The following is a 532650-nucleotide window of genomic DNA, read 5'->3' on the forward strand; positions in this document are numbered from 1 at the left end:
TGAAACTAGAGACTGAGACCACAAACTCATGTTTACAATGTTTACTGAGGAAATAAATCAAGAGAGAAGTAGAGTAATTTCCTCATAAACGTCTATGGGAGCAGAGGAGTCGCCCCCTGCTGGTCACTACACAGAAGTAGAGTCATTTCCTCATAGACGTCTATGGGAGCAGAGGAGTCGCCCCCTGCTGGTCACTACACAGAAGTAGAGTCATTTCCTCATAGACGTCTATGGGAGCAGAGGAGTCGCCCCCTGCTGGTCACTACACAGAAGTAGAGTCATTTCCTCATAGACGTCTATGGGAGCAGAGGAGTCGCCCCCTGCTGGTCACTACACAGAAGTAGAGTCATTTCCTCATAGACGTCTATGGGAGAAGAGGAGTCGCCCCCTGCTGGTCACCACACAGAATGCAGCTTTTACGTGAGAAGCATGGACTTCATTCGGTGGAAGTGTATTTAATCGACAATGTTGCGCCTCTATTTCTTCTGCATCTCAATAAAAGTTTTCCCTCTCCCCTCTGGTCCAGCGTTCTCCATCCTTCTCTTCTCATGGCATCTGTCCAACTTCTTGGCTGTAAATTTCTGCGGTTTACACCACTTCACGCCTTCTTTTTCATATTGTTATTCAATATGCCAATTACTGTTAGAATATGGTGCAAGGTTAAATATTTGAATGTATGTATGTCTACCTCCAAAGACGAGGGAATATAAAGCGTGTGAGCAATGCTGCTGTGGGAAGAACACGTTTTTTTCTCGTTATCACTCTCCAGCTTGTATCTCAGTCAAAAGGCCAAATCCCTCCTTGCTGTTCAGGCCTGACCTTCTGCAGGAATCAGAGGATTATGGGTAATGGGCTGTGTATCCTGTGCGCTTAACAAAACATCCGTGTGCGATTTGGATCCGATGCCGTTGACTTGTGTCAATCTGCGGGTAAAATAAAGCGGAGATAAGCCGCAGCTCCTTCAAGTGTTATATTTCATTTCAGCGCCGGCTGCTGTTTGATGGTATCACACCGGAGGCCTGGAGGGCGGCTCGGCTTTAGCTCCATCACTTCAGGTCAGTGACCCCGATGGAGGGAAGGGGGAGGAGCCAGTGAGCTGCCCTGACCGAACCCCCAAACAACAACAGACTCTGCCTCCAGATCCCTGACAGGTAACATCCAGCATGTCAAAGAAGACATGAGACAACTTGATGCTAAGCTAGGCTAAAACTGCAGGAACGTCCATTGAACAACCTCCAAACTGATTTTGGTGAAGGTGAAGATTCTGTTTGGGTTGTCGGCAAAGAGAACTCTTTCTATGAAATAACAACGTGTGCGATGTCCCCTCAATAATAAGTTGGGTTCTGTGTTTATGTCTCAGCTGCGGCTTCATTTCTCTCATCATTCCAGCGCTTCTCTTTCCATGAATTACTGCCAGCGTCTGGTGATGCAACAGCGTCTCAATCCCTCCTGAACAGAGAGAGGACGGACGAGGACGCAGCCAGACGTGTTTCTGAGGGAAAGAAAAGAAATCACTGGAAATGACCAGAAAATGCAAATCATTTGGCTCTTTAAAAAAATACAAATTCTTTGGAGCCTTTTTTAAAAAAACAAGCTGAAACAGGGGATATTGGTCTCAAACCCTCCAAAGCAACACAACTGCACTAAATCAGGGTCAAATAAGTACATGAGGTGATCTAATTTAACCAGGATCTTCTATAAATACAAGGTTGTTTCGTTGAAATAGTTTTAGTACTTTTCCTTTGCTGATGAAGTGGAGAGTTTAGAATATACATGTAGATATAAGATGATCCGACTGGAGACCCGGGGGAGGCCCGTGTGTCATCTCGTCTCTGCAGTGCGGTCGGGCGGGCGAGAAAGCGGCGTTTCCTCGGCGGAGCTCGTGATGTAACCGCGTGAAAGTGTTTTCTAACCCAGCTGCGTGATCCGCATGTGAGATAAACCACAAGCTTTTGGATCAAAGGCGGCGCGTCACCGTCGCCTCCGTATCAGCCGGTCAGAGTCCCCCCCCCCCCTTCACACGTTCCTGTGGCCTCGGGCCTCGTCCAGTCTCATGTTTGCACTTCGAGACCCCCGACATCAGCGGAGGGAGAAACTGGCGATACGTTACGAAGACGAGTCCACTTGTGAGAGCTTTTTGAATGGAGGCAGAACGACGAGCGTTACCGCGGCAACACGTCGAGATGAGTCCCTCGAGTAAAGTCAAACTAACCGTGGACCAACAGAAACAAAACCTGATCAGTTGATCAGTACAAGTGTAGAAGAAGAAGGTGTGGTCGCGAGGGTCAGACCAGAAGTTGAACTTTTAGCCAATCAGTGAGCAGTGACCCCTGAGACTCAAGAGCTTTGTAATGAAGAATGTCCTCCTGAAACACACAAAGGAGAATGGACACTTTATTTAAATGGCCGATGTGTTCCTCCAACACGCTGACTCTCTCTCTCTGCTATTCTTAGCTCGCCGACTGATGACAACAGAAGAAACTTTTAAATTGGCCCTCAAAGAAACACTGTGGGCGACTGCTGAGGAGAGAAATGTTCGTTTAGGTTTACGAGCACATTTCCCTGATTCCAGCTCACAGGACAGAAGAGCGCTGAGTGCAAAGGATTGTGGGTGTTTTGGGAGGATTAACGCATCCTTTAATATCTTCCAATTGAAGGATTCAGCTCCGAATAATTCTGAGGATGCTTTTTTGTATTTTTGAGAGGACAGATTTAGTTCCTACATACTTAGTATTAGTATTTTTTTATTTTGATGGATTAAACTGCAGTCTCATCTTTTCATTCAAGCACCGCTCACGTCTGAAAAGGCCTACAAATAAACAACAAATTTCCCCATCCAATTAATTTTTTCAATCATCTCTTGACCGCTCACATTAATCTCGAGACCCTTTGCAGGGCCCCGAGCCAAGGTTTCCCACCGCAGGCCTGAACTCACCATCAACCAATTACGTGACTGATGTCTCTCTTTTTTGGACGCTTCATCCTCAGACAGTTGTCCTTGTCCATTTATGCTGTTAAACCTGCAGCTCACTTTGTGCTGGTACAGCATCTGTGCAGCGACCTCGTCTCTTTGAACAGCAACAAAAAGGCCGAGCTGAAGCCTTCCGCTCGGTGACCTCGGCCGCGCCGCCATCAGGGCGCCGCTTCTCCTGGTGTCTGCTCGCCCATGAATGGAGAAGGAAAAATAAAAAACCCTCACTTTGCTTCAATTCAAACGTGCGGCTTTGGTTCCTGGAATCGTTGTTAAATAATCCCTCCTGCCTCTCTCTCTGGTTTCTTGTTCGACCTTCACAAAGGTCTGAAAAAGTGTTGCTGGTTTGTGTGACTTTTATTACACAACATTTTCACTTTTAGAATCCGGTGTCTTTTTCACAGAGTGTTTTATCAGTGAGGAGGATTTCATTCTCAGCTGGAGACTCACGGGAAGCAGAATCTATGTCTACATCCCACCTAGTGCACCGTTTATTCATTACAGAAGATCACCAGGAAGGGTAAGGGGGGTAATATCATCACAACCAAAGTATAGTAATAATACTGTGAGTAGGAGTACTGTGAGTAGGAGTACTGTGAGTAGAAGTACTGTGAGTAGGTTTACTGTGAGTAGAAGTACTGTGAGTAGGAGTACTGTGAGTAGGTTTACTGTGAGTAGAGGTACTGTGAGTAGGAGTACTGTGAGTAGAAGTACAGTGAGTAGGAGTACTGTGAGTAGGAGTACTGTGAGTAGGTTTACTGTGAGTAGAAGTACTGTGAGTAGGAGTACTGTGAGTAGAAGTATTGTGAGTAGCTTTACTGTGAGTAGAAGTACTGTGAGTAGGAGTACTGTGAGTAGGTTTACTGTGAGTAGAGGTACTGTGAGTAGGAGTACTGTGAGTAGAAGTATTGTGAGTAGCTTTACTGTGAGTAGAAGTACTGTGAGTAGGAGTACTGTGAGTAGGTTTACTGTGAGTAGAGGTACTGTGAGTAGGAGTACTGTGAGTAGAAGTACAGTGAGTAGGAGTACTGTGAGTAGGAGTACTGTGAGTAGGAGTACTGTGAGTAGAAGTACTGTGAGTAGCTTTACTGTGAGTAGAAGTACTGTGAGTAGGAGTACTGTGAGTAGGTTTACTGTGAGTAAAGGTACTGTGAGTAGGAGTACAGTGAGTAGGAGTACTGTGAGAAGTACTGTGAGTAGAAGTACTGTGAGTAGGAGTACTGTGAGTAGAAGTATTGTGAGTAGGAGTACTGTGAGTAGGAGTACTGTGAGTAGGAGTACTGTAGGAGGGAGGAAGCAGCTTGTCTTCCAGGGACGTCTCCCAGCTGCTTCTCCAAGGACTCGTTTTTCTTCCCTCCCACCTGGACTCCTCCCTCAGGGGGGGACGTTTAACTCTGTGCTCCGTCTCCGTCCTCCTCTCAGCTGTCGCTCCGAGAGCAGAGCCTCAGATTGAATTAGTTCCTCTTCCTCTTCTTCATCTCCCCCCCCTGTGGTGGAGCTGGAAGGTTGTTGTTGTTCAGCCACCGATTCGCCGCGGCGTGATCACAAGCTCTCCCCATTAATTAAAGTTTCACGTGAAGAGTCCGCGGGGGTCTCAGGTCCAGATGGTCGCTGGGACCAGGCGCTCCGGTCTGAAAACACACGGAGTCCCAACGGTTCGGGTGTTGAGCCCGAGGCTCTGCAGAGCTGACGAGTCCGAGGTGATGGAGCAACGTCGGGTGGGCGGGTTTTGACTGCATGCTATTTGAGGACAAAGACGCAGTACTGCTGTGGACTTTCTGCTGAACGCGACCTAAGGCAGAACATCTGGACAGAGCAGGAGAACCAGAGAAAAAGAGAGTTGGAAAAATTGTGCATTTTAAATGAAAGATGTTTTACTGTGAATAACAGTAAAGGGAAAATGGCAGTCTTTGTGCTAAGCTAGGCTAATCATCTGAATGTTCTAATCAACCCTGGAAGAGAGAGGAAACCAAAAAGCATGTTGAGTTCTGCCTTAATATTTATGGACTAAATCAGATATGCTGAGAGATTTACATAATGCACAGTGTGGAAAAACCTCCTGTTCCCCAAAGATAAAGGGATTCTGGAGTCTGATTTCATCACCCGACTTGGACCACAGTTTTTTAGCTGACAGTGGCGCTAACCTCTGGCAGTAAATGTTGATCTGAAGCTGTTAGCAGAGGGAATATCCCACTGCACCTCACGTGCTTCCTCTGCCGCCATCCATCACCGGCAGCTTGTTAACCTTTTACGGCCGACTTCCTGGAGAAAAGACTCTCGCCAAGCGGCTGAGCGCCTCCAGCCCGCGTCGTAAGGGAGGCCGGCCCAAAGCGGTGCAAAGACGGGCTAATGGAACATAAAGATCACAGCGGCTCATTTTCTGACTGCGTAGCTCAGAGCGCGGCACTTTGTTCTTCGCCGCGCTGTCAAAGACTAAATGAGGTGCCTATTTGTTTGGGAGCCGCGTCACGCCGGGGACTCGTGTAGCCAGTGAATCATCAGCATCAGTAGCAGCTGTCTTCAATGGTTTTATATGTAAAGGGCGCACAAAGGTACAAACACCATCTAGCACCAAAGATGGACGCCAGCTAAACATAATGCAGGAAGCTAATCATAAGATAACTCTCAGCCTTTAGGGGTTAACACTTAGCTACCTAGCGACCTAGCGATAGTCCGACCAATGAACCAGAAGTGACTTTATAAGGACAGAGGAGCATGTAGAGACCTGTCAATCAGCGTATAGCCCCGCCCCAAAGCATCCCCTGCTTTGTGGTCTGTTTGACCCCAAATGGACCATCAATCGTTAACCTGCATCCCATCGGAGAGGTTCGTTTGTGTGGAGGAAGCTTCACCGTAACCCTTCCATCCAGACTGGTGCAGCTGCTGAGCCAAACACCTTGTTTTTGTCTTCGTGACTCTGAGACTTTCCACTCGAGGACGTGGGAGACCTCATCAGGCGAGGATATGAAGACGTAGAAACGGGCGCCACGTGACTCCCGGCAGCTGCGTGGAAACAAATGTCTCCGAGCTGTAAATCAGCGTGAGGCGGGAAAACACATTTCCTCCTCGCTCCAAGCGCCCTGCGGAAAGCGCCGAGCCGTAATGTACGAGGGTCGCTGTGGCGGAGATTTTGGAGAAAGAAAAACAACGTTAGACTGTCAAATGACCCGCATCAGTAAAAAATAAAAATGAATACAAACGACGAGGTGAATAAACTGGAAATATGAAATCCGGAGGCTCATAGATCTTCAGCCGAGAGAGACGTGCTGCTCAGGTGTGACATTCTGCAGATGACACGCATGAAAAATGACCAGTGTGGGACGAGGAGGAGGAGGAGAAAGAGAGGAAGGAAAAGAAGGTTATAAACTGTGGGTGCAGAAGAAGGAGAATTGAAGGAAAACAGAAATGAGGAGGAGGAAGAAGATGAAGAGGAGAATGAGCAAGGAGGCGGACCAGAAGAGGCTGAGTTGGCTTTTTCAATGACCTCATCTCGTAGCTTTTCTTCTTCTACAACTTCTTCAAGTTTGATTAAAACCAAAGAGACGGAGACACTTTGTGAAGTCACAGATCATTGGTCAGCGACACTGAGAGCAGTTCATAAGTTATTCATCCCTCCTCATCGTCAATATCACGCTGCTTTCTTTGTGTACACATCGTTATTTCCCCACATGCCAATGTGATAGATGATGATCATTAGAGTTATTCCTTTTCACAAAGGTCAGCGGGGTCAGCGCTAAACTCTGACCCGCTCTGTGCTCGGTGCCGCTTCGTCTGCAGAACCAACTCCAGTAATTGCAGCCGGACTCTGAGTCGGTTTCTCTGCTAGCAGCAAAAAGACGACCAGAGAGGCAGCGAGTCGACGCTTTGCTGAACGTTCTGCAAACACCGAGCGAGTGATGAATCTATCGCAGGAGACCAAGGCGTAGGGGACGTGCTGTCAAAGCAGGACAGTAAAACGCAGAGAGGAGAATCTCGCAATCTGGTCATTTCTACATCATCACCCCCCCCCCCCATCGCTCTCGGTGATGCCATGACAGAGAGTGTGTCACCGATCCAGCACCAACGGAGCAGAGATGTGAAATAAGACTCCGTCAGAAATCAGAAGCACTGCTTCCGTCAGGCGGGATGTTCAGACTCGACTCAGGGGTCGACTCTGATAAAGACTTCGCTGGCAGGGGGGGGGGGGCGACTAATGCCGCCCGGCCCTCAGAGAGCCACAAACCAGACATTCACAAAGATAATTAAAGTCCCATAAGCGTGGTGTTCACTTTGGAGCCAACGTGATAAACCCTGACAGTCGCCGGCTGCGCTGATTACACCATTTGCTGTTTTTCTTTAATTGCACATTAGCAGCCCTTCAGAGGGAGGAACTAAGGGAGGAAGTGTGAGGGAGGAAGTCAGGGAGGAAGTCAGAGGGAGGAAGTCAGAGGGAGGAGATTATGAGTTCTGGATATCATTTGGTTTTTAACAATAACCTCCAACACCTCAGGGGACGAGTAGCAACACAAAAGCAGAACATAGTTAGACAACAACATACTTTGGCTGTTTGTCTCAAACATCTCAAACACGTTCATGATCCCCAGAGGATGAACCACCCTGATAGTAGTCAACCACTGAATGGATATCTTCTGGGTGTGTTTATCTTTGTAAACGTGGTTCAATATCTTCCTCATTATCATCAGCTAAACGCTGACCCCAGATCAAGTGTGGAATCTACAACTAGATGTGGGTCCATTTTCGAGTAAATATGTATTTAATAATAGTATTTATGTTCCTCAGCCCCAGGAGGTAAGAAGACCTTTGTGAGAGAGAAGACATTATTTGAATATGAAGTCTAATATTTGGTTTTCATTATCATCATAAAACACTTGAGCTAATTATTCCTCAATATGTTATGGGGGGGGGGGGGGGGTCAGGAAAAATAACGCTAACTGCTACTAAACGTTCTGTACATTGGTGGAGTGTCGAGCAGATGGTCGTGTATCCTGTTGACATCTTACTCCTTATCCCCCCCTGACTGAACCTCCATAAGTATCCGATCTAAGTGGCAAACTGTGGGATCCCGAGCAGCATCGTCTCCGCTCTCGTTCTCGTTAGGCGCGAGAGAGGCGGTGATTTCTGTTCTCTTTGCACCGCCGCGCCGCCGCTGCTGCTTTTTCCTCAGGGTGCTTTTACGGAGCTCAGCTTCTCCCGCAGATTATTAATCACATCATGAATAATAAAAGATGGCAGCGAGGGCAGCGGGGGCACGGCTTCTTCCGATGATGGAGGATAAGTTACAGAGAACAATGTTAACACAAAGCCAGCTGGATTTATCCAAAGTCTGCTTACAGTCCACTCGAGGACGACGCCTTTATGGAAAAAGCCTGAGCTGGTTAACATTCCACCGGAAGATCAAGAGATTAGCATGAAGCTAATCTCTCTAATTCTCTGTGTTCAAGCTAGCGGCGCGGCTAACCTGCTAGCTGACTGCTCGGGATTCTGAACGGATCCCATTACTCACAAGGACGTGGTCAGGTGGTGATTTGAATGGTTTAAGCCAGAGAAGTGTTCGTCCCAACGATTCTCATTTACTACAAATGAAGAAGGGCTGTCAACACAAACGCATTCATCTAATGTGGCCGAATTAATGCAACAAAATATTTGAACGTAGTTAACAAACCGGCCGATAGCTGCAGTCAGTGGAGATGGACAGAGATCTTTGCATTAATAAAACAAACAGAAGAGCGGAAAACTAAGCAGAAAACTAAGCAGAAGGAGAGGCAAACGGTCCACTTAAAGCACCGCTATGCCAAGCTAGCTGCTATGCTAAGATAGCTGCTAGGCTACTTCCATCTCAGTCCATCTCGGTCCTCAGTCTGCAGAGGCCCACCACTGTGTCCCTAAAAGACATTGGTTTGAAAATGTGTGTGTGTTAATACATGTACTTCCCATACGCTAAATAAGAATAAAGAGTAAAGAATGAAGAAAGAATATACAAGACAGCCAACAGCTAGCATGTTAGCAGTTAGCTTACTATCTTCAGTAGAAGTTTATTCATTTTTGGCTTCTTGTTGTTTTGTAACTGGAATGTGTGTCATGCATTTGCCTATTAAACTATTTATTTCTTATTAAATTCCTGGTTCACTTCACATTGGAGTCTGAAATTGTGGATTTTATCGTTTCAACTGTTAACTTTATTTAAATACCTTTCCTTTAAACATGTTAATGAAGTGCTCTGACATCGAGGCAACTTAAAGCCAAGCTGCGTGTTTTTTTCGGGCCGGCGGTTGAACTCTGGAACAAAACGCCGCCTCCTGAGGTCACAGCAGCTTATCTGTGGCCCGTGACCTCTGACCCCCCTAAATGAGCGTGTGCTGGAGAGGGTAAACGCGGCAGTAAGTGGCAGTTTATGGAAATGAGAGGTGATCTTTCCACCTGGTGCGTGATAACCTCCACGTTAATCCTCCTCCCTCTGCTCCTTGTCTCCTCCTCTTCTCATCATTTTCTTCTTTGCTCGTTCATTTCTACGTCCTTGTATCCTTTCCTCTGCCTCCTCATTATTTCCTTCTTTACATCCTCATTTTATTTCTACCTCTTCCTCCCTTCCTTGATTTTTCTCTTTCCTTCAATACTTCCTACTTTTCTGTTTTTCCTTCACAACCTCCTCCTGTCCCTCCTTACCTCCTTTCCCTCTACCCTACTTCTTTTTTCCTTCCTACCTCATTCCTTTCCCCGTTCACTACCTCCTTATCTAGCACATTGTTTCCTTCCCTCTCCCCTCTTTTTTGTTCCCTTCTTGTTGTTCACTTCACCTCCTCTGTTGCATCTCTTCGTAGCATTTCCTCTGCGTCACTTCCACGACTCTCGATCCTTCCTTCCCTCACTGAGGTGCTTTTTGCCTTTTTTTTCCTGGAGTCCTCCGGTGTTTGACATGACTTTCTTCTCCTTTTGTCTTTTCTTCTCTCGTCTTGTCTCTTTCCATGAAATCATTAAAATGGATCTCGGAGTCTCTTTGTTCACCTCGTCGCTCTTTTTCAGCTCCAAGGGTCTTGCCGCCTTTTTCCTCCCCTTCAAACCCAGCTGTCTCTGGCTCGTCCTTATTCTTCGCCGTTTGTTTAACGTCTTCCGTAAGCACATGAAGATTAATTGGGCCTCTCTTTCAACTTCTCCTGGCACCTTCTCCAGTCTCTCTCTCGCAGGAATGCCTCTCATCATCTTTTCATTAGCGCTACCTCTGCCCTTCTACATTATTCAGCCCGTCTCCGCGCCGTCCTTTATTAGACTGTCACCAGAGTGCATCCCACAAACTCATTAAAGAACTATTAGAGGCCGATGATTTCCTCTGATAACGCCGGGTTCGGTTCTCCTGACCGACCCGCTGAGGGGATCACACGGCCCGTGTCAGGAGGAACATCTGTTTTTATTCTGTTCAACCTTTTAGAAGAGAGGTTTTCTTCCTGTGGGAACCCCCGCCAGCTGGTGTCCACCGGAGACCTGCAGACCCTCAGCGGCCTTCTGAAGCTTAACCAACACGCCGCGTTCTCTTCCTGCCACTCGACCGGAGCCGAGCGACCCGCATGACTTTAAACCTGCAGCTGAAGGAGGGAGTTTGGGACTCAGATGGAGAGGAAAGAAAACAAAGGAATAAGTCTTTATTATTAAAATATTCATCCTTCAGAACCTGTTGACTGAAACCTTCAAAAACCCTGTTTCACTTCATTTATTTCTCTTGTCGAGTTTAATTTGTATTTATTCCTTTACAGCTTCCCACTGCGACTGATGTCTTCAGATAAATGACACCTGTTCACTCTGAACTTTAGAGAGAAACCAAACGAGTGGTTGGATTTCCTCGGGGGAGAAGGAGTTTTCTGAAGACTCTTCTTCTCGTCTCCTCCAACACGTTAATTGATGCTTTTGGGTTATTTCTTCTGTTCTCTGCTTTCTCTCTGGAGATGCTTCCTCTTTGTGATTTGTCACGGGAGTTTAACAGCGACTGTGATCTCACACACACACACACACACACACACACACACACACACACACACACACACACACACACACACAGACAGACAGACACACACACATCAGTCTGACTTGTGGAGGCCTTCTGGGTTTCTTTTTGAGAGGCTGCCAGAGGTGTCAGGTGAAGCTCAGAGGATCATCTTGTCTCCTTATCTCCTTCTCTGATCAACTCCTTATCTTCTTGTATCTTCTATTCCAAGTCTCCTCATCCTTTTGTTTCCTTGTCTCCTTGTCTCTTGCGCTCCTTGGCTCTTTAGGGCAATTCAAGCTGTTTGGCTGAATAATTGATGATTAATTAAGGGATTTTAATTTCATTTCAATTTAATTTTATTTTTATTTTACATTGAAGTAAGGACATTAATTTAAAATGTGTGTTTGTAAAGAATGAGATGTCTGCTTTGTGCGAATTAAAGTCCCAAAGATAACAAAACAGTTCATTTCACAGGTGGCTGCTGGGTAATTTGGTGCTTTTCTTCTTCTTCTATGGTACGTATAAAAGCGGAGGAAAGTGGGAGCAAGTAAGGAGCGTCTGGTCTCGAGGCTTACACCGCTTGTGGGCTCTCAGAAGATAAGTGGAAATCTGAGCGCTGTCTGAACCCCGACCTTTCACAGATGGAGGTGTGGAGGAGGGGGCGGGGCCTCCGGAGCGAGGGGGGTGGGGGGGTCTGACATTTCCGCCGCATTGAAAAGCAAACCTTCCGTCTCATTCATATGGAAACTTTTTCTTCTCACCCTTTGCGACTCCAGATTGTCTTTTTGTAATCACCTGCGGAGGTCCGCCGCCTTCAAGGAGGATCCGTCTAATCTGTCAGAATTAAATGAGATCCATCACACAGCTGGATAATGGGCCCTGCAGATTGTGTGCAAAAATCTGCATCAATAATTCAGACCCAGATTTTTATTATTCATGAGTGAAAGAGTGAGAGGATGGAGGGGGGGGGAGTGGGGGGGGGGGGGGTCTGAACCACCGGCGAGAATATAGGACCACGACCTCGGTGACATTTGTTTTCTGTGGCTTTTTCACAATAAAAGCCTCACGCGTGTTTTGGTGTGAAGCTGAAGCAGCAGAAATGTTGGTTAGCGTTAGCATTAGCATTAGCATTATCACAACCTCGTCAAAAGTGTGTCTCCTCGTCTTTTCACCTCCTTGTCGGATCCACTTCTTGTCTTCTGGTCTCAATCTCCTCGTCTTTTTGTGTCCTCATCTCCTCATTTCCCTGCATGTTTGTCTCTCTCATGTTTGAGGCGGTTTAAACTCGGCGCTGTGCGTTCTCATTTTACTCCTCTGAGGAGGATCCCTGCGACCCATACCCACTTCATAGTATATGTAGTTTTGTGTATTTCTTCTATTTTCTATGTGTATTTTATTGTCTGTAATGGCAGCGATGGCACTAAGCCTTTTTGAGTCCATAACAAATTTCCCCCAGGGGACAATAAAAGTTTATTCTATTCTATTCTATTCTATTCTATTCCATTAGGAGGGCGAGGAGGTTGGGAGGTGTTTCCACACGAGAACGCCACCACAAGTACAACAACAGCAACCTCCGACCTGATGACCCACCTCCCCCAGAGAGGCGGCGTACTGTCACCTCTCGTTTTCTTATTGTCTCGGGCTTTAAACCTCCCGTCTCACTACAGGAACACGCATGTTTAAAGACAGGTGGGGGGGGGGGGGGGCCCATCTGGAAATCCGGCCTCGGATTAAAACCATCACACCTGAGCGCGGAGACAGAGTCGGTGTTAACTCTGTTTTAATGCTTTCTGTTTAATCCGGGTGGCAGCAGCCTCTCACCTTCATCCGTCTCTTGTGAAGTTTCCCCTTTAAAATATTCAGAAAGTGAACTGAAGGCAGGCGACGCATGTGTTTAAACTTTAAAAAGCAGAGACTCTCGGTGAGGTGTCAGCAAAACTCAGACGAAAGCAGCCGCTCGCTTTGAGGCTCGGATTCATCCGGCTGCATTTGAATTTTTATGATTTAATGTTTAAAGAGAAAACGCTGTGATGGAAAATGTTACTTATTGACTGAGAGACCACTGACAGAGTGTGTGTGTGTGTGTGTGTGTGTGTTTGTGTGTGAGTACTGTGGGAAACATTTGTTTCAAAGATGAACATTTAAAGGACCACGCTGCTCTTTATTCGTGTTTTGGCTCTTTTCCAAACGCATTTCCTCTTAAATCATTGTCAGATATCACAGTCAATATTTTATTTTGTAGTAAAAGTCTCCTTTGTGTTGTGTTAAGGGGGCTTTTAAGAACTATGAGACACTCAATTGCTATTAATGTCAGAAGACCAGGTTAATTGGTTAATTGGTTTTTGCATTGTCTAAAAATATTCCATTTTTTTTTCAATAAAAGCAAAACTATTTGACAATTTTACAAAAAAAGGCGACAATTGAAATTGAACTTTTATCAAATGTCAAAACCATCTGAAGTGAGTTATTGTCAGTGCATGATGTGAAAAATGCCACTTTCCCGTTGCTGGTGCGTTCAGGGACAGGTCATACAAACAATTAGTTTGCCTCATAGGAAACAGGAATGTGATATTTTACAGAAGTTTCTCTTCTGACTCGTCAGAGCCGGCAACATGCAAAAGGAAGCCGGTCCTTTTGGGTTCCTCCGGTCCGGCAGAACGGACCTGGAGGCTCTCGATCCACCGATCCGTCTGCGTCCAGGGTTCAACGGACGCAACAAGGACGCCGTGCCTCTAAATGACCGACCTGCAGACGACCCGGCCCCCCAGAGGGATTATACGAACAGGGGACATTACTTCATGTATAATTACTTCAGAATAAGATATTCTTAAATTCTTTTAGATTCTCGTCTCCTCTCCGTCCCCCCCAAGAGAGACCGGTCCACCAGCCAGGAAAGTATGTGAGAATATAGTTGGTATAAATATGTATATGTATATATCTGTAAAGCTTAGAAAAGCTCCTGTTCCTTCGTTAACTCTTCATGGAACAAAGAGTGTAATCTCAGGCTTCATATTCAATGTGATGTCGCACTGAACATAAACAGCTTGTGATTAGAAGTCTGTGTGAGAGACGACGAGAGACGATTCCGCCTGATTGGGCTACATGAACTCCCCCCCCCCCCCCACACACACACACACACACTGCAAACTGTCACCACAACAAAGAAGAGGGTGATATTTACCTCGTTGTCGTTGTTCAAAGCTTTTTTAAATTCCTCCTCAGCAGTTGTGCGGCGTCAAACCTAAAATGAAGCGAAATGTGTCGGATGGGGGGGGCATGAATTAAATATTGTGAGAATTAAGAACGGTGTCCGGTCTAATAAGGCCGAGTATTAACTCAGTGGAGCCTTTCCTCGCTGACTGACACGGAGACGTCTCGGGGGGCGAGGGGGTGGGGGGGGGGGTGGGGGGCTACCTTCATGAATTAAACACAGCGGAGGGAGAAGGCCTCTCCTCCCCCAGCCGGCTAGCGGTGCTCTACACACTAAACAGACACACAGACACACACTCGGACACACAAACAGACTTTCACACTGCTGCAAATAAAAGAAGAAGAAGCCAATGTATTAATATTTATAGCAGGAGACCAGCTGCCCGTTGCCTTTATCGTATCTGTATCATAACAGCCGTTATCGGCCCCAGCCCGGTTACCATGGCAACGCTTACAACACCATGGAACCCGTTCGGCGCATTTTGTCACGAGGCCGAGACGCACATTTACACACCAGGCAACGAACAAAAAATGAAAAGGTCTTCTGTTCTCACCCAGCGTTACGTAGAGAAATGTAAGGAATCAGTGACGCTGCAGAATCACTAAAACTTCAACCTGACCCGACCCGAGTGCCCTGTGAAGAAGGAAGCTTATTTTTTAGACTTTGGTCCAGGTGCATTACACAATCTACAGGGAAAGGTGAGAATGGAACCGATGTCCATCTGGGCCGAGGGTCTAGAAGACAGAAGGAGCTTCACATGCTGTGGGACGTAAAATACAAAACAAGCCGCAACAAGAGGGAACAATTTATGCCACAAATGATTAGTCTGATCTCAGGAGACGGATAACCAAACTGAGGGAGCAAACAGGTGTATCGATGGCTCTGGAGCATGTGTGAAACATTATGAGATGTTATGAAACATTATGAGACGTTCTGAGATGTTACGTAGCGTTATGAAACATTAAGACTCGTTAGGAACATTAAAACATTATGAGATGTTATGAAACATTAAGACGTGTTTTAAGACGACGTTATGAAACGTTATGAGATGTTATGAGACCTCGTGAAACACGACGAGACTTTATGAGCCGTTATTAGACGTTGTGATACGTCTCCATGCTGTTGTCTCTTCTCATTTCTCTGGGAAGAATCGAGTGCTCGGGCAGAACTGAGTTAAACCGACCAGAACGAGGCCGCGTCCCATTTCTCTGATGGAGTCTCGTAACGATCACAAACGAGCCCACAGCGCTCCCAAGACACATCGAGGTGTGTGTGTGTGCAGCGCTCTCACGTGCACTAACGTGCACTAACGTCCTCGGCAGGAAATGACAACATTGTGTTTAATGGACGCAAATTAGAGGAAATTGTTTTATGCACAAAGGTCTTTCCTGTTGTTCTTCATCTGATGCTAAATATACATTTACACCCCGAAAAGAGCCTCTAAGAACCCTCCTGAATATCTTCAGAAACCCAACTAATAAGTCATTAGTAGTGACGTGTACTGAAGTGTAAAGTAGCTTCTCGAGTGGAGAAAAGGGAATTACTGTAGCACATATTGCTCAGTAACATGGTAATTTTAACCTTCTTGATGTCTTGCTCCATACATCATCACGTGTGCTCCACCTTTATCTTTGGACCGAACCCTCAGCAGGATGTGCAGCCGCCATCCGGGAGGTTTCTACTCAGGCCAAAAGCACCTTTCCTCCTGCTCCTCAGGTGAGAGAAGCTCACCCCCCATTGGCTTATCCTTCCTCTCTTGTTTTAAGAAGATCAGACTTTAGGGCTCACAAAGAGAGAGGGAGGTGTGTGTGTGTGTGTGTGTGTGTGTGTGTGTGCATGTGTGTGCGTGTGTGTGTGTGTTTCTTTGTGTGTGAGTGTGTGTGTGTGTGTGTGTGTGTGTGTGTGTGTGTGTGTGTGTGTGTGTGTGTGTGTGTGTGTGTGTGTGTGTGAGAGTGAGTGTGTGTGTGTGAGTGAGTGTGACGGACAGGAAGCTCTCTCTGTGTCGGCTCATGTGGGCTTCAGCATCTGTGTCATCATTAGTATCATAACCCTGTAAATATGCATCTTCCTCCAGTGTTTCTCTCTGACTGATCACATACATTATGGATCCCCCCCCCCCCCTCCTCCCACATCTCTGCTTCTCTTTCCCCCCCATCTATGACAAATGCATTTCGGGAGTTTTCCTCCCACAGTTGAATGGCGGCGCTTCACTGCCACCGAGTGGATCCATGAGTCTTTTAATGTTTGTATGTAATTCATCTTCATCCAGGTGAGACATCGGATACATTCAGACGCTTAAATCGTACATACTTATCTAGGGGGGGGGGGGGGGGGGGAGGGTCTGTTGATTTCAATGAATGGCGGAGGCAGTTCCAGATCAGAGCTAGGCCCCCCCACGTCCGGCTCTGAATGCACCACAGAGTCCCCCCCCCCCCCCCCCCCCCACATATGTATGTGCCTTTTTACAACATCCATCACTGCACTGCAGTGTGTTAAACTGTAGTGAATTGTATTGTTTAACGACACACTGCTGCTCAATGATAAGTCATATTACAGGACGTGGCTCAATGGTAATGTGTGTGTGTGTGTGTGTGTGTGTGTCTTTGGGCACACGGTGTCTCTCCATGGGACAGGTCCCTCAGCAGAGATGAATGATGTGAAGGCGGTGAAGTCCGGTCACCATACGCGCCAACGAGCTATCACACGGGCTAACGGCTAGCATCACGTAGCGCTCCCTGTAGTGTCTGCGCCCACAAACGCTATTTAGTACCAAAGCACGATGGCGTTTGGTGGTCCGACGTCAGAAGGACAGGACAGAGTCGCTGTGTCTTCCATGGTTGATCTGTTTTCTGGGGGATAAGCCACGCCCCCTCTCACGATTCGTGCAAATTGACCAGAAAGGATCCCGTCTTTTTTCCCACTGACTTTATCTCCTTCTTTCTCACCTCTGACTGGACACCTCTCATCTCCCAGAATGCTTCTCTGCATCGAGAAGAAGGTCTCAAGCTCCTTCATTTGATTTCTTGATTTATCTATTTATCTCCTGGCGGCGCCGATGTAAACATAAATCACAGCCAGCCGAGCCCACAGCTCGTATAAATGTCAGGATCGACGGCGGAGCTTATTAACCTCTAATTTGATCTTTATTCATCCGGGACACGCTGTGAATAAAAACCCACCCGGTAGGTCTCTGTCTACGAGGCGGCAGGCCCCGCCCCCTGCTGCTCGTTAGGCCACTCCACTCCTGATTGGCCGGTTCGGCCTCCGACCTCGTTAAGAACAGAGGTTCAGATGATAGAAACAATTTGGATCATTAGTTACTGACTTGTATAATATAGATGATGAATTTGACTTAAAATACATAATTAATAATATATTCAAGCATTGAACTATTCCGCAGCTTCCTTCCTCTCTTCCCAGATGTAACTCCTCCTCATCTTCCTCCTTTTTTTCTCCTTCTTTCCTCCCCCTCTTCCCAGATTTCTCGTCTCCTCTTCCTCTCAAGCAGTTAATTAAAATCCCCATCCCTCGTCCTCCTCTCCCTCTGTCCCCCCTCGTCTTCCTCGGAAGCTGCTGGTGAAGCGGAGCTCGTGGCCCTGACTGATGCAGCGTCACTGCCACCTGCTGGTAGACAAAGAGAACTGCAGAAGACCAGGAGATCCGGACCTATTGATGGAGACTCATTGATGGAGACTCATTGATTGACGCGTATATTTAATGGTATGTGTTGGTGGTTTCACTTTGTTTGTCCCCTCAAACTGAAGGTAGAACACAAGCTGCGGGCAGAAGGACACGTTTGGGTGAAAGCTACAAGGTTGATCTTAATTTAATATCTGGACCACGGAATTGTTGGTTTTAAATGTTAATAATTAAACATATGAATTCATCTTGGTTTCTTGTTCTTTCCTTCATGTGTGCTTTGCATACTATACAATATTATATTATATCAAATTGAATTATAGTAGATTATTATTACATAATTTTGATATATTATATTTTATGGTTATTTTAGGCTAAATTATATTGCAGTGGATGCACTATTCTGTTATTATATCATAGTTAGCATTGCACTTTTTGCAATATTAATGAATTGTCTTATTTTCATTCAGTATTTCTCAAAATAAATAAACATTGGGGCAACAACTTTGGGGCAACTTAATGATTTGTATATTTTATTCAGCATTTCGGTCCGAATGAAGATCTTTACTCATCTCTAATTATAATATATATTCAAATAAATGAATGACAAAATGAATAACAAACCCTTTTTTAATAAAGGCCCAGAGGAAACATCTGTAAACTGTGTGGATCCCGTTCATCCCCCCAGAGAGCGCTGATCTCTTTCATACGAGCCTCGGCCTGATGGGGAAGGGCGACGTGGACGAGCAGAACAAATGCCCCCCCCCCCCCCCCCCCCCCGTTGATCCTCTTTCCCCTTCTGCCTGCTCGCTTACTGTTAAATTGCTGGTGTGAGATTAGAGGTTTAAGGAAAGAAATATTTCCCTCTCGAAGGTTTGAGGAAGCTTAATAAAAGAAGAATAAAAGTGGTAAAGTCGGAGAACTTTTCACTGCAAAACATTCATGTTTCTGTTGATTAAAAACAATTATTGATTTCCTGTCATCATGTCAGTGGGGTTAGCCTAGCTTAGCATAAAGACTGGAGGCAGGGGGAAACTGTTAGCCTCAATATACCAGTCCCTCTAAAGCTCAATAAAAATCATTAACATGTTGGTTTCAATTGGATCATTTAACAGAAAATAACATTCAAATAAGTGTGGACCAGTTTGCTTCCTTGAGGCTGCGCCCGAGTAATAAAAACCTCAAACATTCATCCTCAGATCCTGTGATACTAGTTCAAAACGAGCTGCGCTTCAGTAAATATGCAATAATATAAGAGAATAATCTTGAGACAGAATGAATAACAAGGACATTGACCTGTATTCTCTTGACACCATAAAGTGACAATGAAAAATAGAACTGAAGTTTTTAAGCACAAAATAAATTAAACAAACACCATTTCAAAATAGAACAAAACAGTAACAATTTCAATAAAGTCAAACGATTCAACAACAATAGAACAATTAAAATACAAAATAAAGAGTCAAAATGTAAAGTGTAGTTCATCGGCCCTCACGAGATGCAGAATATACGAAGCATTCATTAAAGAATCGGGTCATGTTATTTATAATTACCTACGTGATTCTGTTTATTATTATTAGAATTCTGTTCTCAATCCTGCATTGGACTCATTTTATTACTCCTACTATTAGCAGTAGGTCCTAATAAGTGTTCATAACAGCATATGGAGTGAATCGATCCTATTCTGTGAACTATTCATCATCATGTGAAACCTGCTACTCGTAATCATGACACATGTCTCTCTCCCTCCAGGTGAACGTTGGGCTCACGAGGAGCCGCCGGTGGACCAGCAGCTCGGGATGAGCGTCGTATTTACAGATCCTGATGTTTGTGCTGGATGGGGAACCCCATGATGTTTAACTTTAAACTCTCTGCCCATGATGGGAATTTAAATAAAAAATACATTTAAGAAAGGTCTTATTTACATAACTTTATTATCACAGCAATTTGTAAAGAATGTGGTGTGATCAATTATTAGTACAAACAGTTTGTATAAAAGCAACCAATTTACATTTTAACGGTAAACTATACATTTCATTTACAAAGTGTTATCTGAAGAAAGTTTGACTCCTTCGTGCTTCAGTACACTTTGGACCTTCAAGGAGAAAATGAAAACTTAATTAAAGATTTTCTTTACACACACACACACACACACACACACACACACAGAGAGAGAGAGTTGCTCACCTGGAGAAGGTGGATATGGAGAGCAGTCCGAGCAGCAGCTCCAGGCCGTAGAAGCAGAGCAGCACGGCGCTGAGGATGAACTCCAGCCGCAGGACGAAGGTCTGCAGCAGCAGGAAGTAGACGGCCAGCGCGGCGCAGGGCAGCAGGACCAGGAGCGCCGTGCACGAGGCCATGGAGCGCTCGCACAGGTTCCCCTTCCACCCTGCAGGACGACACCGGGTCAGCGGCCGGGAGGCTTCACCCACACTGGATCCACTTCGAGGCTCTTTGCCTCCGTTTTAGCACCAAGTCTTTAAAACTAAACTGTTCAGTTTCCAAAGAGCGTCACTCAGAAGGTTTTCATGAAATCACCTCCATGTGCACAACAGAGCTCCTGGATGAGTTGGTTAACATGATGATAACAAGTTTTGATCTATTCATCAGCACTCAGTAGAGGTCACTAGAAAAGCTGCAGACAGGTAGAGCAGCAGCACAAACATCTACATCCTGTCGGGTCTTCAGGCAAAGATTAGGTACATAACGTTTAGGTGGACCTAAATGACCTGGTGACCAAAGAGTGAGTTCAGATGTCACTGCTCACCGTAGAAGATCCTGAGCGTCTCTAAGCCGAGGAAGAGCCCCAGCAGAACCACATCCAGAACCAGGTTATCCGACGGATAGGGAAGTAAGATTCCTGACCAAAAAACAAAGACCATCTCTCAGCTTGATGTTAAACATTAAATTCAGAATAACCAACCGCCTCCTTCTGCTGCCTCATTTAAAGTTTGTCCCTCCAATAAAGCAGGAAAGTTGGATTTCAAATGTTAAATTATTTTGAGCTATATATATATATATATATATATATATATTTACTATCACTACATTGTATGGCCGTAATCTCACTACGTCATCTAAACTTTCTTGTACATTTTTAAAAAATAAATAAAAACTTTATAATGGATTTGTTTCTACCTTTCACTAATTTAACAATTTACAACTTTCCACTAGTTTCATAATATGTGAAAAGAGATTTCAGTTGTCCCACTGTACTCCTTTAGTCCACACGATGCACAGTGAGACAGAAGACATTTCATCCGTTTCATTGTAACACAAAGACACAAACGGCAGACACCCTAAACTTTTATCTAAAACGTCCCACTAAAAGACCTTAAACCACAGAGTTTGTCTGGTGGAACGTCATGCCTTTTATCATATTCTCTTTCAATCTAGAGGCTTTATAACTATAAGTTTCATCTGTTCTCCACCACAGTGAGCCTTCACCTCATGAGAGCTGTTTTATGGACAGATGTTGGATAAAATTGCATTAAAACTGAGTAAAAGAAGAAAGAAAACACCTAACATGAAGAGTAGAGCTGTTTTAAGTGTTTTTCTGAACGTGTGTTGTTAAAACTGAAAAGTGTACATTTGTGTATATTTTTCTAAATGGTTGGGTACATATTCCTGCAGAACTCTGATTTGTCTTTCTGTGTCCTGTCTCACTGAGGACGTCGCGAAGACACGCCGTCTCTCTCACACCTTTGTAAATGAACATCAGGACCTCCGCCAGGTAGAAGGCAGCAAAGTACCAGCAGTTCAGGTAGAAGAGGACCTGCAGGGGAGTGGACGAAAGCTGAGGGAGAACGAGTCAAGGGCAACGGAGGGACGAGGGACACATCTCTCTCTCTCTCTCTCACACGCACGCACACACACACGCATCAGTTCCACGTGAAGGATACGATTGGTTGGCTCCCTGCAGAGATGAAGAGAAAATCCAAAAAATCAGGAATACTACATTTAAATGCATTACTATATAAGGGTTGGTGTCACCACATTTCTTAATCACTAAATAGGAGTTTCATTTACTTTAAATAAAACAAACATCTTAGTTTTCTTTCTGCAATATATAGGTATTTGGTCAAATACCAGCACCAGTTGTGGAAGAAGTACTCGGATCCTTTACTTTACTTTAAGTAAAAGAAGAAGAATACTAGTCTAAAAATGTTCATGTAAGATATAACGTTACATTTCAGCGTTATACATAATATTGCTGCTTTTAGTACATTTTCCTAATGTATTTAAAGTTGAAAAGCTAAACTAACCAAAGAGTTTCCTCTTTGGCATTTCATTATTTTAAATGAGTTTCGCTGTTCGTTGACAGTTCATGAAACAGTAAGTGTGCAATTGATGAATATGGAATTATAATAAATCTGACTTCTAACACTGAGCTAACGAAGCTAACATCGGCTCCGTTAGATGTTGGCGGAGAGTCCAAACGCACAACCGGACGTTTTCCTTCCTGCTGTCCCGGTAAAACGGGTTGCTTTTTATGCCGTAAATCGTTTATGATACAAATATGAAGTTATAAAGTGGTTTATGTCTAACATTTATTCGGCACGAGAGAGTGACTTACCAGGCGCCATGTCTGATTGCCATGGAAACAGCTTGGGCGGAAGTGCTTCTTCTTTGGTTTTGCGTTAAACCGGCGGGTTTAGTTTGCTGCCATACAGTGGCTGAATGTGGTATTACTACTAGTAGTAGAACTAACGCTGCTACTACTCACAACGTAAATAAAACAAATCGTAAAATCGAATTATTGAAATCACCTAAAATGTTAGCATGGTACTGACATGATTGTACTCACTCATATGGAAGAAAATAATGGCCTCAATATATAAATAATGTAATTATAAAATATTGGCACAATACGATGCATTTTATGCATTAACAATATACAAATAGCAACTGTGCATGTATTTGATTGAGAATGAACTTTGTTATTTCATTTTTTTATTTATCCTTTTACCCTAATTTAATTCACAGTTTTCTTTTTCTCTAATAAACTAATCAATAAATTATTAATACATATTTTGAGTATTTCGTAAGCCATTGGGTACGTGTAAGACACATGTTTCAACGTTAAGAACTACAACACCCAGCATCCTAATGCAGGGCGCTGATTGGTCAGAGTCCATGGAGGGTTTACGTGGCATTGCAGAGTTAGCGCAGCCTCAGTTGACGCTCTTTCTATCTCCCGGCAGGAAGGAAGATGGTGTCTGTCAGGATGCGGTCGTGTTTTCGATCGCTTTTGCTCTTAAACGTTTTCTACGGCGTCGTCTCCTCGTTGTATTTTCACATCGGAGAGACGGAGAAGAAATGTTTCATCGAGGAGATCCCGGACGAGACCATGATTATCGGTGAGTGTCAGAGGAATTCGATTAGTCGGCTAATGCTAACTGCTAGCTCAACAACTTGAGCTAACGTTTGATAGCTAATCGGCTAACTGAGCTCAAGTTGACGTTCGTGTCCCCACAGAGTGAGATATGTACTGCTTTTGTGTCGATTTAACGTCACAGCCCGTAAAGACACGGACCAAAACATACGCACACACATTTTCAAGAGTAGCTAGCAGCGCACTATTTAAAGCATTCAAATCAGTCTAATTTATATTGCTAAATCTTTACGTTACGTTGTGTGCTCTTCGCACTAACGTTTAAATATCGTGACGTTACATAGCAAATATTTAACGTCAATTAAGTAAACTCAAACACAGGTATTTGTGTATGTTTAAATTTCAATGAGTATGAAAAGTGGGTCAATCCATCAGAAAACCTTTTTTAAGTACAATATTTACGTTTACTCATGAGTGCACCCCTGTCCTCTTCCTCCTTCCCAACTCCCTCCATCCTTTCAATCCTTCACGCACACCTTCCTTCCTCGTTTTAACCCTTTCATTTCTTTCCCTCCCTCTCTGCAGGAAACTACCGGACTCAGCTGTACGATAAACAGAGGGAGGAGTACATGCCTGCCACTCAGGGCCTGGGGATGTTTGTGGAAGTCAAGGATCCCGATGACAAGGTGAGCAAACATCAACATCATTATCCTCATCACCCCCCCTCCCCCCCATTACATCCCATTACCAGTAACTGGTCTCTGTGTCTCCTGCAGGTGATCCTGTCTCGGCAGTACGGCTCGGAGGGGAGGTTCACCTTCACCTCACACACACCTGGAGAGCATCAGATCTGTCTGCACTCCAACTCCTCCAAGTTCGCCCTGTTTGCTGGAGGCATGCTGGTAAAAGAGCCGCTGTCACGCTTACATTAGAGTAGACTTTCTTCAACTGTTTCTGTTGACTCTGTTTTTGTGCTGTAACTTTGATTTTTAATTCAAATAATACAGAAAAATGTTTTTCTTGCCTGTATTATTATTAATGATGTTTAATCATGTGCTTAGAGTGCATGTTTTTTACTTTATATTCATGTACTGTTTGTTCTCGTCTCGCAGAGGGTTCACTTGGACATTCAGGTGGGAGAACACGCCAACAACTACGCTGAGATCGCCGCCAAAGACAAGCTGACGGAGCTGCAGCTGAGAGTGCGCCAGCTGGTGGAGCAGGTGGACCAGATCCAGAAGGAGCAGAACTATCAGAGGGTTGGTTTAACAACCACTTGTCTTGTTTCATAGAGATTATTTTAGTGGGGGGGAGCAACCCACTAAAACACATTCCCAAAATGCAACAGTTCACAACAAGCTCTAGGACTGAAAACATCTGTTATGAAACTAATTTTAGAAGCAGACCAGGAAGCAGCAGCTCGCCACAGGAACACTGGCTTGCTGGGCTAAGCTCATGTAGCTAACGGCTGGCCGCTAACAGGTTCCCGATGAAACTCCTGCTTGTAGACTTCCTGTTTATTCTGCCCATGGCAGTAGAACGTGACGTCTAACAGCTGATTGAAGTCGGGAGTTCTTGATTTGATGTCTCATTTCACCACTAAGGCCTCAAGAAGTCTTCTTGAAATGTTGACATTTTACATAAACTTAAATCTGTTTTAATGGTGTTCGACTCCCGTCATGAATCCTTTAGTGAACAAAGAGGTTTGTTTTTCAACGTGTCCCATCAGTCATGTGACCTGTCTGCCCGCCTGTCTGTCCTCTCAGTACCGTGAGGAGCGTTTCCGTCTGACCAGCGAGAGCACCAACCAGCGGGTCCTCTGGTGGTCTATCGTCCAGACCCTCATCCTGGTGGCCATCGGCATCTGGCAGATGAGACACCTCAAGAGCTTCTTTGAGGCCAAGAAGCTGGTGTAGCTCCACGTGTCTGTGTGCGTGTGTGTCTGAGTGTGTGCGTGCGTGTGTGTGTGTGTGTGGTTTCTACTCATTGGCGGCGATCGCTGTCAGATGAAGAACCGCTGAGGACACGCAGAGAAAAGTGAGGTTGGGCTTTGCTTCACTGTTGATGGTTCCTCATTGTTTCCTCACATGTGCAGTAGACTATTGGGGGAAGAAGTGGGGGGAGGGGGATGTGACAACGATATTTATTACACAGGGAGCTTCTCACTCTGCTTTGTGTTAACGTGCTTCTTTATTATTTTTAATAACTTCCCCCCCTTTATGAGGTCATAATGTGTTACTGGCCACAAGAGATGAACTGCAGTCTGATGCAGAAAATAGAATCCTGATTCAACGTAGACTGATTCGGTGAAACGTTTCTTCTCTTCATGTGGGAGACGTTAAAGCTCTGCTGCCGTTGTTTCGGTTGTCTGCTCTGAGTTCTGAGGTGGCGAGAAGTCTCACGTGACCTCAGTGTTCAGGTTTCAACATCAACAACTGAGCGGCACCCAACAGCAGAGCCTAAAGTGACAGTATCGATGTTCTCGAGGGGGTTTTGTGAGCTTTGTGTTAAACTACATTCAGGTGGAGTGTCTGTTTTGGACGTATTTTAGACTTTTAAAAGATTCTATATTTAGAATATTATCTCCTTCGTGGCTGTCAGACAGTTGAAGTTGTTACCTGTAATCTCTTTGAAGACACCAGACTCCATTCACACAAACAGTTGTTTTAGCTCCAACCACTAAGGAGTTGCTGGTCTTCTGCTGCCTTCTTCTGCTGGTTAGTTTGTGTTATTGTGTGACTTCGGTGAACCTGAACTAAACATTGACAACACCAAAGTCACACAACAACTCAAGCTATCTGACAGAGCAAGGCAGCGGCCGACCAGAAACTACCGTGTTCCTGGAGGTTCGATGAGTGTTTTCTTAATGGAGTCTTGTGTCTTTGAAGAGAGCACAGATTTCAGAACTCTTCTTCTGACAGCACACTAAGGTGACAATATTCTAAATATAGAATTTATAATTCTTTTAGGTGTCTAAAATACATCCACAGCAGTACTTTGCCGGTAGTAGTACACAGAAGTACCTCATTTAACCACACCTCTAGAACATCCCTACTTTTACTATAGTGGTGGAATCATTACTCTTACATTTTAAATTAGTGTCCTCCTCTCATCACACATCTGTACAATATCATTCCCGCCGTCTGTTTTATTGATGAGGAGGAAGTTGAGCTTTTTATTGGAGGTTCATCGGTCGGGGAGTGTAACAAAAGCCAACGCGTCGCCACCACGGTGATCTCATTCCTCCAGATGTTTCTCCTTTTTCAGGTAAAAAAACAGTCACCGTATAGTTTTGTTTTCTAAGTCCCAAAATGTTTGGCTTCCACATGTGTTCGCTTCCAGTAAAAATAAGCTGTGGAATAGGAGTCCGATTTTAAAATAAACTCCCTCTAATTTTCCCTCTAAAGATTTGGTTCCTTCTCTGGTGTTTTTTATGTTGCTGGAATCTTTCAGGACTGTTGGGTTAGACTTTGAATCATTTGGCTTTTAGGCTGTGGGAGGGGCTTGATTTAATTTCATTTTTTGGAGATATTCTGTCCATGTGAAATCTAAAACTGCACTCGGAATAAAGTTTGTCACATTTGATTTGAAGTGCTGATGGTTTCTTTTATATTCCTGAAATATCCTCCACTGACGAAGATGTATCAGACTAAAATAATTTAATTAAATTTCCCGAAAGCAATTTTATCATCGAACTGTAAAGTTTCCCTCTAAACTTGTAATGTATGTTCATATTTGATCTGTTTCGTTTGCATTTGTTACATACATTTCCTTTAGTTGGAGGAAGTACAATATTTTACTCAAGTGTCATTACGACGGCGTAGAATTACTACGTTTTGACTCAAGAGGGGCGTGGCATCATGAGTGACAGCTTAACTGTAGCATCCGTGCGATGGCGTCGAAGTTGTCGATGTTCACAGATTTGGACTTCCTGGTTGCGTTGCTGGTGAACGAAACGTTGTTAAAGAACAAAGGACGCCCGTAACCATGGTGATGTCACTTTGCAGACGAAATCGTTGAAAATCGGTTGAAAATTGAGCAAGTTATTTAAAGTACATGTACGACTAACCACACGATGTTAGGGTGAGCGAGGTGACCGTACCAAGATGGCCGCCATGCGGCCGTTCTATACACCGCTGTAAGATATCTATATATAGCCTTTATATATATATATATATATATATATATATATGATTTTTTCGTGCTGAAGTTGCCGGAAGTAGAGACCGCGAGAAAGCGGAACCTTTACTAGCATTCCCCAGAGCTGTTTCCACTCGGACGCCAAAATGGATCGGACAACATTTCTATAGCAGAATTCTTTTTCTCCATCGTCAAACTCTCGTTAAATATTCACCCCGGTGTTTTTTTGTTGCGTTTTTGTAATATTTCCCACAGAGGCCAAAGGTTTACGGACTAAAAAGACGTAACTGCGACGGTATCGTTAGTTGATCCCGGAGTGCCGCTGTGTGTGAACCGCTACATGCTACGTGTACAGTTTTAACGGGGAACCCTGAGTGAAGCTGCTAGCTAACATGCTAACAGGACGAACCGGCTACGAAGATGGTGTTACTAAATGAGGGTTCAGTGTAATGAGCCCGTGTTTATACGGAGGGCCGGGAGGGTTTGTGTGGAGGGTTGACGATCACGGAGGACAGTCGGGTCTCTGTCACTCGATACGATGAGACGTTAGTCCGAGACTAAACACTGTTTTCTAATTAAAACGCCTTGAGATCCGTCATTGAAGATGATGTACTCGTCGAGGAGAAAGCCTGTGCTCTACTTCAAAGAGGAGAGAAGGTGGGACCGATGCTTTGTGTTTTATTTAGTGTTTTATTTAGTAGTAGTGTCCTCACAAGTCCATTCTTCACAGTGATTTGGACTCTTGGATTAAAAATAATCTAATTTGCGTTGTATTATGAATCAGAACAATGTAATACTAATTAAGAATGATTACTTCTTACATGTAGTACACGATGACATGAGCTTGTAACATGTAGTACAGTCAAAAGTAGAATATGTACCTCTGAGATGTGGTACGTAAAATAACAAGTCTCTGAGCTGAACATATTTTAGTACTTGACATTATTTGTGTTCTATCAGCATCTTTCAAACTTAAAACAACAAACATGGAGACTAAACAATCCAAATATTTCACACGTTAAATATTACTAAGATGAACACAAGCTCTGTCATGAAACAGAACAATGGCATTTGATTCCCTCTGGTTTCTGACAGCTGAAATGATTCATATTTCACAAGAAGACGCTGCAGACTTTATTTCTTCAGAAGAATCGCCGTGTGAATATTAAACAGTTCTGAAATGAAGCTGAAATGTAAACAATGAATGAATGGCTCTGTTTTTGGTGTCATTGTATAGCGTTCACATGGAGTCAATGCCTTGTTTTTGTGTTTGTTTATATTTGTCTGTTTCACCTCTTTGAAACTCTGATGGAGGTTCATTTCCTCTGCGATCTGACCAAGTTCTACAGAGACATCGACTCCTGTTCTTCCATCTGTCCGTTAAGCTCCGCCTCCCCTCTGTGTGTCTGGCAGCTTCCTTTCTGGTAAATGTACGATCTACAAGCTGTTCGGCCTCTGCATGGTGCTGCTGCTCGTCTCTCTGATGTGGCTGCAGCTCGGCTGCTCCGGGGAAATGTCCACCAATGTGCGCGGTGATCGGCGCCCCCCCCAGCCACCGCCGCTCTGTCCCCCCAATGGCGGTCAGGCGTCTGCGGCGGACGACCCCTCGTGGGGTCCCCACAAACTGGCCCTCATCGTGCCCTTCAGGGAGCGCTTCGACGAGCTGATGGCTTTTGTTCCCTTCATGCACACGTTCCTCAACAAGAAGAAGATCCGCCACAACATCGTCGTCATCAACCAGGTGGATCACTACAGGTAAGGGGGCGGAGCCTTGGAGCTTTGGTTATTGATGAAACACTTTTGCTTATTGCTATGCAGTCTTTACATGCTGCATGCACTGGTTTAATTAGTTAAAAAAGAGCGATGGAGGGGAGAGACACACCGACAGAGCGCCTGCGTCCTCTCTGGTCACCCAGGTTCAACCGGGCCTCCCTGATCAACGTGGGCTTCCTGGAGAGCAGCAACGACACGGACTACCTGGCCATGCACGACGTGGACCTGCTGCCCCTCAACGAGGCGCTGGACTACGGCTTCCCGGTGGAGGGGCCCTTCCACGTGGCCTCGCCCGAGCTGCACCCGCTGTACCACTACAAGACCTACGTGGGGGGGATCCTGCTGCTCACCAAGAAGCACTACAGAGCGGTACGGAGCCTAGGGGTCGGGGGTCAGAGGTCACACAGTCTCCATTTGTTAGTTCAAACTCACTCTTGTGGATTTTTATACTTTTCTCTATTTTTCTACGGCAGACAGTCACCAAAATGTTACATGGAAATCTGAATCAATGTGATATAGCAATGTGTGTGTAACACGTGTTGTCCTCTCCTGGTTTTAAAGGCTACACCAAAGTGACATCACGTTTTGTATTTGTATTGTATTCTTTACATTCACATTGATTATCAGTCAGATTTCTCATTGTGTGAATATCTCGTTTAAGATATTTGTCTAAAGGAACCGTATGTTCCTTTTTCTAAAGGAGATATGAGATGTTTCCCACTATGACTTCATTTGCCTCTGTCTCAATATGAAACATTGAGTCTCTGATTTGTAGAACATTACCAGCATATTTTGGTCTCATCCCATAATCATCACAAACACTCATCTTTCGAGTGACGTTTATCATCAAGAGGCCCGTTTGAGACTGAAGTTCCTGCAGATTGATGAAATGGTTCAAACTGCCCACCAGGTGGAGATGTTTCACACGTTGTTCTTCAGAAGGTGAAACGGCTTACGTGGTTTTGTCTTTCCAGTGTAACGGGATGTCCAACCGGTTCTGGGGATGGGGACGAGAGGACGACGAGTTCTACAGAAGGCTGAGGAAAGCTGAGCTACAGGTACGTGTCGGTTTAGAGGGGACCACGTCAGGACCTGCGTGAGACCACTTACACCACGTCAGACCGTGTCTCCGATTCTCTCCTTGTTTACTCTGCAGCTCTTCAGACCAAGTGGAATCACAACGGGATATAAAACCTTCCTCCACATCCACGACTCTGCCTGGAGGAAGAGGGACCAGAAGAGGGTCGCCTCTCAGAAACAGGTACTAGTGGTCACCTGGTAGAGGGAACCAATCCGTAGTCCATTTATCACCCGGAGCTCCACCCCGCCCCCTTTTCATGGAGTCCATCTGTGGTGGCTAAGCTAAGCTAACGTACCGATGAGCCACTCCAGCCTTTTAAAAAGGTTTGAGGTTACACTTCTAGAATAGTGACAAAAACCTGAATAAATCCATGTCTCCTTGTGCCTCGTGTTGTGTTCACTGACCCAGAGGTCTTTTAGGAATTAACAGTTTCACGAAGCCATAGTGATTCGAGACGATCACTTCAAAGGAACGTAAAGCTCCACTTATTGAACGCCACACGCCCTGTTGTCTCCTTTCCTGCCTCCCTCTTCCCTGCAGGAGCAGTTCAAGGTGGACCCAGAGGGGGGGCTGACTAACATCCGGTACCAGGTGGAGTCCAGACAGGAGCTGACCATCAGCGGCGCTCCCTGCACCGTCATCAACGCCAAGCTGGAGTGTGACCAGGACCGGACGCCCTGGTGCCTGTTGGCCTGATGTGACCCCCCCACGGAGGCCTTCAGCCAGCAGTGCCCTGCGGATCCACTGGTCACGTTTCTGTTATTTATAAATATTTGATCTGCAGCCGGAAAACCAAAAGAAAGAAAAAAACGGTACGAACGGAATGTCTCTCATTTCTTAATGGAATCGTTGTCCAGTGAATCAGAAAGACACTGAGACGATGATGTCACAGTCACGTGACTTTAGCACCCATAGACCGGGGGGGCCTGCTGGTCGGTCTTTATTTTTTTGTTTTTATTTACTGGGATTGTGCAAAAGGAGATTTATTAATGGCGCGCTGTACCGTTTGTTTCATCTTTTTACTGACTACTGACGGGAAAACGGTGTTTGAGGTGAAGAGTTTGATGTAACAGATGAAGCAGAAAATTCATGGATTTGTTTCTCTTGAACAGAACAATAAAATACTTTTAATAATTGAGAAACCTCAATTTCCAAACCAAATAAACCCCGACATGTATTTCCTGTTCCTTGCGGAGTAAAGTGAGAAGATAACAGAATGACTGGATTTATGTTATTTTCTCATTCGTTCAGAACTTTTGTAACTATTTTGTAATAATTGAGTGATGCTAAAACATTTTGCTCTGACTTCCTGAGCAGAACTTGATTGTTGTCAGAATGAAACTTTTAATACTTCATCATTAAATCTAAAATATAGTTTTGAGTAGGGAATAGTCTTTTTTTTATTGTCTCATGAATCTGAAGTCATTGCTTGTTTTTTTATAATGAATCATTTTCTCGTGAATTCAAAACTGACGAAAGTCAGCTCACTGCTCTTTGTTTACAGAGACAAACGCTGCCATGTATTTTTACCATAATAGTATTTATAAAACTCTAAAAAACAAAACAAAACCGTTGTTTTTTTCTGCGTTCCCTGTGTGGTCACGTGTTACAGCCTCTGTTTGTCTCCCCCTGTGTGGTTCTACAGGGCCAACTGAACATAGATATACTGTATAGCTATTAGTAATATTATAATTATTATGTATTACGGAGTCTAGAACGCCCCCACATGGCGGCCATCTTGGTACAGTCAGCTCGCTCACCCATAACATTGTGGTACATGTACTTTAAATAATAATTTGCTCAATTTTAAAACGGTTTGATTTGTTATTAAAATGTCAGGGATGTTATGACAGTACATACTTAGGAATAATGTTCTGTTTAATGTAATTTTAGTATGAAAACCCATGGTTATGATTATTCAAAAAGTACATAGAACACTACCAACACAATGTAATGGTGAGCGAGCTGACTGTACCAAGATGGCCACCATGTGGGGACGTTCAACTCCATTGATGTGACATGTCATTTTGCTGACGCTTTTATCCAAAGTGACTTACTTTGCGTTATAACTCATGCGTTATTTTGCTTGGGGAGCCATTAGGGGTCAGGTGTCTTGCTCGGGGAAACTTCCACATGGAACATGGTGCCGGGACTCGAACCACCAAACCTGCAGTTCCCAGCACCACACACTACTCCATGCACCACCATCACCCTTTACATGCTGCAGACCTCATGCAGTACACTCTAAAGTATTAAATGTAGTAAATCTAAAGTATTCCATTACTCTGTTCCACTGTGAAGAGACGCTGTCTCACAAGTAGATTCAGTGAGAAAAACCTTTCCTTTGATGAGAACTTCCACTGAACAGGAAGTCTGAACTGGCTCATCACAGCTGCTCATTGCTCGCAGGTAGAAAGCTGTTAGCACCCCTGTTAGCGCCGTTAGCCCAATCAGGTCATCCACGCTTCTTTCCTCCTGCAGACGCTACAGTTGATAAGGAGGGTTGAATCTATCCCCACTTCCCACCTTAAAGCCCCCCAGGGTGTAATTCTCACCTTTAGTTGGAGGTGACTGTGATAGAGAAATGAAATTAAAACACCTGTCTTGCTCACAACTAGACTCCATCCTTCTCTCCGCGCTTTCAGTTTTTGGTTATTATGGAGCTTTTCACCCGGCTGCGATTTAAGATGATGGGAAATTGTAGTTATAATAATAATAACCTGCACACTTCACAGCTATTTACTCAAACTCAAATGAACTCAAATGTGGTGCCGACACTTTTAATTTAATCTTTTTTTGCTTAATGAGCTTCTGCCTTTGTCGTGAAGCAATTAGCGAAGAATAAGATATAAACCGGAGGGACGAGGGCACGACATTCAGGACTAATGAAACACTGAGGGGAGACACCTCCGGATGCCTCAGTCCGTGTGAATCCTCACGTCAGTGAGCACTTTGATGTGATGGATAAGCTTTGTGCTGTTTGATGTAATATCATCACATTAAGGTGCTTAGAGCTTCCTGTTAGTCGTTGTTCCCTCCAAAGCACCAGGGGGCGCACTAGAGAAGCACCGCAGAGGAGCCGGAAACAACCTCACACACCTTGTTCATCTGTTTATTCTTTCAATCAATTCAACATTTACTGTTTCTTCATCATAATTTTGCGTTTATTCCAGCTATTGTTTCCATGGAAACATTGCAATCTTTATTTATTATCTATAACCATCTATAAACTCCACCATTTACATCGCAGTGAGAGATAGAACTTTATTTGTCATGAGGGGAAAAAGAAATATAAGAAAATGAACTTTGTTAATGAGGTTAAAAGAAACGATCATTTAATGTACCAAGATGGGAGAAAACTACAGATTATTAATACAATTTAATCATTTGTTGATTATTGTTTTGATCATTTGTTTTTTCTTATTAAAGTAATAATATAGAAGCTTTGATCAGATCAATTGATTTCATATATCTGTAGAAATAATCATGTGTGTGTGTGTGTGTGCGCGTGTGTGCGCGTGTGCACGTGTGTGTGTGTGTGTGTGTGTGTGTGTGTGTGTGTGTGTGTGTGTCGGCATCAATCCACTACAGATGGTCAGACTCTCACTCGTCTGTCACACTCTGATTGGCTGCTTCGCTGCTGCTGGAAGCTTACGAATCAAACCTGACAGACATTTCTCACACACACACACACACACACACACACACACACACACACACACACACATTGACACACACACACATTGACACACACACACACAGACACACACACACACTGACTCCAGGACTATATGGCGCATATAGGAAGAACGGTGTTGTAATAATATGTGAAATGAAAAACCAGAGGATTCAGAATTATATTATTGAGTGAATAAATCATTTAAATTTCTATGGATCATCAAATCCATGAAGTAACAACAAAAGTCAGTCGGTCATCTTCATTCAGGGTCACAAGGCGCACAGACACACAACATTCATACTCACACACACACACAGGCAAGTTAGAGCCACCAGTTAACCTACAGAGCGGCCTGTGGACTGAGGGAGGAAGCCCTAGAGACACAGAGGACATGCAGAGGACACACAGAGGACATGCAGAGGACACACAGAAAGGACCTTCTGGCTAAAAGGCGACAGTTCATCAAGTATAGAATACGTGTTTGACGTATCAAAACTTATTTATAGTATAGTCAGTAACATCATCAAATTATAACTTCCTTTTAAATCCTTCAGCATCAGGACTTTATTGAAGAAAACAACATGCCTCATGAATTCAGCACCTTTTGAGAGTAGACGCTTCATACATTTTGCTTTGAATAATATAGAATATTACCTTTTTCTCTGGAATTTTAGATTTTAACAATTGTAATCTGGTTAATTTTCTGAATAAGACTGTTGCAGCTCATATTGAATCATCCCTTTTGAACCTGGATCCCTTTCTATCAATGACAAGCAGCGACCACTAGAGGCCGCTGTGCTGTTTGCTATCAGCTTCATCTTCATCTTCATCTTCTCTGTCATCAATGTCTTCACAGGAAGCATTTCCATCTCAAAAGACAGTCCAAATAAATATTAATGTTCGATGACATTTGCTTTTCGCCGTACTAAAGAACTCAAGTTCAACAATCAACATTTGTCTTGAATGTAGTTGCATCTTTTATGTCATCTATAATAATATCTGTGACAATTGTTAGTATTATTGATTTAAATGCTGAAAACCTTGTGAAGTGGGGGACATTTTTCCCATAGCTGAGCTGCAGGTGGAGACTCGTCTCCGAGCCGTTTAGCTAATGGTTCTCCTCCTGCAGCAATTTGTCCTTCACAACAACACATAAATTACCGTTTAGAGCTCCTCGGCGCTGAGTGACAGCAGGGGAGGGGGGGTCTCAAACTGAGGCATGGGGGGTCCCCGGGGGCTTCCAACCAGTCCCTGTTGTACCTATAGATAAATATATACACAATGTATTAAAACTACATTATGATTATTATAGAAGTCTATGAGACAATGACTCTACTTGATGTAATCCTAATCTATGACTGAAGTGACGGGATGAAGTCCTTACTTCCTCTCCTTCTTTGCTTCCTTTCCTTACAAAGGGAAGGGCCCTTCATCAGTTTTCCTCACAGACGTCTCATCTGAGTTTTGCTATAATTGCTGAATTTGTTCTTTTTTGCTTGCTTTATCCGGATCTTTAGTTCTTCCCCCCCTTCTATCCTTTCTTATCTATCTCTCTCTTTTTGTTTCTGTCTCCTTTTCAAATAACCTAAAATTGGAGAAGCAACGTCTTCCTTCTTCCTCCCTTTCCTTCAAACGTCTGCTGGAGGACGTCTGTGTTGTTCTCCGTCTGCTGTGAAGTCTTGTGTTAAAGCAGCGAAATGACTCCATCATAGAGTAGCACCTCTCATATGCATGTGAAGCAGAGGCTCAGCGGGGGGGCTCGGGGGCGATGATGGCCGATGTGTCTCAGCAGGAAGAGACACATCCTCAGGGAGAAAGTCTTCTGGCCCGTTTCATACGACCTCCTTTTGAAGGACCATCAATTGTTCTAACTTTTCCAAAACATTTCTTTATATTTATATATAAGGGGCCATTGTGTGAGTACTTTTAAATAAGTACTTGTACTTTGGAATGATTGAAACCTCTACTGCCTCTGCATGTCCTCGTTGTACATTTTACCGGTTATACTTAGAAAGGAGTTTTACCTTTTTACCCTTTTTCATAAAAATACTACAGAATACCTGGTAGTTACTACACATATTGACTATGAATTATTGCAAAGTGGTTCAATATCAAGTCTCTGGTTTTATTTCAAGCAGAATAAAAATATCCTTTTACTTTTAGTCTCATGTGGCTCACAATAAGCTTTTATTGTGAAAACAGGAAGCAATAACAACAAGGCTGCGTTAACACAATCCATTAAGTACAAACTAAATAGATGCCTTTGGTGTCAACCACAAACTTCTCTTTCTTGCGGTTCTCCGGACATCCAAACACCAACGAGGAAAAGAAGCAGGGGGGGAGGGGGGGGGGGGGGGGGGAGGAAAACAAATACTGGCACTGGAGGGGAGGCGTTTAGCGGCTAATTGTCTCCACTGGGGAGCTGTTATGGTCTCAGGTAAAGCCTGTAAAGTCCCCCGGCCTGGGGGGGTTAGGGTGGGGGGGCAATGTGCTGTTACAGGAAGAGCCCAAGGGCACAGAGAAGGACTCAAACCACACACACACACACACACAAACACACGTTTGAGAAACATCCGCAGACACTGATGCAGAAATGAGAAGAAATGCATGAGTGTCCCTGAGCGACACACACAAACACACACACACACACACACACACACCTGGAGACAAAGGCAGTGTCTATCATCAACACACACACACACATAGACTCACCTGAGCAGCCCCCCATGACACCTGTCAACACTTTAGCTGAGGAATAAACATCCTCTGAGCTCGTCCTGCAGATCAAAGAGAGACAGTGACAGGACAGATCTCAGATCAGCTCCCAGGCCAAAGCAAACCATGGATGGGTCAGATCCACCGATCATAAAAGTACTACCGGTACAGAGTAAAAACATTTCTAAAAGTAAAAGTACTACCAACCCACAGTAATAACACGTTGTCACAATAAATGTATTACACTTCCTACACAGCGTCACAGCTGTTTTCAAATCATAGGTCAGTTACTGACGAACCGTCTACATGACAAGTAGGAAGTAAAATGGTATTATTGCTAAACTTTACTAACCAGAATGAATTGTGGGTAAATACAGCTGTGCAACAGAACAAAAAGCTGGAGAGGAATAGGTTAACGCTCAAAGTGACTGATGAGGGTAAGCAGGAAGAAGTCCTGATATCTAAACATAATTAGATTTACTAACTTTGTTTTTACTTCCTGTCTCCTTTTCTTTTTCGCCTCTTTTTTGATTTTGAACCTGATCACCTCCTCCTCGTTAAAACTCCTCGTTTCACTGCTCCATGAGTACGAGGCGTTCCCGTCTGTCATCTTCACTTCCTGCCTGCAGCTGTCTGACAACTCGGCCCAACTCTGGAGGGGGGTGGGGGGGGAGTACAGCTACTTAGGTGGTAATATATCTTCCTGGTTGCCACAGGTGTTGTCCTAAAGTGGTCTGGATCAGATAAGAACGTCCCCCCTTGTACACTGTCAAAGAGCCTAAGGTGTGACGACCATCACGGATTACTCTATGACGAAACTAGCATTGATGCTAATAGCGGCTGTTACCATGCGCGTGTGTGGAAGAGGCGGACAGGTCAAAGGTCAACGTGAGGAAAAATGTACTTCTATCTGAAATTGATATTGTTTGATATGATGAAAATATTCACTATTTTGATTGTGACATTTTCAAATGTCTTAAAGTTACCTAATGCGCTCGGCAAAAAAAAATGATATGAAAGCAATAGTCCGTCATCCGGGCAAAGCTGTCAAACAATCACACGCGATCCTACGTTGCTTTTGGATTAGTTTGTAACGTTTCTACCGCCAATGTTTAATGTTGCACCGTTTACATTTAAACAAACGCAAAAGGACCTACACAAGTTCACTGATGAACTCCGCTAACACCTGGTTTAAAACAAGCACGCAAACTGCCTTTAAGTTCAAAGAAAACAGACCTTCTGTAAAACTCTTTCCTGGGTTTGTAGGTATATTTAAAAACAAGACTCAAATCACACCTGATGTTCCTGATGTTCCTGATATTCACTTAAAGGTTTCAGGTAAAGAAAGAAGAGCAAATGTGTTTTCATTACATCATCTTCTCAGTCAATCTTTTATCTAACGTGTTTTTTGGCCTCTTAGACGTCCTTTGGCCTGAGAAAACTCTCTGATTTGATTAAACATTTCCACGTGGACTCAATCCAAAATAACATTTATCCAGATGAATCGTCGCCTTTATCAACACACTCCGTGTAATAGATTGTTGCCAAATGCATCAAACCCACCAATCCGTCACATCTTCAGAGTGCAGGACGGACCCCTGCGGCCAGGTGAAATCCTGCCGTATTGAAGCAGACGGACGAGGCCTGGCAGTAAATCTCCCCACAGACAGGTGGACAGAGGCAGTGGGGACACCTCCAGCTAGTACAGCACGGTGGTATGTTTGCTTCTCCTTTGAAAAGACGCAAGCGGGGAAATTAGGTAACGTGCGAACGCGGAGGGGAACTGGGCCGTAGGTCTTCATACCTGTCGAGGATAATAACAGGTATTTCAGCAGCAGGATGAGTCGATGATTGTACACAGAAGGGAGCGAGGGAGGGGAAGGGAACTTTGGCTCTGGAAGCGTAAACTAGTCGTGACAAGTGGCCGTAAATCACTCTGAAGCGTCCATTAAAACTCATCTGACACAAATAGTCACTGATGCCAGCCATCAACATACCTGAGTGACAGTGACGGCGCGCTCGGCTTTTCAATTCTTTGAGCCGGGGATTCCATCAGATTTCAGACAAACATTTTAACTATATTTATCTAGCTTGTTGGCACTTCTGTCAAGCTTTCATCACGTTGGGCTTCTCATTTCAGTGTTGTTTTGAACTAGTGATGCTAATCATAGCCAACCCGACTCACCTGTACTGTAAAGAGGCCTGGGGGGGACTGCTGAGCCAGCGGGAGCGCAGGCGGGAGCTAGTTTTCTAGCTAGCTAACTAGCCAGCGCTAGAGAAGGACAAGCTAGCTCGCTCCCGTCTGCCCGCGGCGGACAGGTTAGCTAACACGGCTAGCCTCTGGTTAATGTTACCAACGTAGAGAGAAACTACCGTATTCTATTATAATAAAAATAAAAAACAAGTCCAACAAAACTTGCTAGCCAGTATGAGCGAGTTTAGAGAACGATTCCGCCTCCACCCTGAACGATACCTCGTCGTGATGCAGGTGGGTTTGTGGGAAGCGTGCGCGGCTATTTGGAGAGCTACGAGTAGCTCGCAGTGAGATTAGGTGATCAGGTGTGAATTTCCATTTTATCTGTCACGTTAGGTATGTTCTGTCTCTGTGCATGTACGTGTGTGTTTGTGTGCATGTGTGTGTGTGTGTGTAATCATTTTACCCTCATGCCAAATGCCAATCATACATCCGGTATGTAAACACCGACAGCCCATCCTAGCTCTGGATTCAACCCAGCGACCTGTGTGTGTGTGTGTGCGCGTGTGCGTATGTGTGTGTGTGTTACACTGAGCCAGGGAAGGACTTTTCATCACATGGTCGTGCATCACTGCAGATTTTAATTGCCCGCCTTGCTAACCCTCGATTTCTGGGAAGGGAAACGAGTGTGTTCATAGACTGAATAAGACTTTATGATTATAAATAAGGTACATTTATTTATTCGTTATTACAATGAGAAAAAGGTGCATTTGTGTCATGTGTTTGTATTAACTATGTTTTTATATGACTTCATGCATATTTTGCTCAGCCAATAAATCCATAAATTTGTGGAATTTGTGTTTTTTAATCACTGGTAGATAAGTAGTTACATCCTCTATTGCAGTATAAGTACTAATGCCACGCTGAGAAAATACTTCACTGCACATAAAAGTCTAGCATTCAAATGACGCGATAATGAAAGTAGCATAGCATGAAAAGGCTCAAAGTACCTTGAATATAAAAAACGTACTTCTTCCTTTAAGCATCAAAACTGACCTTTGTGAATTTGTGGAATCTGATGAATACAAATGTTCATATGAGGTCTTTGATCTTGTCTTTTTCTCTTAAAGATGTGATGAGCAGAATATCCTTACATCTGTGGAAATGTGTGTTAATCCCACAAGTCTTCATGTAAATTAGTCTATGTATTTCAAGTGCTTGTGTGTGTTGGTGTGTGTGTGCGCTTGTGTGTCCCAGCCAACTCCGTGCTGTCGGCATCACAGATGGGCGAGCGACTTGATACCCTTCTTAACTCAAGACGTGTCTGAGAGAGAGAACAAAAAGAACAACAGGGCAGGAGAGAAAGTGAGGAAGTGTGTATGTGTGTGTGTGTGTGTGTGTGTGTGTGTGTGTGTGTGTGTGTGTGTGTGTGTGTGTGTGTGTGTGTGTGTGTGAAAGGTAAAGCAGACATCAGTTAAGATAGATAGTTGAACCGTTATACTTCATTATGAATATTGCGGCACCCTCGGGTGTCACAAGGGACAGACAGGAAGTGTCTGTGCAGTGTGTGTGTGTGTGTGGCGGTGGGGAAGGGGGGGGGGGGAGTCAGAGAAGGCAAAGCAATGCCCTCGGCCGTTGGAGGTGAGAAAAGCTAATCCTGAATTAAATGATCTAGCACTTTACAAAATACACGACAATTACACAGATAATTATACTCAGACTTCACACAGAGCCCACGGGTCACAATTAACACACAGACACGCACACAGTCACACACTCACCTACTGCTGAGCTGAAGTGTGTGTGTGTGTGCTGATTAGTCTCATGTATAATTCACACTGTTAATATGTGCATGGAAATATATAAAGTTTACACAAAAGGGCCGATGTGTTGAGAGAGTAAGAGCGCCCACTTCCACAGGGGGGGGGGGGGGGGGGGCAACCTTTGAAACAAAGACAGGGGAGGTGTTCTTATCCAATGAGGAGGCTTTGTGTTTGTCTCACCTGAAGACAACGAGACGACAGTGGTCACCAGAAGCAGAACCCTGAGAATTTGTTTGTTTGTTGTGTAGCTGGCGTCGTTCATCAGAGACGCTTTAAGTGGAGAGTTTAGATTCTCTAATGATGATGCAGCTGATTCCCTCGAGCTGACAGTTAACAAGCTCCCAGCAGGCCTCAAACACCACTAATACTCTCCTGCGGGGACTCACCTAGCGTGTGTGTGTGTCTGCGTGTGTGGACATGTACTATTTGTCCACACGTGTTGGTGTACCTCTTCCTTGTTATGTGTGTGTGTGTGTGTGTGTGTGTGTGTGTGTGTTGCTGGTAACTGTCTCCTCTTGGCCATCTGTACCTGCCGCTTCGCTACGCAGTGATGTCATCAGGGACAGACAGCCAGGTGCTAATTAAGTCACAGGTTACTCGACTCCACGCCAACCGCCGAGCCCCCCCCCCCCCACCACACCCCCCCGTAGAGTGTCATCGGTGGACATTTTATGCTTTTTTCTGTCAGAGTGACTCTCTCAATCACATGACAGGATTTCTTTGCTGTTTTTCATCTTTGTGTCCTCATCATTTGTGCTTTAATGATCTGTCACAGTGTTTAAAATAGTTCCTTTTAGCTTCCCCTCAAGCAGCCACTTATGAACACATTCTAAACGTCTTGCCAAAGGATCCGGATTCCACATAAATGTTTTTCTTTCTCTATGTGTTGTTGGTAGAAATAAAAAGGAGAAAAAAAAACAATGCTAAAAGTGAAGTACGTGCGAGCATCAAAACATACTTAAAGTACTCACTGTGCACGAGTGTATTGTTCTAAAAGATGTTCTTCATTTAATTGACTTTTAATACGCTTCTAGTTATATGTTATAATACACCATTGATTGATTATATTTAGTTTTAATGATCTGAATTTGTATTTTGTCAGATAAGACGATACATTCTTCTGAGAAGTAGTGGAGAAGAAGTATAAAGTAGTGGAGAAGAAGTATAAAGTATAAAGTAGTGGAGAAGAAGTATAAAGTATCGGGAAAAGAAAATGGTCCTTTGAGAAGTGAGAACACGACGCAGTAAATACGAGTATCTGTTTACTCTGTAAACTGAAGGTTTTATATAGTTCTGCTAAACCTCCGTTTGCTTCCATCCATCTGGACTTTTCTCTGTTTGTAGATACAAAGACTTCTTGGTGATTCCAGTTGATAAACAGATGGTCAAGCGTTCTCTTAAGTACAGTATTTGAGTAAATGTACATTCCTGAGCTTGTGCTCCTCCATTATCATTTGTTTCTAACAGCTTTCTCAGGACTCAAAAATCACACAAGTAAACTGCTTCTGTTGTGAGTCTACAACCAAACTAATGGTTTCTGGTTCACAGGAACCTTCTGCGTACTTTACGGTTATTTGTTGTATTAGGTGCTTCATGCCAGCATTGACAAAGGCTTCTTTTCAATTAAACTTCTTCAATCTCCTGATAAACACAGAATGAGGAGGTGAATCCTCCTGTTTGTGAGCGTGTGTCACATGTTACTCACATGTTACTCACGTGTTACAGTCCGAAGCTGCAGCAACAAAACAAGTAGTTGATTGTATTTGTTCCTAAATATGACGGCGAGTGTGACAGCATGTGTGTTTTAGCATAAGTGTGTGTGTTCATACCTCTCTGAGTTGTTGTGAGTTCTAGACATGTGGAATCACTTGTGATTCATTTGCAGTTTACTCTCTCGCTGTGAGAACCGGAGGCGTCGGCTTCACTTCCACTCGCCATATTTCACGGCGAAGAGGAGCCAAACTCGCCCGGACGCACAAGGCGGCCATTGTTTTCACAGTCCTGTTGTTGTTGTTGATGTTGTTGTCGTCTGATGGGAAGTTATTTGCGGGACTGCTCGTTATCGATGAGACATATGCTGCTGAGCGCCGTCTGGGTTTCCAACTGCTGACCTGCTGCAGAAAGGAGGAGGTCAGAGGTCACCAAGCAGTTCTGTGCACCACCTGACGTAGTGGGTACCTATGTTCCATTTAGCTGAACTTACAATAAGTGCATCCAGGAGCACAGCAAAAAGATAGAAGCTAATAGCTAATAAAAAACAGAACCGCCTCAACTGGCTGCTTTCCTCTTAAAGGGGGTGCGGCTCTGCTGCAAGCTCCTCCCCCTTTCTCTCAGGCAGACCCCCCCGGAGAAAACCCATTTTGAGCCGCTTGTACCCGTGACCCCGTGACCTTGTTCCTTCATGACCACGGGGGAGGGAAGCAGCGGAGATTGAGCGGTAGATCGACAGCTTTAACGTCACCCTGTCACTCACAGACCCTCAAGTCACTAAGGACACAGGAGGTAAGGTAAGGAGGTAAGGACACATGTGTTTACTGCTGTGGTGAATGAATGAACACATGATTTAAACTCAAAGATATATCAAAGAAAGTAAGTCTGAATGATGGGTCCTTTAGATGATGATGCTAATGTTGATGTACTTAATCATACAATTCGGATCGCAGTGTGAGTTTAATTCCGTTTCGTTATTTGAGATCCAAAATTAAAACTACGCTCGGATTTCTCTTCCTTTTACTCTCCAAATCCACACCTCCTTCAAACAAAACACCAATAACTGCCCAAACCAAAAAATACACTGATCCTAAATGTTCCTTTAACGGCGAGCTCTGCGTTTTTTGGGGCCTCGGAGTCGTCGGGATGCCAAAGAAAGACGTGTAGTTGGCCGCCACGTCCGCCGCTAATGAGTCTCCATATCACCTAATTGTCCGACAAACTGTTCCTTTAATATCCGCCAGTGTGTGTGTGTGTGTGTGTGAGAAGTGTTTCTTTAATTTATGCAGGAATAATACAAGACTCCGTCTGCTGAGCTGCTTCATCTCTCCACAATAACACACATCTTCCCTCCTCCTCTTCTTTCATTCGTTTCAACCTTCTGTTCTCCTCCTCCTCATTTCCTCTCACCCCCCCCCCCCCCCCCCCCCACACACACACCTCCCCCCTCCCCCTTCCCCTCCCCCTTTGCCTCTCCCAGACAACTGTGACTGTTTTAATTCTGACCGCTGATTAGGCCCATTCAATTAAGTCCTCCACGCTGTCTCCAACAGGGGAGCAGCGTGGCGTATTTAATGGACCTTTAATTACAGACCTGAACTGGCTACGGGGGTCTGAGGGGGACATGGGGGCCTTAGTGGGACATGGGGTCCTCAGTGGGACACGGGGTCTGAGGGGGACATGGGGTCTGAGGGGGACACGGGGTCTGAGTGGGACATGGGGGCCTGAGTGGGACATAGGGTCTGATTGGGAGATGTGGTCTGAGTAGGACATGGGGGTCTGAGTGGGACATGGGGTCTGAGAAGGACATGGGGTCTGAGGGGGACACGGGGTCTGAGTGGGACATGGGGTCTGAGTGGGACATGTGGTCTGATTGGGACATGTGGTCTGAGTAAGACATGGGGGTCTGAGTGGGACATGCGGTCTGAGGGGGGAATGGGGTCTGAGTGGGACATGGAGTCTGAGTGGGACATGGGGGTCTGAGTGGGACATGGGGTCTGAGGGGGACATGGGGTCTGATTTGGACATGGGGTCTGATTGGGACATGTGGTCTGCGTAAGACATGGGGGTCTGAGTGGGACATGCGGTCTGAGGGGGAAATGGGGTCTGAGGGGGGAATGGGGTCCGAGTGGGACATAGGGGCCTCAGTGGGACACGGGGTCTGAGGGGGACATGGGATCTGAGTGGGACATGGTGTCTGAGGGGGACACGGGGCCAGAGTGGGACATGGTGGTCTGAGTGGGACATGGGGGTCTTTTAAGAGCTTTGAATGTGGGGGGGCGCTAGCGGGCCTCTCGTAGGTGGATTGTAACATCTCAATGAAATGACCCAAGAGATAAAGATCAGATCTATAATCCCAGTTCCCACCCCCCGAGGCTTGTGATGAGGAAGTTAAACTCACAGCTTCCGGCGTCACTAATCGCCCCTGATCGGCTCGTGTTGATGACATCATCATCGGGTGACCTCCCGCTGTAATGGTGACTAATGACGTGATAAGAGGAGCAGCCCCATGCCGTTGGGAACCTGATAATCCCACTTTGTTCCCTTTGGATTTGTTAAGAACCCCCCCGGTAGCTGATCCCCTTCGTGTTGCAGCGACACAATGCGCCCCCCCCCCCCCCCCCGTCAGGGCTCCCGTCCACCTCTTATTCTACAAACATCTCTCTCATTTGATGGGGGGGGTGCGGGCGAACAATGTATATTTTCTTCACCATTAGCAGAAAAGCCTCGAGTTGAACAAACATTGTTGGGGGGGGGAGGGCATCGATGGAGGAACACCGTGAAACAAACAGACAGGAAGTGGAAGTCTAGTTTCTTTAGCTGATCTTACGAGCGTGCATGGATTTGTTCCAACAGCGACAACAAAAAAAGACCCCCAAAGAGTCACCCCCCCTCCCTCCCCCCCTACCCTCTCCCACAGCTCCTCCCACTTCACTCGGCCTCATTATGGCGTCTCCAGTTCAAAAGGGAGAGAGGGAGGCTTTGATGAACCTGTCCTCCCACTTCCTGCTGGACTCTCACAGTCTCTGCCAAACCCAGCCCCCCCTCCATTCCCCCCCCCCCACCCTGGTGTCACAAAGCAGTGAAAGAATAGGTGAGGGAGGGGGGAGGGGGGGGTAGGTGAGATCTGAGACCAGGATCATGGACAGAGAAAAGGATGTTCTAATTTATCGGATCTGATCTGATCTCAGCTGAGCAGTTTGTTGTTGTCTTGTCTTTGGAGACTCTTTGTTTCGTGGTGTTGAGTAGAGGGCGATCCCCCCCCCTCGCCTCTCTGCACCCTAGGGTGCCAAGAAGAGCTCTGAGAAGGAGACGGACAGATGGCCGTGGGTTTTAATAAAATGGTCCTCTGCAGGAAACAGATGAAGCTACATACGTTTTGAGAGACGAGCGGCTCGGTTCTGATTCCCCGCGGATCGGTCGAGCCCTGTGGTTCCTATGACGCTCCACGTCTGAGGGGGGCAATTCAGACCAGGATTGGTCCAGTATTTGGTCTAGTACTAGTTCCAGTATTTGGTCTAGTACTTTTTGATGGAAACTTTATGAGGAAATGACTCTACTTCTGTGTAGTGACCAGCAGGGGGCGACTCCTCTGCTCCCATAGACGTCTATGAGGAAATGACTCTACTTCTGTGTAGTGACCAGCAGGGGTGACTCCTCTGCTCCCATAGACGTCTATGAGGAAATGACTCTACTTCTGTGTAGTGACCAGCAGGGGGCGACTCCTCTGCTCCCATAGACGTCTATGAGGAAATGACTCTACTTCTGTGTAGTGACCAGCAGGGGGCGACTCCTCTGCTCCCATAGACGTCTATGAGGAAATTACTCTACTTCTCTCTTGATTTATTCCCTCAGTAAACATTGTAAACATGAGTTTATGGTCTCAGTCTCTAGTTTCAGGTCTACTTCAATACAGCATGATGTTCATTTAGTTTGATGAAATTACACTTTGTTGTTCTTCTGGGTTTGTTTCCTTATGGTTGAAATGCACTTATTGTAAGTCACTTTGGATAAATGCGTCAGCTAAATGACATGTAATGTAATGTAGTAAATTATGGTTCATTTTGAGTCAAACAGACCATAAAGCTTGGGTTGCTTTAGGGCGGAGCTACATGCTGATTGACAGGTCTAGAGGCCTATACAGCGTTTCTGCGTCTTTCTGAATCCATATGGTTACTTCATTCAGTTCATTCTTGTTTTATCTGGAAGCAGAAACCCAACAGTTGCCTCTGGAGTGCAAACTGTGACATTTAATTTCATTAATTCAGTTTAAATAAAGTTCATTCATGATGTCGTGGGACTGTCATTGTGTGATAGTTTCGCTAGTGTGACGCTGTAAATAAACTACCTCGGTTTCCTGTCTGTCTCTCGTCACATCTGTCTTCTCATTCTCATCTAAACACCTGCAGCGCCTCAGGGCCGATCCGTCGTCCACTGCTGACTAACCCACCAGCCTGTCACACACACACACACACACACACACACACACACACACACACACACACACACACACACACAGACAGACACACTCAAACACGTGCACGTAAATATGCGCAGAACACATCAGCCCCTTTTCTACCTGTCAGCCCTGGTGTTACATTGAAATCAAATAAAAACACCATCAAGATTTTGATCTAATAGATAAATAAAGTTTTTGTGTGTGTGTCTATTCCCTACTGGGGGGGGGGGGGACTTGACTTGTTGGAGTCAACGTTGAAAACCTTTGTGTGTGTTTGTGTGTCTGTGAAGCAGTAAGTTTCCCGTGTTTTTACGATGTTGTGTTTTGCATCCTGTGTTTGTGCTGCAGGTGAGGATGTACACCTGAGGTGTTTGGGGGGGGGGGGGGGTGTCAGGTTAGTGTGTACATGTATTGGCTCCTTTGCGTTGTGTTTTTGCACATTGTCCTTTAAAGAGCTTTTAGCTTTAGCTGACACCACTGTCTAGTTCAGTTTAGTTTTCAGAATAAAAGCTCTGATAGACCTGCTGTACCCAAACAGCATGAAGATGAAGTTATAGAACATTTAGCAGATAAAGAGACGCATTTCTTCCTCAGGAGACCAAATTTGAAAGTGGATTTCTGTGGTTAAAATGCAATGTGTTGCTCACTCCTCCTACCTGTCACCACTTCTGTGAGGAAACTAACAGAGCTGCATATAAACACTGATTCATATGTTTGTAAGTCGAGATGACAAATAATATTAAAATCCCTCCAAAGAGAGAAAAAAAAGACTTGCTAATGATGGAAAAAAGGCTTCTGCTGGCTGCGGATCCGCCGGCGGTTGCCACCATCGCTTCTCTCTGTGAAAGTGAGAAGTTGATTGGCTGTCAACAACTTTTCCACATTTCTCTCTTTTTGAACCCTAATTAACACTCAACGTGGCACCGGGCAATATTTGATTACATAAACAATAAATTACTATCAACAACATGCACACAGAACACACATTGGGAAAACAGTGACAATGATAATTATGTACAGTCAAAACCACAGTGTCTAAGTAGGGGGGGGACAGGTAGAGCTGTTACACCACGCGCTCGTCAATATCATATTCACCGATACCGAGGAATCAAAGCGGCCACGAAGGTATAAGAAGGGAAAGCAGATGAGATGCTAAGAGGAGAAGCTAATGCTATGCTACGCCACGCTATGCTAACCTGCATCATTCCTCATTTTAGATAAGACCAGAGACTTTTGGATGGGTGCAGTTTTATTAGACATTAATCAGTATGTCATCAGCGTATAAACAGATTTCATGACAGAAATCCCTTGTCTGGTTGCCTATGACAACGTCAAAGCTGTGAGAACTCCTAGAATTGACACCGTTGTTTGCGACGTGTGATGAAAGAAGCTATTAGCTATTAGTGAATTTGATGTGTTCAATGATACAAAACTCTCAAACCCCAACCAGAGGCTATGTTTGTTTTTAATATGGATCAGTACCACAACGTTACCTGAACTCAACAGAAACAACCCTCTCTGCTGCAGATGGAACTGATCTTCTTATAATATTATAATGTCCGTCTCTCCCTCACTCATGTGTCCTTGTTCCCTTTCTCTCTCTTCTTTGCTTTGTCCACATTCTCTCATTCTTTATTTCTGCATTTCTTTCTCTCTCCGTCTATTTTAGTTTTTTTTCGATCTTCCTCCTCTTCCAACATGCTGTCTCCTCTTCTTCCTCACCTCTCATCCTATTTTTATCGTCCTTCCTCCACACTCTCACCCTCCGTCTCTCTGCAACGCTTCCTCTTTTCCATTATCAACACATTTTTATTCCTATCTTTATTTCTTTCCATTTCTTTCCTCTTCTCTTTCCTTTCACTCCTTTTCCCTCCAGCATCTACACTCTTGAAAATCTTTCACATCTCAGTTTTGTTTTCTGCCGTCAATTCCCACTTTCGGCCCTCTTACATTTCGTTCTTTTCTATTCATCCACCTTTTCAAAACCTTTGTTTCCTCTTCACTTCTTCCTTCTTCTGCTTCTCCCAATCCTGCTTCCTTCTCTTCATCCCCTCTCATTTTCCTTTCATTCCTCATCTTTTTCCTCTCCTTTTTTAAATTTGAATTGAATCTTTTTCAGATCTTTTTCCCTTGTTTTCTGTCTCTTTTTTGATAAGTGCAGGTTTCCTTTTCTTCAAACCTTCTCCATCTCCATTTAGCTTTCACTGGGGTGACACATCGCCTGGTGTTGCTCCTCGGCCGGTTCGGTGTTGGAAGCATCGGGTCCGAGCAGCTTGCTCTGCTGACAAAGAGAACAACAATAACCTCTCTGACCCAAACAACAGACATGGGTGCAGCTGGCCATTTTGGGGATATATTATTATATATATATATATATATATATATATATATATATTATATTCTAGAGACCCAATCGGCAGGTTTATTACCACATTGACATTGCCCATTGCCCCTAAATAAGTATATTTTTATATAACGCTAGTAGGATGGATTCAAGCAGATGTTACCAAACTGTTTGCAGAAAGTGGAGCAATAGATGTTCTTAAATATATTTAACATCTTATATAATACAATGATTAGTTTATAAATCAAGATGCACTATATATCAAACCTGTCAAATATATAAAGTCAATTAAATCTCAAATATTCTTAATAATACTAAGAGGAGCAATTTTTACTAATGAGTACTTTACTAATGTTTTAATTACATGTCATTGCCAACGTTTATGTGCTTTTACTTTTGTTTAAAAAAAACATGGTTTTGCATTTATTTTTGATATTTTGGTGTTGCATTTCAAATGTGTGCACAATAAAATATATATACATGATACATGAGATGGATGCATCTCCATCAACTTCCTCTTTCCTCTGCTGTGTTGTCTCTTCTTCCCACACATTGGATTCTCCTCTTTCTTTTCTCTCTTCTGACACATTTTGCTTTCCCCTCTCTCTCCTGTCAGGACCCACACGCACGCACGCACACGCACACACGCGCGCGCGCGCACACACGCACACGCACACACACACACACCACACACTCGCTGTGCGGAGGTGAAGTGGAGAGGCTCGTCTTAGCGGGCCATCTGTCCTCGGCGCTGACGTTGGCTCTAATTACCGCGTCTCCCCCGGCTAATGCCGCCTCATTAGGCCTCCGGAGCATGTGCAGCCGACACCAGGAGGCTCTGCACCGGGAACCGGCAGCCCGAGCCATTACGGGATCAGGGAATCTGTCTGGTGCGACAGGCAATTCACACCAGCGGCTAAACGCTCATTTTGCTTCTCTCTCCATCTCTCTCACCCTCTCTCTCTCCCCTCCTTCTCCTCTCGGTCCAGGCACCAAAGCAAAGGAGGGAAGTCGAGTTTGATTCATAGGGACACACAACCATCTCACATTCACACACCTGCAGGTAATCCACCACTGACCTCCAGAGCATGTCTGAGGATGGTGTGAGGAACCCAGAGGGAACCCACGCAGGCACCGAACCACACACCATGTGACTGACGTGTTTGTTATTATTTAGTCATTTGTGTGAGCAGATGACTTTAACATCTGTTCTGCTCACATGAGTTTTAAGTTTAATTACAAAAGGCTCATTTCTTACTCTGAAAAACGCTGGTGGAAACATTTGTTTTATATTAATACACAAATATAGAACATATATATATGTATATATATAGGTTAGCATACACTCCACTGACGTTCCTGTCCCTCAATAACTATTCAGTAAGATTAATTAAAAAAATGATGAAACCTGTTGAACTCTAGAAACGTTATTGAAGTGGATTCAATAAATGTGAATTGTAAAGAAGAGATTTACTGATGTGAGAACGGCAGCTCTTAATAATAAATGAATAACTTAATAATTCGGGCAGTCAACATTAACACTAAGTTAATCTATGCGATTAGTTGCGCTAAAATAATTGTCTGGAAGAAGGACATACGACGAAGAACTGTGTCAAACGGGGGGAGGGGGGGGGGGGTGTGCGGGGCAAATGGACGACTTAAAGCACCGCCATGCTAAGCTAGCTGCTATGCTACTTCCATCTCAACATCTAACGTTACCCTGCGCGGCACACTGCAGAGGACACCACTGTGTCCCTAAAAGACGGTGGTTAGAAAACGTCCTGCTAAATGTGGGACATTGTTGGCACTTGAAACACAGCCATTAAATGATGGAGAGATGAGAGCAAAGTGCACGAGGACAACAGGAAGAGACACTAGTTCAACATGTTACACCTCCAACATTATCAAATGTGTGTAGTTCATTGCGATTAATAATGAAATTCATTAATCGCGATCAAAATGAGCAATTAGTAAGTTATTTTTTTCTTTATTGACAGCCCTACTCAATGTGTGTACTACCTTTGGGATATATTTGCTTAAGGACGCAGCAGAGACAGGACAGACACAGAGAGGCCTACATCCGTTTTAAGGACAGATGTCCCAGTTCCGTTGTGGCCTCGGACCTTTTCATCCCACAGCTCTCCGACCCGGTACTTCATAACACCAAGAAGAAAGAGATGACCAGGCATGTGATGTTAGAAGATGGCTGCACCTGGATCTCGTTCTCTCCGTTTCAGGCGGAGTTCCTCCTGCCGTCTGTTGGCTGAGATGTCTGCAACGCCGCGGGGCGCCATGAATCATCTGACAGGCGGGGAGATGAAGGCGCCTTATCTTTATCTCCCTGTGGTTTTGCTCGCACTGATGGCGGTAAATCTGAGTTCCACGATCGCAGACGTCTGCCGCGATCCTCCGATGATCAGAGGTGTTCTCCACAAGCTCCTCAGGGGGCGGTTAGCAACGAAACAAAACCCTGACCTGTCAGGTAGAGGTAGAGACCTGTCAATCAGTGTGTAGCCCCGCCCTAAAGCATCCCTTGCTCTATGGTTTAAACTGAAGTCAACATTTAGTCTCTCAGCATCGTTCCAGAGAAACTGGAGAAGTTCTCAGAGGCACATCACGTGAACATTGTCTTCATTTAGCGTCAGTATTCCTGACTGTGAACTCTACCTTTGAAGAACCAGTGGTGGAGAAGTGTTTAGGCCTCCATATGTTCCTCCTGCCTCCTGAAGAACTAACGGACAGCTGGGAAGAGAAGCAGAAGCTTCCTGTGGGTTTACGTTCGTTACTCAACTTGTCGCTGGCTTTTTGAGAGATGAAGACGCTTTGTGAACACGACGAGGGAGAAGCTTCATTTGTCCAGTTGAGTCATTTTAGTGTCTTAAATTAACGAGGGTGTTTTAATTTGGGTCTTTTTGCTTTGAGTCAACAGCGTTCAGGGATTCATCACTCTGCTGATTTCATTGTACGAGTAAGTACAAGACGGATCCAACATCTCGAGGATTGGACGAAATGTTATTCTGTGCAGACAAGTTGAAGGAATAAAGCATCTCATCAATCATGCTTCTGGCCCCAGAAGCGATTTTTCATACAGCTGAAACACTTTTACTAGTTATGGTCATTTTTTTGTTACACTTTTACTCTTTTTAATTGCTTTTCATTCATTCAAGTTAAATCCTCTGAACTTTGCTCCATCCATTTTAAACATAGAAATAAAACACAGAGTTTCTAACACGCACAGGTCTCCAGATGCAGATGCATGAAGTTCTTCATGAGGTCAGAAACATCTCCTCACTGAAACTGAAGTCAGTTAATCTACTGAGTGGATTCACCATCCACAGTGACGCAGCCTCGCCGATCGCCCACACAGACGCTTCCTCCCAGAACCCAGCCTCCGTCCCACAGTGACCCCCCACCCCCCATAAAAACCTCCACCGTCCACTCCGTCCGGAAAGCCCAAATCCGGGCCAAACTCCCACCGCCGTCCTCCGGCCTCGGCCGCTTCCCACGTGCGACCACATCATCTGGAGGAAGCCGGGCTCTGTGCGCCGGCGTCTGTTTGGGTCAGGCCATGGAGGAGGAGGAGGAGGAGGAGGAGGACGGGGGGGGGCACGGACATCTCCCTCCAACCGCCCGAGAACAATGGACACGAGCAGCTCCAGAAATGCACCAAAAAACCAAATCTCTGGACGAGCGGAGAGGAACACCTACGCGGCGTGAGATGATCCCGTGCTTCCAGGAACACGCTAAACGAAGCGGAAGTTCTACCCGACTAGCCGTGATTCGGGATTCCAACCGTCTATTTTTAGGAGATGAGTAAGAGTCTCAGACTTCTGCAGCAGGTGGAGGGTGAAACGTCGAGGAAGAGGAAGAAGAGGAAGTGACAGGATGTTCGTCATTGTGTTGGCGAGCTGGAGCCCGTCCAGCCATCTTGTTGGGGGGGGGGACGCATAAAGAATTGGGACTGGGCTGGAGGCGGCCATCTGCAGCTCCAGGCCTTCAGCGGCCAAACGCAGAAACACGTGAGCTGCTGGAGGGAAGATGCTTCGAGCTGCTGCCGCCGCTTCCTGTACGGCGTTAGAACGTCGGACGTGTCCTCCGCCATCGGGCCCACGCTGTGCAAATATCATGTTCCACTTTCCAAAAAGAAACGTCTTCTTTACTCTACTCTGATTCAAAAATCACTAAACAACTGAGTTCATAGAAAGCGTCTTCTTCAAAGCAACAACTCAAACCGTCTGGGAACAAATGGTCCAATTAAACTAAACACAAGTCAAAAAACCTTTTCTCACCTGAGACAAGATGGAGGATTTTCACAGAATCCAGGTGTGTGTGTGTTTGTGTGTGTGTGTGTGTGTGTATGTTTATCTCTCTGTTTGTTGAGGAGAAGGCCGAGGAGAGAAAGTGACATCGTCTCTACACCTGAGGTGACGGAGATGACACCTCTGTCTTCTCGGGTGAGAAGAACAAACAATCCAGAGCCGTAACCACGACGACTCGTTTTGGTGTGTAAAAGTTTTCTTTTTTCTTTTTCTTTGGATTTGTGAATATTTTATCGCCTGTGTTATTAATGGTGTTGCAGGTATCATTCTTCTGGAGCCTTTATCTACCTCTCACACCCTAAATGATGCTAATAATCTTCACTCTTCATTCTCAATGCTTTTCAGAGATGATGTAACCCTCTGGAGCTGTAAGGCACACTGGATAATACAGCATTTAGTACAATGTATCAAATCATGTTCACAGAGTTCTTCCTGTCATTTAACCAGACTTAAACATACAGCAATGGACGTTTTAAGCATTTTATTATAATTTAACATGAAAAAAAGATCACCCTACCTGTATATATTTAATATACATTCATATTAACATAATATTTATTGTATATAAACTGGTTCCTTGTGGACCTGCAGACGATGAGTGTGATACTCAGACTTTTCAAAAGCACAGCTCCCAAATTTCAGGTTTACAAACAGAGCAATGTGTGAAGTATGAGAGAAAGAGAGAGAGAGAGAGCGAGAGACACTTACCTCGTTGTCACCTCTGATGAGAGAGCTGCAGAGGTTTGAAGGTGGAATCATTGATTTGGATCAAACCAACAGGAAGAAGCTGGTTGGGACGGAGTGCTTGAATCCTCCCATGCCCTGCTCCATCTCTTCTCCAGTCTGATGACACTAACAATCTGTAGACCTTACACTGTACTTCTAATGGCTCTTATCTACAGCAAGTTGTAAATCGGTTTATTTGATGAAATTGCACTTCGTTGTTTCTTGTTCTTCTGGGTTTGTTTCCTTATGGTTAAAAAAACCTCAGCTAAATGACATGTGACGTGATGATGGCCGTGGAGTCGCCTCAGGCCATAAATGTGAAGGTAGACGTCGGCCTGGCGGTTCTGGAGGCCGCTGTGTTCTCGCTCCCCTCTTCTTCTCTTCTTCTCGCCCCCCCCCCCCCCCCCCCCCCTTCGCCCACCCGCTCGCCTCCGAGTCGGCTCCGCTCACTAAATTGGCTCCTCAGACACCCTTCCCCTCGCTTCCCCCGTCTCCTCATTTAAAAAGTGAGAAATTATAATTATCTGAATTATGCTTTTAATGATGCGTTAATTAGAGTCATGGAGCGAGATTAGCCCTGCGTACTTTTACTTGTGAAATCTTTCCAGATCCGTACGAGCTCCTCGTGGTGGCGAGGAGGGAGAGGAATGTTGCTGATTAGCGCACCGACAAATAGCCAAACAGATTGCGGTGCATATGCTTCCGATTACAACTTTTAAACCGACGCTTTAAACTCACACCGACCGGCTCGGTGCTGGCAAGAGGGATTCGGCACCAACAGCCCTTTTCTCCACGCAGCTCGCTCCAAAACACGAGAGCTATTATTAAACGGCGTGAAGAGAACCCTTGATACCAGCGATGAAATCAGAGGGAAAGGAGCTGAGAAACGCAAATATGCAGAATTAGCCTCATTTGAAAAGAAGTCGTGGTGACGATGTGTCGCTTCCAGCTTCTAGACCTCGTAGGAATGAAACCACATGGAACAACTGGGCTGTTAGCTTAGCATAGCACCGATCAATCCAACTCCATTCAGAGGACAGATGAATCACAGATTTTCAGTTTATTGGAATCCAATAACAGAAAGCTGTTTGTTTTGGGTTCGTACAGCCGGTTCGGAGCATTAGCTCATTAGCCTTGTTAGCTTAGCAAGGGGAAAGGATTTACATGGTTGAGATATATATTTTAGTTTTATAATATAACAGTTGAAAATGATTACAAACATGAGCCAATGGGTTGGAAACAAATAATACTTTAATCATTGTTCCTGGACAGAAAGAAGAAGAGCAGCTGGACGTTCTCGTCAGAATGAGCAGCAGCAGAAGAAGAGGAGGAAGAAGAGCTTGTTTGGGCTCCAGCATGGTCGTGCTTTAATTACCCGATGTTGTGTGTGAGGACATTTGTTCTGGCGGAGAACAAAGCAAACACAGATCCATTTTCTCCTGTTTGTCTCCGCACACAGAAACAGAAAGACGACCCAAAGCAGTTTACTGGCTCATTGCACTTCATGTAAAACACGTACGCCATTATTACTCCTCACATTTACATGGGGGAGGGGCTCCGTCAGCCAGCACGCTGCACCTCCTCTTAACGGGGGTTATTCAGGTTGTGCAGTTAGTGACGGGGGGGGCGCGGTGGCAGGGGCGAGGGGGGCGGGGCTTAACCAAAAGACTTCAGCAGCGACGCAAATGTCCCTTCTAATTTCAAAAAGCACCTTTGAATAATTGGTTGTTGTTTTTGGGAGGTTTGTCAGTGGCGACATGCTCCCTGAAGATGGAGAACATTCACAAAGAAGCCTTAAAGAAGCAGAAGAACAAAGAGAACAAATAGTGCCGCTGATACTGATTATTGATGATTGAGGATCCTTATCAGCAGACACAGATCCCTGAATACAGCAGCTGGTCTCCAGGAAACCGCTTCTGATGAAGATGAAGATGATGAATATATACTATAAAAGCATATTCTGAAGTATATTAAATATGTGTGTGCCATGTAGTGACATGAGTCCAGGAGACATTTGGGTAATCCGCGTGCCTGTAACAACACGGGCCCGAGCGCTTTGAATCCCAGGCGACCCGCTCAGGCACCGTGACGCGCTGCGTCCGTGGGGGGGGGGCGGAGCCTCTCTGTGCAAACCCTTAGAGGGAAATCAGCCTGCTGCGTGGCGTCCTCCTTCGGCCTCCCGGGGCCCGGCTATGCTCAGCTGAACAAGCAGAGAGGGACGAGGGCTCTTAGCACCCCGCTCTCAACCTTTTAAACAAATGAGCTCTCTGGCTATTGGCTTCACGGAGCAGGAGGCGGAGTCAGAGGAACAACCTCTTCAGGTGGCCTCATCAAGTCCATTCGGGGACACCAAGAATCTTCTGGACTCCTGTTGATATCCAGGTTCAATAACTCATGAAACCGGCCTTCAGATGATGACGTGTCAGGACCACACTACCTCACTGACCTCTAGGCTCCCTTCAGCTTCCCTACGAGATGTGCTTCCGTACCTTCCAAGCAGTCTTCCCCCTTATGGTTCTCTTCTGAGGAGGAGAAGTTAGAGGAGAAGGAGGAGGTCCAGCCAGTCCTTGGATCTTCAGTCCAGACCCGGATTTTATTTTTGTTTCCTTTCTTCATCTTCACCCTCCTTGTCACTTTTCTACCTCTCATGGCTGTAAATAGGACTCCAGACACTGTTTTAGTCATTTATTAGAGTATAATATATATATAATAATAAAGAAGACTGTCTTCATCAAACCTGCTAATTAGTGCAGTATTTCAAATTTCTTTTTCATCGCGCTGAGCCCACATTGGAGGAATCTGGCTTCATTCACACGTTCCTTTTGGGTGAAAAAAATGAATATTCACCTGAAAACCTACAGGATCCCCCCCCCCATCTGCTAAACTTAACACTAACACACTGTTTCTGGGGTGGAAATAGAACACAAACTCCCTCCCACTGAACCTACCAACGAAGAAGAAGAGCGTCAAAACGGCTCGAGGGCCTGAAGCAAAGCCACAGCGAGCCCGCCTCCCGCACAGGTTTATGTAAATCAGCTGGTGTCACCCCCCACCCCCCCTAACATTAATTAGCACAGTGCTACCTTGCTCAATATTTGGTAACAGATCCGGAAATTTGTAGGATTTGTCTTTTAATTAATGAAGGAGAGCACAGGTGCACTAACGAGCAGAGCTCATTTGAATAAAAACGTCCTTTTACCCATAGAATATACGGTTGGCGGGTAGTGAGGGGGGGGGGGGTTAATTGGCAGCAGCAAACAGTGAGAAGTTTGGTCGTTTCCCCTGCAGAATTTCTTTTTCATGAAGCTTTTATTCCACTTTGAGAAACTTCTGATGAGGGACGATCCAGACGACCTCAGAGGGTTCACGATGATCTCAGCCTTCATTAGACAGCAAGAACAGGCCGCTTTTAGCTTAGCGTAGCATTGCGCTGCTTCTCCACAGAAGCCGAAAAGATGTCGCAGGTGAAGTCTCTCTCCCTCTCTGTGTTTACCAGGAAGCTCTCACCCCAATGGGTCTCTCTTCCCTTCTTGGACTCTTCTTATTTTGAAGCATCGACGTCTGCTTTTGGCCGTTGCCATCCAGTGTTTTGTTCCCAGTGAACAGGAAGTGACCTCATCTGGACCACGGTCCGGTCAACCATTCGGTTGTGCACGTTGTAAAAGTAACAAAAATGTCATCTACAAAAAACGTAAAAAGTAGGTCAAATGACAGACATCCATTCATACTCAAATCCACTCATGAAAATTCCTGTAAATTTATGGTTCTCACACTTTATTTTAATGAAGCTATTTTACCTTCATTTTACGGTTTTTGTTTGGCAGCCGCTGCTGCCAGTCAATTGACCATTTTACATGATTTTAATGTAATTTAGGAAAACAGTAAAATACTCTAGAATAATTACAGTATTTCTTCCGTAAAAAAAATGAGAAAAACATTTAAGTTGTCATTATTACCATAATACTGTAAAGAAAATTACAGTTGGACTTTTAATTGACAGATAATATCTTTTCTTACAGAGTTTGGCACATAATTTAACATAAAATTGCTGTAAAAATGTAAAGTTGTTTTCCGTAAAAGTAGGATCTTTTTTTACAGTGAACATGACTGCTAACCCTCCTCCTCCCTTCCCTCCTTCCTTCCCCCCTTCTTTCCTCGCCATGAACAAACCTGAGCAGTGACGGCTGACACAGAACTCGGCTCATCTTCCAGAACGTCGGAGTTCAAAAACCAGAGATTCTCCTGTGGTGTTTCAGAGGGGCTCCGGCTGCGAGGGAAGAAGAAGCGTTAAAACGCCCTCAACATCTGCAATTATACGTGTCACATGACACATACCGCGTCACATGACACATACAAGGCTCAGGCTGCAGCCTCATTTAGAAACTTGTGAGATGTCTTTTCTTTTCAGACAAGATGTTTATTCTGACTACAGTAAAGGTACTAATACGACACAGTACAAATACTCTGTTTCAATAAGTACTATTACTAATAACGGATTAAAATGAATCATCTCTAAAAGTGAAATATGTTGGTAAAATATGTCAATTATTATTATTATTATAAGGAAAAGCAGAAAATGTAACAGAGCCATTAAATGTTTTACATAGAAAATATTAATTCTACCATCAAAAAAATTTCACATGATTTTCTGTCACTACTCTGAGTAATTGAGTAATTGATTAATCAAGTAATTTTGTGCGTACTTGTACTTTCCTTCTGTGAATGACACTTCCTGTGTTAATTATAAGACAGAATTCATTGTAGCAGCGATTTGGGCTTGAAGGTTAGAACAGTTTGTGTCTCCTCCCTGTGCTGAGTGACACGTCAGGTGTGTATCAGGAAGCCCTCGGGGGCTTATCAAGTGAAGACTGCCACCTTTGTTTATGTAAAACCTAAATACTTTCAATTTCTGGCAACCCAACCCATTGCGTTCCTCGTCCCTGTAATCAAGAGAATGAGTGTGTCTCTGCAGGAGGCCCAGCAGCGTACATGTGGGGGGAATCACCTGTGGGGGGGTCACCTGTGTCAACTTGTATCCAAATTAAAGACAGAGGACCATCTGATCGGCTTCTTTTATCGCTCTGGTTGCACACCCGGTTGGATTGGTGCGGGGCCACAAGGGGCAGCTCAATGACGGGAAGCCGTCCAATCACGTATCTTCCTCCTCGATTAAGCTTTCCCTTTCCTTCATCTCGTGTGGATCTCCTTGTTAACATGACGGGTTCTATGGAGTGAATACAGACTGAGGAGACAACGTGTTGTAATTGGATGTCTCAAAGTCTCCTGTCTGAGGGACTCTGCCTTCAAGGTGTTAGTTATATATGTGATTGGCCTGTTAGCATGATGAGAACAACCCATATATCACCCAACTACAACCCAACTAACACCCAAATACAACGCAATAACAACTCATCCACAAACCCAAATACCACCCAACTAACACCCAAATACAACCCAATGACAACTCAACTACAACCCAACTAACACCCAAATGCAACCCAACGACAACTCAACTACAACCCAACTTACACCCAACTACAACCCAACGACAACTCAACTACAAGCCAAGTAACACCCAAATACAACCCAACGACAACTCAACTACAATCCAACTAACACCCAACTACAACCCAATAACAACTCATCCACAAACCAAAATACCACCTAACTAACACCCAAATACAACCCAACGACAACTCAAGTACCACCCAATTAACACCCAACTACAACCCAACGACAACTCAACTACAACCCAACTAACACCCAACGACAACTCAACTGCAAGCCAACTAACACCCAAATACAACCCAACGACAACTCAACTGCAAGCCAACTAACACCCAAATACAACCCAACGACAACTCAACTACAACCCAACTAACACCCAAATGCAACCCAACGACAACTCAACTACAACCCAACTAACACCCAAATACAACCCAACGACAACTCAACTACAACCCAACTTACACCCAACTACAACCCAACGACAACTCAACTACAACCCAACTTACACCCAACTACAACCCAACGACAACTCAACTACAAGCCAAGTAACACCCAAATACAACCCAACGACAACTCAACTACAACCCAACTAACACCCAAATGCAACCCAACGACAACTCAACTACAACCCAACTTACACCCAACTACAACCCAACGACAACTCAACTACAAGCCAAGTAACACCCAAATACAACCCAACGACAACTCAACTACAACCCAACTTACACCCAAATACAACCCAACGACAACTCAACTGCAAGCCAACTAACACCCAAATACAACCCAACAACAACTCAACTACAACCCAACTAACACCCAAATGCAACCCAACGACAACTCAACTACAACCCAACTTACACCCAACTACAACCCAACGACAACTCAACTGCAAGCCAACTAACACCCAAATACAACCCAACGACAACTCAACTGCAAGCCAACTAACACCCAAATACAACCCAACAACAACTCAACTACAACCCAACTAACACCCAAATGCAACCCAACGACAACTCAACTACAACCCAACTTACACCCAACTACAACCCAACGACAACTCAACTGCAAGCCAACTAACACCCAAATACAACCCAACGACAACTCAACTGCAAGCCAACTAACACCCAAATACAACCCAACGACAACTCAACTACAAGCCAACTAACACCCAAATACAACCCAACGACAACTCAACTAACTTAACTACAACTCAACGATTTAGTTAGGTTCAAGAAAAGAAAGAAATATTCAGTTTTAGGTTAAAATAATTACCGAAGTGAAGTTTCTTAAGTATGGAAGCAACATGACAAACACACGCAACGGCCGTTTTTCTGTTTGAAAGACACAACTTGTTGTTGTGTTTATTTGCCCTGATACAGTGGATTTGCTGCGATTTACTTTTCTATAAGCAAGATAATGCAGAGGCAATATGGTGCAGTCGTTGGTATTTGCTGGTATACCTGAGAACGCTGTATTATAGCCTGTAAACTTTAAACGTCTCTGAACACAGACGGACAAGAAAACATCAATTCCTCCGTTCAGTTGGTGGTGTTAAAGTGCACAGAACGTCCGTTGTCCGTAGGGAGAGCAGCACGATTCCTCGTGGTTCTCCGAGCAGCTCCCTTAATGAGCTCTAATCCTCCGTCAAACTCGTGAAACGCTCAATGGCGTGAACAAAGAGGACAAAGCAGCGGCCCGTCGCCTCGGGTCCAATCGGCTGACACTGCAGCTAACATTTCAAAAGGAAAGAAAGGAGATCAGGGAAGGAGACGCAATCCAGTGATCTGCTCTTCAAAACTTCATTTAAAAGCTGAACGTGGAGCTCTGATTTTTTATGGCTTAACTATGACAAAATAAATTGCCTTTGAAAACACTCAAAATGTAATGTAATTAAAAATCAACCAACCTACAGCTTAATAAAGCAATAAGGTACTTTATCGTCAACAATGTGACATTTCGAGGTGTGTGATGTTTATATTACAAACATTCCAATAATTGGTGTTTTTGTGTTTTTTACTGCTGCTCACCCATACGACAGGTTGGGCCACATTGTCCTGAGACTGTGTGTGTGTGTGTGTGTGTGTGTTTAGCCTTTCTCCAGAAGCGAGATTAAATGTCACTGCTGTAATTGTTTTTTCTGTTTCCTGCCATAAATCATTCCTCCAGCTCAAGATGATTATTAGAAGAAAACATCATGAATCATTAATATCATAATCACTAGAAAAAGACATAACAATCAGTGCGTTCCTGTTATGATCATTAAATTCTTCTTCTTTGATCACAGTAGTCAATATAAATATTTAAATGTTCACACTTTTTCTCAGCTCCTAGAGGAAACAAATAAAGTATATTCAAATGATCAATTACTATTCAGTAATAAATACGTTGCTCCATTGTTTCTATTCATGCTTCATTGTCCACATCAGCGAAGATGAACTTGCCGTGATTATGAAAAACTCCACTTTAACTCCTATGACACAATTAATTCACATTATGTCAGAGAATAATATACTTTCATGTGTAAATGTGTGAGTATTGTTATAAACTACTTTATCTTTATCAGAGGTCTTATCATTGTGTTTTTAAAGTTTTCACATATTTTTGAAACATGTTTCTCACATTAAAGAAGAGGTCATTCCTTCATCGTTGTGGAAGTCTTTCCACCTAAAGGGTCTCATCTTGGATCGAGTGTGGTTTCCTGAGGCGTCGTTACTCTGCATCAGTCCAACATCAAACTCTTCTCAGCCAATTGGAGCGATTGCTGGAGGGCGGGACGAGGGCCGCTGGTTCAGGATCAGCTCTTTTGCACCAGCCGTGGAGGTGTGAGGCTGATCTGGGAGCAGCTCTGTTCATTACCATCATTAAGACAAACCAGCTCTTCCAGTGTGTGAAACCCGTCATTATCCCGTCAGCCGTGAATCAGACCGCGTCGGACCTGTTGCCACGGCAACGCCCGACGACTCAGGTTTTTCTCTTTTGTTAGACCAGAGCTACGGATTGAGGTGGGCCTTCCAACTGGAGGGCTCTGTTGGGAAAAGGGCTTGAGCATTCGTCGCTCTGAGTCCCTGTAAGACCCAATGAGTCCCAATGAGTCCCAATGAGTCCCTGTAAGACCCAATGAGTCCCAATGAGTCCCTGTGAGACCCAAGAGTCCCAATGAGTCCCTCTGTGTCCGAGTGAGTCCCAATGAGTCCCAGTGAGTCCCAATGAGTCCCTGTAAGACCCAATGAGTCCCAATGAGTCCCTGTGACACCCAAGAGTCCCAATGAGTCCCTCTGAGTGCCAGTGAGTCCCAATGAGTCCCTGTAAGACCCAATGAGTCCCAATGAGTCCCTGTGAGACCCAAGAGTCCCAATGAGTCCCTGTAAGTCCCAATGAGTACCTGTGAGACCCAATGAGTCCTAATGAGTCCCGCTGAGTCCCAGTGAGTCCCAATGAGTCCCTGTGAGACCCAATGAGTCCCAATGAGTCCCTGTGAGACCCAAGAGTCCCAATGAGTCCCTGTGAGTCCCAATGAGTCCCTGTGAGACCCAATGAGTCCTAATGAATCCCAATGAGTTCCAATGAGTCCCGATGAGTCCCAATAAGTTCAAATGAGTTCCAATGAGTCCCGATGAGTCCCAATAAGTTCAAATGAGTTCCAATGAGTCCCAATGAGTTCCAATGAGTCCCAATGAGTTCCAATGAGTCCGGATGAGTCCCAATGAGTTCCAATGAGTTCCAATGAGTGCCAATGAGTTCAAATGAGTTCCAATGAGTCCCAATGAGTTCCAATGAGTCCCAATGAGTTCTAATGAGTCCCAATGAGTTCCAATCAGTTCCAATGAGTTCCAATGAGTCCCAATGAGTCCCAATGAGTTCCAATGAGTCCAAATGAGTCCCATTGAGTCCCAATGAGTTCCAATGAGTCCCAATGAGTCCCAGTGAGTTCCAGTTGCGATTCTCACATGTGAAAGTTATTTCTTTAACAACGTAACACATCAAATGGATCGTTTTCTAGGAGATCGACTCCACCGTCCTGTTTTTAACTGTTTTTAGCTGTGAAACGACTCAACCTCATTGGCCACCGATTAACCATTGGTATTTGACAGTTTTACACATTGATGTTAATACTTTGGTGCTGCAGTACTGATTAATGCAGGACTATTACCTGTAAAGTATTTTTACACTTAATTATTATTAGTTTATTATTATTAATTTATCTGAGTACTTCCAAACATTTGAAATTTGTCTTGAAATGTTCAGAGTCCCCAATTTGTTCATCTTTTAGCGGCTTCTGATTCAAGATTATTCGACCTACAAGCAGCTCTTGCAAAATCACCATTTTTAGAGAGAGAGCAAGAGAGAGAGAGAGAGAGAGAGAGAGAGAGAGAGAGAGGTTAACAGGCTCAATTGAATGATTACAAACAAATATATGTGATCAGCTGACGTTTGACAGCAGCAGAGCGGCTCTCAGGAGAATTGCTTTTATTTGCAGCAATTAAGTCAATTAGGTTTGATGAACGAGTGGCTGGTTTTAATTTGTCTGAAACACTTACAATCACTACTGAGCTCAAACACAGTGATTGGGGATAATTGTGTCACTAGACTGATTGGGGGTTATTACCTCAACAAGTATATACAAAAAGAAGTCAGCTTTTACTGGATCAAACAAATTAATGTGATTCAAACCTACTTAACAAAATCAACATCCCAAATCAACATTCTGTACGATTTTACTCCGTTACATGTTTCATTGGCTTTGAATTTGGTTTACATTACATTACACTGGCAATATAAGTGCTGGTTCTTGATGTATTAAAGCTGCATTCTGTGTATCTTCTTCAGTACATCATGATGTTCATTTAGAGTCAAACAGACCATAAAGCAGGGGATGCTTTAGGGCGGAGCTAAATACTGATTGACAGTAGAACATTCCTTTCATTTCGGGCACATAGAAGTCTATTTTGTGTAGGTTAATGAACTTTATTTCATAATATAATTTCGTTCCTTCCTTCTTTCCTTCTTACAGTTTGAAAAATCTCAGATGAAAGCTGAAAGAATTTAAACCTCACAGATATCGTTTCATATTTAAAGAGATGAAGCACAGAAACGAGATGCTGCTTTACTCAACTCAATCATTTAATTCAATAACCCTCATGTGTTCACTTGGACTCACCAGTTGGCGTTGCCTCGCTCCGAGGAGACGAGGAGAAGTGATAATTTGTTTCTGTCAGTCATGCACCTACATGTCTCCATCTGTTACTCTGATTCAGCCTCCCATTGTGAGCATTGAAACGTCTCCATGGCAACGCCACCAACATATAAGCAGGTAACGGGGACTTCAAGGGGTTACCAAAAGGATGTTTTATACTTCTACTTTAGTGGATCACTATAATATCAATTTATTATTTCATGTACATCACCTTAAATTACTGCCTTTGTACTGGAGAATGTTCTGTGTGTAAAAGAACTAATACCACAATCTAAAAGTAATCTGCAACAGTAAAATGTACTACGTAGTATACATTTAGATATATAGATATATCAATATTTACAGTATATATGTACCGGTGCTCACAACAACTGGGACGGAGCCGCAGGTCGTCTCCAGTTTGACTTTTAACTCTTTATTTATTTGAAACATTACGTAAAAGTTCCATGTTTTTAAAATGTGGAAGTCTTTATGAAACTAATGAAAAAGATAATAAAATTAAATGATTTGTCGGTGGAAAATATTCACAAAAAATAGTACTACTACTAATAACAAATAAAAACGTTCGAAATTTCTAACAATAAATTATTAATATTAAAAGTAATCACAATAGTAATGCAACTAAAAGTAATGAGAATTCAAATGACCTTAGATCCAATTTAAACTTTTCATAAATATTCATTAAAATTTCATATCTCATATCAACAACAACATCAACTATTATCTTTTAGTTTTCTCTTAAACGCAGCGTTACATCTCTTTCTCTTCAAACATCTCCACGACCAAACAACATGTTTGATTTCACCTCAGTTTATTTATATTTGTTTCCAACGTGAACACAGCCGGAACAAAGCGTCTCTGTGAGAGGACGCGTCGTACAGTTAGTGCATTCCATCCTAAAACGATAAAAAAATAGATTGGACTAAGAAGAAGAAGAAGAAGAAGAAGTGCTACATAAGTTGATGAGGCAAATCTGTCCATGAAAAAGAAACAGATGAACGGACAAAGTGGGAAACAAACAGTCGACACATTATTATCATCATCATCATCATCATCATCATTATAATTATGTACACAACAGATGCATAGAATATTTTTGTTGAAATCCATCTTTTTACATAAATACCTACATTTTTCCAAAAAGTCCAAAAACACAAGCAAAGAGAAAACAAGGAACCAGCAGAATGAAACCGTTGGAGCTGGATCAGCTGGTTTCTGGTTCTGCCGCAGTGCCGCTGAGCAGCTCCTGCTCCTGGGCTTCATATTTAGGGATTAATCCGCATCACCAACAAATGTGTTAATCCCTCCTGTTTTTTTTTATGAAGCCCTCAGTGACCAATGAGCTCGCAGAGGAAACAGGAAACAGGAAGTTGGACCACATGACAGACATGAGGTTTCTTCTACATCTTTTGTCCCTCAGGCGTGTTTTTTGTTTCTCAGCTAAAGAGCCTCTCAGACTCGAGGGATTTATTGCTGTTGGATTCAAACAAGTTCCATTTAATGTTTGGTACCAACTCGTCTTCAGTTGGGTGTAAACGCGCCTCGTGGGAGGCAGTAAGCGAGCGAGCTAACAAATGCTAACACCAACTAGCGCTGCTTTTAAAACGTATTGATGGACAACCTGCTCAAGGCTTAAAACACCACGTTGACATCATTAAGAACTATATTTGAGTATGTGGGATTATTCGAGAGGATGCAATCTAGATGTGATCACGTGATCCAGTGGAACACGTCCTCCTGGACCCTGGACAGCGACCACTAGGCTTTGTTTTTTAACACCGTCGACGTGTTCGAGGGGTATTCTTCTCGCTCTCCTTCTTCAGACTCGTCTTCCTCGGCCGAGCAGATTTTCTCGCCGTCTGCTGCGAACAGAAGCTCAGAAACCAGCTTCTCCTCTCACTTTATTTCTATTTCATTTGAGGAATGCTGGCTGCGTTTGGCACCGAAAAGTCAGCAGCTGCGTCTCTGGTTTCTCCTCGAGAGGAAAGGAAAGTATGGGTCACCATTTTTAAGATGCTCTTCAGAGTTTTAGACGTCTTCAGCAGGACAGTTTGGGCCTCCTGCTGTTTGCAGTGTGATGCCTTCAGGGACATGTATCAGTTCTCGGGGAGGTGAGTCCCGTTTGTGTGGTGTGTTGATGCTGATGTGTGTGTGTCTGTGTGTGTGTGTGTGTCTGGTTGGCCTCGTGGTGCGTTTTCTTTTGAAAGGTTCATGAAGGTCAGCTGTCTTCCTTTTAGCATCACGAGCTAAACGAGCTAATCCTGTTCACATGAACTCAATCTGATGGTGTGTCATTGTGAGTGTGTATGTGTGCGTTTGTGTGTGTGTGTGAGTCTCTAGTCCTCACTGAGGACGTCCACGTCCTCCCCCCCCCCTCCCCCCGGCTGCTGTGTGGCTGCTCTCCAGCGGTTGATGTGCTGGCTTCCCTTCCTCTTCTGCTGCGCTTCGGGAGATTCCTCCTCCAACTTCTGACGCTTGTGCTTCGTCCTGCGATTCTGGAACCAGACCTTCACCTGCAGGGACAGAGAGACGGGCCAGTAGTAGGCGTACGTATACACGTTAACAGAGTTTTTGGACCTGAGATCTGCTGAAGCAACGCTGATCACTCGATTTATCATCGTCAATGAAACAGAGGTGTGATTTATTGTGATGACTCCCTGATGATTGATGGCTTCCTCTCTCCCTCTCTCTCTCTCTCTCTCTCTCTCTCTCTCTCTCTCTCTCTCTCTCTCTCTCTCTCTCTCTCTCTCTCTCTCTCTCTCTCTCTCTCTCTCTCTCTCTCTCTCTCTCTCTCTCTCTCTCTTCTGATGATTCATGTCGTCTTGCTGACGTCAGGACTGTTATCGCCGTGGCGACCGGTCGTCACACACTGTAAACACCCCCCCCCCCCTCATCCACAATTCCTCTAATCTGACACACAAACCTCACGTCAGCTCTGAGGAATGTTCTGCCTGCGGTTGATGAGTAAGGCACTGACAGGGTTTCTTTTCTTATACCATTATGATGCAATGAAGCTTAATATGTTACATGCTAATCATACTTTTGTTACAATACTATACAACTTCATATGACTTTTTCACATACTATTCGTTTTTTTTCAAAACTAAAATATGATTTATTCTTTTTTGATATTTTCTATGACTTTTTCACCATACTTGTTGTTCTGATATACTGAACAACGTCCCCTCGGTAACAAAGCTCACCTGCGTCTCTGTCAAACACAGCGCGCTGGCCAGCTGCTTCCTCTCCGCTCCGACCACGTAGTGGTTCTTCTCGAAGGCTCGCTCCAGTCGGAGCAGCTGGGACGGCGAGAAGGCCGTCCGGATCCGCTTGGGTTTCCTGGAGAACGGGCCGTGGAGCAGCAGGTTCTCGGGATTGCTGTCTTCCCCTGGACGCAAAGAGGACGCACGTCAGCGAACTACCAGGAAGGAGCTCAGAGAGGGAAATAAATGATGAATGAACGTTGCTTCTGATGGTTTTACATGGATGAATTACAGGAATTATGGTGATGGAGCTGGTGGTCAGTAACACTTTCAGAATAAAACCACTAAATAAAGCAGGAAACACTAAGTAACAATTATTATTTAATTTAAAATTTAAAAAAAGTTTAGTTGCATTAACAAATGTTTGAATGAGTGAACAGAAGTCACAAAAATACGAAGATCAAAATAATTTGAGTTGTACTTTGACCTTCGAAAAGCCCGCCAAAAATGTCAGGAGAAATTTTTACCAAACGTGTGTGTGTGCGTGCGTGCGTGTGTGTGTGTGTGTGTGTGTGCATGTCTCACAGCTGGAGATCATGCAAATCATAGAGAAATGAAGTGAGAACATTAAAACCTGAATGAATACATTTGAGAAAAGGCCCGTGTGGTGCTGCTGATTTTCCTGAAGCGGTTATGGGATTTGACCTTTGACCACCGGGGCCGTCGCGGGTTATTGAAATAAAAAAATGATTTGTTTATGAGACGCGACGACGTGGCGCTCGGCGAAGCCGACAAACAATGTCGGTGAAAACGGACGTTGAGATTCTCTTTGTGTCGTCGCTTTCGCTCAGAAAGCCACACGGGACGTCGGCTTTATTTTTTTGCGGCCGCTCATTGAAAATTTCACAATAAAATTTTACATAAAAACAAATAGACGCACGACTTCTGCTCAACCGCCGCCGCGTGGCTGAAAGGAGATCGCCAATGTGGCAAAAGAAAGAAAAACGGCAGGTTAGCCTCGGGGGGGGGCTCACGCCTTTTAGCCTTTTAGCCGACGTTAGCGCCCGTACGCTCATTCGCATGCAAAGCCCAGGCGGGGGGGCGAAGGGGGGTCAACGGCCGTCTCAGAGGAGCTCGGCTTGCAAATAAGAAGGGCCGCGCTTTTCAATGTAGAGACATCGGCGGGGGGGGTCAGAGGTCACGACCCGGTTGATGTTAACAGCTGACAAACTGCAGGGAAACAAATACGAGGAGTCAAAGAACCAACCGTCACACCTCTGGACCTCCTTCACTTCAGGAACCTTTGGAGCAAACTTGTTGTTCATGTTTGTGACCTTTAGCTTCAAGGTTTTAAGTTTCAAATCGATTTCTTTATTTACAGATTAACAAACTTTTTTTAAAATTAAGATCCATAAATTCAACCTGATAAGATTTTGCATCTTTGTGAACTTTGGCCTCCAAAATGTTAAATCCAGTTTAACTAATGTTTTTCTATCAAACAAACTCAAGTTTTTATAAACACGAGTCCACTTTATTTTGAAGAGAAACATTACAAAATCATATGAGTCATACTTTGACCTTCTGTAAAGGAGAAGAAGGAGGAGAAGAAGGTGAAGTAGAAAAAGGAGAAAAAGGACAAGAAGGTGAAGGAAAAGGAGAAAAAGGAAAAGGAGAAGAAGGACAACTTCTTCCGCCAACTTCTTCTCCTTCTGTTTGTTACAAACACATCGGAGATATTTGAAAGCATCACTTCCTGTGCAACAAGATTGAGCTAAATGAAGAATCCCGGGGGGGGGGGAAGAGGAGGAAGAGAAGAAGGAGCAGGATAAAGAGGAGCAAGAGGAAGAGGAGCAGTAGGGAGAGGAGGGAAAGGAGGAAGAGGAGCAGCAGTGGGGAGGGTTGTTGGGGCAGATGGCTCATCAGGCTGACTAGTCCAGACCTGTCTGTGTGTGTGTGTGTGTGTGTGTGTGTGTGAGTGTGTGAGTGTGTGTGTGTGTGTGTGTGTGTGTGTGTGTGTGTGTGTGTGTGTACTTATCAAATCAAAAGTTGTTTTAACAACCAGATTAAAGAACAAAAAAACACTTCAAGTTCTCTGTGTATATTTATAAAGTACTTTGACTAAACTAAACAAAGTCAAATGTAGAACTTTTACTTCCACTAATAGTTTACAAATAATAAGTGAAGGTATTAATTTACACAAATTAAACTTTTGCTGAAATCTTCTTTTCCTTTAATTCCAGTGGTCACACAGCTTTTATTACACTTACTAATCCTCCGTATTCTCAAGTACTCAAGTATTTTTCAGCGCTTTCCCATCTCGAAGCTTCACACATCTGATTAGCAGACGAGCTAACAAAGCTAACAAAGCTAACGAAGCTAACGAAGCTAACACTGTGGCCCGAACTCACTAACAGCTCAAGCCTGCAAAACTGAGGATAAGATTGATGAGGAGGGGTGGGGGGGGGAAGAGTCCTGATTACAAAAGAGCTTGAAGAGGAGAAAAGGAGCACCTCAAGGACCATAGTGGTCCCGGACCACAGGTTGAGCCCCCACCTGAAAGAGGAGCTAAGTGGAGGCTGTCAGTTGCTTCCAGCTAATCGTTACAAATGAAGCAGGGAGAGAAAGGCCTCCAGGAGGCCGTAACAAGGTGAACCAGTGGCCACAGATGAGGTAATAGCGCTGTAATAACACGGCCATTATAGCTGTTAATACAATAGAGGATGAAGATGAAATAACCGTAAAAACGGACCCTTGTGTAAAAGATTTAAACTTAAATGATAAAATTTGTTGCATTTAAAACACTGTGAGACGAACTTATTTTACATATTTTACTGATTAATTAAACAAAATGTATCACACTGATTGACAGCAAGATTCACCAATCTGTTAATGGCTTCTAGTGTCAATAAAGATTGTTTGAATTGAATCAATCTTCTGATATTTATTCGTTTTTCGAGTCTCTTTATCTATAATATTTGAGATTAGTTGTGTTGTAACAAAAACATATCTGATGAATCTTAAAGGGTCAAAGATCAAAAGTCTGAAAAATACATTAATTCCTGCTTGAGATTACAGTCACCAGAAAAATAATAAAAATAAATATAAGAGGAGCATTTCATGTTTTGGATTGATCATAAACGTATTGATTGAAGAACACGTCATGAATGCATTAGTCAATATTACATTACATGTCACTTAGCTGACGCTTTCATTCCATCTTAAGTTTGGTGTCTTGCTCGTGGGGACATGAGGCAGCCGGGGTTCGAACCGTCAACTCTGCTCCATGCACGCGCCTTCCGTATTTCATTTAATAAAAGACGGTCGCTGTCTTTTTTAAAGTTATTTTGTCTATAAACATCAAAATATTATTTAATTTAACTTCGTAAATGCATCAATAAAGTTTCAGTTTATTTTTTGTTCAATGTAAATACGTTTTACGTTTAGTGTTTAGTATCGTTACGTATAGTTAGTCACATTTTTAAATAACTCCCTCTGCAGGGTCGCTTGCCAAAGGTTGATCGACTCTGGATCAATTGTTTATCATTTATTCTTATATTCTTTTGAATTATAGATTTTCTCTTCTGGTTTTATTCTCGGACTTTTTTCCTGCAGCGGCTCCGACGTCAGAATTCACTGTTACACGTTTCAAGTCAAACTAAACCCATTTCTACGTTTACAAATCAGAATAGAGTTGAAAACAGTGATGATGATTCATCACGGAGAGTCGAGGCTGAAACGCACCCCAAATATTTGAGCTTCACATAAGTTGTCATCAGTTTATTGTGAGGATAACATTTTATTCACAATTACCGCAAGTGTTTTAAAGTGATTTAAAAGAAAAATATAAAAGTCCAGAATTGAAATGTTCTTCTTCTATAATTTGATAAAAATGCATTTCAGTTCAAATGAGTCTCTTTGACTCAACTCTAATATCTCCAGTTAAAGGTATTACTTATGTTCTATTACAACAGAATGCGACCGGATGTGATAAATCACGTTAAGTCACGTTGGAATTTTTTAATACCACATGAAATGTTAACAACTATTACCGAGTTCAAGTGACATTAAACATTATGAACAATTTAGACATCCAGAAGAAGAAACTGAAGAGAAGATGTAACAATAATTGGGTTCTTTAAAAAGTTATTTTCTCTAAGTGTACAAGGAATATTTGGTGGTTGAAGACATTCTGAGACAGAAAGGACAGTTATTAAACAGTATAGGACCTTTAAAGACATTATTATATGTGCTCATGTGATGTGAGACTCTCACGTGGATATTCTAGTGTTTTAGAGACGAGACGAGCTGCACGTTTCCTGTCGGATTAAAAACAGTAATAATAAAAATCTTGAGATGATTTATTGTTAAAAGGACTCAATGCTCATTGTGAGGGTGAAGGGATGGAGGGGGGGTTCTCATTGAGGATAGAATAAATATTTCAGCAAATGAAGAAAACATAAAGAGTCAGTTATGCTTTTTAAATGAATATTAATCATTGGAGGTAGAACTGCCGGGAACATTTTCTGTATTAAAATACACACTAAACGTGTATTTATTACCCCTTAAATGAATTTATCAGCCCTAAACACTCAAATACTGCAGTAAAACAACTATTACAATATATATTCATTAGCTGATCGTTAGTTATATTTTAGAGGGCTCTGTTAGTGAAACTCAATTACTTAAAATGAATTAAACTGAAAAAAATCAATAATAATTATTAGTATCGTTATTATCAAACGAAAGATTAATGACAAAAGAATAAATAACATAATCTATATGAAATGGAAATAAAGAATCTTAAGTGAATATTTTAAAATATTTTTGCACTCAAAGACAAACCGATTCAATAAAAAACAAGTCTGCAAAAACAATATCGATAAACGACAATAACAAGAAAAATCCAAGCTGCTCGAATCAAACCACCAGAAGAAAGATGTAAAGGTGATGCTCGGACCCCCCCCACCCCCCCCGACCCCCTCCCCCGCTCACCTTGGAAGCGGTGGCCCAGGTACCGGCTGCGCAGCACCCACGGGTAGAAGCCCAGCGCCTCGCGGTGCTGCGGGCTGAAGAAGCCCTGCGGGGGGAGCTGCAGCGGGTGCAGCGGCAGGCCGCCGTGGCTGTGCGTTCCGGGCTCCTGGAGCACCACGTCTGGCCCGGTGGAGTACAAAGTCCTCCCGCCGCTCCCCTGGAAGCAGGAGCCGAACACCCCGGAGGCGGCGGGGTGCAGGGACTCCGGGAACCGGAGCGCCGTGGGCCGGATGGGTTCATCCCCTGAGCCGGTGCCTCCGGTGCTTCCGGGGCCGCGGCTGCTCGCGTCCTTCCCGACCAGGGACTCGATGGTGAAGCACTTCTTGCCGCTGCTGTGGTGGAACATGGTGCGTCCTGAAGATGGTGAACTTGTGAACAGATCGGCGTCCAGTTCTAGTCCAGTTCCTCGGACTGAGGGGAGCTCAGAGTCCCGGTGTCCCCACGAGAGCCATAACTCTTCCCAAGAGTTCCCCGTGCGTAAAAACACGATCCGGACCTGGTCGCACCTGGTGAAGCCGCTCTTCTTCTCACCTGTGCGTGCGGGGCGGGGTCTCTGCGGAGTCCGCTCCGTGCGCGCCGTGCAGCGGAGGACGTATTGATTTATTGATGTATTCCTGTGAAGCCTCCGGTCCGCGCGGTCCTGGGGCTCAGCTCCGTGTCTCCTTTGCGCTCGAGTCTGGAGCCGAGAGGGTCTGTCAGTCAAATCAAGAGAGAGAGGGAGAGAGAGAGCGCGCGCGAGAGAGAGCGAGGGATACCTGCCCTGCCCAGAGGTGTGCTGAGCATGCGCAGAAGCAATCTCTCGTTTAAAGACATCCATTTTGTTGATCGATTGGATGATGATGATAAGGTAGATGGGAGGCGGGGGGGGGAGGGGGGGGGGGTGATGATGTCACTGATGAGGTTCATAATCAACCCTCATTAATCGTCGATCAGCATCAGAAGTGATATTATTAGACTACTCATATTGTATTAATCACGAGTTTTGAATGTTCATATCATATAAATACAAATGAATTCATTATAATAATTTATTGATGTATTTTATTTTATATTGATAGGATATGTATAATTTCTTTAGCATATTATAACATTTTGCTATAAAATTATGCATAAGAAATGACCTTATAAGAAATAAATGTTTTAGACAATTTCACATTCACTCTTTTGTTGAATGTTTTATTTCACCCAGTAAAATACGTTTATGTTAAAAGTACTAAAGAAAATGTATTCATTGGTATCTGTTATTTGATGATTCTGCATCATTAAACATATTTGCAGCGATGTCACAGTGAATTAATGTGACTGTAAATCAAAGCAAAGCTTAATAACGAAAAGGCTTCATTTAAAAAAATATTTTCCTATTGTGTAAAAAGTTGTTAAATAAATAAATTCTCTCTGAAGTAAAAGGGATAAACCTCCTAAATATTGATATTTATTTTTGAGTTACCTCTTATTGTTTTATTGTATTTTATTTGAAGGATGTAGCGGTCCATCAGGACCACGGCGCCGCTCGTCTTAAACCACGTATCTTCATACTGTTCATGTTTACTTGTACATTTTATCTTATTTTACTATATTTATTCTATTGACCTTTATTGCACCATCTGCATGACAAATCCATGTGAAACAAACAATAAAAGACCTCTGATTCTGATTGGTAGATGTTGTTGTTGATTAAACAGTCTCTATTTAAGTACTAAACTTAAATATTGAATGTGTTCTACACGTCATTTTAAACATTGAAATGAATCACAAAGAAAATTAAATATGTTATTAAAAAACTGTTGTTGTCAGGACTTTGGGTGTGTAAGTGTGTGTTTATGAACGTGTGTGTGTGTCCTTCTGCCGAGCAACACGTCAATTGACACAGAACAAGACAATTGACCCTGGGGGTCAAAGGTCAGAGGAAACCTCCCTCGTTTATCTTTGGTGTTAATCACAGTAAGAAGTTTCAGCTCCAGTCAGCTGACGTCAGTAAATAAATATCTAATATCACAAATCAATCAATTCATCATTCACCTTGAGGTTGATATTTATATTCTATTTGCAGTATATTTTTGATACTATGTCATATTTATACTATAGAGTATTCTGGTTATAAATACCGGGAGCTAATCAGAACATTTGTTTGTGTGATGGATTGAGAGAAGATGGCAAAGAGACAAATGAGGCTCAAATCATCGTCTTCAGCGTCCTTAATGTCAAACGGATTTACGCATATTTTAGTAAAAACTAGAATGTTTTAAAGCATATTCGTTCGTGATGAGGAAACAATTCTCCTGTTGGAAGGTTGATTTTGCTCCGCTCTGCTCAGTTTGGCGTCGTCGCATTGAAAGGAAAAGGAAAATGAACCAAACACAACACGTGATTACGATCCAGTAAAATAGTTACAACACCAGAGAAGAGCTGGAGCAGAACACCATGTAGTATGATACAATACAATCGTAAACTATGTCATAGGATAACATTGAGTACCATGCAATAAAATCATGCCCACATAATATCTGCCTTGCAATAGCTGCCTTGCAATAGCTACGATATGAAATAATACCTACGATTCAATAGCCATGACATCATAAGATCTGGTAAAAAACAATGTCAAGTGTTTTTGTGCATTTAAGCCTTTCATCCCTCGTGCACAGAGTGTTATTATTGAGAGTAATGTGGTGTTTGTGAGGGACGAGGGTCTGGAGTTGGTGGCGATCGTCTCCGCCTCGCTGATCACACTCGGACGTTCCTGATTTCCAGCCATGCGTCCCGGACCCGAGTCCTTCCTGTCCAGCTTTTGGACCTGGAGGACAAATGCCAGCCCGCTCAGGAGCCTCTAATTGTGGCCCGTGGAAGCTCCACAAAGGCCCCCTGCCTCAGCCTTGAATGGACTGCCCTGCGGAGGCCCGTGTGAACCACAGAGCCCATCCTGCCCCCCCCCCCTCCTGCCGCCCCCTCCACATGTTAATTAATAGGCCTCACTGGCAGATTTGGATCCCGCTCTGCTTTTGATTGAAGGCGGCCATTAGCATCTATTAATTTAGCCTCTGGCGTTTTATCACCAGCTCTGAAAGAAGGAATTAAGTGGTGTGAGTTATTGTGAGCACTCGGGGTGTGAGGCTGAGTTAAAATGTGATTATTGTCCCCGCGGCCTGGAGCCAGCTAACTGCTGCTAAGCCCTCTTGAAAGTGAAGGGGCGACTCCTCTCATTAGAGCCCAACAAGGGAACGATATTAACAGGAAGTAGCTGCAAATTTCTTTTTTTAACCCCCTCACTTGTAATCTCTTTCTTTATGTTCCACGTGAAAGGGGCATTTTAAATGTGAGGAGCGCCCGGGCGACGCGGCCAAACGGCCACAGTGACGATGCAGCGGGCCGGTGCGGCACCTCCGAGTCTCCATCGTGGCTTTGATTGGGCCGAGGGGAGCAGCTGCCTGCCGGCATGTTGAGAACGATTCGGATACGAGTGGAGTGGCAAAGCAGGAAGAAAAAGGGTTAAAACTCTGCAGGGCAAAAGATTGCAACATCTGTCTGTCATCAGGATGTTGATTTAGATTTATAAAATGTGAAGCATTGCATTGTGGGATTGTGAGCAGTGTCGCTCTGCAGGGCGTCAACGACAAAAAGCACGCAAGAATGTCAAAACACAAACAGACACACAGCACAACGTTTGAGGATTTATTCTGGGACCTTCTTCACCTTCACAGTAACTTTGATTCCAACAGGTGAGAGATGTTGATCCCTTCAGGGTGGACGTAGTCATCATGACGTCACTTGTTGGAATGATGTTATAAAGCTTTGAGTTCAGCAGTCGCCGTCTTCAATTTACAAGGCAATTACCATGTTTTAAATGCAAACCCTGAACGGAAAGCAAGTGTCAATCAGTGTGTAGCCCCGCCCTAAAGCATCCCCTGATTTAACTCTAAAAGGACCATCATTTAGTATATGAATCATGCCGCAGTAAAGAAGACTTGAAACTAGAGACTGAGACCATGAACTCATGTTTACAATGTTTACTGAGGGAATAAATCAAGAGAGAAGTAGAGTCATTTCCTCATAGACGTCTATGGGAGCAGAGGAGTCGCCCCCTGCGGGTCACTACACAGAATGCAGCTTTAGGATACTTTACATGAATCTGATAAAAAAAATTATGAATAATCAATAAAGACGAGACTGTGTCGGTTGGCCCCGTGAATGGGACATTTTATTATAATAAACACACGGATGGAAGCGTCGATAAGAGCGTGGTTGTGTGCAAGCTGTGCAACAAGGAATTCGCATCGAGCCTCAAGTATCACCTCAACGCAAAACAATTAGCAGCTAGCGTGGACGTTAGCCCGACTCCGAGTACAAGGACCCACACCCAACCCACACTGCACAGGATGACTGGTTTAAGGACCAGGGTAACTGGTTCGAGTCCACGTCTGAAAAAATAAACAATGTTCTGAATGTACTTGAACGTTTTGGTCTACTTAAAAAAACATAGTTTACAGAAGGTCTACTTACCTATAGGCTACCTGTTCTGAAAGTACTATATTTCTAAATATGCTATTGCTACACTTGTCTGCTGGAATTGGTTGAACAAAAATAAAAATCCATAAAAATCCATGTGAAAAAAATGACTTCTCACTGTTCTCAGGTCAAATATTTATGCAATTAAAATGCGATTAATTTCGATTAATTAATTACAACGCCTCTAATTAATTCGATTAATATTTCTAATCGAGTCCGAGCCCTAATTTGTACATTACAGTACAGATTAGTATCACAACTGCTGATTCATTTAGAACTTTTAGAACTCATCAGTGCAGTAAAATGATCTCTAAAGAAACGTCATGTGATGTTTAGTTTTGAACCTGACTTGTTCAACGTGGGACACCGATCATCTCTTTCTTCTCTCATCCATCCCTCCTCCTCCTTCACTCTCCTCTCTGCTTCAGGTGTCTCCAGGTGGCTGTGAAGTGCCATGGGAACACTGTGACATGACAGCCGAAGCTCTGACCCATGGCTAACACACACACACACACACACACACACACACACACACACACACACACACACACACACACACACACACACACACACACACACACACACACAGCGGGGGCTGATGTGCAGGTTTCAGGTATTGTCTCGGCTTGTCAAACAGCCGCTGACACGCTGATCCTTTTACATCCGCTCAATGCTTCACGCTCACTCTTAAGAGCGCCGCTGCCTTAACAGCAGGTCAGGGGTGCTGAGCCTCCTGGGCCTCCATATAACACACTCACAATCACACACACACTCACAATCACACACACACACACACACACACACAGTTATTTACCTGTGAGGCGGCCTGATGCCACACACTTTTTTCTACTTCAGTTAAAGCAGTGACATTATAGTGTAGTTTGAACCATAAGTCTAAAAAACCATTAATTTTACCAAAGTACCAAAAAAAAAAATATAGAAATACTTGATTAAAGATTAAACAAGAACCTCAGGATTACACAAAAGTGCATTACCGCAGTAAATGTAAGTGGTTACATTCCATCTCTTATATTTATTATTTACTAATAGAAATCACAGACTGTAATAAGTTGACGTTGTTGTGATGATTTGAAGCCTGGTGTTCATCACTTTCTCCGTTGCCATCTTGAAAAGTGGCCACATGAGGCCTGAGGAGGATTTAGAGACGCCATATACCTCTCCGATAGAGACCAATCAGTGTGTATCCCGGCCTAAAGCATCCTGCTTTATGGTCTGTTTGACTCTAACTGGACCATCATTCACTAAATGAACATCATGCTGCATTATGGAAGACTTGAAACTAGAGATTGAAGACATAATCTCATGTTTACTGAGGGAATAAATAAAAGAGAAGTAATTTTCTCATAGACTTCTATGGGACCAGAGGAGTCGCCCCTGCTGGTCAGCAGAGAAAATGCAGCCTTAACACGTGAAGCATTGATTTAATGTTTCAGAACCAGAGGTTGAAAAGAATAAATACCTTTCCTACGGACCAAAGGCCACATAGCGGTGACCAAATAAAATTAAGACATCAACTAAAATGCCAAGCTTTAAGTGTGTAGACCACAAACCAAAAGATGACCTCACAGTGACAAATTCCACCCATTGATCCATTCTTTTGATCGCACACACAAGTGGTCTCATCATCTCCTCAAGTAGATAATAATAATAATTACATTAAAGTACTCCAGCTCTGTTAGTTCTTTAGAGGTTTGATGGTGGAACGGAGTTCTGTGGAGCAGGTTTTAATCCCAGCAGCAGCAAACCTGAGCAAATAAAACGTCAAACGGTCCTCTGCTGCACCCTAGAGGTCATTCAGGTACAGTACATGTACCTGTCAACTTGTCAGGTACCCCTTGCTAGTAAAAGGTTGGACCCTCTGTTGCCTGATGTTGTGGTCTCCATATTCTGACCATCTGAATGCTCAGCTGGAATGAGACCCATCAGACCAGGCAACATTTTTACAATCTTCTATTGTCCCGTTGTGTGAGCTCTGTTTCCCTGTTAGATGACAGGAGGTGTGTTCTTCTGCTGCTGGAGAGCTTCTTCAAGGTTGTGCGTTCAGAGATGGGGTTGTGCGTTTCTTGGTTGTAACAAGTGGTTATTAGAGATCCTGTTGCCTTTCTATCAGTGTTGTGCCTGAACGCGTTCATTGAACGATAGTTCATGAACTCGTTCATATTTTGGGCGAACGTGAACTGAACGTACTGCATTAATGCCCGATGAACGTTACTGTGAACTCGTTCATTCTGGTGTCTGAACGGCGCGTTCTTTCAGGTTAACGTTGTTCAAATAGGTTGCCAGATTTCTATAGAAAACACACCGTAAACGCGCTTTAATGAGTAGCGGAAAAAATACCCAATCTGGCAACACCAGCCACCAGCGTTGCACTGCTCATGAGTCATCAAAAAAAGCTGCGTGTAACAAAGAGGCAGCGTATAATAATTTAAATGAGTTTTATGAAGTTACTGACAAGGTCGGTGAGGATGGGAGGAATCTGACCTTTCTTTGCAAAAATTTGCACCTTAATGATAACTGTCGTGTTTTTATTCCTTATTTAAAAAAGACCATTCAAGCAGCATGTGTTTGAGAATGTACTGTAGGGGTGAATGCTGCAGCTGCTGCTAGTGTGGAGTGAATGGACAGCAACATTAAAGCAACAATCCCCTTAATGCTAATGTAAACCCTGGTTGGATAAGGATTCAAAGCTGGATATGAAGATGAAATCTGATCCATAGCTTCAGTGTTAAAACTGATAAAATAATTGCTGTCTGTGGTTCTGGGCTGTGGCAATAATTTTGAAAAATAATAGCTTGCAACAACATATGGAAAAAAAGAACTGAACTAGAACTAAACTGTGAACTTAGTTCAAATATTTAAGTTTGAACTATGAACTGAACTAGTTCATTTTAAAATTTGTGAACTGAACTTTGAACTAGTTCATGTAGAAAGTGAACTTTCCCAACACTGCTTTCTATCATGTGGAACCAGCCTGCCCGTTCTCCTCTGACCTTTGACTGGGGTTTGAACTTCAGCAAGTTGTCTTGGCCACGTCTACAAGCCTCAATGTAGCCAGTAGCTGCCATGTGATTGGCTGATTAGCAATTTCTATTAACAAGCAATTGAACAGGTATACCAAATAAAGTGTATAGCTATTTATAAATATGTATATGGCTCTGAATATTTACATATATTTAAAAACACGGACAGTTTAGACAAAAATATTTTACATGGAAGAAAGTATTCAATCTGATCACTTCAACAGGGTCTAAGGAGAAAAAGAGGAGTGTCATGACATACTAGTTATTGTCTTTATGTCAATGTGCACATTTTCAAACACAGACATGAAACTCAACAGTTTTATTTGCAGCTTTTTATTAAGTCAAGCCAAAAACACAAAAGGAAAGACAAACCGTTGGTTTTAAATCCAATGAAGCAAAGATGAAATATGTTTCTACATGAGAGAAGCCAAAAAAAAGTTAAACTATACAACATGGAGAAAAACTACTCTCACTTATACAAACCCCTGGTAAAATACTTGTCAAAGTGCTAGTGCAAAGGAGACGGAGTTGTCAAAACGCAGACTTTTTTGGCAATATGTCACATCACATGAATTAATTGTCACTTAACAAAAAGAGAAAGACAATTCTCAACTGACAAAATGGCAACATTTTCACATCTTCAAAAAGTAACGCATAATAAATCCAACACTTATCAAGCTTTTCAAAGGCGAGATGTTTACAGTCATTATTGTGATCGAGTTGTTCTTGATAACTTTTCAACGGTAAAGACAGACGGAGCTAAATGGGGAAGCCGTAGCATCAGAGTACCCATGTTCATACCTAGCTAGCTCGCTAGCGTTAGCTGATCCAACTGTGAGCAAACCACACAACATTTTACCTTGCTAGCGCAACAGCTTGTTAGCGGCTAGCTAGCTCACTGATAACTGCTAACTAGCCACAGGGGCCTTCACCTGAAGAATAAGCTACGTAATCAAAGCAGAGTCTGAGTCTCTGATGGGACCAGGCAAAAAAAAGATTGTATATCAACGTTAGAAGGCCTGTAAAATGACTATTTTTTACAACAAGTGAAGTCAAAAACTGGACTCAACTTTAACACTCTAATGTGTGATTTCCGACATGCTAACACTAGCGTGTTGACAAGCGTTTCTCTAAACCAGGTTTAGTTGAGCAGCAACCCACACTTAGCAAGAACCTGTCAAAACTCTCGGAGTATCATCTGAGATTAAGTCAGCCAGTTGTCATTTATCTCTAAATAAAACAGTTGAATGTGTGCCGAGGACAATTTGAGCTAAAAAGCTGAACGCAACTTTTCTAGGCTGAATGCTAACCTGCTAACGGTAGCATGTTAGCGAGCATTTCACTGACTAAGGGTAATTCACATGGTGGCATAATAGTTTCAAACATTCAGTGTTTTGCCGTGTTAACATACTTCTGCTGTGAGTGTTAGAATTCTAATGTTGCTCAATCTCAAGGTAATGAAATGTGATCTAGAGCAACACTGACGATTTGGGTGATAAAACCTCCGTAATCATGAAGAAATCAGGTTTTTCTGAGGTTTTACTTTGAAATGACTGACTAGCTTCCCCTGAGCCAAGATGCTGGCGTGCTAAAACACAAAAATATATTCCACTATTCTATTATTTTTTTTACTGATTTAGACGCGTTACATAGTTTATTGATTGTGAGGTTCAACAAAACATCTTCGTCTTCGTTAATACTTAGAACTGTATTCAAACATTTGACTCTGAAAGTGAAGTGGTGTCTTCCCTCGACAGCAGACTGAAGAGTCAAAACCAACAACATCAAGTCGTGTTTAGGTTTTGACAAAAGGAAAAAAACTAAAGCAAGGCACACAAAATAAGTGTCAAAAAGCAAAGTGAATAAACTTAAAAAAAAGAAAACATTTGGCAAAAGTTTTATAGGGAACCAGAAACATTGCAGTCGATCGGAGTTGATTTGGGAGCGTTTGTTCTAGTTGGGGATTGTTTGAATACTGTTCAGCTTTAAATCTAGAGCATCTTTGACTGATTCCTTCACCTGGAGGTGGACAGAACCCGAGCGGACTTTCACACTAATATATTTAAGAATGGATTGTTAATGGGATGCTTGGAGTAACCGAGTAGTTGGAGTGGACGACCAAGACTAGGAAGAATAAATACAAGCGCTTCTTGAAGCTTCGCTAATTCGCGAGCACTCCTTAACCGTTGATGTGCCATTTAGAAAGGTGTTTTAGGAGGGTTAGTGGAAGAAGACCTTCAAGGATTTTCACTGGAACATAACCAAGCTGGACAAGAGTCGGAGGGGACACTCAACTTGTCGTTTAGTTTTCAACCCTCTGCGTTTTGAGGTAGATCCTGTTGGATTTTTCCTAACAAACCAGAAGATCCAGCTTTATGTCGACATCACTGCTTATTAATGGAGTCTCAGGCACTTCGGTGGAACTGGAAGGTTCCAAAGCGCGGCTAAATGATCAGCATGATTGATGGATCCGTTCACAAAGGTGACGACAAACTCCGATAACACAAACAAGGAAGCCCAAAAACTATTATTTTATACAATACTGCAAGGAAGAGACGGTAAAAATGGTCTGCAGTCGAGTTTATGGGGTCCAGATACCCGTTAGCTCGCTAGCTAGCCCCTCAAGTAGCCGCTGCCTTTCAAAATGGGCAAAACCCCAAAAGGCTTTTGATATACAGATATTTGTCGTTTGAAAGGAATCAAACTTCCTTTCAAAGCTAACAAGCTAACGAGCTAACATAACAACATTCACCATTACCGTAGAGAGCGGGACAGCCTTGGTGTTACCGGGGTTTCTTTCACCTGGGGGCGATCTCCTGCATCATGGCCGGCAGGTGGATGGTGGGACACGAGTCTCTGTGTCTCAGTTTGAACATCAGCTGCTCTTTTTCCTGAGAAAGCTTCTGGTTGAGCAAGGACTGCCTCTCCAGCACCACCTTCAGGTCGTGCTGCTCTTTCGATAGTTGCCTGGGAAACGGGAGGTATAAATAAATGCATTTAAAGTTAGAACATCTGCAAAATAGCTTTAAGCATTTATTTTATTTGATAAACTTGGGGTTTTATACTAAATTAAACAGCAAGAAAAAACACAACATTTGTACCTTGTTTGGAATTTTGGGTCTTATTCATTTGAACTAAACTTGACGTTGAGCGTTTCGAACAAACTAGTATTATTGGACTTAAATCCAAATCTTCAAGGCCAGAAACTATTTTATTTCAACATATTTAAAGTTGAGGATTCTAGATGTATGGTTTAAATAATCAAAACTATATTAAAAACAACAACATGATTTTACCTTATCTTATTATAATTATTATTATGGGCATTCTAATAAAAGCTCCGTTTAATTTGGCCATATGTGTCTTGATTTGTTGTTCTAACATAAAAAGAACTATTTAAACAGAATTAAATCATTCTTGCAGTCTGGGTGAAGGCGTTTCTTCCACTTTCTTTCCCCAATGGGCTGAAAGTAATGCAGTCTCACTCGGATGTTTCGGTAATAATGTAAACATATTACATATTACTCAATTTTGAATTCCCTTAAACTCCAGAAACCGCTATGATAAGCATTCCACTCATCATATTATTTTAACCACGGACCAGCACAGTGAAGATAGAAGGTGTGAGAGCACTAGTTGTCCTGCAGGGGGCGCCGCGGCGCTGCTCATGGAGCCACCGCCGGTTTCAGAGAAGAAGAGCGGAAACCTACTGGATCAGAGTCTGGCCGTTGTCTATCCGGACCTTCAGATCCTCGTTCTGCTGCAGGATGTGGACGATCTGATCCTCTAAAGACAGATTAGTCTCCACCTGAGAGTCAAGAAGACGAAGAAGAAAGTGGAAAAAGACGATTGATGGAGAGTTGAACACACAAGAGGTTTGTAGGAAGAATCAGTTTTCATACCAGAGCGTCCATCTGCTGCAGCTTCCTCCTCTGCTCCTGCACGCACTCACTCTTCATCTCGATCACAAACAGCAGAGACTCCTGCTCCGACTCCCAGAATGCACCTGGGCTGCCATGAGCCTGGAGGCCACGAAGCACAAAAACAACATTTGTTCTTACAGCTGAAAAAACTGCTTTGCTCCGATTTTATTTCTATGAACATAAAACAATGCAGAAATAACATCATGATGCAGATTAGTAAAAAGTCTGCATGTAGATCCTTTAACAGACTAACTGCTTATGGAGGTGCACACGACCATCAGCTGGACAGAGACACACCTGGATGTTCCTCTGCAGGTCCTTCTTAAACGTGGAGCCTTCCACCCTCCTCTTCAGCTTGTTGTAAACCTGCAGATCAGCGGTCAGCTGCTGCACTTCATCCTTCAAATTAAAAAATATTAACATGACGAAACTTTCTGCAGGTGAGAGAAAAGTGATTTGCTTTGTTTTACCTTGAGGGCGTTTTCAGTCGCCTGGAACTTTTCAGTAACTTCAGTTCTCTCCTGTTCGTGTTTCTTTTGCAGCTCTGCACAAGAAAAAGAAAAGAACCCAGCTTTTAACGTCTATAAAAAGCATTGTGATCAATTCTGCAGACGGCCTGTGCATTTGTTGTGATAAAGAATTCTCCTTTATTTCAGCACAAACCTTTAACGAGTCCTAAACCTGCCGAAATCACAAGATGAAAGCGGTGCAATGACAGAGTGATCAAAACGAAGCAGAGTGGTGTCTCTGTCAGGAGGAGAGCGTCTTTCACCGCGTCTCATTCTGACGATGATCACGTAGTTTTGTTGTTTACGCCATCAGGTCGTACAGACAGTTCACTCCGCGTGTGGAGCTTCTTACCTTCCACGTTCCTCCGATGTTCTTCAGTGCAAGATTGACTTTTCTGTTCGTGGAAAACGTTCAAATCGGCCGTCGTCTCAGTTTTCACCTGAAAAAATAAATAATTAAGAAGAGGGAAGAGACGTGTTAGTGTGAAAATGAGCTGTTTTCATATGAGGAGGGAAACTAGGAAGACACATGAATGACTGCTGTGGACACAGGTCGACTGTTAATAAGCAAAAAATATTTAATATTTAAATTAAAAGAGGCAAAAGAGGGAAAGTTTCACACAGTTTATCCTACGTGGACTTATGGTCTAAGAATAACGTCTGATAATGAAGCAGATCATCTTACTGTGGCTTGTGTTCATAATTGTGTTCTAAAAATAAAAAAATGTAATTTAAAAATTAGAAAGTTACAACAATAAAATTAAAAGTAATATTGAAAATAACAGAAAAAATTGAGATAATACAAATAATAATGCTGATAATGAAAAATAAGTTAGAAAAACAATGATATATATATTCCCCAAATGAGAAAAGATTGTCGTTGTTATATTTGCAGAGACACATGTGGACTCAGTGGGTCAGAATATTAGTTTCCACATCAACGCCCCCCACGGGGATCAATGAAGTTGTATTGATAGAGGAGCTCCTCACCTTGTCAAGGAGGCTCAGGACGAGGGCGCACACCTCCTCCTCAGCGTGGTCCTTCAAAAGCTCCGCCCTCTCCGGATTCCCATTGGCCGCTCTTAGGATTCTGAGCTGCCACTCAAAGCGCTCGAGCTGCTTCTGCAGACAGAAGTCTGGCTCACCTGACGGATGTTTACCTGCAGAGGACGACCCTGTGACACGAAGAGGGACAGGTGAACCGTCACTTAAAACACACAAAACACTCAAATAAACTCTTGAAACTATCAAGTACTTGGACTAGAAGCTTGAAAAGTACTAATAGCGTAGTGTAAAAATCACTCAGCACAGCTTTTATTTTGCTGACCAAAGGTACGTGACCAGAGTCATGTGACCATTCAGAGGCAGAAACAACCCTTCTTTGGGTTGTTTCATCTTCTTTGTTCTTTGTTCTGATAATCACATTCCATCCCCTTTGTTTTTAAGCAATGAATCGAATGAATAGTAAAAATCTTAATTTAAACATTTGAATTTTCATATGATATGCATTAAAACTCTTTTTAAATGAACCTATTTGTTAACATGTCTATTCAATGGACCTCAAGTTTAGTCGTTTTTACAAAAGCAAGAGGCGGAGGAGAGGAAGATTATTTGTTGTTCATGGACTTCAGTGGGCTGACGATGATGAAGAAACATTTAAAAATCAGACTGAGATACACACACAACACATTTTAGTAAACGCTCCCGGATTCTTGTTTCACAAATCATTACTCCTTCTTTCTCAAACACCTGGACTGAACCCCACCCCCGACATCGGGAGGTCACTCCCTATAACATCTGTATGATGACATCATGGATGATGTCACGATGCAAGAATGACAGAACTCCACAATCTGCTCGTGACTGGAGATGAGAGAAGAAGAGTCACCGCCTCACAGCAGATGCTTCATTCAGTCACATGACCTTAAAAACACACTTTATTTACTGTGGATCCAGTGGACAAAGGTGAAGGTGCACCGGAGTCCCTTCAGAAAACCGGGCTCCGACACAGAGGAGCAGGACTAACATGAGGATGGAGGAACCACAGCACCCTCTGACTCCACTAAATGGAATGCAGGTGTGAAAGAAGCAGTCCGCCCTGTCGTGACAAGCCCACAAGGTCTATTTGAACAGACTAACCCCACCGTTATTATGAGTGTATGACATCATCACAGAAGTCACATGTTTTAATACAACAGATCTGTGAGGTCCTTATTAATTAGAAGAATGAAATGCTAACTATACAATAAATAAATAATAAGGACTATATTGTTGGTTTGGAAGATGATTTATCAACAGGGAAATCATTTGTTTTAAATCAGCTGGTTTAGAGGTCAAAACAAATAAATCTTAGAAAATTTCATCTCAATGTTTTCTGTCAGATTGATTCTCAAAAAGCAGGAAGTGAGAAAGAACTCACCTCCTTCATCTCGGCCTCCCTTGTCCTTCTGGTTCTTCTCTCCCTTCTTGCCTTTGCTTTTCTTCTGATGACAACAAAAGAAAGAAGAAAGTTTTAGAGACGGACGTTACGCAACTTCCAAAACGGTTGTAGGTTCCCGGCCAATGCAACCAACGATGGCAGCGAGTATTACAGGACCATTATTTGCCAGTGAGGCTGCATTGAGGACAACTCAGATAGTACGGGACAAACCCCATTTTATTCTCAGATACGGTACGATTCCGTATTTTAAGGCAAAAGGTGGCAACCTGAAATTCGTGTCACAATTCTCCTGATCACTAGAGTCGAGTAAAAACCAAGCTTCAGGCAACGAGCAGAATGACAGCTAGCCTGTTAGCTTAGCATAGAGACAGCTAGCACCAGAGCAACTTCCTTTGGTGACGCCTTTGTCCTTAGTCTTCTCTCTAGGCTGGTCTCTGTTGCAATGGGTAATCAGATTACCAGATTAAATGAACAGGATTAAACAGCTGAGATGAATAATTAACACGTTCTATCACATCCACCTGGTCCACTCAGCCCCCTGGTGTGCTACTAACGTATCACATGTACTACATGGATTCAATCTGTCATAATCAAAACCGGCCCCTGCATTACCCACAATGCAACTGGACCCTTAACAAGGCAAATCATTAAGGGAGGAGCCAAAGCTCCTGCAGGGTGAACAAGGACTTTGTTACTGATCAACAAAACAGTAAATAACAATCAATACGACGATCGGTTCCATAAGGTGACGTCTGGTCTCCAGGTGGAACTTGTCAATAATCCTATTGATTATTCATGAGGCATTATTCAATCCTCCGCTTTGTTTCTCGTGTCCTGCGATCCCAAACTACCCACACTGCATTGCAACGGCGGAGTTAGGGCGACGGTGCAACGTTGGCTCTGGTTGCCGCGGTAACCCGGGGACAACATCAGCTGGGCGATGAGTCACACGGAGGACCCCGAGGCCACCGAAGGAGGGGTCACACAGGGTCGTTTTCAAGAGGGCTGAAACATGATCTCGTTCTTTTAGCCTGATCCACAGGAACATGACGTGTCATGTAACGTAGAATTGTGTCTTATTTTCAATTAAGAAATACACGATTCATTAATCAAGACATCCTCCTTTTTTGTAGATAAAACAAACTACTTAGCAAACAGATTAAAACATTTTAGGAAATCTGGGTAACAAAATCTTGGAATTTCATGATGCTTTAGTTCAGAGAACCAAATCTCCACAAACGCTGATTAAAATCTCTAAAAGCATCAAAGAGCTTCACATCCTTAAAGTGAATAACAGCTGTTGAGTTTTTTCTGTTTTGGCTCCAGATGTTGAACTTGAGCATGAAAAGATTTACTGACTTAATTAACGGTCCAAACTCCACGTTTACAGCCAAATAAAAGCATCATGCATCCGGCAAATTGGTCCACAGATGACTGGTCTCTGCTAGAGGATCTGGGTCTGTCCACTGTGGACTGGTCTCTGTCCACAGTGGACTGGTCTCTGTCCACAGTGGAATGGTCTCTGCTAGTGGATCTCTGGTCTCTGCTGGAGTCTGAACTGCAGAAGGTTCTCGTGAACCTGGATGATGTCAACACCGATGACATCACTAGGCCGAAATTATTTAGCAACAGAAAACTTAAAGTGACAGTAAACAACTAGAAGCTGATGTTTGAATATGTAACTTTTATCCTCATAGTTAGATTATAATTATTAGTATAATTAGTATATTATACAACATTAATATTATAATTAAACTTGTGTGTAGTTTGTGTTTATTCGCTTAGATGGTGCATCTTGGGTTTGTTAATTATGAGAAAATTATAAACCATAAGCTAAATCATGGAATATGTGAAAAACAATTATAAGATCTTCACAGAAAAAAGCGTTTTCAAAGAGGAAATAAAGATGTTGAAGAACAGAAAGTCCTCTGAAGGGTTTGTAGTCGAGCTGGAGCTCAGACTCTGAGCCTCTAAGTCCATTCTATTCTGAGATAATCTTCACTGCAGTTACTTATGCAACAACTGGTCCAATAATTGATCCCAATGACTAGTCCAATCGATCTAGTCCCAATAACTAGTACAATAGCTGCCATCAACAGCTGCTATAGACACACACACACACACACACACACACACACACACACATCTCCTCTCCAGAGACACCCTCAGACAAAAGACTGTTTTTACTAATAGAAGAAAGTCAAGAGAGATTTTAAATGATCCAGAATTAGAATGCCCCCCCCCTCCCCCAGTGACCCACATGAAGCCACTCCGTCATCTTCTATCAATAACCGGAGACAACAGCTGAACAACTTATCGCCCTGTGAGCTAAAATCATAAAGTCCACCACCAAGAAAACATCAACAACATCTCCAGAGGCAACAGGTCAATGGCACTCAGGTCGACCTGTGTGTGTGTATATATATATATATTTATATATATATATATATATATATATATATATATACACACATATACACACACACATACACACGTGTATACACACATATAGCTAGACACACGTGCATGCACACACACAGGATTGTGGGAGACGATGTACTCAACAGTATCACAAGAAGTATCAAGAGTGCGTACAATAATATTGCGGGTTTGTGTTGAGCAACAACACTACTAACTTTAATTAAATACACTTTAACTCCGATTAAGATGAATTTAGAGATTTTAAAGGAGATTAAAGTGTCGATACTTAAGTAAAGGCAAAGAGGAATCCTTTATTTGAGGATAAGATGATTTTAGAGGTGATAACGGAGATAAACTTGCCCTAAATGACGTCACGGGGGTAAACCGGATTCAATCCGGTTCCCTCGCACCGTGGGAACAGATTCAAACACGACGCCAGATTAGAAACAGATGTTCAGAGAAGAAGAAAATAAAAGCAACGTTCAGGTCCACTGTGTGTTTCTTAAAACGGGCCGTTCATCGTCTGACTCGGGCGGTGGTTTAGTTTCATGTGATTAGTGGTAAAAGTGTGTTTTGGGGTCCTTTCGGACCCGCGGGTCGCAGCACGTGAACGAGCGGCGCGGCGCCGCCGCGGCGAGCAGCGAGCAGCGGCCCCCACAAACAGACGACTTCTCCCGGGCTTTACCGCTACGTTGTGCCCGGTGTCCCTCACCTTGCTGTGGCTGCAGCCCATTCCTCCCGGTGCTCCCGGTGCTGCGGAGCTCTGCTGTGGCTTCGAAGCGGCTCTAACTCAGCGCTCCTCCTCTTCCTCTTCTTCGTCTTTTTTGTCTTCTTCTTCGTCTCTCTGTTGTCAACTTTTTTTTGAAAACAGTCCCTTGAACGCACCGTTCGGGCCGCTTGGGCGGGGGGCGGAATTTATCTGTGATGCCTTCAGGAACACTTCGGAAACTCGTCAAACACGTTTTGAATTTGTGAAAAAAACATACAATTTCAAACGATAAAGATCAACTCTGTCAAATACATAAGTATATATATATATATATTTAAAAGGCCAAACAACGTTAAATGTATCAAAAATATAGTAAAAATTAACAATTGTAATTGTAACAATTGAAACACCTTAAAAGCTAAAATGATATTCAAATCCAATCAAAGTAATTTAAAGTAGCATAACATTAAATACATAAATAAATTTGTTGAATAAGTAAATAAAAATCGGTGGACTTTTGGGGTTTTTTAAGTCCAAATGTTTCATATTGTCAAATGTCATGGAAAATGAAGTAAAAAAATATTGGGTCAAAAAATGTTTTGAAAAAAAGTCAAAATACATTTTACTGATGTGATGGATAAAAATGTCAAAAAGAATTTGTCGAAATATGTAAGGTCAGAAAAGTTTTTAAAAAACAGTTAAAATACGCTGTGTCTAAAATACATATATATAATATAGTAAAAAAAATATTGTGTGGAAAGACATTTTGGAAAAAAAAGTCAAAATATTATGTGGAAAAAAAGTCAAAATACGTTGGGTATAGAAATGTCATGGGGAAAAAGGTCAAAATAATTTGAAAAAAAGGAAAGAAAGTATAACGTAAACTTTCATCTGTGTATTCATTCATCATGGCGCTGGCCAAAGTGATCCATCAACACACAGATCTGTTCGGCCCTCCATTGTTATTTCAGTCGACTGCTCATTTGTTTCATCTCTTCTTCAGTGGTTCTTTGACAAAGCTCCATAAGGAAATGTGTTAGAGCGGCTTCTTTCTTACAGAAACGTTTGAATGGAATAGAAGCAGATATAACGGTGTTACAGGACCTCTGTGTACAGGGCCCATGAGGCTGCTAGCATCTGACACCACTTTGCATCTCCCTTCTTCTTCAGTGTGTAGGGTCACACAGGTTCTACACCAAAACGTGACCCCTCTGGATTCAGAGTTCTGGTGTCTCCATCTGTTATCACCGCGCTGGAGGAGGCGTGTTGGTGCGTCAGCCATCAGCACCACAGCTGTGTGTGGTATTCAGTGGGTGGTATTCGCTCCTCCGGCCCACAGAACGTATGGATCAACTCCTGCCCACGGCTGTATGTTACAGCACAGTCAACCCTGCTCCTCTTAGCATCCAGCTGCTCAACATCTGCTCTCGTGGTTCGGGTTACTTAAATGCTCTTAACGCTTAATTACCTGCTCTGTGCTCCACCCTGCTTCTTAAGGAATTCACAGAGGAATCGGAACAACTTGAATCCAGTCATGAATCCAAGATGAGTCGCACACGCAGTCAAGGAGGAAATGTCTGTGACAGGAAAAATGATCCACTTCTTCCCAGATACATTTTGCTGCAGTTCATATTTCCGGTGTTAGCACAGTTCATTAAGGAGCAAAACCAATCAAACAACACAGTGAAAAGCTCATATGCAGGTGCATCAGGACAGAGACTCCTTCAGGAGGTGTTAATACACCTTTCCTTCAAATGACCTCTAAAGAAACAAAGGCAATAAAACAGTCTATACAAGAAACAGTGTGAGTGTGAGTGTATTTATTTATCCATCAATATCAATGAAAGTCCTCAATTCAATGTTTTTTATACCTCTAAAAATAAATATCTATTTATTTATTTCTAAACTACTACAGTCGAATAACAAAAACGTTCTTTCCAAACATATTTCCGCTTGCAAATTAGTAGCATATATTAATTATTTATCGGAGACATGGTTGCATTACAAAGACAAAAGAAGCTGCGATAATTCATTTAAACAGTTTCCGTTGCTTCTAGTAGCTCGGTATGTTGGTGTGTTGTAAGCAACAGAGAAGCCTTTTAACACGTTGCAGCTGGTTGAAGCTGCAAAGCTGCACGTTGGAGAGCTGCCGTACGGGTCGGGATTGGGTTGCACCTGAGGCCCAGACGACGCACCTCCTCCGATCTCGTTCCTGGTGCTGACCTCCACAAAGCAAAGCTTCTCAGAGCACTCGCGGGACTTTGAGGCGATACTTTCCATTGACACCGCTCGGGGATTTGTGTAACTCTGCGCACTCATGCCGTCACGCACCACAGCGCCTCCCTTTCATCTGAATGAGCTGAGCTGTAATGGAGGACCAGTAAATCACAGCTCGCTCTTTGTCCGCCGTCCACGGAGCCCACAGTCTCCAAAGCTGCCTACTTAAAGGCCTTATTTATGCTGCACGCCTCGCTGCACACTTTTCCCAACACGGCCCATTAATGTGAAGATGAACTGGAAGGAGCTGGCGCATACGGGTGCATTTTATCTCACAACACTTTGTCATTGCTGAAATATCTGCACGTTCCATAATCCTTTATTTTCAATCATTGATCTCCGTCCAAGGGATTCAAGGGATGAATGCACTTATTTGTAGGTCATTTTCCAGATGCGTTACTTAAATGAAACGAGTTCTGGTGAACAACGGATGACCAACCATCTTCGTCTTTTTGAACAAATAAACACATAAAAGAAAAAATGCAGACAGTGGCCAGTTTGGGGATTTTATTGGTTCCCACTCTGGTTTATTTATTCCCAGACGATTGTCTTTCTGCGCCGTCGTTTACGGCTCCCCAGCTCGTGTCTTTTATGGCGCCAAAGGAAAATACACTACGTCTCGCTTAATCATCAGACAGCCGGTGGCGAGGAGCCACTTCTTCTGTGTGGTCCTCGCCGCGGCGTCTAAGGAAACCCCCCCAACACCACCGGGAAGCCGACGTCTTTTTGGCGGTCGCGCTGGAGGCGCTGCGGCACATCGCATGTCCGGAGGTCAACAGGTCAACCGGCGTCTTCACCGCGGAGCTCCGTGTCTGAAGAAGAAAGGTCTCTTGGTCTTTCGTGATTTATTGGCTGAAACGTGTGCAGGTGTGTTTCAGGTGTCCTCAGTGTACAAGTGGAGGAGCGTCTGTACACATACCTCGCATGCTCGGCTCCCATTAAGAACGCACTTAGAGTCAACATTCATCAAACCGGCTGGTACGAGAAAGCGTGAAGGAGGCTGCTCACACACGCAGAACAAATCAGCCCAAAGCATTGTTTGGTACGGGTCCCGTATCCAACAAGCCCCCCCATAGTGATGGATGCGTGTTTCCAGCACATGTGGCGTGTGTGTAGGGACACGCAGGGATCGGTCTGTTCATGATGTCCATTGTCACCGTAAGGAGCAGAAGGCTCCGCCTCCTTTGGTTATGTCAAACAACGCTGAGACAAAGTTTGTGCTATGAGGGCTGTATTCTCATGTTCAGGATTATTGCAATTTCTTCCATTATTGGCTGATTTGTTGAAATGTATTTTCTCAATTATTCATGTTGTTTTGTACAAACAAAAAAGAATTTATACACAATTTACATTTCACATGAAATCTCATTTCCTCATGAGGATGAAACAATAGAGATTTGCTCTTTTGTCGCCGAACCGTGAAGCCTTTTTGGACCTGAGGCTTCACAGCTCGCTTCATCTTGTGCAACAGGTGTGTTTACATCAGCTCACAATGTTTACACCGTCTGCCACTCTGACAGCAGTGTGGTTCCACGTGTGTGTGTGTGCGTGTGCACTAATGTACAGCGTGCTTGTTTATCCATGTACACACACGGCCTGCGTGCACTCAGATCGAATGCGTGCTTCCTTGAGTGCATATTGTGTATCTACACGTAGGGCCCGTGTTTGTGTGTCTTTGGCCGTCTCATCATACATGACGGAGTTTCTGAGGTTAATGTGTGCGTCGTCAGCTTGGCGCCAAGGAGCCGAACCACGAGGCCTCCACTTTGTGTGCAGCTGCTGCGCGCTGTTCCTCATCGCTTCCTCATTGCTTCCTCATTGCTTCCTCATTGCTTCTTCATCGCTTCCTCATCGCTTCCTCATCACTTCCTAATCGCTTCCTCATTGCTTCCTCATTGCTTCCTCATCACTTCCTCATCGTTTCCTCATTGCTTCCTCATCGCTTCCTCATTGCTTCCTTATTGCATCCTCATCGCTTCTTCATTGCTTCCTTATCGCTTCCTCATCACTTCCTCATCGTTTCCTCATTGCTTCCTCATTGCTTCCTCATCACTTCCTCATCGTTTCCTCATCACTTCCTCATCGCTTCCTCATCGCTTCCACATTGCTTCCTCATCACTTCCTCATCGCTTCCTTATCGCTTCTTCATCGCTTCCTCATCGCTTCCTCATTGCTTCCTCATTGCTTCTTCATCGCTTCCTCATCGCTTCCTCATCACTTCCTAATCGCTTCCTCATTGCTTCCTCATTGCTTCCTCATTGCTTCCTCATCACTTCCTCATCGTTTCCTCATTGCTTCCTCATCGCTTCCTCATTGCTTCCTTATTGCATCCTCATCGCTTCTTCATTGCTTCCTTATCGCTTCCTCATCACTTCCTCATCGTTTCCTCATTGCTTCCTCATTGCTTCCTCATCACTTCCTCATCGTTTCCTCATCGTTTCCTCATCACTTCCTCATCGCTTCCTCATCGCTTCCACATTGCTTCCTCATCGCTTCCTTATCGCTTCTTCATCGCTTCCTCATCGCTTCCTCATCGCTTCCTCATCGCTTCCTCATTGCTTCCTAATCGCTTCCTCTTTGCTTCCTCATTGCTTCCTCTTCACTTCCTTATCGCTTCCTCATCACTCCTTCTTCGCTTCCTTATCGCTTCCTCATTGCTTCCTCATCGCATCCTCATTTCCTCTTTGCTTCCTCATTTCTTCCTCAGCGCTTCCTCATCACTTCCTTTTTGCTTCCTCATTGCTTCCTCATCACTTCCTCATCGTTTCCTCATCACTTCCTCATCGCTTCCTCATTGGTTCCTCATCACTTCCTTTTTGCTTCCTCATTGCTTCCTCATTGGTTCCTCATCACTTCCTCATTGCTTCCTCATCGCTTCCTCTTTGCTTCCTTATTGCTTCCCCATCGCTTCCTCATCACTTCTTCATCGCTTCCTCATCGCTTCCTCATCACTTCCTTATCGCTTCCTCAACGCTTCCTCATCACTTCCTCATCGCTTCCTCATCGCTTCCTCATCAATTCCTTATCGCTTCCTTATTGCTTCCTCATTGCTTCCTATTCGCTTCCTCATCGCTTCTTCATCGCTTCCTCATCGCTTCTTCACTTCCTCATCACTTCCTCATCGTTTCCTCATCACTTCCTCATCGCTTCCTCATTGGTTCCTCATCACTTCCTTTTTGCTTCCTCATTGCTTCCTCATTGGTTCCTCATCACTTCCTCATTGCTTCCTCATCGCTTCCTCTTTGCTTCCTTATTGCTTCCCCATCGCTTCCTCATCACTTCTTCATCGCTTCCTCATCGCTTCCTCATCACTTCCTTATCGCTTCCTCAACGCTTCCTCATCACTTCCTCATCGCTTCCTCATCGCTTCCTCATCAATTCCTTATCGCTTCCTTATTGCTTCCTCATTGCTTCCTATTCGCTTCCTCATCGCTTCTTCATCGCTTCCTCATCGCTTCTTCACTTCCTCATCGCTTCCTCTTTGCTTCCTCCTTGCTTCCTCCTTGCTTCCTCATCGCTTCCTCATTGCTTCCTCATCACTTCCTCTTTGCTTCCTCATTGCTTCTTCATAGCTTCCTTATTGCTTCCTCATTGCTTCCTAATCGCTTCCTCATCGCTCCTTCATTGCTTCCTTATCGCTTCCTCAGCACTTCCTCATCGCTTCCTCATCGCTTCCTTATCGTTTCCTCAACGCTTCCTTATCGCTTCCTCTTTGCTTCCTCCTTGCTTCCTCATCACTTCCTCCTTGCTTCCTCATCACTTCCTCATCGCTTCCTCTTTGTTTCCTTATCGCTTCCTCATCGCTTCCTCTTTGCTTCCTTATTGCTTCCTCATCGCTTCTTCATCACTTCCTTATCGCTTCCTCATCACTTCTTCGCTTCCTTATCGCTTCTTCATCGCTTCCTTATTGCTTCCTCATCGCTTCCTCATTGCTTCCTTATCGCTTCCTCATCTCTTCCTTATTGCTTCCTCATCGCTTCCTCTTCGCTTCCTTATCGCTTTCTCAATCTTAAATCAAACTTTGTCGAATGAGGCCTGTTGCTCTTCTAGGCCTCTCTGGTAATTCGGAGGCATTGTGCTGATGTGAAAAGGCATTTGTTGTTTCTTGCCCCCCCCCCCCCCACCGTACATGGCTCTTCCAGCAGGCTGTTTATGTGTTGAGTGCAGCGCTCCGTGCAGCTTGCGGCCTAATGGAGTGTGAGAGAGGGCCTGGGCTTCTTCAGCTTGGGTTCAGCTGTACAAACATGCTGTCGCTCTCTCTGCCCTTCATTTCTGTCCTTTCCCTCCTTATCAGGTCCTCTGCTTCTCAGGTGATGGGTCCATGAAGGTAAATCCAAGCAGAGTAACGGGGGACGAAGGTCTCCTTCTGGGTGCACGAGTCGTTTTGAACATGTAATGAGAGGCAGAAGGACATGATGCAATGAGTCTCTTTTTGGATTATTGGCCTTCTTGTTGGTAGTATTATTTAATTATTGGTTGTGTTTGTTCATTAGGTTCAGGTGTTGCACACATGGCTCCACTCACAATGATGGAGCGACAGCATACAGAAGCTGTGGAATCTACAGAGCTCACGATGAGTCCATCTCTCGTTTAGCTAATCTCGTTCTTAATGTTTTAGTGCGTCTCATTGCATGTTTTTAGCCAAATGCTCTAAAACCATAAAGAACATTTTGTAGCCTGAGCTGCCTTTTCACAGGAGTTGGTGGAGACTAAAACAAAGCTAGAAGAAAGTCAATAGAGTTTATATTATATAGAGTGTAATTGTTATTGAGTCCTTGAGTTATTGAGTATTAAAGGCTGAAAGTAAATTTAATTGAGATCTTATTCATTAACACTTTTCCAGGAAACAAAAGGTGCTTTTATTATTGTGAGTAATTTTGGCCATTTTCTTTTCTATTGGTCTGTTGTACCAATGTTAAAGAATTAAAGTAGGCGTGAACGGCCTCTTCAGCATTAAAGGACACCTTTGAATTAGGCCCCCGGATGTGTTTACATGAATCCTGCTGTCGTCCGTGTGGCACATTCTGTAGCATTGACGGACCTTATCGTGATTAATTGGCGCATCGTTATCCGCCATCGATTGTCGGGTCTCTGCGGACGCGCTCGCTGCCCTCCCAGAAGCCTCCAGAGCGAGCTGCGGCTTCCCTGAGTGGAAACCTCCGAGGTTGCGGCTCACCGTTCTCCAAAGTACAAGCACCTGGAAAAATAAGCCTGGATTTAAATATAGACGTCTCTCCCTTTCAGATAGATCCAAACAAATGAAAGATGTCTCTCACACGGGATGGTTCCACAAGGGAGGGGGGGGGGGGTACATGACAGTGGCATGGCCGCCACATTTGAAGGCAGTTCTTCAAAGTGCTCTTATTAGAGATGGATGGCATCATTGATTAGTTTGGACCTGTTGGCGATGGGCAGACTGGAAGCTGCTGGTCGGATCCCTTCTCTGCGTTTAGTGGCTCACGTGTGACCGAAGGAGCCAAAGGAGCCAAAGGAGCCAAAGGAGCCAAAGGAGCCAAAGGAGCCGAGGTGACTTTAGTGAGTTTAGGAAAATTCCACAGAGGCTCAATTAAGGAAAAACAGGGACGGATCTGTGAATGATCGTCTCTACACACAGAGACACTTTGACCGAGCAGAAGAAGCTGCTTCATCCTCAACACGCAAACTGCTGTAATTATTCTTACAACTTAGAGGAAAAGTTTGACATTTTGGAAAATACGTTTAGTTTGCTGACAGAATTAATATTTCCTTTGTGTCTATCTGCTCAATACGAAGCTTTGAATTCACTTTAACCACATTTAATGGATATTAGCAACGTACGAGGTGATTAAATTGAAGACATTTGTTTTAAAATGTTTTCTGCATTAACACTAAATAATCTAAATGTGTGAGTATCTTCATAAGTGCTGTTACAGGTGTCTGATTAATGTTGATATAGATATATAATTGATATAAATGATGAAACGACAGAGCAGTGAACTCAGTGGGATGTTGCAGCTCGTTGACCTTATTTCTTATTTCTTAACAGTGAAGTGAAACAGCAACTGTTAAAAGCTAAATAACATCTTTCATTAGTTTGTTAAGTGTGAAAACGTTCATTCTGTTATACTTGAATTGTTTGCAGAGTTTATGCTTCATAAGCATGAGGATATCAGAGGGGTGCAGCACTAAACGGATTCACTGCTTCATAAGAAAAACACTTCAGGAGGTCCATCATCCTCGTCTTTGAATGGGTTTCAGTCCCGATGCAGCTCACGGCGGAGCAGTTTCATGCTACTTGTTGCATTCTACTTGTCTCTCAAACTCCATTATAGCTCCATCGACATGGTTCACTCCAATGGAGCTGAGAGTGAGCCGTTTATGAGCTCAAATAAATATTGTCTTCATAAATGAGGTCGTCAAAAAAAACATTGTACTTCTTAGATATATATATACTGTATATATATATATAAATATAGTAATAATAATAATAATCATAAACATAATAATAACAATGACTCCTGTATATATGTCACTTATTTTGGAAATGCATGGTTTTCAGTGGGCAATAACTACTCTATATATGTATACATATATAAAATGCATGGTTTTCAGTATATATATGTATATATATATATATATATATATATAGAGTAGTTATTGCCCACTGAAAACCATGCATTTCCAAAATAAGTGACTTTGCTCCTTCATGGGATTGTGGGATTTTTTTAGTATTTCAGAGGTACAAAGTTTCTTTGTAGGACGATGAAAACAACCTAAAACAGGTTTTCAAAGGAGCTTTTTTCTGGGATTTATTTTCTTTGTTGCTCTAAAGTACTCAGGCTTGCATTTGTATTGCTAATTTGTGTGTTGCAGGAGATTATGGAGAGATTCCAAACCATTACAAACCCACAAGACATGAGAAAGAGTTGAAAAAGGTAATATAAAAATAAATGCATCTTGACGTTTGACTTCCACCTGAAAAAGATTCTCCATCGTTGCTCTCAGACTAAATTGGTGAAAGTAGAAGAACACATTCTTTGAAAACTCAACAGGAAGTGAGGGTCATCGGTATCTCCATGGCAACAGGAACATGTCATACGGCTACCTTGAGTGACGGATGAACTATTTTCTGTTGGAGACACATAGAGCTAAAAATATGTATCAAACATTTAAACATACTTCGTATTTAAGCTCAATCGCCAAAATGTTCTTAAATATAATAATGTTCTGGTTTTCTTTGTCTTCTTTGAAGATAAATTATCATCTTTTTACATTTTAACTGTTGGTCAAACATGTGTGCTTTCAATCATGTGGATCTTTGGCTTTGGCAAATTCAAGATGTGAAATTTTAAAATGATTTAGAAAGTATATTGTAAAACGTTATTTTTATTATTACATTATAAATATTGCAAATTCATTTTTATATCATATTTCCATTAAAATACAGACTTATAATAATGTTAAACATTAGCAATTATTTTAGACGACAGACATCTGGACACTGTATTTTTGTACTTCATATCAATACATTTTTTTTGTTTAGATACTCTACAACTAATTTATGTTATAATCATTTGTCTTTATTTGTATCTTTGTTCTGCTGAAACCACTGCATTTCTCCCCCAGGGATCAGTGAAGGCTTTTCTTGAAATGCCATAACGTTTTCTCCACCTCTTTACCTCTGATGTTCCTCTGACATTCACACTGCCAGAAGATCGAGCATTTTAAAACCAGGTAGAATCCCCCAGACAGAGATCCGGGGTGTTGGATCGGTGTGAGGCGTAAAAGGCTCCAGGAGAGGGCACTGCACCTCCACCTCCACCTCCCTGTGAGCTCAACAGAGCTCTCCTTCTCCAGCCGACAAGAGGCCCTCAGTGTGACAAGCCTACGAGACATCTGCAGACCATAAAAACACCAATCACAAGGCCATAAAATGTGACTCCATAACGGCAGAATGCAGTTATACATGAATGTACGTATTGATTTAGTTACTAATAGGTTGAAATGTAAAAACCAGGTAACTTTTTAGGAAGGTGTGACCTGGAATACCTCCGGGTCAGGATTGGACTGCACCAGCTATTCTTACATACGTTATTATCAATTTTTAAACTTGTGTTTCCACCAATAAAATCTTTTCTTCTAAATACTTTATTAATGTATTTATAGATACAACATATCGGTATGCATTATGTAAACATGAACATACTGCTGAAAAATGTAAATATAAATAAAAACTACTATTTTAAGGAGCCAAACAATATATTGAAATCCTTAAACGCCAATTCTTGGAATTAGTTTTGTCTGCTTTGTTTACATCTGTATTAACAGAGAAATTATTTATTAAGAATTGATTTAGTCCAGAATGAGAGGCGAATATGTATTGATGCTAATGTGAGCAAAGTGATTAATATCTCCCAGAAGAGCATTTTTTGTAATTTAGGGAAATTCTCCCAATTTATTTAATCATGGAATAACAAAAAAATTGAATTACATCTTTTAACAACTAACCTTGTTGCCAACGGTTACAATAGAGTGACGGATGAGGCGTTTATTGATCTACGAGGACATTTGATCGGCTAGTTCGTTATTGAGCTAACTCAACATTAATATCTGACATCTAGTATTTGTAAATATTTGGGATCAACTGATTTCTACATTAATAGTTTGTGAGGTCCAATGAATCTCTAAACTCTGAAGTTTCACGGACTTGTTCAATAACAGTTGGAGCGTCGTGAAACTGATGACTGATACCAGATATTTTTACATGTAATTCTTTCTGTTACCACTGCAGCCTTGAAGCTAACTATGCTAATGATTAAACAAATGCTAAAACAGACGAGTCATTGAGCAACATTCACCCACAAAATCTACCAAAAATCTGATAAAATAAAGACCAATTCAAGATTTAGTGACAAAGATAGTGTATCGTAATATATCTGCCCCAGAATTTAGTCTCAATCCGTTTAAATGTGGTGTTACAGAACCACAAGTGAAGGAAAAAGCCACTCGGTCTGCAAAGCGACTTATCGGTGTCAGTGAAATAGATTAGCCACCTTAGCTAACGTTAGTCTGCGTTAGCTAACGCTCATAACCTAGTGAGGCCTCCGTTGAAACACCAAGTGCTGATGAATCAATGTTTTTTTCGTAAGAGGAGGAATGTGCTCTGGTCTGAAGTTACATTTCTGAAAGAAGCATTTGGGGAGCTTAAAGAGATATTTCTTGGAAATGTGCAAAAGTGTGACCTCGACATCTGCCAGGATGAATGACCTCCCTTCGCTCCGTTTCCCCATCTCTTCGAGGAGCGAAGCTGCGGGAGAGCGGTTGACGGACAACCGCCGCAGAGCCAGAATTTACTCCAACAACAAGCTGACACATTGTGGGAAATCAAACACGGTGGGATGTTATCGCGGTGGAACCGCTTTGTTCCTACGCTCAGCAGGAGAAAGTCGGAGAGAGGAGCGGCTCCCTGACGGACGGCGCCCGGCTCAGCGGAAGGCCGCGAGGCTCAGCGGGCGCCGCGAGCAGGCCCTCGTCATGTAGAGTGCGAGGCGGCCGGGGTTATCCTCAGAGATGCGGCGAGGTGAAGTGGGTGACCGTGTCTGAGGTCCGCCCAGCTGTTATTGCCTCTAATATCCAACAGATGTGGGGGAGCGCGCGGCCCGCTAAGTCCTCGCACATGCCGGAGCAGAGAAATCAAAGCAGAGAGCGTCGGCTGAGCAGCACGACACACACACACACAGACTCAGCTCTGTGTGCACTCTCATTAACCATTTAGTCGAATAATAGAGCCAATTAAGATCAGTCTTGATTTTTGGAGCAGGGATCAGAAAGCAGCGGCTCTCTGACCTTTACGAAACACAACCGTTCATCACATCTTTGCAGGGTTTTTTTTGTAGAAAATGAATTCAAATAAAGTAAATGTTGTGGTTTTTTTTTCTTACATCCACATGAATTACAACCACAATCCACACAGCAGCAAAAAAACGGTAAATATGTTGCCCTGTGTCCCTCATGAAAATATCTGTTTCACTTTGCCTGTTTATCGTCCCAAGAAACGTAGCCCGCTTTCCCAAGCCGCCTTCTCAGGGAGCGGAACCCTGCGCTTCCAAACATGCGAGCGAAAAATCAAGCGAAATAAAAAGCACCACTGTGTTCAAACACATAATCCATGCAGAGGCTCTCGACTTGAGAAAGTGGAGAGCTGCTTTGCCCCAAGTGGTCACGAGGGGGTTGAGCGTTTCGAGGCTCACTCGCTTACTTTGGAGAGCGCTTGAGGGAAGGCAACATTAGATATAATGAAACATTCAGTGCGCCTCGCTCCAGCCTCCTCGCGTTCGCTTCCATCGAGGACGTTCTGACTGAAACCTTTCTGCGAGTTGTTATAACAGGCCATGCCAGAGCAACACGGCGAGATATGGGAAGAAAAACACTTGACTCGCTCACTCCCTTTCTTTGTTTTCCTACTCGGCGCAGAGGAGTGTTCGTCCAAGTGCTTTCAGAACGCATTTGTGCCTGGAAGCAAGAGGAAAGCAGGAGGGAAAATCCAGTAAATGGTCTTTGTTTGGGGGAAGTGTGCTGACACTAAGCATGCGTGCTGCAGAGACAACCGCCCCTTATGAATCCCTCGATGCTTGTTTCTCACGCCCTTAAGAAAATAATACCACGCATGTTAAGTATAGATATCAACTTATAAAAATAATAATGTCCCCTAAGTTGATCAGAAATGCCGTCGGAGCAGGGTCCCGTTTTCCGTTGCGTGGCCTCTGAGTCAAAGAGGGAAGTCTGACTGGATTACTGCAGGAGAAGAAGTTCACGTGATGTTTTTAGCCCCCCAATTAAGGCCTTTCCCCTGGTTTCCGTTGTGGTGCTGCATGTGTCCCACGCTTGGCCACAGCGGCCCGGCGGCGGAGACACTCCCAAGAATATAAATCCACCAAGTCGCCCTGACACGCGTTGAGCCGAACCCAAATATCCAGTCAACTGTGAAGAAGATAGAGTCCACAAATCAAGCCCGCACTCATAATGAGCATTTCTTGCCATCTAAAGAATATATTCATGATTTGGGGACCTTTTATGAGGAAGGTGATGGCAGATTGACACCAGATGTGTCATAAATTATCAGCAGAGAGATGCCAAGCTAAACAGTCCAGCAAAAACATACAGCCACCTCAAATATATACGAGTGGCTTCAAATTCAAATACTGCTCGTCTGTGTGATTTCTGCTACCGAGATGTCTCTGAATCTTCTTACACAGCTTAGACAAACAACATAATCACTCATGTGATAGCACCAAATGATTTTTCATTCGACCGCTACTCTAAAAGGATTTACAGATAGATAATTGTTTTATATTGTTCAATTTAGAGCTGACTGATTGAGGAATACTGATTTAATGATCCGATGAATTATTTGGGACAAAAAAGGATGATATGAAAATAAACAAAAAATGTTTGACTTTTGTTTTTTGCATGTTTTCAAGACGTCACTTTGGTATCCAGGAACTACTGACTGGCATTATAAAAATTTAAACAAAATAATTAACTAAGAAAATAATCGACATTAACAATTGATCATTGCATTCTGTTAACAGTTGATTCATTTCGCTTAACAAAGTTTTTACAAAGAAAGCATATAGTTTATTGTATGAGACAAGTGTCTCTGCACCATCTCTGTCCCCCTGCTCCCACATGGAGACATCAATGCTTGACGAGGAAGCTGATGATGAAGCTGGATCCGAGTCGCTTCCCATTGGCTGATGCACACACCTGAACTGCAGTCTCGTTGGTCTGGAGTAATCTCTCTGACTGCTGAACACAGTTTCTATGTGCAGCGGCAGCAATGACGTCCCCCTGCAGGAATGTGTCCCCCCGGTCGGAGCGCCAGACGCGGGGCAGTGTGAGTGCGAACGTAAATAAACCCATTATGCCGCCGCGTCTCGGGCTCCTGTCACACGCTGCAGGTAAACACAGAGCTTCCTGCAGGAATACTGCTGCTGCGCCTGCAATTCCATCGGCCACAACAGCCCTCAATCTCTCACAGCTAATGGCGATGATGTACGGGTCAAAGGTTAGTGAATAAGGTACGTCAGCGACGTCTTCATCAGGGCCCACCTGAGGGGGACGTGGCCTGTGAGCACCTTGCAAAGAGGTGGACCTCCACTAATGAGACGTTTCCACACAAGCACCAACCCATGCATGCTACTCACCTATATTTATTTATATTTTTATATATATATATTTATACATATATGCAACAAGAAAAAGGCTTTCCCAAACAACCTTTACTACTCCCTCCACATTCTGTTTTAGTGAAAATACGTTTAGAGGGAAAACATGTTGCCACAGATCCTTTTTATGTACAATATGCGCTAAAAGAAACTCAAAGTATTTAGTTGAGATTGAGATAATGATCATTTCATTCTATTATTCTCACAACGTGTTTACGGACCCTTAATCCTAACCTTTGTTATTTAAACCTCGGCGTTATACTGGTTTTCTTTAACGTCTGGATCCACGAGCTGGACCAAAAACGCCCAAAACATTGTGGCAGTAATATAAATTGCTTAATTGCTTGATATAGACGGATCCAATGGGGGTTTGTACCTGCAGGTACACGACGAAGGGGCCGGTCTTCCAGTGGAATACGATGAGGGATTCCAGCCACTCTGTGGGCTTTGTTTATTTGTAAATCTGATCTGACCCATCTTCACTCTTCTGAGCCTGATCTCCAGCAACGGGTCAAACAATTAAAACCCGGCAGCGTGTTGGAAGTGTGGCGTCCTCTGATGTGTGGACTGAATCCTGTTAGCAGTCGTTAGCGCTGATTAGCGCTGTGACATTTGTGGCCAAACACTCCAAAGGAGGTTTTGACCCTTGGAGTGCACGGGGAGAGTGCACGGGGAGAGTGCACGTGTGAGGCGAGCGGGCTGGTTACCCTGTGAAGACAGCAGCTGGGACGGGACCACCTAGGCCCTCTGTTTATTGTTGGGGTGGACAGAAGCAGGGCGCAGCGGCTCCTGGAGGCGTCGTCGTGGACCGAGTGGGGCAGATGTGAGAGGACCACGGGACAGTGAAGCAGGGAGGAGAAGGACTTTTGGCCTTCAGGGTTAGCGGTGTTTCAGCCCAAGGGGCCACATGCGAGCCGCGACCTGAGGATGGAACCCAGCCGACCCCCTCCCGAGGTGTCAGTGTTATGACATGTGTCCCGCTCCGCTGTTTTCTCTCACAACAACAGCACTTCATCTTCCAGGGTGGCCGGGCCTCATAAAAAAAGCTTGATTTACACGCTGGGGATCAGACCTTCTCCTCTTCCTGTTGCACTTACGCTTCACTTCCTGTGGGCCAGAACCCAGCCGTCAGGGGTGATAAATAACCGCGGCATGGAGCGGGAAGAAGCTGGATCCCCTCCCCGATGTCTCCTGGTCTCAGTGTTCAGCGGAGGGTTAACGTAGGAGACAATCAGCCCTTTTCACATTTGTCAGTTGTGCTTTAGTTAAATCTACCGTGACGGCCCCTCAGATGTAAATCCACGCTGTTTCGGTAATGACCTCTCGGGCTAAAAACAGAGCTGCTGGATGCAGATGGAAACCATGACGCGGCCTAATGGATGTCATACGAAGACCACTGCGGTTGTCAGCGGGGTTTTAGGAGATGATATTTATTGTCATGTGTGATGAGTCATCGGGATTCGTTCAGACGTACTGTACACGATGTTTTAAACATTCGGAAACATGTCCTACATTCGTCTCCATGGGAACAATGAAGGTGGCGTTCTGCTCCTGCGGGTAATGTTTGGTTACGTTTGGTCAATAACATTTAAAGTGAGGAGAGAGATCTCACAGTTGAAAGGAACCCATGTGGACTCTTGGTCGGACCCCCGTTTGTACGGCCCCGATCATCCAATCACACGACAACTGGAATTGTCTCTGTTAATTGAGGAGCCGGTTCACTGAGTTCGGATCAGAGGAGACCACATGGTCGACATTAAATACGGACCAGCGCCGTTATTGAAGTCAGTGTCGGCCAATTTGATTGAGTATGAACTCAGGTCCATTCGGGTACCTTCACAGAAGCCATTCCAAAGCATTATCATCTGTGTCTCTAAAGGAAAAGTGTCCCAGTGGAACCCGGGACAAAGACAATCCAGAGAGAACAGAAACACTTTTTCAGGACGGATGTTTTTTTGATTTTGTTGTTGCTCCAAAACACAAAATAAAGATTTTCTATTTCATCCTTTTTATTCATGTAAACAAACCAACACAGTCGACTTGGCTCAACATCACTTGAGGTTCTTGGACCCTTTAAAGCTCCCTCGCTGCCCACTAGTTGCGTGATTAGAGCTATTTGAACGATGGCTCCATTCAACACGAGGCCAACGAGGGACAAACGATGGCTCCACGAATCCCAACAAATGTCTCATGGTCTCCTGGGGCTGAACCCGGGCCATCATTGTCTCACACTGCGAGCGTTGTCCAGAGACGACCAGATGTCCAGCGAGGCGTCCATCGGGCCGGTCCTCTGGCCTCTCCTCTCGTGGCACAAATAGGGAAACCCTTATGCCTCGTTGCCATTGCCAATACATCCGAGCCACCGTGATGGTCTCACACAAATATTTCTTGTCGTAGGCGGCATCCAAGACCAACAGGGCATGAATGGAAAAGGAAACCTGCGTTCTGTCACCGCTCAAAGGCGGCCGGCCAAGAGTCAACGAGTGAAACGTCTCCCCACCTCGGAGGCCGATGCTCTTAACCTTCTTTCATCTCGGAGGAGTGTTTGGTCACCGCCACGTCGCCCCTCTGCTTTTTCTCCTTTTCAAGACAACTTCCCCCACATGAGGCGGCCTCTGTTTCAAAGATAATCCCGAGTGTTCCTTTTAACAGTCATTTGCATTTCATTAATTAAAGCAAACATCGCCTCAAGTGGCTCCAGGAGCCGATCCGCGAGCGTTTCCTAAATACGTGTAATATGCGCAGCGAGGCGTGTTATAAACGAGGTTTTCTTTGCTAAGTGTCCCGGGTCTGTTTTTCTATGTCAAAGCACATGATTGACTGCGCCGAAAAAGAAAACATCTTAATACGTGTGATGGTCAGGAATTAAAGTATTTATTCTAATTTGAAAATAAAAAAGAGTCTTTGAATGTGATTTTTATCTTGTGAGTTTTTCCTGCAAATATGTAAATGTAAGTGAATAATTGGTCCAAGAGGAAAATAAACAACTTCAATAAAGTAAATAACTTCACCTGCAGCAGCAACACTTCCCTCTTATTTAAAATGTAAATAAAGAAAATGAAACATGAACAAAGCCAACAAACAGGAAGCTCACTCCGTCAAAAATGCGCTTAACATTCCAGAGATGATTGACAGAAGGTCATTTGATGAATGAAATATTTGGTGCCGGTCACTTAATGAAGCAGAACCTTGTTCATAGGAAATCAAATCAACACGTCAAATCAGACGTACTATATTTTGAGAGCCATCACTTCTTATTATCATTAAGTGTGATATCTCTACATCTATGAGGGAATTCTAATTGAAAATCAAAACCGCCATTGAGCCGATAGTTTGTTGGCATGAGATAGAAGGTTATTTATACGTCACATGTGTCCAGTCCAGCGCACAGCGGGGTGCATTTCTTTCCATCAAAAGATCCCTTTTCAGCCTTTTCCAAGTTCATTTTCAGCAATGCCCATTGGAGGAAAACATTACTGTGAATCAGCGTCACACCCAGTTTCCATTTCTCCCAAAAACAGACAGTCAATGAGGATCAAATTTGCCTTGTCAAAATATATGATTGGCAGCTAGTTGAAAACACAAACTGCAAATGTCAATATGTACTGTAACACAAACCATGAAGTGACTACATGTAGCTGCTGGACAACGGCCCACTTTCAGAAAGCAGCTTTTCCAAGGTTTCGTTTTCAAGTTCAGATTCTTGCAGAAACCCAAGTTCTCCTGCAGCGAGAATGAGACAACTTCCTTCTCAGGGTTCAGCCCCCTCAGCTCATGTGACTAATCTGATGTGACGCTATTCAACCCCACAATGCAGACGGGACGATGAGGAGGCTCACAGTGACCTCATGTCAGTGGGCTTATGGGGGGGGGGGGGGGGCGGAGCATCACGGCGCCCCTCTCTGTTCGACCGGCGGCGTCCCGGGTGGAAAAGGTGTTGTAACCAAACAAAGAGTGAAACACTACACATAGTTACACAAACACCGGCTGCAGAGGCAGGAAATTATTCATTTTTAAATATTAATAACCCAGTCGAAAGACAGGAAAGAGGCCTCCAGCAGCCACGATGAATGGAACCCTATGTGTCCTCCTGCAGATCTAAAAACCCACCAAACGCCTTTTTATGAGGCCATAAAGGAGGGGGGGGGGGGGGGGCTGTATTCAGGTCCTGTCTTCTCTGGGCTCTGGGAGGAGAGCAGCTCGTGGAGGTGCGCTGTGGTCGGCCGAGGTGCCACTTCTGGTCCATCCCTTAACTCCTCACCACACTATTCGATTCATGAGGCCGAGGCTCTGAGAGCCCCCTTTGGGATGAATGAGCGTGTGCCTCCTCTCTCGTAATTAGAAGTTTCCCCCCCCAGGCCAGATACTTATTTCTGTGTCATCCATCATGGAGGCTGTTTCCCTGCTTCTTTGCTCTCTTTACTCGGCTGCAGTTTTCCTCCAGTCGCATTTAACAAGAACGCCTTTATGGGACCCGCAGCGCGCCGCGCCGCAGCACAGTGCGCGTATTCAATGTAAATGATGGCGTGCAGGAAGACATCCTCGGACACCTCCACGCAGACAAACAGAACAAACTCCAAAATAAAGTGAGACATGTCACCAATATCCTCCCCCCCCCCCCCGCACCCTCTCGCTTTCTCTGCCCTGGGGGAGCGGGGGAAAGAATGCGGGTTCATCCACCGATCACCTCGGTGGTCTCTGGAAAGAAGCCGCTGTCGGGGAATCCCCGGCGTGCGGTCCGACCCCTCGGCCCCAACCTCCCGCCCGCCTGCTGCAGGAGAAGCGGGCCGAGGCCAGGCGCCGCGTGCTGAAGCCATCAGGGGGTCGCTCCAGTGGTGTCAGGCAGCTCGTCCTCTAACGGTGCCGATTATTCCTACAGCAGTCCGTCGCCTGGTTAAACAGTCCCACATCGCTTCATTGTTCGTCTTTAAAGTGTCAGACAATATGGGAGATAAAAAAAGAGCCTTTTCAGTCATGTATAACACTCTTCTAAAGATGTTAAATTAGCTGTAAATATATATTTTAAAATGCCAAACAAAGGCTTTTTGTGGGAAAAGCCAGATTTCTTGTACGTCATTGAGGTCAAACAAACATCGTTAAGTGTGGCAGCGACAACACACACAAAGTTCATGTTGCTTCTTGTGCAACGTGATCATAACGCATGAAGATTGGTGCCAGAATGACCGGAATATGATCCACGTTGTAACGAGTGAAACTGATGTAACTGCCTTTGAATGTCGACACTTGGCCTGAACATGTGTAACATGATGCAGAGCACTGGAGCACCTCGGCCTGCTAATTGTCCTTTTCTCATTTTATGACCCAATTTAAATGCAACCTTTACTTAGAGTTTATTTCCTTTGTCATCCACTGCACTGCTGAGAGTGCAATTTATACCAGATTAGTGTAATCTATGAGGACATAAAGAATAAGAAGTCAGTGGATCCAGAGGCGTTCTCTGAGGGCCGAAGTGTGAATCCAAGTCTTTCTGACTTTTCCCCTGAATTTCTCCTCGAATGAAATAACAAATAAAGTCCTGAAGTCTTGAAGTCCTGAAGTGGGCAGCTGAGGCGTCTTCAGACCTCCAGCAGGTCAAAACCTACGAGGTCGCATGCAGCCCTTCGTATACCTGAAAAAATATCCAGCTAGCTGCTAACTTTAATCCCATTTAGTGTTTATGTACTTTCTCCTCAGGCTAGAAGCAGTGTGTGTGCGTGTGTGTGTGCGTGTGTGTGTGTGTGTGTGTGTGTGTGTGTGTGTGTGTGTGTCAAGGAGAGAGAGAGAGAGAGAGAAGGGTCTGGCAGGTCACAAAGGCGGCTTTGTAAAGGAAGTTAATGAGTGTTTTATGAAAGTCTCTCGATGCTCTGCAGCGCATCAGCTGTGTGTGTGTGTGTGTGTGTGTGTGTGTGTGTGGGCACACGACAAGCCTGAGTGGTGTTTGTGAGTATTTTTAAGCAGTGCTATCTTCTTTAAGCAGTGATTTATGGTGTTCAGTGTTTGGGTTGTAGTGGTTTTAGGGAGGGAGGGGCCTGGTTCTTTTTCCGTGCACACGCCCGAGGTGAAATACTACGGAAAGTTAAAGAACGCAGATTCAACCAAAGTGCACACGGCTCCTTTCTGCACATCTCCTCTACTCCTGTGGTCAAGTACCTCGCAGTTATTAGAGCTTATTTGTTCAAGTGGTGAGGAAATATTAAATATCACTGGTTCTCCGCTGCGACTGGCCAATGATGATCAGCAGATGTCTGCCCGTCGGGCCTTTAAATGTGCGAGTGTTTGGTGGCGTGAAAGCGGAGCGGTTGTGTCTCCACGAGGCTGATTGAAGGCTCCCGGCACATCTGCACCTCTACGAGCAGAGAGAGCGTTTGAGTGGCAGCCGGCGGTCGCCCCCGGTGACCAATAGTTAGCCGTCCAGCTCGGGATCAGCCTGAAGTTAATGGCTCAATCTTTCCCACTTTGGACATTATCTTAACCCTTTCCTGCGTACCTCGGATGACTAATGCGAACCGTGTGTGAGGGCGACGTCGACTCTTGACCTCGAGGGGGAACATTTCTACGCACAAAGAGGCCGAGTGATGTCCAACTTCACAAGTCGTTCAATTAGTGCTCCTGAAATTTGACTCTTTTCCAAAAGAATTAGTGACAAATTGCATTGGAATGCGACTTCAAATGCAAACGTGTGTCAAAGCTTTTTGTTATTATTGTAACAACTAAACCAAACTTTGTTATTCACACACAAAAGCACCTTTGGAACTTTTCTTGAATGATGGCACTCATTCAAACAAAGATCATCGGTATGAGACACAGGCAGAAAGCATCCAACGGCTGCTCTGCTCCGTCCAGGAGGATGAGGTTATTGGCTCGTCGGTATGAGGGGTCAGAGGTCAGCGGGGCTCAGAGGAATGGGCGGTGAATGACAGGAAGATCCCCCACACCTTCTCCACACGTTCTACCCAAAACACTGACCTCTGTGGTCCCCCGTGGGTCCTCACCCACCGCAGGCATTAGCCACTTAAAAGAAACTCCACACCAGAAGAAGCACACAGCACCATGTGCCAAATCACATTAAGAGGAGACACCAACCCAAACATGTGTCCATCCCTCCCCCCTCCGCCCCCCTCTTTTATCTGCCCCAGACTCATGGAAGCACTGTTTTGCATGCTAATCCTGGCTAACTCAATTAAAGGTTGAAAGATGGACAAATTGGGCCCAGACATCGTTCATCGCAGAGAGCTGCAACCTTTAGTCTTTAGTCGTGTGGACAGGAACAGCAACTAATGCAGGTTCTTCTCTTTGTGACTGTGATCCAGTGAGTGCAGAGAAGTCACAGAGTTCACTGGAAGCTGAGTGGTGACCACTGACGCACTTCTAGTGATTGTGGATCAGCAGGTCATTTGTTCTGCAGAAGCTCCACGCGTCCAGCTTCACGTCCCGCGTGCTCATCTCTGAGCACAAAGCGCGCTGTGTGGAGCTCCTCCGAGGGCCCGCCGTGCTTTCTTAGCTGGAGAACATAAGTGTTGACCCCAGGACAGAACCCTTTCTCCCCTGCTGTGAGTGACAGCCCGGCTTGAAATGTGGACACAGGACCTCGTTGCCCCCGATGGGAGGCGAGGGGCACGCGCCCCCACAACACGGCAGTGTGGGTGGGCTCACGTCTTCCTCGGCTGGTACAGTACATGCAAACCTCTCCCGTGTCCATCGGGTTTCACGTTTCGGGGAAAGAACCTTCCGCTCGGTCCGCGGCTTTTGTTTGGGAAAAAAAAATCCCCCCCACTTTAGGTGTTTGAAAAATTAGCCGTGTCAATTGAATTTCTTGTTTCTTTGCTCTGCAGATTAAACCTGGTTTGTCAAACAAGAACATTAAATAATCCCGTCTGGCTCCTGGCCGCGCAGGAAGTGCTCCGCACACAACCCGTCCGACCCGTGACACCGAGTGAGACTCAAACGGGTCTGCTCACTTTAGGGCCAAAATCATTAGTAAAGTAATCCATCAGCTCGCTGACCCTCAGCCCGGTGTCAGCCAGCGCAGGCCTCCGAGGACGCAGAGGACGGAGAGGACCAAAGACACGGTGCCTGAAGATTAATGACAACGTCACGTCAAACTCTCAAACCTTTCTCCTGCTGGAGGAAACAGCGGCTCCACTAAACGGGGTTTTCTTTGGCCTGGACAGAGGAGACCAGATGCCAGTCATGGACGCTGGTGTTTGCAGTCAAAGGCTTTGGTGAAATGTCTGTCTTCTTCCTTGCCCCCAAGTGCACTGTGTGTGTGTGTATATATATATAAATATATATATATAAATGCTCAGAAATTAGCCACTTTGTTAGCTGGTGAAGCTCATTCTTGTGATTCATAGGCAGGGAGGCCAGCCAGGCCCAGTCTGGCAGGGAAAAACATTCATAAATTGACTTTAATGGAGTCTTTGATGAAACCATTGTTGGCTAAAATATCTCAAAAAACCATAATGTATGAGACTTAATGATGGAAATAAGTTGTTTTATAACCCATCATCAACAAGTTGCATACTGTAGGTATTTAAAGTGGGGGGAAAAACTGCTCTGCATCTTGCCAAGTATGAAGCTGTGTGGTGTACAAACAAATAAGGCCGAACAAGTCCAAATAAAGCAAAGTACTTTGGCTCCATTTATATAACGGGCCTCTTACGGCTGGACTGGCCCCCTCTCTTTGACTCCCTTTGATGGTGCGGTCCGATCCCATCAGACGGGCAGACGCAGCGTGGACGCGGTGCACCTGAGCGGCCCGACCCGCCGCGGGGAGCAAGTGGGGAGATGTTCTGGTATGCAGGAAGACCCGGCTCTATTTCAGGCCCTTCCAAATGGCAGAGAGGGTTTCCTTGTGATCCGGGCCGTCCACCTGGGCCAGGCCCCCCCCCCCCCTCCTGGACCGGGCGGCCCAATAGGAAGGAGCCGATGGTCACGTGACGCCTCTCTTCACATTTGGCGGCGCGGCTTTGTTGGGCGTCCTCTGGGTCCGGCTCTTTGAAACGTGCGCCTGCAGCAGTGCGCGCAGTCAATGACCTCTTTATTTGTTAAAATAGATTATTTTAAATAAATTACAGAGCACTTTCCCTGAATAAACAGAGACTCGGGGGCTGCGGCCGGCGTTACACACTCACCGCAGCCACAGAGATCCTAAATGACTGGTGAGCTGTGTAATCGCCTTTGATTTCACTGATAGGACACCGGTTCTCCGGCTACGAGACACGGAGCCATTGAGGAATCTGAAAGGCAACGCCGCTAAAGGGGAAAAGGGCCAAAGCAAAGAAAGGAAAGTGTCATGTGGGGAACATGAACTTGTGATGCTTGTGTGGACGGAGGAGTCCATTAGAGGAACAGAGGGGAGCTTGAGGGAGTCGCTCCTCCGGCCTGGGCCCGTGCCACGCCAGAGACGCCACCCGGGTCGCCGCGCTCGCCACCCCTCGCTCCTTTTGTGCTGACCAGGGGCTTGATCCCACCGGGGGGGGCACAGCCGCTCCAGAGGGGGGGGGGGGGGTTCGTGCGACCGCAGGAGCACAGCGTGACGGAGAAAAGTATTTTGTGTAATTGGAGGCGGCCCCTTGGTTGTGTAATTAGTTCATTTCCCCGCACGCTGCAGCGAGGTGAGACTCGGCTAATGCGGCGTGGCAGGGCCCGGTTACGCCTGGATTACTGCGGCCCAGAGAGAAATCTACAATAATAAAATGACAGGATAAATGCTGGCGGAACCAAAGCAGAGAAGCCATGAAGAAATTACAGTTGATTAACCTTATGAGTGCTAGTTTCAATTCTCACAGGTCTATTTATTTTTGAACATGTGGTTGACATTCCTTCAGCGGCACATTTCCCGGCACGTCTATTACATCTAATCTTTAAGTGGTTCCCCCCCAAAAAAAAGCTTTTAAAAAAGAGCTGCGTGTATGTGCGCATACGTCATGCAGGCAATTCAGAAGATGGGCATCAGAGATGGTTCCGATTATAGAGGAGACTCAGCAGAGGAACATTTCATCACTTCCTGCGTTTGAGAGATGATGGACTCACAGACCTCTGATCAGTGGTCCAGTGCGTCCCTCTCAGAGGAGAAAGAAGGGAACTTTCTGACAGAAAAAGTTTGGTCTGAATCCCACAAGAGGTTCTGCTCCCGCTCTCCGTTTCCTCTTTTGGTTTGTTGTGTTTCTGGGGACCGGCCGGCCTGCAGGTGGGTGCAACCCCTCCACAATAAGAGCGTGCACTACATGCGGCGCCCTCGGTCAGAGGGTTAAGGTGTGTTTGACAAATGAAATGGTTTGAAAGCACTCATTCAGCAGCTGATGGGGTTTCACATGAAGGTAATCAAACCTTTGATCAGGATGTGAAGAAGCTGCCGTCCAGTAAAAGTCTCACTTTGTGACTGTTGACTGACAATAATGTAGCCGGCGGTTATTTGAGTATTTTAACTAACAGTAATTTTATTTTGCAGCTTGTAATAACTTAATTTTATCAAGTTATTGAGTTTGTCTTAATAAAATTTAATGCGTCCTCTTCGATTTATCTTGTGACCCCTTTAAAGTGCCCAGAGCCTCATGTTGGGAACCGCTCAACTAATAAATGAATCCAACAATGGATTTGGCTCCGATCATCAGGAGCAAACTGTGATGATTATTGACCAACCAGGAAGAACATTATAAAAACAGGCTTTTCTTTTTTTTTTTGCACGATGTGAATAATTACAGGGAAAACTTAATTCATAAGCTATTAAGTGTTATGAATAGCAATTCCTGTGAGTCTCAGTGGCTCTTTAAGGCCACTCTGCACAGAGCCGCCTCAGTCCTCCCGCTCTCTGGCAGCTATAATTGGGCCTAATAGCTGCAGCGCAGACATAGAGAACCTCTTTGACACCTACACCAAATGTTCTAATGAAACCATCACATGAGCATCAGGCAGCCGCGGCGCTTCAAAGCCGCCGGCAGCTGGCAGCGTGTCACAGGCTGACATTTGGGTTTCTTAAGCGCTGCCAGGCCTGTTTCCCTCCATGTCCTCTGGCCTTGTATTAGCACTAATAATAGGAAAGCTCTACGAGAAGAGAGACGGGGCGCTGAATGAGTGTGACAAGGGTGTGTGTGTGTGTGTGTGTGTGTGCGTGCGTGCGTGTGTGTGTGAGTGAGAGTGTGTGTCTGCAGATCCAAAGTGAATGTTTAATATTTGCACGTCGATGTTACAGTAACATTATTTTTATTTATTCTACTGTTTCTGAGACGAGATTCCGCCAATCTTTGGGAACCTCTTAGGTGTTTATTGATTAATCAAAGACCAAGATTCATTGTTTGGCTCCACTGCTCTAGTTGATTGTTGTCTGAATACATATATGTATCTATATGTATATAGATATCTATATACACAATATTACGTTACAAACTACACCTTAGTGCTAAAACTAGAGCCTTCTCCTATCCTTTGTAATATAAAATATCTTCTGGTGTTTGAGGGCCAGAACTTAACACCACTTTCTGTTATCTGATGTCTCACTGGGACACAAATTATGGAAGAAGCAAGAAAAGAATCAGACTAAAAATGATCAGTTCATTGTATTCGTGCTTCTGTTCAAGTATAAGTTACATTTAAGCAGTTAAGAAAATGACGGAGAATAATTCAAAATCCATTTGAGAAGCAGTCAGGTGGAAACATGAAGGAAAGTGACGTTGTGACTGTTGAATTCAGACCAAGTAAAAGAAAGTGAAAAGATGACGCAGTGGATCTCAGGACGTCGTCACGCCGCCGTCTGCTTGTGTTCCGTTGGGACGAGGTAAGAGCCAGGTGCCTCTCGTATCTCCTCAGCGAGTCCACACGGCTCACAGTGTATTTATGTGACATCATTGTCATCCTCTGTGTGCAACAAGAGTCACGCTAACAACAAAGGGACAAAAAGACGGTTTAAATCATAAGTAAATCATAATGATCTAATATTTGGCTTCTCATTTCTTACTGAATCATTCTGCTGAATTCTTCCATATTGGTGGTTAATAGCTCGGGGAGTCCGTGTCTCGTTGCTGTCCACGACGTCCTCAGGCTGCAACATGTCATTTTAAAGTCATTTTAAAGTCTCCAGAAGCACTGGAGACAAAGTCTCCAGTGAACACTTGTCCTCAAGTGTCCAATGACTTGATGAAATGTGTCTGTCTCTGTCCTCCGTGTGAGGACAGCCGTCTCGTTGGCCTCCCGCTGCTGCTCACAGGTAGCGATGGAGGACAGGTGAAGCTCACTCAAAGGAAATAACCCCCCTCGTTTCTCTGGTCAACATCTGGCACAGCTGCCAGCGGAGGACTCTGATGTGACCCCGTTGTCAAGGACACAGATGGGAATTAGGAAAAGTGGACTTGTTTCAAACAATTATAGAAATTACTTTAATATCTTAAAACAAAAAAAGATGGAGAAATGTATTTATTTGAGATGTTGACTGTCGGCTTGAATTTCCATTCTGGTGTGTGTGTGTGTGTGTGTGTGTGTGTGTGTGTGTGTGTGTGTGTGTGTGTGTGTGTGTGTGTGCGTGCGTGTGTGTGTGTGTGTGTGTGTGTGTGTGTGTGTTTTCTACTGGACTGAATCTTTTTGCTCGGTCGTACTTTTAATCTTGTTAAAACTCTTTTAGACTCTTTTAGACCCGACCCCGAGGTGGACGGCGGCTGACAGACACTGCGTGTCCTCTTGTGATTGGCTGTTACGCTCTGAACGTGCAGCTTGGTTTCCTGAGCGAAGAGCTCGGCCTCATTAATGATAATTGGTCAAAAGGTGACACATGTCTGACTCGTGTTTATCTTACATTTCAGATAATTCGAGGAGCACTTTTTCTCACAAGGACAAATTAAAATTAGAAAAACAATGTGAGTCCGGCCCTGTCTGTGTGTGTGTGTGTGTGTGTGTGTGTGTGTGTGTGTGTTCTTTCTTTGACTTATTGGACAAATGTCTGCTTGTTTTAGTGAAACAAACACCCCAAAACCTTTAAATGTAGAAACTTAAGAAGCGCATGTTAATTAATTAATGTTAATAAAATAATGAAACCAACATTTGTTGGTTAAACGATCTGCGTCGTGCTGTAACTCGGCTCTGTAACTCTCTTTTTTCAATTAAGACATTAATACAATGAAAAAAAAAATTGGACAAAAAAAATAATTTTTCAAATAAAATGAATTGATGTGAGGAGCAGAAACCGTTTAATAGCTTTGTTACATCTGGATTCACTCAACTACATTTTGATTTGACAACATCTTCACTCTGTTCGGAAGCCAAGCTGTGTGTGTGTGTGTGTGTGTGTGTGTGTGTGTGTGTGTGTGTGTGTGTGTGTGTGTGTTTGTGTGTGTTTCCATGCCGTGTCGACAGGACAATAGAACCCTGAATAGGTATCAATAAATAATAGACAGCTGAACACCAACTGGAGATATCGCTGTGGCAGCTATGATTAAAGCTGATGAAGAGGTTCTTTATTGCTTTTATAACAGTTACCAGCGAAATGGTAAACGGTGGCACAGAATACGTGGTACTTTGAGTGTGCAATGATGATGGACCCTGTGACTCGCTCCCAACCAATCAGAACGCTGGATTCCACCTGTGTTATAATAACCTTTAAATGTTGTTCCTTTGTGATTCAAAGAGAAAACCAGAGTAACATCACATGATATCAGAAAGTCTCTCAAACAGGATGCAAAACTGGTGATTATTAAGTTTGATCCATTATCTTGTACTGGTTGTTGGTCCTGGTACCAGGGAGACGCTGGACGCATGGACTCGTACCAGAGGATCAGAACTGATGTTTCATGTATTTGTGCAGGTCATTGACCTCTGCTCTGCTTCCTGTTTGGGGGGGTGGGGGGGGGGGCACTAAAGCCGGCGGCTTTGTGCTCCCACCTGGCCGCAGGTCTCCAGGTAAGCATGTGATCAGCCCTCCATTGGCTTGTCTGCTCCACTTAACACCTGACACGTCGACCTCTGACCCCTGACCCCCGGGAGACGTCTCCTTTCTCTGCTGAGTGAGACAAGGTGAAAGGCATCCAGGGGGGGGGGGGGGCGCGCAGGTGTTCATGCCTCCACACCTCTCAAGTTCAAAAGCCATTGAGTCCTTAGCAAACAGGTAGCAGTCAAACAATGAGCACCCCCCCCCCCCCCCCCCCCGCCTTGAGGCAACAGTGTTTTACTCTAAAGACTCTGATATCCACATCTTAACATCATGTGATCATCTTCAGTCACACAGGGAGAAATACAGGAACAGGACAGACCCCCCCCCCCCCCCCCCCGCCCCCCTGTACAATGTCTGCATCTGTCTTGGTCTTCTTGCTCCTCACTTACATGTCAAATGTGTCTCAGTGTCTGCCAGTTTACGGGTTGAGCAGCGGGAGCCGGTCCAAGCATTACTAGTAACATTAGTGTCAGTAATTTAATGCCCAGGTGTGAATGGATTCTCAAACAAGCCGGGGGGGCCCCGGGGAGGCCCCGAGGAGGCCCCCCCCCAGGCCGGGGGCCGCGCAGGTTTAAATAAACACGGCGCTGAGCAGACGTGTCGGCAGGCGGCCGCTGTTTGCTTTGTGGATTTGTGAAGCTGCTGAAGAGAAAACAGGGAGACAAATAGGAGGCAGCTGAGGGGGGGGGGGAGACCAGGGGGGGGGTTCTGATGGTTTTCATGCAGGAAGCTTTTGTTGCTCTATAAGCAGTTAGATCCTCACACAAAAGCTTGTGGAAACGAGTGGGTTCTAAAGCAGCTTTTAGCCAGACCCACTCGGTCCTCTGCAGCCACACGTTGGACCTGAGGAGCAGTCAAAGAACAACCTCAATCATCTGAGAAATGGTTCCAAGTTGGACGGATGTTTGTATCCTTTGACGTAGGTCAACAGTTTATTAATCAGTGTGAACGTGAGACAGAGAAGAAGAAGCTGCCACCTGCTTCATGGATTAAGAACTGAGCTCAGGATCCGTTTCAGATCCGTTTCTCTGTGGGATCCTGGAGGACGTCCTGGAGGACGTCGGTGGAGAGGCTTGAGTGAGTGAATCCCAGCTGAGCCGCAGAAGGACACCTGCAGGACAAGCAGGTGACCTGGGAAGTCTCTCCTCTGCATTCTATTAACTTAATAATATGTTTTCATAGCATATCTTAAACGTGCACCTTTTCTTTCTATCGGAGTCCTACTTTACCCAGAAAGCCTGAGAACAACCCTCAGAGAGGAGCCTGAAGTCGTTACATGGAGCTCAGCAGGCACAGAGGTCAGAGGTCAGGGTCCCCGAGGTGGGTGGTGCTGGTTAAAAGGGAGCTAAGATAACACCGTGAAGGTGGTGTAACAAATCTGGGATTGAATGACTTCTGAAAAGGAGTTAAACACAATTTGATGAGGCTTCAGTCAGTCCAGTTCAAATGAATTGTCCGTCCAGTTATCCTCCGAAATCAGAAAATCACCATTTAACATTTAACAAACTCACAGTGTGTAAGTTGTATTATTCTTATTGATCTTAGAGTGTTGATGGAGTCATTCATAGTTCTGCATCATGTTCACATGTCCTTTGTTATTTATTTAAAGCGTAACTGGAGACTTTAAACAAAGTGGAGCAAAAAGTACAACATGTCAAAGGTAGAATCACATGGTTCAATGTGCTGTATATTACTTTATTACGTTTTTATATTACTTACATCTGCACATCTGAACTCAGGGTTTTATATTATTTTCTATTTCTTTCAAACAAGTTTAATTGTTTCTCCACAGAGATAAAAATGTTATTTTAAGATTCCTTTTGACTCCCAAAGCTCCTGAAGGCGTCTGAATCTCCGTCATGAGCAGAAACCTTTGTTTTGTGTGTGTTTGCTTGGGAGGGGGGGGTCGGTCTGGGTCCTGCTTCACGTCCGCAGAGAGAAACCTTCGGCCCGTCACATGTTGAAGCGTGTGCACGTTATTGTGTGCACGTCTTACTGAGCGCTTCTACACACAGATAAATTCCATCTGGCTCCATTATTCCTGGTTGATCTTTTTTCCAAACCGGACTTTTTAATTCTCACTGAAAGCCAATAATTGTCCACTTTAGTCCAGACGTTGCTGGCAGACGTTTGTCAGCCCTCCACCTTCCTTAAATGTGTGATTCAGTAAGTGATGTCACGCAGGACGCAGCTTCATCGTGGTGGTGAAGAACAGTGATAGAGACACGCTGTGAGGCGCTGCTTCATCCTTGTGGCCTGGTCCTGGAGGGGGGGGGGGGGGGGGGCGCTGTGAGGCGCTGCTTCATCCTTGTGGCCTGGTCCTGGAGGGGGGGGGGGGTCGCTGTGAGTCACAGGCATGGATGGCGGCTGTCAGAGGGAATATTACGTGTCATCAAATCCGCCGTCACATGATGAATTTTCCGTCGTGGAAAACTGAACCGCTGGAACTGTCAGAAAGCCTTTAAGTGCTTTTAAATGCTGTCACACCAACAAAAAGGAAGAGGATATTTTCGGCCGGGTGCGTGACGGCCGAAAATATCTGTTTCAGCTGACATTCTCCCTCCACACACCTGAGACAGGTGACTTCTGTTATGGAGTTTGAAGAGGTTCCTTTTGTCCTCGGCTGGGAATATCAATAACTAAAGAGCTGGTGTCGCTGAGGGGAGAAGAGCCTTTAAACCCACGACTTACTGACTTAGGGAGGGGCTCAGGCACCACAATATGGACCAGTGGTTGGGTTTCTAACCTCCACTCAATAATTCAGCAGATAATTGGTCCATCTTAATTGGCGCTGGAGCATAAAAGATTGAAGGTGGCTCCTAAGTGCAGCACATGGGGCTCCACTTCTAATGGTGACAGATGGCTGCCTGCTGGGTGTCATTCACACGTCCCCCCGTGTGAGGACGCGGCTCAGGTTCGTCTTCACACCGCGACGTCCATTCTCCTCATTCAGGGATTCGCTGGCGGCGCCACACCTCAAACGCAAGCAGCCCGACCAGGAGCTTCATGGGAAACATGTTCTTCACTGGGCTCCCGTTTCATTGGAAACAGGTTTGAATCTTACCTGCAAAGAAACAAAAGGGCATAGTGGGCTCTTCTTGAAGATCATGACGTAATCCTGCTGTAAAATAGAAACTGCACCGAGGTGATGAATAAGTGACATGAGAGTATTTCATTTCAGATGTTTAAACCTATTTTTACCAACTAGCCGCCCACAGACAAACGGTTCTAGATTGGAAAAGTGAACTATTAGGATCAATTTCATTAGATGCAGCATAAAGACAGAAGACAAAAGGACCACAGGCGTGCGTCTTTGTCCCAGCAGCAGCTAATGTGATGCTATGCTAGCTGCTAATGTGATGTTATGCTAGCTGCTAATGTGATGCTATGCTAACTGTGAGACTCATGGTTAACTTTACCCCTCAAATTACTCACATTCTCATTCATTAGCGCTGATGAAGAGGTTCTTTACTACGAGTGAAGCTCACTAATCATTCATTCATTCATTGAAAGCACACACAGAAACGCCGATTTCCTCCCGAATCCAACATGAAACCCCCCCTTTGTACCAGTTACGTGTGGACAGAATACTTTCCCTCCCTAATTGCCTAATCATTTAAACACACTTGAGTTGGCTCATTAGAAGACGTTAAGGAGGGAAACATCTGTTAATTTACTACATAAACTCTGAAAACTGTGTTCAGGGGCAAGAAAATAAACCGAGAGGTTTTAAGACTTGAATTCAAGGAGTAAAACGTCCAATCAGCATCAGTGCTTTTGGTAATGTGACGTCTCCCCCTTTGGCCCCCCAATGGGAGCATAATGAGGGCCAATATAAGCCATGAAGTGATGCAAACTTTATTCAAACTCATGACTCCCTGTCTCTAGTGATGTCATGAGGAGGGGGGGGGGGGGTCCACAAGGTTGTTGCCCTTTGTTGTGCAGCACTCATTAAAGTCTCCATCTCTGTGGATGCTTTCTACAGTGCGCTGAGGTGGGGTGGGTGGGGGGGCCGCGCTCGGTCCTCTCTGTGACCCGCCTCTCACCTCGCTGTGCAGCGGCGTCCTCACAGCCGGCGGCGGCCACGTCCCTCACGCCGCAACCCGGCCCCCGCGGTCCCCCTTCTTTCCCCCGAGGCTCTCCTCTCTCTCTCCGGAACGTGGCCGCCCGCCACGCCGCCATGTCACCACGTCCCGTAATGACCCGGCGTCCTGGTCCGCGGGCCGCTGTGAATTAGTAGCCACTTGTAAGTGATTTCATGTGTTGTAATGCGGGACAGAACCGAACGCTCTTGATGTGCAGCTCGAGCGGTCGGAGTCCGTAAATCAGCGGCTGCGCTGCGTCCGTAGGGCTCTCAGAGTAAGAAAACATTAAAGACTTATTAACATTTAGTGGACTTTCAATGCGGGTCAAGAAATGGAAACAGACTGAAGAGCCAATGAAAGCATGAGCCCATCTTTGGCGTCAGCCACGACAAAAGCAGCCCTTAAATCACATGTGAACAGCTCGGCCTTGTTCAGAGAAACTCACATCCAGCACCTTTATTTCCATCAGTGATTTCCTCCCCTCGGCTGATGACCTTCGAGCCCCCCGAACCGGCTGCTTCTGATTAACGGCGCCGCGCGCTGTGTTCTGAGTGAGACCTGCAGGGTTGGTGACGCCGTGATGGATAATCTGGAGAAAGTGACACCACGCGGGGTTTTGCACACTGCCCTCATTGTGCAGGACGGAGGAAGCGCTTCCAGCATCCAAACCGCCTCCACCGAGGAGGGACCGGGCCTCTGTCTCAGCACATTTCTCTCAAACATCTCAGGGGGGGGGGGGGGGGGGGTGGCTCCATTGGAACCTGTCGGTGGCGCTTGACGTTATATTGCTGTTGGCTGCAGCAGCAGGGCGGCGTTGGGATCGTTGTCGCGGCGCCGGAGCCGGAGGGCCGCGGCCCAATTCCCCTCGACAGCCGGAGTCCTCCCCGCCGAGGTGCCCTTAAGCGAGATATGGAGGTGCAGCCGTGAAGCTTCTCACTGGAAGGTGAGTGGCTCGGGGCACAGGGCCGTGTTTCCAGGACCTTTAAACCCAAATTGCTGCCGTAGGTTGAGATTTCGATGTTCACGTATCTCATTTATGGTTCTCATTGCCTCTGGATGACATCAAGTCATTTTTCTTGACTTCTGAAAGGAGCTTCGCTGTAGCTTCTGTGAAGCACGTCATCTCCTGATGGATCGATGTTCCTCAGCAAAGAGACCAGATCTTTGTTTAACACACTTGTTCTTTCTGAGGCGTCGTCTGAAGAACCTTTATTGTAAATCTTCTTGTTTCTCCACTGAGGACTTTTAGAACAGACTCATTTTGGGGGCTTTTCACTCAATGAACTTTCAGTTAAATACGGAGTGAAAGTTGGACACTTGAGACGGATGAGACATCATTTGAGGTGCAGATGGACATGGGACATGTCCTCTGGAATCAGGACCATTATTCTCTCCACAGTCCCTCCTACTTCTTCACCACAGACGGGTGGATCTTCTGCGTATATTATGAATCTACATTTATATTCCTATTCACACTTTTCATCTCCTGAGTATTCTTTGAAGTGTCATCTTTGGAGGCTTTCTGGAATGAAGAGCACTTAAAGGCCTGAATGCGTGGTGTCAGGTTTGGTATCACGTATTTAGGGGAACAATGAGGGAGGAATAACAAAGCAAAGAGACACAGGAGCACGCTGAGTAATGTCCTTGTTATAAATGTGCCTGTGTTATCGACTCTTTTGTGCTAATTTATCTTCCAGCAGACGCAGTAAAGTAGTGACACCCAACCCCCCCCCCGAGTCCCCGCCTCCACTGAAAGATGGCACCGGCTGAATTGAAGTGTTGGATCATTAGTGTCATTCTTACATGATGATATCATTGTGTCTTCTTCCAACAGAGCAGATCCTTTATCAAACACATGATCTGTGCAGGCCTCAATTATCAGCTCTGAGAAGTTCATCCATCATCTGCTTCTCACCCCGTGTACACAACAGCGCACAAGACACACACACACACACACACACATACACAATACCGTTTGAACAGCACTGTACGATCTGCAGCAGAACGACACCAACACCAGACGGCAGCTTCCTGTCAGCCAGGCCGAGCTTCCTCTTGGGGCTTCTGCAAGCTTTTGCTCTTTGGTGGAAGGGTCAAAGGTCACACGCCGCTGGCCGACCTTCCTCTTGAAGCTGCTCTGTAATCTGGTGCAGGTCTGAAGGTATAATATTATAATTCCAAAGGAATAATCATCCTGGAAGGGATTTTTATTTCATTTTGTCTCAACCTGCTACACACAAAACCTTTATGATGACCTCATGGTCATTGTTCCGTTTATTTATTCATTTATGGTGCAGGGACAAAGGACTGATGATTTAAAGGCAGCCCATAATAACAATAACGGACACCAAGTGTACGAGGACGTAACAGGCAGCGGATGCACAGCACGGCTTTAGTGCATTAAAGCACATTTGGGGTTTGCGTCTTCGTATTTTGATGTCGTATCAAATGCAGTCTGTTAATAAATTAATAAAGGCTGAGCACCAGAGAAGCTCTTTCTCACCTTTCAAAGCACATGTTTATAAGTACAAAGCATTTAAAGCACATCATTGTGTGATTGCTTGAATTCGTCATCACGTGTCCTTTGTTGGATTGGATGAAGGAGGACGTTTCAGCTCTGGTCCCGTGTCCCTGTTCCTGGAACGTCGTCTCCCCAGACCAGAGGACTATAAATACGACCCCTCCGAATGCCCACATCCTCCCCCCGAAAATAAACCAAGGGCCTTTCAGCACACACACACACAGACACACACACACACACCCTGAAGCACCTTGGGAGCGGCGCGCTGCTGGCTAACCTCAGGGCGCCGCGCCCCGCCTCACTTGTCATCCTCTTGCTCCTAATAGGGGCCCGGGTGGGGGGGCTGCTGCGGCTCTGGGTCTCTGCACAGGTGGAAGACGGGCGAGCGTGAGAGGGCGTTGGCCCCGTTCTGCCCGCGCACACACACGCACACACACACACACACACACACACACACACAGAAGAGGCCTCTCACGGTGCAGCTGTGAGGAGAGGCAGAGCCATCGAGGGAAGCAGGGTGTCTGTCTGGATGAAAGACGCCTTGTGCACTTTGACTGTTCATGTGTGAGTCTTTGCGGCGTGAGGACACACACTAACGCACTAACGCACACAGGCTGGAGCTCCGTTCCACCCAAATCGCCCTTCTGCCGATCCGTCGTAGAGCCTCGCCCTCCCCAGGAATCATCCCGATGGCTTTTCCTTGCCTCCTTTCCTTTAGGGGACGTCAGTGTGATGACGGCTAAGCTGCAAACGGGCTGCAGTTGTTTTCTCTGCAAAAAAAAAAAACACCTGTCCAAACAGCGGCCGAGCCAAGGGCGAGTCTCACCTGTCAGCAGGTGACAGCTCTCTGCAGAAGCTCAGCCCGGACGGTTCCTCAGGCGAGACGACGCGCGTGAGCGACACCTGGGCCCAGGTAGGACGCACGAGGTCCGCATGCTTCCAGGTGCACTTAACCCTCGTAACCACAGCGGCAGCTTGTGTGACTCACATTAAACCTCCTCCGTGAGGCCGTCTGTGGCGTCTGTCCACAGCGGTTTAGGGAAGATTTACTGGACAAAGACCAGGTGGCTCATCGGCTGCCAGAGACTCGGTCTGGAGGGGGGGGGGGGGGGGGGGGGGTCTCTGGGGTTGTCAAGTTTCAGCCCTTATGGTTAAATTTCAACACATGCATTCTTAATCTGCGATGCCCTCATCAGCTAAAGTCCAGGTCCCATCACCCGAGGCTCCTGCGAGGCCCCCGGGGGGCCGTTCCTCTTCGTTGGTCTTAGTCGCACCGTGAAAAATCACAAGAAACTCAAAATGTGATAAGAAGTGGACGGACTGAGTAGTGAGAAGGTCACATATCATATACATCGGATACCACTGGCTTAAACTTGAATGCCACATGGAGGGTCATTTAAAAGACCTTTTACAGTATTAAAGTCTAAAGAAAACCCGTACGGACACTAAAATGAGCTTAAAACATTCCCTTAACGATATGATCAACTAAATGGAAATGTACATTCCTAGAGAATATCATACACAAATCCACTATTAATGCACCTTTCATTCATTGTTTTCCAGGTAACATTTTATTTAGAAACGTCAGCAAAGCTTCTGGAATTCTTCTTCTTGATGATCAGAAACAGCATCAGTTCTAATACATGAAAGCAGCTTTGAAATGGAGCTTTTATTGTACGAATACATACCTTACTGGTGGGTTGATAACACATTAAATCATCATGTAGAAGCTACGTGCACTAATGTCTCTAACAAAGACCTCTTTCTATAGCGCAATAAGGCTTTATGCACAGACCTCCTAATAAAAGGTCACATTCACCTCCTTTCTCCAACATTTAAACACAACAGCATCTCACACGTCCTCCAACTACAAAACACATCTAGAACCGATTCACTGTTTCACTACTCACAAAATCTAAATAGAACAATATGGATTTAAGACCGTAAAGTGTAATTATATTTAGGTAAAATAACACAGCTGAAGTCACAGCGCTGCTAATTAGCTAATTGAACAAAGGGACGTTTTGTCACTTAAAGCCTCGAGCACCACAGTCATTAAAGATTGATTTGAGAAGTGTAAATATACTTTAATAGATCTAATGGTTAAAACTAAAGAGGAAAATATACTTATTAGTATGAAAATATCTTTAACTTATGTTTAATTACCAGAGTGATTATAGCTTCAAACCATCAATCAAGTCCTTCATAGTTTTTATTTAAGGAGAATCACAGAAATAAATCGATAGCTGCGCGTAAACTTAAGGAGTGAAATACAGACGTCGGGTTTCCCTTCCTGCTGTGAACTACAGGCCGGGGCCTCGGAGGACACAGCAACACTGATGGAGGCCTTTGACACGGTGCTGGGGGGTCATTGCACCACACACATGGAGCTGCGGGGGGGATTGACCGTCCGGGCCGCGGCGTCCTGACTGTAGTTCACGATGTCCGCCTTCACCACGTGCTGCAGAGACAAGACGAAGCATGAAGAAGCTGTGAGACGATGGAGAGGAGGAATTACATGTGATCCACATCAGATACATGAAGTTCTACTTTAATTAACCATACGCTCAGCTAACGACAGTTAGCTTAGCATCAAGACGAAGGAAGTTTGAACTCTTTGATGACAAGGGGATTGGTTTCTATTGGACTCAAATATGAAACTAAGCATCTAAGCGGACTCCTACGTTCACTACATTCCAACACGAATAGATCTCACTGTGACGGCAGACTTCCAACTATTGGACAGAACATATTTTGCTTCGCTGGTTGCAGTCTGGTCTAATTGGGCCTTCGTCCTGCGGGTAGTTCACCAGCTCAGCCTTCACAATCATCTGAGCAGGTTCAACACGTCAGGAAAGCAAAAAAAGGACAAAGAGAAAGAGGCAGACATGGAGGAGGAGGATTAGAGAGTGAAGACTGGAATCCAGAGCCAAGGAGGGGAGGGAAGACGAGAGCCATATGCAGTGAGACAAATCACCAAGAAACAGACGAAAAACACACGACACATGATATGAATGCGCACAAAAAGAAGCCATGTCAACTGTGAAGGTCTTACCTCGAGGCAGAAATAGAGACTTCTAAGTTAAACTCTCCCGTTTAACACGAGAGACGTGGTTGGCTGTAACTCGGCATTATTTCCGCTTCATGTGTTATTTTTTCCAAATGAATCACCGATCAAACGGATGAAAAAAGGTCAATTTCCCGAAGCCCAATGGGATCGTTTTTATTAGACAAAAGTCGTAAAATAATAGTTCGTCATACGAGCTGCTACATTCGGGGGACGCAGAGTATCCTCAGCGGCCAATAGCAGAGCACGTGGCTGAAGAGCAGGCGCTGGTTGGCTGTGTGATTAACGAGCTGACGAGTCAACGAGTGATCCAGCAGACACGGGACCATGACGGACCGTGTAGTACCGCCAGGGGTCACGACCCCGTGTTCAGCGCTCTGAAGCTGGCAGCTGATAACGAGGCATCTCCAGCAAGTCATGTCATGTCGCTTATGGGGAATTTGAGATGGGAAATAAATCTGTGAGAAACAACTCATTGATCAGACAAATGATTTCAGGTTAGAGGATGTTGAATGATTTAAAACGCTGTTAAACGATAAAAAGCCACGTTTCTAATTCCCTGATGTTGGAGATTTCTATTGTTGACTCTAATACATCGATCACATCGATCCTGCTGCTGTGTTCTTATTCACAAAAAACATTCTGATGTTCAAGACACTTGTGTGAATGGAGGGCAGGCTGCCCCCCCCCCCCCGGCTGGATTAAAGCACTTTGCTTTATTGACAGAGCTGTCCAGGGAGGGGAGGAAGGATCCAGTAGACAGACAGCTCCATTAGCCGATGGTCATTTTCAGTTAGTCGGCAGCCGTGTTGGTGATGGGGTGGGGGGGGGGGGGGGGGGGGGGGGCTTGAGAATTTGGCTGCTCTGTCCCTTACATGCTCTCCCTTCTCTTGGGGGTCCTGACCTCTGTGTAGCCCCCAGGCTCATCAACCACTACCCAGCCAGTGTGGCTCCAGGCCGTCATATCAGCCCCAGGATTAATGCCTCTGGGGGAGGCGACCTTGTAAATCCTCCAGCTGCCACTATTGGACTCTTCGGGCGACTGGTGAGTAGAAACCCGATTTCAGCCCAAAACGGTGGGAGATAAACCAAATAAATCAGACAGGCAACCCTGACCTTTGACCTCCAGCTCCACGCGTTAACGTGCTCAACGTGGGTCGCGGCAGGTAGAACATCACAGGAGGCAGACGGAACAAACCCGTGTTTACGCAACAAAAGGCCCCTTACACACTCACCGTGACCCCGTGACCTCAGAAGGGAACACAGAGACGGCGGGGGAACTCGGACGAGCCCGCGTCTACTTTCCCTCGGTTACCAACTGCGCATTTAAGAAGAGGCCTCACCTGGGACTGCTCTATCTCAGCTTTATTTAGCTTCACACCAAGGATCTCCGCAGCCACCCTCTGGAAACAAAGGTAGACCTGCAGGAGGAGAAGGAAAACACGTCAAATTGCCGCCGTCGTGGCGGCGCGTTGGATCGGTGAGCGCAGCACTAACCGAGTCGCCCGTCTTGGCCGACACAAACTGACTGACGAGGCCGTTCTCCTGGCAGAAACGCTGGTGTTTGTCAGCCTTCACCGTCCTCATGTGCTCCATGTCGACTGTGGACGAAACGCAGCGTGACGGGTGAGAAAACGGGTGGATTTAAGAGGTGGGCGAGCAGCGCTCTGTCAGGGTTAACTGTCACGTATCTGAACATAAACACAAAAGATAACTGTTTACACTGGAGTTAAGATGGAGGGGGGATCTGCCTAGTGTACAACCACTGGCACGTGGAAACAAAGCATCATTCAATCGTTATGTTGCTTTCAAACCCAGCTGCCCGTTGTGTTCGGGTGGAAACCATCGATTCCCAGATGGAACTAAAGCTTCGGTGGAAGCCTACAGCTCACCAACCTCCATTTGACCCGAAACATACCAACCTCCCAGCTGTGGAGAGGTGTTTGAGGTACAATGCGAGGCTGGCCCAGGTCTTGGGGCTACTTTCCGGGTGAGGAACAGTGTGACATATGAGTGTTCCGAGCTTTAAGGCGCACACAGAGAACGGGACTGTCACGGCGGCGCTGATTTACACGGAGCACACAATGACAGCGCCTTCCTCTTCTCATTGTGCCAGTGATACCGGGCCCTTTGCTTCTCTCTTTCCTCCCTATGGGGTCATGCTGGGGTCGCTGGGGAAGGTCACCTGGGGGTCCTCCCGCTGAAAGCAATAGCCCGGCTCTTTATTTGTGGCTTTGTGCGGGAAGGCGGCCACGCCCGGTATCTGGTGCGTGTCTGAGGAGCTGGAGGAGGTCAGGCTACTGTACGGTGTTGCCTTTCTCCGTCCCCCCGAGTTCTGCTCTTTGTGTGAAGTTTCATTGAAGTTGTCAAGGATTTCCCCTGTTCTCATGCCCCTCATGAGTGTGCGTGTGTGTGTGTGTGTGTGTGTGTGTGTGTGTGTGTGTGCGTGCCTGAGGGAGGGGGCGTTAAAGCCAGAAGTGGAGAAAGAGAGACGCAGATAACATAGCGAGGAAGAAATGTAAACAGTGCACTAATCCTTTATTATTAATATCTCACTAAGTAATATGACCCAAAAAAGTTAAAGGCCAGCCCACATAGTCAAATAAAATACATTTGGAACGAATCATTTTAGACTAGAATGAATATTATCATCATCATCATAAGTGACATATAAACACCAGGGAAGACACTTTTACAGCTACTCAGTGGGCCGAGGCCGCCACGTCTCGGCCTGCACATAAACACAGCTGTCTGATAGGCGTCAGCGGGTTATTTATTCCAGTCATTAACAGTGGAGGTACCCTGCATGCTACTACAAGTAAACACCGCTAATCCTTTGGATCCTGCACACTTGGGAAAGGTTATCGATCATGTGTCACAGTCAGATTAGCCAACATTAACACAGCGCTCAGGAGCACGTTACTGTAAGAGAAAAAGAGGCTGCTAAATCCTGTCTGTGGGGGTGTGCGTCGGGGGGGGGGCATGTGTAGGCAGGATAAGGATACAATAATAGAAGGAAAATGTAATTCTGCAAACATGGAAGGTTCTAACAGTTAAAGTTAAAGTGCGGATGTTGACGTGTACAAAGAATTTGAAATGTTGAAATGTTAATTTAAGTGAAAGCACTGAAAGCACTTTAATCGTAATCTAAGACATTGAGTTGAAATGCCAATTGAAGTGTAAACAATGACAGATTTTTAGTTTCAGTTCGTTTATTTGATTTCACTTAAAGTTGCACCACCGATAGTTTAAGTGTGTGCTGTTTAAATTTGGTCTCTTGCTATGTAAGCAGCGACACCATTGAATTATCACATGAAGTACTTGAGCTGTCGGTTGAAGAGTAAAAACAAAATGATGTCAGTTTTTCGTCTCCTCGCTTGCTGCCCAGAAACAACAACCTGCAGAGACCAGATGAAACCAAATATACCTTTATTTCCTTCAGAAAGGACTCCTCCAGGTGGGCCCACGCTCTCCCACTAGAAGATGGTTCAGCATGTGGAATCAGTCCGTGTGAAACCAATACAACACTAATCCCACCGTTTTAGTGTTTTTCTCCATTCGTCTCCCTAATGTACCCATTTCTACATTATCAGGTCAAAGCAATCTTCCTGCGATGATCTGGTTTCCCTCCGTTTCTGTCAAACTGTACATCAGCGTAACAATCCAGAGGAAGTGACCGCAGAACTGACATAAACTGTTTAGGCGTCCGAGCGCATGAGATAGTGGAAGGGATTACCACTCGCACAGAGCCACCGTGTTTATTATAAAGGGAATTACAAGACAACACTTACAGATTCATATCTGGCTGATGAACTGGGCTTTTACCGTAAATACTACTTTGTTATTGTGGTGACCAATTACATGAATGAGAACGACACCACATGAGGAGAAAGTAGGAAGTAGTTGGTGTCTGTGGGGAAACCAACAATCTACCAGATTATCCTGAAACCAGACGGAGTCAGTAACAGTCTGCCCACAGGATGCTGTTTATGCAGAACTTTCCCTTAAAAGAAGACCAAAGGCCACCAACTGCCAAGAACATTGAGTAACTGAAAAAAAAACATTAAGACAATAACAACAACAACGAGTCACTGGAAGTCAGACTTCACAGTCATGTGTTCACATTTCAGAATTAGAAAAGCACATTTCTATTCCTATTCCTCATCAAGAAATGAGTGGCTGAGAATAAAATTCCAAAAGAGTTCAAAATACCAATGTGCATGTAAACATAGTCATGCAACCTTGGAAAGAAGAGATACCACATTCCTCATCCCGAGGACGGACGGTGCTACAGCCTCTAGTGGAAGCTAACGTTAGCTAACGTTAGTATACGTTGGCTAACGTTATCTAGCTATGGAGTACAGGCAGTTTGATGACTTAATGACTCTATCCACATAATTGTAACTAAGGGAAGTGACCCTGGATGAGCTTCTGACATTACGTACCAGTGGTCTACCTTGAGTTGTGTACCTCATGTTCTTTCTTCCATAACAAGTTATACACTCTCCCTTTAAATGGGAAAAGTTTCACCACAACCAAAAAGTCACTGGCAAAGAGCATTGCGTTTCCACACACACACTTGCTATTGTAATTGACACGGTAAAAGGCCCAAAGTGAATGATGTGAGAAGTCAAGGATGGATTTTTTCTCTTCAAAGTTCCCCAACACACGTTTGCCAAGTGAAAACAATAAGCTAATAGCTGCACGTTGGCCAACCAGCCTCAGCGGGCTTCTTAAAGCCCCGCTGTGATAACAGAGACACCTTCTCACTGCTCTGCCATGCAGCCGTTTACCCAGCGAGCAACAGCCCCAAAGGTCGCTTGACAAAACACAGTTAATTGCCGACAGACACATTTTAAACTAAACAGCAGTTGTATGAGTGCTGAGGGTGGAATGTGTGAACTGCATGTGTGTCTATGTGCTTGTGTGTGGTAGTAATGATGGTGGGGGGGGGAGGGGGGGGCTCTGAGGGGTCATATCACATTAAGTGAGAGTTACAAGGTTGAGCCCAATCAACCCCCAGGGAGCACCTTTCACTTCCAACATTAGGTCACACGGTGCTTCTGGGACCGGTGTCCTCTGGACGGAGCAGTGAGGGCAGGGATTATCAAACCAAGTCACACTGCGGAAGCAACTTTGAATGAGGCGATTTTGTTTCACCTTCAGGGTCAAATGACACCAGAACCGGGTCTTACTGAGGAGTCCTGGTTCCCAACAGCATAACGGTTCACTGGTTGCATTGACGCATTGAAACATGCAATAGCTTGAATCTGTTGGGTGGACTCTGCAGGAAAAAAATGCATTTGAGTTTTATGCTTCTTTAAATACATCTAAAAGGACTATTTTGATGTCTCCGGCTGTTATCAAGACTTTTCTATCTTCAAGCATGGCTTTGTGTGCATGTTTTATTCTCTTTGAACATGGTAAATTCCTTCTTTTAAACATTTAGCCTTTTCGAGTATTTGGTATATTTGAATACCGCGTTGTTCCCGGTCATTTCATTAGTGGAGGACTAGTCTCTTAATGTGTGTTAACACCAAGTCGATGTTAAAAGGGAAGGAGTCTGAAAAAGCTGAATCATATTCCTGTGAGGCGGTACGGTTAATTGCATGTGACATTTTGTTGACCCTTAACATTTCTGGTACAAGATATTAGGAACCCTTTACTACATTAAAAAGTCAATACAAGTGTAATAAATCATTCTGGGTGATGTATGATTAAGTTAGACATAGATTTAACTTTCCAAACACTAGTGGCTGGTAAAAAATGACCTTTGGAATTTAAGTGAGGCATTCGATCCTTTACACAGCAGCCTCATAAAACCTTATGGGCGTGAGAAGTCTGGGCTTGTATTAAACATATTAAAAATATATATTAAACATATACATGTGTGGTACACTATAATGTCAATGTAAACAATGACTACTTTTCCCCTAAAGTTTCCATTTTCTGGAGAATCTGTGTCACAGAAAAGAGGTTATTATTTCTCTTAAGACACTTTGCATTTATTCAGAAGTGACTTTCTCACATAAACATTCTACATTCACATGTTTATTTACTGAGCACTTCAACATCGAAATGTAAAACGCTGAATTAATGTTTAGAAAAACATCTTACAACTGATAAAATCCTAAAATACCAAATCATAATTCCTCCATTGGTACCATTCCATAATATTTCATAGATCTTAGAGATTGAACCCAACGAGAGGAATAATTAGAGATGAATATCCGTGTATTGAACTTGCAGTTAGCTAATAATATTATCATGACTTCTGTGGGTGAGGACAGACAGACCAAGTGCTGTTAGTAGCCTGGTGTCGTGGAGGTGAGCGGGGCCCGTGCAGGAGTCCTCGCGGGACGCCCCACAGAGACAGAGCGCCCTTTGTGCCGCGGCGCCCCCGCCCCGGTGGCCTGAAACGGGCCGGGACCGTCAGGGGACTCGCTTTCCACCGGGTCAGAAGTGTTCTGTCGACAGCTCATTGATCACAGCTCATCTTGTCATCCGATCGCTCCTCATGAAACGCTGTGCAGACACACACTCGCACACAACGCCTCGACAGATACTGCCCAGCAGTGGGGGGGGGTGGGGGGGGTCCAGCGGTCGCTCCACAGGCAGCGAGAGCAGGCTCTGCTTCAGTAAAACACGGCGGAGGGCTCTCAGGACTCGTGGAAGCAACAAAAGCTGTGAGCGACCACACAAGGCGCTGCCCCTGGTTTCACTGGCCGTGTCCCCCCCAGCTCTCCTGTCGCTGTTAAACTAAGTGGACTTTTATGGCGAGCAGTAATACGGCCTCAGCGAGCCGCCAGCGGAACTATGAGCTGTAATAATTAGGCAGAGCCCAGGGGAGCCTTTGGAACTGTACACATGACATTACCATGTGTCTATTCATAATTATAAAGTCTTCCTAGGAGCAGCGATGCGTTGGACCGGACTACATGCTGAAATTCAAGCCGCGGCGGTGGACGGTAACGTGGAAAAGTAAGTTCTGCTCACGACTGCCTGAGCAAACATCGAACAAGTTTAAAGTCTGAAGCAGGAAAAGGGTCTAAAGACAGTGACGTAACATTTCACACCACGAGAAAAGGGAAAAAACAGTGTTGATATTTCGCAGACATTTATCAGATACGCCTGTGGATCCAGATCAATCGCTTATTTACCCAACCCCGTGTCAGCGAGGCCCCTTCCAGGAATTCCTCCATATCAATGTGGTGAAGCAGAGGAATAAAGTAAAGCCTGAGCGTGATGAGGGTTCCAGGCTGCGCTCGGGTCAGGTGGCTAAGCTGTGCTGTGCAACTCAAATGGCCCGTGACTTACCACACAAGAAGGTATGCAAAGACTGATCATCTACTGCATGTGCAACAATATTTGCTTTATGGATGGCTAAAATGAATGAGGACTTTCCATGTTCCGACAGGCATGAGAATCAAGAGAGATGAGTGCAGGGACCAGAGCTGGAACAGACAGTTGTTACAATTCAATCCTACCGTTTGGTTCACGTAGCACTGGAGCCATTGCTCACCACCAGCCACCTACGTAGCTTCAACAGACCCAAGGAAGTATTTCTAGATCAACGCCTCAGCATCTGCCGACTTATCGGCCGCAGAACACAGCTGGAATTCTTCCTCCGCGTCCCGGTAACCTGAATCTCTATTTCCCACCTTCTCCAGACCAACCCACACTGAGTCTGCTCTGACCCTTTACCTTTCAGAAAATGTGAAGAGAACAGGAAGCACTGGGTTCGGAGTAAACTGTAAACATTCCACATCTTTAGTGAACCGTGGCCGTGCCTCGCGAGGTCTCTATATTGTATATATAATGTTTTAGTGTCGGACCTGTGGTCGCGCTGCCCACAGTGCAAAACAGACACTGCTGACGTGTTCATCCTTTCTATCTGGGGAGGGGCGAGTGAGAGCACTGGGCTTTTGTCCCACCACATGTCTATTGTGGCTGAACCTTTCCCTCGGGGGCAATTAGGACCTTTTAGTTTGTTGTAAGAGGACCTAAGTACGAGTGGGTTGAGCCAGGAAAAACATTTTTGAGCTCAACCAAAAACAGAAGCGCATTGAGCTTCTCGGCACTCCTGGACTTCTGAGCATCTCTCTATTAAGAAATGTGCAGGCCTGCACTGAACAGACAGGAACTGTGGCAGCTTTACAGGGGCAGGGAGGTGACGGGGGGGGGCTTTAAGTCCACCCGAGGCCCCACCAAGACGGCAAACAAGTCAAGGTGGCAAGGCCATGCTTCACGAGAATCGAGTTAGGGGAGATCCGTGGTTCACTTTAACTCTCACATGGGGGGGGGGGGGGGAGGTGTGGGAGACCCGCCACGCGGTGCAGAAAGCAAACACGCATGTTGTCAAACACAACAAAGACACGCAGCCAATGAAAAGGCATGACGGTAAGCAGAGTGTTGGTCCACATGTGTGAGAGATAAGTGTCACTGAAAGAGTTCCTGTTCGACAAAATGATGACAATCCAGAGGACGGGACTGAGGATGAGTAAGGGAGAGGAAGCAAAGCAGAGCGAAGAAATGGTGTCCCTGCAGAAGGGAAGGTTTCCCATGGCGGGCCCGGGTGGATCAGCAGTGAGCAGAGTTAGGACCTCTGAGCAGAGAGCCGTGAGTGATGAGGAGGGGTTAAGAGAACTGAACCCATTTAAGTCACCCAAATAAGGGCTGTGCCATCCATGATGGATGCTGTGAAGTTCCTGAGGGAGAGAGCGCTAGCGATGGGACGGGTGATGGGCGGGCGGGGGGGGGGCAAGCGGGGGTCCTGCGATCACCACTTAAAAAAACAAATTGGTTTGATAAACGACACAGCCCTAATGTCCACAAAGAAATATGTGCTCTAATATGGAGCATTAACATAGGCCGTTTGAAACGCTGATGGTGCCCTTCAGTGACAATATGTGGACTACAACACATAACGAGATGCAAAACCTCTCAGAGCAGACCGCCTCCCATCCGACACACACGCAGCTGTCGTTATGCAAAGAGTCCTTTCCACATACACTTATTAGTCTCCTAAAGGAGTGGTGCAGTGGATGAGACACATTCCTCCAGAGAGGTTGCTGTGTACCAGCCGCTGTTACACTGTAGTAAACAGTGCAGTGTGTTTACACAGGCAGAGAGCTTAGCATTCTTCCATTACCCACGTCTTCTCCTTCAAGTCCCCGTCCCCCTGGGAGTGTCTTCATGCACTCGCAGAAGACAAACATTTCATTGGCTTCCTCTCTGAATTGTATTCTTTAACAGGAGGCTGCGGGCAGCGCGCAGAGGGCACGGAGCGCAGTGCTGCTCAACAAGCACACTTAACCCCAGAAGAAAGGGAAGGCTGTCCCCAGCAGTGACACGGCACAGGAGGGACACCAGAGGAGGGGACATTAGGGGGCCGGTCCATCGGCTCCTGGTCCGATTCTACCTGCAGGAGGTTTAAACTCAATGCACACGGTAGAACACGTGTCCATGTTAACGAACTGTTAAGGCTCTTTTACTACATGGATAAAAACATTCAGCTTTTCTCCTTCAGCTTGTCCAACTGGACACACAAAATGTCCCCTAAGACATAAATGTGTGTTTTTATAAGCTCCTTGTTATGTCTGTGCTTCTATTTTGGTCGTCACAAACATGTTGCCTGTCGGAGTCCAACATCATGGGAACCCTTTAAGAGAAATCTAAACTCTGCTCCAGAAGGAATGCTGTGTACTCAAATGTTCCGTTTGTTGTTTAAGTGGGCCAAGTATTCATTTGAGAGAAAATGACACAGTACATGAACAGGTTGGAATCTCTTTAGCAAAAACAAAGACGCAAGTCTGGACATTTCCATCTAGAGAGCAAGACTAATTCTCTTCAAGATCGGTGAAAAAAAGCAGTCCCGCGGGGTAATTGGTCGCCGCTGGCGGGGCAATCGCTGTGTGATTTTCTTTTTTTTCGGCCTCTAGGAAGAGAAAAAACACCCACAGGCCGCTCTCAGCAGTGGAGCCGCTCTGAGGAGAATGAGTGCCGGGACGAGGGCCTGACAGCGCGATGAACACTACTTAAATATCACAGCACACACACACTCACCCGTGCACCCCGGAGCTAGCCTAAATACAGAGGCGCCCGGCGCTAAAGCCGGGGCATTAGGAGATGCAGCGGGTGCAAAGAGAATCTGCTCTAGACAGGCAAATTAAAGCGTGACCTGTGGTCCCCGTTGAGTAACATTAGCGAGAGCTTCCTGTGTGAAGGCTCCACTCTGTTGGCCTCGTTCATCATCTCCCAGGAAGGTGGACAGTCCCCACTGACGCCTCACTGACGCAAAGACACGGCGGCAGCTCCACATCTGTCAGGGGGATGTTTAAAAAAGAGTCATCATTACTAGTCTTTATTCTGGTGGTGGGCGGAGGGGCGCAGGCTGATAGGAGGACACCCGTCTGGTTAACGTCCAGTTCCTTTCCTTAACCAACGACTCGGGGCAGCCGGGTACTGACTGGGAGGGAAAGGTGGGGCTCAGATAAGCGCTGCCCTGGGTCCGTCCGTCTGGGGATCTTAAATCATCCTCGGTCACTCCCCAGAGTTCACAAACATCAGCATTCCCATCGCTAGAAAACCTCGGGCTCTTATCAAGTGTCTTATCACGGCGATCAGTTATCTGGGGCTCCAACAAACACGCCTGCTACCATCAAACACTCCCTCCTCCACACACTGGGGTCAGGGGGAAATTAATAGAGAAAAGAGAGCCTCATCTCGTTTGCAGCTATCTGGCAGAAACGAAAACAGAGCATTTTCCATCCGACATTGACTTCAAAGTGCGTCGACGTTTGTTATGTGCCGAGAAACCAGCTTGTGTGTTTGTACGAGTGCTTCTCACTTTTATTCCCGATCAGCGAAACAACCGGCTGGATCTCAGATTCCTCGTTGGCCTTCTTCACCATGCTGAACCAATCCTCCAGATTCTCAAAGCTCTGGTGGTTGGTGATATCGTAGACCAGGAGAACCCCCTGCATGGGAAAAAACAAGACCAGGTCCTCAGGCTTTGTTTCTCCTTTTCATTTGAACGAGATCTGTATCGAGGGAGCAAAGCAACAGTAGGTGGCACTGCACCTCTTCCCAGAGAGGGGGACACGCTCCCACGTAATCTGAGGTAGCTTCTGTCTTGTTCCACACACACAAACGTGTGTGTGGAACATAATGGGGTTCTGGGAGAATCGGTGCGGAGCAGAGGTGCGTTTGGTCCTCTGCTGTCACTGTTAAACCCTCCGAGGTTTTTGTCTCTGCTTTTTACTGCATGGCGCAACGCGGCTGAAGCGGAGTGTGTTGCTCTTTGTTGGGCGGACGCGCACTGTCACAACACACGAGGTGTGCGACGACAGCTCGGGGCTCTGATGGTTACTGCCGTGATTGATTAGAGGACACACGGCGCTGAACAACAGGAGGTTCTAGCTGCGCTCACCAGGAACCCGAGAGAAAGACGGTAAATTAAAACAAAAAACATCCACTACTTTACAGCTGAGTATATTAATGGAACTGGAAATAACTGAAAGTGGGTGTTTGTCATCCTTTGCACCGCAGAGCTGGTACACGAGTTCTAACTCGGAGACAGAGTGGCGTCTAAGTGGCCTCGTTCAACAGCCTCCTGCAGGTGACAGACAGCTGATGTTGCTGACACATTTTACATTAAATCAACACATTGTTTAAGCATTAGATGACAGGATGTGGCACCTTTCTAATGTAGTTAGTCACTATTACTAATGCCAGTAACCAGTGCTTCTATATCCTCACTGTGAGCAAAAATGACTCACTGTAATCTGGCTGCAGAGGGACTGTGGCTCTGAATGAAGCAGCTGTTAAAATAATAATTCTCCTCATGATCCGGATAATGATTTTACTTCTTCATTATCATATACATTTACACATACATTATTATTATTAACACTGATTGTTGTATTGCTTCATGGAGGAGGAATAAATAATGAGGACTGTGTGTGTGTGTGTGTGTCACCTTACATGAGCTCCATATATATATTTATCCAGCATTTTCCCGCCTAACGTTTGGCCCCCAATGTCCCACACCTGCAACGTGACATTCAAGTTGCCTACAGAGGAGAAAAGAGACAGAAACACATTTAGCTGAGACGTAGGCGTAGACGTTTCAAACTAAAGACTAAAAACCCCTTCTGCTTAACAATGACATTTTAAAAAGAGCAAATGAGAACTGATAATTACAACTATGTCCTTTTTATTTACGTCCACATTGCTGATACACATCAGGTGACACACCCAGATATCAAAGGGGATTAAAAGGTACAATTACCCTCTAAATGAAACATTCTCAACACTGTGGAAGAAAAAAAGATTCTCATAGAGCAGTCTGCATGATGCCAAGTTGGGAAGGTGAGGAGAATTATGTGCTGTTAAGGAAAATAGCAATAATGAAACACAAAATGGGAGGAAAACAAGACTCTTGTCCTTCTGCCTACGGAAAGAGAAAGAAGGAGGGATGAGACGGGTCAAGAGAAACAGAAAGACAAATTCAAATAAGTATTTTCTTCCTCTGGAAAATGAAAGAAGGAGCAGCGCAGCAGACGGCGAGGAGTTTATGACGGCGTGATGAGGCCCAGCCTGTGGACACGGCTGGACGACGCAACCCCTTCAGAAGAAGAAGGAGAGGCTGAGGTTCACAGTTCACTTGTAGACTATACAGTGTGGACGTGAAGCCACTCTGACCAACGCTCCCCTGGTGTTCAGAGGAGCCGTCCCCCTTCCATCATAACGCCACAGCAGCCTCAGTCCTCCCTCTAATACTAATAATACTAATAATAAAAGTTCAAATCTGCGGATAGGAATAAAACTGCGTGTTGCCCGTTGAGGGCGATGGAAGTGAAAGCAGACAAAGACCCTGAGCTCAAGTGGACTTCACCTCGAGTCGGTACCTCGCTGCTGTGGCAGAGACATCTGGAAGAGGTATTGTTGTAAAAAGCGCACACACAGAGGAGGCCGTTGTGTGCCAGTCGGCCTCGCCTCACCTCTCCCAGCGTTGGAAAAAAAATGTACATTAAGTTTGACAAGCCGGGCCTTCATGGTGAGAGGGGCCGACGCGGGCTGCAGGCTGCTCTCCCCCCCCCGCTGCAAAGGACCCTTACAGCCCCACGGAGACCCGGAGAGCTCCAGCACACGGCGGGGTGTGGGGGGGTGGAGTGGGACCACCCAGCTCGCAGAGGCACCCTCCTCTTCATCAGCTCATCAACACCCAATTCCCCAGAAAACGGGCCATTCAGCGGCTGTGGTGTTGTTGCCGCCGCGGTGATACAGACGAGCCCTTAAAACAAAGGCCGCAGTCGGAAAGCGGAGAGTTTGGGGATTATTTCAGGAAGGAAAGTTACTGGAAAGAGAAGTCAAAACGTGCAGCGGCCTTTGTCCGAGTTGCCGTTGGGACGTTGCTGTGCTCGCGGCTGGCTCTTTTCACCCTGACTCCACCACAGCATTTTTGGGGGTTTAGTTCTCCTAAGTCTCATAAGCTGAAACTGACACAAAATCAAAATAGTATCCTTCGGCCAACTCGCAAATCAGCATAGCTTTTACTTTTAGCACTTAATTTGCCGGTGCTTAATGTTGTTTTATTAGCAATGAAAGAATGGATCCACTCTGCAGATTTCTGGAGCTTAGGCCTTGGCGTGTTTTTAGAAATGCCATTTAAAATGCAGAAAATCCCCATTTCACATGGTAGGAAGTCAAAATGGAGTGCTTTCGTCTAAATATAGCATCAGTCAATAAAGATGTATTTTACAAACCTAAGGGGGATACAGCATGTGGCTTTAACATAAACAAACAAGAAGATGAATGTTTTATGTGGTTCAGGACAAAGATCGGTGGAACTTGGGGGATCAGCGATATGCATATAAAATGTTAATGTATTTACTCTGTACGGTGCCCACAGGATTATGAGCAAGTCTCGCCCGTTTGGACATAAGCTGTCCATTGGCCGGGTGGAGTAGAAAAAAAAAAAAGTGTTCTGTTTGCTCTGGAGAGAAGAGCTTTCAGTGTGAATAAGCCTGAGAAGTGGCAGACTCTCTACAATGAGGAGCTACCAGAAAAGACACATTCAGCTAACCTGAAGAACAAATAAGAGCAGTGCCAGAAAATATGTAAAATTAAACTGACCAAAAAGTGATGGTGGAACAACGGAACTCTTTGTTAGACTTTGAACTGATATTCTGGGTCTGTTTAGTGTGGATAATGTAAAGTAGACATAGAGTTGATATTAGAGCATAACAAACCAGCCCAGCAAGTCAGTGCAACGGTAATCTGGACAAAAGCGTCTCCTCGGCATTGAAATGACACGTTAACGTGCTTGTGCAGGACGCGTGTCCGGGTGAGTCTCTAAACAAGCGAGCGCTCCCAGAAGATCACGAAGGTGTCTCACCTGGAAGGCTTATTCTCTTCAGAAAGAAATCCAGCCCGATGGTTTGTTTGTACTGCTTCCCGAAGGCCTCCTGTGCAAACCTGGTGACGAGTGACGTCTGAAACCGAGAGACAAAGACCAGTGAACGAGCAGCTCTGCAGCAATCAGCAGCACTGAAACGTGTCAAAGCCAAAAGCAGCTCTTAAAAGAAAATGCTTTAAGGATAAAGGAAGAAACCTCAACTCGGTGAATATTCAAACGCGTGTGCATTACATCAAAAACGAGGCAAAAATGCAAGATGCTGCAAAACTCCGTCCAGAGAAAATAGAAAGTATATTAAAGAACTTCCTGAAAAAGTAACATTTTTTGAGCGAAGCCGAAGTAGAAAAACTTTGATTTAATTTACGCTGACCAAATGCCAAAGTAAGCTTTTTACAGTAATACAAGGGTATAACTTATCATATAAGAACACACCCACATAGCGCTCATTGCACAGTTCTTATGCGACCTGTAGGACGTTCATTTTGAAGCCCTTTGAAAGCTTTGTGATTGACTGAAGGCTGACGTAACCGCCTGTCGCCTCACTGCTCAGACACCGTTGTGACAGTGAAAATCAATGGGAATTACAAAAACAGGTGTCAGAGTACGACGTGCCTACGGACCGCAGACCCAATGATTGCCACAAATTACAGAACCTCCATCACTGTCACCGTTTGAGGAGGGAAGGAATAGCATGTGAGGGCTCTCCTGAAGTCCATGGGAACTCATAGCGTGGGTCCGACATGCCAAGTTAAATTCATTCTGATGGATGAGGACAGCGTTGAATGTCTATTAGCTATCTTTAGAGCAGCGTTCTTACATAAACACAACACAGAAGTGAAGCCATGGGATTCCCTGAGTGTCCATGTGGCAAATGCATTTGAATGTGTACTTGCCACCGAGGGGCTCTTTTCTTGTCCCTGTCTACCTCCATTCTGGCTCAGAACGTTTAGACGCTCTTCAAGGTTCACGCACATCTTCTTTAAATAAATTCATAATAACCTCCAGGTAGTGATTTGGCATTGTGGACGCCACCGGAATGTTTATACAAGCTGGGATTTTGAAATCATTTAGTTTTAACCTACTCATTGTGCCATCCAATCCTATACTGTGATTTTATTACTTCATTATTATTGAAATAAACCCTGACGTACCAACTAACCCACAGACCTTTTGAATCTCACGTCACCGGCTCAAGAGTGACAGAGAAATGACTCAAGGTGACTGACGCAACAAGGAGAAAATCGTCTCTTTAAGTAGCCCAAACAATCACCGACAACAGCGGAATAACAGGCTGGGACAGCAGAAATGTATTCCACATGCTGCCGTTGGCCGAGACGGCCATTTGTCTTGGCATTCCAGTAGCTCGGCTCTCGCCCCTCAACGTAGTCCTTTTTTTTTTTTTTTTTCCAAAACGTACAATTGGAACCGAGCGGCGAATGTGAAAGCTGGCGTAATCCTGACACTCAAACAGAGAACAGCACAGAGTCAACAACGATACCGATGCCGGGAACTGGGGGAGGTTTCCTGAAACAAGAAACTGGGAGAGTTGCAGAAAGAAAATATGGCAAGCTGACCATGTCCGCGTGATGCAACTCAGCGGAGAGATGCAGGGCATTTTTGGAGCATTGCATCAAAAGCAGCTCTTCATTCTGCTCCAACAGTTAAGGCGGATCTAAAAGTTGTAGGAGTGTGACTGTAAATAACACTGCTGGGAAGCAGCATCAGGATCTGCACCTGAAGGTCTTTTTTACAAGGCAAATATTCAGAAAAACTCAGTGGCTTCCAACTCGGGGGGGAAAAAAATGGAGCTTTGTTGAATCGGGCCCAGCAGGTATACGAGCGTGGCTAAATGTGAGACTCCAGATTTTAAAAACATCTTGCTCAGGTGGACGAGCCGTCCAACATCTCCGTATATTTCTCAATGGACAACCAACCACAAGCAAAAATACCACCGAAACGGCTGTCCAAGAAAAACTGATCCAATTGCAATTTGCTCAGCAAATTGACATTAATAAGGGGGGAAACGGCATTCAAGATGTCAGTCACTGGTGCCTACTCAAAATGGGGGGCAGGGCTGCCGTTTTCTGCCCAAAACAGACAAGCAGGTAAGTCATTCAGACAGTGACGAGCTGACACCTGGCAGCAGGGGGAGGAGGGTTATTAATGTAGCGTATCTACTGGGAACTGAGTTGTGTGTGTTCTCTGCCCCCCCAAAAAAAGAAAAAGTCCACTCTCCAGAATGAGAACATTCATTTTCCTCATTGGGTCTCGCCATTACTGCTACATTCATTCTCTTTCTCCCGGAGGGAAAGTGAGATTGGTTACCGGAGGGGACGTGCAGCTGGAAGCACGTGACGTCCGCGCCTGGCGTTCACACGCATTCAGAGGACTCGAGATGCAGGGAAGAAGAACATGGCTGCAAACGAAATCGGGCCTTTCCCCGTCTTTACTAAACCGTCTTACTAAATGATGCAGTCGAGCAGATCTGAAATCATTTACGTAGAATCAGCAAAGAGAGGGACAAAGGGTACAAAAGATAATGTGTCTTCACAAATTATCATTTGCCATTTTTTCCTACCAAATGAAAAAATAGAACCATTTCTCCTGAGACTTGAGTTAAATGGGGCCCAATGAGGGTCCTTAGCCAGGAGGAAGGAGGCGTACTGATGGAAAACAACCACCAGCAGCAGGCTCCTCCGTGCAGGACGGCGGCCGAGTAGCCGAGGCAATAAAATGTACGACAATGTTCGCCACTGTGAATCCTCCAGTTAGACAATTCAAGGACGCACTTTATTTGAAAAAACTACGACAAAAGGTCGCGACCCGAACCCAGATAAGCGGTTGAAGAAGAGATGAGACTCTAAAGGGAAAATATATGTTGATGTAATCTGTTTCTCTCCATATTTACCTTTTGTTTCATTAATAGCTGGCAAATCCAGTTGAGCTATTTTGAATTGGCTCCTAATCATGGGCTAGTTTGAAGAGAATATTTAATAATTAAAAATATAATAACAGAAAAATAACAACTATATAATATATTTAAAGTGCACATTGTCTAATATCTCAGTTAAAAAACACCACCAGCACATAACCACAAACTGTGTTCAATAGCACATGCAACATTAATCAAAGACTCAAATTAATAATGTTATCTTTGAGACAGAATCAAAACCACATGTCAATCCACTTTTGAAAAACCAATATGTGTAGATTTTCATTTTGCAGTTCTTGTACTCTTGAAACTGTTTTTTAATTGTAATAATCCCCGCAATTAGAAATTAACCATCTTAAACTTAGACAGGTTTCCTCTTTAAATCATCACAACAATTTTGTACGAAGTTAAAGTTATTTGGCTTCAAAAATAATGTGCTAATTGTGTAAACTGTTCCATTCCTTCAAGTTTTATAAATAAATTGGCTCGTAGAGTTAAACAAAAATGAAATAGTACCAGCTTCTATTCAGCAGCGTGAGGCCTGTTTGTCCCCATCATCTAATTCAATTCAATTCATTTTATTTTGTATAGCCCAAAATCGCAAATTACAAATTTGCCTCAGAGGGCTTTACAGTCTGTACACATGCAACATCCTCTGTCCCGAAACCCTCACATCGGCACAGGAAAAACTCCCCAAAATATGAAAAAAACCCTTCAATGGGGAAAAAAGGGAAGAAACCTTAGGGAGAACGTCAGAGGAGGGATCCCTCTCCCGGGATGGACAGACTGCAATGGATGTCATGTGTACAGAATCAACAATGTAAAAGATGTACAATACATTCAATTTCTCTAACTGAAACATCTCTGTCCTTTGTCTACACGTCTGACACAAGCAACCAGTCCGTCACATAATTATTAACATACATGTGTTCAGAAATACGTTGTATGTTTGACCAAAGAACAAAGAATAATTAGTGAAACACAGTTAAACAAACATGGCGTTTCATGGGTTTGGTAATTGGTGTCTGTTGTGTTGAGCGTGATAAACGTGTAGAACTAAAGGGAACATTTACCATGAAATCTACTTTGCATTGTACTAACATCGATGCTTTTGTGCAGTACTGTACTTACACGGACAACTGTCTCCTCAATGTGTATTTTAGGAGTACAAAATAAAATATTGACGTCCATTACGTCGAATCATATTTTTGAGTTTGTGAGTTAACGTTTGTCATTTTATTCTATAACGTACGGTTAAAGACGACTTATAATTCCTGTTGAACACATGGCGAAGCGTACGAAGAACTGGAAGGTTGGCTGACTGCGTCGCATTATGCCGTCGTGCCCTGGTCGTTAGCCCTGGATGTTGTTAGCTTTCAGCTAACGAGGCTACGTGAGCGTCGGTCGCCATGGTGACGGAGGAGCGCGAGCGGCGTCGGCGCGAGCCCCGTTAACGACGGGACCCCGACAGGCGCCAACGTCCGTTCGGACATTTGGACCCATCGCCGTCAGTGAGCTGGCGCATTGTAACACCTAACGGGACCGCGGTGGTCTCACCTTGCCGCACGCGCCGTCCCCGATCACTACCATTTTAAGCTGCCTGTCGTGGCTGTCCTCCTCCGAGTCCGACATGGCGCTGAACCCGCTCGGCAGCGTCCCCGCAGAGAACACAGACCCCCCCACAAGATGAGCCTGCGGCTTGTCCGGCTTCACGACTCAGGCTGCTGAGAGACGGATTAAAGCCGCGCTGAGAAGGGGGCCAGCAGCAGGCGCCATTTTGACTGGAGTGACGTAGCGCCGCGGCTCGGCTCGACCCTCCCGGGCGCGCGCTCCTCTTCCGCGGACCCCGCTGTCCGGCTCGACGGGAGGCGCCCGGTACCGACTGTCACGCCGTGGGACTCCTTCGGTTCACGAGGGCCACGAAGCACTCCGCCTTCACGGGAAACGTTCAGAACCGGAAACCCGTTCACCGGCAGCTGCGTCCCGTGTGACGCGTTCCCGTTGCCGTGGTAACAGGTCAGAACGTGATAATAGAAACCTGCACAACACACACGTTTCTGAAGTGACTACTCTTTACTCTACACTTAATCATTTGCTCTGGTTTCTTTTGTCTCCACCAGCTGATAACTTATTAATAAATACGATGCATTTCCGTATCAAGATATTAAAAGCTCCAACTCGACCAGGCACAACATTAACATACATACTTACACGTTCATGCAAAACTAAAAATAATATATAAAATAATCTATGTATGGAGAGAGAGAGATTTAAAATATCTATATTTATTTATACATATATATATATATATATATATATATATATATATATATATATATATATATATATATATATATATATATATATATATATATATATATATATATATATATGCTAATGCTATTAATTGCAATTTTCTCTAGAAAGGCTGTAATATATTTGGGTTTTTTATTCGTTCCTTTTTTGATTTCATATATTTCTTATCATCGATAAGTTTCTTTCTATTGTCATTCATTTCAGTCCCTATTGATGCTTTATTTTGTATACTGGAGGTTGAAGAGGAAGGTGCGATGGAGGGAGCGGAGAGGTAAGAGGAAGGAAGATGTCCAACCTCGGCTGAAGAGCCTCCACCACCATCTTCATCCTGTGCATCTTCCACCTTCTCATGCTGCTCTTTCTTTTTCATCTGCTTCTCGAGCACTTTTCATTTTCTCCGACCTGTCTTTGTTTGCCAAAGAAGAAGAAGAAGAAGCTGGTTCTCCTCTTCCTCTTCATTTTTAGACACATGTCCTCCAGGACCTTCTTCTCGTCCTGCATCTGTTTAAATCACTGGAGGAGTTCAGCTTCTTTGCTGCTCAGCTTGTTTGTGCTCCTCGTAGACCTCCCTTTGCCTTGATGAGATCCAGGATGGAAGTGTCCCTGGTGATTCTGTTTCTCCACCCGCTCACCTTCTTCTGTCAGTCAGCCCAAGCCCTGTTGTTTCAGGTGCAGGTCTTTGGTGATCTTCTCCTCCAATTTCAGTGTCATTTTGATGGATCTGTTCATCCATGGTACTCAATGTGCTCTCCAGCTCATTGGTCTGCCGTGGAAATCTTTTGCAGGGATTGTTTCTTGAATTTCTCCATGCAGGTTGCTTGTCAGGATGTGGAAGGCATCTAAGGACTTTCACATTTCCAGAGGATGGACTTTTTATCGAGGCTCTTGCCTCACTTAAAAATTCTGAATTCATTGAATTTAAAGCTTGCAGGGACAATTCAGTTATATTCATTTTTTCTAAACTTCAGTTCTTTATTTTAAGATAAATATTGTTAAAAATGTTCGACAATATTCTTATACTCCATCCCTTGAAATTAGAAGAACACATATTTGTTTTTTGTATTAGTATTCATTTTTTAATAAACTATCCAGTTGAATTTGAATATTGTTAAGATATTATTTAATTGAATTCCGTTGTTTGATTTGATTCAATTGTTGACTTCATGCAGAGGTGAATATAACTGAAAGGCTTCAATCAATGCCAAGTTAGACAATATTTTGATGTTTCGGACCTAGTTGTAACTTTGTTAAATTGTAATTAAACCCAAAGTTACAAGTGTATTCCACACATGGACTCTGTGTGTGAAATAATGTATTACAAATATTCAAACAAAGCCTGTATCCAGAGAACATGTATGTAGCAAACAGGTGATGCTTTGACGAGGAGTGAAAATAGTCTTGTTTTGGGACGTCTTCATGTGTCAGATATATCACAAAGGTCTAGATGGCATTCACCACATTCTAATGGGATTTCTTAAGAGGAGTTCGATGAAGAATTGCACCAAGAAATGGACAGAAATAAAAGGATAAATCACACAAAATTCAAAATGGCCGACTTAGAATTTAGCCTTTGGTCACAGGGACTTATTTTTAATTTGACATGTTGTACAATTTAGCGTCAAACATAAATCTATTATCTAGATTGTTACTATGTTTATATTTTTTTATCATACTGTATAATTACTTATTACATCTGGGAATATATTTTGACTGCAGTGTGTGTATTTATTTATAGTGTACCCCTGACTTCACTATAATTTACTCGTCTTGTACACACACAGACACACAGACACACAGACACACACACACACACGCACACACACACACGGACATGTTTTATGTTTCCTCAGGTGAATTGACCTAATTGAGAAAATGGGAGAGAGAACATTGAGGTACAATTACTTTGGGACATTTCTCCTTTCATCAATGATTGCAAGACACAAATGTTAATAGAAGTAAAATACATGTATTTAAATTATCCTGACAAAAGGTTGATGGTCTCAACCTGGAACAGAATTTTTGACCTAAATTATTTAATCTCGAATTGTGGTTGTATTTGTCAGTTCGTAATTCAGAATATTGGAAATGCTTTGCTAAAAGAAGGTTTTTGAAGATAACGAAACAAACTATTCAGTGAAATAAACCTTTATTTTTATCCTGTACAGTCAAACGTTTCCCCGCGCCGTGTGAAATGTACCACGTGACCCAGTTAAGACGGAACCCTCTTCGATCCGCTCGGTGATGCGGATCCGGTTTACTTGTTATTCGAGTGAAAGTGCGCGCTGCAGTTGTTTAAAGGTGAAGCGGGGGGGGGGGGGGGGGGAGGAATTTGCACCTGGGCCACTTTGAAGCAGGTGACATTACCTGGCGGCCCGGTGCACACAGCGGGATTAACAGGGTGTGATTGACAGCAGCCGCAACCGGACAGAAAGCTTTCAGGGGAAAGTAAACCGAAATGTTTTTGAAAAGGTTGGAGACAGAAAGGTGACATGTTCTGTCAGGTACTTAGAGAGAACGTATTCGATAAAAAACAAATGGATAATTCATGTATTAATTCATTCACTATGAATGTATTAAATATTGGGTAAAAAGGCTTCGAATTGTGGTAATTATTCACATATAAACACTACAAAATATATAAATTGAGGAGGCATAACTTGTTAGGGATTTATTCTTAATGAGTAACAAAGAAACGTATAAACACCATCAAAGATTTGTGTTAGAAAGAGAAAAATATCAGTCACATGGAAACTGAACTAAAAATATGATGCCTCATTGTTCGATTTGATGGCTTATCAATCAGGTCAATTATCAATCAGGTTCGTCATATTCTGTTACTGATTTTAGCTAATTCAATAAATGAACACGATTTATTAATTGAGTAAATGATTGTATTTAAGAATAAGACGTAACTAAATACCGCTTGGATGTTCAGACTCTTCAGTGTGAATCTTTAAATGATCTTATTTTTTTTAAAACACTGAAGGAGATTTAGAAGAAGCCTCATCCAAAAAGTTCCCGTTGTGTTAAGTGAATTTTGTTCATTTCCAGGGACACTTGAGCTTCTAGTTTTTCCATAAATCCATCTGTTGTCCTTCATCCACAAAGAAAAGGCATTTTCATCTGACCAAGACCTGCTGCTGGGATTTAATGCAAAATAATTCATTCGTTCAATGATCATCCTAAATGTGAAGAGCAGACAGAATCCGTCTCAGAAACATCGTGGAAATCACTAACTAAAAAGAGCTCGGGGCCACGTGACTTCAAAACAAGCTGAAAATTCTTAGAACCAAGGACACTGTTCTACTTGTGGTTCTGTCATATGGGTAGAAGGAGATTACTGCACAACCCCTGATTTAATGGAGGTTACGGGTTCATTCAAGCCTCAATCAATGATGGGTAAAATGAGGGTGTTTGCATTTCAACCATCGCAGGTTGAAAGGAACGAACCTCTCCATCAGATACCTGCACATGCAGGTATGAACGGAAGTCGTGTGGGGCGGTGCCCTCTCTGTCGCTTCACAGCAGCCAATGAGCAGCAGCCTCGCGAGGCTACCTGCATCGAGGCCCTCTCACCTTTGGGCACTGAGGCGCCGCCCCGGTGTTTGACGGGTCCAGGAGGATGTGGCGCTGGTTGAAGACCCGCATCGCCACGATGGAGATGTTTTCCATTAGTGTTCACAGTAGAACCTTATGGTTCGGGGGCGGAGGTGGATGCTGACCCGACTTAACGCCCAGGTGCTGGACAGAGAACAACTTAGTCCCGCAATACTTGGACTAGAGTATCAGGCCTCACCCCGTTTACGACATGCCAGCCGTGACGCGCGGCTCCAGAACCCGGAGTTCTCCTCTCATGTTGACATGTGGCCCGAAAGGTGTCTGTCATTGTTTGACAGGAACCATGTGGACAATTCAGGGCCAACTTTACGGCACGTTTGGGCGGTAAAAGAGTCCGTTTCGATAATAATAAAGTTGCTTGATAAAGAGGAAGAATATTTCTAATTCCTGCATATTAGGCAAAAACACAAAAGCGTTCCTAAATCCAGCGTTAATGTAAATGTGGCTGTTAAATAATAATGTATAAGTCTGTTTTTATTTTTATTTAAACTATTTATGGTCAGAAAAGAAAAACATAATGTTTGTTTCCGTCTGTACATCGAGGAGTTTTAATTCCACCTTCTTTAGATGATGTATTTTTGTTTTTTTCCTGTCGCAGTTGTCAAATTAAACTGAATTTGTCATTTGTAATCATTGTTAGATAGTAAATAGTAAATACATTATTATAATGCTAAAATCTAACATTGGGTACCTTTTGGTAACACAAACCTTAAAATGAAATTCCATCCAAATGAAAGTATTGCCTGATATGTTTTAATGTTTTTTTCGTCATTTTACACGAATAACACATGTACATTTCAATTAGACGTGTGTCCGTTTTATAGTCTGCTTCCTGCCACGAGATCACTTTTAGGCCAATAACACAAGAGACCGCCTCCTGTCATCCTCACACGACATGCGCTCACTAGAATGCGTCTTACACCGAAGTAATGTGACGTAAAAAGCTCCAAAGTGCTGAAATATCTTACCTTTGCAAACACAGCAACAACAAAACCTGTAACAGACACACTTCAATGTAAAGTCAATGGAAAATGTCCATTTCCAATCACTGCAGAGGTAGGAAGACGCATGTAAAATATGAACCAACATGTTCTGTCAGCTCAGGCCGCAGGTTCCCAAAGTGAGGTGCGCGGGGCGTCAGAGGTCCTCGCGCGGCTCCCGGGCAGAGAAAGGAATACTTCAACGTTATTAGTGTCACTCCTCAGAGGTTAAAATACTACATTAAAAAAGAGGAGGTCCATTCTCCACGCTCACCAATAGCATGATAAGAACCGTCTGCTGTGGACGGTGCTGTTTTACACAAACGGAGGAGGATTTGGGAGGATTTGAGGAAGCAGTTGTGGGGCCCGTGATGTGGCCTGAGGCCCCACGGTGAGCCCGGTGAGCGGATTAGTCCCCCTGGCTCTCATCCTCCGGGAGACAGTCGGCCAGTTGTTGGAAGGAATAAATAGCCACAGATTGTCACGGGTTCCCCGTACACGCAGAGAGCGTCCACGCGGGCAGGCAGTACGCGTAGGGGTAGTAGTAGGACGGCTGCAGGGAGAGCAGCGGGGGCCGCAGGATCTCTCCCGGCCCGTACTGTCTCTGGTCGTCCCGCACCAACACTTTCACCGCCACCTTCTTGGCCGCCGGGGTGGACGCCATCAGGTCCGCGGCCATCTGGCGGCGTTTCGTCTTGTACCGCCGGTTCTGGAACCAGATCTTGACCTGAGTTTCCGTGAGTTTCAGGGAGGCCGCCAGGTCGGCCCGCTCGGGCCCGGACAGGTACCGCTGGTGGTTGAAGCGACGCTCCAGCTCGAAGACCTGCGCGTGAGAGAAGGCGGCCCTGGAGCGCTTCTTCCGCTGCTTGGGCTGGTCCGGGCTCTTCTCGTCCAGGGTGCTGGAGTCTGGGAGACGGAACCACGCACGTCAGACACGCATCAAACAAGTCGATTCCTGCATTTTGTTTGTTTTTGCAATGCAGCAGGAATCCCGCGTGCCGCTTTAGTGGGTTTGGATAAGTGAGTACAGTTCTACTAAAAAGTGTGTTTCGGTTTAATCTTTTGTTCTGTCAGAAATGAACTGCAGTGGATGCGTCACAGTTCAGCGGTGTTTCAGTTCAAGTGTCTCATGTGGGGTTTTATTTCGCCATAAACTTCATAACCCATTTGGGCCGAACCGGAGACTCGTTAAAAAAGACTCCAATGAACCGCCTGGGTCTTGTCAAGGTTAAATGGGACCATTATAGATCAGGTTAACCATTAGTATTCGCGCGTAAAACCAGAACATTCCGTGCGTAAAAGTTGCTGGAGAGATATTCCATCATGAAATAACTAATGCGAACAGGCCTGATATCCATCAAAACACGAGTGGAGCACAGAGGAGTGTGAGAAGCTACTGAGACTAGTCTGCTGAAGCGGTTTGATTGCGCTTTACTTTGACTGTGTGCACGTGCATGTTCATCTTCAGCCCACTCACCCGTCGCGTTATTCGGCTCACTGTCGCTCTTTGCGTTCTCCGCGGCTGCAGACTCGTGGTCCGTTTCCTCCGGCACATCGGACCCCGGCTCCCCGTCCTTCCCCGACTTGCACCCGGCCGGAGTCTTGCTGTCGGCGTCGTCGCTGAGTCCCGAGTCCGAGTCGTAGCTCTTCTGGTCCGGCGGCTCACACGCATCCGCCTCGTCCCTCCGAGAGCCGCCGTTCATCTCCCCGAATATTTTCCAGCACGTCGTCTTGGAGAAGCACATGTCCAAATCTGGCAGGTGTCGACTGTCGTCCTTCTTGTTCAGGATGGCTTGGATTGAGAACGGCATCAGCGAGTTGCCACGAACGGCCATTTTTCCACGAAGTCTGCTCGGCTCTTCGCGCTGAGGAATAAAGAGAAGTCTGCGTCAGTTCATCCCTCCGCGGAGCTGTGCTGTGCCTGATGTGTCGGTTCTAGGTCGCATCCCTGCGGGAGAAGCCGTGTACAGTATCTGCTACATCCGCAGGCTCGATGCTGCTCCTCCGCTTCGCTCTGGCATCAGCCCGGGCTCGCACCACTCTCCGGCCCTTTTCACCCAACTTCTTTCACCATCCACCCTCACCTATGACTGACAGGCGCTCCTCGCCGCCTCCTATTGGCCCGGCAAGCCCGAACGCCGCTTGGTGATTGGTTAGTACGAGCTACGTCACGACGCTTTCAATCGGGTGGGGAAAAAAGTGAAATACAAGTTAGGATTGAAGCGACGTGCAGGTCGCATCCAGACGTACTATTTATCCCAAAGGTCAGCGCGGCCGGCAGCATCTCTGCATGGCGAATGTGGACATGTCTTCTAAAATGTGATCAATAACCCAGGATGCATCTGGTAGACGTACAGAATGTTGATTGCTGATCAAATTAAACGTTTGTCAAAAAAGGCAATTTTTCGTGCATTAAAGTGTGAGATCAAGAAGAAAATAATCAGCTGTACCGCTGGTCGAGAGAAGAAGAGGAAGAGGCCGTGTGTCCCATTGTCTGTCTATCACTTGAATGCAGCACCAGGACAATAAATTCATTGGACATGTCTTATTTTTTTAAACTTAACCCTTTCACAATCTTAACAGCTCTGCTAGGACTCGAGAAGTCATTTTTCCTTTTGCAACATTTTGGGCACTTTGTCAGCTGTTGAACGTGTTGCTCTTTGTTCTGTTACCTGAGGGACGCAGGTCGCGCGAGCAGGTAGGCCGCATCTGCTGCGCACTTCTTTCACTCCATAAATATATTAAACACCTGCTGTCTATGAAACCTTACACTTACCTAGAAAATGCTCAAACCCGTCATTCAATTTACACATTAGTTTGGACACCAGTCAGATTGTGCTTCTATTTCAACGAATGGAATATATTTGACTTCATGTTGGTTTCTAGATAATAATTTATGTTGAGATTTTAATTTTGCAGTTTAAAATGAAAGCGTGTTAACCGATCTATTCTATATTATAATATATATTTATAAAAGCCATATGACGCCAATGACGGGAAGCAGCAATATTATGCGCTGCTCGTCTCTACAGCTCGTCTCTACGTTTTTTATTAACGATCAATAGCAATTTAAAGTCTTCTTAACCCTACAGTTCTTAGAAATAACGTTAAAATGTTTTACTGGCTGAGCACGTGGATCATTTATGACTGAGATTATGGCGCTATTGTTCAAGGAAATAACTCATTTGTATGTGAGGGTTTTGATGCATTTATTTCTATATATTAGAAAAAATATATACATTTATATTATATAATATCTATATATAAATATTATATAATGTATATATTATATTCAATAGACTCGAACTGAACAATGTGTATTTTTTATAACAGTGTTTCCTCCCATTTAACGAGCGTTAATCAATATCTACTGTTATAAGTGAAATGGATCAGGTTTAAATTAAATCATATGAATCAGTGAGGCATTAATACAACATTATTTAAATATAATAATTGTGAATCGTAACGATAATAATGATAATCAAATAGATAATAATAATATTCTTAGTGCTGCTAACCGTTTTTTAAGTTAGACGTTACAGCTGACAAGAAAACCAAAATCCAAAAGAAGAGCTGCAGAAAATCTGTTTGATTTGGTTGTTTTGTAGTTTAATTTGTTAGAAGTTGAGACTTGTTGTTTCTTCCCGTGAACCAACTTGAATATTAAAATATGAATAAACCAACAAACGAGCGCGTAACAGCGCGCGCTCTCTCTGTTCCTCTCTCTATATATATATACATATATATATATAGATATCTATACATAAATAGATATATCTATATATACATATATATCTATATATAGATAGATATAGATATAGTGTACATATACATATATACATATACATATGAAGCTCTGTCCATGGAGGACTTTGTGTTCATAAAGTAAAACTAAAGTAAAGCCAATGACGCATAAATGATTAAGCTTGTTAGGTCTTCAACTTGAGAAGAAGAATGAAGAACATATATTTAGAAACATTAATTCCACTTGAGTCTTTGTGTGCATATATTATACCATCTAGTGGCCACTAAAATACCTTCAACTGGACTTATTGACTTGTCCCTTTGGGGTCAACACGCACTGAACTTTGTTAGGTCATTGCTAGTATTGACAGGCTTTAAACGCACGTGTCCTCAGGGCGGGGGAGGGGGGGGGGGGCGTGGGGACGTGTCCACACGTCCTCCCTGTGGAACCCACGGTGACACGCGGGACATCGCTTCTGGACCCTCATGTAGAAATAGAACCTGTCCCACTAGGAGTCAGTGATGAGGGGGCTCCTTGTTTTATTCACACAGCTGTGATCTGCAGATGAGCCTCAGGTGGTCTTTGCCATGAGGGGGGTGTGTCTCCACAGTATAACGACAGGGCTGGAAGAAAAAGGACAAAACGTCTCTTCTATAAACAGAACAACTCCAGACTTTTCTCTGCACAATTCCTTTGTTTTCGGCCAATCAAATGAATATGAATCAACTCTTTTTTAATTTAATTTTTCGATTTCAAATATAATTTGACAAAAATCAAACAATAGATTGAGGAACAAATGAAAATGTTATTCATTAATTATTATTATTAGTTCTCATTATGTCGTTTTTAAAAGAATAGTTGAGGAGTCCTCAAATCTCAAGTCTTTTCTTTAAAACTCAAAATGTAATATACAATAAATAAGGAAATCTAATATTGTTGCTTGATAAATACCATTTAAATCATTATTTCATGTGCAGATATTGTTATAAACCATTCATTATATTATTATATTAAATTAATGGTCTCGACCCACAGAGGATTGTGTGTCTCCCTCTGCTGGTGAGACGATCACTTCAGAAGAAGTTAAAAGGTGTCTTTCTCTCTACGTGACAGCATTCCTTCACCCCCCCCCCCCCCCCCCCCCCTGAAATCTGATGTTTGAAATGAGAAATCACTTCTGATGCAACAACACACCCGTAGCCGTGGTAACGGCTCTGTTTCCCCTCCTCTCCGCTGGCTGCGTTCATGACAGGTCTTGAATTGTTTTCTTCTTGTGTGCTGGTATGAGGGAGGAACCCCCCCCCCCCCCCCCATGTGGAAATAGCTGCCAAATGGTGTTCAGATGGAGCAACACACAGGAGGGCATTGCCAAGAGTCATTTACAGTAAACGCTGCCTCTAGAGTGCCGGTCCACCACGATAGCCCCCTTAACCAACTTCAACATTGCAATGTGGGACAAACCCAGGGGGGGTTGGGGGGGGGGGGGGGTCACTGGCAGCTTCAAGTAGGCTTTTAGTCACTCAGGTTCCAATTGATCCCTGAAGAAAAATGATGTGTGCATGCGATGGAGCATAAATGGAGGAGCAGGAGACAAGTTCCTGCTGTGGTTGCATTACTGCAGACACAGGAGCAGGAGTGGAGGGGGGGGGGGGGGGGGGGGGGGCTCCGTTCCAGTCCAATTAATGTGTGTAGATAGTGCAGACGTGATTTATAGGTTATTTTCTGCAGCTTCCAGACGCCTCCGGCACGAAGCTCTCGGCTCCTGAAGAGGCCTCGGCTCCGTTTGTCCTCCTCACGCGTCCAAAGAGGGACGTCTGCTCGGGGCTGCTGTCCCCCGATGGACACCAGGCAGGAGGACACGTGGCCACGGAAAGCATCGTCAATGAGCATCATGGGGGTTTGCTTTGGGGGGGGGGGGGCACAGACTGCAGATTTTCTGGTCTGACCCGGTTAAACAGTTACTGACAGAGTGGCTTCTTTTTGGTACCAATCAAATGAAATCTTTGAATATCTTGTGTTGTCTGAAAGAAAACAGAAAGAAATAGAAATGTTTTGCTCAAAGGACGTAAACAATGAAATCATTTATCCTTCGGTTCATTAAAGAAGCTTTTCAACACTGTGCAGAAAGAAAAGCTTTTGTTGAAAACATACATCTTTAAAAAAAAGAAAAAGAGCAAAAGTAAATAAATGGGATGTGAGTGTTTCATGCTACATGAAGGTCAGGTGGGTTCAGCACTGGTCACATGGTGTCACAACGTAATAAAACTCCTTCGTTCAACCACAAACTGCGTTTACAAGTAATCAATGGATTTGAGAAATAATCCTGTGACTCCATCGCTCGGCTCCAAATCTCACTTCAAGTGCACAACTCTTTCAATACTGCAAAGACCCCCCCCCCCTCCCCCCACAGCCCCCCCCCACCCCCCAGCCCCCCGCCTGCTGCCTGTCGCCGGCTATTTCTGTGACTGTGGCATGAAGCCGTTCTGACGTTAAACACCTGCTAACTTTTACGTGTTGAGAAGCAGCGGCTGAATGAGGGAGCATTATGTTGAGCGCTGCCCTAATCCCCAGTAGAGGAAAGACCCCCCCCCCCCCCCCCCCCCATCTCCTCCACAGAGACCTCCATTCCCTCTGACAGGGAGGCCTGCACCCCCCCTTAGGAGCATCATAATGTGATTCACTCTGCAGGATAGTTTGACTCAATATCGAATCTTTGTGAATGTAAGTCTGAGGGAAAGTTGTGCTTTCGACGGGTTGACATTGTAATACGATATATGATATATATGATATATATTTATTTGAATAAAACGTTAATGAACGATGATGTAGCAAGTTGTGTCTGTTTAGTCTTAAAGTGTCTCAGAATACAAAAAGGTTCAAATGTGTTTTTCACAAGAGAAAATGTGCAACTAGAAAAAGTAAATATATTGGCATTTCCTAAGTATAAATCAAATATTTCCTTCTATTGACTATTCCTATTTCTCCTGTTGACTTCCTCTAACCACTTTGAGTAAATATGTCACTTTTTATAGTTGATCTAAAGAGGAAAGTTTGACTTGTTTCCTTTCAGCTGCCATCGATCCGTTTGCCTTGAAGCTGGTGAGTGAGGCAGCAGTTGGATAGATAATATATATATATATATATATTATATACGTATATATATATGTATACACATTTATATATATATTATATAAATCATTAGCTCTCTTGCTGTGTGAGGTCCCCGCTGTGCTGAAAGCTTTTCTCCGCCTCGGCCATAAAACACGGCCTCTATAAATCATTCTAATGCGCCTGAAGGAACCGTCGGAGCTACAATGCAAACCACTTGTAATAAAATGACGTCTCCAGTGAGTGAAAGGAGCGCTGTTGGTCTGCCAGGCCGCTGCCCAAAGGAGCGCTCCACCAACCCGGTGGAGGAGCAGGAGGAGGAGCACCTGGAGGAGGAGGAGGAACACCTGGAGGCTCCCAAACCTCCTGAGGCGTAAACGATGGAGGAGCGTTTCACTTAGTTTGTCCCCTTAGCGAGAAGGAATGCCGTCTCCTCCTGCTGCTCCTCCTGCTCCTCCTCATCATCAGACCCACGATGAGGGGAAACAAAAAAAAAAAATACTCTTGTTTGGTTCAATTCTCTTCAGATGTAAAAAGGCAAAAAGTGACCTCATTAATCTCCCATGATTCACATTTTTTAATTCTAAACAAAACTTCATTTTAAAAGCAACATGAGAACTCAAAGAAAGAAAAGAGGAAGCAATATTTAGTATTTTTATATTTATGTAAAAAACGTCTTTACATCAACAGGCGAGATAGTGAACACCTTTGTATTGATCAATAGAAACAACACAAATCAACACTACGGTTATTATGAATAAAAACTCCTTTCATTCACAGAATGAACATTTGGAGCCGAGACTTTAATATGAACTTTGACCTCTGATCACGCTGGACTCTGATTGGTGGAGCGGTGCTGAACAAACAGAAGCACGCGTAGTGCAGGAGAACATGAGACCACGCAGAGCGTCTGGATATCTGCAGTAAGTGAATCACAAACAGCTTCCTGTGCAGACCCCGCCCCCGCTGCACAGCTGGCGAGTCGGAGGTCCTAGCGCTTGGCTCGCTTGGAGGGGGGCTCCTCTGGCTTCTGTCCACCCCGTGTTCGCCCCGCGGGGGGGCTGGCCTCCCGCTTACGGCCCCCCCTGGCCGCCTGGCCCCTCGTCCCACTGCGGGGGGGAAACAAGGAACAAGTGTCACATTCAGTAAACCACGTCTTTGTGAGTTCAAGAGCACAAAGACGTGAACTTTTCTTGTGACGAACACAGGAAAGGATCGAGGGCTGTGATTGGCTGCTGGGAGCCGCTGGGCGTGAACTCACCGCGCGGCGCCGGCGGCCTCGTCCCTGCCGCCCTGCCGGCTGGCTCGAGTGGACGGTTTACTGGGCTTGTTTCTGGAGGAGCAGAGAAGACAAATGAGGAAAAGGAGGTGAAGGAGGACAAACCTCTGCAGATGAACCACGTCTCCAACATTTAACCACCTCCATCAGCTCAGCTTTAGTACCACCAGTACATCTGTGTATTAGTGTACTAGTACATCCATGTATTTGTACATCCGTGTATTAGTGTACTAGTACATCCGTGTACTAGTACATCCGTGTATTAGTATTAGTACATCTGTGTATTAGTGTACTAGTACATCCGTGTATTAGTGTATTAGTACATCTGTGTATTAGTGTACTAGTTCATCCGTGTATTAGTGTATTAGTACATCTGTGTATTAGTGTACTAGTACATCTGTGTATTAGTGTACTAGTACATCTGTGTATTAGTGTACTAGTACATCCGTGTATTAGTACATCTGTGTACTAGTACATCCGTGTATTAGTGTATTAGTACATCTGTGTACTAGTACATCCGTGTATTAGTACATCTGTGTACTAGTACATCCGTGTATTAGTGTTTTAGTACATCTGTGTATTAGTACCTCTCGGCCTCCAGACGAGACGCTGCTCGAGTCGTCGCTCTGGTCGCGGCTGCCTTTTCTTCCTCCTCTTTCTCCCCCTCGTCCTCCTCATCGTCATTCTGCTCACCTCCTTGTGCCCTTTTGTCCTTTTGATCTGCAGGTGAGACGAAACAAGTTGGAGACATTGTCCTCCTGCCTCTGTACTCTGACTAGTGATCATGGTCCTGGATCTTCTCACCAGCAGCAGGTTGCTCCACACGAGGTTCCTCTGGACGGATGTTCTTCCTCACTTCCTCTCCAGCCTGTTGAGTTATGGGTTGGATTTAAATACACATGGAGGGAAGTGAATAAACATTTAGAACCAAGTCTCACCTCCTCCGATCTCCTCCTCTTCATCGCTGGTTTACCTGGAATAGAAAAATCAAACAGACTTTATAAAATCACCCTACGTTACTGGAGAAGGAATCCAAAGACAGAGGAGTTGATCTACGTGTGTCGGAGCCTCCTGCAGCTTCAGACCGAAGGTCGACTGAACCTCCTCCTCCTGCAGATTCCTCTGGTCCTCCTTCCTCCTCATTGTTCTAACATTAAGTAAAGAAACACACGACAAAGATCATTCACTGTGTCTGCAGACAGAACTCAGCTATGTGTGTGTTCATCAGTTCTCAGGAGAACCGCTGTGTTAAAGCACCTCCTCTCTGCCGCTGCTCTCCTTCTCCTGCTTCTCCATCTCCTCCTTCTCCATCTCCACCATCTCCTCCTTCTCCACCATCTCCTCCTTCTCCACCATCTCCTCCTTCTCCATCTCCTGCTTCTCCATTCCCAGCTTCTCCACCATCTTCTGCTTCTCCTCCTTCTCCACTATTTCCTGCTTCTCTGCCTCCTTCACGATGTCCTTCTGCACCACCATTTCTTGCTTCTCCTCCTCCTCCACCATCTCGTCCTTCTCCTTCTCCACCATCTTCTGCTTCTCCTCCTTCTCCACTATTTCCTGCTTCTCTGCCTCCTTCACGATGTCCTTCTGCACCACCATTTCTTGCTTCTCCTCCTCCTCCACCATCTCGTCCTTCTCCTTCTCCACCATCTTCTGCTTCTCCTCCTTCTCCACTATTTCCTGCTTCTCTGCCTCCTTCACGATGTCCTTCTGCACCACCATTTCTTGCTTCTCCTCCTCCTCCACCATCTCGTCCTTCTCCTTCTCCACCATCTTCTGCTTCTCCTCCTTCTCCACTATTTCCTGCTTCTCTGCCTCCTGTACGATGTCCTTCTGCACCACCATTTCTTGCTTCTCCTCCTTCTCCATCATCTCGTCTTTCTCCACCATTACCTCCTTCTCCTCCTCCACCATCTCGTGCTTCTCCACCATTGCCTCCTTCTCCTCCTCCACCATCTCGTGCTTCTCCAGCATTGCGTCATTTTCCTCTTCCTTCTCCACCATCTCGTGCTTCTCCACCATCTCCTCCATCTCGTGCTTCTCCTTCACCTCCACCATCTTCACCTCCTCCACCTTCACCTCCTCCACCTCCACCTCCTCGACCTTCATCTCCTGCTTCTCCTCCATCTCCTCCTTCTGATCATCTGAGGGTCAGAAGAAGCCACACGGTGGAACAGTTATTTCAGTCTGCTTATTTATTCTGTGTTTTTAACAAAAGACAACAAAGCTAAATTCAAGAAAGACTTATTGATGCAAACTTTATTATAACAAAGTAATAAAAACCATCAAAGCCAAGTAAGGAGCAGGCAACACATTGTCAAAAAGACAAAATTTACCTCCAGAGGCCCCTCGGCCTTCTGCAAGGCTCCCCGAGCCGCTCAGAGGCTCCTCCGGTTCCTCTGGTTCCTCCGGTCGGTCCGTCTCAGCCTCCTCTCTCTCTCTCTCTCTGCTTAAGGACGCTCCACCCCTGCGTGGGCTTCTGTCCTCCTCAAACGTCTCCTCAGCTTTCTGCTGAACGGCAGAAAAGTCAAAAGGAAACAAAAAGAGACATTTCAGATAAAAGAAAAGATCTCTGCAGGAATCATCATTTATGTTCTTTAGAAGGTTCAATTCACCTCAGCGGATTCTCTCTTTTCCTTCTCATCAGCTGCTACAGAAACATAAAACACAAAAACAATAATTTGTGAAAACTTATTCCAGTAAAAGAGGTAAATGTGTTATTTACTACTACTACTACTAATAATAATAATAAAAAAAACCTTCAGCTAGCTGATTATTTAAAAAACTCACCAGGTTCTCTTCCTGCTGAGGAAGGCCTTGGTCCTCCTCGTCCCTCCGGCTCCTCCTCCTACGTCACAAAAAAGCAGGATTACGTAAAGGTGTCAACGATCGGCCAGATGTGGCCCAGATGTCCAGCCTCACCTTGTCGGCCCCCGTCTCCTCGTCCTGTCTGTCTGCGCTGGAGACGTCACCTGAGAACACAAACAGAAAACGGTTTCAGATAAAACGCCAAGTTACCGCCGGCTTGTGTTTGTGTTCTCCGTATACACATGTGTATAATATATACACACACACACACACACACACACACATATACATGTTTATCTTTATGGATACGTCAGGAGGAGTTCACAGAAGGTCCCCACTCACTGATTTGTTGGACCAGCTTGGACCGACTCTCGGGTTCTCGGACCTCCTCGGTCTTCTGCAGGATGTCGTGCTCCATCTGAACGTCCTGAAGAGACAAAGACGTGCCAGAGACCAGAGAGGAACGCTGCGGTTTCACTGGGAGGAGAACACTTACACTTGGTGGGTTCCTCTCCTCCGTTTCTTCCTCCACTGGTTCACTCTCAGCTTCACCTGCAGCTGAGGGGGGGTTGGGGGGGGGGAGGAGGGGGTGAAGAATCCGGCTTATGCACATCCAGAAATACAATCACCACTCGACTTACTGCCGTCCTCCTCGTCCTCCTCGGCCTGTTCCTCCGCAGTAGTGGATGATGGACAGGAGGTCACTGTTCGGCTCGTCTCGCTGTCTCTGACGTCCGGCTCGGGTCGCTCTGAAGGAGGGACGCGATGCTGAGGTTAAAAGGTCAAACAACCTCCACCTGACTCCTCGTCTTAAAGCGCTCACCTTGTTCAGCGGCTTCGGGAGCGACGTCAGCGGTGAGTTCCTCCCCGGTTCCTCCTGCTTCAGACACAGCACACAAAGTCAAGAAGATCGATGCAGGACGACGTCCTCGTCGCGCCTCCAGAGACACGGTTTGTCCTTAAGTTACCTCGTAGGCCGGCTGCTGCGTCCACGTGTCCCTCTGGACGGGCACTTTTATCTTCCTCCTCCTCCTCCTCCTCCTTCTCCTGCTGCTGTTCCTCCTATGCAGGAGAACATCAACACGTGGAATCACATATTTGTGATCAACAGAAGGGAATAAAAGCCAGGTGTGGTTTTTATTTACCTTCTCAGCAGCTTCCTCCGTCCCAACATCTGTTTCTTTCTTAGAATGAGACACATCTGTAGGGGGGGGGGGGGGGGGGGGGGGATTCATTCATTCAGTCATTCATTCATTTATTTTGAGAAAACGGTTTCAGATAAAACGCCACGTTACCGCCGGCCGTTTACCTGCAGCCGTCGGCTCCTCCCCGGCCGCACCTGGAGACGCCTCGGAGGCTGTGACATCATCAGCAGGCGGCCCCTCTGGCTCGGGTCCCGTCCGTCCTGGGGGGCCCTGGTTCCCCGGGTGGCCCAAGGCGGAGGACACGGTGCTGTCGGGATCCATGGAGAGCAGAGTCAGAGCCGCCTCCTTCATCTTCAGGTCGGCCTCCTGCAGGGTCGACCCGGGGGGGAGTCTGGCCCCCGCCGAGGTGCAGACGTCCATCAGAGCCAGCAGGGCGTCGGCCGGCGGCTCGGGGGGGGCGTCGCCCTGCACGTCGGCGGCGGGGGGGTCGGAGTCCGTGCTGGCGTCCTGGAGGAAGGGGCCTTCCTGCGGCTGCTCTTCTTCATCGGGGGAGGAAAGCGAAGACCTCCCCGGGGCGTCCTCTGGTGGCGTCTTTGTCTCTTCTGTTCTCTCGTCCTTCTTTTCTGGGACTTTATCCGTCTTCTCCGTTTTTTTCTTTCCACTCTTGAGCTCGCTCTTCTCCTGCGGAGGCTCCTCGCAGCCCTTCGGCTCCTTTGCATTGGCCTCCTTCTTCTTCTCCGCTTTGCAGGCGGGACCCCCCCCGGTGCTCTGAGCTTTATTATCAGTCTTTGTCAATGGAGTCTTTGTCTCCTCTCTGGATTTGGACCTGGATCGTTCCAGGGTTCTTGCTTTATCGCCCGTCTTTGTCCTCTTTGTCTCCACTTCAGAGCTGCACTTGATGGATTTCTGGCCGTCTTGATCTGCTTTTGTCTTTTCCTTCTCGCCGTCTTTATTGTCGCTTTTGGATTTGGGCCGGTCCTCGGCGTGGCTCTTGGACCTCTTCAGGACCTCCTTGGGGTGTCTCTCTTTCTTCTTGGAGCTGTCGGGCTCCATGTCCTCAGAGGAGCAGGTGGAATCCACACGCAGCAGCTGCTTCAAGTCACTTCTCGCTGAGGTTCTCTCTCCTTTGGCCTTCTCCTTGTCTTTGCTCTTATCTTTCTCCTTCTCCCTAGTTTTGTCCTTGTCTGCTTTGACAGCCTCCACAGACGCAGATCTGGACTTCTTGACCGAAGCGTCTTTAGGACCTTCATCTGCGACACCTTCTGACAAGGACGACTTTCCTTCTCTGGTGGTTCCAGCCATTTTCTTCTCGCTTTTGATCTTCAGTTTCTTCTCTTCAGAGGTCCCTTTAACAGCAGCAGCGTCCTTCTGCGGAGCTTCATCTGCCTGATGTTCACATTTCTTCTCCTGCTTTTGTTTGGCTCTGGCGCGTTCGTCCGACACGCTGCGTTCCTTCTCCTTGCGTTCTTTGAGGTGAAGTTCTTTACGGGAGAACCGATCAAACTTCCCCACGGAGCGCTGCTTCAGAGCCTCTTGGGAGCCCTGCTCCAGCTCCAGGATGAACGAGTGAGTCCGGCTTTTGTCGCACAGCTTCTTGGGCTCGCCGGAGTCCTCCGAGAAGCTGCCGCTCGTCCTTCCGGGCCGTTCTTCACAAGTCGCAGACTCCGACAGAATTCGGAGGCATTTGGGTTGGGGGGGCTTGGCGGCTGCAGGTTTCACTTCCTGAGTTCAGAGGACAAAACGTTTGTCACGTCACGTGGAGCCCGTGAAGCGGCTCTGACTCACGGCGGCGTTCACGTACCGCTTTCTTGGGTCCGTCTGCGTCTCCTCTCTTTCTGCTGGAAGCATCTCCGTCCTTCCTGCGGGGTGAAATCGATGGACACGCGTTTGGTCGTTTTGTGGAGCAGAACCTGGAGCCGTCGGCCGTCCGTCACCTACCTGGAGTCCAGCTTCCTCTTCCTGTTGAGGGCCATCTTCTTCTCCAGAACCTTCCTCTCTTTGCGAGCCTCCAGAGCCAAAGAGGCCCCGCCTTTCTGTTTCCTCTGGTCTGTGCGGGAAACAAAGTGGTTCTTTGAGACGGGATCACGGAGACACCGGGTTACATCTCTGTCCGCGAGGAAAGTACCGCGCTCCTCCGCCTGCGCCGCCTTCTGTTTGCGCTTCTCCTCCATCCGCTCCCGGTTCTGCTGCCTCTTCAGCAGCCGCTCCTCCTTGTCCTTCGCCTGCCAGAACACCGATGGACGGGGACAGCGGTGACAAAAAAGTGATGGACTTTGATCTACAAATAGAATTAAATGAAAAGAAATCAACTCACCGCACTTCTGCGCCGCTCTTCCACGGTGATCTCATCATCCGAGTCGCTATAGTAACGGGAGTAGAGGAAGGGCTTGTGGACGTACGCCTTGCGCCGAGGTTTGCGCTCTTCTTCCTCTGCGTCGCCGCCGGCTTCGTTCTTTGCTCCCTCGTCTGGATCTGGTGATGGAGAGGAAGCAGGAGGAGGTTACCTGTGCTGGAATGTTCCTCAATGCATGACTCGGGGGAACTCGGTGAGGAGCAAACGGTTCAGACCGTCTGATTGAAGTTCGCCCTCTTCAGAGGAGTCCGACAGCAGCTCGTCATCTTCACTTTGTTCCTCCAGCGACGACAAGTCGCTGGTGTGGACGGAGCTCACGGTGATGTCGCTCAGCCCGTCCAGGTCAGAGTCCTCCAGGAGGTATTCTGCAAAGACACGGCAGCATCGGAACCACGAGGAGACCTCAAAGTGAGCATCACACCAGTTCTGGGCTTGTTGTAACAATTGATTTTCAGGCAGATAAAAAAAAAAAAAAAAATCAATGCTCAAATATCATGTTTGGATACGATTGGACTGTCACTCAAGTACACAGTGATTATGTCGTGTGTAAGTTTACCGATATTTACTTTAGTCAGAATCCATTTCATTAATCATTTGATTCTGTTGAAATGTTTTCATTATCAATTCATCCTCCAGTTATGTTTGTTTTTCTGACAAATCTGAATATCCTGAAAAGACTTTGTCTTCCAAATTGCTGTCCTGCGATGGATGAAGGACCCAAACGTCTAAAAAGCAGGTCGTTCCATCAGAGATGTTCTTAAAGGGGACGAGGAGACATCCGCTCACCTTCTTTTATCCTCTCTCGGTCTTTCTGCTTGGCCTGACTCGTAGATCTCAGCACATCATCATCATCGTCGTCGTCGTCGTGCTTCTCCTCTGTGGGTTTTCCTGTCGTTTTGCTGTCTCTCTCCTCCTCCGTCTGCTCCTGCGCTCCACACTCCTCCTCTTCCATCTTCACCTCCTCCACCGACCCTTCTGTGGCCAGATCCATGTGTTCCTGAGCGTCCTCCGTCTTCACTTCTAAGGCCTGGACCTCCGCCGCCGGCTCCTGGGCCTCCTCCAGCGTCCTCCCGTCATGGAGGCCGTCTCCGTCCTCGTCGACACTCATGTCCATCTCGCCGTCCTCATCGGGGCCTCTGCGTCCTCTGTCCGAGCTGGCCCTGACGCTGGCCTCCTGGTTGAGGGAGGTGATGGTGTCCAGGATGGACATGGCGTCCGGAGCAGACGTTGAGGCTGTGGAAAGGAGACGTTAACCGGGTTCAGCCGGACGGCGTTCATCAGGGGGGGGGGGGAAGGGATCACACGGCGCCGTACCTTGCTCGGGGTCGCCCACGTCGGGTTTGGTCTCCGCCGAAGGAAGCGGCAGCGGGGGCTCCTCGGAGTAGCTGCCGGGTGACAGGAACTCACGCACCACCCTCTCCACCTGCGGCCGGAAGAGATGGTTGACTTTGGGATCCACCACTTGGGCCACGATCCTGTCCACTCCCTGCTCCAGCATGCCGGACCTGAGGGGGACAGAGTGATCAACGCTGGCTCCCCGGGACGAGGTGACAAAGAGCGAGAGAACAAACGAGACGTTTCACTCACTGCAGCACGAGTTGCCGGATGTTGTTCCTCAGCTGGTTCTTGTTCAGATGAGGACTCCATGTGTGGTTTGACAGGTGATTGGAGACAAAGTTGTCCACTCTTTGCTTCAGGTTCAAGTAAGCTGGCTGAACATCCCATACGGAGCGTTAACATTTACTCAGTTTGTGTAATAACAGCATTGTTCAACCATTTGTTTCAATGAAAAGTAAACAACAGAAATGATTTTGCTTATAATTTGGTCCCAAAATAATAATTCAGTGAGAAACTGAGTGACAGGTGATGAACTGTTAAATGTGATGGATTCACATCACCTGTGAACCTGTGTTATAATATAACGATATAAAGAATGAATGGAACCATACTGCTGCATGTAGGAGAACAACAGTATGTAACACTTATAGATGGATGGATGGATGAATGGATGAATACATGTATAGATAGATGGATGAATATATGAATGAATGGATGGATGAACATATGAATGGATGAATACATGTATAGATAGATGGATGAATATATGAATGAATGGATGGATGAACATATGAATGGATGAATACATGTATAGATAGGATGAATATATGAATGGATGAATACATGTACAGATAGACGGATGAATATATGAATGAATAGAGAGATGGATGAATATATGAATGAATAGAGGGAATGAATGGATGAATCGATAGGGAGAGAGGGGATGGAGCTCTGAATGTTAGAGGTTTTCTACCTTTGTGTCAACGTCTGCGAGGCAGTCCCTCCGGAACTGGTCGAAGAGCCCCTGAGTCTTCAGGTGACTGACGATCATGGAGACGAGCTGCGGGTCTCCGGGCGGCAGGCCGGCCATGTCCGAGCCGAGTCCGTTGAACGGTTAATCGGTTAATTAAACTGTGTCGGCGGGGACGACGCGTCGAGGGACGACTCGGACTTGAACGCACCGGAATACTGTTATGGTTTCTGAAGTTAAAAGCGAGTTTGACCCGGAAATAAAGTCCATTGTTCTTCTGAACCGGAAGTTCTTTGTAAGCGGGAGCTTTTGCTACCTACCAAAATAACGGTTTAGAAACATTATTTTACAGTCTTATTTTACATCTGCTTAACAGCATGATCTGCTGATTACGGTATTTGGTAAGTTGTGACGCTGTAAACATAAAAAGACGAATGTAAGAAACATGTAAAAAAATGATTATAAAGTGAAGACCTATTTTAACCAAAGCCACACAAACAAACACAACTCATTTTACACGTGATGCGACACCTGACTGATTATATTTGCAGCCGTCTAGCAAGAAACACTCAAAACATAATGTGTATGTAAGAATAATTCATGTTTTAAAACACAAAACCAACAGATGGTGGTTCGTGACGCAGACAACCAGAGGGGTTACGTCATTTATTGTGTATTTTTATGGCGCACTCCCCGGTTCAGTGTGTGTAGAACTAGAAAACTTAAGGCTCGCTTTACATTTGAAGGCCATCGACGGGAATCGGTCGATACTGGACAGAGCAGGTAAAATACATGGCAGCGGTGGGATTCGAACCCACGCCTCCGAGGAGACTGGAGCCTTAATCCAGCGCCTTAGACCGCTCGGCCACGCTACCGGGTGCCGACTGACGTTGATGAATATGTTTAAGGGCCTATTCATTATCAGTGTAAATATTAATTCAAACTTCATCTTTGAGTTTTTTGAAAAGCGCTATAAAAAAAAGTATTATTACATGATATTGTTGCTGAACGGCCAATTACTCGGATTTGATAACTTTACAATGTCACTGATGTCTAGTCTTAATTTATCAAACACCGGCAGGTTGGCAAGGTGGCCAAAGCCATTAAATAATCATTAAATGTTCACACTATCATTTTATAATTTTTATTAGAAATTAAAGGAATAGCTTGAGGGAAATTAAAACATGCTTTTCACTGCAGCCCACTCATCTTAAACTGTCTGACAAACGTCACTGAACTCAGTTTAATAGTAGTCCTTTGGTTTCAAGACTGTCAGATGCAGAAATCCAAAATTACAACGTGTCCATAAAACAAAAAAAGGTGCCAGAGAAGAAATGGCAATAAAAACACAGACAAAAAAATAAATCAGACAACATACCAGACAGACAATGACATCACACTGTACGATAATAAAAAGTAGGTACACCGTGGTACGCATCATAAAATGTGCCAGAATAATGGCAGTTTGAAGCCCACGGCAGGGAAACCAAACATGCTGGCCAAGTCTCTTGTGAAGGACAGATAAAAACACCCCTCAGGGGGAAGGAGGCAGGCAGGAGCTCAGGACTTGGAAGGGAAGATGGGGGGTAGGACTCGGCGGGAGTTGGAGCGCACCCATGGGTGATCAATGACACTCTGCAGTGAGAGCCGGTCCGTTGGGTTGTGGCGTAGCAGCTTGCTGATCAGGTCCTTGGCACCGTCGGAGACGATTTTAGGGAACTTCAAATCCACCTGTAAACAGAAAGATGAACTTCATTAATGAACAATGATGGCGCAGGAGACACTGACGTGAATTGAGCTGTTAGCTGTTGCAGAGACATAGGTGGTTCAACTCAACAGGAGAAGCATTGATACCACCAGGCCTGTGGAGGAGCGAAGACAAGAGGACAATCTGCCAGTTGTTTGTAAAACTTTCCTTAAAAAAAAGCAAAGCTTATAAAATGATTGACCCTTGGGTGACTTATGCCATATGCCCACTGCACAGCACGGCTATAATCAACCCTGGTACCAGGTACTTTTATGCACCACCCCGTTGAGGGTTCTAAGTGAGCCGAGGAGAAACTGGAAGGTGGAGTTAGAACCCTGCAGACCACTAACTGGTCAGAGACAACAATGCACATCTTGCACCAACATGCCCAGCTTCCACAAACCTTCGTAATTCTTTTGTAGGTTTCTGCATGGGTCCCCGTTTCAAAAGGTGGGTTGCCGACCAAGCACTCGTAGCAGAGAACCCCGATGCCCCACAGGTCCACCTTCTCACTGTGGGCGTGGCCTTCAATCATCTCTGGAGGCAGGTAGTCCAGGGTCCCACACATTGTACGACGCCTGGATGGGTTCAAAACAAAGAAATGAGGCGGACCTGCAGAGCGAGATGACACAGCAGCATCAGGCCGCGTAAGACGGAGCACAGCGGTGCGCTGACATTACGGTGCTTCAGTTCTTCACCTTAGAGATGGTGCATGGACGGACCAACCAAAATCTGCTATCTTTAGCTCCCCGCGATAGCCCAACAGCAGATTCTCTGGCTTGATGTCTCGATGGATCACTTTCTTCTCGTGGCAATACATCAGTGCATCAGATATCTCCTCCATGTACTGGATATATAAGAGAGGTTGTCATTAGATATTACAGCAATATAAGATAAAAATCAATACCAGACGATTAGTATTTGCTAATTACAATGAACAAACTAGGTTCATTTACTAAAACTAAACAGCACAAATAAGTTATCTTTTAAAAGGATAGGGAGCTCTTACTGTGGCAGTACGCTGTTCGTCAAATTTTCCACATCTCTGCAGCTCCTTGTACATTTCACCGCGCGGGGCGTACTCGAGCACCAAGTAGACCCTCTTTCGGTCATGGAAATAGTTGTAGAAGCGCAGAATGTTTGGGTGTCTGAGGAGAAAACAGATTATTGTTCAGTCAGCATCTAGACTGCTTCCAAAATAGAGTGAAGGGAATTTACAGTCAGCAAGTTTACAAGATGACATCAAAATTTCTATTTCAGCAAGTTGGGTACATTGAAGTGGAATAAATGCCTTATTCTGGTATCATAGTAATATTCTATCACTAAAAAGAAAATACACAAACGCAGAGAATGTTTTCAGAAAGTGCATCATCTACTCGTCTCGCTATGGAGAAATGTTCTGCTGTTTTCATGCCGAAGCAGCGCTAAGAATGATGAATGTTCACCGTAGTAAAATTTGCAGATACTCACTTGAGATGTGCCTGAATCTCAATCTCCCTCCTGAGCTGATGCTCCACACCCTCCTTCTCTATCTGTGTCTTGAACAACACCTTCAGCGCCACAATGGACTGCAGCTTCTTCACCCTGGCGAGGTAGACATTACCGAATTGGCCCTTCCCGAGCGGTCGGCCGATGTCAAAGTCGTCGATGGAGACTTTTCTGATGGAGTACATAGATTAATATTCGCTTGTTAATCTTTCAAATGTATGAAAGTACAAATAGTTTGATGCTTTTACACTTTTTTCCCCCCCGACTAAAAAGTGCACAATTCTAATTACAAATTAAACTACACTAATAATGATAATAATATTGTACTAGTTGTCAATTCAAGTGGTGGTGCAATAAGATTGTTTTAACTTGCTTTGACTGAGCATTTCCAAGCCCAAAATATACTAAAAACACACACAAATATATATATATATATACACACACACACACAAATATTCAATAATAAGTTTTGAATGTTGAAAAATGACGTCAGTTCATTGCTGTGTGAAAGTTGGACAGACAACACCTTCTACTCACTTTAATGCTGCACTAGAGGATGAGCCAACACACTCCCTCCCAGGGCCTGAAAACAATAAAGAGGATCAATCACAACAGGCAATCGCCTCGTTGTGTGTGAATGTCGTCTGGATGGAACGGGTGAAACTTTACCTGTGATGGCGTTTTTGTCGGGCTCTGTCCGTGGCTTCACCTGAACACGCTGGGGGCCTGACAACATGCTTGGGGTTGCCATCTGGTATTCAGAAGCAAACATTTAGAAAAGCATTAATATATATATTTAAACCCATAGTAATGCCTTTTTATTTAGAAAAATATGTCTTATTAGTCAATGGTGGTGCAAACGCTGACAACAGAATGTTGCTGTAAGACAGTTGTCAAACGCACACTTTCTGCAATCTTACCGGTCGCTGGAAACTCCTGGGCTCATAGTTTTCCTTATTCTGTAAACAAATACACACAATTAACTCAATGTACATTTAAAGTTCAGACTTCAGCAGAATGTTACAGTACGTTTGCATTAATATATATATATATTTTTGGACACAGATTCTTACTGCTTTTCAGGTGCCTTTCCTGTGCCACCTTTATTAAAACACAGAGTCGGGGGTATCACGGCTCAACCAGTTTGTGTGTAGGAAGGGGTTTGTTGTGTCACACTTTGGACTAAATAGCCTTGCTGTAGATCGTATTGACTTTAGAGCCAGACGGCGCGCTTACTGGTTGGCATTTCACTAAACGGTATTAATGCACAGATGGTTTGTAAAGTGAGCCTTACACATGTCCTCGTTAATTATTCAACAAACGTCACTTGACGTCACAAAACGACCACATAATACTACATATCATTAAAAAGCACCATACTTTAACGCAGAAGGATTGTCATATTGATCAGTTCCAGTATTATTCTATGTTAAGCTAACTCTACGTTCGGCTAACAACGTCACGCCGCCTCACAAGGCCTCTGTTTGGGTCGGTTGCCGTTGACACATCGCCTCGCAGCGGGTGTAATAAACGACTTCGTAGTCTGCAAGTTAGTCCCGCTCAAATGCCACCTTACAATGTAAACACTGTGTGTACGTGTGTTTGTGCTGTTTTTTATAACACGGCGTCATGCAGTGCTAGCTTAGAAAGGTTGTAACGCCAACGTTAGCTTAGTTAGCTCAAATGGGTGTTCTATTGAAACAATACTATTTGTGCTAAAACGAATCTTCCGTTAAACTCATCAGTTACTGTTTGAAAGATAAATAAGACAAGAAAACGTTACCTGCATTGTAGTGAAGAATTGTACTATACGTTTATGTGGAGAAAGCTCAGTGTTACTATTTTGAACTTCTTCGGCCGCCAACGTTTTCAAAAAGCTACCCAACACGATCCTGATTGGTCCGTCTGTTGTACACAGAAGACTCCCATTGGCCACGATTGTTGAAAGAGGCCAATTGTGATTGGTTCACACCACGTTAGTATGACGTAGACCCGCCTTCATTTCCTAGACTTCGGTAATGTCTGCCGTGTTCTCCGTAGTTAGCTTTAAGCCCCCTTAAATAGCCAAACAAATACGTTTATGCTTCCAATTCCATCAACGATCGCCTTTGATTCAGAATAACCTCCCCCGAATATGAATTACTTTTGTGATTTCTCAGTTCATTATAGAATTATGCAAACGCTTAATGCAATACAATAAAAAGACAAATTATACATTAAGTATTTGTTTAAAATAGCTTTATTTCTAAAATTAAGAAGTTAACTGAAAATGGTTGGCTTGCTTGAGTTCCATTCACATCAATGACACATTTTCCATGTATACAATAAACAGACATTTTACAATTTACAATGAAGGAAAATCTAAAAAGTAAAAAAGAAGATACCGAAGATTCATTTGAATCTGTATTGTGCTATCTTTCTGTAACACCAAATTCAAACTCCTGCTCATAAACAGATGAATATTTTTTCAATGTATAGATTGTGGTAAAGGAACAGGAAGCAGGTGGCTCATTGCAAGCAGCGTGCTTCAGTAACTGACATCTGCTGGCGTCTCTAGTCGAGCGTTGACTGCTCCATTTTGTTTATTTTATTGTTGAGAAAAGTATTTCTTTGCGTGTCAGCGACACATTTCGAAGAGAGTCTGTCCAATCAACAACCTTAAGACTTGAACACAATATATACACACACCGTGGGACAATATACAGTTTTCCAAAGCGTCTGTAAAATGTATGATGGAATGCTGCAAATCCAACAGCAAGGTCGCATTGAGGCAAGAGGATTCCTCCTCAGTGTGATAGTCATTTGGTGTTTTTTCATTTGCTGAAATAGCCAAATATACATCATGCCTGGTTATTTCATACATGGAGTAAAACTGTGCTACATCACAATATTTAGCACCACTAACATTAAGCTTTAATTCAAGAGTGAAGAAATTTTTGAAACTATATTTTCAATACCAAAATTACAGACATAAAAAAATGTATGGTGCTGAATATTATGTAAAAATGTAATTATTAACCAGCCAAGCCTCCTAAAGATAACGGTTGAAAAAAATACTGCTTTGGCTGTTGAGTTTTTCAGAAAATTCATGAGAAAACGGTCTTAAAAGTATTCTGATTTCTCCCAGTTTTTATACAGTATAGCTCCTTTTTTTAAAAATGTTGCTGACATAAAAGGTGTAAATATCTGATTCACATCCACAAAAGACTGATGAATTAGAGATATCTGGTAGCCATGAGGGATGGCCATTCTGCATTTACCAGAAGTAGAGACCAGGTTTAGTCTGCACTTATCTGAACGGAGCAATTGGTGAAAACTAGTGTGCAGGATGGCAGCAGGACGGCCAGTGAGCGGCGCAAACTTGGAATGGGATTGTTCATGTCTACTGTGTTGTTCTCATCGTTGCTGTTTTCGGCACCTGCAGCGTCTTCATTGTTCTCCTCTTCTCCACTACCGCCCCCCTCCCCCTCCAGGACTGGTGGGCACTGCTTAGGCTGAAAGGTCACATCTAAAAACTCCATCCGGCTGAGCCCGCGGAGCATCCTGCAGCTCCGCACTACCTGCATCTCGCTGAGTGTGCAGGCCCACAGGCACAAACCCTTCAGGTCCTTCAGGCGGCTGGCACAGAGCAAGCCCGGCCCCACCTCTTTACCCCCCAGGCTCAGTTCCTCCAGCCCCAGCCATCCGGCGCCCAGCCCGAGGGAGGCCATCTGTAACTGGTAACCTTGCCGCCCAGTGATGCCTATCTCCAGGAACTTGAGCCTGGAAAGGCCTTCCACCTCACAGACGCCGCTCTTGGCAGCACAGCTCCTCAGGCCGTTGGCAGTCACGCGAAAGGTGTCGCGCAGCTCCAAGCGACTGAGCCGCTCCCACGATGTCAGACTCTGCAGATGCTGGTCCGTGAAAGAGGGCACGTTATTAAGGACTAACCTCCCAATACCAATGCCGGACAGAGAGCCGGGCGCCTTCCCTTTCCGCTGCCTCCCTGGCTGCACAGCGCCAGCACTGGATGTGGCTTCTGCCCTTTCGTGGGAACGGGCGGGTGGAGCCAGAGTCTGGTTGAAAAATTCACGAGGCAGCTCGCAGCCACGCAGCTCCAGCACCTGCAAAGACGCGGGTAGGAGCTGGCAACTGGGGAGGCCGCGCAAGTCAGCGTGCAGGAGATACAGCTTGCTGAGGCGGGGGCACTTGGTGGACAAGGCTTTGAGCCACGACTCAGAGAGAAAGGTGCCGCCTCTGGCAGACAGCAGCAAACCACGCAACCGCAGACACCTTAGTCCACAACCCAGGTACTGACGCAGCAGGAGCCAGAGTATGCGGGATGTCACCTAACAAACAATGGACAGCCCATGTGCGTGTTAAAGGGGGCCAATGGGGGGGGGCAAAGAGACGGTCAATGATGGCACAGACATACAGAACCATCATGCAATACAATCTACTTCAACAGGGGATTGTGGGAAGAGGAGTTTATTTGATCTTCACATGATGAATTAAAAACAATGAAAAAGAAATACACACGGGATCATTTTGACGCAGATTAGAATGTATAAGAAATAAACTCAACGGAGGAATAAAAGAAATACATAATAGGCAAGTGCATATTTAGACATGCTAAAGATTCAGTAATAGACGACAAGGGGACACATGTCTCTATGCTGTGCATGGACATTATTCTACGTGCTGTTGTTTTCAGATCGGAGCATCCAGACCGGTCAGTGATGTGACTCCAGTCAGAACAGCTGGTTCTGACGTGTTATTAGTGGGATTCGTAGGCTCGTGTTGAGCGGACTGCGCGACGGAGGCTCCCAAATAACACAAGAGGTGTATCGGTACATTTAAAGACACAATCTTACCCCTTTCCACGCGGTCAGATCGACAAACCGCCAGAGCCGTTGGTCCTTCACGAGCCGCTTCCATCGCTTACACACTCTGAATGACACCGCAAAACACAGCGAGCAACTTCATTGTGCGACGGGAGAATGAACCGGGTTTTATTTCACGAGGTGAATAAGTGGTCAGATAATGTCGGTAAAGTGAGGCTGCTCTTACCTTCCGGCTCGGACCAGTTCTCGTACGCTCAGATACGCCAACACGTCAATTAAAATGTTTTCCGGAAAGTAGTCCAGGTCACAGGCTTTAAATTCATCCATTTTGTAAACAAAACTATTTCAACCATGGACCCGGACTCATATCGCGACGCACCCGGGGTGCGCCTTCATTAGCAGTCCCCGGGACACCGCTGCGCACTTTTGGTCCTAGCGACAGTTTGCCGCTTAAAATAGATCAAATTATTTATCCACAACACCGCGAGGCTCGGTTAGCTTTGGTCTGGTTCTCTCCGGTTAACACCTGTCAGATTTAGGACAATAATTGTGTGGTAAAGCGTATTCTAAAATAAACTCTCGAAGCTACATTGCCACCTAACGTTCGTAAGGGGAACACCTCACTGCGCGTGCGCGGCTTACCGGACAAGATGGCGACCAGCAATGGTGGCGGAATGGAAGTGGACGGGGCCGGTTAGTGTTTCTCCCTTTTCTCATCATTTCTGTCTGATATTAACATGCATGTGGGCGCGGGCGGTCGCACGCGTCGCGTCCTCGTGCGGTGGGCGTGTCAGCGGTGAGTCGCAGGTGTTGAAGGCGGCAGGTGGGCAGCGGGTTAACGTAACGAACGCGGGTCCTCCGTGAAGCTGTCAACTAATTCTTCACTTATGTCATGTTCGACATGGCTTTGCGTCTAGTGTTAGCATCAAGGAACACGACGCAAGTTTAAGAAAAGCATTGATTAGTTATGACAACCATCTGATCGATATTAGTCTTTATTCAAATGTCGCATTGCACACGTCCTTTTGTTGTGTCAATCCTTGATAATGTGTATGAAAGAATCACAACGTGTTAATGTGTTAATGCGCATCCACAGATAAAACCTGAATGAGCAAAATGTGTTAAAAATAAACAATGCAAAAGAATGTTATAAATGGTATAATAAATGAAAGAGCGGTGTATTATTATGAATAAAGGATCCTTTTCTCTTCATGTTGTCCCTCTTTGTAAACTTGTTATATTCCTCATCTCATTCATTGACTTAATGATAATAATGTGCTGTTATACCTGAGGATATATTGGAAATGTTATCTGTTATTTTCATTACATTTCTGTTACATGTGTTCTGATGAATAATGTTTTCCCAACTAACCGGATCAACGTCCTTCTGGACGAGGTCCTGGGCCCGGCGGTTCGATCACTGACCCGATGGCGCCGGTCTCATTGAGTCTCTGTGTCCCTGCAGCCAGCCCCAGCGTCATGGCAGCGGGCCTCACCGGCAGCGTCTCCGTGGCCTTACACCCGCTGGTCATCCTCAACATATCCGACCACTGGATACGCATCCGCTCACAGGAGGGCCGCCCCATGCAGGGTGCGTACGGGGGGGGCACCGCTGCCACAGGGCGACATGAACCGGGTCATGATTCAGCATTGTGTTTCTTTATATTCAATCAGTGATTGGCGCCATGATCGGGAAGCAAGAGGGAAGAAACATCGAGGTGATGAACTCCTTCGAGCTGCTGTCTCACACCGTAGACGACCGGGTGCACATTGACAAGGAGTACTACTACACCAAGGAGGAGCAATGTCCGTGGTTTGATGAGAGCCACAATAAAGCAATATTGGGTCTGACGTGACGTCTGTGAAACCTTCTTTTAAAGACGCATTAGTGACCGATTGCATCACTAAGGAACCAATTGATAGCGTTATTGATGAAGCATTGTTCATTATCTATATCGAATCCAAACGTTCCATGTGTCCTCTGGTCTCTCAGTTAAACAGGTCTTTAAAGAGATGGAGTTCTTGGGCTGGTACACCACCGGCGGCCCCCCGGATGCATCAGACATCCACATCCACAAGCAGGTAGGCACAAGTTGAAGGGGTCACGTGACAGTAAAGAGCAGATGGAGCAGCAGATGCTGCCTCACTGTTTTCCCATCGACTGATACAACAAAAGCTCTGACTTTTAATATGAGAAATCAAATAACAACTTACACAAACAACACGCAATGCCATTAATATCTAATTAGTTGATCTAGTATTTGGTTGCTGTTAATAAAATTAAAGGTTATTTTGGATGTCTTACTTCCTCCTTCTCTTCTCTGCCAGGTGTGTGAAATTATCGAGAGCCCTCTGTTCCTCAAGCTCAATCCAATGACCAAGCACACAGACGTGAGTTCCTCTGCATTCCCCACTAAACCCCACAGCTGTGTACTCAGACGCAGCTTTAAATAATGTGTCCTTTTGTCCTCCAGCTTCCTGTTAGTGTTTATGAATCGGTGATTGACATCATCAACGGCGAGGTAATCTCTCTGTTTGACGTCTTCATCTACGTCTCCTTTCATTGCAGCGGGGAGACCGACGTGTCCGCGTTGTCTTTACAGTGTTTTATCTGCTCAGGCCACCATGCTGTTTGCCGAGCTGACGTACACGCTGGCCACGGAGGAAGCGGAGAGAATCGGCGTCGACCACGTGGCTCGAATGACCGCCACGGGCACCGGAGAGAACTCAACAGGTGAGACGCCACCTCTCACCTCTGAGGGTGAAACGGGGGGCTGTGAAAAAGGTCTTTTATTTATTCTTAAAGACAACGTTGTGATGATAACACAGTGAGAGCAGATGTTTTTCTGTGCGTCTCCCCGGGCAGTGGCTGAACACCTGATCGCTCAGCACAGCGCAATCAAGATGCTGCACAGCCGCGTGAGGATCATTCTGGAGTACGTCAAGGCCGTGGAGTCGGGTAAGAGGCCGACGGCGTGTTTTAATTGAGGCTTTGAGGCCAGAAATGTGAAACATAAGTAGTGGGAACAGGTGTTCTCACGCGAAAAGTTTCCATTCGTCGCTTTTGCACCATTGAAGGAGGCCCCTCGACACGCCTCCATGATTACAAGGTTCACCTCCTCTCATCGGTCCATAAACCGGGTTCTTTCTGTCCCGCAGGAGAGGTGCCGTTCAACCACGAGATCTTGCGGGAAGCCAACGCGCTGTGCCACAGACTGCCGGTCCTCAGTACCATCAAATTCAAAACAGACTTCTACGATGTAAGGAAGCTTTGTGTAGCTTACACACCTGACGCATCCCTATGGATGAGGCCCACATTGTCCTAGAAGGTTCCAGGGCTTAAGCTCACGGGTCTGTCTGTTGTCCCAAAGCACCTACTTTGACTAGGAGGACTATTTAGTAAACATATTGTACACAATCCCAGTTTTTTTTAGTGGACAGTTTGTGTCCTCGTGCTCTGTGAGAAGTACAAAGGTTTGAAGTGATGATCAATGTGTGCAGGACTCCGAGATCAGGTCAAATAGCTTTAAAGAATCTAAATGCAGTGCATGCATGTGCACACATGTGCTTTGTGTGAGCCGGACGGCACCTTCCCTCCCATGTGATCGTTTAAATACCGCAGCCACTCTGAAGTCGTGATTCCTTTTAAAGCTCTTTCTGTTCCCCTGCAGCAATGCAACGACGTGGGCCTCATGACCTACTTGGGCACCATCACCAAGACCTGCAACAGCATGAACCAGTTCATCAACAAGTTCAACGTCCTGTACGACCGGCAGGGGATCGGCCGCAGGATGAGAGGACTCTTCTTCTGAGGCCGTCGCTTCTTCTTGGAACTGTTTGTGCTTTTGGTTCGTTAAGACAAATTCTGCAGTAGCTTCTCAAACAAGTTTACTGTTTACAACCACAAGTGTAATGAAAAGCACCTAATTACACAAATCTGTAAGAGATGTACGAACATGCTGAACTGTTGTGCACAGAAAAGGATCCACATACATGAACGTTAGAATATTTTACCCCCACTTGTCTCATTGCTTCATGTCGCTGTCTGTAATAAATAACCCGCCTTTTTTTTTCATTGGACTTGTACTCTTCTTGCTCAGCTTATAACATTGCATGAAAATGTCATTGTCCATGTTTTGTAAAATATTTCTTTGTAAAAAAACATGCTATACTGTGATGTTGTTATGACGTACAATGCTGCACTTTATTATACTTCCTATACGTCAGAACTAAATGTAGAAAAAAATATTTCTGTCATAAGGAAGCATGTGGCAAAAATGTCAAAATATGAGACGTATTTCAAGAAAGACAGAACAGTCCATAAAATGACAGTTTTTCATGAACAAAAAGCGAAAATTCCTAAATAACTAGATTTCGAACTAATAAACTGCTGAGCTATACTTGCCTTTAGCTTTTATATTATCCATATTTATAACTAGTTTATTTAATTTCTTAAAAGAATCGATTTGAACGCACGTCAGATCAAGTATGATCATAGTATTACCGTGTGTTGTACAAGCAGGTGGAACATCACTGCTTGTCAGACTGGAGGCGTGTGTGCGTGTGTGTGCGTGTTGGCATGCTGCCAGGTTTATTGTTGTCTTTTGAACTTGTGTTCCTGCTGTTTGATCACAGACCGGCTGGTGGGGGTCCTACAGTAGTCAGCTTATTAAATGCAGAGTGGAAGCAGACCCCCCCCCGCCCCCACACACACCTTTACTGGTCTGCCTCTACCTGCTCGTTTCCTTCCTGTCGTCCTGCACCTCGTAAAACAAAGTGAAAACAGACCAGAAGCTCATTCAACAGACTTTTAGTGTCTTTATTGTTTCAGCCAGAAACCGATGACTGACAGTTACATGAAATCATTAACAGTCATCAATTGATGGGCGTAAACAAACAACGAGTCCGTCCCCCCCTGGGGGGGGGGGGTCACTGGCTGTGGCCGGACTCGGCCGGCTCGTCTGCAGCAGGGGGTTGTGGGTACTGGAAGCGGACGGGGTCGTACAGGTCGTCCATGGGGTTGTAGGGCATGGGGTAGTAGTACGGGTACACGCTGCCCTTGGTCTTGATGGGAGCTGGCTGCTCTTTCTTCTCCTCCACAGGTGGGGGCGGGGGGGCCACGATCGCCCCCTTCATGGGTCTGGGCGGGTGTTCGACCAGACAATCGGGGTCCCAGTAGGGGTCACAGTCGTACTCCATGCCCTTGACGAAGCGGACGGGGGCCGGGAGAGACTTCTTGATGAGGACTGGTGGAGCTGGGGGGGGAGGGGGAGGTGGGGCGGACTTCATTGGCGGAGGGGGGGGAGGCTGGGCCGCTGCGACGGGGGCCGGGGCCTTCTGCGGGGTGCAGTGGGGGTGGTGGCGGGGGTCGCAGAGCACCGGCACGGAGCCGCTGGGCAGGTACACGATGTGGGGCTTACAGAGCGGGTCCTTCCTGTTGCACAGGTACAGGACGTCGGCCTGGGACATGGCTGGAGGGGGAGGGGGGGTTGCTGGGGGCTCCGTGGGCTTTGGGACCCCCTTCATTGGAGGGGGGGGAGCAACCTTGCACTTCTTGTCGGTGGCTGGGTCGCACGCCCCCAGCTTGTTCTGGTAGTAGGCGGCGTCAGGGCCCAGCGTGTGCTCCAGGTACCTCATCTGCTGGTAGAGCATCCGCAGCTTGTCGATCTCGTAGATCTGAGAGGAAGCAGAAACACGTGAAACATGCAAGGCCTCTTCAGAAGGTCATGACAGTAGAGGTCAAGGTCCGGTTCCGGTGCACCCACCCCCTCGGTGTGCCCAATGCTGCTGTAGTAGCGGTAGTACGACTGGAAGTCCGGGTTTCCTCGGTACCACCTCGGCTCCACGTTGCGCTTCGGCCTGGAGTGACTCAGGAAGCCGTTCGCTTCATCTGAGCCGATTCCAACGTCGCCGACGGCAACCCGCTCTGCTCACCGGAGAGATGGAGCTCAGACACGTCACAAGAGATGCAATGAGCTGTGTTCATGTCTGCACCCACCTTCCTGCTGGACGCTGGTTGGAACCGACTTGGTCTCCATCAGGCCTGCAGGAGAACAAGCGCTGAGTGGACGTCTTCTGGCTTTGAACAGATCTTTGTTTGAAGTAGTTGTACGATAAAGAACTAGAACGTACCTGGTAGCAACACGAGGCAGCAAAGGGCCGCCGACGACCACAATGACGCAATCATGACGAAGTCCTGCCCTTCAAAAACACACAAAATGTATAAAACACTAATCTGTGTATTAGGTACTAAAGTACAAATACTAAGTGAAATGTGTATTAGACAGGTACGAAAGTACAAATACTGAACTCAGTTTCATGCAGTTAGTGGAGCTCTCAGAGTTTGACTCACCGGCCTCAGGACGCGTCTTCACTGCACCAACACAGCACAGCGCGTTAAATACAGACCTCTGAGCATGAGCCCCACCGCCCCCACCACCACCAGGCCAATGGGCCTCCACCTAAAACAGGCCTACACCTCTTTGTTTAATACGTGGCCTTTGGTGCCAATTAGAATAAAAAAAACTGCAGTTTGAGCTGCAAACCCATAAAAGAACAAACTTCAAATGGAAACATGTGTGGAAGGAAAGCCTCACCTGCTGGGAGGGGGGCGGGGGGGCAGAATGCTGCCTCCTCACAAAATAACTGCCAGAAAACAGAACAGTAAAAAGCAAAGAGGAGGACCTGAGAGGCTGTAACACCTGCTTCTGTTTAAGAGCTGATCCGCTGCTTTGAAGTGTGTAGAAAGGCATTTTATGTATATAGAAGGTACACGTCACACTATGCTGATGGTAGAAAATGAATCACATGAACATAAGTAGTGATTATAGTTCAGATTAAATCAGAGCCTAAACTGCAGTACACTGAACAGAGGCCTTTGAGCCGTAGACGTGTGAACTTAAATGTCCTTTACAGGAATTCCTTGTAAATGATTAATTCTGGAAGATTTAATAGGAATAACGACTCTGCAGTCATATTTGACAGCGTTACATTGGTAATGAGAGCAGACACGAGTCAATTAGTATTCAACCATGAGTTTATTACAACAATACAGCATAAATGTACAGAAACAAACGGGACGCACATATTTACACAACAGGAAGCGTTTATAGTCAAGCTTAAGAAATGTCAGGTTCTGCTCGACTTTGGTTGCATGAGGAGGAAACATGCCCCGCCCCCCCAATGAAGAGGCCCCGCCCTCTTCAGACGAAGGTGATGCGGGTGCGGGCCTGGTTCACCTGCCACACGTTGAGCTCCTCGTACTCCTCCAGCGCCTCCTGGAACTGGGCGGGCGTGAAGCCCCGAGAGATGCAGCGCTGCTCCGCCTCCGCCATGCGGACCACGCCGCCGCCCCCCCCGCGGCCCGCCGCGCCCTCCGTGGAAAGCTCGCGCACCAGAGAGAAGATGACGTCGGCCGGGCGCTGAGTCCTGGGGAGGGAAGGGTAGAGAGTGGGTCACTCGACTTTGTGAGGACAGGGTCATAAAATCTTAAAAATGGAGCCCGAAGAAAGTCAGAACTGAAAGTTTGACGCGCTCTGACAGCCGCCAATCACATTCCTGTTTGCACACGACCTCGAAGCTTTGTTCTTCAGGGTGACGAAACGAAGCCTCAAGAAGCGTCATTAGTAAAAAGTTAAAAGCTGTTGTCCTCGTGGCTATTTCCCCCCCCCTCCCCAAACATCGAGCAGCAGCTCCCTCCTGACGCCTGGGTTAGGAGAGACCCGTAAAGAGACATTTACGACTTCCTCCGGGACAAGACACACAGGAGAGGTCATTGGCATTCTCTCGCTGACACTGACCTCGTGGCGCTGGACTTGTCGGCTTGTAGCGAATCCTTGGACATCTCCATCATTCTCATGGCCTCGTTGACGTCTTCCTTCTCCACCGTCTCCATCATGCGAAGGCGAGCCTGTAGCGGGGAAACTGTGGATCAAGAGGTCGAGGAAACGCGGCTCATGGAAGAACTTCAGGAGGACGTCAGGTAGTTGGGATCACAAAGGCTGCGCTGTGCCGGCACTGTCAGACCGAGACAAGTGCAATGCCCTCTGGGAAGGCCGGCAATTGCCCAAGTCTCCGCCTCTCAACACCAGCTTGTCGAAATGAACCAAACGGACGGCCGGCGTGTCTCCATGACGACGGTTCTGGCCACGGTCAGTTTTGCATGGGTTTGCACAGCTGCTCGTTACACGCAGGCTGACTGCCCACCCCGCAAAGCTGGTCAGGGACAGACGAGCCCACGCAGGCATCCTGGGTCCCCTCCGGGCTACGAGGGGCCCTCTGGGGAACGTCCCCCGAGCAGCACGTTGCCCACCCGTCTGCCTGAAGTGCTGGTTTTGCAGTAGGTGGATGAAAGCTACCTGCACAAACAGCACTTTTGACAGCCGGAGGCCGGCAGCTGAGCACAGAGCACAATGCAGGGAACCAAGAACACTTCAAAGATCATTGAATGTCATCCTGAGGAGTCGGGAGGAGCGATGAGCCTTTGCCCAGCGTGTGAAGGAAGCGCTCACACTGCAGTAGTCCAGGTTAGCATCACTACCTGCACTGTAAGCACTTTATCACACAGTGGACGCACAACCCTACAAGACATCCAACGTTTACCAAGATGATGATTGAGGACCTGCGATCGGTTGCTCACCAGCGCAGTGGACAGGCGCAGGATGGACAGGAGGGTGCGAGCGGAGGTGAAGGTGGTGTCTTTGCTGACTCGGGCCTCCTTCCTCATCTCCACATAAGCAGCGGTGATGTAATCAGCCAGCGACTCTGGCACCACCGGCTGCCGCTTCTTACACACGGCGATGTAACGCCTGTGGGGGGGGGGGTCACATCCCGCAGATTTTAGACACGTGGCACAGAGTCGGTAGGTTGGACACACATTTCTCCACAGAGGGCAGATCCCCACCTCATCAGCTTCATGTCGATGGGGGTGAAGTGGGTGGGGGGCTGGCGGCAGTGCTGGTGGACGTAGGTGATGTGCTGCGCCAGACGCAGGTCGGAGTCGGCGTCCGGCTTGTCCTGGATCAGCCACAGCAGGTCGAAGCGGGACAGCAGGGCCGCCGGCAGCTGGATGTTCTGCTCGATGGTCTTGCGGGGGTTGTAGCGGCCGTAGGCGGGGTTGGCCGCGGCGAGAATGGAGCAGCGGGCGTTGAGGGAGGTCATGATGCCAGCCTGGGGGAAAGAGTCAGAGACGTGAGTCGGCGGTTTGACGTGAACTTTTCTCCGAAGGAATCCACCCGAGCCGTTCCAGGTACCTTAGCGATGGAGATGGTCTGCTGCTCCATCACCTCGTGGATGGCCGTGCGGTCGGCGTCGGCCATCTTGTCAAACTCATCAATGCAACAGACGCCCTGGTCGGCGAGCACTAGGGCGCCGCCTTCCAGAGTCATTTCTCCGGTCACCGAGTCACGCATCACCGCTGCAGTCAGGCCGACGCCAGATGAGCCGCGGCCCGTTGTGTACTGACCTGCGGAGGGGGAAAGGGGGGGAGGGGTGAAACGCTGTCTTTCAACGCTCAGCTACCGGTGTCACGTTGCCAAGTGGAAACAATAATGATTAAAACCTCAAAGTAGGAACTGAAGTGTCCAAAACAAACAACAATCCTCCATGGTCTGGGAAGTCACACCTAGTTAATATTTCACCATGTGGACCTTAATGGATAAAATATTAAACCAGACAGCAAACTGGGCCACTCACTCCGAGGAGCCAGGCGGTCGATGTAGGACAGCAGCTGGGACTTGGCCACTCCGGGGTCCCCCATCAGGCAGATGTTTATGTTGCCTTCAGAGACACAAAATCATCTTTGAGAAAGTTGCAGTGTTACACGTAGCTTGGTGATCTGAACAGATTATATAACATTCATGTATTAACAGAAGGAACTCATTGTGAAGGAAAGGGACAACTTGCGTCTGTGGTAAAAAGGCCCTGATTGGACCGTTTAAGGAAAGATTGAAAAGCTGCTGGAGCCGGTGGTCACCTCTGATCTTCATGCCTTTGGGTGCTTGCTGCACCCCCCCAACCAGCAGCAGGAGCAGAGCCTTCTTTACATCCTCATGGCCATAGATCTCTGGTGCTATCGAGCCAGCCAACTTCTCATAAAACCCTTCCTCTGCAACACAGAACGCAGTAAGAGGCTGATAAGAGCAAGAAAACGACCATCATCAGGTTTTGGTCATCCAGTCATCTCACACACAAACACACCTGTAATGCCGCGAAGCTCTTCCTCCGTTAGATCATCATTGCCGAGCTCATCATCCTCCGACTTGTTCATGAGTGTGATGTTATGAGCCTCCAGGTACGTTTCTGACAGAAGACCCTGAAACGACCAAAAACTAATCATTTTAAATATTTCCACACAATACTTCCAAAAAGCTCTCACCACACACACACACACACCTGGGTGGCCTGCTTGAAGCCTGTGCGCAGGAGCGGGAGGAAGACCCCAGTGATGGCCACGTGGTCCCCTGGCTGGGCGAGACGCGTGTTTTCTCCGCGAGCATAAATGGACATGCTGCGTGGAATGTTTCCAACGGGCACCTGGTCACTCTGTTGGACAGCAGACAAAAACTCATCAGAAACCACCGGCCCAGGGAGCCGTGTGGGAGCATTTTATCGTAGAGCTACTCACGTGCTCTTGGATGCGCAGCTCTTGGAACTTGACAAACTTTGAGCCTCTGGTCTGCAGGTAGAGTCGACCTCCAGATTTGTTGGTGACACACTCCTGGCTGGGACACATGACGAGGGGCATGAAGGTGGGAGACTGGATCTGAAGGACAGAAGTAAACACGTAGTGAGGGACACCTGCTAAACGCACGTAGCGTCGTAGACACAGTCCACCGGTCCCAGAACTCGAGCCAATCTTACCGGCTGGTAGGTTTCAGCACCACACTGGTCACACGTGTACGTGGCGACCGCCATCATCGGCTTGACCTCGGTGGCGCGGGTCACGATGCCGCGAACATTCACCAGATTTCCGATGCTTTCCGCTCGTACGTCTCGCACTACTTTGGGTTTCGCTGTGGTGGGAGGTTTGAAGTACAGCTCACTAGGAGAAAGAACTACAATGAGTACGCCACGCAGTCCTAAACAATCAGAATCCGCTCATAAAAATCAAACTTACAATCTCCTCATGAGTTCAGCTGGGTATTGGTTACGAGCGTCTCGGGTGTCTGCAGGGTCACGACCTCTCTGCTCCATCATCAGCCTGTGCTCAATGTACACGTCCAAAGAATCCTTGGCAACAATCTGGATAGAGAAAAAAACTGTTTTGCATTTCCATTTAGATAAATAAACTTGGATTAAAATGCAGGGTCAACATGCATTCACACGCACGTCTCTTTCTTTGTACTCTGGCAGCAGCTCGTGGATGGCGTCTGCGAACAGGCCCGTGTAGCGCTTGGCGTTCTCACAGATGCTCTCCACCAGCTCCGGGTCTTCTTCGGCCACATCATCCAGATCCACAAAAATGGACACCTGCTCCCTGTGGGCCAAGGCCACCTGCAGGCACAGAATGAGTAATAAGGAGCCACTTTCTTACACCATGTCTGAACAACAATGGACCCTCCAAAAACAGCCCAGAAATCCTGTGGTTTCAAAATGTAGTTTAGCAGAGGAAAAAAACTGTTCAAGAGGACAAAGAGGTAAATAAAGTAAAACAGTTGATTTGTTTTTAATTTATTGACTCATCACAGCCATCTCCCCTTAACTTAATTGTGATCTTGTCTGTTTCACCCTTAAGTGAAGAACATTGAGAAAAACAATTTGAAGATACACATTCAGGGTTTGGTACACTTACAAGTTGAGCTCCATATTTGAACACCTTCTTCCCGTTGTCGTCCTCTGAGTAAAACTCCTGCAGGAACCTTTTGCATTTCTCTGCAAAAACAAAACATTTTGTATTATTTCACATCAGAAAGACCATCCACATGGTGGAAATAATTTAAACTTCATGTTCACAGACAGAAATAACTGCCTAGTGAGGTTATCTTTTGTCTAGACATTAAAGGTGCTGCAGGAACAACATCAACAGTCGGCATGGGGCCTAAGAAGTGGGAGCTAATGTGTTGTCCTGCGACGACCCCCTTTGTTGAGCAACATGGCCTCCTGTAATCTCGATGAGTCATTACGACCAAAACCAGAGGAGTACCGCCGACTACCACGGGTTTAGAGTAGAGTGCCCGGTGCCAGCAGCACATCTCTCAGGGTGAGGCTGTAACGTTAAAAAAAACACCCGCGCTCACTTCAGTGTCCATTTTTTTCCCTTTGAGAAAACACCTCACTTCCCGAAAGAGCCACAACTACCAACGGAACTAAATCCCCGCAACTATGAAAAGGATCCCGCCCGCGCGGGGATTAAACGCCTCCACTTACTTTGACGCTTCGGCGGAAAATCTGCAGCTCGGGTTTAATATTTCTGAGTCCGACGATGTTATTGTAAACAAAGCAGCACATGGCTTTGGTGCCTCGTCACTCTGGTATCCCTCCGCGACCCTTCCGCCTGCGCTCGGTAAATAGTCCTGGCTGTTGTTTTCAAACCGCGGCCAGCCATCTTCTAACGTTAGCAGAGTGGTGTTCAACACACATGGCCCGCTATCATAAACATTCGCCATTGTTCGAGTTAAATAATAAACGCTTGACAGTTGGTGCATTTCAAAGTAAAACGTCACTTCACACTTAACGGAATTAACGGATAGGGAAGTCGCTTAATTGTTGGGTTTTAAATAAACTGCACGTTGTTAACATAAAAATGCGATAGCAAAAATGATAATTAACCGGAGTTTGAAAGCTGGCGTTTGGTTACGTCTGGTTTATTTCTAACAGACACTTTAAATATTCTGTCATAGCTTTCAAATGTTAGGCTTTGTGAGCTTTAATGTTGAACGTGTATTTGTGTAATGTAGAACAAGTAGGGATTTATTTAACAGTTAAAAACACCACGAAACGGCTCGCTCGACACGACCTTTGACAGGCCATTCGCCAGATAACGACGTTTACGTAGTTTAATATTAACGTTTGGGCTACTGGCGAAACACTTCAGAGAGCTAGCTAAGCGGCTAGCAAGCTAACGTGACGTCAGCCAGTGACGCCGGAGGAGCATCTGGATTTAAGGTGATGTGCAACAAAACCTTTATTTTGTTTGTCTGTAAAAGGGGAAATAGTTGGTCGCATCTACTCATTTGACCAATAATGTTCATCTTGACAGAACAACTTGTATTGTTGAAGTTTCCGCGAGGGAAACCGCGGGTTAACCGAACGACAAAGGGAGTTAAAGTGTCTAATTTTACGAGCTTCTCCGAAGTTGTTCGCCGGTGGTCCGTATGTCAGTAATCACGTTACTGGGGCACTCAGCCCGTCTTCATCAACGCGTCTCTAGGTTATTGTGAGTCACGCGCCTCCACCGTCCCGCCTGCTCCTTTGTTTAAACGTCTCCATCCGGGTCACTGCGTGACGTCACAAACCGGTAAAAGCTTACAAAAGCGTTGGAATACAGCGCTGCCGACTGAACGGCAGCGTGTACATTAACACGCTATGGGTGCGCACCAACACGCACAACTGTCGGGCTGTGGTCTAAATAAAGTATTGTTAAGTGAGTCCACATCTGTAACAAGGAGTGACGGGATACTTAGTTACTGCACTAAATAAACTAACGTTAATTGAGTGCGTTTAGATCAGCAGAGGTTATACCCAGCACACCACGTGATATAACGTTAAATCAGCAACAAGTTTCCAACGAGAATTGTAGAGCTCGTGCTTAGTTCAAATTAAAGTTAGGCCGACCTGTTGCTGCCATGCCGTTACGCTAACCCATTACCTTTCTCCGCCGCATAATCCTTACGAGCCATGGCTGCAGACGTTGAACCTCAGGTGAAATAACGACCACCGACTACTAAGAAGCCACGAGGATGCCAGAAATACCGTTTAAAGTATCGGTTTAAACGCTTCGCAGTGCCAGAGACTAGTGTTCATGCAGCTGCAGCTCGCGGTTCTTAGCGGTGCAAGAAGTGGCGCGGCAGCCTGACGTCTCATGCATCCAATAGGATCGCTTCTTTCAACAGGGAGAGGCGGGCTCTTGCGGTGGCGCGAAAGTTGCAGGCGTCTGAGGGTCACGTGACTCAACACACTTCCTCCCGACTAGTAAGGATTGGCGCGAAAGTCGATGATTGGATTTCATGCAACAGCGTGACCAGAGTGACCCAACACTAGATCCAAACGATGAGAAGCAGCGCATTTAAGTTTATTGTCCCAGTACTTGAAAATATGCACTTTATATTCGTTATACTAGTAGACATAATGGTCCACCAATAATACCTCTCCAAATTAGATGTGCATAAAAAGAAAAAAGTGACCACCACACTTCAATGAACACTCAGACAATTGTTCTTAGGATACTCACTGTTAACCATGTTTTAATCAACATTAAATCAACAAGTGTCCCACAAAAAATATTTAATCTTGAACAGTGCAAAATGTGACACTAAATCCATAACAGGAGGGAAAAATTTCAGTCAACGGCGATTTAAATTAACTTCAATACTTAACAATCGCAATCGTGAATTGCAACCAATGTTTCCCCAAAACGTCCTAATCAATTATGCCGTCCTCCTTTCCTCCAACAAAATGACGACTAAACTAGAGCTGACAGGGGAACTGCGTAGACTGGTCACAAATAAAACACTCAGTCCAGTGAGATGTGCTGAGCTGAAGATGAAAAGAACAGCTGTTCCCCAGGACGCCGAGGCCTCTGTGCCCTCAGTCAAACAGCTCATCGAGGACGCTGGCTGAGGTGTGCCGGGTGGAAGGCTGCAGAGCAAACGCAGAGGAGGAAGAACATTGAGGGGCCAGTAAGTTAGTTCTTAGTTTGTGTTCCAATAAGAAAAGCCATGTAAACTGAATTCATGCCACAGTAGAGGTACTGTCCAAACCAGAAAAGCAAATGTATTCATACTATTGCACTCGTTACACTAGAGGTGCCAGTAGCAAGCATAAAGCACTCGTACAGTTCAAGTGAAGCTCAAATGATGCGTCAACACAGACATTTATAACGGACTCTTCATAGGAACGTTACGCACTCCATGTAACAGGTGTTTGTTGTAGAACAGACATTTTCAGAGATTTGTATTTTTTTACCAGTGTATATGCAGAATCATTGTCGGAGTCACTTTCGTAATCCTTAATATCAGGATCCTCTTCTCTTTCTTCATCATCGTCATCGTCCGCAATCAGAGATAATCTGGAGAGAATGAGTTTGTTTTAATGCCATTATTCTTACTAGAAGCATCACAAAATGAGACAAATATTCACATGTCATTCACCACTATTACAAAAAGGTAAATCTCTAAAACTAGTCTCACAAGTTGAGGGGGGAGTTGATGTCCTCCGTATCCACAGAGCGAGCGGTCTGACTGGACAACAGTGGCTGGTGTCTGGAGGGCTTCACCTTTCGCATACTGGACCTGGTGAACAGCAGCCATTACACTCCAGGGCTGGTCACACCATGTGTACAATGGCTGTTTCACAGAGGCACAGAGTGCACGAGGTAGCTGCTGTTGCCGTCTCTGTAGTGATACTTGCTAAACGACAAACTCACCCCAAAGAGAACTCGTCCTCGGACCCCGGCTCAGACTCTTTGGCTCTGGAGGCCGGCGGTCTCTGTGCCGTGGAGGTGAAGGCTGGAGGGGGAAGGCTGCTGTGGACGCTTGAGCCGTCCAACCAGGATCCCCGGACTGGGGACAAGGGGACAAGGGGAGGTGGTTACCTGGGACCACCAGCCACAAGGCCAAAATGAAGATCACTGGCTGCAGCGCTAGTTTTATTTCATTTGAGTGTTCCTTCCTTTCACCAAATTACTTTGTACTCCAACAACTGCTTGAGATGTTTAGGTTACCGCTGAGGACACAAAGAGCGGTGAATGGATACACATCTTTGCGTGTCCGTCTCACCCTGAGGAGTTGACCTCTTGCGTTTCGCTGCGGGGGCTTCATGGGAGAAGTCGGCATCGCCTCCCTCCCCCGTCACTCTGGCTTTCGCAGAGCGGCCCTCCAAGGAGCGCTGATACAGTCTGACTGACGGCCAGGAGAGGGCAGCAGCGGGACACTCTGACTTCAGGACCGCGGCCCTGAGAGGGGACGAGAGACGAGGACAAAGAGTCAGGTTCAATCCAACAAAGTAAACCCCAGAATGAGACCATCTTCTTTGTGGAGAAAGCTTATTGATATGAACAAACATCAACTGCTTGGATCAGCTGGAAGCTTTTGAACAAGAAAATGTAACTTTCTTCTTTGAGGAGAAAAGGTTTAGCTTTGCTCCTGAAATGATGCCGACAAATGTAAAACACTAGTAGATGGGGAAATGTTGAATAAGACTGATGTCATTATGGCATATATTTGGCTGTTTGTAAGGATGGGTTCACATGATTTCTTACAAATGAACACGGTCCTGTTGAAGCAGCTTGAAACTGAACTCGCTGAGGATCTCCAAGAAGGCCACATTCGATTGCTGCTCCTCTCCCTCTGGCGGCTCCCGAAATGCAAAACGTACGCCTTCCCTGAGAACCGAAACAACTCGACTGAAGAGCTCAGAAAACAAAACTCTAGGACTCAGAGTGAACAGCAGCCTCATTTACACCAAAGTGTGACCCCACATTTCATTTTAAAAAGGGGAAAAGGACTTTTGATGAAAAGTCAGGGCCAAGAGGTGTGGGTGTGCGTCAGGGACACGCCCACTTACACGTGCAGGGCCACCAGCGGTTTGCGAGCGCGCTTAAGGTCGATGCCGAAGCTCATGGCGAGCCTCTTGGCCAAGTCCCGGATCTCACCGACATCCTGCCTGCTCTGTTCCTCCGTCAGCATCTCGGAGAACATCTGATCGCACACAACGTTAATAGGACTCACTACACAAACCGTTGCATACGTGTGGACGGACTGTTCCCCCGAAAAACAAAACCACAAAACTGTTGAGGATTAAGTTTTATAGAAGCTGTAATCTGTTGGGCATAAGACAGATTAGTTAGTAAGAAAATAAAGTTAAAATGTGCCCCGCAGAAAAAAAAATGTCATCTACAGATGTATGCAATGAAAACAATTAAAAATACCAAAATTAAACATTTCACCATCAAACCAAAAGATGTGATTGCCCATTTCATGCATTATTTAAAAGTTCACAATACACGGTGAGGAAAGAACTCCCACCTGCTGCAGACACAGACAGACGGTCTTGGCGCTCCGCACAGGATCGATGACCTTGCTCTTGCTCACAGTCTCTTTGATGATGTCGCCATAGTCTTTAAAATACTGGAGAAAACCAGCAAATGAAAATGTTCATCATCATGAGTGTATTTGATTACCAGCATCTTCTAAATGACTCCAATGTGAGAATAATCTCTGCCTTCTGTTCCCTCTGATTCATTCTCAGCACCTCGTGGAGATGTTCTCACCATCCTCCATTGTTAATGCTTTAATAACTATTCTTTCAGTCCTAATAACTGTATTCCTAATCGATTCACTTTAAATACAACAGTTTACAAACTGAAATCTCCACCTTGTTGTAGTGCTTGAAGACGTTGGTGGCAGCAGTGAGGTCCAGCACCCCGTAGAGGACCATCTTACAGTAGCCGGCCAGCTGGTTGCGCCTCCTCTGGAGAAGAGTGATCTTCATCGCCTCCTCAGCCTCAACTAGAAGGAAGGGAAGGAAGGAAGGAGAGCTCGGTGTCAGCAACAAAGCAATAATAAACTAATATCTGAAGGTTTGACGTGATGACATTTGGCTTGCAGTTCATTGGGAAAAGAGAAAAGCAGCAGAGTCTCAAAACAAAAACATCAAGAACCGTGTCTGAATGCATAAATAACGAGAAAGACCTCTGGGAGAACTTTGTGTGTGTGTGTGCGCACGCAAACCACCACACAGCCACGAGGAGAACCTCTGAACATCAAACATTTAGTTCTTCATCTGGAATTCTCACATCAGTATCTAAAAACTACAAAGCAACAATCTGTACGTCCACGTCCTGCGACAACCATTCATCCGTTGTGTGTGGTTGTATTTGGTGACTCTCATTGAGTCCTAGAAGATTGTAGTCAACTAGAAGCAGAAAGGAACCAGACTGACCAGTCGGACCTTGAGCCTCGACAGTCAGTGTCAGTGTAAATGTAGTTCTACGATGTTCCAAAGTACCGTTGAGCTCAGCATCTTCAGAGTCGGAGAAGACGTAGTCCAGCAGGAAAGCAGCCATCTCGGAGCGCAGGGAATCCGACGGCAGGTAGACCAGCGCGTCGGGTTTAACGCGGGCGGAACTGGCGCCGTACAAGAGCAGCAGGTCACACAGCAGCTCAAACGCCTGGAGATGGAGAGAAGCACTTTGTTAGTCCAGCTCTGCTTGTCTCTAAGGACACGCCCAGCACATACATGCTGATGTTCAAAGTGACACCTCTACGGGACTCACCTGATCTCGGATCTCATTCTGGTTCAGAGACAGACACGTTTCACAAACTCTGCAGAACGAACGCATCTCCTTCTTCAGACGCTTCACTTCCTCCTGCAGCCGATGGTGAAGGGACAAAAGGGCAGAGGTAGAGCCATCACACACATGATCCCTCATGTGTCATGTTCCTTATGTGTAGGACAAGAAGCAAAGCACCACATTTTCACCATCGGGACATAATCAAAATCCAGCTTCAATGCCTCAGTCATTTATCATTCAATTGGGATTTAAGACATGACCAAATATGATGAATAATTTGGGCAAAATGGAATTTGAGCTTTCTCTGGCCCTTCAGTTTAAATAAGTACACAAATGGACAAACGAGTCACAACTAAGTCCTCAGAGGGAATCAGAGACGAGCTGAGACAAGCTAGTACGTAGACGTGTGGATGGAACAGATTGTTGAGTTAATTGCTTGCTACCGGCGCAGCTGGTGAACCGTTGGACAGCACGGACGGGAAGAGCTTCACAAATAAATACACAGGGAGGCCCCCGACATGGCCTCCGTGGGTTGGCTGTGCGCCTTATTGTGAGCAGGTAGGCTGTCACGTCCGAAAGCCAAGTAAGTGTGTGAAAGACGGAGTCAAGGTCAAACTATTTCTAAGCAAAGGAGGATGAATGCAGAGTGTAGACGAGAACCTCAGCTGGCGTGGAGTTAACTGCATTCACTTTAGCCCACATCAGGTAAAAGGCAGCACATCTTAAGGCCGACACCATAAGCTGAAATGACACAAAGAAAGATTAAATAGAAATACCAGCAGAGATTGAGGTGCAACAGGCAAAACACATTTTGAACGTTGCTGCATAAAATGGGCTTAACACTCGCAATAAAAGGTTCTTTACAAACGAGGCAAAATGCAAAAAATGAAAGTACTCATGTTTTCCACGACTTAAGTCACGGCCTCTGTTATCACAGCACAGACCTCCTTGTCCAACTCTCTGGACTCCATCCTGCTCTTCAGAAGCTCCAGACACGAGTCGAACAGCTTCCAGCTGGTCGGGTCCTTGGCACTACACAACGAAACAGACACACACGTCTGTGCAACAAATAGCGTGTACTACTACTGCCATATGCATCGATTCCACGCACTTACCTGCTCAGAGCGGCAATCCTTTTCAACGCAGTGGCTGCACTGTAAACATCGTCGTCATCTGCAGTACCCTAAGTAAACAAAACACACTTTAACTATCTGATGAGGTATGAGGAAAGGTTTCTGATGTAATACAGATACATGAACTGGGAGGCGGTTTGTTAGGTTTTCTAACAAATGACCCGTGTTGCATCACACAGATGTGTTTCTGTTATTTATCTGGCGCTCACTAGCATGAAGGCAGAATAGTGTGAGCATGCTTTTCATAAAACCTTTGACTGCTCTCCCACCTGCACCAGGTCACTCAGGTAGGCGTTGAGGCACTCCGTCAGGCTGTCCATCAGCTGGCTGAAGACCAGGTTGGTGCGGGAGGAGAAGGTGTAGCGGTCGGCACAGAGGGTGCTGAGAAGGGTGGCACAAGCCTCCAGCACAGTGACATCTGTGTGCTTCTCAATGATGCCCCAGACCTGAGACAGCAGCAGGTCCAAATGCTAACAGAGCAGAGTGTGAGGGGGACGGATCCGGGAGAACCGGTTAAGAAGAAGGAAAATATAGGAGGAGGGAAATGATTTACAGAGTCATTTCCTAAAGAGATTTTCAGCATCTATTGAGGCTGGTTTCCTCCACTCCTACCTTGTCCAGCCCTGCGGCGCTGCTGTACATCTCCAGAGAAAAGTACAGGGGAGCTTTGAGAAGGAGGCTCACCTTCTCTGCATCTGCTGAGTACTGAGGGGAGGCATTCAAAAACATGAAATAAATCAAGTGTCCTTGTACTTTACTCAATGTGACATGAGGTAGCGATATGGCAAACATAAAGCAGGTAAGTACTATGGTATTACGTATGTTAAGTTAACCTTGGATGTGTACCTTGGCCAGCAGCTGTGGCAGTAACGGGATGAAGTGTGAGGTGATACGCCTCCTGTCTTGTTCCTGGACCTTCTTATCCTTCATGGTCACGTTCTAATCCCACACGTTCAATGTGGAGACCAAACGCATTGTGAGTATTTCAGAATCTTTGTAATATAAAATGTGAAAGGTTGTGTCTAATAAACAAAGTGCTCATTGTGATAAACTGTCTATGTTGAACCTGAAAATGAGCAAACCAAAAGCATGTGTGACACATTCCAGGGAACAGAGGCAAACACTTGTGGAATATCTAAATTATTCTAGTTTAGAGTCACAAGGTTGCATATTGTAGTTGTGAATCCAGAACTTTGGATGATGTGTTGCAAGTAAAAACAAAGAATGACATTGGTCTCGCCCCCGAGTTTCATGAAAGAAGCTCATGGTGTGTGTGTGTGCCACCACCTTCTTGGCCGGAGTTCTCCCGACAGGGGGGGTGGCCTGTGCTGCCTGTCTGATGGCACACATCATCAGCTCTATGAGAACCCCCTCCTCCTCGTAAATCAGACCTGGAACACACACATCGCTGCAGGACTCAGTGGGTGAGGGCTGAGACGACAGCGATGGAGCAGCACGCGCAGGACCAACCAGGTGATAAAGCATGACTTGCATCCATGATTAGGCTGAGCTCAATGCACTGATGAAGATAACATGACAGTCATACCTCGTTCCTCACCAGACTCCTGTAGCAGCATTGCCGTCATAGTGTCCCAGTCTCTGAGCTCCGACCTGGCCACGGCCCACAGACTGTCCACCAGGTAAGCGCCGTGCTCGTGGAACTGTCCAGAAAATCCACAGTTGATTGATTGATTTAAATGTACCTTGCAGGGTTTTACTGAACTACAAAGGCCCTCTTTGATTTTAGCCATGACACAAGGGTTGGTTTGGAGTTTAATGTGATCCGAAGCATGTTCTCCGTTGTTCACTTCCAGTAAGTGAAGATGCAATATTCAGCTATTTGAGAAAATTGGGCCTTTGGGCGGATGTGTTGGAATAACATTTCCTGCACAGCGCAGTGGGCAGTTAAGTGTTTTACAGGGAACTCAAAATGAAAATTGATTTGAGCAATAAACCCTTTGTCGTGGTTGGTCTACCTTTATTCATGAACACATTGTGAGTAGAATAGTGCAGTGGCTGAGAGACACTACCTCGCTCTGGATGAAGAAGGTGATGAGGATTTGAAAGAAGGCTGCATTTCCACTGTTATCGCTCTCGTGGTGGTCACTGGCGAGCACAGTCTTCAGCCTGACATTCAAAAAAAGGAACACAAATAAACATTACGTTAACAAAGGCACAGTCTGAAACATTCTTTAGACAGACACAAAAAAGGTTCTTTTGAATAATCACTAGGAGCCACTAGAGCCCCCCTGCTTCCTCTGTTCTTTTTGTTTGGGACATGCCGCTCTGCCTCTTCCTCCAGCTGTCACTCCTCTGCCTCTTCTCCCCTGGGTCACCCTGTAATCGCAGTCATCTGAATCAGAAGCTTGGGAAGCCGCACTAAATTATCCTCTCTGGAAAAACAAAGCTATGCCTGTTAGCTAGAGTGAAGATGGATAATACTAATGTTGAGGCAGGAGACCCGCCACGTGTTTATAAACCACATGAGACAAATCCCACTCGAATTGCCTCCAACTAAACTAAGAAAAGGCATGGAAAGCAAATAAGCAATAACACGCTCCCATCTACAGGAAGCTATTTGTGTGATATACGCTATATTAAATGAAATAATTGATTCCTCTGAGCTTTAATGTGAATTTAGTTGGTCTTTTTGGTGGAATCACTTTGATACGGAAATGAATGAAACAAACAGAATTTTGGCAGAGTGAACTCGACGCGCAGAAAGGAAGGATGAAAATGTACTTCTTGAAGAGGAAGACGCCGGCTGCAGAAGCGAGGGCTCGGTTTGAGGCGTAAACCAGAGGATAGATGGGACCACACTCCTCCTCTCTCAGACCTTCCTCCGTCCTGCTGCACGCAACACACAGAACCCGTCACACACACACACAGTTATTAACATGAACAGCAGACTGTCCTCCAGCATCGTAATACTTGTTAAGACATCTCATTTAGAAGGAACTTGAATTGGGGCGAGATGTCAGCCAACCACACTGACTCAAAGTGTTATAGCAGCTATGAGTAAACAATACACTCTTATTGATTAGAAACTGGATTGATTAGAAACTCGTATTGATTAGAAACTGGATGGACAACCAGGGTTATTTATTTTCACAAATAATTCTTAACTACATTTCAATTGAGCTGAGTAAACACAGCTCAAAACTAGGAATGCAAAAGAAAGAAAAGCAATTAAATTGTATAAAATGGGCTATAATGAGGATGTTTTAATCTTCAAAAATGACATTCTGAGCCTGTATGTTGCCGATAGCGGCACAGAGAAACCATCAGAGACAGAAAGGCCTCACTGTTGGAGCAACAGCAAGAGGTTGACCACTTCCACTGCCACCTCTGGGTCCTTGTCCAGCACCATGGAGAGCATCCTCTCCTGAAACACACACACGCACGCAGACAGATGAGGAAAAATCATGCCAGCAGACTTCAATGCATGAAAGAGACACACATAAATGCACGAACACCCACAGATGCATGAACGCACACACTGATTAGGCGCCAAGCCACACCTTGAAAACCATTTATCTGCCTCAGCACATGTGGCTTTTTTATGTGTTTCAGGAAAGCGTATTAACCATCAGTAATTGGCAGCAATTAACGCATCCAGACACACAACCAGACAAAGGATGAGACACAAAAAAGAGGAATGGTGAAGGGTTTTTTGTTTTGTAGAGAAAGGCAGGAAAATAAGGGGAGGGGCCACAAAATACTGAAGTGAGACATATGCAGACAACAAGATAGAAACACAATAAGCTGAAACAATCGATTAAACAGATGCTGTGCAGACAGAGAGAATAAAGGAAGGAGAGAAGATACATTAAATGAGGTTGCCAATCCAGAGGGATGCCTCACTTTAAATCTGCTGGTGAAAAGCTCCAGGCGGCCAATGAATTCCTTCTCCTGGTACAGACCCTGCAGGGCACGCACACACCGCAGACGCACTGGACTTTGCTAAAGGAAAGAAGAAGAGAGTAGAGTAACCCACACTACAACCTACAGACTGAATCCCCTGAGCTCCTTCCTACTGGAGCTTTTCTTTTTGTGCAAGTGGTGTGTATGTGGGCCTTCTTGTGTCTGTGTGCAGACATTCTACCAAAGTTTCTGGTTCAAGAGGCGGTCAGAGACTAGGACTTCATATGAAACAAAAAGCACTCATTTCTATCTCCACTGCTGGGCTGCAGATGGATGCTACCTCTGTGACAGAGGGGATGCTGTGGAACGAAAGAGAACATGTAACTGTCATGTGTGGTACCTTGTCATGCAGGGTCCACCCCAGGTATTTAAGATAGCCATCATTCAGGAAGTCTTCAGGGTCCTTTTGCAGCCACATGCCCAACTCCTCAATGCACGTAGCCCGGATGTCAGCCAGCTGGTCCCGATATCGGTGCACAAACACACCGCGGAACGCGGCGTTCATCATGCAGGAGAGCTCCTCTCTGTTCTCCTGCAGCTGTAACACACACATGTACAACAAGGAAAGACAATATTGGTACAATAGACTGGGATCCAAATGCCTCATGCATGGATGGACTGCTTTTATGTGCCGACCTGCCTGTGTATTACACGGAAGAGGCTACACGCATGCCAGTGTGTTTGTGTATGTGTCACCTCACTGATGGTGGCCTGCAGCTCCTCCAGTCTGCCGGGGGCTCGTTCATGTGCCCCCTTGCTGTTCTCCAGGTTGTGTTGCCGCTGGGTGGTCTGCAGCTGAACAGACACCAGCACGGCTACTTCCACCAGCCCGGTCATCACCTTCATGGCTAATAGAGAGACGCATGCAGGTTAGCACAGATCGGCGCTACCGACAGGACTGCGCGTTACCTGGGGGGGGGGATCGGCTCATACACAGTACTAACAGAAACATATCACAGGAGCTCAGTGAACTCTACAGAAACTAATGGGGGTAGTTTGGCATCTCCTTTGAAATTCACAGAACTGAAAAAGAAAGACACTACAGCGTCTGTGTTACTACTCCTTTAATCAGATTTTACAAATTTAATGGAGGAGAATGCAGCACGACACCAGGTACAGTCAATATACAGCACGGAGCCATGACCCCCGTCGAGTCAGTTGTCAGTGTGTACGTTTATATTTTTATAGTACGTTATGCAGCAGTGCTTACCGATCAGGGTGCTGGTGTGTCGGAAGGCTCTGACCTGGGAGTCGGAGAGGCCAGTGAGCATAGCCAGCAGGGATGGGAAGAGGTACTCATCATAAATTAGGCTATTTCGACACGATCTCACAAGAACCTGAACAAACTCGCACAGGCCGGCTTTGAAACGCTTCAGCTGGGGGCCTGGAGTACACAGAGGGTAGTTCACTGAAACCTGCGAGAGGACAAGAAAAAGAAGATGGACATAACACACTGGGCTTTATATACTTCCCTGAGGCAGAATGTCATCAACGGTTTACCAAAGTGATTAATGAGTTAATGTGTCCATTTATCAGCCAAGATTATAATTTGTCCGTCTATCGTACTGTACTCCGTCCTTCAGATTATAATCTCCCTGGATACGGAGGCCGTTAAGACTCTCAGCATATTCCAGAAGGATTATTGGATGACAAAGACTACAAAACTAGATGCAAACCACTTTAAGAACCATCTTTATTTTCTAAAGATTTTAAACATGTCTCACCTCATTGAACTCTTTGGTTAGTGTGCCGATGATCTCAGCATTCTGTATGTTATCCAACATCTCTCTGGTAACCACTCCTGGACAAAAGGATCAAAGGCCAGTGACCCATCAGAAAAGTGAAATCAACTCCTGAAGATTCCAAGTGTGATAAAACACACGTGTCTCTTGAATATATTTAAAGGCATAATTTATTTTTCATTCCTTAATGTCATCAATGCTTTCTGTTTTTAGTAGACAGAATTAACCCAGCTCCTGCACGTTGTATCGTTACCATACTGGGAGATCAATAGTTGACTGCTGATCATTCCCTGGGCTGAAATTGGAAGGATAATCTTTTGAACTCTGACCCCCGCCCCCATCTCTCAGGCTCTCATTTGACCTCTGACCTTTGCATCCACAGGACCCAACAACAAAGTTGATGAGCACCAGCAGCCCCTGCTCTCGGCTTTGCTTGTAGCTGTCCAGCCACTCGTCCACCACCGTCTTAAATGGACAGGGAGATAGCAGCCAATGAGAACGCCAGACTCAGATCAAAGGGTGAAGGGACACAACAACTAGATATTATTCAAGGAACAGTATGGATTTCATCTTTCAGATTTCTTTAAACTATTGGCGTTATAGGTTTGTCTCAGTAGCTCTGAATGTCCCGACCACCGCCCACATTTATATTTCCTGGTCACTTTGAATGAGTATTATTCATATTATCTCATTTGCATAATCCTTTTTGGCAACGACGGAACTATTGAACATAAATGGATGCAGCTTTGGAACATCTGCTGTGTGATAACCCCAGTGTAGCGTACATTACAAACATAGAGAACTAGAAGTGACAGATCTTTGCGTAACAGACTAAAGATAATGTTAACTGCACTTTGTCTGAAGTGCTGAATGAAAGTGAGTAAACCCCCAGAATTCCCTTCTGCATTGTGCTGCTGCTTTTCACTGTAGTGGGAGGCTTTTTTTATTACTGCTCACCGGACATTCTTGGCTTTCTATTGTTATGTGACGATTTTTTTTGTAGTCTTTAACCAGAAGAGACTGGCCCAGCACCACAAAGGTTTGTATGGTCACATGCTGTCAATCATTGACTGCACAATCCAGAGAGAACTCCTCTTCCTCTTTGCGTATCAAAGCCAATTCTGTTGGGTGAAATCAGTCAGCTCCTGACAGCAGAGGATAATCCCTCATTGTTGCTCATAGAGCCTGGTTTCTCTTCTCATTACACATGCCTCCTTCAGCACCTCCCTCCCTTCATGTGTTTATCGCTACAACCCCTTCCCCCTTCGCACTCCAGCTGACAGTTTGCTCACCACCATGGCACTCTTTCCAGAGCAGACCGCATCATGGATATTCTCTGCACTGATGCCTCGGCTTCCCTCGCTCAGTGCGGTCACAGGTCTGGACGCCTGCCTGGATGTCCTCCCAGAGGGCTGCTGCTGCTGCAAGGAGGAGTCTGAAGAAGTGGGGATGGAGCTGCTGCGGCTGGACACCCTCAATGCAGCTTTATGCCTTGGTCTCTTGGGTGGCTTGGGATGAAAGAGATGAGGAGGAGAGGAGGAGTGTGGGAGGGGGGGCAGCTCAGCAGTGAATAAAGGGAACTGATGTTGTCAACTGAATTACTGGTAACCATGGCAAGATAAGGTGGAGACTTAGCACGGTGTTGCAGTTATGACTTTGATTAACCCTTACCATCAGAAAACACCCAACTGTATCATCACCACCACGTGATGTTCTTCATTGTGCCTTACCAATTTGAAAAATGTCCAAATGAGTGAATCAAGTCAGAATAAAATGATTTACCTGAGGTCCGGTTACTGCCATCTTGCCCCGCTTTCTGGCTTTCAACGTGATCTCAAAGTCACTGCCAGAATCTGAGAAGTCATCCATCTCATCAACACTAACGGAATCAAGACAAAGCATTGAAAAGTATTTCTGGTTAACAGCGCTACAGAGCAAAGTAGCTACCATCACACAAATGGTGATTTTACAACAGCAAGTTTATGTAGATGTTTTGGTGGACAACAATCAGGTCAGTTCAGGAGAAGCTCTGAATGTCTCTGAATGTTTAATCCACATTGTTTTCATCCACCATCATATTGTACAGTACACACGCACTCAGAGGTTGAGAAACGGAAGTTGTTATCTTTGACATCTTTTTGTTTTTTGTTCTGCTGATTTGCATACGAGTTCAATTAGCTAACAATATGTGTTTCGGGTAAATACTTTACAATCAAACGGTTACAACTTGGCCTTATTAGTTATGTTAACCTTAGCTAAAACAAATTCAGCTCAGCTGTACAGCGAGGCTTGGCTCACTTTACCTGTCCAAAATGGAGTCTTCGCTTGCCATTTCCCCGGAGAGGACACGGGTTGCTGCTGGTTAGCTGGTCTTTGCTAGCTCCTTGTCAGCTAACGCTGCTGTGGAGAGGAGCCCAAATTAGCCACAAGGCCAAACGTAGCTAGCCCCTTAGCATTAGCTAACGTTAGCTAACCACCTTACTTCAATAACGTTAGCCTACATTTACATTGTTTAAAATGTGCGTAAACGGACTTTCAACTGGAAGAACGGTTTTTTCCATTCAACCAACAGACAGAGCAGAAGAAATATTGCATTTTATGCGTGATTGAAAGAAAGAAAATTACACTGAATAGCAGATGATCCATTGTATGTTAATTAACGCTAGCATTGAAATATAAGGCCGCAATCTACCACAGCAAGAAGGACCATAAAACTATACGCAGATATTTAAATTATTTTACCACCTGATGTTATAACAAACGATTCGTTTGTTCCTTTCTTTACAGAATTGTTGTAATTTATTTATCCGTCTTTACCGCCTGGTGCGATTCAAGCGCGCAAAAGTACGCGATATGAGAGTGGATGCTCATTGGCCAGCAGCCTCTCAGCTCGAACGGTGATTGGTCACTTGACGATCATTGGTCATCAACGCAACAAGTACTTCTGCTTCACCGACGGAAATAGGCGATGAAACCACATGTGTATTTCAGATAGTATAGTGGAATAAAATAAAATGAAGAATTTAACCATTGCTGGTTAGATGTATGCTCTAAATGAGTGTCTTTATGGGTACGTTTCTACATTTCCTGTGGTATTGTATTCATTCATATTCTGTCTGCTGGTAGATGCTCTAGATGTATGGGTAAGTTTCTACATTTGCTCAGGTGTTGTATCCGTGCAGCGTGTTGCAGCAGCCGGCGGTGTGGGGCTCAGCTGCTCCACGCCCCGCAGCCTCAGGCTCTCCACCCCACTCTCCCATGTGGAGGCTGCTGTGCACGGCCCATTGTTCAGGGTGTGATGGGTTGTGGTCAAACCCGCTGGAGTGAAAGACGACTTCCGGTCAAAACCTTTAAAATAAAATACCTGCTGGAATAGCACAGCACTCAGTACTTTGCTTGTCAAAATGGCACAGAAGCACAATACATCAGGCATTCTATGGGATGTTTTCTTTAAAAGACGTCCCACTGAGGTGATACAAGCAAAACGTAAACGGGCAGTTGGTGTTAATAAGCCAGCACAAGTTATCCTTTATAGCTGGTGTTATTTTTAATTTATTTTAAGAGGCTTTATAGTGCAGTTTTTCCACTGCCTCTTAAGCTTTTTAGGCTGCCTATTGGAACATGCTACGTTTAACTTGCATTTACTTGCAATTTCACAAAATTCATAGCTGCCATTTTATTCTACTGTGTTTATTCGTGTCGCTTTATATATAGGATTGCGTCCCTTTATGGTGTATTCCGGTGCCCTTTGTTGCTATTTCAAGGCCAGTTGAAATGCCTAGAAGAAAAAGAAACGTGTGTTCTTTTTATTTTGAAAGCTGTCCTGTTTCCGGTAGTTTGCGGCCAACCCCGTGAGCTTGGCTCGGGCTGAGGGACGGGAGTGCCCCGATCACATCCCCTTTACGCACAGCAGCGGATCTCCCAGGGAGGACGAACTAGCTGCTCGCGGTGGATGGAGATGCATCTGTGATGAATTCATCCGCTCATCGCACTCAAAGGGGGGAAACTATGACTCCTTTTAACGTGTGACGTGGATATTCTTTTCACTTTTGCTTTGCATCCAAACCGGCCGTCCGTTCATTTATCAGAAGCCGCTGTGCACGCACCCGCCTGGTTCCATTAGACTTGTGAGCATGGAGAGCCGGCCGTCCTTCCCCAGGTACCCGCTGCTGGTGCTGCTCTGCGCTCTGTCGGGGACCCGCAGCCCCGGCGCGTCCGCGGGGAGGAGCTGCGCCGACACCCGGCAGGTGTACGCAGAGAAGGGGTACAGCACCGGCACCGCTCCGCTCACTCAAATCTCCGGTAAGACAATAACAATGTAATAACGCGATTGAGACATACGGCACAGGGGGAGTCCCGTCTTCATCTGTTAAGAAGCTTTTGCCTAATTCAAGATCCCAAAATGTATAGGATCATTGTCGCAGCAGGAATGTATGTGGGCCAACAACTATGCACATTAAGCTCTCTGTAAAGTCCCTGCTCACAACCACACACTATTTAGTATGGCAACATTAGTAATAGTATAGTTAATAAATTACACCAATACTACAAGTTATGGTAGAAGAGTCATAGAAAAGTACAAGGGGGCCCAAACCCCCCAAAGACACAAAGCAGGAATATCACGGTGAGTGTTCCTCGGGGGGAATTATGCAGGGTGCTTTAAAACAAATTACACCGCCCCCTCCCCCCTTCTGTGCAGTTTAAATAGGATGATTAAGGGGATGAGCAAATTGCCAACACCGGTGCAACAAAGAACCTCGCCCCTAATTAGTCTTTGCCTGCTGGCCCAGTTAAATCCCTGCATGGACTCATAGGCTGCGATAATCGTATCTGTTAAATGAAATCATCACAGGGATTACAAACTGTTGGAGTTTGTATAATTGAAGTTTTGATGAGAGAAGAGCGAGAAGTTTGAGGGTTCATAGGTGACTGTTTAAATGTGGACCTCGGAGGAAATGTTGGAGCACTTGAGGGAAGATGTGGAGGTTAAGCTTTGCATTTAAATCAGCAGGGCTGACTGTGTGTGTGTGTGTGTGTGTGTGTGTGTGTGTGTGTGCGCGTGTCACCCTTAGACGGAGCTTTCAGAAAAAAAAGTGCAATTAATTGGTGGAAATTTATGTTTGTGAAATTGCAGATCTCTTGTGTGAGGATTTATTTTGTGGTAATTTAGCTGTGTGTGAGTCATTGAGACATTATTGATTGATAGTGTGTGTGTGTGTGTGTGTGTGTGTGTGTGTGTGTGTCTGCGCCTGAGTCTTGGCTCACCGTCCCGTGGGCCAGAGGAGCAGATGGCCCAGAGAGCCAAGGATGAAGAGAGGCAGTTTAAAATGGAAATAGAGGGATGAGAGTGGGCGAATAGTGAGACACAGAGAACAAAAGAGGCGGAGGGGAACCTCAGTCAGGGAGGAGTTGGGAGATTTCTGACTATATTAATAACAGCAGCATTATTCATGCTTGATTTAAAATCCTAGAAACAAAGAATTCCAACCTTTTCCCCATTCACAGTGCGGTTTTCCCTCTTTCCTTCTGTTTGCATATCATTACCTATCAAAGACCCAACCTGAGCTGACAAAGAAAGACTGATTGAAGTTGAATAATTCATGTGGGGAAATTACAATTTTCTATCAAAGCTTATCTTCCATAAGATTTCCCCACATTAACTGAACAAACTAAAACATGTGCTTCCACCTGATAAAAGAAGCTTACTGGTGTAACTGAGAACAGGCCTTTGCTTTTGTTGAGTTTATTCACATTAACTGCACCAAACACGTGGCCCACATCATGTGAACGACGGATCCCATCCTGGTTCAACTGTGTCTCAGGTGAGCACCTGCGACTCTGTCCTCTGGACTACACCTGCTGCTCCAGTCAGATGGAGGAGACGCTGGCCCTGCAGAGCGAGAGGGACTTCCTCAAAGCCGTGGAGGAGAACAGCCAGTTCCTTCTGACTACCTTCACGCTGAGGCACCGCCGCTTTGATGGTGAGAGACGGCTCATTGTTGTGTGTGTGTGTGTGTGTGTGTGTGTGTGTGTGTGTGTTGAATTGCCAGAAGCCACAGTGTGCATTCGAGGGGGGGAAAGGGACAGGGGTTCTCCCCGTCTCCCTCCCAGTCTCCCTCCCATCTCCCCCCCGTCTCCCCCCCAGTCTCCGTCCCGTCTCCCCCCCGTCTCCCTCCCCGTCTAAGGGTCTCCGGCTGCACAGTTCCTCTCAGAAGGTCGGATGTCTGAGCCTCAAAATTGACGTCGGACAGTAAAAGCAGGGCAATACATGCATATTTCAGAGAGCCCGACATGCTCCCTATTTATGTTTAATCGGCGCACAAAAACTGCTGAATTTCAAGGTTAGTTTTGCGTCTCACTTTCATTAAGTCTGAGGGCTCACGCGAGACGCAATAAATAAATAATCGTGGCTGCAGAGGTTGAGATGTGCTGACATTTATGCCCTAGTTTTAGTGGAAGTACAGACACACACTGGGCTTCCCTTTCCCATGAATCAACGTTAGCGTCACAAAGTGGACCCTCATTGCCTTTTTAATAACTGCACTTTCAGTAATCAAACTGTAATCAAGTAACAACATTATCAAATCACAGAATAAAGTATGACAGCGGTTTATACATTCACATAAATGGTCATGTACGTAAATCCACCCAGACAGCTTGAGTCATTCCAGAGAATTCAGCCCACGTTGTCGTAAATTCTGTATGTGAAGCTGCAGGTCTGCAGCGGCCAGCTGAATTAACACTTTCTCCTCCTACCTGCTGTGGACTGCTATCACCTTTCCCCCCCTCCTCATCCTTTTACATAATGTATGTGATGAATCATTTAAAGACGCTGAAGGAGGTGTGGGAGACTGCGTATGAGTCCTGAAGATCCAAATAGAGTCCACGTTGTTCCACTCGTTTAGCAGCATGCAGGTTGTGATGTAACCGTCCCTGTGAGCGGTTCATCTGGAAGCGGAGGGGGTGTCTGAGCGCCTGCCTACGTGGAGACCTTGTGAGATACTAAAAGTGGACAAAATAGGTGATGGATTCATCTGTGTTTTCCTCTTTGTGTTTCTGCAGAGTTCTTCAGAGAGCTCATAGACTTGTCAGAGAAGTCCATGAACCAGATGTTCACCAAGACCTACGGCCGGCTCTTCACCCAGAATGCACAAGTCTTCCAGGAGCTGTTTGTGGATCTGCGCAGATATTATTCTGGTTAATCACTTTAATGTATTCTAATGGTCTGATGGTATAAAAAACACAATTTAGTGGTCTAAAGACACCTTACTAGACACCCGGTTACCTTCTACAATCCCAACGCAAACAATTAAAAATGCCCAAAAGGTTCTGATTTATTTATAGACACACCTTCTGACACGTGCGCGTGTTTAAAGACTCTATGTGTGGTCGTCTGGTGGGAGGTGAGAAGTGCGCTGAAGACGCTGTGAAGGTTCTTGTTGCTATGGCCATCTGGTGTCGTCTCATCAGTGCACATCCCCGAGGTGGTAAATCCGGCACAAGTGGGAAAGGATCTTATCTTTTTAAGAGAATTGAAAAACCAGAGGAGATTTGGAGGAGAAATAGAGAGAGAATCGGAATCCCTTGGATGACTGTTTCTATTTCCGTGTTTCCGGATGGCTCCTTTGGCGCGGCAGCCTCTCTGTGGAGGCCGTCTGCAGGCTGCTGCTGCTTATTCAACCCGTATTTGTTTGCCAAACAACATGTGTGGCTTGTTTTGAGGCCGCGTTGGAGACTAAAGATCCGAGATCTCACAATCGTTTATGCACAAAGAGACTGACGCGGATTTAATAGAAAGAAGTAAGAAGTCAGTTCCAAACTTTGCCACTCAGACTTCTACAAAAAGACATTATATTTTATTTCTTGTTAAAGAAAAAAATGCATGTGCAGCTTACAGGGGTCAGGCAGGAGGTTCTGGGTGGGTTTCGGGTTTATGAGCACCAGGCGACATGGATATTGGGGTGAACTATTCCTTTAACTCAATAGTCATAGTCCCATGGTTCTCAATGAGCATCACATGAGTAATACTACCGTGTTCTTTCTGTCAGACTGAGTGCTGAGCTGTTCCTCTCTCCGCAGGGGGCAGTGTCAGTCTGTCGGAGGTTCTCTCAGACTTCTGGTCCGGACTGGTGGAGCGAGTCTTCTCTCTGGTCAACCCCCAGTATCAGTTCAGTGAGGAGTACCTGGAGTGTGTCAGCAAACACGCTGAGCAGCTGCAGCCCTTTGGTGAAGTTCCCCGCAGACTGCGTGTTCAAGTAAAAGAGGCCTTTGTTTACAGCACAATGCACAGTTATGAGCGACTCGGACTGAGTAACATCGTTGTGCTCTCTGTGCGTTTAAATCCAGGTGTCGAGGGCTTTCATTGCAGCCAGAGCTTTGTCTCAGGGCTTGGCTACTGGTCGGGATATTGTTAACAAAGCAATAAAGGTGAGTGTGTCATTATTTCTATAAAATCAAGCTGATAAATTCAAACTGCTTGTTGAACCTGACTAACAATCCAAATATAACAGAAGACAGGAAGAAAAGTAATGAATCATATTTGTAAAGCTTTTGCAATCTTTAAATATTTTACAGTTTTGCTAAAAATATATTAATATAAAACTTTTTCATCATCAAAATGATTAGTAATAACAATAACTGTTTATCTGTTTATTGATAAATCAACTAATCATTCCAGCTCTACATTTGACTCGTCCCAATTATTATCAACAAGTTGCAGAATTATTCTTTTCACAATTTAACAGCACACAAAACAGAAGCTAAGCTAACAAAGCTAACAGTGCTTACACAGCTTACTGCAAGTTGATATCATCCACAACAGAGAATAAAGTGGAACACATTTGGTATGTTTATGTTTTTGACTTGTGAAATGGTCTACATCCTATAATATGAATAACCTTTAATAGTGTTGAGTTATTCTTGTCTTCAGTTGACTGCAGACTCGGAGTGTGTGCGTGGCCTGATGCGCCAGTGGTACTGCCCGCTGTGCCGTGGGATGCCGTCCCTGCGGCCCTGCCACTCCCTGTGCCTTAACGTGATGAAGGGCTGCTTGGCCAATCAGGGCGACCTGGACACAGAATGGAACAATTTCATTGGTGGGTGAGGGTGAAAAATACGTCCTAATATGGGGCTGTGTTTCCAGAGGGTTTACGTTGAGCACAATGTCATGATCCAAATTTACATTTTCAATTTTTTGTGATTCTTCTTTATTATTATTATTAAATTGAGCATCACTAAAAATAGTAATTTTACCTTCACATCCTTTTCCCCTCAATGAATTCCTCCTTCATTAATCATTCATGCTTCTCTGCTACTTCACAATTGATCCGTCTAGGTTTCCTTTCATTGAACCCATATGCTCCTTCCTTTCTTTCTTCCTCCTACCTTTCCTCTCTCAGTCCACGTGAACTAAATCCAAACCCATTTTACCCTCATGTACCCTTTCAACCCTCCATAATTCTTCACACTTCTCTTCTTCCATCCCTTTTCTTTAACCTCATACACATGTGTAAATCACATGTTATTTGCTGATGAGCCAGTGAGAGCTTTCAAAGTACTGTCTTGATGTTCGTCCCGGTGTGGAATGGGTCACCAGACGGTGTGCACACACAGCAAACGTCTTCACCCTGTCATCTCTATTTCTGCATCTCCCTTTGTCGCCTACCAGATGCTCTCTACCAGGTTTCAGAGAAGTTGGAGGGGCCGTTCAACATGGAGCTTGCAGCCGACTCCATCTCTGTGAAAGTGTCTGAGGCCATCATGCACATGCAGGAGAACAGCGTCAGCATCTCCACCAAGGCAAGGAGGAGCGCACACAAGAAATTAGATGGACACTAATGCATTTTTATCGCTTTTCCAAGATTTTGCACACTAGCTATTCTTTTTTTCTTCTTCTGTAAATCTCATTTCTAAGTAAAAAGCTATAATCCTGGTGTTTTAATTTGAATCTTAATGAGACAGCACACAAAGCAAGAAAATGACAGAAATGATCCACAGAGAGCGTGACAGCCTCGCAGTAAGATTAAAACATGGCAGAGGTCCCAGCAGATAATCCAGCAGAGAGAGAGAGTTCCATGGCAGCGCTTTACGGAGAGGAAGCTCAGCTTGGTGTGTTTCATTGTGGGGGTTCGTGGTATCAGAGAGCACACTTCCACCCCCCCGACCCACAATGTGCACTGACACCACAGCTGTTTACGTTAGTTTGACTTTGTCGTTGTTTACCTCAGGTTTTCCAGGGTTGTGGAAGTCCGAGGCCGGCACCTGGACGGCCCAAGCGCTCCCCCAAAGAGTCGGGGGGAAACAGGAGGCCTTTCCGCACCTACACCCCCGAGGAGAAACCCACCACCGCTGCAGGCACCAACCTGGATCGGCTGGTAAAGGAGAAAGCGCCGCATGCGTCGACCTCACTGAGGCAAACGAATGAGCGTGACAACTCTACGAGCCACTCTTTCAACATGATACTGTCATTTGTCTCATTATTTAGATCAAGAAAACGGATAAGTTAAGCGTTAAGTACTCAGAAATGTTGCGCAGGTCATATTGTTGGGTTGAGTATGGTTGATATATGATTTTGGAACTAATAAAGAATGTTTGCACTGTGCTCGAGCCAGGATCCAGACATAGTAATAAGTCTAAGCTCGGTAGGGGATCGAATAATGCCTGTGAGCACAGAGTGGGAGTGAAAAGGAAAATAAATGAAACGACACCAAGAGCAGAGGAAAGAAAAGACCCAGAAGAAGGGTCGTGTCACTCGCCCTGTCAGCCCTGAAGCTTCAATATGCTTCCTTCCAAACAAGGATACTCTAAAAGCAGGTCTGACTCATTCCACGCCTTTCCGCCTCCGCGCAGGTCACCGAGCTGAAGGAGCGACTGCGGCCCATGCGTGGCTTCTGGGTGTCCCTCCCACACACCATCTGCAACGACGAAAAGATGGCCTCCGACGTCACTAATGAGGACCGCTGCTGGAACGGGCAGACCCGGGGGAGGTAAGAGGCGGGCGGGCGGAGGTGGAGGTGGAGGGCGACTGACTGACGGTGCAGACGGGGAAGGATGTAACAGACGGAATTGAGTTTATTTAGTCCACAACAGTCACCCATATGCTGTCTGCTAGTTTTTATGCACACAAGAGGCCCCTTATTCCAGCGTGATTTAGAGGTCGTTCACACACAGCAGACTGGGTCAACACAGACATGTACCACCCCCCAGATCCCCCCCCAGGTTACAAGTTTACGAGGTGACTTCCCTGTCCTTGTACATTAGGGCTGAAGCCTTGGTGGTTGGCAGCACACAACCTACCCAGCATTTATTTCTGATAGCCAGACAGGGGAAACTCAAAAAGATGTCACATGGTGTCAAAGTTGAACCCTCCCCTGATCACATGTGTGCGTTGCATGAACGCCTCTTTGTGTGTCCAGGTACCTTCCGGATGTGACGGGCGACGGGCTGGTCAACCAGATCAACAACCCGGAGGTGGAGGTGGACATCGCCCGGCCGGATGTGAGGACTAGACAGCTGATCATGGAGCTGAGGGTGGTGACCAACAAGCTGAGACACGCTCAGAGTGGACAGGACATGGACTTCATGGACAGTCAGTACAAAGGACACTAAAAGAGCATCAAGTGATGCATTTAAAGGCGTGTTGATGAAATGTCTCATTTCGACTCACCAGTCACAAATTCTTTTCTTCTCGTTCCAGGCGAGGAGGGCAGTGGGTCAGGAGGAGGAGATCAGGGTGAAAGGTACAATGACGATTGGCCCGGCTACGGGCCTCATTCCCCCCCCTACAACAAACCCCCCCGCAACCCCGCCGCTGACCCCGCGAAGCCGCCTCGAGTCCGGGAGAGAAACGGGTCCAAGTTGAACAGAAACCACGGGCGGGACCGGTCTGCAGCCAGCCAGCCGGCCTACTGCCTGATCCCTCTGCTGTCGATGCCTTTCATGGCCACCGTGGCCCCCATGTGGAGATAGCTGGTCATTACAGCCTGCCGGAAAAAACAAAGGTCATTCCATTCGGTTACACCAGCAGACTAAACAAAGCCAAATCAGCAATAATTAAAAGTCACTTCACAGCACAAAATAAATTAATATTTGTCTTACTGCCCAAGCCACAAAATAGGTACTACGAGCACAACAATAACACGTAATATTGCCCTTTCTCAGTGCATTTGACCTGTTGGAGAATGGATGCCGAATGGCCGAGGGGGAAAAGTAAGAGTTAGACAGCAAATGAATTGGGAGGATGTTTGGCTGATGAAGATGATTAATCCTCCGTGAGATGGAGGTTATTCGTGCCGGTTAATAACCGTTTAAGTTTAATTGAGCAGCTGATTTGATCCGTGATTAATATCAACGGCCTCTTGATTTCACTCAAGTTATGTTTCATCTTTTATCAAGTGGAAGTAATACAATTTACTATCTTAATTGAACCTCCATGTTTTTGCCTGGAAAAAGTCAACAGTGTGATTCTTGAAACCAAACAAGGGGCTTACTTTGAATGTACCTAATTTGCTTTAACTTGTGTCAACAAGTGGTTAATTCATGTAATATATTAATGTTCTTAATTTATTTGTAATATAATACTTCCTCTTTCTTATCTTCATTCATTTTATCTCTTAAAAGAACCATCTGTTTTTAACTTTCTCTGGGAAAAAAAAGGAAAAGTCAAGTTGTGTTGATTTATCCTTTTTGTAAACCAATCATTTGAAAGTGTAATTGAACCAAACGTAACGCAACTCTTAATTATCAAACCTTATTGTGGCACAGACTGGAGTTTCCAGGCGTCAACTGATCGTTGTGGAGCAGTTTGTGTGAATGTATGTCTGTATGATGCTTTTATATATTTGTCGTTTCAACGTTCTGATGTCATGTTCAGATGTTCAGATGTTTTTTTATACAGGGCTTTTCCACTTATTTTTCCTAAAAGCAAACAAAGATGATCAGTGGCAGAGCTCACGTGGGAATTTGAAGTCAAATTGAATGTTGACAGAAGCCGAGACGACAGCTTCTTACAGATCGTGTTGCAATGAAGATAAAAATCAAAAAACATCCACTGCTAACTTAGCTTAGCATAAAGTCTGCGGATAAATGCTCACTACTGAACTTAAACTCCGCTCCCTCCTTTCCACAGTGGTTATGCTAAGCTAAGCTAAACTAAGCTAAGCTAAGCTAAGCTAAGCTACTCAGCTGCTGGCTGCAGCTCACGGCTGGAAAGTAATTAATTCAACCTGTTTCAAATAATGTGGAGCTATTTTTTCAGATCTGATCAAAGAAGGAAGCAGCAACAAGGAGGGAGAATATAAAAGAGCAGAAATCTAGTGCTAGATGCTGCAAAAGGACACTTATTTTTAAATAACGGTGAAATTCACTCAGTTGTAAAAGAAGTTCACTTCAGTTCAGCCTGTTCAAAAATACCAGGAGAAAATATATGACTTTTGATCCCCAGAAATCCAATTTAATTTTAAGTTAATTATCATCTTAGTATTAAACCTGTGAACTTCAGTAGGGACCAAAACTATAATATTTGTTTTGCTTCATTAAAAAAATAACTCAAAAGTCAAAACTTGCAACAAAAATAAAAAAAAGGTTGTTCACATTTGAGTGTGTTCACCTGTTTGTCGTGTTAGTTACATCACTGTCCTTTATAAAAGCACAAGAGGTACACAAGTACACAAATGATTTTAAAGGATTTGGGTTTTACCTTTGTCGGTTTAGGTCTCATTTTCCCTGGAGAGTTTGTCAAACTGAGAGAAGCGTCCAAAGAGCTGTAATCCTGCGTGGAAGCAACACAACTGAGGCATTTCCATCACTAGCATCTGCCAGAGCTGATGCATGTCAAACATGAAGCTCTTCTTTTACACGTGACACATGCAGAACCATCACTGCAGTTCTGTCCAAACCCAGCAGAGGGCAGCGAATCTCTAAAGAATATACCGTAAATCCTCAAATAAAGACCGGGATTTAATTAGAGACAGGGCTTCAAATAGTAGCTGGGGGGGGAAGGGGGGGGGGGGGTCGATACGGACAAATAAAGGCCGGGGTTAAAAAAAAATGTAAAAGTAATATTTAATAAATACATGTTCTCCTTATGTTTAATGTTATTGGCTAATTTCATGGACTGTTGGCAATAAAAAAAACACATTTTACCACAGAGGCCTACTAGGCAAATTTGATATTGTTCATGAAGGCGCGTCTCATCCATTGCTTCAAAGCGGGACAGCCATGCGCCGCTGGTAGGGATGCGCTGGCGCAGCTCCGCCAGCGGGGGGGAGGAGAACCGCACGCAAGTAGCCCAGGATGAGGAGAACGACGAGGAGGAGCTGCTTAATAATCAACTTGTTGTTCTCGATGATGAGGATGGGGAAGAGGATGTTGAGGGGGACGCCGAATAGCTGTACAAATGTTGCCTCATTACCGGTGAGCTGAGTATTATGTTTAGATGTAGGCCTATTTTGCAAGGTCCATTTAGTTCGGAGTTTGTTTGCTCCATTTGACCGTAGATTAATGGCTGTGCCCATTCAGATGTTGCTGATGATTTTGGTAGTTGCGTAACATGACAGACCCAGTCTAAGTCCTGGCCATTTGGTTTAATTTTGGTTGTCTCCTGTTCGTTCTGTGATTGCTGTGCTTTGACAGGACCAGATATTTATTGTTACGTTGACACTGCAAATAAAGCGCTATACACGATAAACTTTTTTCTTGGCCGAGTGAAATTTTTGACTTGCTTGATTGTAATTGAGAACATTGGAAAATATCTGCATGTAAATAAAAGCCCCCGCCACTATTTGAGGATTAACGGTAGTCCAGTTACTAGACTACATGGTACTCTAGTGCCTATGTAACCTTTCAAAGGCGCATTCAAAGGTGTCTGTAAATTACAGCACCATAAAACTAACCAGGGTTACACCTACACATATACTTGCAGTTTAAAAACCACTTGAAGCCATGAAGTAAATAGATCAGTAGGAAAGATTCTGTTGTAACCATGACTAAACATACAAATAGCATCTAGACCTACATCATCAGGGGGCCAAACTGCAGGGTTGATGGACTGTTAAGAAAATCAGTATTGATAAAAGGGTTAATTAAACCTAGCCATCATCATTGAAATCCAGCACAGCCACATCGTTGCCCAAGGAGGAGACCGGGCCTGGACCAGATCCCGATGACAGGAGCATGTTCCCTCGGACAGGGGTGTATGAGTAGAAAGCATTTGGAATGCACTGAAGTAAAGTGTGTGTACTTGAATGCATCATGTTAACCATACAGCCCAGATTGCAGTAGTCTACAGTGAATTAAAAGGTGTGTGGTTTGAGTGACGGTTGATCAAAGAATGATTCCACAATAACCACATCATAGTGAATCAGCTCTTTTTTGGGGAAGGAACAGCAATTCATTCGTGCATTATTTACTTAAGATTACTTTATTATTGACTACTTACTTTCCTTATCCATGGAATTTGAGAATTAAACAACTAAATGCACTAAAGGAAACTAAAGGCATGTTATCCTGCATATTAGACAGAAAAATCCCAGGCAATGTCTCTGCAGTGAAGAAAATAAAACATTAAAATCAACCAATCAATCAATCAATTCATTAAAACAATAGCTCAGCCAAATACTTCATGTATTGAAAGAAGATACAGATTTCCATTGATTCACCAGGTGACACCAGAGTTTTTGCTAACAGAAGATAAGGCAGATCAGATGTGCAGCTTACAGCAGTCATCGTTACTACAATTCCCCCTCAAAGTGCTAGTAGCATTGTAAGAAGCAGTTGTAGCATTTTGGTGGCATTACAAATTAAATGATAGGCGTTTTTAGTCTGGAGAGAAACCTCTCAGGTGAGTCGCTGGGCTTAAATTCATGACGCATATCCAAACAGCGTCTGTGTCAACGAGCCGCACCACACAAGGTTTCCATTGCAGTCGTTGGAGGATGTGGTTTCATTAGATGCAGAATTAGCTCTTTCAGTCGTGCAGGCGTACACCGGGTGGTTCTGTCTTTCCTTTTTGGTCTCAACAAACAAAGAACAAGAAAAATATAAAAAATAAAACAAGGACAACAAAAAATTTAGAACAGATATATAAGATATAACGACTATGTAAAAAAGTATACACCTGTGCAATGACTACCGGAGGATTGAGGCAGAGGATGGTGGTTAAGTAGAGGAGGAGCCGCTCTGCGTCTTTGTGACAGCTATGTCTTTTCCTCCACTCAATCCTCAGCTTTTTTGTCTGATGAATGTTAAATTGAATCTTATATTCATAGTATTCCTTTTAGAAACTATTAAATGAATTCATGAGCATGATGATGTATGTTTGAATCTGCTTGTGTCTACAACAGTGATGTAAAATTCCTTTTGAGTGACTCTTGATTTGATATTAGACTGTGGATCCAATGTTGGACTGTTGATCTGAGGTTGGACTGTTGATTCGATGTCAGACTGTTGATCTGCTGTTAGACTGTTGATCCGATATTGGACTGCTGATCCGATGTTGGACTGTTGATCTGACCCCTGGACCCTGACATCTGCGTAGATACTTTCACCCTCCTCTGTTGTGGAATTCATTGATCCTCCCATTTTAGGTCTCCTACCATAAAAAGTCGGTGCAGAATAAACCAATAAATCCTCCTCAGTCTGAAAGAAAATATACGGAGAAATTATTTGAGATTTCAACATTAATAAAATGAGCTGACAGCTGATAGCGATATCTCTTCCTACCTGCTGACTGTGCCGATGACCAGGGGCTGTCTCAACTTTGGATTTCAGAAAAACAGCAGCTGTATTGTCAAATAAACACCAGCATTAATGTGAGTCCAGTTCTACCAAATACTGTTTGATAGCTCAACGTATGATGCTTTCCTTACCGTTACAAACACCACACAATTCTTTCTTGAGTTTCTTGATTGAATAACTAAGAATGGCAATAACAATCAGACTTGTGGCCAAAGCAGCACATAGCAAAGGGGCAATGATGTCTTTTTGCAAATTGTCTGCGAAAACAAGCAAATAATAAAAGTAAAGCGGCTTTGTGATTCATTTACTTGACTCAACTAATGAATCACATGAATTAATTCCTCCATAAATGTGATGTGGTCACCTTCAGTTCCTTGCTGTGTTTCATTTCTAGTAAATCTCTCCTCACATGCTTTCACAGCACAGTACTGGTATCCATCATCCGAGGAGCCGACCTTAATGAAGAAGCTGTAGACACGTTCCTCTGTTGGCGGTTCCTCTGCGTTCCCCTCATGTTCTTCAACACTGTTTCCATTAAACGGTGGCTCATATTGATGTGGCGTCGCTCTCGCACAGCACACCCTGTGTTCTCCTGGACATGTCTTCACCTCAGAGTCCCGGGGGACCGGACACTTCTCCTCCGTCACTGCGTCTCCTGGACGGACCGGATCAGATGGAGCGACTGCACTGGAATCAGGTTCTACTAAAAGAAGTCGAGAACAGGATTCATTTCATGTTTAAGTGTTGACATTTATTAAAACAAGTTGTAGTTACATTATGTTATGTACTTACCTCCAACCCTCAGGTCTGTTGCTTTCAAAAAAGTTAAGCCTTTTTGGAAGGTTTTAAAACAGTAGTAAACTGCAGCATCTCTCAGACTTGCTTTGTCAATATGCAGATCCAATGTTCCAGGCTGTTGAGTGGCTGTAATGTGACCATTATTCTTGAAGCTATTTGACTTCATTAAGTATTCAGGAACGTTTCCAGGAACAAGTCTGATCCAAAACACGCTCCCTGAGGACTCTCGGGCACAACTCAGTTTCACATCACTTCCAACAGCAACAGTCCTCGTCTCTATCATCTGATCCGAGCATCCTGACATTGAAGAGTCAAACAATTCTTTACTTACTTCAACACTGTAAAAACATGAGTACACTTGTAGAGTAGATGTGACATTTCTACAAGTACTTACGCCCTGCTGTGAGCATCAGAGTGAAATAAACCACCATCCTCATCCTGATATTCCACTTGAGACTGAACTCAGACTGATCACCACATGTTTAACCCGATGTCCTCGTATCTAGTGGGAGGTGACGGTTTCAGAGCGGTGATGTTTGGCTCTCCTACAGAGGAAATCAAGTCTTTCCAAACACATGTCTCTTGTGTCATGGGGGGTTTCTTTGACTGATGCAGAAAGGAAACACAACAGATGATTCACAGTTCAGTTTAAAATTATTTCTCGCAGGGTGGTTACGATTTCATTTTGGTTATTTGACCAGAACATCTGGAGTTTAGGTTAAGAAGCGGTTGTGCTGATGGAAAACAGGTCTGATGTATTTTCCCCACTAGAACCAGTTCCCACTGATAATGCTGACCAGTGGCTGACCACTTGTTCAGTGGGTCACAAGTAACATAACAACTCAGAAAGCAGAGCAGAGACATTTACAATGTAAACCAGGGAGAAAACTACAGGTGGAAGACTTCTCAATAAGAGACTGACGCATTGTGGTCTGCGGCCTTCATCAAACTGAACGTGACGACACGAGCCAAAACACGTCAGAAGATTTTCTTAATAAAAGGTGTTACTGGACGTCACACTACAATTAATTCAGTGATTTGCAGACACAATAATGGGCCAACACACACATATGACACATTCCAATACACAATACAATACTCAGACAATACAATACTCATACAGTGCACATCCTCAGATAAATGTACTGTAAAGACAACTTTCAAATAAAGGACTCCAAACAGAAGACCCTCAGTGATTATCTTCATGTACTTTGAGCGATGTTTAGTACCACCTGCTTGCACTTTATCTTTGTTTTTAATTTGATATTTATAGTTATTTCTTAACCAACCCATAGCTTTAGCTTACTAACCCATAGCATATATTTCACTAATTTTATTATATTTTTATCTTATCCCTGCACAATGTTTGTTGTCCATTGTCGTACTGTCTTCCGTCATACAGAGCCCACAGAAGGGGGGAGGGGGTATTCTTCTCAGTGTTGTTCTCACTGTAAGACCCCCCCCCCCCCCCCCCCCCCATCAAAGACAAATTCCCACTCTTTGTATTGTGTCCTGATTGGCCGGGTGCTGCTCTCCCTCTTTGCATCATTCAGTGAGCAGAACACATCAAAACACACATCATATGCTCATCACTGCGTATCGGCCACATATAACAGGCTCTGGACTCTGGAAACCTGCTACTCCGACCCGGAGGCCTTGGCAGCAGCGTGGATGCGCTCCCTCTGCGCTCCCTCTGCGCGCCTCCTTCCACCAGACTTCATCACGGTGAAGACGGCAGTAGATTCCTTTGAACATTCCTTTGAACAAACACAGTGCAAATCACTTAAAGGACTGAATGCACTTCCTCTTGTATTTAGGCAATGTTTTGGGGTTCATGAATTATCATCAATCTCAACATCAACAGCTCAAGTAAAACTCCTTTGTGTTTGCTGCACTTTGTGAACTGCATAGACCCCCCCCCCCATCACTAAGACTAAATGCTGAGAAACACAACAAGTAAATCACACCTTATTTTCACACCCAAACCACAACCACACTCAACTTTCCATGCGTCATTTGTTTGTCAGTGGCGTTAAAAACCCTTAATCTAAACACACACACACACACGACAAAGGAAATCTCAGCCACGATCAGTATAGTTAGGCTGTTTACCACGCTGGATCACTGTTACACCACACATGCCCAAAACCCGCTTTAAAAAAAATGATGGGGAAGGGTATTCATTTGGAACCCCCCAATGTCTAAACCATGGTTAAGCCCTTGCAGTCACACACAAGAAAGGTCAATGTTATAGTTTATTTAGCAGGAACATGCACATTACAGGTTAGAGACAAAATATTAGTTGTCATTACGAGTTGTGCACAGTACGTCCCTCCTTTAAAGCATGTATGATGTATAACGTGTAACGGGACAACTACCCAATGGAATGGAGCCACAGATGTTTGTGGGCTCTTTGCAGGGAGGAACAATGCCTCAGAGCTGTGGGGGCTGATTGTCCCCACTGACCAACCCTCAAAGCTCACAACTATTCTACAGGATGTGTAGAGAGGGAGGAGCTACACAGAGCCCCAGCAGGAAAACTGGGTTCTTTTACAGTAGAGAAACTGTCCATCCTTCATGTTTCTAATGCAGCGTCTACAACTATGTGCATGAGTCATCTTAACATGTCACACATGCATGTTTGCTGGTTTTGTCCTCCAGTCTGTCACTGCACCATTAAACACGGCTGTGAAGGTACAAAGAGTGTTCAATGTGATGAACATCACAAAGGCAAACAGCCACAAGATGTCTCCTCTATGTCTTCTCTATGTCTCTTCTGTGTCTCCTAGATAAATCCTATTTGTCTCCTATAGGTCTCCTCTATGTCTTCTCTGTCTCCTCTATGTCTCCTCTATGCCACCTCTATGTCTCTTCTGTGTCTCCTCTATGTCTTCTCTGTGTCACCTAGATGTCTCCTGTATCACTCCTGCAAATGACCAAATGCTTCTTTTCTGCACCCACATCAAACAGATCATTACATTCCTGTTTAAGAAGCCGTGAAATAACATTTTCATATGAATCACATTCAAAAAGTTACTGTTTGTTGAATCACTGCCCTTTGACTTAGATGTGACGACGCAGAAGGAGAGAGATCAAATGTCACAAGTTATGACGTCTATTCTTATGGAGCCTGCAGGGAGGCTGGAATGTGAAGAATGTTCGGTTCAGACAGAATCCAGACACACGCACCACAAACCCTGCAGACCGAGGGAATGTTGCCGCTTTTATTTTGAAATTTTATTTTCGGACACTCAGGTGGCGGCACGGATCTCTGCCTGTCTGACTGACATCTCTCAGTGGATGTCTGCTCACCATCAAAACCATATGTGATCTGGCCGACTTGAGATCAAAGTGGGCAGTATCTGGCCCACTCAGAGAAGTCGTTATCAAATTAGATCACATACGTACATTTTTCAAATATACAATGTAACTGATTCAAACAAAATTAATTAATGCAGTAAAAGTTTTATAACAGACAGAACATGAGTCCTAATAGAATTTTGGATCCCCAACGTGCTTTTGAGCGGCGTCTCTGGCTGGTGGCAGTGAGTTTGTCCACAGCAACACGCCGAGTCCTTCTGAATGACGTGAAAACAACAAACGAAACCACACGCAGACGCTCCACAGACACAAGCTGGGGGGGCTGATCCTCCACCCACTGACCTGTTTACTCAGAATAGACCCGACTGTGGGCTTGAAGCGTGAGGGTAGAGATGTAGGAAATAATTTATCATCTTTAAATTATGAGATCGATTGATTATTGCAATAACTAATGTAACAGTCACTCATTAGTTTTTTTACAATAACTTTGATACCATTTTCAGAACCTTGAGGTAATTTCTCAAAACTCTAGATACAAAACGCACAACATTCTTCACTTCTCTCAAGCTCTCAAATGTTCAAAACATAGCACAATTATATCTTTAAAGAAACCTTTCACTTACAGGTTCATTGGTTCAAACTAAGATTTATCATGAAATCCCTCCTATTTTATCGTGGAATCTGGCCTCCCTTCCCCCGGATCGCCACATTTGTTGGAGAATGCAGAGAGGCCTACAGAAGCCAGTAAAGCGCTCACCAAGCAGACTGGTGAAGACGACATTGAGGCCTACCTACAGGTTTTCAAGTGAACTGCAGAGAGGGAGCATTGGCCTAAAGCGGAGTAGGCAGGTATACTAGCCCCTTTTTTCATTCTGCCGGGACCTTTCCCCCACTGATGTAAACAAGTATGGGGCATTGAAAGCAGCTCATTATAGTCACAAAGGTTCCACTCATGGACCTATGATGCTACTCCCCCAACCCTTATGCGCCTGACGCTCAGTTGGTTAACCTCAGTGGAGGGGCCTCCTGCCCTGGACAGAGTCTCTGTCAGGTGTGGTTCGCTGATGCAGGTGAAGGCAGGCAGACAGGACTCAAACGGGCGTCTTGGGGCCGGGACGGGCGGAGACGGGGGTCTTGGGGCCGGTTCGGGCGGAGACGGGGGTCTTGGGGCCGGTTCGGGCGGAGATGGGCGTCGTTGACGGCGTCGCTTCCGCCGAACGCGGAGGTCCAGGGCGTGGGTGTCGTACGTTGCCTGGAGGTGGGCGGCCAGCTACAGTACCTGCTCCCAGTGTGCGCTGAGGACTTCCCAAAACAGGTCTTTAAAGTCGAACCCTGCTGAGTCCTTCGGTGGTCGCATCATTCTGTCAGGTGGGGTGCTGGTGCAGGTTGCAGCGAGGACTCAAACACAGGATTTCTCGAACAGAGTGCTCTTTAATCAAACACAAAACCAAAGAACGTGCACCAACGACGAGTGACAATAGACAATGACGCGACAAGGGACAACAGGCACACGGGGCTTAAATACACAAGGGAGGTGCAGGTGATTGGACACAGGTGGAAGCAATCAGGCAATCACGGGACAGGACAGGAAGTGAAGCTCACCCAGAGACACGAGAGACAAGAAAACTACAAAATAAGACAGGAAGAGGACCCAAACCGTGACAGTCTCCTGACAGAGTACCAGGAGATCCCAAACAACACGCCCCTCAAAGCTGCCCAGGGACAGTCAACGCTCTGGTGCCCCTGCTGGAAAACCACCAGGTCACAGTGGAGTTGATGCAGAGAAGTAGGCAGGAGCCCCTACGACCCAGCCACTCTGACCCCAGGAGAGACGGGCTGAGGCTAAGCAAGGGTAATATGGAGACACTGCGCCTCATTCCCCAAGGGGTACAGCCCAGACCCCTGGTGAATCTGGACCGGCGGTCACCCTCCTACGACCGGGATGGACCACTGGCCCCAGAGGATCCCCTAATCCCAGTCTCCTCTGTCAATGTGGATTCAGGAGATTATCCCACAACCCACATTTAGGTCCAGACCACTAGGGGCACTTTTGAGGTGATTTGGTGGATTGGTGGAAAATCTGCTGGTGCCAGTGCTGATATTTTGGCTATAAGGCTATGGGCTAGTGGGATATCTCACTCCTTTCGTTTCCTGGGCACCATCATTAACCAGGAACTCAAGTGGGAGCTGAACATCAGCAACTCTATCTGTCGTTTCCTGTGTTTTAGCCAATCATTTCACTGCAAACATTGACCCTGTGACTCCATCTGCAGTGTGACATCAGTACAGAAGGTTAAACCCATCAACAAAAAAAAAAACTAAACGAGAGTCTGCAGACTCAACATGCATCGCTAATGTGACACTTCTCATCTCTTCTTTCGTCTGGCGTATTTCTGGTGTTTATGATTATGGTGTTATGTAACAATGTTTGTGTATAAAGGTTTAGATTCATCGCAACTAACCTCTATGACCTGTAATGTGTATGTTCCTGTTAAATAAACCCTGTCTTTTTTCCGTGACTCATCTTCATGTACCTCCCCCTGCTGTGTGATTACAAGCTCCTCCCAACCCTGTCTCGTTGCTTGCCCTGTCTTGTGTATTTAGTCTGTGTAAATCCCTTGTTATGTGATAAATTGTCTCTGTGTCTGTACCAGTGAGCTTACAAGCGATTTCCTAGTATGTTTTTGCCCTGTCTTCACCAGTTTCCGTGAGTTTTTGGTGATGATTTGGATACCGTTGCCTGTCTGACTGGTCTATCAGTCATCTAATATGTAATACACTCGAATCAAAAACACACACACATGAGACATCCTCTGTCCCAAAACTCATATTCAGCACCAACAAAACCCTTTCACCAAAAACCTTCAATGGGGAAAAAACAGTTACTGCAAAGAAGCTTCAGGAAGGACCTGAAGGTTCTCCAGGGTGGACAAAGTAAAGTAAATTGCGTGTGTGGAATTCTGAATGACTTGCTCGGTATACAATGTGTTGTGATTCATATTACAGATATGAATACAACACATTTTTTCATATTAACAATTATTGGTTAAATAATTAACAAATTGCTAATTCCAAATGTAAAGGTCCAATCAGATGCAAATGATTACATTAAAGTCCTTCTTAGAATTTTAGATTGCTTAAAAACTCACAATGAGAAGTTCAGGGTGCCTTAATCTGTGTGCCTTCAGGGTTTTAATAAAGTCACAAACCATGATGAGATGCCTTAGTTGTTGCGTTAATGAACATATTACTTTACATTTACTCTTTTTATTCAAAGATTCATGATAATGTATGTACTTTTACCATGAGGAAGAAAAGAAGAATAAAAAATATATGTATACATGCGCAGCGAAGAATTGTTTGATCATAGATTCTCTAAATAGAAGAGGAAGTGCATTTAGTCCTTTTCAGCCAATCAGGATGGTTTCTATTTGATGACCTTGTGACCAAACCTTTAAGTAGGAAGAATTCAGTTGTGCAAGAGAAGAGGGGGCTTCACCACCATGATGAGAGGACTGGCTCTTTTGGTTCTTCTAACAACACTGTGTGAGTGACACTTTAAACGTGGTTATTGTTTGTATTAAACTATGTTGTTCTATAAAGATAAGTCAAATTAATACTTTTCACCTTCTTTGTCTCATGTGATTCATTTCATTTTGTGTCTTTTCTTTTCTTCAGACCCGATTGAAGCTGCAGAGGTTCCTGGACAGGTCTCTTTGACTGTGGCTGAACTTGGTGGAAATGTTACGTTTCAGTGTCCATTTTCTGAGATAGAAAATCATTATATAAACTGGTACAAGCAGCCTCGTGGATGTACGATCCAAACTGTTGCTACAATAACTTTCACAAATCAAAAATTTAGTCCACAATTTAACAACTCACGTTTCAGAGTCACAGCAGGAGAGACTCAGCATTCTTTGACCATCATGAATATCAGCAAAGAGGACGAAGCAACATACTTCTGTTTCTCTGGATCATTGTATGCACCACGTTTTGTCGATGGCACCTTCTTGGCCGTGAAAGGTCAAATATTTTCAACTTGCAGTGTTGGCGCCACATTTGATGTGAGACAAATTCTTGAGGTTTGAATTCCTTTGGATGTTTCCCTGAATCTTGCAGATGGAGGTCTGCAGAAATCCTTCCACTGTGCCGTGGCCTCATGTGGAGAGATCCTGTTTGGTGGAGGAACCAGAACGAGTACGTTTTAAAGTCTCTCATCTTAAGTAGGAATTATTCAGTATGTTTTAAACTTCAAAGATAGTGAGATTTGAATCAGTACTATAATCATTAAATCCATTAAAAACGTTGAATGTTCATATTTTCTTTTCTAAAAATGTATACAGCATCCTGATGTTGCGTAAACTTGCAGCTGGATGAAAGATTTTATGTTTGCCTTTTACATTTTGTTCTGTATTTGTTGTGTGTGATGAATGTGGTACGAGGAAATACAATTATTTTAACTTCATTCTACATTAAATGGAAAGTTTTGACTTATATGACACATTCTGCTTGTTTAAAGCCTCCTAAATCCGCCAAGTTATGCGTTTGTCTACATGTGAAAACCCAAAGCAATGAGGGACTAAGGGTCTATTTTGACATTTCTCTCATTCCAGTTTCAAACCTGAAAGCTGTTGTCATAGTTCTTGGCGTCCTGTTGGCTTGCTGTGTGACTGTGATCATCTTCCTTATTTTCTACATGAATCAAAGGAGAGTTAAAGGTAAACCCGTTAAACACAGACTAAATGAATTACCGTGCATGCTTATGTACATATGCAATTTGACTTTGGTTACATGTGTTCTCAATTAAAAACAATGTATATATAATAAAAAGGATTAACCAAAATACATTATGAAAAGGAACTATATATATTAATAAGGTATTTAACAACTCTACAACGCATATATGCAAAAAAAAATGTCAATCAGATAAATAACAACATAATGGTACTAAAGAACTGAATGCCTTGGTCGAGTCAATGTGTAACTGTAAAGTGACTGAAAATGAGTTTGATTAAAACAACGATCACAATAAATGAATCCCTTTCTGAAGGCTTTTCTTTAATCAACAGAAGCAACAAGTGTCGCCTGTAATCCTGCACAAACCCAGTGGACAGCAGATCAATCAGCTAATCAGGTGAATATGTTCATAACCTTCATGCTCAGCACCAGAGTCCAAGACTCAGAACATTAATCAAACTCCTTGTTTACACAGAAAATTATTTAATCCAAAAATACTACTATATAGTTAATCATAACCTGTATATATGCAGCTAATGATAACCTGTTAATTCTAGACTTTACTGTGATAAACTGTTCTTTGTATCAATCCTTAAAAGTGTGTCATTAATGGATGTTTTTATTTGCAGGACGGAGACGGAGAAGTCAGTAATTATGCGGCAGTGAATCTTTCCACAAGACAAGTGAACAGAGTGAAGAAAAGAGAGCCTTCACAGGACTGTGTGTACTCCGCTGTGCGAGTGAACCACAACACACAACTCCACCTGTAGAGCAGCTTTGAATGTTTAAAACTAATGATGTGAACTTCATACTGTCATTTGAAATTAAACCCTGTTGGTCAAGTTCTACTTGTGACACATGTTAACGCGCTGGAACGTGACTGGTTTTACAAGTTTTACAAATGCATTGAACACGACAGAGAAAAGGGTTATTTCCTTCTCAAGCAGTTTCTAAATTGCTGCTTTTATTGCCATTATTGTATTTTATTAAGTTGTCCAAATTTTAATTCTACTTTTTTACATCTACGTTGCTTTTTAAATGTTTCATCTGGATTTTTTAAATGATGGTTGGTGGTGCACTTCAATTTCAAGGGAATTAAAGGAATGAATACATTTGTATTGATTGCACTACTTTCTTTAACCTGCCTTTTCTAGAGTCTGTTAGATGAATTAAAACATACATTGTTTTAAAATGTTTTTTACCAAAAAGAAAGGAGATTTCCTTCTTTCTTTTAGAGCATTTCATAATGACTGTAACATATAGTTAAATGTTCATCCCTTGCTTTAAATTAATGCCTTAAATGAACAGTAGAAGCCATCAATTTAACAACGTTGTATTGGAAGACTTTACTGGTCGTTATTGGGACTGACCTAATCAGCCAATCAGAGCGCTTGTTGTGGGCGGGCCTGTCACGCATGCACCTGTTGTCTTGAGTTGCTGCAGCAGGTGGGCGAGACGAGGTGGCAATTTCACTATCGATATCTGACGTGATGTGTGCCTCTACTAAGTATGTGTCACCAGGGGGACATTGTGGTTTCTATAAATTATTGGTTATTATATTTTAGCATGGTTTGGTTTTACATTTTAGCATGTTTTGTTTCATCACATTTTAGCATGTTTTGTTTTTATAACATTTTAGCATAATTTGTTTTAACATTTTAGCATGGTTTGTTTATTACATTTTAGCATGTTTTGTTTTATAACATTTTAGCATGGGTTGTTTTATTACATTTTTTACCTATAAACCCAATGTTCGGCAAACTACATGCACCTGGAGGGACTAATCAATTACAGAGCCCTGGCCAACCACATTTCACAAGGAAAGGACCTCCCCTCTCCAATTAACACAGCTGCTATAAAGGACACCAAGCACAGCACGAGAGGGAGAAGAGAGGCCACGGAAAGGAGAAGCCGCAGGACAGCAGAAGCCACAGTGGAGTCGAGCAGTGGAGGACGGCAAGACAGCGGACGAGCAGGCAGGGTGCATACGAGAAGAACGAGACGCACCTCACTGGGCAACCGGAAACTAGACGAAAGGGCCGGTCGGATCAGCAGCAGTGGCTGGTTGAATTTTAAACCTTTTTTTAGCACTTTGTTCCAGCTGGACTTTTAATACAATTGTAGTTATTTATGGGTTTTCAGTTAATAATAAAATCCTCCTTTTAACCACGCTTTTAAGTCTTGTGATCCATGCTGTTCTTCCTCTGATGAACAAGAACCTGTTTTTATGGAGACCTAGACTCTGCAACTAGGTGGCGTTGCTGGTACCTTTTTTATAAATGTATCTTATTTTTTATTAGATTTTAAGTCCCCCGCCTCACAGGGCTGACATATGTCCTGGTGATGCATAGTTATGTGCTATAGGTGCGTATTTATATGTGAAGTAGGTTTAGTAGTGTTTTTAAACCACGTGTGTCCCTTGTCGCGTCAGTACGTTGTACTAGTTTCTCATGCCAGTGAGGTGTTGGTTGCCACGGGTCCTGGTCTGTGTCTCACTTTCTGATACTTAATATAATAAAGTAACAACTGCGTGAACATAAAATGAACATGATACGTTTTCAATGTCCTGTTCACATGTACCAAAAGTGTTCTTTGCTCTGCCATTTTAACAGGTCAGAACACAAAATCTGCACCTGCAGGATACTATCAAACAACCTACAAAGTAACACATGTTAATCAGTTAGGGTTTGGTGGGGGGGTGTAGCTGGGCTCAAGCTGATCGTGACGACACGGACAAAAACACGTCAGAAGTGGTTCTTGATAAAAATGTACAGTGCACATCCTCAGTTAAATGTACTGTAAAGACAACTGTCAAATAAAGGACTCCAAGCAGAAGACCCTCAGTGATTATCTTCATGTACTTTGAGCGATGTTTAGTACCATCTGCTTCTTCTTTGTGCACACAGTGCAGCCTGCAGCGTGCACACAGACCGACACTGACAGACACACACTCACAGTCACCACCGATGACGCATGGAAACGTATCCATCAATGTGATCGGGCTTCAAACCAAGGTGTCAAAACAAAGGGGCTTTTTTGGTTTCTCTTTGTGTTCTATTCTCAGAAAGCTACGGCTGCACTGCTGTTTTTAAATGCAAGTGGTAAAATATATTCGTAATGACTAATAATGAAACAACTTACAGGATGGGTTACGGGTAAAGTCATGTCAGTATTCTGAGGGGGGGGCTGGTTATTTACTGGTCATTCTTTGTCTGTTTGTCAAGAGTTAAAAGTTAAAGCGCTGTTCTTGGTAAACAGGTCTGGGGTCAGCGGGTGTAGAACCAGCCCCCACCAGCCTGTGTGTGGGTTCATCCGTGTGGTTTCGCTTCTTCATCTCACGACATGCAGAGCGCCTCAACAAGGTGCAGTGAGCCCACGGGAGGGAGGGGGGGGGGGGGGGGGGGGGGGTATTCTTCTTCTCAGTGTTGTTCTCCACATAAATAGGGGGTGTAACTTTTATGAAACATTACAACGTAAAGCTCTTTAAGGCTGTATTTCACTTTTATGACGTTGTTTGCCACTTTCCTTTTATTGAGCACAAAGGTCTGGAGAAGATCCTGCAATGATCACCACAAAGCACTAAAACGGGCTGAAACACTTTAAGACAGCGGTTTTCAATAGGTGAGGCGTGCCTCCCCTGGGGGGCGCCAAAGAGCCACAGGGGAGGCTTGACACATAGGGTTGCCAACTCTCCCAACCCCAAATCAAGGACACTTCCCCGGGCTGACGGGGGTGCTAGCGGTTGGCGGCCGGGCTGTGTATCATTTCACAGTGTAAAATGGTTAGGTTTTTTTTCGTTGCAGCGCCAGCCTCACTGCTCATTTTAACAGATAGGACAGCTCTCACCCCACATGCTCCGGGATGATTGGCAATACATGAATAAAATATGTATTAGCTTTAAAATGCATCGTTTCCTAGTCCCAAGTCAACAGAAGGCAGCATTAAGGGAGGAGACAGCAGAAAACGTAGGAAATATGATCCTGAGTACTTAAAGTTAGGTTTCACCTGGTCGGGGTCCGAGGCTGCTCCTCTGCCAGTGTGTGGTCTGCAAGGAGGTGCAGGCAAATGATAGCATGAGACCATGCAAACTTCGGCGTCACATTGAAACTAAGCACACAAGTTTAGTGAACAAGCCAGTTGAGTTTTTTGAGAGGAAGTGTGATGATTTGCAGTCACAAAAAAAGCATGATCCAGTCGTTTGGCACCAATAACATTAAGGCCACAGAAGCATCTTATCATGTCGCGCTACGTATAGCGAAGGCAGGCAAACCCCATAACATCAGAGAAACATTGCTGCTCCCTGCAGCTAGAGATATGTGTACAGCGATGCTGGGAGAAGCAGCTGCTGCTAAACTTGACGCGATCCCTATCTCTGACAATACCATCCAGCGACGAATATCAGACATGGCTTGTGATGTCAAAGAGCAGGTCCTGGACGCTGTCGGTGAAAGCCCCTTTCACGTCATTCAGCTGGATGAGTCCACTGGCGTCGCACACTGTGCTCAATTGATGGTGTACGTTCGGTTTATCAAAGAACTCAGTGTGCAGGAAGATTTTTTGTTCTGTGTTCCTCTACCCGCCTGCACAACAGCTGATGAACTTTTCAAGGCCTTGAATAACTTTTACCAGGCTAATGGCTTTGACTGGGGCTGGTGTTGTGGGATCTGCACTGATGGGGTTCACCTATGTTCAGTGATGATAAAAGTAGCCTCAATTAGGCTAGCATGAAGTTGCACATTATTTGCTGTTGCAGAGAATTGTTTATGAATGCACTTTTTAAAAAGTTGTAGAAATATAATGTTTTCAAATACAATATTAAAGAAAGATATTTACATTTTATAATTTGTTATTGAAACTTATGGCATTTACTGCAGAGGCATGTGTGGGTTAAGGCAGGCGGACGGGATTTTGGGGAAGGGGGGGCTCGGCTATCCTTACCTACTCTAAGCAGAGGCTCACATTTACCCCATTTGAAAACTCCTGCTTTAAGACACCCCCCATCAGTGGGCCCCAGTCGAATTCCCTCCCTTCGTGTTTTGAAGGCGTGTCCTGATTGGCCGGGTGCTCTCGTGCAGATCTTCAGTGAATTAATGCCTGCTTCTGATTGGAGGAGAGTAATACATGCAGAGTCCAGTAGGGGGCTTCACCTGTGATATGGAACGATAGATAGAACGTCTTAACCCTTCTTTTCTTCCCAACTTTTAAGATAAATGGAGAAACACAATAGAAAGATGACAAACTTTTTGAAAGTTTAGAACCAGAACTTTAATCCAATTTGTTGATTTTGTGAAAACAGCCCTCGAGCTCTAGATGCATTAATCAGAAGCAGAAAACCACTGTGTACAATTAGTTAATTAGTCGGCCACATTTGCCACTCTTTGTATTGTGTCCTGATTGGCTGGGTGCTGCTCTCCCTCTTTGCATCATTCCGTGAGCAGAACACATCAAAACACACATCATATGCTCATCACTGCGTATCGGCCACATATAACAGCCTCTGGACTTCCATCACACGCGGTACCAGCTGATCTCACTGAGGAAACATGCTAATCCGACCCGGAGGCCTTGGCAGCAGCGTGGATGCGCTCCCTCTGCGCTCCCTCTGCGCGCCTCCTTCCACCAGACTTCATCACGGTGAAGACGGCAGTAGAATAAGTCCACGTGTCTTCATTCCTCTGAACAAACGCATTGCAAATCACTTGAATTGATGAATACCAATCAATTTACATCGTATGTTCATCTGATGAATTGATCTTACCTTGAAATTCCCTTTTGCAACGTTTTCTAGCAAAGAAGCAGCCGCTAAACATGAAATATATAATAAACAACTTTGTTAGAGTAATAATGATAACTAATGATTGACAGAAAGCTCCTCTTACCTTCATTATTGCAATAATCACATTTGTTTTTCTTCATGACGTAAATGAGGACGGCTGTAGCATTCAAACTAAGAACCACGACAACACCCAGCGGGAGCAGAAATATGGACCAGAACCCTTCTGGAACAATGCAGAACACAGAATCACATACAACACAATATAATCCAACAAAACAAAACAGGATTTTACACACAAATGCTCAAAATTTATATTTGGTTCATTTCTTTTGAAGGATTAAACCACACGTCTAGTAAATGACAAAACATTGTTGAAACCTGCAGCAATTTATTTCTGTTCCTTCCTATCATTAAAGTTTACAACAAACTGAATAATTCCTACTTAAAATGAGAGACTTTAAAACGTACTTGTGTCCACTCTGGTTCCTCCACCAAACAGGATCTCTCCACATGAGGCCACGGCACAGTGGTAAGTCCCAGCATCAGAGGAGCTCTGGATCCTTTTGGACAGACGGTAGACACAACTTGTGTTCCCCGGTTGTGTATCCTGAGTGTAAATGAAGCCTGGATGGGATCCTCCTGATCCAGATCTGAACCAGAACACGCTGCGTCCATGTGGACACTGGACCCCGTCGTCTTTGTCCCTGGAGACCAGAGAACACTGGAGGGTCACCGAGTCGCCCGGCAGGACGGACTCAGCCTCCGGACTTTGTTCCACGTAGAAGGATTTCTGCAGACCTCCATCTGCAAGATTCAGGGAAACATCCAAAGGAATTCAAACCTCAAGAATTTGTCTCACATCAAATGTGGCGCCAAGACTGCAAGTTGAAAATATTTGACCTTTCACAGCCAAGAAGGTGCCATCACCAAAACGATGTGAAACCCCTGATACATAAAGACAGAAGTATGTTGCTTCGTCCTCTTTGCTGATATTCATGATGGTCAAAGAATTCTCTCCTGCTGTGACTCTGAAACGTTGGTTGTTAAATTGTGGACTAATTGTTTGTTGAGAATAAATTCTTGTTGCAACAGTTTGGATCGTACATCCAAGTCGCTGCTTGAACCAGTAAAATACTTTATTTTCTGTCTCAGAAACTGGACACTGAAACGTAACATTTCCACCAAGTTCAACCACAGTCAAAGAGACCTGTCCAGGAACCTCTGCAGCTCCAATCGGGTCTGAAGAAAAGACACAAAATGAAATTGATCACATGAGACAAAGAAGGTGAAAAAGGTAGTATAATTTTGACTTATCTTAATTGTACAACTTAGTTTAATACAAACAATAACTACGTTTAAAGTGTCACTCACACAGTGTTGTTAGAAGAACCAAAAGAGCCAGTCCTCTCATCATGGTGGTGAAGCCCCCTCTTCTCTTGCACAACTGAATTCTTCCTACTTAAAGGTTTGGTCACAAGGTCATCAAATAGAAACCATCCTGATTGGCTGAAAAGGACTAAATGCACTTCCTCTTCTATTTAGACAACGTTTTGAACCTCATGGTAAGGGTTCATGAATTATCCTGAAACTTTGAATGAAAAGAGTAAAAGTAAAAGTAATATGTTCATTATTACAACAACTCTCAGGATGCTTCTCCTCATGATTTGTAACTTTATAAAACCCTGATAGCACAAAAATTAAGGCATCCTGAGCTTCGCATTGTGAGTATTTAAGTAATATACAATTCTAAGAAGTATTTAAATGTATTATTTTGCATGTGATTTGACCATTTGGATGTCATAATATTGATCAATCGAAACCTATCACTCCAAGCCAGATGTGATTCATTGTTTTAGAATGACTAGTGTTTAAACTGTATGTTGGTTTTTGCTAGATATTAGATTATTAATTGTTGGATTATTATCTGTAATATGAATCATAACACACTGTATTATTAGTGTAAATCATTCAGTATTGCACATGAGACATTTTACTCTGTCCACTCTGGAGAACCTTCAAGTCCTTCCTGAAGCTTCTTCTGGAGTCTGAACTGAACTCTTTCTTCTCCATTTAAGGTTCTTGGTGAAAGGGTTCTGTTGGTGCTGAGTACGAGTTTTGGGGCAGAGGATGTCTCATGTGTTCACATTGAAGGGCTCTGTGTCAACTGTATGATTTTGGACCACATGACACGAGTTGAACATAATGGTTAAGATGCTATGAAATGTGGTGATTTAAGATGTGTTTTGATTAGAGTGGATTTCATATTAGATGATAGTGATGACGTAATGCATGACATCATATGTTCACTTGAAGGAGCTTAAGGCCAACGGTGCAGTCAATGAATGTATTGTAATCTTAAGGGGAATGAAGATTGGTCACCAGGTGGGATGTTACGATGACCAACGTGAGAGGAGCTACGTTTAATTGTGCAGCCAATCACATACATCCGTAAAATGATGGACACTTAAGTTAAGTTTAAAAAAGCTCTCCTGGAGAACATCCAGAAGCCTCCTGAGATTTCCTGAATTTGTGTTTAATTTTAATTTAACTTGAGCCAGTTGATCCTTTTAACCTTTCACCCCTGGCCGGGTGAAGTGAGAAGGGAGCTGAGCGTTGATCTGCTAGTGCACTCCACACGTACCTCAACTTAACTGTAACGTACTCATAGCGTGAACTGATGCTGCAGAAGGAAACATTGTAGAGCTTCATTTACCTCACAGAGAAACTGGTGATGCAGCATTTAACTCTAATAAATACTCCTCCATCCCTCCAAATAAATGAAACCATCAACAGCTCAAGTAAAACTCTCCTTTGTGTCTGATGCACTTTGTGCACTGCATAGACCCCCCCCCCCCCCCATCACTAAGACTAAATGCTGAGAAACACAGTAAGAAAATCATATCTTATTTTCACACCCAAACCACAACCACACTCAACTTTCCATGCGTCATTTGTTTGTCAGTAGCGTTAATAACCCTTCATCTACACACACAGTTTTTTGAGTAGGGACATGCACATTACATTTACATAGACAAACTTCTTTTGTGGACAAATTAACACAAACATTATAAACACCAGAAATAACTTAATGACGAAAGCAAAAAAGAAGAAAAGTAAACTTTCTCCATGTTGTGCAGCATCAGTGATGCATGTTGAGATGAACGTCTGCAGGGTGAGCTGATGTGCAGCACAGTCCACCACAACTTCCTGTGAGTGTAGAGCAACAAACAGCAGGCATTACGAGTTGTGCACAGTACGTCCCTCCTTTAAAGCACGTATGATGTATAACGTGTAACGGGACAACTACCCAATGGAATGGAGCCACAGATGTTTGTGGGCTCTTTTTAGGGAGGAAAAATACCTCAGAGCTGTGGGGGCTGATTGTCCCCACTGACCAACCCTCAAAGCTCACAACTATTCTACAGGATGTGTAGAGAGGGAGGAGCTACACGGAGCCCCAGCAGGAAAACTGGGTTCTTTTACAGTAGAGAAACTGTCCATCCTTCATGTTTCTAATGCAGCGTCTACAACTATGTGCATGAGTCATCTTAACATGTCACACATGCATGTTTGCTGGTTTTGTCCCCCAGTCTGTCACTGCACCATTAAACATGGCTGTGAAGGTACAAAGCGTGTTCAATGTGATGAACATTACGAAGGCAAACAGCCACAAAATGTATCCTCTATGTCTTCTCTATGTCTCCTATATCTCTCCTCTATGTCTCCTACATGTCTTCTCTATCTCTCCTCTATGTCTCCTGTATCATGCCTAATCAGCTGGGTCTTTCAGTTTTAAAATATAAATCCTTCAAACCTTACATGTGTGATCTAAACACCAACAGATAAGTATCTCTAGTTCAGTACGGTACCATTTGAGAAAAGAAGCAAAGGTAGGATCGAGGGCTTCTGGAGCTCGACTAATCAGGATGTCCTAACTTTAATCCCACCTTCATCAGGAGGACAGGGACAATTTATCACGCCCATCAATCATGAAATATGCACCTGCAGTCTAGTTTACAGTTGAAATGAAGTCTCACTTCAGGATCCCATCAAACACGTTGTATTTACTCTGCAGAAACCCACCATGAAACAAACGTGTGCTGCTGGTGTTTCGTATGGATCAGAAAACAATGACAGGCCAATCAGAATGCTCTGAAGCTGATCCCTCCCACCTGCTGTGATCACATTAAGGCACATCATCTTATGAAATGATTTAATTCAACTTTAGTCTCAAGTGGCGGAAGAAGAAAACGATGATGCTCTTTTATTTCCTCCTGGTTCTCAGAGCGGGGCGTAAGTACACGTTGAAACGTTGACCTGTCAAACGTTCATACCTCACAGACCTGATTGTTTGTGTCGTTAATCACTGAACCGTGTTCTCTGATTTCAGGATGCACAGATGATCTGATCTTCGAGACAAAGACTGTTGGACAAAGTGTGACTCTGACTTGTGCTCGCAATGACTCTCTGAACAGGGGAACCTTGTTCTGGATGAGGCTTGTTTCTGGAAACGTACCTGAGTTCTTTAAAGGAACCTTTGCTTTTGACTATGATGGTGACAATACGAATCGTCACATCACTACAAAACAAGAGCCGGGAACATTTCTGCTGCATATTCATCAAGCGACGCAGAGCGACACTGGAGTTTACTGTTGTTTAGAAATAAACACACTCTATGTGAAACTTAAGAAATGGACATTTCTGAGAATTAAAGGTAAATATCATCTTGAAAATAGTTTAAACGGATAAATGCACATACAAGATGGCATATAGTTAATGGGAACGATAAATATATAAATTAACAGTGTTACTTTTCATTAAAGCATATTTATTCCGTCTTTACTTCCCAGGACCAGAAGCCGATGTCTCTGTAATCACTAACAGCGTTCCATCCCATCCGGTCCGTCCAGGAGACTCAGTGACTCTGCAGTGTTCCGTCCTCTCCGTCTCTGAGGAGACGGCATGTCCAGAAGGACAGAAGGTGTTCTGGTTGAAAGCCGGCTCGGATCGATCTCCTCCACATGTGATTTATGTGCATGGAAACAGGGACGGATGTGAGCAGAGTCCTGAGGGTCTCCCTCCACACAGATGTGTCTACAGCTTCTCTAAGAACATCAGCTCCTCTGACGCCGGCACGTATTACTGCGCCGCGGCCACATGTGGACAGATGCTGTTTGGAAACGGCACCAAGGTGGAAACTGAAGGTAACATTTGCCTATAAATTAATAACGATTGTATCACAAAGTGAGTGCACATGATGCCTGACTTGATCGATTTAAATAGTTTGTTCATTATTTACTGATTGTGACATTCTTTCAGCCCCCCTCATGTGGGATTTGGTTCTCATCGTCCTGTCAGCAGCTCTGGCCTTTTCTCTGGTTGTTATCGTCTTCCTGATATTTTTTATCAAGAGGAAAACTTGGGAATGTTGCAACGGTAAAATATGATTCTCACAGTGTCTTTCAAAGGCTTTCCAGAGTCTTTCCTCCTGAAGCTCTATTTATTTTCCTGATACAGATGCAGTTACTCTTCAAACAGCTGGCTTTGACCCCCGAGGTCAGCAGGTGGGTTCACAGAGAAAATGATGGGTGATGTTATTGGTGTTTCAATATTCTGTAAATATGCTGTTTAATGATACTTTCCATCTTCTCAGAGAGATGAAGACCTTCTGACTTATTCTGCACCAACCTTCATCGCCAGGAAAACCGTCCGAGCAGAGAGAGAGAAAACTGCCACAGCAGCAGGGGGGGGGGGGCCGTCTACACTGGAGTCAGGACGTAGCGACATTGTTGTATTATTAGAGCTAAATTCTATTTAGTTGTTGATATTCTGCTTCAAATCTAACAACAAGTTTGATAGAAATAACACGAGGAGGCTCAAACCAAATAATACTTTTATACTGCTGAATTGTTCTCGTTTTAGTCACACTGACCTCTGACCAGTTTTAAACTTTTCATTCAGTTCAGTTCAGTCTTTTCTCTCAGAGAAATGTGCTCCCATTTGCTTGTGGAAAAAAAACTAATTACTGTATAATTCGATTAAGTATGAATAAATTCGTCAAAAACACCTTGTTGGTCTTATTGTGCCGATAAGTTCAGGTGGTAAATCACAACCTTGAGAGCGTAGTAGTTGGTTAGATGTTGCTGGTTGGTGTGCGATTGTCTTGCTTGTAGACACATGCATCGCATCACTCAAAGGGGACCAGCGTGTGCATTGAGGAAGTAGAGAATATGGAGCCTCCTTGGACCCACGAGCCAATCAAAGCAAAAGTAAATATCCATTTTTCAAATATAAAATGTAACTGATTTTAAAAAAATGAATTCATGCATTGAATGGAGTGAAAGGAAAGAATCAAAGTTTCACATGTTTGCATCTGAAAAGTTGACCTTTGTGCTTCTGAGCGGCGTCTCTGGCTGGTGGCAGTGAGCTGCTGTGAGTCTGTCCACAGCAACACGCTGAGGCCTCATGAAGGTGTGACAACAACGAGCAAAACCACACGCAGACGCTCCTCAGACACAAGCTGGAGGGGCTGATCCTCCACCCACTGAGCCCCCCCCCTGTCTACTCAGAATAGACCCGACTGTGGCTTCTGCAGGATGAAGCGTGAGATGTAGGAAATCAATTATCGTCTTCAAATCATTTCTTAAAGCGCTAAAAATATCTGTCATGCCCGTTAAAAGATGCAACCATGTACATGTACACACGTGTGCACGTGGAACCTTGAAATGTTGCACATGTATTGCACAGAGGATGATACCCCCCACACCTCATTGGGAGGACTTCCCTCTAAACCCACTGCTGTGTTATGATATTTGAAATCATAAAGAACACACAGCACTCTTTCCATTTAAAACCCAAAGTGCAAGCTTCCTGAGAGACAGTTAGAGAGAGAGAGAGAAACTACCATTTTAGTTTGAAGTTCAACCACAGCACTTCTAGAGTTTCCATTCCTCATCGGTGTGTCTGTGATGCCGGTGGATTCGTGTCAAAGCCAAACTCAAAGTACATGAGGAGGATTCAATGTTTGACTTCATGTTTGACCCTTCCCTGTGTCCTTATTTGCATACATTTAACTGTCTATGTGCATTATGCGCACAGTGAACCACTGGTTCAACTGCATCGTATATCTTCATTTTTCCACTAAGCCAAACCCTGGTGAGACCAACCGAGGTCCTTTGGCTTGTGTCACCACTGTGTTGGTGCATCTGACACGTTGTCTCATCTATTTTCACCTCTACAGCGTGTGAGTTGAATCAAGGTTTGCTGGGAACGCCCCACTCTAGTTTGGTGCTTCTTTAGGTTAGAAGATTGAGAAATATTTTTTACTGGACTGCATCACAATGTTAGATGTTTCACTGCTGTTGTGAGGCTGTTTTTCCTCTGGTTTACACTAATTAGGTTACAATGTACATTAACTACACACTATTAAGCTTTAAAGGGTTGTATTCACATCTGTTTCTGACTGCCGCTGTGACTTCATGTCACCAACTGGATGTGAAATATCTGAAAAAAACCTCATGACGCACATTTGAACTTTGTAGTCAATCTGGAGTGAGACAGGGAGCCGGTGTAGTGAGTGTAGGATGGGTGTTGTGTGCTCATACCTCGGCAGCGCCGTTTTGGATGGTTGTAGTTTCAGGATGTTCTTGTGATTCCAGTGAAGAGATACAGTAGTCCAGTCTTGAGGAGATAAAGGCATGGAAAGCTTCTCTGCATCTGACATGGTCAAAGTGGGTGGAGTTTGGAGATGTTTTCGAGATGATAGAACGTTTTTCACAGGTATTTGATATGGTCATTAAAGGTCAGGTGAAGGTCAACTCCCAGGTTGGTAACTGTGGAGGACAGGGGTATGACCTGACTGTCAAAGGTGAGATGGGTAATGGAGGATGACTGAACCTGGTGTGGAGAACCAACAAGGAGGGCTTCGGTTTTTAACTGTTTAACTGGAGAAAGTTGTTGCTCATCCATGACTTTATCTCCCCAAGACAAGCGGTGAGACAGGACATGGCTGCAGAGGGGCTCAGGGCGGTCTTGATTTAGAGCTGCGTGTCGTCAGCATAACAGTGAAAGAACATTCCATGTTTGCTGATGACACGACCGAGTGGGAGCATGTAGGTGATGAAGAGGATGGGGCCGAGGACTGACCCCTGTGGAACACCACAGGAGACAGGGAGCAGCCTGGACATCTTCCCAGTGAGACGTATTCAGTTCTGGTAGGACTGAAACCACTTGAGTGCAGAGTCTGATGTCCAATGGTGATGTGGAGGCGCTCTAGCAGGATAGTGTGATCCACTGTATCAAAAGCAGCAGTCGGGTGCAGGAGGATGAGGACTGAGGGTGATCCAGCATCGGCTGTCATCAGCAGGTCATTTGTCACCCTGAGCAAAGCCGTTTCCGTGTTGCTGATTGGAATCCTGACTGAAATTTCTTAAATAAGTTGTAGTGCTTGAAGTGGTCCTAAAATTTTGTTTTCTTCTCTCTTTTAATATTATAGCTCTGTGGTAGGAGGGAATAGCAAATTCTGTCCTTGTACAGAGTAACTTGTTAAACTGCAAACATGACAATAAGTATTTTGAATCTTAAGTGCGTTTGTGTGATGACGCTCTGCGAACCGTGTTGTTGAGTCGTGGTTCCAGTGGACAAACTTGTTTTAAATTGTTTATTCCATCACAATTGTATGACCCTTTGTATCAATTCCTCTGATCTTAGCATGTTGCAAACCCTCATGTGTCACAAGGTCCAGATCCCATTTGTTGTCGGCTTTGATGCAAAGTAACACTCGATGAAGCTTTGATACTTGATAAAAAGTCCTTATCTATGGCATCATCATCTACGTATTTAGGTAGAAAGATGTTAGATTTCCTCTGTGGTAGTACGCATCAACATCACCGCCCTCAAACCGTCACCTCCCACTAGATACGAGGACATCGGGTTAAACAACGGTCTGAGTTCAGTCTCAAGTGGAATATCAGGATGAGGATGGTGTTTTATTTCACGCTGATGCTCAGCGCAGGGCGTAAGTACTTGTAGAAATGTCACATCTACTCTACAAGTGTACTCATGTTCTTACAGTGTTGAAGTAAGTAAAGAATTGTTTGACTCTTCAATGTCAGGATGCTCGGATCAGATGATAGAGACGAGGAATGTTGCTGTTGGAAGTGATGTGAAACTGAGTTGTGCCCGAGAGTCCTCAGGGAGCGTGTTTTGGATCAGACTTGTTCCTGGAAACGTTCCTGAATACTTAATGAAATCAAATAACTTCAAGAATAATGGTCACATTACAGCCACTCAACAGCCTGGAACATTGGATCTGCATATTGACAAAGCAAGTCTGAATGATGCTGCAGTTTACTACTGTTTTAAAACCTTCCAAAAAGGCTTAACTTTTTTGAAAGCAACAGACCTGAGGGTTGGAGGTAGGTACATAACATAATATAACTACAACTTGTTTTAATAAATGTCAACAGTTAAACATGAAATGAATCCTGTTCTCGACTTCTTTTAGTAGAACCTGATTCCAGTGCAGTCGCTCCATCTGATCCGGTCCGTCCAGGAGACGCAGTGACGGAGGAGAAGTGTCCGGTCCCCCGGGACTCTGAGGTGAAGACATGTCCAGGAGAACACAGTGTGTGCTGTGCGAGAGCGACGCCACATCGATATGAGCCACCGTTTAATGGAAACAGTGTTGAAGAACACGAGGGGAACGCAGAGGAACCGCCAACAGAGGAACGTGTCTACAGCTTCTTCATTAAGGTCGGCTCCTCGGATGATGGATACCAGTACTGTGCTGTGAAAGCATGTGAGGAGAGATTTACTGGAAATGAAACACAGCAAGGAACTGAAGGTAAATACCTTTTCTTATTTTACCCATTTGCATTAACACTTGTTTGACAGCATGATACGATTTCTGGGTTAAAAATGTTTGTGGCTGCACCATTTTATTAAATGTAAATTCATGTTTTATCTCATCCCAATGATATGAAGGATGAGAAATAAAGGTTTGAACAATGTTTTGTCATTTACTAAATGTGTGGTTTAATCCTTCAAAGGAAATAAAGATATCTAAGTGTCCATACAGATTGATTTAACGCTTGTGTGTTAAATCCTGTTATGTTGGATTATATTGTGCTGTATGTCATTCTGTGTTCTGCATTGTTCCAGAAGGGTTCTGGTCCATATTTCTGCTCCCGCTGGGTGTTGTCGTGGTTCTTAGTTTGAATGCTACAGCCGTCCTCATTTACATCATCAAGAAAAACAAGTGTGATTATTGCAATAATGAAGGTAAGAGGAGCTTCCTGTCACTCATTAATTAGCTCTAATTATCATCATTACTCTAACAAACTTGTTTATTATATATTTCATGTTTAGCTGCTGCTTCTTCGCTAGAAAAGAAAGGGAATTTCAAGGTAAGATCAATTCATCAGATGAACATACGATTTGTATTGATTGGTATTCATCAGTTGAAGTGATTTGCAATGCGTTTGTTCAGAGGAATGAAGACGCGTGGACTTATTCTACTGCCGTCTTCACCGTGATGAAGTCTGGTGGAAGGAGGCGCGCAGAGGGAGCGCAGAGGGAGCGCATCCACGCTGCTGCCAAGGCCTCCGGGTCGGATTAGCATGTTTCCTCAGTGAGATCAGCTGGTACCGCGTGTGATGGAAGTCCAGAGGCTGTTATATGTGGCCGATACGCAGTGATGAGCATATGATGTGTGTTTTGATGTGTTCTGCTCACTGCTTTGGGACTAATAAAGGATTACCTCATCCTTCCCTGTGGGCTCGCTGATCCGGTGAAATGGTCTGTTGTTTTACTCTGTTGGGCTTCTTTTTTTTTGTCATTTGCGGTTTTATTTGGAAATAATAACTCCTCTCGTTTCAGGTCACTTACCCTTCCTCATGTGTCACCAGTCTGATTCCTGATTGTGTCCACCTGTTCCCCATTCCCCTCCATGTGTATTAATAGTCTGCATCTCCCCTTGTCCTGTGCCAGTGTGTTCGTCGTTATCCACGGGTTCACTCTGTCCAGCCAGTTTTTGTATCCTAGGTTTAGAAGTAAAGTTAATATTTCATAGTTCTTTGTTTTCCTCCGTAAGGAGTGATTTTATTTTGTGACGTTGCCTCCGTCAGTAGAGTGCACGCGTGTTACTGCGTTAAAGTTAAATAGCCTGTTTGTTTTCCTCCATAAGGAGCGATTTTGGTTTTGAGACGCTGCCTCCGTCGATAGAGTGCGTTTGTTATTTTGATAAAATTAAAAGCCTTTTTGTTTTCCTCCTAGAGTGGAGTGATTTTTGTTTTTGATAATTTTTATAGCCACACTGCTTCCTGGTCTATTTTTATTGTAAGAAGTGTGACCTAGAGTAACTTCATACCCCACCTTTGACTCTGTCTGGAGGACCATGGCTGCATTAATAAAAATCCCTTGTGTACCAAAAGACCCTGCGCTTGCTTCCTGTTTTCCTCCTGGGCCTCACAGTACATTTTTGGCTGCGGCCCCACAGCTGTCATTAAAGCTTCTCTCAGTGACGTTTCGGCTCCAGCAGTCATTCAAAAGTCAAAGTTTAGACCAGTGGTCTTCAACGTTTTTCAGGTCAAGGTCCCACAAACTGATTGCGAGATGGAGCAGGGACCCCCTACTATATAAATTGCACTGTGTTTATGTTTTACTGTGTTATATTTTACCTCGTGCCATGTATAAAAGTTTATGAGCATTCAATGCTAAGTTATTCAAATAATACACTGGTTCTAATTCTGAAGACATTTACATTTGTGGAAAAGATTGATTGAAAAAAAAAAAATTAAAGAAACTTATTATTAAAAAATATATATATATTCTTATCCAAAAATTTCTCAACCCACTTGCAGTACCTACACGGACCCCCTGGAGGTCACGGACCCCCTGTTGAAGACCTAAGGCTTAGACAATTAAACAATAGCTCCATGAAGAGCTTAGCCTAGCTTAGCACAAACACAGGAAGTTAAACAGCTAGCTCATACTTACAGAATAACATACAGTGTCCTTCACATGTGGGATGTCTTTAGTGTACAAAACATCCCAAACATCACAGCGGCTCAGGTTATTTACATGAGAAACTCCAGCTGTCATTTCCTGTGTTTCAGCCAATCAATTCACTGCAAACATTGATCCCTGTGACTCCATCTGCAGTGTGACATCAGCACTGAAGGTCGAACCCATCAAGAGAAAGTGCACAGGAGTCTGCAAACGTTTCTTCTTCTCAACATGCATCACTGTTTACTTTTCTTCTCTTTTTACTAGGGCCGGGACTTTAGCGCGTTAATTGAGATTAATTAATTACAATATGAATTAAGATTAATTAATTACACATAAAAATAACGCATTCAACATTTTTTACGCATTTTTACACTTTTTTGCACCGCGGAACGTTTCTCACTGGATGAGTTTCGGGGGGACCGATTATACTGGAGCACCAACTAGCGTTCATGACTTCAGACAACAACAAACCACAGTGAACATGAACGAAGAAGCTGACGAGACTGTGTCGGGTGGCCCCGTGAATGGGAAATCTTATTATAATAAACACACGGATGGAAGCGTCGATAAGAGCGTGGTTGTGTGCAAGCTGTGCAACAAGGAATTCACATCGAGCCTCAAGTATCACCTCAACGCAAAACAATTAGCAGCTAGCGTGGACGTACAAGGACCCACACCCAACCCACACTGCACCACATGACTGGTTTAAGGACCAGGGTAACTAAGTCCACGTCTGAAAAAATAACCAATGTTCTGAATGTACTTGAAAGTATTGGTCTACTTAAAAAAACATAGTTTACAGAAGGTCTACTTACCTATAGGCTACCTGAATTTCTGAAAGTACTATATTTCTAAATATGCTATTGTTACACTGGAATTGGTTGAATAAAAATAAAAATCCATGTGAAAAAATGACTTCTCACTGTTCTCAGGTCATACTATATTTGTATGTATAATATATGTGATTAATTTCGATTAATTAATTACAAAGCCTCTAATTATTTGATTAATATTTTTAATCGAGTCCCGGCCTTACTTTTTACTTTACTAATTATGGTCTGATGTTTATGATGTTTGTGTCATTTTTTCCCCACAAAAGGTTTAGATTGGTCCCTGCTAAAAAAAACATCAACCTTTCTGTGTGTGTGTGTGTGTGTGTGTGTGTGTGTGTAGATGAAGGGTTATTAACGCCACTGACGCGTGGAAAAAGGAGTGTGGTTGTGGTTGCGTGTGGAAATGAAAATGATCTACTTCCTGTGAGCATGTATTCTTAGTGATGGGGGGGGGGGGGGGGGTCAATGTACAGCACAAAGTGCAAAAGACATAAAGCACAGTTTTACTTGAGCTGTTGATGGTTTTATTGTATCTGGACGCTGCTGTAGAAGGACGGAGGAGACCTACACTCACCGATCACTTCCTGCAGGACTCAGTGTCTCCTCAGCATCACAAATGTCTCTGCACGGAGGTCACATGCTGTGTAGAGACAGTGTTTTGTGTCCATTGTGTTCCTTCAACATACATAATGCAACAAAGACATCAAGCTACAGCACCGCTTGGTAGAATACGCACATCAAAGGGAAAATGACCACACACCGTCTTCATCACAAATGTACCAGTTAGAAGAGAAACCCAGTTCTTCACCACCAGACCTCAGGTCAAAGGGATTCCTCGAGTGAAACACACATTACTTATTTAATGCTTTTAAGATGGATAACGATGCAAGATATTTAAATTAATAATATAGCATTTCATTTTAATTGTTACATTTTGTCATTTCTCTGTTAGGTAAATGAAGCTCTATAATGTTGTCTTCTAGTATAAGTATAAGTTCACTGCAAAGTAAATACACAGTTACGTTGAGGTACAACACATCTAAATACTATGATTATGAAATACATCATAAAACATCTGCAGCTGTTTGGGGACCTCAGGAGAGCGTGTTTCTCTGTCCTTTGGGGTTTAGATCTGAGCTGTGAGGTTTGGTCATAGCAGGTTAATGGGGAACGTTTTTCTTCTCGTAAAGTAAAATATCACATCTGCTCATGTATGTAAGTTGCAATTTCATTTTAATCAATAGTATCATGACGTCCAATTTTAGAAAAACAATCCAATGCAAATGATTCAATTTAAATCCTTTTAAGAATTAATCTGTGTACTATCAAGGCTTTTTAAAGTAACAAATCATGATCAGACGCCTTAGTGGTTGCATTAATGAATATATTACTTTACTATATTACAAAACATTTTTTAAATTCAAAAGGAAGTGCCTTGAGTCTTTTTCAGCCAATCAGGATGGTTTCTATTTGATGACCTTGTGACCAAACCTTCAAGTAGGAAGATTTCATTTGTGCAAGAGAAGAGGGGGCTTCACCACCATGATGAGAGGACTGGCTCTTTTGGTTCTTCTAACAACACTGTGTGAGTGACACTTTAAACGTGGTTATTGTTTGTATTAAACTATGTTGTTCTACAAAGATAAGTCAAAATAATACTTTACCTTTTTCACCTACTTTGTCCCACTTACTTTTTGTTTCTTTTATTTTCTTCAGACCCGATTGAAGCTGCAGAGGTTCCTGGACAGGTCTCTTTGACTGTGGCTGAACTTGGTGGAAATGTTACGTTTCAGTGTCCAGTTTCTGAGAAGGGAGAGAGTTTTTTTTATTGGTACAAGCAGCCTCTTGGATGTACGATCCAAACTGTTGCTACAGGATCTTATTCTCATCACACAATGAGTCCACAATTTAACAACCAACGTTTCAGAGTCACAGCAGGAGAGAATTCTTTGACCATCATGAATATCAGCAAAGAGGACGAAGCAACATACTTCTGTTTCACTGGATCATCGTATTCTCCACGTTTTGGTGATGGCACCTTCTTGGCTGTGAAAGGTCAAATATTTTCAACTTGCAGTATTGGCGCCACATTTGATGTCAGACACATTCTTGAGGTTTGAATTCCTTTGGATGTTTCCCTGAATCTTGCAGATGGAGGTCTGCAGAAATCCTTCTACGTGGAACAAAGTCCAGAGGCTGAGTCCGTCCTGCCGGGCGACTCGGTGACCCTCCAGTGTTCTCTGGTCTCCAGGGACAAAGACGACGGGGTCCAGTGTCCACATGGACGCAGCGTGTTCTGGTTCAGATCTGGATCAGGAGGATCCCATCCAGGCTTCATTTACACTCAGGATACACAACCGGGGAACACAAGTTGTGTCTACCGTCTGTCCAAAAGGATCCAGAGCTCCTCTGATGCTGGGACTTACCACTGTGCCGTGGCCTCATGTGGAGAGATCCTGTTTGGTGGAGGAACCAGAGTGGACACAAGTACGTTTTAAAGTCTCTCATCTTTAGTAGGAATTATTCAGTATGTTTTAAACTTCGAAGCTGGTGAGATTTAAATGAGAAACAAGGTAGTTATTGAAATAACTGATGGGTTAAGGGTTGACATTTTGATATTTCTCTCATTCCAGGTGTCAAACTGGAAATGCTTGTCATAGTTCTTGGTGTCCTGTTGGCTTGCTGTGTGACTGTGATCATCCTCCTTATTTTCTACATGAATCAAAGGAGAGTTAAAGGTAAACCCGTTAAACACAGACTAAATGAGCTCACAGCTACAAATCCAACACACAAAGTCAGAGGACATCCGTCACCACGTTCTCTCTTTTCATCTGACTGCAACAAGAAGAACAAAGTCACACAGAGATGATTATATTACATCAGACGATACGTTACTGCATTCTAGCAGTGGTTACTTCAGGATCACCTTCATTCGCCGTGCATGCTAATGTACACATGCAATTTGACTTTGGTTGTGTCAATTAAAAACAAAGCATATACAATGAAAAGATATAACTAAAAGAATTTATGAAATGGGACTATATATATATATCCACCAGTAATTAACAACTACTCAATGTAAATATATATTCCAAACTATATAAACACATTAGAAAACTCACTTACTTGGCACTGGTGTAAAATCATCAGATATTTAATGTTTGAAAACAGGTGACAGAGTTGACACATAAAAGTAATGCGCCAAGCATACTCAAAGGTTTTCATCTTCAGAGCAAGAATATATAGTAATAAAATAAACATGCTAAAGGGAGGAGGCGGGGGCTCTGGGCAAAACCCAAGTGCTGGTAGTCGACCTTGGATGTAGACGATCATCTGTGGCACCACAAGATTATACAAGATTTTACAAGATCATATTTTAACAATATAGTACTAAAGAACTGAATGCCTTGGTTGCGTCAATGTGTAACTGTAAAGCGACTGAAAATCAGTTTGATTAAAACAACGATCACAATAAATGATTCACCTTTTGAAGGCTTTCCTTTTTCAACAGAAGCAACAAGTGTCGCCTGTAATCCTGCACAAACCCAGTGGACAGCAGTTTAATCAGCTAATCAGGTGAATATGTTCATAACCTTCATGCTCAGCGCCAGAGTCCAAGACTCAGAAGATTATTCAAACTCATTTTTAAATTCATTTCAATTGAATTTATTTTGGTCATGAAGGATGGGTCATGCCTGAAAGTACTAGGTCACGGGTACAAGCGACCGATATGGGTTTCCTCAGGAGAGTGGCTGGCGTCTCCCTTAGAGATGGGGTGAGAAGCTCAGCCATTCGTGAGGAGCTCGGAGTAGAGACGCTGCTCCTTTGCGTTGAAAGGAGCCAGTTGAGGTGGTTTGGGCATCTGGTAAGGATGCCCCCTGGACGGCCCCCCTGGGAGGTGTTCCAGGCACGTCCAGCGGGGAAGAGGCCCCGAGGAAGACCCAGGACCAGGTGGAGAGATTATATCTCTGTACTGGCCTGGGAACGCCTGGGGATCCCCCAGTCAGAGCTGGTAGATGTGGCCCGGGAAAGGGAAGTTTGGGGTCCCCTGCTGGAGCTGTTTCCCCTGCGACCCGACCCCGGATAAGTGGTTGAAGATGAGATGAGATTAATTCATTTTATTTTATAAAGCCCAAAATCGCAAATTAAAAATTAGCCTCAGAGGGCTTTACAGTCTGTACACATGCAACATCCTCTGTCCCGAAACCCTCACATTGGCACAGGAAAAACTCCCCAAAAAAATGAAAACGAAGAAACCTTAGTGAGAACGTTGGAGGAGGATCTGTCTATCAGGATGGACAGACTGCAATGGATGTCATGTGTACCGAGTAAACAATGTAAAAAGATGTACAATACATTCAATTCTATAACAGAAATTATACAAGTAATTGCAAGTAGCAGAACAAGTGTACGGCAGGACCACTGCAGGGACAACCACCATCAGATAGAACCTCCATCAGATAGAACCACCATCAGATAGAACCTCCATCAGATAGAACCACCATCAGATAGAACCTCCATCAGATAGAACTATCATCAGATAGAACCACCATCAGATAGAACCTCCATCAGATAGAACCATCATCAGATAGAACCTCCATCCAGAGGCTTCTGTGGGGAGGGAGAGCAGAAAGATGTTGGTTTATGATGACAGTAATATGAATCATATTTAAAGTAATGGTGATGGCAGCAGCAGGTGTCAGCAGAGCCATGAGCCAGGAGTCAGAACCGGGGTCCGCACGGAACTACGATCCACGGAGACCTGCTAGGCGAGAAAGCACAAAGAACTCCCGGAAAGAAGCTGAATTAGTGATGTACATTAATAAAACATGGATTATTGTGGAAGGAGAGAGGTGAGAGAGGGGCTCGGTGTGTCCTAAGAAGTCCCCCGGCAGTCTAAGCCTAGAGCAGCTTAACTAAGGGCTGGTCCAGGCGAACCTGAGCCAGCCCAAACTATAAGCAATATCAAAGAGGAACGTTTTAAGCTTTATCTTAAATGAACTGACCGAGTCTGCCCCCCGGACTGAAAGTGGAAGCTGGTTCCACAAAAGAGGAGCTTGATAACTGAAGGCTCTGGCCCCCATCCTACTTTTTAAAACTCTAGGAACCACAAGTTGCCCAGCATCTATGGCAGATGCCTTCTAGGGCAATACGTGTTAGATCTTTAAGATTTTTTACACACAGAATTATTAAAAAATACTTACATATATCTAATGATACCCTGTATATATGCAGCGTGATGATAACCTGTTTAATCTAGAATTTACTGTGATAAACTGTTCATTGTATCACAGTCCTAATCCCTTAAAAGTGTGTCATTAATGGATGTTTTTATTTGCAGGACGGAGACGGAGAAGTCAGTAATTATGCAGCACTGAATCTTTCCACAAGACAAGTGAACAGAGTGAAGAAAAGAGAGCCTTCACAGGACTGTGTGTACTCCGCTGTGCGAGTGAACCACAACACACAACTCCACCTGTAGAGCAGCGAGGCTTCTCAATGGACGGACTTTACTCGGTTTTGAATGTTTTAAACTAATGACGTGAACTTCATACTGTCATTTCTCGTTTCTAAATTCCTGCTTTTATTGTCTTTATTATATTTATTTTATTTTTAAAGTTGTCCGTTTTTTAATTCTACTTTTTCAGATCTACATTTCTTTTTAAATGTTTCATCTGGATTTTTAAATGTTGGTTGTTGGTGCACTTTAATATTCCAAGGGAATACGTAAATAAAGAGATTTGCATTCATTGCACTCATTTCTTTAATCTGCCTTTTCTAGACAAATCTCTTAGTTAAAACATAAAAATTATGTTTTTCACCAAAAAGATATCATAATCACTGTAAAATATAGTTCATCCCTTGCTTTAAATTAATGCCTTGAATGAACAGTAGAAGCCATCAATTTAACAAAGTTGTATTGGAAGACTTTACTGGTCGTTATTGGGACTGACCTAATCAGCCAATCAGAGGGCTTGTTGTGGGCGGGCCTGTCACGCATGCACCTGTTGTCTTGAGTTGCTGCAGCAGGTGAGCGAGACGAGGTGCCAGTTTCACTATTGATATCTGACATGTGTGCCTCTACTAAGTATGTCCTGGTGATACATAGTTATGTTCTATAGGTACGTATTTATATGTGAAGTAGGTTTAGTAGTGTATTTAAACCACGTGTGTCCCTTGTCGCGTCAGTACGTTGTACTAGTTTCTCATGCCAGTGAGGTGTTGGTTTCCATGAGTCCTGGTCTGTGTTTTGCCTTCTGATACTTGAATAAAATAAAGTAACAACTGCGTGAACATAAAATGAACATGATGATACGAGTCCTGGGGTCCGTTTCAAGAAGCAGGTTCAGTGTAAACTCAGGGTTTGTTCACCCTGAGATGAGGGAAACTCTGCGATGTCCGTTTCAGAAAGGGAGGTAACTAAAGCTTAGGGTCAGTCGCTATGGTAACTGAGCGTGTGAACCTCACCTGGTCGGCAGGCAGGATGTTGTCTTTCTTTCACAGGCTCCTCCCTCTGACAGCAGCCAGCCAATGACAACAAGGTGCAGCGAGCATCCCCCCCCCCCATCAGTGGGCCCCAGTGGATGACTGTTTTGTGGTGGGGGACAAAGAAAAATTCCCTCCCTTTGTGTTTTGAAGGCGTGTCCTGATTGGCCAGCTGCTCTCATGCAGATCTTCAGTGATTGAATGCCTGCTTCTGATTGGAGGAGAGTAATACATGCAGAGTCCAGTAGGGGGCTTCACCTGTGATATGGAACCACAGATAGAACGTCTTAACCCTTCTTTTCTTCCCAACTTAAGATGAATGGAGAAACACAATAGAAAGATGACAAACTTTATTTTTACAGTTTAGAACCAGAACTTTAATCCAATTTGTTGATGAGTTTTGAGTGAAAACAGCCCTCGAGCTCTAGATGCATTAATCAGAAGCAGAAAACCACTGTGTACAACTAGTTAATTAGTCAAACTGATAACATAATCCTGTTTATTTTACATTAAAGGGGTCCAACATCTAATGCCTCTGTAAGTTTACAAGTTTACATCAAAAATAGAAATCAACCAATGCAAATCTATCTATCTAACATTGAAAAGTTGACAATACAGATGGTTTTGTTTTGAACGCACACTTAGTGCCTCCTAAAGGTTTTCTAAATGTGTCCCTTGCACATGGAGACAGGCTGAAAGAGGCTGTGAGACTAAAATCAGTGTAACAGTGTCTTAGATTAATGCGCTGATCCCTCTTTGCATCATTCATGATGTAACACAACGTAACTAGTGCTACATGGAAGGATGAGGTGATCCTTTATTAGTCCCAAAGCAGTGAGCAGAACACATCAAAACACACATCATATGCTCATCACTGCGTATCGGCCACATATAACAGCCTCTGGACTTCCATCACACGCGGTACCAGCTGATCTCACTGAGGAAACATGCTAATCCGACCCGGAGGCCTTGGCAGCAGCGTGGATGCGCTCCCTCTGCGCTCCCTCTGCGCGCCTCCTTCCACCAGACTTCATCACGGTGAAGACGGCAGTAGAATAAGTCCACGCGTCTTCATTCCTCTGAACAAACGCATTGCAAATCACTTCAACTGATGAATACCAATCAATACAAATCGTATGTTCATCTGATGAATTGATCTTACCTTGAAATTCCCTTTTGCAACGTTTTCTAGCAAAGAAGCAGCCGCTAAACATGAAATATATAATAAACAACTTTGTTAGAGTAATAATGATAATAAGAGCTAATTAATGAGTGACAGGAAGCTCCTCTTACCTTCATTATTGCAATAATCACACTTGTTTTTCTTCATGATGTAAATGAGGACGGCTGTAACATTCAAACTAAGAACCACGACAACACCCAGCGGGAGCAGAAATATGGACCAGAACCCTTATGGAACAATGCAGAACACAGAATCACATACAGCACAATATAATCCAACAAAACAAAACAGGATTTTACACACAAACACTCAAAATCTGTATTTGGTTTATTTCCTTTGAAGGATTAAACCACACGTCTAGTAAATGACAAAACATTGTTGAAACCTGCAGCAATTTATTTCTGTTCCTTCCTATCATTAAAGTTTACAACAAACTGAATGATTCCTACTTAAGATGAGAGACTTTAAAACGTACTTGTGTCCACTCTGGTTCCTCCACCAAACAGGATCTCTCCACATGAGGCCACGGCACAGTGGTAAGTCCCAGCATCAGAGGAGCTCTGGATCCTTTTGGACAGACGGTAGACACAACTTGTGTTCCCCGGTTGTCTATCCTGAGTGTAAATGAAGCCTGGATGGGATCCTCCTGATCCAGATCTGAACCAGAACACGCTGCGTCCATGTGGACACTGGACCCCGTCGTCTTTGTCCCTGGAGACCAGAGAACACTGGAGGGTCACCGAGTCGCCCGGCAGGACGGACTCAGCCTCCGGACTTTGTTCCACGTAGAAGGATTTCTGCAGACCTCCATCTGCAAGATTCAGGGAAACATCCAAAGGAATTCAAACCTCATGAATTTGTCTCACATCAAATGTGGCGCCAACACTGCAAGTTGAAAATATTTGACCTTTCACAGCCAAGAAGGTGCCATCACCAAAACGTGGAGAATACGATGATCCAGAGAAACAGAAGTATGTTGCTTCGTCCTCTTTGCTGATATTCATGATGGTCAAAGAATGCTGAGTCTCTCCTGCTGTGACTCTGAAACGTTGGTTGTTAAATTGTGGACTAATTGTGTGATGAGAATAAGTTCCTGTAGCAACAGTTTGGATCGTACATCCAAGAGGCTGCTTGTACCAGTAAAAAAACCTCTCTTCCTTCTCAGAAACTGGACACTGAAACGTAACATTTCCACCAAGTTCAGCCACAGTCAAAGAGACCTGTCCAGGAACCTCTGCAGCTTCAATCGGGTCCGAAGAAAAGATAGGAAACAAAATGAAAATAATCACATGAAACAAAGCAGGCGAAATTATAGTATTATTTGACTCATCGTTAAAGTTCAACATAGTTTAATACAAACAATAACCACGTTTAAAGTGTCACTCACACAGTGTTGTTAGAAGAACCAAAAGAGCCAGTCCTCTCATCATGGTGGTGAAGCCCCCTCTTCTCTTGCACAACTGAATTCTTCCTACTTAAAGGTTTGGTCACAAGGTCATCAAATAGAAACCATCCTGATTGGCTGAAAAGGACTAAATGCACTTCCTCTTCTATTTAGAGAATCTATGATCAAACATTTCTTCGCTGCGCATGTATTGTTTATTCTTTTTTTGTACCTCATGGTAAAAGTACATACATTATCATGAACCTTTGCATGAAAAGAGGAAAATTAAAATAATATGTTCATTAATGCAACAAATGTCATGAGGCGTCTCCTCATGATTTGTGACTTTATTAACGCCTGATAGCACACAAATTAAGGCATCCTGAGCTTCTTCTTGTGAGTAATGTACAATTCAAAGTACTCATGAGTAGGTTTAGATCTGTATGTTGGTTTTTGTTGGATGTTAGATTATTAAATGTTGGATTGATATGTGCAATATGGTTATAATCTATTAAGTCATTCAGTATTGTACATGAGACATTTTACTCTGTACACTCTGGAGAACCTTCACGTCCTTCCTGAAGCTTCTTCTGGAGTCTGAACTGAACTCTTTCTTCTCCATTGAAGGGTTCTTGGTGAAAGGGTTCTGTTGGCGCTGAGTACGAGTTTTGGGGCAGAGGATGTCTCATGTGTTCACATTGAAGGGCTCTGTGTCAAATGTATGATTTTGGACCACATGACACGAGTTGAACATAATGGTTAAGATGCTATGAAATGTGGTGATTTAAGATGTGTTTTGATTAGAGTGGATTTCATATTAGATGATAGTGATGACGTATTGCATGACATCATATGTTCACTTGAAGGAGCTTAAGGCCAACGGTGCAGTCAATGAATGTATTGTAATCTTAAGGGGAATGAAGATTGGTCACCAGGTGGGATGTTACGATGACCAACGTGGGAGGAGCTATGTTTAAATGTGCAGCCAATGACATACATCCGTAAAATGATGGACACTTAAGTTAAGTTTAAAAAAGCTCTCCTGGAGAACATCCAGAAGCCTCCTGAGATTTCCTGGATTTGCTTGTGTTTAATTTTTTTTAACTTGAGCCAGTTGATCCTTTTAACCTTTCACCTCTGGCCGGGTGAAGTGAGAAGGGAGCTGAGCGTTGATCTGCTAGTGGACTCCACACGTACCTCAACTTAACTGTAACGTACTCATAGCGTGAACTAATGCTGCAGAAGGAAACATTGTAGAGCTTCATTTACCTCACAGAGAAACTGGTGATGCAGCATTTAACTCTAATAAATACTCCTCCATCCCTACAAATAAATGAAACCATCAACAGCTCAAGTAAAACTCTCCTTTGTGTCTGATGCACTTTGTGCACTGCATAGACCCCCCCCCACCTCCCCCCTCCATCACTAAGACTAAATGCTGAGAAACACAGGAAGAAAATCACACCTTATTTTCACACCCAAACCCCAACCACACTCAACTTTCCATGCATCATTTGTTTGTCAGTGGCGTTAATAACCCTTCATCTACACACACACACACAGACACACATACACACGAAAGGTAATTTTAATGTTTTTTTAGTAGGGACATGCACATTACATTTACATAGACAAACTGCTTTTGTGGAAGAATTAACACAAACATCATATACACCAGAAATAATAAACTTCCTCCATGTCGTGCAGCATCAGTGATGCATGTTGAGATAAACGTCTGCAGACTCCTGCGCAGTTTCTCTCACAACTCGATGGCATTGAACCCAAAGACTTCTTCATATTTTTATATTCACATATAATTGAGGGCAGGCCCATTTAATTACTGATGTTATGAGTTACACTCAAGCTTTGAGATGCACATTAAGACACAACGTGACAGAGATCCAAAAGCAGCCTGTTGTTTGCACCAGTGAGCTGATGTGCAGCACAGTCCACCACAACTTCCTGTGAGTGTAGAGCAACAAACAGCAGGCATTACGAGTTGTGCACATTACGTCCCTCCTTTAAAGCACGTATGATGTATAACGTGTAACGGGACAACCACCCAATGGAATGGAGCCAGAGATGTTTGTGGGCTCTTTGCAGGGAGGAACTATGCCTCAGAGCTGTGGGGGCTGATTGTCCCCACTGACCAACCCTCAAAGCTCACAACTATTCTACAGGATGTGTAGAGAGGGAGGAGCTACACGGAGCCCCAGCAGGAAAACTGGGTTCTTTTACAGTAGAGAAACTGTCCATCCTTCATGTTTCTAATGCAGCGTCTACAACTATGTGCATGAGTCATCTTAACATGTCACACATGCATGTTTGCTGGTTTTGTCCCCCAGTCTGTCACTGCACCATTAAACATGGCTGTGAAGGTACAAAGCGTGTTCAATGTGATGAACATTACGAAGGCAAACAGCCACAAAATGTATCCTCTATGTCTTCTCTATGTCTCCTATATCTCTCCTCTATGTCTCCTACATGTCTTCTCTATCTCTCCTCTATGTCTCCTGTATCATGCCTAATCAGCTGGGTCTTTCAGTTTTAAAATATAAATCCTTCAAACCTTACATGTGTGATCTAAACACCAACAGATAAGTATCTCTAGTTCAGTACGGTACCATTTGAGAAAAGAAGCAAAGGTAGGATCGAGGGCTTCTGGAGCTCGACTAATCAGGATGTCCTAACTTTAATCCCACCTTCATCAGGAGGACAGGGACAATTTATCACGCCCATCAATCATGAAATATGCACCTGCAGTCTAGTTTACAGTTGAAATGAAGTCTCACTTCAGGATCCCATCAAACACGTTGTATTTACTCTGCAGAAACCCACCATGAAACAAACGTGTGCTGCTGGTGTTTCGTATGGATCAGAAAACAATGACAGGCCAATCAGAATGCTCTGAAGCTGATCCCTCCCACCTGCTGTAATCACATTAAGGCACATCATCTTATGAAATGATTTAATTCAACTTTAGTCTCAAGTGGCGGAAGAAGAAAACGATGATGCTCTTTTATTTCCTCCTGGTTCTCAGAGCGGGGCGTAAGTACACGTTGAAACGTTGACCTGTCAAACGTTCATACCTCACAGACCTGATTGTTTGTGTCGTTAATCACTGAACCGTGTTCTCTGATTTCAGGATGCACAGATGATCTGATCTTCGAGACAAAGACTGTTGGACAAAGTGTGACTCTGACTTGTGCTCGCAATGACTCTCTGAACAGGGGAACCTTGTTCTGGATGAGGCTTGTTTCTGGAAACGTACCTGAGTTCTTTAAAGGAACCTTTGCTTTTGACTATGATGGTGACAATACGAATCGTCACATCACTACAAAACAAGAGCCGGGAACATTTCTGCTGCATATTCATCAAGCGACGCAGAGCGACACTGGAGTTTACTGCTGTTTAGAAATAAACACACTCTATGTGAAACTTAAGAAATGGACATTTCTGAGAATTAAAGGTAAATATCATTTTGAAAATAGTTTAAACGGATAAATGCACATAAAAGATGGCATATAGTTAATGGGAACGCTAAATATATAAATTAACAGTGTTTCTTTTCATTAAAGCATATTTATTCTGTCTTTACTTCCCAGGACCAGAAGCCGATGTCTCTGTAATCACTAACAGCGTTCCATCCCATCCGGTCCGTCCAGGAGACTCAGTGACTCTGCAGTGTTCCGTCCTCTCCGTCTCTGAGGAGACGGCATGTCCAGAAGGACAGAAGGTGTTCTGGTTGAAAGCCGGCTCGGATCGATCTCCTCCACATGTGATTTATGTGCATGGAAACAGGGACGGATGTGAGCAGAGTCCTGAGGGTCTCCCTCCACACAGATGTGTCTACAGCTTCTCTAAGAACATCAGCTCCTCTGACGCCGGCACGTATTACTGCGCCGCGGCCACATGTGGACAGATGCTGTTTGGAAACGGCACAAAGGTGGAAACTGAAGGTAACGTTTGCCTTTAAGTGAATAACGATTGTATCACAAAGTGAGTGCACATGATGCCTGACTTATTAAAAATAGATTGTTAGCTGATTTTTTCACTCCACAAGGAATTGGCTATTTTAGTATTATATTTAATATGTTAATAACGAAGAAAAGGAAATAGAGGTTTGAACACTGTTTTGTCATTTACTAGCCACTTTAATCCGTCAAAGGAAATAAAGATATCTAAGCGTCCATACAGATTGATTTTGATTGTGTGTAAAATCCTGTTTTGTTTTGTTGGATTATATTGTGTTGTATGTGATTCTGTGTTTTGCATTGTTCCATAAGGGTTCTGGTCCATATTTCTGCTCCCGCTGGGTGTTGTCGTGGTTCTTAGTTTGAATGTTACAGCCGTCCTCATTTACGTCATCAAGAAAAACAAGTGTGATAATTGCAATAATGAAGGTAAGAGGAGCTTTCTGTCACTCATTTATTAGCTCTAATTATCATTATTACTCTAACAAACTTGTTTATTATATATTTCATGTTTAGCGGCTGCTTCGTTGCAAGAAAATTTTGCAAAAGGGAATTTCAAGGTAAGATCAATTCATCAGATGAACATACGATGTGTATTGATTGGTATTCATCAGTTTAAGTGATTTGCACTGTGTTTGTTCAGAGGAATGAAGACACGTGGACTTATTCTACTGCCGTCTTCACCGTGATGAAGTCTGGTGGAAGGAGGCGCGCAGAGGGAGCGCAGAGGGAGCGCATCCACGCTGCTGCCAAGGCCTCCGGGTCGGATTAGCATGTTTCCTCAGTGAGATCAGCTGGTACCGCGTGTGATGGAAGTCCAGAGGCTGTTATATGTGGCCGATACGCAGTGATTTGATGCATGGTATGAGATGAAAAAAGCAACAACACACGGATGAATCCACTGACAGGCTGTCGTGGGCTCGACAGCCTGTCAGTGGATTCAGCCAGAAAGAACCATCTGCAACTTGAAAAATATCCCTTTTAGTTTTAATATGAGAGGATAAAATGCTTTGTTTTTTTAAAAGTTCCCACTTCATCAATTCACTGCAAACATCCATCTGCAGTGTGACATCAGCACTGAAGGTCAAACCCATCAAGAGAAACTGCACAGGAGTCTGCAGATGATTCTTCTTCTCACATGAAGTTTACTTTTCTTCTCTTTCTACTTTACTAATTATGGTCTGGTGTTTGTGTCAGGTTTTTTTTCTCCCCACAAAAGGTTTAGATTGATCACGACTAATCTTTTGTCTCTTTAACCTGTAATGTGCAAGTCCCTGCTAAATAAAACATTAACCGTTCTTGTGTGTGTAGCTGAGGTGTTATTAACGCCACTGACAAACAAACGACGCGTGGAAAGTGGAGTGTGGTTGTGGTTTAGGTGTGTAAATGAGATGTGATCTACTTCCTGCGATTCACAGCTTTTAGTCTTAGTGACTAACAAATGTTATTTATTGCCAGACTGTTTTATGCGTGGCCCAAAACAACAAACAAAACAATCTGTGCAGGTCCCCTAACGTACACACAAACACAAAAGTACAGGTATCTTACCCATCTCCCTACCCAAAAAAGGATAAAACATGGTCAACCAAAACGGCTTCTCACTCCTACCACTGCCAACCGCCTGGCTAACGCCACCCAAAGACCTGTGAGGCAGCATGGGCCAGTTGGAAGCTGGAGAGACAGACAAAACTGGGCGGGCTGGTTCCCACAAGATCCCTCTTACCGAAGTCCAATCACCTGCAGAGAAAAGAGGCACAGAGCAAAACATAACAGCAATCCCTTCAGGCAGGGAGGGGAACCGCAACTTTAATATGACGCTCTGGGTCATAACATCACAGAAATCCAGTTAGCAGAGAAATCCGGTGTCACAGCGGTGCGTGCAGGCAGAGGCAGGACTCAGAGCTTCAGGCAAGGAAATTACCTTTTTAATACGTCCCAAAGCCAAAAGGAACAATCAGGCAAACACACAAACAAACACACCAACGACTTGTGGAACAGGCAACAAGCACAAAGCCACGACAAGGAACGAGAGACAAGAGACTGACATGGCTTAAATACACAGGGGAGGTGCAGGTGATTGGACACAGGTGGAAACAATCATGACACTGCAGACAATCACAGGACAAGGCAGGAAGTGAAGTTACCCCAGGAACACGAGTGACATGAAACTAAATAAAACAAGACATGGACCCAAACAGTGAAACCCAGTTCTTCACACCCCGACCTCACGTCGCTGGATGAGCATCAGGACGCTGCGTGCAGCAGAAAAACAAGACTTCAGTTCAGTTAATGGTTTGTTAATCAGTGCGCCATCAAAACAACTCTGACAGTAAAAGTTCTGTAGTTGTTTGTCTGGGTTCGACCCTTGGGGGCCTTAGATCTGAGCTGTGTTGTTTTGTTTGAACCGAGGAAGCACCGATTGGAGGACAACGTGATTTTTTTTTTTAATAACAAAATATCACATTAGCTCATGTAACTAAGCTGCAATTTATTTGAATAAATACTATTATGACATTCAAATGTAAAGGTCCAATCAGATGTAACGGATTACATTTATATCCTTCCTAAAAAAGAATGAATAATACATGTGCAGCAAAGAATTGTTTGATCATAGATTCTCTAAATAGAAGAGAAAGTGCATTTAGTCCTTTTCAGCCAATCAGGATGGTTTCTATTTGATGACCTTGTGACCAAACCTTTAAGTAGGAACAATTCAGTTGTGCAAGAGAAGAGGGGGCTTCACCACCATGTTGTATATTAAAGATAAGTCAAAATAATACTTTACCTTTTTCACCTACTTTGTCTCAATTTCATTTTGTGTCTTTTCTTTTCTTCAGACCTGATTAAAGCTGCAGAGGTTCCAGGACAGGTTTCTTTGACTGTTCTTCGACTCATAAAACCCTGTTGGTCAAGTTCTACTTGTGACACATGTCAGCACGCTGGAACGTGACTGGTTGTCGAGGCTGAAAGACGTCAGTGCCTGAGGAAGAAGTTTGCAAGTTTTAAAAAGTTTTAAAAACAAGACAGAGAAAAGGGTTATTTCTTCCTCAAGCATTTTCTAAATTGCTGCTTTTATTGTCATTATTATATTTTATTTTATTTTTTAAAATTTTAATTGTACTTTTTGAGATCTACATTGCTTTTTAAATGTTTCATATGGATTTTTTAAATGTTGATTATTGGTGCACTTCAATATTCCAGGGGAGTTAAGGGAAAAAATAAATTTGCATTGATTGCACTACTTTCTTTAACCTGCCTTTTCTAGACAAGTCTGTTAGATGAATTAAAACATAAATTGTTTTTAAAAATATGTTTTTCACCAAAAAGAAAGGAGATTTCCTTCTTTCTTTTAGAGCATTTCATAATGACTGTAACATATAGTTAAATGTTCATCCCCTGCTTTAAATTAATGCCTTAAATGAACAGTAGAAGCCATCAATTTAACAACGTAGTATTGAAAGACTTTACTGGTCGTTATTGGGACTGACCTAATCAGCCAATCAGAGCGCTTGTTGTGGGCGGGCCTGTCACGCATGCACCTGTTGTCTTGAGTTGCTGCAGCAGGTGGGCGAGAGAGAGTCGGTGGGCAGGACGAGGTGCCAGTTTCACTATCGATATCTGACATGTGTGCCTCTACTAAGTATGTCCTGGTGATACATAGTTATGTTCTATAGGTACGTATTTATATGTAAAGTAGGTTTAGTAGTGTATTTAAACCACGTGTGTCCCTTGTCGCGTCAGTACGTTGTACTAGTTTTTCATGCCAGTGAGGTGTTGGTTTCGATGAGTCCTGGTCTGTGTTTTGCCTTCTGATACTTGAATAAAATAAAGTAACAACTGCGTGAACATAAAATGAACATGATGATACAAGTCCTGGGGTCCGTTTCAAGAAGCAGGTTCAGTGTAAACTCAGGGTTTGTTCACCCTGAGATGAGGGAAACTCTGCGATGTCCGTTTCAGAAAGGGACGTAACTAAAGCTTAGGGTCAGTCGCTATGGTAACTGAGCGTGTGAACCTCACCTGGTCGGCAGGCAGGATGTTGTCTTTCTTTCACAGGCTCCTCCCTCTGACAGCAGCCAGCCAATGACAACAAGGTGCAGCGAGCATCCCCCCCCCATCAGTGGGCCCCAGTGGATGACTGTTTTGTGGTGGGGGACAAAGAAAAATTCCCTCCCTTTGTGTTTTGAAGGCGTGTCCTGATTGGCCAGCTGCTCTCATGCAGATCTTCAGTGATTGAATGCCTGCTTCTGATTGGAGGAGAGTAATACATGCAGAGTCCAGTAGGGGGCTTCACCTGTGATATGGAACCATAGATAGAACTTCTTAACCCTTCTTTTCTTCCCAACTTAAGTTGAATGGAGAAACACAATAGAAAGATGACAAACTTTATTTTTACAGTTTAGAACCAGAACTTTAATCCAATTTGTTGATGAGTTTTGAGTGAAAACAGCCCTCGAGCTCTAGAAGCATTAATCAGAAGCAGAAAACCACTGTGTACAACTAGTTAATTAGTCAAACTGATAACATAATCCTGTTTATTTTACATTAAAGGGGTCCAACATCTAATGCCTCTGTAAGTTTACAAGTTTACATCAAAAATAGAAATCAACCAATGCAAATCTATCTATCTAACATTGAAAAGTTGACAATACAGATGGTTTTGTTTTGAACGCACACTTAGTGCCTCCTAAAGGTTTTCTAAATGTGCCCCTTGCACATGGAGACAGGCTGAAAGAAGCTGTGAGACTAAAGTCAGTGTAACAGCGTCTTAGATTAATGCGCTGTTCCCTCATCATTTATAATGTAACACAAAGCAACTAGTGCTACATGGAAGGATGAGGTAATCCTTTATTAGTCCCAAAGCAGTGAGCAGAACACATCAAAACACACATCATATGCTCATCACTGCGTATCGGCCACATATAACAGCCTCTGGACTTCCATCACACGCGGTACCAGCTGATCTCACTGAGGAAACATGCTAATCCGACCCGGAGGCCTTGGCAGCAGCGTGGATGCGCTCCCTCTGCGCTCCCTCTGCGCTCCCTCTGCGCGCCTCCTTCCACCAGACTTCATCACGGTGAAGACGGCAGTAGAATAAGTCCACGCGTCTTCATTCCTCTGAACAAACGCATTGCAAATCACTTCAACTGATGAATACCAATCAATACAAATCGTATGTTCATCTGATGAATTGATCTTACCTTGACATTCCCTTTTGCAAAATTTTCTAGCAAAGAAGCAGCCGCTAAACATGAAATATATAATAAACAACTTTGTTAGAGTAATAATGATAATTAGAGCTAATTAATGAGTGACAGGAAGCTCCTCTTACCTTCATTATTGCAATAATCACATTTGTTTTTCTTCATGACGTAAATGAGGACGGCTGTAACATTCAAACTAAGAACCACGACAACACTCAGCGGGAGCAGAAATATGGACCAGAACCCATCTGGAACAATGCAGAACACAGAATCACATACAACACAATATAATCCAACAAAATAAAACAGGATTTTACACACAAACACTCAAAATCTGTATTTGGTTTATTTCCTTTGAAGGATTAAACCACACGTCTAGTAAATGACAAAACATTGTTGAAACCTGCAGCAATTTATTTCTGTTCCTTCCTATCATTAAAGTTTACAACAAACTGAATAATTCCTACTTAAGATGAGAGACTTTAAAACGTACTTGTGTCCACTCTGGTTCCTCCACCAAACAGGATCTCTCCACATGAGGCCACGGCACAGTGGTAAGTCCCAGCATCAGAGGAGTTCTGGATCCTTTTGGACAGACGGTAGACACAACTTGTGTTCCCCGGTTGTGTATCCTGAGTGTAAATGAAGCCTGGATGGGATCCTCCTGATCCAGATCTGAACCAGAACACGCTGCGTCCATGTGGACACTGGACCCCGTCGTCTTTGTCCCTGGAGACCAGAGAACACTGGAGGGTCACCGAGTCGCCCGGCAGGACGGACTCAGCCTCCGGACTTTGTTCCACGTAGAAGGATTTCTGCAGACCTCCATCTGCAAGATTCAGGGAAACATCCAAAGGAATTCAAACCTCAAGAATTTGTCTCACATCAAATGTGGGGCCAACACTACAAGTTGAAAATATTTGACCTTTCACATCCAAGAAGGTGCCATTAACGAAACGATGTGAATACGATGATCCAGTGAAACAGAAGTATGTTGCTTCGTCCTCTTTGCTGATATTCATGATGGTCAAAGAATGCTGAGTCTCTCCTGCTGTGACTCTGAAACGTTGGTTGTTAAATTGTGGACTAAGTGTTTGTTGAGAATAAATTCTTGTAGCAACAGTTTGGATCGTACATCCAAGAGGCTGCTTGTACCAGTTAAATACTTTATTTTCTGTCATAGAAACTGGACACTGAAATGTCACATTTCCACCAAGTTCAGCCACAGTCAAAGAGACCTGTCCAGGAACCTCTGCAGCTTCAATCGGGTCTGAAGAAAATAAAAGAAACAAAAAGTAAGTGGGACAAAGTAGGTGAAAAAGGTAAAGTATTATTTTGACTTATCTTTAAAGTACAACATAGTTTAATACAAACAATAACCAGGTTTAAAGTGTCCCTCACACAGTGTTCTTAGAAGAACCAAAAGAGCCAGTCCTCTCATCATGGTGGTGAAGCCCCCTCTTCTCTTGCACAACTGAATTCTTCCTACTTAAAGGTTTGGTCACAAGGTCATCAAATAGAAACCATCCTGATTGGCTGAAAAGGACTAAATGCACTTCCTCTTCTATTTAGAGAACCTATGACAAAACAATTCTTCACTGCGCATGTATTGTTTAATCTTTTTTTGTACCTCATGGTAAAAGTACATACATTATCATGAACCTTTGCATGAAAAGAGGAAAATTAAAATAATATGTTCATTAATGCAACAAATGTCATGATGCGTCTCCTCATGATTTGTGACTTTATAAACGCCTGATAGCACACAAATTAAGGCATCCTGAGCTTCTTCTTGTGAGTAATGTACAATTCAAAGTACTCATGAGTAGGTTTAGATCTGTATGTTGGTTTTTGTTGGATGTTAGATTATTAAATGTTGGATTGATATGTGCAATATGGTTATAATCTATTAAGTCATTCAGTATTGTACATGAGACATTTTACTCTGTACACTCTGGAGAACCTTCACGTCCTTCCAGAAGCTTCTTCTGGAGTCTGAACTGAACTCTTTCTTCTCCATTGAAGGTTCTTGGTGAAAGGGTTCTGTTGGTGCTGAGTACAAGTTTTGGGGCAGAGGATGTCTCATGTGTTCACATTGAAGGGCTCTGTGTCAAATGTATGATTTTGGACCACATGACATGAGTAGAACATAATGGTTAAGATGCTATGAAATGTGGTGATTTAAGATGTATTTTGATTAGAGTGGATTTCATATTAGATGATAGTGATGACGTAATGCATGACATCATATGTTCACTTGAAGGAGGCCAACGGTGCACTCAATGAATGTATTGTAATATCAAGGGGAATGAAGATTGTTCACCAGGTGGGATGTTACGATGACCAACGTGGGAGGAGCTATGTTTAAATGTGCAGCCAATGACATACATCCGTAAAATGATGGACACGCCTCACTAGTTTAAAAAAGCTCTCCTGGAGAACATCCAGAAGCCTCCTGAGATTTCCTGGATTTGTTTGTGTTTAATTTTTTTTAACTTGAGCCAGTTGATCCTTTTAACCTTTCACCTCTGGTCGGGTGAAGTGAGAAGGGAGCTGAGCGTTGATCTGCTAGTGGACTCCACACGTACCTCAACTTAACTGTAACGTACTCATAGCCTGAACTGATGCTGCAGAAGGAAACATTGTAGAGCTTCATTTACCTCACAGAGAAACTGGTGATGCAGCATTTAACTCTAATAAATACTCCTCCATCCCTACAAATAAATGAAACCACCAACTCTCCTTTGTGTCTGATACACTTTGTGCACTGCATAGACCCCCCCCCCCCTCCCCCCTCCATCAGTAAGACTAAATGCTGAGAAACACAGGAAGAAAATCACACCTTATTTTCACACCCAAACCCCAACCACTCTCAACTTTCCATGCATCATTTGTTTGTCAGTGGCGTTAATAACACTTTATCCACACACACACACAGACACACATACACACAAAAGGTAATTTTAATGTTTTTTTTAGTAGGGACATGCACATTACATTTACATAGACAAACTGCTTTTGTGGAAGAATTAACACAAACATCATATACACCAGAAATAATAAACTTCCTCCATGTCGTGCAGCATCAGTGATGCATGTTGAGATAAACGTCTGCAGACTCCTGCGCAGTTTCTCTCACAACTCGATGGCATTGAACCCAAAGACTTCTTCATATTTTTATATTCACATATAATTGAGGGCAGGCCCATTTAACTACTGATGTTATGAGTTACACTCAAGCTTTGAGATGCACATTAAGACACAACGTGACAGAGATCCAAAAGCAGCCTGTTGTTTGCACCAGTGAGCTGATGTGCAGCACAGTCCACCACAACTTCCTGTGAGTGTAGAGCAACAAACAGCAGGCATTACGAGTTGTGCACATTACGTCCCTCCTTTAAAGCACGTATGATGTATAACGTGTAACGGGACAACCACCCAATGGAATGGAGCCAGAGATGTTTGTGGGCTCTTTGCAGGGAGGAACTATGCCTCAGAGCTGTGGGGGCTGATTGTCCCCACTGACCAACCCTCAAAGCTCACAACTATTCTACAGGATGTGTAGAGAGGGAGGAGCTACACGGAGCCCCAGCAGGAAAACTGGGTTCTTTTACAGTAGAGAAACTGTGCATCCTTCATGTTTCTAATGCAGCGTCTACAACTATGTGCATGAGTCATCTTAACATGTCACACATGCATGTTTGCTGGTTTTGTCCTCCAGTCTGTCACTGCACCATTAAACATGGCTGTGAAGATACAAAGCGTGTTCAATGTGATGAACATCACAAAGGCAAACAGCCACAAGATGTCTCCTCTATGTCTCCTATATGTCTTCTCTATGTCTCCTCTATGTCTCCTATATGTCTCCTCTATGTCTCCTACATGTCTTCCCTATCTCTCCTCTATGTCTCCTGTATCATGCCTAATCAGCTGGGTCTTTCAGTTTTAAAATATAAATCCTACAAACCTTACATGTGACATCTCAACACCAACAGATAAGTATCTCTAGTTCAGTACGGTACCATTTGAGAAAAGAAGCAAAGGTAGGATCGAGTGCTTCTGGAGCACGACTAATCAGGATGTCCTAACTTTAATCCCACCTTCATCAGGAGGACAGGGACAATTTCTCACGCCCATCAATCATGAAATATGCACCTGCAGTCTAGTTTACAGTTGAAATGAAGTTTCACTTCAGGATCCCATCAAACACGTTGTATTTACTCTGCAGAAACCGACCATGAAACAAACATGTGCTGCTGGTGTTTCGTATGGATCAGAAAACAATGAAAGGCCAATCAGAATGCTCTGAAGCTGATCCCTCCCACCTGCTGTAATCACATTAAGGCACATCATCTTATGAAATGATTTAATTCAACTTTAGTCTCAAGTGGCGGAAGAAGAAAACAATGATGCTCTTTTATTTCCTCCTGGTTCTCAGAGCGGGGCGTAAGTACACTTTGAAACGTTGACCTGTCAAACGTTCATACCTCACAGACCTGATTGTTTGTGTCGTTAATCACTGAACCGTGTTCTCTGATTTCAGGATGCACAGATGATCTGATCTTTGAGACAAAGACTGTTGGACAAAGTGTGACTCTGACTTGTGCTCGCGATGACTTTGTGAACGGGGCAACCTTGTTCTGGATGAGGCTTGTTTCTGGAGACGTACCTGAGTTCTTTAAAGGAACCTTTGCTTTTGACTATGATGGTGACAATACGAATTGTCACATCACTACAAAACAAGAGCCGGGTACATTTCTGCTGCATATTCATCAAGCGACGCAGAGCGACACTGGAGTTTACTGTTGTTTAGAAATAAACACACTCTATGTGAAACTTAAGAAATGGACATTTCTGAGAATTAAAGGTAAATATCATTTTGAAAATAGTTTAAACGGATAAATGCACATACAAGATGGCATACAGTTAATAGGAACGATAAATATATAAATTAACCGTGTTACTTTTCATTAAAACATATTTATTCCGTCTTTACTTCCCAGGACCAGAAGCCGATGTCTCTGTAATCACTAACAGCGTTCCATCCCATCCGGTCCGTCCAGGAGACTCAGTGACTCTGCAGTGTTCCGTCCTCTCCGTCTCTGAGGAGACGGCATGTCCAGAAGGACAGAAGGTGTTCTGGTTGAAAGCCGGATCGGATCGATCTCCTCCACATGTGATTCATGTGCATGGAAACAGGGACGGATGTGAGCAGAGTCCTGAGGGTCTCCCTCCACACAGATGTGTCTACAGCTTCTCTAAGAACATCAGCTCCTCTGACGCCGGCACGTATTACTGCGCCGCGGCCACATGTGGACAGATGCTGTTTGGAAACGGCACAAAGGTGGAAAATGAAGGTAACATTTGCCTATAAATTAATAACGATTGTATCACAAAGTGAGTGCACATGATGCCTGACTTGATCGATTTAAATAGTTTGTTCATTATTTACTGATTGTGACATTCTTTCAGCCCCCCTCATGTGGGATTTGGTTCTCATCGTCCTGTCAGCAGCTCTGGCCTTTTCTCTGGTTGTTATCGTCTTCCTGATATTTTTTATCAAGAGGAAAACTTGGGAATGTTGCAACGGTAAAATATGATTCTCACAGTGTCTTTCAAAGGCTTTCCAGAGTCTTTCCTCCTGAAGCTCTATTTATTTTCATGATACAGATGCAGTTACTGTTCAAACAGCTGGCTGTGACCCCCAAGGTCAGCAGGTGGGTTCACAGAGAAAATGATGGGTGATATTATTGGTGTTTCAATATTCTGTAAATATGCTGTTTAATGATACTTTCCATCTTCTCAGAGAGATGAAGACCTTCTGACTTATTCTGCACCAACCTTCATCGCCAGGAAAACCGTCCGAGCAGAGAGAGAGAAAACTGCCACAGCAGCAGGGGGGGGGCCCGTCTACACTGGAGTCAGGACGTTAGTGATGGATTAGCGACATTGTTGTAATATTAGAGCTAAATTCTATTTAGTTGTTGATATTCTGCTTCAAATCTAACAACAAGTTTGATAGAAATAACCGAGGAGGCTCAAACCAAATAATACTTTTATACTGCTGAATTGTTCTCGTTTTAGTCACACTGACCTCTGACCAGTTTTAAACTTTTCATTCAATTCAGTTCAGTCTTTTCTCTCAGAGAAATGTGCTCGCATTTGCTTGTGGAAAAGGAACTAATTACTGTATAATTCGATTAAGTATGAATAAATTCGTCAAAAACATCGAACTTGTTGGTCTTATTGTGCCGATAAGTTCAGGTGGTAAATCACAACCTTGAGAGCGTAGTAGTTGGTTAGATGTTGCTGGTTGGTGTGCGATTGTCTTGCTTGTAGACACATGCATCGCATCACTCAAAGGGGACCAGCGTGTGCATTGAGGAAGTAGAGAATATGGAGCCTCTTTGGACCCACCAGCCAATCAAAGCAAAAGTAAATATCCATTTTTCAAATATAAAATGTAACTGATTTTAAAAAAATGAATTCATGCATTGAATGGAGTGAAAGGAAAGAATCAAAGTTTCACATGTTTGCATCTGAAAAGTTGACCTTTGTGCTTCTGAGCGGCGTCTCTGGCTGGTGGCAGTGAGCTGCTGTGAGTCTGTCCACAGCAACACGCTGAGGCCTCATGAAGGTGTGACAACAACGAGCAAAACCACACGCAGACGCTCCTCAGACACAAGCTGGAGGGGCTGATCCTCCACCCACTGAGCCCCCCCCCTGTCTACTCAGAATAGACCCGACTGTGGCTTCTGCAGGATGAAGCGTGAGATGTAGGAAATCAATTATCGTCTTCAAATCATTTCTTAAAGCGCTAAAAATATCTGTCATGCCCGTTAAAAGATGCAACCATGTACATGTACACACGTGTGCACGTGGAACCTTGAAATGTTGCACATGTATTGCACAGAGGATGATACCCCCCACACCTCATTGGGAGGACTTCCCTCTAAACCCACTGCTGTGTTATGATATTTGAAATCATAAAGAACACATTTGAACTCTTTCCATTTCAAACCCAAAGTGCAAGCTTCCTGAGAGACAGTTAGAGAGAGAGAGAGAAACTACCATTTTAGTTTGAAGTTCAACCACAGCACTTCTAGAGTTTTGGTTCAACTGCATCGTATATCTTCATTTTTCCACTAAGCCAAACCCTGATGAGACCAACCGAGGTCCTTTGGCTTGTGTCACCACTGTGTTGGTGCATCTGACACGTTGTCTCATCTATTTTCACCTCTACAGCGTGTGAGTTGAATCAAGGTTTGCTGGGAACCCCCCACTCTAGTTTGGTCCTTCTTTAGGTTAGAAGATTGAGAAATATTTTTTACTGGACTGCATCACAATGTTAGATGTTTCGCTGCTGTTGTGAGGCTGTTTTTCCTCTGGTTTACACTAATTAGGTTACAATGTACATTAACTACACACTATTAAGCTTTAAAGGGTTGTATTCACATCTGTTTCTGACTGCTGCTGTGACTTCATGTCACCAACTGGATGTGAAATATCTGAAAAAAACCTCATGACGCACATTTGAACTTTGTAGTCAATCTGGAGTGAGACAGGGAGCCGGTGTAGTGAGTGTAGGATGGGTGTTGTGTGCTCATACCTCGGCAGCGCCGTTTTGGATGGTTGTAGTTTCAGGATGTTCTTGTGATTCCAGTGAAGAGATACAGTAGTCCAGTCTTGAGGAGATAAAGGCATGGAAAGCTTCTCTGCATCTGACATGGTCAAAGTGGGGTGGAGTTTGGAGATGTTTTCGAGATGATAGAACGTTTTTCACAGGTATTTGATATGGTCATTAAAGGTCAGGTGAAGGTCAACTCCCAGGTTGGTAACTGTGGAGGACAGGGGTATGACCTGACTGTCAAAGGTGAGATGGGTAATGGAGGATGACTGAACCTGGTGTGGAGAACCAACAAGGAGGGCTTCGGTTTTTAACTGTTTAACTGGAGAAAGTTGTTGCTCATCCATGACTTTATCTCCCCAAGACAAGCGGTGAGACAGGACATAGCTGCAGAGGGGCTCAGGGCGGTCTTGATTTAGAGCTGCGTGTCGTCAGCATAACAGTGAAAGAACATTCCATGTTTGCTGATGACACGACCGAGTGGGAGCATGTAGGTGATGAAGAGGATGGGGCCGAGGACTGACCCCTGTGGAACACCACAGGAGACAGGGAGCAGCCTGGACATCTTCCCAGTGAGACGTATTCAGTTCTGGTAGGACTGAAACCACTTGAGTGCAGAGTCTGATGTCCAATGGTGATGTGGAGGCGCTCTAGCAGGATAGTGTGATCCACTGTATCAAAAGCAGCAGTCGGGTGCAGGAGGATGAGGACTGAGGGTGATCCAGCATCGGCTGTCATCAGCAGGTCATTTGTCACCCTGAGCAAAGCCGTTTCCGTGTTGCTGATTGGAATCCTGACTGAAATTTCTTAAATAAGTTGTAGTGCTTGAAGTGGTCCTAAAATTTTGTTTTCTTCTCTCTTTTAATATTATAGCTCTGTGGTAGGAGGGAATAGCAAATTCTGTCCTTGTACAGAGTAACTTGTTAAACTGCAAACATGACAATAAGTATTTTGAATCTTAAGTGCGTTTGTGTGATGACGCTCTGCGAACCGTGTTGTTGAGTCGTGGTTCCAGTGGACAAACTTGTTTTAAATTGTTTATTCCATCACAATTGTATGACCCTTTGTATCAATTCCTCTGATCTTAGCATGTTGCAAACCCTCATGTGTCACAAGGTCCAGATCCCATTTGTTGTCGGCTTTGATGCAAAGTAACACTCGATGAAGCTTTGATACTTGATAAAAAGTCCTTATCTATGGCATCATCATCTACGTATTTAGGTAGAAAGATGTTAGATTTCCTCTGTGGTAGTACGCATCAACATCACCGCCCTGAAACCGTCACCTCCCACTAGATACGAGGACATCGGGTTAAACAACGGTCTGAGTTCAGTCTCAAGTGGAATATCAGGATGAGGATGGTGTTTTATTTCACTCTGATGCTCAGCGCAGGGCGTAAGTACTTGTAGAAATGTCACATCTACTCCACAAGTGTACTCATGTTCTTACAGTGTTGAAGTAAGTAAAGAATTGTTTGACTCTTCAATGTCTCATCAGGATGCTCGGATCAGATGATAGAGACGAGGACTGTTGCTGTTGGAAGTGATGTGAAACTGAGTTGTGCCCGAGAGTCCTCAGGGAGCGTGTTTTGGATCAGACTTGTTCCTGGAAACATTCCTGAATACTTAATGAAATCAAATAGCTTCAAGAATAATGGTCACATTACAGCCACTCAACAGCCTGGAACATTGGATCTGCATATTGACAAAGCAAGTCTGAGTGATGCTGCAGTTTACTACTGTTTTAAAACCTTCCAAAAAGGCTTAACTTTTTTGAAAGCAACAGACCTGAGGGTTGGAGGTAAGTACATAACATAATATAACTACAACTTGTTTTAATAAATGTCAACAGTTAAACATGAAATGAATCCTGTTCTCGACTTCTTTTAGTAGAACCTGATTCCAGTGCAGTCACTCCATCTGATCCGGTCCGTCCAGGAGACGCAGTGACGGAGGAGAAGTGTCCGGTCCCCCGGGACTCTGAGGTGAAGACATGTCCAGGAGAACACAGGGTGTGCTGTGCGAGAGCGACGCCACATCGATATGAGCCACCGTTTAATGGAAACAGTGTTGAAGAACACGAGGGGAACGCAGAGGAACCGCCAACAGAGGAACGTGTCTACAGCTTCTTCATTAAGGTCGGCTCCTCGGATGATGGATACCAGTACTGTGCTGTAAAAGCATGTGAGGAGAGATTTACTGGAAATGAAACACAGCAAGGAACTGAAGGTAAATACCTTTTCTTATTTTACCCATTTGCATTAACACTTGTTTGACAGCATGATACGATTTCTGGGTTAAAAATGTTTGTGGCTGCACCATTTTATTAAATGTAAATTCATGTTTTATCTCATCCCAATGATATGAAGGATGAGAAATAAAGGTTTGAACGATGTTTTGTCATTTACTAAATGTGTGGTTTAATCCTTCAAAGGAAATAAAGATATCTAAGTGTCCATACAGATTGATTTAACGCTTGTGTGTTAAATCCTGTTATGTTGGATTATATTGTGTTGTATGTCATTCTGTGTTCTGCATTGTTCCAGAAGGGTTCTGGTCCATATTTTTGCTCCCGCTGGGTGTTGTCGTGGTTCTTAGTTTGAATGCTACAGCCGTCCTCATTTATATCATCAGGAAAAACAAGTGTGATTATTGCAATAATGAAGGTAAGAGGAGCTTCCTGTCACTCATTAATTAGCTCTAATTATCATCATTACTCTAACAAACTTGTTTATTATATATTTCATGTTTAGCTGCTGCTTCTTCGCTAGAAAAGAAAGGGAATTTCAAGGTAAGATCAATTCATCAGATGAACATACGATTTGTATTGATTGGTATTCATCAGTTGAAGTGATTTGCAATGCGTTTGTTCAGAGGAATGAAGACGCGTGGACTTATTCTACTGCCGTCTTCACCGTGATGAAGTCTGGTGGAAGGAGGCGCGCAGAGGGAGCGCAGAGGGAGCGCATCCACGCTGCTGCCAAGGCCTCCGGGTCGGATTAGCATGTTTCCTCAGTGAGATCAGCTGGTACCGCGTGTGATGGAAGTCCAGAGGCTGTTATATGTGGCCGATACGCAGTGATGAGCATATGATGTGTGTTTTGATGTGTTCTGCTCACTGCTTTGGGACTAATAAAGGATTACCTCATCCTTCCCTGTGGGCTCGCTGATCCGGTGAAATGGTCTGTTGTTTTACTCTGTTGGGCTTCTTTTTTTTTGTCATTTGCGGTTTTATTTGGAAATAATAACTCCTCTCGTTTCAGGTCACTTACCCTTCCTCATGTGTCACCAGTCTGATTCCTGATTGTGTCCACCTGTTCCCCATTCCCCTCCATGTGTATTAATAGTCTGCATCTCCCCTTGTCCTGTGCCAGTGTGTTCGTCGTTATCCACGGGTTCACTCTGTCCAGCCAGTTTTTGTATCCTAGGTTTAGAAGTAAAGTTAATATTTCATAGTTCTTTGTTTTCCTCCGTAAGGAGTGATTTTATTTTGTGACGTTGCCTCCGTCAGTAGAGTGCACGCGTGTTACTGCGTTAAAGTTAAATAGCCTGTTTGTTTTCCTCCATAAGGAGCGATTTTGGTTTTGAGACGCTGCCTCCGTCGATAGAGTGCGTTTGTTATTTTGATAAAATTAAAAGCCTTTTTGTTTTCCTCCTAGAGTGGAGTGATTTTTGTTTTTGATAATTTTTATAGCCACACTGCTTCCTGGTCTATTTTTATTGTAAGAAGTGTGACCTAGAGTAACTTCATACCCCACCTTTGACTCTGTCTGGAGGACCATGGCTGCATTAATAAAAATCCCTTGTGTACCAAAAGACCCTGCGCTTGCTTCCTGTTTTCCTCCTGGGCCTCACAGTACATTTTTGGCTGCGGCCCCACAGCTGTCATTAAAGCTTCTCTCAGTGACGTTTCGGCTCCAGCAGTCATTCAAAAGTCAAAGTTTAGACCAGTGGTCTTCAACGTTTTTCAGGTCAAGGTCCCACAAACTGATTGCGAGATGGAGCAGGGACCCCCTACTATATAAATTGCACTGTGTTTATGTTTTACTGTGTTATATTTTACCTCGTGCCATGTATAAAAGTTTATGAGCATTCAATGCTAAGTTATTCAAATAATACACTGGTTCTAATTCTGAAGACATTTACATTTGTGGAAAAGATTGATTGAAAAAAAAAAAAATTAAAGAAACTTATTATTAAAAAATATATATATATTCTTATCCAAAAATTTCTCAACCCACTTGCAGTACCTACACGGACCCCCTGGAGGTCACGGACCCCCTGTTGAAGACCTAAGGCTTAGACAATTAAACAATAGCTCCATGAAGAGCTTAGCCTAGCTTAGCACAAACACAGGAAGTTAAACAGCTAGCTCATACTTACAGAATAACATACAGTGTCCTTCACATGTGGGATGTCTTTAGTGTACAAAACATCCCAAACATCACAGCGGCTCAGGTTATTTACATGAGAAACTCCAGCTGTCATTTCCTGTGTTTCAGCCAATCAATTCACTGCAAACATTGATCCCTGTGACTCCATCTGCAGTGTGACATCAGCACTGAAGGTCCAAGCCATCAAGAGAAAGTGCACACGAGTCTGCAAACGTTTCTTCTTCTCAACATGCATCACTGTTTACTTTTCTTCTCTTTTTACTAGGGCCGGGACTTTAGCGCGTTAATTGAGATTAATTAATTACAATATGAATTAAGATTAATTAGTTACACATAAAAATAACGCATTCAACATTTTTTACGCATTTTTACACTTTTTTTGCACCGCGGAACGTTTCTCACTGGATGAGTTTCGGGGGGACCGATTATACTGGAGCACCAACTAGCGTTCATGACTTCAGACAACAACAAACCACAGTGAACATGAACGAAGAAGCTGACGAGACCGTGTCGGGTGGCCCCGTGAATGGGAAATCTTATTATAATAAACACACGGATGGAAGCGTCGATAAGAGCATGGTTGTGTGCAAGCTACGCAACAAGGAATTCACATCGAGCCTCAAGTATCACCTCAACGCAAAACAATTAGCAGCTAGCGTGGACGTACAAGGACCCACACCCAACCCACACTGCACCAGATGACTGGTTTAAGGACCAGGGTAACTAAGACCACGTCTGAATATAACCAATGTTCTGAATGTACTTGAAAGTATTGGTCTACTTAAAAAAACATAGTTTACAGAAGGTCTACTTACCTATAGGCTACCTGAATTTCTGAAAGTACTATATTTCTAAATATGCTATTGTTACACTGGAATTGGTTGAATAAAAATAAAAATCCATGTGAAAAAATGACTTCTCACTGTTCTCAGGTCATACTATATTTGTATGTATAATATATGTGATTAATTTCGATTAATTAATTACAAAGCCTCTAATTATTTGATTAATATTTTTAATCGAGTCCCGGCCCTACTTTTTACTTTACTAATTATGGTCTGATGTTTATGATGTTTGTGTCATTTTTTCCCCACAAAAGGTTTAGATTGGTCCCTGCTAAAAAAAACATCAACCTTTCTGTGTGTGTGTGTGTGTGTGTGTGTGTGTGTGTGTAGATGAAGGGTTATTAACGCCACTGACGCGTGGAAAAAGGAGTGTGGTTGTGGTTGCGTGTGGAAATGAAAATGATCTACTTCCTGTGAGCATGTATTCTTAGTGATGGGGGGGGGGGGGGGTCAATGTACAGCACAAAGTGCAAAAGACATAAAGCACAGTTTTACTTGAGCTGTTGATGGTTTTATTGTATCTGGACGCTGCTGTAGAAGGACGGAGGAGACCTACACTCACCGATCACTTCCTGCAGGACTCAGTGTCTCCTCAGCATCACAAATGTCTCTGCACGGAGGTCACATGCTGTGTAGAGACAGTGTTTTGTGTCCATTGTGTTCCTTCAACATACATAATGCAACAAAGACATCAAGCTACAGCACCGCTTGGTAGAATACGCACATCAAAGGGAAAATGACCACACACTGTCCTCATCACAAAAGTACCAGTTAGAAGAGAAACCCAGTTCTTCACCACCAGACCTCAAAGGGATTCCTCGAGTGAAACACACATTACTTATTTAATGCTTTTAAGATGGATAACGATGCAAGATATTTAAATTAATAATATAGCATTTCATTTTAATTGTTACATTTTGTCATTTCTCTGTTAGGTAAATGAAGCTCTATAATGTTGTCTTCTAGTATAAGTATAAGTTCACTGCAAAGTAAATACACAGTTACGTTGAGGTACAACACATCTAAATACTATGATTATGAAATACATCATAAAACATCTGCAGCTGTTTGGGGACCTCAGGAGAGCGTGTTTCTCTGTCCTTTGGGGTTTAGATCTGAGCTGTGAGGTTTGGTCATAGCAGGTTAATGGGGAACGTTTTTCTTCTCGTAAAGTAAAATATCACATCTGCTCATGTATGTAAGTTGCAATTTCATTTTAATCAATAGTATCATGACGTCCAATTTTAGAAAAACAATCCAATGCAAATGATTCAATTTAAATCCTTTTAAGAATTAATCTGTGTACTATCAAGGCTTTTTAAAGTAACAAATCATGATCAGACGCCTTAGTGGTTGCATTAATGAATATATTACTTTACTATATTACAAAACATTTTTTAAATTCAAAAGGAAGTGCCTTGAGTCTTTTTCAGCCAATCAGGATGGTTTCTATTTGATGACCTTGTGACCAAACCTTCAAGTAGGAAGATTTCATTTGTGCAAGAGAAGAGGGGGCTTCACCACCATGATGAGAGGACTGGCTCTTTTGGTTCTTCTAACAACACTGTGTGAGTGACACTTTAAACGTGGTTATTGTTTGTATTAAACTATGTTGTTCTACAAAGATAAGTCAAAATAATACTTTACCTTTTTCACCTACTTTGTCCCACTTACTTTTTGTTTCTTTTATTTTCTTCAGACCCGATTGAAGCTGCAGAGGTTCCTGGACAGGTCTCTTTGACTGTGGCTGAACTTGGTGGAAATGTTACGTTTCAGTGTCCAGTTTCTGAGAAGGGAGAGAGTTTTTTTTATTGGTACAAGCAGCCTCTTGGATGTACGATCCAAACTGTTGTTACAGGAACTTATTCTCATCACACAATGAGTCCACAATTTAACAACCAACGTTTCAGAGTCACAGCAGGAGAGAATTCTTTGACCATCATGAATATCAGCAAAGAGGACGAAGCAACATACTTCTGTTTCACTGGATCATCGTATTCTCCACGTTTTGGTGATGGCACCTTCTTGGCTGTGAAAGGTCAAATATTTTCAACTTGCAGTGTTGGCGCCACATTTGATGTCAGACAAATTCTTGAGGTTTGAATTCCTTTGGATGTTTCCCTGAATCTTGCAGATGGAGGTCTGCAGAAATCCTTCTACGTGGAACAAAGTCCGGAGGCTGAGTCCGTCCTGCCGGGCGACTCGGTGACCCTCCAGTGTTCTCTGGTCTCCAGGGACAAAGACGACGGGGTCCAGTGTCCACATGGACGCAGCGTGTTCTGGTTCAGATCTGGATCAGGAGGATCCCATCCAGGCTTCATTTACACTCAGGATACACAACCGGGGAACACAAGTTGTGTCTACCGTCTGTCCAAAAGGATCCAGAGCTCCTCTGATGCTGGGACTTACCACTGTGCCGTGGCCTCATGTGGAGAGATCCTGTTTGGTGGAGGAACCAGAGTGGACACAAGTACGTTTTAAAGTCTCTCATCTTAAGTAGGAATTATTATTCATGTTTTTTAACTGAGATTTAAATGAGAAACAAGGTAGTTGTAGTCTACAAGGTAGAAATGTTGTAGTTATTTTGATATTTCTTTCATTCCAGGTGTCAAACTGGAAATGCTTGTCATAGTTCTTGGTGTCATGTTGGCTTGCTGTGTGACTGTGATCATCCTCCTTATTTTCTACATGAATCAAAGGAGAGTTAAAGGTAAACCCGTTAAACACAGACTAAATGAGCTCACAGCTTCAAATCCAACACACAAAGTCAGAGGACATCCGTCACCACGTTCTCTCTTTTTATCTGACTGCAACAAGAAGAACAAAGTCACGCAGAGATGATTATATTACATCAGACGATACGTTACTACATTCTAGCAGTGGTTACTTCAGGATCACCTTCATTCGCCGTGCATGCTAATGTACACATGCAATTTGACTTTGGTTGTGTCAATTAAAAACAAAGCATATATAATGAAAAGATATAACTAAAAGAATTTATGAAATGGGAATATATATATATATATATCCACCAGTAATTAACAACTACTCAATGTAAATATATATTCCAAACTATATAAACACATTAGAAAACTCACTTACTTGGCACTGGTGTAAAATCATCAGATATTTAATGTTTGAAAACAGGTGACAGAGTTGACACATAAAAGTAATGCGCCAAGCATACTCAAAAGGTTTTCATCTTCGGAGCAAGAATATATAGTAATAAAATAAACATGCTAAATGGAGGAGGCGGGGGCTCTGGGCAAAACCCAAGTGCTGGTAGTCGACCTTGGATGTAGACGATCATCTGTGGCACCACAAGATTATACAAGATTTTACAAGATCATAATTTAACAATATAGTACTAAAGAACTGAATGCCTTGGTTGCGTCAATGTGTAACTGTAAAGCGACTGAAAATCAGTTTGATTAAAACAACGTTCACAATAAATGATTCACTTTTTAAAGGCTTTCCTTTTTCAACAGAAGCAACAAGTGTCGCCTGTAATCCTGCACAAACCCAGTGGACAGCAGATCAATCAGCTAATCAGGTGAATATGTTCATAACCTTCATGCTCAGCACCAGAGTCCAAGACTCAGAAGATTAATCAAACTCCTTGTTTACACAGAAAATTATTTAAAAATACTTACTTATAGCTAATGATAACCTGTATATATGCAGCTAATGATAACCTGTATTTTTTAGACTTTACTGTGATAAACTGTTCATTGTATCACAGTCCTAATCCCTTAAAAGTGTGTTGTTAATGGATGTTTTTATTTGCAGGACAGAGACGGAGAAGTCAGTAATTATGCGGCACTGAATCTTTCGACAAGACAAGTGAATAGAGTGAAGAAAAGAGAGCCTTCACAGGACTGTGTGTACTCCGCTGTGCGAGTGAACCACAACACACAATTCCACCTGTAGAGCAGCGAGGCTTCTCAATGGACGGACTTTACTCAGTTTTGAGTCATTCTAATTTACTACTTTTATTGTCGTAGATTGTCACAGTTTGGTCTCTCTTCCTGTTTTAGTTTGAAGTTTCATGTTCCTTGTGGTCCTGGGTTAACTTCACTTCCTGCCTTGTCCTGTGATTGCCTGATTGATTCCACCTGTGTCCAATCACTTGCACCTCCTTTGTGTATTTAAGCCCTGTGTGCCAGTTGTCCTTGGTCGCGTTATTGTCTATGTCAGTTGCTGTTGGTGCACGTTCTGCTGTTTGGTGAGTCTTTGGGTTTGATCTAGAATAAAGAGCACTTTGTTTTGGAAAACTCTGCATTTGGGTCCTGCCTTCCGCCTGCACCAGCACTCGATCCGTGACAGAATGACGCGACCAAGAAAGGACCCAGCAGACTCCTGGTGCGAATTGGGCCCGGACTATCTCGATGTGAGGAGCCCGTTTTTCCGGCGCGAAACCAATTTCATTTTTGGCCCCAGAAGCTACCAAAGGGTGTGCTTCGAGCTCCGGGATCTCCTCAATCCCAGGAGAAGGAGCCCGGGAGGGAGGAGACGACGCGCCCCCCCAGTCCCGGCACCTAACTCAGCCCCTAGACGCCCATCTGCGCCTGTTCCTGCGCCGAGACGCCCGTCTGCGCCCGTTCCGGCGTCAAGACTCCCGTCAGCGCCCGTTCCTGCGTCGAGACTCCCGTCAGCGCCCGTTCCTGCGTCGAGACGCCCGTCAGCGCCCGTTCCTGCGTCGAGACGCCCGTCAGCGCCCGTTCCTGCGTCGAGACGCCCGTCAGCGCCCGTTCCTGCGCCGAGACGCCCGTCAGCGCCCGTTCCTGCGTCGAGACGCCCGTCAGCGCCCGTTCCTGCGTCGAGACGCCCGTCAGCGCCCGTTCCTGCGTCGAGACGCCCGTCAGCGCCCGTTCCTGCGTCGAGACGCCCGTCAGCGCCCGTTCCTGCGCCCCCCGAGACCCTGAGGCCCGGTCGCCGACCCGGCAGACACCCTGAGGCCCGGTCGCCGACCCGGCAGACACCCTGAGGCCCGGCCGCCGACCCGGCAGACCCCCCGAGACCCTGAGGCCCGGCCGCCGACCCGGCAGACCCCCCGAGACCCTGAGGCCCGGCCGCCGACCCGGCAGACCCCCCGAGACCCTGAGGCCCGGCCGCCGACCCGGCAGACCCCCCGAGACCCTGAGGCCCGGCCGCCGACCCGGCAGACCCCCCGAGACCCTGAGGCCCGGCCGCCGACCCGGCAGACCCCCCGAGACCCTGAGGCCCGCCCGCCATAGCGGTCGGCCCCCCGAGACCCTGAGGGACCCGACACCGTGCCGCCAACTCTTGGAGTCCCCTGGGCGGCCGGGGGTTGTCGGGTTCCCCGCCCTCCCTCCCTTGTCTGTTTTTCTGGGTTCCACTCTCCTTTAGGACCGTCTGGAATTCGGTCCTTGAGGGGGGGGTTCTGTCATGGTTTGGTCTCTCTTCCTGTTTTAGTTGATGAATTAAAAACATAAATTGTTTTTAAAACTTTTTTTTTTCAACAAAAATACAGCAGATTTCCTTATTGGTGGTGAACAAAATGGAGAAACAACAGACAATAGACACATTAACAACAATATCTTACACTATTTCATATTATTTGTGACATATAGTTAAACGTCATCCGTTGCTTGTAAATTACTAACGTCATAAATGAACAGTTGATGCTGTCATTAAATTTACATTAAGCTGACGCTTTTATCCAAAGCGACTTACATTGCATTTTTAACCCATTTTATATTTTGCCCAGGGAGCAATTAGGGGTTGGGTGTTGCTCACGGACACTACCACATGGAGCAGCCAGGGTTCAAACCTGGCAACATTGCGGTTCCCAGCACACCCTCTCTACTCCACGCGCCATCGTCGCCTCCGTCTATTTGTAAAAACAGCAAACGGCCGTAATTTAATCGCATTGTATTGAAAGACTTTACTAGTTGTTATTGGGAAACGCCAAAACCAAAGCAATTTTTTGCGTGAGTAGATTCAAGCAAAAAATATGGGACTCGAATTAAGCAAAATAACAACAACCAGTCGGGCGCAGTAAGTGCTTTTGGTGTGAACACAGCATAACACATTTACCTGTCGTCTTGAGTTGTTGCTGCTGCAGCAGGTGGGCGAGAGATTTCACTGTCAAATCTTACATATGTACTTACTTATGTATGTCCTCGTGATACATAGTTATGCGCTTTAGGTGTTCATTTATTGTGAAGTAGGTTTAGATAGAAAATGCAAATGTAAATGTTCGCTACAGAGCCATCAGGTCTGTAGACGATACTGTCAACATGGCCCTTTACTTCATCCTCCAGCAGCTGGACTCCCCAGGAACCTACGCCAGGATCCTGTTTGTGGACTTCAGCTCTGCTTTCAACACCATCATCCCGTCTCTGCTACAGGACAAGCTCTCTCAGCTGCACGTGCCCAACTCCACCTGCAAGTGGATCACTGACTTGCACATGAGGATGGGGAAACATGTCTTAGCCTCTCGGTCCATCAGCACCAGGTCCCCCCAAAACTGCGTTCTTTCCCCTCTACTCTTCTCTCTGTACACAAAAAGCTGCACTTCCAGCCACCGTCAAGCTCCTGAAGTTTGCGGATGACACCACCCTCATTGGACTGATCTCTGGTGGGGAAGAGTCCGCCTAAAGGTGGGAATCTGACCATCTGGTGCCGAGGTTTAGCCAAAACAACCTGGAGCTCAATACTCCAAAGATAGTGGAGATGGTTCTGGATTTCAGGAAGAACATCAGTCCCACCTCCCCCCATTACTCTGTGTGACTCCCCGTCATTGCTGTGGATTCATTCCGTTTTCGGTGCTCCATCATCACCCAGGACCTCAAGTGGGAGCTGAACATCAACTCCATTACTAAGAAGGCTCAGCAGAGGCTGTTCTTTTCAACCTGCCAATGACGATGATGGTGCACTTCTACCATCCTCTGCTCCTCCATCACAGTCTAGTACGCTGCAGCCACAGCCAAGGACAAGGGCAGGCTGCAGCATCTCATCCGCTCTGCAGAAAGGGTGACTGGCTGCAACATGCCTTTCCTACAGGACTTGTTCGCTTCCAGGACCCTGAAGCTATCTAAGATTCTAGACAACCTTTCTCACCCTGGACAAAAAATGTTTGTGCCCCTTCCATCCGTCAGGAGGCTGATGTCCATCAGGACCAATACGTCATGCCACACAGTTTCTTCCCGTCGGCAGTCGGATTAATCAACAGAGTCTGGGTCCCCCACTGACCGACTCTGACATCCCCTTTTCCTCGGGTCACCCCCTTCACACTCCACATTCAAAAACACTTGTCACATGTCACTTTCACATACACTCACATCACAGTTGTGTAGACCACGGGTAGGTAGGTAGCAGTTTGAAGGCAGTGCCAGTAGATCGCCTGCCATCAATAAAAAAAAAACTAACGGACGCAAGTAATTTCATTCAAAAGCAACCCGGGCTGACAGCAATCAGTGAAAGTCATCAGGTTAGGCAATGACCAAGAATGTGTGAAATGGTTGTGACTGTTTCCTCCTTCTTACAGGGGCTCACTTGGCCAACAAAGACAAGGCACTTTGCGACCTTCTTTCTAAGAAAAATTGCTGGGTCTGGGATGTGGATCAGGTCACAGCGTTTGACACTCTGCTGAAATCCCTTTCATCTCATCCAATGTTAGCCATGTACAACCCTAAGAGCTTCCAGTGTCAGCTGATGGCGTTGGAGGAGATCTTCTACAAAAGTGGGAGGAGGAATGGAAGCATAAAGCTTGTGCGTCGTGTTTTCTTACTCCAACGGAACAGAAATAGACACAGTTGGAAAAGGAGGCTCTTGGTCTCACATGGGCCTGTGAACGGTTCCGGGATTTCATAAAATGGAAACATTTCCGCCTGGAGACTGACCATAAACCTTGCGTCAAGCTGTTTGGAACACAAGCATTTAGTGTACGCAAATCGATTTTTACCCAACATGGGATTCGAGAGGTCCAAATGTCTGATAACCGGCCACAGTTTTCTGGGGAGGCCTTCGCATCCTTTGCAGCTGTGTATGGCTTCAGTGCAGCTAGATCACACTTAGAGAAGAACATACAGTTTCCTTCACATGTGGGATGTCTTTAGGGTACAAAACATCCCAAACATCATGGAGGCTCAGGTTCAGTTACATGAGTAACTCCAGCTGTCATTTCCTGTGTTTCAGCCAATCAATTTATTGCAAACATGGATCCCTGTGACTCCATCTGCAGTGTGACATCAGCACTGAAGGTCAAACCCATCAAGAGAAACTGCACAGGAGTCTGCAAACGTTTCTTCTTCTCAACATGCATCAATGACATTTTTTCTTCTACTTTCGCTTTTTGGCGTAGTTATTTTTGGTGTTCAGGATGTTTGCTTTTTTGCTTTCTTTCACCAAAGGTTTAGATTATTTACAACTAATCTTTTGTCCCTGCTAATTAAACCATAACATTAACCTTTCTTGTGAGGGTTTGTGCGTGTGTGTGTGTGTGTGTGTGTGTGTGTGTGTGTGTGTGTGTGTGTGTGTGTGTGTGTGTGTGTGTGTGTGTGTGTGTGTGTGTGTGTGTGTGTGTGTGTGTGTGTGTGTGTGTGTGTGTGTGTGTGTGTGTGTGTAGACGAAGGGTTATTAACGCCACTGACAAACAAATGACGCATGGAAAGTTGAGGTTGTGGTTTGGGTGTGAAAATAAGGTGTGATTTTCTTCCTGTGTTTCTCAGCATTTAGTCTTACTGATGGAGGGGGGGGGGGTCTATGCAGTGCACAAAGTGCATCAGACTCAAAGGAGAGTTTTACTTGAGCTGTTGATGGTTTCATTTATTTGGAGGGACGGAAGAGTATTTATTAGAGTAAAATGCTGCGTCACCAGTTTCTCTGTGAGGTAAATGAAGCTCTACAATGTTTCCTTCTGCAGCATCAGTTCACGCTATGAGTACGTTACAGTTAAGTTGAGGTACGTGTGGAGTCCACTAGCAGATCAACGCTCAGCTCCCTTCTCACTTCACCCGGCCAGAGGTGAAAGGTCAAATGAATCAACTGGCTCAAGTTTAAAAAATAAATAACAAACAGAACCAAATCCAGGAAATCTCAGGAGGCTTCTGGATCTTCTCCAGCTTTTTTAAACTTGTGAGGCGGATGTATGTGTTTGGCTGCACGTTTAAACATAGCTCCTCCCACGTTGGTCATCGTAACATCCCACTTGGCTACCAATCTTTTTTCCCCTTATTATTACAATACATTCATTGAGTGCACCTTTGGCCTAAAGCTCCTTCAAGTGAACATATGATGTCATGCATTACATCATCACTATCATCTATTAGGAAATCCACTCTAATCAAAATACATCTTAAATCACCACATTTCATAGCATCTTAACCATTATGTTCAACTCGTGTCATGTGGTCCAAAATCATACAGTTGACACAGAGCCCTTCAATGTAAACACATGAGACATCCTCTGCCCCAAAACTCGTACTCAGCACCAACAGAACCCTTTCACCAAGAACCTTCAATGGAGAAGAAAGAGTTCAGTTCAGACTCCAGAAGAAGCTTCAGGAAGGACTTGAAGGTTCTCCAGAGTGGACAGAGTAAAATGTCTTGTAAACAATTCTTAATGACTTACTATATACAGTGTGTTGTGATTCATATTGCAGATATTAATACAACATTTTTTAATCTATTGTCTAACAACAAACAGAATACAGTTCTAACACAACTCATACATGTTCTAAAAGCAACATCTGCCTTAAGTGGTAGGTTTTAAATTTATTTTAATCAATATTATCATTGCATCCAAATTTAAAGGTCCAATCAGATGATATGTTCAATCCTTCTTAGAATTGTACATCACTTAAATGCTTACAATGAGAGACTCAGGATGCTCTAATTTGTGTGCGATCAGAGCTTTATAAAGACACAAATCACGAGGGGGCGCGTTAGTTGTTGCATTAATGAACATATTACTTTACTTTTACTCTTTTTATTCAAAGATTCAGGATAATTCATGAACCCTTACCATGAGATTCAAAACATTTTCTAAATAGAAGAGGAAGTGCATTTAGTCCTTTTCAGCCAATCAGGATGGTTTCTATTTGATGACCTTGTGACCAAACCTTTAAGTAGGAAGAATTCAGTTGTGCAAGAGAAGAGGGGGCTTCACCACCATGATGAGAGGACTGGCTCTTTTGGTTCTTCTAACAACACTGTGTGAGTGACACTTTAAACATGGTTATTGTTTGTATAAAACTAAGTTGTGCTTTAAAGATAAGTCAAAATAATACTTTACCTTTTTCACCTTCTTTGTCTCATGTGATCAATTTCATTTTGTGTCTTTTCTTCAGACCCGATTGGAGCTGCAGAGGTTCCTGGACAGGTCTCTTTGACTGTGGCTGAACTTGGTGCAAATGTTACGTTTCAGTGTCCAGTTTCTGAGAAGGAACGGAATGATTTATTTTTCTGGTACAAGCAGCGACTTGGATGTACGATCCAAACTGTTGCTACAGGAACTTTCACAAAACAAATCCTTAGTCCCCAATTTAACAACTCACGTTTCAGAGTCACAGCAGGAGAAACTTCTCTGACCATCATGAATATCAGCAAAGAGGACGAAGCAACATACTTCTGTCTCGTTGGAACAGTGTATTCACAACGTTTTGGTGATGGCACCTTCTTGGCTGTGAAAGGTCAAATATATTCAACTTTCAGTGTTGGCTCCACATTTAATGTCAGACAAATTCTTGAGGTTTGAATTCCTTTGGATGTTTCCCTGAATCTTGCAGATGGAGGTCTGCAGAAATCCTTCTACGTGAAACAAAGTCCGGAGGCTGAGTCCGTCCTGCCGGGCGACTCGGTGACCCTCCAGTGTTCTCTGGTCTCCAGGGACAAAGACGACGGGGTCCAGTGTCCACATGGACGCAGCGTGTTCTGGTTCAGATCTGGATCAGGAGGATCCCATCCAGGCATCATTTACACTCAGGATACACAACCGGGGAACACAAGTTGTGTCTATCGTCTGTCCAAAAGGATCCAGAACTCCTCTGATGCTGGGACTTACCACTGTGCCGTGGCCTCATGTGGAGAGATCCTGTTTGGTGGAGGAACCAGAGTGGACACAAGTACGTTTTAAAGACTCTCATCTTAAGTAGGAATTATTATTCATGTTTTTTAACTTCAAAGCTGGTGAGATTTAAATGAGAAAGTTATTGAAAAAATAAGGTAATAATTAAGGTAAACTGACATGAATGAGTAGTTACGGGTCTATTTTGAAATTTCTCTCATTCCAGATTTAAAACTGGTTGTCATAGTTCTTGGTGTTCTGTTGGCTTGCTGTGTGACTGTGATCGTCCTCCTTATTTTCTACGTGAATCAAAACAGAGTTAAAGGTAGGTTTTTCCAGATAAACACAGGCTAAATGAAACATTAACTTATACAAATTAAGCCCCAGGGAATGATCTTCTGAAGTGGTTGCCGTATTGAGCCACAACAGCAGCGCTCACAGCTACAAATCCAACCCACAAAGTCAGAGGACATCCGCCACCACGTTCTCTCTTTTCATCTGACTACTTTTGCAACAACTTATATTCATTCACACATGTCGGTCTATATACAAACAATGTAATTAAGACAATTTAACAACATAGAACTAAGGACCTGAATGCCTTGGTTGAGTCAATGTGTAACCGTAAACTGACTGAAAATGAGTGGGTTTGATAAAAACAACGATAAATAAGCTAGTGCTGTCAAATATTTAAAATATTCTATTATCACGATTAATTTTGTGATCATGCATTTATGTCATAGTTAACTCAAAATTAATCACAATTAATCACACATTTTTATCTATTCTAAATGTCCCTTCATTTATATTTTTCCATAATTTCTTTTCATTTTAATGCTCCTATCAACATGGAAAAGTGGATCGCCTTGCTTCATACAAATTCCTTAAAAACAACACTGCCAAACAGGGTAGTACAAAATAAAATTATGAAGTGCATATTTCAGGTAAACAAGGACTCAGCCTCTAGTGCAGTTAAACCATGGCTTCATATTTTATTTTTTTCAAATTTGCTCTGATCAAAGCAGTCAGGCCTCTTATTTCAGAAACAATGAACAGTAACAGTTAGGTTATCAATAAAAGGTGAGCTACTCTCTTTGTTTTCAGCCAGATACTCAAACAGACAAATCTGTTGACAACAGTCATCCATTACCCCTCTAAATAATTTTATTATTATTTTTTTATTTAAGAAAACATAAATCTCATGATAATAAAATTGACATTGTTAAGATGTGATTGCGTTAACGTCGTTAATAGCGCGTTTAAGTGACAGCACTAAAATAAACACAATAAATGATGGATTTTCTTATGGCTTTTTTCTATTCAACAGAAGCAACAAGTGTCGCCTGTAATCCTGCACAAACCCAGTGGACAGCAGATCAATCAGCTAATCAGGTGAATATGTTCATAACCTTCATGCTCAGCGCCACAGAGAATTATTTTAAATATACAAAGCTTATGATGACCTCTATTTTCTAGACTTTTCTGTTTTAAACTTGCATCACAGTCCTGATCCTTAAAAGTGTGTCATTAATGGATGTTTTTATTTGCAGGACGGAGACGGAGAAGTCAGTAATTATGCAGCACTGAATCTTTCCACAAGACAAGTGAACAGAGTGAAGAAAAGAGAGCCTTCACAGGACTGTGTGTACTCCGCTGTGCGAGTGAACCACAACACACAACTCCACCTGTAGAGCAGCGAGGCTTCTCAATGGACGGACTTTACTCAGTTTTGAATGTTTTAAACTAATGACGCGAACTTCATACTTCATACTTCACACACATGTCAGCACGCTGGAACGTGACTGGTTGTCGAGGCTGAAGGACGTCAGTGCCTGAAGAAGAAGTATGCGAGTTTTCCCAAAAATGCCAAAGAACCAAAAGGGCATACGCATAGCTCCAACGGACATTACGGCCTGCAGGGGAGGGGTGGGGCGCAGACGTCGAGGCCGACGGAAGTGCGGCGCAAAACGGATCTAAAACACAACGAGCCTCTCGTATGTCAGAACTTCTTATGCGTAGGGACCTTCCTTTAATTCTCACAATAGCAAAGTCCCTCTGCGGGCAGCACTGGATGCCGCGGCAGCCCGGATTTAGCCCACGGGCCGCCAGTTTGACACGTGGTGTAGAGCAGGGGTTCTTAACCTTTTTCACCTCTGGGCCCAACTTTTCAACTGGTTCATGACGTCATCCGTCGCCACACACAGCTTAAATTCCACCGACTCCTCCAGGAAGTGCGCCTGGATGACGCTGCTTCAGGCTGACCAGCAGCCTGATGACCTGTTGTGTGGCTCGGTGCCAGCGTCTCTCGGTTAGACACCAACTAACGTACAGATGTTCAGTCTCAGCTGCTTGTGTGTCCCCGCCGCTTTGTACCCGCGGCCCTCTAGGTGGAGATCCACCATCTGGTGTAGAGAACCTTGAAATCTTTTTAAAATTATTTTTTTTAATTGCTACCGTGTCCACAATTATTATTTCTCATGTGTCATTTTTGGCTTAGAAGTTATTGAAGAGCTAATATTCCTCATGATCTCCAAACGATCTCCTCAACAAAGGAGCGAACACCGAGTTAAACGAGACTCAAGGAAACCCAGCAAACCCAGCGCACAATAAGGTTAAGCATTGTTTAATGAGAGAGAGTCTATATTTATGAACTACATAATTGGGTGACAAAGTTAACCGCTTTCATGCCTCACTTTTCCGAAAAAGATCTACTTTGCTTTGAGTTTTTCCTTCTTTCTTTTGACTTCTAATTTACTAACACACCTGCCCCTCCACACATAAAGAATTACCTGCAGACAGAGGTTTTTACTATGTGAGGAACACATGGTGTGCAAACACAGCCTGCTACCAACATGGATTGCCATGTGGTTGGTAACTTAGCGTCCAGCTAGCTCCCTTCCTGAGCTCTCCCCTCTATATCTCACACACACACACACACACACACACACACACACACACACACACACACACACACACACACACACACACATAGGATATTGTATAGTAGCTTTTGTTGATTTCAAATGGTATTGATCTGATTGGTATTGTTGGAATAAACCCTGTTATACTCTAAGGAGCAGTTTCCTGTGATTTCTTTGTGCATGTGTGTACTGTAGTGCTGGTTGGAAACATAGCGACCTCAAACCTTCAATTCCTTGCTCTTAATGAGTGAATATCAATTATGAGACTATGAGATTTATAGTTTGGTTATTAGTCCCTTTTTAGGATGCTGCCCTGCTATTTATTTATTTTGTGAATTATCATTATGAATAATTCTATTGATGTCAATCATTCAATTTCACACTATCTATTAACCAACACATTGCTAACAAAAGCATCTATGGCAGCACGCAGGCCAGAAGAACAACTCCCTAACATCAGGAAGGACGTTGTGTTCAGCTGGTGTCGTGGAACTTCCTCAGGATTAACATTATGATCAGCTTTAGACATGAATCTAGTAAAACATTATGGATCATGATATTTTACCATTACAACTTGAGCTGTAAACATCATTTTGGTTTGAGTTTGTCTTACTCATCCAGGGTTAGAACAGGTCAGACTGTCACAGGCTTAATAACTATATTTACTCACAATGATTTTATGCAGCTTTACTACTTTTGGGATTTTGTGGTGTTTGAATAGGGAAAAGAATTGGTCTAAAATAACAGTTGAGCGGTATTTATATACAGATACATGTCATTCATGTCATGAAAATACACAGATGGGCCCAATGAATCTTACTTTGATTTGGACTAAACCATGAAGGTCTGCACGAGATCTCTTCACATCCATCACAGTGGCTGAGATCATTTGGACAAAGCTTCAGTACGAGGGGGGAGTAGCTGTAACTGTTCTGAAAGGTGTGGTTGCTTCTAAAGCCAGGAAGGAAATGAGTCTTTGACACAGGAAAGGAGCCAAAGAAACACAACTTTTTAAGATCAATACATCTTCTCAAACATCTTTGTCCAAAGCTTTGGGGGTCAGTGCATCCTGAGGAAACAAATGGCATTTGATACAATTGCACCAAAGTGACCCTAAAAGCAGGAAAATGTTTAAAACAACAGAAGCGAAAGTAAATTCTGTGCAAATTCTTACGCACAATTGGGAACAAGAAAGCTACCCAAAATATGGTCATCATTAAAATGTGGTTAATTCATTTAAAATGGGACTCCATGTAGAAGGTGCTACAGCAGGAATCGTCCTGATGTCTCTATGAAATGGAAGGGAACATCGGTCAGAACTGAAGTGGAGAAGCTTGTTTTCACGACACAAAAACACCATGGCTGATTCATGGCTGAAGACGAACACGCGCTGGAGTGTGGTTTGAAAACCGTTTGAATCCTAAATATACCCTCAACCTCCTCGATTCGGATCGGTTTCAAACTGTCGTGCAGAGACCAACCTCTGTGGTGAACCTCTGCTCTGCTAGTTCCGTGCACATCTAACCTCTAGCATCCTGTGCGGAACTGGTCAGGTTTGTTCACTCAGCGTCTTCTCAGTGTTTGGATGGAAGTTCTGTGTGATTGAATACAACCAGAGTTTACTGAGTACAGACGGATGGGTCCATTGAGCATAAGTTAGTGTCACACCTCTAGAAGAGCAGGCTGACGTCTGTCAGAAGGCTGCTCAGAGACGACGAAGCATCTGGAAACGGAAGAATTGTTTGGCCTGGTTCCTTTAAGTGAGAAGAACCCTCCCTCACATTGTCAATAATCATTGTTGAAAACTAGAGCGTCAACACACACGCCATCTGTCCCCGCTACCATATGCGTTTGGATCAGAATGCCCGTGTGTTCGGCAGCTCAATGTCTTTTCATTTTCATGTGGCTAAACACACTGAAGTAATACTTGAGATGAGTGAGAGCGTGCACTCTAACTCGCATTGAGCCATCAAAAACACACGTTCAGTTAATTCAAGAATCGATCCAACGACTTTCTACATTCCGCAGAACCAGGAAGCCGCTGTCGTCTCTTCTCTCAGGACGATGCTGCCATCTGTGGGGATCATTCAGGAGAGCAGCTCTACTCAGTCAGTCATCCTTTTGGTAAAGACTGTGATCATCATGCAGCAGACATGCTTTCCGTTATTTAAGAGTACAAACGTCAAAGTTTAAACAGTTAAATCTAAATTGGGGTCCCTACCTGTATACAGCTGCATGATGTTGGAAACGTAAGGAATTCCAGACACAGACGTGGACGATTACTATAGTTTCAATTGTAGTTTAATTTGAACATTCGACACCAGAATCAATGGTCATGAATCACATATTTATGTTTCCTTCAAACTCAGACCTGGAAAATGAAAATGACTAAAAGGTTTTTTTCCTTTGTGGAATAAAACTCAAAAGTTCCCAATGAAGAAGTAAACCTTTAGGAGACGAGAGGAGCGATAAGGCAGAGAAGGTGAAAACAAAATGGATCATAGGAAAGGAAAGAAAAGGGAAAAGGAAAGGAAAGAAGGGAGTAGGATCCGAACCAAGGAGATGTGTCAATCTGGGACTTTGACAAAGACAAAACTGATGAAACTGAATTAACTGTTAAAAGTGTAATTAAAGCAACAATGTGTAAAGTAGACAATACAGTAGTAGTTACATTAAAGTCATTTGCTATATGCTTTTAATTATGTTAGTCTCTTTAGTGTTGTACCTGGGTCCAAACAGGGTCTACTCGCTCTCAGTTGTTGACTTGTTGACTTGTTGTTGACTTGTTGTTGGTTTGCTGTGACCCGACTGAAGCGCTCTGTGTTCTTACATGTTATATCAGTATAGAAATCTAAACCCTAAGCTGCAGCTTGAACTTTAACACTTTTCATTTCAAACTGTTGTCCCGTGACACACAAATGATGGAGGAAAACGTGATTATTGATCCAAACCGAAGGGACCGTTTCTGGCTTCTCTGTTTATTGTTAGCATCATTTTCTTTGGAAAGGCCACCATATCATTTAGATTGTGTTGTCATGGAGACGTCCAACATTCAGTAGCACTGGTTGACAATATTGCAGAAACATTTTTGGATTTGAAAGGAAGTACAGGAAGGCACTTGAGGTCGGATGAACGCACAGTTCTTTGACTTTGGCATGAAAGCGTTATTAGAAATGATCAAATGCTGAAGTGCCCCCCAGAGTGCACAGGGACATCGCTGCTGGGGGGGGACGGGTTCAAGTGACCATCCTTCTGACCACAAACAACTACACCTGTCAGCTTCACCTGACAGCTTCAACCACAGGAAGCAGGGGAACCCTCTCTGACCGAGGGGGGGGGGGGATTGGATTATGAACAGATTATGAATCCCTCTAGCTAAAGCTAAAAGGAATAACTCAATGCTATGATCAAAGTATGGTTTCTTTCTTGTGGATTTGTGAGAATTCCTCAATTATGTTTAATCTCAACAAATAAAAACGTCTTCATTTCAAACCCAAGTGGCTCAAAGTGTGGTGCAGCATCCAGCTACGGGATGTAGTTAATGTCTGTGGAAAGGAGGGTCCTTCTCCTGTGAGGGTGGGGTCCATTAGTATAACAGTTCTTCTCTCCGGGTGGGGGGCACGGAGCTCTCCTCTCAGTGCCCAGAGCCTCCCACATTATCATGCAAATACACTTACAAATATAGAATTCGTTGGGTAAGGGTATATATTTATATAGATTTATACAAACATATAAATTCATATACTTTTAAGGAATGTTAATCTATTTTGCTGTGTATTTTTCCTCCTTATATGGTAAAAAATAACCTTCCATACTATGTAACACATTATATCATCAACACATTCAAAAGACAAAACATATCAGTCCTTTTCTCATCTTTTAGAAAAAAAAATCCATAATAAAAATAAGTTCTATGTTTTCTCTCACTTATATCTTACAATATATTTTCTCTCTGTCATAAAACACACACACACACACACACACACGTGTCCCATTTTCCGTTTGTGGTTTTATCTCGGCGGCAAGCGGTGAAACTGAACGTGTAAAGACAAGGATCACATAATGACGGTGCTCATCAACGTGGGGAGAACCTCAGAGCGACAGCGTTGTAGACGATTCACAAAGTGTCAAAGCAGCTGCCGCGCGGCGGCGTTACAACGGGCACGCGGAGCAGCCGCACTCCACGGGCGTCTCCATCTCCTCGGAGTACGCCGTGCCGTTGGTGCAGCGGAACACCGCCTTCCTCCTCCGGCTCTTGGTCACCCCGCAGCAGAAGCCCGGGGGGGCCGCGGCCTGGCAGGACCGGGGGCAGTCCATGCGGGCGATCCTGGCGGTGGACGTGCACGTCGTCATCGGGTGGTGGCGCTTCAGCGGCTCCCTCACCATCTCTCCCTGACACGAGAGCTCTGGACGCGGAGAGGAAGCACAGGCGTTACGTGCTGACGGGGGCCCACGGGCCTCCTAGCGGCCTCCTCCTCCGCATGTTCCAACCTACCTGCGTCACAGGTGGGCCCGGCGTACCCCGGCTGGCAGTGGCACACGGGCTCCCCGGCCTCCGAGACGCGGCATTCCCCGTGTCCGCAGCGCGGCGCCCGGCAGGCCGCGGGCTCCTGCCGCCGGTCGCAGTACTGCCCCTGGAAGCCTTCGCTGCACTGGCAGCTGTAGGACTGGCCCTTCGGCACGCACTGGCCGTGGACACATCTGGAAAGGGGGGGGGCGGGTAGGGGTTACGTCAGGGGGGGCCGATGTCATTGAAGCCGCTCACAGTCTCTGGCGGCTCAGCTTACCTGCTGTTCTGGCAGGCGCGCGGTGCCGTCGTCTGGTCGCAGAGGGCGCCGCTGCGTCCCGGGGGACATTCGCAGGTGACCCCCGTGTCGCCCCCCTCCCTGCACGCCCCCTGAGCGCACACGCTGCAGGAATGACACCCTGCGAGGATGCCTTCGGCCTGGGGACAGGGTGACAGAGGGGAAGCAGTACTGTGAAAGGTGTTTTCTTCATTTTGTTCATTTAGGAGACACACTGAATAAGGATCAAACGTTCAAAGATACGTCTCTGGCAGCTGCTGCTGACCTTGCCCTCCAGCCCTTGCGGCCGGGCTCCTCCTGCGGCCCTGTAGCTCAGGTCTTGAGGCTCCCCGTTTATTCGGACGTTGTGAATGCATCCGTTGAAAGCCTGAGGGGAACGCTCCGGGCCGGGACGCAGACCCGAGGCCACCACCTCGGACGGAACTCCTGTGGGGAGCGGGAAGAGAAGTCGGACCGGACTCATCGCAGGCCTCACGTTTCAGAACGTCACAGCTCCGACTGTTCCTCAACTAGTCGATCATCTCGTGTCTTATTCCTCAACAACTAGTCGATCATCTCGTGTCTTATTCCTCAACAACTAGTCGATCATCTCGTGTCTTATTCCTCAACAACTAGTCGATCATCTCGTGTCTTATTCCTCAACAACTAGTCGATCATCTCGTGTCTTATTCCTCAACAACTAGTCGATCATCTCGTGTCTTATTCCTCAACAACTAGTCGATCATCTTGTGTCTTTGAACAAAAACATCTGTGAGTGTGTTTGCATGTTGTGGGTCTGCTTCTATGTGGCAAACATGGCATGAAAACCACAAAGAGAAGGTAACAGACGTTGTGGAGTGTGAGGGGGGGGGGGCGTACCTCCGATGTAGAGTTGGGTGTTGTGGTCGACGGACGGCTGGCGGGCCAGCTTGCCGAGGCTCTTGGGGGCCCCGTTATCCACCACCAGGCTCAGGGAACGATTCTGAATCAAAAGCTCAACCGCGTGGAAGAGCCCGTCATTCACCGACTCCACACTGTGAGACACACACACACACACACACACACACACGCACACAAGGAAACCTTCAGTATGGTTCCTATTATGATGAATTACTGTTGATTTGTACAGAGGAGAATTAGGGAGGAAAAACACTGGAGAAGCCGAACACAAAACAGACTCCAAACATTTTCAAGTCAAACGTTTTTTTGCTTTTGTTTTGTTGTGTTTGCAAATGGACCAAACCAAATGAAAAGGGGGGTTAGGGTACAAGTCTTTGTAATAAGACGGACTGAATGCGTCCTGGTTGCAGCGTTCTTTTAAAGGAGATGGTTTTTGGCTGGAGGGCCAGGAGGGGGCACCAGCACACAGTCTGGGGTTTCGGGGTCAGACAACATTTATATAACATTGAATGTCCCATCATGACCTATTGCACCGTGACTGACCCTGAGACGAAAGTGTGTGTGTGTGTGTGTGTGTTTGTGATGTGTCTCTGAGACGCCCACTTAGTGGCTTTAGGCTAGGGGTGGGGGGCAGACAGCTACAGAGACAGTGGTTTGGCTCAGCCTAGAGAGGGAGAGCGAGCGGGAGGCACAGAGGGGACGAGAGGTAGATGGTGGGCTGGTAACACTGACTCCAGTTCTTCATTCCCTAAAACCCAGAGAAACCCAGCAGAACACTAAAAACACAAAAGAAGCAGTGAAGCAGTCTTCCTGTTTGAGGGTCTGCTTCAGGCTCCTCGACATCGAGACAACATCCCTTTGTCTGAGGCCTCCATCGACTCAATGATGTTACATCAGACATTAGCATGTTAAAGTACAATAACAACACAATCATTCAGGAAAGAGTAAATGGGAACTACACGGGCCGAGGCAATAACATATAAAAGCTTTATTATTGATAACTGGTTTACTTTATAATGCAGTACTGATCTACGTTCCTCTCTGTATCTCTTCTTCAGAGAGATACAGATCTTACTCCTTTCCCTCCAGATGCACGCCGCCTTCTTTAAATGTGTCACGCAGACTGACAAGCAGCTCACATCACATCGCCGCTTCTCAGAATGACCTTCAGCACCCGGGTTGAACATCACACGCTCAATTTAGCCACATTTTATGCAAACGCAGTGACACTTGACATCCACCAGGGGGCAGTAGATGTCTGTGTGGTTGTTTGTTTCACACAAACCCACAAGAGACTTCCTGTCATTCCAGAATCAAATGCACACAAACGCAAATAAACTACACGAAAAAAGAACTTCCTAAAATACCCCAAACTGGCGAGCTTTTGAAATAACAGAATCAAAAGCAACCAAGTGAGGGCCCGGTGCTGACACTATGTCAAACAGAAAAGAATCAAATAACACTGAGAAACAACCACACAGATCCATTAATGTTGTTAACTAAACGAGGCCCCACTGAGTGTGTGCACATGCATCTGCCATTTCATGTGTATGTGCATGTGTGAGTTGATTCCATATGTGTGTGTGTGTGTGTGTGTTTAGCAGCCCGATCTGATTAAAGTGATGTTCAGCAGGCAGAGGTCCCGGTCCCATGTTGCCGTGGTAACCTCCATTAGTCGCTGCTGAACGACGAGCTGAAGGCGTCTTCAGGAGCGAAGCAGACCGACAGGACGAGTTTCAGTCCTACAGTGCGCAGGACGCTCAGAGATGGACCCTTTTGACCCAAAAGGTCTCGCGCAGGTCTGACCCAGTCCATCAACTTCTTCACTTGCAACAACCGCAGCAAAACTATTGATTGCATTGATATTGTTTGGTCATTTGTTCAGTGAAGAATACTTTGTTGTCTCTCTTCATCCCTGGTGACCCTACATCATGGAGATAATGTTTCCACGGGTCACTTTCTCTCTTTCTCTGCGTTTGTCCCTCTGGCCGTCTCCCTCTCAGGGAGGGGGGCCGTGTCACGTTAACAGCCCCAGACAGGGGTAATTCCCTCTGTGGTTTACTTCTCGCCTCTGCTCTTCCCTCTTCCACCGCATCCCTCGCTCTCTCTTCATCCTCCCCTTGTGATTTATCATCTGTTTCCTCCCTCCTTCTTCTGTTATCTTTTTGTCCTTCATTCCCTCACTCCGCTCTGTCCATCTGTCCATCTCTCTGTCTGAGGCGGCCTCTCGACGGATCAATCTGTCTCCCCGAGCGACCAGACGTCCCTCCGACTGTCCTCTTCTCTCCGGCTGGACTTTTTCCACCCCAGTCTCCGCCTCCCCCCCCCCATCTGTGCCGGGTAATTAGATCAGCGCCATCATTCCATTCTTCCATTCCTCCCTCTCTAACCGTTCGTTCCCCTCGTGCTCCTCTTGCCTTTCCACAATGCGTCATGTATTGTGAACACCAGCGCGCGTGTTCTGGTCAGCGTCATATCTGGGATCAGTCAAAGCGGGTTTCTACTCATCCAAGCAGCCAAATTACAAACCACCCTTTGTGTGAAGGAACAGGAATGGAAAGTGGAGGAAAAAGAAAAGAGCAAAGACATGACAGCGATGTGCTGTGTTGCGAGGCTGCCACCTCCTGGCCTGCCGAAGTGTCCTTGAGCAGGTGATGGTGTGTACCAGCTGAACCCTGTGCCCACCTGTAGGCTTCACTACCACATCACATGGTTCTTAATGAAGCTGTTTGTATGCATCAGTTGATCGCAGGTCAGGAAAGGTACAGACCGAGAGTCACCAGAGGACCTCGGGACCCGGACTGCGCTGCAGCAGGTGTTGAAGTGGGAGTGTGTGACGGAGCGGCCTGTGTGCGCGAATAAAAAGAACCACAACGCGCTGTTTAACACCTTTTATTAAGAACAGACTAAGACTACTTTCCTCTCTGCAATGTTCCACGTGAAGTAAACGTGATTTAAATGTATCAAAATATTGCAGAAGTTAAGGAGGATAATCTAAAATAAATATAGATCTTCCTCCGGGTAAAAGTACCCATAATAAAAGGGAAAGTGGGTCAAATGAATCATGATTGATTTTGCCCTTGAAGAAGTAAATTGTGTCTTCAATTTGCTTCTCCTGCAGCTATAATAGGACATAGCGTGCTAATCCTAAAGTCAGATTTAATATAAACTGGTTGCATATTATGCTCAGAGGCAGTGAAGCTACCAGCATCTCCTCCAGATGTCTCATGATGAGTGAGTGAATTAGAAAGCAATAAACCCAGATTCTCCTCTTCCTCTTTCCATTCTCTTTCTCTCTCTCCTTTAATTCGTGCAATTACACAAACATCTGTCTCTCTCTCTGCCTTCATTGCTGTGCAATCGCTCACAACTTACACAGAAAGCATTTCCAATATTTATATAGTAGTGTAGAATGTGTTTTCATGCGTTGGTATATTTTCCATAAAGAATGAGACGACTGGCAGCCTCCCAGTGGTCTTCTCAAGTCTTTTTTTCCACACTGGACCCAACGTACGAAGTGATTTTCCGTGTCCTCTAACACCTCAATCATCTGCTCCTGTGAGAAGCATCATTCCTGTTTGGGTTGGCAGGGCAGAGCCATCTGCTGTTTGACACCACGTGCGTATGATGCATGTTTCTTTCTAACACGCGTGCTCCGTGTCCCCAGGTGCTTCGGATGGAGACCCCTCCCTCAGAGACACGATCAATAAGAGCCAATCAGGACCATTTCTCTACTTGTGTTAGATCAGAAAACACGATAATAACATCACGCTTACATTACAACAAAAGGCGGCGGATTGCATTTGACAAATTAAAAGAAGTTTAAACTTCTTTTTTTGTCTGTTTTTGTGTGTGAAAGTGTGTAACTACAGAGAATCCTTTCTGGATGTTACAGTGGTCACATGACCACGTAACAAACACAACAGATAAAGTAAAGAATACTCTTTTATTTCTCTTGTTGGAGCCTTAACAACAATGCGAGCATCTCATTCACTAAAAGAAACACTCATTGTTGGTCTAGACATCATTTTATCATGGTCTTCTGTGTTTGTTAGTATCGCCACGTGCTGTAATATATCTGCATATGTTTCGTAAGATTAAGACACTCCTGAGATCATTCTGCTGTTCTTTTACCGGATTGACGCCATCTCTCCTCGGTTCATGTCCTGTGAGACTGAGTGCAGTTCCTCCCATTTGTCCTCTAATGTCCTCGCTGCACACACTCAATGAGCTTTTGTCTCCAGTGTGTGAAGTTTGAGTTTGGCTTCATGTTTGTTTGGAGAGAGAAGTGACGAAAAACGTGTCTGTGTGTGTTTAAGAGAGAATATGCCACCAGGCACCAGGTCCTTGAAGCCTCTACGTGTTGATGTGTGTGTGTGTGTGTGTGTGTGCATACTTTTTGTATTGTGTGTCCTTGCACTACTTCAAACACTTGAATATTATAAATGATACAAAGTACAGTAGCTTCATTCAGTGATGTCGTTAACTTAACCCACCTTGAACCGAACACAGTGTTTAAGTTGAAGTCTGTGTGTGTGCGTGTGTGTGTGTGTGCGTCCGTGTGTGTGTGCGGCCTACCTGTACACGGTGGTGGGCGGGTAGTTGGCGATGTCGTAGATGAGGCGTATGTGTCCCTGGTAGAGCTCCAGGGCCAGAGGGTCGTGGTCCTCCTTGTACAACAGGATCCCGTTGTCTTTGTCCGTGGCCACCTGGAGACGAGCAGAGAACGAGTGGGTTTCAGCTGCTTTCACAACCGTAGAACCCCCCCACAGTGTGGGAAACCCCGCTGAGATCTGTTTTCCCTCAGTTATTGGGATGATGATTGTGTTATTTGCTGTTTGACATAACTTCAGATGAGTAGAAGAGGTCTGAGCCTCAGGCGGTTGATTCAAACCTGCAGCCTTCCAACAGCATTGTGATTTTATCTTCATAGTTACTGTCATAACTAATACTCTTTCACGTCCATGTTTAAAACATCTGCTTCATGTCGTTCATCGAGAACATTGCGACATCACCGCGGCAACACAGCTGAATCATCGGATACGGGTTTGGAGATTAGCTGAACACAATGAGGATGTAAAATGTACACTGTCTCTTTTATTTGATCAAAAGTGTCGTTATCTAAGAACTCACACATTTGTTGGTTAAAGCAAAAGCACTTTTAAGCCTTTCCAGAGACTAAAACATCACCCGAGTCAAACTAATTCAAACGCATTCAGCTCCCAAGGCCGTAGCTGCACATCAATACGATAATTAAAAGCACTTATGTTATGTTGTCATAAGATAAATCCCTTCCCCCAATGCTGCCCTACTTTGTTGTGCAACCAGTGAATCGACTCATTTTGACAACGTGTTGGTTTTTTCTTCCCTTCATAACATTTCAGCTACTAAAGTGAACTATGTGGTGAAATGCTTTGTCCAAGCCTTAGAAAATCTGCAAGGCTTCTCCGACCTGCAAAGGAACGACGCACCTTCAAGGCGCTAAAGAACTGCATGAAGACGAGGAGAAACGAGGAATTCAGCCACACACGTCCCGAAAACAGCGTCCGCACGGACACACTCAACGTGTCACACGCGCTCGCATGCGACGCTAAGCGCTAACTAGCTAGCGGGTGGAACGGGGGCCACGGGGGCCACACACTGCTAACGAGCTGCTAAAGAAGAGACCAAAGACGGAGAAGGTAGAGAGCAGAAGATGGAAGAACAGAGTCACATGAAGACTGTGTGAAAAGAAAAGGGGAATGCAGACGGAAAGAAAAGAAAACATCCGTGATTTATGAAGCGCTGTGGTCCCTCTGTTACATCTCTTTAGTACGGCCTCCGGGTACACACGTACACACACACACACACACACACACGCACGCATGCACGCACGCACACACACACGCACACACACAGATCCAAACAGGTGGTAGATATCAATTAGTCTGAGCTCCTTTTTCTTGTTTCCTTTTCGCTCACTTAAACTCTCATTTCCCAACGTGGAGGATTTCCAATCGTGTCCGTGGTGAGGACACGTGTCTCAGATGTCTCACGTGTCCCGTATTCATCTACGTGAATGTGTGCGTGTGCATAGAAACAGAGGGGGGAGCAGATGTTGCGGTTTGACTTGAGATGTGAGAATATTGCTTTTGTCCTTCTAAACCTTGCCGTGTTATAAGAGACAGATTCTTACAGAAGCAAAACTCTGCTGGCAGAGGTCAAAGGTCAAAGGTCGTTTACCTGTAGTGAAATATGCGCCGTGGGGCGGAGCTTTGCGCTCGGCAGCTCCACGTACCCGTCCCGACCCAGGAAGTGAACGGTGGCGATCTTGTCGCATTTGTTGCCATAGAAACCGGGCATGCAGCGGCAGACGGGCTCCCCGGCAACCACCAGGCACTGGGCGCCGTTCTGGCAGTCGGACTGGTCGCAGGGGCTGGTCTGCAGCAGAATCATTGGGGGGGGGTTCTCACAGAACAGCCCGCTGTGGGGGGGGAGCAGATCGCACAGGTTACCATCCATTCATGAAGCTTTGCTGATCTGATGCCTGGTCTCCCTTGTGATGAATTTGTTTCTTTCTGCTATAATTAACCACATGGAGCTGCATCTGCTGCGCACAAACACACACGCACAAACACATGCACGCAGTGGGTCATGGCGGTCAAGTGTCTGATTATGGAGCTCCATCTGCGTCTCCTCGCTGTCTGGCCCTGCAGTGTGTCACTGTGAGTGTGTGTGTGTGTGCGTGTCTGTGTGTGTGTGTGTGTGCGCTCACCTGAACCCCTCTGCACAGACGCAGGTGTAGCCGTTGACGGCGTCCACGCACTCGGCTCCGTGTTGACACTTGTTCTCCAGGCAGTCGTTGTAGTCCTGCTCACAGTGCAGGCCCACGTAGCCCGGCAGACACTCGCACCTGAAGGCACACGGTCCCTCTCAGATCATTTGAATTCAAAAGATGTGAATGACTGAAGGAACTGAAGGACAAGAAGCTGATGAAGTGAATAAAGGCCACTGAGTGGGCTGCAGTGAACTCAATGGACCGAGAAAAACTATGATGCAACTTTCCAAGACAGTTTTAGTTTGACGACTGAACGTTTAAGAGTGTTGCTACGGTTACGGAAAGCCAAAAGGTTCTTAAATGCATCAATAGGTGAGTTTGAGGGACACTATTTGTACGACTGAAAATAAAGTGATGAGGGAAAAAGTACTGGCGAGAGGACGGGGATGTGTTCTTACAAACGTCAACACATTTGATAGAAATAACAATACAATTTACAAAGTCAACAAGCCTTTGTCTCCTTGTGTGTGTCTGTCCGTGTGTGTTTCTTTAACCAGTATCGAATGTCCCGGAGCAGCGATGGCTGCTCACATTCTCCTTGTTTCACAAGAAGTCAGCTTTTAACATTTTGGCCCCGCTGCTCCCGTCACTTTCTGCCATGTGACCTCTGACCCCCGCGGAGCTGTCACTCACCTGTAAGCGCGGCCGACGTGGACGCACTTTGAGTCGTGCTGACAGGGGTCGAAACCACGGAGACAGGAATCAACCACCTCGTCACACAGGTCACCTGACGAGGGGAGAGAGAACGTACGCGTCAAACCAGAGATGAGATGTGATTGTGTATGTGTGTGTGTGCAGTAGGAGGTGAGGTGAGGGGGGGGGGGGGGGGTGTACCTGTGTAGTTGGGGGGGCAGACGCAGGTGTAGTTGTTGACTCCGTCGATGCAGGTGGAGTTGTTCTCACAGTCGTTGTCCTCACAGTCGTCCGGGTTCATCTCACAACGCTGGCCCTCGTAACCTGGCGGACACACACAGCTACACACACACAACGGGCACTATAAGGTGGTGGTCTGAGCGCACACACACACACACACACACACACACACTTGGCACTACAGTAAACAAATAGGCAGCTCAACTCTGACAAATGGTTTGGAGGCTCATTGGACTCATTGAATATTCCCATCTGAATTAATACAATGTTAAAAGCCAAAGGGTCATTGTGTCCCTCAGGGTCTCACAGGACACGTTCCTAACTGGGTTGGTATAAACATCTGGAGAAGAAGACGCCAAACGGCATTTAGGCTGCTTCCTCGGCCCTCAAACAGTTTCAATACAATGAACCCTGTTTTCAGTTCATCACATGCTTTGTGCTTCACTACTCTCGTTACGTTTTGTCTCTCTGCATTTATTTAAAAGTGTGAGAAACCAGCTTGAGCTCCGTCTCAGCTCCTCTCTGCACTGCAGCCGAGCTGACGCTTGGTGACACACACACATACACATGCGATGCCTTGTGGTCTAACTACCACAGTGAGACGAGGACAGGTGTGTACCTGAAGTGGTCTTCGTTGCCGGGCGGGATGTGGCAGGTTCCTCCGTGTGAGCAGGGGAAGCTGACGCAGGCGTTGATGGGCGTCTCACAGTGTTGACCCTGACGGAGAGGCTCAGTTAGTTAACATTTGAACATCTACAGGTTGGAGGTCATGTTCACTTCCCCATTGGATAGATGGAGGACCTTCAGCTCCACCATTCCACAGACAGAGCTCAGCGATGATCTGATACGATCCGTCTACCAGAGCATAGTACAAATAACACTATGAGCAGCAGTCAGTGATCCTTTAAATGGATTCATGTTGCTCTTTAGTTGTGCGGAGAAGAAAGAAAGTGGACTTCATCCATCCTGGTTAATCTAAAATATATTCATTTCCCCAATGAGCTTCTTGCTCTTACAGTCTCACAGTAATCAGCTCACACACACACACACACACACACACACACACACACACACACACACACACACACACACACACACGCACACACATGCACACACACACCCTTCCTTTGATAAAAGTCGAGAACAGGACGTTTCTTCTTGCTTTTTTTCACCGACCATTTGAATAATTCCCTCTTGTCTCTTTTCTCTCTTTCTTTCTTCTTTCTCTGTTGAACGTTTTCACCTTTCTCATAATTCCACTTCTGGTCTTCCTCTAACTTGTCTTCCTGTCTTTGTTCTCTGCTGCTCCTCCTTTGATTCCTCTCACACATTGTAATTAACACCGTCCCAGCCGACGCGCAAAGGAAAAGATGCACTCAGCGCGTGAACATGCACAGTGACCTTGGAAAGTGATGTTTTAATTAAAAGCTTTGTGCTCCTGTGGAAGCCCGACGGTTATGTGTGTGTGTGTGTGTGCACAATAAAAACACACACGCATGCCGTTGGTGAGAGGGAACACACACACATATGGACACACACAGTCGGTCCTTAAATGCAAATGGCCCCCCCAGGAGTGGATCTGCATGTCTTTCCTAACGCAGGAGTCTTTTGATCAATACCTTGAGCAGCCGGCTGCAGCCATCACTGCTCTATTGATCCGTAGGCTGATACGTCATGCATGCAGTCCGGGCTGAGCCGGATTATACTCATAGTACTGGAGGCTTATGCGGCACGCTGTGCTACCTTCAGTCATGAAATGGTCAGCAGAAGCCAATGTAACTTAATACCAACTAATAACTTAATAAAAATGCAATGAATGAATGAAAGAGACCACATAAAACAACCGTTTTATTTCATACACGTAGACTTAGTTAACCTCCATGCATTTAAGATGATGTTGAGGTTACGCCCTCACATGCACAGGTGTGTGAGGGCAGTGTCTCACCTTGAATCCATACGGACAGGTGCAGCGGTACGAGCCCGCTGTATCCGCCACACAGGTACCATTGTTTAGGCAGGGAACTGCAAGGCAGGGGGCGCACTTTGACATCAGGCTGACATCTACTGGACCTGAGGCGGGAAACAGAGGGAGGTGAGTTAAAGGAGGGAGCGATGAACCCTTTGGTTACGTCGTCACAGAGGAGGCCCTTCAGGATACACCAGGCTTAGGAGAGCGATGTGAGTGATGGGTTCCCTCCAGGAAGAGGAGGAGAGTATTGGATTCAAGATGCTGACAGGAGGTCCCTCTATACATTACATTACATTACATTTCATGTCATTTAGCTGACGCTTTTATCCAAAGCGACTTACAATAAGTGCATTTTCACATAGAGATACAAACTCATCCTGAACAGGAGAGTCACTGCAGCACCATCACAGTCACCATCACATCACTGTGTGCTATATATATTTATACAATACGGGTCGCTCTGCCTGCACACACGTGGAACCTCCAGTCACAGAAGGGTCCAGCCAGTGGCTGCTCACTCAACTGAGACTGGAACAGATGAAGTCAGCGGACCGTGACGAGGACGCCGCGTACCTTTACACTGAAAGCGGTTGAGCGGCGTGGTGAGCAGCAGCCTGTCGGCCATATCGGGAGGCCCCGAGCACCGGGCGATTCCTGCAAAAACACACAAACAAACAACTCCACGCGTAAACAACGAGCGGTATCCTCATCCAAGACCTTCTGGCAGCCTCCGGACGGGTTCTCCGTCGTACCGGGCTCTTTGAAGCCGGCCTTGACCCACTGGGAGAGCCAGCGCAGATCACAGTTACAGTGCAGCGGGTTGGCACCGAGAGCCCTGGAGACACAGGGAGAAAAAGGGTGAGGCGAAGCATCCCGACTTTCCCCCCCGCAGCCAAAAACAGGCCCGCAGCGACGCACTCACAGGTGGGAGAGAGCCGTGAGGTGGTTGAAAGCTCCTTCTGGTATGGTTGAAAGGTCGTTACCATGGAGAGTGCTGCAGGAGAGAGAGAGAGAGACAGAGGCCTACATGAACATTCAACAGTTCAATATGTACATGAATGTATTTGACTTTAATCGGTGTGGGATTCATTTGCTGGGATGTGGTTCTATTGACACAGCTGCTGGCTTTTTTAAGGCCGACTCACGTCTCTCTCTCACAACGAATGTCTAAACAAACACGCTGCTTTGTCTCCGTCATCTCCGGCCGAGTGGAGGTGACAGCTGCAGACTAACACTCCACTAGCAGCATGCTAAATTATTTAAATCATTTGTGGTTCCTCAGCGGCGGACACGCCATCAGCCGCTTCGATAATGGAAAATAAATAAAATATTTATGAAGAAATAACACGAAATAAACAGAAAGCTTATTTCCGTCGCTTGTGGAAAATAAGCTCTCATGTGGTCATCAGGCCGACTATGGCGCCACAGTGTGTGTGTGTGTGTGTGTGTGTCAAGGGGACAAACTGCAGGCTGTGATGTGTATCGGTGTGAACGTGCTCATTTCTCTTTTCTGCCTTTGGGGTCTTTCTGTGCACGTTTGTGCGCTCGTAAGTGTGTGCGTTCCGATGTGTGTTCCAGACCTTCGTCTCCAAGGGCTCAGCCTGCAGACTGTGTGTGTGTGTGTGTCCATTGTGTCTCGCCATGCGAGTGTGTTGCCTGCTGGACACTCGTTACATTCCATTAGAGCAAAGGGCTGCAGCAGGGGACACCCGTCAAACCAACTCTATTGGAAAAGTGTGTGTGATGTTTTTTCTTTTGTGTGCATAATTTAGTGTACGTTTGGGTCGGTGTGTAGCACAGAGCCCAACTTTACTTTGTCTGTCTGCACCGTTGTGTGTTCGTATGTGCATCTGTCCACGGCCCCCCTGCACAAACCCACAGGGGGGTTGTGGGTAATGAGGAATCGACAGTGACAAGTTGCAGTGGGGGGGCTCTTCAGGGATCAGACCCAACGGCAGCATCGACCAAAAGCAAAGGAGGCAACAAAAGAAGTGACGACTAAAGTTCTGGAAGGAGTCAATGTCCAGAGGAAAGGACACAAACAAAGACACACACAAGGACACACACAAAGGACACACACAAAGGACACACACAAAGACACACACAAAGCTGACCTTCCACTGAATCTCCCCAACGATGAGAATAAAGTTAAAGTATCTCCAATCCTTCATGTATCTACTAGCGCTTAGACTAGATAATTCTGACTAGACCTCCGAAATAACCACAGCAGAAGCTTTCAGACCTTCCACCATAGTGCGCGCTATTCAGTGAAGGGAAGGAGCTGCATTGTCTTTCTTTTGAGAGGAAAAATACAAGGATGTGGTTGAATAATATATACGGGAAAAAAAACGTTTTCACCTTGTGTGTATTATTATCTAGAGCAGAAGATCTGGTGCTGTTGATTTTTTGTTCAGAAGGTGCAGGTATCAGAAGCAGGAAGTAGGCTGACTTCCTGTTGTCATGGAGGTGACATCTTGAGAGATTCTGATTGTTTGTTCTGACCGGCAATTAACTAACAAATTAAAACCATATTGCCAGTAATTCTGCTGTCATTGAGGAGTGGTGTGTGTGTGTGTGTGTGTCTGTGGGTGTGTGTGTCTGTGTGTGTGTGCCTGTGTGTGTGTGTCTGTGTGTGTGTCTGTCTGTGTGAGGAGGGTCAGACAGAAATATTTGTTGTGCGCGTGCAGGTTTGCGAGACAGAGGGTGGACACCAGATGGATGACTGAGAGAAACAGAGGCTGAAGGTCGATTCATCAAACAGGACGTTGGGTGGAGAGAGAGAGAGAGAGAGACTTTTCTCTCCTTCGGGGGGCAGAGACTCATTTTGTAAGTGGGTCTTGTTGCAGACCCACTTACAGCAGAGCAGCGATTCCCCTTTGACTCCCTTTGACTTGCAGAAGGAGAAGAAGCTACTCACAGCAGGCGCAGCGACTTGAGCCCATCGAAGGCGTGGACCGGGATGCAGCGGATCTGGTTGTAACTCAGGATGCTGCAGGACAGAGGACACGAACAAGGTCACGACACACGCGGTGGGAGCAACGTTATCGTCTTGTTTTTGCTCGTTTCGGATGAGGTTGAGATGAGGGAAGCATGAGCGATGTCAAAGCACTAAAGCCTCAACAGGGGCAAATAAACATGAAGGTCACAACAAAAAGGATGAGGCTCCCACACCACGTGACCTTTCCTCTCTCTTTTATAACTACTAAAAAAACACACATTTAGTTTGTTAATTATTGAAGACAAAGGAGGAAAACTCTTAAGGTCGAATGAGTTTTAGGGTTCTTAGTTGTAGCACACGATGATCCTTTAGTCTTATGGTCATCCTTAAAGCAGCAGTATAGAACATCATGAGCACAATGACTCTCTCATGATGACGGATCATCGTAACAGTGTCTTCAGTCTATATAAGTCTGATATAATAAAGACAAGTTAGTATGGAAGAATGGCAGCGAGGTATTTAAGGGAATGGAATTCAGGAGACTGCACAGAATATAACATATGATATATAATTATAATTCAACAGACACAATGAGTGAGTAGCGGAGAAGCAAAAGGAGGATTTTGTGAAGAATCAGTAGAAGGTAGAAAGTAAAATGGCACACGTTAGCAAGGAGTTGAAAGAGAAACGATACAAAAAGAAAATATATGAGAAGCTTGAAATGAGAGGGAGGCGAGAAAATTAAAAGAAAACAGAGAGAGGAGTGATATTTAGGGTTAAATTAAAACAGAATTGGAAAAATTAGGATTAGAAAAGATGAAGAAGAGAAATGGGAAAGAGAAGAAAAAACAAAAAATATGAAGAAAGAGGCAGAGAAGGGCGATTTATCAAAGTTAAGAGAGTAAGAAACAACAATTTATCTTGGGTTTCTTAACCCTACACACCCACACAACCCATCAACACATGGGTGGGGACGTGTGTGCGTTGCCACGGTAACTCACAGTGTGGCCAGTTGGGTCATGTTGCTGAAGGTGAAGGGGGCCAATGTGCTGATGCTGTTGTTGCTCAGGTCCCTGTGCAGACACAAGGATTCAATGAGTGCACACAGACAAATATGCACACACAGAGCGAGCTTAACAGATGCATGCTGGGATACCGCACACAGATATGTGTATTCAAGGTTATCCGAGAGGCTCTTACACCAATGACAGCTGCCTCAGACCTGCCAGCTCCTTGGGCACAGATGCCAGCATATTACCCTCCAGGTATCTGCAGGGAAAACAGCAGAGTCCATGTTGAATGTATTATATACTCAGATAAAGGCCTACGGGAGAGAACCTTTTAATATAGAACGGGAAGGTAAAAAAGGAGTTTGAATTGTGTGTGAACCTCTGAATCAGGATGTTCTGTTGTGCGCTCTGTGAATGTGAGAAGCTACACATTTAAACAAATGAACAAAAAAGTTCAGATGAGATCACGATCGATATCATTTAGCATAAAGACTGGACGCAGTGGGAAACATGCAGCGATTAAAACAAAAGTTTATTACATCCCAGTTCTTCTGTGCACGATGGTTGCCTGGCAACATGTTGGTAAAAGATCATAACCTTTTTTGTAAAACCACAACTTGCATTAGAGTTGCAGAGGCAGGCCAGCTGTTACACGTTCAGTCTTTATGCTAAGCTAAGCTAATCACCTCCAGCATGTAGCTCCATGCTGCATCTCATTAAACATACACTTTAATTCTCATTAACACACAGGAACACTTTTCTCTGCTAGACAAGATGCGCCCGGCATTATAATACCACTTTAACACATATTCCAACAATACAGATAGACAACATCCACCCACTGATGCTTGTGTGTGTGTGTGTGTATGTGTGTGTGTGTGTGTGTGTGGGACAACTTAATACACACACACACACACACACACACACACACTCATGCATTTTATGATCCATTAGCCTGGCTCCCTTCTCTCTCAGGTCAGAAGTAGGTCATGTGGACAGTATGATGGAGTGTCTTCTTCAGCCTGATCGATACCTAATCACTGCTATTGACCCCGCAGAGCAGACCTATTTCACAGGGCTTTCTGTGTGTGTGTGTGTGTATGTGTGTGTGTGCAATGACTCACCTCCCCTACGACAGGTTGTGTTCCAACTTTGTTCCAAATGTCCTAATCTCTATTAAACATAGTTGTACTCTTGTGTTATATCACTTCTAACAATTACTTTCATATTAGACCTGTATTGGATTTTTATCGGTCTTTGTCTTCATTACAAGTTACACAATGTAGCAGCTGGCAAATACATAATTAAAACTATGATTATCTAAAATGCTTTCATTTTCTACTCAATGGTAGAGCTTTTGAGTGGCTTCTTCTACTTGGTTCCTTAGGTCCTTGTTCCCTTTCAGCTGGGTGTATTTGTTCTGACGGTGTCTCTCTCTGGGCCTCGATAATATATTTGACAGTAGGCTTCATAGATTCATGACATTAACGTCAAAATAAACACATTAAAAAGCACCTGGATAATCCCATCAAGACAAAAAGAAACAAAGTGAGTGTGTGTTTGTGTGTGAATGCACTAAACGGTGTGTGAGGACACACTGCTGCATCTCTCTTGGACTGCAGGTGTGTGTGTGTGTGTGTGCGTGTGTGTCTGTGTGCCCGTGTGACTCACAGCTCTGTGGTGTCCTTGGGGACGCCTTTGGGCAGAGAGTGCAGCCCCCTGTTGCTGCATCGCACCACGCCGTCTGTGCACGTGCAGACGTCAGGACAGCCGGACGAAGGAAGGCAACCGTTATCCTCTGCACCTGGAGGAGGAGGAGGGGGAGGGGGGGGGGCACAAGGTGTGATATGAGTCCAAGAAGGAGAAGGAGATGGAGGTAGGACCTCAGGAACAGAGGCCGAAGGAGCAAAGGGACAGAGACGAGAGACAGTCCGCTTTATTCAATACACTGATGTAAACTTCTCTCTGATGATTCTGTCTGATGTTGATGAGTTTATCCAGATAAAACACACTCTCACACACACACACACACACACAACAAGCGTATGGTCGGCACTGTACAAACATGTAATCATTCAACACGTAAGAGGGATCACAGACTAGAGGGTTGTTTCAGTGCTGCAGCTTGTAAATATAAGGTTGTGTGTGCATTCTTGTTTGTAGAGACAGAGAGAGGCCAAGTGCACACTCATGTTCACACTCGGCTGTGTGTTTGTGTCGTGTGCTGATGTGCGTCTCATGTATATGTGGACATTTTGTCCAGCTGTCTCCCCCTGCTGCTGTTGTAAATGTTCTTGTGTATAGATGTCAAACAAATGGGTGCATAAGGACGTGTGTGTGGAGGAGTGTGGCCCAGTGTGTGTATTTGTGTAGCAGTGGAGTCAACGAGGGGGAGGGGGGGGGGCTCACACCACAGTGGGCTAACTAACATCTAAATATGAGCTAAATATCTTCTCACAAATTAAATTACCTTCACCTATCCCCCGGCTGCCTCATTACAACAGTTTTGACTCGACTATAAATACACTGGACTGTGTGTGTGTGCGTGTGTGTGTGTGTGTGTGTGTGCGTGTGTGTGTGTGTGTGTGTCTGTGTGTGTGTGTGTGTAGGCAGGAGGCTGTTTGTCTGAGGAAGGATTCCCTCAAGAGATCTTCACTGATTCACACTATTGGGGAACAGGGATTAGCATCATACACTTAATTCACATCTACGTCTCTGCAGCCCAGTGAGTTTAAAGGTAGACTTGAGTGTGTGTCTGTGTGTGTGTGTTTGTGCACACGCAAGATGAAAGAATGAATATGATGAATAATAAGGTCTGATTTCATCTCACAGTTTCCCGACTTGGGCCTGAGCAAGCTAACTGCTTTCCATACTCATTTCCAGCAGATGCTGCACAGCTACAGGAAATTAGAAAAGTGTAATAAATCCCCAGGAGCTCATGACGGAGACGGGAGATAAGAGACAAGAGGACATTGAACGAGTTTAAAATGTAAAGCCATTAAGAAGGAACGGGGAGGAAAAGAAACAAAGATGTAATCGTCAGCGGAGCCAGACCGCACTTCTTCTGTGGCGTAAACCAAGCCATACGTTGCAGTAATCAGGCATCGGCGCGGTAACAGCACCGTCGCCGTGGAAACCACAGGCTGATGTCATGCGCTGTGTCCCAGCAGTTGCCGTCACTCTGTCCTCACAACACCCCGCGACTCTACGACTCTTAAGGCATTTGTACCGAATCGTTTAAGTTTGACTCGAAGAGACGAGAATCAAACTGCAGTCGAGTCCGTTGTGACACAAACCCACATTCAAAAGACTTAATTGATGTAACGGTGAGTTCTCTGTGGGACAAAGGGAACTCATTGTAATAATTTAAATGTATTCTCTGGTGAATCTCATTTCATTACATTATCATTATCTTTGTGTGTGACGAAACGCTTGAAATAGAATCTATTAAAAGTCGAGCATCATCACCGGACATGAAGCCGAGTGCAACTGTCACCTGTGGGCCGACCCCGCACAGGTGTTCACTACACATTGCTGTTGTTGTGTCTACATTCATTGGAGGGGGAGGAGCGCGGAGCATCGGCTCACCGTCACACGTGAAGTCTGGCGAGGCCACGTCCTGGATGGGGATCTCCTTCAGGAAGGCCGGCCTCTGGCAGCGAGGGTTCCCGCTCACCACCCTGGTCTTCTTCAGCCACTGACCCAGCCAGGCCAGGTGGCAATCGCACACGTACGGGTTGGACAGGAGGTTTCTACGGCAACAACGAAGGGACAGGCACAAGGACGGAGACAAGGAAGCATTTTTAACGGTATTGGAAGAATCTTAATGTAAGAAGAAGAAACGGCTCAAAACCATCGCACTTATTCATTAGTCATTCACATTGTGACGCACTACAAAAGCTTCGGTCAACAATGAGAGAAATAAAAAGATGTGGAACAATGGACAGGAAAGAAGAAAAATGTCATCAGGTGATTTTATTTAGAGGGAAGGAGAATGGAAAGGAAACGATGGCAGAGGGAGACGTTAAAAAGATAAAAGGTTATCTGTCAATTAGATCCATTTTTGATCAGCTTTCTTTGCATTGTGACACTTCTCATGTAATGTTTATGCAGCACGTACTGTACATTTTATTCTGCTGCATATTCAATATTGCTCAGTGATGACTTTTATAGAAGGTGCATGAAAAAACTTTCACTGATTTCACACTTTAATCATACAATCGTCAGCAGTATGAGAAATCTCTTTAATGATGATGATGCCCTCAAAGTGTCTGTTTCTGCTGAACTAAGGAAGCTGAATGCTGCTGTTTGTGCAACAACATTTATGGTGTTGTGCTGCAGATAGAGACAATGAATGGACCTCCACTGCGTGGCACATTAAAAACAATGTGTTAATCTTTTAATTAAAGGGGTAAACTCTATTGGGAAACAATGCCCTACAAACAGAGACTGATGGAAAAAGTGAGGAAGAAGAGGAGGAAAACAGAGAAAAGATAAGAAAAACACAGCAGGTGTTGAGAAAGGTAGAAAGTGCTTAATTAACAATCAAGTGAATCTTTGTATAACAATTTAATAACATCACCGATATCTACATAATATAATCCACCCATACATCCACCTTCCATCCTCCCCCCATCCACCTTCCATCCTCCCCCCATCCACCTTTCATCCTCCCTCCATCCTCCCTCCATTATCCATCTACTCTCCATCCACCTTCCATCCTTCCTCCATCCACCTTTCATCCTCCCTCCATCCACCTTCCATCATCCCTCATCCTGCCTCTGCCCTCCCTCCATCCACCTTCCATCATCCTTCCATCGTCCCTCCCTCCCCTGTGTCTCCATTTCCTCGGGAAGGCAGCAGGTGCACAGCAGGACAGAGAGAGAGAACACAAGGCAGAACCAGAGAAATAAGCTTTTTTTTAGGTTTTTACTCGTTAAGTCTAAAGAAATATCTAATCCACCTGTAATGTTTTATTAAGATGAAAGAGATCTATTATTTACAACTGTCACTTCTGTGTGGTCAGAAGAGTGAAGAGGAAAACGCACAAGGTTGTTTCTGCGCGTTTGTGCACATCAACTTCACACCAATCAAGGCCTGCGCACACACCAAAAACACACAACCACCCACAACTTCATAACCGCATCGCAGCAAGTGTTTTTCCATGGTCAGGAAGATTCTAAAAAATAATCGCAGATGCTCCTGTGTGCGTGCACGTGTGTGTGTGTGTCCATGTGTGTTTGTGTGTGTGCAGATGCTGAGCTATATTTAGCTTTTTATAATGTTCTTGGATCCAGACCAATTTAGTCGATAATGATGGAGAGCATCTGTGTGGAGAACAGGGTCCAGAGAGCAACATGTGTGCACATGTGTGTGTGTGTGTGTGTGTTTGTACGTGCACGTGTTGCGTGGTGAAAAACTCCCAAAGCGACGCGTTGAGAAGATGGAGGAAAGACACAAAGAGGAGGAGACGGGTAACATTCTGCCATCTGGAGACCGACAATGAGCCATTTCTGCCACCAATGAAGCCATCAAAGATCAGACGACGAAGATGAGAAAGAGGACGTGGGGTCGTCCGGGGTCACTCACATGGTGGACAGGGAGTGCAGCGTGGAGAAAGCTCCCGGCGCGATGCTGCTGATGCGGTTGTCGTAGAGCGAGAGCAGACGCACCGAGCTGAGGCCCGTGAAGGTGCCGTTGTCGATGCAGCTGAGCTGGTTGCTGCGCAGCATTCTGGGAACACACGTGTCAGTAAACTATGGTTAGGAAACTAAAAGCAAAGCCTTACGGTTTTGTTTTAGCCTGGATAAGATTAGGGCACATACTCTAGAGTCTTTATATATGTTTATATTTCATCGCCCAGATCTTAAATCCGGTTAAGCTTAAGCAATAAGTATTATATTATACTCTTCATTCTTTACTTGTTCTTGTTGCTATTGTTTCAAAAGGCACTTTTACTGTTTAGCCTGAGGCTAATGAAACACTTTGTCTTTTAAATAGTTGGATAAAAAATACAAAACATTTTAATTGGATAACAAGAGACCAGGAGGATATAAGAGCATTAGCTGTAATGAAACAGAGTTGGATAAAGAATACAAAATGCTTTAATTGGATGAGAAGAGACCAAGAGGATGTAAGCGCATTAGCTGTAACGACACAGACAGAAAGCAGAGGTAAATCCAAACCAGAGACTGCGCTTCGACATTAGCTTCTGACATGCGCTCATGTGGGACCAGGCTAACTGAGTTAGTTAGCATTAGCTATCTCTGGGCCGGGCTAACCTCGTTACCGAGGCTATTACTGGAGCAGGGAGCCTCTTAACATAATACAGAGACAGCCATGATGCCATCAGAGAGTCATTAGTCGGCATACATACACACACACACACACACACACACACACATATATATATATAGTATATATATATATATATACAGCATACACAGACAACATTAGCCCATGATGTCGGGCTCTATCCTGTAACCCCTAATTGGACCCTAGCTTCCCAACCAGGACACACACACACACACACACATCAAGCAGACTTACAGTGTTTTCAGGCCACTGAGGCCTTTAAACATGTGTCCCTGCAGCCCAGTTAGTTTGTTCCCCGTCAGCAGCAGCTCCAAAACACCCCCCGCTCCGTCAAAGGCACCGTCACGGATGTCCCTCAGCTTGTTGTTGCTTAAGTTTCTGGAGGAAGGGCAGAGAAATAGAAGTTTAATTATTTTTGATTTTACTACAATAGGCGGGCAGGACAACTAGCTGCAGGATAACAGCATGCAGACACATGTGATGTCTTTGTATGGACACACACACACACACACACACACAGACACACACAAAGTTCCCAGTTTAATTGCAATAATCAATCATATCGCTTCAACTAATAAATGTTCTTTTCTAAGTCTTCGCTACTTCATCTTAATATCCTCATCTTGTAAAAGAGATATAACAGGTCATTACAAAGCACACACACACACACACACACTCACACAAGGAAAAAGAGACAAGTGGTCACAAATGGAAACGATAACTGTCTCTCTCACATAATGAGAAGAATTCAAATGAAAAGAGAGCATTTGGCCACAGAGACAATAACTTGAGCTGATAGCTATCACAACTACTGTAGCTTCCATTCACAGGGTGCTATGTGCTTTCTCTTTATGTAAGCTGATAGGAGAGGAGGTGAAAGGAGTGGAGAGGAGAGGAGGTGAAGAGGAGAGGAGATGAAAGGAGGGGAGAGGAAGAGAGGAGAGGAGATGAAAGGAGTGGAGAGGAGAGAGGAGAAGAGCAGAGGAAGAGAGGAGGTGAAAGGAGAGGAGAATTAAAGAGTAAGAATTGGCAGAGAAATATAAAATGTGATGATTTAGAGAAAAATAAAAAGTAGCAAAGGAGATGAAAGGATAAGGGAAAATATGAGGAAAGGAAGGAAGGAGATGAAGTAGCAAGGGAAGGAATTGAACGAAGGAAAATGGAAATGAGTGTTAGCCAATCTATATCGTCAGTGACACTGCTAGATGGTTAGCAATTTCCTCTCCAATAAATCAACCTGTGTCTTTCTCTATCTCCCTGTGACACACACACACACACACACACGCACACGCACAACCCGAGAGGAGGTTGTAGATAAGGAGTGACTGTAAATCTGGACCGAAGGCCCATCTTCCATTTCCATTTAATATTTGCTTCCTCTCCATCTCCCTCTTTGATCCTTTTTAGTTCCTCACTCACGTGCCTCTAATTCTCACTTCTTTCTTCTTTCTCCCACCTTTCTCTTGTCTTAGTCCTTCCCTTCCCTCCTTGTCTTTATCTAATGCTTCCACCCTTCCTTCTTTCTCTTCCCTTCCCCTCCTTTCCATTCTCTCTCTTCACATCCACTTATTCTTCCAGAACCCCTCATCTCTGTTCTGCACAAAGTTCAGCAATATGAACAACAGGGAACGACTTTCCCATTAAACAACCTCCTTTTCAGCGACTGAATTGGGTAAGTAAACGCATGAAGCAATGAATAAATGAATGCAGAAAGAATACGTACATCTTCTTCAAGTTGGGCAGCTTCTTGAAGGTCCCAGCAGGCTCCAAGACGGCGATCTCGTTGTCGTTTAACCGCCTGAAGAGAGAATGATGAAGGAATTCAGTTCTGGGAACAAAACAAAATGTGAACACGAGACGGAGAGAGAAGGGATGAAGGTTAAGAGGCCTTTGGTGACCATTGAAGTATGATGTGCTGCAAAACCAGAGGGGGGGGGGGGGGGGTGCATCATTAAACACACTTTAGAAGAGACCAGAAGTGAAGACAGAGAAGAGCAGTGAATCTTTTCTATGCGGTCATCAATACCCACAATGCCTTTAGGCAGGAGAAAACCGCTCGGGAGGCAGGAAGCTCGACATCTGCTTTATCGAGCTAATTTCTACTAAAAGGACAAAGCGAAAAGGAAGCTTGTGAGTGTGTGTGTGTGTGTGTGTGTGTGTGTGTGTGAACGAGTGAGAAATCGAGGAAAAGAGTGAAAGTTCAGCTGGAGGGGGACAGCTTCTAATGAGACTCGGGGAGTTTAAAGATTGATCCACCTGGATGAGGCCCAACTAAGACAACACATTGGTGTAGATAAAACAACCGATTACATCAAATAGAATATGTGTAGATGTAGTGAATGCAGCTAGGATTCACTCACAAGGCCAGTGTCAAAGATTGTGGCTTTTGGGACAGAAGAGAGTAACAAATATGAACGCCTTGACCGCCTCTTGATTTCCCCTGGTAAGGCGTGTGTGTGTGCGTGTGTTTGCGTAGGTGTGTGTGTGGCCCTCAATACGCCTCTGGTAGGTTGTGCTCGGAAGGAAAAGGCGAGAAAAAGGGAGAGGGTGTCAACAAAGTACAAACTGCCCTCTAACCAACCATGAAGGACAGAGGTTACGTTTGTGACATGAAGCATCCTGGGAAAAGAGAGAGGGAGGGAGGGAGGAGAGAAGCAGAGCCAAAGAAAGAGGAAGAGGAAGAGGGGGGAGGGAGGATGGAGGATCTGTGTGATGCTGACATTATTTCTATCCAAAGACGCAACTAACTCCAGAAGCGTCATCCTGCATCTTTCTCAGAGTCAGAAGCTAAGCCTCCTTAGTGGAACATTTGGAAATATTATAATATACATTATTAATAAAATGGGTCTGGTGGATTTTTGGTTTTACACACTTGTGTTGCTGTTTGTCAGTCGGGTCGCATTTGAAGACTTTTTCACAGAGATTTGATTTTAGGCTTCTGTGGCTCAACAGAATTATGGATTATTCTCTCGAATTCTCTACAGCTGGAGGCTTTTTAACCTTCTTTGCAATCAGGTTAAGTTGTCCCTGTTCCTATCTGTTACTCCCTTTCTGTTCCCAGCAGTAAACAGAATGATCCATGGGACTGTTCAGCATTCTAGTGGAGACCCTTCACCAGCCGTGATGATGGCTCCTTTGGGACTTTGAGGGAGATGGAAAAGACTGTTGAGTGGCATCCGGTCTGGGAGCTCGCAAAAGGAAAGATGCTGCTGTGGGAGAAAGGCGGCGGGTTGTGCGTGCGTCGCATACGCACATTTGTGCAGCTCTTTGCATGTATTCAAGCTGAGAGTGCACGTTTCAATGTGCACGTTTCAATGTGCTGTTTGCCTGCGTCTGACCAAGTGAAAACCCTGACAGCGATGTCGGAGGGAGTTTCTGCTTGTGTGCGAGTACGACCCAAAACACAGAATGCATGTGCGTTACACAGAGCCGCGTGACTCACAGGTCGGTGGTGTGCTCGGGGATGTGTGGAGGTACGCGGGTCAGTTTGAGGTTGGAGCAATCCACCACGGTGCCTTCACAGCGACATTTCTCTGGACACACCAGGTCCTGGAAGCAGTCGCCACTCAGGCGGCTGCGGTAGTCCTCCTGACCTGCAGAGGACAGAGGGAAGGAAGCACCGAGGAGAGAGGAAGGGAGGAAGGTTCGAACAGAAGGAGGAGAACCAGGTAAATGAAGTCAACAGAGGAGAAGATGGAGGGGAGGAGAGAAAGACACTTGTTACTTTATTTATTGTTACTCGTCCTTCTAGTCTACATGCTGCTGCAGTGAGGTGGAGCATGACCACCCGGTCATTTAGACCTGTGTGAGGAACGCAGCACAAACACACTTCATAGTTCTCATTGATGTCATCACCGTTCTCTCCTCTTTGGAACCTCGCATCTGTTCTATTACATTTGAACATTTTTGTTTTTCTGCCAATCAACTACTATGCTGGTCTTAACTTAACGTCACACACCTTTTACAGCTCAAGGCTTCTCTGCTGGACCTTTTGGGTCCATTCGCAGTGAACGACCTTGAGATGAGCTCACTCATTGATTTCTCCTCCACTGATATCTAACTGTTCGGAGGATTGGTCGCTGTGTTGCTTGGCGAGTTGACAGAAAGGGAAGGAAGCGAGGGAAGGAAGCGAGGGCATGAGGAGGACGGGGGGGGGTGGCGAGCTTGACTCTAAAATCCCTCAGCGGGAGCAGAAGAGGCGTTGAGACGTTTGTTCAGAGGTGGTGGGGTAAGCCATGCTTGCCACTTCCAGCTCTTAAGGGGGGGGGGGGGGCACTCCAACGCAGTGCGTGCTCCCCCCTATGGATAATACATTGGAGTTACACTCAGTGTGAGGGAATCCCCCCCCCCCCTCTGGCTAAACATCAGAGAGTCTTGCGATTTTTAAGTCTCAATGTTTAACTGGATCTGAAGGCAACACGTGGTGTCAGTGCACATCAACAAGCACTCGACCTTTCATTGACACACTGACACATGAATACATGAAAACAACAGGGAGGAGAAGGAGGAGAAGGAGGACAGTTTGGGGTTAAGCGTCCCGATGGATACGGACTCGTCTGTGTCCACGTAGCTCGTCTTCACATCGACACAAACAGCTAAAGGAACTCTGGCTCCGAGCGATCGGGTCGGTGAGGCAGGTGGGCGTGTGCTTGGCGGTCCCTGGCGCTTGACGGAACCATGTGATGCCACAGTAGGCGGGGCCACATGGTTAGATCAAGCACAAGAGACAGCTGCACGAACCAATCAGAATGCAGGTCCACACAGGAGGAAGGTGGGGCAACAGAGAGCTGCGCCAATCAGCCAGGGGAAGAGTAGGGGGGGGGGGGGGGGGTCCATTCGGGATAGGAGAGGCAACAGACAGCTGCAGATCCACACGGGAGGGGGGCAGGATGGCCCACCGATAGCAAAAATGTCCTCAAGGTCCAAAACGGAAGAGACAGACAGGAAGGACCAAGCGAGGAGGACACAACAGGTTTGAAGAGCATCCGTACCTTGATTATCTCTACGGACATGACCACCGAGACCTTCCTTTCAGACGTGAAACTGCTCTTAAAACTCCCCCCCATTAAGATTAGGTCGCTTCATCACAGCGCAATGATGAGTGCGAAGGACAGAGCTGCTTTTCAAATATTTGAAGTGAGCTCTGTTGTTTCTAATTTTCCTTCAGGGCTCACGCTCCTGATGAAACAAAACATGTGTTGTAGACTTGACCGAATCTCAATAGTACTGCAGCTTATTGAAACATCTGGCACATCAGGATGCCTCCGAAGGTTCAGGTTAAAGTGATTGTTGGAGTCGATATCCTCACCAATGCTGCCGTGTAAATTAATAATGTTCTTTCAACCATCACACAATACAAACACTGCTTTTAAAAGTCTGTGCAGGGATTAGATTTGAAGTGCTGCCGTACACAAACACACACTGAGTGCTGCTGCAGGATGTATTGAGTTGCTCTGTGTTGTAATTAGTGAGGCCTGTGGCTCATATCAAAGGAAGCCATCCAATCCTTGTGTGTGTGTGTGTGTGTCCGTAATCACATAAAAGTTTCCAATTACACGTGAACAAAGGCTTTTAAAACTTCATGTGCTTATAATGAACTACTTGTGCACCTCCCCTTTATGCCCTTCATCACAACACGTCTTTATTAGCCTTGAGGCGTGCATGCTCCAGGTGTGAACTCGTCTCCTACCTGTGCACCTGAACTTCTTGCCTTTCACCTGGCTGATGCGCTTGTTAGCCAGCCTTCGGGGGTGGCTGCAGCGGGCCCCGCTGGTCTCAATAGGGTTGTCAAACAGGTAGTCAGCCAACCACTTGAGGTGACAGTCACACATGAAGGGGTTCTGGGCCAGATGGCTGAGAGCAGGAGAGAGAGAGAGAGAGAGAGAGAGAGAGAGAGAGAGAGGTGGTTCAGTGAGGGAAGGAGTAGAGGATACACAACAGAAACACAACATGGATGCATGTTTCTGTCTGGATTGTCATGTTACACAATGCAGTCCTGTTCCCTGCCAATCAGCGTGGCTCCTTGGGTTCTGACAACATATTTGATGATCCAAAGTCCTTAATCTTCCAAACAAATACATGTGTAATGTATTTTTAAAACTTACGGTAACTGGTTTGGTCCAATATTAAAAATCTCTTTTATACGACAAGAAAAATGTCCAATTCAGAAGCCGAGCAGGCCACGAGAACTTTGGAAACAATTAATCAACGATGTCGATGTGTGGGATGGATGAGAAGCTCACAGAGTCTTGATGGAGCGCAGCGGGGCGAACAGCCCTTTGCTGATGCTCTGCAGCTTGTTGTCGTACAGCGACAGCAGGTTCAGGTTCTGCAGATCTTGGAAGGTGTTGACTCTCAAACAGTTGATTTTGTTGGCGTTCAGCAGCCTGAAACACAGGCAAGAACCTCCATGTTATCCATATTATAATGCACTATTTCTCTCTGCTGAAAATTTCTCCTCCGCTGTCCTTTCTACAGCTTCCCACTCATGATTGGAATCTTTCTGGCTGTGACATACATCTGAAAATTGCGTTTTGATATATTTTCCATTTCCTTTCTGTTGGGTCTGGCTGTGACGTCTTGTTTTGATGGGGAGAGGCAGGCGGTGAAAAGGAGGAAGAGAGGAGACGGAACAATTGAGATGGGCCGGAGGAAATAATGGAGCGAGGCAGTGAAGGCACACGCCAAAAAAAAAAAAAAAATGAGACATAGAATTAAGTGAAAGAGGCTGGCAGTGAAAGCGCAGGAGAGAATGAGGAATGTGATGCAGGGATTAAGTAAATGACAGGAAGGGTTTGCACCTCCAACCATATCTGTTTCATACCTCCGTGGCACTCACACTCCTTCCTTTTGTATTTTTGTGTCTGACAGGTGACCAAACTCTGTGCTGACTAAAGCAGCCTAATCACCTCGAGACGTCTTAACGAGCGCCTACACTGGCACAACCTGCTCGTACCTACACACACACACACACGCACGCATACACACACACACGCACACATGCCGCTCTGCGACATATCCGCACCTCATTAGGCAGCTCACAGGGGGGAACTAATTACTTGAAACTGCACCAGAAAAACAAAGTGATGCAGAGAGTATAAACAGCAGACCGCGAGCGATACCAAGCAATAAACACATATTTGCTGTGGAAGGTTAACATTCTGCTGGATTCCCCAGAGGAAGCCAACATGTGATGTGTAATTATTGGAAGAATAAAACGTGTGCCTCCTTGTTTCTTTGCTCTTGAGAGGGCGACGCCTCCTGCTGCAGGCAGCGTCTTTGTTGCATTGACTAACGAAGTGTTGGTAAGACTTGAGCATTAACTAGTCACTCAGTACTCAGGCCACATGGTCACATGTTTAACTTCATCATCCTGACCCGGCGTGAGGGAAATGCTTCTCCTGTCAGAGGAGAGTGAACATGCTTCTCCTCCTCCTCTCCCAATCGCATCTGAATTCATACATATATTTCTGTCTGACTATGCACCGTGCATCCCAACGACCCCACTAAGCCACTGAAAGGGGTTTTGGGTTCACTCATCCTCCGTCTCTTTGCTTCGCTTCCCTTTACAATGAAAGTCCAGAACATTGTTCCTGCAGTGGACTGCAGCGTGTGTGAGGGCCACGTTTTACTGCATGCTGGTCCACTGCTGCAGTTTGAGCAGTTACTCACAATAAATGTCTTTGGTCCTCGTAGACGCTACATGGTGAATGCAGTGTACACATTTGGTTTTGATTTACTCCCTTTTTTGCATTCACTCACAGGATTTATCACAATTAGAGTGTTTAAATACTGTAAACACATACCATGACGTTTCCAGCCTATATTTAATGTGACATTCCTTTGTTAACCGAATAAGTCTTTGGTGGTTTTCTGGCAGACCCACACTAACACACACAGGTACACACATAACAGCAGAACTCACAGTAGCTGCAGGGACACGAGTCCATCAAAGAGTCCCTTGGGCAGCTCCGTGATCTTGTTTCCGTACAGAACCCTGCAGGACAGTCAGAAGAACATCTTTAGGTTACAGTGGTTATAACGCTTCCTTTATAACGCCCAGACTTATGCTCCATCTTCAAGTCAAATATTTAAATTGCAATTTTTTTTTCAGGGCAACGACGGTTTATTCACAATCCCTATTTTGCGATATGGAACCTGAATCAAAATGATTTCACATCATTGTGGAGGTGTTGAAGCCCGTCTACGTTACGACCCGACTGGCCTCTGCTGAAAAAGTTCCTCTCAGTGACATTTCTGCCCGATTGACTTGTGTTTGTGTGTTTTACGTGTGTGTGTGTGTGTGTGTGTGTGAGAGTCACCTTGTCCACCCCGTCTGTCTGTCTCATTTTCATGCTCCAGATTGATTCAAATTAAACTGTCCTTCATGTTCTTATCACAATCACGCACACACGCCCGTACATAGGTACAATTACACACACACACACACACACACACACACACACACACACACACACATACAAGCCAACACAAATACCCATGCACAGCACAAACGCACACTCCGCGGCGCTCTGGTCCGGTTGTCAACATCGACAACATTTTTATTTTCTAAACGTCTGAATATGCAATTACTTTCCTGTCTCTGAGTGTGTGTGTGTGTGTGTGTGCGTCGTCATGTTGTCAGGTGTCATACTTACAGTGAGGTGAGTGAGCGGAGGCCACTGAAAGCATCGTCGGCAATGTCAGAAATCTGGTTCTTACTCAAGTCGCTGGGGGGAGGAAGACGGGGGGGAGGAAGACGGGGGGTGAGATCATTTCTGTGATCCACAGTGATGGGGCTCATTCTGTGTGAATGAACAGTCTGACAGAAGATCAGCAGAGAAAACATCTACGGAAGTCAAGGTGAGCGGATATGAGGTGAAAAGCAACTGGAGGTGTCACTGTTCAAAACCCTTACTTTAACCTTATTTGTGGATTTTTTAAAAACCCTTTGACAAAGTAGAATTTCTCTCTAATAATTAGGTTGATTAAAATGCGCTTGGTTTAAAAATGATCCCTGATTGGACTCTGACTGGAGTTCCCCTGGGTTCTACACTGGGTCCCTTTTGACTTCTGTGCACATACATTATTTAGAAGTAAATGTGCATGAAGCTCGTTGTTATGCAGATGATGCAGTTGTTGAAGTTAACCTGATCTGGTTAAATGAAGGATTGAATGCAATCAAATACCAATAAAAGAAAACTGCTGCTAAGACTCCTAATGGGATTCATGTCCATGCATATCAGTGTGTTGTTGTGTGCACGCATTTGTGTGTGCGTTTGTGTGCAGTTCATCCACACAGACTTACATTCTCTTGAGCTTCTTGTAGGAAGAAAAGGCTCCTGCTGGGACGTTTTTAATCAAGTTCTGCTCCAAGCGACTGAGAGAGGGAGAGAGAGGCAAAGGAGGGGTGAGATGGTCAATCAATCTCTTCAAAATAATTAGAAAAACACTCTACCCCTAAAACATTTCAACACAATTCAGTGTAAGTTTCTTTTCATTCTTTTTCTTTCCTCTGGACAGGACACAGAGGTCATTATGGAGTCCTGTTGACCACAGAGTCAGAGTCAAGCACAGAGGTGGCTGTTCTGATCCACACTAGAATCCTGCAGGTGGGTCGTGGGCTTCGCAGCAGCAGCCGGTCAACGTGAAATGTTGCGTCAATGTGGAACTAACGGAAGCTAAAATGCGACCAACTTGAGAGCAACCAAACACCTGGCTGATGCACAACCCCTGTTTCCTCCAGGTGCCGTGATTTATAAACGTGTCCAGTGGCAAAGTGAAGTGGAGACGCTAACTTGATCCATCGCACTCTCAGTGCACACTGTGCAGGAGGGTCAATGGGTTGCACTGTAATAGCGGCACCTTGAACCTTTTTCAGGCCGAGGCCAAATGGACGACTGCCCCCCCCCCAATAAAGCACTGAGCCTTCAGAACCAGGCGCAAAGACTACGTTGGGGAAATGTACTGCAGGTTAGTTGCTGCTCTCCTGATGGTCGAGGCTACACTTTCATCTATAGACCTTTTCCTTTTTTTTGTTGCTGAGCGAAGGCAGAAGAAGCGACGTGAAAAGAAGAAATAGGTATGTAGCACATGAGAGAAAATAAAAAGAGAAATCATAGGAGGGGGGTGAGAAGCTGGGACAAGATAGGCTTCATCTGAGGAGGAGGAGGGAGAAGAGAGGAGAACTCAGGAGGAACGGGGGAGGATGAGTGAGGTCCCAGGGCCATCCACAGGGTCAGCTGTCAGAATGATGGATGGGGACGGATCCACCATTCTGCTCCCTCTCCTCCTCCTCTTCAGACCCCGTTCCTGTCCTATCTGTCCATCCGTCTATCTTTCATTACTGTTCATCACAGCCTAATATCGCCCGTATATTGTGAATATTGATCACATTTGCTGGTATTACATTTTGTGGGTACCACCTTGGCGAGTGTGTCTTTCAAAGTCAACTTGATCCTGTTTCTGAACACAACTCAACCCTCACAGGGGCATTGTGTTGCTTTCTAAATTCACAAACCCTAATTCTACAAGGGGTCAAAATAAATCAAGGATGTACACATATTGACGGAGACAATCTGCTAACACAACAAGTGACAAATTATATCTGGAGCCTCAACAAGGTCGAGTCAAAGACACTCAGAGGCTCAACATCAAAGAAGAGGCGATAGGACAAATCTATAAGGAGAGATTGATCGGCATCTGACACAGGAGGACACACACCGTGAAAGTCCTAATGATGTTAAATGCATTGAGACAGACCTGTTTTGCTAAATTGCTCTATGAATGTATTAACACAAATACACGGTCACATGCACACACACACACCTTCACGCGCACACATAGCACTCACACGGCTTTGTTCCTATTGTGTGATGACAACCCATCATCCCGTCGAACCATTTAGCTCTGGATCATTAATGCTGTCTGCGTGTGTCCAAATATTCAATCATACATGTTGTGTGTCTGTGGCTCCACCACAATGCATCTACACGGGAGTGTGTAACTGCAATTTGTGCCCATGTACATGCTTGTGTGTGTCTGCATTTATGCCTTGAATCATTCCGGGGGGGGGGGGGGGGGGGCGCACATTGTTGGCGCAGCATCGCGGGGGAGGATCTGCTCCTTCAATCAGACACCAATCAACCAGCTGTCCTCTGTACAAACTAACAGGGCACAACGATCAATACGGATATCAAACACAGCCCGCTGGGGGGGGCAGTGGGGGGGGGGGATTCAGTACATTCAGGTCTCATTTAAACTATGGCTTCCAGACCGTTTGAGGAGGCCATTGTTCATGCTATAAATACTTGACTAGAATCAAATGTCTACAACTTGTGCACATCACCAGTTCAATGAATTCAGATACAGAAGGCACATGTTCACCCAATATACTAATCAGGTATAGAATTTCCATTTGGCACAATATTGGAAATGAGACATAAGTGAGTAGAACAGACTGGAGGAATATTGCGAAGGAATGAATGACAGTTAAAATGTCAGTTCGTAGCCCCCTGACAGACTTCAGGTAAAACAAAGCAGTCTCACATCTCCACGATGCTCTCGGGGAGGTTGGCCGGTATCTCAGTGAGGCTTTTACGGCGACAGTCCACCACGTTGTTGTTACAGCTGCAGCTCGGGGGGCACACGGCGACCTGGGGGACGCAGGTCCTCGGCTCCGTCTGAGCTGGACCTGCAAAACGCACAACATTTATGTACAGTGTGTGGACGATAACAATGTGTTTCATAAATCTGCAAGTGATCAAAAAACTTGAAACAAATGTCGTGTGAAGTAAAAGCATCTTGATAGATGTTTGGAGGATGTTTGAACGGATCGATGTCTCACCGGTGCAGACAAAATCCTTCTTCTGCACATCGGGGACGTTGAGACCTCTCATGTTGGCGGGGGCCATGCACTGGGTGAAGGGAGCCAAGCCCCGCCGGACTCTGAGCCAATCAGAGAGCCAGGACAGCTGACAGTCACAGTGCAGGTTGTTGGAGTGCAGACGCCTTGAGACGGACAAAGACACGAGGGACGGAAATGGACTCAGTGGAGCTGAAGTGTGCTTCCATCAGCTCAGAGACAAACGGGCTTCAGTCGGTTTTCAAGTTGTTTGATTTTTCCCAAGGTTTACATCCTTGGCCAGAATCATGAGGCTATTTGTTAGGGGAAATGCGCACACACACACACACACACACACACACAGTAATATCCCCAAGGTCTGTGGTCTCGGTGGAGAGAGAGGACTAAATCACAATCTATTGAGGATGAGGCCCGAGCAGAGACAGACGTAAGAGACAAAGGTGGGAGCGGACGAGAATCACAGGAACAGAGCGGACACGAAAATGAAAAAAGGGAAAATATAAAAAGGATCTAAGAAAATAATAATAATAGATGATCATGACTTTGGAGGCTTTCTGTTCATTTTGCCTCGAATAAGAGAAATGTTGTGAAGATGCACGATGTGTCTCTGTAGCAACAAAGGGACACATTTGCTGCATTTTTCACGTGCCTCTGGTGGTGTTCATTACATTTAGAATTGGTGGAATGGGCCCATGTTTTTAGACATTTAGAGTTTTCTGAAATGAACAGAATGTTTGCTTTGCAAACTTAAATTTGAAGGTTACTAATATCTATTCCTATATTCCCATTAATTAAACGGGGCGCCTTGATACATCAGGAGATGAAGCTGGAGCTCTACAGAACTCACTGGATGTGACACCTTAAATAGAGAGGGGGGGGGCGGGGGGGGGGACTGAAGAGCGTCTCGTCAGCGTGTCACATGCCAGCCGGCACTCCCTTTGTAATAAAGCAGAGGACAAATCCTGTTATGGGACAGAGACGGGCTCATTGATGCTAGCAGCGGGGGCCGAGGGCTTTAATACCGCTCTCCCATTATAAATCCAGTTTATAGTCGAACCCCCCAGTCGGGATAGCCACGTCCCGGCTCAGACTTAATTACTGACAAGTAGGATTAAACCACAGGGGAGAGAAAGTGCTGTGTGTGTGTGTGTGTGTGATTGTGTGTGTGTGTGTGTACTTGTTGTAAATCGGTGATAGCGTTTGTTGGGCATATTTGTGTCTTAGAAAATTGTGCGTGGCTTTTCACGAGGGAGCAGAGCCAAGAGGAAGAGGACGAGGGAGCAGAGACAAGAGGAAGAGGACGAGGGAGCAGAGACAAGAGGAAGAGGACGAGGGAGCAGAGCCAAGAGGAAGAGGACGAGGGAGCAGAGACAAGAGGAAGAGGACGAGGGAGCAGAGACAAGAGGAAGAGGACGAGGGAGCAGAGACAAGAGGAAGAACGAGGGAGCAGAGACAAGAGGAAGAGGACGAGGGAGCAGAGACAAGAGGAAGAGGACGAGGGAGCAGAGACAAGAGGAAGAGGACGAGGGAGCAGAGACAAGAGGAAGACGACGAGGGAGCAGAGACAAGAGGAAGACGACGAGGGAGCAGAGACAAGAGGAAGGACGAGGGAGCAGAGATAAGAGGAAGAGGACGAGGGAGCAGAGACAAGAGGAAGAGGACGAGGGAGCAGAGACAAGAGGAAGACGACGAGGGAGCAGAGACAAGAGGAAGAGGACGAGGGAGCAGAGACAAGAGGAAGAACGAGGGAGCAGAGACAAGAGGAAGAACGAGGGAGCAGAGACAAGAGGAAGGACGAGGGAGCAGAGACAAGAGGAAGAACGAGGGAGCAGAGACAAGAGGAAGGACGAGGAAGCCCGAGGCGACGCTGGAAGCTCAGGGAGGGCTTCTGATTAGAAGATTCTGGATATTGGAACTCTGGGCTCAATTTGCTGCAAACTGCGTGGCGGCGATAAAAATCCAATTTCCAGAGGCTGATTTTGAGGCGCTCTGCCGCTGGAGTGTGAGCGGCGAGCAGGAAACAGAGAAGGCGACGGCGTGGCGCTCAGACGCTGCTCCTGCGTTTGTCGCTCTGCTCGTCTTCAGACAAGAGGGACGATTAAGGAGGACGATTGAGGGGGGCGAGGGGGGGGGGATCCTATTTTCTGGTTTGGTGACCAAACCAAAGGCCCGCCTCTCTCTCTCCAACGGTCCCACTGCATTATGGGTAGGCCCCCCCCCCCCCCCCCCCCCCCGACACCGAGATGCCGTGCCATCGCCTTGGCAACTCTCTCCCTCACACAACCGAATGCAGAAAAAAAGATACAAATGGAAGCCCCCTTATTATCAATCAGGAAGGGCGATTAGGCGCAGGGTTCAAGTTGACTGTGTGTGTGACTGTGTGTGTGTGTGTGTGTGTGTGTCTGTCTGTGTCTGTCTGTGTGTGACTGTGTGTTTGTGTGTGTGTGTGACTGTGTCTTTCTGTGTCTGTCTGTGTGTGACTGTGTGTGTGTAGCATCAAAAGTGTAGAAGGTTTCTCCTAATTAATCAAAGCAGATTGAACTTCAGAGCCTAAACAAGTCCTTCCTGTGGCGTTAATGAGGTTTCCAGTTCTCAAGTGCGTTCGTGGTGATGCACTTATTTGTCATCCTCCTGTGTGTGTGCGTGTGTGTGTGCGTAATGGCCACATAATTATTCACAGACATGAAACAATGGAGGAGTTACTCTCTTATTATGGCATTGATTAGATGATCGCACATAGACACTGCTGCTATGCTGTGTGTGTATAGACGTGATGTGTGTAGCTGTGTGTACTGTACAAAAGGAGGCCTGTGTGTGTGTGTGTGTACTCACAGAGTGCGCAGCTTGGGCATGTGGTTGAAGCTGGACAGCGGGATGAGGCTGATGTTGTTGTTGTTGAGGGTGCTGGATGGAGACACAGAGAAAAACACGTTGTTAGAGAAAGACCCCGCTTGGCTGAGGCGGTTCAGACTCGAGATCCATTACTGGGACGCAGGTTCAGGTTCTCGTCACCTGATTCGTGACCCCTGGAATCTCCCACTTGGGGTATTTTTCTGTTTTTCTACTACTGGCCAAAAAGCTTTTAGCCTCCACAAAAATCCCCCCCAAAGAAAAGCTGCTCTTCATCCGGATCGAAGGTCTCAGAAACGTTGGAGATTCATTCTGAGGAGCTGACTTCAGGTTGTACACACTCCATTTAAATAGAAGTCATACACACAAACACTGAATTTACAACCTCTGACCTTCACGGTAGTGCTCTTGTGTGAGTCTCTATTCACACATGAACCCACATCTGGATGGATTCCAGCTGTGACTCATCAGCGGGTCGCTGCTCTCTCTCACACGTCCATCCACCACAAACACGCTGCACCCGACACCATCGATTCTCTGGGATCTCCATGACGCTGGCAGACACCAGAGTGTTGAAAAAGAAATGCAGACAAGACATCTATTCCATCAGAGGGGTCCGGGGGGGGGGGGGGGGGGGACTCCGACAAGCCGGGAATGCAGCAAATGCAAAACAGCCGACGGGGGCAGTTGCAACACGAGCAGGTCCCTCTGGACTCAAGAGGTCGTCGTAAAAGACGCAATGCTGCCAAAGGTCACGTGTCCTTTTCATGAGGGGCAGAGCCTGTCGACCAAATCCTCTCTTATCTCATTAATAGAAGTGATTATTATAGACAATAAGCACAAACATCTAACAAAATACTTTAATGCAGATTACAATGTGAAAGTCCATCTTTCATTGTGCTTTTTATTCTAGAAGGTCGACCGCAGAGCTTTCTGTTGATCCCAGTTCACCTAAAGTCCCCCCTTGAAACCCAGCGTGTTCACATAGTTTCAGAGCGAATAATGTCCGCCGTGGTTTGTTTTTTCGGGTCGGCTCGCTCGCTCCGGTTCTTTTTACAGCATCTGCAAAATGTTTGCACCTAAACACACAGCGAGACCGGGGAGCGGGTTTGGGTTTCACCGACAGAAAAGCCCCAGGAAGGTTCTGTTCTGTCGTCACCACGGTGGGAGAAGGGCTCGTTAGCCGTGTTTTCACTAACACCCACGCCGCCTTAAAATAGACTGCGTCCACTTCCCTCTGTTGACGTTACTTCTTCTCTTTCTCTGTAATTCTCGGCGTCTCGGCCTGCGTCTCCCTGGCTGCCTGCGTGGCCTCGCTGGACGGATGAAGTTTCACACTCGACGTGCACACGCGCATGCTTTTTGGGAGCGCTGTTACGGTCGGCCCTGTCAGAGATGATTCCACACAGTGTATATCATTTAATTGTGAAATAACAATAATTTCCCACTGCAATTTGGCTGTCAGTTGTTCCTCCAGCGCCCCCACAGGTCTGAGCCTTACCCAAACCCCTCCTGCACAGCGGCACCGTCCCACGTCATAGCGCCGTCGAGTTCACATTTAGCCACAGAGCTCACGTTGGTGCTGGATTCATTATTTGAGAAAAAGGAACATACTAAAATAAAGTGACATTTTGTTTTTGCACCCACAGTAAAAAAAAGGGCTCAAGGACAACACAACGTTCCTGTTATGAAACGCCAACTCAGCTCCACTCCTCCGCCTTCATCTGAGGTGACCGCTGCCGTCGCTGCTGCAGGACCACGATACCTCAATGTGTGTGTGTGTGTGACTCGCCCATGTGTGTCTGTCTACTCGAGAGTGTGTGTCCCTGAGTCAGCATGTGAGGCTCATGCTTACGTGTGTACATGTGTGTGTGTGTGTGTTTCGCTCTGCTGCAATAAATGCACCTCTGCAGTCAGTGATGGAGGAGACTCTTTAGAGGCGTCCCACCAGGGCGAGGCTACTGGTGTGTGTGTGTGTGTGTGTGTGGGAGGGACACAGAGCGATGCTATCATACGTGTCTTTGCTGCAGCCGATACGCAGAGGTCAAAGCCTAACCCGCCAATCTTTCCTGCTGACGCACACACACACACACACACACACACACGCACGCACGCACGCACGCACATACGATTAGCTGGCTGTTTGCAAAGGTCCAAACAATTTCTGCTCGACGTTTAAGTCGGGAATGAAAAATACTCCAAAACCGCTTTTGACAAGAAGATTGGGACTTTTTGGTCATATTTTGTGCGCGTGGGTTTGTGTTGATTAATTCTGTGGGTCTCGATGACGGCGAGTCGACGTGCTCAGCAAACCCCGGTGACCTTCAGGTCCAACACGGTGACCACGTGTGTTCCTCTGTGGTACCGCTGAGGTGTTCCAGGCCCAGAGGATCCGTCTTAAACGCCCGTTTGTCTGTTTGCTCTTTACTTGTGTGTCTGTTGCCATGTGTGTGCGTGTGAAAAGTGAATTTCTATTAGTGTCTATTATGCTCAATCAGCCTTAACAGGCAGAGATCAATAGAGTCATCTGTAATGTCTGAAGTTCTACAGCCACTTTAACACAACAATGTGACTTTATGATGTGATTACAGACGATATTGACTTCACGCTCAATACGAGTTTTCTCCCTCGTAATCACTGACTCTGGTTGTGAGAGACGAGTCGTTATTACCAAACTCATCATGTAGTTAGTTCAGTGCAAATCCAAATGTCTGAAGCTTCATTGTTTTGGGCTGATTTGCCTCATTGGTTTTCTGATGTATGAGTAGATCATATAGTATTCATAGCGGCGTTATGCTACTCCCTGTGTAATAGATAAATAGGACTTTTATTTTGAAAAGGTGAAAGGAATCGTAGATTTGTTTTATGTGTGAATGTGAACTAGACACATTTTGACGTGTAGTTTAATGGATGAGGCTTCTACAGGAGTGTTCACAAGTTTAATGAATGTATTTTGACCCAAAGGAAGAAAATAAATGAGTTCATACATGTTATATCTGTTAGACTCCCAGTGCGAAAGCTTTGTCTATAAAAAAGGCCATTGAGTGTCTATGGAGGATAATCTGTGTTGCTTTCAGTGTAAAACAGAACAAACACACATTCCAGAAAGAGCTCCTGGCTCAAAAACCTTCTGGTGCACTTCCCCTCTGAAATCTCAAATCAATACTACGTAGGAACAATTCCACAAACTGAAAGCGCGACAAACCGATCTCCTGAGCCCGGCTGCACCGTAGTAACCATTGATCAGACGTCCTCCTCATTGATCTTTGACTCTGAGACCTGCAGCTGCTTTGCATGTGAGCGGAGCTCTAACGCCTGTCTGGATGATGTCATTGATAGATTTCACATCAGGTAATAAAGGTACAGCAGTCGATTTCACCGAAACGCCTTTTTAGAGCCGAGTCTTTTTAGGGCTGAGACACTCCTTCACTCACTCATTCATTCATTTAACCCCCAGCAATAAGCCACATTCACTCGTGTGTCCACACCTTCATCTTCCTCTTCACTGCCTGTAGACCTTCAGAGAAATGTCTCACTGAGTCACCTAGCCACAAACACCTCTGTGTGTGTGTGTGTCTTTGTGTGTTTGTGTGCGAAAGAACACGCGGAGAACGGAGCAGGATTTGCAAACGAGTGAATCGTGACCCCGTTGACCTTGACACAGAACTCTAAAGGTCGCTGAGGTCTGCAAAGCGGCTTTCGGGTCTTTAGGTGGAAGAGTTAAGGGCTTTTACTGCTTGAATTGTCTCATATTCCAACTTTCCCACAGGGTTTAATGCATGGTTTGCTTTCCCCTGGCAGCCTGGTATTAAATCAAATATTCTCAAGTGTTTCTGTGTGTATTTGTGTTCTTGCAGACACACATGTGTGTGTAAGTGTGTGTGTGTGTGTGTGTGTGCACAGGCAGCTCAAGCTGGTTTAATGAACTCTTGAGTGTTTGCAAAACCAAAGTTGTGCAATTTACTCCTCGTCTCTGAGAAAATGGACATTTGCAGAGTGTTGCCATTGGTAACCACCGTGGGAAAGCTCCACTGTTTACAAGCTAAACCAGAAGCACCGGGGGGGTCATATAATCAGCAGTTGAGGTACTTTCAAACCAATTCCCCCTGGCAGATATTCTGCATTTCAAATTATATCTTTGACAAAGTGGGCAAACAACGACATTAATTTCTTTGAAAGAAACATAGAGTCTTACTTGTTACATTGTTTTCTGTCAGAAATATGGTTGCATGAAATCGAGTTACATGATGATGGAGTTATGTGTGTTTGCATCATTCCTCACTGGGACCAAAAAGATTCACAAACCGCCTAATGGAGAAAGAGGGAAACATTAACGAGTCAAAAAGAAAGGACAAAAAAGTCCCCCCCCCCCCCCCCCCCCTTCCAAATGTTACCTGCAGCATTGTTCTCACCCTCCAGCACCGCAATGTTCACTTAATACAGCTATCAGCTAAACACTACTGTGACTGATGTATTATACTACATGTAGAGTATTACACTTAGTAATAATGATAGTAATAGTGGCCCTGCTCTGTGTCCCCCCCCCCGCTCGGCCCCGTGTCTCTCTTGACTGACAGCCTCTGTTTATCACCTCTGCCTCCCGTCCCTCTTCTTCCTTCATCCATCTCTCTCCCCCATTTCCATCTTGTCTCCTCCTCCAAACGCTGTGACCTTTTCTCTGTGTCTCTCTCCGGACCAACAGGCTCCAAAGTGCTTTTTAACCCCCCCATCATTATTCCACTGGAGACAGTTCCTCTCCATCTCATTTTCAGGCCGTCTTCCACCTCTGCTTTCTTCCTGGATTATTGACTCACAGAAACAGATCCGATCCCCCCCCGTCACCCTCCCCTTCCTCCCCCCTCCATACAACTCTCATGAAGGCTTTCATTAACCTTTAATTGTTCCTGCTCCCTGGTTTGGGTCGGATCAGGAGGGGGGGACTCAAAACTAAAGGCCGGCCAAACCAAAATAACTCAACTGTTCTTTTTTTAACTCTGCCTGCTCACACACACACACACACACACACACAGTAGAAATGCAATCATTTCTGGCTTTTTGTCGTGTGACAAAAAGCACCGACAAACACACAGTGTGTTGTACTCAAACACTCTTTTAGTATTTTAGTCAGTAATTATTATATGAATCACGCAGTTTGAGTCACAGCATGTTGTTCGTTAATTTGGAGGAATGGATTTGTTTAATCTGCGATGACGTCGATTCAAGCTCCTTACCCAGGGTGCATCATTCTAAATATATTAAAATGAAACTCCCTTATTTGTCCGACGCCCTGCGTTCGTCATGATGAGAGGCGACAATAACTGGAAAGAACAGAGTAAACGTACCTTTGGCTCTTTGATACTTCCCCCTCGTTGCCAGAGACACACAACGCTTTCTGTGGCACGACTGAATATTTAGATCATCTCGACAAGAAGTTAGATGAAGCCAAAGGTAAGAATTAAGAATGTCTTGTTCTTTCTTGTTCATCGTGTTTTCTCTTATAATCAGAGTCGGTCATCATGTGTGTTGATTTGCCTCAATCGATCCTTCTCACTCAATATTGGAGTAAAAAAAGTGTAAAACACATGAATACATGAGAAAATAAATACTGGCAAACTTCTCCACTTGTTAAACTTGCAGTGAGGTCGAGAGGTCAACAGCTCAGTGGGTGGAAACACAATTCAGCCTCCGGCTCCTTCGTTGTGATTTAATCGCTGCATTCTGATGTTTTGACCAAAGTCCTTCTGCTCTCGCTGTTCACCGAAGCTTCTCGGTTGGTCAAGTTGAACTTCTACTTCTACCTACATAAGATTATTTTACTGTGTCCTTCAAAGAGGAAAGGGAGGTAAGATATTAAAAATACAAGAACAATAGGAGGAGGCCATTTGATAAAAGATGCAGCAGCGTAAAGGGGATAAAAGATGAAAAGATGCAGAGCAGGTAAAGAAAATGTCGCAGGAGAAAAGGAGATGGAAGGAAGCGTGATGTACGAGTGAAAGTCACCTTCTGGAGTCACACGGCACCTCGCTCCGTCTGCACTCATGAATTATGACACACACACGCACACACGCACACACACACACACAGCCTCTCTTTTTCACACCCTCTGCTTCCAGAGAGCTTTGCTACACGCAGAAAAGCCGTCATAAAATATGCAGTTGTTGCACGTCTCTGTAGAGTGGCTCTCAGGCCAACGCTGTGTGTGTGTGTGTGTGTGTGTGTGGGTCTGTAGGTGTGTGCGCGCTGTGAGTCCTCTACCCCCCCCCCCCCCCCCTCCACTTCTTCCATCTCGCCATCTGTCTCTCTTTGTCACCCTCTGAGTTTCTGTCCGTCCTGCTCATAGTTTCAGTTTGTGAAAAATGGACTTCATTCCAGGGGATGTGTCGCAGTGACATGTGACCTGTTTCTCGTCCCCCCCCCCCCCCCCCCCTCGTCCTCGCTGGTCATTTTTCACCGGGTTACACCGTCCTACAGGAGGGAACCAGATATGGCTGCATGGCTCCGTCCTCCCTCCCAGCCTGTGCCTCCATGTGCACACGAGGAGCTGCACAGGTTGTGTGTGTGAGGTGTGAAGGAGTACATCACTGCACAGACAGGTGAACCCAGACACACCTGCAGATGGCTACTGGCTTCGTTCTTCACTGAAACTCAAAATCCAACGTAAAACCACTGTAAGAAATGTGCCTTTGTCTGAAGGAGGCCTCCAAAACTGCTGAATGCTGATGGACACAAATTGTATGTTTGTATCATCGATGTCATCCATAAAAACTGAATAAAGGCAACAAGTGGCTTCAAACATAACGTCACTTTTTTCTGAACTCACTGAAAACGCTCCTCTTTAGATTTCCCTGTGATTAATTCTATTTTTAACTGAAAGTGATGAAGCAATTCTCATCTATTTCGATTAATCCTTGTTGTCAGCAGAGAAAAAACGAGTTAAAAGATCAGCGAACGTAATTCGACTGGTTGAAAAAGTGAATAATTAATCAATCATCTGGGTATTGATCTGACATCGCTGCCCTCCCCCCTCAGTCCTTAGAAGCACGTGTGTGATGTCCTGCTTAAAGCATGGGGACATGCTTGTCCTCTGCGTGAGCGTGTGTGTGTGTGTGTGTGTGTGCGCTCATCGGGATGCAGGACGGGGGCCCGTGGACTGAGAGCTGTCCCGGCGGGCGCCGGAGTCGTTAGTGCCCTCGTTAGTCCGGTTATGTTAAATCTAAATCAGCATTCATCGTCACACTGGGACGCGGCGCTGGGCGCCGTGCGGCCCGGCGGACGCGTGCGCTGACTGGATGAACCCATTCACAGACACGCACGCACACTCGCTCGGGCACAGTGGAATTCCAAATCAGCCGTTAGCTCGGCGCTAAGTGTTTTAAAAAAGACGGGATATTATTGATTGAGGCGTTGCAGGGAATTAGCATTGATTGGTTGGCTGAATGCAAAATGCTCCAAAGATTAGTCCGCCGGAGACAAACACTGATGTCCATTCAAGAAAGAAAGAAGAGGTGGACCTGAAGGTAACAGAATGGACCGTCTCACGCACTCCAAGCTGAGTCCATCTGATGTCCTGATGTCCTGCAAAAGTTTCCCTTCTTTTGGGTCTTCTTTTGTTTTTGGTCTTATTTTCTCATATTTGTACGTTTTTACTTTCTATTCCTATTTGAGTCCATTGGCCGCAGTGATGAGGGTAAAGACTTGAGGGCCTGCCACCGGCTCTCTGTATTAAATCTGTTCTCACTGGGTCAAAGGTCGCTCCCTCACGCTGGCGCGCCGCCGTCAGTCGCTGCAGGACGGCGGCCGACCATCTGCGCCGAAGAAGACTTCTGAACCAAGGCCAAGTTACGAAGACACGTAATTACATTTACACTTCTTCTGTGTTTAAGTTTAAGCTCATTCAGCTTTAACCATCAAGGCTTTAAAATGAATAAAATGAAAGTAGAGGTTCTTCCTCCCGGCTGAGAACTCAAAATGAACATATTTTATATCCCCTTTTCTTTAGTAATATTTATCTCTTTTCTTAATTTTGCATGAACAGGACGTCGCCTCAATATATTTATTGGCTTTGCTCTGACCAAAAGATCCAGAGAGCTACATCCACGTTTCTTTAATAATCAATCAATCAATCATCAATGCACAATGATACTTTGATGAAGCCTTCAGAGCTCGTATTGAGATGAAAGGGACTGTCGTGAATCTTTTTGTTTCATCTTAACAATGAAGTCAACACTCACAGAGCTTTTAACGGAGAGAAAATTGCTTGTTTAGAATTCTTTTGCGGCTCTAATTGATTCTGATAGGTATTTAATGACCAATAGGATGAGGCCACCTTGGCGTGTTCGTGCTTTTAAATGAAAGAATGATGTCTGTGTTTTAATCTTTAAGGACTTGGTTCTACAATCCTTTTGGTTCTTCTTGTGCACAGGCGGCCCATCAGAGTCCGACCTGTGGTGTGTTCCCAGTAAAAGCCCAAAAGTTACTTACTCTAATCTTCATGCCTGGAATCAACAGAGCGTGTTATTTCCCTTCTTTAATTCGCCCCATGGCAGCAGTGGCGTTTATCTTCATTAGCAGCCAGGGGCATTTTAAAGAGGGAGAACTGGGAAAGTTTGACTCACCACAGTCTAAAAGCAGGTAACAGTTTAACATTTCAATGTTTTCTCTATAAAGGTAAAGGGAGTTTTTTTTAGCTTTTACATGCACTGAACTCGTGTGTTAATCTGTGCATTTACATTTAAAGAAGTCGGTTTTAAAATCAGGGATTCAGAATTCTGTTGACATAAAAACCTGGATTTATCTGAACGTCCTGGACGTCCAGACACTGCATTAAAATGTCACTGAATAGAAACCATCCAACAGAAAAAATTAAACTATTTCCTCATGGTCTTTTTGAGCTGATGGAGCCATTGGGAAACGTTGCGACTCAAGGGGACGTCCTCGGTCCTCGGTGGACGTGACACCACAGCGGGGCCCGTGTGAGTCAGACATTTGTTCCATCAATATTTAATGCCTCGCTGCTCTCCTCCCTCTGATCTCCTCCATCCGTAACTGTTCTCTTAACACTTCATTTACGTCTCTCTCTGTCTGATGTCCTCTCCGTCCCTCCGGTTCTGTTGTGAATGGACACGTTGAACATCTCTTGAGCACCTTTTGTCTCATCTGGTGTTCAGATACGTCTGATCTTGCACCTTTCCTCCACCCACATCCCTCAATCCTCTGATTCATCCGCCTCTCGCCCCTGGATTTACCTCCGCCCCCCCCCCCCCCCCCCCCCCGCCCCCCCCTGCTTTTCAGGTCCACCAGCAGATGAATAAATCATGTTGAGGAAACTGGATGCTTTTACGACTACGGTACCATTCTCCCTCCTTCGTCCTTCTTGCGTTGTGTGGAACCCCCCCCTCCCCCCCACCCACACCCCGACCCTCCCTCGTCTCTCGCTGGTCGGAGGGAGCGGAAGGGATGGAACCGCAGTGCTTCTGGGTCTAAATAAATCATAGCGCAGCGCCGCCCTGCTTTTAAACAGCGGGGGGGCCATGAAAGAGGACGTGTTTGTAAAGGGAGAAGATATCAAAGCAAATGGTGGATGTATAAGTGTCTTTAGTCGTTTGGCTCTTTCTTCCTGAAGCTCAAACAGGGAGCGAAACCCTTCTGTCAAAGAAGGAAGTTAACAAAGCCTGAATAGTATTTGTGTGATTTCATCTAAAGGTAATAGAATAAGAATAGAATCCAAATTTGTCAAATTGAATGCATTCCTGTTTTTAATTTGGAACAAAGACAAACGCATTTCACTTTGTGCTGCGTCAAATATTTGATGAATCGAACTCGTAACTTTAAAATATTGAATTTATGGAAACATTTTGACAAGATTAATAAAATGAACAAACTAAAATCCATTTTTAAATCGAGCTTGACGCCTAAATATTTAGCTCCGCTGGTGTGGGACACGTTAATGTTAGCCGAGATGAAGCTAATTAAAAAATGACCAGATTAACTAATGTGGAGATTCGTTAGTGGCGGAGAGCTTCTTTCAATTAGCGCACTAAATGAACACAAGTGGCTGAGACACACGTGCAGTCTGCCTTCCAAACGACACAATAATCACACCTAAATAATCCTAAAGTCTCAAATCTCCTTCAAGCATTAACGGGACACTTCAGACCAGCTCTGGTGATGAAAATGTGTAACTGGTGAATTATTCATGAATTACACACATAAGTAGAAGGCACATGCACACTCACAACCACATGGACACACACACACACACACACACACAAACAAACACATCCAGCATATTAATGCACATTGTGTACATTTTACAGCCCGAAGCTAAACTCCACAAACAATTACCTCTAAATCCCTCACATTACATCGACAAATGGACTAAATCCACCTGTGGATCATTATTTCAATTAACCAAGGTATTATCTGTGAAATATTTAAAAACGAGAACAAAGCAACATTTTCAAACTTGTTTTGTTCCACCAACGTTCAAATACACAATTTAAACGAGAAAAGCAGGAAATAACCAAGTTGGGACCGTTATTGACAGATCTTACTATTGATCGCCTGATGCATGAATCACCCGATCCTTACAACCTGAACCTTTAAACGCTGAACCAAGCAGCCTGAACAAAGTGCTCTGCACAAAGTCCCCACAATGAAGGTAACACAAGCGCGCTATCACACACACACACACACACCTACCTGATGGTGCAGTCACATGACCTCTCATCACTTGTTTCTCTATCATCCCATTTTGTCCTTCGGTCACGAGGTGAACCCAAAGAACCGAACAGATGGGGCTGTGTGTGTGTCTGTGTGTGTGTGTGTGTGTGTGTGTGTGTGTGCGTGCATATCTACTATACAATACATCTGTGCATGAGTGTGTGTGTGTGTTAAGATGCTTGAAATGAAGATCAGACCAGTGGCAGAATTGCTTACTGTCAGTCATGCCCTTTGCACACGCATACACACACACACACACACACACACAGACGCACACCTGCCTTTATTAAAACGTCACATTGGGTGAATCTACGGCTGCGCGCCGCGGGCTGTGAATCGGAACGGCTGCGTATTTACAGTGAATTGTAAAATCGGGCCGAGCACTCAGCTGTCAGAGACTTATGAATTGCTAATATGTCGTATCTTCTCCTCCGCGGCTCGTATCGCTGCTTCTGTGCAGAAGATAACTTTGGGTAGAAATGAAGTGAAAAGGACAGCTCTGATCAAAGGTGGTACAAAGAACTTCCTTCTGCGGCATTGTGGGTAAAACTCAAGCTGATAAGACATCTGTCCACAGGAGAATACCTGTGCTGTTTGTCAGCTGTTTCCTGCTGTCTTCAATCATTAATGTGAACACATTAGGCAGCAGCCATTCACCCCCACAGGCTCCTCGTAGGGACAAATCCTGCCTTATTCTGTCTGTACACATAAAAAATGCATCTACACCTGGCCCACGGGGGGGTCATGAGGAAGAAAAAAGGTGTTTTTTGTCATTTGTACCCAATCTGTTTAATGCTGATGGATCATCCCTCTCATGGCTTTGATCATTTACCCCCCCATGAAGCTGGTCAGTGCATGAGATGTGTGTGTGTGAGACACACCCAACCGCATTCAATTTATTCTTCATTATTGGGCTGAGTTCCTGTTGGTTTAATTATATTAACTGATCCCAACCCGAAGCCACTGGTACGATCAATTATCATTTAACCCTTTAGGCTGCAGACAGCCGTCTGCGTCTCATCGTGCCCTTTGTCTTCCTTCGTCCACGTGTCCCTCTGTCTTTGCCCTCTAACAACTGCATTGAGCGTCAGTACAGCTGCTGCAGATGCAAGCCAGCCAACAAAAGTAACTTCCTCCGCGTCAACTCTGATGAAGACGTGAGAGAAGCCTCAAAGGAGCACAGCATCTGCTCCTGTGTGACAACCAACGCACACTTTCACTGACACAACATTCCTCAGTGGCCACTCGCACCTGTGAGCATAGTGACAAATGAACAGCTCGAACCAACGTGGACACGCAAAGCGACACACACTCACGCGCACACACTCACGCACACAAACAGCTGGAAGCAAATGCGCACGAAGGCGTGCGAGAGAATCGGACTGACTCACAAACCACAGGTGTAAGGACATCACATGACACTCGTCAATGAACAGGTTGTGCTTCATCCTCAGCGCACGCAAGCACTTAGACACACACACACACACACACACACAATGCAAGGAAACGTGTAAATAAACTACGTTTTCAGAAACAGGTGGAAGTTTGAAGCTTTTCTTCCGTTGACACACAGGAGATGGAACAGGTGAGATAGAAAAGAAGATCAGAGGAGAGGAAGACGTGAAGGGATGAAGGAAGTGAACGAGAGGCAAAGGAAAACAGCGAACTGGAGGAGGAGAGGACAGAGAGAAAGGGGATGAGGGGAGGAGGCGAGGAGGCGAGGAGGCATGGGAGGGGACAGGCTGCTTCTCTACTCACAGGATCTCCAGATCGCGCAGCGCTCGGAAAGCTCCATCTTCGATGCAGCTGATGTGGTTGCTGTCCAGTTGCCTGCACCAAGCGCGCACACACACACACACACATACACACACAGAGACAAACACACACAGACAAGAGGGGGAGAGAGACGGGAGAGAGTCAGCATGGTCCGCTCGGCTGGGGGAGGGACTAACAGGAGACGGCTCGCGTGGATGAGCGTGTGTGTAATTGTGTGTGTGTCTGTGTGTGTGTGTGTGAGGTGGTGTCCCAGTGAGTGGGCTTCAGGTGGCCGGTAGGAGACGCACACACACACACACACACACACACACACACACACACACAGTCTCACCGGGGATGCCCCGTCCACACGGCAGCACACGAGCTCGGGTTAAGTCTCTCACCTCAGCGGCGATGTGGCCGGCCCGGAGGAGAGCAGGAGAGGAAAAGGAGGAGAGGAGAGAGCAGAGCGGGGGGCTGGAGCCTATCACCTCCCTCCCCTGCTGCACACTGGCCACCGGGAGAGAGAGGGGCGAGCGAGGTAGACGCGGCGAGGGAGAGAGCAAGCCAGCCCGAGCCTTCTAAAGCCCACCCTGCTGTCAGTTCTGTAAATATTAATTGCATTTCTCCTCTCCCGTCCTCCTCCCCCTCACGCCTCCTCCCCTATGTCCTCTTTTATTCTCCCCCCCCCTCTCTGTAGTGAAAGAGGGAGTAATTTCATTACATTAGGCCAGCCAATCCATTAAGGGCCTTTTACCGGCTCTGTCACTGAAACAATTTCATTAAAAGGAAAGCCTCCGTAAATCAAACTACAGTCACGACTCTGCCTCTCATTCCGGTTCTCCTTCCCTCCCCGCCCCCCCTCCCCCCCCCCTCACTCCCCCTCGCTCACAAGGTTTCCAGATGCAACCTTCTCCCAACCGTCGACCCTTCTTTGCTTTTACTTTAATTTGATCGGCTGTCGGTATTCAACCTAGCTCGCTGCCCCCATCATCCCTCCATCCCCGAACCCAACAACCCTGGGACCCCCCCCCCTTTTCCTCCCATTCATCCATCCTTCTGTTTCTCTACCTTCTTTTCTACGGGAAGGGAGCAGATGGATGGATGCAAATATAAAGGGCAAACATTTAGAAAAATTTCCATTTGTTAAGGAGGAATGATTAGCGACATGTAGAGGGTCACCGACCCACCCACACACACACGCACACACACACACACGCACACACACACACAGACACACACACACACTACCGCCTGCTCTCCAGACACTGTAAGATAAAAGCATATCAGTCCGCCCTAATCTTCTCCTCCTTGCCTTATCTCATCTCCTTCAATAGAACCCTTCATCTCTAATTCTTTTCTTTCACTTCTTTCCTCTTCTTCTCACCTCGTTGGTGAGCATCCATCTTCTCTGCGTTTCCTTTCCCTCCCCATTCACCATCTATTCTCTCTTTCTCCCTCTGGTGCCCTCTCGTCTCCTCTCATGTCTAATTCCCCTTCACCTTTCCATCTATCCTCTGCTAATCTGTTTCCTCTCCTTGTTTTCTTTTATCAACCTTCTAAGTGTCCCTTTCTTCTACTCCTGCACACTGCAGCACCTGTTACATGAGCCATGGCAGCTTCTGACCCGCAGGGCGGATGATGGCCTCTGCAAGGCGACATCACATCGGAGCTTCTGGAGCCACGTGCTGGTTTTGCAGAGAGGAAGAGCTGTGTGTTCACTAGGTGCACTTCAGTGTATCAGTGTGTATTCAGAGTATAGAAAAAGGCTCCATGGCTGTGACTTTACTGTATATTGAGGATCATTATCTTGCAAACCAAATCCCCAAATGCATGGTAGTTGTTGTTGTTGTTATTGTCGCTCCACTAGAAGACGCTTCATGTGTCTCCACCTCATATTGACCAGCTGATGGTTAACGGCTGGCACTCAAGACCGTGAATACAAAACCACTCTGTGCCCGCAGGCCGGGCTCCGGCCCGCAACGTAATTATTTCTGCCCTCCAAAGGCTTTCAGAGACTGATGAGATGTTTTGATCTGCTTTGATGCAATGCAATTATATTTCAGGGAGGATTTAGAGATAACTTGATTAGTTGAGCACAATTTCTACCGATTACAGAGAGGATTGAAATGGAGAGAGCTGCATAAGAGAGTAAGCTTTTTCTTTAATTCAATGACTATTTTATTTTTTGGGGGGGATGCCTGTTGGAAGGCAGCTGTGAGTGTGAGCATCTGTTAAATGACTAGATGTACCGAGGCTGGGGATCATAACAGCATATGGCTGTGCCACGTTTGGGTTTTTTGCGATTAAAAGGCACAGATTTCTTTCAGCAACTCAAACAGTCGCCGTATGGAGACGCGTGGCTGACATAGTTAATAAAGCCACTCTATTGTCAGCGGGTTTAAGACATCACATCCAGAGGCAGTGTCTCTACGTGTCCACCACGTCCCCGCCGCCCCTCTGGAGACGGGGATTCCCACCACCAGGAAGGTTTTCAGACGTCTTCCCTTCCACAAATCTAAAGGAGGCCGTTCTAAAACTTTCGAGAACACATTATCACAACGCCCCTCGTGTCTGTAATTTCCCCTGAATTGAGAATAACTGGTGGATTCACATTGGTAACCATGTTCTCCATCTTCTGTCCTCATGCTCCGTAAACGATTCCATCATCTGTAATACGATTGGATTCCTCTGACAGCTCCCTGATTAGCAGTGACATGATTGGTATCAATCTGCGATGGGGGTGCACTTTGTGTGTCTGCGTGGCAGTGGGCGGGCTCTTGCTATTGGTACCGTTGTGTTGTGCGCTTGTGAGCAGGTCCCAGATGTTTGTTGCATGGGATAGAAGGGGGTTCATATAATTAGTTAGTGTGATTAATCATGTCCATCATAAGGCAGATCTGCTGCCATCTGGAAGCACACGCAGCACTACTCATCTACTGCTGCCTGGGTAATTAGAGAAAGGACAGAGGCGAGGGAGGAAGACACATTAGCTCCCATCAAGTCTGAAAAATATAGTTAGACAGCCGATTTCTAACTGGAAATTGTGTGTTTTTTCCATTTGCAGAAATGACATGACTAATAGTGATGGAGACATGTTAGAACGAGGATAAAGTGCAGATCTCTCTACTTCCAGGACACAAAGGTGGGAGTCGAACGTCAGACGTTTATTATCAAAACAATAATGAACCTTTGGTGACTAAAATATTCAGAGACACGCATTCATTTAGAGACACTTTGTGTCCAACACATTGCTTCGTCTGCCGGTCAGAGAGCACGTTTAGAGAGAAGATGACGCTTCCCATGGAAGGGGCCTTGTTGAGGGTCGGTGCCGAGGGAACCAGGAAGGACTCGGACATTAAAGCTTTTAGTGATGTCCAAGGGCACAGGAAGCCATCTGCATGTTTTATAATTGTATAATCACCGGCTTCCAGACCGAGAGGCAGTCGAGGTCAAGTTTTCTTTCTCTTTGCATATTAGACCAGATGAGCATAAACCTGCAGGAGTTTTTGAATAAACAGTGAAAAAAAAATGGAAACATTTGTCCAATGTTAAAGTTCAAGTTAAATAAACGTTTAACCGGAATCTATTTGGATGCATTGACTAATGCGGATATTTAGGTATATGCGATTCCTCAAATAACTAAATTAATTGAAACAATCACAGAAAAGTATTTTGAATTTAGTAAATTTACTTTTATGGATGGAAAATGTTTGGCAGTTAAATGACCAATATAATCAATACCTGCAGCCACAGATTAAAACACGCACGACTCTTTGAGGCTGTGCTTTGCTGCATGTTGGTTTAAATAAACTCTACATCAAAATAGAATCCCAAATTCAATTAAAAATGAAATGAATGGAACTATTAGAGGCATTTTGTCCTGCTGAATGATTTACAATACAGACACAGCTATTGACATTTGGCTCCCTTAAATGAATCAGCCTCGTCCCACTAGTTAAGGAAGTGCGTTGGGGGGTTCTGTGGGGAAAAGAATTGTTCTTTGTTTTTCTTCCTCTCCACTCCTTTCACGCGGATGCATGTTTGCGCATTAAGCCTCCTGGGGTCGCCTTCCTCTAAAGGAACGCCCTTATTTATCCTTTTCTATTGTTTCAAACACACCGAAAAACACACTTTTTAAACACACAGATATATGTCTGCCTCTTGCTGTCTATTGTTGGAATTGCGATAAACACAAAAAGAACTGAAGGCAAACAGTAAACATCAATGACACACACAGCAGTGCAGGGGAGAAACTTGTGTGTGTGTGTGTGTGTGTGCGCAGAGCCGACTCAATAGTCTCACCTCTCTCGGAGGCGCTCTAGTCATAATTCAAACAAACGGCCATCCTGCACTGCATTGTGGGTAGGGAAGCGTGAAGTGTGCAGGTGTTTTATGAGGAGGAAGAGAAAGGAGAGAATGGCAGGAAGGTAAAGAAGGAAAGCTTTTCGCTCTTTGCTTACACTGATACCAAGAGGAGGTCGCATTGTTAGCCGTGTGTTAGTGTGTGTGTGCGATGTGGAGCTTGGGTGGAGCCAGTGGGAAAAGTGAATTACATTTTATCACGATGAAAATGTGGCTCGACGAAGAAGGCGGGCCGATGAAAAACACGGTACAATATGAGAATGAGTGATGGCTACAGCAGATAAGAGTAGTGAAGGCATATGAAACACCTGTATCTGATCTATGAGCCAACTCGCATGTTGTGACCGCACTGCACACAAGTCCTCCCTGTGAGTCCCATCACGTGCTCATGCATCACATCGCTCTGCATGCCGCAAAAACACTGTTTGCAGAAGGAGCTGAGTGAGGATTACGCGTCACGCCGGTGGAGATTGTTGTGACTTGTCTTTGAGGAAAGAAAGCAGAAAGCAGAATACTCTTTTCTGACTTAATAAACGTTCCGTTTGACAGACGACGCCAGTTAATGTTTGAAAGGCTCTTAGTTTATAACAGTTTGGGGAATTAGAACTTTACCACCTGTTTAGTTTAGTGCTTTTAATGGTTGCTCATCACTTTTTGATTAATCTATTTAATTTTTATCTTCACGTGAATATATTTGGCCTTTTTTCACGGTTGTAAATGTGTGAATTGATTGTTTGTTTGATTTCATCTTCTTATGTCTGCAAAACAGCTTTCCTCAAATTGCCTCCAATTGTCCCCCGAGGGAATCGAATGGAGTGTGACACCACACAGAGAAAGGCACCGAGGGGGGGCATTTGAGGGGTTTGACTTTTTAAATCTCATCTCAGGAACTCAAATATTTCAGATATCTTTATATCTTTGCCTGAGAATGAACGCAGATTTACAGCTTTAGACCGTTGCCATGTAGCTTGTTAGCTTGTTAGCTACACTTGACACTTGAGATGTTCTAAAAAATAGGGTCTTTACTTCAAATCCATCTCAACACGCGATAGCTTGGGGATGAAAAAGGCAGTTTGTGATAATTGGAACACTTAGAAATGCTTTCACCTCAGCACGCTGCCCACACGGATTCTCCTCTTGGTCTCATGGCGGAGAAAAGAATGAGTTCATTTTCTGTGGATCCAGAGTTGTTTGTCACTATTTGGGATCTAGGATACGTCCGTTCATGTGTGCACGGAGGGAACTCGCTGCCAGTGATTAAACTCAGCACAGATATTTGAGTTTAGAAAAACGTACTTTGAAACGGTGATTTAATGGCCTGTTTTTTCTTTTTTGCTGAGGCCATTTGAATTTTCCATTCTGCATTCTGAACTCTTGTTTTGAACAGATGCCAAAGGAACGTCGTTGTTGGACATTCACTGGTGTGCTTGACAACATGACTGCTCTGGAAAGACGAGACGCGACGAGATTAGACCGTCGACAATCATCATCAGATGAGAAAATAATCACGCAAAGAAGATAAAACATTGCGATGTGCTTCCCGTTCTAACTCTGCGTTCACCTTTTTTGGTTTGATTGGCAGGTTGAGTTTAAGTCAGCACACACAGACGCTGGCATGTGTCTGCTTGGGTTAGAAGCAGAAGACCACAGTGGTCACATTTGCCAGGTCCGTGGCAGTTTTCAGCAAAGCACTAAATCTGATAGCAGGGTCGCACAGGTGTGTGTGTGTGTGTGTGTGAAAGAGAGAGAAAGAAGTGCAATAAATGCTGGCCACCAGGCAGCATTAAATGGAACAACCAAGAGAGAGGGGTAGAGACCATATCCTCTGAGGAGCAGAGGGAGTGAGACAGAAAGGGCGAGAGACGTAGACTCAGAGCCAGTGAGAGAGACAGAGGGAGGGGAAGAGAGATAAAATGAGAGGGGGAGGGAGACATATGAGAAAAATCAATGCTGTGTCCACCAGGGACGGAATGTCATGAAGGTTTTTTCACTCTGTGGCATAATGGAGGGTTGGAGCCTTTTACTGCAGGAGTCACCTTGTCTAATGGAGGGAGGCATGGAGGGGGGGGGGGGTGAATGATAGAAGAGGAAAATAGTAAGGAAAAAGTGGAAGACAGAATATGGGGGGAGGGGGCTAATTGGAGCGAGATGGGATTGGTGGGATGATGTAAATGTGAGGAGGAATAGATAGAGAGCAGAAACATGGAAAGAAAAAAGGATTGAGGAATTAAGTTAAGGGAGTTTCAAATATAGACAAACGACATTGGGATGAAGGAAACAAGAGGACGAATGATGGATGATGGAAGGATGCAGGATGGAATGGAGGACAAAGATGTTATGACAGATGAAGGAAGGGTAAGCGATGAAGGAGATAATAAGGAGAAAAGATAAAGTCATGCAATGTGAGGGAGGAAGGATGACATGGAGTAAGAGGGAAGGATGAGGAGAAACTGTTGCAAAGAGGAGAAGAGCAAAAGGAGGATGTCGAAGTGCATTAAGTGTCAGGAAAGGGGGAGAAAGAAAATAATCATCACTATACGCCAGGGTCACCCCTAATTTTGGCAGAAAAAATGTCAAATGATTCACTTGTAGGTTGAAAGCAATTTAGTGTAAAACATTTGAAGGTGGGGGGAGGGGGGCAATTTTACCATCAATTTTTGACTGACATGACTTTATTGCGCTGGCAGAGAGTGGAGAGCCGTGTTAGAACAGAGCCTGGTGATACAAATGTACACTGGAAGGGCAGATGTTCCAAGTCATATTGAATTTCACCTGCTGCACATTGGAGCTGCTCACAGGGACTTCTGGAGGAGGCTGTGGTTGAACTGGAGAGCTGTCAGGTGTAATTATCAGAGGTGGGATCAAGTCACTGTTAGGCAAGTCACAAGCAAGTCTCAAGTCATTGCCCTCGAGTCCCGAGTCAAGTCGAGTCAAAGACGAAGCAAGTCCCAAGTCGAGTCACAAGTCACAGCCAACAAGTCTCAAGTCGAGTCACAAGTCGTACCATTTTGGTTTCGAGTCATTTCGAGTCATTTTATTATAGTGGGGACGGGGAACCCTGGGTGATGGTGCGCTGCCTCACAGACCTAGACTACGAAGGGAAGGGTATCTGGAATTTACCCGGGACATCCCGAATTATGGGCAATTTTGATTTGTCCCGGCCGGGACAGCTCCAGTCCCGATATCAAATCACAGCCTCCTAAGTCAATAAGTCAAATATTTTCCTTACAAACTCATATTTTGTAATTCAGGGGCTTTTACTCTTATTTCATAATCTCCATTGGCATACAAAAATGAAATAAATTATGATTTATTTTCACCCAGCACTAGTCCAAGAGATTAACATGACAGATGCTGTTGTTTGCATCAGTTATTTGCATCAGTGATTGCAACGTTGATTTATTTATATTTCATGAACTTCTATCCTATAATATCTACCCAATTCCCACATATGCCACATTTTTCCTTTCTATCTCATTTAGCCAAAGCATGTTGTTTGTTTGTTCATTTTCTGTGAGTCAAAAGCTCCAGTAAGACAATGTGCTTGTCGCACATCGAGAAGGATTGTCTATTATCTTTTTGCATCCTGTAGTTATTATGCCCAGCTCAGTCATTCCAGTCACCACTGATAATGCATCAGCAAACTCTAATTTACACAGTAAAGATTTGTTGAGTAAATCTGTGTTGCTTTTCCAGCATCATCCAGCTTTATGGTCCCATTTATTTATATTCTCTTCCATCCTATCTCACCCTTTGTCAAACTCTCGTGTTGAGGACATTGTTTACCCCCAGGAGTCTGTCTATTAGATTCCTATGCAGCACCGGGAAAGATTGATCAGCCGCCATTGATGAGAAGCATTGATCTGGCAACGTATTGATCACACTATTGGTGATTAGGATGTCATGAATAAATGACACAGGGGTATCGACGCTTGGCGTGACAACGAAAACTCTCGGGACAGGAAGAGAGCTGAGGGAGATGGTAAAAAAGACCAAGAAGATGAGAAACTGGGAAAAAGGGGGAACACTGGTGGCTGTTATGACAAGAAGATGGAGGGAAGATGGGAATAACAGACACATCATGTGAAACTAATCCAAAACAAAATTTGTGATTCAGAAATAAGATCTGACATCATGTCGAGGGAAAGCTCTGATTTCTTCTTTCTGCTGTGATCCGGTCTTATGCCCACAACAGATGAAGGTTGTCTTCATCTTCCTAAGATACAGTTATCCTCCTTACAGCTTAAATGTTGGTCAAGTAATGTTAATCCACACGTCTGACGATGTAAATCATACCTACAGTACCCTTTATATGATGTTTGCACTGAGGGAAATATCGGAACCTGACGCTTTGATGTCTGCACCACTCAACTGAATGGAAAGACAGAACATTTGACCTGTTTCTTTTCAAATTAAACCGTGCACGTTCGCTATGTCTGAAAACATTATATTTACAAAAGGAATAAAGAAGTTAATTTAATTTGTCCTAACTGAGCGAGACGTCAGCGTTTAAAAAGGAAACTTTAGAACAAATGCAGGAGCAATTGGGATCTACTTTTTATATTAGTATTAATAATACAAAAGATAAGGCTCTAATATCACAGAGAATATAAATGAAATGCTGGAAAATTATGCTTACAGATTCTTGACACTTGTGATTCCTCTGAAAGCTTTCCTCGGAACCGCCTGAATCTGGTTCTCGCTGAGGTCTCTGCAGAGAGACACAGAGACAGAAGACAGGAGACATTAGCTGAGGTATTCAATGACATATGGACTCAAAAGATGAACAAAACCACACGCATTTGATCGGTAATGTGAGTGAAAACACACACACACACACACACGAGTAGGGTACAAATGAGGAGGAGGAGGAGAAGATGGAGAGAAAGGTGGAAAAGAGGACGATACACCGCATTGATGATCGGAACAATTTGAGCTTCAAAGACAAAAGGAACTATGACTGGCACGAGTCCATCGGCCGGCTCAAAGTGTGCGTCTGCATATGTGAGTGTGCGCAGGGTTGTGTGTCTGGTGGATGGAGAGGCAGAGGAGGAGGAGGAGGAGGAGGAGGAGGAGGAGGAGAGAATCAGAGTAGAGCAGTGTGTGTGTGTATTTCTATATATATGTATATGTATATTCATATATATATATTCCTCCTTCTATTTAAACCCACAGAATGTAAACGAAAAGCGATCTGAAGCAAATGATCTGTGACACGAGACAACAGCCCGGCTTTAACCCTGTTAGTGTTGTGCGTCGAGGAGACGGCCTCACAACCGCGCTCACAAAACACCGTGTAATTAGAGACGTATGACATTTCAGACTAGCTAATCAGCCTCTACACACACACACACACACACACACACACACACATACTAAACACACATGTGCTCACAAAGCCAATCAGCAAAAGCACACAAAACACATGAGCGTGCACGTTAGCCCGTCGCTGAACACACACAAACACTCGGATAATCACAAGCTGGACCTTTCCGTTTGACCTTGCACACATGCACACATGCACATATGCACATATGCTCACACACATGTGGACAAACACACACATACACACACACGCATACAGCCACCTCACTGTGGAGAAAGGTAATCATGTGCTGACCACATTCATACTCACACATGCGTGAACCCTCACACGCATAGTACACGCTTACGCAGCCTGATCTACAGTCGCGTTGGTTGAGCGTTGGTTGAGCGACAGTCACCAGAGCTGTGGGTGTTATTTGGGGATCCTGTGCTCAGAAAACACAAAACTAATTTCCTCACGCTAATGAGGCTTCAGGGTTTTTCCCTTTCAGCGCCTCGTTTCCTCGCCGCCTGCTTGTGCCTGACGAGAGGCGAGCGGAGGAGGAAAAATTCACAATTTTGCTGTGACGAAGGAGCAGAAAAAAGGAAAGGCGTTTGGCGGACAGGAACGTTTATGATATTCTAATGTGCAGCACACATGGAAAAGGTTCCCTGTGTTTACACTGTTTTGTTTTTGAAGGTTTGACACTCTTTGGGTAGCGATGGTATTTTCTTTTTTCTTTCTGTTTGTGTTGCTCACATGATGACGTTAACGGAGCAAATGGGAAACAGATAGAAAGCAGAGATGTTATCTGCTGTCTGCCTCTATCGACCTAACCATCTGACTATGTACATAAATCTGTCTCTGCGGTACGGCCATGTCCTCCGCTCAACACGTGGGGAATTATTACAAAAAAAACTAGAAAGAAAGCAAGAGAAAAAGAACAAGGTAAAGAACCCCCCCCCCCCCCCGCTAAAAAGTCATTAATCAGAAGAGTTGCATGGCTAATAAATCTTTTATAGTTTTGTTTACCCACGATGAAATTTATTTGTTATTGCCTCTAACAGAGGGAAAGCCATCCAAGTCAAATAAAATCCATTATGAGGCTGTGTGTGTGTGTGTGAGTGTGCCTGCCTCCATGACTCCAGCTGAGTGACTGACACCAGCTCCGCCGTTTAGACCGCCATAATAAAACGTATATGTCACAACGCCCAAATTGACTCCTCTTCATATGGCTGGTTACCGGTTTCACCGTTTGTGCAATTGGTTTTACGGTTATTGAAATGCTTTGGGTGACATTTTGGGAGGTGTGAACAGCGGATGGAAGACATTTTATTGGGAATTGGATTTTGAGTGAGTGTGTAAGACCTGAAATGTGTTTATGCTCATTCTGTTTGTAGGGATTGTTTCGCAATATTTAAAACACAATGTCTCATCAGCTTAAAAGACTTGTTTGAGACTCTAAACCGTGGCCCTGGCTAAAGACTGGTGAGACACGTAGTGGAGGTTCACTCCGTAGCCAGAAAACATGAAATATCAATGACTACATGTGCAGCCATCAAAGTACACAAATGAAAATAACTGAATATTGTCTCTCGATGTATCGCGTGTGTCTGAACGCGTTCAGCATCCAGAGCGATGTCACGCTTCATGTACAAAGTACCCGTGGTCTCATCTCTCGATGAGTCATACCTGCCGACCTTTAAGCAGAGCGAAGCCGATCACCGGTTGGAGATTAGCCTGTGGTCCTTCAAAAGGACACAACCATACACACACACACACACACACACACACACACACACACACACACACCACTCCCACATTTCAATTATTGGTTTGGGCTTTTTTGGTCCTCCTCTATTGCCACAGCGTTTTAAAGAGCAGGCAATTAATCTCTTAAAAATTCTATTAAAGAGACGGATGGCTGTTTGAATTATACATCAGTTCTATTAGGATGACAAATTCCGTAAATTATAGAGGTACTGATTATGAAAACAACTACATGTGTTTTTAGGAATGGGGGATGCGGGGTACTGGATGGCGACAAACAGTTTAGTATCCATGGGGGCAGGAAGAAAAAATAATAATAGTAACAACAAAGCAGCAGCAGCAGCAGCAGAAGAAGAACAACGCCGTCTTCCATTCCCCATTCCCTGTACACCACGGCTTCCCTGAGTACTTTAGGATTGATTGAATTCTGACCAAACGTCTTCCAGACTTTCCTCTTCCACCACACAGACCCCCCACCCTCCGCTAATGCTTCCCCAGCCAAAGCCTCTCTTCCCTGGGCACACTGACACTCTGCGGCCCCTTGAAGTCTGGAGCAATTGAAGACGACAGCAAGATCCTCTTCGGGGGGTTGGGGTGGTGATGGTGGTTGTTGTGCATGCGTGCGTGTGTGTGTGTGTGTGCGTGTGTATGCGTGTATGCGTGCGTGTGTGTGTGTGTGTGTGTGTGTGTGTGTGTGTGTGTGTGTGTGCTCCAGGCGATCACCTCCTCCATATTAAGTTCCATTATTCATAGAAGGAGAATAATAACACTTGCCAGGTCACCCTGTGCCACTTTGGATATTGCTGTTAACCCTTTGCCACACACACACACACGCACACACACACACACACACACACAATGCAGCATTGTGCTGTTTGTGCTCCCTGCATGCCTCAGAAAGCGTGCACACACTCTTTCAATCCTGCACCGAATGGACTTTTCTCCCAGGCGGTCTCCGCCTACACTTCTAGTGTGGAACGGAAGACGCCAGATATTAGACGGATCCGCTCGGGGGCTCGGGGCCAACCAATAACCTGTGAACTGGGCGCCTGGGAACAGGCCAGTTTGATTCCTCGCGGCGTCTCGGAGGTGTGTGTCCCTGTGTCAAGAGGACTTTGTGAGTCCCCCGCGTGGCACAAACAGCAGGCGCACAAGATGCGCCTTTTTGTGCGTTACACAGCGAGTCTTAACTGAAGAGCCAATGTAGTGGAAGACGGAACGAGGGACGACCCTTGGCTGCGCTCCAGGGGAGAGACGACAAAGAGAGAGAGGAGAAGGAGGGACATTGAGGGAGAGGAAGAAAAGGAGGAAGAAGGAAGACAGAGGAGCACGACGTCGTTCTTTGAAAGGAGACCTTCAGTGGTTTCGAGCCTCTCTTCTCCGCTCACTTTCTTATTCCAACCTGCCGCTATCTCTCTCTCCCTCTCTCTCCCTCGGGGGGTGTAACTGCATTTAATATTGTTCCATAAAGAGAGTAATAAATATCGACTGCTGGCTAGCTCATATTCCCCTTGTTTTTTAAGGCGCTGTACTGTAGGGTACGGCCAAAGTCGTGCAGCAGATATTACTATTAGTATTACAGTGCAGCTCACAGCTGGCACTGTAATACTAATTTAAATACCCTCTCGTATCTGAGGCCATTGGAAAGACTACAGTGTCCCTCGTCCCTGATGGAGCAAGTACTGTCGGTCATAATACTTATACATGGAGAGTAAGCAGCTTGTAGCTGCATAGACGTTACACTGCATTTATGGTGGTATATATATATATATATATGTGTGCGGTGATGCGCTGGCAGAGCATCACGCTGGCAGAGCATCACCGACAGTGTGGATCCCACTTTCGGGAAGTTTTACAGCTTTAAGTCAGCTCTCACCGCCAACCTTTTATTGATTTGGGCTCAAAACTGCTGAATTTCGGTTCAAGTGCATTCTTCAGATTATTGCTTTTGTTCTCCTTGAAGATCATCGAGTTTAGAACACACGTCTCCCAAACTGAAAGTTTGCTCTTCAGACCACTGAATGGATGGGGTGAGGGCTCCAGAGAGCGTTGGGTGCGTCCTCTGCAGCCCATGAAGAACAAGCGCTGGAGGTGATGCTCCTTCTGCTCCCTTCCTTTGCAATTCTTCATCAGTCTTTTGACTCGGTGCCCTTGCTTTGTCTCGTAACCCCCGCCTCATCCATCCTCCTCCTACCCCCCCCCCCCCCCCCCCCCACTCTCTGTGATTTAATTAAGTGGGCGCTTTATGAATAAAAATATTGCGCCCCTCTATTGATCATGGCGGACGGGAGGATGACAGCTCGGGCTCTCTAACTCTCTCCATTACGCTGATTCAACTAAGAGTGTGTCTGTGTGCGTGAATAGGTGTGTGCAAAACCACTGATATTGGGTGGAATTCGGCAGAGTGTGTGTGTGTGTGTGTGTGCGTCCGTGTGCATGTTTGTGTGCGTTTGAGAGTAAAACAGCCATCAGGGAGAAGCATCATCTAAATCAAACTAAGCGTCCTCAAAAGCTCTCATGGGCCCTCGCAACTCCTCCGACACACACACACACACACATTCCTCACACACCTCCTTTCATACACACACTGCATCAGCATTATAAATGGACATTGTCTGCACTTTTCCATGCCCCCCTCCCCCCCTCACCCCCCCCGCGTAGGGCTGTAAGTATCTATTATGTTTTGTCGATACTGTAATTAAATTGGACAGCTTAATGCAATTCTCTGGGATCCATAGACCTTTATGGATATAAAAGCTTTTCTGGCCCCCCGCCCGAAAGATGTCCAACAAATTTAGATGAGTTACTATTGGAAAAAAAAAGCAGAAATGTTGGAGGCAGCGGAGCACACACGTTCTCATCTGTAATCGGCTAATTCCCTTTAATGTCCCTCACGCCATTTTGTTTTAACATATTTTCTGCGGGACTGAGCCATATTACCAGTCTTTCCTCTTCTTTCCTCCTCTGGTGCTTTAGCTAAGCGATATTGCAGGCTCTTAGGACATTTATAGAGCTAATAAAACTCCAGCAGCAAAGGATCAAGAGATGGCATTAAAATGGAGGGGGGGGGGGGGTAGATGGAGGGAGGTGAGGGGGGGATTAACAGCAAGGCGAGAAAAGATAGAAACGTACTTAGGTCTGATGGATGGAGGACGGATCGATTGGAGACGGATATCAGAGATATGTCTTTGTCTCTTTTATTGGACCGGATTGAGTTCCTCACATGAACATCAGGAACTATTATCTTCATGCTTAGCAATCGCAATCAAAATGGATCTCACAAGTCCCATAAAGCCTGTATTTTGTAATTGTTTTCAATGAGAATAAAGCTTTTTGCTCGTAGTCGAGTCCCTCAATGACTCAATGTCAACCGTAGTTACCATCGAGACCAAATGCAGCCGGAGGTTATTTATTACTAACCGTACTGGGTAGTATGAAGTTAATGGTTTGAGTTTTGATAACTTTAGCACACAGTCTTGGGTTGCCTAGCAACTAAAATTTAAAAATGACAGCAAACTGCATAACAATCAGGCCTTTAGGGCGCTTCACAAGTAATGAGATGCATGTGTGTTATAGTAACGTAGAAATTAAACAGGTGCTCAAATTCGATATAAGTACATAAAGAAATACAAACATTGTCTGGTGAGAGATGAAAATCACCAAAGGTTCTCGCCTCCAAAAGAACATGGATATCTTATTTCTATCTGCTGCATACGAACCAGGGAATTGATTCCTTCATCTTTTAAAATACAAATTGATCATAATCGGAAAACAGCAGACGAGCTTATAGTTATAGTATATTGGAGTCTTTGTTAAAAAATAATGACGTACATAAACGTTGCCAAAATGAAAATCGATCCTTATTTCTATTTAAAGTATATTACCATAGTTTTAAATGTATATTGATGTTTCTTCTATTTATACAAAAGCCTCACAATCTAAATGAACAACATATACAGAAACATTTGATTGAGCTTTTTGCTAAACCAAGATGAAAGCCTCTCAATGACAAACATGTGCATCCACAAGACGAACTGGAGAGTAAATACATGATGACGGATGATGTGCCAGCACAACATTTATTAGAATGAAGATGAACCGTAGAACCCGTTTGACTCTTAACTGAATGGAAGATTAACAAGAGAAAGAGACTAAAGGGAGCGAGGAGGAAAACGAGGAGACACAGACGTGGACTAATGAGGAGGGGTTAGTGGAGGAAGACACAGGGGGGAGGTCAATGTAAGGGAGGATGGGAGAAGATACTGAAGGGGGGAGACAAGGTGGGAAGGAAGGACAGGGAGCCAATGGGTGAAAAGATAAGATAAGGGTGAAAGATGGAGGGATGAAGGGAGGGATGGAGGGAGAAATGGAGGGAGGAATGGAGGGAGGGATGAAGGGAGGGATGGAGGGAGAAATGGAGGGAGGAATGGAGGGAGGGATGAAGGGAGGGATGAAGGGAGGGATGGAGGGAGGGATTGAGGGAGGGATTGAGGGAGGGATGGAGGGAGGAATGAATGGAGAGATGAAGGAAGGGAGGAGAGTTGCTGACTGTGGCGTTTTGTCTTTATAAGCATCTGGGGAGCACCTCAGCACCAATAAATAATACACAGCAAATTAGCAGATTGGACAGAAGAAGGAGACTGCTGGGAGTGTGTGTGTGTGTGTGTGTGTGTGTGTGCTGCAGACAATGAACACAGATGCATGGCACTGCATGCTACACACACTATATGCATGTTTTTAGATGTGTCTCCTTATCAGACATTTACTTCATGTTCAGTACAACCTCAGCACAATATGTGTCATTGAGGGCATGTGTACATGGATGTGTGTGTGTGTGTGTGTGTGTGTGTGTGTGTGTGTGTGTGTGTGTAAGGCGTCTCTACGAGGTCTGATCCGTGTCTCAGCAGGTCACCGTTGTCAAGGTTACCGCAGGCCATTTCACCGCTGGGCCAATTAACTTCCAGCACAGCAACAGAACAGGTGTCTCCCTGAGAGGGAGCCGGTGCTCGAGTTCATCCAAAGAAGAAGAGACAGCGTGTGTGTGAATGAAGGAAGAACAACAGGGAGCCTTTGTCCTCTCCGCGTTTGGCGAACGGCCTTTCAGCGCGCCGAGAGGAGCGCGAGGAGAGCGAGGAGAGCGAGGAGGCCGAGCACAGCGAGACGCCAGCAGGGGGAGGCTCCCGCGTGGCGCCTTCCCCCACGAAGGCCTCGCTGCGCATCACGTGAAGTCAAACGAAATGTCTGTGCAGGTTTCAAACCTGAATTGTCCCGTTCCGTGTAGCAGTTGAAAATGATAAGAGTTAAATCTTGATGGTGTTTCATGAAGAAGCAGCGCAACAAATGCAAAGCTAGAAAAAGGAGGCTTTTTACAATGATGGCGTGTGTCACAGTGTTCTGGGTGAATAAAGTGATGGTCAGCAGAGCAGAAAGTCCTCCTCTCTTCCTCCAAAGTATATAGAGAGAGAGAGAGAAGAGTTGGGAGACAAACCGAATGAGAAAGCACACTTTTTGTGTGAACCTGAATGTGTGTGTGTGTGTGTGTGTGCATGGTTGCTATGCAGTCTCCAGGCCCTAATCTCTTTAGTAAGCCCCATGATCCAGTTAGCAGCAGCGAGTGGCTAATGTCAGGGCTAACTGGAACAGAGGGATCTGTGGGTGTGCGTTTCTAAACGCTTGTGTGTGCGCCTCGTTGAGACTGTAGAGAAAGTCTTTGTGTACTGCTCTCAAACAAATGGTATCATGCGCACAACTATGTTGGCTTCCATGTATCTGCGTGTGCATGGTTTTGTGTTTTTGTGTGTCTGTGGCCATTAACTCACAGATTAGATTGAGTGGATCCAGATTCTGTGCGTTTGTTCCTCTTTGCTACAGAACACCAGACAGGTGCAGGAAATGGGTTTTTATGGATAAAGTTCATTTAAAGGGTAAATCAGGGTTAAAAGGGAGAATTAAAAAGAAGCTATTTGGGTTTAACATTTGTTCACTTTTACAACAGTGAGCTAATTCACTGCAAAGGTACGAACGTAAAGCCAAATAAAGTTCCTTTTGATATTCAGATTACTATCTTTTTAAATTATATTAAACAAATAGACACAGGAGACCTTTGGGTGTTTGAGCACAAGAATTAGGTTCAATTGGGATTCAAACAAAAAAAGGAAAATCAGTTTCCGATTCATTGTCTGATGTTCAGGACTATTGATCCAGCTCTGTATTGGCCTTATGGTTTTATTAATTAACCCGTGAGCTCACCTTGGCTACGGTTAGTGTAAACTCTTTCCACACATGATTAAGTCCTTTTGAAAAAGGAGAATTACTACCCGTTGAATTATTCTGTCCTCATTCATATCCGTATTTGTTCTGTTTTCCAATGTTTTTTAACTGCCTTAATGCGGAGAAGCCGCGTCTCACCGTGTGATGAATGGAACATTCAGCACAGCATGTAGATGAATGTAATGAATGTGCTGGAAGCTGATTAAAATGGACGCGGCTATCAGCAGGTTTGTCACAGAGGGTAAAAGTACAGCTAACTCACCCCGCTGCCATAATAAACGATAAGACGCTGACACAACGGGAATGACGAACACTCTGAACTAATGGCTGCTCGCTCCCTCACACGCATGCATAAACATAACCGTCTTTTCCCCTCCATCCCTCCCTGTCCGTCCCCTCACCATCTGTCTCTGCTTCTCTCTTGGAAAAAAAAAAAGAAAAAGAAACAACCTGTCATTCAAAAAAAAAGGCATTTTTCATTCCAGAGAATTCTGCTCCTAAACACCTGGTGAACCAGCGCGGAGAGGAAAGCAGTCGATGGTGTGAAAATCATTGGCGCCCCGCTGGACGCACACGCAGAGGAATGAGGGACGGACGCCGACACGCGGAAATTGAACCAAATTCTTCCCTCCCATCCAATCACACAGCATCGCAAATCACCGGCGCCGCTGCTAATTCACGGGGTTACGCAGGCCTCGGCATACGTGTGTGTGTGTGTAGAAGTGTGTGTTTGCATATTAGAGTCGGGAGATGAGGGAGAGAGAGACGGAGAGAGAAGGAAAAGATGATTTAGGAGTAATGAGTGCCGGTAAAATCATGGTGCCCAGCGGCATTATGGGACTAAATCTAATCTGCTAATGGAGAGGGGGGCGTGGGCTGGGATGGTGCAGGGAGGAGGAAGAGGTGGAGTACGAGGGAAGATGGATGAAGAGGGGGAAGGACCGCAGTGGCAGGGAGGTTGAGGACAGAAGGATGATTGGAGCGAAGGAAGCAAGGAGGAGAAGGAAGGTGGGAAAGGAGATGAGGAAACAGCAGAAGCATTGCTCTCTGGGAAGTCATCATGGCCGATCGTTTGAAAGCAGACGGCTTCGACAGCTCGTTGCTATTCAACAGAACGAACTCATGATGAGGCAACACAAGAGTCACCTTGTGCCTTGGAGTCATGTCCTATAGGCCCATGTAGGATACCCTCCAGGAGACAGGCCACACCCCGGCGAGGGAAACCACACACTCAGGTTTTATTGCCTTCTACTGTGTGCTATAATACTATATTAAATCATTTGATGGCTGAGGTGTTTGTGACTTCAGTTCATAAATACCATTTGGATATCAAACCTGGAGCCGCTGTGGCAGACTACCTGCACAGGTAGACCGCCAGTACACAGGTAGACCCTCAGTACACAGGTAGACCCTCAGTGGTGCTCAAGCACCTCCCCTTTTGGCCTGGATGACAAAGGTGCCACAATTCTTAGCTCAATATTTAAGAATAAAAATGACTCTCTCCGTTATCAATTCCCCCAGATGTGTTTTTATATCTGAGGGTCTGCGCGGCGCTCAAAAGCCCTGCTGGGCCCCTCCTTCCTCCTCCCTCCACCTCCCTCCACCTCCTCCTCCTCTTAGTGCTTGTGCAGTAACTGAGCGACAAACGGCTGCAGCATCGGACAAACAAGTAATGACGGTGTTTGTGCCCTTTTGTTTTGGTTTGAGCACAGCCACATGGCGACTCCATTAGCTCGATGGTAAACAGGACTTATAGTCTCCAAGCTACGGCGCCAACACACAAGAGGTCCAGAAGATGAACAGGGTTTGGTCTTGGTGCATCATCACTGTCCACAGAACAGAGACACCGCGACTCCAACACATAAGAGGTAACTCTCTCTAAAACGACCCTCTCACAGCCGACAGCTACCAACGAGTACATTACTCCCCACCAGAGAGATTTCACCCACGGCGCCAAGAGCTGTGAAAAATGAGTCCAAAGTACCAGTAAATGTGAGGTGATACTGAACAGCAGCGTGCGCGGTCAAGCTTCGAGGGATCACACACTCACACAAAGAAAACACAGATACTGCATCCCACTGAAACGCGGCAGCGTTCATGAGCCAATGTTCACTTTCAAACTGCGTTTCCTCACTCATTCGGCCCGCAGGCACAGCGCCGCCGCAATCAAATCGCCATTAAAGTGTTGAGCTGTGCATCTGAGGGAAAGCAGACGATGAGAGGGAGAGAGGGTCCAAAGCAGTTATTGGATTAATTACTTTACAAAATCCTGTTTCCCTCATTTTGAAAAGGCGAGCTGACACAAAACAGAAGTGTCTTTGGAAAGAGCAGCTTAGAATAGGAGGATCAGCCCACAGCTCCACCTGGCAGGTAAGCCTCCTTCCTCTGGCAGAGACTGCAGACAGTAGATGGCGCCGCTGTGCTTCCCTCTCATGCAGATCCATATCACACACTCAACACCGAAATACCTGCACACCACTGGCACCTTCTCATTAGAAAGCACACGTTGCCCTTCGGACAACACCGTAACGTTCACACCGTCACATTCACACCGTCACATTCACACTGTCACGTTCACACGTCACGTTCACGCCGTCACATTCACGCCGTCACATTCACGCCGTCACGTTCACACCGTCACATACACACCGTCACATAAACACCGTCACATTCACACCGTCACATTCACACCCTCACGTTCACACCATCACATACACACCGTCACATTAACACCGTCACGTTCACGCCGTCACGTTCACATCGTCACATACACATCGTCACATAAACACCGTCACATTAACACCGTCACGTTCACACTGTCACGCCGTCACATTCACGCCGTCATGTTCACACCGTCACATACACATCGTCACATTCACACCGTCACATAAACACCGTCACATTCACACCGTCACATAAACACCGTCACATTCACACCGTCACATAAACACCGTCACATAAACACCGTCACATACACATCGTCACATTCACACCGTCACATAAACACCGTCACATTCACACCGTCAAATAAACATCGTCACATTAACACCGTCACATAAACACCGTCACATTCACACCGTCACATAAACACCGTCACATTCACACCGTCAAATAAACATCGTCACATTAACACCGTCACGTTCACACTGTCACGCCGTCACATACACATCGTCACATTCACACCGTCAAATAAACATCGTCACATTAACACCGTCACATTCACACCGTCAAATAAACATCGTCACATTAACACCGTCACATAAACACCGTCACATTCACACCGTCACATAAACACCGTCACATTCACACCGTCAAATAAACATCGTCACATTAACACCGTCACGTTCACACTGTCACGCCGTCACATACACATCGTAACATTCACACCGTCACATAAACACCGTCACATTAACACCGTCACATAAACACCGTCACATACACATCGTCACATTCACACCGTCAAATAAACATCGTCACATTCACACCGTCACATAAACACCGTCACGTTCACACCGTCACATTCACATTGTGAGGGTGACAAAGAGGGGGAGGAGGACGGAAGCATCTTTGCATTTAGCCCTTTTGTCACTAATGTCACATGTTTCATTAGCGAAGGTTTAAACGAAGCGCTGCATCATCTGTCCGCTCCACACTTAATGTCCTCCAAATGTCTCAGTGAATCAAACCGACACGTTGTTCATTAAGTGCACCGAGTTGGCACAGTGAGAAGAAACAGAGTGGATGTGTGGTGCACTTGTTGTGCGTGTGTGTGTGTGTGTGTGTGTGTCCTCTTCTCCTTACGTCTGCTGCAGTATCAGCCTTTCTTCTCTCCACCAAGAAGAAAGACAGACACTGGGGGGATCTGAGGACCATTATCCTCTGCTCACCCGGGGACACAGAGAAGCTGATTGGCTCCCAGTGTGGAGTAAATGTGTGTGTGTGTGTGTGTGTGTGAAGCGGAGAGGAAGACGCGTATGTGTATGCGTACCTTGTGATGCGTCAGCTGTCTGTCTCTGTCCTGTACATCCTGCAGCGTGTCCCTGTGCGTGTTCTGCTCACACAATGTGAGACACTCAGGAGGCTGATAAGCCTGATGTGTGTGTTTGTGTGTGTGTGTCCTACTCATTTCCTCCATGTAGAGATTATGGACAAAGAGGAGATGAGATCTCAGTAGGAGACGGCTGAGATTTCCTTCCCTCCTTTCTTCCTCTCCTCTTTCTGATCCTCCTCCTCCTGCTTGCCTTTCACCTCCTTTATTCATCATCTCTTACAGGTGTTATCTTCCAATCCTTCCCTTCACTGCCCTCGGTCACTCCCTGCCACCTCCCTCTTTCTTCTCTCCTGCATCTCTTTATTTGATTTATTTATTTCACGCTCGGCCTCGGCCTGCTGGAAGCGATTAGCTTCATCTTCTTTACATGTTTCACTCTGTCTCGCTGTCCAACAACAGCGTGTCTCCATATCCAAGCTGCAATCAGTGATGTAAGTGTGTTTACATGAAGGACGACGGCGTCCTTTTGTTTCGATTTGAATGACTGGATTAGAGTGTTTTAATGGGAACTCACGTCCGTCCTTTCCAAACATCGAGGTACGGCTCACAAAACAGACTTTTCTTTTTTTTTCCCATCTGGCCTTCGAGTTGCACAACAGACATTGTTTGTTATAATTTGATAGTGATGTGCGACGTCTTACATCATTACCTCAATGTACATGAACAGCATGTGACCTTGCAAAATTTCAAACTGGGCTCTAAAGCACGCGACGCAGTGAATTAGAAACAGGCACATGATGGAGAACAATGATGCACAGAGATATCAACCAAAGTGGGTCCGATAACAGGCCGCTTCCTCCCCACATTGTACTGAGCTCCTCCGCCGTCACCATGACGACAACCAAACAAACAGGTGCAGATAAACACCTCATCGCCGAGGTCGAGCAATGGAAAGGTTTTGAAGGAAATAAATCTGTCTTGATCCCTTTTGTCGGACTTTGGTAACGTTGGAATTGTCCAATCGGAGCGGCTGTGGCTTGTTGGGAAGTAACAGGATACGTAAATAAGAAAATAGCATCATGTCAGCTCCAATTATACTAACAAAATGCAATATATTAGACCTAACGGAGAAATGATATGTAAATACGTATAAATAAAAACCCTTCCAGCAGCGTGTGTGTGTGTGTGTGTGTGTGTGTGTGTGTGTGGAGTCTACTGGGTTTTTACAGGAAGTGGTAGCCAAACTAAGTTTATTATTCCTCTTCCTCAATCAAATCAGTGAGAGTGAAACATGTAGAACAGGACACCATTTCCTGACAACTACACACACACGCACACACGCGCACACGCACACGCTGCTATCTCAACTCACACATCTCCACCGTATGCCACAGAGAGGAAATCCCCTCAGACCTCACACCTACTCGTGACATATTACACTGTGAGTTCATCTGTCTGTGTGTGTGTGTGTGTGTGTCTGTGTGTGTGTGTGTGTGTGTGTCTGGGTGTGTGTCTGTGTGTTTGCTGATGCTATCTCAGCCTCTCGCTGACAGAGAGGAAGGAAACAGACAGTCAGCAACACAGTCACCAGAGTTCAGTAACTCTTTATGTAACCATCGTTCTTACTGATGACACGTGATGAGTTAAAAGGGAAGTGATGTCACAAATGTGCTGCATTGAAACCTGCTTAAAGTCCACTTTAGAATGCGTAGAATACAGCTAAACATTTCCCTCCGATACGGACCGAAGATACAAAGCCATTGAAAGGACATATGGCGCCGTCTGCCCCGAATACACACATACCCCACTCCCCCCCCCCCCCCCATCTATATGTTAACGGGTGAGTGAGGGTTTGAAAAAGGTCAAGTGGACACTTGGGTGGGTGAAGGTTACGTAGGAGGTCCAATAGAAGCCTCTTTCCCCGAGACAGAAGCATCATGTCATTCCACGAGGACCTGAACACGGTCCACTGAACACAGCACGCAGGGTCCCACTGAGCCCACCTGTCCCACCGGGGGACAAGCTGTCCAGAGGAGACGCCTGCGTTGGACCACTTAGCCCTGCTGGAAAATGAATGTCGTTGCAGATATACGAGCGTCCAGTGGGAGCCATTAAACACTCGGTGTCACTTACAGAGAGGTTGGGGGGGGTTAAGTGGACCCGCTGAGCATTGGACAGACACAAGTAAAACAAGACAAACTGCTTATACGGGTCCTACGCACACGCACACACACACACACAAACACACACACACACATTTTGTTCACGGAGCTGAGTGTGTGATTAATGATTAAGTGCAAGGACATATGATCCATCTACATCACAACCAAGTTCATTCACTGGATTATTAACCCTCCCCCCCCCCCCTACCCCTCCCCCCTCTCACTTCTGTGTGTGTGTGTGTGTGTGTGTGTGTGTGTGTGTGTGTTACTGAGGGATTTAACAAAGAGTTCCAATGAGGCTCAACTTGTTCACGGTAAGTTCTTTGTTCACTTATTCCATCGCCTGATGAAAAATGATGGAAATAAAAGCCTCAAACCAGCAAAAAGTGATTTTTAAAACAAATAATATTGGTGTTTGGGTGATTTAATAACTGTATTCCCTGAGGGCAGTTTATGACTGATTCATAGTTATTTTTGGCTTCATAACCCTCACAAACCACGCAGTGACTTCAGCTGCCACACAATGCTTCCTTGAACATGAGTCCACATCAGGGCTCCTTTAACCCTTTGACTCCTCAGAGCTGCACTCAAATGAGCTCCCGAGCACCGACATGGACATGAAACTTTCTCCATTACAGACCTTTAGTTATTGTCTTTACAATAATCACATTACTGCTTTGGTTGCAGTCAAGTCATTGGAGCGATGTTTCCTCACAGAGAGCCAGTCAGCTTGGCCCTTCTCTCTGAAAAGGCTTCAGAGGAAACTGGAAAAACACTTATTGTGGACTATAAATCCTCATGAAATCAGTTTTGCAAATATTCATTTTGAGTTTGGCAAACGTCACATGACGAGGCGATCAGAGCGTGACGCTGCTGGAGAGTTATAAACAATGACATAAAACTACTGATGCTGAGCAATTATATGTGAATAAAACTACTAGTACTACTGATGCTGAGCCATTATATGTGAATAAAACTACTAGTACTACTGATGCTGAGCCATTATATGTGAATAAAACTACTAGTACTACTGATGCTGAGCCATTATATGTGAATAAAACTACTAGTACTACTGATGCTGAGCCATTATATGTGAATAAAACTACTAGTACTACTGATGCTGAGCCATTATATGTGAATAAAACTACTAGTACTACTAATGCTGAGCCATTATATGTGAATAAAACTACTAGTACTACTGATGCTGAGCCATTATATGTGAATAAAACTACTAGTACTACTGATGCTGAGCCATTATATGTGAATAAAACTACTAGTACTACTGATGCTGAGCAACTATATGTGAATAAAACTACTAGACTACACACACACACGCACACACACACACACACACACACACACACAGACACACACACAGATGCACAAGCAGACAAACCACAGTAACAAACTCATTAAAACGGCTCATTTCACTTTTAGCTCAGCCAACAAACACACTGCTCTGTGATCCAAAGGATACACTCACACACACACACACACACACACACGTAAAAGGATAAAAAACAATCTTGAGGAGATGAAAGGGACCAAAAGTTGAGACTGAGAGCTGGATGCTGAACCGTGAAAACAAGTCATGTGATCACAGTTCACCACAGTAGGGTTTATTGTTAATTTTCCATATTACTGTAAGAAAGAACTATATTTAATAAATGCAATAAAATATCTTGTGAATCTAAATTAAAAGAAGCTTTTAGATTGCTAACATTTGATTTTTCTGCTCATTTGTTTCTCTTTACTTTGAATTCTGAAAAGTTTTTTTTCTTCTATTTGTCACCTTGTGTATTGTTGACTCAGCAGACGTATATACAGTATATATGGCTGTAATCATCAAACAACAATACATAATTTATTGTTGTTTGATGATTACAGCCAATCAAAGTCATAGTGAACAATTCAGCTCTTATAAATCTTTTAACGTGTCCCCACTATATTGACTGCTGTACTACTTTGAAGAATGCCGGTTTAAAGCAGTATTCTGGTATCGAGCCTGTGTTGATCCGGTTTGTCAACCTCTACTTTGACTCAAATGAAGGAGGCGATACCACAACATTACAATCTCATCCTCACAAACCACCGTTTTGGGGCTTTCCAATGAAACCAAACCAAACCAAACAATGTCAATGTTTTCCCGTCTTAAGCAGCTCAGTATTCGAGTATTCTTCCACCGCAGCGTCGGAACCGGAGCTGTTTTATCCATCAACAACCCAGAGTGGAAAATGAATATTTAGTTTTAAGTCCAAAATGGGAACAGTGTTCGAAAGACAGCAGAGAGAGAAGCATCGTTATGGAGACGTGATTTTCAGCCTTCACACACAGCTGGGAACTAAATATCTCAGGTGGGTAATAACACAAATGACAAAGGTAGACTTCTTATCATTATTAACAACTGAAAAGTCACCACAGAACGTGGGAGCACTGCCCTCAACACACTTAAACCCTGACGCCGAAGAACCACACGCCAACACCACACTCGCAAAGGTGGAGATGTTTGTTGTGCTTGTGATTGGATCAGAGAGTTCACGCATGGAAGGAGACACCAAAGCGCTGTCAGTCAGCCTCAGGCCCACAAGCCCCCCAATGCTTCTCTCTCCCCCCCCCAAACCATGAAATCCCCCCCTTCTTGATCCAATCTGTCCTTCAGGACCAGAAAAACACGTGGCTCCTCTCGGCCTCCCGCAAGTCTGCTTCCAGTTTGGGGCGGCGCTGAGGGGGGGGGCGCGGGGGGGGCGCTCCGCTTCTAAATAAATAACAAGGGAAGAATGCAACTTTTCCCAAATCTCTTCACATCTCTATGATTTTTTAATGAGCCGCTCTATTAAAAAGGTGTTTGTTCCCCTGGCACTTCGTCCTTCTCCCTCTGCTGCTGCCGTCTGGAACACCAGCACATTTCATTTGTCAAGATGGAGGCGGCTTTGTGTCCGAGAGCAGTGGAGCTGGTGTTCTCTCTACTCTTGGTGCTCACTTTCGATCTGTGCGGCCTCCACACGGCGTCTTGAGCTACTTCTGTTTCTTCATCTCTCTCCCTCTGTCTCTCTCACAGCTTCATTCGCCACCACAAAATGATTCAAGAGGAAGCATCACCAAAACGTACAGTATGAGATCAGCAGAAGAGGGAGAACTTTCCCATGTGCTGCATTGGTCTTGACACCTTTATGGGAGACACATGGCCGCAGAGAGAAACCACGTCCAGCAGCATCAACGTGACCACTAATCCCCTCAAGCCGAGAGCACTTAACCTGCGCCACATTTCACAAGCTGACTTATGGACCAGTGAAGGTTTAAGGCTGAAGGACTAATCCTAGTACCTTTTATGAAGAGGCAACCAAATATGATGGATTCCTTTGCTGAAGCAACTTTTAGGGCTCTGCAGTGTATTTTCATGCTGCATGAAGCAACTGAAACCAACTGGAAGGAAGAAAAACACGTTTTCAGAAATAATAATATCAGCGCTCTGCTGCATGTGGCTTCCACGTGAAGGACACCTGTGGGACATAAGGTGCGTAACGGAGGGGGGGGGGGGGGGGGGGTTCACATGTGTTCCTGGTTGGTCCTGACACCTCAGCGGGACCCGTGCGGCTTTCCAATAGAGTCGTACCGACCGCAGCTTGCACAGCTAGCCGTGGCCCCCCAGGTGGGGGTCATGTGGAGGGAGTAGAACAATGGGAGGCAGGGGGGGGGGACCTGTGCACCCATATCATTTTGTACATGTGAGAATGTAGTGTGTGTCTTAGTGTGTCTTTTTCATCTGGGACTGAGGAAACTGACCGAATCCGTTTATTTTGCGTTTACCCAACACACACACACACACACACACACACACACACACACACACACACACACACACACACCTTGTCGTCCATCGTCTGTCCTTTTCATCTCTCCCTTTGTCTTCTTTGGCCTCTCACATGCCGTGTCTCTACATAACTACTCACTACTGTAGTGTGTGTTTGTGTGTGTGTGTGTGTGCTTGTGGTCTCTGAATGGTAGCCAGCCAATGGCTCCAAGATGTATCCAAGATCTCTCATCCCACTGCCCCAAATTCTCCTGACAGACACGTGTGATCTCAGTGAGACCTCCACGTGGGAGTCGGCTGGGAAGATAAATGTTTGTGTTTGTGTGTGTGAAGAGGAGCCCTGTGTGTGTGTGTGTGTGTGTGTGTGTGTGTTGTTTGCGGTGGAGCTCTTATAATGATCGTTAATGGTGGCTTGGAACTCACTGTCCGTCACTGTCAGCGCCCCCCCCCCCCCCCCCCCCCGCCCCTTCTTAACTCTAAAGGGTGTCAGAAAACATCTAAACACTGTAAAACCACATCAGCTTTATATGTTTAACTGATGGATTCTCCTCTTTGCACAAAAGCATCTTCATGATGTTACAGGTAAGAAGCGCTGTGATAAATGCTTTTACTTTGAAATAAAACGCTTTAGCAACGCAATGTATCACGATAAACTCAAAACTCCAAACCATTGATTTAAGTGGATCTGATGTTTGTGACTCCACAGGTTGTTTTAACCAAATCCGCCTTGGATCTTCTCAGAATAACCTCACACTTGCTGGAGGATTTATGGGAAATTGTCCCACTCGTTCCAATGCAGGTCGTAGGTCAACTGCCTTACCAGTCTGTCGGGGGACGTACTTACCCAACGACGGAGATGACTTGTACAGAAAATCCCACTCGCGCGCCAGATTTCAACCACAGCTACGTTTCTACATGCGGCGCTTTGGCCCCGATGGCGACACATGCTGAAGACATAAAATGTTCTGCAAATACAAAAGCTTGTTTTTACTGGCTGGACTTGGAGCCGCTGAAGGTGTTCCACCCTCGGCTCCTTCCTGGTCCACAAGTCACGTCCCTCTCTCTCTAAGGTGTCACATCTGTTGACAGGAAGTGGTGTTTTTAAAGTATCTTCACTTGGTAATGAACTCTTAAACGTGCAGAGGGATCACACATCTGGGATGAGTGACACATGTCAGCAGCACTGTAAAGATGGTCCAGTGTGACTTTGTGATGTGGAAATATCACACAGTCGTTCTTTGTCGTGATGCCTGTCTTTATATTTATTATTAGCATTCATTACAAGGCTTTTCTGAATACTCAATTCTGACTGGTCGACCGTTGCCATGGACGCAGCGTACACATCTCTCACACAGTAATTTCTGAATCAATATTTTGTGTTGTTTCTGACCTCGTTGGGAAGCGGGACAATGTGGGGCCCGTTGTTACTATGAAAGGAATCCTGTCGTTTCCCCGTGTGACCTGAAGGGTGCGTTTTCCTGCTCGTTCGATAACACTAAACAGACAAAGTGTACACAGTTTTTATATTGGTGCCGGTGGGTTTTTTTCCAGTTGCTGTGTCAACAAACACACAATATACTAATAGTTTCTTCTTGAGAGTGCATAATGTAATAAATCATTTTTACTTGCTGTTTGTTTAGCCCAGTACCAACTGAAGCTCTGCTTATTGTCACTATCACAGACAGATGGATGTAATGTGTAATTAGGTTCACTAGATGAAAACAAACACACACTAACACTTATTCTTAAACAAACATCTCATTCCTTCACAAATGTTCCAAGAAATGTTTGTTTTTTGATGCATGCGGCGCATCGAGGAACAATCACAACTGCATGTTTCCAGCGTCAGACAGAAACCACACATCTACAATTTCTGAAATCTAATTTTTGTAATTGATACCTGCTGTCGCTGTGTAATAGTAAGGAAAGAAATGTTTCCTGAGACGGAGCCAAACCACTGAAAAAGTACTGCAACTGCATCTCCAACAAAGAGAGAAAGATCAACCAGATTTCTTCCATTCCACATTGTTATTCTGACCATGTGGAGCGGCGAGAAAAAAGGGCGTTTTAAGTCAAAGCATACGGGCGCCTCCTCCAGACGAGAGCGCGGGCCCTCGGACACTAACGCGCCCCCCCCCTGTGGTCCACATGTCGAAGCCGCTTCCTATGAGAAACGTGGCGTTCTGTTAACACCACGACGGCAGGAAGCTCAATGAGAGCAGAAGCACTTCTGTGTGACGGCTCGGCACCGGAGATCTGGAACAATGGTCCACCTCTCCTCGCCGCAGCCTCAGAGACGGAAATGTGTCTCAGGCAGCAGGTGCCCCCCCCCCCCCCCACACACACACACTCACAAGCTAACACCCAAACACACACAATCAACAGTCCGCTCCTGATCCCCCACTGTCCAGTCTCTGCACCCCATCCATCTTCCTCAACTGTCAGTCCCCTGTCAACAGCTTTTAAAAAACACACGCACACACACACACACACACACACACTGGTCTGACCAAACTGCTCAAAAGTTGTCAAATGCATATAAATATGGAGCATACAGTCACACGTGCCTGGGTAGTCTCCATGTGTGTGAGTGATGTGTTGCCAACCTCCAAAGTTGTGTATGATACCAAGCATGATACACGCTGCATGATACACAGGCATCACATGAGCATCACACGGGCCTCACTTGTGTGTTCCTCGGTGTTTGCGACCACCTACAGTACCGCCGCCTCTCTTACCACCTCGGCTCACGCTGCCCTGCATCAATCATCGGGCCGAGCCAGGGCAAATAAAGAAAGGGGCGGGACTTTACTGTTTTCCTACCACATTCCTCAGAGAGCACTTGTCAATCAAACAGGGTGACGTCTTTTTCTTCTCCATTGGTCTGAGTCTTTGGCCTGTGGAGCCGTGGTTGTTTAATCCAAACACACCAGCGCTGCCTGGAAACAGGAGACGGAACACCTCGCGCACAGACCAGATGCTCAAAATGTGAACGTGCACTAATGGTCATGCATAGATATCATGCCACACGCTTTTCTTTCTGTTTACGGAGACGAGGTGAGGACATCGAGCTCAAGCGGGTATGCCGACGTCGACGATGACAAGAAACCCCACCGCACACAAGCAGGCGACGTGGAGCGACATGTCAAAGCTGCAGCTCATTGGATCAGAAGCTGATGGCGAGAGGCGAAACACACATTCGATTTATTACTTCAAGCATTTCTTTCAGCAAACTTAAAAACGGCCAAATCGCATGAAGCTGGAATCAAAGAGAAACCCGAGGAGACGAACTGCATCTCCTCTCACGTTCAATGGGTGCTGGTCACTTCAGACACACACACACACACACACACACACTCATTTACTGCTGCCATATCCATGCGGGACTGTCCTACATACAGCCACTTCTGCAACAGTCCCTGTAGTAATCCATCATTGTGTGTGTGTGTGTGTGTGAATTACTGCTGTGGCACATTGAGCCCCGGCCATTACTCCACCAGGTGACACCCATTAAAGGAGGTGGTGACACAGGAGGAAAGAGCGGAGGAGAAAGAGGGGAAATAAGAAGAAAGACACGGAGGAAGGAAAGCAAATCCGTGCTAAGAGAAATGGAGCGAAATGGAAATGTGAGGTGAGAAACAGGGAGGGACGCTGAGACTTTGATATTTGTGTAAAAGAAAAGACTTGTGTGACTAAAATAAAGTAGAAGTCTGAAGAAGTGGAAACAGAGAAACTGAAAACACACACACACACACAGATGGAGAGAGTTCAGACCAGGTTGATCTCCACAAGATGTTATCAGTCACTAAAATATATATATATATATGCAATCTGATCAATGCACCTGTTTGTGTTGGAAAGGCTGGAGGGGGCTCTTAGTTATTTACCAGTCTCTTTAAATGTCTCAGGTGCACAAACAGCTTCTGCTATGAGAGCAGCTCATTGAGGGATCAGCATGTCTCAAACTGTGTCAAGTGGAAGGAAACTTTAGAAAAGGTGTTTACATTCCTGGTGGCCACTGTGGCTTTCTGTTGCTGCAACAGGGCCCCCCTGCAGCAGACGCCCCCCCCCCACACACACACACACACTGTACATGTAAACTGATCCTCACTCATTTGTCCACATAAAAACAGAGAGGCGGGACAGCTCTCGGATCGTTCACTTGTTAATGTGGACCCCCCCACCCCGGGGGCTCGTTATGCACAGCGAGTACGGGACACGTCTGGCTGAGCGACACAACGTGATCAGCTGAGAGGGTCTCTGAGGGACACACACACACAGGGGACACATGTTGGGACACGAAGGTGGATGTTACATCATCAGCAAATGAGTAGTAGACAAGGGACATTGATTAATCATTGTTGAGCGCCTCTGCAGTGAGGTCTCCTTCCAGTGTGTGCATGTGGTCTGTGCAAGGACAAGAGACAGAGAGACAGAGAGACAGAGAGACAGAGAGACAGAGAGAGACAGAGAGAGAGAGAGGCGTGCTTTAGAACAAAGAACTAACTAAATGTAATTATCTTTCAGCTTAATCATCAGAACAAATTAGATAGACGTGTACCTGTCTTTTATCCAGCACACACACACACACACACACACACACACACACACACACACACGCACACACACACACACGCACACACACAGGCACACACACACACACACACGCACACAGGCACACACATGCGCTTCCTGTAAAACCTCCTGTCAGTGTTGTCGTTGTTGTTGCTTTCCTTCTTGTGTGTCTATCTATCAACTGCTGTCAGGACCCTGAAACTGAAGCAGCTAATTGGACTCCATCCATCCTCTTTAACCGCTTACCCCGTTCAGGGCCGTGGGGGGGGCGGGTTCCCAGCTGACATGGGGCAAAGGCTGGCTGCATCCCGCACAGGTCGCCAGGCTGTCGCATGGAGACCATTAACGTCACCCTGACGCCGTGGGCGAGCCGGAGTGATGCATCAACCTGCGCTGCGTGTCCTTGGACTGAACCCGATGTCCACAGAGAGACGCCTCCCAGCCTGGAGGGAGACGCACCGCCGTCTAACCATTCACACCAAACACACCGGGACATCGTTGTCTCTGACTGCGTCGCTGTTAACGCGGCGTTAACGCTGGCGCCTTGAGCCGCCACCGAGTGATCTCACGAGGACTATGAAGGACTATGAAGGACTATGAAGGACTATGAAGTGTGAGGCTGAGGTCGCCGCGGCGATGAAGAGCGTTTCGAGATGAAGAGAAACAGGCTTCAACTGACAAAGACAAACATAGAACAAACTCGGAGACTCGGAGGAGGAAACCCTTTAATCACGCTCACACCATTAAAGTCAAATCTCACTCCTCAATTTGGTTCAGTTGTTTGATTTAGAAGAACTGTTTGGATCAAAATCTTTGACCTTGGTTGCTTATTCCTTATTTCCTTTCCTGCTTTTGTTTCATTTCCTTCCTCCTCTCCTCCGTCCCCAAAACCTCCAGCAGCTTGTACGTATTTTGTGTGAGTGTTTGTGTCTATTTCGGGTTTTGGTAACCCAGAAAACAACCATCATCATCTTTGACTCTCATTGTGATGATAACTGGGAACAGCCCAATATAAAATTCACTCTTTTGAGAAGCGAGAATCCGAACAAAGAGCAATCTTTACTGAATTTACAGCGCGGTCGCCGATGAAATGCAGATAAATGAAATGAATCCCCGGTGGGTTTTAAACACTGATGCAGAGTTTGTTACAACATTAAAGTGACAATAAAAGAGTGCGGGATGGAGGAGGAGAAAAGTGGAGGCAAACCGCGTCACGACGAAATAGAGCGGAAAAATAATCAAAGAAATATCTCAAAATGTAAAGAGAGAAAATAATACTTTGAAAAAGTGGATACAGCAGAAATGATATAAAGTGAATGTAAACGTGTTCTCTCGTATAACGACATGTGATACGTGAGCAGAAGCAGAGATTATGAAGGATTATGATGTGCCTCATCCACTTATTACACTGTGGACCGTTTAACGCGTTACATTTGCTCATTTCATTGAGCACCACTTTTAAAAGTAATTACATGATGTGTTCTACATAATCCATGAAACCAATTGATCTTGCAGCTGCAGTTTCAGTTCTTAGATAATAGCTTTCATTGAGATTTACTCGGCTAATTTCTTTGATACTCGCGGTACTCTTCTGCAGCACACAATATTTAATGTCTGTTTGAAATGATGACGTAGCTCACGACTCGCCCTTCGTTACCGATGGAAAATAGATGAGAAGTCGTAAAGAAAAGGAAAAAGGTGGAGGAATGTTCCTTGATGTTCAGCCTGAAGTGTTCCCCTGCCAACAGTGGAGCTCGAGTCACTTAGATTCGACCTTAAATCCCTCGTAGGAAACCCCCCCCCCCTCTGATCTTATGTCATTTCTCTCGCTATAATCTAGACGGACGCACCTCCCGACGTGTCCCTCTGTCTGTCCTTCTCTCCCAACTTCTCAGTTGTTTGTCTCATGAGTTCTGTTTGATGTTGCAGCACGTCGGTTTTTTAACGTTTGAACTTTTCCAAATAGGACGCATTGGATGTGGGGTTTGTAACGAGAGAAAAATAATCATAAAAATAATCCGTACTTCAGGCGGAAGGTGAGAAAACAGAAGTGATTCAAAGCTCGTCATATTCCTCACAGAGAAGACAACGTCCTCCACTGTCCAGAGTCGCAGCAGATGCACTTCAGGAGGAGAACGCTGGCTTTGGAGCCTCCGCCTGTAAGATATTAAGCAACTGAAGCTTTGACAAGTATTTCCATGAGTTCACGCAGTTAAACACACACACACACACACACACACACACACACACACACACGCACACACTCTAAAATACCTACACATGTGCAGAGAGAAAGGTCTGAAGAGACAGACAAATCCCAGAAATCCCCCCCCATCCAAACAAAGAAATCCCCCAAAAGTGAAGCGCCAGCGGAACACGTCCTGTTTGAATTAGCGGCCTCACAATGATTGGGTTTCACATTCAGGCTCTGAGGAGGCTTCCAGAGGGAGAAGCATCATGGCCGCCGGGCTCATCAGCGGCGCTCTCCTTCCTGCTGCGACCACAAGAGAACCTGCCTCATCCCGGCCCCACCTGCACCCCCTCCCCCTCGCCCCCAACATGAAAGAGGATGGAAACACTACAGCACAGCGCCACCTAGTGGGTTCCAGCATGAGACACAATCACTACTTCATCCGCAGCAACACGTCACTGCCCCCCAACCCCCAAAAACAACCTGCTGTCAGTGTGTTAGTGCTGACGGCTTCCATTAAGAAACACAAAGAAGGAGGCAAAGGACATTCACAAATATAATTTTTCTTTATTTCTTATTTATTTGAAATGTATGAAGCCGACTATCGGACCGAGCTGAATCAATTCAAAAGGTTTCATTGTTTGTTTAACTGACAAAGTGGACGATTTGTGCATGAATCCACAGGGCTGAAGATCAAGCCTTAAAGTAGTGACACTTGTCCAGATGTGCCCTCCATGACTCATCAGGGACACACACACACACACAGATGTATACACTCTGTGACCTTGACGACCAGGAGTGTTTGTGAAGCAGAGTCTGTTTCCTGTCTTCCCTTTCTGTCCCCGTGGACACTTTGTCTCATCGTGATCCTACTGACTCAACTGCTCCCTCAAGACACCTGTGTGTGTGTGTGTGTGTGTGTGTGTGAGTGTGCTTCATGAACACACACCCTCAACTCACTCTGAACTCAAGATGAATAAAGTTCAATCCAGCTTTTAGCGGCTGAGTAGGAGCTTTAATTAATAAGACGTTGAACGTGCTGTGCTACACGTCAGGGAGGAGCCCGCTGATTGGACCCCACGCTGGAAGAGCGATGAGCGTCGATACGTGGCCTCATCACACACACACACACACACACATCCCTCCGTTTCTCCTCGTGGCTGTGACAGGACGCTCTCTGATCCGATCAGACGGTGGCCATAAATGTGTCCTGATTGGCCGAACCAGCAGGAAGTAATCAGATGGAAGCCCCTCGGTGCGGCGCTGATTACAGCGTGCTGGAGAATCGTTTGATTTATATCGTTCCCCCGGGACCAAGGGATGGAAACACGCACCTTAAATCCTCCCACCATCCATTCTGGGCTCCATGTGTGTGTGTGTGGGGGGGGGGGAGGGGCTCCTGGCAGCGTTCAGGGCTCCATGCTATCATCTCACTCAGGACGGAAACCGTACCTGAAGCACCAATATTTGTTCAGACATTAAACGTGATTCCAGGGTCATTATAAGTGATACGAAGGTCAACTTTAAAACCAACTGACACTGAGCAGCGAACCGGTTTAAACCAACGCCTTCATACAAAGGAAGAACATTGTGTTCATCCAAGGTTAAAAAATGTGCAATGATGTGCATCACAATGTTCTAGATTCAAGCAAGATCCATCATTTTAAATGTTATTTCATTTTTAAGACCATTCTCACTCTTGTGGAGATTGAAATGATTGTGTTCATGCTTCACACAATTACATTAAAATGTGCTTTTATAATCATTTTCAACTTCAGTAGCTTCAAATAACTCAAAAGAGACAAACCCAAAATAAACCTGGATTGTGTGTATTCAGTGTCAAGTGTATCTCCACTTCATTGCATGTGTGTGCAATTAGAGAGAGAGAGAGAGCGTGTGTGTGTTTACACAACCTTAAGCGGGTTGTGTGTGTCCACATCAAAGTGTGAGCAGGTAACTGTCTTTGTGCGCGTGTTATAGTGTGTGTAATAGTGTGTGTGTGATAGTGTGCGTGTTATAGTGTGGGTGTAGTAGTGTGTGTGTTATAGTGTGTGTGTCCATGTGTCACGGTTGGCAGCAGCGGTTCCATCTGTTTGTCGTTATAATGTTGACAGAAGTGATACTCAGGTTAATTACCATGGTAACAGGTTAATTAGAGCAATTAAACATGACTGGACATACTGGGGGACACTGGCTTCACTCAACACACACACGCACAAACGCCTCTATACACGCACTACATTGCCGTGTGATGAAAGACACCAAAGGAATAGCAACACGTATGACACCAGGAAGCACCTATTAGAGTAAATGGTGACGGCGAGGCATGAATAGGACGCCTTTGTGCCTGAAGAACGCCGCTGTGTTCCGACAGAAACAGGAAGCCTCTGACAGCTGGGGGGCGGAGCTTAGGGCTGACGGGCAGGACGACCCACAGCGGGACCTGCGGCGCGAGGGAGTGCCCGTGCGTGTCCGTGTGTGTCTGTGTTGTGTGCGCTGGTGGGGATAATGCTGAGTAGGACCTCGTGCCACGTGGCTCCAGGAGGGACAGGGCAAAAGGCCAAGTCACACACACACACACACACACACACACACACACACACACACACACACACACACGGCAGACTGAATCCAACTGGTATTCCAGATTTTTGCTCCCTCCCCACTGGACCTTCACACACATGATTAACTGTGTGTAGCTGCATGTGTGAGTCTGTGCTCGTGTGTGTCCACCTCCCAGTGCAGGACCATCAATCTGCATCAGTTGGAGGTGGAAAGCCGGACCTGATGGATTTATCTACGGTTCCAGCGTGCAGCGGCCTGACCGCGGGTCCCTTTCTGCTGATGCAGAGCGGCATTGGATCCGCTCGGCTGACAAACACATCGCATCCGGACAGAAACACTTAAGTCCCTGCTCCATGCTTTGATACCACAGAGCATTCAGAGCTTCACTCAGCTATGTTCTTAATAAAGAAAGCTTTTGTTGATAGCGAAAATTAGAAAGTTAATATTTGAGTGTTATGGATGTGAGATCGTTTCACGTTTAATTCATCATCTACTGTTCTGGTTTCAAAGGGTCGGCCCGGATTGTGGTTTTGTCTTTTGTATTTTTGAATATTGTTTTTTAACCGATTCGGTATGTTTCTAACAGGACAAAATGTAATTAACCCTTTATTTGCAGCGCTTTCATCAGGAAAGTGTAAGTTACTTCTGTGAGCTGCATGACTGCAACATTTTAATATCTCTCATGTATTATTTAATTAGAAGCTTATTGAAACCAAACTCACGGCTGTGGCTCTGAGAGCGGCGAAGTAACAGGAAGCGGCAGATGAATAAAATGTAAGATATAATCATTTCAGCAATGAGGTGTCGATGAACCGTCCTTCTACACCGAGAGGCAGCATCTTTAGAACTTCCTCTATTTTCTTTCCTTTACTTTTCCATCACCTTCCCATCGCACATCGAGCGCTGAGGCTCCGCCCACTTTAGCAGCAAACCAACCAACCGCCTCATTACACACGCTCACTGTTTTATTGCAACTTCTTCTCCCTTCTGACAGCCGGCGTGTGTAACTTCCTTCTGTCCTTTTATACTCCCGTGAGGTTTCATCTTCCTGAGGGCCGCCGGTGTCTCTCGTTTGTTGCACCTCGCGGGGCCCTTTTGGCCCCGTTTGTCTCTCCTCAATCTGATCATTTGTCCTCATCTCTTTCTCTTCATGACGATGATTAATTCAATAAAGCGCATAACTCTATCAAACAAGAGAATCCATTAAAGACACATCGCTGTTATTGAACAATGATGGATGAATTCCATTAACACATTGGAGGTAAATAATGTTGCACCATGGCTCATTGAAATTAGGCAGCTACGGTTAATCATGTTGGAGAACGTATGCTCCCGCATAGCGACACACACGTTTGTTTTTCCTCAATTGTGAGGACGTTTCATTAGCTCCTCGTGCTGAGACGACCAAACCATCATCACAGAGGATTTAACCCTGAAACCTACCGTTTACCTTGTGGGGACCAGCTCACACACATTAATGTCATTACAGGAATCAGAGAAATAGAAAGCGCTGATAATCCCTCATCAGTGAATCAATTAGCTCTTGATTTAATAACAGCAACAACAATGTGGTAAAAAAAAAGGAGCATCACCTGATCAAAGGCATTGAACAACGATGTGGTGTAAAGTTATTATTCCTTCATACGAGAAGATGTCTGACGCCTGAATGCACCGCTGAACAAAGTAGGAGCCTCATGAAATCCTCCCTTATTCACTGCTTTACACTACTTCATTAAATCATGGACTACGTGAGCACTTTGTGAGCAATTTAGTTCTTCTTCTGTCAGAAGACCAGCGGATTGATGATGCTGTTCAGTCCGCCGTTTAAAAGACGTGAAGGTTGTGTGTCTCCTGAAGACTGTTTTCAGATCTCTAACGTCTGATCTCACCTCTCGGCCACGTCAGGCAAAAAATGTGCAGGCGAGTGCGTCTACGTGCCACACGTGTGTGTGAATTACGTGCATGTGCGTGTTATCTTCGGGGGCAGGACCGTGTTGTTCCAGCAGCCCACAAGGTCCCAGCGCCATAAATCACAGCTATCATGGACGAGTGTGTGTGTGTGTGTGTGTGTGTTCAAAGCCAACACCTGCTACTAATCACCATCAACCAACAGCAGAGAGGAGAGCCTGGCGACGTGCTAATACTTTTACACGTTTGTGCACGTTCGTGTGCACGCTCCCATGAACGTGCACGTGCACGTGCACACACACACACACACACACAGGCAAAGGCCGAGCTACAGGGAGGACAACAAAGCAGCTGTGATTGATACGTCGGTGGAGGCCACGGCCCCAGGGAGGAGGAGTGAGGAGCTGAGACAGAGGACGAAGAAGAGAGGAAGCCGGGGGATCAGGGGAGGAACATGAGAGGAACATGAGAGGAACATGAGAGGAACATGAGAGGAACATGGACGGATGCAAAGCTCCAGAGGAGCTCGATCCGAAGCAAAGTCGCCCCGAACTTCAATGCACGCGCTGAAAAGTGAGTCTTTAAAGAAAGCAGAAACCGAGACGTAAGGCGAGATGTGGGGAGTAAGGAATGGAGGAGAGAAGGAGAGGCCTCCATCTGACACCACTGAGAATCATTCAGAGGTAAAGTGATGTCCTCCTTTACATTCCCGTCTCTGTCCCGTCTCCACATGTGCAAGTCATCGTCCTCTTTTACATGTCCCATAAGCCAAGGAGAGTCCGATTCTCACCCCTTAATCACGGCCCCTTTGATGGGAAACAGACATTAAGTAACAGTGGGATTAGTAAAAGATGAAGAACAGGCTGAAAACGTATTGGCACGTGGATTATTAGATATATATATTATATTATGGATGGATAGAAAAATGATGACGGGGTGAAGAGGTCAAAGATCTTTTATGGTTATGTCATGTTGTTATTTTTATGCCATATGTTTCCTAGAATAAGTTTCAGTTTAAGGACTGTGACACAGCCGTGGATTTAAGGAGATCAAAAGGCTCCTCAGCAGGCAAACAGAGATGAACGGGTGAAGCCAGGAGGCAGGGCTCTGCAGGGATGAAGGAGAATAACATCCAGGTACTTTATGCCTAGTTTTAACCATATTTTGAGAAATGGCCAGCATGGCCAGGGATGAAGCGATGATGGATGGAGGGCCGCGTGGTGCTCTGGGCGGAGGCGAGTGGATTGATGGTGTTTAAAATACGGCCCCAGCTGTTGTGTGGTACATGGAATAAAAACCTGATGGCCAATCATAATGTTACGCTAGCACACAAATATTTGGATTATTACCTTTGTACTTTTATTCTTTCCTCCGTTTTCTCCGGGCGGTGAATTACCTCAACATACGATCTCTCCCTCCCCCCTCTCTGCCTCTCCCTTATTAAGTCCTTGCCCCCCTCCCCCCCCCCTCCCCCCGCTCTCCTCTCTGCCCTCTTCTGCTGCGCGTTAGTTCTGCTGGATTCAAGCGATCGGCGTGGATGATCACTAGCAGACCCGAGCTGAGGTGAAGAGGAGAGAGATGAAGAGCTGAGATGAAGAACGTCAAACTTTCTTCCACTCTGAAGATCGGTGGATGAAGTTATCAATTAACGATCGATGGAAACGAAATGTCTTCAGTAAACCTCCTTGTGGCGTCATGGAGGTTATGGAGGAGATACGAGAGCATCAGATCTCTTAATGTTACACATTCGTCTGCTTGTACCCGTCACTTCACGGGAACATGTGTCCTTCTACATTCCCTCTTCACTGCCCCCCCCCCCCTCCCTCCCCAATGTGCTCAGTGTGCGTGAAGCAGCTTAATTCGCTGCGCATTGCTCTTCCTTCCCTGCAGATGGGTGTCTGAGGTACGACTCAATCAGGCAGCTGTGGGCATCGGGCGGGCGGGTGAGACAGATGGAGGTGAGGAGGCAGGTGGTCCGTGGGGGGGCGGGGGGGGGGGGGGCTGGATTAACCTGTGTGAGAGCCACATGACCTGTCTTCTCATCATTGGGCCAAACCCCAAATCCAGACTGGAGGAGAGCGAGGAGAGAAAGGTCCAATAGAGAGACTCACTGAGCACCAGGGTTTAAGACACGTCTGCCAAGAGTTTTATTTTTCCAGGACGAATGGCCATTTCCAGGTGCCCAGGTCCCCCCCCCCCCAACCCCCCACCCCCCCCTCGATACATAAAAGCACACACACAGACTGACTGGCCCCAGTTTCTTTGTTAAAGCTGGTAAATGTGTGGAAGAAGATGCACTAATAAACGCGGTTGTGTGGCGTGTGTTGAATGGCTCCTTATTATTAGACATAAGGTACATAAATAAACGTGGTTCTGATCCATCTGCGAGCCTAAATGCCGGCACCAGAGAAGAGGAATCGTAGCTTTGTACAGACTCAGGAGGTTCCGCCTCGTGAGGTCATCGACTTGATTGATCAGGCGACCTGAGGGGTCAGCGAGTCTGGGGGGCGGGAGGCCATTGGTCCTGGTGGCCACCGTTCGGAAAGACAACAAATGGGTTTCAGGCGTGACTATTGGAGCACATCTGGAGCACAGCTGTCTACACTGCGTCTGTGCGCATGTGTCATCAAAAGTCCTCTGCCCTAACCCAACACCTCACTCGCACACACACACACACACACACACACACACACGTGCAAACACATGTATGGTAAATGCTGAAGCCCATCCAGGCACAACGACCCTTCTAAGGGATACATGAAGAAATATATTTTAAAGGTGGCTTTTATGACATAAACAACTGATATGAACTAATGACTAAACTAGTTGCCAACGTCTTTAAACATAATGTGGGACACAATCAGCTCGGTAGCATCTGGTGAGAGGACTCGTGAGAGACACCCGGGGAGACATGAAGGACAGGGGACAAGAGGCAAGTATTAGAGACGGGGGAGAGAGAGGGAGGGAGAGAGGGAGGGAGAGGGTTTCAGTTCCCTGCTGTGAACAGAACGCTCCCACACATCTTTATAGTCAAACATTAGTGAAAGGACGACACACACACACACACACACACACACACACACACAGACACACACACACACACACACAGACACACACATGCTCAGTTCACACCAGTCTGTGCTCCAGGATGCAGGTCGAAGTGACTCAACCACTTGGTAGTGGACGTAAAAAGAACCGTTGACTGAAGGACACAGTTGGACATTTTGTCTTTGCCTTTTGCATCACGTGGGAAACCAGAAGAAACATCTGTGCTGTCACAGCAGAGGTCAAATGAAAAGTCCTTCCACCTTCAGTCCTAAACTATCATCTGTGTTCTTTCAACCAGACGTGATGAAGTGACAGGATCCCTCCCCCAGTAACACAACAGAGACACAACGCACACAGACCAGCGTCAGGCCGTGAAGTCACACGTCTACGTTGGCGTCTGCTCAGCGGGGGGGGGGGGGGGGGGGTGTACCTGTCAGGGGGAGGGGTGGGGGGGCATTCGGTGTAATTAACGAGAACAAACGTTGTGTTTGGATTCTCGTCAAAGGGAAAAAACACCAAACGACTTCCTTTTGTTGAAGCTGCAGTGAAATAACGTCTGATAGCAAATGGCTCCGTGAGCCTTCTGCCCCGCTTGCTTCTTCTGAGGAAGTCACGCGTGTGCAGAACTAGTTCGGCTCATTTCTTTTCCCTTGATGAAAAGTATTTTCCAGCCCGTGTCAGTTTAATCTGAGAGTTAAAGGCTCATAATGTGTGTTTCCACCCTTCGGGTTTTATGGGCATTTCTTCATTTTCCAATAAAAGACTGACTAGACCCGTCACATAATTCTCTCTGTGGCCCTGAAGAAGTTATCTCAAATCTGAGTGTGTGACTATTTGAATGTTTAACAAAGGTCTGTTGCAAACATCTTGGTTGGTTCTTTCCTCTCAGACATGGGTGTGAACTCATGATTGGAACATGAATTATTGTCAACCTATTTTGTGCCGATCTAAAACATAATGTTGCTGCTTAGAGGTCTTCTGGAGGTGCATTATGGGAAATAGGAGGATAGGAGTCACCGTTAAAGGCAGTGAAATTAGGAATTATCAGCTTCCTTCATTTCAACCATTGAGACTCTGAGAAGAGTGACAGCAGGCCTGGACCTCTGATCACAAACATCTCCTATCCTTCCCTCAGAGTAAAACTGCTTTTAAGTTGGACTTTTATTGCACTGAACCATGAAATATGTTTAAAGAGAAGCTACGAGCGTGTTGCTGTGAGCCAGTGATGCTCTGTGACAGATGAGGGGGGAGGACCTCGCACTGTGATCTCTGTGAGGGGGGGACATCAAAGTCAATCCAGCTGGTAGTGATCCTAACCTCCATGCAGTTGGACGTGACCCCCCCCCCCCCCAACACACACACAGGGGCCCGTCCTGCACAAATGCTGCAGGGTGAACGCGTGTGTGTGCGTAAATGTGTCTGTTTGTCATTCTGAACCCTCGGGTACTTTTATACCTCAAGGTCAGAGGTCAACGGGGCAATCAAAGCCAGCTTCCCTCTGCTCCCCGCCCAGACACGTCCTGTGTATGTGTGTGTGTTTCTCCCTACAGCTATCTGTTTGTAGGTGTCCATGTGTGTGTGTGTGTGTGTGTGTGTGTGTGTGTCCGCTGTCATCAAAGAGATCCGAGGTGTCTGCGTTGTCAAAACTTCCGGCGACTTGTAAAGCAGTCGACAGTTTGTAAAGTAAGACGAAGACGTGTGTCTCCTCGTTCTGGGACGTAGACACGTGAACACACACACACACACACACACCTCAGTTAACGTGCACAATTCACTTTAATTTGGTTTACGGGTGGAGATTCAAATGCTCATGTTTTCAGGCTGGTGTTAACTGGTTCCTCTTATATGCCATTAGTTTATAGAGTTGCAGGGACACTAAAATGAAACAAGTTGTGTTACCCAAAGGAACTTGAACTTTGACCTTTCCAGGACCTACAGGGTTTAGACTTGATGTTACATGTTACGGAGGTCCGGCTCGTCCCTCCTGGGGAGTTGTGTCTGTGAGGGAGTCCGTGTGTGGAGGTGTTGATGTGTGAGGGTCCCAGGCAGGAGCCCAAGGTGCTGCTGCCCAGTCACCATGACTACCGTCACCGTCTCTCCGTCACATCTCCCGTACGGCGTGGACCCTTCGGCACCGTTTCAGTCCGGGCCCCCGGGGCCCCGAGTCCGCTCAGCACCACGAGACTCAATGAAAGTACGAGAAAGACGGCTGAAAGGAACCAAACAGCTTTGGGTGGTCTTTGAAAAAAAGACGCAACGCGGCAGACACACACGCAGGCCGCGTGCGCTGCACACACTCATTACACACACACACAGCGCTGTAAAGCTCCCTAATGGTCTCCTCGGGTGCTGAGGGGATATTTGTGTTGTTCAACGCGGCGCACGAATTAGCACCTCGACCCTGATGATCGCACACGTTGTGGGTCTATAAAGGATGCCGTCATCGAGCTTGTGTGTGTCTGCGTGCACTCTTCGTGTACATGGACGATGATGTTATCCCTGTAGTGTGTTTGCGTGTGCCAAAGTGCGTGAGTGGGTACTTATGTGGGTGTGAGTCCGTGAGTGTGTGTTTCACCCTAAAGCCAACATTTGCCTTCTGAGGGGAGGCCCACATGGTTCTCATTGTTCCTCACACACATTCATGAGGCGTTTCTGCATGTTTAAAAAGAGCCGAGAGACAAAGAGAAAGAGCTTATTCCCCGTAGAGATGTCGGATCACAGAGCACCGACATCTGAGACCTCACAGAGTTCCCCTCGACCTTCATCACACACAGACGGAGGCTCCTACGCACGGCGAGACAATGTCTGGACAAAGGACGGCACGCCTCAAGGACACGGGACGGAGGACGTAGAAACCGAACCCAGCGAGAGGGAGGGAGGGGGGGGGGGGGGTGCAGAGCAGAGAGAGGTCAAAGGTGGATGGAAAGAGGGAGGGGCCAATGAGTGAAAGAAATACGTGACGTGGAGAAGTGTGTGCCACTGAGTGTCGATGCACATCGTGTGTGTGTCTGTGCACAGGCAACAAATCAGCCAGCAGCCTCGTTTACAGTGTGTGTGTGTGTGTGTGTGTGTGTGTGTGTGACGGCCACCGAGTGTGAACAAGCAGCAGCTGGTGAAAAGTGAGAGAATGACAAGATGTTAAGAGTGAGTCTATATATATGTATAGATGTGTATGTGTATATATGTATAGATCTGTATAGATGTATAGATGTATAAATGCATAGATGTGTACTGTATGTGTATATAGATCTATAGACGTATAGAGAGAGCAGAGAGATTAGTATGGATGAGGAGAGAGAGAGAATATCCGAAGTGAGATGGAAAAGGAAAGGAGAATAAAGAAAGAAAGAAGGTAAAGAAGTTGCGTAGAAAAACAAGGTGTTGCGCACACACACACACACACACAAACACACACACACACACACACTTAAAAACATGGCTGAAATAGAACACTGCGCCTTGTGCCACCCAAGTGCAAAAACACACAAAAGGAAGTTCCTCATTTAGAAAAAAACTGATTGGAACACACACACATTCCTCTGTTAACCAATATGAACATTTATGCAGGGCTGGTGTGTGTGTGTTTGTGTGTGTGTGTGCGTTTGTGACTGATTGAGACCGGATCATGTTCACATTCTTTTGTGAATATTTGCATCAAACGAATGCAAATAGTGTGTGTGTGTTTGTGTGTGTGTGTGTGTGTGTGTGCGTGTGCGTGTGTGTGTCACTATTCACTTGATAAACGCCGGTTATGAGCAACTTTGTGCGTTCAGTTCAGATGGCGTTATTTCAATCGATGACACGATGCGACACGTTGGTGGAGTCGCTGCATGTTAAAGGTTTGTGTTCTTTTGTTGTTGAAGACGCTGCATCAGTGTTGTTGTTATTAAACGTGTGGGTTGATTTTGTGATGACGCTGATGGGAGCACCGTTCCTCATCTGCCTTCAGGAGGAGTGAAGTCAGGTGACCCTGAGATGATGTCGTCACGTGGAGGGTCTTCTTCTCATCACCAAACAATGTGGGCCGTCGAGCGTCAGGACGAAGGACTGCAGCCATATTAGGACTGAGTCTACCGGAGGGGGGGGTAGGGGGGGGGTCTGATGAAGCTAATCACGATGTAATTACACACAACCACAGCCAAGACCTTCGGATGTCGGGTTTACTGCGAGTGTCGATGTGTCGGTTTGACCTCGTGTCCACGAGAGCAGAAACCATCCAGGTGCAACATCTCTCCTCCACATGGTGGGAAGAAGAGGAAGACGTTTGTTTTCCTTTTTAAAGCCCAAACGACAGTGAAAGAGAAGAAGAAACACAAATAGAGAGAGGAGACGTGTCAGGGTGGAAAGTTCTCCAGTCGGGCCGTAGCTCCCAGAGCGACGTCTGCTCAGGTCATAATGGAAGTCTACCTGTCATGTGTGTGTGTGTGTGTGTGTGTGTGTTGCAGCAATGAGTGTCACTATGTCAGCCACTTATATCAACTGGCCTCATCTATCCCTCATTCCATTCCACTTCTCCCGCCTTGCTTCTCTGTCTCTCTCTCTCTCTCTCTCTCTCTTTTCCATCCCTGAAGCTGCAGAAACCACACAAAGGGGTCAGAGGTCAAACCATCTGTCATTATACAAAGACAGAAAGAGAGAGGGCAGCGACGCCGGAGGAAATTGAGAGCAGGCAAAGGAGTCGAAGATGTCCGGTGAAAAGGAAATAATTGGCTCCATTTGCATCCGAAGTGTTTGAGATGTTTATTTAGTGGGACTTAAATGAGGAAAAGAGCAGAAGGAGCTGAGATGGGACGAGGTCAGGACCCTATGACATTACATGTTGCATTACATGTTATTTAGCTGACGCTTTTATCCAAAGCGACTTACATTGCATTATAAGCCATGCATTACATTTTTGTCTGGGGAGCCATTAGGGGTCAGGCGTCTTGCTCAAGGACACTTCGACATGGCACATGGGGCAGCTGGGATTTGAACCACCAACCTTGCAGACCCCAGCGCACTGCACTACTCCATGCGCCACCATCGCCCTGTGATTTAAAACAATAATCAGGGCTGGCGACGCTACCTGATGTCTTCAGGCTCTGGGACTCGTTCTGAGGTATTTACCAAGATCTGTGCGAATCCACTAAAGAACTCAAATATATATTTCACCGCCCACTTCTGACATTTTTAAATGTACACTGATTGACTCACACGGCGCCGCAATTAAAGGTCCTTCCAGGTAACAAGTTGCCCTTTTCATCAGGATTACGACGACGACATTTATGTCAAACATTCTTCCCAAATCACTGTTTGCTTGAACTTTGAGGTGCGAGGGGGGGGATCCGATGAAGGAGGGAGACGCAGCGTGGACCTTCAGAGCCATCCGTCATCCAGAAGAAATGAGGCACGGCCGACGCCAATAGAGGCTCGCTGAGGGACAGAAGTGAGGCCGTACAGAGAGAAAGGCAGGAAAGAAGTGACAGGACACAGAGGAAGGAAGGAAGGCACGAAGGGGGGATAATATTTGAGAAAGGAAGCTTAGAAAAACGCAGATAAGGAAACGAGAAGGACAGAGGAAGAGAGGAAGGAAAAGGGGAAAAGGGATAGAAAAATGTGAATGAGCGATAAAGAGATGTGATTAAGGGGCGAGGGAGCAGAGAGAATTTCATGGTGGTGAGAGAGTCCCTAAATCCGCCTGTCGACAGACGTTTCCTCTTCCTTTAAATACCTCCGTCCCTCTGTGTCTGCTGCGTGTGTCTTTCAGTGATCCAAGGAGGCTTTGTTCTGCCGCAGCCATCTTAAGCCTTTCAGACCCACATTTCATCCACTTGTTGCACACAATGATGTTTCACAAGTGGCTCCCTTCAATACGACCGTTTTGTTACACTTGTTTTTCTGTGCTGAAATGGTTGATTTTTTCCTTTTGAATCACTGCTGTTTTCCTCCTTGTTGCTGGTTTCTCTCATTCTTTGTTGTACAGGAGAAAAATAATTACTGGTGAAATCTCTTAAACAGATGTGTTTTTAAAACCCCGGTGAACCAAATGATTTAAAAACAACTGTTTCTCTCATGGAGAAACTAAATGGAAGCTTCCTGCGTTTCAGTGGAATAAAAATAAGGGAGCGTGTGTCCCTCCTGACAGCAGAGAGGACTAAAGACGTCCTCCGTGTCCTCCAGGAAGAGATGAAAGCAGTTTGAAAAGACAAATAGCTCAGTTGGCCCCATTGGTGACCCAACGGCACAATCAACCAATCACAGATCAGTGGGGGCAAGCTGCCATTAAAGGGTTCAAACATCCGCCCGGCAACGGAATCTTCCTCCGGGGGGCAATTGGTGGGACCCCCGGGGCGCCGCGGTAACGACGGGTCACCGGCGTGACACGGAGCTACGCCGGCGTCCACGACCAATCGGTTGAAAGGTCGGCGCAGAGGGAGGGGCGAGTGCACGGTGTGTGTCTGTGTGTGTGTGTGTGTGCGTCTGTTTTTAACTGTCACCTTCAACCGTGCTCATTAACTGAGAAGGTGATTTATTATTGGTCTAATTACAGAGTCAATTCTTCTTTAACCTAAAAACTCCACCAGCAGCCTTCCACAGGTTAGGGTGGGTGTGTGTGTGTGTGTGTGTGTGCGCGTGTGTGTGTGTGGTCCTTAAATCAGGAGGTGCAGACTAAAGCTGCTTCTACTCGCAGTAATGGAAGAACAGCAGCCGCATGGTAGTGACCTAAATGGATAAATTCACACAGATGCATATTAACGTCGTTCACATGTGGTTATGACTGGAAGGAAATGCATGAAGCTGCTCTGTAAATTACATTTCCAACCATGATGTAAGAAACAGTGTGTAATGATCTTCAATAAACAGAGTGAATTCTAAATGGATCAGACCACAGCAGTCCCAGTAAATGACAGAAGTGAGGAATCATCTCCACTGTTATTAATGTGACCGAAGGGCCTTCACTGATGTCTCTGGACACATAACGTGTTCCATGATGCCCTTTGTGAGCTGAATACTCATCACACTGCTGTCAAACCCGTTGGACCCTCCATGAAGACGCATAAACCCCCCCCCCAGACTCATCCAAACACCAAACAGCAGACGCTCATCTGCATGCAACGCACTTTAAATGAACTCCTGATTTAGTAATGCACTTATCTGCCTGCTATGCATCACCTCTGTGTGCAGGCTGCTGGTTAGCAGATAATAGGCTATCTATATGCACACATACAGCCTGCACCGGGGATACAGCACAAAGACAAATATGGTGAGGAACCCAGATAAGGGCTGAGGAAATGCATGAGTGTGAAAGTGAAGGGGGGGGGGGGCGCGAAAAGGTATAATGGAGAAAATGTGGGAAGTGTTGGAAAGATATGAGTGAATTATGGGTAAAAGCAGGACACGGAGACGGGGACATAACTCAGGTTCTGACATTAACATGACCGCCTGTGATCACTGAGATGCAATGAAGCTCCTCCCCTCTAACAGCAGCAATAATGTAGCTCAATCACACCAAACAAAGCCCCCACGTCTGTGTACGCACACACACACACACACACACACACACACACGTTGACACAAACCGTAGGGAGAAAGCAAACAGCTCTTCTCTTGCCCACAGAAGGTGCAGCGTGGAAAGCTGTGTTGAGGCATTAACACCTGCAACGGGCCTGCAGAGACCAACACATGCATGTGGACAGTGGGACAGTTGGACAGGTGAGACATAAAGAAGAAGAGTGTGAGCAGCCACCTGTTCAAAATTCATCCCCATCAAGCGGCTTGTTGGAAATGACCTGGCAGAGACCTGCAGGAGGCTCGGAGCGTTAACTTGGACCAGATGTCCACAGCAGAATAAAGACAGGAGATAAAAGAAAAGGGTCGAAGAGACAGACATGGGACTGTTTCTGCCTCTTCTAGCATGGAGCTAGTGGAGCTGGTGGAGAGACGTCATGTCTGGAGTCCACTCAAAGGACAAAGGAGGACGCAGAGGGACAGTTGAGGAGGTTACAGAGGGGGACATGGCTGGCATAGCTGGGATTCCTCTCTTTTGTTGTTCGAGGGCATGTGTGTGTGTGTGTGGGGGGGGGGGGGTCACATTTAACTGACTTACTTCACTCCTCTGAGGACTCAAAGGTCCCAATGAGACACAGAGACACAGAGAAGTGCTGCATCTTTACTTAAAAGGTCAAAGGTGAGAATCAGGATGCCCTTCTTCCTCTTCTCTCTGTTTAGGTATTATGAGTTAAATGTAAAATATTGAAAGGTGCTGCCATTATGGATCCCACTCTAACCTAATATTTAGGAAACGTCCTCCTTTTGAGACGTCCCCCTGTCACAGACCCCGTCTTTGTCCTTTCTCCTTCCTCCCCCAGCTGAAGGAATGCAGTTGATGAGGTTTTCACAGTTTGTGTGTCAGTGTGTGTGTGTGTGTGCGTGGATAAAACATTCCTGCCCCCAGCCCCCTCACCTCCGTCACGCGGGGGCGCACACCTGCAGGGCACCTGGGGTCAAAGGGTCACACACACACACACACACACACACACACAGGGGTGGGATGTGCATGACTGGGCACCAACTACCTGCTGCTCTCTTTCTCTACCTGTATAATTCAATGCTTCCTTTCTTTCCTTCCTTCCTTGCTACTTTCCTTCCTTCCTTCATCAACTTCCATCCTCCCTCCTTTCTTTATTTTGGCACCACCCAGATCGCAACCAGTAAGAAAGTCATTAGAGATGGTAGTTTGTACTGGGATTAGAGCACTAAGCTGGTAAATACTGCAAGGCTTTCAGCTGGGGGAGAGGAGTAAGACCTGGAGAGGGGGGGGGGGGGGGCTGAGAGAAGGTGTAAGCAGACATGATGAGGAGTCTGTAGAGAAGACGCTGCTCATTGAAGGTCGAGGGAACCCAAACAGAGGAGCTGGCAGGAGCAAACAGGGGGGGGGGGGGGGGCAAAGAGGAGAAGAAAGAAAGCTGGGAGCCACTTCCTGTTCCCACTCGTTTAGCAGTCGCTCTTTAGAGAGGACGGACGCTCACTGTGGGGGGGGGGACAGCTGCTACCCACGCGCACACACACACACACACACAGAGGCAAGCCAGTACAAACACACACACACACACACACACACACACACACACACACACAAACACGCAAAGCTACGGAGGCGTGTTAAACTAAAAACAAGAGGAGGCCTGTTTTTGGAAAACTTTTACACGTTGTTCATTGACTCACACACACGCACACAGCGACGGAGTTACACACACACACACAACATCTCGCACACACTCACACAGCTGGATGTGTGAATCAGCCAACAGCGAGTGTGCGGATGAGCGAGGAGTCTCCTGGTGACAAGGAGTCCTCCATGGAGGCAGGGAGGTGCGTTGGGAGAAGAAAGACAGGAGAGAGTGTGTGTACTTACACACACACACACACACACACGCAGAGACCCTGCAGGCGTAATGAAATGGACCCTCTGTGTGAAGGGCTGGAAGCTTTTAAACAAACTGAAGAAGGAGACATTTCTAAGGAGGGCTCGTCTCAATATCTGCAGAGACAGATGGACAAAGAGACGGATCCTGATGATGAGGAGGAGGAGGAGGAGGAGGAACAGAAGCAGTCGGACGCTTTCTTTTCCCAGGAGTCGAGAGGCCAAAGGGAGCTTTCAAGCGGCTGAACTCTTCTCAGGGTTCACGTGCCTCACTTTGATCATTTCACTTGGAAGAAAAAGAGCAAAATGTCCGTGATGGCTGGCAATTCCGTTTGTGTCACAGCGGACGGAGCGGAGCCAGCAGCCCCCCCCCCCCATTATGATTAGTGGCGTCAATCATGTGCAGGTACATGAGCGTTATCCTGAAAGCACTCAATGGTCCCTCAGAAGAGGCTCCCATTCGCTGCTCCATCAGCGCAGGGAGAAAAGCCTCCGTGAAGCCTCCTGATTTCTGTTCACAGCTTCAAAGACCAAAACAAAGTATTTGACGCCACGTCTTTACGACGTGACGCAACGTTTCCATTGGATGGCGCCGAAATCGAATCAATGGACTCAGCGGCGAGCAGACATCTGAAAGACGTCTCACGTAAAACAACGTGTCGCTGTTACTGCGTCCAGCTGCATCGGCTCAGGATGTCTGCATCGTCCACGCAAAGAGCCACACGCAACAACACATACAGAAGGACTGTTTTTATCAGTTTTATGGGGTTTGTTTGTGTGTTTGTGTGTCTTTGTGTGTAATTTCCATTTAGTGGACATAAGCAGAGGAAGCTGTGGGCGATCTGCTCCTCTCTGTACTCTCTATGTGGTTTGTGTCTGTGTGAGTGTGCGATGGGTGAGTAGAAGGGCAAGCTGTGTGTGTGTGTGTGTGTCTGTGTGTGTCTTCTGGGTGTGTGCATGCACATTTTACTTTGCCTTCAGATTGTATGAGCGTGGGAGGTTTAAAAACTCGACATCGAGCCAGTAACACACGCCAAAGTACGTACGTGTGTGTGTGTGTGTGTGTGTGTGTGTGAATGCGTGTGTGTGCATATAGATTTCCCAACCCGCCTAGTTACAGCTAAAGGAAAACTGTGATTAGAGAGAAAGAAGAGAGAGAGAGAGAGAGAGAGAGAGACAGAAGGGAGCGAGGGGGCAGATAGAAAACTCTCTACATCTGGCCCAGTGGTGAGCCTGCCAGAACACACACACACACACACACAGACACACACACACACACACACACACACACATACAGTGTTATTTTCTGGTTTTGTTCTATTCTCATTCCTCGGTCATAAACAATACCTCATGAGCACACACACACACACACACACACACACACACACACAGACACACTGCTGAAACACAATGGCACGAATGCTTTCTGATGGCTGTGTAGAGTCAAGCCCCCCCCCCCGAAGAGGAGTGATCTGCTCCCCGAGAACCGGCAGAGAGAAATATTTCAATTTGTAGAAGCTAAAGTAAAGAGCCGGTTTGGACCCGGTTTGGACCCGGTTTGTACCCGGTTTGGACATTTGGTTCTGGTTTATGACTCGTATGCTAATCTGCAGACGAGCTCAGCAGACGTGTTCTGTTGGTGGGGGCCAAAGGTCTCCTGCTGGGCTTTTAATGCACTGGTCAGCCACTGGAAAAGTGCTTACTTCTCTCTAACAGCTTTACATGACAAATGAATGCGTGACGACAGGATGGGACGAGCGAGGCCTCTAATAGGAGGCAGCACATTCACCAAAGGAAGGGTCACGTGATGATGCTTCTGCATCTGTTATGTCCATGGACAGCTACATGAGGTCTGGCAGCAGGATGAGAAGCTACAAGTTGCTCGATACTGATGATGGAGGTTATAAATATTCAGGTTATGAATATCCAGCGTGCAGAGGTTTGTTGTCATGTGACGTCGGGCTTCTCAGGCAGCATTGAGTCGTAAATTAAAACCAATCAAATCAAAAACGCATCAAAACTACTTGACATCTATAAAAAAAACATCTTAGTTCTTGGTTTGTCAAAAAAGGATCATGTTTGTTAAATAAATAAGGTGAACATTGACAGAGACAAAGGTCCTGTGTTTGTCGCAGACCTCCAAAGAGCATCAGAAAGCCTTTTAATATAAGTGCTGTGCTGTAGACACAGAAACCTCTCCATGCATCGACTAATCCAAAGAAAGGAAGGAGAGGAAAAGGGAGCTCGACCAAAAGAAAGGGGAAATAAAAAGATAAAAGTAAAGGCAGGCTCCAAAGCCTCGACCTTTACAGTTAATACCGAAGGCTCAGAGAAAAGTACAGAGGGAACATCAGAAAGGAAAAACAGATAATGAAAGTTCACCGTCTACGACGTGGACGTGTTTCTGCACATTGAGATGAGTAAAAACCCCTCAGTATCACGGATTAATGTAACAGTCATGGAGACATCCAGCTTAGCAGAGATTTGGTTGTCTTCTGTGTCAATAAAACATGTGAGAGAGAGAGAGAGAGAGAGAGAGAGAGAGAGAGAGAGAGAGAGAGAGAGGAGGGACACAAAGACAGGAGGACAGAGAGATCTTCTCTGCTTCATTCCATCTGCAGAGTGGAAAGAGTAAGGATGAAAGGGGAGAGGAAGACGATGAAGACTCAAACATTAGCTTTGTCCCATCAGACCCGTCCCCGTGTCCTCAAACCTGCTGCTGTGTCTCCGGAGAGTCCCACAGATCACGTCTCATTTTAACATCATCACATGGAGGAAGAAACACGGGTCAAACGACGCCCCCCCCCCCCCCCCCCCCCCCCCACAGAGCTGACAGTGCAGCTAAGTCTATTAGAGTCTCAGGTGTGCACGCATGTGCACGTGCACGTTAAAGGTAAACAACCTTATCGGTCTGGAGGAGCACTTAAGACAAAAAGCTGGAACAGCAACAACTTACTGCAGCCTCGACCCATCTCACACACACACACACACACACACACACACACACACACGCACACAAGTCTGTGTTCCATGTCAGGTCCACTTAGGGCCCTTTGGGGTCAGCACTGAATGCCAGGTGTCATGGGAGTCGTATGTTACCTCGCTGGCGTCTGCAATGCTGCTCGCTCTTGACCTTTAACCCCACAGAGCGCCGGCCGTGACTATTTCCAACATCAGCAGAAAGCTTCTGTTGTCCCACCAACAGAGACACTGCGTTCTGACCTTTTCCTCCGGGGGAAATAAGAAAGAATTAAACCTGACAGAGTCGTCTCACACAGAAATCCACTAAGACTCGATACGCCGCACCTTCAGCGGCCCTTTAAGCTCCGCCCCTCCACAGGTGGCACAGCTTGAAACATTCTCACCCCAAAATTTAAAAAAATGCATTATACCTGTTAAGAGGAAGCATTTGGAGTAAATAGTAGTCCTAGTTGATGCAGGCGCTCTCACATGCTGAACAATTAGACGTGATTAGATGATCTTTAATAACACAACATCTGCAGGACAAACACTAAGCAGATGTGTTCAGGCTCTAAAACACGTTTATGAGCCACAAACATTACAAAAAAAAGCCGCAACTCTCCTTCTCTCGAATTTATTCAAGTAAACAAACACAAAAAGCATCCACTGTACCAGGGAGTTGCTGCGTTGTCATAGTAACTGTTTCCACAGCAGAGATTGAAAAAGTTGTGATTAGACAACTGGGCTGACGACTAATTATAGGATGTATTTAAAGGTTTAATGAGTGTGTGACTAACTAACTAATTAACTTAGAAGTGGCCCACACACACACACACACACACACACACACACACACACACAAACCCACCTACATACAAGAAACACGCACACAGAGAAAAAGAATGCCGCGTGGACAGGAAGTCTGCACTCGTGTTTGCATGGCTGTTGTTCACTGACCCATTGACGGCATGGGGGAGCAGTCAGGTGTGTGTGTGTGTGTGTGTCTGTGTGTGTGTGAGCCCCTTCAACCCAGTTCAGTTTTCACTCAGCAGATTTCATTAATGTGTCTCCTCAAGGACTCTTTCATCTTGCTGGCTTCTCCGGAAAGGTAGAGTGGTTTATTTAGAAACTACTATTATTACTAGAACTACCTCCAGAATTAGACTTGTGATTAATAGAGGCTCTGTAAGTGTGTGTGTGCGTGCATAGGAAGTCATTTAAAGCAGTACAAAGAGGAGGAAACACTTTAGCGGGAAAGAGGGATTATCGGCGGGAGAGAGAGACGCTCCTTTTATTGCCCAAGTATTTGAATCCTCAAAGAGCAGCATTTAGTCTCCCTTTGCAGGAAGCCAGAGATGTTCTGAGCATTTGTTCGTGCCGTTATCGTGGCGATTCAAACACAAAGCTTGATTTGCAGCACAGCTCCAGGCTAAATTCACTAATGAGCATTTTAGAATATATGAATAACCAGAAGAATGACCGTATCCCCAAAGCAGAACCCTGGCTTTTTGCTCCTTTTACTGAGATGAGTCAATAAGCTAATGGATGGATTGTTAGAGAAGAGCTGGTATTTTCAATCTATTACTGCTGAGGAATTATTTTCATAACAGCATTCCAATTGGTGAATTTCCCCCTGAAGACCCCCAGAGTGCATTAGTCACTAATGACCCCTCTGTAGACAAACACGCCGCTTAAAGGAAGGAACCCTTCACTTACAATTTGTAGCCCAGAGAGGAACACGCAGCGGATTATTAATAAGCACGGGCCAGCGCTGCCACCGGACCCAGAGGAAGACAGAACCGCTGTCTGCTGCTTCATGCAGAAATACAGCACGCCATGGTCCCTGCATGCAGATGCGTCACATAATGAGTGGGTTCAGGGTGATTTATTGCCAACCACATGTTTTCCAGCGTGATCTATACCTGGTGAAATGTCAAACACGGCGTGGGAGGAGGCTCTGCATGTCAGCCCCTGGAAACGAATGTTGGCTGAGACATAAAGAGCAGAGAGGAAAAACAGCGTGATTTATGTCGGTGTTGATTGTTGACTTACTCTCGCTGTCTCTCACTCTCATCTCTCTCTCTCTCTCTCTCTATCTCTCTCTCTCCTCACATCCATCTTCCCCTCCTCGTCTCCTGCCTGTCTGCTGCCGTGCACGTGAGCATCCCTCGGGCGGGCTTTAAAGCTCCGTGCACAGACCAAAGTGACGGGGGGGGGGGGGGGGGGGGACAAGGAAAGGTTCATTTGAACCCTCCGGGTCATCAAACCGGGGTGTTATTGCCGACCCGAAGCTGGATGTCTGCAGGCTTCGCTGTGTCTGACCCTTTGGGAGTCGGATACGACGCGGTGCCAGAAGAAGAGCCGATAAATCACACGGATACTTCATGACCCACAACAACGCGGATGAGCCCGGTCTGTGGCGCATCGAGGCCCAGCGGAGGTCATTAAAGAACTCTTCTCCAAACAAGAGGGAAAGATGAAGAATAGAGAGCATGCAACGCACAGCTCGCTTTACAGACGACGCACAAATACAGAGCAACACCAAAAGGGATGTGATGACGAAACAGATGACGCACAGTGACGATGATGATGATGATGATGATGATGATGATGAAACATGCGGTGAAGTTCTCCAAATCGGGAGCTTAGACACTGTAATGCACATAATTATACACACTGACAGGGTTTAGATGATGACAAACACAAACCATGTTGGACACACGCAAACACAAGCGCACAATGTCTGCCACTCTGGACTCCAGAAGGCACCTAAAGTATAGTCCATATCTGTGTGTGTGTGTGTGTGTGTGTGGTCCACAGTGTTCCAGGAAGGAGTGTGTGTCACGATTGTGTGTCACGATTGTGTGTCTGTGCTAACGAGATCAGAAGGCCCGGTCTGGAGGCCTCTGTCTTTCTAGAGTGAGCTCACGACTCTTCTGCTTTGTTGCTGTCCGACCGCTCCAAAGAACAGGAGGATCGAGTCTTTACTTTTACTTTTTACTTTCTTTACTCCTGAAAAGAGCACATCTATAAAGAAATGAGCACGGCAAAAAAAAAAGAAAGTTGGTGTTTAATATCCAAGGCAACAGGAAGCGATGCAGAGAGACGTGATGCTCGCGGTTTAACCTCAACACGGGGGGTGTTCAGGGATCACATGGTGGAACATTTCAAATCCATCGAGGAGCAGATTAATGATGAAAATCTTCAATCCAAAAGCAAGCTGCATGTCTGTGCTATTGAGGCCACCAACATCTCACATGCATCTCTTACCCCTTCTGACTCGGGATAAACACACTGCCGTCATCTTTTTTATTATCAGGAATGCAGATTTCTGAGGAGTGAAGCCGAAGGGGAAGTTGTGACAAAACAACACGTGTTTGTTCTGACGTTGTGCTGCTCACTCATTGGAGAACATGAAGTTAATCCCTCCAAGAGGCCGAGACACCTTCCCGAAAACCAGGTGACCACATGCCCTGCAGCCTCCTGGATGCACCTCCATGTGCTCCCCGTGTGTGCGTTCACTTAAAACACTACAAAGACGCTCTAATGGAGGCCACATGTGTGTGTGTGTGTGTGTGTGTGTGTGTGTGTGTGTGTGTGTGTGTGTGTGTGGCTGGATTCACTCTGCAAATATGGAAGAAATGCTAAATATGCCAGAGAGAGATGATAGCAGATGTACAGTTCATAAGAACGCAAGGACCCTGATAACGAAAACTAAAAGGCAACGTTCAACAGGTTCATCAACTGTTTATTTAACTGTTTATTTAACGGTTTATTTAACTGTTTATTTAACTGGCTGCTCATCAATGTTCTTCTTTAGAGAGCAAAGCCTGACGTGTGGTGATGTCATCGGCTGTGAATGCACGCGCAGTCTGCCAGAGAGCGACTGACACTGTGTGTCCTCGCCCTGCGGCTGGCACACACACACACACACACACACACACACACACACCTGCATGCATGTTGGCAGGATCATTGAGCACCTTGTCAGTGAGGTGGCCTGTGTGTGTGTGTGTGTGTGTGTGTGTGTGTGTGTGTGTGTGTGTGTGTGTGTGTGTGTGTGTGTGTGCGTGCGTGTGTGTGTGTGTGTGTGTGTGTGGACGTGGTCGTGCTCTCGTCAGCCGGCAGCTCCTCAGCTGTGTGTCCAGCACCTTGTAAAGTACAGACGCTGTCTCTGCTTTTTTCCCACAAAATTGTCTTTCCCTCCCAAACGGCGTCGTAAAACTGCGACACGAGTCCCGGCGGTTTGATCGCCACCCGCCGCGGTCGTGGCTTTGATTGGTTTCGTTTCCTGTCGCGGTGACGTCACGCGTCTCGGTGACAGAAGAGCCGACCGAAGTCGTGTGACTCTCAAAGAGAAACACGATAAAATCTGAGGGAACGAGCGGCTTCCCTCCGCCGTGGTCACATGATTTCTTTTTAAATGGCGGCGGCTAATGACCCACTGGCGCTAGAGTGCTACGCGTAGCTCCTTTGAGGGCCACTAGATCCCTCCGGTCGGTGTCGATCCGCCCATTAACCCTCTCACGCAGGACGTGAGGCCGAGGAGTGACATCATCCCTAAGTGACATCATCCCTAAGTGACCACTTGAAAGAGGCCTTCAGTAGCGCCCGGCACCACTTATTCAGCTTGGCCTCCTGCTGATACCAAGGTCTCTCTCTCTCTCTCTCTCTCTCTCTCTCTCTATCGGCCTGTTTATTGGTGTCTCCTTCCTTTCTCCACGGACTCTTCACTGCGTCCCACTCGTTAGTCCAGGATGGATCCTGTTGTTCTCTGAATAAAAGCTGAATGCAACGTCATGGCTTCTTGTGTTTTTGGGTTCTTTTCATGTGGAAACAAACTCCCTCACCTCTACTAAGACCTACACGAAAAAAGAAGGCTCTTGTCACTCCATCTCTTCCTCTCCTCCTCCTCCTCCTCCTCCTCACTGTCTTTGTGTCGGCTGCGTTCATTTGTCCTCTTTCTTCTTCTCTCGGTTTGCGTCTATCTCCACAGTTTATTTCTCTCTTGTCCGCGTTGCTGACTGCAGCCGGCGGTTTATTGATGTTCGCTGGTGGAGAAAAACTTTTCCACACATCAAACATGGGTCGTTGTCATCATCATCATCATCATCATCATCATCTCCTGCTGGAACTTGATATTTATTTTTCATTCTCTTTCCTCACTGATGTTATGTTGCTTTGTGGGCTGAATACCTACAGAGGTAGAACTATTCAGCAGGAGGAATATCATCAAGAACTTGTGTGTTATTTTCACATAACTTGTTGACACACACACACACACACACACATATATCACTAGGGTGTAACAAAGCTACAGCTTCTTCCACTTAATAGTGCAGTAAATGAGTGTTTATTCCACTTAGCTCCAACACACGGTTTCCATTTAGTTCTAAATATAATGAACAATCTTCTATGTGGTTGTGGTTAAAAACAGAATAATCGACTTTCAGCAGAAAATAAAAGTTGCTCTCCCAGAGTGCATTTTGTTTCTGTCACATATTTATTGGTTTACTCAGGTCTTTCTTCACCACGTTCTGTGCTTTAGCAAAACAATGACACAGTTTAACCTGAAGAAGACGCCAATATCAGACAAGCTGATGGATTTATGGCAGAAGCCTGGAGTGTTGTTTGTGTCCATGTCACACAGCTTCAGGCCCTAAAGTCCCGACGCGGTGGCACTTTTACAAAAGATGACGTCAAAGTGCAGCAGCAGCACAAAAGTAATCTGTGGCGGCTGGATGTGAAAGCGTCCATTGTTTGCTCGGCCGCGGCGCCTCGGTGGCACGAGGTCACACCATAAGGTCACACCATAAGGTCACACTATAAGGTCACAAGACCACGGGGTCACACCATAAGGTCACACCACAGGGTCACACCACAAGGTCACATCACAAGGTCACATCACAAGGTCACACTATGGTGTCACACCACAAGGTCACACCACAAGGTCAAACCACAATGTCACACCATAAGGTCACACTACGGGGTCACACGATAAGGTCACACTACGGGGTCACACCATAAGGTCACACCACAAGGTCAAACCACAAGGTCACACCATAAGGTCACACCACAAGGTCAAACCACAAGGTCACACCACAATGTCACACCATATAGTCACACCACAAGGTCACACTATGGGGTCACACCACCTGAAAACGGGGGTAACAAGGTCAAGGGGGCACGCCTCAAGGTGACACAAGGCCACAGGGTCACACCACCTGAAAACGCTGTCTTTTCTTGACTGTTGTTTCAGCTTCTCTTAACTTTCACACTTTATTTTACTTCATTTATTTGTCATCGCTGGTGTTGCTCATGTAGTAAGTAACTTAATAATTAACATTAGACCTAAGAAAAGCACACAGTGTGTCTCTTTGCACCTCTGACCAGAGAAATGAGATTATGGGATGCGTAACATTGATCAACATGGTTAAAACTAAGAGAAAGAAAAGTAGAAATGAAGAAGATCCCAGAGGGATCAGAGCAAAGAGAGGTTCCGTGTTCCTCTGTTTAAATTCCTGCTGGACTTGTTGAGTTGACACTAGCACAAACACAGCGGCTGACACCACGCACATTCTCCCCCGTGAGAAGAATTCTCAACCCAAACAAGATAAACCCTTTTGTTTGTAACTTGATTTGAACAACATACACAAACTGTCACGGCTTTGTAGGATCTCTAATTATCTTTCACGACCCTAAAATAACTCCAACTTATCTTTTCATTTGCTGCCCTGAAAAAATGGGCCTTTTTCTCCATCGCAGTTGGCCTTTATTTGGCGATATCTCGTTACATGCAAAATAACTGATGATTGGATTGAAATGTAACATTCATGGACAACACCAATGTTTAATGTGGATGTCAATCTAACAAATGCAGAGCTATTTTAAAGTTGAAATTGCTGTGTTTGAGTTTAACAGGTGGAGCCCCGACTGTTACGTAAAACCATGGTTTCTTTTTTAGAGTTGGAGGGCGAGAAAGGTGGAGAGAGAGAGAGAGAGAGAGAGAGAGAGTCTGTGTGATGTATAAATACATCGCTGCAGGTTTTAAGTGGCTTTGCGGTGTTCTGTATTTAGAGGAGGCCTCTCACTCATTCATGTGGCTCTCTCTCTCTCTGCAGCCTCCATCACACAAGCCAAGAAGTGGAAATACAACCGCCTGCGTCATCCTCACAATATGTATACACAGTTATTCTAGACAATCAGAACCAATGGCAAAGGTTACATTGTCTCCTGGCGGTATTTGGTCTTCATGTCTGCGTGGGAGTTGGTGGACCTTCAAAGTGATTTGCAGTCTTCTTCTTCTCTCTCTCTGTGTGTGTTTCATGAGAACCATCTCTCCGACTACACCACCATGAACCTTCAGGGTCGGGAAAAGGACGTTTGTTTCCTTTGCTGCAACGACGGTAAACACAGAGAGTTCAGGAGGGACCCGCCCCACGCTGGTGCTGTTTGGACCTCGCTGGTCATGTGTCTAAAGCGCATTTGAGAAGGTGCTACAGGTGCATTGTTCCTGAAACAACAACATGAGGCTCGGTGGGGAGCCGAAATATCAACGTACACGTACAGTAGCTTCGTTACCATCATACGGGATGCACCCATCTTTAATTTCCCATTTCCATCCGACATTTTGAGAACGTCGAGAGTCTAGTTGTGTAACGTTATCCAGGATGTTTGCAGCCATTGGACGAGGTGACACACAGATTCCGTTTAGAGACCTTGCTGAAGCTGCTCGGCCTTTTTGTTTGCACTGTTTATTCTAACGTTTCAGCCTCAATATGGACGTGATTTAGTGTTGTTTAAATGTTGCATGTAGCAGCTTATGTTAGTTATTTTTGCTGTTGACTCATGCAGTTGTGCATAAAAGCTTCCAGCTCACAGCCTCTGTGTGTAGCACGTTATATCACTGTAATGACAAACAGGCACGCTGACCTTCACTGCATTTTAGATCAAATGTGAGCAGGAATCTATGCTAGAATTGTAATAAAAGATGCATGAAGAAAAAATATTTAGCTAAAGCAATTGAATGAACATTTAAAAAAAACAAATTAACTGGATGAAAAACAAACAAAAGTAGAAGAAAAGAAAGGAGAACTCATGTTCCCTTAGTTTGTTCTAGATCCATATGTAGTTCATCAGAAAGGAGTGTTTGGTTGTGTTTGAGCGACAGAGAGCAGACCCGTCACAAACCACCTGGGAGGTCTCAACGCTCCACAGCGAAGATCTGACATATAGTAACCAAGAGCTGGATCTCTTCATCTGTTTTTCAAGAGAATCAGTCAGTTCTTGAATGTAATGAAGCATTATCATGGCTCCGTGTTTGACCTGCATTGTTGGGGTTGTGATCCATCATCTGAGCCAGAGGGGGATTACAGAGATTAGGTCATTATAATGAGTGGAGGGATCTCCAGAGGCCATTGTTCTACACAAAGCAGATCAATCAGTCAGGATCCGAACCAGTTTGCCACCAGGCCACGAGGTCCTACGAGATCCCACAAGGTCCTACGGGGTCCCACAAGGTCCTACGAGGTCCTACGAGGTCCCACATGGTCCTACGAGGTCCCACAAGGTCCTACGAAGCTTCTGGCGTCCGTCAGGAAACACGTGAAGTGGAGAACCGATCCTTGTTCACTTTGATTCCAAAGCACACGGTGGTTTTACTGTTAAACCCAGAGACGCATCTCGAGCATTTCAGCAGCTGGTGGTTTACATGTTTTAATCAGCGTCACATGATAAAAGCATGAAGGTGTTCTTATGGCAGCGAGACGGATGAGGAGCCAAGGAAAGAGCGACAGAACCGCTTTGTGTTTGTTTGTGTCTCTCCACAGTAAGTCGCACATCTGCAGTGTTTCTGTGTGTGTGACAGTTGGATACAGACAGTGTTTGTGGGTAATACCATGAATGTGTGTGTGTGTGTGTGTGCGACTGATTGCACCAGAGCAACAATAACAGTTTGAGTTCATTTGTAACAATCAGACTTTTCTTAAACAGCATAAATCACGAGTCGAACTCCTGACAAGCACACATTCACAAGTAGAGCCTGCCTCTCTGGTGTGTGAATGTGTGTGTGTAAGTGTGTGTGTGCGTGTGTGTGTCTGTGTGTGTGTGACATTAGCCAGCTCCAACCGTGTAGTCCAGAGTCACCAAACCGATGGTCAGAAATTCGACCTCCCACAACGTCGCTCTCACACGAACACACAATTCAGAACGCTTCCGTTAACTTTCACTCACAAAGCCTCCCAAAATCCTCCTACCAAAGCAAACTGCGGAGTACAGCCACGGTACCAAACAGCGCTGAGGCCCAGCTGGCCATGTGAAACTATAAAAATACAGCTGAATGGAGCTAATGACCCATGTGTGTGATCTGCATGCGTTTGGAGCCAGAGGAGCTTTGACTTTTTTTTATCACTCAGACTTCACGAGGCGCCTGTCCGTCTTCACCAAGCTGATCAGCAGAAATGACACAAGTCACAGATGTCCCCACTGAGCTCACTGGACTGTTTGGGGTTTCCCACCAGCGTGCTGCTACAGAGGAGGACACGCAGGAGTCCAATCTGTGAATGTGTCACCAAACACACAGAGATTTCAGCAGATTGATCCCAGAGTTCAGGAGGAGAGTCATCAATTCATGTGTTCACCTACGACGAGAACGAGACGTCTCACCGCATCATTAACATGCAAATAAACCAAACAACACACACACACACACACACAACAGGATAGTTGCCAGTTTTTTTTAAAACATCCTTTAGGGAAAATAAAGCCTCTAAAATGAGAGGCCATTAGTTTGCTCTGAAACACGTAAAAAAAAAGCTTCTATTCTCCTCAGAGTCAGGATCGATGTTTGAATATTCATTTTCGCTCCCTTCATACATATCTAACAGGCTTGTTTTTCTCTCTTCCTCTTCTTCTCCATCCATCTTCTCTTCCTCCCCATGCCCCTACTCCTCCTCCTCTCCTTCAGTTCTCTCCTTTCCTCCTTCTCCTCCTCCTCTTTCTCCTTGGGCTCCAGCTTTTTATGGAGCCAGGCCTGTTTTTGATTAGCGTTCTCATGTAAACCTAAATTGTGATTAAACAAACAGTGTGAGTGCGTTTGGCCCGGTATCAAGTTCTCTCTCTTAAATATATGTACACACACGCACACAGACACACACACACACACACACACACACACAGCCAGAGACAGAAATGAAAGGAGACATGAATAAACAAATGCACGGCGCGCACAAACATATAAGCATGTGCAGACGCAGTAGAGACACATTTAGATTGTGTACGTGTGTGGATACATGGATGTGTTCATATTTAATACACACAACTATTGCACAGCAATCACGCACACAGTGAGCACACACTCGTATGGATGAACATGATGTGTCGAGGCCATTTCCCCCTCAGTTCACCTTTATTTGTGAGGTTAAGCTGCCACATGCAGCGAGATGCTGCAGACGGACTTTTCAAAAATGTCACGATAACAACATGTTGAATTTATGAAGAACATTTTACATTAGAGCTGAATTAGCGTACGTCGGCACCAAAGCAAGAGGAAGCTGAATGATGATCAATACTACGTATTAATAGTCGTTGTATGCATGTTGTAAAGCTTTGCCAGGAGAAATGTATGGAACTTGTGCAATTATTATTTATTGTCTTTCTCTCCCTCCCTCCCTCCCGCTCTCTCTCTCTCTTGGTTCCTGGTATCTCTGCAGCATGTATTTATCTAAATATGTCTTGGGACAAAATCACACTGCCGTCTGGGCTGTGGGAAACACACACAGACACACACACACTCACACACACACAAGCCGCTAAGAGCAGTCTTATTTTAGAGGAGCTCTGGTCAGGTTTTGTAAGAGTACCTCACCTTCCCCCAAATACAAGTCAATTTCACTGTGGGTCCCTCGATGCAGCTCCACCGTGGAGCCTTTGGGCCACCTGGTGCAGCTCCATTCCAGAACGCCTCCTGCCATTTCATACCTACTGTCATGTTTTCCTTAGTTCTAGGAACTATTTATGGCTTAAAGATGAAATCTAAGTAGGATCAATGAACAGAAACGACATGGGCTCTGTGGTGCAGCTGCTTGTCAGATCCTAACAGCCTTGTGGTGCAGCTGTGTACCTTGGTTTGGACTTCTGAGTCATGTTTAATTATTAGGAAGTTCTGTTGTGGGTGTGTGGGTTAGGGTTAGGGTATTAAGTCTGTAGCGCACACACATACACACCAACACACTTCAACCCACACAACCGCAATTTTGCATCCAGAGCCTGTGGTGTTGAATCAGCGGGAGAGGTGGCGTGAGAGAGAGTGGGGGGGGGGGGGGGGGGGGGTGTCTGTGCGTCTTTGAGTGTGAGTGTGTGTGTGTGTGTGTGTGTGTGGTAAGGACACTTATTTGTCTCTCGCCAGCAACCAGTGGCGTGAAAACCAAACAAAGGGCCCGGAGCTTATTGACCAGACAACAATCGTTCAGCGGCTGACAGCAACACAACCCGGGGGGGGGGGGGGGGGGACTAAATGAGTTGTGACACACAAACACACAAACCCTGGCAGTCTATGTACACCCCGACCCCTCCAGACCCTTTCCCACCAATCGGCGCAGAGGCCGTCGCCTGTCGCAGCCAATCAGTGGAGGCGCGGAGGACGCCCACTTCCTGTAACACAAGCCGCAGCATTCCAGCAGGTCAACTATCGCAGTCGTCTCTAAATGGACAATTAGGCAAGATTAAAGGCAACCTCCTCGTCTTTCTCCATTAAGTTAATTAGGAGGAAAAGACATCTCAAATGACCCACCCTCACCCCCTCCCTCTCTCTCATTCCTCTGGCTTCAACCAGCACAGTTGTATTTACAGTCACTGAGGAGCCACACTCTCACATCTGGAGGTGAAGGGGAACCGAATGGTGCAGGGGGGGGCCTGTCTCGTGTCTTTCTGGCCTCCTCCTTCCGACTCAGCTTCCGCTTTGTCACCTGCCTCTGGATCCGCTTTGCAGGAGCTGATGCTCCGTCGTGAGTGAGCATCAACCATCAGTCTCCAGGACACTTTGATTGGATAAAATCCCCCTGGAGAGGAACTCCTCTTCTCTTTGGACATGACGAAGCACTGTTAAAGGACTGGAAACTATACGAGCTTTACTACACCGAGGTGTGTTAGAAAAATCCAATCTGATGGAAATCAGTTTTTTATTTTTTTTAATAATATTGTATAACCTGGCCAGGTGTGGTCCCTCCAAAGGTACCAGGTGTTATCCACAAATGAAAGCGAGTCGTGTTGAATGGAGCCGAAGGATTTGTTGCATTGATTTGAACTTTTCATCTGCAAAGAGGAGGATTTGGCCATTTGGTCTTTCATAAGTTCCCCAGCTTTTCTTTGAAAAGTAAAGTTTTCGAATAAAGACGTTACATCATATTTCGAGTAGTAAAGGAAAAGGGTCATTTTTCCTTTTCTTCATCACTCCCCTCTCAAACCGATCAACTGTAATATGAGCTGCTTTAATGGGGGGGATGATGAAGAATGACCAGCGCTGGCACACACACAGACACACACACATTTACAGGCAAACACACACAAACTACCGGAGCAGAAAGTGAAGGTAACAGGATGAGGCTCAGTCCGTGTTATTAGTCAGGAGACTAAAAAGCATCACGTCACAGTAAACCTCCTTGATACACTCTGACTGACGTATAAAAGCCGTCTCAACCAAAGGCTCGCATTTTTCCATCCGAGCCGCCGGGCCTGGTGCTTTTTAAACCAGAAAGTCATTGCCCTTTGAGTAAATTCAAGGCTTTGTGTGTGTGTGTGTGTGTGTGTGTGTGTGCAGTGAGACCACAGTCTGTGGGGGGACCACAGACTGCACACACTGCAACCCACAGACTCCAGCGATCCTTCTATCTCGCCACTCTGTTTGTGCCCCCCCCCCTGTAAGAAGCCCCCCTGGGGGTCACCAGGGGTCCATCGCCCCGCTCCCTTCCTCCTCCACCAGCATCCATTCATCTATTCCTACACTTACCCATCATGCATCTGTCTTTGTCACCTCGCCATCTGCAGGTACTGCTCCACTGGAACATTTTCCCATGAGAAACCTCTTCCTCTCTGCAGGATCCAGGACTCCGGGCCGACACCTCCTGCCCCGACCTCCCACCCGCCTCACGAGCAAAGCAAAAACACCTAACAAAATCCCCCCCCCCCCTCTCCCTCGATGCTAGTCCAGCTCCCCCCCTCGGCCCCAGCCTCCCGACCTCAGACCACAGGGCTTTAATAGAAGGGCTAAGAGCTAATTCCTATCGCACTGCCATCATTCAATATCTAACCGAGGCTGACAGGGAGGAAGGTTACGAACCCAAAACCAGAAACCCAGAAGCAAACCTCCCCGTCTCCTCCCTCCTGCTGGGACCCTCTCCTTCAGTCTGACCCCCCCCCCCCCCCCCCCCCCCCCCCCCGATACCTCGCCTTCACTCTGCTGTCATCCTATCCACATTTCCTCTCTCTCCAACGCCCTCTCATCTGCATTCCTCACCACGCTACCGACCACTTCCTCCATTCGCAGAAAAACCCTAGCGCGGATGGGAAGAAAAATAATAAAGAGCAAGAGGAAAGTCCAAACACTGTAATTTAGATTGTGCTGATGGCAAAGTAGGGACATAAAGAACATGAGATTTATAATGTTAAGATTGGAACAGCTTCCTGCTTTCCACTAGATGCCTGAGAGCTCCGGCGATAAATAAGAGCCACGGAGAACAATTAGGGTTTTATAGAACAGTAATGCAGGGGGAGGAGGGGGAATGAGGCTGTCACTCAAACAAAGGTTGGAAACAAGAAGTAAACACGCATGATGGAGTACATGCACACATACACACACACACACCGTGTGTGTCCTTCTTGTTCACACGACTCGGGTCGATCTAAATGACGATTTGCTTTCAGCGAGCAACACTAAATAAATGCAGCAATAAATCTCGCCATCACCACGATGTCGGACACAGAGCATTAAAAGGGTTTCACGCTGCGCCCCCCGCGCACCCCCCGCGGAGAAGATCTCACACAATTCTGTGGCCTTTGTGCCAGAACACATTAAGAAAAATCAGCAGAAAATAAAACTCCTGGTAATCACCATAAACCACCAATGTTATTTGCTTTAATTGTTGTAACTGGTCCCTCAGTGGGTTTCACGCTAGTCGTCTCCAGTTTAGTGGAAGCCAAAGGAGCCCATTTGAAATGTTCATTTTCTTTAAATATTTTCTTTAGCCAAAGATTCAACCGGCCGAGACATTTGGAGACGTCCAATGTGTCAAAATGTGTCCACGGAATAATGCAATCAGCTACGCAGCGTTGACCCGCCTCACCGGGGGAAGCTTAGACGCTTTAAAGGGGGACGCATGCAGACCTGCTGAGGACACGTTGACATATTATGACACATTATGGAAGCTGGCGTTCTCCGTGAGGGACGCAGCCTTCCAACTATTCACTACTATGTTCTGTCCAAAAGGCATTTGTGACACTCAAAAGCTTTTTAGTGGAGTTTTCCTTCTCACTCGTCTGTTTTATCTCATAAACAGCTAAAACTTCAATAACGCCAAAAACTCAACAAAAAAAAGGCCATTCATTCAATATTTTAAGAAGGAAAATTAAAGTAGCTTAGAAGGCGTTCTGCCTCATGGAAAGTTTATAAAAGTGAGTGAGAGAAGTGAGACGTTTAATGTCCCAGCGCTGCTGTTCCCTACTAACACACACACACACACACACACACACACACTGAAATGCTGAACTAGCATATCGATATGGTGCATGTGTGCACAATATGAAACTCTTGTTAAATAAGCTGAAGCAAGCATAAAAAAGAGTGCAGACACAGGCATTCAAAGGCAAGCACGCACACACACACACACACACACACAGAGTGTGTGGCTTGAGCTTGAAGGCAGCCCCAACATACATGTAAACAACGAAAGGTGTGTGAACCTTCAACCTGAGGAGCAGACGAATAGAAAACTTGAGTGGAAAGAAGTAGTGCGGACAGAAAGGACACAGGGGAGGAAAAGGAGACAGCGAGGATGCACCAAAGGGACCGAAACACACAGACAGAGAGGGAGGGAGATGATGGTTTAACCTCCTCTGCTGCAGTGATGCTCTGAGAAAACTCCATATTCCTGAATAGAAATTCCTCAAACGTCCAACCAAAACATCCACGAGCCACACTCTCACCTCTTAAAATTGGCACACCCACACACACCCACACCCACGCACACCCACACACACGCACACCCACACCCACACACACTCTCTTTTTCACCTCTCCGCAGGACCACAGAGCGGCACTGTGACACCTGGCGCGGGACTTGAACCCTCAACCCGGATAAAAGGTCTCACATTGCACCGTGACTGTGTTTTTAAATGGATCGCTCAACACAACAAAGACCAGAGAGGGAGGGAGCGTGATGGGGGAGGGAGGGAGAGAGAGAGAGAGAGAGAGAGTGATGGGAGAGGGAGGGAGAGAAACGAAGATATGTGAAATGCAGAAAGGTGTACTCACAGTCGGCCCAGTTTGGGGTTGGACTGGAACAGAAGTTCTGGGAGGAACTGCAGTTTGTTTCTGTTGAGGCGTCTGTGAGGAGGAGGGAGACAGAGAAGGAAACAGATGCATTAAAGGTTTCATAAATCACTCCCATCCCGTCCCCCGTGTTGACTGAACTATCAGCAGCCAGGCGACTTGGATCACCTAGAAGGTTCAAAGGTCAGACTCGTGGGAAAGCAGGTTGTGCTGCTGTGTGTCTGTGTGTGTGTGTGTGTGTGTGTGTGTGTGTGTGTGTGTGTGTGTGTCACAGGTTATCGTCCTGTAAGCCCTCTAAACACATCATCTCCTCGTGTGCTTTGACCTGCGAGTCAACGTCTTTCTCTCATCTGCTCTTCGTTTAAAGTTGTGTTCAGTCTAATAAAAAACACACAAGTGCATAATATTTTGTCACTTTATGGGGAGATATAATCTACAGGGTAACCACAGAGTCACATCTAATCAGATAAAAAGGATTTCTTATCCGTCCTGCAGATAAACAAGTCTGCTATTCACAGTGAAACTAAAAGAGACCCTTCACATTCAATAAGTGGTGATTCAATACATGAGCAGAGGCAGAAGGAGGCTCCTTTTTGGTAAATGTGAAACTCATCCACTCCACCTTTTATCAACACAAACCAGTGGGTCTGGATGCCTTTTATTAATTAGTCAATTATTAGAAGAAGAAACAAGTGAAAAGCAACTGCTAATCAAGACGCTCTGCATGCAGGGTGCTGGGTTCCCCTTTTGGTTCATGCCACCTGTAGTTCTGTGATCCCGATAATATTTCTAAAAGAGATTTTTTGTTTCTCAGCTGAACTGAAAACAGCTGGAGTCCTTCCTGCGTGTTACTTACAAAACAAAATGATTGCTTGTTGAAGCCAGCGAGAAACACGTGTCACATATTTACAAAGGAAAGATGGAGCAGCAGCAGTGTGTGTGTGTGTGTGTATGCATGTGTGTGTGTGCACTAGGAGCAGCAGACAGATGGAGGGCAGCGCGAGTCGAGGGAGCGAAAGCGTTATCAGGCTACCAAAGCCTTCGGCTGATAGACGAGGCGTGGAGGGGAAAAAGGGAAGAAGAGGAGGACGGGGGGGGGGGGGGTCACGGGGGGTCACATGGTAGAATCTGTTCTGGAGAAGACACAGACACAAACCTTTTAACCCCTGCGATAATGATAACGAGAGCCCGACTTTCACTTCCACGCGCACCAACGGAAAGAGAGCTGTGCCCCCACCCCCCCCCCACCCCCGCCCTTCCCCCCCTCCATTAGCAACGGCCGAGCCGCGGTCTCTGGAACCGACCGCCGGTACCGAAGGGAAGCGCCTGATGGGCTGCTGCTACAGCCATGAGTCACTGTGAGATGTTCGCTCATAAAACAGTGTTTAAAGAGAAGAATCCTTTGTGTGTCTAATGACGAGTTCCTTCTGCTCGGAGCCTTCAAAATATTTACCAGGCCGCAAATCCACGGCCACTGTGTTCTCGAAATTTGGAAAAATGATCCGTGTTAGTCAGAATCCCAGGAAAGTCCAGCAGAAATGGTTTGGATGACTGAAGGGGAACTATTCCCACTGAATATTAGACATATATATATAATTATATTTATATATATATATATCGCAGTCAGGAAAACTAAATGAAAACATCATTTCAGATAATCTCTGATTCATTTTAATGTCCAGTTGAGGTGAGGTGACCACACCTGTGACCTTATGATTCATGTGGCTGTACCCACCCAAAAAGAGTTCCACGTTTTCCACATTGTGACGCCATAAATCACACAGACTCAGCACCACGACCTCTCACCCCTGAACTTTCACCCCGACAGCCATAACGCCAGAGACCCGTCACCGAGGCATTTCAGAAAGCCTTTCATAGTAAGAAAAGGACTTTTAGGACCCTTCTTATCCTTATCGCCGTCACTGCATTTCCCTTTGATGGAAGTTCACTTCCACCGATAAGCAGCGCTAACACATCGGAGCTGCTCACCCCTGACCTCTGACCCCTCCTGACTGACTCACCAGTAAAGCAGCCCCACTGATGGCCGTTATGCAGAATAAGAATGTGGAAAGACTCTTAACTCCTGTGCTGGAATAAATAAATGAACCTAAGAAGGAGACTGAGAGACTTAGAAGTGCACAACGTCACCTGAGAGACACATTTACAACCAGCCTCAGAACCAAAGGGGCCTTCAGGAGGAAACGTTTCTACCTGCACAGCTTTCTGTCATAAACATGCAGGTGTGTGTGTGAAGTGTTGTGCACTGACACATTGCTTCCGTTGACTAGAGCCTTGGTGTGAGCTGACACACACACACTGTGTGATGTGTGTGTGTGTGTCACTAGTCCAATATTTGTATGCGTGTGAAGTTGTGTTTGCTGCTGTACATTTGTACCCATTTAGGATGTTTTTAGGCCTTTTTATAGCCTGGTGTTTTTTTTTTTTGAATACCTGTTAAATGTTGGATGTATACTTACAGTCTCTCCAGCAGCCTGAGGTCCTGGAAGGCTCCTCTCTCCACAACACTGATTTGATTGTCCTCCAGGTGACTACATGGATGGACACGAAGACACAGAGAAAAACAGCATCATCGTACAATTCAACCAATGGTACGAAATGATTGTGGGGACCGTGGGGACATTTCTGCACAGACGTAGAGGTCTGGGCAGAGCAAACACGAGCTGCTCGCCAGAAATAAATAAAGACATTTCAAACATCCAGAGATATATTTGCACTTTTAAAAAATCGCTTGTCTAAACAATGAGTCGCAATGAACAAAAGACACGCAGCACTTCCCAAATGTCCACATGTAGTGAGCCAAAACAAACAGTTAGCAACCATCCCTCTTCCACCCCTCGCTGGACTCCATTCCTCTGTCCCCGTCTCCCGGTGTCCATCCCTTTTGTCTCCTTCCCGTGCTGCGAGTGGGCCGTCGTGTTTTTTTGTGTGGGGGGGGGGGGATTTAAGGTCTTCCAGATGGGAAGAGCGAAGGAGAGACACGCATGTTTATATTTTCTGTCTGAGGATGTTAAGAGTGACATCTCCTGAGTGAGAGGAGGGGGGCGGAGGACACCCCAAGGAGGAAGAGGCTGTGAGAGACGACGAGGAGGAGAAGAAATAACAACTCAGAGAGACGCCCGAATGGACGAGACGGATCGAGAGAGAGGAGCGTTGAGACCACGTCTAGTCTACATCAGCTCCATCCTGATAGAAGGCCTCTCCAGTGAAGCTAAAGGAAGACATAACTCTAAGAAGCCAGCAGAGTTTATTTGTCCAAACGAGGGATGGACGTCACGCCGGTTCGTTCCATGAGGCTCCATGAGGGTCTAACGCCGCACGCCTAACGTCTAACGCGTGGAGACAAGGGGGGCTTCCCGTGTGTGTGGGCCCTGGATGATCTGATGACTATTTAATTCAGGCCTTAACGGTGATGTCACCGCGTCTGTCAAACCCTGGAGGGGATCCCGACTCCACGTGTTGACACACGACGGGTGAAACCACGTTTACACACACGCGGCCAAACGTTCAGACCCGAGGCCCGATTTTCACCTACATCTGAATGTGTTTGGGATTACTCGCTTTGGCCTCGGTCTGCATGTGAGTCTCTGCCAAAGAGAGAGTCCTCGCACACGTTAAACAGCAACCAGTCCCATTAGTGCGCTCTAACGAGGTCGCAGGCTTCGTTACTAGATTTTAAATAGCACCAAACAAGTCTCATTAGCACATTTAGTTCTTCTAGCACGCGAGCTTTTAATGCACATCGAGCTCATTCAGCAGCTGGAAACAGACGTTTAGTTTGATGATACGTCAAACAGGAGTTGAATTATTTGTAATGAAAGTTTCACACGCCTACTAATCACTCATTACTACACATTACTAGCTTGTATACGTTAGCGCCGCATTGAGCTTCCCTGGGAAAAATGTAGCATTTAACTACATGCAACCGATTCCCATGAACAGGAATCACAAAACTCCACATGATGTGTGTGTGTGTGTGTGTGTGTGTGTGTGTGTGTGTGTGTGTGTGTGTGTGTGTGTCTGAGAGAGGGAGATATAGAGGTCTGGTAAGTAACAGTAATACCTGCAGATAAGAAGAAAGGCACCAAGGCCTTTCTCCATTCCTTGATATCATATGTAACAATGTGTGTGTGTGTGTGTGTGTGTGTGTGTGTGTGTGTGTGTGAGGGGGGGCTGTGTACACTTTCTCAGACTATCTTCCCTTTCCCAAGCCATCTCCTTCCCATTTCTTTAAGAGATTTAGAGCGGGGAAATGTCACGGCAGTTTATTACCAACCACATCAAACAAGCTGCTGGCCCACACACACACACACACACACACACTTTCCCTTGGTCCTTCTCAGCCCATACAACATATAGACAATCAAAAGGTTTATCTCTATTATAGTAGATATAATAGACTATTTGTTTTACTGACGGACACACACACACACACACACACACACACAGAGGCATGAACTTATTTCCACTCCTCAGTGCAGTTTGTGCTGCGAGTGTATTTTTATCTGCTGGTCTGCTTTAAACAGAGCGAGGAGGGAAGCTGCATGCAGCAAACAGTGATTATAGTTATTATAGGCCTTACACACACACACACACACATGCACACACGCGCGCACACACACACACGCCCGCGCACACACACACACATTTGAGCCACTTGAGGCCGAACAGTGAGAGAGTCCTTGAAGTCAATTAGGAGCTGAGAGGAGACGAGAGTCTGATGTCTTATCATATATCATATCTAACATATATCATATGTAACATATATAACATGTAAAACATGTATAACATATATAAACATATATAACATGTAAATAATCTGTGTTAACTGACAGCTTCCTGTGTGCGGGTTTGTAATTTGTGTTTCTGTAACACAACAGTTGTCGGTCCGGCTCGGTTCTTTTATTTTCTTTTTGAGGTCCCAAAGACAAAAAACATCTCTGAACATAGAATGTATCACAATGGTTGGAATCACTAGTTGTGACACATCAAGTTAGTTCGGCTCTTTGTGGTTCGAAGAGGAGACACAGTTACTGTTTTTAACTTTTTAAAGTACATTGTGGAAATATAAAGTATTGATTGATTTCTTTTTTCTTTTTCTTGGAGCTGAGTTTCACGTGCCGAACTTTATACGAATCCCCTCAGAGGAATCTCAAATATCTGTTAGTGATTTCTCCTTCAAAGGATTCTGGTACCTCTCGATGTCTCCGTATTGCACAACTTATGAAAATTCCGCATTATCTGTTTTTCGGAGAGAAGTGGGAGTCAACTCTGAGTAATCTTGTTTCATTTGAAACATTTGTTTCAGCAGTTTGCTCTCTGCATTCCATCATTTATGCACCAGTTACACATATCGTCTTGCTGCTCATAAATACTATTCAACCTCATAAATATGCAGTGAATCATCTGCTGCTCTGAATTCCCTTATTAGGAGAGAAGACTTTATTTTTTACGGAGGCTTGTTTCCCGTGGAAACACACGCAGGCCGCTTCGGTGGATGCATGGCAGCCAATCATTGTGAAGAAGACTTTAAATCAATAAAGAGAAGAAAGAGGAAATCCTCGCATCTATAGAACTAAATGGGTCATTTGAAGGCATCTCATCGAAGAGGTTCCTGTTGAGGTGTGATTATGTTCACACACGTATGATGTAATACTGCAGCACTGCTGCGTGAGACGCTGCGCTTCACGCTTTGTAGGATTTATCCTGAAATACGTCCCGCTATGACGATGTTAAGCAACAACATCTGCTTTGAGCCATTTCAAGATATCAAACAAACAAACAAATCGCTCATATTTTTCTCTGACTTGGAACGCGAACAAACAGAATAAACAAGTCGGGGACGAGAACACAGCGTTTGAGGTCTTTGGACATGAACCCAATAACAAACAAACGTGACAGAAGCAAAGGGGAGAGACTCACAGAATCCTCAGGTTCTTCAGGCCAGAGAAGTCCACTTTGGTGACTCTGGTGATGTTGTTTCTGTTCAAGTCCCTACGGAGAGAAACACAAGAGACATTTAGTAAACCGGACCTTCATCAATCACTCCATCACTACAAGAGTGTGTGTGTTCTCAGTCAAATTAGTGAATGCGTTTAAAGGATGGAGGGTGAGAACGGCCCGCACACACACACACACACACACACACACACACACACACGCACACACACACACGCACACACAAGTAAACAGACACACAAACACACAAACAGTCCGGCCATCCGTACAGGAACCGGGGCACACTCACACCTCTCACACACTAAATGATGAAAGGATTTTCTCCTTCCATCATCAGAGTTTAAAAGCTTATCGTGTTTCCTGGCTGTCATTCAATCTGTGTGTGTGTGTTTGTGAGTGTGTGTGTGTGTGTGTAGACTGGTTCCCTTCATACGGGTTTGCTGTTTATTGAAACGCTGTCGTTCTGGGGGAATTAAGGCAAGAAAAAAGAAAAAACACACACTCTCTCACACACACACACACACACACGACTCTCTTACCCTGGCTTTGTGCGCTTCCCCTCTCAGACGCACACAAACACACATAAACAGTCTGGTTTTGCCTGCGTGTGTGTTTTTCATAATACACCTAAACATTTATAAATCCAATTTAAGACCATATTAGGTTTCAAAAGGCTTCTTTAAGCTGCCATGGCGAGGTCCACTAATAGGAGCCATACGAGGGGGCGGGGCTTAAAGGGGCGGGGCTTAAAGGGGTCCAGTAGTCCAACCAGGGTCCTTCAAAGAACAAATAATGAAGCTCAAAATGTACACATTTTTAAGACCAACAGGGCTGGAAGGACTTCTTTTTGCCGGGGGGGGGGGGGGGGGGCACCCACGGGTGCATCCGGTGTGTCAGAGCACCCCGCCCCCCCCCCTGGATGTGTGTGATTCCACATCCTCGATGAGACTTGGTTTGACGCAACGTTGATTCGTCTTCAAGTATCCACTGAGTGACTCAATCCAAGTGCTTCTGTTCCACATCCCTCCGTCTCCCCTCCGTCTCCCCTCCGTCTCCCCCCCCTGTCTCCCCCCCCCCCCTCTGCTGTCTGTCCCCTCTTCTTCTCCCCTCCATCCTTCACTGGTCCCAGCCTCACCCTCTCTCTTTCTCTCTAATCTCCCCCTTTACAAGCTCTCATGTCTTATCTTTCGCAGTTGACTAAACACATTTTCTTTGCCTCCCTCAGTTTTTTCTGCCCCCCCTTCATCTCTCCTCTTTTATCTCAATCTCTCTCTTTTACAGTTGGCCACATTTTCCCTTTCTGCGCCTCCTCCCCTAATCTCTCCATCCTTATCTCCATCTTTCTCCTGGTCGCAGTGGAAACTTTTGCTCTCACCGAGGAAACCACTCAAACAAACAGACAGGCTACATGGCCAGGTGGACCAGTCCCCCTCCCACCCCCCCACCCCCCACCAACTAACAAGTGACAGAGCCGAGGTCAGTTCAGAGACGTGGATGTAAACCATGAAGAACACCAAGTGGATGATTTTATTCTGTGAGCTTCCCCGGGGGTGTCGCTGATCAACAGTGATCCCGCTCCCTCGTAAACGCTTCCATCGGAGCTAATAGATCCCGCCTCGCGCCCCTGGAAGCTGCCACAGTGCGGCGCGTTGAGTTATGGACCCATAATGCAAAACAGTGAGGCCTTTGTTTGGAGCAGAAATCCTGGAGGACTCAGGAAACGTTGTTTGAAAAGCACCATAAAACGCTGCTGTAGAGGACGTTGCAGCCAAAGAAGCCGGTGAGGCGGCCATTTTTATGCACCTGGCACCTGGTCTGCTGAAGTGTGAGTGACCCCCTCCCCACACCCTTAGCTTTAAATCTAACTGACCAACTTTAGCACAAAAGCTGGGACCGCTGTTTGTTTCCATTACAGGGAAGACGCTTGTGTGTGTGTGTGTGTGTGTGTGTGTGTGTGTGTGTGTGTGTGTGTGTGTGTGTGTGTAAAACAGCGGCATGAGACAAGAATGCAAACAGCAGGTGTTCTGGGAATTTATGTTCCATACAAGACCTGCACAAAGGCAGCTCGCCACCACAGCTCAGCCCAGACCAGTGAAACCAGTGAACCCTCCAGTCTGGCTGCTTTGGGCCATGATACTGATTGACTGCACACACACACACACACACACACACACATGTTCGGGTGTGGAGGCCTGGTTCACAGCAAAGTTTTATTGGTGGTTAAACCACACAGATGAAGAACTGTTAGAGATGGACTCCTGGAGGAGGACGCTGGACTGATTGATTGACACGTTGAAGTGTAAATGTCTCCCTCTCCGATTGCAATCCTTCCTGTTTTGGTTTTCTTGACCTTTGACCTCTGTTTGTCTGGTCCCAAAGTGAGGAATTAACTGCCGCTGTTCTGTCTCCGTCTCACTGGGACATTTCCTAGTTTCCTCTCTATCTCTCCATCGCTCCACCCGTCCATCCTTTGTTGTTCTGCGCCCGATCCTTCGTTCCCCAATGCGCCCGCTTCCTGTGCTAATCTCCTGTTATTTGTACCGCTTCACTTTCTTCTCCTAAATCCTTCCCTCTCTCTTTAGATAGGTATGCTCAATTTCGCTCTCTAGATCTCACGGTTACGTGAAGGAATCCTAATTGGCTTCTTCCTTTTCCTCCCGAGCGCAGAGGACGGCGTCGACCTGCTTCTAAATTACACTTCATCGCCGCTGCCATCCAGCAGCCTCCAACCGATAAGCAAACCAAAGTGTTCAGTGGAAGGTCCTCGTTAGGTTCCCATGGGAGTCCACAGAAGAAGAAAACAAACCTTACATACCGGAAACAGTTGAGAATGTTGTAATAATGACATATTACCTCCAGAAAGCTCACAAACTTGGTTATTAAGGATAAGGATTATATACACATCGATGGGAAAACTGTTCTTTTATTCACTTTAATCTACCCGTCCGCTCTCATTTCAGTAGTTGAGTAGAATTTAAACATTCTCTGAATGAAAATAGTTAGCTTATTTTAATATCTGACTCTTGGCCAACTCATTTAAGTAGAAGAAGCAGACTGCAAATTGATATTGAAAGTGAAAGACAACAGAAAAGGTTGCAAAGAACGACCGTTTCCTGCTGTTTGGAATCCGTGTCATCGTGACACTAATTGGAAGTGAGCTCTCTCCTATTACAGGACGCCGCTCAGCAATCATCGTCACACACACACAACTGACACACTCGTACACGCACATACAGAACATGCAGAGCGTCCCTTTGGCGTATCGCAGGTTGCTTAAAGGCTCCCGTTGATATTAAGCAGACTCAGTATCCATAAAGTGAGGTTTTCAGGCCGAATATTAGTGAATGAACCTTTTCAAACTGCCGCGGCCTTCAAAACCAAACACAGTCTTTATGTCATATGTCATTATGCATACAGCATACAGCAACATAAAACATCGAATAATATCATTAAACTCAACATTGACACTAATTAATTGACTCTGAAAAGCAACCCAATTACTTCACTCGGTTTACGTACCAGTCGTATAAAAAGCATGTGAGCCTCATCAGGTTGTGTTGGTGTGCGACGCGTTAGCCGGCAGCGTAGCAGCATGTTAGCTGCCAGCGCGTTAGCCGCCAGCGCGTTAGCCGCCAGCGCATTCTGACACTTGACATTTAGCATTTCATCCAGACGTTTGTCACAAAGGGCCCATTTCTCTCAAAATGACTGTTCTTGACATTTGAAAGGTCCAGAGTGCTGACAGAGGACGTGGGACAAAGCAGAGAGACACTGAGTAGAAGACAGCTGAAGGACTCGTTGGACTCCATGAAGGGGAATCCTGTGTGAATGATGGTCACTCTGAGGACTCTCCGGGCCAAATGGGCTGTGTTTGGTTTGCTCTTTTCTCAGTTTATTGGGCTGCGTTGCTTTTGTCTAGATTTACTACTACCGTTGTACTGACGGTAAATGGGGGGGGGGGGGGCGGAGAGGCAGCCTTTGGCCGCTGGAGGGCCACTTGACGAGAACAAGGACCGCTGAAGTCTGAAATAAAACAAGAGAGAAACAAAGAGACGCAAGAACACACACATGCAAAGTGCAGCTTGCAGCCGCTTCATCGGCATGAAGAAAAGGGAAAAAATAAGGTGGCAGTCGCACACAAATGAAGTCACACAAACACTCCCTGCAGACGGCACGTGATGGGATGCTTTGGTCTCTCTCTCTCTCTCTCTCTCTCTCTCTCTCTCTTCAAAGTTTCCAGCTACAACGAGATGTTTAATGCGGTGGAAGCACTGCGCGTGGTCATGTGGCCTGATGATGAGTTTGTGTGTCTGTGTGTGGCTGGCTGCACGCCTACATTCTCCTCCCCTGCGTGTGCACGTGTTTTGGTGTGAGAATGCTTGTGTCTTCGCTCTTGTACCGTCTCTGTGAGGACACATTTGGTGATGATGTTCAGTACTTCAAAGGGTTGTTCAAGGGTCAAAAGACAATTATAGCTTCACGCAACCTGGGTCTTTTTTTTGGCAGATCTGCTCAATCAAACTGTCATTGTTTTGTATAATTATCTCACATTACGCTTCGATTCGAGACCACAGGCGTCAGAGCCTCGTTTTAAACAAACTCCAGGTTAGCAGAACTTACTTTGAAGCTAAAATGACGGCAAACTGGGGAATAATCACCCAAATTATTTGCGGTGAACATCCATCACAGTGAAGGAAACTTCTCTGCGGTGCTTTGATGAAGCACACGTTCAGTTCTTGTGCAAACAGTTGTTTCTGAGCACTGATGGATTTCAGGTGCTTTCGCTTCTGGCGAAGCCTACAAGTGAAGAAGATTAGATAATGTCGATGGAAGTCTCCTAACTTCTCATTTCTCATTCTCCCTGCCAGACCTCAACATGTGAATGTGAAAGCCGAGTGCCGTGGACGAGCTGCTCTTTCCCTCTGCGGGATAAGTTTAGACTTTAGGTTGGGTTTGGCACCGCGGTGGAGAAGGTTAGGGTAAGGGCCTCGGAATGCATTATGTCACAGAGTGTCCTCGCAAGTGCACGACAGTTATGTGCACATCGGTGCAAGTGTGCGTTCGTTTGTCTGCATATATTTTCCTGTGCGCACGCCAGGGAGTGTGTGCATATTGTCTGTGTGCAGTGAGTATCAGCCGCTGACCCAGAACTATAGACTAAATATTGGTTACCCTCACTGGGGCCATTTGCCGTACCATAACTCAATCAGAGATAGTTGGAAGGCCACAAAATGGATCCCACCAGATGGACACAGAAGATAGGCGTGACATTAAAGAGGCTGTCTGAGAACAGCAAGCTCATTGTGGCTTCAGCCTCTCGGTTTAGACTCGTCTGCTAGAGCAATAACCCTCGGCTGCCCCTCGCACGTATTACATCACCGCCATGGGCCAGGAGCAGAGACGATGAGGCGTGTGCGCTGACCGGCTCACTGGTTTCCACAGAAGGTCGGTAAAGAGGCATCGCAGTGGGTTGGTGGAGGCTTCTCACTGGTGGACTGAGGCGTGAGATCGGCACAATTAGCCCTTCTGCTTCATGAGCAGGTAAGCATTAAAATAAAAATCCCCGCCCCACCACGGAAAGCCGTTTTAGAGTGGAGGGCGTCCACTGACCAGTCAACACCAAGCTTTGATAAGAGCCAGAAGCAGAGGCTGGCACACACACGCACACACAGACACACACTCCGTGGTAGGTTGGCACACTGAGGGGAAATGGGAGCTGTGAAAACCCCACTGGAGAGTCGGTGCTGGTGCTGTGTGTTGGCGCAGGAGGTGGAGGTCAGAGAGAGACAACTTTAAGGAGGAGGCGAGGGTGGGAATAAGAAATGGATGACGTTATTACGAGGAGCGCAGGGGAATGGGAAGAAAGTACGAGAGACATCGGAAAGAGAAAATGTCGAGATGAGGAGTTGGACGGGAGAACAACATGAAGGAACTTTGTCCCGTGCCAGAGCAAAGAAAGCAGAGAAGGTGTTGCTCGTGAAATGAAGCGGCCAAAAGCTTCCTCAAAGTGCCGTTAGTGAAAAGAAAAACAGGCGGTTCGAATCAGGCTTGGTTTGTGTCGAGTCGGCTAAGGCAGGTTGCCGCTTCCAGCAGTGAACTCACTCGGCTACACACACGGCATCAACACTCCGTCTGACATACAGAAAACATGTCACCATACATGTGACCCTCCCCCCCCCCCCCCCCCCTCCCAAAGCACCCTCCAAAAAAATCATTCTGATTCCAGCTCATCCAATAAAAGCACCGCTCAGAGTTTACGGCCTTCATTTCTTCATTTCCCTGCAGTTGGGGCAACAGTTTGGAAATTTGCAGCTCAAAAAATCAACCCTTCAGGGTGTGTGTGTGTGTGTGTGTGTGTGTGCGTGTGCATGCGGCCCCTGTTGGGCAGGTGTGAATTGTGTGAATTGGACCCCGGAGAGAAAAGCCGTCCCTATTTTCACATCATTCTACCCGGCCTCGTTAAGCCTGTTAAGCCTCCCCCCGAAACCCTCCACTCAAATTAGATGCAAATGAGGTCTCAAGTGGCTCCGAGGACGTTACGGAATGGACTGGCCTGAGGAGATTTGCGGGGAGGGCGTGCGTGTGTGCGTGTGTGTGTGTGTGTTTTAAGTGAACTGCCGGGGCCACGATTGTTAACCCTTCCAGACGCTCTGTTTACAGTGGGGAAGGAAACGGGGGCTTCAGAGGAGAATCATCGTGTGGTTGTGACAGGTGGACTCTGCTCTCACTAATCCTTCTACGTCAAAGTAACTGAGTAATAAAATTGGGGGGGCTGGGGGTCTAAAAGGACCACACGAGGGACTCTCAACCCGTTTCCATTTGGACTTTTTGACCCTCCCCCGTAGTGTAAACGGTACATGTGGCTTGAGGCAGAGCGATAAAGCGAGCTGTGAAGCAGAAGCTGAAGAAGACTTTTCCACTGAAGATAAGGCGAGTCATGCCCCCCCCCTCGGATTCCTCCTCATGTAACTGAACAGTTCTGAAAAACTGAAAGGGAGAAAACCGACACCTCCCCATGTCAAACTGTCATGAGATGCTCCTCAGCAACAACACTCGTCTCACTTTGACCTCCCGTGACCTTTACAACCGAGTCTCATCCCATCTCAGACTCCCTGAGATGTATCTGAGAGGGAGAAGACCTGGGTAAATCACAGAAACATAAACACACAGGGAGGAGGGGGGCGGGGGGGTACCTTAAATGTCCCCCCCCCCCCCCCCTGGGGACCCCCTCATCCCACCTCCCCATTACAGCCTGCTCTAATTATTTATTTTCCTCGGGTGTAAATGTCTTCAGGGGATTGCTGTGTTAAAGCCAACAGGTCCTGGGGGGGGGGGGGGGGATGGATCACACCAGCCAACCCAAGCAGACACGAATACACAAACATATCTAAAACAAACTCGTATAGCAGTAAGAAATGCACGGACCTATGCTAATCATGTCTTCAAATCCATTACCCCCCCCTGCAGTCACACCACCCCCCCCCCCCCCACTTCCCTCTGATTGTGTTTGTTGTCTCAGGGTCTGTTGGTGATCCCCTGCAGGGCTTCTGGCTGCTCCGTTATCGTGCATAATCACTTCCATACCTTAACGCCATTGGTGTGTCTGTGAGTGCATGTGTGTGGCTGGGGGGGGGTGGGGGGGGTGTATACGTGTCAGGATCAGGCTAGAGGAGGGGGGGGGGGCAGCAGCGGCTGTCAGGGGTCCGTCTCTGCCTTAGGAATGAATACCATTTGAACCTAAATGTCACCAGGTTTCCAAAAACACGCGCAGAGTAATTCTTCAAGAGGAAAACGATTGTTTGGGATTTCAACAAGTCGCTGAGGAGCCTTAAAGTGCGGAGGGAAGGTTACGAGACGCTTTAAGGGGCTCGCTGCGTCTCCTCACCTTTCTCTTGACCTGTTTAAAAACCAAACGACTCGCTCTAAAGCTGCTCACCACTGTTTTCTTAACTCCCTCCATTCACCGGGGTCACTGGTGAACTTTGGGCCAGTGTAATGTGCACCATCTATTATTCCTTCAGCCAGGAGGTACACTGTACCCCCCCCCCCTTTGCACTTTAGCAGCTTAATGCGTCTAAGAGTTGCAAACGCCACTTCTTTTTTAGAATTAATGGCAAGGAAATGATCAAAGTCAGTCAGAGCTGATTAAAGTTTAATAATAGGACAGTGTCATTTAATGCAAAATCAATTTAAAAAATGATTATTTGGTTTACAATTAAAACTAATTTATTAAGACTGTGTTCAGTGATTCGTTGCAGTTCAACATGGAACTTTATTTTTTTTAAAGAAATGCATTGATTCATGAATGAAGAACGCAGCTTGAGAAATTCATGACGTTTTCATTTAGTTTGATTTTGAAAACTTCCTCCCTAAAAGTTTAAAATCGGTCGTGAAGGCGACGGGATGCTTTCACCCGCCCGGCGGCCACGGGGCACCTCTCACATTTAAGAGACTCACACATATGTATGTATATATATATATATGTGTGTGTGTGTGTGTGTGTCTTAAATGTGAGTGTATGTATATGTATCTATGATTTGAGTGTCACTTACAGGCGCTCGGCATTCCTCGGCACTCCTTTGGGGACGCTCTTCAGACCGAGACCCTGGCAGTCCACATGCGACCCGGAGCAGCTGCACTTGTGCGGGCATCCAGTCACCGAGGCGGCGCACACCAGCAGCGGCAAAACCACCGCCCAAAGCCGGCAGAGCGAAGCCCGCTTCTCCGGTCCCGTCGGACGCATGGTGTCCGCTGGAAAGGGAGTCCCGGACCGAGGGGGAGCTGAAAGTCCGCGCGTGGGAAGTGCTGCTTGTGGAAGTAAGGATCCCGAAGAAAAAAAAGGGTCAAGAGAGGTCGTTGGAAAATAAGTGATGTTGTAGAAGTTCACCAAAGTTTCTGTGAAGAGGATCGACCGGTCGGAACCTCCATGGAAGGAAGAGGGTGTCTCAGTGCTGCCGGACGGGAGGTCACCAGCCGGACTCCAACTTTCCAAGGTGAAAATGTTCAGCTTGGGTGTAACCTCCTCCCAGGGAACATCCCCTCGCTGCCACAGGGAGAGTTTCGCCTAATCAGTGGTGGGGGGTTGGGGGGGGGGGGGCGCAGACTGAGGTACACACACTTGTGCTTGGGTTTCCCCCAAAGTCCTCTCCCCCCCCCCCCCCCTGTCCCCCCCTTATCTCGCTGCGTAAAGGCTCGCATTCTTTCCCACACACGCGGATAAAAGTGGACGCGTCGGTCCGCGGCGGCGCGCATACTTCAGCTCATTTCCCAGCAACTCTTTGCTCTTTTCATCACGGCCCGTATATCATCTTAACGATTTACTTGTGATCGTATAGTTGGTTCGGAGCCATCTATTTTATGAGCCATCTCGCCAAATACTCCAATTCATCATCTTTGGGGAGGCTCCGCGTGTCAGCGTCATTGATTCATGCGGCGCTGATAGAGCGATCCGCTGCAGAGGAATGTTCCGCTTTATTTCTCCTCTGTTGGCAAATACCACAATGACTTGAACGAGCATTAACACGTGGGTTCAGAAGCCTCGAATTCATTCCCCGAGTGGAGGTGACGGTGGGCTTAAAGGACCATTCCACGGGTTTGTGTTTCCAGATGATTTGCTTAGGAGCACTTTTTAAGATCCTCCACTGGTTTCCAGTTGTTCAGCGCAGCAGACTCTCTCCAGAGGAGAGAGGGGGGGGGGGGCGAGGGGGAGGCTCTGCTGCCCTCTACTGGCTCATGGGGACACCTTCATGGTCTCTCATTGAATCAGTGTCCTCCCAAACTGTGCCGTGATGTTTGAGATGTTCCTCAAAGCTTGGTGAGAAACTCTTCTCGAGTCTGAAGAGCACGGGCTCGTCTTCAGGTGAACTATGTCACGCTCACACCTGAGAGTGGACCGGCCTTCAGTGGTAGCTGCTGAGGGGGGGGGGGGGGGGGCATCCCGTATCAGGGATAGAAGAAGAAAAGTGTTGGCTTTCTGTCAGAATTCCCTGTCCATTGTTGTATGAGAAAGCGATGCGATGGAGATCATGATCCTGTGAGGCAGCCTGAAGAGGATGTAATGAGGTCAGGATAGCACAGCCACATGTATACAACAGAAGGAAACTGTGCTTTTGTGGAAACATCTGGTGTTACTTTGTATCCACATCCCCGAAAAACAAATAGAGAGACACAGCATCCTCGTGGTGTGTAAGTTCTGAAGATACAGAAGACGATATGGAGGAGAGCCTCTCGGATAAACGCGGCGTGAAGGTAACAATCTCATGTGTCCTGTTGTCCCTCCTCTTATTGGTAGTGGCTTCACAAACATCTGCGTTTGCATCCCTAACCTGGTGAGTTAACCAGAACATCTGTCTACTGGAACTAGGGGTGTGCATCAGAAGGTCGCTCACTTCCTGCAGGGCTCCATTCCAACATGAATGCTACCAATCGATTCAACGACTAGACTTTCCAAATGGGATTCACCCATGTCTCACAAAGATAGAGAGAAGAAAGAATCTTGGTAAATTGGCTAAATGGAGAAACATGAAGTTCCTTCCACGAGGTACGGTGGATGTTGATCATCGTTTCCCTGAAGCACGAAGCGCCATCACTTTGGATTCACCATCCCGTCCCGATGGTTTTGAGACATTGGGAACTGGTCAACAGGGGTTGGTTGGTTCTGAACTCCTTTTCCTTCCAATTCTTTCTTTGGTTCCTCGATCTCTCTCTCAACCTGCATCTCATTCACTGCCTTCAGCCTCTCGATCCTCACTGAGCTCCTCACTGGCTCCTTCTCGTCTCTTTTCCTCTCCATGGGACCGGCCCAGTGACCGGAGTAACGCCATCACGGTTCACTGCTCACACACACGCACACATACACACACAAACATGCTGGCATGCATCAATGTCACACACAGAAGTTCCTCTCTGTGTCTCTCTGGATGAGACAAAGACGTGGTGCAGGTTATGCAGGATGTCATGTGCTCTCCTGTGGACGATTATGTAATGAAACACTTATTTCAGAAGAATTCAACCGTGATGGTGACGTCTCCTTCACCTTGAACCTCGAGCTGTTTTTTGCGGCACAGCTGATTGTTTCTCTGTTATACTTTCAGTCTCTCTCTTCTCTGATCTTCTGTTTGTCCCTCCTCCTCCTCCTCCTCCTCCTCCTCCTCCTCCTCCTCCACTCTCTGCCTCCAACCCAACAATGGACAGATTAGAGAATAATTGCAGGAAAGTTTGGACTTGTCTTCGCACTGGGCCTCATGCATTTAACCGGTCTGATATCTGATGGCACATTAATGGTTCTCTTCACACGGCCATGTGCGCACGCTGGCAGCTGTGTGTGTGTGTGTGTGTGTTCCTGAGGCTTTGTACTAGTATTAGTGTAGGTGTCTGTTCGCCTAATTTTCTATTTTTGTATGTCAGTGATGAAGTATGTCCTCATGTGTGTGTGTGTGTGTGTGTGTGTGGTTTAATGGATCCTTTAGTCAGACAGATCTTTGGCCGAAGCTCTACTGTGGCCCCTGCATAGCTATTATCTGCCCATATGCTGTGTGTGTGTGTGTGTGTGTGTGTGTGTGTGTGTGTGTGTGTGTGTGTGTGTGTGTGTGTGTGTGTGTGTGTGTGTGACATAGACAGAGTGGGAGAAGGGAATGCCAGCTTTTTAAACGGGGCTATCAAAACATCTCTATGTCGGTTTGAACATTCACATTCACACACACACATAATTACGCTCATGTGTAATGACAACAGACCACAATTTAAACATTTTCAGTTGGAAACTCTTGAACATCTTTAACTTTGTTTTACTACCAAACTTTAGTCCTTACTTAAGCTCTGGTTGTGCACCTTTCAACTGTAATAAACACATAATGGAGTCCAGGTAGTAGTACAGTAGACCTGTACTTTGTACTCTGTGTACTCTGTGTACTCTGTGTACTTGTACACCTGACCCTGAGACCTGATCACTTCCAACTTATCGAAGGCAAACTGAACTCTTGAGACTTCCTGCTCACTTAGAAACACAAATCACAAGACTAATCTAATTTAATTTAACTTATTTAAATTCCAACCTTAAATTCTTTCAGACAACATTAGTCCTGATCCAAACTGGTTCAACTAGCCCAAATTAGGTCTTTAATAACTGTAATCACTTTACTGAATGGACCCTTATATCACGATGACGGGTCAAAAGGTCCCAATAAACCTCTGCCCTCTGCAAGTCCACAATCAGCTTAAATAATGGCCTGAGCAGTGCAGTCGTCCTGCTGCGAGGACACACAAACACAAACACACGCTCTCCTCCCTCAATGGCCACTTAAATAATGCCACATGTTGCTTCCCCGCCTTTGTTTCATTGCGAGGATATTTTTTCTCTTTCTGCTTCCTTTGTTTGATTGATGGTCTAATTTACTAGAATATCACACACACACATACACACACACACACACACACACACACACACACACACACACACACACACACACACACACACACTCTCACAGCCTGCTGGTGTGATGGGAGGCAGATTTTGCACAGGCAGATCCAAATGTCTGTGGACAGGCTCAGTTACTGATACTCTTATAGTGTGTGGAATGGTGTCTTCAGGGGGACACGAGGGACCACAAAGACCCTTCGTCCTCCCTCACGCTAACAGCACATTTTGTTCCTGGTGTTTTACTCTAAATTCAATGAAAATACATTAGGAGCACCAGGCTGGTGGCCGATGTCTCAGCTGTGAAAAAATCAACAGCGTGACAAATAAGAAACAAAGAAGACCCCTGTTTGCAATTAGTAATCAGGGGGGACTGACCCTTTAACTGCCCCCCCCCCTCTTGTCCATCTCCTCAATCACACAGCTTTCAGTCAGCTGTCACCTGATACAGTCTCTATGGATGGAGTTGCTCTGGTATCCAGCAGCACCATCAAGAACCTTGGAGTTCTCTTCGACCCGGATGTGTCCTTCAACTCTCATATGAAGAAGACTTCAATGAATATTTTGAATATAATATGTGAATATTTTTAAAAGAAAGAAAAATGGGCCACAGATGCAGAACAAGTCCATCATCTCACTGACTGGTGTTGTTAGGTGGTGTTTGTGCAGGTTTACATACAGATAATAAATAAATGTCCTTGTGAGGATCACTGTATCAGGGTTTTGCTTGTTAAACTTTTTTTAAACTGTATTATTTTCAAATCCAACTTAGAATGAAAGTGTTAATTTTTTAACGGGCCTCTGGCCACTGTACTTAAAAAGTTGGGCCCCGAGGTCAAAAATGTTTATTTTAAATATTATTAATATTTTAAATATGATTCATATTACTGTCATCATAGACCAACATCTTTGTGCTCTCCCTCCCCACAGAAGCCTCTGTGGATGGAGGTTCTATCTGATGGAGGTTCTATCTGATGGTGGTTCTATCTGATGATGGTTCTATCTGATGGTGGTTCTATCTGATGATAGTTCTATCTGATGGAGGTTGTCCCTGCAGTGGTCCTGCCGTACACTTGTTCTGCTACTTGCAATTATTTGTATCATTTCTGTTAGAGAATTGAATGTATTGTACATCTTTTTAAATTGTTTATTCTGTACACATGACATCTATTGCAGTCTGTCCATCCTGATAGACGGATCCTCCTCCAACGTTCTCCCTAAGGTTTCTTCTCTTCTTTCCCCATTGAAGGGTTTTTTCATTTTTTGGGGAGTTTTTCCTGTGCCGATGTGAGGGTTTTGGGACAGAGGATGTTGCATGTGTACAGACTGTAAAGCCCTCTGAGGCTATTTTGTAATTTGCTATTTTGGGCTACATAAAATAAAATGAATTCAATTGAAATGAATTAATGTCAAGCCCTGCACACAGCGTTCTTCATATGACGTTTAGATACTTGTGGTCTAAACAAGTCAGAGTTTAGTTCTAAAATTGCATAGCAGCGTATTTGGAAAAAACCATAATAAAGGGTGTCAAAAGCAATCATTGTGTGTTGATAATGCAGAATATACCAATCAATGCATCACTAAGGATCGTGAACAAGTCCCAAATCTTAAATCTTTCAATTATTAAATGTAGAGGCGGATTGTACACTTCACTGCCGTCTAAACACGAGTATTTTTACTTGTAAAAATGTGAAACACAGAGGTTTCCACTGGTGGAAAGTATTGCTGTTGTAAAATAAAATACACTTTAACTGTTCTCAGATTTTTTTCTAATTTTATGTGATTATGTGAAAAAGAAACAATGATAAAATCTGTACTTTTCAACATTCTATGAGACATTTGTGTGGATTTTGGCTTTTGAGATGTCATTTAGAATAATATTAAAAAACTTCAGTCTGCATATTTGGTAAATTACCCATTTTCACGTAAAAAAGTTTTTAAAAATCAGTTCGTTTTCAGGAATTAACTTGGAATTAGTGGACAAGTGATAAAATTAGAGTTCATACATTAAGTATCAAGTGGCAGGAGCCACTATTCTGTGTTCTAAACCCAATTTGCATGTGGAATCGTGGAATGTTCTGTAGAATAACTGTAGAATTCCGTAGAACTCGTCTCAGATTCTCTGGTGGAATCCTTGGTGCCGATAAACCAAACGCCCTCAAGAATCGATCATTTCAGCTCAGTCAACCGATCGCAGCGGCCACACTGACCCGAACTCCCCAACGATTCTCCTCTTCAACACAAAGAAAAAACAAGTGAGTTACCAGCAAAGCTGCAGACTTAAAACCATCATCTAAACATTTAAAGCGCTTCAAGCCTTCATTGAATAAAAATGTCTGTACCGTAATCCCACTCCAGTTTTTAATGTTGTATAGTTTAATAAACCTTCTATGTGTGTAGTGGCTCACTGATGAGAAGGAGGACAAATGTCCACATGCTCTTAATCGTATTCTCCACCTCATTGTTTGTCTTGACAATACACGACATTCGTAGCTAAAGTGTTTACTTGCATCGATGCTGATGATTCGCCTAACTAATCACCAATTCACTCTGTTAGAACGCACTACACAGGCTGGAAATACACACCATGCTCCTATTTCATCACTAGAATAAAAACTGGTCCAATGGTATTGAACCTATAATGTATTGTATTCCTCTTTAATGGTTCTCACTGGTTTGTGTCCGGGGAACAAAGATGTTTCCTCACGGCTCTGCATACAGCAGCTTTACTAATATTCTCCATCATGTTGTAAAGGAAACTGCTGTTTGCATATGAAGTAACACAAAGAATGTGCTGTGATGTCCACGATGGGGGACATTAGTTATATGAGGACAGTCAGATTATGGACATATCTGATGGACTGTGAAGAAAAACGATACCTTTCAAACAAGTATTTATCTGGAAATCACAATAAATCTAATCAGGGCTCAATATTCTCTCCGACGTTTAACACCCTGTGAAGTAAAACTGCTTCTTCATCAACAGGATCGTCCAGAAAAGGACATCCATGTTCCAGAAGACACTTTAGTCTTTAACGTAACAGGATCTTACTTTGTTCCTATGTGGAAAGTGATTCAGAGAATGAATGAATGAGGAAATGAAAGCACGCTGTGTCATTGGCTGCTAGTTTTAAACATGAATATAACTTAATAAATAGCTTTCTGGGCATTTATTTGTTTAATTTCCTCTCATCATGTTCGCATGAATAGAATCAAAATGATGTCCAACTACTGAAATAAAAGTTATTTCTCAGTCTTTTGCACTGTTTTGTTAAGATTTTGACTGTTAAAGTGTGTGGGAGAGAACAAATGACACACATAAATAAAAAGTAAGAAACAGATGATTAAATGTTTGTGGAAGATACCCAAGTAAAATATATTTGTGGTAGGTCCAATTGCTAGAAAAACCTGCTAAACACACACACACACACACACACACACACACACACACACACACACACACACACACACACACAAAACAACATTTACACTTCTTTGTCCGACAGGAAAACAGCAGAGAGCAAGGGTATGTGCGTGCGTGTGTGTGTGTGTGTGTGTCGCTCGATGCGCTCAAATGAATCCCGAAGGTGTAACGCAGACTATGAAAGACACAACCTGATGTGCGCACATGACACCGCTGCACCAACTGCTGCTCTAACGAATAGTGTGAGAGAAATATTTAAGTACATTTGAAGTGACCTCAATTAACCCAAAGCAGTTAAATTAGGAAAGAGTCCGTTTGCATTAATGCGTGTCAGAGATAATTATGTACATGTAGATCTGTAGACACACAGTCCACACGGTGTGTGTGTGTGTGTGTGTGTGTGTGTGTGTGTTCAGGGCAGAAGTTAACCTCTTCCTCTTCCTCCCTAACAAGGTCAAAGGTTGTGATAAAAATGGAGGGAGAGGAGGAAAGAGGGGTGAAGGGATAGATTGTAAAAGGAGGCAGGGAAGGAGACTGATTGGAGGCCAGATGTGTAATAAGGTCCATAAATAACCGGCTCAACCTCCAAGCTCCCAAAAGTCTCCACACAAGATTTCACAACCTTTGTCTCGTCTCTCTGTCCTCGTCTCCTCCGTGTCTCTGGTGTCCGCTCTAGTTTTATTAGGAACGTCTCACTGTCTGTCTCTTCTCCTCCACCCTCCCCCCGTCTGTCCTCCTGCGTCCGACTGTCCTCCTACGTCCGTCCCCCTCAGAGGTCTCATCGGCGTAGCAACAGCACATTCCTGTGTGTGTGTGTGTGTTTAGGACGTGAAAGCAATGCGTGTGTTTCAGTTTGCATGAGTGTGTCACATTGGAAACAAAGACGCCTCTGTTTCTGCGAGGTGCAGGTGTGTGTTGTTGGAGATATGAAAGTGATCAAAAATAAATCACTGTGCGTGTGTGCGTGTGCATGTGTGTGTGTGTGTGTGTGTGTGTGTGCGTGCGTGTGTGTGTGTGTGTGTGTGGACGCATTCCTTTGAATCAAAGCAGCTGAGCCACAGGACTGTGAGTCTGTGCATGTTGGGTTTTTTGGGGGGAACATTTATTTTAATTTTATTATGAAAGCATCTAGTTTGATGAATCAATCCGCATCCTCTGATTCTAATCATTTCTTCTGTAGAACTTTATGAAAGTGGGCACCTGACTGCCCTGTTTAACTTCATGTTACCTGATCCACCGGGGGAATACCTTCACAGGTGTGTGTGTGTGTGTGTGTGTGTGTGTGTGTGTGTGTGTCTGTTACAGGACCCAATGGTAATGCTATTACTCTCTCAGCATCTCATTTCCACCCACAGTCCTTTTCCTGTGACGCTATCCGCTCCATTTGTGAAGATATGATTACAAACATGAAGCTTCTCAACCTGCTGAGGCCTGAACACATGTGTGAGACTTTGATGTCAACTGCTTATATTTCATTTGACTCCAGAGGAAGGGATGGGAAGTGACTTCCATCCCACTGTACTTTTTTTGAGTTACTTGTAACCTGAATTATGATAATACAAAAATAGCAACTGTTTCTGTTTATTTTGGGGCAACATTTTTAATGCATGACACTTGATTGATGTAACTCTGACTTCAGTAGAATAGTAGGAACAATGTTGATGTAAGAAGACAGACACCCAGTGTGTGGAACTGCAGAAGCATCTTCTCCTTCACCACATCGAGCACTGATGTTCTCACTCTGAATCTTTTTTCTCTGTGAACCAGACATTTCTGTGTAAAAACGACCTCGTCACAAATTGGCCAAAACCATCCAAACCCCGAAGGTGAACAGGAGGATGCAAAGTGGAAAATGTAAACACAGAGTTTTGTGAAGAAATGCTCCTCTTGGTTTTGTTAAGTCTCCCTCTCGCATGTGGGGAAGCTTCATGTATTTTCCCTCCCAAACCCGAATAAATGAGTCTGCAAGGACATCCTTTATAATATACATGTTCTTCAGTCATCTCAACGCTGCAAAGATCTCTAACAGTTTGGTCAAATTCCAAAATGACGTCTCCATGAAGCCATGAGTACGGGCCCCCGTGTGCAGGCTCCTCTGAGCTCGGTGACATCGTCAGACATCAGACCTCGTTCCGCTGTGATCGTCCCATCTCAAAGGACATCGGAGTGTGTGTCCCCTGCCCCCCCCCCCCCCACTGAAGGAACTAATATCTCTGGAGTCTGGAGTGGTGCAGCTTTCACTGAGAGCATGACTCACGTCACACACGGTTTGCATTTCGTCCACGTTCGTCGACTCCATCTTCTTTGGCTGGAAGACTGACGGGGCTCTAATGAAATGAATCCAGCTGTAATGCCGCTGTGACTCGGAGCAGCTCGAGACACCGAAAGGCACGGCATCAAAGCCAGCGGCCCGCTGGTAACGCGCCGGACCGACTCCCCAGGAGTCAGGCTCCCATGGCTGGACACACACACACACACACACACACACGAGCGTGCACGGCTCCACGCTGCTGGCTTATCTCTGATCCGCCATCTCCCTTCCTGCGGTTTGGATCTGATGAAGCCCTGCACTTCAAAGTTGGTGTGTGTGTGTGTGTGCACGCATTGTTTGTGTGTGTGTGTGCGTGTGGACATAATGGAAAGCACCTGCACCCGTTGAGGCGGGGAAATATTCTGAAACAACGAGGAGACGAGGATGGATGGAAGGACGGAGAGATCGAAAGGAATAAAAAAAAAAAAAAACGCCTAACTTGTTTCGTCTGTGAAACGATTCTCACAAAGCGTCTTTGTCGGCTGAGCTCTGTAAATAAAGGGCTGGACTTGATGGCTTGATGGAGGAGACGGACGCTCAGATGAAGAAGAAGAAGAAGAAGCAGAGAGACCAGATGGGCGGCACCCAGGGGAGAGAACGAGGTGGGAAGCCACCGGAGGAGAGGGGGGGACGGCAGTGATCACATAAAGCCAAACAAAGATGGAGGCAGGAAGGAAGGGGGTGGGTGGATGGAGGGATGGAGGGAGGAGGAAGACGCAGCACATTGGGGGGGTGGGGGGGGGGGGTCAATGAGAGACATCTCAGGCAGCGGCTGAGGCAGATTTGGGCTGAAAGCTCTCGTGACGGGAGGTTTAAGGGAGATTGAAACAGAAGCCTGAGACGGACAGGCTGTCAGTTTGGTTTTGAACGAGGGGTTCTTTCATTGTTATGATAATCTGACCATTATCATCTTTGTGACGGGATAAAAGCATTCTGGATTTACCATTAATGTAGAATCAGCTCTTAAGGACACATTTAGTGGATGAAGGAAATGCTGGTATTCTAAAATATTATATTGTGTTATTCATTGACTATTCACTAACTCTGGCAGCAAATATCTGCTTAACAGATTTAAACATTAGTTCATCCTGGCAGATAATTCCTCTGTCATTCTACATGAGAACTGCTGCCGTTTCTCACCTCATGAACCTTTGTTTCTAGCATTTCCTTCTCCTTTTCCTCCTTCCTTAAATTGTTTCCTTATTCCCACTCATTGCTTCAACAGGTTAAACTTTCCAAACACTGTTTTCACTCCAACAACAAATTAGTCTGTTCTCATTGATTTAGAAGTAGAAGCTTAAATGAGGTTTATTAAATGAGATCTATCGGGCACACAGTCACACACTTGGCTTTTGCCCCTTTTTAACAAGAGGTCACAGGAAGGAAGGGCTCGTTTTTATTGGGTGCCGTTGATGGCGTCTTTAAATCTCACTTCGTTATCTGGGTTCCTACATGGATGAATGGATGAATTTTGAAAGCTTGGAATATGTGCTCACGGTTGATTTTTTTTTTTCGATCTGCAGCTTATTAAGTCACGGCCTCAGTTAATGGAAGTCTCCGGATGCTTGCACATTTATTGAAGTTTATTGTTAGTTTGAGAGAAAGTTAGACGAGACAAATGAGAGCGAAAAGGCACAAAATTTACTGCTTTCCCAGGAACGATGTAACTAAACTAAACTCTGCGGGGGGAGAGCGTCGGAGGGTTGGCCCGTGCACATCGTCACGTCATTAACACGCATGAGCTCGGCTACCGAGGCCGACCGAGGATCTGGTGTCAGACAGAACCGAGTCCACTCAGCCAGTTGTTGGGTGGGTTTTTTTTTTCGAGCTCAGGGCCGAGGAGGGAAAGAAAAAGTTTACGTTGCTTTGCCCTTTCCCTCGATTTCCTTTCCCAGGATATTAATGAGGAAATGACACACACACTTGTGGAGAAAGGAAGAAAGAGAATGAAAGAGAGGGGAAGAAGGAGAAAAGGAGGGAGTGAGGGATGTGAGCTTCGGGGGGGATGAGGGCCGGTGATTAATCCCGCTTTGAGTCGACTCCGCCGGGAAATCCATCAAAAGGACGGAGAAAAGGGGATTTTAATTGCTGTTCCCTCCACGTTTCCCAAAACGCTTACCTACCTTTACCCAAGACCAACCCTCCATTCCTCCTGCTCTCCTCCGCCGTCCTGGTGAAGGGGGGGCGCCCTGGAATCCGGCGGGCCTCCCACCACACACACACACACACACACACACACACGCCCACGGACTCAGAATTGCTTTCAGATGTGGGGTCGAAGCGAAGGTAAGCGAATGCTTGAAATGCCTCCTCGGCCTCTGCGGCCTGTGTGAGCAGATCCTCATTTCAGTTGTTAGACCTGTCCGTCACACGTGTCCAGTTACAGAATAATATAATTACAAGATGTAATAGAATTACAAGGTGATGTCAAGTCGGGCTGAACCAGCAGGTCCCCTCGACGTGCTGATGAGACAAAGCTCTGACCCCTCTTTGGCTGGTAGACGGGTCTGCCGGTGGAGTGTGTTCATGCCACATCTGGTGAATAAGTTTCATCCTCCTGTCAGAGGGGACTCATCGGAACCAAACCCCGTGGTTCACTAATAAAAATGAAGAACAGTTTCATCCCTGTATTATTTCACACACCAGTTAATCAGAGAGCCCTGTAGAGCCGTCCGGTCCAAAGTGACACTCCATTTAAAACGCACTTCCCCTGGATACCACTTTGATATCCTCCAACTGGAATAGCACACAGCACACATATTACACTCTTTTAAATGTGAATTCTATTGATCTAATAATAGTAATAATAAGAAAGATGTGGGAGTTTATGTTTACAGTTAAGTGGATATTTAACAGGCTTCAGAGGTCTTCAGTTCTTCTCAGACAAAACACAAATACTTTGAACATATTAATCACAAGTTAATTCCATTGTTCATGCAGGTACATTAACAGTAGAGCAGATTAAAATGTATTATGGGAAATGTCTCAGGATATCTACAGGCTTTTGCAGTTTTTTTGTTGCAATCAAAAGTAGATTCTTTGCAATACAAATACTGTAAAGCTTGGAGGTAATTCATATTTGAGGCTTCTCAGTGAAAACACTGCAGCATCTTGAAGCATTGCACCATTATTCGCTTCGCAGGTAAACACAGTGGTTCCTCGTAGCTGGTGCTATCAGGAGCAGCTCCTTCCTCCATCCAGTTCATTTCCTTTCAGAGGAGAAAACGGTCCGCTCATCCTCCTCTTCACCTCGACGGCCCCCTGCACCCCCCCTCACATCCAACGGGATCAAAGAAACGACGTCAGGAGAGGGGGTCCTTAAGTGGAGATAAGATGGTGGTGTCTGATTTCTGTCATGTCATGGGTAGATGGCTTTGATGAAACCAGCAGGCAGCATGAGTTCACATGGCCTTGGTTAGAGATACGGGACTTTTTAAATGTACTCTGGAGATGTTTAGATGGGTCTTCAAGGGCTCCTGTTGAAGTAAAATAACATGTGAATGCAGTTTGTTGTACGGGGGGGTTGTTCACCAAATATCATTTTCTGATGGTCTTAGATGATGTACTTGATCCCGTAAAAGATAAAAGATTGGACAATTATCTACAATTGAAAAAATGTTTAAAGGCTGATCGAAAGAATAAAGCATCAAAGTCCACCAGAAGATGATCTCACACGCTTGCATCATGTGGTCCTTGTTTATTCTGTCACTGCTTTTGCATAAAGTCGTTGTTCTGTGATTAGAAGGACGAGACCTTGACTGTGGATGTTTGCAGGAACGCAGGATAAATTCTTCACGTCCAAACATGACAGAGGAGCTCGGGAGGAGTAACGGTGTTTATGTGTGTAAACCACTGCTCACATATATAACTCAGTGAGACGTGTGCTAATGTGTGCAAGGTAAACGTGGAGGAGGACCTCACTGCAGACACTGAGCCTGGTTCAGCGTGGTTACCTTTCAGTGTTCATCATAACGTGCATTTTGATCATCACATTTAAAATGTTCTGAATGTTGATCAAAGATACAAATGATTCTATGAGGATACAAAGATTTATACTCAGACCTGAGATTTCTCCTATTTGTACACAATAAAGAAACATTACTTACATAATGTTATGTTAAATAGTAAGCTTCAGAAAGGTTCACAGCTGTTTACAGTATGCATGTTAAGCTACGCTATGCTAAGCTAACATTCAGACAGGCAGTCACGGCTCCTTCTATCGACTGTTCCTTTAAGGCCATGCTGGTGTGAACTATATCATGTTAAAATGATGTTGATGTATTACTTTATTTTGCCATGGGGTATATGAATATTTGTTTGGTGTCCATATGTTTTAAAAGTAAAACAAAAAGCACAGCCTTGAAGGATAGAACGGAGGAGAACTCATTATGTCCATGTCTCATGTGGAGCGAAAACCGCCGCGTAGGAACACATTATTTTGTTTTGCGCATAATGGAAAGCTCATGTAGAAAGCTCATGTAGAAAGCTCATGTAGAAAGCTCATGTAGAAAGCTCATGTAGAAGCTCATGTAGAAAGCTCATGTAGAAAGCTCATGTAGAAAGCTCATGAAGAAAGCTCATGTAGAAGCTCATGTAGAAAGCTCATGTAGAAAGCTCATGTAGAAAGCTCATGTAGAAAGCTCATGAAGAAAGCTCATGTAGAAGCTCATGTAGAAAGCTCATGTAGAAAGCTCATGTAGAAGCTCATGTAGAAAGCTCATGCAGAAAACTCATGTAGAAAGCTCATGTAGAAAGCTCATGAAGAAAGTTCATGTAGAAGCTCATGTAGAAGCTCATGTAGAAAGCTCATGTAGAAGCTCATGTAGAAAGCTCATGTAGAAAGTTCATGTAGAAGCTCATGTAGAAGTTCATGTAGAAAGTTCATGTAGAAGCTCATGTAGAAGCTCATGTAGAAGCTCATGTAGAAAGCTCATGTAGAAAGCTCATGTAGAAAGCTCATGAAGAAAGTTCATGTAGAAGCTCATGTAGAAGCTCATGTAGAAAGTTCATGTAGAAGCTCATGTAGAAGCTCATGTAGAAAGTTCATGTAGAAGCTCATGTAGAAGCTCATGTAGAAGCTCATGTAGAAAGCTCATGTAGAAAGCTCATGTAGAAAGCTCATGTAGAAGCTCATGTAGAAGCTCATGTAGAAAGCTCATGCAGAAAACTCATGAAGAAGCTCATGTAGAAAGCTCATGTAGAAGCTCATGTAGAAAGCTCATGCAGAAAACTCATGAAGAAGCTCATGTAGAAAGCTCATGTAGAAGCTCATGTAGAAAGCTCATGTAGAAAGCTCATGAAGAAAGCTCATGTAGAAAGCTCATGTAGAAGCTCATGTAGAAAGCTCATGTAGAAAGCTCATGAAGAAGCTCATGTAGAAAGCTCATGTAGAAAGCTCATGTAGAAAGCTCATGAAGAAAGCTCATGTAGAAAGCTCATGTAGAAGCTCATGTAGAAAGCTCATGTAGAAAGCTCATGTAGAAAGCTCATGTAGAAGCTCATGTAGAAAGCTCATGTAGAAAGCTCATGAAGAAGCTCATGTAGAAAGCTCATGAAGAAAGCTCATGAAGAAAGCCATGAGGCGGGGAAAAAAAACAAAAAACAAGTGGTATTCCTGCAAACCAGCTCCAGAGCAATGAGCACGGAAGCGATAGAGGACGTTTGTGTTCTCCTGGATGGACGTAAGACGTCAGGACACCCGGTCGGACGTCCCGACCCGTCACTCAGATCGGAGGCTTTGACCCGGAGACACGTGAAGCCGCTGCTCTGCTCCCTGATGCTTTGTGACTGCTCACAGCGCCACGTGTGCTTCTGGTTAGCAGCCGGCGGGGGTGTCAGATCATAATCAACGCGACACCTGCTGGGACTACCCAGAAGCCCCCGCTCACATGGGCCGCATTACCGGCCCCTCTAATTGGCCGGCTCCCCTGTGAGCGCTAAACCCCGCGTGCGCCGTGATTGGCCGCCGCCGGCTGGGTCTGTGAGTGTGAAACGCGCTTCGTCTCTCGCGGGTCCTCATGCGCCTGCGTTTGTTGTGTGCAATTGATGAGGATGAGGATGATGATGATGAGGAATGCACCGTGGATTTTTTGGGAGAAAAGGGTCACAGTTTGTGTTTCATCGTCATCACACCCCCCCTCCCCGCCCCACCCGGAGAGAACGCTGTGTGTGACTCAGCCTCCTCCGATGCAGCCAAAGTATGCATCCGCACACACAGGTACACACAGAGACAAACACACAATAAAAGTCTATAAAAGACTTTCAGGATTCTCAGGAGGCTTTTAAGACCTTCTTCCGGCTTTCACTCCTGGATATCCAACATTCAATTACAATCCTTCAGCCGTGTGCGTGTGCATGGCGACTCTTGTGTGCTGCAGGGAGCCATTAACGACCTCTGTTCTCTGGTAGCCGGGGGAGGGGGGGGGGGGGGGGGAGGGAATGGTTTGAATTAGGAGTAGAAATGGCGTGAAATGAAAGCTGAAGAAAAAGCAGCGCAGAAGTCGGGCGGCGGAGACGTTTCTACTCAGGAGCCCTCGGAAGTTAATGCAACACTTGTGGAACAAAGTGACTACTTGAAGTGAAGTCCCAGCGCTGTGACACCGGAGGAAGTCCCCGTCCCCCCCCCCCCTCCTCCCCCCTCAGGGCTCCTGTTGTCGAGGCAGCGCTGGTGTGTGAAGCTCCACGCAGCATTGACATTGGGCTCGTAATGGTAAAAACATGGTGCTCAGTGGAGCGGAGCGGCTACAGGAATGTCAGACAGCTTTGGAGGCAGCGAGAGGAAGGAGGGTCGGGGGGCTGCGTGATTATCGTGTCAGCCAAGATCCAAAGCAACACATCATCCACAACGTGTGATTAATCGACTATTAATCAGAGCAGTAGATCAGCCATTTGAAACTAATCTTGTTCTCAGGAGGTGATCCGACTCTTAACCCACATCCACGTTGTGTCAAACCGGGAGTGAAGTTGACGGCAGCGAGACCCCCCCGCCAGGCTCCGCCTGCTCGCTGCTCACACCCATGTGATCTACCCCATGTGACCACGCTGCACTCGTCCGAGGCTATTGTCTTCAGCTGGGAGCAGGTAAACAAGTTGAACTTAGTCGTAACCAGGGCGAGAAACGTTCTTTTAAAACAATACGTGTGGTCAGCTTGAACTGGTGATGTCACGTCACCATCTGATGAATCCAGCGAAAGCAAAGGGTTTCCGAGGTGAGAGCCGCGGCGCTCGTGGCACACGAGGAGCAAAACAGAGCGAGAGAAGAGAGAAAGAACAGGAGGGGGGAGAAAAAGAAGTGCAAGTCTTTTGAGGTGAAATGAAAGATTAATGAGGAGGCCGGAAAAACAAAAACAGAAACAGCGAGAGGAAGTATAACATGACTGAGTGTGTAATCGTGAGATTTGTCTCAATCACGAGGCTCCTGCAGCCTGGACACACGTGTTTAGTCTCTGCAGTTAGGAGGAACCGCCACTAAAAACACTGCAGACACTTTGTGGAATTCAACTGACATAAAACATTCAGAAGATCAACAGAGATGTCGGATTTATTGCTCATGCCGGTTTTCTTGGTGGAATTCATTTAATGATGTGACCACTGCACGTGTAGAAGGTCAGGAGAAGGAAGTTCCTCACAGGCACCTGCTGACAGTCAGCTGTTGGGTCCCCAAAACACGAAAGATCTGATCTCTAGGTAACAAAACTGAAAAGAAAAGATCAACGAAATAGAAAAAAAAGACCGGAAACTATTGATGAATCACAATGAAATCATCAGATAACCTCCGAACTTCAGACGATGACATTTTCTGTGTCAGTTACTGTGTCACCGGACCACGTTGGCTCTGAAGCTTCAGTCCCTGAAACGGATTCACCGGGCCCTGATCTGTGTCTCGCTGTCTCCTGCCTCTAAAGCCACTGCTTGGAACACTGTTTTGTAGAAAGCTATTTGTTTGTCCTCTCTCCCTCTCTCTCTCTCCCTCTCTCTCTCCCTCTTTAGATGATTTATTGAAGTGGCTCCGCTCTGGTTTTTTTGGGGCGGTTCTGGCCAACGTAAACCTTGTCACAACTCTGGATTCCTGACCCGGCTACAGCTTCCAGGCAGAGCTGCTGGATCAGCGCCGGGTAAATACCCGAGATAAGCCGCGCCAGAGCCGAGCGAGGTGCAGGAGGCGGGCGAAGACCGGGAGGGGGGCGGGAGGGCGGGGGGGGGGGGCACACTGTCATTCTGTATGCTGCCATCATGCCTTAAAAACACACTTCAGCTGATACACAGCAGCGTGTCTCTGAACAGAAATCGTCACGTACATGAAGGTGTGTGTGTGTGCGTGTGTGTGAGTGATATCTGAGAGTTAGATACACAAATGATGGCTTGTCTTTGAGCGTTTGACCTCTGACCCGGTGACACAGTGTCAGAGGGTTAATGCTGACGCATGGGACAAAGACACCGATACTGTCTTACAAGAGTATAAAAAGAGAAAAACATTATTTATTTTTTGTCGTCATAAGACTACTTTCATTTCTTGGTGAGGTTCAGAAAACACAAAATGGAAAATAAACCACTACAAATAGTCGGGTAAAAAAAAACCTTCACTGACCATTGTATTTCATCCCATTCTCTACTGAGGGTTGTAATGAGACGTCCTTGATGTCCTCTGGATGTTTAGTCACAGTCACGACCTCGTGTAGCTGCAGCGATCCCACAGGCGCCGCTCGGGAGACGCTCGCCGTGTCTACGCCACCCCCCCACCACCCCCCCCCGGCTCGCCTCGGTGCGGTTCGGGGTTGGCGCGCTACCAGCCAAGTCCAAACTTCTGGGATTTAGCCAAATAATATGACTGTCTGAAGCACTACAAAGGCCAGAGTGTGTGTGTGTGTGTGGGGGGGGGGTTAAATGTGGTCGGCATGGACTTATTTTCAGTACGAGGAAAATTGTTTCTGATTAAATAAAAGCAGCCAAATTGTACTTAAAAATAAATAAGACAGTGGCGCGGATGGGTCTGCATGCACACACACACGGTGCCTGCAGAGCAACTCCTCAGCCTGACAAAGCAATTACCCGCCTGTCTCTGATATCTGAAGCCAACATGGCCCCCGCTGCACAAACCACTTCCAGCAGATAAAGGCAGGATGTAAATACCTCGGGGGTCTCCGCTTCTTTCCCCTTTTTCGATCTGTAATATATCTGTCGGTGGTGGATTGATAAACCAAAGAGCGGCCTACATACAGATGAAAAAACATATTTTTCTGATCGTGGATCGTTTTTAGAAGACGTGATGATTCTTGCAGAGAAAATGGGGACCATGTGAGCTCCAGGAGGACCAGGAGGGACATCATGGTCTGCCATGTTGGTGCCACCAGACGAGCCGACCATCATCGGCATGTTTCTTGTTTCTTTCTTTCACCTCCTTCCGTTCGAGGAAAGCTGCTGAAGGTGCTGACACACTGCTCTTCATCCGGGGGTCACCTGCCTGACGGATCCTAATACCTCAGGGTCAGAAGAAGTGTTCTACTCCACCAGAGGCCTTGTTCCAGCCACAGACCACATGGGCTTCACTGCGTTAGAACAATGCTGCATTAAAGGTACTACAACTATTTTTCTCTACAAATTAAGACCACATTTCACATAAAATGATTTGAAAAATAATGGTGGTGATGTGATTTGTGCACAGATTTCCTTTTGGGGTTTTTTGATGACAATATTCAACTTTATTTCATGCGAAACAGGATTTGTGTCTCAATCTCTTTCTGTTCCTTTTTTCACTCACATGCAGACTTCAAAATGTTCTGGTTTTGAAATGATCGTGTTTTCCACGTCTTTGCGTCTCCTGGCTTCGCTTTGACTTCATGTAATTGAGGTGCAATAAAATGATCAAAAGCTGGACCAATAAGTCTTTAAAGATCCAGAAATAAAACAAAGTGAACCATCAGGAGACACGAGGAGCCTGTAACATGTACTAGCAACGTGAGAGCTTGTTAACAATAACGCTAACAGAAGCTAACATTGATCAAAGTTAACCCCTAAAAATAAAATGTTATACAGCAGAGATTCTTAACTTAACAGTGAAACATCTTAGAATGAATCTTAAATAAATATATATGACAATATATACACATGCAATGAATCAAATAGTCCCATATTCTGGTCCTCTGCTATTTTTATCTTCATGGTCTGAACTTGGAACTGAGCCCGCTGTAATGTCATTGTGTGTGTGTGTGTGTGTGTGCCTTCTTATGTTTCTCAGCATTACCTCAGACCCCCTGATTAAAGGACAGCTGATATCTTTTCCTCAGTGGTTGCCATGGTAGTTAATTGGCACAAATTGCCCAGAGTGTGGCGGTCGTTTCCTCGTTAAGTGCTTCGGGACGTTTCACCGATCACAGGAAGTGCTCTCAATCAGGTCCTCAGGTTACCCGCAGCGATCGAAGGTTTTTCGAATCATTCTTTGTTTTTGTCTCTTTCTGTTTCTCCAGTTGCTGTGAATATCTCACCCATCAGTTCAATGGGATTCATCTTCACATCTGTCTCCTTCAGGAAAAGAAATCCAAATTTGAGTGTTTCTCCAATTTCAAGTTGATCTGGTGTATCTGTCCCTCCTGTATCACAAACGACATTGTGTTATTGTGCATATTATCAAGTTGTCTTTTGATCCAGAATCTGGTTAGAATTGAATATTTAAAATGTTCGATCAGCATCCTGCAGGTTTCATCCTCTCTGCATCTTATTATTATGGTTTGCTCCCCTTGATTTGAGGAGTAACAACTCTGTGACCTCACAGGGGACGAAGGAGGTGAGGGAGGGGGGGGAGGAGAGAGACTGGACTCTGGGAGGGGAAGCGGCTGGATGAAGGTAAACCGACGGCACGTTGTCAGAAACTCGGACCAACAGATAATTTCCCCCAAAGCAAAATATTTAAGACTTTGTGCTGTATTAAAATACTTGAAGACGACGTGGTTGTCATAACATTTGTTCAGCGGAATGTTTTTTTAAGAACGATGTCTCCTCTGCCCTCCGCTCCCAGAATAAGATTTAATGTGCACTGATGTCTGGATGAATAATGATGTTTCCATCCGGGCTGAAATTAGAATTCTTGTTTTTTTAAAACAGCCAATTTGATCTTCTTTGTTTTTTTTTTCGAGGCTCAGTTTCAAACATTTGTGAACACGCTGCGTGGAAAAAGGCTTCACACCTTCACAGCTAAAACCTCCACAATGTGGGCACACACGTGTAATGTATACAAACACACACACACACACAGTGAGTTGTGTCTCTGCGTGTCGAGTGATGCAGACCACACGGGGAGAGAATGTTTCTGCTTTACATCCCTTTTTAATGATGAACGGCCACACGCACACAACACAAGCTAACACACACTCACATACACACTGTGTGAAGGCTGCTCATTCACAAAAAGAACACACAAACACAAAATGGTCTCCTCCCAACCTCTTTGTTCTCGTTGTTTCGTCAGTGTTACTATTGTTGAACAATAGTCCACCTGGTGGTCTGCTTCTCAGGTAACATCCCGAGTCATTGAGAGGACTCCTGGGAGGTCACGAGGTGCAGTGTGACTCCACGACGTTCATGTCGTTTGGACCAATGAACACACAATCCTTTCTGGGATTTCCACCCATCGACGCTGTAATAAAGAGTAGATGTGAGGATCTGGGAGACATACGCTCAGGAGGTCAATGCTGAAGTCAGCTATTCAATCTCCTCTGAAAGGCCCACGTGGACGAGGGCTGTGGTTTGCTCCGTCCCACAGACACACGACAATCGACGTGTGCAATAAAATGACACTGCATTGCTCATTTGACAAAGAATTCCCATGAACCACGGGATCATTAAAGCAGGCACCTCGTTCCGCCATCTGATTGGCCGAGACGTTGAGGAAACAAAGGTCACTTGCTCTTTTGAAAGAAAGATAACGCAGCGGAGAATAACTTTTCAAATGTGGACTTTATATGAAGAAGGAGGAGATGAGATGAAATAACCAGACCCAAAACAGGGTCTGCGCCCCATTCATCAAACATCTGATCCGTCCCTCTGGGAGACACCGGTCCCTTCACGCTGTATCAAAGCTCTGATCGTGTTCCTGACTCCACAAACAACACCCTCAGAGAAGATGCAGCTGCCCGGCGGAGGAGGACAAGCTGACGTTATAAGCTTCCAGGAACTTTACTTGTCGCTGGGAATCGGAACCAGAATCAGAACCTTAGAATCCATCTTTCAGGATGCTGCTGTAGAAGAAGAAAAAGGAGCATCGTGGGATACTAACGAACAATGTAAGTGAAGAGAGATGGTCCTATTGTTGTAGTTTAATAAAGGTGAACGGGACTGATCTGTGATGTGAGGGAAGTCAACTTGATTCAAAGAAAGGAGTCTGAATGTTTGAATACGGGGCAGAGGTCAGAGGTCACAGGAGTGTGTTTGTGTGGGAGAAACAAAATGAAGTGCTTATATTAAACCGAAGCCCAGTGAAACATGAAATGACTCAATCGATGAGCAGCTGCAGGTGCACGAAGGGATACCTGCTCGTATATATTACTTCTAGAAGTTTAATCTAACCCTTCGGACCTCTTTTCTTGTTTTTATTACCTGCGACGGATTGCTGCAGAAACAGAAAAGGTCCCAGATATGTTTTCTCATGTAACACAAACGCTCATTTCCTCTGTTTTCTCTTCTCTCGTTGCAAATGTAGGGCTTTTTTTTTTGGCTTTCATATTTCTGTATGTCAAAAACACAAACCAGATATGACCAATAAGGAATTATTCACCTAAAAGCCAAGTTCAACAGGTACGTTTGGAAAGCCTTTCTCAGTTTATTAAGCACAGTACATGTTATTGCTCTCAATATCCAATAGAACTGCTGCTTTGCCTCATTTGCACACTTTTTTTTGTTCTGGTCTCTCTCCCTCTCTTTGTCTCTCTCTAGTTTCTGTTCTTTCCACTGATTATCGCCATCAAAGAAAGAATAACACATGTAAGCACTCAAGAGTTCAAGAGGCCGGCTGGATGCACGTTCAAAGATTCAGACCAGATTTACTCCCAATTACAGAAACACAAATAACATAAATCTAAGTGACGGAGTTTTTCCTCCAAGGCTCCAAATCCAGAAATCTATCGCTGGGGGTAACATTTGGTCTAATTAGTCATTATTAGTTGGGGAAATCTAACAGGCCAAGTTCATGCTTTGTCAGAGTTAAAGGTAATCTGAACAAATGGCTCCAAAAAAAATGAACCTCATGAAGTGATTTAATTGCACGGCCGACATGAAGGAGTAAATAACAACAAAAACACAATCGAACGAACAACAGAGCTGCAAAATATCTACATCAATATCTGACTCATTTTGACAATCATATATTTTGATGATATGTGGATACAGCCTCGTTCAGCATCAACGAGCAGTCGCCATGGCAATGAAGGCACTACGGTGAGCTGGTCAGCAAGCCTCCATCTGTGTGTGTGTGTGTGTGTGTGTTGCAGTGCTCACCTGTTACACTGATGTTTGTGTATATGTGTGTTTTCCTTTAAACTAACACACTGCTCCAACATTCCCACAGTGCTGTTTGCTCCACACACCTGATCTCTCTCTCTCTCTCTCTCTCTTTCTCGCTTTCTGTTTTACGACCCTCAGAAAGTAAGAGGGACCCCTCATTTGGTGTTTTGGTTTGTTTTCTTTGGGCGGTGATGTAATGGCGTTGCAAACTGGGAGGGGGCCATGGCTCCAGGACCATAGGTTGATGTTATGCTTTTAATTATTTCAATTTTGTTTCTGAGAAATCATGTTCTAACGTCACTTCGAAATGGTAAATGGCTGTAAATACGTCGATGTGCCAGAGCTGTCGTGAAGGGGAAACCAGTCAGAGGTTTGAATGAAAGCTGCAAGAAGTTGGTAATGGTTTGTTGATGCGGTTTGCAGCGAAACGCTGACATAGACGAGGAATTTATTCCAAAATCCTAAATGTTTTTTATTTTTATTAGCTGTGCAGAAAAGGTTCAGAATGGGAGTTAGAGATACTCTGACGTCCCTGGTGAACATCGTCTGACAGAACGAAGAGAGTTCATCGATGGTTCAGAGCTGCTGGGGCTCCAGCCTGCGTGTGTTGGTGCACGGCGTGATGATGCATCTCCGGGGGTCACGGCACTCTGACATCGGTGAAAGTACGTTTCCGTGCCGTCGCTTGGCAACCGTCCGACGTGGAGGGCGCAGACGGGACTTCTCTCGTGCGAGGTGTGGCGTTAAGACGGCGGCGGGAGAGATGTTCATCTCACCACAGAGGCCGCCTGGGAGGCCTTTGTTGACTCCGTGGGGGTCCTGTGTGCGCGCTTGTTTGCGTAAGTGATTACGTGCAACGATTAGGAGCGTCGTATCGTTCAGGGCTTCCTGCTGCCTTCTGAGTGACGGCAACAAAGGCGGCTCAGATGAGAAGATGAGAAGTTAACCAACAAACACACTTCCCTCCACGATGCTGATGTCACAATGAGGAACTAGTGTCACTCTCTGCATTACTCCACACAACTCTACATTGTATACACTTCTATACATAACTATACACAACTCTACATTATATACACTTCTATACATAACTATACACAACTCTACATTATATACACTTCTATACATAACTATACACAACTCTACATTATATACACTTCTATACATACCGATACACAACTCTACATTGTATACACTTCTATACATAACTATACACAACTCTACATTATATACACTTCTATACATAACTATACACAACTCTACATTATATACACTTCTATACATACCGATACACAACTCTACATTATATACACTTCTATACATAACTATACACAACTCTACATTATATACACTTCTATACATACCTATACACAACTCTACATTATATACACTTCTATACATAACTATACACAACTCTACATTATATACACTTCTATACATAACTATACACAACTCTACATTATATACACTTCTATACATAACTATACACAACTCTACATTATATACACTTCTATACATAACTATACACAACTCTACATTATATACACTTCTATACATAACTATACACAACTCTACATTATATACACTTCTATACATAACTATACACAACTCTACATTATATACACTTCTATACATACCGATACACAACTCTACATTATATACACTTCTATACATATCTATACACAACTCTACATTATATACACTTCTATACATAAATATACACAACTCTACATTATATACACTTCTATACATAACTATACACAACTCTACATTATATACACTTATATACATAACTATACACAACTCTACATTATATACACTTCTATACATAACTATACACAACTCTGCATTATATACACTTCTATACATAACTATACACAACTCTACATTATATACACTTCTATACATAACTATACACAACTCTACATTATATACACTTCTATACATAACTATACACAACTCTACATTATATACACTTCTATACATAACTATACACAACTCTACATTATATACACTTCTATACATAACTATACACAACTCTGCATTATATACACTTCTATACATAACTATACACAACTCTACATTATATACACTTCTATACATAACTATACACAACTCTACATTATATACACTTCTATACATAACTATACACAACTCTACATTATATACACTTCTATACATAACTATACACAACTCTACATTATATACACTTCTATACATAACTATACACAACTCTGCATTTTATACACTTCTATACATACCGATACACAACTCTACATTATATACACTTCTATACATACCGATACACAACTCTACATTATATACACTTCTATACATAACTATACACAACTCTGCATTATATACACTTCTATACATACCGATACACAACTCTACATTTTATACACTTCTATACATAACTATACACAACTCTACATTATATACACTTCTATACATAACTATACACAACTCTGCATTATATACACTTCTATACATACCGATACACAACTCTACATTATATACACTTCTATACATAACTATACACAACTCTGCATTATATACACTTCTATACATACCTATACACAACTCTACATTATATACACTTCTATACATACCAATACACAACTCTACATTATATACATTTCTATACATTCATTACATTATTATCGCTCCAATGAAACACACACAGTTGATTCCGAAAGGTTTTAATAAAATGAAGGAAGGAAGTTGTTGGAATCATTAAAAAATATTTTCCATGACGGGGAGAAAGAAAGAAAACACATCGAGTCCAAGTGTTGCACCTCTAATATGTAATTATGCAATGAAAAGCTGTGTGCGTGTGTGTGTGTGTGTGTGTGTGCGTTGACCATATTTTCAAGTAAACACATTAAATAAAGCAACATTATTTACAATGATTTCCCCTGGTTCCAGTCTTATTGAGCATTTATTTAGAACTTCCCACCTTGATGTATTGATTTATAAATTGAGTTCATTCATCCATTTGTCCGACTTTTCATCCCCCCGAAATGTGCAGTTGCATCATCCAAGTGTTTGAGGACTTAAGGAGTTTTCTGAATACTGACTGTGAAGCAGTCCTTCTGTCATCAGAGTGGAAATAAAAGGTTTTATTAAAAGGCGCTTTATGGACCAGAGGTACTAGGCATGTTGAAGCATTAACGGGAGGCACCTCAGTGCTTCTAAATTGGCCCATAAAAACAAAGCCCAACGTAACAGAAACCTAAATGGAACAGAAGAGAAGAATGCTGAGACCATGCAGGCCGGAGGAGCCTGTAAATCACCTGATTAGACCTCTGCAGGTACGCTAAACTGAATAAAAAATAATGGCTGCGTGCGCGGCCCATGTGTGCGTGTAATGTAATGTAATGTAATGCGTGTGTGAACCCGCCGGTGTGCGTGTGCACAGAGTAATAAGTCGTACTGGTAGTAATTCTGTGGAATTCCTGTGGTCCTGCAGCAGCCCGTACCTTTGGATTCACAGGTGGGCAAACACCAGGGGACTCTGTGGGAGGACAAAGAGACACGACCAGACAGAGAGACATTTGGTGTGCTTCTGAAACCTTAAATCACAGTAAAATTCAGTAATTATATACATAATACATAATAATATACATAATAACATACACCGAGGAAACTCCTGGTTGGGGCTTGAATTTGCTTCTTGAATGAAGTCATTACACATTTGGACCAATATTTTAGTTTCAGTGTAACGACGGAACAACAATATATGCAATAGCAAAGTTTCTACTGAAATACTGAATTGTTCTTTTTTGCTTAATTACTTATTCTACAATCAGCAGTTAGAATTTAGATCCTTTCAATGAATAATGCTGAATCCAGTCCAGACTCAATCTCAGATGTTTAAGGGCAACGATCCAAACTTTAAAGAGTTTAAAAGTTAGTGGTACTTAAAAATCAAGATTCAACCAGTTTGAACCCATCAGACCGTTAAATGCTCAGATCCATGATGATCTTTAACTGGGACAGATTGAGACTGATGTTCTAATGTTTTTCATTGTGTTTTATCTTCAGGCCCGCCAGTTCTGGGTTTGTCTCTTTGACTTTGACACAAACGTGCATTCGAAGAAAAGAGATATTTATTGGATTTGTCCTTTTCAGACTTTCAGAGCGAAGAGGTGCCCACAGTGACGTCGCTCCACATAAAACATGCTTCTAATTAATAAAAGGAAGGAAGCTGGTGGCTCTTTGGTCATAAAAGCCATTGAGTGGGACAAAGAGTGTCTGGAGTCTCTGGATCACAAATTGCAGTGCAGACGTCTCAGAGCGCAGAGAGACAAAAGAAAGGAGGACGTGGACAGGGGGGGGCGGGGGGGGAGTGAGAAAAATAAACAGATGAATAAAATGTAAAGCAGATGGAAAGAGAGACAGATACACAATGACAGAAAAATCCTGAGAAGCACATTAAAGTCAGAAAGGTGATAAATGCACGTTTCACAACTCTCAGGAACAGGAAATATCCTTTTCTGTCATCATCAGACAGGAACTGTACAACACCTTTAAGAGTGCAGAGGGAGTGAGCAAAATGGAGATATGTATATGGACGTAGTGTGAAAGGTGTGTGTGGGGGGGGGGCACATGAGCTCATGACTGCAGCCTCACTGTAACGTCGGTGCTCGTAAATTCCTGCTTTGCTCGGCATTACCTCACAATGTGGGGGGGCAAGACATTAACTTAATAATATCGCTCTCAACAAACCTTTATTTTCACTGTTTTTAATGAAACATTTTAGAACGGGACTCGGGGGGGTGGGGGGGTGGGGGGTCCTGCTGCAGGGCCCACCGGGCTTCATCCTCCCTCCCTGCAGCCCCCAGATGATCAGAAACGTGACAAAGTCTCTTCTGATGAGAGTTAGTTCGAAGGACGCGTCACGCTAAATGGTTGCCGGGGAATGATGTTCTCCCCCCCCACCCCCCCCCCCACGCGTGGGCTGGCATAGGCTCCGCCCCCCTGGCCCGATGATAAAACTGGGTACATCGAAGGCTTGTATTTTTCTCTATTGTACGACCACTAAACAAATGATTATAACTGACTTGTGGAATTAAGTTAAATTTAGTCCAATGTGTGAGAAATAATTTAAGATATTATACTTGATATATGAAATTGCATAAAATAATACAAAAGGAAGAAAAGAGCGTCATAGATGTGAGGGGTGTGATCAGGGGTCAAAGGGTCGTGCTGACCCTGAACATTTGGTTCTTTCCACCAAACATTGTGCTTCTACTCGTGAAGCCGACCAGGCTTTCACAGCTGCTGCACTAGATTACACCTTTTATTCTCCTAGACCGGGGGCGAAATATCGTTTGCTTAACAGGCCCCCACGGTCGCTGAGGCCAATGTGCATCTGTGTGTGTGTGTGTGTGTGTGTATGTGTGTGCGGGGGGGCGGGGGGGGAGCAGACTACCTGGCATCCAGATGTGGAACGTTGAGTTTTGCTATTGTTTCCTGTGCATTGTGCAGAGAGGGGGTGTTGCTGCATTGTAGCAGATAACAGGCGAGAACGCCCCCCCCCCCCCCCCCCTCCAGGACGCCACAGGTAGCGTTGCTATAGTAACGGTAGCCATTGTCTATACAACCACAGACATGTAAGAATGAGCATTTATGAACCAGTGTAGCAAGCATAGGATAGAATATGCACATAGTGCCCGTTTCCAGACCAGTTTATTATCATCTGGGACTCAAACTGAGCAGAGAGAAGGACTCAAGTTTGCTCTTTGTGGAAATTAAAGACACAATGAAACATTACAATTAGCCCCTCGTGACCTTAATAATAAGAATACAGCAGACGAGGCTCTGACTCATCGCTCATGGCAACCAGTGGGACGGATGACTCTTGACCTTTGACCCGTCTCACACGCTGTTTAATTGTCATGGATTTGATGAAGAGTCTGAAGCCAGAAGACAAAAGCACTGAGAACCTGGAAGTTAATTCAAAAGGCTGCAAAAACTCCCTCTCTCTCTCGCTCCCTTTCTACCTCTCTCTCCCTCTCTCTCCCTCCCCCCTCTCTCTCTCCCTCTCTCTCTCCCTCCCCCCTCTCTCTCTCTCCCTCTCTCTCTCCCTCCCCCTCTCTCTCTCCCTCTCTCTCTCCCTCCCCCCTCTCTCTCTCTCCCTCTCTCTCTCCCTCCCCCCTCTCTCTCTCCCTCTCTCTCTCCCTCCACCCCTCGCCCTCTCTCTCTCTCTCTCTCTCTCTCTCTGCAGCCGTTTTCCATTATCAGTGCCCAAACCAGCTTGTTAAAAAGAGTGGAACTCAAACCACAGTTTTGAAAATTACAGAATTCCTTCATAAATGCCCGGCCCTCCCCGCGGCTACGCTGGGTTCAGGCTTGAGGTGAGACTGCCATACTACAACTACAACGCATACACGCACACACACACACACACACACACACACATGTGCCAAAACATCCAGGGGTACGAGCGCACAAAATGCTGCATGATACACACGATTCTGCACCCTGCTTTGAGAACATGCACACGATCACAGACACACACCAAGCGATGATGGAACACAAACACATGCCAACACAGTAATGCACGCACACAGACAGACACACACAAGTGCACAGTAATAGACTTGTGGCTTACATGGCCCTCTTTCCTTCCCTCTTTGCAAACTTTAACCAGAGCCATTTCCTACAACAGCTGTGGCCGCTGCATAGCAACCGGTCAGACCGCCCTAGCAACAGCAACAATATGACTTAATTGAGCCCTTTATTATAGAAAGGTCTGATTCTACATGTTGATCAAACAGCTTTTCTGTTATAACATATTTTTAAAACTTTTTTCAGTCTGCATAGACTGCTCCTCCAGATCTTTGAACTGGCAGGTAAATTGGGGCTGATGCTGAATAAATGACGCTCTTCTGCAGCTGCTGTTTAATTTCCCTCGTGTGTGTGTGTGTGTGTGTGTGTGTTTGTGCACGTGAGCGTCTCTGTCCGCCTGATAAATCATCTGACCTTCTGAATCTACCAGCAGCCGTCACTGCAGAGAAGAAATGAATAAATACAAGTTACGTGTAACCAGCTGATCCAGAAACCCAGCACGACACACGAGGTGAGAATGAACAACACCAACACACGGGCGTTTCACACGTGCACGCCATTCCGCTTCGCTGACCACCAGTCATTTGATGTTTCGCTTCGAGGGAAATTGGTGCACTTTGGCCGTGATTGTTTCAAAACTGCCGGCTAATTATGACCTTTTGAAAACAAGGCGCGCAGATTGAAAGTGACGTTTTGCTGCGCCTGCAGAATATAAAAAGCCTCACTGGCTGAATCCCAGTTAATCCTAATGAAAACAACCAGTGCACCAACTGGTGCTTTAACTCAACTAGAAGAGCTTCATTAAAGGGTTTCTTAATACAGTGTCCCATTAAAAAGTCCATGAAGACCATGAAGTCCATGTAGACCATAAAGACCATTAAGACCATGAAGACTATCAAGTCCATGAAGACAAAGAAGTCCATGAAATCCATGTAGTCCATGAAGTCCATGTAAACCATGAAGTCCATGAAGACTATGAAGACCATGAAGTGCATGTAGACCATGAAGACCATGAAGGCCATGAAGACCATTAAGTGCATGTAGACCATGAAGACCGTTAAGATCATGAAGACTATGAAGACCATGTCCATGATAACCATGAAGTCCATGTAGACCATAAAGACCATTGAGTCCATGTAGATACATTCAAAAGCTTCTGAGCAATGGACATATTTCAGTATAAAGTGTTCTCATGAAGGCCTTCTAAATACAGTATGCCTGTCTCACAATGGAAAGTCTAACTCAATTCAAAGTGGACACCAAGGTTCAACAATAAGTGTGACACTAATAGGAATAATCTTTGCATGTGCAATGTCCCTCTTTCTTTCCCTCCCTCCATTTCTCTGTCTATCATTAACTCTCTCACACACACACACACACACACACCCACACACACACACACTGTCTTTACCAGGAAATAGTCCCGTCCTAGTGCCTGTCACAGTGCACGGGTCTCAATACTCAGTCACATTCCCACCATCTGTCAGGAGGATTTGAGAAGAAAAGCAGGTTCTTAAAACTTAGCGGTGCAGAAGACGTAAAAGTACATGTGTGTAACAACGTGTGTATTTCTGCTCTCTTGATCCTCTGCTTCCATCTGCTGGAGAAATCAGAGAGTTTTACCTCATTGGCGATAACGTGCTCAATGCTGTTTTATTTTATTGATCTTCTATAATATTTAGTTTTAATCACTTCACTTCCAGAGGAACTAATACCAAAAGCATTAGTGTATTAAATTATGAGTACGTTAGTGAGACAAAGACTTTCTTGTGTATTAGAAACCCAGTAAGGATCCAGTGGGATACTTTGGTTTTTGAATTGGTCTCCTGTGAGTTTCCAGCATTAAGTTCTCTGTCCGACACTTTTAAAACTTTGCTTTCATTTGTGCCGTCTGCTGATGAGGAGATAAAAACACTGTGGTGGAAGGAGCTGGAGACCAGCAGTAGACGGTGCTGTGTTTCCCAGTTGGACCCAATCACCGCTGATCACTGCTGATTGATCGCTGGTGTAGATCAGGGGAATAAAACCAATATCAATAAGACGAATTGCTTCCTCAACAAAAGGTGAAAGAACACGGCCTGCTGTCACGAGATAGAAAAGACTGCAATAAGGTATCATGCAAAGTGTGTGATGAGATTATATGGAATCTGGCTAAATATGGATATTAATGATATAAATATTCATGCGGAATGATGTGCACCACGATAAGGATTCATACTGCTGTGATGCTGAAGTCCACTGTGCTGCAAAAGCCAAACTAGTGATGTAGAAATGATTGATGATCACCAGTAATGAACTTCCATAAAGTATCAAAGACCAAACCTCATTTCCCAAAGCAATTTCCTGTCTAAACGACGTGGACGTGGCTGACCTGCTTCTCTGTCTTTTCCATAAATTAAATACAGTTAAATTGATACGTTTGGATGCGCAAGTGAATATTTAGTTCTTTAAAACCTCCTTCCATTTGTTTCATGTTTATATACACACGGTTAAATACATAGAGATTTTAATAAATGCATTACTGCTGAAATACAAAACATGTGTTTGTCATATTTTCCAATGTTTTTCTACTGTTAAATTTACCGCAGTTTTTGCTACTGAGTCATTTACTGTGAATGTGCACCCAAACACACTTACATTTTACCACATTACTGCTAAACCTTTTTATTTCAGTAGACATTTATGGGGAAGTTAAATTAAATGACTACTAAAGCAACACACTGCCAAATGACAGCTACTGGAAGCTGAAAGTTACTTAACTAGCAGCCGGTAAAAATAACTTACTGTGAATTTACCGTCAATTTAGTTATTTTGCATTGAGAGCTTTGGGAGCACATCAGTGAGACGTTTTCTTTTCATTCACTTTTCAGTGAATTCCTTCATAATTGGATGTATTGAACTCCGCCCCCTCGATTGATTTCACCAATTCTCTCCTTCTTGGGTCTTGGTTTTTTTTTCCATAATATTAATAATTTCTTTATTTTGGGTCATTACATTGATTTACATTCAGACTCATTTTTTAAATCAATTATTATATTTATCTAGAACATTTATTTGGAATGATTTCCTCACGTTGCTTCTGTAATGACGTCCAGAGGCCACCAGGGGTCACTGCTCGTCCGCAATGCAACACAAAGCGACACCTCGCAGGCTGCAATCATCATACATGTACACATGTGCACGTTTACATGTACACATGTGCACGTTTACATGTACACGTGAACCAGACGGCAGAGATATAATTTTAATAATTATATTCATAACAATGGCAGTAATAACAACGATAACTATATTTGTTTTGTATTAGTATTATTATAGTATTATTAGAATAAAGGCATGTAGTGAATAATGTACATCACTTTGTGTCATTATCTTATGATATTATGATCATTCTGGGTGAAGCCCCCCTCCTCTCCCCGTAAACCGCTCCAAATTTGTCCAGCGCGTCCCTGCTCGCTGATTGGTCCGCTCTCTGATTGGCCGGCTCTCTGATTGGTTGGAAAAGTTGTGTCCTCGGACAGCCAGTCCGCGCAGCTGCTTTTGTTGCCTGCGGCTGAGATTCGGACGTCGACTCGCTGCTGGGGGGCGATGCGGATATATTTATATACATTTATTTATAATATTCCGGGTGTGTTGCATTGATTCACGTGAGTAAACACCGACGTGAGCAGAACTCGGTTCCGCTTCGTTTTGCTCCTCCTCTCCTTTTCCCGGTTGTGCGCGCGGTGTCCGTCGAGCTGTGTGCGCGCGGGCTGTCATTGAGGGACACGGCAGCCTCACGTGTTTGACCTTTTATTTAGGATTGTTCTTCCGGTCGTTGCTCGCTTAGTCGAAGCTTTGTTAGAGTCGACTTCAGGCGGTGCGTCAGACGCGTCTCTCCGCGGGGGGGTTTATTCTGGTTAATATTCAGTTTATTATTCTAGGTTTTTATTCGAGTTATTATTCAGTTATATTTATTATATTTTTTTTATTCTGGTTATCATTGGGAGTTTACCTTTTACCTCGGGGTGAATACATGTGGATATATCATCAGCTTACAGTAAGTGTGAACATTTATATACTTTATTAAAACCCTCTTCATGCTTTTCAGCCAATACGAAGTGAACTTTCATCTTCTCCTCATTGTCTTCTCCTTCGTTTTTCTGCACCTGTTAAAATGTCAAATTAATGCCATATATTTATTTAATCTTCACGCTGGCGGTGTTCACTTCAAGTTGAGTTTGCCATACCTGTGAAACTGTTATAATGCTTTATAGCACCAGCAAAGTTCTCCAATGTATTTTTAATTTGTTGTTGTTTGTAAAATACACACACTACTTTCACGTAGTACAATATGGTATTTTCAACAACATTTTACACCTGTAGTTTGGGTTTAATAATAGAAACTATCACAAGCGATCTATCTTTCTTAAATAAGTTACATAATTTACAGGCGCTGGCTTCGTGTGATGATTTCTGTTCATCTGAGGAATGGATATTGTTCTCTCAGTGCAATAGAAGCAAATCAAATGTTTGGACATCCTCAAATCAAATCAAATCAGCCACCAGTCAGCGAGTAGCGGATCAAAGTGGTGAAATCAGATCTCGTGAGGTTCAGGGACGGAGACACATGTGGACAGGTGGGACGAATAAATCTGCAGAGAAATCTTTGTGTCCCATCGGTGTGAAGACATTTCTTGTCTCTGAGACCCGAATAAGGTTTACAGGACAGAATGAGTGTCCTTCACTTCCCATCGAACATTAAGTTGCTTCATCCTTTTGGATTCTAAAACATCTGCACAGGTATTAAGTGTTTATGAAGATCGGCATGGAATCAGACTGCATTCCTTTAATAAGGAATAATGGGATTATGTCACTTGTGTCTCACGTTTTCACCTAGATGCTGAACAGCTGTCAGCCTCTGGATAGTAAATCATGCTTTAATCCCTTTGCGCTAGCAGCTATTTTGGCAGCAATAATAAGAAAAAAACACATTCAATATGATGAATGTGGTCTTATTTTTGGAATAAATCAGAATCTGGCAACAGACGATGCAACAGTTTTGATGGATGAAAGATTTAAAGACAAAGATGTCTTCTGAGTGATTGATCGGACCCTTGAGGTGGCGTCTAACTACTCGCTATCTCCACATGCATCAGCTGGTATCCTTCAATAAGTGACCTCATGTGCGTCTCCTTTCAGATAAAAGAGGCTGAGCGTTCTTCCTCCTGATGGAGCTTCTCTGGATGGTGCTGCTGCTGGAGGTGGTCCTCATGTCCTCTGCTGCTAGAGGTGAGTAACACAAGTGGAGATAAATCCGTGAAGAGTGAAAAGGACCATTTGTGCTCGTTTCCGTCACACTGTTGGAACGTGACGGCCTCAGCTGCTCCATCTTCTCCTCCATCTTCACCTCCATCTTGTCCTCTTTCCTGTCCCCTGGTGTGTCGAACGTCTTCATTCATGTGCTGTAAACATCTCACTTTTCCTTAGTGAATGTGTTTCGCTCTCAGTGAACCTGTCAGGTGTCCTTGTGCTCACCTGGGAGCTTTTTGGCTGCAGAGCCCCATTTCCTATTTTAGCTCAAAATGCAGATGTAACTGGGAGGTCCCTGGGGGGCAGTTACTTGGGTGGTCCGACACCCTCAGTGCTCCCAGAGGTCCTCCACCCCGTTTCATTCAGTGGACTCAAAGATGATCCCGTTCCTGGAGGAGATGCGGGCGGCGCATGCGGGCGGATGGGCAGACGGCGCCCGCTCCGGAGATCAGATTTGGGGGCAAACAAAGCTGCCTTCAGCGAGGCAGAGCCGCAGGCACGAGGCCGAAAGTAAACATAACCACCAGGAGATGAGATTAGATTTGCCTATGAGGGATGTTTGCTGTGCAATGCTGCAGCGGCGCCTCCCCGCTCGATGAAACCACACAGGGGGGACGTGAAGGGGGGGTAAAAGAGGATGGAGGAGAGAAAAGGAATGGATGATAAGTAGGCTTGGGTATCGAGTATCGAGGATCGATTGGAATGGGGACTAGCTTTGCGATTTACCCGGAATCGTTCTAAAGTTTAAAATTCGATTCCTAGTTTCGATTCTCAGTCCGCCGGCGCCGACCGGAGAAAGAAACCGCTGAACACCAACGAAGAAGCGTCCAGCGGAAGTGTTGGCGTAACAGAGCGATGGAACATGGACAGCGTGCGTCGGCGGTCCAAAGTGTGGTTACACTTCTCGAAACAAACCGAAAACTCTGCAAAAGGCAACATTTGCAGCAAAATTGTTTCATGCATAAGAGGGTGCACGTCAAATATGATTAAGCACCTCCGAGGTCATAGAGTGGAAGTAAATGTGTGCCCCGTCTGTGACGCGCTGCCTCTTCCTCTGGCTCCAAGGGCCCATCAGTGGGAGCAAGGCAACATTTAAGTACCTGCAGTATCATACACTCATGTGTAAATGTGTTTTTGTGAGGTTTCAAAAATAAAGCTCTCTTGAGGAAAGTGTACCCCTGTTAAAATATATCATAATTTATAATGTTTATACAATATTCAAGTTCATAGTTTGATATTTATATTGTAATTCATAGTAAAGTTAATAAAAAGTAAAAAGTTCATAGAATTAACATTGATGTAGAAGGTCAGACTATACCCTAACCCTCTTAAAAGAATCAGAATCGAGAATCGCTGGGAACCGGAATCGAAACCAGGAATCCGAATTGGAATCGTTCAAATTCAAACGATACCCAAACCTAATGATAAGAGGAGGACATGAACTTGGGACGAGGAAAAGGGGGGAATGGACATGGGAAGGACAGATTAGAGACGTCATGAAGAGGACACAGGGGACCGAATGTTGTGATGAACCTATTGGAAAAAGCTGCAGTTGTTTTTATTTCTGTGGTCACTTGACATGTGGAGCGTGGACTGAGGACCGTTGTCTTATTTGTGGTTGTGAACTTATTGTTGAGTTACTAACTCATGCAGCGTCCATCTGTTCTCGGTCTGCGTCTCATCTTAAAATGAAGGACAAAAATAATGACAACGTTAAGTGTCAACGTCAAGCATCATCAACTGCTGACTTCTACGGGTTTATTGCTCCTCTCACTTTGTTGTTTGATTTGCATTTGGTTTATTCAAACAGCAGACTCCTACTTACAGACTGGATCAGTTCAAGATGCTAACAGAAAGAGACGAGACTCCAAGAAATGACACGCAGAAACATTCTCATGAGTATATGCTATGGGTTAGTAAGTTAGGAAATAAAGAAAAAGTGCACCAGCTGACAGAAAGTGACAAAGAACAAAGAAATGGAAAGAAGCAAAGAATCTCAAGGTCCACTGGTTGTAAATGAAGCTCCTTCATTGCTGCAGTGAAGTACCGTGCTGCTTGCTGTGCTCAGGAAGCAGCTGAATCTGTTGAAGGAAAGGAACCAAGTGATCCACTTCATGAGCAGATACCGGAGAAGCCGAGGAGTTTCCTCCGAGTCGATGAGACGAAGAGACGCATGAGCGAGCAGGTGGAGGACGGAGGGACACAGCCGTGTGGCGTGAGAAAAAGGAAAGGACAAAGAAGAGAGAGAACAGGAAGCAGACAGAGATAAGGCTCGGGGGTGGGGGGGGGGGGGAGAGATGAAGACGCAGCGTGCTGCAGCCCATGTGTGTGTGTGTGGGGGGGGGGGGGGGAGTTAAGCAGAGATTGAGCAGCTGAGAAATTGGTGTTGTCCCCCGTTAGCTGAACGTCATTGAGCTGATATTGGGGCTTGCAATGCATGCTGGGAGAGACCCCCCATCAACCACCTGTTGAACAAAGCATAAAGAACACAAACATTCAAAATGCATCTTCATCACATCGGAGCTGATGCATGGAGCACCAAGGGAAGACATTCCCCCCCCTCCACTCCTGTTGCACACACTCATTACTGAGGAATGTAATTAGCACGCTAACGCTAACAGTGATGGTCAAACAGGGAGGAGGCAGCCGGTATCAGACTGCAATGAAGCTGAAGTGGTCCATAGAGTTATGAATTAGGAGACACAAGAGAAGCTTTTCTCTAACTCATGTGGGGGGGTACATAAACAGGAAGTGGATTAAATGCCACAGACAACACAAAGGGAGATGTTGGCAGATGATTCAGGCCTGCAGCTAATGGATCTAAAATGTGTCAGATATGTCATTTATGATCACCTTAAAATGTCCTGATCCTCACATCACACAAAGAACCAGCTGCTTGATTGATGATGAAGCTCCCGGAGTAGCTCTGCCAGTGGTTGCAAAGGCCTCCATCCAGCAAGCAGTTATAGGTGACCTATGAATTATAAAGGGTTAATCTTTAATGAACTTTAAACTCGCCCCCCCACTGTGCTCAGCATTGATTAACCATGATGATACTGTGTGTGGCATCAAACTGATTAGAGTAAACATCTCCACATACCACAGACAGATGCTTCAAGCACACACCTTCACCTCATTCTCAGCACACACACTATAGAATCCCCACCCCCCCTCCCCCCCAAGCCCATCCCCCACCTCCCCATGCAACGCTTCCTAACTATCGTAAATACCATCTGACGTCCTGATAAGCTGACATGCAGATGAGCATCTGCCCGCCAGCCGCGGTGGAGGAGCTGCATCCAGAGAGGGGGGGGGGGGGGGGGGGGGGGGCATTTTTAATCCGCAGTAGAATTGAATGTATTATTTGAAATATCGACACTGTGATCTGCTTAGAACAGAGAGCTATCAACACGTGTGTTTGGTAGTTAACAGAAGGGACACTTTGAAGGACACTTTGAAGGGACACTTGAAGGGACACTTGAAGGGACACTTTGAAGGACACTTTGAAGGGACACTTTCTGTTCCTCTGGTTAAACATTGTTAAAGGTTCGTTTAGAGTCCAGGTGACTTTCAGCTTCATTCTTTTATCGTCCATCATTTAGTTGATTTCAGAGGTTTGGAGGAGCAATTTCAAATATTTTATCTGCTGGATCTTCAGCTGTATCCATGAACCCTGGGTCCCACAAGGCAGCAACACCCCCCCCCCCCCCCCCCACACACACACACACACACACACACCAACCCCCTCACAGTTTTACACGCCCCGTTACTACTAAAGTCTATTAGCCCTCATTTAGATAAAGTCAATGTTTGGTTTGACTTTGCTAATGGGGGGGGGCATTGTGTCGCGGTCATGTGAAGGTGGGGGGGGTGTTTGCAGAGGAGGTCGCGCCGAGAGAGAAGAAAACAAGACACACAGAGTGAATTTGGCTGCAAGAGGAACCAGAGAAGAAGTCTGTTAGTGTTTGACGTGTTGTTGTTGTGTTGTTGTGTTGTTGTTGTTGTTTTGTTGTTTTATGTAGATGTTTTTGTAGTCCATGGAGTCCCTCTCTGAGACATTGTACGAGTTCCCCTCCCTTCTCTCTAGCTCTCCTGTGCAGTGCATTATGGGTCGTGGCGCCACAGTGCTGCGTTGTGGTCTCAGTGGGGTTGGGGTATGTTTGGTCAACGCTAGAGCACTGCGGGTCAAAGGTCAGCCAGTGGATGTGGGAGGGGTCATGGAGTGTGTGTGTGTGTGTGTGTGTGTGTGTGTGTGTGTGTATGCATATGCGCGAGACAGGGGGTCAGACAAAGCACATGGCAGCACCAGAGGAGACTGTGATAACACACCAGGAGCCCCCCCAGGACAACACACACTCTGCTTTCTCTCCTCCCCGCGTCCCCAAACATTCATTTATTCCATACATACAACATAAAAAATGCACCAGAGGACATCTGTGTCTCTAATGTCCAAATCTCTTTGAATCTGGGACATTAATAGAACGTTTAGATGAACACAGACACTAGCGCGGGGGGGGGGGGGAGGGCACAACACAGGGAGCCTGTAGAAGGATTTATAAGAAGAAAATACTGGAAACGACAACAATATTTATGAACTTTGCTGTCAAAGGGTTTCATCAGGAACTATCTTTGTCTCTGCCCTACGGGGGCGTCCCCCTGAGTGTCCCCCTGAGTGTCCCCCTGAGTGTCCTTCTGAGTGTCCCCCTGAGTGTCCCCCTGAGTGTCCTTCTGAGTGTCTCCCTGCTAATTGTCTCTGCGCATTACATCGTCTCCGCCACTTTCTATCTCGCTCTCTGACAGTTTAATTCATCCGCCACTTGCTTTGTCTCTCCCTCTTGTCTACCTTTCAATCAGACCTTTTCAAACCTCTTTAACCGCCAACAACCAACCGCACACACACACACACACACACACAGTCTCCAGCTGTTATTCCCGTTACAAATGAGATGTTGAAAGCTGATCGCTGGGACAGGAGACACAGACCCTTGTTTTCTTTGGGCTTTGCTCTGTCACATGGAGTCTGGTGTGTGTCTGTGCGTGTCTGTGTGTGCGTGTGTGTGTGTGTGTTATTGTGTTTGATGGACAGGGGGACAGGAACACAAAGGCGGCCTCAATCCAAAAATACCACCATCGTGACCTCAGTTTCAAATGTGATTGACATGTTATGGACGGTCAGCCGCGCTCTCCCCCCCTGTTTGTTTATCAGTCATACAGACGACCTTTGACCCCAGGAAGTGGAGGCTGATCGGGGGCAGGATGTTAAGGCAGGCGGCTTTAGGAAATTCTTTCGGTAAGCTGTAGCTGTAGATTCTGTCTCTGACGGGTGGAGCTCGCTCTGGTGGAGCTGAAGGTGTAGACGGGCCAGCTGTCGATGTGGAATCCATACTGGGGGGGGGGGCGTGAGAGGATTGTGAGAGACGTGAGGGGGGGCGGGCTGAGAGAAGAAGGGAACGTATACGCTGCTGACTGTGTGGCTCAACTAATACTTTGTCCCGGATTCTGTCCTGTTGGGTTATTTTGACGGAGAACTGTGGAAATGTCGAGTTAGAAAATAAACAATAAACAATCAATTAACAAAGTAGTAAAACATGTCTACGTGAAGAGTTCAGAACCCTCGGGTCTCGTGTTCTGACACAATGTGTTGTTCATCGTTTTGTCCGGCACGAACCACACGGGCCTCCATCACACCGGGCAGCTCAGCGTACTTGTGATCCGGAGGTAATCCGGCTCTTGTGTGCGGCACCATTATCACACGGGGACACAACAGGCCTATTCTTCCACACGTCATTAACAGAGGGACTTACGGGCTGCTTTGTGGGATTTAACTCGCGGCTTTAGGCCAGGCAGAGATGTGGTGGTGAAATGGGGGTGCGGGGGGGGCTCTGCATGTAGCTCTCAGGGTTTTTATACTTCAAATATACGGTTGTCCCGAGACAGCTCCTGGCCCGGCCCCGAAGCCCCGCCCCCCCGCCTTAGCCCAAATAACATTGCTTTCATTAGGATGTTGTATTACTATTCTGCTGCTGTAGAGGACTCCTCATGGTGGGACAGTGTGGAGTGAAAATAGGCTTTAGGATACACTGGGATATCTCTCTGATAAGGCTCACGGTAGGGGGGGACAGGTTCCCGTTCATAAAAATTAGGGTAACCACGGTAACGCAAGGTAATGTGGGTGAAGGTGATGGGGACGTCGTGTTTTTGTGTGCGGCCATGAAAGAGAGGCCTGCTGACTGTTCAGTCCGACGCTATTACTCTTATTACTACTGACAATCAGTTTCAGTACAATTGCACCACGATGAACAGATGTGATGACAGAATGAGGGTTTTTTGCATCACAGAGGGCGATGACGTAGCTCTGCACATGATGTAGGCATGCAGGCCCAGTCCCGTGTTAGCTGGGATAGTGCCATGTTAAACAGAGATTACCATGTAGCTCATCTTTGGAGGTTGAGTATTTCCCTTTAACTGCAAGCACAAGAGTTGACGACATTAAGATGACACTCAATCATGGAGCCATTAGGTATAGGTAGATATAGGTTAGGAACATGCAATAATACACACACAACTAATGCCCTCTCTCTCTCTCACACACACACACACACAGTAGCCTAAAATGAGACAGTGACCTGAGCTGAACAAATGGATTTAGTCACGGCCGAGGATAGGTGTGGAATGTGTGTGTGTGTGTTATGTTCATACTTGGAATGTCTGACTCCACCAAGTGAAGCAGAAAACACACATGTGTAGGAGGAAGAAGAAGAATACAGGAATAGACAAAAAAGTCAAACAAATTACGTCAAAAATGTCTTGGAAAGAAATGTGAAAAGAACATCTGTTTCACAAAGGTGATGGGAAAAAATCTCACCAAAAATTGTCCGGGATGTTTATTTATTTTTTATTCATTTATTCACACATACAATACCACTTGAAACATAATACAGCTGGGGGGGCGGGGGGGGTACAAGATTAATTGGGTAGGGTGAATGGGTCCCCCAAAGAAGCTAAAGAAAAGCTTATGGGTGGGGGCCCATGATTCAATTAAAAGTGGTAGCACAAAACTGTAAAGTACACAATTACCACAAATTATAATAACTAGTTGTTCACAAGAGACACACCAGTACTTACAAAACATTAGATACACATGCAATCATACATCCCAGTAGTCCATGAAAAAACAGTTTTATATTAGATGTAGGTAAGATAAGAAATATTTTTTTAGTTGTCTTTTAAAGTTCCTCATCAATCCCGTTCCAAATTTGCGGCCCCCTACAGACCACACTCATACTAGCACGCACATGTCGGCGGCATTTTCCTGATATACGTGGTTTGATTCTCGTATGGTAAGTGTGCTGGGGGCTGGTGATAGGAGCAAGAATACTCAATCTAGAGTTCAACCCTTTGACAATTTGGAACATAAGGCAAGCATTATGGTATGCGTTTAGCTCAGTCAGTCTTAGTAACTCAAAACGGTGGAATAAAGGTTTAGTGGGGGAATTTATCTCTGACCAGGACAGAGCCCGTATGACTTCTTTTGCAAGGATATACGTTTTTTGAGATGGCTGGTGAAAGTGTTACACCATATCACATTGCAATAGTTAGGGTGTAGTTCGAAGAGAGTTTTATGCCCCTCCATAGATTTAGGTGCACCGATGACCCTGATGTTGTTGCGCCGGCTCCGTGACTCGAGGTCGACAACTTTCGTTGCTAGTTTAGCGTGGTCTCTTTGTAGCTTGATGATAGCTTCGTTGGCAGCCATCAGGCAAACCTCTCGTGCGTTCCCTACACTCTCAAGTATTTCGAGTTTCTCAGCATGTTCGGTCACGGTAGTTAAGACACCAATCAATTTAGTCCTGAGAAAGTTAAAATCCTCGGAGATGGCAGTTCGATGAGACTCAAGCAGGTGGGTGAGGGACGCCATGGTGACCGCCTCTGCATTAGCATCGGTCTGCACCACTTTAGTTTTCGGCATCGAGACTACAGCTCAGTAACAGATCAGCGGGTTAGTAAATCTAGTAGGGGAGAGCGGGGCATGTTGTCACACTTTTCACACTGTCTAACATTTACTGAGCACCATACAACACAATGGTATAAATGTCATACCAAATGAAAGAAGGAAGTCTTGGGCACATACAGTATGTTGTATTCATAACATTTTCATATCTTATCTGATTATAGAGTTGTATACTGTAGAATAGAGAGAGTGCACTTGAGACAACTTGCCCCATCGGGGGGGTATGTTGTCACAATAGATTATCTAAAAATGAGCACAACTACTTAATTGTGAATATAGATTTTTTTTATTTTATTTTATTTCAAACCAGAACTAGAAACATAAACTATTGTCCATGGAGAATCTGGAAAAACAATTATTCAAATCCAAACAATGCACCACTTAACTTTGCTGGAGATAACTTGATTAACCTAACCTCTGAACAAAACAGATTCCCTATATCTGACTAATCAGACTCATCTTCAGAGTCACAATTCTGGCACACATAAATTGCCTGGCCGGAGGTACAATCAGCATTGGCCCAATTGTTGCATTTAACACATTTCACCCAGGTCTCCTTTGGATGACTGTTAGAAAATGGCTCAACACAGATGAGGCAGAAGCACTCTTTGTCATCTGATGATGACTTTTTTTTTTCTTTTTTTTATCTGCCTGGTTCTTTGTAGGTCCAGATTTTGACTGCCCCCGTTGCTTCCCTTTCTTTTGGAACAGCTTTTTGAGAAATTGATCCTTATTCTTTTCTATTTCTAGTTGCTGCTTCACTGGCGTGTCAGTAAGAATTGCTGATTTGCGTCGTTTTCTTCCTTTGCTGGCTTAGGGTTAGGTTCCTTTGCTCCTTACTTCCAGCCTTCAAAAACATTATAGCAATTACAAATAAATTAGCCTAAAATCACATTTTTTTGAGAATGTTCAATGTGTTTATTTGTACAGGGGGAAATTGTCACATGTGACGACTTGCCCCAAAGTCAGTGAGACAACTTGCCCCAAACTGACATGTGTGTTAATGTTGGCTACATCTCAAGGTTAGCTTAACATACTACTTTAGCTAAGGTATCAAAAGACTCGAAAATGTCTCCTCTATTTTGTGCAAAATCATTATTTTTAACATTCATATCTAACAATGTTGTATTGCATAAAATGTAAAGTGCAATTTTTTTACTTTTAAGCAGAAAAATAAGAAAATTGTGCTAACCTCAGATTAGAGTGACCTTGACCACATGTGAACTAGAAGTTGACTATAGAAGAAGAAGTCACACAAAGTGGCTATTTGATTTTTGAGATGGCCCCTCCAGTGTTGGAGTTATGACGAGTGTGACAACTTACCCGTGAGACAACATGCCCCGCTCTCCCCTACTTTAGCTAAGTTTAGGAGGGAGTTAAGTTTCAAGCAGTGAATTAAACAAACATCTGCGAGACGCAGCGTGTTTTTCACTTGTTACCACATCACGTGACCACAATTGCTGCACAACTGAGTTGTTGACATTTTCTTCTAAAGAATAAAGAATAACATGGGAAAATAGTCAAAAATATTTGAATGAAAAAAGTCATGGAAAAAAAGTTATAATAATGTTGTGGGAAAAATAATATTTCGTGAAAAAGTAAAACGATTTTTTTTTTCTTCAGAAATGTCCAAGAAAATTGGTCGAGAAATGTCATGGAAAAATTTTAAAAACTATTTGAATGAAAAAAGTAATCTAAAAAAACTTATAATAATGTTGTGGGAAAAAATAATATTTTGTGAAAAAAAGTAAAAAAATATTTTGTCGATAAATGCCATGAAAAAATTAAAAATATATATTTTTTTAAATGTCATTGGCCAAAAGTAAAAAATGATTTAACCAAAAAATGCCTCAGTAAAAAAGTTTAAAAAATATTTGACCAACATTTTTTTTTTCAAAAATGTCAAAGAAAATTGGTCGAGAAATGTCATGGGAAAAATAGTAAAGTCTTTTTGAATTAAAAAAGTCATCTAAAAAAAATTAAAAATACTTTGCTATGTGAGGGGGAAGTTTATACTAATATTTGGTGAAAAAAATTTAAATGGTTGATAAATGTCATGGAAAATTGAAAAATATATATATATATATTTTTAAATGTCAAAAAAAATCTTTTGAAAAGTTATTGGAAAAAAGTTTTAAAAAAAATTGACTTTTGAAAAAAGTCATTGAAAACAAAGTCATGAAAAAAAGGACATATACTTCGATGAAAAAAAAAAAAGTTGAAAACTGTTTTGAAAAAAATGTCGAACGTTATTTGTAGGAAAAAAGTTATGGAAAAAAATAAAAAAAATTCACACAGAAATGTGTCATTTGAAATCTAGTCTTCAATTCCTTCTGATTTATTTATTTATTTGAAAGTTCCGTATAGGATATAATTGCACCTGGTAACCGGGATGTGATTAAAAATAACTATCAGAAACACTGGAAAACAAAGCTCACTTTAGCTTGACCCAATGTTGATGACCCAGCAAGCTTTGATTTGATGAGTTGCAAGTCGTAAGAAAATGTAAAAGTCTGCCTGAAAACAACTGTTGGTGTACAAAGAAAGCTTTTCGTTCAAAGATCATGTAGCTACGTTAGAATGAGGGACAAGGGGGGCTCTGGGGGCCGAATCGATCGCAGCATCTGTGAATTTGCTGATGAACTGACGTTACAAACTTACCACTTCCCTTAAATAAAGGGCACACGTGTAATGTAAAGCACTGATTATTCCCCCCAGGGATCAACAGGTGTTTGTCCTTCCAGGGTCACCTACTTGCCCTCAACCCTCTTTGCATCTTATCTGTTTAACTTCAAGCTTTTCATTAAGCCCGCCTCTCTCTCGCCATGTCTCCATCTTTAAATGGGTTATGTCAATATAAAGGAAGCAAATATTCACATCTTTATCACTCGAGTGGCCCACAGCAGGTGGTGGCACCGTGTGTGTGTGTGTGAGTGTGCGTTATCACTGTTGTTAATGGGTAACAGTGTCTGCCTCCAACAGGCTGATAAAAGTCAGGTCGAGGACACACACACACACGAGCACACAAACAATCATGCACACTCAGGAGTGTTAACTGTTTCTTATCTTCAGCCAACTATGTCTCGCCATATCTGTGAGGTACGAGGCGCACTGCAGACACACACACACAGACAGACGCACACACTGTGTCCTTGTTCATTGCCTTTACTATTTTCCTGGGGCAGATAATGAGTCTTAAATGACTGTTGTAATCAGGGCCGGCGCTAGCCATTTGGGTGCCCTAAGCACAAATGCTTGGTGGTGCCCCCCCCCAACCAACCAACCACCACCACCACCACAGGAATAACAACCATTCAAAATTTCTTAGTAAGGTTCTCTTTATTCCCCAAATAACTTCTAAACATAAATAATTTACATAAACAAACATGAAAAGAAATAAATTATATAAAAGATAAAATTAGAAATACCAAATACCACCACAATTACTAAAAACACAGATTTGGAACTGAACATTGTAAACGCAGAAAGTATTCAAGTATATAACCATGTAAGTAATAATGTGCACATTTCTTCAGTAATATACATTAGTACAAATAATAATAATAAAGAGCAAATTTTAAAGTGCAAATAACCATACATAAGTACAAACTGAATTTACTTTACCATCTCTATAAAAGAGACCATTCTGCTATCCGATAGAACAATATTACAAACATTTTCACTACCATCAGTTGTCAAAGGCCCTACAGAGGCACACGCCTGCATTTCCTAGCTGCAAAATCAGCTCTCAGGTCATATGACAGTTTCTGAGCCCGGTCCCCATTGATGCTGATGACAGCCAGACCACTTAAACGTTCCTGCCCCATTGATGAGCGCAGGTACGTTTTGATTAGTTTGCATATTAGCATGCTTTAGACATATTTTATTTGTTATTTATACTAGTAGCCTACTGTGATGATTTTTCACGCCCCAGATTTTTTGATGCCCCCCCCAGGCACTTGGTGCCCTACACGCAGTGCGTGATGTGCGTGTGCGGAGCGCCGGCACTGGTTGTAATGACAAATGAAAACCACTCTTTTGTAATGACATACAACAATACTATTCATGATTTCCTTTCCTTCAGTTAGTTGAATTTATCATCTTCATAAATATTTTTTCCTCCATTGATTTGGTTTGGCTCCGTCATTAGAATGAGTCATTTTGTATTGTTGTTGCCGACTACAAACCCAACACACTGTTTGCCGCCAGGGGTTGGACACGAAAACTAAGACGTGAACACAGCTCTTCTCTGTAATTATATATCCAACTTTGTGTGTGGGGTATTGTTTATATTAGGATTAGCGAGGCCATTGTGTTAAATATTCTCAAAGGCTCCTGATTGTGGGACGTTTGTGGGACGTTTGTCTTCCCACCAGTGGACACAGACAGGTGCAGCAGCCAGAGGAGACAAAAGAACAATGGAACAAAATAACAGCAGAGAGAGGCTGACCAGAACCAATCACACCTCTGTTATCACCGCATTAAATACCTGAGGAAGACGTTGGAAGGAAGAGGAGATTAGCACAAGGTTTTACCCCTATTTGTGTGTGTGTGTGGGTGTGTGAGTCGCTCAGAGGATCAGGTTGCCGTACCAACCACTCAGCAGATTCCTCAAAGTTTTTGTGGCCGCTGGTGATTTTCTTTGGCGTGGGCGTGTGAGACGAGTGTAAGCCTCAGGTTTATGTGTATCAGTGTGTGTGTGTGTGTGTGTGTGTGTGTGCGCGTCGGGTCGCCCTACAATGCTGTGTTGGTGTATCCTCCCTCGGGCCTGGTGTTAGCTGTCAGGACGCAGCAAAGCAGCAGTTGTCCTATTGTTGGGTTGGAAGTGACTGGCTGAGAACAAGAAAGTGTGTGTGTGTGTGTGTGTGTGTGTGCAGTTGAAGAAGACAACTTAATGTGTAGCCATCAGTCTGCCTGTGGCCCCGGGCCAGAGAAGGGCCTGAGTGTGTCAGAGTGTAAAGTGAACCCCCCCCCCGTGGGTGGATCTGTCAGCCTGGTGAACGAATGAATGAGCTCGCTGAGTGGCGGCGGCGGCGTTCCCTCCGCGACGGAGCAGACGGGATAACTGGATTCAGGCCTGTGAAGAGAATTGAAAAACATGACAGCGGGGGATTACAGGGCCTCGCTGGAAGAGTCGTAACTTGAGTCGAAGCAAAGGATGAACCTCGTGGTTGTTTTCTTCAACACAAAGTGACTTTTTACTGAACTCATTTGTTAATAATGAAGACCCCCACACACACACAGACACACACAGATACACCTCTACTGTGCGCGGATAAGTGCCCTCCTTCAAACACCCCCGCCCCCCCACACTCCCCAGTCTCGACTCCCTGCCAACAACAACATTGTGTTGGACTCTGCAGGCTGAAGACCAGTGAAACGTTAAGGCCACAAAAGTCCAACATATGCAACTCAACAAAATGGAGTATTTTCTTCAGCACTTTTGATGCTTTAATGGTTTAGTGGCTAAAGGAGAGCAGGAATATGTTTCTCTCTCTGATGTCAAAGGGTTCCAAACGTTAAATGTCTGTAAGAGTCATTAGCGAGTGTGATTTAAACAGACATGTGTGTAGAACTTGTTAGCGGCGTCTGGAGAAGAAGAAGACAGGCAGACGGGATCGATCTCAGATGTTCCTTCATGACTCCAGAGGTTTCTTTAGTGTCACAGCAGTCCCAGATGTGTGTGCACAGTAACGATTAACGCCATGATCTGCAAACATGGAAACCAAAGAACATCTAGCTGACATTACGCTTCCTGTTTGCACCCAAAACCTGGAGCCGTTTGCCCCTGTCCTCATGCTGCATTCTGAATGCTTGGGCTCCAGCTACACAGCGAGCGGGTCGACGTGGAAAGAACGTTCCATTGATCCTGCAAACGCTCGCTGTTTCACCTGAAGTCAACTTCGCGCCTCTGCAGTCGCTCCAGTGAAGGAATGCAAGAGCTCCTCCCTGCTCTGCTTTGTTTGGCCTTCAGCTTCTGAGACGCTGGCCCTACCTGCACGTAGAAGGGAGGATGTGCACGGAGAGCGTGAGGCATCCATTCAGCAGCACGTGTGTGTGTGTCCTGAAAACACACACACACACGCGTGTAAAAACACACGCGCTGACCTCGTGTCTCGTGAAGGAGAGCAAAAGATGTTTTACTCTCTTCGGTTTCACCCCCAGAGACAGATTTAAAAAGACTTAAACTCGGGTCACGGAACCGTGGAAGAGGAACGAGGAGGGGAAGGAAGGCAGTGAGGAGAGGAGGCGGCTGGTCTGTGTTCCCTTCACAGGAGGAGAGAGGGAGTAGAGGAAGAGGGGAGGCGGTGGGGGGGAGGTTAACTGTGGAAAGTTGGGAGGTTCGGCTCGAGGTCCTGCTCCTGAGACCTCCTGAGCGCAGCGGGCCGTTAAATCACAGGAGAGGAAGAGGAGAAAGTGCACTGAGCCGAGAGGAGGGTGAGAACGAGTGTGATGAAAGGAGGAGAGGGGGGAGGAGGGATGGCAGGGCGGTGATGGGGATTGAGGGGTTAAGTGCAAGAGAGAGAGGGAGAGTTCAGGGGATGAGATTTCAATCTGTTGGAAGAAGAAGAAGAAAAGAGAGGACAAAATAAACATGAACATTGGGAGGACTCTGTGTGGAGGAGCAGGAGGAGGAGAGAAGGAAAAGGAGAATCCTAGGGCGAGATATACAAAAAGAAAGGGAGAAGAGGAAGGAGAAGGAGGAGTGAGTCGTCAGGCCTCTGATGAGAAAGCCATGCAGCTGGAGGAGGGGGAGGGGGGGGGAGGAGAGGCTCCCCTCAATCCCCTTTGTGTGACTAATGTATTTTTCACACATCTCCCTTCCGCCATCATCGTGTCCCGTATCGGCCCGTTTGATGCTCCAGGACCACCGCTCTCCTCCTCCCCCTCGTGGGGGGGGGGTCGGGGCTCCCGTTTGGCTGTCCTTTCAGGAGGAGAGACTCACAGTGAAGCCCGCTTTACTCTTGCTCTTCCTGCTGGTTTTAATCGTCTGTCCCACACTTCCTCTGAAGGATGGAAGACGACGTCCATCACGCTTTGTGCCTCCTAAAGTCTTTTGGGGATCAGGAAGCAGGACCCTAGCGGGGGCGATATGCCTCTGGTCTCCATTATGCGCGTTCTTCTCCATAGGCCTCTATGAGGCACGTTGTTCAGGTCAAAGCAGCCTTTGTCCCCTTCCTTTAAGGACGTGACCTCAGGTGGGGGCTTCGGTCTTTGGGTCCGTGTGTCGCTGTGCTCCATTTGCAGGCACTGACCCTCCTTCACCTCCTCCTGCTTCCATGTCTCCATCGCCCTGTTTGTCTTTCTCCCTTGTTCGGCCATATCTCCCCCCCCCCCCCCCACCCCCCCCCCCCCCACACACACACACACTCACTCCCTTGAATTCCATTCTCCCTCATTCCCTCCCTTCTTCTCTTCTTACCTTCCTTCCTTCCTCTCTTTCTCTCTGCACCCTCCCACCTTCCCCAGTCAATCACGCGCCTCCCTCGCCTCCCTCGCCTCCCTCCTGTTTTCCCAGTGTGCCGTTTCACAGCGGAGCGGCTACTGAAGGTCACGCCTGGACTGACGTCAGCTCGGCTTTGTGTTTGCTCGCCAAGGACGCCATTGTTGTCCGTGATGAGGAGTCAGCCTTCATAAATGATAGTGATGAATGCCACGTTCTGGAGGCTCCTCTGGTTCTGATAGGGAAAGAGCGCAGAACTTGGTCTTCTCTCCATGAATGAAACACACCTCAAACATTGTGTGGATCAAATCCGACGTTTTTAGCTTTGTGCAGCCAGTCATCCTCTCTCTCTCTCTCCCTCTCTCTCTCTCTCCCTCTCTCCCTCCCTCCCACGCCGAAGGTCCCCCCCGGGTGTCGGAGCGGGTGGCCCACCGTCAGAGCGTGCGTCTGGGTCGCACCGTGAAGCTGCCCTGCCCCGTGGAGGGCGACCCGCCGCCGCTCATCATGTGGACCAAAGACGGCCGCAACATCCACAGCGGGTGGAGCCGCTTCCGGGTGCTGCAGCACGGGCTGCGCGTCAAGGAGGTGGAGACAGAGGACGCGGGGACGTACGTCTGCAAGGCCACCAACGGGTTCGGCAGCGTCAGCGTCAACTACACGCTCATCGTCATCGGTGAGTCGGGGGTCACTTTGGACTCAATCCACTCGTAGAACTCTCAGTGGGGGGATGTTGTGTCATTTAAGGTTTAAGAAATTTTAGTCCTTTTTTATTTTGGTCTTTCTCTTCTTTTTTCATTGACTGAGCTGTGATGCACTATTCAAGCACGTTTGTGCAAACCTGTAGGATTTATTTGGTAAAGAAGAAGCTTATTATCAGCGTATTATTAAACGTGTTTTTTTTTGGAGTTTGCATTCAGAAAGCCGAGTCAGTCGTGTATCTGTGGATGTTTGGTCTGTAATAAGATCCGTTTAAGCTCCAAAACATGAAATATAAGGTGAATGTCTCTTGGATTTGGAAGTCAATGAGACGTGAGGACAGGAAGACACCTGAAAGGAGTGAAAGCTGAGACGATGAACAGCACGTTTCATTTCTGTTGGAAACGTCTTTAGTATTTACAGGTGAGGTGGCAGCGGAGCTTATTCTGTCCACACGTCGTCCCCCGCAGCACTCTGTCCGTCCTCGTGTCTTCACACAGGTTCCAGCGGTCTTACTCCGTTAGATTGTGTACTCGGAATGATTGTGAACAACATTTTGTGACAAAGTGGGAATCTCCGCTGGTAGAAAAGAGGAAAAATCACAACATTGATAGTTATTGATTTGTGACAAAGCTACACTTATAAAGTCTGAATTAGTGGCATTAAAGATTTCATTGTTGCTTAAACAACGTTATTAAAACATGAGACCTTTTCTCCTTCTGCATTCCGTTTGTCACAAACATCTCGTCTCATTCTGCAGTAATCATTATCGCTTGTGATCCAAAGCTCAATCGCTCTCGACCCGGAGGACTTCAAAGGCGAGCTGGCATACAGAGGGCACGGGGGGGGGGGGGGGGAGGCAGCTGCTGCTGAGGTCATCGGGGCGGACAGCTGCTGCCTCTCTCTCGTCCTCGCTCATTCCCTTCCATTCACTTTCATGTGTACGTGCACAGAAACGATGGCCCCTCACAGCGCTGTCGACACTGCTCTCAGCCCTTCATCCTCCTGGAAGAAGGAGAGGATGCATCTTCACGTTTTCAAATGCTAATCGCGCAGAGGTCAACCTGCACAGCCCCCCCCCCCCCCCCCCCCCCCCACGTAAATTAAACCAGGGATGGTGGCCCGGCACACATTGGAGAGGCCGTTAGCGTGGACAGCGCTGTTTTGTTAGCTGGAACAATCTGCATGGGCAATGATGTTCATCAGCTGGTTTGGTTTTCTCCTCCTCCTCCTCCTCCTCTTCCTCCTCCTCCTCCTCCTTCTCCTCCTCTCCTGTGTGGTCCGGCTGTAATTATTCTACGGCTGATCCGCTTCCCAGTAATGAGCCCACACCTGCGACGTGTTGTCTCTCCCTCTCGATGTCACTCACACCTTTCTCCCATTAACGTTTAATCTCACCCCTCCTTCCTCCCCTTCGGGCCTTTCATCCGCCCACGATTTAATTTGTGTCAATATTTTGCCAGTTTCCCCCGGACGTAAAAGCATGTGATCCCTGTAAAACTGTACGGAAGAGAGGGCCGGCTTTTGTTGGCGCGGAAATTAGAAGATCTGATCTTTTATTGTATGGAGGCTGGCACATGTGTGTGTGTGTCAGTGTGTGTGTGTGTGTGTGCGTGTGTGTGTGTGTTGTCCTTTTCTGTTTCTGCTGTCCGTTTCATAGTTTCTCGTAGAAGATTTAGAAATTGTTCACCTCTGTGATATAAAATATAAAGCTCAAACCAGATGTGGTGAGAACGGGAGAGCGGTTTGGCATTGTGTGTGTGCGTGTGTGTGCGTGTGTGTGTCTTCATAAGTGACTGGTGTGATGATTTGTGGTGATTTAAGAGTTGAGCCGCAGCAGTTGACATGTGGCCATAATTGTAGAACAAAGAGGAAAAGAGAAGCAGAGAAAGATATTAAACATGGACGCAGTGTTTGTTTGAATCAATTAACTCGTGATTTATGTTCGTCGAGCAGCCGATTCGTAACGAATGTTGAAATGAGAGAAATGGAAGCACGAGATGGAAAATGTGCACAGAACAGGACTTGGAGGAGGCTTGTTTCGGAAAAATGGTTCTGTTGTACGTTTTCTCAAACACTGCTCAGCTCACCTTTATATATAATAATAATCTAACGCGACACGCCGACATCACGCGGATCAGTGCCGCAGGTTGCCACCGTGTAATGATCAGAAAGGCTTTTAAACATCCAGTTCACTCACTGTGTGTGTGCGTGTATGTGTGCGTGTGTGTGTGTGTGCGAGGCCGACGACGTTCTGCCAAGAAGACCCTCGTTCTCACATTGCGCTGTTTCTAATTTCGATATCTGGTGCCTCGTCTGGAGAGGATGTCGAGGTGGCCAAGGTTTGAAGGCTAATTGGTGTGAGTCACACACACACACACACACATACACACAGACACACACAGAGATACATGTATGGCTGTGTGTAATTGCACTGTGCTTTAACACAATCTCAAATTACCCCTTCACTCACCTTCTTACAAATACACCAGGGCAGCTGTGCTGAGCGTGTGTGTGCATACATGTGTGTGTGTGTGTGTGTGTGTGTGTGTGTGTGTGTGGTGTTTTCACTGCAGGATTCGTCCTCTCATGTTACACACGCAGCGCTTTCTCAGTAATGGCAGAAAAATGCATGGAGGAGACGGCGAGCTCCAGCCCGCTGGTGCCCAGTTGAGGGTTTGAGGCCTCGGAGGGGGTTTCTTTTTCTTGGGGGGGGGGGGGTCTCAATGATTTAGCGAACATGAAGAGTAAATGATGGAGTGGTTTGGCCCCCGTCTACTGGAACTACAGCGTGTTCCTCGGCAGCAGTCGATCCTCCTCTTCTTTGCTTGATTTGAAGATCGCGTTGGTGCTGCAGGCGTTGTGCGTGTTGGCGACGTGAGACGTACTCATGCTGGTGTGTGTGTGTGTGTGTGTGTGTGTGTGTGTGTGCTCATATAAAAAGGCACGTGGGGATTGTGGAGTCACAGGACACACACTCTCAGACACACAAAGATCTGCTGCATCTTCCTGCAGATATCAACAAGACGGGGCAGGAAAACATTTGGTCTTTTATTTTTTTTGTCCGCACACACACACACACACACGTCGCAGACAGTGTGGACAAAATCGCACACCCCCCGGAGGCCCCCATTTCACGGCTGTCTATCCCACATCCTTTCGTTCTGCCTCGCTTCACTTCCAGCAAAGAGACGGAAGGACGGTGGACAGGATGAAGAAAAGAAGAAAGCTTCTGTTTGTTTTCCCCCGGCCGGGGTCTGAAGACGTCAACGCGTCCCGACCGGAATGTCCCAACAGGTCCAGATGTCACGCTCTTGTCGGCTGTATATGGAAACGCACACTTCCAAAAAGAGAGCAAAGGCGGGGGGGAGGGAGGATCTCCACGGCCATTTGTTGACAGGTGCACTGTAGAGCACCGTGACATCTGAAGCATGACATCACACGGGAGAAGACCCACTCCCATGAATCCACTAAAAGTTCAGCCCCCCATGTCCTCTCCTCTAGTCCCTCCCCCTTCTCACCTTCTTTCACCCCCTTTCTTCTTCACTCTCTCACAAACTCCACCAGCCGGAGGAAGATGTCTTTTCTCCAGAGCATCTTTCAGCTCTTCATTCTTCCCTCTTCGGTTTGCCTTCATGCTCCATTTACGTGTGTGTGTGTGTGTGTGTGTGTGTGAGCATGGCTTCCATCCACTGATTGTAGGCCAAGTCAAGCTCCCATAGACCCCTAATGGGTCTTAAAGACCCTCTGCTAGCTCCTACATTGATTCTCTGTGCAGGGAGGGGGGGCGTCTGTCAGTCAGTGAAAGGAGCGTCCACCCTAAAGACAAGAAATGGACACGTCTTCTATCATTTTGCAGATTATAAAGTCTCATATATCTCCCTCGAAGCTTGAATTCAGCCTCCCAAATCTTGCAGCTCCGCTCAGGGATTTAAACGAAGCAACAGATAGAAAGTCCCACTGTTCTCTGTAAAATGAGTTTTGGGTGGAATTTGCCTTCATCTTCATGTGCTGTTCGTGTTCTCACTCTTGCTTTCTCCACAGCGGCTCCGTTTCTCCTCCGTGTGGGTTTTGGCTCGTCGGAGATCCGCTGAGCACAAGAAACACAAGCGTAATAAGTCACAAATGGAGCCAGATTGAACAGATTGAACAGATTGAACATGGGTCATTTGGTGAAGCACAGTCCGTCCCCCGAGCAGGACAAACTGTGGATGTGGTAAATCTGTTCCAGCGGTAACAGAAGAAGGGCGATGGGGGGGGGGGGGGCTGATTTGTGGGTTTTTTAAGTGGCTTCTGTCGGTCATGTTGTGGAAACGTCTCATGGCACACGAAGGTTTACGTGACGTTAACGACAAAGAAGTTAAGAGATGATTTTCTCTCAAGGAGAACTCTGCTCTCACAGTGTGGCTTTAGGGAGATGTGTCCTTGGATGGATGGATCAAAGAAATGGATGGATGCTGGATGAAGAGCTGGATGGCTGAATAGACGGATGGATAGATGGATGGATGGCTGAATAGATGGATGGATAGATTGATGAATGGATGAATGGCTGAATAGATGGATGGATGGATGAATAGATGGATGGATGGATGGATGAATAGATGGATGGATAGATTGATGAATGGATGAATGGCTGAATAGATGGGTGGATGGACACCAACTAAGAAATAGAAAAGGGGAGGAGGTCTCTGTCGTGGTTCATGTCTGATCAGTTCTCAGGGAGCTGTGTACTTTGTGCCATTGTGTGGTCTGAATTGTCCTGTTCATTATTGTTACCCTCAGGAGGTAGCGACACACACACACACACACACACACACACACACACACATGGACACACACCCGCTTACTGATTCTTTGACTTTCTATGATTTCAAACTGTATGGCTTTGTGTCTCCTATCACAGACAAAGACAAGTGTTTAAACATCAAAAACACCCCCCCCCTTTAACTGCGTAGTGGGTCTATTGAGCGACCCGCTTGTTAGCTGAAGGAGTCTTTTCTCATTAGGGCCTTGGATCTCGTCGCTGGCTCCATTGTTCCCCTCCAGAGCGAGTCATTAGGCCTCCCTGCTGCAGCCACCCCCCCCCCCCCCCCCCCGAGAGGAGTGGAGAGCCTGCGGAGGGCAGAACAGGGTCTGGCAATTAGCAAAGACGTGTTTGAAGAGAGGAGAGGACAGAAAGGAGAGAGACGGCCGAGCTGCGCCACAAAAAGCCTCTTTTCAAGTTTTACAAACTTTTGTCTGCTTTTTCGTTTCGTTGCCTTTGCGCCGCCATCAAAGCCAGAGACGGGTTCTTCAACACGCAACACCACCCCCCCCCCCCCCCCCCCCTCTCCTCCCTTTCTTTCCTCCCCTCTTATTCACTCTCATTTGTTACTCTTCTCCATGAGAATGCTCAGAAAGCGCCGTATCTTCTGCAGCCGCTTTGATGTCTTAACGATGCCGTGAAGAGCCCCCCCCCCACCCCCCCCCCCCCCCCCCCACGAACCCCCACTTCACTCTCCTTTTGTCAGTGGGAGTGAAACATCTGGCCTTTTCAGATCCAAGCGGGATGCAACGGGAAAGAAAAGCGTTCAGAGGGAAGGAGAAGCTCGTTGCCCTTATCAAACATCAGCGTTTCTCCTGGATCCCAAAGCCGGCGTCCTATCAGGACGCCATCAGGCCTTGTTTCGCTATCGTGGAAGGGGGGCAGACTAAACGCTTGTTCCGAAAGCCGTGCCTCACCCCCCCGGAGGTTTGATACAGAGGCTTTTTATCGCTCGTATTTTCAAACATGTTGCAAAGCTGAGGTGAAAAAGGCAGACAAAGGCCTCCTGATTACAGAAAATGAAATTCTGTGTCATTTTAAACGTCGATGTGGAGAAGACGCAGTGGTTTAGTTCAGGTGTGTGTGTCTGTGTTTGTCTGTGTGTGTCTGCATGTGCTCACTTGTATAATATCGCTGCATTCCCCCGCATCTTATTTCACATAAAAGCACACACAATGTGTTTTGGCTGTGTCCTGTGGATAAGAAGTGTGTGTGTGTGTGTGTGTGTGTGTGTGTGTGTGTGTGTGTGTGTGGATCTTGGGCAAACAGGCCGATGGTTCTACGGCGCCTCTCCTATCAGCCTCTACTACATTTCTAGCTCTACGGATCTGTTTTGTTGTGCCATTTATTTCATCCTGTATGTAGTCCTGTCGTCCTTCAAACTAAACGCCGGTCGGATTGAAGGCGCCGCGACGAGCCGCGACCTTTTGGTTCCTCGGCTGTAACGTTGTTCATCCGGGAAGGCCGAAGCCTCACGACAAGTCATAAAGATGCTGTGGGACCCTCCTCCTCCTCCTCCTCCTCCCTCGTCCCTGGTTTCCTGCATCCTTCCCTCTGAGGCTCTAAGCTTGTGGCACGGAGGAAATACAGCGTCCTCATGTCTGCTGTCGGGATCAGAGAGGACCCTCAAGGGGCGAGTGAGTAGCACAGCACCCCGCTGGGTGCAGGCGGATATCTTCGTTATTATTAATCCACAAGCAGCTGTGAGACACACAAATGAGGGACGAACAAAGCCGGCGTGCGGGTGAGTCGTGCGGGGCGGTGAGCGGCTTGGTTTTACATCGTTGTAAACGCTTCTTCAAAGACGGCCCCGTCAGCGTGAGGCCTCGCACGGCGCGGCGTCCGAGGAGCCTTTGAAGTCAAAAAACCAGACGAGCGCAGATGGATCACGGCGCACACGGGGAGAGGGATAAAGAGACCATGTCGAATCTGTAGAACGGGTTCTTATTCGTTCATATATTTACATCGTTGACGTTTGCTTGGCTTGTGCTCTAACAAGGTGCTGAAAGTGAATCAAGGAGCATTTGTGTTGTAGTTTAGGAGGTCGTGAGCAGTCGGCACATCAGATAAGAAAGGAATCCGTGGCTGAGGTGAAATGAAACATTGCTGGAATAATGAAGCTGGAGCCGCTGGCATCGCACCTCCAGGCCGAGGACAATGAACTCATGGACGTAAGATGAGAACCAGGTCAGATGGGGAGAAACGTACTAATGAGTAGATATTTAAGTGCAGCATAATTTGATACAGAGAGGAGCAGGGTGGGCGGCGGCAGGGAATGATTTAGGGTTCAAAGTGGCGAGCCGAGGCCGGCGGTGTGCCTTTCAAAGGCGGCGCGTGGCGATGGATGTGAGAGATTTGTTAATTCAGCAGAGTAAGAACGCCGCCTTGATGTTTACTAGAGTTACACAGGCAGCAGCTGGGAGAGCGCACGCACTCACATGCACATGCATTCACACACACACACACGCACACGCATGCAGTCCGATGCAAAACACGTCCATGCACGAGTAAACACACAAGAATGTGGAAACAGTCGAAGGCACATTTTTAATGTGAATCATCCGCGTGTGCAGCTGGCGAAGCAGCCTCAGAAATACGACGTCCGCGTTCGCTCCGTTGCATCGGCGCAGGCGAGCGCTGTCGGCGCCGCTCGGCCGGCGCCAGAACAAACGGTCCAACCAGCAAAGGATTCCACGTGCAGGAAAGATTGAAGGAAAACACTTCATGCACAGAGCTCACAGAGCTCACAGCAGTGTGCAGATAGAATTCGGGGCCCATTTAGGAAGGTGATTAACAATCCTGGTTAAAGGCGCTTGGGGGGGGGGGGGTCACGTGGGGGAGAGGCGGCGCTTTGCCGATGGGGACATCGTCTATTTTTGGGATGTGACGATCAATTTATGAGCAAGGGTGGTTTGGGGTTGGAGCAGATTACTAAATATATCTGACCGCTCACCTCGGGGGCGTTTTACACGTTCAAAACAAAGCCGAGGAGAGCTCAGCAATACGTGGTGTCAAGTTCAGAGGCCGATCTAATGTGTGAAGGAACTCACAGACAGCAGAAATGCAGCAAGCGTTTGTCTCTGCTTGTTTGTGGTTTGATTTCTGATCAGTTACTAAAGACGGTAACATCAAACCAAAAGGGCAACGTACATTCATCTTTTATTGTGGTGAACCCCTGCCGTCATCATCATATAAGCAGACTGTTCAATACGGAGTCGTGATTTGGGATTTTCTGCGTAGCCTACGTGTGCCGTATGCTGTCACACACACACACACACACACACACAGTGTTTCATCTCCTGGGATCTCAGCCCTCCTGTGAGCAGCCATTTCAGTCATTTAATAATCCCACTGAATCCTTTCTGCCCTCTGAGGACTGGACGTCCTCCGTCCTGTTGAGGTGGAGGCTGGAGGGTGGAGCTGTGAGATGGAGGCGGACCTCAGTCTGTGCTCCAACCTCGCTGCTCCACCGATGAAGTGCGAACAGTGATGTAAAGCAGCGACATGAAGAAGCACACACTTGGACAAATGCAGGAACACACACACACGTAAGTCGTCTTTTATTCTGTGCCTAGAAAAATCAAACAAATTCATCCAGATGCTTTTGTTGTGCAAGAACACACACGTTATACAAACACACACACACACACATGGAGAGAAAACTTGATCCCTAACTGTATGTTTTGAGGACTCATAAACCCACCAGTGTGTGGCGTTTATGAGCCAGTGTGTGGAAGCGCTTGTGTGTTATTTCATCGCTGTGTTGATATTTAACACTTTGACACATTCCACGTTCAGGGGCCTTCACAAGCAAAGCCAGGCCGCTAGTGCCCATGAACCCTTCTATAAATACATATCGATATATATAAATATAGATATTTCATGGAGATAAAAGCGACAGACGCTGCATTTCTTGGGGCACTTTCTGTACAGTTCAATCAGTCATCTCAGCTGCAACGTGTAGTCTTTGAAACAGTGGAAATATTATTTTTAATGAAACCCAACAAGTTCAATAATAGTGATTACAATTTCAAAAATTTGAGATACCATTAACAAAAGTTATACAGTATTATAACTAATTATAGACTATATATACGCAAAACACACTAAAGTATCACTGATGGAAGTGTATCCTTTCTAGATGGGACGTTGCTTTTACAAGTTGCTTGGTGTTAACGTAGAAGAGGACCATGAGCCGAGTGAAGAGCATCTGCAGAGGCTTCAGTGAGTTAGCAGGAGAGGAAGACTACTCACCGCCTGGCCTTCATCCCGAGCCAGAAACATTGACAAAACACAAGAGCTCCAGATGTTTGGAGCCCAGATATTCTTCATATTTACAACTTGTGTGTTTCCAAACACTGAAGGTGGACGTGTGCGTCATCGGTCCACGATGCACACGTGGAAGGGTCCGATGGCTCCGTCTCCCTCCGTCCTCTCCTGACAGATGAGGGACTGACAAACTCAGACACGCTGCCTGGGGGGGACACGGCCCAAGGCCAAAGAGAGGCGGACACACACACACACACACACACACTGAAGGTTAACACCAGAGTGGAAAACGGCACCTCTTCCTCCTCAAAGCATGAAACGCTGTTATTTTTTCCTCTGAATGTGTGTATAGTGGAAAATAGCTTTTCTCATACGGTCACCATCCTCCCTCCTCCAGCCACACACACACACACACACACACACACACACACACACAGGTGGCTGTAATTAGTGTGTTGGGCCCGTTCGTGGCACCAGATCAAACTGAAACACGGAGCTCTGCTTAGAGTCAGAGACACACACATATTCCACCTTCACTCCGTCCTCTCGCCGGCACACAAGTGTTTTTGTTTAGTCTGCGACGGAGACCGAGCTCTGTTTGATTTCTCTGCAGCGAGAGAACACAGAAGGTGCAGAGCAAAGGATTATGGGTCAGAGGAGCCCGAGAGGTCCAACGTCTCGGCGTGTGGCACGGGAACTCGCTCGGTGGGTTTTGGCCGCGGCGGTAAGCAGAACTGAAGAACTGGAGCCGAGGTTATGAAAGCAGCCGCGAGCTCGTCTTACTGGTGAGCAGACGCGTGAACAATGGAGGCCTTTAAGCGCAAAACACGGCGCCGCTTTAGTTAGTCACGTTTCACCATGTGGTTGGAAGAGAGACGCAGTCACATTGTTTATTTTACTATCAAAGCACATTGGGCCGAGACCTTGATACGCAAACACATTCTTTGGAGCTTCTCATCATCACTTCTCATGTTCCACGTTGTTGTGGGTGAGGGGGGGGGGGGGGGGGGGGGGGGGTCGGAGGGCAGCGATCACATCCTGTATCCCTGCACTGACACTTTTTAAATCCTGTCCTGTCCAGTTGAAGTCGTGTATTTGTCTTCTCGGCGTTGGTGGAAGGCTTCGTGCCTACGGACCTCCCGTCACCCCGGGCAGCATCCAAAGTGCTGTTTGTTCGGCTGAGCTGCATCAGGCCTCAGAACAAAGCTTCATAGTCGCTCTCATCGCAAACTGAGTAAATGCATGTTTTATTCCAGTAACTGATATGAATTAATAAGGAACATTGTAATGTTCCCGCGGATCCCCCTCAGGCTAACGCTGTTAGCGCCTCTGTTTACAGCGCAGGGGTCAAAATGAACCAATATTGTCAAAAGTAAATAATATTATAAAAGAGTTACAGGACTGGTTTGTCATGGAGACGCGTCAGTGGACATCTGAAGACGTAACGCGTCCGTGATGAAGGAGCTGTTCTGAGCGGGTTTTGTTAAAATATTGTTCTGCATTGTGATCCTGAACCAAACTGGATAGTCGTATTAGTGTCTTGTACTTTGTGTCGGCTGGTTTGGCTCCTTCCTCACTGCATTAAACGCTGATGTGAGCAGCTAATTACGTACGAAACACAACCCACACGGCAGCTCTTACATGATGCATTTATTACGTGTGTAACGTGTCAGACAAACAGACCCCTCCACCTCGAGGTAGTAAAAGGCTCCCGACTGAAGATCCATGCGGTTCGGTGGTTTCCAGAGTATCCTGATGGAGGCAGACACCACAAACCTGAAAACGGAACAATGCGTCCTCTCCCCGAGTTACAGGAGACAGGCTGAGGACTAACGTGGTCTACCGGGTGAAGCCTGAGACCTCCAGCGTGGTCGGTCCTGAGGACTAACGTGGTCTACCGGGTGAAGCCTGAGACCTCCAGCGTGGTCGGTCCTGAGGACTAACGTGGTCTACCGGGTGAAGCCTGAGACCTCCAGCGTGGTCGGTCCTGAGGACTAACGTGGTCTGATCGGTTCTCTCTGATACACAATCGGACTGGTTTTGGCCTTGATGCAACAAGCATGAACACACAGAGGCTCTGTCCACATATCCAGTGTCTCTATATTAAAACCTGTGAGGACATGACCCTTTAGGAGAACACTGCCCCCCCCCCCCCCCAGGACTCATATTTCTGAGGTCCAATGTCTGGTTTTCTCTACAGAGCTGAATGTAAATACTAGAAGGGGTTATTCAAACACACACAGTCACACAGGAGTCCTCCCCAGTGAAGGTGTGAGATGTTGCGCACTGTGGAACCATCAACCCCCCCCTCAGATAAAGAGGGAGACCAATGAACACAAACAGAAGTGTGAGGAGAGTGAGTGAAGTCTTTGTACTCTAAAGTCACAATGTGACAGAACCGGGGAGCGGGTCGAGTCCCCGGCTCCTCAGGTCCTCATGTCCTCATGTCCTCGTACGCGTGAGTGTAAGCGATTTGACTTGGTGTCATTACTCATCTGGTGCAAACCCATCTTCAGAGAGGATCATCAGTCAGAACCACGCGGCCCCAAAAACTCCTAGTAAGAGTTTTTCTGGCCGCGTTCCGGATCCTTATTGGAAAGCTGCTGATGCCACGTCCACAGAGAAATGATTAAATGTGCATCTGACACATCGAAATAACTCCTCCTTCTCTCCGAAACAGCTTGCTTTTCACCAGCTACTTAAATACCAAAGCTCCTTCTTATATATTCATTTATATATGAATAGATGTATATAAATAGCAGTAGCTGCCATTATCAGTTATTGATACTGGACAAACCCCTTTACTTGCTTTTGTGTATTCATGTTTATCACAGTGTGTGTGTGTGTGTGTGTGTGTGTGTGTGTGTGTGTGTGTGTGTGTGTGTGTGTGTGTGTGTGTGTGTGTGTGTGTGTGTGTGTGTGTGTGTGTGTGTGTGTGTGTGTATTGGCTGTGGTAATCAAAGTATCTGGCCTGACATTAGAAGGTGGAACGAGATCAGAAGAAAACATTTTGTTTATTAAAAACACCTGAAGCGGGGAGGGAATATGTTCTGTACGCCGAGTGTGTTCAGCTTGAACCAATCAGGGAAACAATAATCCACACACACACACACACACACAGCAGAGACGAAAGGTGTCTCACGCGCTGACAGTCTCTGAGACATGTTGTTACCGTTTTACTGCAGAAGACAAACTGCAGCTCTCTGCACCAGCATCACAATACTCAGCTGCTGTGCATGTTTTGCATTTTTTAAATGCTTTGATGCCTTGGCTGCACTGTATGGACAGTGGAAGCAGTCCAGCCCCCCCCCCCCCCCCCCCCTTTAGATCAGACCCCCAATGCCGCTCGGCTTCAAACGCGCCGCCTTTTCTCAGAACACGGCGTGCATGTGGCGCGGGGGAGGCACGGAGGAGCGAGGTGAAACGGGAATACCCGCACCTCGGGTTACCCACTTAGTTAAGTGCAGCGTGCACACGCACGTGCGCTGACACGCCCCCACAGGAATGAGTGTGACACTCTCCTGCACACACACACACACACACTGGGCCTGCTATTAATACCTGGCCCCCGAGGATGCAGCTCAGCTTCGTGTTTGCCTTCAAAATGACGTCTTTTTCGTGAAGCTTTGGCCGAGAAGACGTTTGGCATCTTCGGGTCGTCCCAACGGCGCCAACATGCGAGATCAAAGTCTTCATTTATATATATATATATATATATATATATATATATTATTCATCCAATTGTAAACCCTCCCATGTTTACTACAGGTGGTTCCAGGCTGTTTGATTCCCTCTCTTTCTTTCTTTCCATAACTCCCATCAGGTTCTAGTTGAAGGTTCAGGTTCAAGCCCAGTTATCTGACCCCCCCCTCAAGTATTTTGACAGACCTCTTATTGCTCTGCATCGACCCCCCTCCCTGCCAAAGGGGCCCTCGGATGCATGGCCTCCATCTTGAAGTTCTCCGTAGCGTGAAGGCTCAGACAGATGTTTGTATCTTTTTCATAATGGATTTGGGAAGAACCTTCTGAGGGAGGGAAACCCAGCGTGAGAGTAACAGCAATCTGATGATGATACGGGAGGGAGGGGGGGCTTCAAAGGCCCATCGGTTCCTGAGATGTAGTTGATATCTCATTTAAGAGGTCCAGGCCACAGATCTCTGATTCTGCTTCTTCAGAGGCACGAAGTCAGGGACAGACACACCGGGGTCTTCATCACTTGGTCTTTTGTTTGGTGAAGAAATGGGAAATGACTGGATGGAGGGGGAACTGGAGTACTGAGCAACGGGGGGGGGTCAGGGTGCGGGAGTCCCTCCACTGTTTCTTTAAACTATGAAAATGCTCACAGGGTGCCTTCTACCTCCCCAGCTGACAACAATCTGGTGTGAGAGGAACCGATGTGTCTCTGAGATGTAGAATCGCACCTCGTGACCCAGAAGCAGCTGCTTCTCCTCAGCTGATGGGAGAAAATAACCCAGCGGCCCTTTGTGTCTCCTCCTCGTAGCGCGGAGCGCCATCACGTGCCCGACGGTTGCAGTTCTGCATGCGTCGGGTCGCTCGCCATCCGCTGCCCCACCCCCCCCCCCCCCCTCCCCAAGTCGTCCGGTCACTAACGCCGCCTGTTCTCTCTTGGTCCCCAGATGACTCCAGTTCGAGAGGCGGAGCCGGGGCGGCCGCCGTCGGCTCCGAACACGCCACCGAGCTGGCAGGAAAACTGGGTGAGCGCCCCCTACGTCTCTCGTCTCGTCGCTGCATGCGTGTGGACGTCTGAGGGGGGAGGAAGGTGGGGGGGTGGAAGGTGGGGGGGTGGAAGGGACACGTCGGAGGGCTGGGAGTGTTTAACACTTTGAACAGCACAGTAGCAGATTGTGCAGTAAACACCTCGCACAGCCCACACACAGACACACACCGGGGGGGTCGTTTGCTCAGATAATTGCCTCTGAGTGGAGGGCATTCTATTTGTGTGAGGACGCCCCGTCCCCCCCCCCCCCGGTGACTCTGCCACGTAACTGAACCCTTCTCTCTTCGCTTCGTCCCCCTTCAGACTGAAATGTGCACAAACCTTTTTCACACACGTTTTCTCTCTCTTTTCTTTGCCTCTTTGTGACCACTTACTCATCTATATCTATAGATCTATATCGATATAGATCTATATATAGAGAGCTATATCTATATAGATCTATAGATAGAGAGCTATATAAAATCACAGTATAAAAGTTAACTTGGATTCCCTCACTTAGCAGAAAGCACGAGTCCCCCCCCCCTCCCCCCTCTGTGTCTGACTCTCTCTGATCAAAGCGGTCCATCGGGGGGTCTGGGGGGGTATTTTTACACGGTGCAGTTGGCCCTGAGGTGGCCCCTGAGACCCCGAGGCCTCCAGCGAGGCTCTGGCACTCACCTCCTGGCCCTCTGGACGTGTTTCCCCTCTTACCTTCACTTTTATTATTGTTTTCACTCCGTCTTTGCCTCTCTTTGTCGCTCCAGGTTTTCCGTCTCTTTTTAGCAGCCTGTCAGTCAGCGCCAGCTGACCTGAGGCTGAACTTCTCTCGCTCTCTTTCCATCTGTTTTCTGATGGATTTTGGTCCAGCAGAATAAATCGGCTCATTCGCTCTTCTTCTCTAAGCCACTCGGTCAAATGAAGCATTAGCCGCTGTCCTCTGTTCATCCTCCACCTTGTGTTACATGTAAGGGCTCTTTCTGTTTCCTCTGTCATCCCGGGTCTGAAGAGAACTTTATTCCACGTCGTGAAGTGAAGTGAAATCTCCTCGTTACATAACTCTTCCCACTAGTGCCTTCACCGAGAGCTGGAACAATAACCGTGTCCAGAGGGGCAGGCGCAACAGCAGCAGTGGGGAGATTTATGGCCCCGGTTGATCTGCTGGGGCCAGAACATGAGGGATGTCAAATCAAGCGCTCCTGGGAATGATTTCCTCCATCGAGTGGGTTTTTCACTGCGTTCACTGCTGGCTGGTTGTTGAGTTCTTTAAAGTGGGAAAGAATCTATTCGCCCTCAAAGTCAATTATTGTTTTTTTTTAAATGCTTTTCTTTCATGTTGAAAGACTTATTTCTAAGAAATGTACAAGCACTACTCTGGTAAACAAGATTTAGAGGGCGGATGCTTTTGTGGGATTATTTGACATAAAACATCGATAAATCAGATGAGTGTTTAACGCTTTGTGGCACCGAGTCACTGAGGAACATGTCGGGACGGGGGAAGTGGGTTTTTAGATGGGGGGGGGGGGGGGGTGTGGTTTGGTGAGGAAGGACCTGTTTTTACGATGATGTGCACAGATGTGCAGAGATTTCTGCATCTGCTGTGAGTGATGTCACGATGACATCACTCTGTCTGACGCCACTTACACTGCGAAAGAATACGTCCATCAGAAGATGCCAGATTATGGGTCACTCACCACAAGATCTCAGCGACGCTTCCACCGAGCACAACAAGACTTAAACATCTGTAGCAGAAGTTTTAAGCCGTGTCCCCTCCCCCCTGTCTCCCCTCGCAGTGCCTCCACGTTTCACGCAGCCCTCCAAGATGAGGAAGCGGGTCATCGCCCGCCCGGTGGGCAGCTCGGTGCGCCTCAAGTGCGCGGCCAGCGGGAACCCGCGGCCCGACATCGTGTGGCTGAAGGACGGCCGGCCGCTGGAGGACGAGGACGCCGCGGGGGGGGAAGGGGACGGGAAGAAGAAGAAGTGGACTCTGAGTCTGAAGAACCTGATGCCCAAGCACAGCGGGAAGTACACCTGCCAGGTGTCCAACAGAGCCGGAGAGATCAACGCCGCCTACAAGGTGGAAGTCATACGTGAGTCACGGTGCACACAGGCGCCTCGTCACATGACCGTAAACATTTAAGGGCTTAAACATGCAGCACAGTAGTCAATTAGCTTGTTTCCCATCTTCAGAGATATAAGAGAACACAAACTGTGTATATGTGTCATTGTTTGAGGCCCACGTGCACCATGGACGTCCTGCACGGCGCACATGGATCACCAGCTGCTGTGTGTGTGTGTGTGTGTGTGTGTGTGTGTGTGTGTGTGTGTGTGTGCACGGTCCCTTTCACTCTCCACATCTGCCGTACATTAAAGAACAGCTGTAGTCTTTCCTGACACAAACCAAAAGGTACTAAATCCAGAGTGTGACATCGTCTCCGTCGGTAGAGATTCACTCGGCTGTCACTCATTCACAGATAAAAGTGATCGATCTCTCACCCAGTGTTTGATCCACAGGTAGAAATACCAGTGTGCACATATATATATATATAATCAGGGAGTTACTGTAATCCTAATATTTGATCATTTATCATGTTGTTCCCCCGTTTGTCATCCCTCCTGAGCACCTAAAATAAAGGTCTTGGCCTTTTCCTTCTTTTCTATTGAGATGTTAGCGGCGTTCTGGCCGTGTGCTTTCTGCTTGTTTACCAGATGTCTTTAGCAGCTACTTTTACGAGGTCGATTCGTGTAACTTTGTCCCTCACACTCCACATGCCTGGGAAACAAAGGGAAGGAAGTCAGCGATGCCAAGTCCAGTCTGGAGCCAATTCCTCCAGTAAAAACATACACCTGCTCTTTCCTTCTCGTGAGATCGTATTGGCAGACACTAAAAAGGAGGCTGTTGAATGTTGATGGCAGGTGTGTTTGTTCTGCTGTATAAACTGAGGAGGGCAGGAGCTGAAGATAAGTCCTCTGTTTGTGTATGTTGAGCCGAGAGGGCGGATGTGCTGCTGAATACAGCGCACTGTTCAAATAATGAACGTTATTATTATTATGAAGTTTCCTTTAATTCATCCTCAGTGTTTTAACTCTGAACTCTGAGTTCATTTCTGCTATTGCCACCTGAAAGCTGATGTTGAAGCTGCATTCGGCCTCCTGTTTCTCCAGAGCGCACCAACTCCAAGCCCGTCCTGACGGGCACGCACCCTGTCAACACCACGGTGGACTACGGGGGCACCACGTCCTTCCAGTGCAAGGTCCGCAGCGACGTCAAGCCGGTCGTCCAGTGGCTCAAAAGAGTGGAGCCCGGGGACGAGAGCCGCTTCAACTCCACCATAGAGGTGCGAAGCGCGGCGCCTTCGCCTCCCCACGTTGCTGCGAGGCCGGCGAGCCGTTGTGACGCATGCGCTTTGTTTCGTGTGAAGGTGGGGGACCATCGCTTCGTGGTCCTGCCTACGGGGGAGGTGTGGTCTCGCCCCGACGGGTCCTACCTCAACAAGCTGCTGATCATCAGGGCCAAGGAGGAGGACGCCGGCATGTACATCTGCCTGGGAGCCAACACCATGGGCTTCAGCTTCAGGAGCGCCTACCTGACGGTGCTACCAGGTCAGCTAGCAGCTAGCGCGCTGTTGCATCAGTCACCTGCCTGTATTTGATTTTGTTTTCTAGAGTCATATTCTTACATCTTACATATTCTCAGGTCATATATTTTACTTATTTACTAATAAACAACATTTAGGAGCAGAAGTTCTTGAGAGGGATACAAAAGTTAACTTAGCGGACGAACCAGCTCCTTTACAACCTTTACAACGGCATCTCACCTCGACGTCCTTCTTCTCTCTTTGCAGATCTGAAGCCCCAAAACAACGCCGTCCCCACGGCAACGTCCCCCAGCCTCCCCTGGCCCGTCATTATCGGGATTCCTGCAGGTGTCGCCTTCATCCTAGGCACCGCCCTGCTGTGGTTCTGCCAATCAAAACGCACCTGCTCCTCCTCCTCCTCCTCTGCTCTCCCCGCCGCCCAGCGTCCACCGGCGGCGACCAATCGGGACCGAGCCGGCCCGGCGCCGCCTCCTCAGCCGGCCCCCGGGGATAAGGACTGTCTTTCGTACGAGGACTACGTGGGCCAGCAGCAACAGCTGCTGCTGGCTCAGGGGGGCGCCGCGGGAGCCCCCAAGGTCTACCCTAAGATCTACACGGACATACACACGCACACGCATTCGCACGTGGACGGGAAGGTGCACCAGCACCAGCACATCCACTACCAGTGTTAGCCCAGCGCTGCCAGATGGAGCTCAGGAGGTCACGAGGTCACGCCGCTCGTCCTCCTGCGGCCACGGAACTCATTCAGGACTCAAACAATGAAGAATGTAAAGAGAGAGAAGACAAACAGTGCTGTTTTCAGGTCAATCAAAAACCCCAAAAAGTGTTTTATTGTATATACAAACTATTTTTGTATTTTCAAACCCTTCCTTTGTTTCACTCAAACGCGTCCTCTAGTACTTCGGATGCAACCACAACCTCCTCCGTTACAGTTGAACCCGCTCGCCTGCGCTGTGACATAATAAACCTCATCCCGGCTGATCTATAAGGAACAATAGAGCAGGTATGTGATTGATTTCCAGTTCTAACCCAGCGACCAACGGAGCCGTGAAAACACACAAATCACGGCAGCCTCCGCTTCTCCTGCGTCAAGTTAAAATGTCCCGCTGCTACGTGAGCTGCGTGCATCTCTCTGCCGTTCAGTGTCCTGCGGAAAGGCTTTCATTTCCTCCTCGTCTTCGTTCGAGGACGACGCTTCTTCATCACCAACTCCTCGGTGCGAACAGGCGCCTTCTGACAAAGGTTTCACCGTTTCACGGGTCGGATTATTGGTCACAGATCCTTGTTGGTCTCCAGTGAGATTTAGAGGAAAGATGGGCAATCAAACATTTGAGGTCAAATGAGGGAATTCTGCTTTAAACTAACACAGGTATCCGTATGGAAGACATTTCCTGCCAGATCATCTACTAAAAGCTCCTCCTGTTACCACAGATTGGATTAATCAAATCTCCCTGTGTTGATTCGCTCATTGGCAATTTGCCTGTTAATTACATTGACATCCTAGATAATGAGTTTTGATTTTAAGCATTTTCTGTCCTTGATGCCACTTGAATGGAGTCCTTAATAATTGTTATTAAATCAAAGGCCCTAAAGGGTCCGAAGGGGGAAAGTTATGGTGGATCCTCAGAGGCACAAAGATGAAACGGTTTGGCTATAAAACGTGTTTCTGAAAAGCAACCAGTCATCTGCAAACGGGGTGAAGAAGAGTGATTGAGGGGTGTTGAAGGCCACTTTATGCTGACATCACAGATCTGTGACCTATAAAGAGGTCACACACGTTGACTCGTTGGTCACATGAGAGCTTTTTCTCTGCAGACCTGCAAACAGGACGAAAGTACAACAGGGAGAACGTTGACAGGTGACAGGAAGTGACATATTGAGAGGCCGCTGTTATGTAGAACATAGACATTTGTCAATTATTTCACTCTCTGGATGAGAAGACTTTTGAGGAGCCTCTGAAACAAAGGCGTGAATTAACGTCTTAACCCCAACGAGGACGCGCTCCGTCCCGCGGCGTCCCGTCTTCTGCCCCGTGAAACGATCCCAAAACACACGACAGAGTGAGAAAAAAACCCAACTGTCCTCACCGGAAACGATGTGAATGAATGTAGGTGTTGAAATACGGCCTCCAGTAGTTCCTTGTCCTCCCGTCTCCGCTGTGTGGAAACATCTGTTGTGGGAGTGAACAGCTGGAGTGTCCTTTGGTCTGTGAACAGTTCGTCCTCCTCGTCGTCCTTCATGTGAACGTTTCGTTTTATTTTGTCAAAGCGAAGCTCATTCAGTGAAACGACTTGGCCCACTTTACATTATAAATGATCAGTTGTCTCAAGTTTAAAAAGAAAGTTTGTAATTTATTTTCTTTTAAAATTGTTTTTATTTTCATATAATTGGGCATTATACTGCATGAGTGGATTTTGTGTTGTTTAAATCATGAACAAATACCAGGTTCATGTCCTTGTAAGATACTGTATTTATACGTACTGACGGAATATACGAAACTTTATCGATAATCTTTGTATCGACAATCTTGTACAGTCTACTGTCATTTAGGGGAACATTTGGTTCTTCCCCATGTAATCGAGTTATTGGTGCCATTAAAAAATGTAAATCTGGGCTTTCTGGTCTTTTCTCTTGAGGATTGAATCCGGATGGAAGCAGGACGGTGTATTTTAACAGTATCTTTGTACATTGTACATTAGCTCTCGGGGGGGGGGGGGGGGGGGGGGGGCGCTGACGGACGGACACGGAGGGTGTGAAGGCCCTCCATGACTCACGAGGGGGTGGAGGAGGACAAGGCTACAGAATGAGATGATAATCAGCAGGCTTTTAGCAGCATGTTAACACACCTCTCGGCCCTCGCCCCTTTAATCACCCGGGACACATGTACGTTGGACGTAAATACACCACCCGCAGGTGGAGGAATCTGGAGTGGAGTCTGCTCAAATACAATCATTCTGCTCCATTTCCACCGACCGAACACGTAGCTGCTAAATGTTCTCTGTAAATCACTTAGAAACACGAGTCCCTCCCAGAAAAGAAAGACATCCGAAAGCCAAAATAATCTGGACCGCTCTCTCTGCAAATCAGACATTAGATGATCTACAATACTCGGAGGAGCATTTACTCAATTATATAACTGACTACACATTTTTGGGGTCTGGAAACCGAGTTAGAAGTTTGATGCTGAGACAATGGAGCTGAAGGCCTTTGTTGATTTATTGCTTCGTTTCACCACTTCACAGAACTATGGAACAACAGATAAAAACATTTAATTGAAGGAAAACTTTCCTCCTGGTGTGTTGGAGGCTTTGACCAACGTAGCATCACAGGAACCCGCTTTTCATGAGTCGTGGAAAGAGAAGGAAAGAAATCCAGAGGAGCCAAATCCAGAGGAGGAATTTGTGGTTCTGATGTTGTTGCAAAGTGAACGGTAACTCACGACTCCCCGATGTGACCCGGGGAGTAATCCGCTGCATCTGCACACATCTGCTAAGCCTCAGTGGTGATAAACAAACAGCAGGGGTTGTGTACGCAGGATTTACAGCCATGACAGACACACAACGTGTGTGTTTGTGTTTGTGTGAGCGGATAAAAGATGCTGTAAAAGTCAAATATGTGAATCGTTATTTTCTTATCTTAAAGATTACAGCCTGCTTCTCCTCCTTTTGGTTCCCCTGTGAAGTTGATTGACTTGAGGAGTTGGGGAGGGATTGGGGGGGGGGGTGGAGGGGTGGAGGGGGGGGCACAGAGCTGAGCTGCTGACAGATGGGTGGAGAAAATGGAGAGCAGATCAGTGAGGAAGTGTGGAATGAAACAGGAAAGAAAACGTCCCTTCTGCATGAAATGCTTACTTCTCTCTCTCTTTTGCTGGGAATAACTAGTAATCTTTTCAAAACATTAAAAAACATTGGGAAAATGTAGTGGTGTATTTTTTTCCAGATGAGAGTCTCATTGTAAGAAGTCTACATACAGTATAAATGTCGATAAACAGATGAAACAAACAGGCCGACAGGAAGTGATCTTCAGTCGGTCAGTGGCTGTTTTTGTGCAATGGAACCATCTGGAGTGGGTTCAGTGTGTACTATTATGTACTATTGTGTGCTATTGTGTGCTATTGTGTGCTATTGTGTGCTATTGTGTGGCTGTGAAGACATTCCTGAGCGGCTGGTTCTTTTGACACGGACCTTCGGCCGTGTCGTACCTGTGAACTAAACAGGCTCTTAGTTCTTTGACAGACGGAATATCGCAGAGAGAAAACTACTCACACAGTTGGACTTCAATTATCAGAAATATTGTGATGTGTCTTTGGTTGCCAAGGAGACAAGAGGCTAGAAATGAGTCACCGAGCGTCGTATTAAGTTAACTCAACTAATGCAGCCCTCCTGTGACCAATCAGGCGGCTGCACTCGGACTCAAGCCTGACCGCTGCCCGGGCAAATGTTTAACCCTGGAGACCTTTTGCCCCTCGCTGGTGTGCGGTTGGCTGGTTGGAAGGGTGTGAACCCGGGGAGGAGATTCCTGGGCGCTTGAGTCAACAGCAGCTGTGGTTGGTGATGAAGAGACGCCGTCCAAAGAGCTTTCTACCCGCAACTGAAAGGACGGCTCAGGTGAATGGAGTCAGTGACCATGAAGGCCTCACACACACACAGAAAGCTGAAAGATACCTACACACACACACACACTGAACCGAGGGACTTGCTAAGTGCATATGCAAAAGGTGCAGATGCGCACACACACACACACACACACACACACACACCGGTTGTGGGAACAACAGAGACACCTGGCTGCCATTGAAGCCGTGCTGTGTTTGCACACCTCGCCCCCTCTGCACTCATCCTCCACACAGCCACAAAGCCAGCATTACGACTGGGAAAACAAAAACACAAAAAAAAAGAGGCTAAAGGGGGGCAACGGGCGGGTTCCATCCCTCTTCCACCCCTTTCCTCCCTTCTTCCGCACCAAATGTTTACCCCCCCCCCCTCTGAAAAGAGAGGGATGTGGACAGACAGGGTGAGAAAAGAAAGAAACCTGGCAGAGGGGACGAGGCCTTTAAAGTCTGCCACAGAGCCGTGACAAAAGCCTCCTAATCTCTGTGTTGTCTTTCGGCCCCTTTTTGTCCCCACACATCCTGCCAAGTGTGCGCCTCTCTGTTTGTGTGTGTGTGTGTGTGTGTGTGTGTGTAAGTCAGGAGAAAGTCAGTGTCAGTGTGTGTTATGGAAGCCTTTGTGCGCATGCATTTGTTTGAGAAAATAATAAAAAGGCAAAACAGGTTGGTGTGTGAAAAGTGATTTTGTGTGATAAGGAAGTGTGCGCACACATGCATGTGTGTGTGTGTGTGTGTGTGTGTGTGTGTGTGTGTCTGTGACAGGAAAGGAATCTTTCCACAGCCGCGCTGACATCACTCGAGCATGTATGGGACAGTTGGAGGCCGGGCCCCTTCAAAGGAGCAGCCTGCCTGCCTTCACATGTGGGACGTCGTGTGTGTGTGTGTGTGTGTGTGTGTGTGTGTGTGTGTACTGAAGAGAGAATGAGTGGTCCAAGTCACGCATCCTCACCTGTTCCTCTTTGACTCATAAACCGCCCACATTCAGCTCTCTCTCTTCTGCTTAATTGCAACGAACCTGCCGACTTTATGCGTCCAGCGATTCCTCGATGTTGTGTGTGTGTGTGTGTGTGTGTGTGTGTGTGTGTGTGTGGATCCCTATCAGAGGCAGCTGTGGTCCAGAGGCCTTCACTCACAGCAGAGGAATGCACGCTGGCGCTGTGATGGGCTGAAAAGGACTACAGCGCCACCTACAGGCCGGCCGGCTAAATGTCAAGTCAGAGCAGCTACTTATTATTGTTAATAATAATAATAATGAATGATGAAATAAAAAATAACTAATTTAAAAAAGAAAAGACATAATCACACACCGATTAATTCCTAAAATGAATGTAAATAATAATGTTGTGATACTAATGCAGAGTATATTATGGTATGCAACCTCATCTATTAAGTGGTGAAACGCTGTTAACTTTCTATACATTCAATAAAAAAGAGATTCCTAAATTCCTGTTTTAAAAAAAAAAAAACAGGATGATATTATCATGACATCTATGTGAGATATTTGCAGTTCATGGTTGTACAGAAACATTTGAACTCTTCATTCGGGGTCAAACAGCACGTTGAACTCCCTCACAGACAAAATAGCTGCAGTGTGAAATCATTTAGTTCCTGCTGCGTCTTGCCCGGAGGGGATTACACTTACAGCACCAAAGGGTACAAGAGTGAAATACTGATTGACAAAGTGTGAAATCTGGATCAGATTAAGAGAGAAGCCTCTCTCTCTCTCTCTCTCACACACACACACACACACACACACACACACACACACACAGAAGACGGAGATGGAGGGACCGGGAGCGAGGGAGGGGTGAACAAGCTGTGGGAACATGCTGCTGAATAATTACCTCTGACATCAGAATAGTTTTCTTTAGTTCTCTGAAGTGGCACAGCTCATTTGTACAGCCTGGAGGCGTGTGTGTGTGTGTGTGTGTGTGTGTGTGTGTGTGTGTGTGTGTGTGTGTGTGTGTGTGTGTGCGCAGAGAGGGAAGTAGGAGAGGGGAGAGAGATAAAGATGGAGATGGGCAACAAACACACATTACTGTGAGAAAAATACAGCGTGAGAGCTGACCCTGTGTGTGTGTGTGTGTGTGTGTGTGTGTGTGTGTGTGTGTGTGTGTGTGTGTGTGTTTGTGTGTGTGTGTGTGTGTGTGTGTGTGTGTGTGTGTGCTCATAAGGGAGCGATTCCCCTGATTTACTCGTCTCTCCATCAGAGCGTGACAGCGTGACAGCTTAGCCGACCCCAGGGAGCCATTTCTCTCCTAAGTGGACCTCAGAAAACAGGAAACGACCTCAGATCCCAGTGAGGCGCTGAGGAGGATCACACACACACACACACACACACACGAGTCAGGGCCTGAACATAGCGTGTGCAAACCCTGAGCACGCCACACACACGGTCACACCTGAGCCCTCTTCAATCGGCACCATTCAACACCCTGACAAGCGGGGACAATGGAGGCAGAGCCGCGAAGGAGAGGGCGGACGTGTCTCGACGCATCTGGCCGTCCTCGCCGCCGTCCCTCGCCACGACTTCAGGTGGAGTCGTGTTTCTGTACGGCTACAATTTGCTTCGCCTTCACTTTGCAGCTGTTTTGTAACAAGATGTGAGGGTGGAACCCCGAGTCGTGTTACTGCAGTCGCGAGCAGCGGGCCGCGGGTCACGAGGGGAGTCGGCCGCGCCGCCTGGGGGGCTTTTCTCCACGCCACTGCAGCATTTCGTCTGTCCACCTCCAAGGTTGTTCCCCCCAATAATAGCCGTGTTTCTGGTGAGCCAAATGTGGTTTAAAGCAGACCAGACCAGATCATTACGTCGTCACGTTCATTTATTGTGCACCAATTCACCAAAACACAATCAGAGTTTCGCATCATTCAAGTCGGACACATTTCATCAGTGAATCCAGTGGTTAAAACTACATTCTAAATGGCTCCTACACGGGTGTGTTTCCTCTAGAGGCTTCATGAGGGCTCAGGTGTGTGTTGCATTGGGAGGAGGGCTGAGCAGGGACGACATGTGTCTTAAGGAGGAGAGGGGCTTAATGAAGGGAGACTTCCATCCAGAACTCTGGCCGTAGGAAATGTCTGTCATCGGAGATCCTTGGAAACGACTGGGGAGGAGACGAGAAGGGGAGAGGAGAGAAGGAAAGAGGAGACAAACAGTGTTTGTATTTACTTTCTCATGGTCATGAAATGAGCAGTATCTTCACTGCATTGTTCTTTCTGTCCGTATTCACCAACATTCACAGCTTTAATCATGTGTCGGTCTCTTAGGTGATTTCCTAAAGCAAACAGAAGTAAATCGTGTTTGTTGGTGACCGTTTTCACCAAACATTTGGTGTGGTTGCAAATATATTTTCATGAATGTACTTAATGTTGACTGAACATTTAGTCCATTCATGGTAATAAAGGAACATTTTACATCTAAATCCTAAAACCTAATATATGAATGAATAACAAATAATATGAATAATGGATTCATTAGAACACAGCTACATTTGCAACCATTTTTCAGACTCATCAAACTAGATGAAAACGTGATTAGCTTAGAATATGTAATAAAGTATGTGCGTAAGAACCCTGAATCTCATCCACTGTGATTTCCGTGTGATTTCGTGAGTGAAATGAGTCACCTGACTGTGGCCGAGCGAGCTGAGTGGTGGGCCAGCGTGTTCTGGCTGGACGGCCTGTGTGGGACGGTGCCTAAACACCAAAGAACAAAACCCCAGAGGTTCGATGTCTTTAACATACACATAGAATGATTGTAAAAGGCCTGAGACACTTGTGTTTCTTCCACCATTGCATTCTGCAAGCCTCATTTGGAAAATCCTCCAGAAGAACTAAATAAACGCAAAAGCAGATGCTTCAACATGAATAACATGTACTCATTATAGACGCCTCATTAGACCTTATATCACAATAACAATACATTTAATTATCTACGCCCAATAAGTCTGCTACTGCTACTACTGATCTCCTTCCATACAATAATCGTGAGCATCGTTTGCAGCCTGTCACCTATCTGCCACAGCGGAGCTCTTATCCCTTTAAGGAACTAAATGACATGATCAGAGAGGATGAGCTCAGTAGGTGTAATCCTAAACATAACAGCAGCTAACATCTGTACTGGTTTAATGCCTGTGGGTGGTCAACGTGGAGTCCAGAAGCGCGCCACATGGCTGCAGGACGGCTTTGTCAGCTTATTATGGTGCAATTATGTCTGCGTCAATGTGACATCTTGTTTCTAAACATACAACCTTCGATGCACACCACCGGCAGACACACTTTATTGTGTTGTATCCTTGGTAACATAGCACACGGGTCTCAGCAGGGAGTCCAATACTATCACATCGTGAACCTAATAAACATAATGTGTTACGGCACCGATGAAGTAGATCAAAGGTTATGAGCTACATTTGATGAAGAGGGCCTTCCTGTGATGAGAACTGAAAACAGAAGTTGTATGATAAGAGGGAACGTACCCATGCGGCCATCTTGTGGAGGACTGATTAGGGACAGTCTGGGGCCGCTGTTTGGCTGCAACACGACAATCAATAGTCACCAAAGAGGCCTCTCATACGTTACCTGACTCAAACTGTACAGCAGCAATGGAAGCTCACTGCAGGTGAAGTGATGACGCTTACTTTTCTGAACAGGCTCCTTTCATCCAGGTCAACGTTTTCAGAGCTGCAAGACACGAGAGCACGCTTCATTCGGCCCGCGGGCCTCAGGACGAGCCCAAAGTGCACCACTGCATAGTTTCACTCCAAAGAGAGACACCTTCTGAGATGCTAACTTTTACTTTTTAGAAGAATGCAAAAAACATTTCCCCTTTACAGATCAATTAAAAAAATATGACACAAGAATGAGATTAATCTCATGCTTTTACATCTTATTCATAAAATGCACATCATTTTTGTCATATTTGATCCAGGTGAGTTTCTCAAAAGATTATTTTTAATGCAAGGCAAAAATGTATTTTAGGAATAGTATTAGATAGTTGTTCATCCAATGTAACAAGAAACAAGAAAACAAGACCCTGAAACTTGAGAACTGCAAAATATTGAGATGTTGATTTTGTGATTCAGATTTTTAATTAAATTCGGCATCTAAAATCTAAATATTATGAGAATAATCCCTTAAAATTCCATTCAAATAATCAATTGACTTTTTAAATAAAAACCACATCTGACCCTGCAGGCTGGGTTTAATATCCGCCGTCCATCATCTACTCGCTCAGCAAAACCTAAAGTCTCAGTGGATAAAACAACATTTATGCAGACATTCAGCCCTGTGTCAACGGTGTCTAGGAAACCCAACAGGGAATCCTGACTAAAGCCAACCAAAGCTCAGCCTTTCCCTGTCTCTGTGTGTGTGTGTGTGTAGATAACCGCGGGGCAACTACACAGCAGCTAAAGCTAACATAAGAGGTCGGGGGCTGAGCTCAGGATATCGCCTGTTTGCACTGCGGAGCGCCTCCTCCCTCGCTCCCTCCCTCCCTCCCTCCCTCTGCTGGGGAGCGCTGATGAAGAGCAGAGAGGACCACGAGGGGAGGAGATGCTCGCAGGTGCGAGGGCCGGTACTCACATGTTGGTCGCTGAGGAGTGTCTCGAGAGGGACGTGGGGGAGTTGTAGGGGATCTGTAGGACTGACACTCAAAACACCAAAAGCAGCATAAACAGTCAGCGATCTGTGGATGTTACTCATTGGTACAGCGAATGTGTGAATGAATACACGAACACTTTCATGATGGCAGTGGCCTCATCGACAAGCCAAGGGTGCTTTTCTTTTCTTACTGGTATTCATAAAAAAGGTTCTGTCTGAAGATTTGTCTGTCTGAAGTGCAGCTTTAAAAATGTAATATTTTTAAAGTATTATTACATTATTACCGTCTTCGGGTGAAGGGATACTCATTTTTAGAAAGCAATACAAAGTGTGCATCAAACTTGCATTACTTCCTTTCCCTGGATTGAGTAGAGAAGAATATAACGGCAAGTACAAACCGTGTGACGCGACCATGAAGTAGTTCTTTACCTGACTTGTGTCCATGCGGCGGGTAATAACTCTGCATCTTCTGAGGCGCTGATGAAACTCTGGAAACGGGGATAACAGAGATTAATCAGCTGGTGGTCGGGTTAAATCCTACAACGCGACACGGTTTCTCCCTTAAAGCCGGACAAATGATTTGTAAATCACAACTCAGATCTCCTTTCCTTGAATATTTCACTCGACTGCAGTACTCATAAATCACGAGTGACTGATGAACAGCTCTATGAGGATATTTTTCCAACACTGCAGTGGAGACTTTAAAGATTATCCCTCAGATACATGTCATTGATTAATCCAGAACCTCCACTTATGAAATGCGTTTTTAAAACCTCTGACTAAGTGGACTTTGCTCCGTGGTGTGGACTTTCCAGGAGGAGGTTTGCCAAAAGTGACACCTGGTGAGCAGAGAGGAATAACAGCCCACTTGTTGTACATTACTTTATAGGCTAAAGCGCCGCCAAACTGAAACAGGCCATTTTATTTCAAATCATTACAGGTTTAAGTACCTCCAGAGGTCATCGTCTAGGCTTATTTTAGTCTTTCACGAGCATGATGATTATTGATGCAGTAGCACGCCTAATGTTTAAATCCTCTGCGAAGGAAGGATGCTGGAAACATAAGCCAAATGCTTATTAGCAAACACTTTGGAAAATACATTTTTCAGGTTTGTGGAACAGTTAAAAATGTGTTAATCACACAGAAGAGTGTCTGGAAGAAGGAAAATCTGACAGCTATAGCTCTAGTTTACAAGGATTTAAAAAAAAGGGTATTAATAGTTTTAGGGGTCTCAAATCGTGGAAATAAATAAAACTGTAATAAATCAAAGATGCACTTCAGGATGGGTTAAACCCATTATGACAACATCAGCGTGTATGAATATAATCATTATAAAAGGATCTGCTCCCTGCTGAACCTCTGATGCTGAAGAGAGTTTTCCAGCTTGGAGATGTAGGCGCTCTGTTCGTGCAGCTTCCTTTATGAAAGGGTCAGAAATAAATGACAAAAGCACCCAGATTGTCACAAACTGCATATTAGAAATAAGTGTGAAAATGCACTACAGACTTGTAGTTTAACTTACCTTGCCATCTGCTGCATTTCTTTCTTCATCTTGACTAACACCTCTTCTAAATTCTCATTCTGCAATTGATAAACTGCTTGTTTATGTTTTTCAAACATAATATATAACTTATGTTTATATCTATATCTCACCCTTTGCTGGTAATAAGTCAGCAGTCTCTTTTGATGTCTTGCCTGGAACATTATAACCTAAGAAAAAGAAGTCTACATTCATATATATTGCGATATAGATAGACCACAAATCAATCATTTTGAAGTGACTGGGGAAGACGGATCTGATGAAGGGCAGTAAACCAGACTGTTTTCCACATTTATACGATGAGATTGAAAATGAGCCACACTTTGGTGATTTCCTCGGTGTGCTTGGTGGCCACACAGTGGATGTCGGAGAACAGCGCCTTCACCTCCGAACTGCTCTGAAACAAAGACATTTCACACAGCTGTGATGACGCTGATGTGTGAGGCGATGAAGTGTGACGTGATGCCACGCAGACGTCCAGTGAGAAGAAAGGTGCTTACTTTGTCAGACAGAGGTGATACTTGGCATTTGGAACTGCATATTAAACACGTTCCTGGTTTGCCTGAATACAAAATTGCAGTTAAATGTAGACAAAAACACAAGACAAATTCAAGACTCTGAATACTGAATAGAGGACAGGTGGACTCTCAGTCTAGCAAAGTGAGACAGGGGGACTTCCAGGTGGCCCAAACGAACAAGCTGATGATTGGTAAGGCGATATGTGTCTAACCAGATGTTTCACACCTGGTGTAAAGGTGAGTGGTCCGCTCTGCAGTGTCCCCGGACGTCCAACAGATGTCCCTGTTTAATCACACTTTAACCGGCCTGCTTCGACGCTTAACTGTAAAAACACCTCAGTAATCCGATGGGTACCTTTTTGATAACAGGTGTTGCAGACGACGTGGCCACAGGTTGTGACGGCCAGGTGTTTGTCCGGCCCGGGGGACAGGAAGCAGGAGTTGCAGCGGACCCAGTAAGACATTTGAGGACCTGAAGGAAAGATGAGCGTCAACTGACATTAACTTGTTTTAGCTACCAGGGTTAGTTTGTTGTTAGCAAATGTTAGCTTAATAGTAATTATCACATTTTTATTTAGCCCATTTCCGTACTCGTGTTAAGTTCAAGACAACGTTTTACCTTTTATATTCACCTCGTTTGTACAGCAACGTTAAGAACACGTAGTTACGTTGCCTCCGGTATCCCGCTGCTAGTGGTGCAAGGTGCGAGCCGACGTTAGCTAGCAAGCTAGCTAGCGTTAGCTAGTTCAACGTTAAATACCCGCGGAGCGGAGATCTGAAAAGTAACGTCACAAACGCCTCTTTTAATCCAACTTATTTCAATTATAGTGATATAACCACACTATGACTGTTACATATTTACTATAGTTAACTAACCTAGCTAACTTGACCATTATTAAAAAAAAACGTTATAATCTAAGCTAACTGGCTAGCTGTTAGCTAACCTTACATACGGTAACTGCTAGCATCTCTGGCCAAGACCAAGCAGGAGATAAGTAACGTTACCGCATACAATGTGCTGTTTAAATTGATTTATTAACTCAATTCAAATTCCAAGTTATTTTATTAATAATCTGTTTTTAAATGGTTACAATCCCAAAACATTCAGTCAAATTACATTTATTTTTCTCACATGTGTGGTTCTGTCTTTATGGACATTGTACATTCATACATTTTTATTTCACAGTATAACAGATATTCCAGTTAAATCCAGCCTAATGCAACGTGGCTTCATGAGACAAGAAAGAGTTTATTAAAATCCTTTAGAAATATTGTACTTTTTGGCAAGATAATACACAAAAAATACCCATTTTTAAAGTGGTGTTGGTGTTACTTTTTATCTGTTGCAAATCCTTGCAACATTATTTTTCCCATGTTCCGTTTTTAATACTATTTGCCTTTAATACTATTTTAAATTGATAAAAGGCATAGTTTTAGAGAGGTCGACCTAGGTCAGAGGTCGTCATCAGACCAGCTTCTTGGCGATGAAGAAGTCTTTGAGTCGTTTCATCTGCCAGAAACCGACCGACAGCAGAACGGAGGTCTGCACCACGGCCCACCACAGCACTTTACCGTTGGTGTCCTCGCTGATCTGACGAAACTGCTCCTCTTTCTCCTGAAGGAAGGAAGGGTGTATGAAACATTCAGGAAATACCAGTACGATTTACCAATAGCAGGCTCCAAGACGATTCTCATTAGCACCAGCATAGCAAATGTATATACACACACACACACACACACACACATCAACCCTGAGCTCTTGTGCAATTTTCTCACATGTGATGTCATGTTACGGGACCGGTATATTTGCAGACTGTACAGGGAAGTCCTGATTTACCCTCTGGTACTCCTGGTGCCTGGTGATGTACATCATCTGATCTATGAGATGTCTCAGGCTGTTCTCCAGGATCTCCATGTTGTTTTTGGTCTTGTCGGTGTTGTGGTCAATCGGGTGCTCTCCCATCTGAACATCCAAATTTAGCTTCTGTGCAGCACAATGGAGCAACATAAAAGGTTGATAGAATAAAAAAAACATGTTTTGAATTGTTTACTCAACTGATTCTGAAATATGATCCTGGATTCCTGTATGTGTTGTAAATACGTTGTGTGTTTGCGTCCGTAGGTCTCACCAGCCGCTCTCCAGCAAAGACGGCAAACCTCGTGGAGTTGGTTTGGAAGCAGAGGTGGTGCTGACCAGAGGCGTGAGCTGTGAAGGTGAATTTACCAAATTTACCGTAGCGTTTGGACATCAGAACCTAAAGAGCAGGAAAAGCACGGTCAGGGCAACACTTCCTCATCTGTGGCTCAACAACATTGAGAGGTGTTTTCGTTTCTTTGGGTCAGTCCAGTGGAAGAGGAAGGGATGCGTTTGTGTATGAAAAGGAATCCGGTACATCAAAAAGTGCGTAAAGTATTTTAAATGAACTCCACTTCATATTTATAGTTTATAGTAACTCTTCATGCAATATGCATCTATAATAATGATCCCTACATCTAATCATATAACACTTACACAAATGACTTCTATACTCTTACTTCGATGAAATTCTACTTGTAAATGAGTGTTTCCTAATTGTGGTATCACCACTTTTAAATAAAGTAAATGAGTGGAATCCTTACCCTGAATTGGAGTTTGAGACTACTGTGCGGAAAGAAGGTGCATTCAATGTGTCCAGTGCTCTTTAGTACAGTGTTTCTCAACTGGTGGGTCGCGGACCCGTTTGTAGTGAGTCGCGGGACTTTGCATGAAAAAAAAAAAAAAAAATTATCCCGTGATTTTATTTTGAAGGGACTTTTTGTAATGCAGCGGAGCTTCGTCTTTTTTTCCGGCTCGTTCGCCCCCCCCCCCGTCGACAGATCGAATTGGGTCGCGGCTTGTCATTAAGGGGTAGAGGTGGGTCCCGGAGCCAGACAAGTTGAGAACCACTGCTTTAGTAACACTGTGAAATGCATCTCATCCTCGTTGGGGTTTGAATGGAGAAAGCAGCCAGCATGTGTTTTAGTGTACCACACAGGCACACAGACACACACACACACACACACTCACACACATGTGTTTGTTTGGTCCTGGCCTGATGACCAAAGTTCCCCTGTGAGTTCAGTACCTCTGTGTTTGGGTCTCTCACTGTCATAGTGACGCCAAAAAGAGGCGAGTGGGAGATCGCCTTCAAATCCCAAGGCTCCAACAAGAAGTGACCTGAAGGAAAAGCACAGTGTCCCACGAGTGCATTCACATACACAACCTCGTTCTAAAACAAACGTCAGATCAAGCACAAAGAGGGATTAGAGAAATTCATGTATACACATATCCCAATCAGCTATCTCAAAGATACTCCCTAGACACGACAGCCCAGAGGTGCATTTGACATTAACGCAAAGAATCAAGAACCACGTGGCAATCCACAACACAGTTGTCTTACTTAACGTCGGTCAGCTGTGTTAACATCGTAACAGACAGTCAGGATGACCGTTCCCTCCCCAGGACTCACCGGTGACCAGCGTGTCTTCGGGAATCTCCTCGATGATGCACTTTTCCTCCTGCTCCCCGAGATCAAAGTACATGGCTGCTGCCAACACCAGGTAACACTGGAGGAGAACGCCAATGCCTCGCAGACTCATTCTCACCAAACAAGCAGCTACAACGAGACACAACGTTGGGTTTTACACTTCTAACTCCAGGTCGAGGTGTTTTATCAACGACTCTCGCCGAGCAGACACTTCCTGCAGCGTAGAGGAGGGAAGTCTTGAGTGTGGGAAACCCACAGGTGCCGCTTTGTGTGACGAGACGTTCCGGTGGTCATGTGATCGCGAGCCAATGGAAAAGCTGCAAGAGGTAATGATTCATTGAGACTAAATACTTTCTACAGATGAAGATAGCCAACAGTGTGTCGATAATCCACCAAAATGAAAATGGATCTAGCATTATGACCCTTCAAGTTGAAATATATTCTCTCATTTTACATAATTACCACTTAGTATGACGTAAGCCATGAGTGGTATTGGATTAAACATTATGATGATGATGATGATGATACTTAATTGCTCTGCATTTATGACACCAAATGGAAAGTGATGCAAGCTAAACTGAGCTTTAAGGGATAAATCAATAGAAGAGTAACATTTCCCTTGCACACTAGTAAAGCTGAGGATGGTTAATCTAGAACAAATGCACTTCTTCTCATTTTAATGTCTTCATTTGTTCTTTTAAACTTTGGTGTACACCTTTTAACCTTTTAAGCATTAAGGATTACTACTGTCACATTGTCTTTTACTACAGTAGGGGAGTCCAAATGTCTTTGGAAAGTGCAATCCAACCTGTTACACCAGTTGCCTTATGCAAACCCAAGATGAGGTCACTTTTAGAGTAAACCCCCGCACATGCAATAAACCCTTCTCAATTCTACCATCTGCAAAAGTTGTTATTCCTCAAAGTCAGCAAATAGCCAGTTTTCCTTCTCTCCCCACACTTCAGGAGTATGGCAGAAAGTGTGAACACTAAACCAACATGGGTATAATACCTGGTATTCAAGTAGCAGATTCAGTAAGCTGCAGTAGATTTATACGGTGTGTAATACTACTACTCTTATATTATTCATATTCAGCACCATCACCTAAATACTCTCCTGTCAGTCAGTTCTTACCGTGCCACTCACATTTAGTCACTATTGTAAAATGAAGCCTCCTCCAAACTCCAAACCCTTTTGGTATGGCAATGATTCACAGGCCATAAAGTATAATCAGTACAGTATTCTTGGGACATCAGCAACTTGTTAAGGAACACCAGTCACAGCCATCTGCTCCCGCGTCTCATGATTTTCCATCAGGAGCGGAAGGAGCTCCGTTTGCACCAGATGTTTCTGATGGTTCAATCTGTCATCTGCAGTACGCTTCCTACGTCGCTGGGTGGGAGGGGGGGGGGGGGGGGGGGGGAGGGTGTCATCGTCGTCCTGCCAAGAAACCCTTCTTTAAAAGGGAAAAAAAAACGAGGTCAGCTCGTGAGTAACCGATGTCTGCTCTGGCTATCAAAACTTGAGAGGGGGCGGGGCCTCGGTGGACGTCACGGCGTGCAGGACGGTCTGTCAAGTGTCAGGTCTCTGAGAAAAATCAACATTTGTAGAATTGTTTTAAATAGTTGGTGAGCACAATCCTCAAACACCTCATCAGGAGGAGTCCTGACCAGCGACCCGGCTCATCCAGGAAAAAGTATTTCTCTCTACATTTAATATGTCAGTAGCCCAAATGTGTGGTTCATATTTAGAGGTCACACAGATGGTTTTGGTCTTCGTTGTGACCGTGTTGTGAAGGCAATACGACACCAACTGTGCGTCATGTCCTCTTTTCTTCACACCATCTCTTCCTCACAAAACACTCAGCAATAATCTCACAATATCTTAGGGTGTATTTACACTTTATTGATTCATACAGAAAAAAAACACAACATGTTTGTGTACATCTTTTGCAATTCTGTTACTACAATGAAAAAAGGCTTACAAATTATTAGATTCAGAGCTGATATACTGTACACTACAGGTTAAAATCCTGTCAATAAATATATTCTTTGTCTTTAGGAAAACGACCACAGTGTCTCTGCCAACATTGTGTTTTGAATGCGGTGAGGACGACACATTAAAATCCTTTTTTTTTTCTGAACTATTGCAGCATCTTGTAGTATTTCTTTGATATAAATATTCGCGATCTTAATTATTGTCTAGTTGCTTTTTATTATTATTTTTTAAATTTGCTTGAGGGAAGGTGGTGGGAGTTTAAAACTACTAAAACAAATGTGTTCACAAAGGTCCATTTACCACCAAGGTCAAATGTGAAATGAGGTTATAGCTTCGTATCCCCAGAAGGTTTGGATGAACTGACAAAACTAAATTGGTGTCTAATAGCCGTTGTGCCAAACTACACCGCTCTAGTGCTGTCGATCTATCGATGACACTCGGGGATCCGACGGTTTGGGCAACAGCAGCCGGTCCTTTTGGAAGAAACAATGGCGTCCACCTTATTACGCCGCAGACCTTCTCCTGTTGTTTCTCCTTTTTCGCCCTTTCTTCCCTTTCCCAGATTTCCTCTCTCTCTTCTCCTTCCTCTCCTTCCTCTCTTTCTTCTCCCTCCTGTCCTGGCCTAGTCATAAACAGTTGTCCGGGAGGCACTTCCTCTCCTCCTCCAGCAGGGGGCAAGCCAATCCGTTGTTGGCCGAGTGCATGACGACGTAGCGCGTGCGGTGCTGCACGCCAGAGTCTCCACACTTGCTCTTACACAAGCCCCAAGGAGACCAGACCGAGACCTCGCAGTCCAGAGGCGTATCTGCAGGGAGAGAAGAATCACGCGGTCATTTAGGTTTCTCTGTGGCTTTTTTAGCTCTTGCAAAACTATTCAAAATACAGCAGTGGTTGAGAGAGAATTCCATTAGAAGGTGGCGTGCTGCGTGTGCCGCCGCCTCCCTCCATCATCGAAGGCTCTTGTTGCGTAATGTTCTTCTTTGTTCTTACTCCAACACGGTGAGCTTGGACTGGGCCTCCGGTGAGCTTGGACTGGGCCTCCTCGTTGGGAGCCTCCGCACAGCTGATATGTATCACAGACTCAAGCTGTCAGTAAGAGTAGGAAAGCAGAAGGAAGCTGCAGTGATGGACGCACAGAGTCCAATCTCCTTTAGCTTTGTGTGTCCACCGAGGACGCGGTGCTGCTCGTTTGCATTTGATGGATACAGCCTGCAGCAGGTGTTCTGTAATCGGACGTGAGCGTTGTCGCTCAGGCCCTGAGGGAGGGGGGCGATGCTTAGGATGGAGCACTGGGATTGAGGCAGGAAACCCCAACGGATGCCTGGCCCGTGTCTTTGTTGATTTGTTGTCGCGTAGTCGGGGGAACGGGCCTTTTGGGTCTGGGATGCTGAGTCAAACCTTCCAGGGTCGCGGTGACTCTAAAGGCTGGAACCCCGGTTCTGATTACCGCTGGCAGGTCAACGCGAGATGCGTTTAGCCATTTTCCCCCCATTGAAGTCATCTGTTATGACGTTCTGTGTTGGTTATGTTTTTATAAAAGGTTCTTTTCTCGGCTCCTTGGAGAGCATCAGTCACACTGACGGGTGCTTTGACTCCGCTGCATCGTTGGCTTTGCCTCCGGTTTGACGCGCTCATCATCTTTATTTTTCCAAGCCCTCGCTCAATTCCTACCTGCAGCTGGGCTTTTATTATTTCATTTTACTGTTACCACTGATCTGTACAACAGAGTGTCTTACATTTTAACAAGTACACTCAGCGTGCCTCCATTCTACCTTGAGTCACGACCAAAACCTTTCTGTGCATAATTTGTGTCAATTATTCTTGTGTAAATGCGTCATTGGTTTTCCACTGGATGCCAGATGTACCCGTGGCACTGATGCCCTGCTCTCACTGCGTCTCTGCTTACTGGTGGGCGGTTATGGAGTTTGTTTGTGGCCTGTAATGGTTTCCAAATGCTTTGGTCGGCAGAAGACCCAAGACGCCAGCTCCAGCTTTTGTTTATTTGCTTATGAAACCAGATGACAGGGTCTGTGAAGTGTCCTTTCAATTTCAATTTTTTTCTTGGTATACCTGCAAAATATTACTAGTTGAGTTTTACTCTGTGATATCTGGGCCTGGTCTTTGTTATGTTTATATTCCCTGTTTAAATAAATGGTATCTAGTCATTCTCTCTCTTGGCGTATCTGGCACATCGTTTCGCTCTGCACAACGCACTCACCCGCAGCTGCCTTTTGGCAAGTGTGCACTTTGTTCCTAAATTCAAACAGATTAGAGAAAACTTTTCCTGTTCCTATGACATCATGCGACCGACCTTGCATCGGCCAAATCGCACACATTCCTGTTGCGTAACTCTTACCTGGTACCTTTTGCTCCTGGCACTTACTTATGAGTGTGTCCTCGATCTCGTTCCCTGTTGGCAGTTGGTTGGACTGGGTGGGCTCCGCGGGTAAGCTGAAGATCTGATTGGTCTTATTCATCTTGGTCAGCATTACCTTGGCGATGGGGGGCAGGTGCTTCAGGCGGGGGTAGTAAAAGGAGCTGGCAGGGTGGTTGGGAAAGGAAGAAGTGATCTATGGAGGCAAATACAATTGGTCGGATTAGGGATCTCCGGCTCCGGACCGATGGATGTCGCCGGTCTCGGCTCCGGGGGAAACCCACCTGTGTGATTTTGTCCTGTGGGATGGTCTCGAAGTTTGGAGACGAGAAGGTGAAGCCGCTGTCGGTTCCTGCGTCGTACGGGAAAAGCTCCAGCGACACGTTGTCTCTCCAGCGGTCGACGTCACACAGGTCGACGCTCTCCACTCCCACGAACCAGTCCGGGCTCGGAACCAGACGCACCATGAAGGACAGCTGCGGAGGAGGAGGTAGTCCGCGAGGAGCGGGGTGGATTGCGCGGGGGGCGGGGGGGGGGGACGAGAGAGAGCGAGAGATGGGAAAGACATTGGTGGGAAGTAATTGTTATATGTCCCCATAGATGGGGAGTCATTGGATAGCTGCTAACCTCAGAGATGTTTTCTTTTCAATAACGTGCATTCGTCTCACTTGTCAAAACTCCCCACTTACATTACCCACAATGCAACGGCAGTGTGGACCAAGATTGGGATTTGCAAAGCTAGTTGGCTAAGTTGCGGTTAGAGTTCTAGTAAACTCACTTTTTAACTCTACATCCACATTTTTTTTGTAGTCGTCAGCATGAACCGATTCTGACTCATGTGACATCACTTGAGACGGCTTTTCACACACAACGTGTACAATTGGGTTTTTTCCTTTACAAGCGTCTTTCACTGTGTTAGAAAGTGTTCCAGCGTGTGTCAGCATGAGTAGATTCACAGTCCTATAGCTCGCCCACCTCCTCGCACCTGCGGTTATTCAAGCACCAGAGAACGGATAATGTTTCCAACTGGCCTTTTTCCATTTCCCTCACCTCGACGACCCGCCCTCGCACACTCGCTCGGTCCGCTCTCATTTCCAAGCCCAACAGTGTGGTCAGACCGGTCCCAGATTAAATAACATAGCCTTAGGCTCATCAGTGTGGCGCTTAACAGCCAAATCCTGCCGTTTGACATCATTTGTAGAGACATAAATTGCTATATTTCGGAAGCTCTTTGGGGTGCAGCGCATAGAAAGAACAGCTGCATCAGGCTGCTTTTAAAATATTTATGATTTACTTTCAGCCCTAGTGGGACGTCTTATAACTTAAAATGTTGTTTTTTCATACGCTTTTGGCCTGTTGTGGCCCTGAGAGATGCATCAACCTCTCAACCACACGGACCTACATGGAGGGCCGATGGCCTGAGCCGAACCGAAGGAGCCGCCGTGTTCGGGGACTTACGTAAGAGTGCCTGGCGAAGACCTCAAACTCGGTGTTGGTCTGGCCCGTGCCTCCGCCGACAGCAGGAGCAGAGAGGAGCCCATAAACACTCTGGATGCGCTCGCCGGCGGCTTCCACTTCCTTCACCATGGTCCAGGCCTCGCCCTTCTCTGCAAACTCCCTCACGCCGTTGCTGGCGAAGCCGTTGCGCTGCCACATGTGGTAGTCGGAGCTGTGGGTCACACCTGAACGCAGAGAGCGAGATGATGTCAGCTGTTGCTCCAGGTATTAGTCTGCACCTTTTTTTTTGATGAGTAGTGGTATTTATTGTGAATATATATTTATTAGTGTGAACTGACTGACTGTATTTACTACATATTACTCCGTCTGTAGTTTTCTACATCAGCTATCTGTTTCTTTCCGATTGAGATTCACTTCATACAGCAGGAACCAGCCGAGCTCTTACCAACGAGGGTGGACCACTGAGCAGGGGGGCGGTAGAACGGATACTGTTTCGGGAACGCCGCCTGGGTCCACTTGCCAGAAAAGGTGAGCTTGTAGCGGGCCGTTTCTGAGGCTGTGCACATGGGCCCGTCGGTGGGAACGGGCATGGAGCGAACGCACGGGCCCAGCGTCAGCATCAGGACCACCAGGTGCTGCAGCGCCTCGGAGACGGACGGCATGTTCGCTGTGGCGTCCATGGTGACAGATTTGGGGGAGGATGAAGAGTCTGAAGGATGCAAGGGAAGGACAGGAGAGGTGATTTCTGCTCCTCTGTCTTATTCAGGTTCAGTTAATCTAAACATCTTCATTCAAAGGACGTTACGCTGAAGAGGATTTCTACACCCTTTTTCTGGAAACATTTGCTACCTCTCTCCCTATGAATTAAGAGGCTTTGCACTCCGTGGATTCTCACACTGGGATCTGGCACGTGAGGGAGGGAGGGAGGGAGGGAGCGAGCTGGCGAATGGCCGTCTGGCTGCAACATCAGTGTGGAGTTTAACAAGTGGGGCGTGTGAGTCAGGGGGAAAGTTTTTCCACTGTTTAGACTTGTAAACGCAGTTAAGAGGTTTAGGAGGAGTGGGGGAGATCTTGCATCAATTAGGGCGCAAGTAGGGAAAGTTTGGTGTTGCCATAGTTACAGTCAAGCTCTCGAGGAATTTCCTGGGTAGCTCGTATCTGCTTAGATCATCTTACTCTCCGACTCGCTTCTCTCCCTCAACAGTGATTAAATAGTCTCTTCATTCTCAATGAAGCACTTCACACGAGCACATCTATGCACAGTACAGATTCTCTATGGAGAGCAATACTCAAAAAAGATTTCCTCTTAACCTAATCATTTTTTATCTAACTCTCTTCATTCAGTCTTTAGCATGCACACGTCCATTAGCTTTTCTTATCTGAATGTGTTTATTGCTTTAGTAGGATTACGTATGATTCCCCCCCTACAGAACTATTTGCGAGCAGTTATTCATGCATTATGGAAACGCAGCTGAGGTTCCCATGTGAGGATCTGTGAGGCGACAGGATGGAGACGTGCTGCAGGAACTACTCACTGATGGTGCTCAGGGCTCCAGATGAACGGAGGGTTGCGGCAGATGATGGAGGCGAGGAGAAGGGGAGAGGAGAGGGTATGGCTGTCGAGAGGAGCGACTGCGAGCCTCCTAAGCCGCTTTTGCCTATTTATGTCTTCCAGGAGGTTCACCCCTTTCTCCCTTTTCTTCCCCCTCCTCCCCTTCTGGCTCCCCTCCCCTCTCTGCTTTTCTTCCAGTGCGTTCTATCTGCTCGTCGGTGACTCGCCTGCCCCCTTCTTGCCCTTTGACTTCGGTTCTGCCTCCTTCACTCTCCTCCTCCTCACTCCTCTGGTCTCCCTAAGTGGCCCATTAAGCGACTAATGTGTGCAGCAGTTCTCAGCTGTGTGGGTGAGCGTCGTTTTGCAGTGTGACCCTGCAGGTCTCCACACCTACAGGTATGACTGACGGGCTTCTCTGGGTCACGTTTTTGAGTTCTGCTCTTTCGCTCACGTCGTCGTGTGTATGGCCTGGGTCACGGTCCATTTGAAAGCTCCTTTCATGAGATTTAAGGGCAAGTCGAGGCTTCATCCAACAGTAAGAAATACCGAGGAGTGGAAGTCTTTATCGGCTCCGCTCGTCCACGTCGCTGCGTCTGGGAAAAACCCCGCATGGCTGTATGAATGTGTGATGGGCAGGTGGCACCTGGCAGGGTAGCCCGTGACTACAGTCTATGAATGGGTGAATGACGTGGCCTTAAAACTAGGGCTGTCAACATTAACGCATGAATCTATGCGATTAACGTACATTTGTTTACTTCCTTCAAACAGAAGGGGCTATGCTAAGCTAGCTGCTAGGCTAAGCTAGCTGGAAGCGGTTTCAACCGCTGGAATTCTGCCTGTTTTGTGTTTAGTAAGTAACATTAACAATTAAACAACAGTGTCAAAAATACACATTTTCTAAAGTGATTACTCATTTACTTTTAAGATTTGGTCTTGGAAAAAAAACATTCCTTTGTAACAACAACATTCATTAGTTGCCATTAATCAAGATTCATGATTTAATTAATTTTTTTAATCTATTGACACCCCTAGTTAAAAGGCTTTGAGTGGTTGGATGACAAGTTTTTTTCCTTATTGACTGATTAGCCATTTAATTATAAACTGTCCAAGCCCAGCACAAAGCGATGTCCTCACTTGCTCATTTTGTCCGACCGACTGTGTGAAACTCAGCGCTTTTCAATTTACAATGAAAACAGACAAAAGTAGTAAAGTGCATCCGCCAGTATCTGCAGATACACCTTCTCCTGATTGAATTCAATTGACTAATGGTTCCATATCTGAATGCAGGAGTAAACCTGTTGAGATCTGTGTGGTGGTGATGCTATGAGCTCCTCAATTACTTTACTTTCCTCTCGCTGCAGTACAAAGTCAGTGTGACGGTAGAGCTGTAGGATGTGGAGGTGTCAAACCTCATGCTCACGCTAATGCAAATAGTTCTGCGTTCCATTTACTCCATTAAAGAAACTCACAAAACACCACCACTGCAAACATGGAGCGTTTCTGGTCCCACCGGCGTTGTAAATCGGTCCCGGTGGACACGAGCAGGCGGCGTCTCCGGAGTGCTTTACAGCGTGTGATGTGTGACCAACACACCTGCAGGCCGCAACAACTGCCGTCTTCTCCCAGGTCCTGTGTTGTGTCTCCGGCCAGGTTAGAGTGTATCTGTGTGTGTCTGTGTGTGTCTTTTGAGGTCAGGGGTCTGGAGCGTGAGCCACTGAACCCGGCAACACGCCACACGAGGAATGGGCCCACATCTAATGATCTCCATACGGCCGACCTTCTCGCAACACCAACCGACACACACAAGCGGTTTCCCTTCGTCGACCTCTCTCGATATCCAGGATTTATTGTCCAGACTCCCGTCTGCTTTCAGTCAGTGGCGTTAAAGTCACACCGCGTTCAACTCTCGCCGCCCTCAGAACACCGAGAGAACGAAGCAGCTTCAACGGTGTGAGGCTCCGCTGAGCCGCGGGGGGTCACTCATCATGTCATGGCTGCTGGTAGTCGTGGTCCAGTGGACCAAACAATTCGCGCTGACAGCACCAAAGGCCCCACGACTCTCTGACTGCTCAGCGCTGATCTTTGATCATGTGATTGTTATTAAATTATAGTTCACTTAAGTTTTCTGAACGTCGGGCCTGCGACCTGCTTTTTATATTCAACATATGACTGTAAAGGCAGGTCTCAATTTAAAAAACATGTGCGATGACGGCGTGTTGGTGGCCATGTTGGTGGTGTGTTGTTTGGAAGGAAGCTGTAAACCTGGGAGGAGAAGAGTTTCACATATAATATACTGTATATATACAGGATACATGAGGCGGGCCAAAGAGCCACTGTGCTGCAGTGGAGTTTAGGATGTGGGTACGTAGTGTGGTGGAGCTACGAGTACCGATGGCATCCTAAATAAATGTATTTAAGTGGTAATACGATGATGTGTGTGTGTACAGAGTAAATCTCCAAAGAAAGGGTCTGTAACTGTGTCTCCACATCTGGCTGTCGAAGTGGCTCCACAGTGGCTGAGTTCATCTGGGACCTTCTTAAATGATACATCAAGGTTTCATCTCATTGGCGGAATTAGACAACTGTGTGTAGATCCATTTGAATGCGCTGTAGGTAAGACATTTGATTCGGAAGAAACATTTACCGTATGTTTAAATTAAGTACATTTAGTCGTGCAAAGGCGTGCGAGTTTGAGGTTTCAGTCGTGTGTGGAGTTTAGATCTTGTTGACCTTTGAATCCTAGATGGCACTTTAATCTGATCTAGATGATGATGTAGCAACCGGCACCTCCTCCCGTTTAGCTCGAATGAAGGTGTCGCTCAAAGGTGTCTGGATCAACCAGAACAAACTTTTTCATACACAGGCACAAACTACCAGCACCAAGAAGTGTTCTCCAAGAACACTGAGCTGCAGTAACATCACTGAACCTCATAAGAAACGAGGCTGGTGGATTTCGGCCCAATGGAGCAGAAAGCCTGTAAACAAAACAACGGGGCTCCTTGTTGTTGCGGATAATTGCCAGCGTAGCCATGGCGACAGGACGTGAGCTCATTGTTTTGACTCTTTGGCTTCGTGTAAACAGCGGTTTAGCACCGCTGATTACAGCGGATCTGGAAACACTGATTAACACGCGCAAGGACACACAAAGAGGTTTAGTTGTGCGCATCAAAGAACGCACACAAACACGCTTCCACTCGGCGGAGAGGCAGACCGGGGGCTCTGCTTCATGGTTTTACCACCTCATTTAATCTTTTGCGTCCGTCCGGCGACAGGAAGCGCCAGACCTCACAGGTGGGATTTCTACTTGCTTCAGTGTTTTATGTCGAGGAACAAAAGCAACCAGAAAGCTGCTCATTTCAGTGTTGAGTTAGTCACTTTCTCCTCGTCTCTCCTACTTTCTCTCATACCAGCACGTGCACACACACACACACACACACACACACACACACAGCGTTTCCTTGGGGTCTTGTTAGAGCAATAATCACCAGTGCTTTCCGGGGAATAATTTCCTCCACTGTGTGGGAGCAATCTGTGCATCTGCATTAATTTGTACATTTTTCTGGATGAATTGTGTGTGTGTGTGTGTGTGTGTGTGCGCGCACATGGTTCTGCCTGTTTGGATGTTCCCGGGGTCAACTGGAAGTGGTTCAGGTAGAGCTCTGTGGGTTTTGTTCCCTCGTGGTTAGAACCATGGAGAAATGTGCGCTTAAACAATTCATTTTCAAACAAATTGGTTGCAGATGAAACGGCATGAAAGCCGCTCCCTTCAAAGCTTGATGAACGAGACGTGGTTCGGTGCCTCTGGACGCGGGTTGCAGACGCGGCGCGGTCCAGTTGCACAAACCCTGTGACCCGCCCAGGCGCTGTGATGACACATCCTCTGCGTCCTGCCGTCTGACTCCACAGACTGTAACGTTGTGTCATCAATCATCACAAACCACCGTTGTCAGACGGGCCAATGTGAGATGATCGAGTCCAACGCGGTTTACATCTGAGAGGAATGCATGAACAGCTCTGGTCCGGGGTATTAGGCGACCACAGCGCACTTAAACGCCGTCTGCTGACGCTGCCGTTCTCGCCGTTGTTGTGTCTTTCACTCACTGGTTTGTCGGGCAGTCGGCACCTGGATCGCATTGTTCAGTTGTGGAAGAAAAAGCTGCACAAAGCACATTTGCACATGGGGAAGTCTAATGGGTCGAGAGGGGTCATGTGACGGTGGCGGGTGAGCCATCACTGGCGTTTAGTCGTGAGTGGTCATAACCTCTGCTAGACTGCACTTTGGGGAAAGGACTCCTGCAGCAAAGGCCCATTTTCCTTCATGTTTTAGGACTTTTTGGTCCATCGAATCCGCCTTTTGACTTTAAGGTGATGTTTAAAGTCTTGAAATGTCGTATCCATGCGCGACGTTGTGCACGGTGCAGAGAAGGAAACAAATGAAACCAGGAGAATCGCTGACGCTGCTTTTCCTCTTAAAAGTTTGGATCAGAAACGCATTATTGATTGTTGCAAATATATAAGAGCATTGATGAATGTGGGTCAGCTGAGCTTTAAATGCACACATGTATGATGTTGCTCTACATTTCTGACTCCTATTTGTTCACATTTTGAACAATTGGCGCAGTTAAATGTATGCAGTATTAGCTATTAGCTGTTGTTTGAAGCATACCGACAACCATCACTGGACACTCATTTGGACATTTGAGATCATCGAAAGTGTAAATCACAATTCATCTAAAAAGATGGCATCACGTCTGTTTACATGAATGAGGCCTTATTACCTGTGAGCTGGAGCATCAGCTTAATTTATAAAATGGCAGCAAGTTAAACTCGAGGAGGAGGATGATAATTTGTGTTTGTTAGATTTCTATCTTCTGACAATCTGTAAAATATCTGCTGCCTTTTTCTTTTACAAATAAATGAATAAGTGAGAGGCTCTTCATTAGAATCACAGATTTAAATATTTGTATTGTTTTTATTGAGGTGTCTTATCCTTGTCACATGCTTAACGTGTTACGGGAGCCGTATTTTTATTGCAAGTCTTCTTATTCTCGAGTCTTTTTTGCATCAATCTTTGTATTTTGATATTTCGGCCCCTGCTGTCTTTGTCTCTCTCTCCTCATTCAGTGCAGACATCTCCTCCTTCATCGCCTTCTCTCTGACCCTCTAAAGTAAGATCCCGTCATGTTTTTCCCATCATGCTCTCCTCCCAGCCTGCGGTGAGGCGGTGAACCCCCGGCCGGAGGTATAAAGGACATGATTTACAGGGAAGGAAAAAAAGAAAAAGAAAGAAAGCACGTTAAGTGAGAGATCAGTTTCCCTGCACGGGAGTCTTTTTCTGCCTTAAGGTTTTGACTGGAGATACGGAGCTCCAGCTACGACTCGCCGGCTTTTGGGAGGTTGCAAAAGTGGCCAAATGTAATTTCATAGAAAACTCCTCCATGTTTGTTCGAGAGGGAAATCCAAGTGGGGGAGGAAGTGGGAGTAAAAGATGAGCAGTAAAGTACTGACACTAAACCTACACATCATGTGTAAAAGTCATAAAAGCAAAGCTGATCACCTTAAGTGAGCCGAAGACCCAGTTTGCTTCCCTTCAGGTGGTCTTTGTCTCGACGAGGCGTCGCATTTATTCAGTGACACACACACACACTGTGCACTCACATCCATGAGGTCACTCTCGACCTCAGGTCTTTCTCGACCTTTCGTTACACACACAACATGCACGTTGTTCCTTCAAGGAGCTCGCAGGTTGTATGAAATATCGGATTGCAGACTGAAGATTGAAGACTTTGAAAACATCTGATCAGCACAGCGAGGATGTGTCGTTGTGATAATAATCCTGCTCTGCTTATGTCGGATCATCTTTAACTTCCTCCCTTTGTCCTGACAAAGGTTGGAAGCTGAGAAACCAACCAGCTTCAGATTTACACCCAGGAGGACTCCATCTTCCTCTATTGACTCAACAAAAGCTCCAATTGCTCCTTTACACCACGATGGTTGACTGAAGAGCCATTGAGGGTCTGCCTCCGTCCTTTGGCTGTAAAGTCACTAATTTAGTTTGGTGGAAGAATGAATAAAAGTTTCCACTCATAAGCAACCTGGAAATTGTCAGTAAACGCAGCCCGTACCGATACAACGAATGGAGTGAGAATATAACCTTTACATTTATTAAGTGTTCCAAATGAATTTCACTTCATCAGAGGCTGAACACCTGTCGGCTCGGTGGTGACTCGCCCGAAGAAGGGTTTCCTTTCAGCCGGCAGATCGCACACACACACACCTGCCTTCTGTAAGCCGCCAGCGCTTCAAGAAGTTCGCCCTCAAGTCGCTGCCACTCTGTGCGCCGGGGTTTGCACCGTCTTCGTGAGTTTGGGTCCTATTTCTGGGTCAATTCATCCACATCACTTCATGCTGGGCGGGAGCGAGGATGAGTGGATCCAACACATCCACACGGACAACATAACCATCGATGAAGGGAAAGAGTCCCCCCCCCCCCTTTGGTTACAAGCTCTGTTTGTGTCTCTAACATTGGAACATTTCCCCCACATGTTGTGTTTTTTCAGGTGGAGGCTGGTCTCCTGGCAACAGCCAAACAGAACCCGGAAGGGAAAAGGCCCGCCGTGGTGCTGGCCGGGCGAACGGGCTGCGAGTCGCTGCACGAGAACACGTCCAGCGTGTGAAGAGCCAGGGGAGGGTATCAAATCATCACAGAACATCTTGAATCCCACCCGCCCAAAACCCATCAATCTCAAACCCTCATCTGGCTTGAAAACGTGTGCGATCCTTTGGTTCCCAGTGCGTTCAGGGATTATCTTTGAAGAAGCCAGCGTTGGGCTGGAGGACCCGTCGAGCAGAAAGAGAAAACCTTTTTCATTTCCAAGGTGACGCCAACAGATTTTCAGTATTATTATTGTTCTACAATACACTTTTTAATAGTTTCCCCAGACATGAAGGTCATATTACTCCCTCGGCATGCAGGAGGACGTGCGCTCCACAGTGAAGGTGCAAATGAAGAAAATTTGAAACATTCAGAATTTCCTCCGGATTGAGGAGTTGCTTAATGACACCTGAACACTAATCCTTTGTCCTCGATCCCCTGGTGGCGAACACACAGCTCTGGTCCAAGCCTGATGGACGGGCGGTCGGAGGGACAGGGACACACACACACACACACACACACAATGGACGTCACGCACTCCCAGCCACACGACTTCACGTGAAATGCAAGAACACATGAAGTGGAGCACGGTTTGATATTTGACCGGATGTCTGCACGAAGGACAAGTTACAGACGGTCTGTTTTTGTTATTATGTGGACACACACTCGTGCACAATCCCAAAGACTCATAAAAACAAAGGTATTTCTTTATGGTGTTATTGCAAACTAAGAGACTCAAATACACACAATGCACACACACACACACACACTCGCACACCGTATTGGCTTTCTGCACGTCATAGCGGAGCAGCGTCCTGTGTATCTGGTGTCCCTCTCTGTTCAGTGCCAGGAGCACCTGCTGCTTCCATGAACCGGGCCGACCCGGTGAGTCCAGGTGAAACCCTCGCCTCGGGTTCTCCCCCCCCCCCCTCCCCCTCCCCCTCTGCCGCTCACAAACGCGTACAACGCAAAAGCAAAAGTAGCACGTGAATAAACGCTTGAGGAGAGGCAGACGGTACTTAGAATACCAGCCTGTCTTTGTGGAGTCTGTGGCATCGCTTAGGAGGACACATCACGTGCATGTGAACAAAGGTCAAAGGTTCGGCCACAGATCACAGCTGCCGGTTGGCAGAAAGTTTCCCCTCATTGTCCACAGATAGCCCCAAAAACCACGAGAGTCAATTTACGTTCTCGTTGGAGTCTGTTCAGGAGCTTTGATTGTGTTACTGGGACAGAATGAGCAGGAGTTTTCCTCCATGTTGACATGTGAAGAAGGTTGAAGAGAAATGGAGGCGGAAAGCTGTGAGTCCGGTGACGGCACCACGTCACCTGTGACATTTAGAGACGTGAACCTGAGCACCTGATGGGCGGGGGGGTCCTTTGATGACGTCCTTCAGTCTGCCAACTGACTCCAAGGACTCCCTTCACAGACCCTTCCCTTCATGCCACCTGGAGGTGGTTTTTTATTTGCATTTTACAATTTGACATTTCCTTGAAGAGCAAAACCGTTATTGAGGTAATGTGGGCTTCCAACTCTCCTCCTCCTCCAAGCCTTGTAGATCAGGGGGTCTTATGACAGAAATATGATTACAGTGAGATATGAGTTATGATTTCCTAATGAGATTACGGTGACACCCCCCCCCCCCCCCCCCCCGGTTTCCTGTCAGGTCCTCCTTGTGTTTTCGTAGGTGTGAGTAGTTACTGCACAATAATCTGTGTCAGATTGACTCGCCAGCCGCTGTGTCTCTCAGGTTTCACTCATAATTAGATAATAACCACGGATGTGAGAACAGGAAATCTGACAGCGGGGGAGGGGGGAGAGGGGAGTGGGGGGGGGGGGCTGGTGGTGACCAACAATGCAACAACAGATAACCAGCTATTAACATGAAACATGTTACAGAAAATCGGAGAAATCTTCATTAAAAGCCAAAGTTACCGAGAGGGAAACGTGGCGAAAGGTTCTTGTTGCATAACGCGTGCACAATGAGACGGGTACATCTGGCCTGCAGAGCACCTCAGGAGCCAGAAACAGAATCATAACTCAAAGGTTGTTGGTTCGTTTCCTACCAACAACAAATCTGCTGTAGTCTTCCACTGCTTTAATATGACATTTAACCCTTTCCTGGTCCCCTATTGGAAGGATCCACTTGATGACAAAACCTGAAGCTGTAGATGTGGATTGAGACAACAAGTGTGGCATTGATGTCCGGACCAGCATAGTGGTTTGCGTGTGACATTCAACCACCAACAAGGAGGCTTTAAAAGGATAAAGGCAGCTTTTAAACGTAGTTGCTACATAGTGAGGAAATGTTTAAGTCAACATGTTGGTGTTTCTCCCCCTCAGACGCATGGAGATATTCATACTGATTACTACTCGATGAACACTGGGATCGGATGGCTTCTCCCTAGACATTCACTCAGAGGACGTCTCTAATGATCTGATTTTAAACATGCGGTGATATGCAGCAGACATAATCTGTCCTGGGACATGTTTTATGAACTGTTTCTGGAGGCGGGTGTTGGTTTCAGGTTAGACGTGCGATCCTGGATCAACAGCTTCGGTATCATCTCCCTGTTTCTACGTCCCTGCCTGCATCACGTGTCGCCTCTCAAACAGCTTCCTGGATCAACCTTTGGAAAACAGGCTGCTCTTAAAACCACGAAGATGACGATGAGCCGCTGCTGTGTATTCTGAATTCATTTTCCATCCACCCCTTGAAGACTATTGATTTATTCAAACACGATACTCGATGCTTCTGCAGCTGAAAATATCCTCGCGTTGAACGAGGCTTGAGTTGTTTTTGTTTTGAACAAAGAACATCTCTTTGAAAATGGGGTCTTGTTTTAAAGGTTTGTGTTTGTAAAATGCCTCCAAACCTCATGCAGAGTTTTAATAGTTCCACGGCAGGATGTTTGGAATCGCTTCTTAATGAACTGAAGATCAGAGTTTTTAATCTCCATCCGGAGATCATTCATCAGTCTCACCTCATGGCTGTGAATATATATATATATATATCCATATTTCTATTGTACATTTAAGTGGTAGCTCCCTCAGCTACCCTTCATGTTGAAACGTGACCAGGACTTTAGTTTTGAGGAAGTTCTCTGCTTCATTGAAGTAGTAAAGACTTCATTTGTGTAATTCTCATTTTCAGTCTTCTCTTGCGTCCCTTTTTTTCTGTCCTCACATTCGATTCCCTGCAGTTTCTCCAGCGGCGCATCCTTTATCCAGCAGTTCATTCAGCATTGTAAGGAAACCCACAAGGCCACAGATAACATTATCATGTACATTAACAGACCCGGTTCAGGAGGTAGAGCCGGTCCATAACCCCAAATGATGAATAAAGCACTCCGAGGGCTAAACTCGTCCAACCCTGCATGCAGGAGCACTCTCTGTTTCCCCGACTCATCACTTTGGGAACAGTTGCTGCGAAAGCCAGTATCACAACACATCTTCTCCGTGTGTGTAGATCTGGCGAACTGGAAGAGCACCGCCTGACCAACGGTGCCCAGCGAGAGCCGCCACCTTCCAGCCAGCATTTACAAGTGTCTGGTGTTTATTAACCGCCAGACGTTGTTCTTGGCAGAGCGGGACGGGCCCGTCGGAAAGTCAAACCCGTTCACGGAAACAAATGTTGATGGAAATCCGGCCTTTGGTGGGGAACTCAGCGGGGTTCCACACCTCCTGAATGTCAAGGCCGCTGTATACTAGCACATTCCTGTGGGTAATATGCCTCCGCTTCATTTGGACTGAGCAGAGAAAATGTCAGGAGGAGAAACCACAGAACCAAGAAGGAGGTGAGGAGAGCAGAGGGAGAGAGAAGGGAGAAGCAAAGAGGAAGTGTGAGAATCCACCCGTTTCCTCCGTGTCCATCATCCACACCTTCTGTATGTCTCTCCCACTTATGGGTCTGTCAGCACCAATCGGCCTTCCACAAGGCGTCCCACTGTGTGGCCTCATGGTGCAGGGAACCTGCTGAGAGGAGGTCGACAGGTCGGCCACTTTATTTCATCTCTGCTGCTTCGCCCCCAGTCTTCAGGTCAAATGAGGTCAAAGTACTGCTGCAATGTGCTGATCTTGATCTTGATAACAATAACATCCAGTTGAATAATGCATCGTTCCGTTTGTTCAGACTTCCCATCATGCCTCATGTTGTCCTTTCCAACAACCAAAGCGTTGAGCAGCAGAGAGCCTCTGCAGGTCCTCGTGTCGCCTCGGTTTGTTTCATTGCATCTGGTTCCCGTCCTGCTTCCTGACGTTCGGATTAAAGCACCTTGAGTCTGTTCCAGTGGCCGTGAGCCCGGATGGATGGACTAGAGAGAGAGAGAGAGGGAACCAGAGAGTGTGATGGGAGAGATTCTTCAGACAGAAGACAAAGAGATGGAGATTTTTATGTCTCCCGTAGCTACGGTTCAGTTGGAGGGCTCACGTGATCGGTGCCATACAGTTAACAACAATCTGTGTTGCTCCACTGGTCAATGACAGCAGAAGAACAGACCTGTCCTCTGGAACTGTGGAATAGATCAATGAGTATTTCTGCTCTGCGTGGTTTCTGTAGATTGGAAGCAACCTGAAGGCTCTGAAGTGTCAATCCGCAGCACATGAGGTAAACAGAATAAATCATCCTTCTAAATCCTTCACCTTCTATTCTAGAGCAGTAAATAACTTACAAGTGTGGACAACCGCTGCACTAATGAGACACTGGTGCTCTGGATGTGTCTCGCAGAACACACAAAGATGAATATAGATTTATTGTGTAGATAAATGAAAGTGGAAAACAGACGCAGATCCAGCTGCTCGCACGCGTTTCTCCTCCAGGGGACGGTTTCGGTTCTTCTAGTGACATCTGTTGGAATGAAGGAGTAACTTTGTGTTCAGAGTTGGATGGATGTCTTGTTTTCATACTTAATGTAGCTCTGTGTCTCCTG

General features: G+C 45.4%; 27 protein-coding genes, 4 long non-coding RNA genes, 1 other non-coding gene and 1 gene segment (V, D, J or C); 13 read left to right on the plus strand and 20 right to left on the minus strand.

Annotated features, from left to right (window-relative positions):
* Positions 1 to 19711: 19711 nt before the first annotated feature.
* Positions 19712 to 22420, minus strand: tmem216 (transmembrane protein 216). 2 transcript variants are annotated; one of them, XM_037459692.2, is made up of 6 exons: positions 22373 to 22420; positions 21699 to 21712; positions 21499 to 21592; positions 20564 to 20656; positions 19984 to 20185; positions 19712 to 19891 (listed from the first exon to the last, which is right to left on the minus strand). In XM_037459692.2, the coding sequence occupies exons 1-6, from the start codon at positions 22380 to 22382 to the stop codon at positions 19876 to 19878; spliced, it is 429 nt and encodes a 142-aa protein (XP_037315589.2). In that variant the 5' UTR covers positions 22383 to 22420; the 3' UTR covers positions 19712 to 19875. The 2 variants fall into 2 exon arrangements, with proteins under 2 accessions (XP_037315589.2, XP_037315588.2); XM_037459691.2 differs by having other exon boundaries at positions 19712 to 19911.
* Positions 22421 to 22973: 553 nt separating this feature from the next.
* Positions 22974 to 26716, plus strand: tmed9 (transmembrane p24 trafficking protein 9). Its single transcript, XM_037461445.2, has 5 exons — positions 22974 to 23156; positions 23717 to 23817; positions 23908 to 24033; positions 24244 to 24390; positions 24898 to 26716. Exons 1-5 carry the CDS (start codon positions 23009 to 23011, stop codon positions 25045 to 25047), a joined length of 672 nt encoding a protein of 223 aa, XP_037317342.1. The 5' UTR covers positions 22974 to 23008; the 3' UTR covers positions 25048 to 26716.
* A 621-nt stretch (positions 26717 to 27337) lies between these two features.
* Positions 27338 to 31665, plus strand: b4galt7 (xylosylprotein beta 1,4-galactosyltransferase, polypeptide 7 (galactosyltransferase I)). The gene is made up of 6 exons (XM_037462439.2): positions 27338 to 27928; positions 28685 to 29026; positions 29188 to 29413; positions 30019 to 30102; positions 30201 to 30305; positions 30666 to 31665. The coding sequence occupies exons 1-6, from the start codon at positions 27876 to 27878 to the stop codon at positions 30819 to 30821; spliced, it is 966 nt and encodes a 321-aa protein (XP_037318336.1). The 5' UTR covers positions 27338 to 27875; the 3' UTR covers positions 30822 to 31665.
* Positions 31666 to 65606: 33941 nt separating this feature from the next.
* Positions 65607 to 73722, minus strand: emx3 (empty spiracles homeobox 3). The gene is made up of 3 exons (XM_037462700.2): positions 72992 to 73722; positions 68000 to 68184; positions 65607 to 67309 (listed from the first exon to the last, which is right to left on the minus strand). The coding sequence occupies exons 1-3, from the start codon at positions 73374 to 73376 to the stop codon at positions 67133 to 67135; spliced, it is 747 nt and encodes a 248-aa protein (XP_037318597.2). The 5' UTR covers positions 73377 to 73722; the 3' UTR covers positions 65607 to 67132.
* A 7151-nt stretch (positions 73723 to 80873) lies between these two features.
* Positions 80874 to 90756, minus strand: ccdc69 (coiled-coil domain containing 69). The gene is made up of 9 exons (XM_037462189.2): positions 90577 to 90756; positions 87423 to 87486; positions 85994 to 86178; positions 85356 to 85443; positions 84965 to 85038; positions 84792 to 84893; positions 84474 to 84593; positions 84282 to 84379; positions 80874 to 83538 (listed from the first exon to the last, which is right to left on the minus strand). The coding sequence occupies exons 1-9, from the start codon at positions 90595 to 90597 to the stop codon at positions 83370 to 83372; spliced, it is 921 nt and encodes a 306-aa protein (XP_037318086.2). The 5' UTR covers positions 90598 to 90756; the 3' UTR covers positions 80874 to 83369.
* Positions 90757 to 127230: 36474 nt separating this feature from the next.
* On the minus strand, positions 127231 to 147994 carry rab28 (RAB28, member RAS oncogene family). 2 transcript variants are annotated; one of them, XM_037461573.2, is made up of 7 exons: positions 147559 to 147988; positions 143049 to 143145; positions 140633 to 140721; positions 139497 to 139626; positions 130145 to 130248; positions 129991 to 130068; positions 127231 to 128041 (listed from the first exon to the last, which is right to left on the minus strand). In XM_037461573.2, exons 1-7 carry the CDS (start codon positions 147631 to 147633, stop codon positions 127949 to 127951), a joined length of 666 nt encoding a protein of 221 aa, XP_037317470.1. In that variant the 5' UTR covers positions 147634 to 147988; the 3' UTR covers positions 127231 to 127948. The 2 variants fall into 2 exon arrangements, with proteins under 2 accessions (XP_037317470.1, XP_037317472.1); XM_037461575.2 differs by lacking the exon at positions 127231 to 128041 and adding an exon at positions 128058 to 128411 and having other exon boundaries at positions 147559 to 147994.
* Positions 147995 to 152680: 4686 nt separating this feature from the next.
* On the minus strand, positions 152681 to 154988 carry nkx3-2 (NK3 homeobox 2). The gene is made up of 2 exons (XM_037462406.2): positions 154393 to 154988; positions 152681 to 153821 (listed from the first exon to the last, which is right to left on the minus strand). Exons 1-2 carry the CDS (start codon positions 154748 to 154750, stop codon positions 153397 to 153399), a joined length of 783 nt encoding a protein of 260 aa, XP_037318303.1. The 5' UTR covers positions 154751 to 154988; the 3' UTR covers positions 152681 to 153396.
* A 5420-nt stretch (positions 154989 to 160408) lies between these two features.
* Positions 160409 to 169924, minus strand: bod1l1 (biorientation of chromosomes in cell division 1-like 1). Of its 6 annotated transcripts, none has more exons than XM_062560462.1 (27): positions 169665 to 169924; positions 168941 to 169065; positions 168668 to 168858; positions 168140 to 168586; positions 167569 to 167718; positions 167315 to 167472; positions 167126 to 167222; positions 166939 to 167047; positions 166802 to 166859; positions 165165 to 166722; positions 165001 to 165056; positions 164824 to 164917; positions 164679 to 164732; positions 164497 to 164604; positions 164352 to 164413; positions 164198 to 164282; positions 163970 to 164019; positions 163838 to 163895; positions 163663 to 163697; positions 163384 to 163558; positions 162305 to 163191; positions 162104 to 162194; positions 161986 to 162020; positions 161852 to 161915; positions 161635 to 161767; positions 161030 to 161101; positions 160409 to 160877 (listed from the first exon to the last, which is right to left on the minus strand). In XM_062560462.1, the coding sequence occupies exons 1-27, from the start codon at positions 169779 to 169781 to the stop codon at positions 160760 to 160762; spliced, it is 5187 nt and encodes a 1728-aa protein (XP_062416446.1). In that variant the 5' UTR covers positions 169782 to 169924; the 3' UTR covers positions 160409 to 160759. The 6 variants fall into 6 exon arrangements, with proteins under 6 accessions (XP_062416446.1, XP_062416449.1, XP_062416448.1 ...); XM_062560465.1 differs by having other exon boundaries at positions 164198 to 164273; positions 164679 to 164735; XM_062560464.1 differs by having other exon boundaries at positions 163384 to 163555; positions 163663 to 163694; positions 164679 to 164735.
* Positions 169925 to 170454: 530 nt separating this feature from the next.
* On the minus strand, positions 170455 to 170536 carry trnal-aag (transfer RNA leucine (anticodon AAG)). The gene has a single exon. It is a non-coding gene; the product is annotated as a tRNA-Leu (tRNA).
* Positions 170537 to 170791: 255 nt separating this feature from the next.
* Positions 170792 to 174884, minus strand: aurkb (aurora kinase B). The gene is made up of 9 exons (XM_037461207.2): positions 174680 to 174884; positions 173817 to 173855; positions 173566 to 173647; positions 173434 to 173479; positions 172879 to 173067; positions 172418 to 172556; positions 172107 to 172255; positions 171812 to 171986; positions 170792 to 171392 (listed from the first exon to the last, which is right to left on the minus strand). Exons 1-9 carry the CDS (start codon positions 174683 to 174685, stop codon positions 171222 to 171224), a joined length of 996 nt encoding a protein of 331 aa, XP_037317104.1. The 5' UTR covers positions 174686 to 174884; the 3' UTR covers positions 170792 to 171221.
* A 233-nt stretch (positions 174885 to 175117) lies between these two features.
* LOC119210818 (F-box/LRR-repeat protein 12-like) lies at positions 175118 to 178073 on the minus strand. Of its 2 annotated transcripts, none has more exons than XM_037461206.2 (3): positions 177946 to 178073; positions 177750 to 177825; positions 175118 to 176789 (listed from the first exon to the last, which is right to left on the minus strand). In XM_037461206.2, the coding sequence occupies exons 1-3, from the start codon at positions 178044 to 178046 to the stop codon at positions 176175 to 176177; spliced, it is 792 nt and encodes a 263-aa protein (XP_037317103.1). In that variant the 5' UTR covers positions 178047 to 178073; the 3' UTR covers positions 175118 to 176174. The 2 variants fall into 2 exon arrangements, with proteins under 2 accessions (XP_037317103.1, XP_037317101.2); XM_037461204.2 differs by having other exon boundaries at positions 175118 to 177224.
* Positions 178074 to 178277: 204 nt separating this feature from the next.
* On the plus strand, positions 178278 to 181794 carry cops6 (COP9 signalosome subunit 6). The gene is made up of 10 exons (XM_037461208.2): positions 178278 to 178412; positions 179185 to 179310; positions 179394 to 179525; positions 179713 to 179801; positions 180048 to 180110; positions 180194 to 180241; positions 180339 to 180453; positions 180586 to 180678; positions 180879 to 180979; positions 181391 to 181794. The coding sequence occupies exons 1-10, from the start codon at positions 178370 to 178372 to the stop codon at positions 181529 to 181531; spliced, it is 951 nt and encodes a 316-aa protein (XP_037317105.1). The 5' UTR covers positions 178278 to 178369; the 3' UTR covers positions 181532 to 181794.
* An 854-nt stretch (positions 181795 to 182648) lies between these two features.
* Positions 182649 to 183914, minus strand: LOC119210251 (uncharacterized). Its single transcript, XM_037460055.2, has 4 exons — positions 183852 to 183914; positions 183718 to 183762; positions 183485 to 183645; positions 182649 to 183395 (listed from the first exon to the last, which is right to left on the minus strand). The coding sequence occupies exons 1-4, from the start codon at positions 183904 to 183906 to the stop codon at positions 182649 to 182651; spliced, it is 1008 nt and encodes a 335-aa protein (XP_037315952.2). The 5' UTR covers positions 183907 to 183914.
* Positions 183915 to 184743: 829 nt separating this feature from the next.
* Positions 184744 to 191742, minus strand: mcm7 (minichromosome maintenance complex component 7). Of its 2 annotated transcripts, none has more exons than XM_037462472.2 (15): positions 191527 to 191742; positions 189511 to 189590; positions 189048 to 189212; positions 188836 to 188960; positions 188580 to 188760; positions 188344 to 188481; positions 188112 to 188261; positions 187917 to 188031; positions 187693 to 187824; positions 187413 to 187496; positions 186971 to 187182; positions 186622 to 186887; positions 186358 to 186526; positions 185519 to 185628; positions 184744 to 185147 (listed from the first exon to the last, which is right to left on the minus strand). In XM_037462472.2, the coding sequence occupies exons 1-15, from the start codon at positions 191555 to 191557 to the stop codon at positions 184922 to 184924; spliced, it is 2184 nt and encodes a 727-aa protein (XP_037318369.2). In that variant the 5' UTR covers positions 191558 to 191742; the 3' UTR covers positions 184744 to 184921. The 2 variants fall into 2 exon arrangements, with proteins under 2 accessions (XP_037318369.2, XP_037318370.2); XM_037462473.2 differs by lacking the exon at positions 191527 to 191742 and adding an exon at positions 190086 to 190216.
* A 294-nt stretch (positions 191743 to 192036) lies between these two features.
* LOC119210057 (cohesin subunit SA-1) lies at positions 192037 to 205846 on the minus strand. 2 transcript variants are annotated; one of them, XM_037459666.2, is made up of 32 exons: positions 205715 to 205846; positions 205273 to 205369; positions 204752 to 204848; positions 204262 to 204477; positions 203338 to 203434; positions 202952 to 203028; positions 202438 to 202642; positions 201924 to 202075; positions 201568 to 201765; positions 201168 to 201266; positions 200609 to 200688; positions 200046 to 200153; positions 199334 to 199430; positions 198850 to 198964; positions 198591 to 198694; positions 198150 to 198242; positions 197916 to 198008; positions 197573 to 197773; positions 197286 to 197353; positions 197115 to 197202; positions 196831 to 196911; positions 196153 to 196245; positions 195885 to 196047; positions 195252 to 195385; positions 194903 to 195004; positions 194442 to 194575; positions 194137 to 194259; positions 193655 to 193830; positions 193303 to 193438; positions 193067 to 193168; positions 192843 to 192945; positions 192037 to 192515 (listed from the first exon to the last, which is right to left on the minus strand). In XM_037459666.2, the coding sequence occupies exons 2-32, from the start codon at positions 205299 to 205301 to the stop codon at positions 192465 to 192467; spliced, it is 3615 nt and encodes a 1204-aa protein (XP_037315563.2). In that variant the 5' UTR covers positions 205302 to 205369; positions 205715 to 205846; the 3' UTR covers positions 192037 to 192464. The 2 variants fall into 2 exon arrangements, with proteins under 2 accessions (XP_037315563.2, XP_062414492.1); XM_062558508.1 differs by having other exon boundaries at positions 205273 to 205366; positions 205715 to 205833.
* Positions 205847 to 206816: 970 nt separating this feature from the next.
* Positions 206817 to 216042, plus strand: gpc2 (glypican 2). Its single transcript, XM_037461951.2, has 11 exons — positions 206817 to 207271; positions 208792 to 208950; positions 210032 to 210166; positions 211049 to 211224; positions 211316 to 211396; positions 211899 to 212064; positions 212637 to 212767; positions 213196 to 213342; positions 213818 to 213954; positions 214384 to 214556; positions 214665 to 216042. Exons 1-11 carry the CDS (start codon positions 207103 to 207105, stop codon positions 214934 to 214936), a joined length of 1746 nt encoding a protein of 581 aa, XP_037317848.2. The 5' UTR covers positions 206817 to 207102; the 3' UTR covers positions 214937 to 216042.
* A 2474-nt stretch (positions 216043 to 218516) lies between these two features.
* Positions 218517 to 220951, minus strand: LOC119211222 (uncharacterized). Of its 3 annotated transcripts, none has more exons than XM_037461953.2 (6): positions 220896 to 220951; positions 220496 to 220798; positions 220068 to 220403; positions 219835 to 219960; positions 219689 to 219747; positions 218517 to 219604 (listed from the first exon to the last, which is right to left on the minus strand). In XM_037461953.2, exons 1-6 carry the CDS (start codon positions 220936 to 220938, stop codon positions 219263 to 219265), a joined length of 1209 nt encoding a protein of 402 aa, XP_037317850.2. In that variant the 5' UTR covers positions 220939 to 220951; the 3' UTR covers positions 218517 to 219262. The 3 variants fall into 3 exon arrangements, with proteins under 3 accessions (XP_037317850.2, XP_037317849.2, XP_062414495.1); XM_037461952.2 differs by having other exon boundaries at positions 220068 to 220406; XM_062558511.1 differs by lacking the exon at positions 218517 to 219604 and having other exon boundaries at positions 219618 to 219960; positions 220068 to 220406.
* Positions 220952 to 228435: 7484 nt separating this feature from the next.
* Positions 228436 to 229587, plus strand: LOC119211627 (uncharacterized). Its single transcript, XR_009942629.1, has 3 exons — positions 228436 to 228540; positions 228892 to 228956; positions 229189 to 229587. It is a non-coding gene; the product is annotated as an uncharacterized LOC119211627 (long non-coding RNA).
* A 4375-nt stretch (positions 229588 to 233962) lies between these two features.
* LOC134107114 (uncharacterized) lies at positions 233963 to 235753 on the minus strand. The gene is made up of 6 exons (XM_062558512.1): positions 235707 to 235753; positions 235236 to 235574; positions 234804 to 235139; positions 234439 to 234558; positions 234318 to 234361; positions 233963 to 234234 (listed from the first exon to the last, which is right to left on the minus strand). Exons 1-6 carry the CDS (start codon positions 235747 to 235749, stop codon positions 234106 to 234108), a joined length of 1011 nt encoding a protein of 336 aa, XP_062414496.1. The 5' UTR covers positions 235750 to 235753; the 3' UTR covers positions 233963 to 234105.
* A 2815-nt stretch (positions 235754 to 238568) lies between these two features.
* On the plus strand, positions 238569 to 242225 carry LOC134107133 (signal-regulatory protein beta-2-like). The gene is made up of 7 exons (XM_062558565.1): positions 238569 to 238628; positions 238726 to 239049; positions 239186 to 239539; positions 239655 to 239771; positions 239853 to 239899; positions 239989 to 240112; positions 242137 to 242225. Exons 1-7 carry the CDS (start codon positions 238589 to 238591, stop codon positions 242223 to 242225), a joined length of 1095 nt encoding a protein of 364 aa, XP_062414549.1. The 5' UTR covers positions 238569 to 238588.
* A 7096-nt stretch (positions 242226 to 249321) lies between these two features.
* LOC119211626 (Ig kappa chain V region K29-213-like) lies at positions 249322 to 250754 on the plus strand (the record flags this gene model as incomplete). The annotated part of the segment is given in 3 exon segments: positions 249322 to 249664; positions 249811 to 249915; positions 250689 to 250754. Coding segments are annotated over 3 exon segments (501 nt in total), but the record flags the coding sequence as incomplete, so codon positions are not given.
* A 3296-nt stretch (positions 250755 to 254050) lies between these two features.
* On the minus strand, positions 254051 to 256192 carry LOC119210254 (uncharacterized). Its single transcript, XM_062558600.1, has 5 exons — positions 255754 to 256192; positions 255322 to 255657; positions 254957 to 255073; positions 254826 to 254869; positions 254051 to 254742 (listed from the first exon to the last, which is right to left on the minus strand). Exons 1-5 carry the CDS (start codon positions 256190 to 256192, stop codon positions 254614 to 254616), a joined length of 1065 nt encoding a protein of 354 aa, XP_062414584.1. The 3' UTR covers positions 254051 to 254613.
* Positions 256193 to 259212: 3020 nt separating this feature from the next.
* On the plus strand, positions 259213 to 260278 carry LOC134107115 (uncharacterized). Its single transcript, XR_009942630.1, has 3 exons — positions 259213 to 259278; positions 259376 to 259699; positions 259836 to 260278. It is a non-coding gene; the product is annotated as an uncharacterized LOC134107115 (long non-coding RNA).
* Positions 260279 to 260513: 235 nt separating this feature from the next.
* LOC134107117 (uncharacterized) lies at positions 260514 to 261476 on the plus strand. The gene is made up of 3 exons (XR_009942632.1): positions 260514 to 260633; positions 260721 to 260764; positions 260848 to 261476. It is a non-coding gene; the product is annotated as an uncharacterized LOC134107117 (long non-coding RNA).
* Positions 261477 to 265893: 4417 nt separating this feature from the next.
* LOC134107139 (uncharacterized) lies at positions 265894 to 266859 on the minus strand. Its single transcript, XM_062558605.1, has 3 exons — positions 266813 to 266859; positions 266337 to 266681; positions 265894 to 266240 (listed from the first exon to the last, which is right to left on the minus strand). The coding sequence occupies exons 1-3, from the start codon at positions 266853 to 266855 to the stop codon at positions 265894 to 265896; spliced, it is 735 nt and encodes a 244-aa protein (XP_062414589.1). The 5' UTR covers positions 266856 to 266859.
* A 7513-nt stretch (positions 266860 to 274372) lies between these two features.
* Positions 274373 to 275247, plus strand: LOC134107116 (uncharacterized). The gene is made up of 3 exons (XR_009942631.1): positions 274373 to 274433; positions 274536 to 274838; positions 274928 to 275247. It is a non-coding gene; the product is annotated as an uncharacterized LOC134107116 (long non-coding RNA).
* A 4550-nt stretch (positions 275248 to 279797) lies between these two features.
* Positions 279798 to 282525, plus strand: LOC119210052 (uncharacterized). The gene is made up of 6 exons (XM_062560466.1): positions 279798 to 279844; positions 279976 to 280314; positions 280411 to 280746; positions 280882 to 280986; positions 281765 to 281829; positions 282066 to 282525. The coding sequence occupies exons 1-6, from the start codon at positions 279802 to 279804 to the stop codon at positions 282204 to 282206; spliced, it is 1029 nt and encodes a 342-aa protein (XP_062416450.1). The 5' UTR covers positions 279798 to 279801; the 3' UTR covers positions 282207 to 282525.
* Positions 282526 to 288386: 5861 nt separating this feature from the next.
* LOC119210053 (uncharacterized) lies at positions 288387 to 292251 on the plus strand. The gene is made up of 6 exons (XM_037459657.2): positions 288387 to 288458; positions 288593 to 288934; positions 289031 to 289366; positions 289535 to 289633; positions 290636 to 290700; positions 290859 to 292251. Exons 1-6 carry the CDS (start codon positions 288416 to 288418, stop codon positions 290997 to 290999), a joined length of 1026 nt encoding a protein of 341 aa, XP_037315554.2. The 5' UTR covers positions 288387 to 288415; the 3' UTR covers positions 291000 to 292251.
* A 2267-nt stretch (positions 292252 to 294518) lies between these two features.
* Positions 294519 to 429912, minus strand: slit3 (slit homolog 3 (Drosophila)). Of its 2 annotated transcripts, XM_037461519.2 has the most exons (38): positions 429420 to 429912; positions 420832 to 420903; positions 417369 to 417440; positions 414874 to 414945; positions 354030 to 354101; positions 345029 to 345100; positions 332531 to 332602; positions 329681 to 329844; positions 329383 to 329527; positions 327143 to 327214; positions 326493 to 326564; positions 325760 to 325831; positions 324078 to 324221; positions 323525 to 323688; positions 321278 to 321428; positions 319559 to 319633; positions 318070 to 318213; positions 317110 to 317253; positions 315109 to 315272; positions 313192 to 313324; positions 311711 to 311779; positions 311512 to 311583; positions 310490 to 310561; positions 308495 to 308566; positions 308325 to 308407; positions 308146 to 308226; positions 307549 to 307673; positions 306223 to 306320; positions 305565 to 305704; positions 305364 to 305457; positions 304668 to 304805; positions 304136 to 304376; positions 302492 to 302622; positions 297893 to 298047; positions 297300 to 297460; positions 297017 to 297174; positions 296725 to 296930; positions 294519 to 296635 (listed from the first exon to the last, which is right to left on the minus strand). In XM_037461519.2, the coding sequence occupies exons 1-38, from the start codon at positions 429608 to 429610 to the stop codon at positions 296382 to 296384; spliced, it is 4617 nt and encodes a 1538-aa protein (XP_037317416.2). In that variant the 5' UTR covers positions 429611 to 429912; the 3' UTR covers positions 294519 to 296381. The 2 variants fall into 2 exon arrangements, with proteins under 2 accessions (XP_037317416.2, XP_062416452.1); XM_062560468.1 differs by lacking the exons at positions 354030 to 354101; positions 414874 to 414945; positions 417369 to 417440; positions 420832 to 420903; positions 429420 to 429912 and adding an exon at positions 345430 to 345659.
* Positions 429913 to 462614: 32702 nt separating this feature from the next.
* On the plus strand, positions 462615 to 500526 carry fgfrl1a (fibroblast growth factor receptor like 1a). 2 transcript variants are annotated; one of them, XM_037461389.2, is made up of 8 exons: positions 462615 to 462731; positions 464266 to 464355; positions 480232 to 480504; positions 494238 to 494315; positions 496108 to 496404; positions 497480 to 497652; positions 497737 to 497917; positions 498160 to 500526. In XM_037461389.2, the coding sequence occupies exons 2-8, from the start codon at positions 464295 to 464297 to the stop codon at positions 498582 to 498584; spliced, it is 1488 nt and encodes a 495-aa protein (XP_037317286.1). In that variant the 5' UTR covers positions 462615 to 462731; positions 464266 to 464294; the 3' UTR covers positions 498585 to 500526. The 2 variants fall into 2 exon arrangements, with proteins under 2 accessions (XP_037317286.1, XP_037317285.1); XM_037461388.2 differs by lacking the exon at positions 462615 to 462731 and adding an exon at positions 462747 to 463123.
* A 4810-nt stretch (positions 500527 to 505336) lies between these two features.
* On the minus strand, positions 505337 to 510996 carry LOC119211107 (probable E3 SUMO-protein ligase RNF212). Of its 2 annotated transcripts, none has more exons than XM_062558515.1 (13): positions 510811 to 510996; positions 510534 to 510650; positions 510161 to 510222; positions 509983 to 510057; positions 509774 to 509830; positions 509643 to 509701; positions 509478 to 509537; positions 508550 to 508608; positions 508103 to 508169; positions 507160 to 507202; positions 506998 to 507052; positions 506149 to 506218; positions 505337 to 505626 (listed from the first exon to the last, which is right to left on the minus strand). In XM_062558515.1, exons 2-13 carry the CDS (start codon positions 510640 to 510642, stop codon positions 505488 to 505490), a joined length of 855 nt encoding a protein of 284 aa, XP_062414499.1. In that variant the 5' UTR covers positions 510643 to 510650; positions 510811 to 510996; the 3' UTR covers positions 505337 to 505487. The 2 variants fall into 2 exon arrangements, with proteins under 2 accessions (XP_062414499.1, XP_062414503.1); XM_062558519.1 differs by having other exon boundaries at positions 510798 to 510996.
* A 204-nt stretch (positions 510997 to 511200) lies between these two features.
* Positions 511201 to 513923, minus strand: si:ch211-255i20.3 (transmembrane emp24 domain-containing protein 11). Its single transcript, XM_037461423.2, has 5 exons — positions 513667 to 513923; positions 513283 to 513374; positions 512308 to 512433; positions 512016 to 512162; positions 511201 to 511793 (listed from the first exon to the last, which is right to left on the minus strand). Exons 1-5 carry the CDS (start codon positions 513794 to 513796, stop codon positions 511644 to 511646), a joined length of 645 nt encoding a protein of 214 aa, XP_037317320.1. The 5' UTR covers positions 513797 to 513923; the 3' UTR covers positions 511201 to 511643.
* Positions 513924 to 515576: 1653 nt separating this feature from the next.
* On the minus strand, positions 515577 to 521250 carry spon2b (spondin 2b, extracellular matrix protein). Its single transcript, XM_037459653.2, has 6 exons — positions 521050 to 521250; positions 519960 to 520223; positions 519515 to 519738; positions 518341 to 518532; positions 518066 to 518252; positions 515577 to 516487 (listed from the first exon to the last, which is right to left on the minus strand). The coding sequence occupies exons 2-6, from the start codon at positions 520192 to 520194 to the stop codon at positions 516309 to 516311; spliced, it is 1017 nt and encodes a 338-aa protein (XP_037315550.1). The 5' UTR covers positions 520195 to 520223; positions 521050 to 521250; the 3' UTR covers positions 515577 to 516308.
* Between the last annotated feature and the right edge of the window lie 11400 nt (positions 521251 to 532650).

Source organism: Pungitius pungitius, chromosome 2 (assembly GCF_949316345.1).
Source record: "Pungitius pungitius chromosome 2, fPunPun2.1, whole genome shotgun sequence".
In the NCBI taxonomy this organism is placed as follows: Eukaryota; Metazoa; Chordata; class Actinopteri; order Perciformes; family Gasterosteidae; genus Pungitius; species Pungitius pungitius.

Excerpts from the sequence above, each read along its gene's own strand:
- tmem216 (XM_037459691.2), bottom strand. Across the intron at positions 20,657-21,498 it reads CCTGATGTTCATTTACAAAG|GAATCTTACTTCCCTATCCG; the intron begins GTGTGAGAGAGA and ends TTTTTTGGTCAG. Across the intron at positions 20,186-20,563 it reads GACGCTCAGGATCTTCTACG|GGTGGAAGGGGAACCTGTGC; the intron begins GTGAGCAGTGAC and ends GTCGTCCTGCAG.
- tmed9 (XM_037461445.2), top strand. The coding sequence starts at position 23,009 with ATGGTGTCTGTCAGGATGCGGTCGTGTTTTCGATCGCTTTTGCTCTTA. Across the intron at positions 23,818-23,907 it reads TCAAGGATCCCGATGACAAG|GTGATCCTGTCTCGGCAGTA; the intron begins GTGAGCAAACAT and ends TGTCTCCTGCAG. Across the intron at positions 24,034-24,243 it reads TGTTTGCTGGAGGCATGCTG|AGGGTTCACTTGGACATTCA; the intron begins GTAAAAGAGCCG and ends CTCGTCTCGCAG.
- b4galt7 (XM_037462439.2), top strand. The coding sequence starts at position 27,876 with ATGATGTACTCGTCGAGGAGAAAGCCTGTGCTCTACTTCAAAGAGGAG. Across the intron at positions 29,027-29,187 it reads AACCAGGTGGATCACTACAG|GTTCAACCGGGCCTCCCTGA; the intron begins GTAAGGGGGCGG and ends CTGGTCACCCAG. Across the intron at positions 29,414-30,018 it reads CCAAGAAGCACTACAGAGCG|TGTAACGGGATGTCCAACCG; the intron begins GTACGGAGCCTA and ends TTGTCTTTCCAG.
- emx3 (XM_037462700.2), bottom strand. The coding sequence starts at position 73,376 with ATGTTCCACCACAGCAGCGGCAAGAAGTGCTTCACCATCGAGTCCCTG. Across the intron at positions 68,185-72,991 it reads CCTGGGCCACCGCTTCCAAG|GGGAAGACAGCAATCCCGAG; the intron begins GTGAGCGGGGGA and ends CTTTGCGTCCAG. Across the intron at positions 67,310-67,999 it reads TGTGTTTGACAGAGACGCAG|GTGAAGGTCTGGTTCCAGAA; the intron begins GTGAGCTTTGTT and ends CTGTCCCTGCAG.
- ccdc69 (XM_037462189.2), bottom strand. The coding sequence starts at position 90,597 with ATGGGCTGCAGCCACAGCAAG. Across the intron at positions 85,039-85,355 it reads ACATCGGAGGAACGTGGAAG|AGCTGCAAAAGAAACACGAA; the intron begins GTAAGAAGCTCC and ends TTTCTTGTGCAG. Across the intron at positions 84,894-84,964 it reads CGACTGAAAACGCCCTCAAG|GATGAAGTGCAGCAGCTGAC; the intron begins GTAAAACAAAGC and ends TTTAATTTGAAG.
- rab28 (XM_037461575.2), bottom strand. The coding sequence starts at position 147,633 with ATGTCGGACTCGGAGGAGGACAGCCACGACAGGCAGCTTAAAATGGTA. Across the intron at positions 130,069-130,144 it reads CGGCCAAGACGGGCGACTCG|GTCTACCTTTGTTTCCAGAG; the intron begins GTTAGTGCTGCG and ends CTCCTCCTGCAG. Across the intron at positions 128,412-129,990 it reads CTGAGATAGAGCAGTCCCAG|ATGATTGTGAAGGCTGAGCT; the intron begins GTGAGGCCTCTT and ends GAACCTGCTCAG.
- nkx3-2 (XM_037462406.2), bottom strand. The coding sequence starts at position 154,750 with ATGGCCGTTCGTGGCAACTCGCTGATGCCGTTCTCAATCCAAGCCATC. Across the intron at positions 153,822-154,392 it reads TGAGCCGAATAACGCGACGG|ACTCCAGCACCCTGGACGAG; the intron begins GTGAGTGGGCTG and ends TCCGTCTCCCAG.
- bod1l1 (XM_037462404.2), bottom strand. The coding sequence starts at position 169,781 with ATGGCCGGCCTGCCGCCCGGAGACCCGCAGCTCGTCTCCATGATCGTC. Across the intron at positions 168,859-168,940 it reads ATCCGGCAACTCGTGCTGCA|GTCCGGCATGCTGGAGCAGG; the intron begins GTGAGTGAAACG and ends TGTCCCCCTCAG. Across the intron at positions 163,559-163,662 it reads AAAAGAGAGAATCCGCTGAG|CAGAAAGCTGAGGAGACGTT; the intron begins GTGAATTGAACC and ends TCTGCCGTTCAG.
- aurkb (XM_037461207.2), bottom strand. Across the intron at positions 172,557-172,878 it reads GAGATTCAGGCACATCTCAA|ACACCCAAACATTCTGCGCT; the intron begins GTGAGTATCTGC and ends TTTTCTCCTCAG. Across the intron at positions 171,987-172,106 it reads GTCCATGCACCATCTCTAAG|GCGTCGTACAATGTGTGGGA; the intron begins GTGAAGAACTGA and ends GAACCCATCCAG.
- LOC119210818 (XM_037461204.2), bottom strand. The coding sequence starts at position 178,046 with ATGGATGAATTTAAAGCCTGTGACCTGGACTACTTTCCGGAAAACATT. Across the intron at positions 177,826-177,945 it reads GAACTGGTCCGAGCCGGAAG|AGTGTGTAAGCGATGGAAGC; the intron begins GTAAGAGCAGCC and ends GGTGTCATTCAG. Across the intron at positions 177,225-177,749 it reads ATCTGACCGCGTGGAAAGGG|GTGACATCCCGCATACTCTG; the intron begins GTAAGATTGTGT and ends ATTGTTTGTTAG.
- cops6 (XM_037461208.2), top strand. The coding sequence starts at position 178,370 with ATGGCGACCAGCAATGGTGGCGGAATGGAAGTGGACGGGGCCG. Across the intron at positions 179,311-179,393 it reads GGAGGGCCGCCCCATGCAGG|TGATTGGCGCCATGATCGGG; the intron begins GTGCGTACGGGG and ends ATATTCAATCAG. Across the intron at positions 180,980-181,390 it reads TCAAAACAGACTTCTACGAT|CAATGCAACGACGTGGGCCT; the intron begins GTAAGGAAGCTT and ends GTTCCCCTGCAG.
- LOC119210251 (XM_037460055.2), bottom strand. The coding sequence starts at position 183,906 with ATGATTGCGTCATTGTGGTCGTCGGCGGCCCTTTGCTGCCTCGTGTTG. Across the intron at positions 183,646-183,717 it reads AACCAGCGTCCAGCAGGAAG|AGCGGGTTGCCGTCGGCGAC; the intron begins GTGGGTGCAGAC and ends TCCGGTGAGCAG. Across the intron at positions 183,396-183,484 it reads GCATTGGGCACACCGAGGGG|ATCTACGAGATCGACAAGCT; the intron begins GTGGGTGCACCG and ends GCTTCCTCTCAG.
- mcm7 (XM_037462472.2), bottom strand. The coding sequence starts at position 191,557 with ATGGCTCGTAAGGATTATGCGGCGGAGAAAG. Across the intron at positions 188,262-188,343 it reads AGCTGCGCATCCAAGAGCAC|AGTGACCAGGTGCCCGTTGG; the intron begins GTGAGTAGCTCT and ends GCTGTCCAACAG. Across the intron at positions 187,497-187,692 it reads CAAAGGCATGAAGATCAGAG|GCAACATAAACATCTGCCTG; the intron begins GTGACCACCGGC and ends GTGTCTCTGAAG.
- LOC119210057 (XM_037459666.2), bottom strand. The coding sequence starts at position 205,301 with ATGGCAAGCGAAGACTCCATTTTGGACAG. Across the intron at positions 195,386-195,884 it reads TGAAGATGCTGAGCTCAACG|TTGAGGCTGAGGAGGCGATG; the intron begins GTACTTTGGAAC and ends CCTTCCTTCTAG. Across the intron at positions 194,576-194,902 it reads TCTGTCTGTGTCTGCAGCAG|ATGTTCTCCGAGATGCTGAC; the intron begins GTGGGAGTTCTT and ends GTGTGCGATCAG.
- gpc2 (XM_037461951.2), top strand. The coding sequence starts at position 207,103 with ATGGAGAGCCGGCCGTCCTTCCCCAGGTACCCGCTGCTGGTGCTGCTC. Across the intron at positions 211,225-211,315 it reads CCCGCAGACTGCGTGTTCAA|GTGTCGAGGGCTTTCATTGC; the intron begins GTAAAAGAGGCC and ends GTTTAAATCCAG. Across the intron at positions 213,343-213,817 it reads GCACCAACCTGGATCGGCTG|GTCACCGAGCTGAAGGAGCG; the intron begins GTAAAGGAGAAA and ends GCCTCCGCGCAG.
- LOC119211222 (XM_037461952.2), bottom strand. The coding sequence starts at position 220,938 with ATGAGGATGGTGGTTTATTTCACTCTGATGCTCACAGCAGGGC. Across the intron at positions 220,799-220,895 it reads TCTGATGCTCACAGCAGGGC|GATGCTCGGATCAGATGATA; the intron begins GTAAGTACTTGT and ends CTTCAATGTCAG. Across the intron at positions 220,407-220,495 it reads AACAGACCTGAGGGTTGGAG|TAGAACCTGATTCCAGTGCA; the intron begins GTAAGTACATAA and ends GACTTCTTTTAG.
- LOC134107114 (XM_062558512.1), bottom strand. The coding sequence starts at position 235,749 with ATGATGAGAGGACTGGCTCTTTTGGTTCTTCTAACAACACTGT. Across the intron at positions 234,559-234,803 it reads AGGAACCAGAGTGGACACAA|AAGGGTTCTGGTCCATATTT; the intron begins GTACGTTTTAAA and ends GCATTGTTCCAG. Across the intron at positions 234,362-234,438 it reads TGATTATTGCAATAATGAAG|CGGCTGCTTCTTTGCTAGAA; the intron begins GTAAGAGGAGCT and ends TTTCATGTTTAG.
- LOC134107133 (XM_062558565.1), top strand. The coding sequence starts at position 238,589 with ATGATGCTCTTTTATTTCCTCCTGGTTCTCAGAGCGGGGC. Across the intron at positions 238,629-238,725 it reads CCTGGTTCTCAGAGCGGGGC|GATGCACAGATGATCTGATC; the intron begins GTAAGTACACGT and ends CTCTGATTTCAG. Across the intron at positions 239,540-239,654 it reads CACCAAGGTGGAAACTGAAG|CCCCCCTCATGTGGGATTTG; the intron begins GTAACATTTGCC and ends ACATTCTTTCAG.
- LOC119210254 (XM_062558600.1), bottom strand. The coding sequence starts at position 256,192 with ATGTTGAACTTTAACGATGAGTCAAATAATACTATAATTTCGCCTGCT. Across the intron at positions 255,658-255,753 it reads CACCTTCTTGGCTGTGAAAG|ATGGAGGTCTGCAGAAATCC; the intron begins GTCAAATATTTT and ends TGAATCTTGCAG. Across the intron at positions 255,074-255,321 it reads AGGAACCAGAGTGGACACAA|GGTTCTGGTCCATATTTCTG; the intron begins GTACGTTTTAAA and ends TTGTTCCATAAG.
- LOC134107139 (XM_062558605.1), bottom strand. The coding sequence starts at position 266,855 with ATGATGAGAGGACTGGCTCTTTTGGTTCTTCTAAGAACACTGT. Across the intron at positions 266,682-266,812 it reads GGTTCTTCTAAGAACACTGT|ACCCGATTGAAGCTGCAGAG; the intron begins GTGAGGGACACT and ends TATTTTCTTCAG. Across the intron at positions 266,241-266,336 it reads CACCTTCTTGGATGTGAAAG|ATGGAGGTCTGCAGAAATCC; the intron begins GTCAAATATTTT and ends TGAATCTTGCAG.
- LOC119210052 (XM_062560466.1), top strand. The coding sequence starts at position 279,802 with ATGATGAGAGGACTGGCTCTTTTGGTTCTTCTAACAACACTGT. Across the intron at positions 280,315-280,410 it reads CACCTTCTTGGCTGTGAAAG|ATGGAGGTCTGCAGAAATCC; the intron begins GTCAAATATTTT and ends TGAATCTTGCAG. Across the intron at positions 281,830-282,065 it reads CAGATCAATCAGCTAATCAG|GACAGAGACGGAGAAGTCAG; the intron begins GTGAATATGTTC and ends TTTTATTTGCAG.
- LOC119210053 (XM_037459657.2), top strand. The coding sequence starts at position 288,416 with ATGATGAGAGGACTGGCTCTTTTGGTTCTTCTAACAACACTGT. Across the intron at positions 288,459-288,592 it reads GGTTCTTCTAACAACACTGT|ACCCGATTGGAGCTGCAGAG; the intron begins GTGAGTGACACT and ends TCTTTTCTTCAG. Across the intron at positions 288,935-289,030 it reads CACCTTCTTGGCTGTGAAAG|ATGGAGGTCTGCAGAAATCC; the intron begins GTCAAATATATT and ends TGAATCTTGCAG.
- slit3 (XM_037461519.2), bottom strand. The coding sequence starts at position 429,610 with ATGCGTCCGACGGGACCGGAGAAGCGGGCTTCGCTCTGCCGGCTTTGG. Across the intron at positions 420,904-429,419 it reads CCGAGGAATGCCGAGCGCCT|GGACTTGAACAGAAACAACA; the intron begins GTAAGTGACACT and ends TTCTCTCCGTAG. Across the intron at positions 308,567-310,489 it reads CTCAAGTCGCTGCGCCTGCT|CACTCTCCATGGTAACGACC; the intron begins GTGAGTAGCTTC and ends TCTCTCCTGCAG.
- fgfrl1a (XM_037461389.2), top strand. The coding sequence starts at position 464,295 with ATGGAGCTTCTCTGGATGGTGCTGCTGCTGGAGGTGGTCCTCATGTCC. Across the intron at positions 480,505-494,237 it reads CTACACGCTCATCGTCATCG|ATGACTCCAGTTCGAGAGGC; the intron begins GTGAGTCGGGGG and ends CTTGGTCCCCAG. Across the intron at positions 494,316-496,107 it reads CGAGCTGGCAGGAAAACTGG|TGCCTCCACGTTTCACGCAG; the intron begins GTGAGCGCCCCC and ends CTCCCCTCGCAG.
- LOC119211107 (XM_062558515.1), bottom strand. The coding sequence starts at position 510,642 with ATGTCTTACTGGGTCCGCTGCAACTCCTGCTTCCTGTCCCCCGGGCCG. Across the intron at positions 508,609-509,477 it reads AACTCTCTTCAGCATCAGAG|AGTTTCATCAGCGCCTCAGA; the intron begins GTTCAGCAGGGA and ends CCCCGTTTCCAG. Across the intron at positions 505,627-506,148 it reads GCTCGCTCGGCCACAGTCAG|TCGTTTCCAAGGATCTCCGA; the intron begins GTGACTCATTTC and ends TCTCCTCCCCAG.
- si:ch211-255i20.3 (XM_037461423.2), bottom strand. The coding sequence starts at position 513,796 with ATGAGTCTGCGAGGCATTGGCGTTCTCCTCCAGTGTTACCTGGTGTTG. Across the intron at positions 513,375-513,666 it reads CGAAGACACGCTGGTCACCG|GTCACTTCTTGTTGGAGCCT; the intron begins GTGAGTCCTGGG and ends CTTTTCCTTCAG. Across the intron at positions 512,434-513,282 it reads TGAGAGACCCAAACACAGAG|GTTCTGATGTCCAAACGCTA; the intron begins GTACTGAACTCA and ends CCTGCTCTTTAG.
- spon2b (XM_037459653.2), bottom strand. The coding sequence starts at position 520,194 with ATGGACGCCACAGCGAACATGCCGTCCGTCTCCGAGGCGCTGCAGCAC. Across the intron at positions 518,533-519,514 it reads TCTTCGCCAGGCACTCTTAC|CTGTCCTTCATGGTGCGTCT; the intron begins GTAAGTCCCCGA and ends CCTCCTCCGCAG. Across the intron at positions 518,253-518,340 it reads CACAGGACAAAATCACACAG|ATCACTTCTTCCTTTCCCAA; the intron begins GTGGGTTTCCCC and ends TTGCCTCCATAG.